At 39.5% G+C, this 576,716-nt stretch overlaps 4 protein-coding genes, 2 long non-coding RNA genes and 1 pseudogene across 55 annotated transcripts; 4 read left to right on the top strand and 3 right to left on the bottom strand.

The window, feature by feature from the left end:
• Positions 1-123,073: 123,073 nt before the first annotated feature.
• Positions 123,074-207,321, bottom strand: AKAIN1 (A-kinase anchor inhibitor 1). 4 transcript variants are annotated; one of them, XM_077900109.1, is made up of 3 exons: positions 206,434-207,321; positions 196,071-196,128; positions 123,074-125,156 (listed from the first exon to the last, which is right to left on the bottom strand). In XM_077900109.1, the coding sequence occupies exons 2-3, from the start codon at positions 196,123-196,125 to the stop codon at positions 124,963-124,965; spliced, it is 249 nt and encodes an 82-aa protein (XP_077756235.1). In that variant the 5' UTR covers positions 196,126-196,128; positions 206,434-207,321; the 3' UTR covers positions 123,074-124,962. The 4 variants fall into 4 exon arrangements, with proteins under 4 accessions (XP_077756235.1, XP_077756236.1, XP_077756237.1 ...); XM_077900110.1 differs by having other exon boundaries at positions 207,117-207,321; XM_077900111.1 differs by lacking the exons at positions 196,071-196,128; positions 206,434-207,321 and adding an exon at positions 173,058-173,256.
• A 24,517-nt stretch (positions 207,322-231,838) lies between these two features.
• Positions 231,839-232,834, top strand: LOC144315484 (26S proteasome non-ATPase regulatory subunit 8). Its single transcript, XM_077900107.1, has one exon. The coding sequence runs from the start codon at positions 231,857-231,859 to the stop codon at positions 232,718-232,720; it is 864 nt and encodes a 287-aa protein (XP_077756233.1). The 5' UTR covers positions 231,839-231,856; the 3' UTR covers positions 232,721-232,834.
• An 18,540-nt stretch (positions 232,835-251,374) lies between these two features.
• On the bottom strand, positions 251,375-258,546 carry ZBTB14 (zinc finger and BTB domain containing 14). 8 transcript variants are annotated; one of them, XM_077900102.1, is made up of 4 exons: positions 256,789-257,162; positions 255,923-256,003; positions 255,736-255,821; positions 251,375-254,608 (listed from the first exon to the last, which is right to left on the bottom strand). In XM_077900102.1, the coding sequence occupies exons 3-4, from the start codon at positions 255,736-255,738 to the stop codon at positions 253,262-253,264; spliced, it is 1,350 nt and encodes a 449-aa protein (XP_077756228.1). In that variant the 5' UTR covers positions 255,739-255,821; positions 255,923-256,003; positions 256,789-257,162; the 3' UTR covers positions 251,375-253,261. The 8 variants fall into 8 exon arrangements, with proteins under 8 accessions (XP_077756228.1, XP_077756226.1, XP_077756230.1 ...); XM_077900100.1 differs by lacking the exon at positions 256,789-257,162 and adding an exon at positions 258,212-258,546 and having other exon boundaries at positions 255,736-256,003; XM_077900104.1 differs by lacking the exons at positions 255,923-256,003; positions 256,789-257,162 and adding an exon at positions 258,212-258,546 and having other exon boundaries at positions 255,736-255,819.
• On the top strand, positions 256,483-266,336 carry LOC144315483 (uncharacterized). Of its 2 annotated transcripts, XR_013381184.1 has the most exons (4): positions 256,483-257,013; positions 261,526-261,720; positions 263,461-263,535; positions 265,043-266,336. It is a non-coding gene; the product is annotated as an uncharacterized LOC144315483 (long non-coding RNA). The 2 variants fall into 2 exon arrangements; XR_013381183.1 differs by lacking the exon at positions 265,043-266,336 and having other exon boundaries at positions 263,461-265,031.
• A 39,546-nt stretch (positions 266,337-305,882) lies between these two features.
• On the bottom strand, positions 305,883-573,940 carry EPB41L3 (erythrocyte membrane protein band 4.1 like 3). 38 transcript variants are annotated; one of them, XM_077900071.1, is made up of 27 exons: positions 437,845-437,960; positions 434,422-434,621; positions 429,972-430,169; positions 398,567-398,671; positions 397,363-397,405; positions 389,983-390,058; positions 387,653-387,871; positions 386,945-387,032; positions 381,955-382,107; positions 377,765-377,862; positions 376,510-376,685; positions 373,197-373,417; positions 368,887-369,450; positions 363,915-363,968; positions 361,076-361,141; positions 360,398-360,589; positions 355,841-355,915; positions 355,365-355,463; positions 353,633-354,367; positions 352,999-353,121; positions 352,286-352,372; positions 351,980-352,072; positions 351,064-351,195; positions 350,482-350,580; positions 349,970-350,050; positions 349,579-349,695; positions 347,261-348,396 (listed from the first exon to the last, which is right to left on the bottom strand). In XM_077900071.1, the coding sequence occupies exons 1-26, from the start codon at positions 437,948-437,950 to the stop codon at positions 349,585-349,587; spliced, it is 4,194 nt and encodes a 1,397-aa protein (XP_077756197.1). In that variant the 5' UTR covers positions 437,951-437,960; the 3' UTR covers positions 347,261-348,396; positions 349,579-349,584. The 38 variants fall into 38 exon arrangements, with proteins under 38 accessions (XP_077756189.1, XP_077756197.1, XP_077756200.1 ...); XM_077900074.1 differs by lacking the exon at positions 437,845-437,960 and adding an exon at positions 573,776-573,940 and having other exon boundaries at positions 351,980-352,372; positions 434,422-434,588; XM_077900059.1 differs by lacking the exon at positions 437,845-437,960 and adding an exon at positions 521,572-521,809 and having other exon boundaries at positions 351,980-352,372.
• Positions 335,978-339,208, top strand: LOC144315304 (glyceraldehyde-3-phosphate dehydrogenase pseudogene; annotated as a pseudogene).
• On the top strand, positions 481,281-492,183 carry LOC144315482 (uncharacterized). 2 transcript variants are annotated; one of them, XR_013381180.1, is made up of 2 exons: positions 481,281-481,725; positions 491,959-492,183. It is a non-coding gene; the product is annotated as an uncharacterized LOC144315482 (long non-coding RNA). The 2 variants fall into 2 exon arrangements; XR_013381181.1 differs by lacking the exon at positions 481,281-481,725 and adding an exon at positions 486,489-487,149.
• Positions 573,941-576,716: the final 2,776 nt, after the last annotated feature.

Below are 576,716 nucleotides of genomic sequence, written 5' to 3'. Positions count from 1 at the left end.
GAAAAACAGCCCAAACTGGCAGTAGGAGCCTTTCCATCAACTATATAATAGCACCAGTTCTTAGAGGCCAAATGATTCCATAGACCATCCAGTATCTTGACAAAAGGTCAAGTCTTCATTACCTGCGGCAACAATTTGGTGCATCAGAGGGAGCGCTTCCCTGTGAAAAATCTTCCCATTTAAGCTCAGCAAACTTGTTTCATTCAGGACCAGACAGTAAGTATTTTAGTCTGAGTGGGCCATATAGTTTCTCTCACAACTGCTTAACTTTGCCATTGTAGTCAAAAATAGAGACAATATGTAAACAACTCTGCGTAACTGTGTTACAATAAAATATTATTCACAAAAACAGACAGTGGGTATGACCTGACTCACCATCCATATTTTGCCAATGACTGTTCTACATAGTCTTGAACTCTAAGTCAGTTATATGCACTTTGGCATTAAAAATTGCCCTTCGTACTACAAGGTAACTGTATCTGTAAGGAACCACACATCAAAAATTGCTTAGTGCGTATGGAAGATCCCATTCTGTATCTACTTTAGATACTGGTAGGCTGATAGCATCCTACTGCAAGAACCTGCATCTCCCCTCTTCTCTGGATAAGGGTTTTCTCCAGAATACTAAAACCCAAGTATGGGGGTATTAATCCCTCCAAATATCCTTCAGTCATGGGAAGTTGAGAGTGGATAAATGACAGCCTGCCCTCCTGTCTCCAGAGAGATGATTCTGAGATATGTTTCTCATGATCTCTCAGAAAATCCCAAGTAAAACTGAGTTCCAATTGCTTGCTCATTACAGACAATGCTTTGGCATTTTTCCTGTCTCTGTCTCACTTCCTCCTTTGTGTTTCCCAGAATCACTTTCCAAATAATTGCACACACTTAACATCCCTGTCTAAATTTTATTGTAAAGACAACCCAAACTAATACAAATGGATTCATGTGTTTTCTGTTTTTTCTCCATAACAGAAGAGACTGGAGTGCATGAAAACATTGGAAGCCCTGTGAGTAAGTAGGAAGAGAAATTTTGACAGTGGGATAAAAGTGCTGAGATGGGTTCTGGGCAAATAAGAGGTAATGTGAGATGATGGAACAAGCCATCTAGTTCAAAGATGTAGGTCTGACTCCTCAATTCACTATTTACTGTTTGATTATATATTTTGGGCAAGTTACTTAAACTCTCTGAAGCTCTGGGGTTTGTTGTTGTTGTTATTGTTTAATAAAATGATGTCACTTTGTTAGGGTTAGCAAATTCTCCAGTCCAGAAGAGCAACTCAATTTAATGTAGTTTGTAATAATTATATTAAAGAGATCTCACCAGTGATTGTTGGTCTACAGCAAAAAGTACGTTAAGAGGATTACAGCCCCAATTTTTTTCTCAGTTGGTGTTTTACTTAGAAATATAGACTAATGGTCCTATGCTTAAATGTTTTTGTGACTGTGTGCTGTCTTCTATAAAACATAACTAATCATAAGGAACTCTTTAACATATATACTCCAGACAGAAGTAAAAATGTAAACAGAAATGACTAACAAGACACAATTACATGCATAATTCCCTTATAATTAATATTTGCTAGAAAATAGAGTTTGACCTTATTTACAGCTTTTTTTTCACTCAGCATAATACCCTCCAGTTCCATCCACGTCGAAAAATAAGGATAAGGTGGGTATTTGTCATTTCAAAAGGCTGAGTAATATTCCATTGTATACATAAACCACATCTTCTTTTCTTTTATTTTTTTAATAATAAATTTATTTTTTATTGGTGTTCACTTTGCCAACATTCAGAATAACACCAGTGCTTATCCCATCAAGTGCCCCCCTCCATGCCTGCCACCAAGTCAACCCCACGCCCCGCCCTCCTCCCCTTCCACCACCCCTAGTTCGTTTCCCAGAGTTTGGAGTCTTCCATGTTCTGTCTCCCTTTCTGATATTTCCTACCCATTTCTTCTCCCTTCCCTCTATTACCTTTCACTACTTTTTATATTCTCCAAATGAATGAGACCATATAATGGTTGTCCTTCTCCGATTGACTTATTCACTCAGCATAATACCCTCCAGTTCCAGCCACCTTGCAGCAACTGATGGGTATTTGTCACTTTTTTTAATAAATTTATTTTTTATTGGTGTTCAATTTACCAACATACAGAATAACCTCCAGTGCTCATCCTGTCAAGTGCCCCGCTCAGTGCCCGTGACCCATTCACCCCCACCACCCACCCTCCTCCCCTTCCACCACCCCTAGTTCCTTTCCCAGAGTTAGGAGTCTTTACGTTCTGTCTCCCTTTCTGATATTTCCCACACACTTCTTCTCCCTTCCCTTCTATTCCCTTTCACTATTATTTATATTCCCCAAATGAATGAGAACATATAATGTTTGTCCTTCTCCGACTGACTCATTTCACTCAGCATAATACCCTCCAGTTCCATCCACGTTGAAGCAAATGGTGGGTATTTGTCATTTCTAATGGCTGAGTAATATTCCATTGTATACATAAACCACATCTACTCTATCCATTCATCTTTCGATGGACACCGAGGCTCCTTCCACAGTTTGGCTATCGTGGCCATTGCTGCTAGAAACATCGGGGTGCAGGTGTCCCAGCGTTTCATTGCATCTGTATCTTTGGGGTAAATCCCCAACAGTGCAATTGCTGGGTCGTAGGGCAGGTCTATTATCAACACTTTGAGGAACCTCCACACAGTTTTCCAGAGTGGCTGCACCAGTTCACATTCCCACCAACAGTGCAGGAGGGTTCCCTTTTCTCCGCATCCTCTCCAACATTTGTGGTTTCCTGCCTTGTTAATTTTCCCCATTCTCACTGATGTGAGGTGGTATCTCATTGTGGTTTTGAATTGTATTTCCTTGATGGCAAGTGATGCGGAGCATTTTCTCATGTGCTTGTTGGCCATGTCTATGTCTTCTTTGGTGAAATTTCTGTTCATGTCTTCTGCCCATTTCATGATTGGATATTTTGTTTCTTGGGTGTTGAGTTTAATAAGTTCTTTATAGATTTTGGAAACTAGCCCTTTATCTGATATGTCATTTGCAAATATCTTCTCCCATTCTGTAGGTTGTCTTTTAGTTTTGTTGACTGTATCCTTTGCTGTGCAAAAGCTTCTTATCTTGATGAAGTCCCAATAGTTCATTTTTGCTATTGTTTCTTTTGCCTTCGTGGATGTATCTTGCAAGAAGTTGCTGTGGCCGAGTTCAAAAAGGGTGTTGCCTGTGTTCTCCTCTAGGATTTTGATGGAATCTCGTCTCACATATAGATCTTTCATCCATTTTGAGTTTATCTTTGTGTATGGTGCAAGAGACTGGTCTAGTTTCATTCTTCTGCATGTGGATGTCCAGTTTTCCCAGCACCATTTATTGAAGAGACTGTCTTCCAGTGGATAGTCTTTCCTCCTTTATCGAATATTAGTTGACCATAAAGTTCAGGGTCCACTTCTGGGTTCTCTATTCTGTTCCATTGATCTATGTGTCTGTTTTTGTGCCAGTACCACACTGTCTTGATGACCACAGCTTTGTAGTACAACCTGAAATCTGGCATTGTGATGCCCCCAGATATGGTTTTCTTTTTTAAAATTCCCCTGGCTATTCGGGGTCTTTTCAGATCCCACACAAATCTTAAAATAATTTGTTCTAACTCTCTGAAGAAAGTCCATGGTATTTTGATAGGGATTGCATTAAACGTGTACATTGCCCTGGGTAACATTGACATTTTCACAATATTAATTCTGCCAATCCATGAGCATGGAATATTTTTCCATCTCTTTGTGTCTTCCTCAATTTCTTTCAGGAGTGTTCTATAGTTTTTAGGGTATAGATCCTTTACCTCTTTGGTGAGGTTTATTCCTAGGTATCTTATGCTTCTGGGTGCAATTGGAAATGGGACTGACTCCTTAATTTCTCTTTTTTCAGTCTCATTGTTAGTGTATAGAAATGCCACTGACTTCTGGGCATTGATTTTGTATCCTGCCACACTGCCGAATTGCTGTATGAGTTCTAGCAATCTTGGGGTGGAGGCTTTTGGGTTTTCTATGTAGAGTATCATGTCATCGGCGAAGACTGAGAGTTTGACTCCTTCTTTGCCAATTTGAATGCCTTTAATGTCTTTTTGTTGTCTGATTGCTGAGGCTAGGACTTCCAGTACTATGTTGAATAGCAGTGGTGAGAGTGGACATCCCTGTCTTGTTCCTGATCTTAGGGGAAAGGCTCCCAGTGCTTCCCATTGAGAATCATATTTGCTGTGGGCTTTTCGTAGATGGCTTTCAAGATGTTGAGGAATGTTCCCTCTATCCCTGCACTCTGAAGAGTTTTAATCAGGAATGGATGCTGTATTTTGTCAAATGCTTTCTCTGCATCTAATGAGAGGATCATATGGTTCTTGGTTTTTCTCTTGCTGATATGATGAATCACATTGATTGTTTTGCGGGTGTTGAACCAGCCTTGTGTCCCGGGGATAAATCCTACTTGGTCATGGTGAATAATTTTCTTAATGTATCGTTGGATCCTATTGGCTAGTATCTTGTTGAGAATTTTTGCATCCATGTTCATCAGGGATATTGGTCTGTAATTCTCCTTTTTGGTGGGGTCTTTGTCTGCTTTTGGAATTAAGGTGATTCTGACCTCATAGAACGAATTTGGAAGTACTCCATCTCTTTCTATCTTTCCAAACATCTTTAGTAGAATAGGTATGGTTTCTTCTTTAAACGTTTGATAGAATTCCCCTGGGAAGTCATCTGGCCCTGGACTCTTGTGTCTTGGGAGGTTTTTGATGACTGCTTCAATTTCCTCCCTGGTTATTGGCCTGTTCCGGTTTTCTATTTCTTCCTGTTCCAGTTTTGATATTTTGTGGCTTTCCAGGAATACGTCCATTTCTTCTAGATTGCCTAAGTTATTGGTGTATAGCTGTTCATAGTATGTTTTTAAAATCGTTTGTATTTCCTTGGTGTTGGTAGTGATCTCTCCTTTCCCATTCATGATTTTATTAATTTGAGTCTTCTCTCTCTTCTTTTTAATAAGGCTGGCTAGTGGTTTATCTATCTTATTAATTCTTTCAAAGAAACACCTCCTGGTTTTGTTGATCTGTTCCACAGTTCTTCTGGTCTCGATTTCGTAGAGTTCTGCTCGAATCTTAATTAACTCTCTTCTTCTGCTGGGTGTAGGATCTATTTGCTGTTTTTTCTCCAGCTCCTTTATGTGTAAGGTTAGCTTTTGTATTTGAGTTCTTTCCAGTTTTTGGATGGATGCTTGTATTGCGATGTATTTCCCCCTTAGGACTGCTTTTGCTGCATCCCAAAGATTTTGAACGGTTGTATCTTTATTCTCATTAGTTTCCATGAATCTTTTTAATTCTTCCTTAATTTCCTGGTTGACCCTTTCTTCTTTTAGCAGGATGGTCCTTAACCTCCATATGTTTGAGGTCCTTCCAAACTTCTTGTTGTGATTTAGTTCTAATTTCAAGGCATTATGGTCTGAGAATATGCAGGGGACGATCCCAATCTTTTGGTATCGGTTCAGACCCGATTTGTGACCCCGTATGTGGTCTATTCTGGAGAAAGTTCCATGTGCACTTGAGAAGAATGTGTATTCAGTTGAGTTTGGATGTAAAGTTCTGTAGATATCTGTGAAATCCATCTGGTCCAGTGTATCATTTAAAGCTCTCGTTTCTTTGGAGATGTTGTGCTTAGAAGACCTATCGAGTATAGAAAGAGCTACATTGAAGTCAAGTATAAGTGTATTCTTGGTTGCATGTTCTTCTCATTTAGGACCCTGAATATATCCTTCCAGCCCTTTCTGGCCTGCTAGGTCTCTGTGGAGAGGTCTGCTGTTACTGCGCTGTTGGATTCGCGCTCCCGCCCCGCAGCCCCCTCTACGCGGAGCCTCTTCCTCTGCCCGAGCCCCTCGGAGCTGCTCCGGGTCCCGCCATGCACGCTGCAGCCCTTAGGGAGCTCGGGCTAGTGTCCCAGGGAGCCCGAGGGCATCCCCGCCCTCCTGGGGTCCTGCTCCAACACCCTGCGAGGCCCCTCCACCCGGGAAGGTTGGTGCAGCTCCTGCTTCTCCGGGATGGGGCTCTCCTGTCCTGGGGACACTCGCCCCGGCCTCAGCCCGGCTCCTCGCGGGCCCCTCCCCTTTGGAGGCCTTTGTTTCTTTATTTCTTTTTCCCCATCTTCCTACCTTGATAGAAGCGCGAACTCTTCTCACTGTAGCATTCCAGCTGCTCTCTCTTTAAATCTCAGGTCAAACTGGTAGATTTTCAGGATGATTTGAAGGTTATGTGGGTAATTTGGTGGGGACAGATGATTTGCGGAGCCTACTCTTCTGCCGTCTTGCCCCTCCTCCCCTTATTTACAGTTATATGAACATTCACTAGTCACTAGGCTGACTGTCATAAGCATATGGCATACTGTTACTTCACAAGTAGTTTTCAATTTTAAATATGAAGGTCAGTTACCAGAGCCAAACTGGTTCTTAACAAGTAGAATTTTTATGTCTATTTAATCACAGAGTCCCTGACATTTTTCTGGACCTATTCATTTGCAAATAGTAATAGAAACTATAACTGGGTTCCTCATATCATGCATTCATGTGTAACACTCATCTTCATTTGTCTAATTTCTTTTTTTTTAAGATTTTATTTATTCATGAGAGACACAGAGAGAGAGGCAGAGACACAGGCAGAGGGAGAAGCAGGCTTCCTGCGGGGAGCCGGATGTGGGACTCAATCCCAGGACCTTGGAATCTCACTTCTAGCTGAAGGCAGATGCTCAACCATTGAGCCACCCAAGTGTCCCAGTTTAGAGTTTCTACAAGCTCCTTACCCAGTTTCCTCTATTAATATCTTATATCAGAATGCTACATTTCTTACAATTAATATACAAAAACACTGATAAATATTTACTGAAGTCCATACTTTATTCAAATTTCCTTAGTTTTTACCTATTGTCCTTTTTTCTGTTTTAGGACCCATCTAGGATATTGTATCACATTTATTTGTCATGTCTCCTTAGCTCTTCTTGACTATGTAGTTTCTCAGACTTTCCTTATTTTTGATAACCTTAAGGGTTTTGAGGAGTACTAATCAGAAATTTTATAGAATGTCCCTCAGTTTGGATTTATTCAATATTTTCCTCATGGTTGGACTGGAGTTATGGAGTTTAAGGAGGAAATTCACAGAAGAAAGTGTCATTTTCAACACATCATGCCAAGGGGAAATATTATCAATGTGATTTTTTTCATTGCTGATTTTGACCTTGATCACCTGAGGTAGTGTTTTTCAGCTTGTAACACATAAAATTAATTTTTCCTTTTTCCAAATTGTACTTTAGAAGAAAGTCACTATGTACAGCCCACACTTAAAGAGTAGGGAATTATGTTCCACTTCCTTGAGAGAGGAATATATACATAAATTATTTGAAAATTTTGTCTGAAAGATTTGTCTCTTCTCTGATTTATTAATGCATTTATTAATTTATATTTATATTATATGTCAACAAAATTTGAATCCAATTCTACTTTATTCATTTTGCTAACTATATTGTTCTAATTTGGTGATTAGGAACTCTTTCAGTTGGTTCTTGTGTCCTTTGATAAATCTCCATTACTGTAGATATTTTTTTCAGCACTTCCTTACTTTCTGGTGCCACAAGATGCTCCAGCCCCAGTCTAATTTGCATTGAATCTCCAAGGATCCCTGGTTCCCTTTTTTGGGAATTTTATTAGAAACCAAGATCTGGGTGCCAGGTGTTCTCACTATGTTCTTTTACAGCTTGAGTGAAATAAAAATAAATTGGAGCCCCAATACAATACTTTAAAAGCTGTTCAACAAACATAAGTTAAATGTTAATTTCATCTAGTTCCAGCTCTGATAAGGATAGTTCTTGTAAATTCTCACTGTATTTTTGAAACAACAATGAATAATGTTGTAACAGTTCTCATTTATTTCAATAATAGAGAAGCTAAAAGGCAACTTGGGAGACCATACTTATGGAGAGTTGGCTTCCTCCCAAGAGGGCGTGTGGTCCTTGGATCCTGCATGCCTTTCTGGATTATTCAGGTTTCACAGATTCTTTTCTTTATCCCAAGACTATAATTATATTACTCCAAATAAACTCTGAAACTCCATGTTATCATGAGTTATTATTTCCATATGCTCATAGAAGAAGAAAGTTTTAAAATCAAGTGACCTAACTTCCTACCTTCAGAAATTAGGAAATGAAATTAAACCCAAAGTAAGCAGAAATGAGGAAGTAATTGAGATAAGAGCAGAAGTAAATGGAATGAAAAATAGACAAAAAATAGGAAAATTAACATATCATAAGTTGAGTTCTTTGAAAAAGTTTGATAAAAATAACATCCTAGTGAGACTAGCCAAGAAAAAAGGGAAAAATCACAAATTATTAGTATCAAGGAAGAAAGAGGGATTATTGCCACAGATAATACAAACAAAAATGATAATAAAGAAATATTTTAAATATCAGGCCAATAAATTCAACAACTTAGATTAAATGGGCAAACTCCTTGCCAATTACAATTCATCAAAATTGGCATGAGAAGAAATAGAAAATATGACTAACCCTGTATGTGATAAAAATTGAACCCATAATTGAAACCTTCCTACAAAGAAAACTCCAACGCAAAAGGCTTCACTGGTGAATTCTATCAAATGTTTAAGGAAAAAACAAGACACAAATTTACACTATCTCTTAGAATACATAAACTCTTTCTCTTATATAAATCATTTAGAATAATAGAAAAGAAACACTTCCTAACTCTTTTTATGAGGCCAGAGTAACCCTCTCAGTAAAATCAGACATGGTATCATAAAAAAGAACAATTATGGACCAATAGTCCTAATGAATGTAGGCAAATTAACTTATCAAATTCCATACACTGCATTACAATATGAACAAGTGGTACTTATCTAAGAATGCACGTTTGTTTTGAAAATGATTCAATACAATTCACTACATTAAAAGAATCATATACTCACTACATTAAAAGAACAAATACTCATCAAGGAAACACTAATATTACACTTACTGAGAAAATATGAATATCTTTTCATCTAAAAATCAGGAACAAGGCAAGAATTTCACTCGTAACTTCTAAGAAATTGTATTGGAGGTCCTCGTCAGTGCAAAGAGGCAAGGCCCAAAACATGGAAGCATAAAGACTGAAAAGAGTAAAGCTTTCTTTATTCACAAACATTATTTTTTATGTAGAAAATCCTCAGGGATCTACAAAAACTACTAGGACTAGTACGTAAATTTTGCAAGGTTTCAGGACACACAGTCATTATACAAAAAGCAATTGTATTTCTATATATTAACAACAAAAAATTGAAAATGAAATGTAAAAGGCAATATCATTTATAATAACACAAAACACAAAACTCGTAGTAATAAATTTAACAAAAGGCATGCAAGATCTCTACACTGAAAACTGCCAAAAATTCCTAAAAGAAAAATTTACTAGAGATATACCATATTTATAAATTATAAGATATGATTTTGTAAAGATGTTTAGAACAAGGGGCAGAAAATTTTCTTTAAAAGGTCAAATAATGAATATTTTAGGTTTTGTGGGATATACAGTCTCTGTTTCATCTACTTGACACTGTTGCTTTAGGGCCTTTCAGTTATATGCAATGCATAAACAGATGAGCCTGGCTGTGTTTCAATAACCCTGTATTTACAAAAGCAAGTGGCTAGCTATATATGGCCTACAGGCTATAACTTGTCCAACTCTGATCTAGAATGTTAATTTTGTTAACATGCTAATTTAGAATGTATATAAGGAAAGTCTATAAATCAATAATAAAAGATCTCAAGGGGATCCCTGGGTGGCTCAGTGGTTTGGCGCCTACCTTCAGCCCAGGGCGTGGTCCTGGGGTCCCGGGTTCAAGTCCTGCTCGGGCTCCCCGCGTGGAGCCTGCTTCTCCCTCTGCCTGTGTCTCTGCCTCTCTCTCTCTGTGTCTCTCATAAATAAATAAGATCTTTTAAAAAAAATAAAAGATCAACAAACTTTTAATAAAATGGGCAAAGACTTTTACAGACACATTACTAAAGAAAATATAAAATGGTCAACAAACACACAGAAAAGAAACGACTTACAAGAGAAATTTTTCATAACTCTTTATTTCAACACAAATCAATTATTTACAAGTTGGTTATTTATAATAAGTACTATGAATTTTAGACTAGCTTTATTCACAGAGAGAAGTACTCTCACTTACAGATGCATTCTCCCTTCTTACCACAGAGCTATTTTTAGTAATACTGGGTGAGAGAGGGCAGGGTGCCCCTGGGTTGGTGAGGGTAGACATGGCAGGATTGTTGCAGGATGTTCAGGATTCAAGGAACCACAAATGCTTCCTTTGAAATCCAGACATCAGTTCTGTTGAATCTATCTGTGATTTAAACAAACAAATTTCTGAAACCCTTACTAAAACTATTGAGTTAGCTACTTTTCCACGTTCCCTCCACTTTACTTTTCATTGTTTATTTACTTTGTGTTGCTGTGTGAGGGGTGAAAAAAAGAAAACAATCAGGTTTTGCTCTTTAACTGGTTAAAATAAAACATCATGTAAATAGAAACAAAGTTGAATTATGAGAACAAACTGAAATATTTGACGATATTCATTTTCTCTAGATATATGCCATAATAATTTGACAAGTACTTGACATGTAATATATGAAAGGCATCCTAGGGTATGTATGTAGAATTGATCTTTGCAATATTACAATTTAGGGTAGCCTAGGCTGAGGAATCAGACCATTCTGAATTAAAATCCCTACTCTGCCTCTTAATTAGCTACGTGAGCCTGGATGGCCTGGGTGAAGTACAGCAACTCTTTTTGTTTCTTAATTTGAAGAATAGGAGCAGTGTTACCTATTCATGTGTCTCCATGAAGATAGTATATATAAAACATCTGCACTGTGCCTGGACACGGCATTCAGATATTAGTTCCCATTCCTATTACCTTCACAGTCTATAAGGTCAGCTATAAAGAACTAGTAGATGAACAAGAACACCATTTGGTTTCAGATACATATTATAACACATAATACACATTGTCTTTATCCTTTTGGGTTACAGAAGGAGAAAAGTACTGACTGACCAGGAAGAACTGCATAGAGAGCATAGAGCATCCTTATTATATTAGAACAGAGAGCCACTGAAGTAGGAACAATTAAAAAAAGCCCTCTGCTTTCTAGATGTAAAGATATTCTGGGACTTTTCAAAAGTTACTTTCCAATTTGCCTATCTACATTCAAGAAATGTTGAGTTTCATTTCATTGCCAAGGCCTTCTCTAATCCATAAGCCAAGGAAGAGATCATTGTTGAGTCAGCACAATGTATAACATGTATTACACAATCAGTACAGTGTTGCCTACCCCAAAGTACCCTTTGATGTTGCTCAAATGTCCACAATGATTGTTCCTTCCTCCTTCACATCAGAGATTACAACTATTATTCCTCCTTTTAAAAAATTATAACGGGATCCCTGGGTGGCGCAGCAGTTTGGCGCCTGCCTTTGGCCTAGGGCGTGATCCTGGAGACCCGGGATCGAATCCCACGTTGGGCTCCCCGTGCATGGAGCCTGCTTCTCCCTCTGCCTATGTCTCTGCCTCTCTCTCACTCTCTCTGTGACTTGAGACTATCATAAATAAATTTTTAAAAAAAATTATAACTTGCTTTATCTCTTACCAAGGCATGATAGTATTTTTGTTGCTTCCTCTCCAAGCCTTGCCTTTATCTCTTAAGATTTCAAAATCAATATAGCTATTACAGAATCATGGGAACACACTCTCATGTTGGTGGAGTATGTTTCCAGGACCTCTGCTTACTAATCTAATGTGCTAAAAGTGGCCTATTCTATCTAATTTACCAGAATCAAATATACCCTAATGATTGCATGAAGAATTCAATCATTCTATAAAAATGTGTTTTCAATTTTAGAATAACTAAAGCAAATTTTTGATAAGAGTCCAGTTTCCAATACTAAGGAAAACCCAGCAGATTGGTAATGTGTTAATATAAGTAAACTAAATAAAGATTCATTTTAAGCAGATTCATTTCTAAGGGCTTACTTACATTTGGAGAGGAAAAATGAGTGATAGAGAAAGCATATATATTCTAATTGGAAAACAGCCATTATTGAGTTTTATGAAATTCCGGAAACTTCATACAATGGTATAGCAAGTTGTTTAAAAACAGAGCCTGTTCTGTCACTCACTAGTTAGGTGACCAGAGGACATTGCTTCATCTCTCTAAGTCTTAGTTACCCTGACAACAAAATGGAAATTGTAATAACATTATTTACTTCATACAGTTCTGTGAGAATTGAATGAAATAATGCCTATGTAACTGTTTAAGTGACAAAAACAAAAAAAATGTATCCTGGATGAGTTCCCCCATGTTTCCGCCCACCCAACCCTTGAAAGGAAAGGGAACTTGTCTTTCTCTTTTTTTTTTTTTTCTTTCTTTCCTTCACTTATCATTGAAAGAATTCTGTCTTTGCTGATTACATTCCCAGGCTTTTGAGATATAAATTCAGAATAAAGGTGGAGGCAGGAGATTGGGAAGTAAGAGAGGTAGAGAAAAGTAGGATAAATGGACAAACCTTGCACAGAATTCAGGGAGAGTGAGAGGCAGTTGTGTAAGAGACATCAGAAGAGCAGGTAGGGTATTAAATATTTTAGGAGAGGAAAAGGGATTCTGAAATGTGTTGAGATTTGTGTTGCTGTGGTTTATGGATTGAATATCATTAATGATATTGACATTTCCTTTCAATTATTTTGTGTTGCTGTTTAGTGTTTCTTAGAATGTGGCTTGATACAGGAACTGGACCACTTGGAATGTAAGTTACTACTGTGGTGGTGACAATGAAAATGATGATTGTGATTGAATGGTCCTTTTCCTATATGGAAGTGTGTGTCAAGATGCAATCACTGATTTTCCATGAGAACAGGATACTGTTTGAAGTCAAAGTATACTCAAAAAAGATATCAGGAAAGAGAATATTTTGGGTTCTAAATGGGAAATTGATGCTATCTCTTTGAGGAATTATAAACAAAATTTTAAGGAACTTTAAGAAATATTTACCACAATAACTTCTCTAAAGTCCCCAAACCAGACAACAAAAACTAGCCAGAAGCTCCTAAAATATTTTGACACATAAGAAAATATACTAGGAAGTAGAGAATAGGGAACACCAAAATCAGATTAAGCAATGATATATAACAATTAACATTTAACAAAAAAGAAAACTTTGGTTCCCATATTCCACATCTCTAAAATAAAAAGGGGAAAGAAATCATACTATGTCTGAAGGACTATTAGGATCCCATGGAGTTGTCCTTGAGATGAAAATGGTTAAGTAAAAACCAGTGAACTGAATTATCAGAGCTCTGGGTCCTTTACTCCAGCTTCAATCAGGGACATACTCTTATAACATTTATTGGCTGAGGATAACACTATATTTAACATTTTTTAAAGAATTATTTGATTTAAAAATATATTTCAGTATTAAATTAGCAGGTATATTCTCTGTTATCTCTAAAGTGCTCCCATATCCAGATATATTTTAAATATTGCTCTAAACAGAATTTTCCATTTAAAGTCTGCACAACTACATTTTATCAGTGATACAATGTTTATATAATGTAATATATTAAAGAATAATATTTTATTGGAAAGATCATTTTAAACAAATTAAGAATTCAACTCTAGAATTTAAAAAGAACAGAGCAGAGCAAACAAATGAAACCAATAGCTACAAATAAATTTGTGCCAAATGCAAAATCCTTAGCACAATGCCTGGCACAGAGTAGGTAATTTCACTCACCAGCAAAGTAAAGAAAAAGAAGTTTAATAAAGTAGGAAGCAGAAATATTAGTAAGAGCAGTAATTAATAAACAAAGGGCAAGATTACTAGAATAGATGTATGGGATGGAGGGCATAGCAGGGTGGGAGACAAAACAGACCAAATGTCAGCAAATCAGATCAAGGAAAAATAAGATCATAACCCAAATAAATATTATTAAAATAAAATAATAACCCAAATAAATACCTTGTCAATCACTTGTCAATCACAAGTGACAAGATATTTAGAAATAAAATTATCTTTTTTTAAAAAAAAGAGTGATTTTTTTCATTTATTTATTTATGAGAGAGAGAGAGGCAGAGAACTTCAAGCAGACTCCACATTGAGCATGGAGTCAGAAGTGGGGCTCAATCTCATGACCCTGAGATCATGACCTGAGCCAAAACCAAAAGTCAGGCACTGAATGGACTGAGCCATGCAGGACTCCCTGGGTGGCTCCATATTAAAATTGTCTCTAAACAAGATAGGAACACTAACTGATAAATAGGAAAATCTTCCAGAACCTCATGGATTCAGTGTTTTTGAATGCTCCTTATCACTGTTACCTGGAAGGGAAAATGTGAATAGATTCTGAAGCAACCTAAGTCATCTTGCCAGGCAGAAGTCTCTTGTCTTCAAGCAAGATGGGAGAGCTAGCATTCAAATGGAAAAAGTGATAGCTCCTCTGCAGTCTTAGAGAGTCCAGAAAATTCAAGATATTTGAGTGCATCAACTCAAATGTCTAGATCCGAAGTGTTAATATTCTATTCCTACCAAATTAAGACCCTGATCTTGGCATAATAGATTTGCTAAGATTAAAAATTCAAATTTTTCTGGATCTCTACAACTTTTAGAATTAAAGCACATCTATCTATCTATCTATCTATCTATCTATCTATACATATATACATACATACATATTTATACATACATGTATGTATATATAATTAAGAAAATATAATAAAGATATAATTAAGAAATAAATCTAAAATAAAATAAGCCTGATAGAATAAATTATATCATTTCTTCTCTGTGCACAAATTATTTCCAAAATCAATACATGAATAAATGAGTAAATTATTTTTTCTCATTTATCTGTGCCTGAAGAAAACTGAGCCGATCATCTGTTCTACACTTCCTCAACAAAATACATTTTAAAAAACTATCAAGGCTGAGACAGAGTAAGATGGCAGCACAGTAGGAAGACCCTAGGTTCACCTCATCCTATGAACACAACTAGATAATCATCAAATCATTCTAAATACCCCAGAAATTGACCTCAAGACTGACAGAATAAATTCCACAACTAAAGGGAGAGAGAGGCCACACAGAAGGTAGGAAGTGCAGAAATGTGGTTCAGGGGACAAATAGATTGCAGATGCTGTAGAGAAGAAGGAGTCATGGTCTTAGAGAAAAGTGAAAGAAAGAGGAGCACATATGAGAATGCACCAGGAGAATGTTTCCCCAAAGCCATTGGCTGGAAAACAAGAAGGGATGAATTCTGTGAGTTCTTACAATGGCGGAGGCTTAAAGTCTGGAGTTTTAAAGGTCAATGGGTTTGGTGGGGACAAAGCCCAGAGGGCACTGCACTGCTCCTGGAGAGAAGGCAAGCAAACAATCCAGGGGGGCAGACAGCATGGAAATAGTGATTTGAAGAGTGTCTGGGGGCACACAGTGGGGGGATTATTTGCTCTTCTCAGAGCACCTCCCTTAGAGGCAGCTTTCACAGAAATACCTCTTTAGAAACAAAGGATAAGGCAGGCACTATTTCCCTCCCCACTCAGCAGAATCACAGAGCCTCCTGAGGGAAGCAGCACAGCTCCAATACTGGCTACCTAACTTGCAAAAGCCAAGCCCCTCTCCCTGTGTTCTGGCGGGACTCCCCTTTGCAGTCAAGGTTCCCTCAATTCCTGCCTGGTCGGCCCCTCCTCCAGAAGACCAGCACAAACTCCTGTTTAACCACATCTCCTAACCAGAGAGTTCTGCAGGGCCTCAGTTCTAATAGAGGTAGTGACACATCATTTCTCAAGCAGACGGGAGCATGCCTAGTTAAAACTTGCCACATTCAGGCCAGGGACCAAACACTGCTCATGGCAAGCAAAGAGAGTCTTTTCAGACCACTGGCCTCAAGGCCAGAGCAGCCAAAATACAACAGCAGAGTGCACACAGCATACATCAGAGACTCCCTCAAGTGCCAGGCCCTAGGCATTACATGACCTCTTCTTCATAAGGCCATTACTTTCAGGAGCAGGAGACATAAGTGGCTTTTCTAACACAGAGAAGACAACAAAGAGTTAAACAAAATGTGAATATGGAAGAACTTATCTAAATGCCAGAACATAAATAAATAAATAAATAAATAAATAAATAAATAAATGCCAGAACAAGATGAAGCCATAGCCAGGATCTAAATGAAACAAATATAAGTAACAGACCTGGTAGGGAATTTAAAGCAGTAATTATAAGGATACTCGCTGGGATTGAAAAAAGAATGGAAGACATCAGTAAGATCCTTACCATAGTGATAAAAAATTTAAAAAGAATCAATAAGAGATGAAATGTGCAATTAACGAGATTAGAAACATGCTTGATGCAATGAACAGCAGATTGGAAAGAAGCAAAGGAATGAATTCATGATAAAGAAGACAAAATAATGGAAAATAATGAAGCTGAACAAAAGAGAGAGAATTATGGAACACAAGAATAGACTTAGGAAACTAAGGGACTCTATCAAATGTAATATCATTCAAATTATAGGAGTCCCAGAAGAAGGAGAGAGAGAAAAGAACACAGAAAATTTATTTGTAGAAATAATAGCTAAAAATCTTCCTACTCTGGGAAAAGAAACAGACATCCAGATCTAGGAGGCAAAGAGAATTCCCATCAAAGTCAACAAAAGTAGGCCAACACCAAGACATACTGTAACTAAATTTGTAAAATATAGTGATAAAAAATTTTCAAAGCAGTAAGACAATAAAGTCCTTAACCTGCAAGGGAAACCCCATAAGGCTAGCTGGATATTTCTCAACAGAAACTTGCCTAGCCAGAAGAAAATGGTATGATGCATTCAGAATGCTAAATGGGAAAAAATTTGCACCCATGAATATTCTACCCAGCAAGGCCAAAATTCAGAATAGAAGGAGAAATGAAGAGTTTCCCAAACAAAAACTAAAGGAGTTCGTGACCACTAAACAAGCCTTGTCAACAATTTTAAAGAGGACTCTGAGTAGAAAGGAGAAGTCAAAAGTGTCAAATCTAAGAAAGGATCAGAGGAAAATTCCAGAAATAATAACAAAACAAGTAATAAAGTGGCAATAAATATATATCTAGCAATAATTACCTTGGAGCATCTGGCTGGCTCAGGCAGTACAGTATGTGACTCTTAATCTCAGGGTCATGAGTTCAAGCATCACATTGGGTGCAGAACCTACTTTAAAAAGTAATAACTTTGAATGTAAATGAACTAAATGTGCCAATCAAAAGACACAGGATATCAGAATACATTAAAAAAATTAAAAAGGCCCATGTAGGGATCCCTGGGTGGCGCAGCGGTTTGGCGCCTGCCTTTGGCCCAGGGCGCGATCCTGGAGACCCAGGATCGAATCCCACGTCGGGCTCCCAGTGCATGGAGCCTGCTTCTCCTTCTGCCTATGTCTCTGCCTCTCTCTCTCTCTCTGTGTGACTATCATAAATAAATAAAAATTAAAAAAAAAAAAAAGGCCCATGTATCTGCTGCCTACAAGAGATTCATTTTAGACCCAAAGACACTTGCAGATTAAAAGTGAAGGGGTGGAGAAATACTTATCATGCAAAAATGTCAAAAGAAAGCCAGAGTAGCAATAGTTATATTGGACAAACAAGACTTTAAAGATAAAGACTTTAACAAGAGACAAAGAAGGGAACTATATATTCATAAAAGGGACAATCCAACAAGATTTAACGACTTTAAATAATTATGCATCCAACATGGGAGCACCCATATACATAAAACAGTTAACAAACATAAAGGAACTAATTAATAATAATACAGTAAGAGTAGGGGAATTTAACATCCCACTTACATCAATGGACAGATCATCTAAACAAAAAATCAACACGGAAACCATGACTTTGACACACTGAAACAGATGAACTTAACAGGTATATTCAGAACATTCCAACCTAAAGCAGCAGAACACATATTTTCAAGTCCACATGGGACATTCTCCAGAAGAGATCACATATTAGGTCACAAAATAGGCCTCAACAAATATAAAAAGATCAAAGCCATGCCATGAATCTTTTTTACTACAATGCTATGAAACTGGAAATAAACTACCAAAAAAATCTGAAAAAAACACAAACATAAGGAGGTTAAATGACATACTATTAAACAATGAATGAGTCAAGCAGGAAAACAAATAAGAAAATAAAAAATACATGGAAACAAATGAAAATGAAAACACAGTATTCCAAAACCTTTGGGATTCAGCAAAATGGTCCTAAGAAGGAAGTAAATAGCAATATATGGGCCTACCTCAGGAAGCAAGAAAAAATCTCAAATAAGCAACCTAATCTTACACCTAAAGGAGCTAGAAAAAAGAAAAACAAATGAGGCCTACAGGCAGAAGGAAAGAAATAATAAAAACTGGAGCAAAAATAAATCATATAGAAACTAAATATAATAGAACAGACCAATGAAACCAGGAGTTGGCTCTTTGAAAAATTAATAAAATTAATAAACCTCTAGCTAGACTTATTATAAAGGGGAGAGAAAGGACCAAATAAAATCATGAGAGAGGAGAAATAACAACTATCACTACAGAAATACAAATAATTATAATATGATGAAAACAATATGTCAACAAATTGGACAACCTGGAAGAAATAGATAAATTTCCAGAAACATATGAATTACTGAAACTGAAACAGGAAGAAATACAAAATTTGAACAGACTGATACCCAGCAAAGAAATTAAATCAGTAATTTTAAAATTCCCAAGAAACAAAAGCCCAGGATCAGATGACTTCCCAGATGAACTCTACCAAATATTTAAAAAAGAGTTAATACCCATTCTTCACAAACTATCTCAAAAAAAATAGAAAAGGAAAGAAGATTTCTAAATTCATTCTGTGAGACCAGCATTACCTGGATGCCAAAACCAGATAAAGCCACCACTAAAGAAGAGAACAGGCCAATCTTCCAGATAAACATAGTTGTAAAAAATATCAGCAAAATACTAGCAAACCAAGTCCAAGAGTACATTTAAAGAATCATTCACCCCAATCAAGTGGGATTTACTACTGAGCCCCATATTCCCAAATCAATGTATTATACCATATTAATAAAAAGAAATATAAAAACCATATGATCCTTTTAATAGATGCAGAAAAAGCATTTGACAAAGTACAACATCCATTCATGATAAAATCCCTCAACAAAGTAGGATTAGAGGGAACATACCTCAACATAATAAAGGCTATATGTGAAAAACCCCAGCAGTACCTGTGTGGCTCACTGGTTGAGTGTCTGCCTTTGGCTCATGTCATGATACCAGGGTCCTGGCATTGAGTCCTGTATCGAGCTCCCCACAGGGAGCCTGCTTCTCCCTCTGCCTATGTCTCTGCCTCTTTCTGTGTCTCTCATGAATAAATAAATAAAATCTTTTAAAAAATAGAAAAGAAAACTCCTAGTGAACATCATACTCAATGGGGAAAAACTGAGAGTTTTCCTGTATGATCAGGAAAAAGACAAGAATGTCCACTCTCACCACTGTTGTTTAACATGGTACTAGAAGTCTAGCCACAGCAATCAGACAACAAAAAGTAAAAGGCATCCAAATCTGCAAGGAATAAGTCACATTTTCACCATTTGCAGATGACATATTTTATACAGAAAGGCTCCACCAATAACCTACTAGAATGGATATACTAATTCAGTAAAGTCACAGGACACAAAATCAATGTACAGAAATCTGTTGCATTTTTATACACCAATAATGAAGCAGCAGAAAGAGGAATGAAGGAATCAGTACCATTTTCAATTGCACCAAAAGCAATAAGACACCTAGGAATAAATTTAACCAAAGAGATGAAAGATCTGTATTCCGAAAACTATAAAACACTGATGAAAGAAATTGAAGAAGACACAATGAAATGGAAAGACATTCCATGCCCATGGATTGAAAGAACAAATATTGTTAAAATGTCTATACTACCCAAAGCAATCTACACATTTATTGCAATCCCTATCAATATGCTAACAACATTTTTTTACGAAGACAGAACAAGCAATCCTAAAGTCTGTATAGAACCACAAAAGACCCAAAATAGCCAAATAAATTTTGAAAAGAGAAAAGTAAAGCGGCAGGCATCACAATTCCAGACTTCAAGTTATATTACAAAACTATAGAAATCAAAACAGAAAGGCATTGGCACAAAAATATATGCACAGATCAATAACAATACAGAAAACCCATAAATAAACCCAGAACTATATGTTCAATTAATCCTCAACAAAGCTGGAAAGAATGCCTAATGGGTAAAAGAATGTCTCTTCAACAAATGATGTTGGGAAAACTGGACAGCAACAGGCAAAAGAAAGAAACTGAACTACATTTTTATACCATTCACAAAAACAAATTTAAAATGGATTAAAAGGGCAGCCCCCGGTGGCTCAGCGGTTTAGCGCTTCCTTCGGCTTGGGGTGTGATCCTGGAGACCCGATGGAGTCCCACATTGGGTTCCCTGCATGGAGGCTGCTTCTCCCTCTGCCTGTGTCTCTGCCTCTCTCTCTCTCTCTCTCTCTCTCTCTCTCTGGCATGAGTAAATAAATAAAATCTTTAAAAGTATATAAATAAATAAAATAAAGTGGATTAAAAGCTTAAATGTGAGACCTGAAACAATCAAAATCTTAGAAGAGAACACAGGCAGTAACTTCTTTGACATAGGCCATAGCAACTTTTTTCTAGATATATCTCTTCAGGCAAGGGAAAAAAAAGGCAAAAATAAGCTATTGGGACTACATCAAAATAAAAAGCTTCTGCACAGTGAAGGAAACACTGAACAAAACTAAAAGACAACCTATGTCATGGGAGAAGATATTTGCAAATGACCTATCTAATAAAGGATTGGTAGTCAAATATATAAAGAACTTATAAAAAAAAAAAACTTATAAAACTCAACAACCCCAAAAAGCCAAACAATCCAATTAAAATATGGGCAGAGGGATGCCTGGGTGGCTCAGTGGTTGACTATCTGTCTTCGGCTCAGGGCATGATCCCGGAGTCCCAGGATCAAGTCCCATATTGGGCTCCCCACACGGAGCCTGCTTTTCCCTCTGCCTATGTCTCTGCCTCTCTCTGTGTCTCTCATGAATAAATAAATAAAACCTTTAAAAAATAAATAAATAAAAAATAAAATAAATAAAATAAAATATGGGCAGAAAACACAGACATTTCTCCAAAGAAGATATCCAGATGGCCAACAGACATGTGAAAAGACACTCAACATCAGTCATCAAAAGGGAAATGCAAATCAAAACTACAATAAGATGTTACCTCTCACACCTGTCAGAATGGCTAAAATCAACAACACATGAAACAACAGGTATTGGCAAAGATATGAAGAAAGGGGAACCCTCTTACAGTGTTAGTGGGAATGCAAATTGCAACAGCCACTCTGAAAAACATATGGAGTCTCCTCAGAAAGTAAAAAATAGAACTACCCTACAATCCAGCAATTATACTACTAGGTTTTTACCCAATGAATAAAAAAAAAAAATACTAATTCAAAGTGATATATGCACCTTGATGTTTATAAAAAGCATTATCTACAATAGCCAAATTATGGAAATAGCCCAAGGTGTCCATTGACTGATAAATGGATACACAAACACACACACACACACACACACACACACACACACATACACACAATGGAATATTACTCAGCCATAAAAAAGAATGAAATCTTGTCATTTGCACTAATATGGATGGAGCTATTATGTCAAACAAAATAAATCAATCAGAGAAGGACAAATACCATATGCTTTCACTCATATGTGGAATTTAAGAAACAAAGTAAATGAGCAAAGAGACAAAAAAGGGAAAGAGAAAGACAAACCAAGAATAGATTCTTAACTACAAAGAACTGGTGGTTACCAGACAGGAGGTGAGTGGGGGAATGAGTTAAATAGGTCATAGGGATTGAGGACTGCACTTGGGATGAGCACCAGGTGTTGTATGGAAATGTCAAATCACTATGTTGTAACCTGAAACATATTACATTGCATGTTAACCAATGACTTCAAATAAAAATTGAACTAAAATAAAAAACTATCAGGGCTAGTCTGGCAAATCCATACATTGTTAGAAAATTTTTCTTTATAAATTTTCAATGTACACTACTCTTCTTTTGTATAGAAGTATGTAATTAAAAATCCAATTTTTGGTTAATGTGAATATTTTGAATCAATGTATGGAGAGAAGTCACTATATATATTAAAACATAGACGAAAACATTCTGTGCATGTCCATTCTTCTGCCCCGTGTTATTGCACATTTTTTTAGAATAGGCTCTGTCAATAACCCTTGCTTTTCACTCTCTTTAGGCTTGAGATTAGAAATATGCTCTTTTCATGAGAATCATTTGATGTACAGAAGACTCAAAAAAGCCCTATGAAGTGGCTTTGAAAACCTCTTGAGATCTTTCATGCTACATTAAGGCAGCTCTTCCTATCAATAAAAATTGAAGTCTCTCCCCTGCAAATTACCATCTTTCTTAGTTCACAAATCCAACCTGCAAGTTTAAAATATGTCAGGGATTTGAAAAACTCAAAGCAAAAATTCCCTGATAGAAAGCTGTGTGATCAAATAGAAAGACTCAAGATTCTAATCATATTTGATGCCTAAATGAACCATGACCTTAAGCAATTTAGTTAACCCTTTGATGACTTTATCAGATAAAGCAAGGAGAAGCAAATACTTGGATCTGCCAACTTTGCAAGAGAAATAAGATTGTCAGAACCAATGTTTGTCAGAAGTAAATGCACACCTCAAAAGATGACCTAGAAATCTCTAACTTCTAGAGTTTTCTTTGCCAATCCAAGAATATTTCCTTGGTCTTACTGTGGCCCCAGGGAGCTTACTTCTGTTGGGAAAGGTTTGAGCTGCCTGCAGCTAAGTGGCACACCCTAAGGCTTAGTGTCGTGCAGCTCCAAGCTAATTACTAATAGTTTTTCCTGGAATGTTTTCCCTCCCAAACCTAGCTTAGATGTGATGGGAAAGGAGACATTTAGTTTGAGCAGAAAACGTTATTAGGTCCCCTTTTCAACACTATACTTACTCTTTCCCTTACCAAATTCCATGAATTAAGGTTAATTTGGATAAAAAAGCTCCTCTTTGGGACTACAAGTGGGTATTAAATACAGTAATAATTTACTCCATGTTGAATATCACTAAATTAATTTGAGCTCAATTTTTACCTTAATAGTTAAAAAGAGGAGGAAGAACGATCATGGAAAATCAACTACTTAGAGAGGGAGGAGTAGAGGAAACCATATTTGGGTGAGAATTTGGGAGCATGTTGGCACTATGTGAACACTGTGTGCCTGGAGGATGGAGTGGGCTATGGAAGTGGAGAGAGAAAAGGAGATAAGTGGCCCTAATTTTCCAGATAAATGCCCCAACTTCCATTTGTGGTAAATCTTACTGGAGGTTGTCTTACTAATGTCATGATTGGAGTGGTTTGGATTTGCTTGAAAACTGCAACCTTCCACTGACATAATTCATTCCAGCCTCCCCAAACCCACTTAGTCTAATTCCATATCTAAGGTGTCCAATTCCTGCCTTTTCAGGGATAAAAGTGAGAAAAAAGAAAATGGAGAAAAGAAGGAAAAAAGCTATCTTCCAGTTGCCTGTGGACACAGGAAAAAGGAGGTCATTTCTGCTTTCAGGATCTCTACTCTTTCTCATTTTATCCCATTGAGACTTATATAAGTGAGCAACTAGAAATTATTCTCCATATGTGAGTTAAATCTCCAAGAATTACATAATTTAGAATAAAGCTGCTTTACCTAGGGTCTTTTTCAAGGCTATTTAGACACACAAAGGACACATTAGAAAGTAGCCTTAGTCTTCCATAGAAAAACCAAATGGCCACTGATAAAGGATAAGACAAATGAGTGGTTCACAAAGGTCAACATCTGTAATAGTTAAAGTTCAGTCAGGAGATAGAAACCACAGGGTGATGTGAAGTTTAAAATAAAGAATTACTGGGATGCCTGGGTGGCTCAGAGGTTAAGCATATGCCTTTAGCTCGGGTTGTGATTCTGGAGTCCTGGGATTGAGTCCCGCATCAGGGTCCTGGCACGGAGCCTGCTTCTCCCTCTGCCTATGTCTCTGCCTCCCTCTCTGTGTGTCTGTCATGAATAAACAAATAAAATCTTTATAAATAAATAAAATAAAGAATTATTAGCATAGAATTAGAATAATGGAGGATTGTCTAAGGAAAGTTAAAGAGAATTCTTAAGAACACAGGAGTAGCAGATATATGGAGCAAGCAGTATCCCTAAGGCTGAGATAAGGCACTCTCAGAAGGGACCTCCTCTCCAGGACTAAAATGCAATCCTCATTGGAAAGGGCAAAATCATGAACCTGACTGGTGGAGCAATAGCTGAAGTGCTTCATCACTTGCTGAAAATCTGCCCTTTAGAGCAGGTGCAAAGGGAACCTATTGGCCTCTAGGAACTGCTGAAATTAAGAGCTAGAGGAAGTGTCTGTAGGAGTTCAGTGCAAGAAAGAGCCATGACTCCACAGAATCTCAGAGCTGGGGCGGCAACCATTGAAGGGTTGAATACTGAAGAGAATGCTCCATGAGGGGAGCATTTAGAAAACCCAGGCTGCTACAGGAGATGAATGCTGAAGAAAGCACACACACTTCAGGAGTCCAGCCCGGAAAAACCACACACCGGAAACCCTATCCAAGACAGGCAGGTAAATGTACAAAGGACATCACAGCTCAAGGCTCCCGTACCAGCAGGGCATGAAGAGGTCTTCAGTACATGATGTTCATGTAAGGTGGTTAGAAGGCCAGAATCAAAGGCCAGAGACCTTTCAAAATGACTATGTACTCTGGGCACAGAGCTAGAACAAGGACTCTTTGTTCCCCACCGCTTACACCCCCTGTGCGTGTGCATGCACGCGCGGGCACGCCCGCGCGCGCGCGCGCGCGCACACACACACACACACACACACACTGATAAATCCATGAAAAAGAAACAAGCCTGCAGCTGCCACAGAACTAGAAAGTCTCATCCTCCTACAATATCCCTCCATCTCCCTCTACTGGCAAAGCTTGGTGTTGTTAAGTGTGATAAGGGAAAAATGCTCCATTGTGGCAGAGAAGGTAATTAAGGGTGAATGTGCAGGTGAGAAGTAATATATTGATAACTGGCATGATGTCTCAATAAAGATCACAAAACTCAAATGTATCTATAAATAATAACATTAATATCACTTATGTAGTCCTGAGATAACTTGGAAAGCCCCAATTAAAGTGTAATCTGAGGTAATAGCCAATAGTAGCCTTTGCTTTATCTTTTTTATTGATGTATAATTACTACATAATATCGTACTGGTTTCAGGTTACAGCATGATTTTGACATTTGCGTATATTGAGAAACAATCACTACAGCAAGTCTAGTTAACATTCACCACATACATAGTGACTTTTTGTGTACTGAGAACATTTAAGATGTACTCAGCAAATTTGTAAAAGATTTTACTTATTTATTTATTTATTTATTTATCTATTTATTTATTTATTGAAAGAGAGAGAGAGAGATGGAAAAGGGGCAGAGGGATGGAAAGGATTTCAGGCAGACTCCGCACTGAGCCTGGAGCCTGATGCAAGGCTCAATCTCACAACCCCAAGATCATGACCTGAGCTGAAATTAAGGGTCTGGCACTCAGCTGACTAAGCCACCCAGGTGCCCCTCTTTTAGTAAATTTCAAATGTGCAGTACAGTATTATTCACTACAGTCACAATGCCATACATTATATCCCCAGGACTTATTCATTTTATAACCTGAAATCTATACCTTTTGATCCCCATCCCCTACCCTGTCCCCTATTTAACCCACTACCCATCCTCTAACTCTGGCAACCACCAATCTGTCTTTGTTTAGAGATTCCACATATAAATTAGATCATGCAGAATTTGTCTTCCTCTGACTTATTCCACATAGCATAATGCCCTTAACATCCATCTGTGTTGTCAGAAATGGCAAGATTTCTTTTTTTTGGCTGAATAATATTCCATGTATATGTGTATGTATATGTATTTATACATATATCTGTATATGTATACACACACATATACAGATATATGTATAAGTTCCTCTAGTGGATGCATGTATATATGTATATGTATATGTATATGTATAAATATATATTATATATATATTAAATATATATCGGTGCAGCCACTATATACACACATACTGTTTTCTATAGTAGCTGCACCGCCAATTTACATTCCCACCAATAGTACACAAGCGATCCTTTTTCTCCATGTTCTCACCAACACATGATTTCTTGTCTTTTTGATAATAGCCATTTTAACAGGTGTGAGGTAGTATCTCATTGTTTAGATTTGCATTTCTCTACTTACTAGCAGTGTTGAGAACCTTTCCATATGCCTGTTGGCCTTCTGCATATCTTCTTTGGAAAAATATCTATTTAGATCCTCTGCCCATTTTTAATCGAATTATTTTTTTGGTTTTTGCTGTTGGTTTGCATGAGTTCTTTATATATTTTGAATATTCACCCTTTATCAGATATATGAATTGCAAATATTTTCTCCCATTTGGTAGGTTGTTTTTATATTTTGTTGATGGTTTCCTTCACTTTGCAGTAGATTTTTAGTTTGATATAGTTCACTTATTTTTGCTATTGCTGCCTTTGCTTTTGGTGTCAAATCCAAAAAATCATCACCAGGAATTATGTCAAGAAGCTTACCTTCTGTGTTTTCTCCAAGAGTTTATGGGTTTTTTTTTTTTTAAGATTTTATTTATTTATTTATTTATTTATTTATTTATTTATTTATTTATTATAGACACAGAGAGAGAGAGAGAGAGAGGCAGAGACACAGGAGGAGTGAGAAACAGGCTCCATGCCGGGAGCCCGACGTGGGACTGGCTCCCGCGACTCGATCCCAGGACTCCAGGATCGTGCCCTGGGCCAAAGGCAGGTGCCAAACCGCTGAGCCACCCAGGGATCCCAGAGTTTTATGGTTTTAGATCTCATTCAGGTTTTAATGCATTTTGAATTAATTTTTGTGTATGGTGTAAGATAGTTGCTCCCATTGCATTCTTTCCTATGTGAATATCCAGTTTCCCCATACCACTTATGGAAGAGACTGTCCTTTCCCCAACATATATTCTTGGCTCCTTTGTCATTAGCCTCAGTCTTTCTTATTAATTACAAAGTATGTGTTGCTCATTCCAATTCACCAGTTGAACTTAGCAAATGAAAATGGCAAAATTAAAAACTCATTATTGGTCATAATCCCAACAGATTTCTTCCTCGTTTCTTCACTCCTCATCCTCCAAAGATCTAAGCCTTGGAGGTACACATGATTCTTCTTATTTGGTAGCCTTCCTGCTGCCAGTATTCAATGAGGTACTGCTACAGTTGTTTATCTTAATTTTTATGGAAAAATTACTGAAGAAATTAGCATTTAACACCATGGTTTTTATAATAGCTTTCTGCTTCATGTTTCCATCTTTCCACTTTTACTATTCTAATATATTTTGTTATAATTGTCACATTTTACCTAAATACTTCTATTATATCACATTTGTTTCAAAAAAGTAAATAACCATGTTCTGTTTGCTCAAATTAAATTTTTTAGGTGTAAATAAAATATTCTATATCCATTGATCCCAAATGAGTTTTCCAAGCCATTTTTTTAGACAATCTTTCTGTTTTGTATAGCAAGCTGTATCTAGCTATAACATAGTACTTTTCTACTCCTTACACTATCCCTGCCCTATCTCATAAAGCAAGAAAATGGTGGTTTACTCCCCTGAAGGAAATAGTCTCCATGAACTCTCTCATTTATCTTTTTTGGTGCACTTGACATAAAGAATCAAAAACACTTGATCTAGTACCTTCTCGATACTCTTTTTGGAAGTGTGCCCTCAGAATGCATATATTCTTTACTTCTCCAGGCAATAAGATTATACAGGAATAAATTTTCAGTTCCAGTGAAAGTATCAATACACCATGCAGAGAAGCAGTATAATGAAGTGTAAGGAAGTACATGTGGCTGAAGATTTAAACCATATTCTCTAATCCGGTTTTTACAAAATTGAAATTTGGTCTCCATCTGTTTTACTCACATATTTCACTTTGATGTGATTCCAAATTCTTGAGAGGAAGAATAATGTTATTTAGCTTTCCCCCCAAGCACCATCCCTGTACGTGGTACAGGATATCTTGCTCAATTATATGCTAGCTAGTGAACTAATGATTTATGAAGTCCAGATTTCAGAAGTCCAAATGTAACACAATTCATAAAAAATGGGTGAATCGAATGGAAGTAAAGAATCCTCTCTTCTGAAAAATGTACATTATAACAATAGCATCAGCAGCAATTTCAGGAGGTTTAAAGATTCCCTAAGGCCTAAAACTGACCTCAGATGTTCTATGGAGCCCAGGGTAAGGACTTCAAATTAACACTTATTTGGCTTATTCCCTTTTAAATTTATACTTATACTCTTCCTCGTACTCTAATGTCATCTTCTTTCCTGTAAATCTCACTTTTTCTATAATGTCCTCTGGTTTTTTTGGTCATTTACTGTTAAATTTTAAGTTATTAGAAGGCATGCTTCCCAGGTCCATGCTCTTCGTTCTAAATGGTATTTATCTGTAGAAACAACTAATATCTTCTCCAAAAAGCATGACACAACTATTATAATACACATAAAAATATTATCTCTTTACACAGATTTCTGAAACTAGGTTTTGACACAGTTGAACATAATTGAATTTTGAAAGTTGGAGTGATGCCTTTGAATCATACACACATCATTCAAATTTTAAAATGGGTAGGTTTAATAAATTTGGGGTATTTAGGTTTGGTCCTTAATGCCTTTTGCATTTTAGGTTAAATTAACATATAAACTTGATTAATAATGAACAGTTGGCATAGTCCTAATACTCACTGATTCTCAGATCATGCCAACTTTTGTGTAGAATTAAACATGCAAATTAAAATTATTCATACCATGCAATATGAATATAATGGCATCTGTCATCCTCTTAACGTAACAGGATGTTAAATACAAGTTTCATCCGAAGACCTAAGGGACAACACACATTTCCTTCCAAAGAAAGTGCTAGATCATATGCAGAATTCATAAAGTAGATGTCTGGAAACAGTTTGTAATCCTCACTCTCCACTCACATTAAGTATATTTAAAAATTAAATTTGGATAATGAAGAAGGATGGGTTGGGGGGGAATCTTTGAAGACAGTTCTTCAAAGAAGAAAATGGATGTATTTCCTCTTCACTGCCAGTCATGAAAAAGGGGCTTCATATATTCTCTAAGTTAGAGGATATGGTCAACTGGTATCTTTTTCCTGCCTAGAAGATCTAAGGTGTAAGAGATTAGTTTTGATGCACAAAGAAAAATCATTGGATCATGGATGCTCTGCATCAAAGAAGTTTTTCAGAGCAAAAAAAAAAAAATTACGTGAGTGTTTGGGGTGGATCAGATGTAGGGCATTCACGGAAGAACTAATGTTCTCCCATCTTGATCTTTTCCAAGAGGGCTTGCTGACTTGGCTTTAAACACTTGCCAAGCACGTAGAGTGCTGACGCCAGGTCAAGGGATAGCCATGAAATAAGAACTTTCTACAGATGCAATGAAACGCCAGGTCACTTGCACCCCGATGTTTCTAGCAGTAATGTCCACAATAGCCAAACTGTGGAAGGAGCCTCGGTGTCCATCAAAAGATGAATGGATAAAGATGATGTGGTTTATGTATACAATAGACTATTACTCAGCCATTAGAAATGACAAATAGGGATCCCTGGGTGGCGCAGCGGTTTGGCGCCTGTCTTTGGCCCAGGGCGCGATCCTGGAAACCCGGGATCGAATCCCACGTCGGGCTCCCGGTGCATGGAGCCTGCTTCTCACTCTGCCTGTGTCTCTGCCTCTCTCTCTCTCTGTGTGTGACTATCAGAAAGAAAGAAAGAAAGAAAGAAAGAAAGAAAGAAAGAAAGAAAGAAAGAAATGACAAATACCCACCATTTGCTTCAACGTGGATGGAACTGGAGGGTATTATGCTGAGTGAAGTAAGTCAATCGGAGAAGGACAAACATTATATGGTCTCATTCATTTGGGGAATATAAATAATAGTGAAAGGGAATAGAGGGGAAGGGAGAAGAAATGGGTAGGAAATATCAGAATGGGAGACAGAACATGGAAGACTCCTAACTCTGGGAAACGAACTAGGGGTCGTAGAGGGGAGGAGGGCGGTGGGTGGGGGTGACTGGGTGGCAGGCACTGAGGGGGGCACTTGACGGGATGAGCACTGGGTGTTATTCTCTATGTTGGCAAATTGAACACCAATAAAAAATAAATTCATTATTAAAAAAAAAAAAGAACTTTCATTACCCTCTCTCCTTAACTTTCTCCTTGCATGAAACCCTAGTGGAGAAGGAACAGACATGAGGAAAGAGGCAAGAAGCTGAGCAAGTCCCCCCGAAACCAACTAGAGATTTTGAACACCCAATGGGTCCAGGCTGGGGGAAGAAGAAAATTCACCTATCAGTGATGGGTACAGTTGTGTGTATTATGGGTGACTGGGCATTTTAGTCATTGGAATGAAGCCATTTACATTTGCTGAAGAAACCAGAATACCCAGAAAACATGACTTTCATTTATCCCTGTGCAAAAGAGAAATGAGGGATAGTGGTAGCCAAATATAAAGTTGTTTATGATTAAATCCCTCGGGAAATGTTTGTTCAACATTTATTTAATATTGTGAAACCAAAGGAAATAAAATTTATCTTTGAAAATGGGTGGAGATTAAATTAAGATATAAAACTGGTCTCAGAGTGCTCTAGAAAGATGTAAACATAAATAAAGATAAGCAGGTGTCTGCCAGAGGGGAAAAAAATACACAAATACTGAAAAACAGACTGGTCAGTTTACATGAACTAACATCAATGAGATATAATTATCTCATTCTTAGATGGTTTTAAACCCATAAACATAATATGGCATGCATAAACTCAGAAGATAATTAGCTAACATTAAGGTTATCACCAAGAAAAGCCTGCCAAGGCACCAGAGTACACTGAGACATTAAACCCAACCCTATATAATGAATAATGACAAAAAATAAATGTACTATGAACCTAATGTCTTAGGGTAGATGTTACTGGAAGTTAACTCCAAGGGAGGCACCAGGCAGGGTAGAAAGAAGTCACACAAGAGGATGAGGTGGTTTGGTTTGACTTGTGTATAAAAATGCTAGAGCCAGGTTTTCTGCTTGAGAATTTTGTTAGTAGTGGCCCAGTGGTTTTCTGCTAAATGTTTTACAAGCAGTTCTTCGGGGGGGGGGGGGGGGGGGAAGGCTCTAGTTTGTAACATTTACCGATTTCTTTGGTGTAAATACTGCCACCATGCATGATTTCTAACTACCAAAATGAAGTCACTAAGCACAAAGGTGCACAATATCTTTCTTTCGAATTTCTGCATTATGGACAGTAGGAGTAAGTTATCATAGAAAATAGTAAAAGTAGGGGATCCCTGAGTGGCTCAGTGGTTTGGCACCTGCCTTTAGCCCAGGGCGCTGTCCTGGAGTCCCGGGATTGAGTCCCACATCTGGCTCCCAGCATGGAGCCTGCTTCTCCCTCTGCCGGTGTCTCTGCCTCTCTCTCTCTCTCTCTCTCTCTCTCTCTATCATGAATAAATAAATAGAATCTTAAAAAAAAAAAAGAAAATAGTAAAAGTAGTAAAAAAATTAGGAGGTCATAGGGTTTTGAGAATTTCTTGCCTTTAGTTTTTACAGTTTAATGCTAATGATGGCTGTGTTTAATGAGCAGCACAAAGTTTCTGATTTTTTTTTTTAAGATTTTGTTTATTTATTTGAGAGAGAAGGAGAGAGTGATAGCGAGAGAGCATGAGCTGGAGGGAAGCAGATGGAGAGGGAGGAACAGACTCCCACTGAGCAGGGAGCCTGATGCAGGGCTCTATCCCAGGATCCCAGGATCATGACCTGAGCCATGCAGGAGCCCCCTGAAATTTTTAGAATTAGATCTTGGGGAGCCAGTCTGAGCCAGCTCCTAGATAGCCCTGAGCTCAGATGTCAGGTAAAAAAATCTAAATGTTTTTGACAGAAGTTCAAAGGCTTGACAACATGCTCTATGGGAAACAATTTATATGTTGTTGGTGCAAATACAAAATATTTTTACCTCAATGAAGGGGAATTGGCAATATGTAGCATAATAATATATGTATTTGCCCTTTGTCTGAGCAGTTACACTTTGGGGCACGTCACACTTCCACAAGAATGAAGCATTTGTACAAATTTATTCATTGAGCCATTAGTTATAATAGCAAGTGTTAGAAACACCCAAATTTCTATCAGTGAATAATCTATGGGGTATCCACACAATGAAGCACTATGCAGGCATAAAAAGAGGAAAATCTTTTCGTAATGATTGAACTGATCTTCAAGATAGATCATTAATTTAAAAAAAAGGAAAATGTAAAACAGCATATATAAGCTTTTTTAAAAAAAAAAAGATTTTATTAGAGAGAGAGAGAGGAAAAGCAAGGGGAGCTGCAGAGGAAGAGGGAGAAGCAGACTCCCCACTGAGCAGGGAGCCCAATGTGGGGCTCAATCCCAGGACCTTGAGATTATGACCTGAGCTGAAGGCAGATGCTTACCAGCTAAGCCACCCAAGTGGCCCCAGAACAGCATATATAGTATACTTTTCTTTATGTAGGAAAGAAGAAACAATGTATGTATTTCTTTCCAAAGAAAAACACTGGAAGGATGAAAAAAAACTATTTTGGGGCCCTTGGGTGAAAGGGGATAGGATGGGAAGACTAAGAATGGAAATAGAACCTCTCTGAGTAGACCTTTTAAAAACACTTTTACTATGAATCATATAAATGTTTTACATATTCAAAATATCAGTCCAAAGGTTTTTCAAAAGCAAATTTTAAAAGTGTAAAACAAACTAAAACAAAAAGCCTAATAGAGAATATTACTTTCAAACCCTGTAGTCTGATCATATATCCTTTTTAAGATAGATTCTAAAAACAAAGGAACTGCAAAGAAATTCTAACCTTCACTCAGTAGTTATATCATTAAAAAGTACTACTAGAATTACAATTTTTCAAATGTTTTATGTATGTTGCAAAGTAAGGCATATAATTGGAGCAATGACTGGATAAATGAGCTCTAGAATCGGAGGTCACACCAGAGGTGCCCTATTGATAGAGGACTCTTTCCAGAAAACAGTCAATAAGCCCCACTAGATTGTACTGCCCTGTATTCAATGACACCAGAATAGCTGCTCATTTGCTGATTTCTCCCGTCAATGGTGTTTAGATGAACTAACCTACAGAAGCCCTCCGTGTTTTAAACAGCAGGGGTGGAAAGGAGGCTCAAAAAAATGCCAGACGTCTTCCTCCTAAAGGCAGATGGGGGTTCAGGCAATTTTTTTAATAAGAAAGAAGGGGGCACCTGGGTGGTCATCAGTTAAGCATCTGCCTTTGGCTCAGGTCATGATCTTGGGTTCTTGGGATGGAGCCCCCATCACACTCCCTGAGCAATGAGGAGTCTGCTCTGCTTCTCCCTCCCCCTCTACCTCTCCACCCCACTTGTGCTCTGTCTCTATCTTTCTCTCTCACTCAAATAAATAAAATATTTAAAAAAAAAAAAATAAGAAAGTAGTATAGACTTTGCCCATGTGACTTCTCTTCAATTATGATATTTGCTTTTGTTTAATTTGATTCGGTGACTGAAACACCTATGACAGCATCAAATCTGTTTATTTCAGCATTCATGAACAACAAAAATAATTTAGTTTAATTATTCCAATTTAAAATTTTCTGTGTGTGACCCTGCTACCAAAAACATGTTGACACACATTTGCTTCATTGTAAACTCAGAGTATGCAGGATTCAATAAACCATAAAGAAGAATCTTTTCAATCTTGGGCTGGGACAGACAGTAGATTCCAGAGAGCAAATCAATTCTCCCATGGTAATTTTAATTATTCGTTATGCTTCAAATCCAAGTTACTTTGAAAGAAAAAGGAAGCATTGATGTCTATCTTGTGAGGTAGAATTTGGAGGGCTGAGTGGTTCAGTCTCATAAATTATTTAATCTCCTCTGTAAGCATAATTATCTTGTTTTCTATCCTCTTACCTCATGTGTCAAAGAGAATGAATTTCAAAAATAAAGGAAGTCATCTGAAATACCAATCTCTCACTTAAAAAAATATTCATCTGTTTTGGGACTTTTCTGTAATTTTTAAGAGCAAAGCTATACTAAATATTAACAGAATTTGGCTTTCCTTGACAGAAATTTGGACAGCTAAAAAAAAAAAAAAACTGGACAGTGTATATAAAAGAGCTAAGCAAACTCCATCAATCTCCTGTTTGAATCAGTGTCTTAACAGAAATTCTTGGTAATACATCTTCAGCCATAGAAATAAGCTGCTAAGAATGGTAACTTCTAGCACAGAAAAGGTTGGCATTAGCAGGAAATTACTGCTTATTCATTTGGTTTACAGCATCTGACAATGCCAGTGACAGACATGTCACGGGGTGGCAGCCACAGCTGTGAGAACTGCCACCACATTGTCTGTGTCATATCTCTAGTCTAGCTGTTCCTTCATGCCATGTGGTCACTGGCTCAGCCAAGTGGGCCCCAGGCACAAATTCTAGAATGGGATCACCTTGAATTAAAGGTGACACAATGTCTCCACCAATACCAATCTTTCCAAAAACTGTTTCTTTGGCCCAGCCTGTTAATCTTCTTGAAATTTCTAGCAGAGAGGATCCCCTAAGATGTTTGTACAGGGAGATTTGAGGGGGTATGTTTTTTTGTTATTTGTTCAGGACCAATGTTATCCTTATGGGGAAATGCAGGAACATGGAAAGAAATAAAAAATCATTCGGTTCAAAGGTACTCTAGAGATGATCTCATCACTTATTCACCCTACTATGTCTTTGCAGGAAGGAATTTTAGAAAAGGAAAATTTACATTGGGAATGACTGGAAGTATAAGCATTTTTTTTAAACTTTATTTGGAAAAACTTCAAATTTAAAGGAAAGCTTCAAGTACAACTATGTATCTTTTACCTAGATTTGATAATTGCTACCATTTGTTTTATCATATATATGTTATTATTATTACAAAATTAATTGAAAGTTGCAGACAACATGACCCTTTTCTTCCAAAAAAAGTCCTATATATTTCATCATATATCTCCTAAGAATAAAGGCATTATCTTACATAGCCACAAGTAATCAATTTCAGGAAATACAACATAGTGATTTTACTGAATCTATAAGACTACTTTTAGGAGTGCTGTCATCTTAACAATAATTAGTTTTCCTGTAATACTACTACCCCTTTCATATACTCTTTCACATACACACTTTAGAGTTAATTCTATATAAGGATGCAATTTTATGTTCAAGATATTTCTTTTTAAAATACGTATTGATTATTCATGATACAACTAATCACAAGCGATTCATATAAACATCTTTGTCACTCCATTGTCTAAAATGAATACCTATAAACCCACATGACCTGGTATAATGAAAACAAGGCATCCAAACTTTGAACCATTATGATATTTAATAACAAAAACAATAAGTAGTTGATTTTTCAACCTAATAATAGTGGTTAATCCTATTTTCTAAACCTAATTAATTAGTTCATAAACCATCCTATGAGAAGGCAAAGTTCCTTTTAGGTTAATTCGGAAGTGGCAACATTTCTCTTAACATTCTATGTGGACATGGATTGATTTATACTAAGTATCAGGAATAAATATTTTCCTACATCATTTGAAACTTTGGTGACTGCATTCTGATAACCAGAATAAAACTTGCCTAATATATCATTGTGTGTTAATTATACTTCATTAAGAAAAAAAGCAAGGTAGGTGCTTTTTTTTTTAACATTTTCTTTTCTCTTTTTTTTTTCTTTTCTTTTTAAGATTTTTTATTTTTAAGTAATCTCTACCCCCAAGGTAGGACTTGAACTTACAACCCCAAGGTTCAGAGTTGGATGTTTTTCCAATTGAGCCAGCCAGGTACTCTGAAAGGCTGGCTTTTTAAAAAATTGAATAGTTTCTGTATTTTTACCTCTGGGGGGTGGGGAAGAATTTACAAGAAACAAAGGATGAAAAGTAGAAGAGTTCTTTTTCCCTCTCTAGTGTTAATTGAGTTTCATCTCTTTAGGTGAGTTGTACTAAGGATATTACATAGTGTCATATTCAAGAACTTAGGGAGTCACTTGGACAAGTATTCAAAGTGGTATCTTAGTTTGAATCCTCTTGGAGTTTACTTAGTTTCACTGAGAACCAGTTTTCTCATCTGTAAAATTCAAATAAAGGCAGCTAATCTTGACTTTAGAAGGTAAAGACCAATGTTCTAAACATTCACTACCCAAAATAAAGTAATGGGCATATAGCACTGGTAGGAGCTTCTTAGAAATGCAGGATTATAAGGTCCAACTCAGACATCCTGAAACAGAACCTTTATTTTATAAAGACTCTGGTGATTTGCATTTACATAAAAATTTAAGAAGTATTCTCCTAATGATTCCCCCAAAAGATTCCATCTTTGGAGTTTAATATATATCCAAGAGTGTGTGTTTCTCTCACTGCCTCTTTCCCTCTAACTTAAATTAATATTTTTAACCTGAAGGCCTTTTTCAATAAGGAGAAAGTAGAGGAACTAGGGCAAGGAAAGAGATTGCTGGAAGGAAATTTGTCATGTGGGAAGCGGACTGGCTACAAATGTGCTGAGGTTATCTGCAGCTGACTTGTAGCTGGCATGCCTCTGGCTCATACACACCCAGAGTAGCAACAGACAAGAGCAAGAACTCTTAGCAGGCTGCTAATAGTCATGGGGTGCTGAGAGATGTATAGTTAGGATGCTGAGGACTATGAGAGGCCAAGTATTAAATCGTACCTGAAAAGGAAAATCAAGGCAGTGCCTTCATAATAATTTCAAATAAAATAGCAGCAGGTGCCCTTTAGGACAGGTAGGTTCTCATTATATGAAGATAAACAGACCCTGGGAAGAATCCAAACAGATTCTAGGGCCACAGCCTTTGATGAGTATGAATTGAAGCTGATCAACAAAAATCAAGCCATTCAAGATAGCTGTAATAACTCATCTTCTTTTAAGTTCTTGTTTTGTGCCCAAGATTGCATAACTGAGAAACCACCAAGGAGCCCACACCGATGCAAACACACGAGGGTTTATTAACAAGCTCGAGCTTGGGTCCAGTTGTACCCCACACAGCGGAGCAGGGACTTGGACCCCGAGGCTAAGAGGCTTAGCAGCTTTATAGGGGCCAGTGGCCAATGGGATTGTAACACACACAGAAAGTTGCAGTCAGGTCCATCCACACGCAGGTGGCCAATTGAATTACAATTTACCCTATAGTATCCATTTGAGCTGGCCTATTATTTTGGTCAGAATCAGCGCAGTTTTGGCGGGCACAAGGCGGGGTTACATTGTTATGAGCCGATTTCCGATTAGGGTGTGCCCAGCGGCTTGACTAGGGTGGGGCAGCGCCTTAAGCAATAAGCAGGTCATGTAGGGGTCATACAGGAGGTGGCGGGTGCAGCACAAGACGGAGTTAGTCCTGCTCTGCTTGTCCAGGGGTAGGGGATTTTTTGTTAAATTCCTTGGGTCCCACACTTGAGTTTGTTCTTAACAAAACAATCAAGAGTTTACATGATTATTAAAAAAAAATAATAACACACTGGGCTAAGATTTCAAAATCTGCATTTGTTGTCCTCTCCACCACTTGGTAATTACATAACACTGGGGAAGTCACAATATCTGTATAATTTGACATGCCTAAAGCAGATTAGTACAGAGGTAAAGAACATCAGCTTAGGAGTTAGGGAAAACTGGGTTTGAGTCCCAATTCTTTTTTTTTTTTTTAATTTATTTATTTATGATAGTCACAGAGAGAGAGAGAGAGAGAGGCAGAGACACAGGCAGAGGGAGAAGCAGGCTCCATGCACCGGGAACCCGACGTGGGATTCGATCCCGGGTCTCCAGGATCGCACCCTGGGCCAAAGGCAGGGGCTAAACCGCTGCACCACCCAGGGATCCCTGAGTCCCAGTTCTGTAAGTTAGTATGCTGAAAAGTTTCTTCAAAAGACCTGAAAGAAGTGGTTTCCAACACAGCCATCTCCGATACTTTAGTAGACTGAGAAGAGCTGAATAAAAGGGATTGTGGAAAGAAAATGTCTCTGCAGCTTTTATGATCTTGGCCTGTTTTTATCAAGGATATCTTAAGAGGAAAATATTCACACAAAGAGAAATTATGTCAGCAGTGGCAAAACCCATCTGTGGGGATGTTACCCCAAGAGGTAACACGAACTAAAGTGATACAATAACCATAGCAAAGAACACTGGATGTCTTATTCAATTTGGGCCGCTATTATAAGAATACATAGGCTGGGGGATCCCTGGGTGGCGCAGCGGTTTGGAGCCTGCCTTTGGCCCAGAGCGCGATCCTAGAGACCTGGGATCGAATCCCACGTCGGGCTCCCTGCATGGAGCCTGCTTCTCCCTCTGCCTGTGTCTCTGCCTCTCTCTCTTTCTCTGTGTGACTATCATGAATAAATAAATAAAATCTTAAAAAAAAAAAAAAAAGAATACATAGACTGAATGCATTAAACAACCGAAATTTGAGTTCTGGGTCAAGATGACAACATAAGAAAATCTTGAACTGACCTCCTCCCATGGACATACTTGTGGGACCCAGGAAATTTAACAAAAATCCTCTACCCCTGGACAAGCAGAGCAGGACTGACTCCATTTTGTGCTGCACCCGCCTGGTGCCCACCTGCTTATTGCTTAGGGCACTGCCCCACCCTAGTCAAGCCCAGGGCACACCCTAATCAGAAATCGGCTCAGTGATAGGCCAGCTCAAATGGATACTTTAGGGTAAAATGTAATTCAATCGGCCACCTGCGGGTGGACCAGAATGACTGTGCAACTTTCTGCATATCCCATTGGCCACTGGCCCCTTTAAAGTTGCTAAGCCTCTTAGTCTGGGGGTCCAAGTCCCTGCTCTGCTGTGTCGGGTATACTTGGACCCAGTAAATAAACCCTCGTGTGTTTGCATCGGTGTAGGCTCCTTGGTTTCTCGGATTTGTGATCTTGGGCACAACATTTGGGGGCTCGTCTGGGATCCGAGAGACCTCCAGGACCCACCTCCAGGACCCTGTCCGGAGGGTTTCATGCGTGGTGAGTGCACTCAACTTTTTCCACCTTTTGCGTGCATATTCTCTGAGAGCTCTAAACTGTAGGAATTCCGATCTGTATTAGGTCGGCATTGGCTTAGGCGGACGCGCTGGTGGGCCGGCGACCGGGGGTGTTGAGGAGACGTCCCTTGCCCCTGCCTGGAGGACGGGGTCCTCATCTGTATGGAGGACAGGGGTCGTCATCTGTAAGGGGAACAGAGGTCCTAATCTGTATGGAGGATGGGGTCCTCATCTGTAAGGGGGACGGGGGTCCTCATCTGTATGGAGGACGGGGGTCCTCATCTGTAAGGGGGACGGGGGTCCTCATCTGTAAGGGGGACGGGGGTCCTCATCTGTAAGGGGGACAGAGGTCCTAATCTGTATGGAGGACGGGGGTCCTCATCTGTAAGGAGGATGGGGGTCCTCATCTGTAAGGGGGACGGAGGTCCTCATCTGTATGGAGGACAGGGGTCGTCATCTGTAAGGGGAACAGAGGTCCTAATCTGTATGGAGGATGGGGTCCTCATCTGTAAGGGGGACGGGGGTCCTCATCTGTATGGAGGACGGGGGTCCTCATCTGTAAGGGGGACGGGGGTCCTCATCTGTATGGAGGACGGGGGTCCTCATCTGTAAGGAGGACGGGGGTCCTCATCTGTAAGGGGGACAGAGGTCCTCCTCTGTATGGAGGACGGGGGTCCTCATCTGTAAGGAGGATGGGGGTCCTCATCTGTAAGGGGGACGGAGGTCCTCATCTGTATGGAGGACAGGGGTCGTCATCTGTAAGGGGAACAGAGGTCTTAATCTGTATGAAGGATGGGGGTCCTCATTTGTAAGGGGGACGGGGATCCTCATCTGTAAGGGGGACGGAGGTCCTCCTCTGTATGGAGGACGGGGGTCCTCATCTGTAAGGAGGACGGGGGTCCTCATCTGTATGGAGGACAGGGATCCTCATCTGTAAGGGGGACGGGGGTCCTCATCTATAAGGGGGACGGGAGTCCTCATCTGTAAGGAGGATGGGGGTCCTCATCTGTAAGGAGGGCCGGCTTCCAGCCCTTTGGATTACTTTGTCTTGTCTCCACGGCCGCACTGGGACGTTTGTCTGTTACTGTGTTCTTGTTACCTGTTTGCGCGCTGGTCTGTTAACTTCACGCTGGTCTGTGTTACTGTGTTCTTGTTAACTGTGTGTTTGTGTTATTTGTTAACTATCATAACTGGCTGTGCCTTGGTGTGGATCGGGGACATAATGGGGCAGACGCAAACCACACCCCTGTCTCTTATGCTCTCCCACTTCTCGGATGTTAAGAAAAAAGCTCGTATTCTGAGCATAGACATAGGGAGAGAGAGATTCCAAATTTATTACATGTCAGAATGGCCAACCTTTGAGGTGGGATGGCCCCGAGAAGGAACTTTCCGCCTACCTATTGTCTTACAGGTTAAGGCCGTGATCTTCAGGGACAAACCAGATGGCCACTCTGACCAGGTGCCCTACATCCTGGCCTGGCAGGACATGATCGAGAATTCCCCTCCTTGGCTAAAACCATTTTTACTCCCCGAAGCACACAACTCAGCTAAAGGTAAGGAGAGACCCGGGGTCCACCGCCAGACTCTAATGGCAGGTCTCCAGGCTGCCGCACCAAGCCTCCCAATCTGGCCAAGGTCTATGATGTGAGGCAGGGTAAGGATGAGAGTCCAGCAGCCTTCTTAGAGGGAGTCATAGAGGCTTTTAGGCAGTACACCCCTATGAACCCAGGAGCCCCAGAAACAAAGGCCGCAATTATCATGGCTTTTGTTAACCAGGCCACTCCAGACATTAAAAAGAAATTACAAAGAGTAGAGAGACTGGGAGAGAAGAGCTTGCAGGACTTAGTGACAGTGGCAGAACGAGTCTATAATAATTGAGAAAGTCCAGAAGAGCAACAAACCAAACTAAGTGACCAGCAGACCCGAAACCTGGCCAAGATCCTGCTGGCCACAACCATGGACAAGAAAGCGAGAAAGACGGGGTGGCAAAGGGGTCCTTGTCCAGTACTTAGGTCCCTGGAAGAGACCCATAGCCTATCTCTCCAAAAAGCTGGACATGGTGGCCACTGGGTAGCCTCCATGCTTAAAAATTATTGCTGCAGGGCAGCCCTGGTGGCGCAGAGGTTTAGAGCCACCTGCAGCCAAGGACGTGATCCTGCAGACCCTGGATCGAGTCCCACGTCAGGCTCTCTGCGTGGAGCCTGCTTCTCCCTCTGCCTGTGTTTCTGCCCCTCTCTATGCATCTCTATAAATAAATAAAGTTTAAAAAAAATCATTGCTGCAGTAGCCACTATGGTCAAGGACGCAGATAAACTGGCCATAGGGCAAGAACTGCATGCCACCACCCCACATGCTATTGAAGCGGTACTCAAACAGCCCCCAGACCGCTGGATCAGCAATGCCCGTCTGACCCATTATCAGAGCCTGCTGCTAAACCCCACCAGGATTTTATTCAAGCCACCAAATACCCTGGATCTGGCAACGCTACTCCCTAACCCAGACTGGGACCCCCCTCTGCATGACTGTCAAGAAATTTTGGCACAGGTGCACGGAATCAGAGCTGATCTCCAGGACCAGCCACTGCAGAACGCGGACGCCACCTGGTACACGGACGGCAGCAGTTTTGTCCAAGAAGGACTCAGATATGCGGGGGCAGCCGTGACCGCGGAGACGGAGACCGTCTGGGCCGAGCCACTGGCAGCTGGAACGTCGGCTCAACGCACTGGCCAAGGCGCTGACCACGGGGGAAGGTAAACGCATAAACATCTCCGCCGACAGCAGGTCCGCCCTCGCCACCGCCCACATGCACGGAGCCCTTTACAGGGAGAGAGGGCTCTGACAGCAGAGGGAAGACTGTTAAAAGCAAAACGGAGATTCTCGAACTCCTGAGGGCCCTCTGGCTGCCCAAGGCCTGGCCGTCCTCCACTGTCCGGGGCACCAAAAGGCAGACACGCCAGTAGCCAGGGGAAACCTGCGAGCCGATTTAAAAGCAAAAGAGGCGGCCCTTCTGGTGACCCAGGTCTTAGCTACCACGCGACCTGATCCGGGGGCACCGACCCTGCCCGACATCCCCCAACTCTACTGATCCTGACTTACACTGGATCAAACGCTTGCCTGTGACCCAGTGCTTGCGTGGCTGGTGGAGGGCCGCAGACTCCAGCATCATCCTGCCAGAGGAACTAGGACGGCGAGTCCTATCCCAAATGCATCGGAGCACTCACATGGGGACAAGGAAGATGGAAGACCTCATACGACATGCAAAGATCACTATTAAAGACTCTCAAGCAAAGATCGAGCAGATTGTGGCGAGCTGCCGCGCATGCCAGTTAACTAATGCCACTGCCCATGGATCTAACCCGGGCACCCGGCTCCGAGGGGACCGCCCAGGAACCTACTGGGAAGTGGACTTCACTGAGGTAAAACCTGGAAAATACGGATACAGGTATTTACTAGTGTTTGTAGATACTTTTTCAGGATGGACAGAGGCATTTCCCACCAAACATGAAACGGCACAGACCGTGACCAAGAAACTGCTGGAAGACATTGTACCGGGTATGGTTTTCCCGTTAGAATTGGGTCAGACAACGGCCCAGGATTCGTCTCTAAGGTAACACGGGGAGTGGCACTAGTACTTGGGGCAGATTGGAAATTACATTGTGCATATAGGCCCCAGAGCTCAGGACAGGTAGAGAGGAGGAACAGAACATTAAAGGAGACCTTAATTAAGTTAGCCCTGGAGACTGGCGGGACTGGGTGACTCTCCTCCCCTTTGCCCTATATAGGGTGAGGAACTCCCCATATAAGATGGGACTGACTCCCTACGAGATCCTGTTCGGTCTTCCTCCACCTGTTATCCCCAATTTAAAACCTGAGGTGCTTGCTGAATTTGATGACCACCAACTTCTTTTCTCCCTCCAAATGTTACAACGAACCCATGAGCAGGTGTGGCCTAAGCTGAGGGCCCTCTACGAGACTGGGCCACCCCTGGACCCCCATCAATATTGGCCAGGTGACTGGGTGTATGTGCGGAGATACCAACACCAGACGCTTCAACCTCGCTGGAAGGGACCCTACCTCGTGATCCTGACCACTCCCACCACTCTCAAAGTCGACGGGATTACTCCCTGGGTCCACTACACACACGTCTGGCCAGCTGACCCACACGCCCTTCTCACGGACTCTGTTCCAGAATGGAAAAGCCAACCAGACAAGGACAATCCCCTAAAGCTAAGACTGCGCCGTTCTCACTTATTCCCCACCTCCAAGACTCCCTAGTCCGAGATTGTCCTTCAAAATAGAAGGAAATTAGAATTATTCTTCTTACAACAAAGGGTTGGGGGAGTTATGTGCTGCCTTTAATGTAAATGAAAGCGAGAAAAGCAACAAGGTTGGTGAGAATCCTGGTTTAATCATTCCCCTGGCTCACTCTGAGAGCAACCTGGACCCATGACTGGGTCCTGCATAGGATCCTCTGAAAAAGGGGGGAATGTGGGACCCAGGAAATTTAACAAAATCCCCTACCCCTGGACAAGCAGAGCAGGACTGACTCTATTTTGGGCTGCACCCGCCTTGTGCTGACCTGCTTATTACTTAGGGTACTTCCCCGCCCTAATCAAAGACCAGGACACACCCTAATCTGAAATCCAGCTCAGTGGACAGCATGACTGTGCAACTTTCTGCGTATCCCATTGGCCACTGGCCCCTATAAAGTTGCTAAGCCTCTTAGTCTCGGGGTCTAAGTCCCTGCTCCACTGCGTGGGGTATACTTGGACCCAGGCTCGAGCTTGTAAATAAACCCTCGTGTGTTTGCATGGATGTCGGCTCCTTGGTGGTTTCTCGGATTCGCAATCTTGGGCACAACAATACTGAATCTACAGCTACATATGGAAAAATTTCCTCCAGCTGAAGGAGGGGAGGGTAACTAGCTGAGCAATAACACCACATCAGGCAAATGAAAAGAAAAAAAACATGTTGAAGTGGGTGGGTGAGGTTGAGACATAATCTTACCATAAACTGCACCCCCAGCATGGCAACCCATAATTACAAGGGAACTCAAAACCCCAGAGTTTCTCTCTGAGGAGCAAGGAGTTGGAATCTCACATCAGGTCCCACTCCTGAGAGATGAGCTCCCAAAGCATCTAGTTTTGAAAACCAATGGGCCTCTCCATGAGACTGACAAACTGAAAAGCAGCTCTTTTTAAGGGCTAACACACTCAGACTCACTCACCCTGGGGATCAGAATAGAGGCACTCCGCCTGTATGTGAAAGAGGCTCATTTGTTTACCCTAAAACATCAGCCTGAGAGCATGCAACTATGTGAACACACACCTACGGGCCTACTGGCATAGCCTCCAGGGATGGGGCACGTAAGCCATCTTTATATAAGGTTCTCCATCGGCCTTGCTTCAGCTGACTAGTATCTCCCAGGAAAGAGCTTACACATGCTTCTGGCACCCCAATTTTTGCAGCTGCAACAAAATCTAGAAGTTGTCTGACTCTGGTAGCCTTTGGGGCTTAGGCTAGAGCATCCTACAAGGTAGGAACCAATGGAAAAACAGTTCTTAAATGGTAAATATCCCCAGGGCACAGCAAGAGGCAATAATCCTAGGAGTCAATCTTTCTGCGGAAGAGGTCTCTTAGCTTATCTTCATAGCTATGGCCTGAAGGGCAGGCTTCTAATTAAACATATATCTAAGGGTCTGCTTTAATCTTTTCCAGAGACCTTGAAGGGCACATGCTCTCCCTTTGCTGCACACCAGAGAGCCAGTATCTGCTGGAGGAGACTTTTACATTTATTTAGTGTCCTGGTTTCTACGTCCAGTGCTCCCATTTTTTATCTGCTGCTCAAGTGGTACCCTTGATCACCTGGCTGGGGACTGGGAAGGTGCATGTTTTCCTGTGTCTACTGAGGCGGCAACAATGAGACAGTTCTCAGCAGGATACCACCCCCAGTGCAGACAGGAGACTGAAACACACACCCAGTCTTTCTGAGAAATAGGTCTATTGCTCATGCTGGGGCTTCAGCCAGAGGGGCAGGCATCTGATTTAGCACACATCTGGAGGCTCACCAAGGTTCTCTTAGGGGATTGGGAGCTAGTAGCCATCATCTTTGCCTGTTCTTTCTGCCTTGCTTCAGCTTGCTGGTATCTCCCAGAAAAGAGCTCTTACATGTGTCTGGTACCCTTGTTTCTGTGGCTGCTGCCCAGGGATACCTCTGGATTGCTTAGCTCTGGGGGCCAGCACAGTTTGGTTCCTGAGTTCCATAGAAGTATAAAAAATGAAGAGACAGTTCTTGGCTGGCTACTGCCCTCATTGCATTGCAGAAAGAGCAAACTGAAACACACCCCCAGCCTTTCTGTGCAAAAGGCCTATTTGCTTCTACTGGAGCTTTGGTCTCAGAAGCAGGCTTCAGTTTTGACACACATGTAGGAGCCTATGGAAGTGTACTCTGAGAACAGAGTCAGGTATATGTCATCTTTGTGTTCTCCCTTTGCCTTGCTCTAGATCATTAGTATTTCCTGGAAAGGAACTTATACACTCACCTGCACCTCGAGTTTTGTGACTGCCACTCAGAGGGCACTTCTAGATTGCTTGGCTCTGGTGGCCAGTGACCTGACACAGTCCCACAGGAATGTATATATTTCACACCACAAAAGCTGCTATCTGAGGATTTCCATTCTAAGCAGCCTCAATCTAGATGCTGATTGAGATCCTCCCCTTTGGCACTGACAGGTAGGTCTTGGCACACCTTCAACTAGTGAGAGTCAGTAAAAATAAAATAGGCTGCTTAGACAATCACAAAGGGGAGGCAAGGGCAGATCTAACACAAAGCCACTCCTTCAAGACTGGAAGAAATAGTTATTTTATCTAATGCACAGAAACCAACACAGAGAGTCAAGGAAAATGAAGAAACAGAGGAATACATTCCAAATGAAAGAACATGATGAACTTCAGAAAAAACAACTTAACAAAATGGGGGGGGGGATTTTTTAAAGATTTTATTTATTTATTTATCTATCTATTTATTTATTTATTTGAGAGAGAGAGAGAGAGAAAGAGAGCAGGGGAGGAACAGAAGGAGAGGGAGAGAGAGAATCTCAAGCAGACTCCCTGCTGAGCAGGGAGCCCAACTGGGAGCATGATCCCAGGACCCTGAGATCATGATCTGACGTGAAGGCACTTAGCCAACTGAGCCATCAGGTGCCCCAAAATGGGGAAAATTGACTTATCTGATAAAGAGGTCAAAATAATACTTACAAAGTTGCTCACTGATTGCAAGAGAAGAATGAACATAATGATGACTTTAACGAAGAGAGAGAAACGTATAAGAAAGTAACAAATAGGAATCATGAAGCTGAAGAATAGAATAGCTGAGCTGAAAATTATGTTAGAAGTATTAAGCAGCAGCTTAGATGAAGCAGAAGAAAAGATCAGTAAACTCAAAGACAGCATTCACAGTACAGGGGTCCCAGAAAGAGAAGAGAGAGAGAGAAAATGACAGCTTACATATTTGAAGAAATAAGGGGTGAAAACTTTCCTAACCTGAGGAAGGAAATAGCTATCCAGGTCTAGGAAAACCAGAGTTCCAAAAAGATGAACCCAAAGATACCCACACAAAGACACATTATAATTAATGTCATATATATAAATGTCATATATATAATGTCATATATATAATGTCATATATATAAATGTCAAAAGTTAGAAAGATAACTTAAAAAGCAGCAAGAAAAAAGCAGCATGTTATATATAGGGGAAACCCCAATAAGGCCATCAACAGATTTTTCAGCAGACACATTGTAGCCAGCAGAGGGTAGCATGACATATTCAAAGTACTGAAAGAAAAAAAAATTCCAGAACATTCTATCCAGAAAAGTTATTTAGAAACAAAAAAGAGATAGAGAGTTTCCCAGACAACAAAAGCTAAAACACTTCCAGGAAATGTTAAAGGATTTCTTAAGCTTTAAATAGAAAATGCTAATTACTAATAGGAAAACATGAAAGTATAAAATTCATTGATAGTGGTAAATACACAGTAAAATGTGAAATAATATAATGTCATAAAGGTGATGGATTAATCACATAAAGCTACATAAAGGGTGTAAGACAAAAGTAGTAAAAATAACTACAATAATTAGTTAAGGGATACACAAGAGAAAAGTATGTAAAACATCACACTAAAAGCATTAATGTGTTGGGAGAATAGATTAAAAATGTAGTTGTAGAATGCATTCAAACTTAAGTTGTTAAGTTAAATAGACAGTTATAAGTTGTTATATGTAAGCTTCATGATAACCACAAAGCAAAAACCTATAGTAGATACACTAAAGATAAAGAAATCTAAGCACACCATAAAAAAAAAATCACAAAGAGAAAAAGAGAAGAAAGGAACAGAAGAAATACAAAACAGCTAGAATACAATTTAAAAAAAGGCAATAAGTGCATACCTTTCAATTACTTTAAATATAAATAAACTAAATTCTCCAATCAAAAGACATAAAGTGTCTGAATAGATTAAAACATAAAAATAACAACAACAAAATCCCTAAGACCTATCTGTATGTTGCCTATAAGAGGCCCACTTCAGTTTTAAGGATATGAAAAGACTGAAAGTGAAGGGATGGAAAAATATATTCTATACAAAAGGAAACTAAAAGAAAGCTTGGGTAGCTATACTTATTTTAGACAAAATAGATTTTTTTTATTTTTATTTATTTATTTTTGACAAAATAGATTTTAAAAACAAAGACTTTAATGAGACTAAGAGTATTACATAATGATAAAGGGATCAATTTATCAAGAGAATATATCATTTGTAAATATTTATGCATCCAACATAGGAATACCTAAATATACAAAGTGAATTTTAACAGATCTGAAGGGAGGAATAGACAGCAATTCATTAATAATAGGGGACTTTATCACCCTAGTTTCATCAGTGGATAGATCATCCAAATAGAAAACCAATGAGCTTTAAATTGCACAATATACCAGATGAACTTTACAGATATATACAGATCATTCTGTATGAAAAGCAAAAGAATACATTCTTCTTACTTGCACATGAAATATTCTCCAATACAGGTCTTATGTTATACCAGAAAACAAGGAAAACAAGTATTCATAAATTTTAAAAGATGGAAATCATATCAACCACCTTTTCAAATCACACTGGTGTGAAACCAAAAATCAATTCCAAAAGACAGTTGGAAAATTTGCAAATATGTCAGATTAAACAACATGCTACTAAACATCCAATGAGTTAAAGAAGAACCAAAACGGTTATAAAAAAAATACCTCAAGACAAACAAAAACAGAAATACAACATAACAGAATTTATGGGATCCATTGAAAGTAGTTCTAACATGGAAGTTCATAGTGATAAATGCTTACCTCAAAATACAAAAAAAAAAAAAAACCAACAAAACATAAACAACAAAATTTAACATCTCAAGGAACTATATTTTTTTAAAAAGACTGAAGTTAGTAAAAGGAATAAAATAACAAAGAACAGCAGAAATAAATGAAATCAAGACTAAAAATACAATTTTTAAAAATCAATGAAAGTACTATCTTGTCCTTTGAAAAGGTATGACAAAATTGACAAACCCTTACTTAGACTCACCAAGAAAAAAGAGGAAGGATTCAAATAAGTAAAATGAGAAATGAAAGAGGTTACAAATGATACTACAGGAATACAAAAGATCATACGAGTCTACTATGAGCACTTACATGACTACAAACTGACAACCTGGAAGAAATGGATCTATTCCTAGAAAGAAATAGAAAAAGTAGACAGACCAATTACTAGTAAAGAGATTGGATCAATAATTAGAAATATTCAAATGAACAAAACTCCAGGACTTGACAGGTTCACTAGGGAATTCTATAAACATTTAATGAAAAATTAATACAAATCCTTCACAAACTCTTACAAAAAATAATAATAATAAATAAAGAGGCAAGAACATTTCCAAACTCATTTTAATAGGCTGGCATTACTTGATACCAAAATCAGACAAGGACACGGTAAGAAAAGAAAATTACTGGCTAATATCCCTGACAAAAACAGACGCAAAAATCCTCAACAAAATATTAGCAAACAGAAGGACACCTTGATGGTACAGTGGGTTAAGCATCCCTCTCTTGATTTTGACGTAGGTCATGATCTCAGGGTCCTGAGATTGAGTTCCACATTGGACTCTGCTCAGCATAGAGCCCATTTGAGGATTCTTTCCTTCTCCCTCTGCCCCTCCCCCTGCTTGTGCTGTCTCTAAAAATACATAATCTTTTAAAAAACATTAGCAAATCAAATTCAGCAATACATTAAAAGATTCATACACCATGATCAAGTGGATGAAAAGATGGTTCAAAATCCACAAATCAACTAATGTGCTATGCATTAACAAAATGAAAGATAAATATCATGTTATCATCTCCATGTGTGCAGAAAAACCATTTGAACAAAATTCAGCATCTATTTATGATAGAACTCTCAACAAAATGGGTAAAGAGGAAAAATACTTTAACATAACAAAAGCTGTATATGAGAAACCCACATGAAACATACTCAATGGTGAAAAGCTAAAGCTTTACCTTTAAGATCAAGAACAAGGTAAAGATGTTCACTCTCTCTACTTCTATTCAACAGAGTATTAGAAAATTAGCCAGAGAAATTAGGCAGGGAAAAATACCCAAATTGGGAAAAAAAAAGAAGTAAAACTGTCACTATTTGAAGATGACATATTACGCATAAAAAAACCTAAATATTCCAACAAACTTGTTAGAATAAATGAATTCAGTGAAGTTGCAGGGTACAAGATTAAAATATATAAAATCTGTTACATTACTATACACTAATGACAAACTATCAGAGAAATTAAGAAAACAATTCCATTTACATTGCATAAAAAGAAAATGTCTAGGAATAAATTTTATCAAGGATGTTGAAGACCAATTCACTGAAAACTGTAAGATACAGATGAGGATGGCACAAATAAATGGAAACATTCTATACCAGTGGATTGGAAGAATATTGTTAAAATGTCCATACTACTCAAAGCAATCTAAAGATTCTGTGCAATCTCTATTAAAATTCCAAAGAAGTTTTCATAGAAATAGAACAAACAAGGGATCCCTGGGTGACTCAGCAGTTTAGTGCCTGCCTTTGGCCCAGGGTGTGATCCTGGAGTCCTGGGATTGAGTCCCACAACGGACTCCCTGCATGGAGCCTACTTCTACCTCTGCCTGTGTCTCTGCCTCTCTCTCTCTCTCTCTCTCTCTCTCTCTCTCTGTCTCTCATGAATAAATAAATAAAATCTTAAAAAAAAAAAAAAAGAAATAGAACAAACAACCCTAACATTTGTGTGAAACCACAAAAGACACTGAAAAGCCAAAGTGTCTTGAGAAAGAACAAAGTGACACGTATCATGCTCTCTGGTTTTAAACTGTACTACAAAGCCATAGTAATTACAATATGTTACTGGTGTGCAAAAAAAGACACAAAGATCAATGCAATAGAATAGAAAGTCCAAAAATAAACCCACACTTACACAGTCAGTTAATCTATGACAAAGGAGGGAAGAATATATAATGGGGAAAAGACCATCTCTTCAATAATGGTGTTGGGAAAACTGGACAACTTCATGCAAAAGAATAAAACTACACCACTATCTTATACTATATACAAAAATAAATTGATTAAAGATTTAAATGTAAGACTGGTATTCCTAGAAGAAAACATAGGCAATAAGCTCTAGGTGCATCAGTCTGAGTAGGAATTTTTTTTTGCATCTGTCTCCTCAACAAAAACAAAAATAAACAAATGAGCCTACATCAAACTGAAAAACTTTTACATAGCAAAAGAAAAAAGAAACCACCAACAAAACAAAAATGCAACCTACTAATAGGGGTTAATGATATATAAGTGGTTAACATATAAAATATATAAAGAACCCACGTGACTCAATATCCAAAAAGAAAAAACAAAGAATCCAATTAAAAAAAAAATGGGCAGAGGACCTGAAAATAGACATTTCTCCAAAGAATATCTACAAATATATTAAAAGATGTTCAACATTAAAACATTTTAAAAGATGCTCATTTTCATCAGGAAAATACAAATTAAAAATTAAGAGATACCACCTCACACTTGTGAGCATAGCTATTATCAAAAACACAAGAAATAGCAAACACTGGCGAGGATATAGGCATGCAAAACGGTGCAGCCATTATGCACAACAGTACAGAGGTTCCTCAAAATATTAAATACAGAACTACCATATGATCTAGAAATTCCATTTCTGGGTATTTATCTGCAAGAAATGAAAACACTAATTTGAAAATATATAGGCACCCCTATGTTCATTGCGGCATTAATTACAATAGACAAGATATAGAAGCAACCTAAGTATCCATTGACAGATAGATACATGAAGATGTGGTCCACATATATAATGGAATATTAGCCATAAAAAAGAATGAAAACTTGGATGGACCTGGAGGTATTAGCTAAGTGAAATAAATCAGACAGAAAAAAGTCAAATATTGTAAGATTTCACTTATATGAAGACTAAAAATAACAAAACAAATGAATGAACATAGCAGAAACAAACTTACAGATACAGAAAACAATGTGGTTGTTGCCCAGGAAGGTGGGAAAGAGGATTGGCAAAATAGGGGAAGGGGATTAAAATGTACAAACTTTCAGTTATAAAAAAAGTAAGACAGAGTGATACAATCAATGTACATTATAGGGAATACAGTTAATAATATGTAATAACTTTGTGTGTTGACAGATGGTAACTGCCATCATCACATTATAGTGGTCACTATATTGTACACTCAAAACTAATACACTATTATATATCAGCTACACCTCAATTAAAAAAAAAAACAAACCCTACTGATGGCTCACCAAAGAGAACAAATATCTTTGTGGATTTTGCCTTTAAAACCAATATATCCGTTTGGCTGAGAGTCAGTTCTATAATGGTTTCTGTTGGAAACATGAAAGTAAAATTTTAATTCAGTTCTCAAATTTGTCTCTGTGTTTTATTGATAATGTATCTATCTAAATGAGCTTCTTGGGGCCAACAATCAAGATATTAATAGGATCCTCTGATATTCTTAAAAATGACCAAGATCAGCATTCTACTGGAGACTATAAATGCCAGTCACGGTGGAGTAAGCCCACTACCTCCATTGATTACAACTAAAACCTCTAGACAAAACCGAAAAAGTTAACAACATGCTGATTCAGGAAAGTAACCAATAGCAGAATAATTGAAGAAGGGAGTCACACATGAAATCACCTATATGTGGGTGAGTCTCTTTCCACTGTCTCCTCCCAACTTTGAACAGAGGGTGACTCGATTCGTGCAATTGCCCGGCATAGGCAGCAGCTAAACTTTCAGCCCAGCTTTCTGGCCCAGAAAAGAAGCAAAGGAGACTTTGTAATATAAAGAGTTTTAAAAGGAAAATTGCTTTCCTCCTGCCACTTTGTATCAAGGGTGAATCCAGTTACACTGAACTGCAAAACAGTAGTGTGAGCTGAGGAACTCTGACATCTTGGCCAGGGAACTGAAGAAGGGGCCACTGGGAACCAGAGTGTGGGAGTGATCCCAGGGAGAAGGGAGGTGGAGAAGCACATTCCTAAGTGCACAAAGTGGCACAGTTACTAGACTCACGCCTGAGATGCACATGTGAAAAAGACCCAAAGTAACATAACAATGACTTCTAAAATAGAACTACAATATAAACCACATCTGGGCTTATATCCAAAGGAATTGGAATCGGTATCTCAAAGAGATATCTGCACACCCACGCTCACTGCATTATTCATAATAACCAAGATATGGAGACAACATCCATGTACTTTGACAGATGAATGAATAAAGAAAATGTAAAACACACACACACACACACACACACTCGAATATTTTCCAGTCATAAAAAAAGAAGGACATCCTGCCATTTGTGACAACATGGATGAAACTTGAAGAGAGTATACTAATCAAAAAATGTCAATCACAGAAGGAGAAATACCATATGGTATCACTTATATGTGGAATCTAAAAAATAATAATAATAAGGTATTAATTTTAGAATGATAGTTGCCAGGGGCTGGGGAAGGGTAGAATGGTGGTTATGTGGGTCAAAGGACAGAAATTTCAGTTTTAAGAAAAATAGGTTTGAGGATCTAATGTATAACATAGTGACGATGGTTAACAATATGGTTAACATTTCAGTATGCTGAGGACACCTCCGAGATCATAAGCACTTTCATCACACACACAGTTAACTATATGCCGTGAAAAATGTGTTCATTATCTTGATCTTGGTAATCGCTCCACGATGTATATCAAATCATCATATTGTACACTCTAAATTTACACAATTATGGTTTTCAATTATTCCCCAATAAAATTCAAAAATAAAAATAATAAACCAATTTTAATCAATCAATTAATTAATAGCCACCACCCAAGTCCAGGCCACTCCACATGTCTAAAGGTGATAATGAATGTATCAGAAGGATGTTATAAGGAGCAGTCTTTTGAAATTCATTGCTGCTTTACTATTGGAAAGATGTAGAAGATGTTGTATAGAATTCTTTTCATGAGAACTAGTGGGAGAAATTTCTTTTTGGTCTTACTTCCAGGAATAGTAGTTACTTCTAGGCATTTGGTTTATTTGCATTGAATGACTACTGTGACTCCCTTATCTGACCTGCTTTCCACCTTCTGGTTGGTTTTGAGAAAATTCCAAATGCAAATCAGTGGAATGATTCTAGAAAGTACATACAACGTCAGGAGATACCTTTAGTTTATAGACTTCTCTCCTGGCTTCAGTACAGCTAACCTTTGAACAACATGGGAATTAGGGGTGCCAAACGTTGGTGAAAATCTGTGTGTAACTCTTAACTCCTCCAAAACTTAACTTAGAGCCTACAATTGACTGGAAGCCTTACAAATAACATAAACAATCAATTAACACATATTTTACATAAACAGTCAATTAAGACATTTCTTGTATATGTATTATATACGGTATTCTTAGAACAAAGTAACCTAGAGAAAAGAAAATATTAAAATCATAAGGTAAAGAAAATACATGATAGTACTGTATTTACCAAAAAATCTATGTATAAATGGAGCCATGTAGTTCAAACCAGTGTTGTCTAAGGGTCAAAAATATGGGTGTTTGTATATGCATATATATGTACATATATATATATATATAATTATAAAAATATGTATTACTATTATATACTAAAATAGTATACTTAGTAATATATACATTAATTTCTGTACCAATCACCTACTTTTTTCTCTCTGGGATTCCAATGACTTGAAGATTTTACATTTTGATATATTCTAGAATGACAAGACTGTTAATTTTTTCCCATTTTTCTCTCTGTCATCACAATTGAAAAATTTCTTTTGCTCTATCTTTAAGCTCACTGACCTTCCTTCTGCCGTCTCCATTCTTCTTTTGAAACCATTTAGCAAATTTTTCATTTCAATCATATTTTTTAGCTTTTAATTTTCCATTTGGTTCTTTTCTAGTTTCCATTTCCCTGTGAGAACATCTTTCAGTCAAGACAGTTTACCTTGTGGAGTGTTATATCTGCTTTAGTGCTTTATCTGGTAATTATAACATCTGGGCTAGTTAGAGTTGCCATCAACTATTTACCTTTTTACTTGTGAATTTGTCATGTTTCCTTTAGCCTCCGTATGTTAAGTGATTTTGGATGGTATCCCAGACATTGTCAACATTATGTTCTAAAACTCTTAATCCTAATATAATCCTCCAAAAAATGTTGAATTTGTTGTTGTTTTAGCAGGTACTCAAACCAGTTCAAGTCAGACTATATGTTCTGTCTACTTTTCTGTGGATGGCATTTCCAACATCATTTTAGCTTTTGCTGTGAGTGCTTGGTCTACTAAGGACATGGCCTTATCATTCTAAAATTCATACCTTTTTTTTTTTAATTCTATATATAAGCAAGAGAGGCCACTACAATGGGCTAAATGTGTCTCCTCAAAAGTCATACATTAAAACTTTAACCCCCAGAATGTTGGTATTTGGAGATGCAGTCTTTGGGGGGTAAAGAAGATTAGATAAAGTCATAAGAATGGGGCTCTAGTCTGATGGGATTAGTGCCCTTGTAAGAAGAGACACCAAAGAACTTGTACTCTCTCTTATCCACAGGCATGTGTATGAAGTCATGTGAGCATACAGTGAAAAGGCTGCAGTCTGCCAGCCCTGTAGGAAGAGTGCTCTCATCAATAGCCAACTATGCTGGCACTCTGATTTTAGACTTCCAATCTCCAGAACTGTGAGAAATTTCTGTTGTTTAAGGCATTCAGTCTATGGTATTTTATTATGACAGCCTGAGCTGAATAAAATAGCTCCACTCTAGAAAACCCTGCTCTGGTTCTTCTCCATCTGTGCTTCTCCCTAGCACAGGGTCCTCAAAGGCCTTCCAAAGAAAAACTTTACTACTCATTCTGAATCATACTCCAGATACTCAGGATTCCAGACATACCTGCCATGTGGACCTATGCTTCACCAACCACATCTCATTCAGGACTGAGGACTGACCTCTCCAGCAACTGCAAGTCCTGCCTGCAGACATTCTTGAGCTCTCAACTCCTTTTGGAATTATCTCCCTAGAAAAAATCACCCCAAAAGGTCCTGTCCCTTCCTGGACCAGTCCATATCTAATCCCTGGTGAACATAGGAGTAAGGAGGCCCCAGATCCTTTCCCTAACTTAGAACAGTTCCAGAGTGTCCCTTGGGGTTGGCCAAGACCTCAATTGAGACTGCATTGCAACCCACATTCTTGCTGTGCCAAACCTTCTTCTCCCCTTCATTTCCCCATCACCAATGGTGATCCCCAAATCAGTCCTTACAAAACCTCATGCATGCCGATCTCCACCTCAGAGTCAGTTCCTAGAGAACACAACCTGCACAATGTAGCCAAACAGCCTGAAGGCCTGGTGCTGAGGCATGAATGCACATTCACAGGTACCAGAGGCAGTCACATGGATGCTTGACATAGATGCCAGAACTTGGATGAAGCTGTGATGCATAAACTGGATATACATACACACTCATACAAGACTTGTGGCAATCAAGAGATGGAACCAGAGGTGGAAGGAAAAGGGGCCAGGCAGCAGGACTGCTCTCCCCTGGCCAGCGCCATATTGCATCATAGAGCTGCACAGAGTCCAAGAATTCCAAAATAGAACTGGCTGCCTAGTTGTTTTGAAGATTGATTTGTCAAAGCAGGAGGAATACACATATCTCTCTCTCTATATATATATATATAGATATAGATATAGATATAGATATAGATATATAGATATATAGATATATAGATATATAGTTATATAGTTATATAGTTATATGTATATATAATTGATGTATGTATGTATATGTATATAAATATTTAAAAGGTTGTTAGCTCACTTTATACCCTGTAAATATTTAGATATATGGTATGTGGGCCCCACAAATGGTTAGGGCAGAACACTTGTTTTAGATTTAATTCTACCTTGAAATTTTCTCAAATATATGTCTGAGTTCTAAAAATATTTAATTAAGCACTTCTAAGGGCCCTTTTGGCCCCTACTTTAGGAATGTTCCCCTTGAGAATATGATCCCAATGGATCCTCTAAGAATAAAGTCCTTAGAGTCCCTGCCTCAGGATCACCAGTGACTTATCTCGATCTGTTACCATTCCACAATGTGTATGTACCATAAATCATCACATTGTACCCTTTAAGGATATATAATCATATCTGTCAATAATTCTTCAGCAAGGTTAAAAAATAAAAATATATTAAAAATAAATGTAAAACCTTCACCCAAGCCCAGGTCCTTTGGTGAACCACACAGTCAGGGCAAAGACTTAGAAATTAAAATGACGTTGGACCACTACCCACAGGAGGGTAGACTGACTCTAACTGCTTTGATTGCCTGATAAAACAAAAGAAATTCACATTTTCAGCAGATTTAATAGGACTCAGAGATTTAGAGCATAATACTGAAAATGTCCAGGATACAACCTAACATAACTTAACATGAAATAGTCCCAAAGAAACATGACAAATTTGCAAATAAGAAGACAATGACTTGGGGCATCTGGGTGGCTCAGCTGGTTAAGTGACAGACTCTTGATTTGAGTTCAGGTCATGATCTCAGGTCTTTGGGATCCAGTGAGCCCCATGTCGCTGGATATTCTCTCTGTCTCTCTCACCTTCCCTACCCCTCACTTGTGCACTCACACTCACACTCTCTCTCTCAAATAAACAAAATCTTAAAAAAAAAAAAAAAAAAAAAAGACAATGACTTGATTTTATGACAAGCCCAGAGAGACCAGAGGTTTACAGTTTACTGTTTATTATCCCATTGGGTGATAACAAGTGAGGCTCATCTTAAACAAATGTCTTAAGTAGGTTTAATAGATAACAATTGCCCCTTAAGGGTTACAGGCAGGTGAGGATCAACTCCTTTGCCACGAGGCTTTAATGAAAACAAGCCTTGGAGCACTTATCTCAACATTTATTAAGCAAATATTTATAAGCCAGTATGTTCATACATATTTTGTAAGCTCAATGAATATTGCTTTAGAGGATCCAGTCACACAGGTTCACTCAAGGCACGTGCCACATATTTTACAGAAAATGTTCTGTTGGCCTCACACTGAATATCCGGCCACCTGATTCTTCCCAGCATCTGGATTCAGGTCCATATAAGGAGAGACACTTAAATGAAGCCTCAGTGTATTTTGTATTCTTGTACCCAGATAATGGAAGGAGTAAGGAATATCTTCATAATCGTTTAGCAAAGCCACATGATCTAGTATAGCAAGGGAAACCTATTTCTAACACCTACTATGCTAATTAACAAGTCACTTATTTCAGCAATAAAAATTTATTTATGGCATTATTGTATTATGAAGAAAAGGCTCCAGTGTTGATGTAGATAATAGAGCTTGAGAATTTTTAGTAGTCACCTCTGGAGTGTGGCCTTTCTAATAAAATGCTAGATTACTGGAGTCAGTTAAAATTAACTAATGCACCATTTATATTATACAGTCTCTGAAGTTTTTTACAAATAAATTACAGACATTGTAATACCATTTTTGGTGGCACATGGGTCACATATACTATGGCTTTTCCAATGTCCCTCCCTGAGTACCCATGTTTGAATATGATCATGATGTCATCTTGTGGCAAATCTTTATCATTGCTCTATTTGTGATGTTTAGGAAATTAATACTTGAAAGATGACTTGGAATGTATTACAAGTAGAGTGCTTGAGTGGCTCAGTTGATTAAGCATCTTCCTTTAGCTTAGGCCATGGTCCCAGAGTCCTGGGATCAAGCCCTGCATCAGACTCCCTGATCAGTGGGGAGCCTACTTCTCCTTTTCCCACTCCTCCTTTGTGCACATGCTCTCTGTCAAGTAAATAAATAAAATCTTTTTTTTAAAGGAATATAACACATGTATAACTATACTTACCAATTACTAATATCCCACAGAGGACTCAAAGTCAAGTTAGAGACATAAAGAGCACCAAGTTGGAACAGATATTAACAGAGATTCATGAGACATAACCTAAAAGCAGTATGCTCAATAGTTCCGTTGATGAATCCTTGTGCACATCCCACACAGACCCTCCAAACAAAGAACCTACAAGTAGAAAATATGGTGGAATTTTCAGCAACAATTTGACAAAGTGAAAAGTATTGCAGGAAAGTGCTGTTTTAGATAACAGGGAGTCTAACAGCAGAATTAAGTGTTAGTTTTCAGCTCTTTATGGTTCTATTTAAGCATTTCTGGTTATCAGTAGTCCATGCAAGACCTAGCCCAGAACATTTATGTGTGTTTGAGTGAGGACAATTAGATTGTATGTAAACTTAATATAACCGCTTAAATGATCAACTCTAAGTAGTCAATTAAAGGAGAAGCAATGCCCTAAAAGCCAAATTAACAAAGCCACAAAAATCTATTTACTTCCTTGAGTAACATATGAAAAGTAATGATATAAAAATTGGTTTCTTTACTCAGTTACTTAAAACTTCACCTCAGTGCATTCACACAATGTCTTTTGATCCCAGACCTGAAGGTAGTCATTACACTTGGCTCAGCATCAGGCTGGGTGGTCAGCTGTAACCGTATCTTGCACTTGGTTCATCTTAATTGCACAGTCAGAAGACAAGTGGTTGAAACCCTGGGCATATTCACAGACACTACCTTCTTGTTATTAACTTTGCCACTGTTCTGCCAAAATCCATCTCGTAGTAGCTATCAGACTTAACCTTCTGATGGAAGCAGCCAGGTTAAAAGTCATAGGGATGACACATAAGTCTTTCAATATTATACCTCTGACAACTGTATATGTCAATTTGGTCACACGTTTTTCTGCATGTTTCTGTAAAGGTGTTTTTTGAATAACATTAAGACTTTTGTCAGTGGACTTTGAGTAAAGCAGATGGCCTTCCATAATGTGGGTGGACCTCATCTAGTTAGATGAAAGTCTGAATAGAACAATGACTGACCTCTCCGAGTAAGAAGGAATTCTGCTAGCAGATGCCCTTAGGACTTACACTGCAAAATCACCTCTTTCAGAGCCGCCAGCCTGCTGGTCTGCCCTGCACAATTTGAACTTGCACATCCACAATTATATGAGCCAATTCCTTAAAAGGAATTTTAAATATACAAATATATATAAATAAAATATTTATTTACACACACATACACACAAACACACACACACATCTTACTGGTTCTGTTGCTCTGGAGAACTCTGATTACTATACTACAGTACTCTAGGCCCCCATCCCTTACTCCCAAAAGTACCCCGGATGGGGACAGCACAGATGTTCCCTGTGGACTCAGTGTGATTCCAGCTGTATAAATCCTGCAATCTCTGGAACCTCCAAACAGGGATGGGGTAAAAAGGATAGTCCTTTTCTTTGTCCACTCACTCTACTCACTAAAAGTAATCTGCAAGTGCCATGAATTGAATTATTTTGTACATACATCCATGCCTTTTGTGAATAGCCACAGGTATCATTTTCTCACAGGAAAGCAGAAAATGTCTACACTAAGATATCAATCTTATCTCTCAGCAGGGATATAATGGATGTGCCTATTAAAAAAATTTTTTTTTGTTGGTCATATTATAGCATAGCATAAAATAAATATGAATACAAATTTTTTTAAAAAAATTATTCATCTGAGACCAACAAAGATCAATAAGTAGCAATAAATTAAAGCCTTTTTTGAATCCTGAATACACCCTGGGCTTAGAACACAAATCATGAAACTCACTGGTTTACCAGAACTCCAAGCCAGAAAGCTTGGTTCTATCCACAAGGTGTAAATGTTGACATCAGGAAAGTTTTGGGAGCCTCCTTGCATTATTGCAGTCAATGTGAGAATGAGAGATATTTTCAGGAGCTACGTTTGAAACAGAAATGGACAATTTTGCTGACTGATGAGATTTTTTAATGTTCTAAAAATAAACTTAAATTCATGGAAGGTAGAAGAGAAGCACACCATTATATCATCCAACTTAGCTGCCAGAAGCCAATGCCAATGACTTTACACTTAGATAACATTTTACAATTTAGCACAAACTTTTACACAAATTTCTCTTTATCGTGGTCAAAATTTTATGATGCCATGCAAGTATCTAACCCTCATTTTGTAAGTAAACTGAGTTTGAGACTAACTAGGTGATTTGTGTAACATGCACCCAACTAATAAAAGAGTGCATCCAGTATAAGAACCCAGGTAACCTGACTTCTAATACCCTACAAGTAATTAACATATTCATCTTGACTAAATATTCCTAAGCTCAGTAACCTTTATGAAATTTTAATTAGAAAAACACTAAATTAATAAATTTATTGATAGGTAATCAAATATTTGTTTTAATTAAACAATAAATGAATAAAAGATTTTCGAGGAACAGCAACTACTGTTTTCAAATACACACAGCAACTGGATCTAAACTAGCCAAAAGCTGTTGATAGATATCTTTAGGAATCTCTCCCAACAAACAGACAAGTAGTCCTTTATGATTAGTACTGTCAATCATCAACAAATGATGTAATAATAAACAACCCTGAGCCTCTCTGAGCCATGAATGGGTTTGCTTAAGCAAATTGATGAAGTAAAAGTACTTCAGCCAAATTTTATGGGAATTGTCACAAAATTAAAATCAATGCATCCTTAAGCCTAAAATTTTACTGTGTTAGGAATATTCCTTCTCAGCTTTCTTGTATCTAAATTATGAGTATGCCTTCCCAAGATCTAATCTTTTCCTTTTAAGTATCATTAAAACATCTTCATGGTAATTAATTATGAATATAAAAATAAATGAGCAATGCCCAGTTTTATGACACTGAGCATTGTTGCTCTTCATACTCTTTCTCGACAACACTATAGAGACAACCTTCCTGCCCTAAGCTCTCTATCTACTACAGACATCCCAACAGAAAAGTATAGTGTCAACAAAGTTAAAACAGGAGAAAGTAGGGATTTCACCTAGAAAGGTTGAGGTCAGAGTAACGGCCATGACAAAACAGCACCCTCTTGGACTGATTCAAAACTCAGTCTCCAGCTATGCTTTTCTAGTTATTTCTGTTTTATGGACTTTGAAGCAGACTTGTCATGATTTACCTACACTTATATCTTGCCTGTAATTCGGTATGAAGGAAAGCATCCCTTTTGCTTAGAAAAAAAAATGCAAACATAATCCCTGGCATTGAATATCAAGCAAGATATGTAAAGCCTCTGAGAAGAGAAAGGTCAGAATGAATTGTAGACCACAGCTCAGTGGAAAGGGGGCTGATACGAATACACATATGCTAATAGAGTTGCGTGGATGTGGCAGAAATTTTAAGAGCTAACAAGAGAAAACCTCAAAGGGAAGCAGAAATTATAATAAAGATGAAGTGGAGACTTCAAAGCATGAAAATGGAGCTCAATTTCTGGAAGAATGAAGATATTCCACTGATAGAAAAATCAGTTTTCATTCTAATTTTAAAACCTCAACATGTTCAGCAATGAGTATTACAATATCCTACCCAACTGTATGTCTTGTAACTGGGGGCTACAATCGAATGAGGTAAACAAGAAAGTACATGAAAAATTGTCCTTCAACAGCTAGAGGGTAAGACTGTGTTATTATAAATTTTCGTCTTTAAAGAGGCTCAGGGAATCTAAGCAAAATCATTTCTATTTATTTTTTTTCCTTCTAAGCATATTAGAATTTGCAACTTTATGTATTTATATATATTGTTCAAAAAAGACTGGATTTTCAGCACCACTATTCTGTGTGGCACTGACACTAATGATCAAGAATATGCATCTTAAGTATTATAGTCTCCCAATTCTGTTGTAATTGGGACAGGAGACAAAACAATTGATCCTTATAAATACATTGAAAAGAATATTTATTTTTTGTAAGACGTATCTTAACAACTGCATTAGGTGTGTTCAAATGAGTCTTCTTTTTTAATTTTCTTTTTTTTTTAATTTTTATTTATTTATGATAGTCACAGAGAGAGAGAGAGGCAGAGACATAGGCAGAGGGAGAAGCAGGCTCCATGCACCGGGAGCCCTATGTGGGATTCAATCTTGGGTCTCCAAGATCGCGCCCTGGGCCAAAGGCAGGCGCCAAACCGCTGCGCCACCTAGGGATCCCATGAGTCTTCTTTTTTAAGAGAAACTTCCCTCTCTAGATTTTTTTTTTTCTTAAAATAAACCTAGGGAAACATTAGTCATATTCTTCTTAGTGTTTATCATTTGGGTTATGAATTGTGTGTCATGTCTAAACCCTGAAAAATGTGTAAATGGTACATACACAGTTATGCTCCCAGGCACTAAGACAGACAATGACAGACAGGGCACCCCTGCTTCTGTAGGAGCTAGTCTGTGCATTCATAATTTAATTGTGGAAGAGACCAAGCCAAAGGACTGAGTGATTGCCAATACTGAGTCAGGAAGAGCAAAGGGTAGTCCAGACTTTATTGTATTGAAACCTACTTTTATAGACAAGGTAATAAATCATGTTTATCTACTGATTTAATCAATTGGTTACTATCTTCAAATTCCCTAGCCCACATGTCAAAATACCTGCGTGCTTGTTCTTTATGCCCACCACCAAAGACCAGTCCTCTTGTTCATCCATGTGCATTATGTCAATATCTGGATATCAAACCCAGATTGCTATCACATCCAACCCTCCCATCCAGTAGATGTGCAGCCTTGGGTAAGCCAGGACATTTGTAAGGAGCTGGATGACATTAGATCATCTCAAAGGTGCCTCAGATATTTAGTATCCTGCTTATTTTAAATGTATTCACAAAACTATGTCCTGATGACCTTTCTAACTCTAAAACTGGCTGTGGCTAGCCTGCCCCACCTCCAATCAATATTGGTAATTACCTAAAAGAGACAAACATGATCCAGGTGCTTTTAATTAGAAAGGTATCAATTCTGTTTCACAATGTTGGTATACAGATTCATTCCATGGAAATGATCTTCACACTCTTTATTTAAATTTAAAATTGTGAAGAGAATGAAAACAAAAACTATAACAAATTTGGAATTCCTGGGTCTGTGGATTTACCACATTTCTGTGAGTCAAAAGAAATAAAAATTTTTTCTGTTGCAAGAAGGACTTGGAAAAATGGATAAAAAATAATAGTTATGGTTTAAAACCAGATTTTAAAAGTCTCTACCAAATATAGCAGTAGAGCTTGAGACTTGAGGAGAATAGAAGGAAAGGTCTGCCTAATGCTTTTGTTTTAGCATATTTTTTAAAGTGGCACAGGGGTGGCGGGAGGCAGCTGGCAGGAGTGGGCCATGCTCTGAGCTGGGACAGGACACTTCTATGTCTATTTTTATCAGTGATAAGTACAGATGGACATGTACAAGATCTGGGGAATTCTGCTGATGCAAACCTTTCTAACCTACATTGAAACTCGGAAGCCAGCCGTGACCTTACGTAGACACTCATGAGGGTTTGGTTAGAAAGTAAAACATTTGTTTGAGATAGTTGCATACATGCCTCAGAGAAAACCAATGGTAAAAAATAGTTGAGTGAAAGAAAAATATCTAAACATGTCTAGGTGTTAGCATTTCTTTAATTCTTGCTCTAAATTTATGAAATTATATATAATACTACATATATTTTAATAGTTCTACTTAAAATCAGTAAAAAAAACACTTGTAAGCATCTTATGCTGTTACACATAAGCCACTAATCCCTTTAACATTTCCCCCTTCCTTTCAAGTATTCTCATGGTGAACTCTTAATTCTTTACCTTTAAATTACTTTCACAGCTTTGTAATCACTCTCATTGCCTCAGATCACTCACTGTCCTTCAAATCATTTTTTTTTAAGATTTATTTATTTTAGAGAGAAAGAGAAGGCATGTGGTTGGGAGGGGCAGAGAGAGAGAGAGAGAGAGAATCTCAAGCAGACTCCCCACCAAGTGAGGAACCTGGTGTGGGGCTTGATCTCAGGACCCTGAGATCATGATATGAGCCAAAATCAAGAGCCTGATGCTTTACTGACTGAGCCACCCAACCACTCTTTCAAATTAATTTTGTGTTCAGCCTCAAATTTCCAAAACACCAGAAAACATCATTTATTTAAAAACTCTCTAATGATTGCCTCCTTTCTATTCCATCCAGTAGTCCACACCACTTGACTGAGCACTAGAGATTCTCCTGGACCTGGCACACCCCAGTTTTACAGACTCTTCTTCTGGCCCCTTTCCACAAAGCTCTGCTCCATTCTGGCCATCAAAAGTACTGCCATTCCCTGAACTAGCTGTGAACTTGGCTCATTCTGCTTCCTCTGTCCCCTGCTCCTCATTCAAGATCCAGGAAGGCACAATTCATCCTAGCAGCCATCTATCTATCTTGGAAACGCCAAGGGACATGGACAGGAGTCCAGCAATAGCAATGTGAACTACAGACACAACTTCTAGAGCTGCCCCTGACATACTCCTCTTCTTTTTCCTAACTCCCCTGGACGCTGCTGCCTGGCTTTTCTCTCAACTTTTCACCTAGGGTTCTGGCTCCTCTTACCTTTCTCCTATCCCTGGGGCTTGTTCTGCATGCCTCACCTCCATATCAAAACAACCCTAACTTCCCTCTCTAGATTTTTTTTTTCTTAAATTTGGTTATCTCTTTCCACTCCTCCCTATGACTGCCTTTCAGCTATTTCATTGACCTCTGAGCTGATTTTTCTGCCTACTTATATGAAGCACTGTTATGGAATCTCAGTCTTCCAGCCACCTTCCACTAACACCTCTAGAGACTTGACCCACTGGCCAGACTTGGAGACTGACCTCCAGTCGTGATTCCTGTAAGCTCTTCCTGGACTTGCCTGCCATCTTGTGCACAGAGATAGTAACTACACTGGGACAGGCCATCCAGCAAGGACCCAAAGACTTTTTCCTATCCTGGAAAACAAGATACACCTTAAATGTTGACATATGCACAATGTCTTTACTGGTTGTTCCAGTCAATGCAAATTCCGGGTCTGCTCAAATGCTATTCCTGGCAGAGGCACTGGGGTACCATAAAACATTCTACCCTGCAGGGCCCTTACTCCATGCTTTTTCATAAGCATTTAATAAATGTTCTGGAAAAGCCCAAACTTGTGTTCAAACTATGGACCCATAATTAACTAGGAGATACTTATCTTAATTGCAAGTCAAATGCCAGAACTCTTTGCCTACCAATAGATTAAATTCCAAAAGACCATTTTTATATCCATGCATTTTATAAGAAATTGAAGCTTTCAGTCTTTAGATATATTTCCACTAAATAAGAGTAGGAATTGGTCCTTTGAAGTTTTAAAGCAAGGCACATTCTCATTTTCCTTGTGAGTTTATTTTCTGTAGTCACTCTTTTTTCTCTACTTTTACCCTTCATTCTGGTAGTTCTCAGTTTGCCTCCCTGCCTCCCACCCCATCACCTCCTATCCATATCATCTGTCTCTCTCTTCCCCATTCTGGCCAGGAGACTGCTCTATGCAGATGGAATCCTCTGGGCTCTCTGTCCTCAGCAGCCCAAAGAGGCAGAAACATCTTTAGGAGATGAGAAGTATATTGGTCTACTGGGGCTGCTGTAACAAAGTGTCCCAGACATAGGGGCTTCAACAACAGAAATTTAACTTCTCACCATTCTGAAGACTAGAAGTCAGAGATTAATGTATTGGCAGGTTGGTTCCTTATGAGCTCTCTTTCATTTGTCAACAGATGCTTTCTTCTCCTTTTGTCCTCACTTAAAATCCCCTGTGTGTGTGTCTGTGGCTTAATCTTCTCCTTTTATAAGGACACCAGTCATATTGGGGCTCATCCTAACAGCCTCATTTACCTCCCTTACATCTTTGAAGCCCCTATCTCCAAATACAGCCACATTCTCAAGTGCTGTGGGTCAGGCCTTCAACATATGAATACTGGGGAACACAATTCAAACTATAACAAGGGGTGAAGAAATCAAGTTACGTATTCCTCTCTCCCATGCCTCATCTCAGTTCTAGAGGGCTGTGGCACCTCTCCTACAGCTGCAGCTCCCTGGGTCTGGCAATGCCATTTCTTCCCTAGGCCCATCAGGACTAGGAGCAGTAACTATATCCAATAGTCACTAGTCTCTGGGCACCACACCATCCTTTATGGACCTGTCTACAGCCATATAAACAATTCCATCATTGAATAATTTTCATTAAACCCTCTGGAGTGTGCCTTTTGTTTCCTTCTGAAACCATGGCTGGTAAGCTTTCTTTTCCGTAGGGCCCAGATAGCAACCATTTTAGGCTTTACCAGCCATATGGTCTTTGCTACAATTACTCCACTCTGCCGCTGTAACCCAAAGGCAGCCACAGACAATATGTAAATGAATGGGCATGGCTGTATGTCAATAAAACTTGACTTACAAAAATAGATGGGCTGCCAGACTTGGCTTAAAGACCATTTCAGAAGACCTCCTGAAAAACTCTAACTGATACACCTACTTATCATTCACTTGAAGCATAGTAGAAGTGTTTTAAACCAGCAGAGCCATCTCTGGTTTCCAAGTTTGCAACAATAACATCGATGGTTCTTTTGACATGCTTAAAATTCTGAAACATACTCCTAGTCTTGCCTTGAATTAACATTGGGCAAATAAGCATCCAACATTAGCAATGATACTTTGGGTGAGTCAAGCCAAGCTTGCAAAAATAATTTGTTTTACCAATCACCTATCCTTATTTCTTGCTTTATTGTTGATTACATAAGCGCACACCATTCATCTCTTGCATGATTTTCTCTTTGTTCACTAGAATCATCCTTAGTGTCATGCATGCCCACATGCATGGGCAATCAGAGGTGGATTTACCATGAAGGTAATGACTCTTCCATTTGCACTCATCCCCTCACTGTCCTGAGAGGGGCCCAATGATGTATGCTTTCATACAATTTGCAAAAGTAAAATATTTTAGCCATAGTTTGTGAAGACATATCCTACCCATCCCATCCCCCTTCACATAGGAAAACATTAAAGTGGCCATGAGAATTTGGGAGCTCTAAGGAGAAGGTGAGCGGGGCACCCATTTGTGTAGCGTGTAATGATCATCTACAAGTGTAGTTATTTCTGGCTGTTTCAATTTTAGAATGGTAGCTGGTAAGACTCGGGCCACTCACTTTCAAATATTTTATATTTATAATTTTTTATTATTTTTCTGAAGAGAATCTTGATCTTTTTTTAAGATTTATTTATTTATGTATGATAGACATAGAGAGAGAGAGAGACAGACAGAGAGAGAGAGGCAGAGACACAGGAGGAGGGAGAAGGACGCAGGACTCGATCCCGGGACTCCAGGATCACACCCTGGGCCATAGGCAGGTGCTAAACTGCTGAGCCACCCAGGGATCCCATAATCTTGATCTTTTAAAATAAATTTCAGGCCCCAGAAACCCTGGATCTACTCCCAGAGGCAAAAATCATCATTTCTGCATTATCTTTATTTTTTTTTAAAGATTTATTTAATTTTATTTTATTTTAAAGAGAGAGAGAAAGCATGAGGAGGTAGGGGCAGAGGAAAAGGAGAGAATCTCAAGCAGGCTCCATGCTTAGCACAGAGCCTGGTGCAGGGCTTGATCTCACAACTCTGAGATCATTACCTGAGCTGAAATCCAAAATCAGACACTTAACTGATTAAGACACCCAGACACCTCTCTATATTTTTGAGCAAGTATTTCTTCTCTAGTTCCCAGTCTAATCATAAGCATCATTTGAATCAGGACATCCAACATTAACATTGCAGGTTGCATTCCTGGACATAATAAGATAATATATATGTAAAGTGCCTCAAAACTAACCAACTACAGTTGGCAGTCATATATTCATGAACAATGTGTTGGCCAAGAAAAGTCATGAGCGACCAGTTGTTACCATGAGTTGGTGTCAGGCAGTGTTAATGTATTTATATCAAGAAAATACCTTGTTATTCTTTTCTGCTTTTTTCATATTTCATGAGCCCTACTAACTGCAAATTGGTGGTATTTATACCCACAGAGGAAAGCTAAGCCAGCTAGAACAGGATACACAATTTCTGAATGGATCATTTAACTGCATGGGAAAAGCAAAAGTCTGAAAGAACAAGGAGGATTTGAAAGAACCAGGCAGTCTGAATAACTGAATAATGTTTGGAATTCTACAAACTTGCTTTTTATGTCAACAAGAACAAAACATGGAGAACTGAAGACATACAGTGTATTGGGAAAGAAAACTTGGTAAGGAAGGACACCATCCACCACCCAGAGCTCATGCACAAGACTTTCTAGGCTCAAGAGGGGAGCAAAGTAAATTAGACTTGAATATTGGGCTCATGAGCTCCATCTCTCTCTCTCTCTCTCTCGCTCTCTCTCGGTTGGGAATATTATACAGCCATAAAAAAGAAGGAAATACTTCCATTGGTGACAACAATTGATGGATCTTGAGGGCATTATGCTAAGTGAAATAAGTCAGACAGAAAAGACAAATACCGTATGGTCCCATTTGTTTGTGGACTCTTTAAAAAAAAAAAGACTCATAGAAAAAGAGATTAGATTTGTGATTGCCAGAGGCAGGGGATAGTGGTGAAGGAATTGGATGAATGTGATCAAAAGGTACAGACCCAGTTATAAGATAAATAACTACTGGCTATGTAATATGTAACATGATGATTATAGTTAACATTGCTCTATGGCATATTTGAGTTTTACTGAGAGAGTAGATCCTCAAAGTTCTCATTACAAGGAAAAAAACGTTTTACCTATATGAGGTGATAAATGTTAATTTATTGTGGTAATTATGTCAATATATATATAGAGAGAGACATACATAGGTCTATATATACATATATATGTCAAATACATATGCTATACACCGTAAACTTATATGGTACTGCTGTATTTAATTAGATCTCAATAAAACTGGGACCAAAAATTCCCACATCCCCTCTAAAGGGTGAGAAATAAGATTTAGTCAAGACCCAGTTGCAAAGGGTCTTGACTCTGTGTGAGAGGACTTAGGTAAAAACCATAGAAACCCAAGATCTAGACTAGATGGAAAATGTGGCTATTTCAGAGGGTGAATGGCTAGAAAGAGGGCTGAAATAATTACCAAGTCAGTAGGAGGATCCATAGAGCTCTCCAGAAGCACAGTCATACCTGCAACAATGCCAGCATCTGCTGTTATCATAGGTGCCACCATGAACCACATGCACATCTCCAACCACAGAGTGGTGCATAAGCTAATCCCAGTGAAAAGACAGACAAGGTGAACAGGAGTGCAATAAATTTGACTGTATACCCAAAAGGGACAGAACTCTAAATTTTAAAAATGTGTGAATTACCTAAATTTCAAGGTTATGTTTTCCCTAAATAGAAATAAGGACTCAAGAACAAAGTTTAGTTACAAGGAAATAAATCTATTTCTGCTTACTCAAGCTTATGAGTGCAAAAAAATCATACATAAAAAACTTCTCAACTTCTTTGAACATGGAAAATTTGCAAGTTTTAAGAAGAGTACCCTCTTTCCCCTGGAATTAAGAAAATCTTGGCCATACCAGACATCACTAAAAGGGATGGTGAATATCTTACTTTGTGGTCTCCATGGAGGCTGGGCAGTCTTCGAGTGATTCAGTGGAATGAGGGAGATTTAGTTGAGTACCATGTATATGAAGGAAAGGGGAAGTTGGAGAGAACACTGAGGGCTAAATTCAGTATATTTCTAGTTATGTTTAACTTTACATCAAAAGCAGTTTGCAAAAAAGAAAAGAAAAAATGCAGTTTGCAGAAGTTATGCAAACATCCTGGGCCACTGATCAGTCATGGCTCAAGAAAAGCATGTAACTGTTCAGTGTCATGATTAAAAAGTGGTGTGTGGAGGCAGTCAGTGAGAGGGATAAGGCAACTGATTTAAAATACCCCAAATTGGGGCTTCTTGGAAAATAATAGAGTAGGAGGCTCCTAAGCTCACTTCATCCCAGAGACACACTGAGATAACAGCCCTATCAGTGCAACTAACTCTGAAAACAAACTGAACGCTGGCAGGACAGACTTTCCATGGTTAATTGCCCAAAGGAGGTTATATTAAAAAGAGTAGGAGGCACAAAGATGTGGTTGGGAACCAAATTTCCAGGGAACCTAACTACAGATGGGAAGGACACCATAAGCATGGAGAAGGGAGAGGATCAGACCTCATGCCAGGTACCCCCTGCACAAAAGACCTGCCCTGGGAAGCTGAGTCTCCATAACATTTGGCTTTGAAAACCAGTGGGGTCTAACTTTGGAGGTTTATATAATCAGCTGAGCTGAGTACTTTAAATACCCACAGGTTTAGCTCCAAAAGAGCTGGAGAGCAACAGGAAACTGAACCTGCCCCCTCCCCCTAAATAATCAGCATAACAAATAACTCAGCTGAGAAAAAGCACAAAAGCGGCAATTTGAAAAGTTTCTGGGGTGTACATTAAGAACATTTATTGGGATCCCTGGGTGGCGCAGCGGTTTGGCGCCTGCCTTTGGCCCAGGGCGCCATCCTGGAGATCCGGGATCGAATCCCACGTCAGGCTCCCGGTGCATGGAGCCTGCTTCTCCCTCTGCCTGTGTCTCTGCCTCTCTCTCTCTCACTGTGTGCCTATCATGAATAAATAAAAATTAAAAAAAAAAGAACATTTATTTATTAATCTCAGAGCATGCCCTAAAGGGGCAGGGATCTTTAAGAGACCTCCAAAAACAAAAGTGGTGGGCACCATTTCTCTTCTCACTCAGACCTAAATAACAGGACACTAGTGGACACCAGTTAAAACACTCTCCACCTATCTTACTAACAACACATGCCTTGCCTCCATGTTCTTCTGCAGATCCATCTCACTGAAACAACCCCACTCAGCAAGTGTGCCTCCAAAGCATATCCAGCCCCAATGCACCCTGTAAGCAGCCCCCACAAGGACCAGTGCCATTCCAAAGTAATTCCTGCCCTAGGAAGAAGGGAAGATAACTACACACACCAGTGCATCCACAGTCTCAGGAACCAAGTGTTATAGTGAGCAGCATGGACAGAGTGCCCTGTCAATTAGTACAACTATATCCTTAGCAGAAACACTATGGGCAGGCATCTGGTCCAATTACTAACCCAGCCTACCAACAAAAGCCTCTCAGCAGCCAAGGCAGGAAGAGAGCCCTGCAATTCATTGTGACTGCAACCCTGGCAGGTGGACTGAGAGCAGGCATCTGGTCTGACTATTGACATCATCCAACTACAAGCCCATGATGGTCCCAGACTGGGCCTTTAACAGCATAAGCACCAAACCCTGCCTGATGTACCCACAACAGACAAAGTGGGCCATTTCAGCTGACTGGCCTGAAGGCAAAGAGCTCAGCCACAACAATAAGGCACATGCAGTCCATGTAGGAGACACTCATGAAGCGCATGGTTCTAGTAAATGGGGGGCATTGTGCTGCAGAGCATCATAGAACCTCTTTTTCATGAGGTTACTACTTTCAGGATCAGGAGATGTAGCTGACTTTCCTAATACACAGAAACAGACACAGCAGATAGAGGAATATGTCCCAAATGCAAGAAAATGAGCAGATAGAGGAATATATCCCAAATGCAAGAAGAGGACAAAACCATAGCAAAAGAGCTAAATGAAATGGAGATAAGCAATATGTCTGATAAAGAATCCAAAGTGATCATCATAAAAGTTCTCACTGGACATGAGAAAAGGGTAGACAATCTTGTTGAGACCTTCAACAAAGAGATCGAAAATATAAAAAAAAAAAAAAGAGTCAGAGGTGAAGAACCCAATAACTCAAATTAAAAATACACTAAAGGGAATCAACAGCAGACTGGAGAAGTCAGAAAATCATATCAGCAGCCTAGAAGAAAGGGTAATAAAGCACCCAAATAGAATAGCAAAACGGACCAAGAATAATAAAAGTGAATAGGATAGGGGAATTCATTGACATAATCAAGCATAATGACATTCACACTATCAGGATCTTAGAAGAAGGAGGGCAGAAAATTTGTTTGAAGAAATAATAGCTGACAACTTCCCTACTCTGAGGAAGAAACAGACATCCAGATCCAGGAAACACACAGATCCTCCCAAAAAACTTAATCCAAAGAGGTTTACACCAAGACATAATAATTAAAATAGCAAAAAGTAGTGATAAAGGGAGAATTTTAAAGGCAGCTTACTTTCAGCAGAAACTTTGTAGGCCAAAGGAAATTGGCATGATGCATTAAAAGTACTGAAAAGGGGAAAAATACAACCAAGAATATTCTACCAAGAGAGTTGATTATTCAGAATAGGAAGAGGGAGTTTCCCCAGACAAACAAAAGTTAAAGAAGTTCGCCACCACTAAACAAGTCTGACAAGAAATGTTAAAGGAAATTCTTTGAGTACAAAGAAAAGGCTATAATCAGGAGTAAGAAAGTATGTAAGAGAGAAATTGCACAAGTAAATGCAAACATATAATAAAAGTAGTAGATTAATCACTTACAAAACCAATATGGAGATTAAAGCACAAAAGCAGTAAAATCAACTTTATCTACAAAAATCACAAGGGATTCACAAAATAAAAGGATATAAAAGATGACATCATACATATATATACATAAGGGATAGTAAAAATTTAGTTTTACTAGAATGAGTTTGCATTTATGCAGCCATCAACTTAATATAGACTGCTATACACTTAGGATGTTATATATGGACTTCAATGTAATCACAAATCAAAAACCTACGAAGCTGAGTAGGAGGATGGGTTAAATAGATAAAGAGGATAGAGGGTACAGTTATCTTAATGAACACTAATTAATGTATAGAAATACTGAATCATCATATAGTACACCTGAAAATATTATAACATTGTATGTTAATTATACTTTAATTTAAAAAGCTATAGTAGATACACCAAAATAAAGTGAAAGGAGTCCAAGCATAACACTAAAGAAAGTGATCAAACCACAAAGGAAGAGAGCAAGAGAAGAAAGGAACTTCAAAAACACCCACAAAGCAATGAAAAAAATGGCAAAAGTACATACCTATCAATAATTACTTTAAATGTAAATATGTAAATGGTCTAATGCTCCAATCAAAAAACCAGCTGACTAAATGAATAAAAAAGAAAAGACCCATCTATATGCTACCTGCAAGAGACTCACCTCAGACCTAAAAACACATAAAGGCTGGAAGTGAAAGGATGGGAAAAAATATACCATGCTAATGAAAGTGAAAAAAAGAAAGGGTAGCAACATTTATATCTCACAAAAGAGACTTTAAAACAAAGATTGTAGCAAGAGACAAAGAAGGGTATTACATAATAAGGGATTTGCAAATCAATCAATATGAAAGATCACATTATCAAGAGAAAGGATAAAAACCATTTGATTATCCAAATCATTTCCTAAAGTAGAACAGCCATTAATGATAAAAACTCAGCAAAGTAGACACAGAGGGAACATACCTCAACATAAAATAAAGGCCTTATAGAAAACCCACATCATACTTCATGATGAAAAACAGGTTTTTCTCTCAGAACAGAAACAAAAGAAGGATGTCCATTCTCACCACTTTTATTCAACATACTACTGGAAGTCCAAGCCACAGCAATCAAGCAACAAAAAGAAATAACAGGCATCCAAATCAGCAATGAAGATGTAAAACTGTCACTATTCGCAGATGGCATGATCCTATATATAGAAAACATTAAAGACTCCACCAAAAACTACGAGAACTGATAAATGAACTCAGTAAAGTCACAGGATACAAAATCAATACACAGAAATCCATTGTATTTCTATAAACTAAAAGTGAAGTAGTAGAAAGAGAAATTGAGAAAATTCCACTTATAATCACACCAAGAAAAATAAAAATACAAAAAAATACCTAAATTGAACCAAGGAGATGAAAGACCTATATTCTGAAAACTGTAAAACACTGATGAAAGAAATGGAAGAGGACACAAATGGAAAGACATTGCATGCTCATGGATTGGAAGAATTGATATTGTTAAAATATCCATATTACCCAAAGCAATCTACAGATTCAATGCCATCCCTATCAAAATACCAACAACATTTTTCACAGAACTAGAACAAATATTCTAAAATTTGTATGAAACCATTAAAAAGACCTTGAATAGCTAAAGCAATCTTGAGAAAGAAGAACAAAGCTGGAGGTACCACAATTCCAAATTTCAAGATATACTGTAAAGATGTATTAAAACAGTATGGTACTGGTACAAAAATAGAAATAGATGAATGGAACAGAATAGAGAGCCCAGAAATAAACTCACAATTATACAGTCAATTGACCTATGACGAAGAGGTAAGAATATACAATAAGGAAAACACAGCCTCTTTAACAAACGGTGCTGTGAAAACTGGACAGCAACAGGCAAAAGAATGAAACTGGACCACTTTCTTTCACCATACACAAAAATAAACTCAAAATGGGTTAAAGACCTCAATGTGAAACTTGAAATCATAAAATTCCTAGAAGAGAACATAAAATACATTTGCAAATGACCTAACAGATAAAAGGTTAGGATCCAAAATATATAACACAAAATATATAATGTATATATTTAACACCCAAAGAACAAATAATCCAATTAAAAATGGACAGAAGACTTGAACGTTTTTCCAAAGAGGACACAGATAGCCAACAGACACATGAAAAGATGTTCGGCATCACTGATCATCAGGGAAATGCAAATCAAAACCACATGATATCATCTCACATATTTCCAAATGACTAAAACCAACAACACAAGAAACAACAGGAGTTGGTGATGATGGGGAACCCTCTTTCTCAGTTGGTGCACAGCCATTCTGGAAAACAGTTTACAGGTTCCTCAAAAAGTTAAAAATAGAACTATCCTAGGATCTAGTAATTGCACTACCAGGTATTTCCCTAGAATATGAAAATACTGATTCAAAGAGTTATATGCACTCTGATATTTATAGCAGTGTTGTCTACAATAGCCAAATTATGGAAACAGCCCAAGTGCCACCAATCAATGAATGGATAAAGAAGGTGTGGTATATGTACATACACATTGGAATATTACTCACCCATAAAAAGAATAAAATCTTGCTATCTTTAACTATATGGATAGAGCTAGAGAGTATTATGCTAAGTGAAATAAGTCAGAGAAAAACAAGTACTGTATGATCTTACTCATATATGGAATTTAAGAAACAAAACAAATGAGCAAAGCGAAAGAAAAGAGAGAGAGGCAAACCAAAATATATACTACTGAAAACAAACTGAGGGTTACCAGAGGGGAAGTTGGTGGAGGAATGGGTTTAATAGGTGATGGGGATTAAGGAGTACACTTGTGATGAGTATTGAACATTGTATGGAAGTGTTGAATCACTATATTGCACACCTGAAACTAACATTACACTGTATGTATAACTGAATAAAAACTTTAGAAAAACCATAGGTAGTAATTTTTTTTGACATTGGCCCTAGAAATACCTTCCTGGGTCGGTCTCATCGGGTAAGGGAAGCAAGAGTACTATTTAAACTATTGGGACTATACCATAAAAAGCTTTGTGCAATAGCAAAACAAAAGACCTAGTGAATGGGATAAAATATTTTAAAATGATATATCTGACAAGCAGTTAATATCCAAAATATATAAAGAACCTACAAAACTCAATACTAAAAAAATACAAATAATTCAATTTAAAATATGGGAAGAGAATCTGAATTGATATTTTCCCAATGAAGACTTACAGATGGCCAACAGACTTATAAAAAGATCTTCAACATTGCCAATCATCAGAGAAATACAAATTAAAACCACAAATATATATCCCCCTACACCCGTCAGAATGGCTAAAATTTAAGAAACACAAGACATAAGTATTGATGAGGTGGAGGAAAAGGAACCCCCATGAGCTGCTGGTGGGAATGCAAACTAGTGCAGGTTTCTCAAAAACCTAGAATTACCATATGATCCAGTAATTCCACTATTGGATATATATCCAAAGAAAATGAAAACTAATTCAAATCATACATGTGCCCCTATATTTATTACAGCATTACTTAGAATAGTCAAGATATGGAAATAACCCAAGTATCTATCTTAGATGAATGGATAAAGAATATGTCTCTCTCTCTCTCTCTCTCTCTCTCTCTCTCACACACACACACACACACAGAGGAATATTAGCCATAAAAAAGAAGAAATCTTGTCATTTGCAATAACATGGATGGACCTAGAGGGTATCATGCTAAATGAAATAAGTCATCATATCATTTCACTCACATGTGGAATTTACAAAACAATACAAGTGAACAAAGAAAAAGAAGACAAAAAAAAGACTTAAATATAGAGAACAAACTGGTGGTTGCTGGGGCAGAGGGTGAAATAGAGGGGATCAAGAGAACACATATGTTGATGAGCACTGAGTAATATATAGAATTATTGAATTATTATACTGTACAACTGACACTAATATAACTCTACATTAATTATACTTCAATTTAAAAAAATAAAATGAATATAATGTCCTCAAATTGGATCCAGCCAAGATGACACTGGAATTTATGAAAAACATTCAGTGGTTCCATGGGGGAAAGGTAAAAGAGTTTTGTTATGGATTTAGTTCCTTTTTTAGATAAAAGAAAGAAAAAAAGAAAAGAAATTGGATTGTGAAAGAAATAAAGAAGAAAGGCTGGGATTACCTGCCAGAGACTGTATTGCACTGGGTAGAGACACATTCACAGTTTGGATATTTTCAGCAGAATCAGGATGCATAAATTCTAAAAAAAAAAAGCCGAGTATTTTTTATGCATGTTCCAGAAGTCACACAAGTTAAAACCTATGGTTTCTGATGTTAGAAGCACCACTTACTAAAATCATAGGCTGCCAGCAAAGGCTCCCTGTGGCTGTATGTATGCTGTCTATCCTCAGCTACCTTTAGAAGGATTTTAGCGCCTCTGGAAAAACAAACTCAGTATCCTGTGTTTTAAGTGGTTTTCCTAATGGCTGTTTTCATGTAACTTCTTCCTAGGAGATTAGGTTGTTAAACAGGATTTAGCTTGTTTTAAGAGTATTTATTTCCAGAAGACCTTTTCTTCTGCCATAAAATCTACTTATAATGGTGTTAAAATAGATACTGACTTTCATTAAATTTCTTTCTAAAACAGCTCTCTAAATACTAATAAGTGACAATATCAAAAAATGAATCCTGAGTAAAAAGATCTTATTTTTTACCTAGTTCTGCAAATACCCACTCTTACCACTGGTAATAGCCAATTCACTTTTTCCCTGATTCTGGCAGTGTTTGCAAGAAGGTGAAAAATCAATAGTTCAATTCACCATAAGATCATGAGAGTTACATGGTCTTATTAGTGTTTTAGAAAAGCTAATCATGGGGAAGATTAATTTGAGGAAAGCAAAAATTAGAGAAAAACTAGAAGACCATTAGACATTTTAGTTTCCTTTGCTATAACAAATCATCATATACTTGGGAGCCTAAAACCACACACACTTATTGTCTTACAGTTCTAGATGTTTCAGCAGCTCTGCATTTCCTCTGGAGACTTTGTAAGAGGAATCTGTCCATTAAATATTTCAACTTCTAGAACCCACCTACATTTTACATCTTCTTTGGAGAAATGTCTATTCTAGTTATCTATCCATTTTTTAATTGAGTTATTTAATTTCTTGTTGTTGAGTTGAGGGAGGCCTTAACATATCCTGAATACCGACTTCTTGTCAAATATATGGTTTGCAATATATTTTCTCCCATTCTGTAGGTTGACTTTTCATTCTGTTGACTATCTCCTTTGATGTGCAGCTTTAAAGTCCGACTATTCCCATTTGTCTAGTTTTGCTTTTTCTCCTGTGCTTTCAGTGTTTTAAGCAAGAAATCATGGCCAAATCCAACATGATAAAGATTGTCCCCTATTTTTCTTCTAGGAGATTTATAGTTTTCGGTCTTACATTTAGATCTTTAATCCATTTTGAGCTAATTTTTGTATATGGTGTAAAGTAAGAATTCAACATCAACCTTTTGCATGTGGCTAGTCAGTTTATCTGTATCTTTGGTGATGATAATGCCCCTTCTTCATTGTATGGTCTTAGCAACCTCGTTGAATATCATTTGACCATGTGCACAAGGGTTTAACTTCTGGGCTGTGTATTCTGTTCTATTGTTTATAGGTTTATCTTTATGCTAGTACCACGCTTTTTTGATCACTGCAGCTTTGTCAGAGGTTTAGAAATCAGTGAGTATAAGGCTCCATATTTGTTGTTCTTCAAGTCTGTTTTGGCTACTTGGGGTTCTTTGAGATGTACACGTTTTAGAATTTCTTCTCTATTCATGCAAAAATGCCATTGGAATTTTGCTTTGAATCTGTAGATTTGTTTTGGGTTGTATGGACATTTTACCAATATTATGTCACCCAATCAATAAACATCAGATGTCTTTCCATTTACTTATGTCTTAAATTCCCTTCAATGATATTTTATAGTTTTCAGGGTACAAGTCCTTATCCTCCTTGGTTAAGTTTATTACTATTTAATTATTTTTGTTGCTATCACAAATAGCCTTTCTTAATTTCCTTTTTGGACTGTTCATTGTTAGTGTGTAAAAATGCAACTTAATTTTTGCTGAATTTTTTTGTTAGATCTAACATGTTTTATGGACTCTTCTGAGTTCTTTTACATATAAGGACATACCATCTGTAAACAGAGATCATTTTACTTCCTCCTTTTCAACTTGATGCCTTTTATTTCCTTCTCTTGCCTAAGTGCTCTAGCTTTGGTTTCCAGTATCGTATTTAATAGATGAGGGGAGACTTTGCCTGTTTCTAATTCTGAGGCAAAGCTTCAGTCTTTTAACACTGAGTATGTTAGCTACAGACTTTTCACATATGGCCTTCGCCATGTTGAAGTAGTTTCCCTCTATTCCTACTTTGTTGAATGTAGTATCACGGAAGAGTGTTGAATTTTGTCGAATACTTTTTCTGCAACAACTGAGATGATCATGCAGTTTTAGCCCTCCATTCTTTTAATGTGGTATATCACATAAATTGATTTTGTAATTGGTTGATTACATACATTGGTTTTCACATGTTGAATCATACTTGCATTTCAAGAATAAATCCCACTTGGCCACATTGTATAGTCCTTTCCATGGGACATTGAATTTGGCTTGTCAGTATTTCTTGAGGATTTTTTGCATCAGTATTCATCAAGGACATTGGTCTGTGCTTTTCTGATAATATCTTTCTCTGGCTTTAGTATCAGTGTAATATCAGATTCATAAATTAAATTTGGAAGTGTTTCCTCCTCCTTGATTTTTTTGGAAGAGTTTGAGGAAGACAGGTGTTGATTCTTCTTTGAATATTTGGTACACTTCTCCAGTGAAGCCATCTGGTCCTGAGCTTGTTGCTGTTGTTTCTAGAAGGCTTTTTGTTATGATTCAATCTCCTTATTAGCTACAAGTTTACTGTTTTATGATTCCTATTCCTTCATGATTCATTTTTGGTAGTTCACATGTTTCCGGAATTTAATCACTTTTTTAGATTATCCAATTTGTTGGCATATAATTGTTCATAGTAGTCTCTTACAATCCTTTTTATTTCTGTAGCATCAGTTCTAATGTCCCCTCTTTCATTTCTGATTTTTTGTTTCATTTTTTATTTAAATTTATTAATTAATATACAGTGTAATATCAATTTCAGATGTAGAATTTAGTGATTCACCAGTTGCAAATAACATCCAGTGCTCATTCCATCAAGTCCCTTCCTTGATACAATCATCCATTTAATCCATCTCTCTACCCACCTCCCTTCCAGCAACCTCCAGTTCATGGTCTATAGTTAGGAGTTTGCTTTAATTATTGAGCCATTTCTCTTTTATTCTTAGTTAACCTAAGGACTTGTGAATTTAATTAATCTTCTCAAAAATCCAATTCATAGTTTTATCATATCTCTCTTTATTTCTGGTCTAATTTTTATTATTTCCTTCCTTCAGCTAACTTTGGGCTTAATTTGTTCTTTGCTTTCTAGTTCTTTGAGATGTAAAGTTAGTTGATTTTAATGTTAAGTATTACATTATATTTAATGTATTTATCACGATAAACTTTCTCTTAGTATTGCTTTTCCTGCATCCTGTAAGTTTTGGTGTGTAGTATTTTCATCATTTTCATTTGCCTCAAGACATTTTCCAATTTCCCTCATGATATCTTCTTTGACCCATTAAGAGTATATTGTTTACCATATATCGGTGGATGGATTTTCCAACTTTTCTTCTGTTACTAACTTCTAGTTTCATTCCACTATGGTCAAAAAAGATAATTTGTGTGATTTCAATCTTCTTAAATCTGTCAAGACTTGTTTTGTGGTATCTCATGGAGACTGTTCCATCTGGACTTGAGAATAGAGTGCATTCTGCTGTTCTTAAATTCTGCATATGTCTCTTAGGTCCAATCAGTCTATAGTTTTGTTCATGTCCTCTGTTACCTTATTGATCTTCTGTCTGGTTATTCTTTCCATTTTTAAAAGTGGGATATTACAGTCTTCTACTATTGTTGTGTTGCTGTCTATTTCTCCCTTCAATTCTGTCAGTGTTTGCTTCATATGTTAATGAGTTCTGGTGTTAGGTGCCTATACATTTGTAATTTTTATAACTTTTATATTTAAATTTATAAGTTTTCATTAATTTTTATCATTTGCTTGGTGAATTCAACATTTTATAATTATAAAATTTCCTTGTCTCTTATGACAATTTTTGAATTCGTCTATTTTGTCTAATATAAATATGGCCACCCCCACTTTCTTTTCATTAACATTTACATGGAATAGCTGTTTCTATTTTTTCATTTTTCAGACTACATATACTCTTCCACCCAAGGCAGGTCTCTTTTAGAGAGTATATAGCAAATTTTGTTTTTTACTCATTATATGATGCTATGTTTTGTTTGTTTGTTTGTTTGAGGACTTTATTTACATTTAAAGTAATAATTGATAGGGAAGGAATTACTATTCTTATTTTGTTCATTGTTTTCTGTGTACATGTAGTCATTTTGACCCTCATTTCCTTTTTTACTGCTTTATTTTATACTTGGTCAATTTCTGTAGTGACATTTTTATTCCTTTCTCATTTCCTTTTATGTATCTCCTATATGTATTTTTTGTGGTTACCATGTGGATTGCATAAAACATCTTACATTTATAACAATCTTACAATGATAACATCTTACAATTCATTTTAAACTGATAACTTCAATCACAAAATAAATCTCTATTCTTTTATATCTCTGCAAACTTCATTTTGTTATTGATGTCACAAATTGTATCTTTTTATATTGTGTCCATTAATGTAAATTTATATTTTATGGACTTAGCTTTTAAATTCTGCACCAGAATTAAAAATGATTTATGCAGTCACAAAACTCCAGGATTTTATATTTGTTTACCTATTTACTTTTTACCAGAGATCATTATATTTTCAAATGGTTTTATGTTGCTGTCTACTGTCTTTTCATTTTGACTTGAAAGACTCCCTTAAGTATTTCTTATAGGGCAGGTCTAATGATGCTAAACTCTCTCAGCTTTTGTTTATCTGGGAAAGTTTTAATTTCTCCTTCATTTTTTGAAGGACAGTTTTGACAGATATAGTATTTTTGGTTGGTAGTGTTTTTCTGCCAAAATAGTATTTTTAGTTGGTAGTGTTTTTCTTTCAGGACTTGGAATATATACTCATATTTCCTTCTGGTTTGCAAGGATTCTGATGAGAAATCTGTAAAAAATGACTTTTATCTTCCAAATTTCAAGATTATCTTTTTGATGTGACTTTTGACAGTTTGTATAGTGTGTCTCACTAAGGGTCTCTTTGGTTTATTCTAGTTGGAGTTTGTTGAGCTTCTTGAGCTATTTTTTCCCTCAAATTTGAGGAGTTTGGGGCCATTATTTCTTCAAATAAGCTTTCTGTCCCCCTTCTTCCTTTTGGGACCCCATGTTGCACATACTGGTCTTTTTGATGATCTTCCATAAGTCCTTTAGACATTCTTTGTTGTTCCTCTGACTCAATACTTTCAAATGCCTTATCTTTAACTTCAGTGGTTCTTTCTTCTTCACCAAATATGCTATTGAATTCCTTTAGTGCAAATCTCAATTCAGAATTGAACTGAATTTCAGCTCTAGAATTTGCTTGGTCTTTTTTTATAATTGCTGTCTCTTTGTTAATATTCTCACTTTGTTCATGGATTCTTTTTTTTTTCTTTGTCTTTCTTTTTTTTTCTTTTTAGAAAAAGAGAGTGAATGAGAATGGAAGGTGAAGATGGAGAGGGAGAGAGAGAATCTTAAGCAGACTCCATGCTCAGCCAGAGTCTGATGCAGGGCTTGATCTCACAACTCTAAGATCATGGCCAGAGCCAAAATCAATAGTCTGTTGCTTAACTCAGCCACCCAGGTACCCTCATGGATTCTTTTTCTAATTTTATCTAGTTATCTCTATTTTCTTTGAGTGAACATCTTCAAGATAGTTATTTTGAATTCTTTGTTAGATAATTCATAGACACCTGTTTCATTAAGCTCAGTTCTAGAAATTTGTTTTGTTCCTTTGATTGGGCCATGTTTCCCTGTTAATTTATATGCCTTATGATCTATTGTTGAGATGTGGACATTTAAAAAACCAGCCCCCTCTCCCAATCTTTACAAACTGGTTTCATACAGAGCAAGACTGCCATCAATTAGCTAGAGATTCTAAGGATTTCTCAAATCTTTTGGGGTATGTGTATACTCTGTTTGTTCCTATTTCTTCCCAAGAACTCATAATCTCTTATTCTCTCTGCTGCCTGACTATAGTACTACAGTCTCTCTAGAGCCTCTAGTGCAAAGACAAGCCACAGTGCCTGTCTTTGTTCTCAGCAACCCCCAACCTGGCTTTCAATATATGCCAGAGTTCCCATCTGTTCCTATCCCATTTCTAGGCAATATAGAAACCTGCCCTTTGGGCAGTACCCTAAAAAAACCAGAATATTGGACATGCATTTAATTCTTTTTTTCCCCCTTTCAAGGTAGAAGTCAGGAGTTGGGAGTTTTCTCTCAATAATGCCATGCTATACTGGAAGATGAACTTGGGCAAGCTAAAAGTAAATAACTTTCCTGCCCATCCTAATGTGACTCTCCTTGACCTTCTTCTCACTTGGGATACTAAACCATCTTAGCTGATTTTTGGAACTCAAAGCAATTTTGCTCATATTTTCTGTTGAGTCCATGTATCCATGGGGGAATGAGGACCTGAGCCTCAAATTCTACCATTTTTCTAACATCATTCCCCAAATTGCCTCCATTTTATAAGAAGACAGTCCTATTGAGTTAGGATTTTATTTCACCTTGATTGCTTCTGTAAAAAATCTATTTCCAAATAATGTCATATTCTAAGTTAGTTCAGATTTGGACTCAACATATGAAAACTACAATTCAACCATAATAGACGGGGAGAAATAAGCAGATTTGAAAACTACTTGAGCAATATAATCTGCAGGTATTGTGATGGTAGAAACAGTGAAGGAGAAGATAAGTTGAATGACAGGTATCTCATTAAAAGATGAGAAATGCATCACACTATACTACAAAGTTATAGTAATCAAAACAATATGGTGTTGGCATAAAAACAGACACATAGATCAATGGAACAGAATAGAGAAACCAGAAATATATGGTCTTTCTGTCCCCCTTCCTCCTTTTGGGACCCCATATTGCACATGGGGCAATATATGACCATGCATATATGGTCAATTAATTTATGACAAAGGAGTCAGGAATATACAATAGATAAACAATCTTTTCAATAAGTAGTGCTAGAAAAACTGGATAGCCACATGCAAAGGAATGAAACTGGGCTATTATCTTACACCATATACAAAAATTAACCCAAAATAGACTAAAGACTTGAATGTAAGACCTTAAACCTTAAAACTCCTAGAAGAAAATATAGTATGCTTATTGACATCAGTTTTGGTAATGATTCTTTTGTTTGGATTTGACACCAAAAACAAAGGCAACAAAAGCAAAAATAAACTACTGGGACTGGATAAAACTAAAAAGCTTCTGTAAAAAAAATAAAAAATAAAAACCTTCTGTAAAGAAAAGGAAATCATCAACAAAATGAAAAGGAAATCTACCAAGAGGGAGAAAATGCTTGTAAACCATTTAACTGATAAAGGATTAATATCCAAATATATAAAGAACGCATGTAACAGCAAAGAAAACCCCAAGCAATCCAATTTAAAAGTGGATAAAGGATCTGAAAAAAAAAAAAAAATCTTTTTCCAAAGAAGACATAGAGATGGCCAACAGACACATGAAAATATACTCAACATCACTAATCATCAAGGAAATGTTAATCAAAACCATAATGAGATACCACCTCACACCTGTCAGAATGGCTTTTAACAAAAAGACAAGAAACAACAAGTGTGGCGAGGATGTGGAAAAAAAGGGAACACTTACACTCTGTTGAGAAATATAAATTGGTGCAGCCACTTTGGAAAACAGTATGGAGGTTTCTCAAAGAAAAAAATAAAAAATACAACTACCATATGATCCAACAATTCTATTTTGGGTATTTATCTGAAGGAAACAAAGATCTATGTACCCCTATGTTTATTGCAGCAGCATTACATGCTTTAACTAAGACATGGAAGTAATCAGAGTGTCCATCAATGGATGAATGGATAAAAAAGATGTATGAGGTGTATGTATATATATAAATTTGTAGAAAGGGAAAAGAGGGAGAAATATTATTCACACATTAAAAGAAGAAAATTTTGGGATGCCTAGATATCTCAGTGGTTAAGCCCAGGGTGTGATCCTGAAGTCCCAGGATCAAGTCCCACATTGGGGTCCCTGCATGAAGCCTGCTTCTCTCTCTGCCTAAGTCTTTGCCTCTCTCTCTCTCTCTCTCTCTCTCTCTCTCTCTCTCTCATGAATAAATAAAATCTTTTTAAAGAATTAAAAAATAAAAGAAGAAAACCTTACCATTTATGGCAACATGGATGGACACTGAGGCCATTATGCTAAGGAAATGTCAGAGAAAGACAAATACTGTAAATCTCACTTATATGTAGAATTGAAAAGATAATATCAACAACAACGACCTCATAGATACAGAGAACAGATTAGTGGCTGCCAGAAATGAGGAGTAGGGGAATGAGTGAAGGTGGTAAAATAAAGAAAAATTAGAACTGCAAGAGATTTGGTGTGGAATGTTTCTGATAGATAAAGGGGAGAGGAAATTAAGTAGGTGAGGAGAGCTGCCCAAAGTGGATATAAGGGTAATAAGGGAAGAGAAGAAATGGAAACAGTGACTACAGGTCCTCACCCACTTAACCTACTGAAAAGCTTAAGACTAAAATAATTATGAGAGGTCTTTTAAGTATAAACCTCTCCAGAGGCAGTTTATGCTCCTCAGCTCTATAACTTACAGAGGCCAGCAACCAGTCTTTTATATACCCCAGGAAGGCAGAAGCAAGTCTAATACCCACGTACTTTGGAAGATTGACCTGACCCAGGTAATGGTTTACAGACTCTTGTTTCTGAATTATCAGTTGTAGGTATTATTGTTGGCTTCGAGACCGAGAGGTCTAAAATTCCGCTCAATTGAGGCTGGAAAAAAAACTCCACGTCTCTACCACACCACCATAATGCCTGGGTACTTCTGAAAATTTAAATAGATATGAATGTTAAGGTGGTTCCATAAGAACACTGCTGGTGAGAATAAAAATGTGATGCTTAGCAATGTGCTGGTGAACAATATGCAGGTAAAGGGATTAGATTTATTTGAGGAACTTGGCCTTTATTCTGCACAAGATAGAAGAATTGTAAGTTCTTTCTCCACATGCTGAACACAGCCCATGGTTAGCTCTGCTCTCACACAAAGCTAACCCACTAGTCTGATTGGATACCTGGAAGTCGGGACCAGACTTTGGCAGTCAGGGCCACTTAGTCTGCAACTGATCCCTGTGCCCAGGGATTTCACTTGTTTTTTAAGACACTAGGAATTCTGACTTTAGTCCTAAAAGTTTGGGCTGTAAAGGAACAGTTCCTGGGCAGAAAACTACCTAAAGACTGCCTATTTGGAGATAAGAGTAAAATTCTATGAATGTTAGTTTATTTTTAATTGAGATATAATTGACATACATAACACTATATTAGTTTCAGATGTATAACAACATGATTTGATACTTGTATACATTCAGAAGTGATCACCACAGTAAGTCTAGTTATTATATCACCATACAATTGCAAAAATGTTTTTTCTTCTGATGTGGACTTTACGATTACTCTCTTAGAAACTTCTAAATATGCAATTCTGTATTATTAAGTATAATCACCACGCTGTACATTACATCCCCATGACTTACTCATTTTATAACTAAAAGTTTGTACCATTTGACCTATCAATTTTAGTTACTTTCTAGGAGGTGGTATTGCATAATGACTAGTGTCCAGACTCTAGATACTAACTAGGTTCAAATTTTTTGTCCCTAACTTACTTGTTCTATGACCTTGGGAAAGTTATAAATTTTCTGTGCTCAATTTCTTTATCTGTAGAATGGGTCTATGCATGTAAAATGGATACTATCTAGCTAATACTAAATAAAGTGTTACTTATTATGATTATTATCCATTTTAAAGATCTCTTGAGAGAGAAATAATTTTAAATATATTCATACTTGCTTGCATTTGTATAAAGAAACTCCGGAAGTGTATATAAAGAGATTCATAAAAGTGTTTACCTGTGAAGGTGGGGAGTGGAGGATGAGAATAGGTTGGGGTTTGGGCAGCCTGGGTGGCTCAGCGGTTTAGCCCCGCCTTCAGCCCAGGTTGTGATCCTGGAGACCCGGGATCGAGTCCCACATCGGGCTCCCTGCGTGGAGCCTGCTTCTCCCTCTGCCTGTGTCTCTGTCTCTCTCTCTCTCTCTGTATCTCTCTTGCCCCCGTGCGCTTGTGCTCTGTGTCTCTCATGAATAAATAAATAAAATCTTAAAAAAAAAAAAAAAGAATAAGTTGGGAGCAAGCATCCTCAATGAACACACTTATATATGTGTGTACATATACACAAATACATTGAAACATTAGAAGATATCTCATTTTTAAGTGGTCTGTGTTTATTTGATAGAGATTGAAATCCCATCACCGTATATGCCAAAAAATGCCCACAGTTTGAAAGGTGGGGGTGAGCACTTTAAAAATTTTAAAACTCCTCTACAAATACAACATGAATATAAGGTTAAAGCTGCTCCCCCCCCCCCCACCACCCATTAGAATAGTTTTGGCACATTCCAACTTATAGGTGGGATTCAAACCTCCCTCTTCCCCTTCCTTTTCTCTTTCCCTCTCTCCCTCTCCTTTCCCTTTCTCACTGTCCCCAAAGAATATACAGGATCAAGAAGACTTATCAATCATGGAGCCAGAGATTTGGTCTAACTCTATATCCCTCTTGAAATTGCTTCTTTCTCTTGCCCCTTAATTAGATGTAGTGAGATAATTCTAAGGCACGTGTTCTGTTTTCCAGAGTCCCCTAGCAGAATTAAACTCTATCTGCCAACAGTAGAAACCTCTTTGTTTATATACCCTTTATCAGCTTCCTTCTCCTACCTAAATTAACTCCTTTCCTTATGTTGTTTCCTAAGATAACTTCCCAAATAAATGATTTGCAATCAGATCTTTGTCTCAGGGTCTGCTTCTGTGTGAACACAAACCAAGCTTCTTTCTTCCATCTCAAACAGACTCAAGATAGCTCTTACCAGCCACAACATCTGCTGCATCCACCCTCACGTAATGGATGTAATGTACCTAGTCTGTCTCTAATATGGAGCCAGAGCTCAATAAATGTAGTTGAATTAGAATCAGCCAGGCACACTGCATTCCTCTACAAATTTTACAGGCATTCATTATATAGTGAAACAGTTTTCATTTTCAGGCATTAGAAGTAACTACAAAGAGAAACATGAAGGTTTTTTTGCACTTAAAATAAAATGGAATAATCCTGATGTACTCCATGGTGACCTGACAAGTAGAAAAGAGATCAAATGCATTAGATCACTTGATCACTTGCCTGGCCAGCCTTTAAATCAAAAAAGACCAAAAATAACAACAACAAAACAAACAAACAAACAAACAAAGAAAAAACTCATTACATGTCAAGCTCAGATGGTCAGATTAGATTTTCCATATTTGACCTCCAGGCTTTGTATGCTCAAGCTCACAAAATGCAGAGGAAGCTTAATGCAAGTTTTCAGGCTATGCCTGGTTGGACTTGTTATGCTAACATAGCTGAGTGAGCAGCTAACATCAGCATCACCAAGTTAACTCTGTCTTGTCACTCCAGGATCCAAAACACTCAGAGATTTCAGTTTAGACAATAGTGACAGGCACACTCCTTATCTCAAAGGGTTGAAACTCTGCAAGAAAAATCAACAAAGCACAGCTTTAGAACTTAGAAGAGAGACAGTAGAATAAAACAGTGAAATGAATCAAGAGCAATTTGGTATCTTCCCAAAGGGAAAGAAGGAAATGGAGAAATAGTGTCATTTTATTCCACATTATTTGATTTCGACTGACCATGAATCATACCATCCTATATTTGGACAGTTCTGTAAATTTTGAAGTCGCTCTTAAGTCCATTATCACATTTATTCTGACATCATTCTGTCCTCTGCCTGGCATGTCTCAATCATATTTGCGAATTATATATATTATGTAGCAGGTAAGTTATACATATTATGAATTCAATTTTTTAATCATTCCATGAGGTATTGTCTAACAGAATTCTCATTTTCCATGTGAGGAAATGGAGGTTCAGCAAGGATTAATAATTTTCCCAAGACCTCACAAACAGAATTGCAGAATGGCTATTTAAATCTTAAATCTAACTTAGCTGACTTCAAGTGCTCACTTTTACCACTAAATCAACTAGGCACATACCAAGCACCACCTTCAATCTGTGTCACCTTAACTTCTTAGGCTCGTGGCTTCCCATCTGTAAGCTGGAGAAGCTGTATGTGATTTGTTCTAATGTTGGTCTGGCTCTAAAATTCTATGATGTCACCTAACATTAGGAAGAGGGTACAGGAAGCAGAAAGACAGGAGCCTTATAGGATTATTAATGTAATTCAGAATGTGGTCACCAGGTGACAGCATCGTACTTCATTTTGACATGGTCTTCAAGGACATATTTTGCCACCAAGAAATTTCACCCATGTGCTTATTACAAAAACAAGTATCTTTCTCCCACAGGCATTCTGCTTAACACAGAATTATCCAAAATGCAGACTGTCTATAAGCTTGGGACACAGTAGTACAACAACAACACCCCTTCCCAATTATTTAATTTGATCTTTCAAATTAAAAAAGAACACTTTGGGGCACCTGGGTGGCTCAGTGGTTGAACTGAAGGTTCATGAACTCAGGCCATGAACCCAATGTCCTGGGATCAAGTCCCACATCAGGCTCCCTGCAGGGAGCCTATTTCTCCCTCTGCCTGTGTCTCTCATGAATAAATAAATAAAATCTTTTTAAAAATAAAGATAAAAATAAAAAAAGAACACTTTAAAATAGTCATTTTGGAAAAAAAAGTCAGAACTTCTCTGACTTCCTTATACTTCTTTTACCATTTAAAATAGATTTCATCTTAATCTGCATGTGTTGGGGTTGGCTATAAAAATATTTTTTTTTTAATTTTTATTTATTTATGATAGTCACAGAGAGAGAGAGAGAGAGAGGCAGAGACACAGGCAGAGGGAGAAGCAGGCTCCATGCACCGGGAGCCTGACGTGGGATTCGATCCTGGGTCTCCAGGATCGCGCCCTAGGCCCAAGGCAGGCGCCAAACCGCTGCGCCACCTAGGGATCCCTATAAAAATATTTTTACTGCTAAGGGCCTTCAGAGGTTTCTGTCTGACTTTGCTGTTGGAGTCAATTTAGGGATTTATAAACAATGTGTATTTGCATATTTTTAATATTCATGAATGATCCTTTCAGAAAAATATTACTTTAGCAATAAAAATAGTTGATTATTTCAAAATGGGTAGTTTCTCAGCCCTTCCTACGTAAACAAAACTGTGAAAATACTTTTTACTCAACCTAGATCCTCAAACCTCTCTTAAAAGATGCAAGACTTTCAACCCTATGAAACTTTTCTGAACAGAGATCACTTCTTTCACTCACACACCAGATTTATTTTTTCTCTGTTTTCAACTAATTCGAGACTCTAAAACCTCCAAGTCTGGACAATTTCCACATCAAAAGGAGGATTTCAAGGACCTCTTGCTTGCCTTCAGCCTAGAGCATTAAATGTGAAAATAGTCAGCCCCTGATGCACCCACTTGATTCTCAGTAAAGTTAACAGGTGCTACCCAGCCATAGTGACTCAGAGAAATTAGATCCAAGATTAATGCTGTATAGAAATTCCCACTATGAATGTAGGCTCTGTGCTACAGGATTTTTATAATTAGAAGGGAACTAAAACCTTAAGTGCATTTTCTCCCCAAAACATTAAGTGACTACACACTGAGAATAAGGAGCATATATGCTATGATATATGAGTACTAGTAACAGAGAAGAAAACTTTACTCCACCTATAAAGAGCTGTGAGTACAAAGTATCATTTCACAATCTCAAATTTCCTTTCAGTGAGGGAACCCAAGAGGAAAGAACATAACACCCACACATGCAAAAGAAAAAAAAAAAGAGAAAGAAAGATGAAATTTCTATGGAAGCTATTTAAAGAAAGAGTGATCATTAAAAGTAGGAGTGACAGTGGCATGTTATTTCTAACACCTCTGAGGCTTCCTTTGGATCACGAACATGCGCACTAGAAAAATCTCACTAGGAGAGAAAGATTTGCATTCTAAAATTCTCTCCAAGCTCCCTTGATAGGATTGAGAAGGGCAGGAGGTTGGGATACCTGGGTGGCTCAAGCTGTTGAGCATCTGCCTTTGGCTCAGGGCATGATCCTGGGGCTCGGGGATGAGTCCCACATTGGGTTTCCTGCATGGAGCCTGCTTCTCCCTCTGCTTGTGTCTCTGCCTCTCTCTCTCTCTCTCTCTCTTTCTCATGAATAAATGAATAAAGTCTTTAAAAAGAGAGAGAGAGAGAGAGAGAGAGAGAGAAGGGCAGGAGGCAAGTGAGATCTCAAATCTCCATGACCTCTATAGACCTCTTTGATTCTGTCTTTGGCTTAACCTGAGCTATAGGATATATTTTCATGACCCTAGCACATCCATGTTGGATTTATTATTACCTTTTCTCCTGAACTAAAGATAACACAGCTGTTATGTCATTACCTCATTGTCATAATAACCAATTGTCACTCTCCCTTTCTTGAGGAAAATATCACATGCCCACAACCTTGACACGATAGTGATTTCAAGCTAGTATCTTAATTCAATTCAGAAGACACAAATCTCAATAATCATAACCAAAGAGTGTACTGTAAACCAATTAAATAGGTAATTCAGGCACATAAGGCAATCCCTAGAGAATTGCTTACACCCTAGACAGGAACTACCTAGTATAAATTGTCATGTTTAACTGAACCACATATGCTGGAATTTACTAATTTAGAATTTCTGATAGTTCAAACTACATAGAACTCATTCATTTATTCTTTCAAATTTTCATTCAACATCTAGTACTTGTCTGGCACTCTGCTGGGATTAAGAACAAAGTAGTGAGCCAATCCAGTACTAACTCATGTGGAAGTTGGAGGGTGCTGTTAGTGCTCCAAAGGAAAACATCCAGGTAGCTGTGTGAGCTTGGGTCTATGCAAGACAGGTGGGGAAAACATGAGGGATATTTAGGAATTCAAACTGATAGGACTTGGCAATTGGACATGGAGTTGAAAAGAATGTGTGAAGGACAAGTCCTAAATTTCTGATTTAAGTTTACCTAATTGACTTGCTAGTGTATAACATAAAGAAGATAACTCAAGTCACCATGATTTTTTTTTTTTAAGATTTTATTTATTTTTACTTGAGAGACAGAGAGAGAGGCAGACACATAGGCAGAGGGAGAAGCAGGGAGCCTGATGTGGGACTTGATTCCAGGACTCTAGGATCACACCCTGGGCCAAAGGCAAATGCTTAACCACTGAGCCACCCAGGCATCTTTAGTCACCATGATTTTTAAGAGGACTTTTAAGTCTATTGATAATCATAGAAATATAGTGGCAGGTTTACTCAACATGTCAGAGAACTGCCTGCTTCCAAGTTAATGGTATTTCTGTACTTTAGATATCTTAACATGAAAATAACAGAATACTTTAGAAAGATTCTGGCCCAGGGCAGCCCCGGTGACTCAGCTGTTTAGCGCCGCCTTCAGCCCAAGGCGTGATCCTGGAGACCCGGAATCGAGTCCCACGTCGGGCTCCCTGCATGGAGCCTGCTTCTCCCTCTGCCCGTGTCTCTGCCTCTCTCTCTCTCTCTCTATGTCTCTCAGAATAAATAAATAAAAATCTTTAAAAAAAAATAAAGATTCTGGCCCATAAGCCAATGATGTGAAAAATGAGATATAAAGTTTAATTAGAATTCAAATTTACAAAGTCTTTGATTTAGTACAAGTCAATTAAAGTATTGAGTATCTATAATCAATTCATATCAATTAAAATACATGGCTATTTCTGTACATGAATAAAATCATGTAATATTCCAAATATTTAATACCATTAACATAATGAATACATTTAACATAATTTTGGCACAAAAAATCAAAACTAGTATTATATATTCATTTTATTTTAAAAGGTAAAGAAAACTATAAAATATATTTGGAAATTTTGTATTTCTAGAAATATTTTTTGACCTGTGAGTAGGTGTGGCAAAAATCACCATGAGATCCATGACATCTCTGGAAAGATCTATCAATGTCTTCTGCTTATTCTAGCTACATCTTCCTTTACAAATTCTGTTTGACTATATACCTAGAATATCTCTTGCTCTAGAATAAATGACCTTTGTTCCATGTGGTTTATAAGATTTTCGTAATATCGAACAACATCTGACAGGGTCATTTTTCATACGTCTATTACCAACACCACCACACCATCTGGATCATGTAACTTGGGCCACTGGGACATAGCTCCCCACCCTCTATCTGCACAGCTTGGCGTATTACACTATTGTCATGCCCTAAAGCAGACTGTCCTTCCATTATTCTAGCAGTGTGATTACAAAATGGATGATCATAACAACAGAATTCTTTCAGAACTATCCTGGTGTTCAGATGCCTCTGGTGTTTTTCCTCCCAAACAAACTCCTGTACAGCAACAGGTATTCTACTGAGAGCACATGAACTCAGCAATGAGAACTCACAATCTATTTGAAAAGCAAAGACTAATGCACATAAAATAGCAGTAAGCCTTTTAGGTATGCTCAGTGAGTCAGCAAGGCCTTTAAGTTATATGGGAGTTCAGGGAAACAAGACTAGGCTTCATTAGTACTTTAGTAAAGGCTAGTTGTGAACAAAAACAGCAGAAAAATCCATCAAGAATAAAATAGGAGGGAAAATTCTTTCCTAATTTTCCCTCTCCAAATCTAAAAAAAAAAAAAAAAAAAAAATATTCCAAACCACTAAAGGATTGTTTAAGAGTCCATTAAAAAGAAGTGGAATGATAATAAGGTGTCAGTGAAGGTTCATCAACTGTAACAAATATATCACCTGGTAGGGGTTACTGATCATGGGGGAGGCTCTGCATGTGTGGGGGCAGGGAGTATATGAGAAGTCTATTTATCTTCCACTCACTTTTTTATTAACCTAGAAATGCTCTAAAAAAATTTAAATTTTATTTTAAAAAATATCTTTCCTTACAAACTGTTTCTCTCCAGTCCCTGGCTCCTGAAACAACTTGGAGTGCTATCTGCTGCCATGTAGCTGGCTTTCTGGCTGGAGGCAGTGCCCTGACCCATCTTCTGCTCCATTTCCCTGAACATCACAGTGGTAATTCTGTGTTGTTCTACTTACAGGAAGTTGGCCTGCATTTCCCAGTCTTCCCCTGTGTTTTTCTCCTGATGAACAGTGGGTGGATTTGTGAGGGAAGCATTCTGTTTCATTTGCACTCTGTGAAAATGTGCTTACAGCTAGGCCAACACAAGCAGCTTTAATTGTTCTGAGTGGGTCCATGCAGCGTTATCCAGAGGATAACAGCAGGGTTTGTCTAAGGGGACTCTACTAGCTCAAGGGCAAGCCCTCTACTAGCCAGTGCTTCAGTATGTCTGGTAATATTACTATACCAAAGTCTGTGTGCAGTCTAAAGTGGGCCAAGCTGCTAGTTCCTGATGACTTATTTGCACGCCCAGCTTCCAAAGACATCCTTTGATCCAAGGAGTATGTCATGTTCTGAAAATGGAATCATATCACCAGCCATGGCTATTTTATCAATTTACCCCATTACACACTGCTTAGCATAACTGATGGAGAAGCAATTCACTTTGGCCTCTATCCCAAAATAAATAGGACATTCAGCACATTTTTAAACATTTAGAGTGAGTGTAGGAAAAATACCCTGCCAGTGAAAACAGAAATTTCACTGAAATTTGAAATTGAAATTTTCAATCCCAATCCAAGAATTATGGCCACAGTTTAGACCAGAAGTTTATGGAGATGGCCATTTATCCATTTCTGCTCATGTCCCAACCCACAGTATCCTTACTCAATGGTGAAGATGCTACAACATAAAGAACTGTGTCTACAGAAGAAAAAACAAGAGTTTAATCACTCATGCAGCCCATCTGAATTTGCCAGCTGTGTGGTGCTGCTTTCTACTGGTTTCCATAGCACTCTGGAGCACTAGGGTCCCAGACAAGGGTGTTCATAGACTTTTAGAGATCACAGAGTTTGGTAGAAATCCACAGGGCCACCCTAAATACTTGATGCTCTAACTCCTGCATAATGGAAATGGAAACAGAAGATGGACTATTTCCTCAAGTGGCGGAAAATCCTTGATATGCCACAAGCACAGAATTTATCCCTAAGAGACACACACAAGGGAATGCTTTGGAGGGGAAATAAGACAAGAGGGTAGAGATACCGTGCCATTTATCCAAAGAATCATCTTTCCTGGTGGTAGTCAGCACTAAAATAGTGCCTTGGAGGTCTTTCTATACATCATCTTTAGCCAGATATAAAATCTACTCTGTCATATCAAGGAGAGAGACCAAGGAATGGACATTCAGCCAGAACAGTCTTCGATTATTAAAGGGTATTGGAAAAGTACCGGCCATTGTAAGGCCTTTGGGCGTTTAATAAGAAATATTGTATCCGCTCAAATAACTGAATAAACAGTGTGAGCATGGATAGGACCCTGTGTCACATTTTGGGGAATGTGAAGTATAAATATGTTGTCTATCATCAAGGGACATTTGGGATACATATATGCCAGCACTGAACCAAACAAGGATAAGGTATGAATCTATCCCCAGGGAAGAAGCCTTTGGCCAGAGAGGATGACACTAATGACTAAGTTAAAACATAAAGTGTTCAGTGAAATAGTAGAAACATAATGGTAGCATAAAATGAGGCATCTAACCCAAGGAGTGGTAATGGATGACATTTTGGAAGAAGTGGTCCCTGGGTTATATTGCATGAGCATAGAAGGAAGTGGGTTCCTACTTCCCAGGAAGGATTCAGATCATGGTGCAAAACCTGGCTTGGGGTGCCTGGGTGGCTCCATTGGTTAAGCATCTGCCTTCAGATCAGGTCATGATCTCAGAGTTCTGGTATTGAGTCCCACATCAGGCTCCTGGCTTGGCAGGGAGTCTGCTTCTCCCTCTGACCCTTTCCTCCCTCAACTCCCCACTTGTGCTCTCTGTTCTCTCAAATAAATAAATAAAATCTAAAAAAAAAAAAAAAACTGGCTCTTTCACTTCTAGGTACTATGAACAAGTCACTTAACCTTCCTGAGCCTCGGTTTTCTATGTAAAATGAAATCAATAATATCTATCCTTCAGAATTATTATAAGGAATATGAGTTGAGCAATTAGGTCATACAGAGTACTTATTAAATAGGAGTATTATTCAAAGCTTTAGCAAGATGAAGTCTAAGGTGAAAGAAATTATACAATTTAAATAGAAAAATGCAATGATGAGATCCAGCAAGGTAAGACTTGAAATGTGCATTTGACATTGGAAACAGGAAGCCTTTGAATTCCATTGTGAGAGTGGTTTTAGTCAAGTCTTGCTTCTAGACGCCAAATGCAACAGATTAGGGTGAATGAGGATGGAGAATGGAAACAGTTTTGAGATATTAAGAGAAGAAGAGTAGGATGCAGGGTCAGGAAAATTTAAGTGTTTTAGACTGATAAAAATCGTAAGCATTCTTACAGTTTATGAGGAAGAAACAAGATGAGAATTGGAAATAGGGCAGAAAAGGAATAAATGATAAGGCAAGATTCTGGAACAGAGAAGAGCTACAAAAGCAATCAAAAAACAACTAACAAAATGGCAATAAGCACATATTTATCAATATATTATTTTAAATGAAGTTTAAAACAAACACTGTAGCAAGACACCAAAAAGGGCATTACATAAGGATAAAGGGACCAGTCCAACAGACAATATGACAACTGTAAATATCCATGCATTCAACATAGGAGCACCTAAATACATAAAGCAAATATTAACAGATGTCAAGGGAGAAATTGGTAATAATACAATAATAGTAGGAGACTTTAATCCACCTCAAAGTATAGATCATCCAGAGAGAAAATCAACAAGGAAACACTGGCTTTGAATGATACATCAGACCAGATAGACCTAACAGACATATACAGAACATTCCACCCAAAAATAGCAGAATACATATTATTGTTGAGTACACAGGGAATATTCTCCAAGATAAACCACATTTTAGGTCACAAAAAAAGTCTCAATAAATTTAAGAAGATTGAAGTCATCTCAAGCATCTTTTCTGACCACAAGAGTATAACAGTAGAATTATTAAAAAAACAAACAAACAAAAAAAACAGAAAAGCCACAAATACACGGAAGCTAAACAACAGGTTACTAATCAACCAATGAGCCAATGAAGAAATCAAATAGAAAAATTTTAAATACATGGAGACAAATTAAAATTTAAATTATCACAGCCCAAAACCTTTGGAAAAGTAAAAGCAAAAGTAGCTCTAGGAGGGAAGTTTATAGCAATACAGCTCTACCTCAAGAAGCAAACATTTCAAACAACCAAACTTTATACCTGAAGAAACTAGAAAAAGAAAAACAAAGCCCAAAATCAGTAGAAGGAAGAAATAATAAAGATTAGAGTGGAAATAAATGAAATATAGACTAAGAAAACAATAGTAAAGATCAATGAAATCAAAGCTGGTTCTTGAAAAGATAACTAAAGTGATAAAACTTTAGTCAGACTCATTATGGAAAAAAAGACTCAAATAACTAAAATCAGAGATGAAAGAGGATAAATATAGTTGACACAACAAAAATATAAAGAATTTTGAGATTGTGAAAAATCATATGCCAATGAATTGGACAACCTAGAAGATATGGTTAAATTACTAGAAACATACAACCTCCCAAAACTGAAATCAGGGAGAAATAAAAAATTGGAACAAACTGATGACTAACAATGATGTTGTGTCTGTATTCATAAAACTCTCAAAAAACACAAAAGTTTAGGACCAAATGACTTTACAAGTGAATTCTACCAAAATTTAAGAAGAGTTAATATTTATTCTCAAACTACTCCAAAAATGGAAGAGGAAGGAAATCTTCCAATGCATTCTGAGGCCAGCATTATTCTGATACCAAAACTAGACAATGACACTACAAGAAAACTACAGGCCAATATCTCTGATGAGCATAGACATAAAAATCCTCAACAAAATATTAGCAAATCAAATTCAATAAAACATTTTAAAAAATAATTGTCCATAATCAAGTGTGATTTATTCCAGAATCCAAGGGTGGTTCAATATTTGCAAATCAATCAATGTGAATATTGCATTAACAAGAGGGAAGATAAAAACCATATGATCATCTCAAAATATGCAGAAAAAATCATTTGACAAAATAAAACATTCATTTATGATTTTTAAAAATCTGAAAAAAGTAGGATTAGAGGAAACATATTTCAACATAATAACAACCATATATGAAAAACCCACAGCAAACATCATACTTCATGGTGAAAATTTGAGAGCTTTTCCATGAAGATCAGGAACAAGACAAGGAGGTCCATTCTCACCACTTTTATTAAACATACTACTATAAGTCCTAGCCATAGCAATCAAACAAGAAAAAAAAGTCCTCTAATTGGTAAGGAAGAAGTAAAACCGTCACTATTTGCAGATGGAATGAGATAGATAGATAGATGATGATGATGATAGATAGATAGATAGATAGATAGATGATAGATAGATTAGATAGATGATAGAGAGACAGAGAAATAGATAGATAATTGCCCTACAGACTTGCCAAAAAACACTGAAACTGATAATTCAGTAAAGTCACAGAATACAAAATTAATATACAGAAATCTATTGTGTTTCTATGCACTAATAATGAAGTAGTAGAAAGAGAAATTAAGAAAATGATCATATTTACAATTGGACCAATAAGGATAAATACCTAGGAGTAAATTTAACCAAGGAGAGGAAAGACCCATACTCTGAAAAATTTAAGACACTGGTGAAAGAAAGTGAAGACAACACAAACATATCATGTTTGGAAACATATGGAAACATACATGCTCATGGATTGAAGGAATACAGTCAAAATGTCCATATTACCCAAAGCAATCTATATATTCAATGCAATCTCTATTAAAATACCAACAGGGCAGCCCAGGTGGCTCAGCGGTTTAGTGCCGCCCTCACCCCAGGATGTGATCCTGGAGACCCGGGATCGAATCCCCCGTCGGGATCCCAGTGCATGGAGCCTGCTTCTCCCTCTGCCTCTCTCTCTCTGTGTCTCTTGTGAATAAATAAATTAAAAATAAATAAATAAATAAATAAATAAATAAATAAATAAATAAATATAAAATACCAACAGCATTTTTCACAGAACTGGGATACTAAGATTTGTATGGAACCATAAAAGACCCCAAATAGCCAAAGCAATCTTGAGAAAGAAGAACAAAGTTGGAGGTGTCTTAATATTAGGTTTCAAGATATACTACAAAGCTATAGTAATCAAAACAGTGTAGTACTAGCACAAAAATAGGCATGTAAATCAATGAAACAGGACAAACAGCCCAGAAATATACCCACAACTGTATGACCAATTAATCTACAAGAAAGGAGGCAGGAATATACAAAGGGGAAAAGGCAGTCTCTTCAATGGTGCTGGGAAAACTGGACAGCTAAAGGCATAAAAGAAAGAAAGAGAGAAAGGAGGGAGGGAGAGAAGGAAGGAAGGAAGGAAGGAAGGAAGGAAGGAAGGAAGGAAGGAAGGAAGGAAGGAAAGGAAAGGAAAGGAAAGGAAGGAAAGGAAGGAAAGGAAAGGAAGGAAAGGAAAGGAAGGAAAGGAAGGAGAGAAGGAAGGAAAGGAAGGAAGAAAGAAAGAAAAGAAAAGAGAAAAAGAAACCAAACCACTTTCTTACATCACACACAAAAATAAACTCAAAGTGGGTTAAAGACCTAAATGTGAGACCTGAAACCATAAAAGTCCTAAAAGAAAACATGAGTAATCTTTTGACATCAGTTTTAGCAACATATTTATGGACAAGTCTCCTCAGGCAAGGGAAACAAAAAGCAAAAATAAACTAATGGGATTACAACAAAATACAAAGCTTTTGCACAGCAAACTATCAACAAAACAAAAAGGCAATCTGCCTAATGGGAAAAGATAATTGCAAATGATATATTCCATAAGAAGTTAGTATCCAAAATATGTAAAGAACTGACACAAAAAAGCAAACAGTCCACTTCAAAAAATAGGCAGAGAAACTGAATAGACATTTCTCCAGACAAGACATACAGATGGCCCACAGACACATGAAAGGATGCTCAACACCACTAGTCATCAGAGAAAAGCAACTCAAAACCACAATGAGATACCATTTTATACTTGTGGGAATGGCTAACATCAAAAACACAAAGAAATAACAAGAGTTGGTGAGGTTGTGGAGAAAAAGGAGCCCTTATGCAGCCTTCAGTGCTGTAGGGCAGTCTGTTCTGAACCCTTAGTCTACTCTTTTAGATTCCTTTTTGCATTTCTAGCTACTGTCACTCTTGTGTTAAGTAATGTCAATCAATCCACAGTTCTCTTTGCTTTCTTGTCTTGTTTTTCTCCCACACATTTTTCTGGCTCAGTTTTCTGAACTGCCCAAGTTCTCCAGAGTTTACTTTGATGCCTATCCTATATTGTAGAATTTTGTTCTGATTAGCACATTCCACTCAATGACAAAAAAAAAAAGAAGAAAGAAAGAAAAGAAAAGAAAAAGAAAGAAATGTGCCTTCTTTTTTCTAATGCCACAATACTTACATCAAACACACACGCACACACAGAAGGGAAAAAAATTAAAAAACCTCTGGCTTCTCACTCATGTTCCCCTTCACCAAGATGATGTCATGAGCTCAGGAGAGTTCAAGACAAGAAAAAAAAATCACTGACCAGAAATGAAAAAATATGATAGATTTGACTGCATTAAAAAATTTATGTTCATTAAGAGAACCACAGAGTTAAAAGGGGGAAAACAAGCCACAAATGAAAAAGGAAGCCTTGTGAACTGTTGGTGGGAATATAAATTGATGAAGCTACTATGGAAAGTAGTGTAGACGCTCCTTAAAAAATTAAAAATAAAAATAACATATGATACAGTAATCCCATTACTGGATATTTATGCAAAGAAAATAAAAAGCATTAATTTGGAAAGATATATGCACCTCTACGTATATTGAAGCATTTATTTTTAATTTTTTTAATTTATGATAGTCACACAGAGAGAGAGAGGGGGGCAGAGACATAGGCAGAGGGAGAAGCAGGCTCCATGCACCCGGAGCCTGATGCGGGACTCGATCGCGGATCTCCAGGATCGCGCCCTGGGCCAAAGGCAGGCGCCAAACCGCTGCACCACCCAGGGATCCCCTGAAGCATTCTTTATAATAGCCACGTATGGAAGCAATTCAAGTATCCATTGATAGATGAATGGATAAATAAGATGTGGTATATATATTTCTCAGCCATAAAAAAGAATGAAATCTTGTCATTTGCAACAGCATGGATGAAGCTAGAGGACATTAGGCTAAGTGAAATAAGTCAAACAGAGAAATATACCATATGACTTCAATTACATATGGAATTTAAAAAACAAATCAGCAAATAAGACTCAAATACAGAGAATAAATGAGTGGTTGTCAGAGGGGAAATGGGATGGGGATGGGGGAAATAGATAAAGGGGATTAAGAGGTACAAACCTCCAGTTATACAACAAATAAATTACAGAGATAAAAAGTACAGCATAGGGATCATAGTCAATAATATTGTAATAATACTGTATGGTGACTACACTTGCCACAGTGAGCACTGAGTAATGCATAGAATTGTCAAATCAATATATTGTACACCTGAAATTAGTATAGCATTGTATCAAATATATTTCAATAATAATAATAATAATTAATAATAATAATAATAATAAAATAATAATAATAATAATGGTGGTTCTTCAAGTATTCCTTCCTGTGGAAGGTGTAGTAATTTGAAGACAGTTGAAGACATGTGTATTTGAGATTGCTAATTTCACGAGAGTCTGAATTTTGATTGACAGAATAATAAATGAAATCCGAATGAAGTAAATAAACGTGTGCTTCAGAGGGACATCTAGTAGCAGCTTGCTTAGGAAAAGGATATTAGAAGGGGGTTGATAGTTATTTTTGTGTGTCAGCTTGGTTAGACAATGGTGGGCAGCTGTTTGTTCAAACACCAGTCTAGATGTTGCCAGGAAGGCATCTTGTAGGTGTGAATAACAATTGCTGTCAGTTGACTTAAAGTAGATTGTCCTTAGTGTGGGTTGGTGCCATCAAATTAGTTAAAGGCCTTCAGAGCAAAAACTGAAGTTTCCTTGAGAAACAATTCTACCTCGAGGCTGTGATATAAAAATCCTCCTTGAGTGGGGAAATATTAGAGAGGTAGATAAACCATGAGAGACTCCTAACTCTGGGACACAAACAAAGGGTTATGTAAGGGGAGGTGGGAGGGGGGATTGGGTAACTGGGTGACAGGCAATGACGAGGGCACTTGATGGGACAAGCACTGGGTGTTATACTATATGTTGGCAAATTGAATTTAAATTTAAAATGTAAATAAATAAATTAAGTAAGTAAGTCATGAGGATGTAAGAAAAAAAAATCCTCCTTGTGTTTCCTGCCTGCCAGCCTGCCCTACAGATTTCGGACTTGCCAGCCTACACAATCCTGTGAGCCAATTTCTTAAAAACAAATCAATCACACTCTTAACCACCCTCTCTCTCCCTCTCCCCCATAGCTGTTGTGTCTCTCGCTCCCCCATTGGTTCTATTTCTCTGGAGAACCCTGGCTGATACAGGGATAATTCAATAAAAAGGAACTAGAAGGGTTTTAAAATAATGCAATTTCATAAAACTAAGAGATTAAGGGGGGAAAGCCTAATAGGTGCTTGGCTGCCTCAGTCAATAGAGCATACAACTCTTGATCTTGGGGTCATGAGTTCAAGCACCCTGTTGGGCATGTGGTTTACTTTAAAAAGTCTGTCAAAGAACTGACCTGGACAGAGAAGAGTTAGCAGCATCAGTAGGAAGTTTTCTTTGCAAAGCAGAAGAGTAGTTCACTCATCAATTGAGCTCCAAGAGTACAGTTTGGGCATGAAAGTTGGGGATGTGTTTACAGCCCAAAATGACAGAAATGAGGAAACCCAAGATACAGATCCTACATTCTAATCTTCACCAAACTAGATTTAGGATTAAGCTGCATACTACAAAAGAACCACTAAAATAAATGGCAGCTGCAGTGCCCAGCAGAGCAGCGATGCCAGGTACAAACAATGGGTTGCCAAGGATCCATCTCCTTGTGGTAGTTGACCTATCCTGTCCATAAGGACTTGGACACCATCTGAGACACCCAGAAATCCCTGAAGTGACTTTGCAGGAGGTGAGAGGTCCTGCATGAGCTTGCTTGTGGTATAAGACCATAAAAACAGTTTTCATATAGTTTTGTTACTAAACCAAAATCAATTAAAGCATTTGGAGGTAAATAGCTGCTGTGGGTAGATTGAAAGCTTAAGCACTGTGGTGTTTTTTTGTATATAATTCCCATGTGCTTATTCATTATTCAAAACATCAATATCCACAGCAGCTGCACATGAGCTAGAAGCACACAGATCAGCCTATAATGAGGTTTTTGTCTTGCAGGGTATTAATATAGGAATACCAAATAAAATTATCCTTTTTATTGTACCCGGAAATCCGGTTCTTGAGAATTGGTTTCTTGCTTTAAAGTGTAAACAATTTCAAAACCTTCATAAGGTTTAAATGCAAACAACCATGTAGGGCCCCAAAAGAAAATTCTTGTTTCTAGGTGATGACTCATTCTGTCCTCTGTGAATAATTGAGCCCAAATTTCACACACTAGAACGCTCTTATGCTTTTAAGTCTGGGCTAGAGAAGGACAATGTTTTGCAAAGCACTTTACTTCAGTGAAGAATATATTCTCACAAAAAAAAAAAAAAAGAATATATTCTGGAGTCACTATTATTTCAAGTCTTGTCCCATCCTCACCCAAATTTAGTCATCGAAACTCAGATAAAAAATTATAGAAATGGTTGAAAATGACATTTGACCACAGCACTACTTAAATATACGCGTAAGCTAATATCAGCCTCTATTATAATGTGCAAGATCACCCTTATTTCTTTCCTTCTCTCCTCTTTTCCTCTCTTTGGTCTTCCCCTCCTTCATCTTCCCTGTGCCCCACGAAGACCTCTCTCACCTTTCAAACTCCCTCTGTCCATGAACACCACCAAAATAGAAGAGCACATCAGCAGCTGATCCATTACTACATTCAGGGCAAAAACATCACCCACATTACCCACTAAAATAGATGGAATTCCAATGACTAGGAAGGAGGAAAAGGCGATATGCACCTTCTGTTTCTGGAGCGTTGCTTCCCCTGCTGTTCTCTGGGTAGGAGTTACAAAGGAATGCCCAAGACTTCATGCTGTAGGAAGTTGTGCCCTTGCTGAAACCAGCATGAACATCTGTGGGTCATAAATCTTTGAGGAACAGTTGACATTTGGGATCCCCTGGTGGTAGGTATCCAGCAAGAATCACTTAAATCCATCCAAGTGTTTAAACTGCAGCTACAATATGCTGGCCGTTCTGTCAAATGTTAGATAAACAGGATGAACAAGATAAAGGGGTCCCTGCCCTGAAGAAATATATGGCATTTTTGCTTAATCATGGCAAAAACTTCTACGCACAAATATCTTTAATTTGCTAAATATTTTTCTCCATTTGCTCATGTCCTAAATGCCCAAATAATAACTACTGGGGTTTAAAATGTCAGAATGTGGGAAGTAAGTTCAAGGATCAGCTGGATGCTCCCCATTCCTTGTATCAGATTCAGTTACATTGTGCACTTTTAGGCTTTGAGTTCTTTAACAATGCAGACCTTAGTTTCTCTTCCCTAGAATTAGTTTCCTGGTCTTCCAGAGACAAAGAAGGTTAATGGTGGGGAGCTGGAGAGTGGAACATACTTTTACTGGTGACACCTCCTACCATTTGCCTGTGTTTGGGACCTGCAATCAAAGATAGCCTACTACCATCAGCTCCCATTCACAGTCAGGCATGTCCTGTGAAATCATGTGTTCTTGTGTTCAGGTGCCCATTATTCTTCTGCAAGCTTCTTTCTTCATCGTTTTCTTCTATAGATAACTGGAGCAGCTATGACTCTCCCAACCAAGAAACATCTTCTCTCCACTTTTTCCGTGTAACACAACCTCTTTAACTTATGGCTAACCCTACTATGTGCTTTAGGTAACTTGACCTCATTCCTGAGTGCAGAGGCAGGCTTGTGACCCAGGCTCAGACAGAGGATGCCAGTAACCCACTGGTCACAGTGGTTAGTTCAGTGATGGGCATAAGCTCTGAACCTGGCCCACCAGCATTTTCCCTCGAGCCATCAGGAAAGAGTCCCCATCCATTGACGGGATGAGCACTGGGTGTTATACTATATGTTGGCAAATCAAACTCCAATAAGAAAAAAAAAAATATATATATATAAAAAAGAGCTCCCATCTTCTCTCTGGGTCACTATTAGCTGGTAAAGCCACTGTTAATGTCGAGCTGCCAGTGGGAACTTTTCTTGTTGGTGATGTTTTGCCACCTGATTAAGACAACCTTTAGACATGCAGCCAGGACTTAGGAAAATAGAAACAGACTGAAGAAAAAGAGAAAGAGAGAAAAGTTCTCTCAAGATACATCTCTCTAGAGATAACATCATCAGATGCAACACCACCCTTAGATCTAGATTTTTCTGAAACTTCAACCTCTTGACTTTCTATTTATGTAAGCAATACACTTCTGCTGTGTTCATATTAGTTTTGAATGGGCTTCTGTCACCTGATAACAAGAGATTCCAGACTAATGCAACTTTTATGTACTTGTTTCAATTCTCACATTTTTATTGCAAATATATATTGCTTTAGTAATCAGATATTGATAGCATATTTACAAAGGTAATTATCTAGGCAAGTCAAAAATTCTGGCTAGAATTGTACTGACTATTAAAGTATTACAACTAGACTATTGCACTATTTTCTTACTTCTAGTAGATAGCACCCTGTGGGTCTATCTTGTATAAGTGGCTCAAAAGCATCAAAGGAATAAACCAGATTTTCTCCTATCAGGGGACAGTCCTCTAACTTTGTCTGCAAGGCAGAGAGCCCAGATATATGATCACAGAGTCCAGGGGATTGTCTGGCTCATCCCAGTCCATTAGTCCTCTAAAGAGATAGGATTTTTCAGATATTCTAGATGCCAACCCCACAGCTTTCTCCAGAAAGATTACCAGAAAGCCAAGAATAATGTCTGTGTCTCAATTTCTACAAAGCAAATAAGGAATGAAAACAGACTAAATTAATTTAAAGATTGTCCGTTTACTAATATTTCAAGTCACTTTTTAATTCCAAGAAAACAAAGTCAGAAAAAACTATGGAGGGAGGGAGGGAAGGAGGGAAGGAGGGAAGGAGGAAAGAGAAAGAAAGAAAAAAGAAAGAAAGAAAGAAAGAAAGAAAGAAAGAAAGAAAGAAAGAAAAAAAGAAAGAAAGAAAGAAAGAAAGAAGAAAGAAAGAAAAAGAAAGAAAAGAAAGAAAGAAGAAAGAAAGAAAGAAAGAAAGAAAGAAAGAAAGAAAGAAAGAAAGAAAGAAAGAAAGAAAGGAAGGAAGAAAGAAAGAAAGATGAAAGTCTACAAGGATGTTTAGAAATTGATTAAACATAAAGCCAGCAGGTCCCTGTGGCACAAATTCCAAAATAACAAAGAACAAAAAACAACCTAGCAAGTGAGTTTACAAAAACCTTTATAATTCAGTGCAAACAATCATATTGAATGTAATATATAAGTTGCGAAAAAAGAGAGAAATCTAATTTTCTCTGAAAGGAAAGAGATCACCCCATAAATCTGCACTGAGAGAAGCTTTTAAATACCTCTGAAATGGTCATAAGTAATTGAACCACAACTAAATTAAGAATCTGCCACAGAATAACAAGTTTATGGCCCTTCTACATTATAAATCAGTTGATCTGTATCAAAATCAATTATGTAATGTGTATTAAGATTTTTTTTTAATGCACCTTTTGACCTGGTCATTTCATTCATTGGACTTTATCTTTGGGAAAAAGCTGAATTTGAAAAGAATAAAACTAAACACAGAGATAATTGGAATTAAACCAGTTATCCCAACAAAAGAGGTAAGCAAGCTGGTTGGGGAACTGGTACATCCATCAATGTCAAATTTAAGTTAAGACAAAAGCCAATTCCCAGTGGTCTCTCCTTTTGCAAAGGAAACTCAGCATCATCCGTCTAGTCATCTAATACAAGAAATTAACCACCTGTAGGACTCAAAAGGAGTTTAATAGCATGTGCCTTCTTACTGTGTCCCTGAAGCAAGCCGCCTTCTCTGTATATACAAATACACCCCCAGGAGTATAGTACTTAACAAGACGATGACAGGAAAACTGAGCTGGATTCAATCCTGCCCCACAGATCCTCAACGCATGGATAATTCATGAACATGGTTTTTCAAAGTTCATATTCATCATTTCACAGAAGACTGAAAACTTTTTTTAAGCTGGATTTTACAACTGAATTGAGACTCCTCAAATTTAAGATCCTGTAGCTCTTTCGATCCAGGTTTTTTGGTTGATGGTTTCTGCTTCTTTTGGGTTTTTTTTTTTGGGGGGGGGGAGGTTGGGGGTTTTTTTGTTGTTTTTTTGTTTGTTTGTTTGTTTTGCTTTTTAGTTCAAGCTCACAGGGTGAGAGGGAAAGGAAAACTAATATTTTGGAGAATAAAAAAGAAAAGCAGCTAAAATAAGGCACAAATGGATTTCTCTGATCATGCCAGCCTAATAGTGCTGCTACAGGGTGATCAGGGAAGAAAAACCTCAAAAAAAAAAAAAAAAGTAGAAAGAATGTGAGTAATCATCACGTTAAGATTAGGCAGAAATCAAACCTAACAAGTCTACTCTGAAGAACTTCTGTTTTTAACGGAGCCTAAAAATCCTTTTCAACAACTAAAGTGACATCTAGTGTCTAGAAAGAGAAGCAAGGTGGTTCTCAAGGGGAGAGAACTGCCTGGACATTTCTTTGCTTCACATCCTTCTTGTTGAAGATTAGTTAAAATGGACCATTTTTGGCTCCTGTCATCTCAGAAATATTAATAGGAAGTCACCAGCATGGACAATGGTAAGAATCATGGAGAAATTTAAGTCTTTTTTAATAATCAGACAAGGCATATTGGATATTTATTTGCAAATTCAGGTTAGAAGTAGATGAGAATCATTACAATAAAGGTCAAACAATATCCACTGATAGAAAATGGATTAAATAACTTACGACATATCCTTTCAACAAAATACTATGCAACTCAAAAGTTAAAATGTTTAATGATACTGGGAAAACATCTAGGATATCCTAAGCTGGGGGGCGGGGAACAAGCTACATAAAACAGAGAATGTCCTGATTTTGTATAAAATTTTAAAATGCATGTTCTTGTATATAATACCTCAGAAGTTAACAGTAATAGAATTAAGGTGACTTTTTCTCTTTTTTTTGGGGGGGGCGGTAAATGTATATTGCTTTTGCAATAAAAATAGAATTAATTTCTTTTCTTTAACAGAAGAAAAAAATCTAAATAAGAAGAGAAGTGGGATTCTTGGATTCTGGAGGCAACAGACTCAGCTCTAGATTCCAGCCCTGCCACTCCACAGGATCCTTGACAAACCCATTAACAGCCCTGGGCCTTACCTTTCAAATCTGCACAGTGAGGATAATGGTAATACTTCATTCATATAGCTGTGCTGAGGATGACATGAAAATCTACTTGGAAAATACACTGAATAGCAGAAGTTTCAAAAATGTTATTTAGCACTATGTAGCTGTGCTGCCTGGAATCTGTGGTTTGCCTTGTATCATGCTTCACCCTAAGTAAGTCTCAAACAATTCTTAGTTGAAACCTGAGTCTGCGTCCTCATCCTTTACCTTCCCCACTCTTTAACCAGCTCCTTTTTCAGGTTCACCAGACTGCAGCACCTCCATGCCTCCACATTTCACAAAGGATACATCCCTCTAGGATATCAAGCTCTCAACTATTCTGAAAGAAAGGTTTTCTCCATGGTTGACCATTATCAATACTCGGGGGAACATTCTGGGCCTGTTAAACATGTTGTACCTCCTCCAAGCTGCTTGACTTGCTGCATCAGGCCCTTTCTGGGCTTCATGTCATCTCACTAATAAACGTTGTTTGAGACCGGCTCCTCCAAATTCTCATTTTATATTGCCAGGCTGTGGACTCTCTTAACTCTATAGAGAAGCTTTCCCTTAAGAATTTCACAAATACCCTAGATATGAACTCACTACTATTTACACAGGGTTATGTTTTGTTTTTAACCCAGGTGATATCAGCGTTGTGTTCATTTCCCTTTTTGTTGGGGAATGGGGACACTAATGTAGCCAATGAATTAGGAATTAATCCAAATGTGTGAGTTAAATTTTTCAGGGAAAGTCTATAAATATCATAGGGTTGGATTCAAATTATGGGCATATCAATAAGCAAAATATATTGAAATATTTGTTTCCTGTCTAAAGCTCCAAAAGCCATCATACAATACCACATATTAAATAATACACCCCTAATGTTGCTGTATACAACCAGAAATAGAGAGAAATAAAACTTACCTTCAATTTCTTTAAGAAGGAGAAGAATTAGTAAAGGAAAAACAATGGTTAAAGAGGAAAAGAAATCAAGACATATACAGTAATTGCATCAGAGTAATTTGTTGCTTCCAAAGATTCTAAATATCCAAGCCAGATGAATCAGATCATGAGACTGGAGTAGGTGTTTACAGAACCATTATTAATCATCTTTGGGAACAAAACAAATATAAAATATATCAAAGGATTGAAAATTGGCAAATATTTCAAGTTTCAGAAAGTACTGATTCCAGATTGATAAAGTTAATAACCAGCAACATTTCACAATGGGTTATTAAAGAGAGAGATGTTTGGAGAACATTAAAAAAGTCACTAATTAGTAACCATATGTTCTCTAAAAATAAACCATAACGACTACATTTTCTGTTCTTTTTGGTAAGGACATTAGCTAGCTGAAACAGATTGGGAATCCAGATCCATATGACTTTATGTGGCCATGAGCAAAGTCACTTGACTGGGACTAAATGTCCCCAGGTGTTTTTCTTATAAGTCACTAATAACTGTTCATCAAGAAAGGTTCTGTGGTGAAATACACTGCAGAAGCATTCAGTTAAGCAGAGATCAATAAGATTCGTTGTTACAGAATTCTCCGTCTTTAATAAGGTCACTGTATGGTCAATTTCCAAGAGTGAGCAACTGTGTGAATGTTTCCCAACTTCATTGCACAAAGAACAATTTTTTTTCCAGAGCATCTAATAAGACGAGGCTTCTGCAGAACTCTAAGAACTGCTGTTCTCAAAGTCCCCTCCAGTCCTAACAGTTTACGGTTAATCATAAACTATTAGAGTCAATATAGTCACTGTTAATATAGTTAAACTCCATGGTTTAGAAACATTGTGTTAAATTTTCACATTCATACACAAAAACAATGAAAACTCTGAAACAATGAAATACATATTTTTGAACTCTGGAACTTAAACATTAAGTGATGCAACTAAATTTTAAGGCAACTTTAGATTCAGCTAAGCTTGTTTTCCTATTATTTTTTGTTTCGGGAGCTATTAAAGCTGATCTCCTGATAGGCTATCATTCATTCAATTTAAATTGGATGTTAATTCACTTATAAAAAGAAGCAGGACAGGGGATGAGGAATGGAGAGAGATCAGCCCCTTTATAATTCAATTAGATAATCCTGAATCCTTAATTAGATGAGAAAAACCTTTTAACTATATTCCATATTTGAAAGAACCCTGAGATATGTTCCAGATACAGAACAAAAGGAATAAGCTTTAGCAAACAGTATCATTCTGTAACCAAAAACATTCTCCAATCACATTTAAACTATTAATGTGCACTTTAAGTCTTATTTAAAAAATACTTGATTTTTTGAAGTATTTTTGAAGTATTGATGAAGACCTTCTAAGGCCAATTAATATCTATGATTTATATATGTATATAGGTTCTGCAAACACCAATCTCTGTATTTAACAACAACAACAACAAAAAGATTCATCTTCTTTTGATTCCACATCCTCCTTTTGACTGATCAATATTTCCAGGGAAAACTCAGGCTTCCTAAGCCCTTGAGTTCCTCACTTTGGTAAATTCTGAGAGAAGACAATCTCTCCACTCTTTCCTGCACTCATGATTCCCACTTCTCTATTTACTTAGCCTTTTAGTAATGCCTTTATTTCTTGGCCAGACAGTTCATTATCACCTTGGTCTTAATCTAATCCTCACAATAATCAGGTTGTTGGCCTGTACATTTACAAGTGAGGATGCCAGGGCAGCCCCGGTGACACAGTGGTTTAGCGCTGCCTGCAGCCCGGAGTGTGTGTGATCCTGGAGACCCGGGACGATCCCACGTCGGGCTCCCTGCAGAGAGCCTGCTTCTCCCTCTGCCTGTGTCTCTTGCCTCTCTGTGTGTGTGTGTGTGTGTGTGTGTGTGTGTGTGTGTGTGTCTATGAATAAATAAATAATAAAAAAAATCTTAAAAATAAAACAAACAAGTGAGGATGCCCAGCCTGGGAAAGGTCATATGCACAGTAGAGGGAACAAGACCTTGCCTTCTGGCTGCTTCCATGCTGCTTCCACTCTGCCCCATAGCCCCACAGTAGTCTGTGGCCACAACTTGCAAACAGCAAGATGCTTTTCTATAGATTTGATCTCACTATTTATTAGAGGGCAGGTTTAAATTACTTAATTTCTCTACAGCTCAACTTCCCAAACTGTAAAATGGGCATATTCTGAAACATACTTTATCGAGAGATGAAGATTAAACTGGTTAGTGCATGTAAGAGACAAACCATAGATTTTGGTTCATAATAAATGCAAATTAATTAATTATAAGGTCTACTGATTACTTAATTCATTTATCCATCCAAAACACATAATCTGTGCCAAGGCAAGGGAGTCATGGCAATTGCCCTCATGGATTTCGTAGCTATTTTAGTATGATTATTTTAATTGATAATAGCACTAAACAGATGAAGAGATCAGAAAGCTGAAGACTAAGGAGTAATAATACTCCATGAAACAGGAGTAGTACTACTCCATGCTAGGTAGGGGCATGGAATATATCTAGGTAGACCAAAGTATTTTTAAATAATAGTAATAAATCAGTAAAATTAAGGGTTGTGGGGTTTTTTAGATTTATTTATTTATTTTGGAGAGAGAGAGTGTGTATGTGTGTGTGCAGGGGTTCGGGGCAGAGAGGGTGAGAGAATCCCTAACCGACTCTGTGCTGAGCTTAGAGTCCAGCATGGGGCTCCATCTTACAATCCTGAGACCATGACCTGGGCTGAAATCAGGAGTTGGACGCTTCACCTACTGAGGCACCCAGGTACACCAGAAAAATTAAGTTTATTAATGCTTTTTAAGTAGTATTCATGCCTCTATTTTCCAAAACTTCCATTTATCTCTTCAAACTGATTTCCTGGTAGCAGAATTTCTATCATGCACTTAGATGTAAGGAATGTGTTACTTAAACCATTATCTTAAATTTTCATTTACAGAGAGAAAAAAAATCTGAGGGACATCCACAAGCTTGGGAAAATACCACAGGAAAATCATAAGTAGTAGTCTCTAGGTCTTGGGTGTGTAGGTATAGCTTTTCTGAAAGATTCAACAAGCTTGTTGTAATTCAACCTTTGTTGGCCTCATCTTTTTTTTTTTTTTTTTTTTTGGTTGGCCTCTGTCTTGAGGGGCCTTATTATAAATCCCAATTGAGATTCTCCCGGCTGAGAACTTTTCACCTTCTACTCAGCAATCTTGCTCTTCCCTTTGCTCTTCCCTTCTGGAAATGCTTTTGGCACACTTGAGGGGGTGACTTTAATAGTAGCGGAAGAGCTGGGGACAGGTAAAGCAATATAAAGAAAGAAAGCTGACATATGGAGATAATACAAGGAAGTAGACTTCTTATAAGATTTGAGGATCTTTTGAAACCTCTCTCCGTGGCTGCTGAAGAACTGGGAATCAGGTAACTCTCAATTATAATAATAGATAAAAATGATTATTCCTTTATACACATGAATATTGGCATTTTTCCTGAGAGTTCTCTGATTTACTGATTTGAGCAATGGCTGCTATTGAATACCCCTTTGGAATAAGTCATTCCTGACATGAAATAATGTAAATCTTAATCTTCATACACCTTTTAGGAGCTGCCAAAGATCATTACAATTTGAGGTAATAAAATCCCCTCACCCATTTCATCACACATACAAAATAAAGACAGTCCAGACTGAGCAGGATCCCTTCATGTGTGCCCCAACCCTAAAATGCAGCACAGTTTAGAATATACCCTGGAAGTCAAAGTACAACTCAATTCCACATCACCTGAGTACAAACCATATTCAAAGCACTGTACTATATCACGTGAGTATAAGAATGATTACGACCTGGCCCCTGCCCTAGAAGCATTTATAATCTACCAGCAGAGATGGATACTTCAGTAGACAATTCCAAGAATATGTGGTAGATACTAAGCGAATGGCACCCTTGGGACCATTGGACACACAGGAGACTGTGTTCAGACCAGTCTCATTGGCTGAATGAAAGTGTACAGGTGTGAAAAATACTTTGGGCAAGATAATATGCTCGAACTGATTCTTAAGAGTGAATAAAAGATTCTAAGATAAAAGTGGTTGGGGGATGTGTTCTAGGCAGCTGGGACTACGTGATCACAGATACAAAAGTGTGAAATCAGAGAGAAATTGCAAGTAATTTAGAACAACTAGAGCATAAAGGGTTTGGTGGAAGTGGCATGAGATGACCTAAGCAGGTAGAAGAAGGCTACAATTTACAACATATTTTTGAATGTATAAAAAATGTATTTTTGAAATTCAAAAAATTAAGATAATTTAGAAATTTTATTTAAAACAATGACTTTGGGGCACCTGGGTGGCTCAGTTGGTTAAGCATCTGCCTTCAGCTCTGGTCATGATCCCAGCATCCTGGGATCCAGCCCCGTGGGGACTTCCTGCTCAGCAGGGAGTCTGCTTCTCTCTCTCCCCCTCCTGCTGCTTGTGCTTACTCTCAAATAAATACATAAAATCTTTTAAAAAAATAAAACAATGACTTTTCCTTTCCCCTTTTCCATTTCTCTAGTCCAGAAAGATTTTCACTGACAATCCTTTCCTTCATAGAACTGTTCTTGATCTCCTGCACCATTTTGTATCTATCTTAATAAACTTGTTTCTATTATATATTACATCCATTTGCACAAATAATATTTTACCTCCTTTCTCTTTCCTACACTTTAAAAGCATCTTGCAAATTAGGGTTTCACATGGTGCCTGGCATCACAGGTTTTCAACTGAAAGAAGTTGTGTGGTACTTTGAACTTTTCTAATCTTCGAAACCTAGTCATTTACACATTTTCTTGAACCAATCCTCAGAAGTTATGTTAATAGCACAATTTTCCCTCTAGAGGGAGCCGAGGAACTTCCTTTCATTCTACCTCTTAAGAATTCTCCTGTGTGACAAGGACAAAAATCCTCAGATACCAAATCATTAACCACAGGATATAGCTTATAAAAGATGAGGTGTAGCTTTGATGGGTAGTATAAACAGAAATGGATTGGAGAAAAAATTATATTTTCTTGGAACTCTTTTCTGCAAAGGACCAATCTTTCAAAGGTTCTCACTCTCTTATCTGGTATGAAAAGACCTTACCAAGGATTACTCTTATCTTTGGAAGCCACGAAAGAATAAATAAGAACTTAACAACACATACACAAAGGCAGGTGTACAGCAAGATACTTGAGGCTTTTACTCGTCTAGGTAAAAAGATTTATCCTGCTTGTTCCATCAGATTAAGAAACCACATAGTGGTCATGGCATTGATGTTTATCTAGAATGAAAGAAATTTCCATTCATTTAGGTCTTGGCATGCCCAGGACTGAATTTAGTGACACCAACATTCAGAAACTGATCACATACCAACATGACTAATAATAAGCAGAATTAGTATAATGATCCTCTTTCTCTGAAATAATAAAAACAAGCATCAGGAAGATAAACTCATTTGCTTAAGGTCACAAACCTAATTAGTTGTGAACAAATATCAGCACCAGGGTGATTTATGAGAATTGAATAATTATTTCAACCTGAATTCTAATTTTCAATAAGCATTTAATTTAACAAAAATAAACATAAGTTATTTAAGACAAATTGGAATATTAAGCTAGCCCTAAATGAAAATATTTTACAAAATGATAAAGAATAATTTTGTTGTGTGGGGTTTTAGCTTCATGTTGTTTTTCTAAAACAGTGGTAAGACTCTGAGTTCATCGTTAAATTTGAACGAAAGAATTCTCTTTGGAAGTCTAGCTGGCAAGTTTCCAGGAAATCAAGAGGTCATATGTCTGAAGAAGATCACCTTTACTTGTCCTGATACCACAGAACTCTAGTCTCTAAAAAAAGTGAAAGTCTGAAGTATCTACTTTCTATGCAAATTATTTCTGTTTATCATTTATATGAACTGTTATTATAAAATAGGCCTACTTTTCATTTAGAACCAAAACCAGAAAATTTTGCTTAATTTCATCCTAATATAGGTTTAGAGTCAGGACACAAGCACACCCTAACACATACAAACACACACACACACACACACACACACACACACGTACATTTCTACCCTGAGCATAAAGCACAATCCTGATTGATTGTTGCCTTCTTTCTCTTTTTTCCTTCTCTCTCTCACCTCTTCTTTCATAGTTGGATTCAAAATTAAGGGATGGTGATAAGGCCAAAGCTTGGTGGACGTAGGGAAAAGATTATTGTGGAAGGTACAAGCAGATTTACAGAAAGTTGAACAAAAAAGACAGGAGATGAAAAGCATTGTTATCTAATAGCATTGGCCTTCTTTTTACCCACTCAAGCATAATTTTAAGTGATTACAATTCTATCAAAATTCCTTCACTATGCACCAGCAAGAATATCAGTAGAATAAGTTTATTCCACGTTGCTTCCAGGGTTGTGATTCTAAAACAAATGAGGGTGCAAACTAGATGTTCGTTCCTATATTTGATCCCAGGATTACAGATGTGATCTGTAACTGGTACGATATTATGGAACCCAACATGTCTGGATCAATAATTCACAGATCAGAGGATTTCTGCTTCTGGGAAGGGTGTAGCCCAATGCTGCCACTAGCAGCATCTAGGAAAGAGTGGATGAATTACAAGAAGCATACCTTAATTAAGGCAGGGTGGCATCCATGCCACGGGAACAAAATGAACTGGAATGGCAGATTAGGGGAAATCTTTCCAGGGTGAGCTATCACCAGCTGTCCGCTTGCTGGGAGGAGGTGGTTGGCTGGTGGAAAGTGAAATCAGCAAGGATTTTGGCAGCCAGATGGACTGAACGGAGACTTGGAGTCTCCAAAATGAGGCCAGCTTCCCACCCTTCAAAGGTGGGAAATTCTTGCTGAATTCTGGATTTGTGAGTAGGAGGCTGGGGATCCAAAGGCTTTGAAAGGCAGAGTAACATTTGCTATGACCTCTTAGAACTCTTACATGTTACTAGTAGGAGGCTAACTTAGTACCACTGCCCTGAAAGCCTCTCTGGCAGAATGTAGTAAATAAATGCCTACCACGACCCAGCAATCCTACTCCTGGGTATTTACCCAAAGGAGATGGTATATGCTCACCCCCAAAGATTTGTACAAGAATATTTATAGTGACTTACGGGGCACTGCATGACTTCATTGGTTAAGCATTCAACTTTTGATTTTGACTCAGGTCATGATCTCAGGGTCGTGAGATCAAGTTCTGTGACAGACTCCATGCTGGGCATGGATCCTGCTTAAGATCTCCCTCTCCCCCAACCTGGCTCACATGCTCTCTCTCTCTCCCTCTCTCTCTCTCTCTCTCTCTCAAAAAGAGAATATTTATAATGATTTTATTTGTAATAGCCAAAATTGAGGGGAATTTGGATGAGTAGAATTAATGAGTAAGTAGTGGTATATTTATACACAGTAATAGACACCAAATAACATGAAAAATCACCCCTCTTGAAACCAACCTGAATGAACTCATGAACAGAATGTTGAGGAAAGATGACCAAAGAATAAGGTATACTACGTGATACCATTTACATGTAGTTCAAAAATGAGCAAAACAAACGGATGATTATATAGGTCAGAAGAGTAGATACCTTTGGGGTAGTATCACCTGGTGGGGGCATAAGGAAACTTGTAGGGGTGCTGATAATTTTCTGTATCAGTCTGGTGGCACTTACTTGGCTATAAACACATATAAAAATTCATCAAACTATACACTTAATATGAATCTCCAATAAAAAGTACCAAAAATAAATAAATAAAATAAAATCACTTACTGTTAGAACTAGGAAGCAGCTTAGTGACTCACCCTGGCCAGCTTCTATGTTACCTGTGAGGAAACTAAGGCTCAGAAAACTGAAGCTTGTAAATGTCCCCCAGGTAATGTATCCATCCATTTGTTCAAGGAGTAATAGGTGCTCACTCTTTGCTGAGACTGTATTTAGACACGAGTTACACAAGACAGCTAAACAAGATGGGCCATCTTCGTAAAGCCTACGATTTGGCTGGAGAAACAGAAATTAAACAGATAACCTAAGAAATAAGTATTGAATTGCACCACGAGGTGTTTTTAGCGATTGTACCTGGAGCTGGAAACCGGCTCACTTGGCTAATAAGTTCGTCCTCTCTTGACTGTAACAACATTGCCTTTTTCCATAATCTGAGCTTTTTAAAAACTAGGCATGAATTACAGTTTCTCCAGATTTAAAGGGCAACTTTTAATTGGAAAGCATAAGCAAAACAATAAATTCAAAGGGATGATTCTCTCTCAAGTCTTGCCAGAAAAGACCCAATTTCATCAGACGAGGCACTGCCAGAATTATCGGACTTAAAATTTGTTTCCCGTTTGTTAAATTTCAGTTCTTTAGATTCATCACATTTATGGCCTGGCAATGGTCTCTCAACCACTTTCCCTTAGCGGAGCAGCCTCTGGTGCCCATTTATTTGATATTTATCTGGATCCAATGGTTATAAATTAGCCAACTTAGAAAACAGAACTGAGATAAATCAATCCCAAGACAACCAAGATATCCGTAATAAAATTAAAATACACAACACATCTGATATCTTAACCAACTCACGGTCTATTGCTTTGGAGATTTGTTTTGAAAGATGCCAGCTTCTGCTCACTATCTGGCTGGAGCGGATTGTCTCTGCAGAAAGGCTGGTTCGATTTTCCTGCAACAAAGCAGAAGTCATTAGTAATCTCAGTTTTCTTTGATAAGAAACAACCATACTACCACTGTCTGAAGTTTGCTTTCCTGAGAGGCAGACCCGGAAGCAAAGATGTGAATGAAAGTCATTCAGCTGGGAGCTCACCCTAGGAAGCACCAGTGGGAAGAATGATGGCAAAGTAGGAGAGAGAAGGCGAGGGCCGTGCACACCTGGGACTCATCAGGGCGGCAGCTGCTAGGAGACTGCAGGCTGTGCCTCAGCATCAGGCCACCTGAGGGGTGACAGGGCTGGGATACATATGCACCAGCTCCCATCTATCACCCTTAGAGGGCTGCTCCTAGGGCCATGGCTCCCTGGTGCTTCCAGCTGCCCCTTGTGTGGGCTGAGCACACAGCCATAGCCAGAAAAAGCCCACAGGCAAAAAATAACAGCTACTTGCAGTGAGAAGCCATCTGTGCACAGAGAAATGGCAAATGCTGAGAGCGTACGATGGCCACCAACAGTGTCAGCTAGACATATATCTCAATTAGTGGGGCATGCAAGAGCGTCAATTCTTACACACAACAATGAGGCATGTAAGAAAAGCACTGATTAACTGGTTAAGTAGAAGTCAGATAGGAATCTGCTGTACAATTATAACTTGCTCTAAAAATTGTAAAGCACTGTAGGAATAAAGCTATTCTTTTCTTCACTTATTACTTAGACTGTGGACCATCTGTGGCCTAAGTCCAATGATTAGAGGAATCATTTTTCTCAATGGGAGGATCACCCTGGGTCATCATGTGCTGTCAGAGTCTTTCTGTTCAGTTTCAGTGGAAGAATGAGCCAATAGTGGTCATGTATGGCATTAGGGAATTTAGATACATAATAGATGATAGATATACATAGAGAGAGATAGAATGATAGATATGAGATAAATTATACATATATAAAACACACACATCTCTTAATACATTTTTTAGTTTTTTAAAAAGATTTTATTTATTTATTCATGAAAGACACAGAGAGAGAGAGAGGCAGAGACATAGGCAGAGGGAGAAGCAGGCTTGCTGCGGGGAACCTGATGTGGGACTCGATCTCAGGACCCTGGGATCACACCCTGAGCCAAAGGCAGACGCTCAACCACTGAGCCACACTGGCATCCCCTATTTTTTATTTAATGAAAGAAAAAGAACCTAAATGAAAGTAAAGGTATTGTTAACTTTAAATACATCTTTCTTCAGCATCGTGTGTTATTTTCTAAAACATTCCTCTCAGGTTAAGAAAAGAAATTATAAGATCAATTAAGAATTTTGTGTCATTAGGTTTTTTAACTAAATCATTCAACTTAAGATCACACCAATTCTCTTTCTCTGACAGATGAAGTCATTAGCATGATGTCATTTCCTCTGTCCCATCTTGTGATTTTTGTTAGTCATATTTTTATGCTGTCAAGATATAACAATTTACATTCTTTTCTTTGACCTAATTTTCACAATTATGTAATATTTACTTGATATTTAAGTGAAGGCAGCACTCCTCACTAGTCCTTTTACTGTAGCTCCTCCATTGCTTAGACTCTTTTATTTTTTTAAGATTTATGTATTTATTTTAGATAGAGAGTAAGGGGAAGGGCACAGGGAGAGGGAGAAGGAGAAAAGCTTGAGGAGACTCTGCGCTCAGTGCAAGCGTGAAGGATGGCTCCATCCCATGTCCCTGAGATCATGACCTGAGCTGAAATCAAGAACTGGACGCTTAACCAACTGTGCCACCCAGGCGCCCCTAGACTATTTTGATTTATCTTTTAGTTGGCTGAAGTTTATGGCTAAGCATTTTTTTTTTTTTTTAAGAAGGACTTAAGCCACCAGTAACCCTTAGGATATTTTTTCTTCCCTTTTTTTTTTTTTTTTTTTTTGCTTGCTTGCCTTCATTCTCCAATGACATGTTGGCTGCTGGGAATAGCAAGCTTACTTCATACTTTCCTTTTCAGAGCTACTTTGTAGCCTCTTCTCCTTTATGTTAGCCTATTGAATATTGCTATGAGGTAGTCTGATGCCAGTCTAAAGTTTTTACCTTCCTAAATGGCTTGTTCTCAGCCTAAAAATTTCTAGGATATTATTCTTATTCTAGGAGTATTGGTATTGAACATTTTGTATCCATTTTCCTAGAACACGATGAAGAGATTCTTTAATATGCATTTATCTTGTCCTTTCTTCATTTCTGTAAGATAAGCTTGTCACTTCTGTGTGGTAGGAGTACCTTCTCCAATTCTGTCTATTTCTTCATACGAGTCATTTCTACTACACTGTCCTTGACAGACAAACGACAAAGTCACCCACTGCATTCATCTTGCCCCACACCTGGGTCAGGATTTCATGGACTTTGCAAGTGGCTCTGAGGAACAAAGATAAGTGAACTTGCCATGCTCTGTTGTGACCTTCTATTTTGTTTCCTCTGCAATTTCCTTTTTCTTTCCTTAGCTACCACTTTTTGATGTTAATAGCATTGAGCTATTTCTATTGATGATGATTTTTCTGGCCTTTTCCTACTTTTATGACATTTCTTACTAGAAGGCAGTTTTATTCTTCCATCTTAATATAGATGTCCCCAGAATTTATATTTCTTCTCCTGAGCTAATTCATATGCTCTCAAAGTTCAATATCAGTGATTCATGTATTCTTGTGCCCAATAATACTTGCTGTTTATCACTTAGGATATACTTATTATCCTCCCTTATACTCATCACTTAGGATATACTTATCACACTTAGGATATACTCAGTGTGACTTTATTTGCAAAAGGAGAATAAGATCTTCCGAGATGCTATATATCGTGAAGTTGTGGCAATGAGAAAAATGAGTTACTATTTTAGAAAACTTTCTCACATTCAAGAGAAAAGATGTGATTATTGTGGTTTCCACATTCTCCTTTTATGAACTGAAGAATTTGCTCGAGTGTTTAAGTCTTTCACCTGTCTGGGTACTATAGTGGCTAAACTCAGAGATTTTATTCTCAATTGCATCTTATTGGAATAGCTGTTATAGTAAATTAATTAAAAATTCCCTTTTCTAAAGATCTTTTTCATGGAGACCTTAAAACCTTGAAAATAGGCAGTTATTCATTCTTGATTGGCATAAATAACATGGTTACTGTTAAATGGTTCATTCATTTGTTTATGACTTAAAATCCTACCATAAGGGAAATGACGCAGCTAAAAAAGAGGGATGTGGGGAGGAAAAAGGATTTCTCTTTTTGGTCTACTCCATGGCCAGGCAAAGTAAAAGATGAACAGCTGAACACACAACACTGGGAGGCCCGTGAATGCTTTACTGTGTAGTAAATCAGGAAGATAAAAGACATTAAATAAATATTCATACGAATTCCTAAAACCAAAAGCTGTGTGCTGGTTTATGATAATAACCAAGCTGTAACCCACCTTAATCTGATGCCAAATGAAGGTCCATAGGCCCCTCTCAAAGCCAATAACCTTATCTTTATACTGAGAGATCAGCAAGTTTAACAGGTAGATTCATGTTTATGGCCAAGCTTTCTTAGGATTCTGCCAATATGGCACCAACCTATTGAGTGCAGAAGTTGCTCAACTTCCTTTTCTTCTTCCAAGAATTTCTCAATATCTCTGTTCCTTACTGTAGATGTTCCATCTCAGATTGATCATGAAAGGCACTCAACTTTCCAGATCCACACTCACCTTTACTTTCTGAGATCAAAAGGCCACTTCTTAGCACACGTCCTTTTCTGTTCAAGCCTCAGGAACCATCACCCCACAGACTTACAGTAAAGACCCATGGAAGAAACACTCTCGGGATCACGATATCTAGGGGTTTGGAAAACTTGGGATGCCTCATGGTGCCATATGAATGTAAGGTATACATATGAAATGAGCCAAAAAGTAGGCGGTAGAAAACTTGGCTTATAATGACAACATATTTCAAAGCTGGATATATTTTATTTACAAATAATGTTTAGATACAGAAGTTAATCAGATATTCTCAAAGATCCCCAATGTATTAGCACAGACACACCAGAGAAGAAAGATAGCGCATTTCTATATTTCTGCCACATGATTTGACAGCAGGGTCCAGGACTGGTTATAACCAGCATCTTAGTAGATAGACATGGTGCTAGATCACCTGCAAACTACAAGCGTTGGGTTTATTTTTATAGTAGATCTTTCTGAATGATTTCTCTTAATACTTTCATTCCCATTATCCACATACTGTACAATCATATCATATTGATTATATGACTTCAGATCAATTTAAACTCATTCTCCAATTGTCATAAGTTCTGCTAAAAAATATTTAGAAATAAAGCACATTTAAATTTTAACTCCCTCTGCTCCCTCTCACAGCCATTCTTTTTGTGAATTTATTCCAGCCATGCATCATGTGAGACAGTCTAACAAAGCTGATAAGAGAGTGTTTTCATTTATCTAATATTATCAATAGTATCCATCTTGGAAAGTGTAACATTCTGGAATTCTAGAAGTAAATCTTAATATCAATTATATCATATGTGCTGATATTGGCTTTCAAAAAAACCAATCAAACATAGATTTTGATATTCTGAAGCCAAAGGGTTTTTACTAATGGTCAGATTCTTTCTCTGTCTTCAGTAGCACCAACTCAATGACTGTTGTGAAACCCAGACAATGGGGTTCTAATGACCCCAGAAATATGTGCCTTATTGATATGGGGTAGAAGTCATACTATTACAATAATGATAGCTTTTTTCATATGCACATGTATCTCCATTATTGTAGTGTCCAAAACACTGTTACTTTTTCATTTCCACTGTATTTTCATGCTTCAGAGAGTTTTAAAAAAATGGTTTCCCCATTTTCAGTGTTATTTATTCCTGATATGTATGATTTTCATAATCTCAAAAATATAATTTTAATTTGTGAGTGGGAAGGGAAAAGTTCTTATTAGGAAGGTACTAGTGGGACGGCAGAGCCTGATGACAACATAGTATTTAAAAAACCCCAAAACTCTTTCCATGGACACTGTACCCCATAATCGGACTCCAGTGTATCCCCAGGGTAGAATCTATAGTTCTAGTTGCTCCTCATGGGGCTGCTAAAAAAAATTGGATCATTGGCAACTCATGCATATATACCCATCATTTGTCTTATTTTAATTTGAGATAGAAAAAGAAATCCATATTTCTAAAGGACTTTTGCACAGAGAGTGAAAACCAGCTAACAAACCATGGAGAGAAAAAAAAAAAAAGAGTTCTTAAAAACTTAAACTCCTCCTTTTTAAAAAGTAATATAAATATATGCCTTGAAAGATCCTGAGGGACTGAGTCTTAGAATTTGCCTTTGCTCAACTTGATCTTGGACCTGAACCCAGTGAAGCCTTTGAATCCATATTTGAAGTTGACAAACTCCATTCCTTCACATATCCAGCATGTCTTTTTTCAAATATTACAGAGAACACAATAACAATATTTCAGCAAAAAGGATTGCTGGTTATACTTGCAAAAAGATGCATAAAAGGCAAAAGTAAATAAACAAGACAGAAACTTCAGGAAAAAAGAACTTTAAAAATAAATTGTGCTGCAAAACTACTTTTGCAATTACAGAGTCGTGTTTGGCCCCGCTATGTTTCAGAGGCACTGCGTTAATATAAACAGAATCGTCTAATGCACTTTTTCAACACAGTGTTTCCCAGCCAAGGGCTAGCACAAATTCATTCTACTGCTAGGTGCCGATGACACTTTGGTTTGCTTTACTGGCAACATTTTGGCAACGCATCCTATACTAAGAGGAAGGCTGGAAACCAAGCACATGACAAGAGCCAAATCCACTGTGTTACTTCTTTTCATGCTTCTTGGTTAATTCCCCCACGCCCAGTTGGAGGCTGCCCCGGCTGTCACTGGTTCTCTCTCCCCTCTGCTGGCTCTCCTGGGAGACTTGCTGCACAGCTTGCAAGATGGCATTCTGCACAATCTGTTTGCTGGCTTTCTGCAGCTTTACCTCTTCAGGCTCATTTCCAGGTTTCTCACCTAGCCAAAAATATGAAAGGGAGGTAAAAAGAACAAAATCAATTTCAGGAACTGTTACTTTGGAAAGGGCAGGTGGGATAGGTGAGAACTAAGAAGGTGCTAGAATGGCCTGGTTAATTGCTACTGTCTCCCTTTCCATTTGTTTGCCCCAGTCGTGTGCCCAACGTTTATTCTCACCTTCTCAGAATCCTCTGCTGCCAGCAGGTGTCATGAGAATACAGTCCCGGCCAATCAGGACCTCTGGGAAAGTTCTGGAGAGAGATAAATTCATGCCTCTTTGGGCCTTTGACACCTACCCCTTCTTTCTATGCAGGATGCAGACTTAATGCTTTTGGGTGCTGCACCCAAATTACAATAAGCATGGGGATGAAAGCCAACATTCTGGCCATGGCTGGGTAGAAAAAAAAGAGTCTAGTTTTGAAAGTATCACTCAGCATCCACATCAGCCCTGGACCATGTACTTCTGGACTTCTTTGTATGTGAGATAAATAAACTCCTTGTAGTTGAATCTGCCATTAGCCAGGTTTTATGTTATTTGCAACTGAATGTATGCCTAATCGATTTAATTTCACCAGGGCTGGAAAAGAATGGATTACTACTGAATCTGTTTTAGGCTCAACCCTGCTCCTATAATAATATCCTGAGGAATGAAGCCTTTTGTTCATCTGAATCTGTCCTTCATGACCTAGAACAGAGGTTGGCAAACTTTTTCAATAGAACCAGAGTGGAAATATTTTAGACTTGTGGGCCATACAGTCTCTATGACCCAACTACTCAGCTCTGCTTATTGTAGCGCTATCAACAATACATAAATGAATGCCTATGGTTTTGGTTCAATAACTCATTATTTACAAAAAAGAGGTTGTGGGCCAGATTTGGCCCTTAGGCCATGGTTTGCCAACCCCTAGTCTTAGAATGGTGGGAATTTTCTAATTAGAAGGCAGGTAGTCTACCCATAATTGAGTCTTCTCTTCCTTATTAAAAACAAGACAAAACTTTGATTTTATTCAGGTAGCCATGTAAGTAGGTATAGCTAAGGTCTGATCAATGAGGTGAAAGTTCATTTAGTAAAATATCTGGAAAAGGTCTTTAAAAGTAAATAAGTAGAAAGGCCCTGTACTCTCTCCCCATCCCACTGTGACTTGACACAATGGCTCTCTCTACAGAGGCTTTTGTTAACCATGAGGGAATCTTTAGAATGGAAACCATTTTCAGGTATTTGCAGAGAAAAACTCAGAAAGAGCCTAAGAACCCAATGACCAAGAGCCACATATCATCCTTGGCTGCCCACTTTCAGGACTCTTTCATGTTCAAAAAAAAATATGTATCTTATTTCATGCACTGTTATTTTGGACTTTCTTTTATTATGCAGCACACTTATTGCTAACTCATGCATGGCAGACTGATCATGAATCTAACATTTGACTAAAGTGCAATCATGAAAATTTCAAATTCCACCTGCTTATATTTAGAGTGACAAATAGAATGGTCATCATTTGTTATTCAGAACCATCATTTCTGATGTTTCCTCTATTCAAATATGCTGCTGCCATGAAAATGTATTTAAAATTGGGGGTTGTCCACCGGGATTGATTCATTGACAACAGAATGTATATACCCAGGAGAAAAGCATCACATAAGAGAATACGGAGTCATTCCAGAAGACCAGGCAGCTCTTATCCCTTGAGATGGAGTTGTCAATTATTTAGCAGCATTTGTATCACTAGCACCATTTCCTGTGGGATTTACAGTTTAATGAACAAAGTAAGATGAATCTATTCAAAACCAAGGGACAATCCTCATCTCCCTCCTCTCAAAAAAAAAAAAAAAAAAAGAATAAAATGAACAATCTGCACCAAAGTAAGCAGAGAAAGAATCAAAAGCTACAGTGTATAACAGATAGAAACTTTAAATTAGCTGAGAAGAATACTTCAAATATGCTCTGCAAAAAAAAAAGAGTGAACAGTAATAATAAGGCTAGGGCACGATGATTTAGATTTCGTGCTTTGAAGCACTTCAGAGCGGAGTCCGGGTTCTTTCTACCACTTTATAGACTTCCAATCTTCGGCAAGTCATTTAGACTCTGTAAGCCTGTTTGTACATCTGTCAAATGAGCAATTAGTATCTATTTTAGGGTAGTTGCTAGAAAATTAAGTGACATGACATTTATTCAGCACTCAGTGTGGCTCCTGAGTACTTAGTGTCCACCACCATCTTTTGGTTAAGGCATAGACTCGGCTATTGTAACAAGGAAACTCAAAAATACACCAGAAAACTCACACAAGAAAGTGATAATTATTGCCCTCTCTTGTAGCAGCCCAGAGGTGCTCTGGTGTGCAGGTGACCATGCTCAACCAGGTTACCTAAAGGGTCTGCCTCCTTCTAGCTTATTGCTCTGCCATCTCCTACTATATTGACCTCATCTGCATGAATAGAACTGATTCACCAATATCCCATCTGGGGCTAGAAGGCAGTCAAAGGGCAAATGGAAGGTAGGTGATTTCCTTTAAAAGGATCATCATATAAGTCACAAACATCACTATGCTCACATTTCATTGGGGGAAACTGAGTTACAAGGCCACACCTGACCACATGGAAGGCTGGAAAGTAAGTTGCAAACTGGACAGCCATAAGGCCTCCTAAAACCAGGGAGGTTCTAATGCTAACACCAAGAAGCAATTACAGATTTTTTGAAATTTCTTCTGTGGAATCATCAACGCTAATTTGAAGAGGAAGAGTATAAATAAATTTACAGCAGGTCATTATGATACCCGGGGAGCCCTGTCTACTACCACTATAGAGCATAAATGTGTAGACAAACAGAAAAGTTTAAAGAGTTCCTGTTTGTGGGATGCCTGGGTAGCTCAGTGGTTGAGCATCTGCCTTCAGCTCAGGGTGTGATCCCAGAGTCCCAGGATTGAGTCCCACATCGGGCTCCCTGCGGGGAGCCTGCTTCTCCTTCTGCCTGTGTCTCTCTCTGCTTCTATCTCTGTGTCTGTTATGAATAAATAAATAAAAGCTTTTAAAAAAGTTCCTGTTTGATCCTGGAAAGAGTATCTTAGCCAAACTACATATGTAGTACACATGTCCCTGCTGTAGAGCTATTTTTGTTCCTTTGGATGGAAGAAGGAAAAATGTAAGATGAGAGTAAGCTGATTTCTTAACAGGAGAGAGAGAGAGAAAGAGAGAGAGAGAGAAATATTCTAAATTTAGCTGTGACCCAATATCTGACCTACATTGTCATATTCTCATCTAACCACCATGAAGATAAATTGATTAAAAAGTCAAAGGCAGCCTGTGCCATGCTGTCTAGAGTATCCCTTTGGTGACTTGCAAGATTGGTAACCCTCATGGCCCTCATCACCACATTGTTCTGGGTCATGAATATCTATCTGAAGAGAAGAGTATAGGACAAAAAGAGTGGCAACTAGCTGGGACAGAGAAAGTGTGGAATGAAAATGAAGGTAAAAGCCACACACAGCATGTGGACAATAAAATCAAAACAAAACAAACAAGTAAACAAGAACAATAACAACCAAATATATATAGAGAGAGAACCACAGAAGACCCCAATAGCCAAAGCAGTCCTGAGAAAGAACAAAACAGGAGGTATCACACATCCTGATTCCAAACTATATTATAAAACAAAAATCAAAACATGGGTACTGGCATAAAAATAGACACACAGACCAGTGGCACAGATTAAGAATCCAGAAGTAAACCCATGCATATGTGGTCAACTAATATTTGACAAGGGAGCCAAGAATACTCAATATTTTCTCAGGAGAAAATACAGTATACATTCACTAAATGGTACTAGGGAAATGGAATAATCATATGGAAAAGAATGAAACTTGATCCCTACCTTACACCAGTCACTGGATTAAAGACTTGAATACCTCAAACCATAAAACTCCTGAAAGAACATATGAAAAAAGCTTCTCAGCAACAACTTTTGGATATGGCACCTAGAGCACAAGCAACAAAATCAAAAATAAACAAGCAGACTATCTCAAACTAAAAAGCTTCTGCACAGCAAAAAGAATGAAAAGGCAATCTACAGAAAGGGATGAACTATTTACAAATCATATCTCTGAAAAGCGTTAATATCCAAAATATATTTTAAAAAGTATACAACTCTATAACAAAAAACTATATAAATGGCCAACAGGTACATTAAAAGGAGGTCATCACTAATCATTAGGGAAATACAAGTCAAAACCATAATGAGATATCACTTTATGCCTGTTAGAATAGTAAGCATCAAAAAGACAAGGGATAAATGCTGGCAAGGATGTGGAGGAAAGGAAGCCTTGGTACAGTAGGAGGTTGTAAATTGGTGCAGCCATTGTGAAAAAACAATATGAAGATTCCTCCAAAAATTAAAAATAGAAATACCATATAATCCAGAAGCTCCACTTCTGGATTTATATCCAAAGGAAGCAAAATCATTATCTTGAAAAATGTCTAGATCCCCATGTTCATTGCAGCGTAACTTAAAATAGCCAAGACTTGGAAACAACTTACGTGTCCATTGACAGATTAATTGGATGAAGAAAATGTGATATGTGTACACAGCATATGAAAGAAAAATGTTTATGCACTGATTGTGTATTTGGGGACACATGAATAATATAAGGCAATGGTTCAATGAAGGCTCTGGAATCAGAATATATGGGCTTTAAATTTCTGTCCCCCAAACAAAATGGCCAGTGACTAGTTACTTAATTTTTAAATCCTCAATGTCCCTATATGTAAAACAGGGTCCTACCATTTGTGATAACATGGACAGACCTGAGGGCATTGTACTAAGTGAAGTAAGTCAGACAGACAAAGACAAATACTGTATGATCTCACTTCCATGTGGGATCGAAAGAAAGAAAGAAAGAAGAAAGAAAGAAAGAAAAAAGAAAGAAAGAAAGGAAGAAAGAAAGAAAGAAAGAAAGAAAGAAAGAAAGAGAGAGAAAGAAAGAAAAAAGGAAAAACCAAACTCATAAGAAAAAGAGCTCAGGGGGCACCTGGGTGGCTCAGTGGCTGAGCATCTGCCTTTGGCTCGGGTCCCAGAACTCTGGGATCGACCCTGCATCAGGCTCCCCATAGGGAGCCTGCTTCTCCCTCTGCCTGTGTCTCTGCCTCTTTCTGTCTCTCATGAATGGATAAATAAAACCTTAAAAAAAAAAAAGAAAGAAAAGAAAAGAAAGAAAAGAAAAGAAAAGAAAAGAAAAGAAAAGAAAAGAAAAGAAAAGAAAAAAAAGAAAAAGAAAGAAAAGAAAAGAAAAGAAAAGAAAAGAAAAGAAAAGAAAAGAAAAGAAAAAGAAAAAAGGAAAAACCAAACTCATAAGAAAAAGAGCTCAGGGGGCACCTGGGTGGTTCAGTGGCTGAGCATCTGCCTTTGGCTCAGGTCGTGATCCCAGAACTCTGGGATTGACCCTGCATCGGGCTCCCTGTAGGGAGCCTACTTCTCCCTCTGCCTGTGTTTCTGCCTCTCTCTGTCTCTCATGAATGGATAAATAAAACCTTAAAAAAAAAAAAGAAAGAAAAGAAAAGAAAGAAAAGAAAAGAAAAGAAAAGAAAAGAAAAGAAAAGAAAAGAAAAGAAAAGAAAAGAAAAGAAAAGAAAAGAAAAGAAAAGAAAAGAAAAGAAAAGAAAAAGAGCTCAGAATTGTGGTTACCAGAGGTGGGGGATAGGGGGTAGAAGAGCTGGATGAAGGTGGTCAAAATGAACAAACTTCCGGTTATAAGACAGACAAGTAAATAAATAAGAAAATGTTTTTTTTTCTTTTTTCCCCTTGTGTCTACATGAGATTATGAATGGTAATCACTTCATAATAGATGCAAGTGAAGTTATTTAAAATTACGCAATTGGCCACCTACAACATGTAGGTGGTTCATTAATTTCAAGTAAATTTAATTCATGTAAGTAAATGGCAAGACTCTGAGGAGGATTTCTCTGGTTGGTTCTGCCTCCCCTAGGGTCATAGTATAGTTTTTCACACAGTGCTTTTATCAGGGGCTCAGCCAGGATGTTCTCGAACACCCTATCCTTTCAAGTGAATGCCAGAGAAGCACCAGGCAGTTATTATATTGGATCTACACTCTAAACTTTTACAGTGACCTCTGTCATTTCTATTTCAATAAAGCTGAAAGAAAAAAAAAAAGGTAAATCACAGATACACCACTCTCTTTTACCATACACAAAGATAAACTCAAAATGGATGAAAGATCTAAAAGTGAGACGAGATTCCATCAAAATCCTAGAGAACACAGGCAACACCCTTTCTGAACTCGGCCACAGCAACTTCTTGCAAGATACATCCACGAAGGCAAAAGAAACAAAAGCAAAAATGAACTATTGGGACTTCATCAAGATAAGAAGCTTTGGCACAGCAAAGGATAAAAGACAACTTAAGAATGGGAGAAGATATTTGCAAATGATGTATCAGATAAAGGGCTAGTTTCCAAGATCTATAAAGAACTTATTAAACTCAACACCAAAGAAACAAACAATCCAATCATGAAATGGGCAAAAGACATGAACAGAAATCTCACAGACGAAGACCTAGACATGGCCAACATGCACATGAGAAAATGCTCTGCATCACTTGCCATCAGGGAAATACAAATCAAAACCACAATGAGATACCACCTCACACCAGTGAGAATGGGGCAAATTAACAAGGCAGGAAACCACAAATGTTGGAGAGGATGCGGAGAAAAGGGAACCCTCTTACACTGTTGGTGGGAATGTGAACTGGTGCAGCCACTCTGGAAAACTGTGTGGAGGTTCTTCAAAGAGTTGAAAATAGACCTGCCCTACGACCCAGCAATTGCACTGTTGGGGATTTACCCCAAAGATACAGATGCAATGAAACGCCGGGACAGCTGCACCCCAATGTTTCTAGCAGCAATGTCCACAATAGCCAAACTGTGGAAGGAGCCTCGGTGTCCATTGAAAGACGAATGGATAAAGAAGATGTGGTTTATGTATACAATGGAATATTACTCAGCCATTAGAAATGACAAATACCCACCATTTGCTTCAACATGGATGGAACTGGAGGGTGTTATGCTGAGTGAAATAAGTCAATCGGAGAAGGACAAACATTATATGTTCTCATTCATTCATTATATATAAATAATAGTGAAAGGGAATAGAAGGGAAGGGAGAAGAAATGTGTGGGAAATATCAGAAAGGGAGACAGAACATAAAGACTCCTAACTCTGGGAAATGAACTAGGGGTGTTGGAAGGGGAGGAGGGGGGGTGGGGGTGAATGGGTGACGGGCACTGAGGGGGGCACTTGACGGGATGAGCACTGGGTGTTATTCTGTATGTTGGCAAATTGAACACCAATAAAAAATAAATTTATTATTAAAAAAATCACAGATACATACTGTGTGTTAGACTCTCTGGCATGCAAGGAAAGATATCCTTCTGCTAGTTTAAGTTGGGGGGCTTCTTGGGGTGTGATTACCATGAGGAAACACATGTCTTAGCTGGACATCTTAGAAATATTTGGCTAAGTCTCATAGTACAATTCAGAAATTGGAGTCATCCAATATAACCCCAATAATTAGATTATCTAGATTATTCTCTGCTGTTAGAGAGTTTCAGCTGTCTGCCCGCAGAACTCCCTTTCTTCCCAAGTCACAGCATTTACTTACCCTTGTTTCTGCTTATTCATGACTTGAAGTGCTTCATGATTTTACGTACTGCCTTCTTTCTGAGAGCTTTTCAGTTAAGGTTCTGCGGGTAACTGTCTAATTCTTGACATAGCATCAGCTGAAATTCCTGAGAAGGAAACTGAAAGACTCAGCATACTACCACTATCCCTGAAAAACACAACTTTCATGCTAGGCCACCTCCTAGGCCAGCCATAGACTGAATGCGTGGCTCATTCTGGCCCAATCAGCTGTGGCCTCAGAGTTTGGATCAAGAGGTGATAACCATCTATGTAGGAGGAAGGAACCACCTAGAGCCCCATCATGGGCAAGGTGCTAAGGGCAGAGCAGGCCCTCAAAGGATTGGCCCCGTCCTGTATAGTAACTGGTGCTTCTATGACATTCACTTGAAAGGATAGAGCATTCAAGAATATCCTAACAGAGACTCTTAATAAAAGTACAGTGTGAAAAGTGCATTATGACCCAACAGGATGCAGAACCAACCAAAGAAATCCTCAGTCTTGCCATTTACTTACATGCATTACATTATTTGAAATTAATGAATCACCTACATGTTGTAGGTGGCCAATTGCCTAGTTTTAAATGATGCAAATGTCCTCTAGCCTAATTAGCATTTACAAAATCATTCTGCTATTTCACAAAAGATGATGAATCGACTTAATTAGCTTTCAACTCTAAATGCCCAATATAAATACATCCAAGTCAAAAATGTGATGTAACTAAATTTATCTTCAGTGTCTTTCCACCTCGAATCATTACTCACCTACACGTGCCCACGTGCCCACACACACAGGCATCCCCACGGTCATGCTTCCCTGTGACACCCAGTTTACTCCATGGGGACCAGCCTTCTGCAGATAACACTGAGCTCAGCAGCCCTCCTCCGCTCCTCAGAGCTTGCTGCTCCATATGTCATCCTCACTTGCCCCAGTGGAACTTGTCTGGAACTCAATGCAATATGGTTAATAATTGGTCTTAATTCTTTATTTGTATCCATTAAAACCGTACTTCCAATGACCATAGGAAGATCCTTCTGGTAAAAATTTCCAGTTTTCTCCCTCTAATAACCTAAGTACCATTGGCCTCTATTACATTAACCCTATTAGATTCCAGTGAGGTGTGTTTTAGGAAAGGTCAGTGTTCTCATTTTGAGGCAGAATCTGATTAATGATTTTCCTTCTATCAGATCGATTTCCTTTGACACCCAGAAAGTGTGGCAGAGGTTGTATCATAAGCAGCATCTGTATCTCTGGTATCTCTTCACTGGGTCACTAACTATGCAAATTATAGAAGTCCCTCTCTGGCAAGATAGGGTTCCATCACCACTGCCTGCCCATACTCTCCAAAGCACAGTGTTGCTAATGGTGACCATGGACCATATTTTTTATCTTCCCCTCTCATTGCTTGAGACTATCAAGACAGTGTTATCATTCATCAATGACTAGCATGTGGAACACAGAGACAAGAACTAATTCTGGTCCTTTTATTAATGGAATGATAGTCTATTTTCTGGCTCTAAGTACAAGAATTTTCCATGAAGGACCAGATGTTAGCTCTCACTCATTTATGCCAACTGCTAACGAAGCTGTCCTGGCTGCCCTGCTTTGCCACTGAGCAAGCTAAAGTTATATGACTTCCTAGCAATGGAAAGTCACAGCCTCTAAGCTTCCAGCTTTCTGCTAACACCACCAAACCAGTGCTGCTTTCCTGTGCACCATAACCAAATCAGAAGCAGCATTTGGGGGTTTCTAGAAGGTAGATGTGAGAATCAGAAGGCAAGACAGGTATTGGCAGGTATAGGACACCTCTAAGTCACATTTGAGCAATGGCCCACCAATGCCACCATCACCCACATCAAAGCAAGAACAGGGCATGAAGAAACACAACTGACTGTGCCTGCAGTGGTCAGGCAGGTCATTTTATAATGAGGCAAGCTACTCTCATAAACTATACAGAGCTCTTTATTGAATTGTCCCATAGAGCAAGAAGAGATGAAAGATATTTATTGAGTATCTACATGCAGGATCCTGTGGAGAGTGACATAGGCCACTAGGCCAAAGCATTTCATTCATGTGTGTGCATTCATTTCTAAACAAATTATGGAGCACTTACTATAAAGCAAATGCTAGATTAGGTATAAGAGATTAAAATGTTGAGCAAAACAGTCACGGATCCTGCTTTACTGGTGTTTACAATACAATGGAAGAGTCAAGCTTTGATCAAATAATCAAACAGGCTTATCATTTCGAGCCAGGGCACATGCTGTGAAGGGGCATGGTAGGCATTACAAGGGAAACTGATCTTGTCTGGGATCAGGGAATGATGCCCAGGCAGGGGGATTCCGAAGTAAACAAGGTATTAACCAATAAAATCAAAGTGGCAGGAACAGGACGGGGAGAACATGTCATGCAGGAAGATCAAATCCATGTGGAAATTCACCAGTGTGTGTGGGACAGAGCCCTGTGGGGAACTGAGAGCAGCCTCAGGGGCCAAGTGCCTCTTGGGGGAAGGGGGCTCTAGAGACAGCGCCTAGGAAAGTGGGTACAGCTGCAGTGTACCACCAAATCTGCCCCACACATGGTAGCTGGAGAAGCCAGAGGGGAGTTATAAAACCGAAGTGGGAACACATGGGGTTTGGAGCAGATCTAGAAAGACAGACTGGATTTGGAAAGGCCAACAGGAAAAGGAAGGGAATTCTTTCCCTGGCCTCAGAGGGCACAACAGACAGTTGACTCACTGAGCTCAAAAGCTTTTATCTTGCAGAGCCACCTCATTATTTTAGAACATAATTTAACTTATACGACTGGGTTGCCATGTGTTATTTTTAGGACAGCCGTAAGAAATAGTGTCAATAAAACTCAAAAAGGAAAAGACCATTTTAAACTAGAAATCAAATTTGAGTGTGTTGGCCAAGACAAAGGTAATTTTGAAAAAGAACAACAAAGAAAAAAAGAAAAAAAAGTATCAGCTATCAGTACCAATTATCGGTAGCAATTCTCAAAGTGTGATATTGATATAGGAATAGAAAAATCGGCCAATGAAATAGAATGGGAAGTCTAGAAACAGCCTACATATTCCAGGTCACCTGATTTATAATAAACATGACACAGCAGCGCAGTGGGGAAAAGATGGTATTTTCAGGCAATGGAGTGGAGGCTGATAGTTATTCATGAGGAAAAATTAGGGAGCTTTGGCTACCTCACACTATACATAGAAAATCAGTTCCAGGTGAACTTCATATCTACATTTGAAATGTAAAAAAATCTGGAGCTCAGAGGTTTTTTAGGAGAGTGAAGTTACTCTGTCACTATAATGGCAGATACAAGTTATTTTACATTTTTTTTAAAGCCCTAGAATGTACAACACCCAGAGTGAACCCTAATGGAGACTATGAACTGTGGATGGTTATGATGTGTTGATGTAGGTTCAGCAATTGTAACAAATGTGCTACTGTGGTTCAGGATATTGATAATGAGGGTAGGTTGGAGAGGGTAGGGGAGATATGGGAAGTCTCTGTTTTTTTCCCCCTTAAATTTGCTGAGAACCTAAAACTGCTCTAAACGAAAACAGTCTTCAAAAGATGATCAAGCATTTAGAAGAAAATATAAAAGGGTATCTTTCTGATGTGGGAGTAGACAAGGATTTCATAACAGAACACAAAAAGCAGCGACCATAAAGGAAAACATTGATAAATCAGACTATACTAAACCAAGTGTTTTTTATCATGGAAATAGAGCCACAGGAAAAGGCTTCCTACTTTTGACAGGAAGTCGAGGTGAGGAAAATGTGAAATGCCATCTTGGAGATGCTTTAAGTATTTAATTTTCTGAATACTTGGATAACAAATTCTCAACCAAGACTGGGTTAAGAGTTCAGAGAGACCCACAAGGCTGTTCTGACCACCACACAGATTTCTGCCAACCTTAGCTACGGGCTTCCCTCCTTTCACCCCAAAAGACTAGGGAAATAAAATTTCTCCCCAAATCCCTCGTTTCTTGCAGTCAGTAGAAGCTCTAGAATTTCTATGAAGGAAGGATTAAGGAACAGCAATCCAGAAGAAGGGGAAAAGAAGAATTTTTCCTGAATCTAGGGCACACACAGCACCTTTTACAGCACCTTTTTCACCTTTTACTGGACTGATAAAATGTCCATTTACCATATCAAACGACAACGGGTGGGAAGGAAGAGATGGGGCCACCCTGTGACAGTGATTGCCTGTCTCCTCACCTTTTCTAACCAGCTCACTTGTGCAGAGCGGGCATGTCACCCAGTGTCCACTCTCCCCTCCCAGAGCCACCAAACCAAGCCCAAACTCCTGGCTCCTGCATTCCTTCCCCAGGGATATGCCACATAAGTGAGGGCAGTTCCTCCCAGACAGCGACTCTGGAAATCTGGGAGTCAGGTGTTAAGGGAACAGAGGAAAGGAGCACCATGTGAGCCTCTGTCTTAAAGAAAGTGACAATACTAGATCTGAATAGATAGCAAAATAAATCTTGGAACCCAGGGGATCATGTGCTCTCTTCCCACATTCCGAACTAGATCTTTGCACCTAGGCAAGTACTACCATCCCCAGGGCTCAGCTTCCAGTTCACCACCTCCCCAGCTGGGCCACGGTTCAGTTCTGCAGCCTCTGCTGCCCCTTGGTGGCCACTCCTAGCATTGCCACAGACCCAGGACAGAGCCTTCCGGAGGGTGCTGTGCGCCCTGGTTCCTGGATAGTGTGTGTGGGTGGGGAAAATCCTTGACTCATGATACAGGACTGGTTATTTTATAAGACACACAGAATAACTAGCACATCCATGCTAGTTTCTGACCACAAAAACTTTCATGAGGCCATTTACAGATTTGTCCTCCCAAGAGTTCTGGAGCAGCTGGAAACACAGTCCAGAGGTTTCCCATCCTCATTCAGATGAAAATTGCTTGACTGAATTACCAGATCTCTTAACTATTTAAGGAAAGACTCTGAGTTCCTAGGCAAAACTAGCCACAAGCTCTCCCTTCCTACCCATCTGGGAAAGGGAGGGAGGAAAGGAAGGATGTGATTTTAAAGGAACCCTTAAAAGACAAAGACAAAAACTCTTCTCCCATCCTCCTCCCTAACATGAATAAGATAATCCTCACAATCACCTTTTTCCGCTAAAGAAGGAATCAAATTCCCACCTGCGACAAGTCATCAGAAAGTACAAGTCTAGAACTTAACTAAATAATCTCTCAAAAGTATTTCCTCACCCTTGGAGAATATAAGTGTATAGCAAGAGTCCCTGGGGGCTAACTGGAGAAAATTACACTCTGACATACAGTAAAATCTTGTCTATTCTCCTTAAAGAGCAGCTCCCAACCTTTTGAAGACGATGCCTTTGCAATGTCAAAATATTTCACATATCCCCTCGTCTGACAATGACAAAAAGAGGCCATGAATTCAGCAGTGCTTTTAAGATGAATTTGAATGTTATTAATCACAACAGCCTCCACATACATTTGAAAAATTGCAGGAGTTATGTGAGACTGTGTATTCCAACCACAGAAAGAGTGCAGTGCAAATGTGCCATCCTGTCTCCTGAAACAGCTACTCGGCTCCCAGGGTCCTTCTTGGTCCCACATCAGACTAGTCTAGTGCTGCTAGAAGCAATACCAGGCAGGCAGATGTTACCATCAATTCTCAATGATGGAATGCAGACAGAGCCGAGAGCATGGGGCAGAACTAGAAGCCTTCTACCAGCTAGCCTCAAATTCTCCCCTCTCCCAAATGGTCGCTTGGGAAACATCTACTCAATGTCCAAATGTGTCAGGTTTGCACAAGACAGACCAACTTTTCACCTTCAGGAAGGAAACAATGACTACGATTTTTCAGAGTTTTTAAGGACCACAAAATATTTGAAGACTTAAAAGATTAACAGAGATTGAGAATCAATTCTCAGTTTTTTAAGTGGAAGAGTATGGAGTCTCCTCCTTGGGGTCCCACTCTGTAAGTCCCAGAGCTGAGACTAGAACCCATGCTTTGTAGACCTCACCATGGCACATTCCAGCTGCTGTCTACTCTGCAAGAAGGCAAGGATTCAGCAGCCATTAAGAGACCCCAAAGACTATTCCCTTCTCTGCACAAAATGGAAGACGCATAAACATATGCTTTCCTTTCCTAATTGCTTCCTTGGCCTCCTATTTGCATTTAGAATGAAAGCTCAGCCTCTTATCATCGCCTTCAGGGCCAGACACCTGTCTCAGGTCCAACATCACACCGTCCCTCTTCTCACTTGGCTTTGTATTCAGCTCATCACAGACAACATCTAGTTTTGAAAGTATGAATAGCCTAGTGGGCCCTGCTGTGTGTCTTGGCCTGCTCAGGCTACTATAACATCAACACCATGGACTGCGTGGCTTACACATCAAATGTATTTCTCACATTCTGGAGGCTAAGAAGTCCAAGATTAAGATGCCAATGGATTGGGTGTCTGGTAAGGGTCAGATTCGTGGTTCACAGATGACTCTCTCCCTGAGTCTTCACATGGTAGAAGGACCAAGAGATCTCACTGGGTTCTCTTTTCTAAGGAACTAACTCCATTCATGAGGGCTCCATCCTCATGACCTAATCACCTCCCAAGAGCCCCACCTCCAAATTCCATCACCTTGATGGTTAGGATTTCGACATAGGAATTTGGGGATGACACACACATTCAGTCCCATAAAACTGTGGGAACTTTGGCAAGCTATGTTTCCCCTATAAAATGCAGACAATAATAGCACCTCCAGTATAGGATCATTCTGATTAAAGAAGTATTTGTAAAGTGCTTGGAGCCAAGATTTAAGAGGAGCAGTACCCAAGTGCCTGTTAAAAAATTTTTTTATAAATGAAAAGTCTGGATCCACATGGTTTCCAAGCAGCCCTCGTCTAAAAGGTAAAACAACCACACATGGATTCAACTATTGTGGCCATATTGCATTTAGCTTCCTGACATTAGTACTGAGAAGAAAGCCTTCCATAGGCAACACCTCCTCCAAAGCCTCTCCTTAAGAATCTGCAGCTGCCAGAAATGCAGCCCAACACGTCCCATCTGCTGATCACATGCCTGTGCTTGGTGTCCACCTTCCTGGCCAGGGCATCGGCTCCCTAGGGCACGAGCCCCATCTGTCTTGCTCAGCACTCTGTCCCCAGGACTGAGCACAGCAATGACTCACAGTGGACACTCAGAAGTGGTGCAAAGAATGATGATTGAACTAGTTTTCCAGTTTCCAGTTTCCTGTTCTAGCTTTCTCTCCCTTTTCTCTGTGCTCCCATTAATTTATTCCTCTTGGCCTCTTTTGCTGCTTCTCTGCAATTAGAGTTTGGGAGGAAACAGCTGAAGAGATGCTCTTTTGGTACCAGCTCAGACCCTCCATGTGAACAAGAGTGCAGAAAGCAGCCTAGAGTAAGAATATCAAAAAGTCTGCTCCAATTTCCAGGTCACAGAGAACTAGGTCAATCAGCATTTAGAAATTTTACAATAAGGTCATATCTCTTTTCCTATCTCCCTGTTAAACTTCATCATTTCCTGTTTTGCATACCTACAAGCCCCTCCAAGGATCAATTTTCAGCTCCCTCCTTTTGATATCAACTGCTTTTTAGAATAGGCAACGTGATAACAAGCTCCCTTCGTGGGGTCCAGTGATGTTTCCAGGTGATTCAACTCCTATTGGCTGTTTGCCATGCAAACAGTCTCCATGTTTATAAACTCCCTGAACCCTGTACATCTCGGGTCCAGACTCTTGGAGGCTGTGTAGCCATCCATTTGTGCTGAGGAAGCCCCAGTCCTAGAGGCACCAAGTGTGACTCCCACCTCTGGGCCACCCTGAGTTCGTCTGAACAAGCCTTGACTTTGTCAGATTTAAATAATATAATACAGGTGAAATGGGTAACACGTGAAACATTTGGTTCATTTCTTTAAAGCAGAGGAGTGAGGAGACAAGTCACCATTGTGTCATCTACAAATTGGACAAAGACATATACAACTACTTCTTCAACCATGAGTTTCCTTGGGCAAAATTCTACTATATGTAGCTTTTCTTTTATTACACCTTTTTTTATGTAACCGTAAGAATCTTGGCTTTCTTTACTGTGTTGGGGTTAATTAGAAAAAAAGAACAGGTGGCTGGAAATAGAAAAGGAAATGAAGAACAAGATCAGATGTTTTGTCTTTTTTTTTTTTTCCAGTGATATTTCAGAAGGAGAAAGAAGCTGAAGGAAAATAAACCCAGACTTCAGGAGTGTGTGTTGTTAGAGCTGTGTGACAGGAGGTAATCTCCTGGTCTCTCCCTGTGTCTTGGGGAGTTACGGCTGCCAGCACCAAAAACTCCAAGTCAGAGCACAGCATGGGTACAGAGCATCCATCTAAGATCCCATATGAGATAAAAAGAAGAAAGGGAGGAAGGAGAGGTGGAGTCAGGAGGAAATAAGAAACAGCATTTCAAAGGATGCAAATCATATAAAATCAAATGATATGCATCTAATTGAAATTGTAGATAGTGCCTTTGAAAGTTTCTAGCAAGCAAACTATAGTAAATAGCAATTAATTATACAAGACACATTATAACCAGTTTAAGATGTAAGGCTTCACACTGGTATACTTTTTATGAGGTAACTCTCACTTTTGCCCTATTTAGTGAAAATAGTATAAATGCATGGGCTAGCACAGATAGATTTATATCCTACCATTCCTCTCATCTTATTTTTTTTATGAAATCTCAATCCTCAGCCACAAATTCTTCTGCCATAATTTTTTAGTTTGTTTAACCAGCGATTCCATATGAGAACTAAGAATTGGCAGCGTCTCTGAGGCCACTGAGTCCCCTCTCCAAACTCACCCTCTCCTTCCTACTAAATTTAAGTAATCTCCCAAATTTTCTGATAATCATTCTCTTGCTTTTCCCTAACATTTGGCTACATAGTGTTACCCACAGCTCTAGTTTGATCATTTCCATTGCTATACAGCATCCCATTTAATGACCAGATCAAAATGTTTATTCTCCTACTAATAGCACTTGGCTCGATTCCAGTTTTACACTATTATGAATGATTCTGCTGCAAACATTCTTGATTTTTGTCTATAAAGGCACATTCACAAGAGTTTCCAAGACCATGAAGCAGGAGTAGCCTTCTGGGTTGTAGAGAATAATCATGCTCAAATTCCCTAAGCATTGCCAACTTGTTATCCAAAGGAGTTGTACATGGGACGCCTGGGTGGCTCAGAAGTTGAGCGTCTGCCTTCGGCTCAGGGCATGATCCCGGGGTCCGGGGATCCAGTCCCACATCAGGCTCCCTATGGGGAGCCTGCTTCTCCTTTTGCCTGTGTCTCTGCCTCTTTGAGTCTCTTATGAATAAATTTTAAAAAATAAAACCTTAAAAGAAAGGAGTAGTACAAATTTACAATCCCTATAGCTAGGAGTATTCCCACTGTTCAAAATCCTGGTCAAAACAAAACAAAAAAATCCTGGTCAATACCTAGTATGTGTCTTTTTTATTTTAATCCCAACCTGGTAAGCATGAACTTTTATCTTCTGGAAAAAAAAATGTTTATCTTCTGGATTTAATTTGAATGTCCCAGATACCTAACGAGTTTGAGCATCTTTTCTGAGATCATCATGATTTCCCTCTTTTATGAAGCACCTATTCTATTTACCTACTCACCCATTTTCCCACTGAGTGGTTTTCCTTTTCTTTATTGTCTTGTGTATATTCTAGACACAACCACTTTGTCAGTTATATGTGCAGGGAATATCTTCTCCCTCTTTGTGTCCTTTTTCTTTTTCCTCTTAACTGTGTGTGGTTCACTTACTGAACAGAAGTTGTTTATTTTAACATAGTCAAATCTATCTTTTTTTTTTTTTTCATTTCTGTTCAGTGATTTCTTTTGTGGTCTGAACTCACTCCTGAGCTCAGCAAGTTGTTTTTGGTGAGGGGAAACATGAGTGAGAAGCCAAAGCTTTTTTCTTTCAGTGTGTTTATTATTGCTTTAGAAAAAGGAAGGCACAAGCATTTCATTTTGCTTTTGTCATTGAGTGGAATGTACTAATCAGAACAGGGTTCTAGAATATAGGATAAAGGCCACGCAGGAGAAGGAAACTTTCAAGAAATTGTGCAGTTCAGCTATATCTTGAAAAGTGAGCCAGAAAAAATAAGTGTGGCAGATAAACAAGGCAAGAAAGTAGAGTTGTTAATTGGTTGATACTATTTTAACCACAAGAGTGATGGTAGCCAGAAATCCCAAAAGGAATAATAAAGTAGGGTAGAGGATCCAGAGCAGACTGCTTTATAGCACTGGGCTCTGCCTTGGCACAGGACCCCAATTTATAGTAACCAGCTTATAATGAGGATAGTCACAAGCAGATGAAGGAAATAGTAATAAAAGATGGAGCCATTCAAGCTTGGGGAGGTCTGAGAGGCGGTTGTGCCATGGACTAAAAACAATATATTATGTCAAAACAATAAGGAAAGGATTTATGTGTAAAAGGGCTAAATTGAGTCTATGCACTCTAAAGAGATGTTAGGGACTCAGGTCAAAGTGAGCAAAAATAACAAATTATGTAGTTTCACAGCTACATTGTCTCACCTGGCCTATTTACCAGCAGCTTCTCTTAGAAAGAAACCTCAGGAATCAGGAACCCAGGGCTAGCACTGGTGGGTCTCAGCTCTTGGCCCGTATGTAAGGAATCAGAACAAGATGGCAATCCCTTGCTCTGTTGCTCTGTCTGCCTTTGCCCTGAAAGGTTGGGTCTGCAAGAGGACCCAATGCTACATGGAGTTATTCAAACATTTATTGAGCATCTATTATGTCCAGGCAATGTGCTAGGCATTAGGGATATTGAGACAATCTACTGGCACTTGAGATATTCATTGAAGACATGAGATATGATCTGGTTCTATGAACAAGCCTCTTAACCCCTTAGCCTGGTTTAACTCATCTTACAAATTCCCGTAGAAATGCCTTCCCAGCTAGATTTCATTGGATGAATATGAGGGTAAAAATTTATAAAATTCAAATGTATGAATGTGATGTATACATATTACATCACTAACATACTTATAGATAAGGCTGATGGGCTTCTTTCAAATTCTGCCATGAGTTTAAAATTCTTATATTTCAGAGTTTTGTCTTTAGAAAGGCCTGAAGATGGGATCCCTGGGTGGCGCAGCGGTTTGGCGCCTGCCTTTGGCCCAGGGCGCGATCCTGGAGACCCAGGATCGAATCCCACGTCGGGCTCCCGGTGCGTAGAGCCTGCTTCTCCCTCTGCCTATGTCTCTGCCTCTCTCTCTCTCTCTGTGACTATCATAAAAAAAAAAAAAAAAAAAAAAAAAAAAAGTTTAGAAAGGCCTGAAGAGGACGTAAAGAAGAAAGGACTTCCCCATCATGGCACAGGCAGTACAAAGAGAATGAAGTAATAAAGAGGATGACCTGGTACAGGAGAGACCAGCCTGCAAGCAGGTCATTGAGCATCTGGTTGATTTGTGGTTCTCAAACTCTGGCAACGTAAGCACCACCGGGGTTAATAGTTATAGCAATGACTATGGGATGCAGCTTAGAAACTTACATATTTAACTGTGACTACAGGTAATTCTAATAGAGATTTCAGGTTGGCTGCCCTGTTATTTAAAGCTCACCTTCAGCCTATCCCTACAGAGCATGAGGAAACTAAATGAATAAGTGACCATTTCACAATTTATTTAATTAAAGGGGACAATTTGAGCAGATGACACAGGCTCCAGAGTGCAAGATGGCCTTTTCCATTTACTAAATTAGCTAACTGCCAAATCTGTGCTATACTTTGGGAAACAAATCAGCCTTCAACAAGATTTTAATCTTAATTTCAAAATCCTCTTACTTCATCTACCCTCTCTCTAGGTCTCAAATTGGAGTTCTGAAATTAGCATCATTTTCAGGGCTTTCCTCTTTCATTATAGTTTAATTTGTCAAAGGACTCAGATTTATTGACAATATAAAAAACCTTTTGCTGAGGGAAAATGGAGCTGCTTCTGTAATTTTTGGATCATTGAGAGATGGAAATAAGTGAAAAATACTCAAAGTCTACTGTGTTGTGAGGCCAAAGGGATCATTGGCCAGGAACACTCTTCAGAAAAGAAGTTCTTATTTACGGAAAATTTGCCTCTGATATATATATATACTCTAAAGTCTTTGTATGTTAAAGTCATATTGTCTTCTTGGCAGCCTTCAAGGTATTTCTTTCAATACTTGATTGGAGTTAAACAGTATGAATTAAAGTGGGTTCCAAGAAGTAAGAAAATTAGAAGACCCATTTCCAAATCTCATGAAACATTCACAAGTAAATCAATGTAGAACATTTGCAAATGATAAAAAAGAAATGCTGGCAGATAATGTTATCAATATGTGCTTAGAAGGCTGAACAATATGACTTATTATCTTTTGGATCCATCTGGTAGGCTTATGTGAGTCACATAATGTACTGGGCAGTTTATTTTAAAAATCCAATATTACAACAATTATGCCTTTTTAGAAAACAGGGGGTTGTAATCCTTACTATCAGATGAACAGAAAAAAAAAAAACATTATGCATTTGAATATATATCACAGGCAGTGATTGCACCTATACAGAAGTCCCTCCTTTACCCAGGTTTTCACTGTCCACCGTTGCCCACAGGCAACCAGGGTCTAGAAGGCAGATGGTCCTCTTTTTTTTTTTTTTTAAGATTTTGTTTTTAAGTAATTACTACACCCAGAATGGGACTCAAAATCACAGTCCCAAGATCAAGAATCCCATGCTCTACTGACTGAGCCAGCCAGGTGCCCCAGGTGGTCTTCTTTCTGATGTATCCTCAGAAGGTCAATAGTAGCCTAATGATGCATCACAATGCCCACATCATTCACATCTCTTCATTTCATCCTGTGGGTATTTTACCATCTCACATCATCAGAAGAAAAGTAGATACAGTATAATTTTCAAGAGAGAGAGAGAGAGAAACCACAGTCACATAACTTTTAGTACAGTTTATTGTTACAATTGTCCTATTTTATTTTGAGTTACTATTGCTAATCTCTTATTCTGCCTAATTTATAAATCAAACTTTATCATAGTTATGTGTGTATAGGAAAAAACATGGTGCATAGAGTTTGGTACTATCTGTGGTTTCAGGCATCATTGAGGGTCTTGGAATGTATCCCCCATGGATAAAGGTGGGGGAGGACTCCTGTATTTGGAAAATATTCTCTAATCATGTGCAGACAACCTAGATCAAGATGAAAAAGGATGGTGAAAGAAAACCTCAAACTCATATTTCAATTTAATATGCACATGGAGGGCAGCCCTGGTGGCTCAGCGGTTTAGCGCCGCCTTCAGCCCAGGACCTGATCCTGGAGTCTGGGGATCAAGTCCCACATCGGGCTCCCCACAAGGAGCCTGCTTCTCCCTCTGCCTGTGTCTCTGCCTCTCTTTCTCTCTGTGTCTCTCATGAATAAATAAATAAAATCTTTAAAAAATATAAATAAAAGGTTATTTCTTTAAAAAAATAAATAACATGCACATGGATATGATTTTATATAAAATCATGTTACCTTGAGGAAGAGAGTGAGGGATAAGTTAATTAATAGCAAGGTGATAAAAGTTGAAAAATATACTCTATCAGTACCTTTCCAGCCCATTAATTGGATAATTTCTACCCATCATTTTAACCCATACAACTCATACTATACAGATACTATACAGCTGGTGTCTCTCATATGTTTATTCTAATCCCCCACCCCAGTAGGTAAACAGAAATATGGATCAGTGCAAGTGCCCCCTAAAGAAGAAAGATGAACCCAGCAAAACATGCCATTGAAATGTTTCAAACTGTGTGTTGTACTTATCAAGGGGAGATGCCATCCAAGACTTTAATTGGTGCATAATACGAACAGATAAAATGGATCATCAGCCACTGGTTCCACCCCAAACTCAGCTCATAACCGGAGAGTGGCCAGGCCTGCCCGGCAGACACCTGTTAACACTCCAAGGGTGACAAGGAGTAGGTTGCAAGAAAGAACAACAGCCACGACAAAGCACTTCACTTCCTGGTGTCCTCTGTGTAATTCTACTATGAACTCAAACTCTGAAAATCAGTAGAGAATAATAACATTCTGGAGCTGTATCCAGTTTTTAGATTAAGCAGACATGAGAGTTTTCAAAGATGAGACGCCAAGTGTTCTGATTTGAGCTCTGGTTCTCCCTTCATGCCGCCCTTAAATCAGATCAAAGGAGCTTCACCTACACATCCAATGAAATCCTTCAAATATAAGCTAAGGATATCTATAGGCTGGTCTCTCTAAGTAAAAGAAAGGTGTGCCACAGGAAGAGCAGATACAGGCCTCATGTCTCTCCACTCCTCTTTCTAAGGCTGGTACTGCCAAGCCTTTGTGTCACTTGTTGTAAATGAGCCTGGCTGACCCTCAGGAACCTTCTCCACTCAGTGCTCCAAACAGCCCTTGCCAATTAACTGATCCTCATAGAAAAGAGCCAGCAGTTTCAAGGCACAGAACCCACACGAGGCTGAGAGACAACCAGCGTCACCACCAGCCCACCGAGTAACTTTGACAATTCACTTGACTTACCTGCCTCAAGCTTCCCTTTCTGAAAAGGAAATTCTCCTAATTCTCCATTCAACATTCCAAAACGTGCTGTGCAATGACCCTGATAAACTATTACTTTCATTGCTTTTGAACTATCTGATCTTTAGCAAATTAATCAAAAGTAGACAGTTTCCAGAAAGATAATAAGCATCTATTGGTGAGAAGGCTCCCTAAACTAAACAACAAATTACCTACTAAGTGTTCTATTGTTGTCTATGTGTAAGCTCCTCTCCAATTCATTATTATATTGCTGATGATGGGGAGGAATTAAAATGCTCACATCTTGGTGAGTATTGTGTAATGTATAGAAATATCAAATCACTATGTCGTGCATCTGAAACTAATATAACATTGTATGTCAACTTTATAATTTTTAAATTATGATTTTTAAAAAATGCTCATGTCTTATAGAAATGTATTTGGTTTTTGCTCTTTTGCCACCACAAAGTGGTTAGAATTTGTATTTTTCTGAATTAATTAAGTTTGGCTCTTCAGGCCCTAGTGAGTTGACATTTCCCCTCCGTCTGTCCTAGGAGGCAGGGACAGTGTGTTTGCTATGTTTCTCCTTTATTTTGCTCCCCCACATCAGGCACATAGAATCACCGTCCACTGCTGTTGCAAGGAGCAAGGCACCATTCTGTGTCCAGTTCTTGGCATCACCACAATCTGTGCGCATACTTGATGGAGTATGAACTATATTTAAACCATATCTTGATAAACTTACAGAAAAGACAAGAGTTGTTGATAAAAATCAAATCAAGATAGAAGAATCTGCTCAACACAGATAAAAAGAAGGTCAGAATCTGATTTCATTCCTGGCTCCTATTTCACTGGGGCTCAAAATGACATTTGAAATTGTTTTCTTAGAAACTGGCAGAGCGTGATTTAAGGTTGCAAGAATGTTAATCACAGTAAGCATCTTGGGTAACTGGGAACCAGAGTTCCCAAAAACATGTGAGCATCTGTTTCCTTTTCAATTGGTCACAGGCACTTCTTTTAAATGTTTCTGCTCCTTAAGTCACATCTTCCATAGTGTTTTTCAACATGTGCGAAACGTAGCACATGATTGGTTTAGGTGACAGTGAGTGACTAGCAATTTGCTATGCTAACATGCAGAGACGTGCTAATTATTAAAGAATGGCTCTGCTTCTCAATCATATTTAAAAGGGGAAAAGAATTAAATGATCAGGAAGGACATTGACTGTGATTTTTCATTCCTGCATACTAAAATGTATTTTTAAAATTACATAATAATTTAAGTGGTGTGATCCTAGCACCAAAGTAGACAGTTGGGTAAATGGAACAGGTTAGAAAGCCTGGTACCTGGAATTTGATAAAAATGGTAATTCACATGAACAGAGACAGATACTGATAAAATTTGATAAATGATTTTTTTTTTCATTTAAAATTCTAGCTCCAGGGCAGCCCTGGTGGCTCAGCGGTTTAGCGCCGCCTTCAGCCCAAGGTGTGATCCTGGAGACCCGGGATCGAGTCCCAGTTTGGGCTCCCTGCATGGAGCCTGCTTCTCCCTCTACCTGTGTCTCTGCCTTTCTCTGTGTGTCTCTCATGAATAAATAAATAAAATCTTTAAAAAAAATAAAATTCTAGCTCCAGATAGAGAAAGAAATGGTGAATTTTTTAAAAAATGAAGAACATAAACCATGCACACTAGAGTAGATGCATGTGGCTGAAGAAATGCAGTGGAGAGAAATAACTCTGGGGGTAGAAGATGAAAGAATAGAAAATAACAAAATAAAAGACAGAGGCTCTGTGTGGGTCAATGATGGTGGTGTGTCATGATCTAAAGAAGGTGATCAGTTAAATCCAGCACATTGGAGGTTAAAAGGACAGAATAAAAAAGAAAAGGAGGAAGTGAGGATCAAACATAATGAATATATATCTGATCTTGGGAAGAAGTCCTTCTCAGAATAAAAACAAAGAAAGAAATCACAAAGAAGATTGATAAATTTTACCACACTACGGTAAAATCTTCCATACGTCAAGAAAGCCATAATAATTTTAAAAGGCAATAAACTGGAGGATATATTTCCTCTGTGTATGAAATAGGTTGATATCTTAATATATAAATGGGTCTTGCCAATCAATAACAACCCCAATACAAACATGACTTAATTATAATGACTGACAGAAGAAATAGTCAAACTGGTTAAGGAAGCACAAGCATTAGCCTGTGTACCTTCCAATGTATAAAAACACAAAAAGGAATGAACCCACAACCATGACAAGAAGGGAGAATGAAACTGAAGGCACCTATGAAGGGAGAGCTCTACAAATTTCTGGAAGAAGGAAAGCATATGGCATTGAGTAGACATAGGAAATTGTCCGAAAAAGCCACAGCCTAGAATATACAAGAAGAGGACAGCCAAGAAAGTAAGCCACACTCAGTCCAAGAGATCAGAGAAATTCTGGGATACATATGGGATCAGAATGCTCCGTACTGTGGAGGTAGAGATACGAAGTAGGATTCATCAGACAGAATGATGGAAAACAATTGCAATGTGCATTCATCCTCCTTCTCCAGCCCAGTCCTCATCTTGAATAAAAACAGGACAGTATTTTCTCCCCAGGCAAATGTAAGGCAACAACATAATAATAAAATGGCAGCTCATGCCCACAGATGGCTGCAATAGATCCACATATCAGATCCTCATAAAGCAACATGCAAAGGCAGAGTGTGGACTCCTTTCTCCTAATGACTATTGCCCTGAAGTGGGATATTTTTTTACCAGGTGCCTCCCCCCCCCTTCCCATCACTCTCCACACCCAACTCAACCAACAGGCTTCCTTTCTTCCTTCTTTGGTCGCAGGGCCAAACCATCACTGGCAACAGCCATGGAACAATCATCAGAGCATAGACTAGTCAGCATTTTTGTGAGTCAGATGAGTGAAAGGTAGATACCAGGACAAAATCCAGACTCTTTCACACAGATGAAGAGGAGTTGGTTTTGCGTCGGCAAGCATCAATGTTTGCCGCATCAGTGTTATTGGCTTTGCAGAAATACCAGGCAACATGATCCCATCAAGAGTTTATAACAATTGAATTTACAACAGGAGTGATTTTTTGCATATTCTCCTAAAAACCATTGCTAACGGTGGTAAAAATAACCATATAACTGTTTTGAGTTTTATGATAGTCTCCTGATTCTACCTGAAATGTTATATCTTTTACTAATCGCCAGCACAAACTTTTTCCTCAGTCTGGTTGGTGCTGAGGATACACACCACGTTTATTTCCCCACCTAGCCTTCTATTATACCCTCATCCATCTGAAGGGCTCTGTGCCAATCTCTGTAATAAAATTACTGCCACCACTGGGCCTGCTGCCTGAGACTGTTTCTAGCTAAACCTTATTGAACACTCGCTAGGTTCCCGGCACAGTTAAGCACATCTTGTGGATTATCTCATTTATTCCTTTAAACACCCTTAGGAAGTGGCACTGTGCTCCCTACATGTAGGCAGAAGGATAGGGTCAGGTGCACAACTGACTGCAGAGATCACTGTTTCCCTATTCCCCAACCCAACCCGAATATGGGTTCCCCTATGTTGTGGTTGGTACCAGAATTTTGTCACTTGGGCTCTTTTTTTTTTTTTTTTAAGTATTGTTGACACTTAATGTTACATTAGTATCAAGTGTACTGTTTAGTAATTTGACAAGCTTATACTTTATGCTATGTTCACCACAAGTGTAGCTATCGTCTGTCCCATTACATCACTATTATATCATTGACTGTGTTCCTTATGCTGTGACTTTTATTCCCATGATTTATTAATTTCATAACTGGAAGCCTTTATCTTATTCTTAAGCCTTATTGCCAAAAAGGGGTAACAATGTATGCTCTTTTTTATCATGTATGTCTCGATAGGAATGAACAGTCTGTAAGCCAGATTACATAAAGTAAAGGCAGGAGGGGAACTTGAAAAAAATTGTTTTACAGAGCAGAAAATAAAAGCAATAAGGAAAAATATAACCCACTTCCTTATTTTACCACCGCCTTCATATAGCCTTCCTTAATAACCAGTCAAAGTCATCACTTATTAGCCCTGGCAGGTAGGTACCATTCCCCCTGTTTTAGAGATGAGGAAAGCAGAAACTCACAAAGTTTAAGTGCCTTTCCAAAGATAATACAGCCAGAAAGTTGCAGATCACAGTTCAAATCCAAGCTGCCCACTTCCAAACCTCATGCCCATTCCTCCTCAGCACCACACTGTCTCCAATTTTCCAAATCTCTTACTGTCTGAAATGCTACTTTATCTTGAAATCTACCACCAACTTTTTGAACTTTTATCTTAATGTGAACCCTTCTCCTTATAGTTCATGCCTCCCAGTCTCAAGTTTCTAGAAGCATGGCACTTGGATAACATGGATCACAAACAGGTGTCCATATCTCGAAATGAGGCAACTCTCAAACAGGTGGGGAGGAACTACATAAGGGACCTAAAGGAGGTGTATTAGTCAGGGTTCTCCAGAGAAACAGAACCAGTTAGATAGAGACATAGAAGGAGATTAGGGGGGATCCCTGGGTGGCACAGCGGTTTGGCGCCTGCCTTTGGCCCAGGCACGATCCTGGAGACCCAGGATCGAATCCCACGTTGGGCTCCCAGTGTATGGAGCCTGCTTCTCCCTCTGGCTATGTCTCTGCCTCTCTCTCTCTCTCTCTCTCTGTGTGTGACTATCATAAATAAATTAAAAAAAAAAAAGAAGGAGATTAGGGACAGGGGTAGGGATGAGGGGGCTAGTGAGAGACAGAGAGAGAGAGAGAGAGAGATTTTAAAGTATCGGTTCTTACAATTGTGAGAGCGGCAAAGCCACCCTTTATAGGACAGGTCGGCAGCCTAGAGACCCAGGGAAGATATGATGTTGCAGTCTTGAGTCCAAAGACAGTCCGAAGGAAGAATTCTTACTTCCTCAGGGAACCTGAGTCCTTTCTCTTAAGGCCTGGCACTGACTGGATGAGGTCCACTCTCATTATAGGGGCCATTTGCTCTACTCAGAGTCTACTGATTTAAATGTTCATCACATCTAAAAGATACCTTCCCAGCAACAACAGACTGGCATTTGACTAAAATCTGGCCAAACTGACACATAGAATTAACCAGGACAGGACAATTGGGTGAAATTCACAGCAAGGACACCAAGTACACCCCATGACATTGCAGCCATCCCATCTGCCTGAGACCATGACAGATACCATTCATCAGCCAAAGCCCTGTTCCCAGTAAATTCTACACAGCTCAGCTTCAGAAAGCCAGTCTGAACTGGAATATGAAATGGAATCTACTGTTACCCATGGCCTACAAGGTAGTATAGGTAGCATCCTTCCTCACATCAGCACCACTGCCATGGACCATATTTGACATGCCCACTCCCAACTAACCTGGCTGCCCCAGTCTCCTCTGAGATTCCTAGAGAGATCCCTAATGGACAGATTTAGAAAATCTAGATAAACTAAATGTGAGAAAAACACTTTTTCCCAATTAATGTATTTCTGAGCAAAAAGGTAAAGCATTATAACAAACTACCTGGATAATTTCCTAGGAGAGAAATGAAAACAATCTTATTAAAGTCTGTTTATCCAGATTTCCTCATCTGTGATGATATCTATCATTACAGAAATGTCCAGCAATGATAGTTAACTTTCACCTGCCTGTGACCTGTCAGTACTATACTAGCCTAAAGTTCTAATAATTGTAACAATTTGAAATTTTACATTGGGTACAATTATATTCATAGATAAGACTGGCATACCCTGTGTATTACTAATTCACATATTTGGGATATTCAAAAATATTCTGATATTTAACAAAAATACTGCCTAGTATGCATTATGTGGCAAAATATGTGGTACTAGCAACTTCAGCTGAAATTCATCTGATCCTATTAATCACAAAATAAAATCAGAAAAAGAACTTTGTCACTGAACACAAATATACCAGAAATATAAAGAAGACCTATTCCTTTTATAATCAGGTTTGATTCTAAGCATCTCTGGAGACAGAGCACTCAATACTGGACTACATTAACTGCTTAGAGGTTTATTTCCATGATTGCCAGCTCTGTAAGTTTCCACACTCCTTAGTCTGACCTTAAGTAAGAAGCATTCACAACTTTGGTCTCCTGGCCCTAGTTCTTTCATTGCATGGGTGAACAACTTAACCTCTGGGCTTCAGTTGCCTTATGTTTAAATTAGAAGTTAGACTAGTGACTCCAGAATTCTGAGTTTCTGCTAACCAAAGGATTTATACAGTCCCCAGCACATTTTACATACTCTTATAATAACACTAGCACATTCATTTATTATTTAATGTGTGCTAAACATTTTCTGTATACACTGACTCATGTAGTCCTCATGAAAACCACATTAAGTAGTAGTCTGCGTTTTCCAAAATTGACCACAGCAATATGTCTGGTCCTCCATGTTCTTCAGAAACTTGCTATCACCCATCAAGGGATGGAGTCTTTTTCTCTTCCCCTTGAACTTGGGTAAGCATTTGTAACTGCCTCAGTTAATAGAATATGACAGAAGGGACATGGCATGATTTCCAAGGACAGATGATACAGCTCCCACCTGGCTTTTTCTCCCTGGGGATATTTGTCTTGGAACCTGGCCACCATGCTATAAAGAGACCCAGGCTACATGAAGAGGCCATCTAGAAGTGTTGCAATCAGCAGCACCCAGCTAAGATCTTAGCTGATGGCCAGCATCAACCACCAGTTGTGGAAGTGAATGAACCTTCAGGTGATTCCAACCACTAGAATCAAGTCATCCCAGCTGACATCCAGTGGAGCAGAGACAAGCTGTCTTTGCCAACCTCCCCCACTGACCCTGCGTGGCCCGGATTGAAGATTCATGGCCAAAAGGAATGGTGTCATATTGTGATGCAACTATGTTTTGTGGTGATTTGTTATACAGTAATAGGTAACTAGAACAATACCTGATACCTATTACTGTATATAACAAAAATGTGTTTTATCCACACTTTACAGGTGAGGAAACGGAGGTAAGGAGGGACTGTAAATTGCCAAGGTCACACAACTTGTACATGGAATTTGACCCCAGGTAATCTGCCTCCACAGGCTGGGCTCTTAGACACTATGCTATCCTTCCACTTAACAATTATGAAAAGAACAGTTAGTCATTGATTCATAGCCCTACTTATCCCTGTGATGTTTCACAGCGCATCTCACCTAACCAAATTATTTACTATTACATATTTCACATAAGTTTTATATAGTTGTATTCCCCCCCAAAGAAATCATGTTACCAATTAATAACAATATCTTAGGAAGAAAAAAACCATATCAAGAAAGAGGTTTTTCAGGGTGCCTGGTTGGCTCAGTTGGTTAAACATCCAACTCTTGATTTCAGCTCAGGACATGATCTCATGTTCATAAGATGGAACCCCGCATCAGGCTCCATACTAGCTGTGGAGTCTGCTTAAGATTCTCCCTCTCTCTCTCTGTCCCACCTCCCCTGCTCACTCTCTCTCTCTCAAAAAGAAAAGAAAAAGGATTTTTGGCCTCTTCTATTTATACTTCCCAAGAACATAAGAAACTGAAATTTTACTTCTAGAAGAAGAAATTTCTATGAAGTCTGACTCCCTTCACTTGTACCATATCTATAAAACCCCCTCTGAGGGAAATATTAAGATTATAAAGATCAGGGTCCTTCCAAAGAAGAAAATAGCTATGATGGAAGAAAAGAAGATGGTATCTAAATTATATACCTTTTGTTTTAAAGTTTACAGTGAAAGGGCACCTGAGTGGCTCAGCTGGTTTGAGCATCTGTCTTTGGCTTGGGTCATGATTCCAGTCTCCTGGGATTGAGCCCCACAGATGGCTCTCTGCTTGACGAGGAGCCTGCTTTCTCCCTCTCCTTCTGCCTACTGTTTCCCATGCTTGTGCTACGCTCTCTCTCCCTCTCTCTCTCTGTCAAAGAAATAAATGAAATCTTAAAAAAATAAAGTTTACAGTGTAACTAGATATTGTGAAGCCAGATAAATGATTTGGTGAAAAGTTGTATTTAAACATTGTCTGAGTTAGGATTCATGAAAAATGTTTAATTTCACAACTGGTTAAAAAGTATTTAATCATTAAAATACTGCAAGTAGATATTGTAATGTGCAAAATAAAAAATGTAATAAACCATCCTAGTTACTACTAACTGTGAAATGCTCAAATCCCTTCCCAAGAGAGAACTTGCTTTCACTGACCACAACACTGCTGCATAATTCATGTGAATTTCCTTGATAAATGCAATTGCTAAAAGTCTTTTTTAGAAATAAACAAAACAAAAATTAAATATCAGCTCATGGGGCATTGTAGTTGGTATTGTGTGTGTGTTGTATTACATTTTGTAGCTTTCCCAATTCCTGTATATATTTTGTTTTCCAAATCATTGATTCAAGATACTGACATTTTCCCCATGTCCAAAAAGAACAGCCATCAGTGACATGAAAGCCCAACAAAAGCAGCTGGCAACTCTACTGTGAGCCAAAAAATGATGGATCGACTTTTGTTATATTGTACTTGGAATAAAATTAGGTGCTTTCCTTTGGAGGAGAAAACCTGGTCCAGACTACAGGCAGGTGTTTTTCTAGACTCTGCCCAAACATGCTAGGTCCCCTGAGGGTAGGGGTCATGTCTGTTTAGCTCTAGTCCAGGTCTGGCACATAATGCCTGTCCAATAAATAATTAATTAATATGACACAAACTCTGTTCTACACTGAGGAATTCAGAGATTAGGTTCAAAGAACAATCCTGAGCTCTACGAGAACAGAAGCATAGTTGGGTTGGTGATCACTAAACACTTGACCACAGTAGTGGTAAGTGGCAGGCACCTGTCCCACCTGGGCCTTCCTTGGCATGTGCCCTCCTCTACCATCTGCCGTGCATGGTTAAAGATCTAGAATTGACATTACAACCAGAAAAGGGGGCTGCAGGATTATTTCTCAGCTGTCTGGTATATTTTGTTCACCCACTCCTAGTACTCCTCCTGGTAGATGAAGACCAAAATCCAAGAAATATGCTCCAAACACTTGCCCAGAGCTTCCCCTCACTGATGCATTTATTCTATGCCTGCTTTTTTGCTCCTTGCCCTTGATCTCCAGACCACTTAAGGCAACTTTTCTCCCACAAACTTTTTTTTAAACTAGACTTACAAGGAAGTTGCAATAGTGCTGTGGACTCTGGTGTTGAAGATGGTCCACCCTGGCTAAGATAACCCTGGGAACCATACCATAAGGAGGTCCAAACTCTTGAGGGCTACCTCTCCCAATGTCTATCCCCAGAGGAGAAGCAGTGCTCTGAGGATTCCCTTTCAAGGGAGCCCTGCCTACAGAAACACTGAGGTCATGTAGTACATCTAGAAGCAGTCAAGGTCCACCTTGGAGACCCTGTCTGGCCTCATCAGTAAACTGACAGCAAAGAGCAGTAAGCAAAACTGCCTGATGAGATAAGGCACTGAGGGGCCTGACCACCATTGCAGAGTAAACAGCCCCTCAAAGAGCAGAAAGTGGTTATCTTTAGTGTAATGAGCATGACACTATAAAACACAGAGCAGCCCCCCCGCCCCCCATGGGAATATTCTACTGAAAAGGAGACAGCTGGCCTTGTGTGCAGGCCTCAGATGCTTTTTGGAGACAGAATGCCAACCTACTGCTATGAATGCTATGAAACCTAGTGCTTTAAATTCTGTAGGCTATAGGAGCCAAGTGCTGGATCAGAGGCTAAAACTTAAGATCTTTTCCTATTTGATGCCTCCTGGGGTTTTTTCATTTGGGGACATTGTAGGATTAGGGAAGGGAGACATAACTCTTTCTTTTGTACAAGGAGAAAAGGGCAGTTATGCACTTTGGTAGCTGGACAATGGAAACTGCACACCATTGGTGGTTTCTCAAGCAAATCAACTTTGAGAACATAGATTTAAAATAATGTCATAGGGACACCTGGTGGCTCAGCGATTGGGTGGCTGCCTTTGGCTCAGGTCGTGATCCCAGGATCCAGGATCAAGTCCCACATGCATGGAGCCTGCTTCTCCCTCTGCCTGTGTCTCTGCCTCTCTCTCTCTCTCTCTCTGTCTCTGTGTGTGTGTCTCTCATGAATAAATAAATAAATCTTTAAAAACAATAAAAATAAAAATAATGACATAGAGGGGCACCTGGCTGGCTCAGTTGGAAGAGCATGCAGCTCTTGATCTTGGAGTCATGAGTTCAAGCCCCAATCTTAGTGTAGAGATTATATAAATAAAATAAGGACACAGAAACTGACTCCCTTAAAACTCTCCTCATAAGCACATACCCCTTGGAAAGTTTTCACATACTTCCAGGAATTTATCTAGTTCTACGCAGAGACCAGCTGTGGCCTCAGGCAGGGTATGCTGGTCTCAGCAAGGCTACGAAACACAGCAGTTCCCAAAGGCCAGCACCAAATGCAGTTGAGATCTCAGTTAGTTCAGAGGCAGCAGAGAGCTCATAAAAAAGGTGGAAAACACTTAAGGATATCATGGGACTTTTTTCTTATAGATTCAGGCAAGGTGAATATCTCATTCAGGTTAAAAATTTTAAATACAAATTAGAACTCAAATTTCATGTGATTTATAATCTATTAAGCATATTTTGTAGTAATTTCTCTATGAATCATTATCATAAGAAAGATCATTATTATTACTATTCTATAATTAAGTAAACTGAAGTTCAGAAAGACTAAGTAACTTTCTCCAAATTATATAGAAGGTATGTAGAGAATCCTGGTTGGTATTAAAGTCAAATTTCTTATTCCAAGCCAAGTAATGTTTTCCAATGCCTTGTGGCCTGTATACTTTATATGCTAACTTTGAATTATATTTTCCTAAAAGATTTGAAGACAAATCATTTTAAAGATTAAAAATATATAATTGCCTTTTATGATAGTATAACAAAACATTTAGGCAATTTAATCTCAGGATTTCCAGAATAAAGTAGGACACTTAGCATATTAAATACCATTAAAAATGTATTTCCAGACTCATGCATTGTAAGTAATACTCTATAAATAATAAATAAGCTATTCTTATTTTACCATATATAAATTGATTCTAAGCTAAATTATATAACAAAAATACACCTTAAGCCTAAAGGAAAATTATTTGATTATATACGTGCTTTGATTCTTTTCTTCAGTGTTTGAAATTTGCAGTAACGTGCCCTTCTGAAATGAGGACCCAAGAAAACTATACCCATTTTTCCATTTGACCCAGATTATTGCAGGAACATGAAAAACTGCTTAGAATGTCATTGGGAAGGACACAGAATCTACACTGAGCAATCCCTGGCATACATGTCATTGGTTCTGCCCTATTCCTTCCTCAACTGTGACTCCAATCATCTCTCAGAGTCATGCCTGTAGACAAACCACCAGGCAAGAGGGATATCACCCCCAAGGCCCTCAGTGCAAATCTCTGGTCAATGTCCCTCTAGGGTCATGACCTGCCTTGTGTGTCTGCCTTCTGCCCTATACTGGGAATACTGTGCTAACTCAACTTTGACTCCTAGCCTAACTACAGTAGGACTCATCTGCCTGTGGATATACAGACCCTCTGTGTGGATATATAGACCCTCCTGCTAATCGACGTGTGTAATCCTGGTTGTACGACTGCTATGACCTTTGAGTGATTGAAATCTCACTGTAAACAAGTGGAACAAGACCACCACCAGACTTTAATCACTGACAATCCTACAGTGCTGTCAATTACCAGAAAAGGTCTCTTCATCAAACCAGAGCAAGACTTGGATGGGAAGGCCCCAAGTGAGCAGAAGAGTTAGAATCTTCTCTTGGTTTTTAATTTAATGGGATGACTATGAGGTGAAAAGAAAGATGGCCATTTGTTCATTCATTGATTCATTTATCCAACATGTACGAAGCGCTTGTATGTGCCCTGTTTTGAGTAGAGAAGATACATAAGGAACAGGAGTATAAGGAACTGGGCAAGCTGCCCACCTGTTGTGCTTGCCCTTTGAAGTTAGATCAGTGATTTTCAGCCCAAACGCACAATCAACCATCAGGAGAGCCTCTAACAATCACTTATGCTTAGGGCACACCACCTGAGATTTTTATTTTACCAGCCTGAGTAGGACCCAGAGCAACAATATATTGCCCTGGTAATATTGGTATTAACATTGGTTAATATTGGTAACATTGGTTAATATTGGTAACATTACCAATATTGGTAATGTTAATGTGTAGCCAGCATTGAGAATCCCTGAGCTACAGCACAGACAGTAATGGGATGGGCAGGAATAGGGACCTAGACGTAAAATACCTATGACCAGATCAAAATCCTGACCCTTTTAATATGTTTGCATGCTAATTTCCTTTGGATTTTCCCTTAGTGTTTAATAAAAGTCCACCTTAGCTATGCTTAGAAAACAGGAAAAGACATGTGTACCCGTGCTTGAGGCAATGCTTTAAAGGGAGCACAGCACACTTTCATCCCATCCTGGTGCTGGCAGTGGTCATTTAAGGGAGATGACCTCAAGTAAAGATAAATTTGGGGGGTCAGAGTCAGGCCTAGATCAATACATCTGCTTCTCTTAGAGGGTCTACTTTCAGATCTCTAATATGCTCCTGCCTTGAGAGAATCCTTATTGTCACTTCAGGGCAATAGAGACCATTTCTTTATAAAGTGCATATTTGGACCTAAAATATCAAGACAAAAGAGACCCTCTCTTTCTACTTTGGTAGTCATGTCTCCCGGTCTCACGTTCCTGCACTCACAAACAGGGTTCTCATGCATGGCCCAGTGGCACTACAGAATGGTCCAAACAGGAGGGTTTCTCTTTTGGAGTAAGGCTTTATCCATTCCCAGGGCAGGCTCCCCAGGAGGAATCAGACACAGACAAGACAGTCACTTCCTTCCGTACAGAACTGACCCATTCTTCCTCTTCATCCCCTTTTACTCTCTACTCTTAAGAGACCCTGATCCTTTGGTGTACCTTTGTATGTTAAAATCCTAGTGATCACTACATAGCAGGGCACCTGGCTCAGAGAAGAGAGTCAGTGAATGTCTGTTGAATAAATGATTGAAAATATCTAAAGCATTTACACCGCCTCCCCATTAGTGAATATTTATGATATCCCCAGCTCTGCTCCCAGAAAGGCAGCTACCATCTCCTTCCCAGGCCAAACTGCACATGACCTTTACCAAGGTATCTGCTGCGGTCCAAGATTTTGGGTAGAGGAGGGTCATATTTATTCTTTTTAGTTAGTTCCAGTCTAATGAATACTGGCACCACCCAACTAGTATTGCCCTAGTAGACGCAAGAAAGAATGGCAAGAAAAACGAAGCTATAAAGTTTGTCCTTCTTAACATAAGTTATTTTTAGAGCAAAACAACTATTATTTATTGACTCGTACAGCATGGCCTAATGATGTGGTGAAATAATCTATTCTATAGCATGAGTCAGATTGCAATTAAAGCTATAGGGAATTTCATTCTAAATTTCCTGGTCAGGGGTGATCAAAATCTCATTTATGGTGCTGCAATAAACATATAATTTCATTTTTCATTCCCACAAAAAATGTAAAATTAAAATGGAGAGGCAGAAATAACTACACAAGAATGTTAGAAATAAATTCCATGAAGAAAAAATTAACAACTTCTTCCAGACAACACAAGATGTGGATTCCATGGAGGCTCCCTGTCTAAATACCAAACAGACCCATCATACATGGTTTATGTGAGGTGTCCAGAAAAGAGATATAATGTTACTAATTTGAGTGTATTTCTTGAGTACCATAAACACTATTTCTCTCATTTTAAAGAAAAAAAAATGTTAAAGAAATGGAAAAATTGCATTTTTGCCTACTAGTTTCAGCAAATAGATCATCTGTCACTGTTTGAAACATGAAACGGTATTTTAGCTACAAGTTAAAGAAAAACAATTTGGCATGTACTTTATAAAGTTGTTCCTTGCACTAAGAAAAGTGCATGTGATACATGCAGCATGCCATGCATCTTCTACAAATGTAGTTCCCCTGCCTTTTCTTACGTTTATCCCCTCTGCCCAGTAAATGTATGTACTGAGAACCAAGATGCTAAATCTCTAAGATGTTGAGGAAGACTTTTAGACAACGATTGGGAAAGAGGCACAGGAAGCAGTTTAACTAATTCAAAGTCATATTACAAGTCAAAACAAACTTTTGAAGGAAAACTCCAATGCCTCTACCTATCTCTGGTTAGTGATTGTGTGGCTGTCTCACCAACAAAGTATCTTTATAAGAAGAAAGAAAAGCTATCTTACTAAAAAGATTCATGTAGGACCAAAGATAATATTCAAAGAATAGTATCTAAGAATGCTGGTGTGGCCATGACATAAGACCACACACACACATACATACACACACACAAAAGGAAAGAGAATATGAAACAAAATTTCAAATCCAAAATACAAATCTACCCTAATTAAATAGTTAAATATTAAAATATAATGCTTTATATCCCCCCTAGAAAATCATCATCCAGCTTTTAAATTTAGACAATATCAGGATTATTCAGATCAGCAAGATGGCCATCTGCTTTCAAGCATGCAGCTGCTAGCCTTTAAACGGCAACTTTTCATGATTCATAACTTATTCATCCCAGGACACATTCAGACATCTGCTTTATCATCAATTCAGCTTGTTATAGCATTTGGCTTTAACATTTAATAACCTCTACTCAGGTAACATATTGAACCAGTAAGTTAGTCTTCTTCCAAAACAAGAAAATCAACTGTATAACTTTCCAAGACTGATGGTCCAATTCTGAAATCAAAATCATGCATATGTACATAAAAACACATTATAATTCATTCCCTTTCAAAACAATAACATCAATAATAGCTTACCATTTAGCCTACTGCGGGCCAGACACTTCATCTTTATCTTCATTAACACTTAGGAAAATAGATACTATGAATTCATTTTACAATCCAGCAAATCAAGATTGGATGGCTCTCCCAATTGCACTAAGTGTAGACATGGCTCTTTAAACCCAGGCCTATCTGTCCTTAAATCCATGCTTCTGCAGCAACCAACTTTGTCTCATATTTGAATTGCTCTGGAATAACTGAAATATTCTCATCAGTGTACAGAGAAGAAAAAGACTATACTTAGTCCCAGGCCTTTTATTTAAACTCAAAGATTACCTTGCATATGGCACTGAGTTAATACAAATGCATTGAGAATTATCAAGCACTTTGTAAATTTGTTAGCTCTTTTTTGTCTCCTGGTCAACTTTTGGCAATCTTGTCTATCCATCCTTTCACTCTATCACTAATAGCAGCAGTCTGGAGTCAATGAAGAATCCAGGAAGTGTGAAAGGACAAAGCCCATTTCTGTGTGGTTGAGAGAACACTTTTTAAAGTCCAGATTGGAAGAAGGGTTTTCAAAATACATAAGATTTTCTCCACAGGAGAACAGTTTTATCTCTTCTCCTTTGTCTCTAATCCTAGTGTGCAAATTACGTGTTGCTTGCTATGTTTTTAAAAAACTATGTTGTATATAGAAGATAAGTGGATCCAATGTCAAATCTTGGTTCTGTAACCTAAAATTGGTCAGGCATTCTGAGCCTTACTTTTATCATCTGTAAAAACAAGGATAATGACACCATTTGCTCTATGTCGTTTTTTTTTTTAATGATAGATATAAGACAACTGAATAGCACGAAAAGATGATAACAGTACATGTGTAAACAATCGTGTCAAAAAGTAGTATGCATGTCAGGGTAACATTTTTGTTTTAAAAAGAGCTGTGTTCATAGAGACAAGGTCTGAAGAGTTTGAGAAGTTATATATAAAATATTGACAGTGGTTACTTCTGGATAATGTGATTTTTAAAATTTTCTTTTTGGCTATCTATGCTTACTAAAATTTTAAAATTCTAACAGAAATTTTCAAATGGTAAAATATTACTTAATTTAATTTTTTTAAAGAGTTTATTTCTTTATTCATGAGAGACACAGAGAGAGTGAGGCAGAGACACAGGCAGAGGAAGAAGCAGGCTCCATGCAGGGAGCCTGATGTGGGACTCTATCCTGGGACTCCAGGACCATGCCTTGGGCCGAAGGCAGGCACCAAACCACTGAGCCATCCAGGGATCCCCAATATTACTTAATTTTAAACAATAATGGAAAATTAGAAAAAGCAGTCAGTTGCTAACTAAACCTTTTAAAACTATGTATTTGATTTAAAAGTAAGACCCAGGGATGCCTGAGTTGCTCAGGCAGTTGAGCATCTGCCTTTGACTCAGGGCGTGAACCCACGGTCCTGGGATTGAGTCCGGCATTGGGCTTTCCATGGGGAGCCTGCTTCTCCCTCTGCCTATGTCTCTCTCTGCCTCTCTCTGTGTGTCTCTCATGGATAAATAAATAAAATCTTAAAAAAAAAAAAAAAAAGCAAGACCCAACAATATGCTGTCTGCAAGAAACCCACATTGAATACAATGATCATGGTAATTTAAAAGCAAAAGGATGGGAAACAATAGAAACAATATACAGTCTAATCTCATTCGCAAAAGTTATGTTCAGTGAATTAGCAAATAGGGAACCATTGCTCCTAAGGGAAATACAGGGTTGGGTTCCTATGGCCTCTGGTTGTAACATTTCGGTCAACTGATCAATACATAACCTTGTTTTCTGTGTGTTTCTGATTAAGGAAACTATATTTAATATATGTTGTTGATTCATTAAAATTTACCTCACAGTGAACAGCACTATAACTCATGCCTGAATGGAGCTTATCTACCATTTTCCTGCATAAAGTATGTCACCATCTTCTTCTACTTATAAACATCAGGCAACCCCTCAGCACTACACTTGAGGGCCACATTAAACAGTGACATCACCAACAAAAAGTACAAATATGTGAAAAACCAAAAAAAAAAAAAAACCACAAAAATCACACTTGTTCACAGTATGAGAGCTGAAACAAGAAAGCTAAGTGTTGCTTGTTCAACCTTAGCTGAGAACATGCATGCCAGGCAACTCAATTTTTCTACCATTCTGCACATGTTCTTGAATGATAGAGAAAATGCTGCAAGTACTGCTTTTGATTGATCTATTTTACGAATAGTTTTTACTGAGCAGGCAAATTTGCAAATATGGAGTCTGTGAATAATGAGGATTGACAGTGCCATACAAACACTAATCAAAAGAAAGCTGCAGTAGCTATGTTATTATCAGTCAAAATAGACTGTAGAGCAAGAAAAATTACAAGAGATAAAGACATTACTTAATGTAAAAGAGTCAATTCAGAAAGACATAATAGTCTATTAGATTGTTGTCTCTCTAATAAGAGAGCTTCAAGACACATAAAGCAAAAAGTGTTAAAAGGAAAAAATGGGAAAATCCACAATTTTTTTGCTGGGAGCTTCAGCACTCTTTACCTAATAATCAATAGACCAAGTAGGCTGGATATGAGCTAAAATAGAGGAAATTAACAATACTAGCAACCAATCATATCAAAATTACATTTACAGAGCATTCCACCCAAAAAAGAACAAAATAAACATTTTTAGTGGACATAAAACATACCAATATAGACCATATTCTGTCTCATAAACATACCTTCCCAAATTAAACAGAATTAAAATCATAGAAAGATAATTTTCTGGCCATAATGGAAATAAAGTAGAAATCAATACCAGGAAGATATGTAGGGGATTCCCAAGTAACTGGAAACTAAGCAACATACTTCTAAATAATCCATGGGGGAAAAGAGAAGGTATCAAGAGAAATTACAAAATATTTTGTACTGAATGAAAATAAAAATACAATATTAAAAGTTGTAAAATATGCTAAAGACACACTTAGATGGGAATTTATAGTGCTGTCTATATCAGAAGAAAGAAAAATCTAAAACAAACAATCTCAGTTTAATTTTAAGTCTACAAAAAGAAGGGCAAAATAAGGTTAAAGCCAGTAGAAAGAAGGAAATAATAAAGAGCAGAAATCAATGACATTGAAAACAGGAAAAACAATACAGAATATCAATGAAATCAAAAAGATGTTTCTTTGAAAAAATTTTAAAAAATGAACAAACTTGCAGCCAAACTGACAAAAATAAATAAAGAAAGAAAGAAAGAAGCCACAAATTACCAGTATCAGGAATGAAAGGAAGCCATCACTATAAATCCTACACATACTGAACAGTTAATAAGAGAGTATTACAAGTTTGTTCACATAAAAACAGTAAATTAGATAAAATGGACCAATTACTATAAAAACTACCAAAACTAACTCAAAACTAACAGAATAGTCTTGCATCTATTAAAGATATTGAATTCATGTTTAAAGAGTTTCCCACAAAGAAAATTCTAGGCACACATGGTCTCCCTCCTCAGTGAGTGATGATTCATTTAAGGAAGAAATTATACCAGGCTACATCATCTCTTTGAAAAAAAATCATCAGCAGAAATATTTAGCATATTTATAAGGATAGCATTACGCATTACACTAATATCAAAACCAGATAAAGGGGCAGCCCCGGTGGCGCAGCGGTTTGGTGCCCCCTGCAGCCCAGGGTGTGATCCTGGAGACTGGGGATCGAGTCCCACATCGGGCTCCCTGCATGGAGCCTGCTTCTCCCTCTGCTTGTGTCTCTGCCCCTCTCTCTCTCTTTGTCTCTCATGAATAAATAAATAAAATCTTTATAAAAAAAACAGATAAAGATAGTGTGTGAAAAGCAAACTACAGAGCAATATATCTCATGAACACAGAACAAAAAAATCCTTAAAAAAATATTAACAAATTGAATCCTTCAGCACATGAAAAGAATAATACACCAAAACCAAATGAGTGTTATTCAGAAATGTAAGGCTTGTTCAACATTTGAAAACCATTGTAACCCATCATATTAACACTCAAAAAAAGAAAACCAACATTATCATATCATTAGAAGCAGAAAAAAAATTTGATGATATTCAATGTCTTTTGATGATAAAAGTTCACAGCAAACTTGGAATAGAAAGGAACTTCCTCAATCTAATAAAGAGCATCTATGAAAAGTTCTATGGCTAACAACATACCTAATGGTAAAAGATTACATGTTTTCCCGCCTGTGTCTCTGCCTCTCTCTCTCTGTGTGTCTCTATGAATAAATAAATAAATAAAGTCTTTAAAAAATAATAATAAATCAAGAATGTCCACTTTAGGGCAACCCCGGTAGCTTAGCAGTTTAGCGCTGCCTTCAGCCTGGGGTGTGATCCTGGAGACAAGGGATCGAGTCCCACATCGGGCTCCCTGCATGGAGCCTGCTTCTCCCTCTGCCTGTGTCTCTGCCTCTCTCTCTCTCTCTCTCTCTCTCATAAATAAAGAAATAAAGAAACAAATAAAATCTTAAAAAACAAAATAAAAAAGGAATGTCCACTCTAAATACTTTTATTTAACAATATGCTAGTGTTTTACCCAATGCAAAAAGGCATAAAACTGGAAAAGAAATGAAATGGTCCTTATTTACAGACAACATGATTGCCTAAATAAAAACTCCTAAGAGGGATGCCTGGGTGGTTTAGTTGGTTAAGCATCTGCCCTAGGCTCAGGTCATGATCCCAAGGTCCTGGGATGGAGCCCCCCATCCGGCTCCCTGCTTGGTGGGAGGAGTCTGCTTCTCCCTCTCCCTCTGCAGCTCCTCCTGCTTGTGCGCTCGCACTCTCTATCTTTCTGTCAAATAAATAAATAAATAAATAAATAAATAAATAAATAAATAAATCTTTAAAAAAAAAAAACCTCCTAAGAAATCTACAATATAACTCCTACAACTAATAAGAGAGGTAAGCAAGATCATAGGAAACAAGGTCAATATAAGATACCCAACTATATTTCTATATAGTAATGAACTTTCAGAAATTGAAAATTTTTAATGACAGAGTATCTTTTCTCAAAAATATATTTAGGTATAAACCTATCAAAACATACATACAATCTCTGTGCTAAAACCTACAAAATACTGATAAGAGAAATCAAGGAAAAGCTAAATAAATGAAGAGACCAATCACGTTCGTGGACTGGAGACTCAGCATATTTAAGATATTAATTCTCCACAAACTGATCATTTTATGATAGATTTGAAATAGATAGAAATCTATTATGATCGATTTCATTTTATGTAGATACAGGCAAGCTGATTCAAACTTTTAAAAATTTTTTGTAAAAGATTTTGTTTGTTTGCTTGTTTATTTGAGAAAGAGAGAGAGAGCATGCATGTGCAAGCACAAACAGGGTGAGGGGCAAAGGGAGAAGCAGACTCCTCACTGAGCAAGGACTCCACAGACACACAATGCTTCAGGTTGATACTAGGATCCTGGGATCATGACTTGAGGCAAAGGCAGATGCTTAACTGACTTTGCCACCCACACGCCACTGATTCTAAAATTTATATGGAAAGTCAAAGGAACTACTACAGCTAAAATAATTTTGAAAGAGAAAAACAAAATTGAAGGATTCCACTACTTAATTTCAAGACTTACTATAAAGCTATAGTAAGCAAGATGGGCTGATATTAGTGAAAGGACAGATATATAGATGAATGAAATAGAGTCCAGAAATAGACCTACAGTAATATAGCCAGTTAACTTTTAATAAGTTACAAAGGTAATTCAACAGAGAAATATTGTCTTGCCAACAGATGGTATTAGAATAATTGAATATTCACATGAAAAAAAAAACTTAACCTATAATTCACAACATATCGGAAAGCCAACCTGTCCATTTAACTGTATGTAAGCTTTTTAAAATTATAAAGTAATAAAAGTAAAAAAATATTTATGCTAATAAATAGCTGCCCAGTTTGCAGATGGCAAACCTCAGAGTTAAGACAGTCTGTCTGTCATATAATTTATTTATTCATTTATCTCTCAAGAACTGGTTAAGAGGTTTACATAAATAAGCAAAAGCTATAACTACCTTGCACTAAATATTTTCTTAGATATTTTTATAACTCTCTTAGAGCTACTGTTGCTAAATGTTATTCAAAGTAATCTTAGAAGTCAAGAAGCTGGCTATTCAATTGCTTGCAATTATACCATTTTTATCTCACCTCGAAATCCTTGTTATCATATCTTGTCTAATTCATGTACAAGAGAAAAAAGATCTTTTTCTTGACAATACATCTTACTTGAAGGCAATTCAAACAAGTCAAGTATATCTTAGATCCATCCACAAAAAGAAGTACATTAATTCTTGAAGTATATACCAGTCATTCGAGGATATGTGGAATGGCCCAGGGATAAGGAAAATTCTGTTCTCACTTTATACCTCACAGTCTATTTTTTATTAGCTCTTCCTCAATAAAATTGATTTATTAGCAGATCAATTGCTAATCTGATTGTTTAGAATCTGGAATTCCTTGGATGAAACCAGGGCACTGAAAAAACACTTGAATCTGTGAACATACCCTTTCTCATCCTGGAACAGGCCAAGAAATATCCTGAAATTTTCTTCTATACTTTTTCACTTTCAACACCAATACCCAGTGGTTTTCCTCCTTTCTTCTACTTTGACTTTGTCCAAAAATTGGTAATAATGCCTTGATTTTCCTCCACAAAAACAGAAGTACCATATATAAAATCCAGATATCCCAAAACTTTTTTTCCTCTCAAAAGGAAGCTTTTTCAGAGCCACAGACTAAGTAACCTGGGTCAGTTAAGTATTATGCACCAGAGCCAAAAAATTTTTCCATATCTGTTGTTTTATCCTCTTTCCTTTGGCACCGTTGATATGCTTCTTAATCTTCTCACATTGCTCTACAAAGATTCCATCTTCAGTTTTGGGGAAATGAAGGAGGAGGAATAGATAAGAGATTTAAGAAAAGCAAGGGGCCTCAGTTTGTTTTTCACCTCAGCCATGTGCCTCAGCTTGGTTTAACCTATATGTAGGGATAGATGGTACTTACAGAGGAATTAATATATTTATACTTTATTCCTCATTTAACTGTTATTAATTTTACATCATTCCTTTAGAGGGAAGAAGAAATGCATGATAGGTTTTAGATAACTGAATCCTTAAATAATTAGTAGTCATAGTCCCTTACTATTAAGGAGTTTAAATATTAAAATGCATAAAATTAAAAGTCTATGAATGGTATAAGAAGGAGGAAAAGTACAGAATTGAGTTGTCTGCCCTATGTAAGCTGAGAAACCACTCAAAAACCCTGCCCAACTTGAACCATATTCCTTATATTCTGTAGACTAATTGAAATAAGAGAATGCAAGGTTGTTTTATACCATGTAATAAGAGTGAATCCTAACTACAGTCATATAGATTCCCAATCATTTCTCCCTCATTACATTGTACTTCTGGGCTGAAATTTGCTTCCTGAATCTCTGTCACTTTTTACCTTTGCCTTTAAGGTAACCAAAGAGCAGTAGAATCATTCAAGGCAAGTCAATCGCAGAGGCAAAGCCAGAAGTAAAGCTCAGGGTTCTTGCTTCCCTTTGCTAAAATCCAAAGAGCTACAATGGGTTTAGGAGGGCACAGTACACACTGACCCAATTTTATGGACAGCTCGATATTAATTTATTATTATATTCATTTGGGATTATTACTTTAATTTACTTTACTAATTTTGGAATAATGATAGCACATGCCTCTGTTCTCTCCCTTCCGGGGTGGGCTTAGAGAAAATGGAGGGGGGGGGGGAATATTTGCCTTGACTAGTACAAAACAGCTGTATCTCTGATTATAGAGATTTAGAAAAGCAATAGTCCTAGAAATGAGACAGTAATGATGAAAATCTGGCAGAGTTCAAAAACAATTGATTGTTTCAGTATTCTTTTAGAATAATATCAAAATGGGGATCCCTGGGTGGCGCAGCAGTTTGGCGCCTGCCTTTGGCCCAGGGCGCGATCCTGGAGACCCGGGATCGAATCCCACATCGGGCTCCCGGTGCATGGAGCCTGCTTCTCCCTCTGCCTGAGTCTCTGCCTCTCTCTCTCTCTCTCTCTGTGACTATCATAAATAAATAAAAATTAAAAAAAATACTTAGAATAATATCAAAATGGGCAGCCCGGGTGGCTCAGGGGTTTAGCGCCGCCTTCAGCCCAGGGTGTGACCCTGGAGACCGGGGATCAAGTCCCACGTAGGGTTCCCTGCAGGGAGCCTGCTTTTGTGTGTGTGTGTGTGTGTCTCATGAATAAATAAATAAAATCTTTAAAAAATAGAATAATATCACTATATGTGTTGGAAGATATGTGATCTGTAAATGAAAAGGTAAGCTGACACAATACTTTAAGCACTCTATTCTTATTGCCCCAAAATGCTTATAATTTTTAAGAGAAAGTCAAAATTGAAGAAATGACCCAAAAAGTGTTTCCCCACAGGTTTCTGTAACGTATCCTATCCAGGACAATTTATGCCTTCTCTGACAGTTATGAATAACTTCTACTTTCCTTTCAGGGAATGAAAAACTAACACAAAACTTAGAAGAAAAATGGAAAACTAATGTCCGGTCCAAGCAGTAGTCTGCTTAAGTCAGCTCAATCCACTCCAGGAATTACTCACTACTCATTACACAGTCTTTCACTCACAATCATGCCTTTAGAAAATGCCTAGTTGATTTCACCCAACAACACTAACTGGGGACAACGCTAGCCCATCCTCACCTCAGAAGTGAAGGACAATTCCCTTTGGATACATCTGAGCCTGGACCAAAAAGCAGCTATCCCGGAAACTGAAAAGGCATTTTGTCAAGCAGATAGGTATAGGAAGGTATAGGAAAAAAGAGATTCAGAGGATTCAGAAAACTCCAGCTGAGGCTGGCAAGACTACCTGAAATTAGCCTCCTGGGGCTAGTAAAAGGGAAATGATATTGCTTACCTCAGAGGATAATTTGAAGATCATATGAAATAATGGCATAAAAGTGCTTTATAAAGTGGTAAGTAAGCAGTTTATAAATGTAACAAAGAACTGTTGTTTTTCAACTTCACAGATCCTGTGTTGATTGAATGCCCTTCACTGTACAAAAGGACTTCCCCTTGCCTTGAATTATTTGGGATGGTCAGCAGAAGGGCCTCTGGACTTTCCTCTAAGTCATCCTCTGAGTCACTGCCTTGTGGTGAGTGTTAGAACTGACAGAAACTCACTCCTGCCTCAGCTGACATCCCGGGGGATGTTAAGTCTTGCTATTTGAATTGTTTTGAAACCCAGACTCAATTCTTCCCTTTTAAAATTGCATTACACTCTTCCTCCCCAGCTATCTGAGGTCCAATGGCTATAGCAAATGCAAAAGAACCTTTCAAGGGAAAGAACCATAACAAACTTAAGTTTTCATCCCCTCTACTCTTTTCCATACTCCCCTTTTTCCCCCACAGCAGTCTTTTATGAAAGCAGAGCCTGGAACTTGAGAGAAAGATATTGTATTTACCCCCTAGAAACAGCTTCGTAGGTTAACAGTGACCATGCTCCCCCCCACTCCCCCGCTGCTCAATTTACACACCCATCACTCAAATACACACACACACACACACACACACACACCAGTAAGCCAAGCAACCACAGGTAAATCTGACTCTTCGCCAAGTTGTAGCCAGAGATAGCAGCAAAGGGACCAAAGTCCTTCACCGCCAGCTCCAAAAAGACACTGCAACAGCCAGCGGCGCCGGCGCCGCAGTAGCAGCCTCCGCGCTGCAGCCTCCAGCCAGAGTTTCAGGTCTAATTCCTTGAGGAGTAACACTCTTCTGCCCTTCGTCCCAGTCCCGTGGGCTTCCCCACTTCTTTCCTCAGGACATCGGGAGGGACCGGGTCACTCTGCCGCTTTTTCAGAGGGGGAAGTGGCAGGGAAGAAGATTCCCACCGAAGTATCCTGAAGCCCACGACTCCTGGCCGGATCTCTCCACTCTCCAGCCCACGTAGGCGCCTGTGTGTCTGGCAAAGGTCCCAGTTCTCAAGGTCCCTGAGCTCGGATAGGATGTGGAGGGACCAGGCGGCTAGAGCAGCGACGGGACTGCTGCTGGGGATGGTTAGAGGACAGATGGGACGGGACTGGGGAGAGGGGGGACGACTCCGCACAGAGGCACTCTCCCGCCCCTAGCTTACAGACAGTAACTCCCAAACGCGCGGATGGGAGGCGAGGTAAAGGCCTTTTCTCCCTCTATGCTCTCCCTTCTCTTCCCCGCTCCCCGCCTGGACACCTGGTGAAAAAGCAAGGTGCTGGGATACCTGGAGCGAACACCATGATTTCCTCCAGCCGCTCCGCCCCTAGGCGAGGAGCAGAGACCCGCAGACGGAAGGGTGGGAGGAAGGCCAGGACTTGGGGTCCTTGGCAGAGGGGCGCGCGGGCGTGCGCCGGGCTGGTCAGCACCTCGGACAGCTCCCCGGGCGCGGTCCCGGGGCCGCAGCTCCAGCCGCCGCGGCGCGCTCGGCCTCCACAATGCACTGCTCTGCCCGCGGCTACCGCGGCGGCGGGAGGAGGAGACCGAATCCCGCTCGGTGCATCCCTCATTCCCGTGCCAGCTCGGCGCACGCTGCTGCTTGGGGAGCAAAACACTTCTATCGCTTCCACGGGAGAAGGAAGGACGGAAGAGGAAGAGAGAAAAAGGTAATTGCCTGGCTTCCCGGCAGGGGGACGACTAATTGCTTCTAATTACCTGCTGTCTCTCGCCTCCGTGGATATCGGACTGACATTTAGGATGAGTTTGCCCTTTTGTAATATATATATATAAATAACTCAAAGAACTTTACTCTTGAGGACGACTCTGAGTTCTCCGGATTGAGTGACTCTGAATAGAGGGGTGGGGCCTCCAAGTAAATGAGCCCTTGGGGCTCCTCTCTCACTCAGTCTTTGCTAACGTCAGGAAGAGAGCTAGAGGGAAGGACGGGGTGACTGGAGCACGTGAGGAGGGCGCCCCATCAGGCCCCGCCCTAAGGCGGCCAGTCCCCTCTGAGAGCTCCTAAACTTGGAGGTCCTCGAGGTTATCATTTTAGTTGAAAGCAAGGCTGGCCAATGCACAAGAAAGAGACCACAGTGAGATATGTCTTCGCTCTGAGACAAGCTTACACGCTCTGAGCCAACAGAGTCCCCTTCGGTTGTGAGAATCGCCGAGACTGACTAAGAAACAGTGCTTCCCCTACCTTGATCCAACTGAAAACTGCACCCCCCCCCCCCCATACAGGCAGAGTTCTAAAGTTACTGGGACATGTCCCACACTCACTTCATGCTTCTAATTCACTGCTCATTTTTAAATCATTATCTAGTTCCAAGAACAAACGTTTGTGTAGTGTGGATAGCACAGAGTAGATGTTTGCCAGCTTGAAACAAGTCCATCTGAGTTACAAGCCCAGAGCTAAGGTGACACAGGATCCTCCAGTCTCAAAGCATATGTCAGTTACTTTAGATTTTATTCTCTGTTTTTGCAGCTGGAGTTTTGCAAGGACAAAAGGTGACCTGGGCCATCTCCAGTATTTTATGGGGTTTCTTCACTTGCACCTCTCCCTGGAAAATATAGCTATTCTGAAAATACAATATTTCCGAATAATTTGGTTGGTGGCCATAATTTCTCCACTCTTTTGCCAAATATAAAGCATTCAAATAGCCTTATTGGCACTGGTTTTGTTCAAAGCCATCTGATGGATTTAGAATGCAAACAGTTTTACAGCTCTTGAACTACAGTTTGTGTGGAGGCATATGGGCAGCCTCAACATAATACAATCAGTACTGCTCTTAGCACCTGGCTCAACACAGCCTTAAACAGATGGAACCTGCCTCAGCAGCAACAAGATGCAGGTCAGCTGATGGGCAGGACAAGGAATGTGCATGACAAGGTACAGTCCTCTCACTTCCCCCAAATTACACCAAAAACTAGGGACCAATGGCACTTCATTCTGTCTTCTTTGCTTTATCACCAGAAACATGATACAGTCTTTGAAATAATCTTTGAATGATTGAAAGTCCTCTTTAAAAGCTCTCTTTAAAACCTTTAATTTTTTATGGGTTTTATTCTCTTAATGCATAAACAGTTAATAATGATTAAGTTCAAGAGAAAGCAGTGTGGCGTAGGAAAAAAAAGATTTGAGAACAAGTCAGACTCAAGTAGAGCATCTCCACCATTTATTAGCTGTGTGACCTTCGACAAGTTACTTAACTGTCTCATCTGCAATATAAGGATTAAGGTATTGTGAAGGTTTTTTGTGGGGATTAAATGTGATAATGTATTAACAGATTAATTAAGAGAGAACACAGCCCCAATTAAACCCTTTCCAGGAAATTGCTGACACACTGGGAATAGATGACACCCTACAGGAATGGGAACTAAATATGTTAAATCATTACTTCTCAAATATTAACGTGCATATAAATTCCGTGGAGATTCCTTAAAATGCAGATTATGATTCCGGAGATCAGGGTGGAAGAGAGAGATTCTGAGATTCTGCATTTCTAACATGCTCCCAGATGATGTCCAGGCTGCAGAATCCTACTGGTCCATAGACTATATTTTGAGTAGCAAGGTATTAGATGTATCAGCATTTTATTTTTATTTTTTTTAAGATTTTATTTATTTATTTATTCATAGAGACACAGAGAGAGAGAGAGGCAGAGACACAGGCAGAGAGAGAAGCAGGCTGCATGCAGGGAGCCCGACGTGGGACTAGATCCCGGGCCTCCAGGATCACACCCCGGGCTGCAGGCGGCGCCAAACCTATGCGCCACAGGGGCTGCCCCTGTATCAGCATTTTAAAAAAGAGAAACAATTTATACCACCTCTAACCTCAGAGCATGTCTTTCTTAATGTTAAATAAGGAATGAATACAGACGTATTCCCATAGACTCCCAAGCTACACAGAAGCCAAGACAGTAGTAGAAATAAAGAAGGCCTGAAAATGGTCCCAAGAGCACCTTTGATTAGCTTGCTGTGGCAGTAGCAGGTAATATGATCCAGTAAAAACCAGTGCAACAGGTCAAGGACAGAAGAAAAAACTTCTCAGCCTTTCTGAGCTGTTCTCTGCCCTTTTGTCCCCAGTGAACTCTTCATTTTCTCTACCCAACACATTATGGCTGCTTAGCCAAAGGACAATATACTCCCAATTCAGTTTTTGCTTGTTTATATTTTCATAAGAGCAATTAATATTATTCCCAGTAAAACCCAAGCACTTAATACATTTTTATTTATAAATATTTTATCAGTAAATTTTATATTCAAGAATATTATCTCCAATTTTTGCTACTACTGGAGTTCTTATTCTGTTGGTTTAAGTACCCTAATAAAACTACTAGATTTTTTATATCTTAGTGTATATGGTCAATTTAATAACAGACTGTCTCATAGGAAAATAAAAATTTCCTTTTTCTACCATAAAAGCCAGATTTCTTGATAGAAACAGTCTTATTCAACAACTGAGGCTTAAGTTCCCAATATAGCCTCATTGTGTCTCTGTTTAAACACCTCCACTTAAAAAATAAAATAAAATAAAATAAAAATAAAAAATAAAATAAATAAACACCTCCACTTAAGGCAACTCATTCTCTAGCCAAACAATTCACTGCATTTTTACGTAGCCATCTATCAGAGAGGCAGCCACCACCTCCACCTCGACCATCTACCTCATTCTAGTACCATCATTTCCAGTGAATGATGGGAATACTGATAGGAAGCAAGACAGTGAACAGGTTGAACTAGATGTCCCAACTTTCCTGCTCTCATGCTGAGCTTATCAAACTGGGCCCTTCTACCTATGGATACTTGACCAAGGTGCTAGATGAACTAGAAGGCACATTTAAAAAAAAAAAAAGTCACCTAATAGAATCAACTATTTTAATTGGAAACTTGGGAGAATATTTTATACAAAAATAAACATGGTCACATTATGAAGTAGTGATTTATAAAAATTAATGTGACATATAAACATTAGAGATGCTAAAGAAATTACAATAGACAGAGCTATAACTCTCGGATTTCCCCCCAAGTTCTCATCTATTCTCTCTAACATTACTTTATTCTACTCATTCTTTGAGCTTTAAAAAGTAGAAGAATTTTGAAAACCCATCTTGAAATATTTCCACTGTTTGCATTATTTGCAGCTCACCTTGGCTCTAGCCATACCCTGATTCTTCCCATTCCATACTCATTTTAATGAATTATTCAACCAAATATAATTTCAAACAATTTTTAGTATCTCTGAGGACAGTTGAAATAGATTGAAAAGAAGAATTTTCATTATGAAGCATTAAAACATAATTTTTTTCCAAATGGCTTGTAGGTTTCAAATGATTACAGAAATGAAGTGCTGGAAAAGAACTCTTTTCTTCTAAGATATTGAATTGGGCCTAAGGGAAGCCTGTAGAAGTGAAATAAGCAGGAATAATAATAATAATAAAAGGAATGAGAGGATGTGGCATAGACATGAAAAGAGAAAAACTGAGGAAGAAGACATTGAAAAACTAATCTTTATGTTATCCAATCTGTAAAGACTTAAAGAAAGCGAGGTAAAAATACATCTAGAGAGGGAAATGGCATACATTGAACAAAAAACAGAAGATAGAAGATGGAATAAAAGGGAAGGGAAAATAAAATTAATAACTATACTGCTGTAAGAAAAGAAATGGAAAATTTTTAAGAATTTTACAGGCTTAAAGAACATAGGACAGTGTCTCTGTAGACTTGCATTTTGTGAAGCAGTTTATGAATCCTGTGAGATGCTTTAAAAGGTACTATAACAAGCTGTATTTTTTTAGGGAAATATCAGCAAAACTTCTCTATTGGAAAAAGGAAATTAGAATAGTTAAAATTTTATTGTGTGCTTATGCACAATGAATATTTTCCTGGGAAAAAAATCTAACGTTGTTTGAGACCTTTTTTCCCCACCAAAGCACTATGTATCCATGTCTATTTTTGTACAAAAAGTTCTCCGTAGTTACACACACACATACACACAGTTGTTTTTACTAGATGATGGGAGAGGAAGAGGAAGAATCAGTTGAGCAGAACATTCAAATTAAAACCAGTTTGGTTTTTAAAAAGAAGCACAAAGTATGCAACTCAATGTTGAACTTCAAAATTGTAAATAGATGATATAAATCTTATTCAACAAGTTCTGAATGTAAAAATCTATCTATTTATATATAAGTGCATACTAAGTCAGGGCACCTAGGTGGCTCAGTCTATTAAAGCACTCAACTCTCGATTACAGGTCATGATCTGAGGGTTGTGAGTTCAAGCCCTAGGTCAGGCTCCACACTGAGTTTAGATTATCTGTCTCTCTCTCCCCCTTCTCTCCACCCCTCCAAAAATAATAATAAAAATAAATAAATAAAATGGATAAATTCCACACTAAGTCAATTGCAGGAGGGAAAAATCAATGAGAAAAAAAATATCTGGAAAGAAGAGGTGAAGAGAAAAGTAAAAGATAGGAAAGGGACATGAGAAGGGGAAAGAAAAGTGGCAGGAAATCAAAACAGAGTTTCCTACTAAGCATATATATAAAGGAAGAAAGACACTAAAGACAGAAAAACTGGCATAATGAGAGAGTCAAAAAAGATTTTTCAACAAAACAAGAAAAATAAACAATAACAAACTTTTTAAAAGTATAATGACAAAGATTAGATCCTCAATACAGTCCAAATTGAGTGCTCTTCTTATATCTGGCTCACTTGGGCTGTATGTTTGGGAATAAATTTAATCATTACCTTTAGAAATACTTAATAACTTTATTGCTCAGCCATAAAAAAGAAAGAAATCTAGCCATTTGTGACAAGAGCCATGACCCTAGAGAATATTATGCTAAGTGAAATAAGTCAGAGAAATCCAAATGATTTCATGTGTATGTTGAATTTCAAAAGCAAAACAAATGAACAAACAGAAAACAGAAAAAGACTCATAAATACAGAGAACAGACTGGTAGTTGCCAAAGGGGCATGGAGTGGGATGAGCAAAATAGGTGAAGGGAATTGAGAGGTACAAAGTTTCAGTTACAAAATAAATAAGTCAGGGAGATGAAAAATATGGCATAGGGCATATAGTCAATAATATTGTAATAAGATATGGTAACACATCATGACTATACTAATAGTAGTGAGCACTGAGTAATGTACAGAATTGTCAAATCACTGTCTTGTATACCTAAAATTAATTTAACATTGTATGTCAACTATATTTCAATAATAAATATTTTATTTTTTTAATAATATTTTAAAAAGAAAGAAACACTTATTAGTTTTTTAAACAATTGCCTAAAGCACGCACTGCATCTCTATTCAAAGGCTCAGTTCAGAATTAGCAGAGTCCTACTACACTACACAGGGATTTTGGTATCAGAGAAGAATTATTTTTTAGAGCATGGTAGCTAAGAACGTAGAAATGCTGACTCTGGTTACTTTTTAACCTATTTTAAGAATCAGTTTGTGGGGTACCTGGGTGGCTCAGTGGTTGAGCGTCTGTGCCTTTGGCTCAGGCTGTGATCCCGGGGTCCTGGGATCGAGTTCTGCATTGGGCTCCCCACAGGGAGCCTGCTTCTCCTTCTGCCTGTGTCTCTGCCTCTGTGTGTCTCTCATGAATAAATAAAATCTTTTAAAAAATAATAAAATTTAAAAAAATAAAAATCAGCTTGTGGCATAAGAGATATCCTTTGCAACTGTAGAATAGGAAAAAATTTCCTAGATGAAAACAGAAGCATAAATCATAAAAGAAAATAATTGATGAATGGGACTTCATCAAAATCAAAGTTATCGTCTATCTGAAAACCGCTGCTAAGAAAATAAAAATGCAAGTTACAGACTAGGGGAAAATATTTATAATATGTTAATATGTTTATCTGACATCTATATTCATATATCTTGCAACTCAATAAGACAACAACCCATCTAAAACTTGCCAAAATGTTTAAATAGGCGCCTCATAAGAGGAATGTATTACTAATGGCCAATATGCATATGAAGACTTCTCAATACAATTAGTCATCAGAGAAATATAAATTTAAACCACAGTGAGGTATTATTACATACCTAGGAGAATGGGGAAAGTGAAAAAGACTGGTAATGCCAAATGTTGATGGATATGGAGCAACTAGAACTCTCCTATATTGCTGGTAAGAATGTAAAATGTTACAGACACTTTGGAAAACATTTTCATAGTTTCTTATAACCTTAAATATATACTTACCCTGGGACTGGTCTATCCATTCCACTCCTACCTGGCTATCTAAGAGAAATGAAAACTGTGTCTACACAAAGATGTATGTATGAACATTGACAATAGCTTTATTTATCATAGCCACAAAGTGAAAATAACCTCTAAGTCCATCAACATTGTATGGATGCACAAACTGCGGGCATACAGAGACAATAATATGATATATCTCAAAAACATACTGAGCAAAAGAAGCCAGACATAATAGAGTACATACTGTATGATTCCATTTATGTGAAATTCCGGAAAAGGCTAAGAAGCTATAGCGATAGAAAGCAATTCAGTGGTTATCTGGGGTTGGGGGACATGGGAAGATGGATTGGGAATGACTGAAAAGAAATACAAAGGAAGTTTTTGGGATGATGGAATGTGCTATATCTTTACTCTTAGTGGTGGTCACCTGGGTGTGTACCTGTGTCAAAACCCATTGAACTGTATACGTATAATGAGTGCATTTTACTTTATGTAAAGTATACTGCCATAAGTTTATCTAAAAGACAGTTTGTAGCAATCCGATATTTCTCATAAATAGAAATATGGGTATGAATATCCTAAAAATGAAATTTTTGAGAACTAGAATTAACTATAAAATATGCTAACTCAATTTTTCTTATATTTTAAAAATATTTTAAACCTAAAATAGCTTCATATTTTCTATTCAATCATTTTGAATTATTGTATTTAGTCAATATGAATGACTGAAGGAGTACATTGATATAAAATGTTGCAATTTATTTTACAAATACACATTATTCTTCATGCATTTATTCGATAAGCATCAGGGGATCAATACTAAGAATATTAAGAATAGTATCAGATATTAAAGATTCAGAAGCATAAGACACAGGTATGCTCTCAAGTAGCCTACAGTCTGATAGAAAAAAGACAGGGAAAAGGAAAGGAAAAGGGAGAGAAAAACAGAGACAGAGCTGAGGTCTGCAAATATAAATCTACAGAGGTGTCAGATGGCACGGTTATATGAAGGCAGGGTGGAGATGTGTTAAAATATCTACAGTAAGCCTGACATGGAGTCATGCATGCTAAGTCCCCATGTCAGCCGACCAAAACTTACCTAAGTGTCTATGCTTGGCTCTCCCAGAAAAGGCATGCCTAGGTCAACCAATCAGCACTTGCCTGCTCAGCACAATTCCTCACCAGACTCAAGACTTCCCTTTGCTCCATGAGCTCAATCTCACAACCCTGAGATCATGACCTGAGCTGAAATCAAGAGTTAGCTGCTTAATCAACATAGCCACCCAGGTGCCCCCCCTTCAGAGCTTTCTATCCTGCTAGACTGGATGCTGCCCAACTCATAAATCACTGCATAAAGGTGATATGATCTTTTCAAAATTTATGATTGTTGGATTTTTCCTTTAACACACGAGAATGCCTCTAAACCAATGGAATCCAATTTGGAGAGGTAAAGAAATTAAGGCATGAGGGACTTACTAAGGGAGAAGGAAATTAAGAGGTCATTCTGGACTAGAATTATGAGGTTGAAAGACTAGCACCATGAGAGGAAAGGCATAAGAAAGCTGGCAGGACCAAGGCAGGATTTCTAAGTTGGTCTTGAGAGCAGCTCCATAAGTAACTAGTGAAAAATCAGCAGAAAGGAAGTGAAAGAATTCTGAGAGTGAAGTATCTAGGCTGTTGAAGTGTTCCTGGATGGTAGGTGTACATAGGGCAGAGAAGATAATAAATGTCACAGCTTGGTTTCTATCAATGGGAGAGGGAGTTGGAAAGTTAGAAATACCATTGACCCTTGAACAACACAGATTTGAACCACATGGGTCCACTTACACATGGACATTTTTTTACAGAACTGTAAATGTAATTTCTTGTTCTTATGATTTTTTTAATAACATTTTTTTCTCTGGTTTACTTTATTGTAAGAATACAGTATATACAGTATATAATGTATAATGTATATAATGTAAAGAATGTATAATGTATATAATGTAAAGAATACAGTATATAATGCATATAACACACAAAATATATATTAATTGACTATGTTATGGTGAGGCTTCTGGTCAACAGTAGGCTATTAGTAGTTAAGTTTGGGGGGAGTCAAAAGTTATACACCTATTTTCAACTGTGGAGGAGGGAGGTTGTTGTACCCCAACTCCCATGTTGTTCAAGAGTCAGCTGTACTGAGATGATGTCACCACATAAATCTAAGGAGGAACTAGTTAAAAGTTCTTTGAATATGCTAATAATGCTTAAGTATTCAGAATGATACCATTTTTGAAATTGAAATGGATGGTTTTCCTAGTTAGTAATTCCTTTTTACACCAATTTAGGTAACAATAGTAGACATTTAGGATGAACCCTATTGCTTTCTTTTTTAAGATTTGAGAGAGGGAGAGAGAGACTCCCCCACTGAGTGCAGAGCTCTTTTGGGGGCTCAATCTCAGGACTCTGATATCATGGCCTGAGCCAAAATCAGGAGTCAGATGCTTCACCCACTAAGCTACCCAGGTGCTCCTGAATCCTATTGCTTTATAAAGACACTGAAATGAGTTCAGAAAATAAACAAGCAATTTCTTAGCATTTGAATTTTAAAATAAGTGCTTGAAATGCAGAATGGAGACTAAAATCTTGAAAGCCAAGGCTTTCACTTTATTGCTGGGGGGCGGGGAGGAGTGTGTCCTAGCCTCAAGGCCTCAGGGCTAAAATTGTAAAGTCTAAACAGAGTTAGGGTGAGACCTTCATTTGACTCTCAAGGATATATATAGCTCCAAAAGACCTCTAGCGTCTTGAAAATTTTCCAGGCTGATGCTGGAGGGATAAATACCCGTAACAGAGTGAGTTGTCTGGATAGATGAAACTTAGGGCCCCCTCCTAGGTCCTTCCTAACCCCAGAGAACTCTCATATGAATCTGTGAAAAACAAGAAAACAGGTCCAAAATGGAACTTTTTATGCTAAGCACCAAGTCACCAAACTGAGATTTAATTACAGGCTAAGCTTGGATCTTAAACCAGTCAGTCAGGAATTGCCTAATCAGCACTAATTAGGTAATGCTCCTGACAGACCCCTGCCAGCCCCTAAAGGAAAGTAACCCAGCAAAAACTAACCTGCTTTTTTGCCTAGAAGAGTTTCCTTGTTCCTGCTTTCTGCTGCCTATAAAAGCCTTTATTTTGTGCACCTCCTTTCTATATGCTAGATTGCTGCCTGATATGAATCAAGTTTTGCTCAAACTCTTAAAATATTTAGTATGTCTCAGTTTATCTTTTTTTAAAAGATTTATTTATTTATTCATGAGAGACACACAGAGAGAGACACAGGCAGAGGGAGAAGCAGGCTCCCTGCAGGAAGCCCGTTGCGGGACTCAATCCTGGAACCCCAGGGTCATGACCTGAGCCGAAGGTAGGGCCCAGTCAGTTTATCTTTTAATGACTGGGAAGGATTGAACATGTAGCCAGCAGCAGTCTTGAAGTCCGAATAAGAAAGGCTGCAGAGGGGGTACCTGAGTGTCTCAGCCCAGGGGTGATCCTGAGGTCCTGGAATCAAGTCCGACACCTGGCTCCTCACAGGGAGCCTGCTTCTCCCTCTGCCTATGTTTCTGCCTCTCTGTGTATCTCATGAATATAAATAAAATCTTAAAAAAAAAAAAAAAAGGCTCCAGAGGGACCAAAGGCCTTGGTGAGACATGGCCATCTAAGATGATGGATCAAGGATCAAGCTCCATAAGCAAAGGACAAAGTCCCATCTCAGTAACTGCTAGAGAATGGCTAGGGTCTGAAAACTGGATACCCTACCCCCTTGAGTTTGGACACAACCCCAAGACAAAAGTGCACAAAAGAAATCTTTTATTAGCTATTCAAAATCCTGAGTTTTACTCAAAGGTTTCTGAAATGAGAGTAATCAGCCATTTTGACTGTTTGACCAGAAGTTACTAGATTAAGTATTCTGCTATTGAATATGATAAAAAGATTAGCATTAGTTATAGATAAATCTTTTTAAAAAAAAAAGTCTCTTGAAAATTGCACGGTTCTACCAAATTCTGTAATATTTCTGAGTACTTATTTAGTGCACTCACATAGCATTTCCAGCTACCTGATATCTTATCATTCCACATAGCGGCTTCTATGCCATCTGAATTTAAATATTACCCTGAGAGGTTTTTCCTGTCTGACCAGCCTTAGTAGGTCCAACACCCATCCCACTACACACACACATACACACACACACACAAACACATACACACTGTCTATTCTCTGTCAGGGGCCTAGATTCATTTCCTTTATATCACTTTCCTCAACTTGCTATTTCATAGTTATTTGTTTGATTACCTGTTTAAGGTCTGTACAATTACCTGCTTAGTGCTACACCGTTATCTCTATAGGGGCAGAAACTGTTCCTGCTTTATTATCGCAGTACTTGCAGTGCCTAGTATGGTCTTCACTATATAACAGCAATTCAATAAACTCCTGTTAGGTGACTGTGCCAAGCTATATGCTGTAATTTGCCTAAATTTATTTACTCTTAAGATAGATGCTATTATTGTCCTCATTCTAAAGACAAGGAAAGTGAGCCATGGAGAGATTAGGTAGCTTTGCAAAGCCACTTAATGATACAGCCAGAATTTAAACCCAAGTAAAAAGGAGAAGAAAAGAAAAAAAAAAAAAAAAAAAAAGCATGACTGATGTGAGAGCATGCTCTTTGTCTCTTACTGAATATTTTCCTTTTTTCCAAACACAGAAGACAATGGCCTGGGCCTCACCATCCTGGTAGTGCGGGGAGGACAGTGACCAGTGAACCCATCCCAAAGCCAAGACAGTTTCCACTTCATTTCTGGGAGAGTTAATGAACTGAGGAACTGTTCAGTCCAAGGGTACATAGTAGAGGTTGCCATAGTAGAGGTTTCTGATGTTACCTAGGGTCTACAGGGGAATAGGCTACATGGGAGGACGATGAGATGGGGCTTTTTTTTTTTTACTCAGGGATACTTCCACATAGCTTAAAAATACAAAACATTGAATATTTTTTTAATTATCATACTGCAACAGCCATCCTATCCCAATCCCAAACTTCAGAACTCCTTGACCCTGAGGTTCATGAATGAGGTATGAAGTCAGCTGGGTAGGATATTTTAGACTCACTTTATTCAAAACTGAATTCATCAGCTTTCCTTCCATTTTAACATTCTCCCATGTTCTCTCTCCGTTAGCATCAACTTCTCAGTCTATGCCAGAAGTCTACAAGTGACCCTTAACTTGGCTGATTTTATTTTCTAAATCTCTCTTAACTTAAATGTACCAACTACTTTCCATTCCCATCACCCCTGCCCTCATAAAACCCTCATCGTCTCTCACCTGGACTATTGCAATAGCATTGTAACCACTCTTCTGGTCTCATGTTTCTATATTCATCTGCTTATTTACATTCATCTGCTTTATGTTCCTCTCTTTCACAACCACTCAACTCTGCCTTCACAGTGGGAAAACCATCATAGACAGCGAGTAAATGCATGGATGTGGCTGTGTTTCAATAAAGCTTTATTTATAAAGGCAGGTGGTGGGTCAGAGTAACCACAGATTTACCTGGTAGTTATCAGAGCTATCCATAGAGAATACAGCACTAACCATGTAACTGTATCATTTCTCTCCAAAGAAAATCTTAAAACATTAGATCATGCCACATTGTCTATAAAAGATCCAAACTTCTAAAAATAAAAAATAAAAAAAAGAGATCCAAACTTCTAAATATGGCCTATGCATTTGATTTGGTCCCTGCCTACTGTCTTAACATTCTATCTTACCACCTCTTGCCTTTCACTTCACGTTCCTGTAACACCGAACTATATCTAGTTCTCTGCACACAAAGGTTGTCCCTGATGTTTCTAGTCTGACATCCTTATCCACACTCTTCCTCCTACCTGAAATGACCTGCTCATGTTTCCTCTTCACTTGGCTTACTCCTGCTTATTCTTCTGACAAGACCCAGGCCTCCTTCTGGAAGCTTTCCATAATCCACACAGATCCCTGTCTCCCAGGAAGCTCTCTGTTTATCTCTGTCATTTCTAGTACTGCACTTGATCATAATTATTTGCCTGTCTCCCTCATTAACTCTAAGTCCCTCCATAGAAGCTTTCCTGTGTCTCATTTACGTTTCAATTCAATGCCCAGCATTTTCTTATCACATAGTAGAAACTATAAATATTCTAAAATATTTATTAAATAAGTGAATGTGTGAATGCACTAAACTTGTCTGATTTTTTAAAGTTTATGTAAATGAAATAGGACTTTTTGAATACTTGCATTGTCTGCCATACACATCTTTAGTTATATTTCTAAATGTGCATGCATGTATGTATGTATCTTTTTTAAAAATTACAGACAGATGATAGATAGATTATAGATATTTAAAACAATTTTATTGTGGAAAATTTCAAACATATACAGAAGTACAAAAGAACTTCTTGTTCTTAATGAACTCCATCCCCACCATATACTCCTTAACTTGACCTACTCACCTACTTACCTACTCACTCAGTGCCAATATATATTAATTTATGGCATATTTTGTTTTACTATACCTGCACCCACATCCCTAATCCTCCTACCTCTAGATATTTTGAAGCCTATCTCAGGTATATCATTTCATGTGAAACTACTACAATAAGTATCTCTAAAAATTAAGGATTTAAAGATTTTAATAGAATCATTGCATTGTTGTACCTTTAAAAAAATGATTCTTAGCCATAGTTAAAATTAATGAAAATTAGCATCTTCATTGTCTTACCAACAGCTGAAAGTCTCAGATTGTTCAGCTGAAATGTTGAGATGGAGGATGGCCCAAGATAGGTCAATTCCTAAAGTTTCTGACACTTTTGCCTCTGGGATGTCTACTTCAGATTTGTATAAGATAACCTTACTATGCACATTTTCCTGACAAAAGCCATCTGGTATTTTGTTATAACCATTTGACACTTTCTGATGCTTACTGCACTGTCTGAAATAGGACAAACTAAGCCATAAGTATACATGTAGATGGGGGTCTGTGCTTAAAGTGGAGGCATTGTATGATTCCATCTGTAACTTGCCTTTAGCTTCAGAAGCTGGGTTGGCATAATCCATCACGAAGGATGAAGCTTTTCTCTAAGCTGCTCTCTATCACACAGGTGAGATTCAGACAGATGTACAGAATAGTCCTTTAATTCAGGTTCAAGCTGCCCACTGCCAACCAGACAGTATCAACCCTGAATGGTGGGAAGGAAACAGCTTCTCCACCCCATTACTCCTATGCCACCTGATTTCAAAAGTCTTTATCCTCAACTTATGCAATTACACCTCTCTTGAACCTGTTCTTTCCTTTTCTCCAGAACTCTTGAGAAAACAAGCTCCCATCACAAACAGTGACTTACCATAGCTAAAAAATATCCTAGCTCCCAATCAAGGAGATTCTCTGTTTACCAAAACTACTATTGACGTGAAAGAATAAAGAATAACATTTCAATAAGAGAGATGAGATACTACCTTTCTTTTAAATAAGACTTTACTTTTTGTCTCTTCTCCAGGCCGTTCATCTACCTACACAACTTCACACTTCAGTTGAACTAGATTTTAAACCAGGTGGTTGTCACTGAAAGTGGAAGTCTAACTGGGATCTTGGGAATTTCCATATAGAACACAGAATTGAGCTACCCTTGCTCTCTAGCTTCATTTCTGTTAAAAAAAAAAAAAAAACAAAACAGAATTTACTTATTTATTTATTCATGAGAGACACACAGAGAGAGGCAGAGACATAAGCAGAGGGAGAAGCATGTTCCCTGCAGGTAGCCTGATACAGAACTGGATCCCAGGACCCCAGGATCATGACCTGAGCTGAAGGCAGACACTCAACCATTGAGCCACCCAGGTGCCCCTCCCTAGCTCATTTCCCTCCTCTTTTATACAACCTGGCAAAATTCATTCAATTCAATGACATTACCTGAGTACATGTATACTAAGCCTTGGAAATACTAATATGAGTGCAATCTCTGCACTCAAGAAATTCACCATATGGTGGAGGAAATCATTTTAAAGAAATAATGAGGGACACCTGGGTAGCTCAGCAGTTGAGCGCCTGCCTTCAGTCCAGGGTGTGATCCTGGAGTCCCAGATCAAGTCCCACATTGGGCTCACTGCCGGGAGCCTGCTTCTCCATCTGCCTATGTCTCTGCCTCTCTGTGTGTGTGTTTCATGAATAAATAAGTAAAATCTTTTTTAAAAAATAAAGAAATAATGATGCCAGCATAAGAAGCACAATAAAGTGGTGATATAATCCACCGTATCCAAAGGTAAGGGCATCACTGTGGGAAGGAATGACTTATTCCATTTGTAAAGTTAGGTGAGTACTTGAAAAGGGGTGGCTCCACTCTTCTTTTTGCCTTCAAGTACAAAAGGAAAAGAAAGGGAAACTTAAAAAAAAAAAAAAGAAAGGGAAACTTCCCAGAATATCTTAATTAGTGCTCTTTGAACACGATGACTAAACAGAACTCTAGGTGCTTTGTTGACCTATACCTGGACTCAGCCCCAGTGGCAATTACTTTGGATGACTTGGTCTTCAAATTTGATCTTATTCCTAAACACTTGGCTCTCAGATGTATTCCCAACCAGGACCAGTCTTTCCTCACCTTAGTGCCCAGTTCAAATTGTACCTCAGACATTGGGCTGCATCCAGGATCCTATTGTGTTCGAAGAAGCAATGTTTCTTCCCTATTCTTGATGTTTCCTTCCCAGTAGGAGAAGCAACATAACATTCATTCACTCATTTATCCAACCAACATAAATTTATTAACAACTATATACCAGGCACATTCTAGACCCTACTCTCGTCAAATTTCCACTAGATAGACACTGCCTGTGGAGAATAGACAAAGTACTAAGCATATACAACAGCTCAGACTGATGAGTACTGTGGAGAAAAATAAAGTAGTATAAACAGATAAACAGTTCTGGGCAGAGAATTCTGGGTCTTATATAGAGAATAGTCAAGAAAAGCTGCATGGAGAAAAGTGCATTTGAGCAAAGACCTAAAGATGATGAGGTTCTGGAGTTCAAAGAAGTATTTCAGTTTGGAGATAATATAAAATTGGAAATCATCAGTATATGAGCCATGAGACTAGAAGAGACAAATGGGAAGAGAACAGGGTAGGTAGGAGTTTTCAAGACTGAACCATGAAACACTCCAATATTTGGAATTCAGGAAGATGAAGAGAAATCAGCAGACGAGACTGAGAAGAAGCCAATGAAGTTTCATACTTCTGGCCCTTTTCTGCCTCTGTCTCTCTTTGTCCATCTGAATTTCTCCCCTGAGGAGGAGCAACTTACTGGTTGGTAAATTTATAAGAGAACCTGATATTTGATGGCTCCACTCCTTCCTCTTTCCTTACCTTTAGGGAGCTGGCTGCCTGCAGAAAGCCTGTATTCTGCTCTGTTTCCATATGTGATAATATGCTCAGGGACAATGTGAAATTCTGTGCTTCCCATGCCTCTAGTGGGTAAGTCTCCCCATTCTGGAATTCAGTATTTTAAAGCCTACATCTACATAGCTATAAGCCACATTCTCCAATATCAGATTTACTACTAACAAAGACAATGTTTTAACTTATGTCTGCCTGCTTCCTTTGCCTTATCTCCTAATTGATTCAAAACTCTGGCCATCAAGAAGGTTCAAGTTCATCAGACCCCCTTGAAAGCCAATATCATGGAACACAAATTCAGAGTCAGGTAATCTGTAAGAATACTTCCAACTCCAAAAGAAGTCCATGATTTACATCCCTGCCTGACAGTTGAAAGCTAAATCTAGACTCAGAGATTTTAAATGTAGAAAGAAAATTAAGATCATCTGTTCACAGCATTTTGATGAGAAAACTGACACCTGGAGAGAGAACTTAGCTAGCAGCAGAGCCACAACTGTGAATCAGGTGTCTTGACTACCACCCAGTCCAGTGAGAACCTTAATCTACTCCATCTCATTCATTCCTGAAAGAGAAATAAAATGAAACAGACTAAGTACCTTCTTGAGAGTTTTTCTCCAAACTATCCCTACTTACCCATATGCATATGTTGACTCATTATATAGCAAAAAAGGAAGTGGCTATTTGGTCACTTAAGATAATGCCATCTCTCTCTCTTTTTTTTTTTTTAATGTATTTATTTATGATAGTCACAGAGAGAGAGAGAGAGAGAGAGGCAGAGACAGGCAGAGGGAGAAGCAGGCTCCATGCACCGGGAGCCCAATGTGGGATTCGATCCCAGGTCTCCAGGATCACGCCCTGGGCCAAAGGCAGGGGCCAAACCGCTGCGCCACCCAGGGATCCCAAGATAATGCCATCTCTTAACTGTTTTTCCCTAGTGATTTTTGCTTGATCAAAGAAAAAAGCCTCTTATTTCCCATAATCACCTAGGTAACAGGAAATGTTCACTCATGATTCATGATCACCAACCTCAAAAGAGCCTTTAACATGGTTTCCTTAGTCTCTTTCTCACTCTTCAAACTGCTTTAAGCCCCAGACATCTCCGTCATTCCCAGATGGTCTTGCCTCTTTCTCAGAAAAATTGAAGACCTCAGATAGAATGCTCTTTCCCTCCCTATCCAACTCTACAAACACTGCTATATATGCATCCAGCCTTTCCTTCATCCTTGCAGTTACAGTAGAAAGGTATTTCTTAACCTACCTAAAGCCAATCCTTCCATCTGTCTGCAGATCCAGTCCCCTCCCACCTTCTCGATAAAATGCCACCATCGATTATCTCTTCCCTCCCCAGCAGAGTATTCTGCTGGTCCCTCTCATCTGGACCTTCTCTATCAACATTTCAACAAGCTCAAATCTCTTTCAAACAAAAATATTAAATAGTATTTCTTGATGTCACACAAACTGGCTGGCACCTATGACCATATTCGGATTACATTGTTTGGAGGACCCAAGTATTGATGTATCCTTTTCCATGTGTAGTGCAAACATTTAGAAACTCACAGAAAGCAAATAAAATTATGAGTTTTGATTAGAACTCCTTTAATTCCATGTTTTCAAAATGTCAAGTACTAAATTGTTTCCAAATGTGTCTTATTTTGGTGTTCCTGCTTTGCTAGGAGCTTTACCTGAGGCCTATCTGCTAATTGCATAACCCAGAATTTGCCCATTCCTTCTCATATTGACATCAAAATATGAAGTTTTCTATAATTTGCTGTCTTTGTTTCCTCGTTTTTCCTCCCACCATTTCATCAGTCTGGTTTCTGCCCTAATCACTACACCAAAAGTAGAGATTGTCATTGACTCCCAAGATCTAACAGGTATTTTTTCAGTCCTTATATTATTTGATTTTTCAATAGATTATTATAACCCTCCTCCCTTTTGAACTACTTTTTCCTCTTAGCTTTTGTGCATTCTTCTGGTTTTTCTCCTTTTTTTCAGACTGCTCCTTTCCAATCTTATTTTCAGATTCTTCTTTCTCTTCAAGCCTTTATAAGTTAGAGAACCTAAGAGCTCTTCCTTGGTCCTCTTCTGTTTTCACTTTATAGGCCTTCCCTAGGCAATCCCATCCAGTCCTCTGGTTTCAATTATCGTGTATTTTTAGGAGAACTACATAACCTATCATTCAAACCAGACCACTTTCAAAAGTAAAGGAAGGGGACTATCAGTAATGTTGCCTACACTATTCAGAGCCAATTTGGATATGTGGTCACCCCACATATATGCCAATGAGTCCCAAATTTATTTCCCCGGTGAAGACCTCTTCTCTGAGCTCCAGACTCATAAACTGAATTGCCTACTCACTATGTGCACTTGAATTCATCAATTCATTCATTGAACAATTACTTATCTATTGTAGGTCAAGCACTATTCTAGGAACTGATGATATATTAATGAACAAAATAGACAAAGCTCCTGTCCTCATAAAGTTTACATTCTAGTTGAGGGGAAATCAATAAGAGCACAAATACATATTTTTCATCATGATAAATGGTATGAAGAAAAATTAAATTGGATAATGGGACAGATAGTATTGAGAGGAAGTTGGAAATTTTAAGTAGTATGATCAGGTAAAGCTTCACTGAGAAGGTGACATGTGAAAAATGACTTTTCTGGAAAAGTTGGTAAAGTAATGAAAGTGGACACGAGTAAAGAGAACAAAATGCGCAAAGTCCTATAAGTGGCAATAGGCATAATATCTTGAAGAAACAGCAATCAGGTCACATATATGAGGCTGAATGAATAAAGGAGAAAGCAGAAAGATAAAATCAGAATTTTAACAAGTTTATATCATATAGGGCCTTGTAGGCAATGGTAAAGAATTTGACTCTTACACTAAATAAAACAAGAAGCTACTGGAGGAGTTTGAGCAGAGAAAATAATATGATCTGACTTATGTTTTAAAAGTACCACTCTAAAAATAAATAAATAATAAAATAAAATAAAATAAAATAAAATAAAATAAAATAAAATAAAATAAAATAAAATAAAAAAATAAAATAAAATAAAATAAAATAAAATAAAATAAAATAAAATAAAATAAAATAGTACCACTCTAGGGGCAGCCCAGGTGGCTCAGCGGTTTAGCGCCACCTTCAGCCCAGGGCCTGATCCTGGGGAACCGGGATCAAGTCCCACATCGGGCTCCTTGCATGGGGCCTGCTTCTCCTTCTGCCTGTGTCTCTGCCTCTCTCTCTGTATGTCTTTCATGAATGAATAAATAAAGTCCTTAAAAAAAAAAAAAAGTACCGCTCTGGCTGCATGCAGGGGTGACAGCAGACCAGATGGGGAATAAAGGCAGAAGTGGGGCAACTAGTTAGAAGGCAACAATCTAGCTGGTTTGGACAAGAGCATTAAGAGGTAAAGTGATAAAAAGCGGTCAGAATTCTATATATATTTTGAAGATAGAGCTAACAGAATTTGTTGATAGATTAGACATAGGGTTTGAGAAGAAAGATGGAAGTCAAGGATAATTCCCAGGTTTTTGGTTGGGATAATTAGAAAAATGAAGTTTCCATTTTCTTACTTGGAGATGATTTCAGAAGAAGCAGGTTAAGAAATGAACAGAAACTCATTTCAGGACATGTTAAATTTGAGACACATATTAGACATCCAAGGCGAGTTGTCAAGGAGCCAGATGGATATACAAGTCTAGAGTTCAAGAAGAGGTCTAGGCTGGAGATAAAGATTGGGGAGGCTTCAGTTCTGTATATGCTATTTAAATACATGAGCCTGGATAAGATCACTAAAGAAAAGAGAAAAGAGGTCCAAGAAATGAGATATAGGCTCTCAGTATTTAGAACTCAGGGAGACTGAGAGGAGCATTTAGAGAGATGGGTGTAAAACTAAGAGAGTATGACACTTGAAAACCAAAAGAAAGAGTTTCAAGGTTGAAAAAGTGATCACCTATACCAAATGCTGCCAATACATCAAGTAAGGTGAGGATTGAAAAATGACATGGAGGTCACAGTAACCTTGATACATTCAGGATAAGTAGCAAGTATAAAAGTCTGACTGAGTGGTTCAAGAGAGGATTGGAGGAGATAAAATAGAGAAAGTGAATTACAAACAACTCTTGAGAAGTTTCACTATTAAGAGAAGGGAAGGAAAAGGACATTAGCTAGAGGGAAAAGTGAGGTCAAAAGAAGATTTTGGTGGAGGAGAGAATGATGATGCAGGGAAGAGGGAAGAGAGTTTACAGAGCATTGCCCTTCCCCTTGAGTGGTCCCATCCTAAGAGGAAATGAGACAAGTGAGGAAATTAGTCTATGCCAGGGATAAGTAATTCGCCTATAAAGAGAAGAAAAGACAACCTAAATGGATACAGACACCTGCAAGTGGGTAGATGTAATGGTGGGAGGTTGTGGAAGTTCTCTTCCAATTGCATTTGTTTCTCAATGCAATGGACACAAGCTCCTCAGTTTAGAGTGAGGACTATAGAAGAATGATTTGAGGTGTGATCAGTATGAAACAGTCATCAAGAAGAAATGGAGACTGAGTATTTAGTGAAAGCCAGTATGATTTCCAAGCAGTATCATGGCCACATTTGATGTTAGTAATCACATACATTGAGCCCATTCAGCACGCTTTTTGAGTTTTTCTCTAGCACAAGGGTAGGTGAGGAGCAGAGGGGGAATTGAAAGTAAATAGGGTTGTGTTTTCTCCAAGAAGATAGAATGCAGCAAGAGAAAGTCAAGGGAATCAAGCATAAATGTATGTGAAAGAGTGATTATAATGCTGTAATGGAAGGAATATAAATTGAATCAAGTGCTCAATAAGATCACAAAAGAAGTGAGAAGCAGGAAACAGTGAGTGATCAGTGGATTATAGATTCTGATGGGAAAAGCAACATTGGAGTAGGGGAATTAGAGTGAACAGGAAACATTAGGAACTGGTATAAAAGGGTGGTTGAAACTGGTAATTAGGGAGTGTGTTATAGTTATTGGTAATGACAGGCTCCGCATGTCTGAAATGAAATTATTATGCTCTTCCAATATTCCCTAACTTAGTAAATGAAACTGTGAAGGTGTTCCTGCACTGTATGCAATATATTACTACATCTTGTCTACAGAACTCCCAAAGCTACCCATTTCTCTCCTCTTTGTTACTACTCTCCTAATCCAAGCTACCTTCATCCCTCGCCGAGACAACTGCAATAGCCTTTTAACTGGTCTCCCCACATCTGCTCTGATCCCAACTGTAATCAGTCATCTTTTCAAAACAAATAAGTAACCATATCCCCCATTAATTAAAACTTCAGTGGCTTTCTATTGTTCCTAGAATGAAGACCAAAATTTGCAACATGGCCCACTGCCTAGTTCCTGCCTTTCCCCCCCACCCCTACCTTGTACTGCTCCCCCATCACTCTCTGTGCTTTAGATATGCTAGGATTTTTTGAATCTTCAAACATACCATACTTATTCTAACAGAGACTTGGCCTATTGCCTCTGTGAAAGTCCACCCTTCCCTCCTTTCCATTTTATTAATACTTTCATATACTTCAGATCTCAACTTAAATTCCTTTTCTTCAAGGACTGCTTCCCTGACTCCACAGTGGAAGTTGGGTGCCTTGTCGTGTGCTCTCTCAATGCTAATTTTCTTTCAGTATGCTTGCCCCAGTTTTCTTTAGTCATAGATCATGAACTCCAGAATAGCAGCAATCTTAGCTATTTCTATTCATTGTTGTGACTCTAGCATCTAGGACAATTCGGACACATAACTGGCAATCATAAATTTTTTTCCATCAATAAATAATGGTATTATTTGCATGTATATGTCTAATACTTTCATCACAACTTTCTCCCATCTTAAGCCAACCATCCTCATTAACTTTATCTCATGTGTCATACAACCTGTTTCATGACTGAACAGTAACAATTTATTTAGTATGTACCATGTACCAGTCATAAAAGATTCAGAAATTCACAGGCATAATCTTCATCTTTAATTTTTACATAATCCAATATGGCAACAGGATGAGGAATATCTGAATGTACAGGAATGCAGAAAAAAAAAAGGGATTAGAAGAGAATACCTTCTCAAAATTTTTTTGATTTTTACTTTATACAATAAACCAAAATAGTTGCTCTTAAAATTCTGTCTTTCTAAGGAAGACTTAGACTTGTTAAACTGATAGTCCCATAAGCCATATTACTGCCTCTGCTATTAAAAGATTGAATTCAATGAATTCCTTAATGCTTTGCTTCCTTAACCATAAGTTCTAAAATCCAATGAAACCATTCCTCCTGCCTAAAATGCCAAAATTAACTTAAATACTGTAAAAGCTTTGAAACCAACAAGTGGCCCCTGATGAATTCTGACACGTCTTATATAAGTTCTTTGGTTCAGACCTTGCCTATCCTGTCATCAACTTTCTAATGTTTGATCTCTTTCAAAATGCTTTCACATGCATTATTCATTTGATGCCCCTAACAAATCCATAAGGTTGAATGCAGCTGGAGCTCCAGACATGCTGACAAATGATCAAAAGGGACTGTTACCTTATTATGGGGCCCATGTCAAAACAAAGCCCATTCCAGGAAACAGAATAACTGTCTTCCAAGGATATCTGCAAGAAAAGCGTACCCATTTAAAAATGCTATTTCATTATCTATTCATCAAGCCCCTGTAGTTTGTAAGTCTCACCAGTCTTTTTAATGTGACATCAGTGGACATCTTGCTTCCTGACTCAGTCTGAGTCACTGTCAATGATCCCCCAAAGAGAGTGAGCAAGTGATAAAAGGTGCATCCTGGACAGCAGAAACAATCATTTATTTGATAGTTGCAGCAGCCTTTGTCATAATGGCTTTCAAATATATGCTGATTAACTCCCCATCAGATGGGGGCACAGTTATGCATTTACTTCCCTAAAGGAAGTGGCCATTTTGAAATATTTCGGATTTAACTTGTCTTTTAAAAAAAAAAAAAAAAAGATTTTTTTACTTATTTATTAGAGAGAGGGACAGAGAGAGCACAAGCAGGGGGAGGGGCAGAGGGAGAGTGATAAGCAGATTACTCACTGAGTGGAGAGTGCAGAGTCAGACGTGGGGCTCTATCCCATGACTCCGAGACCATGACCTGTGCCAAAGTCAGACATTTAATCAACTGACCATGCAGGTGCCCTTTAATTTGTCTTCTAATAAAAGTACAAGTCAAATAAAACCAACTTTCAGATGAGTTCTCATAAATTCCCACTTTCGTTTAAGCCATCTCTTCTAACTTCAAATATTATTCTAAAAAGACCAAATTTCTTTTTTTTTTTTTTAAGTAGGCTCCACACTCAGTGTGGAGCCCAACGCAAGGCTTGAACTCATGACCCTGAGATCAAGACCCGAGATGTGATCAAGAGTCAGACACTTGGGCAGCCTGGGTGGCTCAGCGGTTTAGCGCCATCTTCAGGCGTGATCCTGGAGACTCGAGATCAAGTCCCCCATCGGGCTCCTTGTAGGGAGGGAGCCTGCTTCTCCCTCTGCCTGTGTCTCTGCCTCTCTGTCTCTCTGTCTCTCTGTGTCTCTCATGAATAAATAAATAAAATCTTAAAAAAAAAAAAAAGGGTCAGACTCTTAACTGAGCCACTCAAGTGCCATTAAAATGACCATATTTCTACACAGATGATTCTATGTGTCAAGTTGGCAAAACTATGGTGAATGTTATTTAGTCAAACACCAGTTGCTGTGAAGGTATTTTTTTGATGTGATCAACATCGAAAATCAGTTGACTTTAAGGTGAACAGATTACCCTCCATGATGTGGGTAGGCCTCATTCAATTGGCTAAAGATCTTAAGAGCAAAGTCTAAGGTTTGCCAAAGAAAGAATTATGCCTCCAGACTACAACATAGAAATCCCACCAGAGCTTTAAGCCTTTAGACTCAGAACTACACCATCAATTCATACCTGAATCTTCAGCCTGCTAGCTTGCCCTCCAGATTTTGAACTTGCTAGTCCAATTTTCCCACACACCATCAGGATAGTGAAGAAATGATCCTACCCTACTTCAACCCCACCTCAAGACTCCAAGCTACTAAAGCCACGGAAGAGTCTAGCCTAAAATATAGATAGAGGTTAAAATACGGGTAAAGTCCCTTTCTATATATTTAACATCCTCTACTCAAACATTGTTGCTGTCTAAAGTAGCCATGTAGTGCCATTCAATGTATTTCTCTTAAGCCTTTTAAAACATCTTGAGAAGGTGGCAGAACCACACACTCATAAAAGAAATTATTGTCCTTGTTCTTATTTGTTGAGGAATTTTTTTGGTGGGAAACACTTGAAAGATATTTTCTGTAAGAATATATCCATGAATATACTCTTGATTGAAGATTTGGAAATAAACAAAAGGAGAATGTATTAGTCAGGGTGCTCCAAAGAAACAGAAAAATATTTATGATCTCATTTAAGCTTAGTCACCTCCCTAAAGCCTAATCTTCAAATACAGCCACATTGAGGGGTTAGGGATTCAACGTATCAATTTGGGAGGGACACAGTTCAGTCCATAACACACTTTAAGAAACTAGATAAAGAAGAGCAAATTAAACCCAAAGCTAACAAAAGGAAGGAAATAATGAAGATTAGAGCAGAGATAAATGATATTGAGAATAGAAACAACAAGAGAATCAATAAAACGAAAGGTTTGTTCTTAAGGGGGAAAAATCAATAAAACTGACAAACTTTAGCTAGACGAGAAAGAAAAAGGAGAAGATGCAAATAACTAAAATCAGAAATTACAATGGGGACATTACAACCAACTCTCCAGAAATTTTTTTTTTTAATTTTTATTTATTTATGATAGTCACACAGAGAGAGAGAGAGAGAGGCAAAGACATAGGCAGAGGGAGAAGCAGGCTCCATGCACCGGGAGCCCAACGTGGGATTCGATCCCGGGTCTCCAGGATTGCGCCCTGGGCCAAAGGCAGGCGCCAAACCGCTGCGCCACCCAGGGATCCCCAGAAATTTTTTTTAAAATAAAATACTATAAATAATTGTCCACCAATTAAACTAGATAACCTAGATGAAATGGACAAAGTCCTAGAAACACATAATTACCAAAACTGGCTCAGGAGGAATAGGAGAAATTAAATAAGTGACTTAAAAAGAAAAAGGAAAAAAGGAAGAAAATCTCCCAACACAGGAAAGTCCAGGACCAAATGGCTTCACTTGTGAATGCTACCAAACATTAAAAACAAAAAAACAATTAAAACCAATACTCTTCAAACTCTTCCAAAGGAACAGAAGAGAGCACTCCCAATTTATTCTATGAGGCCAATTTTACCCTATTACCAAAGATACCTCAAGAAATGTTCCCTATGAATATACATATATAGATCCTCAGGAAAAAAATACTACCAAACTAAATCCAGCAGCGTAGTAAAAGAATGGATGTATCTCAGGAATGCATGGGTGATTTAATAGGTGAAAAGCAATGCTATATATACCACATTAATATAATGAAGGGAAAAAACACATGATCATCTCAATTGATGCAGAAAAAGCATTTGACAAAACCCAACCCTTTTTAATGATTATAAAAAACACTTAATAGAGTAGGAAAACAAGGAAACGTCTTAAGCTGATAAAGGACACATATGGAAAACCCACAATGATCATCACATTTAATAGTGAAAGACTAAAGTTTTCACCCAAATATCAGGGCAAGATAAGGATGCCTAATTTCAGCACTTCTGAAGCATTATACTGGAAGTTCTAGCCAGAGAAATAGGCAAGAAAAAGAAACAAAAGCATAAAAAGTAAAACGATCTGTATTTACAGATGACATAAGACTACATATAGAAACTCCAAAGAATCCACAGAAAAACTATTACAACTTATCAATTAGCAATTAAAGGATACAAGAATCAGATGTATTTCCAAACACCAGCAATGAATAAACAAAAAAATTTGAGAAAAAAATTCCATTTACAATAACATCCAAAACTACCTAGAAATAAGTTTAATCAAGCATGCAGTACACTAAAAACTACAAAATGTTGCTAAAAGAAAATGAAGAAATCTAAATAAATGGAAAGCTACCCCTTGTTCTGAATGGGAATAGTTAATATTTTTAAGATGATCACCCAAAGCGATCTACATATTCAATGCACTTTGTCAAAATTCCAATAGCTACTCTTGAAGAACTACAAAAGCCAAAAATCAAGTTCCTATGGAGTTTTAAGAGGCCACAAATAGGTGAAACAGTATTTAAAAAGCAGAATAAAGTTGAAGAATTTACACTTCTTGATTTCAAAAGTTACTACAAACCTACGGTAATCAAAAAGTGTGGTGCTGGCACACAGACAGACATACAGGATGAATGGAATAATATTAAGAGTCCAGAAATAAACCTATACATTCTTGGCCAACTGATTTTCTGTAAGTTTGCTAACACCATTCAACATGGAAAGAATAATCTCTTCAACAAATGATGCTGAGACAACTGGATACACACGCAAAATGAAGTTGGACCCTTATATCATACAATATACAAAAATTAACTCAAAATGTATGAACAACCTAAGTACAAGAACTAAAACCATAAAACTTTTAGAAGAAAACAAGGCTAAGTCTTCATGATGTTAGATTTGGCAGTGGGTTGTTGATATCACACAAGCAACAATAACAAAAGAATGGATAAATTGGATTTCATCAAAATTAAAAACTTTTATGCATAGGACATTAGCAAGAAAGTGAAAAAATAACCTACAGAATGGGAAAAACATTTGCAAATCATATATCTGACAAAAAGCCTAGTATCTTCAACATCTAAAGAATTCTTATAACTCAACAACAAAAAGAAAAGCCAATTGGAAAATGGGCAAAGAATCTGAATAGAATCTGAGTCATCTCTCTAAGACAACATTTAAATTGCCAATATTCACATACATGAGAATATGTTCAACATCATTAGTCACTAGGGAAATGCAAATCAAAATCACAATCATGTATCACTTGAATATGTACTCCCTAGAATAACTATATTTTATTCTTAATGAAAAATAACAAGTGTTGGTAAAGATGTGTAGAAAGACCCTTGTACATTGCTAGTGGGAGTGTAAAATGGTTCAACCACTGTGTAAAATCGTTTGGCAGTTTCTCAAAAAGTCAAACATAGGTTTACCATGGACCTAGCAATTTCACTCCTAGGTTAATACCCAAAAGAATTGAAAAGTAGGTACTCAAACAAGTACACATACACACAGGTTCAAAGCAATACTATTCACAATAGCCAAAATGTAGAAATAGTACAAATGTCCATCAATATAAGAATGGATAAACAAATTGTGGTTTATACTTTACAATGGAATATTATTCAATCATAATAAAGAATGAAGTACTGATATATGCTACACTTTCTAAAACTTGAAAACAGATTACTAAATGAAAGAAGCTAAACACAAAAGTCCACATATTGTATGATTCCATTTATAGGAAATATACAGAAGAGAAAAATTCATACAGACAGAACACAAACTGGTAGTTACCAGGGGCAGGAGAAGGAAAAAATGCAGAGCAACTTCTTAATGGGTACAGGGTTTCCTTTTGGAGCGATGAAAATGCACAGCATCATGACTGTACGAAATGGCACTAAATAGTTCACTTTAAAGTGGTTAATCTTATCACATGTGAATTTCACCATAATTTTTAAGATTATGCATAAAAAGAGAGAGATCCTTAAAATAATACCCTGTATATAAATTATTAGCTTCCAGAAGGATTGTTCAAATGCTCAGTTTCTGAAGTGTTATAATTTCTCCTCGGACAACTTTAAAATAAGGTCATAATGCTATTTAATAGTCATGAGTCCTTACTATGTATCAAGCATTATGTCAAAAAGTTATATATACAATACTTCCTTTAAATGTAATTATTTTAAAAAAAAAATGTAATTATAGCCAAAATTATCTTCAATTTAAAGAAGAAAAACTGAGGTACAGAGAGATTAAATTGCCCAAAGTCACACAGACAGGAGGTAAATGGACTTCAAATGAGCATTTAGCTCATCTAACTATTCTTTAGTTTAACAACAGAATTAAAGAAATATTAATTCAGAAAGAGTTTATTGAGAAGCTTTTGTGTTTTCTTCGGTGTGGTACTGATAACATTGATGGTACAAAAGATATTTGAAGCACATATGGATAAATATTTTAATAGGTATGTTCCTTAAACTGTATTAAAATAAATGTATTAGATATCAAAACGATAATGTCACAAATAGTACTACTTGGCATAAGACTAAAGTAAAGAAATTTGAAAAGGTAAGTTCATTTAAGAAAAAATGTTAAAAATAATAGCTAGCATTTATTGAACACATTATTTGATAACACTGTTTTAAGGACTTTAAACATATTAATGCACATTAATAAAGATCTATTCATATACTGAAGAGTAGAAAACACTGGTATAATTAAAAGAAATAGATTTTGTAGTTAGACGTGAATTTAACTCTGGGCTCTACCATTTAACAACTGTGACGTGAGCCAGGAAATAAAGGATTATTAACTGTTATACCTATATATCCAAAACATCCAGACTATCAAAATAGACATATTAAAAATAACTAAATAAACTTCTAGAAACAAAAAATACAATCATACCCCCAATGAACATGAATGTAAGAATCCTCAACAAAATATCAGCAAACCAAAATCAACAATATATTAAATCACCAAGTGAGTTCAACAATACACTTGATCATTCACCATGACCAAGTACGATTTATTCCAGGGATGCAGGGTGTATCAATATTTGTGAATCTAACAATGTGGTACATGACATTAACAATGGGAAGGATAAAGACCATATGATCATCTCAAGAAATGCAGAAAAATAATTTGACAAATACAACATCCATTCATAATAAAAACACACAGCAAAGTAGGCTTAGAGGAAACATAACACAATAATGGCTACATATAAAAACCTACAGCTAACAACATACTTAATGGTGAAAAACTTATAGCTTTTCCTCTCAGGTCAGGAACAAGACAAGGCTGTCCACTCTTACCACTTTTATCCATCATAATACTAGAAGTCCTAGCTACAGCAATCAGACAAGAAAAAAAAAAAAAGTTCTCCAAATTGGTAAGGAAGAAGTAAAACTGTCACTATATCCAGATAGCATGATACTATACATAGAAAACCCTAATGACTCCACCAAAAAACTAGTAGACTAATGGATGAGTTTAGTAAAGTTGCACTATACAAAATTAATATACAGAAATCTATTTCATTTCTATACATGAATAACAAAGTAGCAGAAAGAGGAATTATAACAATCCCATTTACAACTGCACCAAAAATAATTAAACATCTAAGAATAAATTTAACCAAGAAGGTGAAAAACCTATACTCTGATAACTATAAGACACTGATGAAAAAAACTGAAGACAACAGTAACAAATGGAAAGATCTACCATGCTCATGGATTGGAAGAATTGATACTGTTAAAATGTCCATACTACCCAAAGCAATCTACAGGTTCAATGCAATCCCTATCAAAATATGAATAGCATTTTTCACAGAACTAGAAAAAGAATCCTGAATTTTTTTTTTAAGATTTTATTCATCCATTCATGAAAGACACACACACACAGAGAGAGAGAGAGAGAGAGAGAGAGAGAGAGAGAGGCAGAGACACAGGCAGAGGGAGAAGCAGGCTCCATGCAGGGAACCTAATGTGGAACTCGGTCCCGGGTCTCCAGGACATGCCCCGCCAAAGGCAGGTGCTAAACCACTGAGTCACCTAGGCTGCCCAGAAACCTGAAATTTGTATGCAACTACAAAAGACCTTGAATAACCAAAGCAATCTTGAGAAAGAACAAATCTGGAAGTATCAGAATCCCAAATTTCAAGATATACTACAAAGCTATAAAAATCAAAACAGTATGGTATTGGCACAAAAATAAACATATAGAATATGGAACAGAATAGAAAGTCCAGAAATAAACCCGCATTCATAGGGTTGACTAATCTATGACAAAGAAGGCAAGAATACACAATGGGAAGAAAACAGTCTCTTCAACAAAGGTGCTGGAAAACTGGACAGCATCATGCAAAAGAGTGAAACTGGACCACTATCTTACACCATACACAAAAATCAACTCAAAATGGATTAAAGACCTACATGGGAGAGGTGAAACCATAAAACTCCTAAAAGAAAACATAAGCAGCAACTCTTACACATTGATTTTACCAGCATATTTATGGATCTATCCTTCACACAAGGGAAACAAAAGCAAAAATAAACAATTGAGACTACACCAAAATAAAAAGGCTTTGCAAGCACAGGAAACAATCAACAAAACAAAAAGGGAGCTTAAGGAATGTGAGAAGATATTTGCAAATCATTCATCAGATAAGGGTTACTATCCAAATACATTAAGAACTTACACAACCTCATATCAATAACAATCTGATTTAAAAACGGGCAGAGAACTTGAATAAAAATTTTTTGAAGGAAGACGTCCAGGTGGCCAACAGGCCCTTGAAAAGATGTTCAACATCACTAATCATCAGGGAAGTATAAATCAAAATCTCAATGAGATAGCACCTGTTATCTTTCAGATTGGCTATTATCAAAAACAAAAAATAACAAATGTTGATGAGGATGTGGAGAAAAAAGAACTATTGATCACTATTGATAGGAATGTAAAATGTGCAGCTGCTTTAAAAAAAATAACAGTATGGAGATTCCTTTAAAAATTAAAAATAGGGGATCCCTGGGTGGCTCAGCGGTTTGGCGCCTGCCTTTGGCCCAGGGCCTGATCCTGGAGTCCCGGATTGAGTCCTGTGTCGGGCTCCCGGCATGGAACCTGCATCTCCCTCTGCCTGTGTCTCTGCCTCTCTCTGTCTGTATGTCTATCATGAATAAATAAATAAGATCTTTTAAAAAAATTAAAAATAGAACTATCAATCTAGCTATCCCACTTCTGGGTATTTATCAACATCAATTTGAAGAGATATATGCACCCCTATGTTCACTGCAGCACCATTTACAACAGTCAAGATATGGAAGCAATCTAAGTGTCCATCCATAGATGAATCCATAGATTCACATACACACAATAGTGTATTAGTCACAAAAAAAGAATGAAATCTGAGGGAACTATGGTAAGTCAATCAGTAATAAAGAGAAAAAAAAATACCACATGATTTCACCCATATATGGATTCTAAAAAAACAAAACAGAAACAGACTCATAATATGGGAAACAAATTGATTACCACAGAATGGGGAAGGTTTAGGGGTTGGGCAAAATAGGTACAGGGAATTAAGATGTGCAAACTTCCAGTTAAAAAATAATCTTGGGGATATAATATGTAGCATTGGGAATATAGACAGTAGTATTAAAATAACTTTGGATAGTGATAGATCATGGGGATCATCACATGATGTATAAAAATAACAAATCACTGTGATGTATACCTGAAACTAATAAGATTTGTTGTCAATTATACTTAGCAAGAAAGGAAGGGAGGAAAACCTCCCACAAATGACTAAAATGCATAAACAAACATGGCACACAATAAGAAACAAATGGTTGGGGCGCCTGAGTGGCCCAGTCAGTTAAGTGTCTGCCTTCAACTCGGGTAATGATCCCAGGGTCCTGGGATCAGCCCCATGTTGGGCTCCTTGCTCAGCAAGGAACCTGCTTCTCCCTCTCCCTTTGCTATTCCCCCTGTTTGTGCTCTCTGGCTCTCTCTCTGTCAAATAAATAAATAAAAATCTTACAAAAGAGAGAAAGAAATACAAATGGTCAAAAAATACATGAAAAGTTACTCAAACATATTTTAAAAACATAAACAATGCAAATTAAAAGAACCAATTAGGCATAATTTTACTCCTACTAGAGTGGCAAATGGAAGACAACAGAAAATACCAAGTGCTGGTGAAAGTATAATGGGTACATTTTAAAAGACAATGTAGTAGCATTATCATGTAAAATTTAATATCCACATGCCCTCTAATACAGCAACTCCACTCCCAAACCTAAATGTAACCCTAAAACAATTCTTAACGCATGGGCCGGGAGATACATGCAAGAAAAATCATGTCATCATTTATAATAGCAAAGAGCTAGAGACAATTCAAACATCCAGTATCAGGAAAATGCACACATGAACTATGGTATATTTGCACAGTGGTATATTTCACAGCAATAAAAAGAAACTAATGCTGCATGAATGACACAATTTGAAGCAATTTTAGAAACATAATTTTGAATAAGTGAAACAAGTTACAGAAATCTAAAGCAGGCTGATACTATTTTCAAAAGGCCCTGAAATAAGCAATAATAAGCAAATAGATCTATAGGTATAGACAGATAAATATAAAACCATGTTTTGTTTTGTTTTTTTTTAAGATTCTATTTATTTATTCATGAGACAGACACAGAGAGGGAGAGACGCAGGCAGAGGGAGAAGCAGGCTCCTCACAGGAAGCCTGATGTGGGACTCGATCTCAGGATTCCAGGATCACGCCCTGAGCCAAAGGCAGACGCTCAACCACTGAGCCACCTGGGCGTCCCAAACCATATGTTTTTAAAAGTCAGGGGGTGATTAACAAACTTCAGGATACTGGTTAGCTCAGGAAAGATAGAATAGGGAAATACCACACAGAAATTCCACAATTTAAGTTTTAATCTTGAGTCATAGACTCAAGAATGTTTATTATCAGGTTTAATAACTTAAAAATATATATTACATATTTATGAAGCATCTATCATGTGTCTGGCAATGTAGGCTTTTTAAATGTGTTTTGTAATGTATGTTATTTGCAAAAGAAAATACACGTAGCTTTCATTGTTAATAGCGGGCACATCCTGAGTATGTTCAGCATGATTGCCCAGTCTTGTATTTGTGTTCATAAATCTCATATTGAGGCCAAAGTAAAGAGTTCATTTTGGTTCTGAAACTTTAAATGACATTTTGTTACTATCTGTAGCTCCAGAGAAATTCAATAAATTACACTGGCTCAATAAATGGTTTTCCTTTTTTAGATAAAGTGAATATGATGACGCTATCTTTTCCTCAGCAACAACAAAAAAATCAATTTCTAGCTATAAAAGATTACAAGAACACTACATGTTCTTCAGATTACGCCTGAGATGTGAAATGCAGTCTAAGCTCCATATCCATCCTTTATGGTTTCCAAAATTCCCTTTACATAACTAGCATGTTGAAAATCGAAAGCATTTCTTCCATATTTCCATAATTTTTTTTTCACTTTAACAAATTTTATTGCTTTTAATAAAATCACTTTCAAGAGAGGCATAAAAATTTTCCATAATAAAGACATACAGAGCCTTTACTACCCATAGATAACTTTTTCGTTGCATATTTCTCTTTCTCAAGGTACATATACTTCAGGTGATAAGACATCGAAACTCACCTAGTTTAGCATTCTGCTTTTGAAAGTACTGCAACAGAATTTGATGCCTGCAGTTTCATTAGCAAATGTTACTTTATTTGAAGCCTTCTTTACCTACTATAAACACTGATGGAAAAAAAAAACTGAGACTGGTTGGGTAGGAAAGGGGTCCGAGCAGAGCCTGCGACAGGAGAGCAGCAGTGCTCACGACCCGCACTGTAAATAGTGGCTGAACTGAAGCAGAAGGTATACATACATTCCCTTCACCACCGTAACTACAGGAGGCATTCCTCGAGACACGGTCCTTTCCCATCTATGAACCCTGCCCACCACCTCACGTTTAAAGTTCATGTCCGAAGCCCTGACAGTGAGGTAGCATCCTCCCAGGAGTCCACCCATTTTGTAGCCGAAGTCTGTGTGCTCTCTGAGCTGCCTCTGACCTCCAGAAAAAAAAAAAAAAAAAAAAAGGAAGGGGAAAAAAAAAAAAAAACCAGCATGGGCTTCAGAGTCGGAAAGATTGCACGAGATTCTGCAAGGCGCGGGGCAGAAGAGAGAGCTGCTGCTCCAGGGCCCGTCCCGCCCCGGTGGAGTCTCCTCGGGAGGCACGGAGAGATTCATCAGAATCGGCAACCTGCAGCTGTCAGGCTTTCACGTGAAGAACCAGAGCAGCGGACCGCACCCCCTAAGCATCGGGACCACAGTACCTCGCGGGCGGGCGGAGGAACCCGCAGCCCCCGCGGCCGCCTTCCCTTTAAACACCTGCGCGCGCACCCGCGGAAGGAACTGCCCGGGGTTCACGCGCGCCGCCCCGGCCCCAGATCCCTCCGCCGACCCCGGCGCCCGTCTGCCGGCCGGACTTCCTCCTCTCGCTCCCGCCCGCCGGCTCCAGGGCTCCGGGTCCGCCCTCCTCCGACCACTAGTCCGGGAAAGCCGGGACGTCCGGCGCTGGCAGAGGCCGACCCGCGGAGCCGCGTCGCGACGACTCTCCCGGCGGCGGCCCGCCCCCGAGGCCGACACGCACTTCCGGCAGCGCAGCGGAAGGAGCGGAGCCCGGCGGGGGCGGGGCGCCGGCGGTCCCGAGGCTGGACCTCCCGACACAGACTCAGGCCGCGCACGCGCGGGGGCGCCTGGGAGCCCGCGGACCAGGTGCGGCGGCGGCGGCGGCGGCGGCGGCGGCGGTGGGTCCGGGCCGCGCTGCGGGTCCAGGTGCGTCCGCTGGCCTGCCCGGCGGCTCCTCCCGAATCGTTTGATTGTGACTCCGCCCGACCTCTTCCAGGCCAGGTTCTCCAGCGACACCCTCACGGCGACGTTCGGATCGCACCGAGGGGGAGCGCCGAAGCGGGTGGGAGACGGGCCGGCAGGGGCCCCTCGTGTGGGCGCGGCCGGCTGGAGCCGCGGCTCTTGCCTACGACCCACGAAGCCCTGCAGTTCCCCGCTGCAGGCCCTGACGCTTGCTGGGAAGCTCGGCCGCCGCCTGTTCTCGCCGACCCCCCTGCCTTTGTACCCTGCCCGGCAGCCCGGCCACTGGCAGGCGACCTGTGGGACCTGAGCGGAGCACCCAGAATCACGCCGCTGCACCTGCCGTCTCCCAAGACTGCGGCGCGCCGCCTGCGTGCGTCACACCCCCGTGGAAGGTGCTTGGCTCCGGCCGGAAGGCGGGAGACACCTCCGGGGTTGCTGTGCCCGGCAGCCAAAATGACATTTCTGCCCCAGGAACCAGCTTTCCGTACTGGTTCCATCCTTCATTTTCTCTTCTGAAACCACAAGCCTCACAGATTGTGCCTTTGGGGCAGAGAAAACCAGGCGTTGGACACTACGTGGAAAAACTATTTTACATTTAAGGCCTTAAACATGTGTGTCTTGCATCACCATAGGCCCAGTACTAGGTGTTCCAGGAGAAACGAATGAATGAGACAAAATATGTGGCCTCAGCAACACGATTTTTTTTTTTCTCCTAAGTCTGGTAAAACATGTTTTTGTGTGTAAAGAGTGCATATTGGATTCTTGTTTTATGGACTTTTTAACTTTCTACCCCATAGTTTGTTTTTTTTTTTTAAAGATTTATTTATTTATGATAGACATAGAGAGAGAGAGAGAGGCAGAGGGAGAAGCAGGCTCCATGCACCGGGAGCCCGACGTGGGACTCGACCCCGGGACTCCAGGTTCCCGCCCTGGGCCAAAGGCAGGCGCTAAACCGCTGAGCCACCCAGGGATTCCCCTTTGCCCCATAATTTATACGTTAAAAACATGCAGCTTACAAAGGAGAAAGAACACCACTTGAACAGTTTTTAGGTTTATTACTGATTCTGTGAAGGTGGTATTTTTAAAGATGCATATGACTTGTGGCCAAAAAAAATGGGGATGGTGCATTCTTCGAGCTTTAGCCACATGACTGTTCCTTTACATTAAATGACAGCACTCTTTTTTTCTTTTTCTTTCTTTCTTTTTTTTTGGGGGGGGGGATATATTACTTTACTTTTCTTTTTTTACCTCTGTTTTCCCTGTATAATTAAAGACATTACTTGATTATTAAAATTAGATTCAAAATTCTGTGATTCTCTTATGGGACCAAAGGGAAGAAAAAGGAGGATCCAAGACCATTTAAACAAAGGGGTTCTTGAAACCCTCTAGGAGGAAAATCTGTAAAGCCTTTCCTTAAATGACTGTGAGTTTATCATTCTGGTGGGTAATATGGTCTCACTGAATTATCTTACTGAATTCCTGGTTAGACATCTTCCTATTAAGAAAAACTCATCGCTGCCTTTTTCATGGGCAATTTATATATCTCCAGACCATAGTAAAAACCTCTAATAATATCTTTGCAAGATAAATTAAAAGACAGGCTATAACAGTTATTGCCAGTTAGCATTACAGGCATTGCATAAGAAAACTGGGCCCCTCAACGTGATCTCTTATATTCCAGTATGTTTTAGTAGCACACATGTACTAACAACAACAAAAAAATCTTGGATATATTGATCGATAATTCAAAGCAGTATTTTTTCCCACAGAGAAAAAAATCTGTTAGTTATGGCACCAAAAATTTTTTTTCAACAAACCTCACAAGAGCACATATTTGATAGGATACAAAAACTTCATTATAAAAGCTCTGCATCAACATTTAATTAGTCAAATATGGCTGAAAAAATGTAACTCAGAAGTCAAAATATCTCATACTTTTCTATAGCCCTTTTTTTTTTTTTTTTTTTTTTTTGAGGATCACTGAGATCTTCACTAAAAATTGAGAGAAGAAAGTACATGAAGCTTACTTACAGTTACACAGAGAGATCGCAGTGGGGAGAGGCCACAGGTCAGTGACTTCCACATCAGATTTTTCCACCTCCAAAATCAGATCATAACAGATCAGTTATCACTTCATTTTCTTTAGCCTTCTGCTGCATGGTCTCCAGGGAACAGTTCTGCATCCGCCTGGTACCAATCTCACCTAGAAGGCCAACAGGCCACTGAGGCCCTCTCTTCCAGACCTGAGCAATTTCCGTATCTGCTAGATTGAGTTGCTCTTCTGTGTGGGACTCTAATGTTTGGTATCTTTGGCCTTCCATTTCAATTAATAATATGTAGCCCTCAGTCTACCTCTTCATTTGTTTTTATTGAAGTTCGATTTGCCAACACAGTATAACACCCAGTGCTCATCCCATCAAGTGCCCCCTCTCAGTGCCCATTACCCCAACCCCCACCCTCTCCCTTTCCACAACCCTTTGTTCATTTTCCAGTTAGAAGTCTCACATGGTTTGTCTCCCTCTCTAATTTTTCCAAATCAGTTCTCCTCCTTTCCCTTATAATCCCTTTCGTTATTTCTTATATTCCCCATATGAGTGAAACCATATGATGAAACCATATGATAAGTCTGACTGACTTATTTCATTTAGCATAATACCCTCCAGTTCCATCCACATTGAAGCAAATGGTGGGTATTCATCGTTTCTGATGGCTGAGTAATATTCCATTGTACATATAGACCACAGCTTCTTTATCCATTCATCTCTCAATGGGTACTGAGGCCCTTTCCACAGTTTGCCTATTGTGGGCATTGCTGCTATGAACATTGGGGTGCAGGTGTCCCAGTGTTTCACTACATCTGTATCTTTGGGGTAAATACCCAGTAGTGCTATTGCTGGGTCATAGGGCATCTCTATTTTTAACATCTTGAGGAACCTCCACACAGTTTTCCAAAGTGGCTGTAACAGTTTGCATTCCCACCAACAGTGCAAGAGGGCTCTCCCTTCTCCACATCCTCTCCAACATTTGTTGTTTCCCGTCTTGTTAATTTTCACCATTCTCACTGGTGTGAGGTGGGATCTCATTGTGGTTTTCATGATGCGGAGCATTTTCTCATGTGCTTGTTGGCCACGTGTAGATTTTCTTTGTGAAATTTCTGTTCATGTCTTCTTCCCATTACATGGTATGTTTTGTTTCTTGGGTGTTGAGTTTAATAAGTTCTTTATAGATCTTGGATACTAGCCCTTTATCTGATATGTCATTTGCAAATATCTTCTCCCATTCTGTAGGTTGTCTTTTAGTTTTGTTGACTATTTCTTTTGCTGTGCAGAAGATTTTTATCCTGATTAAGTCCCAATAGTTCATTTTTGCTCTTGTTGCCTTTGCCTTTCTAGATGTATCTTGCAAGAAGATACTGTGGCCAAGTTCAAAAAGGCTATTGCCTGTATTCTCCTCTAGGATTTTGATGGATTCCTGTCTCACATTTAGATCTTTCAACTATTTTATCTTTGTGTATGGTGTAAGAGAATGGTCTAGTTTCATTCTTCTGCACGTGGCTGTCCAATTTTCCCAGCACCATTTATTGAAGACACTGTCCTTTTTCCAATGGATAGTCTTTCCTGCTTTGTCGAATATTAGTTGACCATAGAATTGAGGGCCCATTTCTGGGTTCTCTTTTCTGTTCCATTGATCTGTGTGTCTGTTTTTGTGCCGGTACCACACTGTCTTGATGATCACAGCTTTGTAGTACAGCTCGAAATCCGGCATTGTGATGCCCCCAGCTCTGGTTTTCTTTTCCAATATTCCCCTGGCTTGGGATCCCTGGGTGGCTCAGCGGTTTAGCACCTGCCTTTGGCCCAGAGTATGATCCTGGAGTCCCCAGGATCGAGTCCCTAGGATCGAGTCCCACATCAGGCTCCCTGCATGGAGCCTGCTTCTCCCTCTGTCTGTGTCTCTGCCTCTGTCTCTGTCTCTCATGAATAAATAAATAAAATCTTTAAAAAAAAAATATTCCCCTGGCTATTTGGTTGGAGTCTTTTCTGATTACACACAAATCTTGAGATTATTTGTTCAAACTCTGTGAAGAAAGTCTATGGTGTCTTGATAGAGATTGCATTGAATGTGTACATTGCCCTGGGTAGCATAGACATTTTCACAGTATTTATTCTTCCAATCCATAAGCATGGAATGTTTTTGCATCTCTGTGTTTTTCTTAATTTCTTTCAGAAGCGTTCGGTAGGTTTTAGGGTATAGATCTTTACCCCTTTGATTAGGTTTATTCCTAGGTCTCAGTATACCTCTTCATTCTTGGGATAGTCTTTAATCACCTGCTTTTCAAGTCTCTTGAAAAGTTCAGAGAATGATGTGTTCATAGAGTTCGTGTCTATAGTAAGTTGATCTTTTTCTTTCAGACCTAGATTTCAGCTTTGGCAAGTTCCTTCTGTTTTGCTTCCTCTGTCACTGGGGATAGAGTTCTTATAAATCCATCCAGAATTTTTCCCATCTCTAGGCATTTCATGTGGAGCTCCTCATACTGCCTTTTTTAAATGATTTTATTTATTTATTTATTCATGAAAGACACACAGAGAGAGGCAGAGAGATAGGCAGAGAGAGAAGCAGGCTCCCTGTAAAGAGCCTGATGCGGGACTCAATCCCAGACCCCGGGAATACACCCTGAGCCGAAGGCAGACTCTCAGCCTCTGAGCCACCCAGGCATCCCTCCTCATATTGCTTTTTAATGCCAGATTTTCCATTTACCTGGTGTTAACTGTCCTGTCCAGCTCCTTCTAGCTTAACTGCAATATATCTATGATGGGATCAATGGACAGAGGCAGGTCCATGGCCTAAGGACATATGAGAGAGAGTCTATCACAGGAATATCCAGAGCTCCTAAGAAATCAAATGCCACCAGCCTTACTTGAGATGGACTTCCTCAGGAAGGCTTGGCATAAGAAATGCTATTTGTCTCAGTGGCCACAGAAACCAATTTATTAGGGCTGTCTTTCAGGAGCGGGTTAAATTTGAAGTATAAAGGACTGTTCTTTAAAGAGTAAGAATACACTATTACTCGTAAGAGTACACTATTGTGATAAGCACTGAGTAATGTATAGAATTGTTGAATCACTCTATTGTACATCTGAAACTAGTATAACGTATGTTAATTATACTTGGATTAAATAATAAAAAATATAAATAAAAAGTAAAAGAAAAAAAGTGGCTACCAAACAGAAGTCATGGTAAACAGTTTCCAATAAAAACACATGACATGAAGAAAAAGGAAAAAAAAGACTTCTCAAAGCAGACTCCTTAAGTGAAAGACATTTCAAACTGCTCCAAACAATTCACCTCCATCTCCGTGCTAGAACTTCAGCTGAGTCTCTGAAACTCCCTTTTCCCCTCCCACCCCTAGACAAAAGGCAGTACTTAGGAGGAATTTAGACACACAAGTGACTTCATAAACGATATTGAAAGGGAGATTTTTACACACGAGCTAGCAGTGCAGAAAACTGACGTACGGATACATGGTTAGTAAACAAGGAGGTCAGAGTTGTTCTAATTTCACTAAACCACATGCAGCACAAGTGTTAATTTTCTGCCCATCATTTCTCTTAAAGGAGAAAATTAAACTTTACAGTTATAGCCATAAATCAAAGTTTACGCATCTTGTATATTTTACATAAATAATTGTGTGAATGCTGCCCTAAATAGCAATTCCTGAGACTTCCAAAGTAGTCCTATTTGACCATTCAGAATCACAGCACCTTCCCTCCAATAGAGACCAAAGTATTTTAAAGTATAAGCACTTTTACAATCCTGCCTAGCTTCAACAGGAGAAGAGGCAAAGCAGTTCATTCTCATTTCATCCATTGGCCCTTCTGTGAAACCTCGCTGAGGAGAATGAATTTATTGACCAGTCTCCACGGCCACTTCAGAGTTAATATTAGGGGCTTAGCTTTAGAAGGTTCTTAGTATGATGACTGAGCACAAATACACAGGATCAACACAGCAGTAACATTCAACTGAAGAATTTAAAAGATGTTTTTGTATAAATCATGTAATTATTGGCTTGAAAATCCATTGCAATTTTCTAAAGTTCTCTGAGTAGCAGCAAACTACAAAATGCTATAAGCTAAAAAAAGAAAAGAAAAAAAACAAAACAAAACAAAAAAACTTCACTTAGCACCTTTAGATGTTTTCATCTTCTGCTCTTCACACTACAAATTTATGTCAGAAGGCACATTTGACACCAATGAACTTAAATTTAGAGGGGTCAAATGTGAGACTAAAACAAGATATAACCGGTCTGCGCATTGCTTTATCATAAAACAGTTAGCTTTCAACTCTGTTACGTGCTCTGTAGTCTTAAGACCCCCAAAAAAGAATCTGACAGCAAAACTAAAATTATCTTTCCTTTAAGAATTATAATTTTTTCCTAGAACTGTATTAATTCAACAAAAATTAATTCAGCACCAGCAATATGCAAAACACTGTTCTTGACCTTGACAATTCTCCAGAACACAAAGGTAACAGTCTTTACCCTCTTGCAGTTTACTGTCTATTTGCAGGTCTCTCAAATAAAGAAACAGACACAAATTGTAAGCATGCACAAGTAATGTGACTATGAGTCCTCAGGCCCACTGACGGCCACAGTGGACAGTTTCCAGTGTACCGGCAACCTCCAACCTCAAGCTTTCCTCATCTCTGTTCATGAGAGTAAAACTCTCACCTCACCTGCTGCTTTGGAGACCCTTCCCTCTGACAGTGTGTCTTTTTATCTTCAAGTGATTCCAAGTTTACCTCCAAAATTGAGGAATACTGATAAAAGATAGATTTGCCCCACCCTTCCTAGAGAGCCAGGTGAACTAAGAAGGGATCCATGGGGAATACATTGCACAATTGTTTAGTTTCTCTCGAGTTTGGCTTTTATAGCTTTACTATTCTGAGCGTTTTGTGAGTTGCCAGAAAATCAGACAACTCTTTGTATATTAAATTAGAGAATGTACTCTGAGCTAAATGAGCATAATTATTTTTGGTAATGCTTTTGCTTTCATTTCCCTCTCATGCAAGTTGTTAAGATTTGACTAACTTAGCTAAAGTTAGGTTCATTTAATAGCTTTATTTCAGACATCTTAATTTCTTGCCAATTAATTGAAGGTAATTCTCTAGCAGAACAAGTAATGAAAGCTGCAGATAGCTATTCAAGTAAAATAAAATCCTTCATCTTCCCTAGACCCTTTTCAAATGGCCTGCTGTCAGCAGTCCTCTGCAGTGATTCTCACACGTGAGGCAGCATCAGCATCACCTGAGGAGATGATTAAAAACCGCAGATTGCTAGGTCTGATAGCCAGTTTCTGATTGAGCAGGCCTGGGTTGGCATCTGAAAATTTGCATTTCCAATTAAAGTTCTTAGGTGATGCTGATGCTGTAGGCATAAGGATAAAACAAATTAGAAAAAAGAAAAATATTTAATTTTCCCTGGTGCAAAGGAAAAAAAGAGAGCATTCACTTTAGAAAATTTGTCATTACTCCAATAAAACAATATTCAAACAAACAAACAACTCTGGGAAATGAACAAGGGGTAGTAGTGGAAGGGGAGGTGGGTGGGAGGATGGGGTGACTGGGTGATGGGCACTGAGGGGGGCACTTGATGGGATGAGCACTAGGTGTTATACTATTTGTTGGCAAATCGAACTCCAAAAATAAAATAAAATAAATAAGTCACAGGAATTTAAAAAGTACAGCCTAGAGAATAGAGTCAGTACTATTGTAATAACTTTGTATGGGGACAGATGGTGATTACACTTCTCGTGGGGAGAACCTGAGTAACGTACAGAATTGTTGAATCACTAAGTTGTAGCCCCGAAACTAATGTAGCATTGTGTGTCAACTATACTTAAATAAATATTAAAAAATAGAGATTTCCGATACAAATCATGGTCGGTCCATGAAAGGCATTTATACGGCCATTACACATATGAAGGCACTTCTGCAGAGATGATAAAAAAAACAAAAAAGAAAATTTGTCATTGTACATTCTATCTCTGCCTCACGAAATGTGCGGGAAACTTTTTAAAGGATACATAGGCCCTTTGTTCACTTAACAATCCAGGAATTTCTCTTTGAAATGGGACCTGGAACCATCACTTTGAAATGTAATCATCAGGGAAGACAGCACCCCTATTTCCCAGTTTGCTGGGAGAATCGGAGCCTATCTTCAGAAGGGACCTGGCTCCAAATCACAAACCCACCTTCTGTCATAATGTATGAGAAGTTTATTTTTCCTTTGTATGAAACAATTAGTCCTCTTACTTGAGAATCAGTTACTGTTTGTCTTGAGAACATGGATGTGATGGTTTTATTTGTGTGCCTAAAATTTGGATGGGATTTTTTTTTCTGTCTTTGCTATTGTTTTAGCAGCTTACCTGTGATCCACATCACGTTCTGATTTAATATTTATTCAATAATAAAACTGTTTTCTTTCTCTTCTATTTTATGGACAGCTTTCCTAGGTTAACAAGAGCTTTTGTTTGTAATTACATTTCCCTCACATCCATCTGTGCCATGCTTTGAGTGAGCACCACTGCACAATATGAACCTAAACGTACGTCTATAATTTCACCTTGTTAGTTCCACTCTGTTCTCATAGCCTGGTGAAGTCTTTTTGAATCTTTGAATTTTGATTCTATCATCCTCCATATTTTATATCATATACAAAATTGATAAATTTGTTTTATGTTTTCCATACCGTTAGTAAGTTCTGAAAAGAGGCAGCAAACATCCCTGTAATATGCAGTGCTCACAGTATTAGTCATCAGACAATTATATATCATATAGTGTGCTAGGTGCCGAAGGCACAATTATGAACAAAACAGTCCTCTCAAGGAGCTTACAGCTGGGAAGACAAAGAAACAGACCACTGTAATGCAGGACTGCAGTGGGGAGGTAGGAAGAGTGTGATGGTAGTAACACAAAGGGGGGCCCCCTAACCTCAGCCTTGGAGGGTATTGTGGAGTAAATGTTTACGTTCCCTCCAAAATAAAATCCTATCTCTCAGTGTCGTGGTATTAGTAGGTAATTAGACCATGAGGGTAGAGTCCTTGTAAATGAGATGAGAGCCGTTGGAAGAAGAGGCACAAGATCTTGCTTCCTCTCTGTTCTGTGAGGATGCAACACAAAGATAGCCATCTGTAAACCCGGAAGCAGGCCCTCACCAGACCTAAGATCTGCTGGTGCCTTAATCTTGGACTTCCCAGCCTCAAGAGCTGTGAAAAATAAATGTTTCTTTTCTCAGCCACCCATTCTGCAGCATTTGGTATAGCAGCCCCAGCTGACTAGGACAGGGAGCCAAAGATGACTTCCTAAGACAGATGCCAAAGCTGACAAGGGAAGGATGAGTAAGCATGAGGGAAGGAGAAGAGCGTTGGTCTAGGCAAAGGATTTGTATTTCCCAAACCCAGAGGTATGAGAATGTGATACATTTAGGGAACTGAAGATAGCTCAACAAATCTGGGGGTGACTAGGAACACTGTGGGAGAATAGGCAAAGGGCAGATTGCTACACTCAACAGTGTCAAATGCCTGCAAATCCACTTAATTACACCACCATGTCATGTTTCTCCATTATACCAAGGTGCACATCTTATGATTTGGTCAAATGACTTAAAAATCAAGATACATTAAATATCTAGCATTGGCCAAGCAAATCTTATGGCCAAGCCTAAGATTAAAGCCGAGGACAGAGTCAGGTGTGTGCTACAGCCCCCTCTTAACCAGCTTACAGGAGTCTACTGTACATTTTCAGGAATTTGGCAGGCCAGTTGTTAAATATAGCCATTATTTAAGATTAAATTGTTATAATTAAATTATATTAAAACAATGACAATAAATTCTGAAAATGCATGACTTCTTAGTTACTCCATTTCACTACTGTTTATGTTCTTAAGGTTGTTTGTGTTTATTGTGTCTACTGGAAATCTATTATGTTTCAGTTGCCACCAGGAACTTGAAATCAACTGTTCTAAGAATGTTTATACCATGGAAACTGACAAACAGTATGAGTTATTGTTTTGCTGATTGCCACACTTAAGAAAGTGATAGAGAAAATAATAATGCAGGTTAAAACTTAAACTATGTTTTATCTATAACCATTACATCATGAATACCAAAAAAAAAAAAAAAATACAGAAATATTCTCCCAAAATGCAGAAACTTACCCAGTTCCACAACTGACAAGATGTTATCCCACTGACAAACAATTGAAGTTCCAAATTACCTCTACACTATTTCCCGTTCCTTTTACTCATTAACAAAGAACTATCAACCAATGTTCATGTTGGAATTACAATTGTTCATCGATTACAACTATGGGTTGGCTATGGAAAAGAGACCTAAAGTAAAAATCAAAGAAAGCATTCTGCAAGAATCAACTGGCTATAAGGAATTTGCAATACAGAATATTGTATATTGTATCATTATTTGTCAGTTGTGTGTTACACATCCTTTATTTCATTAAGATATATATAATATAATATAATATAATATAATATAATATAATATAAGCGTGTATTTTGCATAGGGGAATATTTTGCCACTAATATGATTAAAGTACCCCAAGCTCAAGCCTTTCTTGGGTATTTCCATTAAGCAATTGCCAGTCAGTAGGACCTAGACCACTGGGAAAGACCAAGTTCTGTCTATTATTTCAGAATGTCTCAGGATTGGCAACATCTTTTGAAGAGCTGTGGTGTTGGGGGAGGCAAAGGGGAGAATACGCAGAGCCTAGAGGTCTGTACATAAAAGTCCTGTCTTCAGGCTTAAAAATTATCTAAGACACTATATGTGGTTACTAATACACTTGGAACTAACTAAAAGCAAATGGATAAGAAGATTATCAAATTTTATTTTTTTTAAATTTTTTATTTATTTATGATAGTCACAGAGAGAGAGAGAGAGAGAGGCAGAGACACAGGCAGAGGGAGAAGCAGGCTCCATGCACCGGGAGCCCAACGTGGGACTCGATTCCGGGTCTCCAGGATTGCGCCCTGGGCCAAAGGCAGGCGCCAAACCACTGCGCCACCCAGGGATCCCAATTATCAAATTTTAAAGAAACTTTTTCATAAAAGACATTTCAACCCTGACCTGTGACCAAACTAGGAAAGAAAAAGGAGAAAGAAAAGAAAAGGAAAGGAAAGAAAAAAAAAAGAAAAGAAGAGAAAAGAAAAGAAAGAAAAGAAAAGAAGAAAAGAAAAGAAAAGAAAGAAAAGAAGAAAAGAAAAGAAAAAAGAATTCCTGAGTCTGAAAACCCACATCAGCAAGAAGAATACTTAAAAAACTGCAAAAACCACAAAGGGCCTCTGCTCCAGGGCTGACTTCAGATGCAGCTATGGAATATGATGTCCAGAAAGCAGAGACAGTGACCTAAAAGGACAATGGACAAGAGAATTTAATCAGAGACTACCAAGTGAACTAAGCTAAGAATTCACTCCTTTACAAGAGGGTGCTCACCTTCTGCTCAGAGATATTTGATAATTGATATGACCAGTGACTGAGGCCAGTTTCTCCTCCTTGCCTTTCCCAAGTGGGAATTTTATTGTGATATCTTGTTTCTGTATCCATGTACATCTTTTAATTTATATGCTTTCACATCATAAGAAGCGATGTATAACCTAAAGGAAGAGACTGCATATGATACAGAGACTGGACTTGGAGCAGGATGCAGGAACTCCGATTTAGAAGCTGCCTCACTTGGGGAAGGAGTGAATTTTTTCTGTGTGTGTATGTTCTTGCTTTGTCTTGAATCATTAGGTCTGGGGGATGTCAACTGCCACACAATGAGAACTGAAGCAGCCCCATGTGGGGAAAAATAGCCCTGAGACATTTGCATAGCCAAAGGAATACTTGCTGTGACCAATATTCATTCTTTCTTCCTTAGCAAGAAAACTGATTGTTTAACTGAGCATATGGCCATCTACAAATAAAGACTTCATTCACCTTATTTCCTTATTCATATGCCCCCATGATTTGTATCATGTGTTTACAAGCAGCTAAGTGCTGACCATTGAGATGGAGGCAGTATTGTAGCTTCCAGGAAAATTCTTAAATGGCTGTTAGCACACTTTTCCTTCCTCCTTTCCTTTGGTCCCAGTGCCTGGATTTCGGTTGTGATAACTGGAACCCTAACCCATATGCCAGACCATGAGGATGAGGATCATAACCTGGAGTCACCAGAGCCCAGCTCTGTGAGGATGAAGGCACAACCTTACCAGCCTTGGACTGCCTGCTTCCAAACTTTTTTTACAGCACGATAGAAATAAACATCTACTGTTACTTAAGCGACTGCTATTTTGCACTTTCCTGTTTCTACAGCCCAAACCAATTCTAACTGACACCAGAAATAGATCGGAGAATGTGGGTGTATTTGGGGTGGGTGAGTGGGGAGGTGAGGCTTGGAAAGGGCAAAGGGGTTGAATTGGCAAGGAGGGAGCAGATTTCAGAAAGAGAAGCTACATTTGGGTAGGGACACTATGCCCCCAAATTCCTTGACTCTCCTATCTCCAAAAGGTGGAGTTTAGTTCTCTTTCCTTTATTTGTGAGCCAAAATTAGTGATTCGCTTCTGATGAGTAGAATGTGTCTGAGTGATGGTGCATGGATTCTAAGATTAGGTTTGAAAGGTATCCTGGCTTTTCACATTGCTATCTCTCTGATCCTTAGCTCTAGGCAGAATCAGATGCCATATAGACAGGAGCCCATGTGGTGAGCAACTGGGTCCTTGGGTGGTCAACATACACTTGCCACCAGGGAGCCATCTTGGCAGCAGATTGCAAGCCCAGTCTAGCCTCGGATACCTACAGCCCCAGCCAACATGTTGACTGCATGGAATACCCTGAGCCAGGAGCAGCTAGCTGAGCTGCTTCTGCATTCAGGACCCATGGAAACTGCAATCATACATTTATTTTTGTTTTAAGCCACAGGGTGCATCAATGAAGGATGTAGATAACTATACATATGTTATCAAGCTGATACATTATGGATGAAGAAAAACATTGCAATGACAGAGTAGGATGGGCAGGTGTTTGCCAGTCTGGGACAGGACATCTGGGCTCTGACTTAATGCTAAACTTTGCATATGACAGAGGAAAAGGGAGTGATGTTTAGTCATGCTGAATTCATGCAAAAATTCTGCTTGGTTGGGGGTCAAGGTGTGAGCCAACTCTCTTCCTTCCTCTCTTCCTTCTGGGAACCTACCTTTGGAAGCATACACAATAGGGCAGGCCCTGCGAGGGAAATAAGGCAGCATCATTGGCTGATTCCTAGGAAAACACTCTATAATGAAGGCTTCCGATAGACTTGGAGGAGACTCCAAGTATGGGACCTCATACCTCCTCTCGTCTGGATTTCACTCAGCAGAGCCCTGAATTGCAATAATTCAAATGTGAAAGGATGGGGCACCTGGATAGCTCAGTAGGTTAAGTGTCTGCCTTCAGCTCAGGTCATGATCTCAGGGTCCTAGGATCCAGCCTCACAAGGAGACTGGGCAGGGAGCCTTCTTCTCCTTCTCGCTCTGCCCTTTCCCCTGATAGTTCTCTTTTAGATAAATAAATAATTTTTTAAAATGCAAAATGAAAGGGTTTTGGCCTAAGGTAGAAGTGGCCAAGGTAGAAAGAGGGGGATAGATTTGAGGTATGTTTTTGAGATAGAAATGGCCGGCCTTACAAATAAATGGGATAGGGGAAGTGTTTCTTCATCTTTCCCCAGTCAGGAATATTGGAGGTTCTACTTTTCCATTTTTCAATATCCCCCTTCATGTTCCTCCCCAAGGGAGGAGAAGGAGATGATGTGATTGGTCAGATATCACCAGTCTTTGGACATCCTTTTTTCTTTGTGGATGGAATTGGGAGACACACTTCCTGTGCCCAGGCACAGCTGGTCCCCTGGTGCTTACTGTCACTCTGCAGTATGGCATTATGCCAACACCCTCCTAAGTCTGTTCTTACTCCCTTCCAGCGTATTGTCCACACTGGCCATATTACACATTTTGTTTAATTTCCCCAAATAGCTCATTTGATTTACCTGAAGAGATTTTTTTTTTTTTTTTTTTACCTGAAGAGATCTTAAAATCTATGGTTAGCCTACAACAATGGGAACAGTAGTAAGAAGCATATCCAGTCAAGTCAAATTCATTGTTCATTTTGATGCAGTAGTGGCATTGACATTTTTATGATATAATATTGTATATGTCTCACATTTTTCTCATTGGACTTCGCTATTTGAAGCCACAAATACCTGTATCAAAAAAAAAAAAAAAAAAAAAGCCATGTAGATTTTCCAGTTGTCTTCAAAATGGGAAAAGAATAGGCTGATAGAGATATTTTCCATTTTTGAAAGGCCTATTAAAAATGAAACCAAAAAATTTTATTATAAGTTATGAAAAATGCATTGACTGACCTTTGAAGTTCCTACAAGCCCAAAAAGAGCAGGATAATTAAAGAAGACAAGCAAAAAGCCCAAGAAAATATATGAAGCTTGACTAATGAGCATGTTTAAAATAAATAATGTAGCTTCATGAGTTATTGATGATTTTATAATTCATGAATGATGAGAAAAACATAAGAAATGATTTGTAAAAGGTCATCAAAAGCAAATAAGAACATAACCAGGCACTGCTTATCTTGTAACTGATTAAAGTTCTAAGAAACAATGAGAAAAGAAAAAAAAAAAAAAGGAGTAATGGAGAATGGTCTTTACTTGGTTGAATAATAATGTTCCCCTAAAATTCATGTTCACCCAGAAACTCAAATGTTATCTTCCATAGCAACAGAAATCCTAATTGGTTGCAATGAAGTCATACTGAATAGGCTTCTAAATCCAATATGACTGGTGTCCTTATAAAAGGAAGACACAGAAACACACAGGGAAGAAAGCCATATGACAACAGAGGCAGAAATTTATTGATGTAGCAGCAAGCCAAAGAATGCCAAGGATTGCTAGCAGCCACCAGAAATTAGGAGAAAAGCATAGGAATATTCTTTCCTAGAACCTCAGTTAGAACAAGCCCTACTGACACCTTGACTTCAGACTTTCCTAACTCAAATATTGAATTCAATGTGTATATTTGCCAGAATGTGTGAGCCACGTATCTTTTAAGTCATAAATAGCCCTATATTTGAACATCAATTCTCTTCAACAAATATTCAATGATCCATTAGAACCTAAGAATGCTAAGGGCTGGATTTAATAAAAAGGAGAAATGTATAAATTATAGGCCTCAAGTAACTTCACTTGTTAGGAAAACAAATAATAAATAACCAAGGAACCTAGTGGAATAAAAGAAGATAAATTATAAAGCACACATTAGGCTGTAGCAAAGGTCCAAATGGAAGATACTAATTATAATGATTACAAAGCATGAAAAAGAAGATGGGCTGAAGTCACTGAGTCTATTTCCTGGAAATTAAGAAACTTAGTGGGACTATAAACAATATTTAAGATTTGGTAAAGCTGAGTTAAAAAAAAAAAACTGGGAGGGGGCAAACATATTTAAACACAACTCTCTTTTGGAGATCCATTTAATAGGCTCCAGACAACTGAGCAATTGCTCAGGCACTGTGCTTTGCTTTTCCTGATCTGCTCTCTATTTATGACGTCTTGTAGAATTGTGACACTCATTGTTAGGTTTTTTTTCCAAATGAATGGTGGAGAAATTAAAAAAACCGGCAGAGCCAGGCAGTAGGTTCGAGGGTGCTTTAATGGGGAGCGCTCCCCAGCGAGGTTCCGTGACTCCGAGAGGTGGCCCAAGTCAGGGAAGTCGAGCCTGGGTTGGGGAGTGTGGTTTTTTTTTTTTTTTTAAAGAAATAGACAAATTTACTAAATAGTTATCATTTTAGCACTTTTAAAAATAAACACATGCAATGTAGAATCTCAAAGGCATTTTTCCTTAGGATGAAGCCAAACATTTAATTTTTAAGAGGACTCCTTGTAAACAAAAATCAAATATAAATAGAGATGATGTGTGGTTATAATGAAAATTGACAAGTACCAAATAGCTGACATTTTTAAAATAGTTCAAACTTGGGATGACCCAGGAAAAAAAAGGAGAGAAGAGATATTCTGGGCAGAGTAAAAGGCGTAAGCCCAAGCAAGGAGGCAAGAACCATGAGGATCTGCAGGGAGTTGAAACAAATGGGCAGGGCTGTTATGTAAAGCTGAAGGCAGGTAGTGGTAGATGAGGGCTAGATCTGCCAGGTTCAACAGGATGAATTTGCCTTGTAAGGTGACAAGGACCCACATAAAGGACATGGCTACATTTATATTTTAGAGGGATCCCTCTCATGGATGAGTGGAGGGCAGGTACTGGAGAGTATGTTAGGGTAGGGACCACAGGTTTAGTGGGAATCATAAACAAGAAATATTTAGCTGTTAAAAAAAAAAATCATTGGGCTTTGGTGATTGGGTATGAGAAGATGAAATCACTGAAGGATAATTTGATGGTTTATACCTTGGGTAATTAATAGACAGTAATATCTAATAAAAGGGCTTAAGTGAGAGCTTTGAAGGGTTTTATTTTGTGTGATAATGATAATAAGCATGAGTGATAATGAGCATGCTATCCTAAGAGAAAGGGAAAGAAAGTGGTAAAATGAATAAAGTGGATGATACAAGTCCAAATCAGATGAGTTCAAAGTAGATACAGTGTATGAGACTCAGGCCCCCCTTCCTCCTGAGAGAGGTAGTATAATCGCATCAACCCAGAGTACTGTGTAAGAACAATGAGTCCCAGCAACAATTTGTTTGAGGAAGGAATCCAGAAATTAGGGAGTCAAACAGGGTGCCCAGAAACCAGATGTAAAAGAAGGGGGTAACATGAAGAAAGATTAGAGTCATAACAGCACCAGTTCAAGGTTGGGAATGTGTCAAGATAACAGCCTTATTGGTTCCGGGTCTGGCAAGGGAACACTGTGTCCCTAGGTGATTGGCTGGGGGAGGGGAATAGTACAGACGATGGGGGGTGGTCCCTGGCTGTAAAGTCCTGGATGGAAAGTTTCAGTTTTCCCATCTAGGCTTCTATTTACTAGAGACGACATGGTGGTCACGGCTGCCTTGGCAGGAAGATCAGCCATTTTGACCCAATTTGAGATGTCTGCCATTTTGGGTGCCCCTGTCTCTCAGCCAGCCCAACACTCATAATGGTCAACTAGTGTGGGGTTGGGATTAATCCTGGTTCTAAAATCAATAACTGAAAAACTGTTAACTGAAGGAACTTGTGACTGTTAATAGCATCAAAGGATGTAGATCAGTAACAAGATATGAAAAGTGAAAGATGGGAAACAATTTTGAAGCACGTTATTTATGAGTATAGGAGTTAATTTTCTGGTTCAAATTAATCTTTACTAAATAATGCTATTCCGTGATTACTCTCATTTAATGTAATAAAACATGGAAATTACATTATTTTAGATTACATGCCATAAGTTAATGTTCAATTACCATTTACTATAAAAGTACATTATTTTAAATTTAAAAATCAACTTTGTTCATATCCTGATACACAACCTATTAAAATTGGTAACCAAATAGGTGAGAAGTTACACTATTGTTAAATCAAATTATAATTAATTCTTGTCCTCAATTGTACAGTCTTGTCATTTTTAAATTTTCATATTTTCATAATGCCATTAAAAATATTCAACTATATACCACCATTGCATGTTAAAGTATGTAGATCAACAGGAAATTATTGTTTTATCTAGGCTCTTGGTAGCTCATTAAATTTGCTTTTAAAAAGCAAATGGACACCCAGTGCTCAGATCCTGATTTCTTAAACCATTCTCCAATAATAGGAAGCAGAGAGAAATGACTGATTCCAGGGATGGAGCAGAGAACATATAAGATGACCCTGGAACATCCTGTAATGCTAGAAAATAAGGAAGTGTTCAAAATGACTAAAAGATAGGCCTGTCAAGAGGACCTGGGAGCCATCTTGAAAACACTCAAAATAGTCAAACCTGGAATAATGTGTAGTATTGAGTTATAAGCCACAGTACAAATTATTCATGAGCCCCATGATTGCCCTAGCTTGCTGCCTGGAGGCAGCAATGACAGAGTAGGGAGGGAGAACACAATCATAACAATCAAAGCCAAGTTCAGAATTGACAGAGACTAACGCAGCTGGTATTGACAAGGCAGAGTAGCAGAGAAGAGCAAGCTCTGGACATCTGCTGAGGGATCCCATCAGGTCTTTCACTGAGTCCTGATCCATGTGTGTGAGTGAGGAAACGATGGAGGTTAGAAAAGAGACTACCAGAAAGAAGCAAACAGAACAACCTCTGAACCTCACAGAGGGCTAGGGATAGTGAATATTCCCACCAGACAGGGTGGAAAGATCAGCACTTGGGGCATCTAGGAAAATCTACAGGGTGACTGTCTCACAGAGGAGTCACATTAGTCCTTTGTTGAACCCATCTAACAAAGTTTCAAATCAAGCCTTGAAAAAATATAACTATTCAGTAAATTAACTCCACCCCAAAATGAAGCCCAAAGCAGTTTAAGAAATACAGAAGTCTAGCATCCAATAAGGTAAAATTTACACAGTCTTGAATGTGATTTTAAAAAGTTACCAGCAAAAGAACCAAATGTTATCAAGAATGTGGAGAAAAAGAAACCCTCATACACTATTAGTCAGAATGCAAACTTGGTGCAGCTACACTGGAAGAGTATGGAGGTTCCTCAAAAAATTAAAAATAGAGGGGCAGCCCTGGTGGCTCAGTGGTTTAGCGCCACCTTCAGCCCAGGGTGTGATCCTGGAGTCCTGGGATCAAGTCCCACATCGGGCTCCCTGCATGGAGCCTGCTTCTCCCTCTGCCTTGTGTCTCTGCCTCCCTCTATCTCTGCATCTCTCATGAATAAAGAAATAAAATCTTAAAAAAAATGGAAAGTTTAAAAAAAAATAGAAATAGAACTACCCTACAAAACAGTAATTGCACTACTGTTGATTTACTCAGAGAATACAAAACCACTAATATGAAAGGATATAATCACCCCTATGATTATTGCAGCACTTTTTACAATAACCGAGCTATAGAAGCAACCCAAATACTCGTTAACTGATGAATGGATAAAGAAGATTGGGGGCGGGGTGTATATATAATGGAATATTATTTAGCCATAAAAAAGAATGAAATCTTGCCACATGCAACAACATGGATGAGCTAGAGTATAATGTTAAGCAAAATAAGTCAGAGTAAAACAATACCATATGATTTCACTCATATGTGGAATTTAAGAAATAAAGCAAACAAAGAGGAAAAAAGAGAGAGGAAAGACAGAGAGAGAGAAAGAGGCAAACCAAGAAAAAGACTCTTGACTATAAAGAATAAACTGATGGCTACCAGAGGGGAGTAGGTGGGGGATGGATGAAATAAGTGATAGGGATTAAGAGTACACTTATCATGATGAGCACTGAGTAATGTATAGAATTGTTGAAACATCATATTGTACACCTGAAACTAATATAACACTGTATGTTAACTATGCTGGAATTAAAATAAGTACTTAATAAATTTTTTAAATTATCAATCATACAAAGAATCAAGAAAATATGATTCATAACAAAGAGAAAAATACTTTCTTAGAGACAAAGAAGTGACACAGCTGATGGAATTAGTAGATTAGGGTGTTTAAAACAACTGTTATAAATTTACATTCCAAAAGGTGGAGGAAAGCTTAAGCATGTAAGAAAACAGAAGGGAAGTATAAAAGACCCAAATCAAATTTCTAGAGGTGAAAATAATAATATCTGAGATGAAAAATTGCCCTGGATGTGGTTACCAACAAATTAAATACTACAGAAAAAAGATTAGTGAACTTGAGAATACAGTAAGTAGAAACTACACAAAATGAAATCGAATGGATAAAAGACTGAAAAAGGGGATCCCTGGGTGGCACAGTGGTTTAGCGCCTGCCTTTGGCCCAGGGCGCGATCCTGGAGACCCGGGATCGAATCCCACGTCGGGCTCCCGGTGCATGTAGCCTGCTTCTCCCTCTGCCTGTGTCTCTGCCTCTCTCTCTCTCTGTGACTATCATAAATAAATAAAAATTAAAAAAAAAAAAGACTGAAAAAGTAAGTGGACACAAAATGAAATCGAATGGATAAAAGACTGAAAAAGTAAGTGGATCCGTGAAACACCAAGCAGATTAACATATATGTAAGATTGGAGTCTTAGGATGAGAGAAGAGAGATGGAGGAAAAAGAACTTGTCTCTGGCATATATAAACTAAACAACAAGACAACTCAATTAAAAAAAAATGAGGAATAGATTCGAATAGATGGTTTACCAAGGAAAAAAAGATACACAGATAGCCCAAAAGTGCATGAAAAGATGCTCTAAATCATTAATCATTAGGAAATTGCATATTAAAACCACAAAGGGATACCACTACACCTACTGGAATGGCTAAAATGAAAAACACCAAGTATTGACAAGGATACAAAGCATGAGCACTCTTATACAATGCTGATGGAAATTTTAAATGGTACAACCACTTTAGAAAACAATTTGGTGGTTTCTTAAAAGGTAAACATACATCCACCATGCAACATAGCCAATCCACTCCTAGGTGACTATACAAGAGGAGTGAAGCCGTATGTCCACACAGAGTCTTATATACAAATATTCATAGAAGCTGTATTTGCAATAAAGTTTTTGATAGTGATAGAAATGTGCATGATCTTTTATGTAGTGATGGTTTCATATAATATATATGTCAATTAATCAAATTATACATTTAATTCTATGTAGCATATTGTATGTCAATTATATTTCAAAAACTATAATAAAACAATTATTAGGAAATAAGCAGAAATTTAAAAAGCATATAAAAATAGTTCATTTATAATTTCTGAGAAAAAAAATCAAGCATGTTAATCAGAATTATAAGATGGCCCTCAAGGTTTTTGCCCCCTGGTGCACATGCCCTGTATAAATCTCACCCTTTGAGTGTGGATAAGATCTGTGAATATGGGGATCCCTGGGTGGCGCAGCGGTTTAGCGCCTGCCTTTGGCTCAGGGCGTGATCCTGGAGACCCGGGATCGAATCCCATGTCGGGCTCCCGGTGCATGGAGCCTGCTTCTCCCTCTGCCTGTGTCTCTGCCTCTCTCTCTCTCTCTCTGTGTGACAATCATAAATAAATAAATAAAAAAATTAAAAAAAGAAAATCAAACCATTTAAAAAAAAAAAAAGATCTGTGAATATGTTGGGATATCACTCTTATGATTAAATTACAATCTATGCCAATAATGAAGGAATTTTGCATATTCAATTAGGTCTCAAATCAGTTAACTTGGAGTTAATCAAAGGGATTATCCTTGGTGGGCCTGACCTAATCAGGCGATCCATTTAAAAGAGGATCCATGTTAAATAGATCAGAAACAGCAGAGATGCTCTCCTATTGGTCTTGAAAGAGTAAATCATTGTGAACAGCAGGCAGCATGTAGTTGCCAAAGGCCTCAGTCCTCAGTCATAAGACCTTTCTTCCTACAACCACTGAGCTTGGAATAGAGCCTGGAGATTTAGGTGAGATCAGAGTCCTGGCTGATGCCTTCATTGTACCCTTGTGAAATAGTGAGCAGAGAACCCAGTTAGGCTGTGCCCAGACCTTTAGCCCTCTGAAACTGAGATAATAAATGTATGTTGACTTAAGGTGCTAAGGTTGTGGTAATTTATTACACAGCAATAGAAAACTAATATACATGAAAACTGCAGCAATGCAAATGATGACATAAATGATGACTTGGAAATGAACAAGTTACTGAATTGGAAGATAGTACTTAGTAATTCACCCAGAATATTGCTCAGAGCAATAGAGTTAAACAAAATAAGAACAAAACTTGAAAAAGCATTTGTGAAATGTAAAGACTGAACAGCTAGTGTGTGTGTGTGTGTGTGTGTGTGTGTGTGTGTGTGTGTATCTGAGAGAAGTTGTATAAAAGCAGAATGTAAAGATTGATGGAGAAGCAATATTTAGGAGATTCTGGATACAATTTTCCTTTATTAAATAAAGATGAGTCCTCCTGCCAAATGTACACTCCAGAGGCAAGAAAAATTGAGTCCAGGGATGCCTGGGTGGCTCAGTGGTTGAGCATCTGCCTTTGGCTCAGGTCATGATCCTGGGGTCCTGGGATTGAGTCTCACATTGGGCTCCCTGTGAGAAGCTTGTTGCTCCCTCTGCCTGTGTCTCTGCCTCTCTGTGTCTCTCAAGACTAGATGAATGGAATCTTTGAAAAAAAAAATTGAGTCTATACTATGATATCTAGAATTAAACTTAAAATCAAAGAGATAAAAGACAAATTATCTGCAAAGAAATAACTAGTTGATTAACAGTAAACATATCAGCCACAACAGGTGCCAGGAGACACTTTAATTATGTCCACAAAGTGTTGAAGGAAATAACTTGGAATTATATACCCTGCTAAACTGTTATTCCAAAGGAAAAACAAAGTAAAGACATTTCCAAGGGTATAAAGATTAAGAAGGATTGCTATTCACAGACTCTCACTAAAAGAACTATTAAGAACGTGTGTGTGTGTGTCTGCGTGTGTGTATAAAATGAATTAAAGGGAAAGTTCATCCATCACTAAACAATGGTAAGAACAAAAATTGATAAGTTAATTTGCTAAATTTAATTTACTACTGAATGTTTAAAAAGATAATTTTTTGTATGTTTTTAAAAAGGCAAATCCAAAACTTTATAAAAAATAACTGATGGGGGGATCCCTGGGTGGCGCAGTGGTTTAGCGCCTGCTTTTGGCCCAGGGCGTGATCCTAGAGACCCGAGATCAAATCCCACGTCGGGCTCCCGGTGCATGGAGCCTGCTTCTCCCTCTGCCTATGTCTCTGCCTCTCTCTCTCTCTCTCTCTCTGTGTGACTATCATAAATAAAAAAAATAATAATAATAATAATAACTGATGGGAGAAGTTTTGAATAGGTAGTTAAAATGAATTAATGTCCTCACTATATTCAAGAACACAATAGAGATTCCAAATAACTTTAGACTTCATTGGAAACTTCTATATTTAAGCCTAGGGTATGTTAAATGGTTAGTGATAATCACTAAAAAATATGAATAGAAGCTACAATTTCTTAAACAGTAGGGAAGAAATGAACAGGGGTTGGTGATGAGGACTAGAGAACACATATGTATTGAACAGAAAATGAACAGGAGAAAAAAGATGAAATGAAAAATCTTAAGGGAAGACTCAAGATCATAGTAGAAATAATATGAATGCATTAGAAATAAAAAGTGCTAATTAAATCCACCAGTTAAAAGATAAATATTATCAAACTGGATTTATTCTTTAAATTTAGTTATATGGTGATAAAACTCACACCTAAACACATTACTCAGAAGGTTAAGGGATGAAGATAGGTATTTTAGGTACATAGCAACTAAAAGAAAGTTAATTAGGAAATGCTAATTTCTTAAAAATAATTTAAGCAAAAACACATTAAGAAAATAGAGACATTATATAACAATTACCAAGAAATCTACCAAAAAGATACAACTTTAAACTTGAATAATCATAAATTTAATGCACCTAACAAAATAATGTAAAAATACACAGTAAAAGCAACAAAGTACAATAAGATATTAGAACAAAAAATAGTGGTATTTTTATATGCATAATTATTAAAACTAATATATAGGGTTATAAAAATTTTAGCATTTATATAGAAAATGTGAAAAACAAAATATAAAATCATTATCTAAAACATGCATTTTGAAACTCTCATGCAACAAATAGAGACTATGTGTTTTTTGAGCTTCAAATTTACTAGGTCATAAGCAAATCTCAGTAAACCACAAAGTAAATTACAAAGAACTAAAATTGTACAGCCACATTTTTTTGAAACCACAATGTAATTAAATTTGAAATTTACTATAAAAAAATTTTTTTTTAATTTGAACTTTTAATAACTCATGGAGGGAATTACAATGTACGTGTATAATATTTAGGACTGAAAATATAAACAATATCAATGCTTGTTTAATTTTTAATTTACAAAATAAAAACATTAAAGATAAAAATAAATGAGTTCTGTATTACTGAAGAGCCTAGAAAAAGATAGATAATAAATACACAGGCATAGAATTAAGGTAAAAAAAATAAGAACAGAGATTAATGAGGGAGGTTTGCCGCATCACGGAAGATGGCGGCCACGGCAGTGAACCGGGCGCCGGGCGCCTCGGGCTCGGGCCCTGCGGCGGCCTCGGGCGCAGTCCTGCAGGTCGCGGCCGGCATGTACGAGCAACTTAAGGGCGAGTGGAACCGTAAAAGCCCCAATCTTAGCAAGTGCGGTGAAGAGCTGGGCCGTCTCAAGCTGGTTCTGCTGGAACTCAACTTCTTGCCAACCACAGGGACCAAACTGACCAAACAGCAGCTCATTCTGGCCCGTGACATTCTGGAGATTGGGGCCCAGTGGAGCATCCTGCGCAAGGACATCCCCTCCTTCGAGCGCTACATGGCCCAGCTCAAATGCTACTACTTTGATTACAAGGAGCAACTCCCCGAGTCAGCCTACATGCACCAGCTCTTGGGCCTCAACCTCCTCTTCCTGCTATCCCAGAACCGGGTAGCTGAGTTCCACACAGAGTTGGAGCGGCTGCCTGCCAAGGACATCCAGACCAATGTATACATCAAGCATCCTGTGTCCCTGGAGCAATACCTGATGGAGGGCAGCTATAACAAGGTGTTCCTGGCCAAAGGCAACATCCCTGCTGAGAGCTATACCTTCTTCATTGACATCTTGCTTGACACGATCAGGGATGAGATTGCTGGGTGCATCGAGAAGGCCTATGAGAAAATCCTTTTCACTGAGGCCACCCGGATCCTCTTCTTCAACACACCCAAAAAGATGACGGACTACGCCAAGAAGCGAGGGTGGGTTCTGGGCCTCAACAACTACTACAGCTTTGCCAGCCAGCAGCAGAAGCCAGAAGACACCACCATCCCCTCCACGGAACTGGCCAAACAGGTCAGCGAGTATGCCCGGCAGCTGGAGATGATCGTCTGAGTCCACCAGGCCCTGGGGTGGGGCAGGGCTTGCAGTATTTAAAGCAGTGGCAGTGCAGGGCTTCCTCCAATAAAGGTGGATTGACATTCAAAAAAAAAAAAAAAAAAAAAAGAACAGAGATTAATGAAATCGAAAACCAAGAAAAATAGAATATCATTAAAAAAAAGCAAATAGGTTCTTAAAAAAAAAAGACAAGGTATAACCAAGACTGTCAGAAAAAGACAAGAAAAAACAAATACATACAAAAATGTAAAAGATCTATAGCTTCAAATTAGAGTTTTAAAAATAAATCTATGAGAAGGGTATAAATTACTCAATGACAAAAATTTAAAGACTTACAGGAATTCATTATTTTAAATAAAAATACAATTTAATGAATCCAGGAAGAAATAGGAAACTTGAATAGATCTAGAACCATTATAAAAAACTGAAACAGCAGCAAAACCAACCCATAAAAAGACAAGTACATAAACACAAAGAGACCCAGATAGTTTCATAGTTGAATTTTCTCAAACCTTTAAAAATATATAGTCAATCTGACATATGATTTAAAGATATGAGCAAAGATATGAGAAAAAGAGATGAAGCTACCCAACATATTTATTGGAATTAAATAACTGGTAACAAAACAGTACTAACACAAGAAAATAACATGAGTGACTGCACTCCCTGAAGTGCTGTGAGGAAGGGTAGGATGTAATCAGATTTGTTTGTGAAAGATAATTTTAGTATAAACCTTTAAGAAGACAGAAAATTTTGGAAACAGTAGAGAGTGCATTATGCAGGATAGAAAGAAACTAAAACCAGAGAGATCATGTAAAACAAAAACAACAATTTTTAATAGTGCAAAGGACAAAAGATAATAAGCCAGGGCAAAGATGTATGATAGGCTTATTGGAATGAAAATCCTGTGCTTTTAGCAAAAGTAAGTAAGATATATTCTGGGTAATACTTTTTGTTTTAATCTATTTCTGAATGCCAACCAACAACAACAAAGGGTTTTCAGCTACAAATAATAATAATAATACTTCCAAGATTATTATGCATAAAACTTAATTTTGAGTATCTCCTTATTGATTTTGCTTCCCATATGAAATTTGACATTTGATCTAAGAAAATCCCTGTAGTCAAAAGAATTTTTAAGAACTATGGCAAGTGTTGAAAGTCCATTTCTATTATTCAGCAATGAAAGGATTTTTGGTACCTGAATCATTGTCTCTCTTTAATTTCCAAACTGACAAAAATATTTAGATCAGTTTATTTAATTGTCAGGCATTTCCCCCCAAATATTTAGGACTGCAGGAGTAACAGACTCCTTCCTAATATTGGAAGAGCAGATTTAATCTCTTTCAAAGATATGTATCATTTAGCTTTTCAGGACTTTCTTTTAAGAGGAATTGGTATGTGTTTTGAAAATAATTTAAGGGCAGCCCCGGTGGCGTAGCAGTTTAGTGCCGCCTGCAGTCCGGGGTGTGATCCTGGAGACCTGGGATCGGGTCCCACGTCAGGCTCCCTGCGTGGAGCCTGCTTCTCCCTCTGCCTGTGTCTCTCTCTCTCTCTCTCTCTCTCTCACTGAATAAATAAATGAATCTTAAAAAAAAAGAAAAGAAAAGAAAGAGAGAAAAGAAAATAATTTAATTACCAATGGAGTCATTTGTATAAAATTTCATGTTAAGAGAAATACAATGTTGGAGATATGAAGGAAAGAACACTAGGATAAAAATGAGAAAGTTGTATCTCTAGATCTGTCAGTAACTACATAAGAAATAGAAAGTTCTCTAGGTTTGGGATTTCCTCTTTTTTGAACAAGATTGTGGAACGGCTTATTGCTAAAGTTCCTTCCAAAAATAATATAATTTAGCTTTGATGTTAAGTATAATTTATGACATTTGCTTTAGGGGGCTTGGTCCTAGGACTGCGGGACCATGACCTGAGCCAAAGACAGATGTTTAACCAACTGAACCACCCAAGTGCCCCTAATTCTCGGATTCTGACACATTTTCTATTTCCATTTATGTCTTAATCAGAAATCAGTCTCAACTTCTATCTCCCCAAACTCCTAAAGCTGAATCGTGTGAAGGGCTCCCCCTAGAGCCTGGGTGGCCCTGCTCTGACCCTTGGCTGAAAGAGGTCTTAGATCAAAAGCCCCTCAATAGCCAGGCGGCCATCTGATTCCCTATTCCTTTGAATTGGTGCTTAACACCAAACCCTATTGTTCAGTTTACTTGATTACTGTGCCTATTTCCCAAATCAATCTTTCACCTTAGATTCTGTTCCTGCTCAGAGACAACCATGTTTGGTTAGGTTATGTGGATACTTTGCATATTCTTCCCTGATGATGGTGAGGAGGGGTGAAGAGAGGATGACTTCAATCCACTTTATGTTATGGGTAAAGCTTCTGATCAATAGTTAGACTATTTCTAGTTAATTTTTTTGGTAAGTCAAAAGTTCTGTGTGGATTTTTGACTGGGTAGGAGTCAGCACTCCAACCCCTGCACTGTTCATGGGTCATCTGTAATTACAAACAATATGGTATAATAAAGGCAAATATTAACAGTGATAACATCCAAGAATTTAAAAAATTGTTACTATTATACTGGTGTTAGACCATAGAGAGGTAAGTTCAGAATAAAATATCCTTGAAGGTACAAATCATAGGATTTTTTGGGGGAAGGGGTTGTTTGTTTTTAAAGATTCATTTATTTATTTGAAAGAGAGAGAGAGAGGAGAGTGAGGAGGGAGGAAAGAGGGAAAGGGAGACTCAAGCAGACTCCCCAATGAGCACAGAGCTCCACACATACGGGGCTCCATCTCACAACCCTAAGATCATGACCTGAGCAGAAATCAAGAGTCAGATGCCCAAACAACCTAGCTATCCAGTCACCCCTCAAATCAGTTTTGTTTTTAATCTCAGTTTTGTTTAAAGATTTTATTTATTTATTCATGAGAGACACACAGAGAGAGGCAGAGACATAGGCAGAGGGAGAAGCAGGCTCCCTCAGGGGGAGCCCAGGAGGGACTTGATCCCAGGAACCCGGGGATCCCACCTGAGCCAAAGGCAAACATTCAATCACTGAGCCACCCAGGTGCCCTCAAATCAGTTTTCAATGCTGAAACTCATGCACAAAATGAAGTTATAGCAGGAGCAGACCATGCTCTGGACTTAGCAAAGTAGCCATCTCTGCTTTTTCACGCACTTATCCTTTTGCCTTGTTAACTAGTAATTTTTGGCTGAAAGAGTAATTACATGTTGTGTATTTTCTCCTTTCCAGACTGACTTCTTGAAAGCAGGGATCAAGTTTAACACAACTTTGTATCTACTCCCTCAAATCCTGGACCCCAGTACTTACAACTTGGAGCCTTGTTTCTTTGTTTAACGACTGAGAGTTTCATTGAGCAAGGGGGAATGGCCTAAAGGACGACAGTAGAACAATGTAAGTATATATGTGTCTTAGAGATGAATACCTGCCATTTCCATTTTTATATTAATTCTTACCAATATCTTCCTAGCTTACATGGCAGGTGTTTCTCATATTTGAGCATGGCACAAATCCCTTTCTAAAATTAAAACCAGGGATCCCTGGGTGGCGCAGTGGTTTAGCGCCTGCCTTTGGCCCAGGGCGCGATCCTGGAGACCCTGGATCGAATCCCACGTCTGGCTCCCGGTGCATGGAGCCTGCTTCTCCCTCTGCCTGTGTCTCTGCCTCTCTCTCTCTCTCTCTCTCTCTCTCTCTGTGTGTGTGTGACTATCGTAAATAAATAAATAAAAAATTTTTTTAAATAAAAATAAATTAAAAATATTAAAATTAAAACCAGGGACACCTGGGTGGCTCAGCAGTTGGGCGCCTGCCTTTGGCCCAGGGCGTGATCCTGGAGTCCCAGGATCGAGTCCCACGTCGGGCTCCCTGCATGGAGCTTGCTTCTCCCTCTGCCTCTCTCTCTCATTCTGTCTCTCATGAATAAATAAATAACAATATTTAAAAATAATAATAATAAATTAAATTAAATTAAAACCAAGAGTTATCACCTATCCCTGATGATGGTGTCAATTCTTTTTGTTAGAATGTTACTTAAGCATATAAAAATTAAGCCAACTAGAAATCCTTATGATCATAGTTCTTATACCACTATTAAAAATTACAAATTAAATACAAACTAAATTTCAAAACCAACAAAATTCAAATGAACATGAATTCAAACTAAATTATGATGGGCTTTACTGAAAATAAATGACTCCTTCACAACATGAATGTGGTACTAATTATAAATGGCATTATATTCCCCCGTGGGAAGCTTATAGCCCTGGGCAGGCTCATGCCTGTGGGCTACTTTCTAGGGCAATCGCATGATTCTGCCTCTATCAACCGAGTTGTATGCCCACTAAGAGTTGTTATGTTCCCCCATCCCTACCCTGGACATGTTTATGCTAGTTGTACTTCTTAATTTAAATATGCAATTTAATCAAATATTTTACAAACTGATAAATATTCATATCAAGAGAAAGGCTGCTTCCCTAAAAAGTTCTTTAGATATTTTAAAAATTGAATGGCTAAATTGTTATAGTATGTATAGATGAGTCAAATAAAAAATATTGGCCAAGAAAACCTAGGCAATAATTGTTGTTTCACGGTATTTTTAAATTCTTTATTTTAAAGAAACAGTGGTATTATGGGTATAAATCATTTAAGATATTGATTATAACAGTCTAGTCATTGCATCCACAAGAAAGGTTTTGACCCTGTATCAAAATGCAGGTTAATAAATGTATGTGTAAGTGATCTACATTGAGATGTTTAGGGTACACATTACTTTATCAATGTTTTTGACTAAGTGATCAATCTTTTTTTTAAAGATTTTTTTAAAATTTACTTATTCATAGAGACACAGAGAGAGAGAGAGAGAGGCAGAGACACAGGTAGAGGGAGAAGCAGGCTCCATGCAGGGAGCCCAATGTGGGACTTGATCCAGAGTCTCCAGGATCACACCCTAGGCTGCAGGCGGCGCTAAACCACTGTGCCACCGGGGCTGCCAGTGATCAGTCTTTTATTTGCCAATGCCATCTACAAGAATACAATTCTTACATATTAAATCTAACTTCATCCTGTTTTATTATTCCATGACAATACAAGTAGTAGTATTCCTGTGCATTCCTGTGCATTTCTACACACAAATCTAAAATGTGGGAACTACATGTGACTGGCAGTTATTTCTTGCTTTAGGGTGGCCTTCCAAAAAGTATTGGATATTATGTTTTATTATTATAAATTTCCTGTAGAAAACAAGCAAAGCACCAGCAAATGAGAAATGAAAAAGTATTATAGAAGATAAAGCTAGTCTCCAGGAATGACTGAAAAGGTCATTTCCCCATGTTTGAGTGACTTTCACAAAGTTTTAGAGTGACAGATTAAGCAATAGACTGTAAGGGGATGATTTTGATCTTTTTTTTGAAGATTTTATTTATTTATTCATGAGAGACACAGAGAGAGAGAGAGAGAGGCAGAGACACAGGCAGAGGGAGAAGCAGGCTCCATGCAGGGAGCCTGATGTGGGACTCGATCTCGGGTCTCCAGAATCATGCCCTGGGCTGAAGGCAGCACTAAACTGCTGAGCCACCTGGGCTGCCTTGATTTTGATCTTTAAAGAAAGGATTCCAATTCTTTCTGGTTTATTAACTTTCATCTTGAAAAACTGGTGCTATTCCATACCTCCTACAACTACTAATGTAAGTGTGAAAAAAAAATTGGAGGACACAACTGGTAGGAGAATAAATGACATCAACTTCCTGAAATGTAATGTGGCAATAAGAAAGCTTTCTAATTTTCCATAGATTTCAACCCAAAAAGTCTACATCTTAAGATCCATCCCAAGAATATATACTTTGTGCAGAGATATGCATAAGTATCTGGTTCTGGTCAGAATGGTGACCTTATGCACATAAAAAAATTAACATACAGAGCGCTTGGGTGGCTCAATTGGTTAACCATCCAACTCTTGACTTCAGTTAAGATCTTGATCTCAGGGCCCTGAATTCAAGCCACACACTGGGCTCCACAGTAGGTATGGAGCCTACTTAAAAAAAAATTTAATTAACATACAAAAAGAGTAAAAGTTAAGGCTTGAATAAATTATGGTAATATCCAAATAATGGACTACTATGCAGAAATAAAAATCTACTGCACAAGACTAATGTTGTTACTGTAAAATGTTTGTTACAAGCTGTTTAGTGAAAGCAGCATGATAAGAACAGGATATATAAAATGATCCTATGTGTATTTAAATAGATTTATTTACATAGAAAAAAGTCCAGAAAATGGACTTAACAAAAAATGTTAAGAGAAATTTACACAGTTCTGGGATTATCTAGGGACTACTGCAATGGACAAAATAAACTGGATTCTAGTTATTCTGGAGTACATATTCCAGTGGGGAAAGAAAGAATAGTAATTTTACAAAACAGTAAATTTACAAAAGCAATATATGTCATACAGTGATAAGTACAGCAGGTAGTGAATGCCCAGGTGGAAGTAGGCAAGGTTGATGTCTATATAAAGTGGTCCAGAAGCATTCACTGATCAGGTGACATTTGAACAGTGCCCTAAAGGACCCCAGGAATGTGATGGAAGAGATGTTAAATTTTCTACTTAAAAAAAAAAAATCTTTCTGGCTATTATATTTAACACAGAATGTAGTGGAGTAGGGCAAGGGCAGAAACAAGGAGCCCAGAAGGCCATTTCAATATCTGGGCAAGAGACAATGAGAATTTAGAAGTAGGCCAACTTTGAAGGCTGGGCCGACAAGGGGTGCTGGTGGCTTGTATGTGGGTGGATGTTAGCTGCAAAAGAGTATAGGTTTTATACCCTTAATGGGGAGGTCAGAGTTGCCATTTAGTGAGATCGGAAAGATGTGGGGAATGGATATGAGGGTCAGGTCAGGAGTATGGTTTTAGATATGTTATATTCAAGATTCCTACTAGAAATCACAATGGAGATCTTTTATGATGTAGTAGCTTTCCAAGTGCTTTTCCTAATCCCTCCCTCACCCTAAATTTGAATTAGTTACCTTGTCTTGTGTGGCACTACTGCCCCCATACCCCCAGCTCCCCATTTACATCCCTTGCATGAGCTGCACTTATTTATGAATCTTTTCTCCCCCCACTAGATCACGAGGATTCTCACTGCATCTCTAGTACCTGTTAGAGGACTTGGATTGTAATAAAGCACAAGTGTCTGCAGAATAGGATTAAAAAAAAATAGAGAACTAAAGCCAGTGAACATCATAGACCCATAAGTTATTGTTACCAATAAAATAAATATCTTTCTATATTTTGTTTGGAAAACTCCTACTAAAATGTTTTTACCTGGGAATGATAAAGATTAGTAGTACTTTTATAATAATATATTTAAGTCTCATGACAGTCAATCCAGTAACATAGCTGCATGCTGATTTCTTTCCAAATTTTACAAATTAAAGATCTATAACCAGAGTGTAGAATTTGAATGTTCTCATGTTAATCTAGTTCAAAGGAAAGACATTAGAACTTCAGACTTATTGACTGAATCCACAGGCTAATAGGCATGCCTCCATACATTTCTCCCAAGTTCTTTTTTTTTTTTTTAAGATTTTATTCATTTATTCATGAGAGAGAGAGGGAGAAGCAGGCTCCTCACAGGGAGCCCGATGTGGGGACTCAATCCCCAACCCAGGATCATGACCTGAGCCAAAGGCAGATGCTCAACCGCTGAGCCACACAGGAGCCCCCATTTCTGCCAGATTCTAGTTTAAGGTATTCTAATAACTCCCTTAAGAAATTTCATACTAAGGGGCACTTGGGTGGCTCAGTAGTTGAACATCTGCCTTTGGCTCAGGTCGTGATCCCAGGGTCCCAGGATTGAGTCCCACATCAGGGTCCCCACAGGGAGCCTGCTTCTCCCTCTGCCTATGTCTGTGTGCCTCTCTGTGTGTCTCATGAACAAATAAATATATTTTTAAAAAATCATACTGAAATAATTACTAAAACTTCTGACAGATGAACATGAGTATTTGTTTACTTAATTTACCATCCCTAACTGTCACTAAATGACAGTGAAATGGTTTTTTAAAAACATTCTCCAGATGGGGTAAAATAGGAAGTCTCTGGATTGTGGGACACCAGAGCCAACTGAAGGTGGGAGTTTAGAAAACAAGAGGACTAGAGGGAGAACACATATATTGAATGATGGCATTCTTCAGCCTTCTTCTCCTATAGATTCCTAGAATACTACCAGCTAGAAAATTCCCCCAAAGAGGAGATGTGAGAATAAGTCTTGCCATATCTGACCATCTCAAAAGGTGTTGACATCAGATGATAACCAACAAGCATGCCAGTCAGATCACCAAAGAATGAAGTCTCCCCCATGGGCTCAGGGATTCCCATCAGCTTTTATAACCTAGTTTTAGAAATGAGATAACAAAGCAATACCACCAGTCAGTCATCTGAGGAAAGTCTTTAACATGAAGAGAGAAACCAAGTCAAACAAACAAACAAACAAATGGGAAAAACAGCTTGGAGTAACAAATGATTGGTATTGGGAGAAGAACATTCAAGAACAAACTATCAATATCTTCAGAAATATAAGAGAAGATTTTGCAACCATAAAACAAGAATAGGATGCTATGAAAATGGAGCCCATGTGAGGCATTCAAAAACAAAACAAAGTGTATGGAAATTAAAATTATGATAGTGCAATGGCCAAAGTTGAAACAATTTGAGTAACAAAATAATGTTAGCATTGGCATATAGCCCACAGAATAAACTAAACATTCATGAGCTCTGATATAAATAATTGAGCAAATAATTGGGGGAGAAGGCACATTTTTTCCTTATAAAAGAATTTCAATGAACACATCTCTAGAAAGTATTAAAAAAAAAACAGAAAAATCACTACTAGAACATCATAATAATAACTATTATAGGCAATTTCCATCAAAGTCAGATGCTAAAATTAGTGACCAAATGTTTGAGGAAAAACTGGATGTTTACATATCCTCAAAGTACAAAGATATTAATCAGAAAGAGAAAAATAGTAATTTCATTGTTAAGAAATCCTGCAGAAACTAGATTACTCGAGTGGATAAGTTACACATCACCAGCAGTAAGAGAGGGCAACATCAGGAACCCCCTGATATGATTCACAGAGAAAGGCACATTACTTCAGTGGTATTCTTGCCACAAGATGCACAGCCTCAGACAAACTCAAATTGAGATATTCAACAAAAATAACACACCAATACTGTCCAAAAGTGGCAAGGTCATGGGGCATCTGCATGGCTCAGTCGGTTAAGCATCTGCCTTCAGCTCAGGTCATGATCTCAGGGTCCTAGGCACAAGCTCCACAACAGGCTCCCTGCTCAACAGGAGTCTGCTTCTCCCTTTTCCTCCTGCTCATGCTCTCTCTCACTATTTCTCCCCCTACCTCTCTCAAATAAAATCTTTTTGAAAAGTGGCAAGGTCGGGACGCCTGGGTAGCTCAGTGGTTGAGCATCTGCCTTTGGCTCAGGGCGTGATCCTAGGATCTGGGATCAAGTCCCACATCAGGCTCCCTGCATGGAGCCTGCTTCTCCCTCTGCCTGTATCTCTACTTCTCTCTGTGTGTATCTCTCATGAATAAATAAATAAAATCTTTTTTTTAAAAAAAGAAAGAAACAAAAGTGGCAAGGTCATAAAAAACAAGGAAAGAATGAGAAACCATCACAGATTAGAGGAGTTTAAAAAGATAGAACAAATAATTGCAATGTGATACCCTAGATTTGATCCAATAACAGGAAAAAAAAACATTACTAGAAAAACAAAACAAAAACTGGTGAAATCCAATATTAAAGTCTGTAAGTTTGATTAATGGAACTGTTCTAATATTAAATTCTTAGTTCTGGTAATCATATTGTGGTTACGTAAGAGGTTAACATTAGGGGAAATTTACTGGGGTGTATGGAAACTCTCTTTTTGAAACATTTCTGTAAATCTAAAAGCATTAAAATAAAAAGCTGTGGAGGCCGAGAAAAATTAAGGCCATTCCACCTCAAGTTTAGCATTAGCACAAGTACAGCCATCTTAGGCCCCTGGGAATAAGAGCTAAGCTTTACAGGAAAAACTGCAGAATGTCCTAGGCAAGGAATCCTATATCAGAAAGACAATAAAGCACAGAATGCCCTCGGCAGAGAATCCCATATCAGATCTTGAGAAACCCCCCCACCCTTTCCCCAACATTGGAATGGAAAAAATTCCTCCACCCCTTCTGAAAATCCCCTAGACCAGCCCATAAAAAACCCAGCTGTAACCCACTTCGGAGTCCAAGCCCCTGCTCTGCTGTATGGAGTATACTTGGACCCAAGCTCGAGCTTGTAAATAAACCCTCACGTACTTGCATCGGTGTCGGCTTCTTGGTGGTTTCTCAGATTCGCAATCTTGGGCACAAAAAGGCTTTCTCTTAAACCTTAATATAAATGTTGAAAATGTAAGGTTAAGGACATCGCTCAGAAACTAGATTCAGGACAGAGAAAATAAGGAACAACAAGGATTTTAGCAGATTTGTCTAGGAAAGCTGAAGAAAGAGAAAACAAAGATGAGAAAGTCATAAATGAAATAATTCAAGAAAACTTTCTAGAACTTGAAGGACATAGCTTCCAGATTAAAAGGATTTACCAGTTTCTAGTACAAAGACTTGTGCCAGGACATATCATATTTCAGAACATGGAGATGAAGAGAAAATCCTTCAAGCTTTAAAGAGAGAAAAATATATAAGTTACACATTTTTTAAAAAAATTGAAATGGCGGGCAGCCTGGGTGGCTCAGCGGTTTAGCGCCACCTTCGGCCCAGGATGTGATCCTGGAGACCCAGGGTCGAGTCCCACGCCAGGCTCACTGCATGGAGCCTGCTTCTCCCTCTGCCTGTGTCTCTGCCTCTCTTTCTCTCTCTCTCTCTCTCTGAGTGAATAAATAAATATATTTTTTAAAAAATCAAAATGGCTTCAGGCTTCTCAAGATATTTTCAAAATTTTGAAGATAGATAAGTTTTTAATAGCTATATTTATTCACATTTTTACCCTGAAAGCAGATGTGAGATTTCTGGCACAGAAATCAGAGTTGTTATTACTTACAGCAGTAACTGCATCAGCTCCCTATACCCAGTACCTTACGAGTCACATGATGAGAGCCAGATGTCACACTGCACAGAGAGGGTCTGTCTGAAATTATGAATCTAGGAGTTTGTACAGGGCTGCAAACTGACCCTTCTTCAGAGAGGAGCTTAGAAGCTTTTGATCCCTAGTCATTAATAATCCTTTGGAATGTAAATGACTGGCTTCGGCTCTGCTGGTTCACCCTCTTTCAAATGGTAACTCGCTGAGAGATAAAGCTCCAAGTCTTTCTGGAGGTAACTGGCTATTCAATTACCCTTTAGCCTCCAAGGCTAGTTTTTCAGCCCAGTTGCCATTAAAAGTTTGCTCAAAAAGCTCTAACTGTACAGGAACATGAAATTATTCACTTCCTGACAGGTTATTTTCCGATCTAGAATGCTAGCCCCAGGCCAACCATCAATAAGTGTGAAGGTAAAATGAATCTCAAAAAGTTCACCTTCTGTTCACTCCTCAGATTGCGGATATGCTCCTCCACCAAAGCCAGAGAGTAAATCAAGAAAAAAGGACAGCATGGGATAAAGGAATGCTTTTTTACAGCCAAATTTGCATTTCTTTTAGACGCATCTCAAAATCTGAGGATGTCCTTAAAATAGGAGCAGGGAAGCCCAGGTTAGTTGGATTCCATCAAGTGTGGCTTGAGTTCTTTTGCTAGGAGTTGTGACAGGGTGTGTGGAATCATTTACGTCCCCTTCATTTTGAACAGTGGCACAAACTTGAAAAATGGTCACCAGTTCTGAACATCCCTCTCCTATTTTCTCTCATAGATATTGAGGAACCTGGATGTTGTGATCACCTTTGGTGCCTATTTGGAGTTAGAAGATAGGCAACACCAAGCAATTACATTAAAAATGCCTGCAGGGTATTATCCCAACTAATTAATTACAATAGACTTAAATCCGGAAGTAACCTTAAAATCTGTCTAGTAGAAGCCCCCTTTTCAAAACAGGGAGGTGATTCAGAAAGATCAATTCAGTTGCTCAAAGTTTGTACAGCCATTTGAAAGCTAAGAAGGACTCAAATCCAGGAATCCCCTCTTTTTGCTGATAGACTGGAAGCAATGATAATTGTGTTTCCCATGCTTAAGAACTTTCCATAGATGATTCATACAATTCTCCCTTTGTTATATCCCACGGTACAGATGAGGAAACTGAAATTTAGGAAGGTTCAATATCTTGTCCAAGGTCATGCAGTTCGTGATGGAACCAGGATTCAAGCCAGTCTACTACGTACAAAGCCCACAGAGTTACTAGAGTAGATTGTGTCACTCATACAAATAGTTTGAAAGTTTTTTTAGGAGGGAAAAATCTCCACAAAACTAGCTTCATAGATTTTAGTCAGAAGGATCCAAGATAAAATTCACTACAGAACAAAAGCAGAAAGAAGACTGGAAGATAACTAATAGATAGTCATGCATAGTTAAAAAAAAAAAAAAAGAAAAAAGAAAAGAAACAATAAACTTTAGGAACTCGGGAGTTTTAGTATATGTGCTGCCAAAGTGAGCACAACTCGGGAGTTTTAAATCCAATCTTTCAAATCTTACTCGTTTATGTTAGGAAGTTTTAGAAAGAACCAAAGCTTTGTATAAACTAAATAGACCCTATGGAAACTCTTTTTACATTTCTGTAAATCTAAAATTAGTTCAAATAAAAAGCTTTCTCTTAAACCTTAATATAATATGTATATAGGGTCTATATAATTAATTGAATTGTTGAAATAAATTAACTTCGTTATTAAATGTCTATATTTAATAATTCTATTTCAGGCTGCTTATAGTTCAGAGATTAATCTTATCTGCAGTTAGAAGAATCAAAGAACTTAGATTTAATTCTATTTTATTTTTGCCTGTAAAGTAAAAATGATATTTACCTCTTATTATTGTGAACTAATTACTGTAAACTATAAGGCAATCTGTAGATGTCAGTTTTATTAATTAACATACAGTCTAGTTCCACCCTATCACCAGAGTTAAACTGCTTCCTCTGCATTATTAAGATACCACTTGAAAAAAAAAAAAAGAGGGATCCCTGGGTGGCGCAGCGGTTTGGCGCCTGCCTTTGGCCCAGGGCGCGATCCTGGAGACCTGGGATTGAATCCCACGTCGGGCTCCCTGCATGGAGCCTGCTTCTCCCTCTGCCTGTGTCTCTGCCTCTCTCTCTCTGTGTGACTATCATAAATAAATAAATAAATAAATAAATAAATAAATAAATCTTAAAAAAATAAAATAAAATAGTTTAAAAAAGAAAAAGAAAAAAAAACTCTTAATGATTTCAGAATTCACAGAAGTGAGTTTGGGAAAATAATGATTAATCATATAGTACCTAAAATTAATTCATCCCTACCATTTTCACTCTTCTTTTCTCAAGCCCACGTTTTATTCCAGGGTATCCAGACTATTACATGTAATCTTGTTGGCACTAATCTGGCCAACTGATCTGGTGACCTTCCAGTCTGGTTAATATTTCCTGTTTCTTATAGCTAAAGCAGTCAAAATTTTAGGAGAAATAACACTCACACATACCCATGACTTACATTTAATTATGTAAACAGCATAAGAATGCGGGTAATTAATGTTCCCAACGTTTAATCTTCTAACCATCTCTGTTACCCTTTCTGAGGTCAGTAGTATTTTAAATCAAGTATATCTGATTCCAAGAACCATTTGAAAGCTAAATTTCTTATCTATTACTTATGGAAAAAAACAAGTTTATCTTTTGAAATAAGCAAGAGTGTTGTACACTGCAGGAACTCACCATTTGTACTTTGGCTGAAGAAATTAAGAAAGATTATGTAAGCAGCCCAATGTGATAACATAGCTTGAAAGATAGATTTAGAAGGTGAATTAAAGTTTTCTAGAACTTTTCAGGGAAGGGGGGAGAGGAGTGGCAGGGTACAGCTCCTAACACAGATAACCATTTTTACAGAGTTAATTTTGGCACCAAATTCGGTGGCCTTTGGTCTGATGGTTTTTTTCCAGCTCACCAGATAATGGAACATGTGAAGAAGGCCAGTGGGTAGCTTTGTGCTACACTGCAAGCATCCATGACATTCTATCTGCAGTTTTCTAGATCACTTGACACAGCCTCTACATCTGAAGCACAGTAAAACAATGTTGGCTCACTGCTCACTATCAGGTCCTTTGCATGGGAAATGTCTTGGAGAGGTCAAAATATTGGGACTAATTTATTATAGAAACCTAGGGGCAGCTGTTGGCAGAAATGCCACTCTCCTCCAGCCACTTCCCTTACCAGCAGGCTGAAGTTGGCAAGGATATATGTGTGGCCACAGTTGCTCCTTTCCTGGCTTAAGGGCATATTGACAAAGTGGCTAAGGGCTCTGGGTATGGGGACAGCCGGACCTGATCTTCAGTTCTGACTCTGATAACAACTTGACATTGGCAGGATTTTTAACTTCTTCAAATTTTGGTGTCTTTGTCGGTAATAACGCAAACCTCAGAGAGGTCATAAAGCATACAAAGAGACTGTGTAGATAGTGCCTGACATCTGGTAAACATTCAACATATGGTGGATTTATTAAACTCCTGATCCTCTTGACTATCCGATGATGGAAGCTCATAGTGAGATGTAAAACCAAACAAGCAAACACGAACCCAGCAGACCCATCAGACATCATCTGTATAAGCAGAAAATGACTACATTCCAAATAATTTTAATGGCATAAGACACTTTTGAAGAATGGGCCCATCAGGATATCGGGCTGTCCAATGGCAATCTGAAACCAACAGAAGAAATATCTTTTCTATTCAGGTTTCCACTAGCCTATTTGCTATCTTAGCCTCTGCACCTTGTCATCCTTAACTCGTTGGTGGGCTCTAAGGGAATACCTACTGACTCTCAGTTGTCCTTTCAGGCTGCTGCTGAACATATTCTGGGTTGCAAAATGGAGCTCCCTCCATTAGAATCTTCTGAGTTATTAATATACTTCTTAAAAACTGCTGGAAGCCCAGATTGTTTTCCAAAATTACCAATAAGAAAAAATGATGGTCATTCCATGGAAATGGTAATATTTAGCAAATATGTTTCTGGTATATATTCAAAAAAGTCATTTGAGAATGTTCCTTTCAGTACCACACATTTCATGACTGTATCTAAAACCCTAACTTTCTAAAGTATGTTCTGTGAACTGGATTAAAATACATACCACAGCAGATTGTTTTTTAAAAAGCATCTTGCTTATTTGTGATAATTTGTAAATCTTCTATAAAGTTTTATAAAACTTAGAAAGGCAATCATTTAACTCCACCCTGAATAGTAAGTTCCATGAGGTGGGACTGGCTTGCCTTGTTGCAAGCCCAGCACTTGGTCCAACGCCTGGCACATACAAGGCATTCAATAAACATTTTCTCACTGTATAGAAAGAGTTTTGTGTAAGATTAATGGAAATATCCTCAAAAGCAGAGCAAAGTGATTTAGAAAATTGGTATTCTGGAACTAAAAGTAAAACCAAAAATTTGGGGAAATATTGTTAAGTCGCTTTGGTGAGGAAGATACAGATCATCCTAGGATTCATACAAACTAGGAAGGGAAAGGTTGAGTGTGGTTTTAGAAAAACAAATATAAAAATATCAAAAAAATTAAGTGATTTCAAGGTGCCTGGCTGGCTCAGTCAGTAAAGCATATGACTTTATATGACAGGAGTACAAGCCCCACTCGGTTGGTGAGTTTACTTAAAAATAAAATTTAAAAGGAGCACCTGGGTGGCTCAGTTGGTTAAGCAGCTGACTCTTGGTTTCTGCTCAGGTTGTGATGTCAGGGTCATGAGATGGACCCCCGTGTCAGGCTCTCCTCTCAATGAGGGAGTCTGCTTGGGATTCTCTCTCCCTCTCTCCACCCCTACACTCTCACTCTAAAATAAGTTAAAAAAGGAATTAAAAAGTAAAATTAAATTTTAAAAAATTAAGTAGATTTCATATATGAAACTCAAGAGCCAGATCTCAAAATTCCAATTCTGACGCTGCCATCATATAACCCCCCCACCCCCATAAAGCAGGGAGTCATCCAGAGGCATGTTTATTCTTGACCACATGCCAAGGACCCATTCAAATGATGGGAGATTACAAAACCCAGGACAACTCTAAGATGAATAGATGAGTATGTGAGAACCAAGCCATGAATGGGTTAAAGATTACAGAAATGCTAAAATACACATAACTTCTATAGACACTTCTAATCAGGAAGACTAAATGAGGTTAGGTCTACAGCTGGGTGCTACAGGTTATTGATCGAACAGATGTCAAATGAGAACTGCAATTTCACTTCTACTTTTCTATTGAGAATGGCCATTGGGAAGAAGTGAACATTTATGGTATACCTAAAAAATGGTAGGTGCTGGGCTAAATATTTCATTCTAGTTATCACATTTGATCTTCACAGCAGCCCAGGAAGTAGAAATCCCCATCACTATTTTAGAAACGGCAATGCTAAGGTTCAGGGCAATTCAGGACTTGGCCTAAGTTTACATGGTAATGGCTTCGCAAAACCAGGATCCAATTCAAGTTTGCTTCCAAAAGTCTTTCCACTAAACCACATTGCCTTATTATGCTGAATTTTAAAAAATAATAATAAATCATGAGAGACACAGGGAGAGGCAGAGACATAGGCAGAGGGAGAAGTAGGTTCCCTGCAGGGAGCCAGTTGCCAGACTGGATCCCAGGACCCTGGGATCACGCCCTGAGCCAAAGGCAGACGCCCAACTGGTGAGCCACCCAGGCATCCCTATGCTGAAAATTTTTGCATATATATTGGTAATGGGGAATCTCTCTTGAAGAGATCATGAAAATACACAACTGCTGAAAACTGTCCTAGTCCAGATGAATTATATCTACAATCCTTAAGATAAAATTAGTATGGTGACCTTTAAAAAACATGGATAATAGGTGATGGGCAAATGGTATTATTTTTAAAAAAGAACACTTAAGACCCAGAGTGGAAGCACACTGTGCTAGGCAGGGGCCAAGTCTCTTCTGCCTTTTCATCTCCAGGATTCAGCCCAGGCCCTCACACATAATGCTTGATATATGTTCAATAAATGATATGCTACCTTTACACATCTCAAGCATTATCTAATAGATTAAGAACTAAACTTATTTTGAACAGTTCCAAGGGGGAGAAATTCCCAGCTACAAGGGGGTGCTAAAACGAACACAAAATTCAAGATAATGAGCAGTTAGGGCTGTCTCAAAACAAATGGCAGTGTATCATCAGGGAGGTAGGGAGTTGCCTATCACTAAAGTGCTCCTTGATCTAAGCAGAAGGAAGCAGAATGAATCAAGCCCTCACCTCTGTGATGGTTGTCAGTGGTCATGGTCACCTTGCCTCCAGCCTAATGTCTTGTCTTCCATTCATGATGGTAGGGGGAAGGGAGAGGGTTTAGGCAGTAGAGAAAAGGAAGTAGATGTTAAAGGTAAATAAACGACAGAAAGGAAAGCAAGAGTTCTCCATTGCTTCCCTAGAGCCTCAACTCTTATGTTCCCAGGACTGAGAACTGGAGACTAGAACCTTTATTAAACCAGTTCTATCACACTTATAGGAAAGGCTTCCATGTGCTCTGGGAACTAGTCACCACTAACAGGATTACTCAGGAAATGAATTCCAGGTTCCCAATGATTGAGTTACAGGTAACCTTATAAAAAACATAATCCATTCAATTGGGAGACTGTATAAATTTGCATCATTCTCCTTCACCTCCATTTTTTTTTTTTTTTTGCAACAAAATAGTAGGAATTTGTTAGTACCCAGATGGCCTGATAGTGACTTCTTTAATTGCTAACAACCCCAAATTCATGATCAAGTTAAATAACAGGCAATTACCTAAAATTTAGACTTCCTAAATTCTTTTCTTCAATCATTGTCAATACAATGATTAGTTAGAAAGTAGTTACAATCAAGTCTGTCAAATCAAAGACATTCTCTTTGTACAAAGAGAAAAAAGTGGGTGATTTTTAAATAATGAAAAGGTAGTAATGTTGACATTTATAATTTCCTTTCCTCTCACACTATGGATTCAGTGTAAGCGTATTTCAGAATTCACTCCCTAAGACTAGAGGTCTAGCATGATGGCTTCACTGTCCAGGGGACCACTCAAGCCAGCTGGCTGGAAAGAGGCAGTCTGAAAGACCAGAAGAAAGACAAACTACCATGTGATGACTTTGCTGCCACCAAAAAAAAAAAAAATAATAATAACCAAAGAAAACATGCACGCTAACACACATACAAACCCAGTACTGGTGGTAGACACAGTAAACCACAAATACATTTCTCATGCAAAATAGGACACATGATAGATATTTACATAATACAAATCAAGTGTGCTGAAAATTAAGCTTTCTTTTCTGGGGTACCACCATGACTATGTGGTTTCAATACCACAGGTTTAACTGTAAAACCATGATGAAGACATCATAGAAAATGTGCTTTGGTAGAACCCTGGATGTGAAAGGTTGCTATGAAAAAATGAAAACAGGAATGATAGAAGTATATTTTCTTTTATATACAAAAAATGAAGTCCCAAAAAGTGGTTTGTTGAAGGAGCTATCAACAAGATGTGAAAATTATTTCTCCTTTGCTTTGGTTAAAACAGCCAAGGAACGCCAATCAGTCACCCTTCCACTAATAGCATATAAACACAGTGACAGGACTACTTTTAGGACAGAATAAACAACTTTTAAGAAAGGAAATTAAATTAAAGTAAACATTTTACCAATAAATAAGTCTCTTTAAAAGGTAGCATCTTCATCCTACAATCTTGGGCATAACATATACATCAATTTAAAAAATAAAATTTCTCCCACAACAGTAATTACAGGTGTTAATGCAACAAGCTATGAAATGAAATTATTTTAATGTAACTTGAAAAAAAAATTCCTAGGAATCAAACATAAGTTTTAAAAAATGACATTTTTCTAAAATTGTACATTCTGAAATAATTGACTAATACTTTGTTACAGAAAGTAATTCAAACTATTTTGGTATTCCAATATATTCCTAAAGAAATGGTTAAAAAAAACTTTTCATACACCAAAATTGGAAGTGTTTATAATTCTGTTTATGGGTATGAAATGGTAATCAAATTCTACTTAAAACTGTAACCACCAATGATGAAATATACTTCAAAAAAATAAACATTTGGTCTTACAATCTTTAATATTGGTTAAAAAACAGACTGATGTTTGCTGCTCATGGAAGTTATTTTAATCCAATGTGCAAAAAAAGGTGCAGCTGTCTACTTTTACTTGAAATACATAAGACCAACACTTCTACACTATTTACACACTTAAAAAAGATTTTCCATTTATTAATTTAAGTAACGATATTACATCTCCTTTATGGATAAATCATGTGCTGCAGAGAGCCCAAAAGCTTGATGACATTCTCTTAAGTGACACAAGTGTATCTGAAGAAGCATACCTATTCTTGTCCTAATTTTGATCCTAAATAAAAATCCAATTTCAAAATCAATTAAGAATTATTTTGATCTAGAAAATCTTGGAATTGTTGCAAACGTGAAAACCTTGTCCCTGAGAGCCAGGATCCTATTCCCCCTTTGCTATATCCCTCTAACAACTGGTCTATCCCACAAACCCCATCTGTTGCAGAGCAGCAATGCTCCAAAAAAGAGGAACAGAAAGAACTCAGCCCCCAGACCATCGTCATCCCTGTGGGTTTGCTTAGCCTTTGTTTGGGACTTCTGACTACATCTTTTGGGGTGGGGTGTGGGCAATCAAAATGAAGAAGCACTTTAGCAAAGCAACCATTATCTGTCCACAAAAACAGTGAAAAACAGTGATACAAAATTAACAAACCAAATATAAATCTAATACCGTTCTGCAATTCTGGAACTTGTTTTCATATCCGCGGGGGTGTTCTTGGTCAACCACCCACCAGTATTTTCTGCATCTACAAGAAGTACTTTTATTAAGTTATTAAAAATGCTGTTTTGACCATAAGTCCCGTATAAGCGTGATGATTAGGAAATCAATTTACTCAATTATCACTCTGTGCAGTACACATGCCGGTGCGGCAAGCGTACAGAGGAATTAAAAATGGAATAGAAGTCTCTCACTTCTGAACTGGACACAGGAGTTCTCAAATTAAAATCGTAAAAAAGAGAGGGTGGGGGAGGGCTTACTGGCAACATTACTACTAGACACCAGACGGGACAGTGAGACTGTTTGGTCAGAACCAAGGAACACTATTTCCTTGCAAAGTTTTAAAAATACCTAACCAAGCACTGCCTTAAGTCCAGTGAGTACAATGCTCCATAAGTTTCCACAAAAGTACAGTGACTGGCGTTCATGTATTATGAACAGTGCAGTCTCCAGGGCTCAGGCAAAATGGTCCTGTCCCATCACCTCTAGCTACAGGCGATTGTTTCCAACTGCTGCTCCGCTTCGGCGGCCATCGCTGCTGCCTGCAACTGTTCGGTCTCACTCTGGATGGCACTGGGGGTAACCTGCTTCCTTTCACTGTGCATATTGTTCTCGTGCCTTTTCAGATCCGATGCCTTGGCGAACGCCTTGGTGCAAGAGCCACAGACAAAAGGCTTTTCCCCTCTGTGTCTTCGTTCATGATCTTTGAGGTGGGACTTGTGTTTGAAGGCTTTGTCACACATGTGGCACGCGAATGGTCTCTCGTTACTGTGAACTCTCTCGTGCTTCTTTAAGTCTGGGGCACGGATGAAGGATTTTCCACACACCTCACAACTATAGGGCTTATACCCCGTGTGGATTTTTAGGTGTTCTTTCAGGTGGGCCTGTGTAGTAAAACCTTTTGTGCACATTTCACAAACAAACGGCCTATCGGCCGTGTGGAGTTTCTCGTGCTTCCTCAACCTGCCCTCGTCCGAGAACGTCTTCCCGCACGCCTGGCAGGCAATCTGCTCCCGATGGTGGCCGTAAAGTAAATACTCGAACTTCATGTCACTGGCAGCCGTCGTCCAGCCCGGTGTCTGTTCGTCCTTCACTTCACTCATTCCATCATTAAATGTTAAGGCTTGAGGAGTCTGGGACCCCAAATCTTTCGATTCTGGGGTCTCCATGGATTCTACTTCCTGGCCGTAGCAATTTACTTTTCGAACTTCCTCACTCCCCAGCTCTTTCAAGATTGCCTCCTGAACCCTGAGCGTCGTCGTGGGCGACTTGCCGTCCTCCTGACTCGGGGGGGTGCCTTCTACTGTGTCATCAGAGGGACTGTCATCCTGGTCTCCAATTTCTTCCACATCGTCATCCTGAGCGTCAGCAGCATCTCCAATGGGGCGATTTATTTTGAGACAATATTTACTTTTCGACTGGCCGTTATTTTCATCAGGACTAGATACGTCACGCTTCTGAGAACAGAGTTTATCCAAAAATCGGATACCAAGAATCTGACCTGATGACATCATTAAGTTAACATCTTCTTTTTTCACCGAAATCTTTGCTGTATACATGTAGTTCAGGACCTCTTCGAATATATCAGAACGAAGAAAATCTATTTCTATTACTGAAGAGCTATCAACCTCAAGCTTCTTGAAAAGCTTCTTAAAGTAGGTGCTGCAGGCAGCAAGAACACACCGGTGTGCTCTGAATTTCACATCTTCAACCACAATAGCAATATCACAGAATTCTCCTTCCAGGCGTTGTTCATTTAGCGTTTTCAGAAACAGAGTTTTATGATCATCGTCATTATACTTAATGGTTTCAGACATACTGATGAAAAACTCCTACAAAAAAATTTCAAAAACAAAGTTTGATAATTATAAACAGTATTTCTCCATATAGGAAAACATAGGCAGACTTTTACTTCCTGATCAATTTTTAGTACCTAACGATTTCTGAAAATCAACGCTAGAAGTGATTCTAGGTTATAACACACTAATCCCCGCTAAGGGACTTCCATACTGTTACTTCTATTTATCTTAAATACTTAAAAATACTCAAAATACCTAAGAAGTATTTGCTTAGTAATAGTAAGACCAACTTTTATTGGGCACATAATACGTGCCAGGCATTGTTCCACGTGCCTTGCAAGTCTTTACAAATGTACTGATCAAATAGCCTTAAACCTAAGTGTTGCTAGCCCCGCCTTTTACATGAGTTTAGGAACCTGCTCGATATTTGAGTCATTTACTGGAGAGCTGGGACCCAAATCCAGGCAAACTACCTGTAAAACCTATGCTTCCTGACAACTGGAGGTGATAACAAATAACTTCAAGGTTTCAGGAAAGAGGGCCAAGGCAAGGAGGTTGGATGCCTATTGTGTCTATTCTAATTCCACGTAGAGAAAAGGAGTTTCAGCGAAATAATAGCGCTCAGTGTTATACTTCCTTGACAGAAGAGATAAATCACTGTTGCAGAACCAGAAAGGGAGATCACTGCCAAAATACTCCACTTAGTGTTGTCTTCTGCTTTTTCCCTCACCAGCTTTGGGCCACTTCTGAATGAAGGTTTAATATGACACTCAGATGGCATTTGGGAAGACAGTGGTAAGGGTCTTCACTCCATCTGGATGCCATCCAGATGAAAGTGTCATCAAGACTGGATATACTTGACAAGTGCTGGAGTAGTTTATAAGCAAAAGAAATACTGAACTGGCAGGAAACATATGGCACAAAAGACCATGTTAAAGAATTACCTTTTTTTTTTTAAGAATTATCTTTTTCATATAATGTGTTCTGTATGTTTCCTTTTTGAAATATTGTCTTTTTATTTAACAAAGCATTCCCCCCCAAAAAAACAGAAGTGCTAATACATTTTACATATATATATATATATATATATATATATGGAGAGACAGAGAGAGAAACACCAAACTGTATTTCCAAGACTTATTATCCAAAGTTATAGTTACCATGAACAACTCAGGCTATTATCTTAATGCTTTAAACACCAAATTCTTCAGATCAGAATAACTCTGATCAGGGGCACGCCAGTCCTACAAGAGAAAAGGACAAACAAGAATAAGGTAGGATCTCCCTCTATCCCAAATTCTAAACAAGAATGTTTTCAAGAATTAATTTAAAAAAATAAACTTTCCTTTCTTGTCCTGCCACTTGCACATGTACCCATTTTCAGGTTGGGAACAGAGAGGAGGGTGACTGGCAGCATCAGGTCCAGCTCTGAACAGATATGAATGAGAACAGATGAAGGCTGTGGCACTCCGGGCATGCAGGGGGGGTACACTGGGACTGGAGGAATGGATTGGAGAACCACGAAGGAAGTTCTCACCAAAGAAGCCCACGCCCATGTTTGCACAAATATTGATAGCGACATAGATCTAGAAAAAGCCAGTAAGTCTCCCCTTACCACCACCGTGTCCTGCTGGTTATGTAGCCCTCCACATTTATCTCTAGGCTTACATAAACATACAGAGTGTACATCTTTAAATAAACATCAAGTTATAGAAGTGTACATCCCCAACAGTTAACACTGGAGAAGAAACAGTAGCTGCTGCTTTCCTTGCTTCTCTGTGATGTAGCACTGTACCACACAGGCTACATAGTCTTTATGGTTTTATTTGAGAAATCAAGGTGTTTTCACCTCTCTCCTCACAGGAGGCTCCAAGAATTGTCCCTTTAGGAGAGTTTTAACTCTCCATCCTGCAGACCAACATCCTGAAAACCATGTTTCCTCCACTGAACAGTGACCACACAAACTGTGGTGTGGTGGGACCAAGAGACTGAGCTGCAATATTCTTACACAAAAATCGTGGTGCAAGACCTGAACTTCCAGACCAACACTCTGAAAACCCTCAAGAGTTCCCTCTACAGAAAAACACACCAGGGTGTTTCCCATCTGCACGGCCTGAGAGCTGGGCAGCCTCACTTCAAAGGACTGTGCGGGTCCCCCAGGTGCACCTCGACCTGCAGTCATCCCCAGAAGGCAGGCACCAAAACCTTCCTACCTCATCACTCTGCACTGCTGTACCTCTTCCTAGGGTGGCGGGATAAAAGTGCATGGGACTAGGGAGAGGGGTGGCCCCGCGGTGCCCAGGTCGATGCACCACTGTGCTTTCCTGGGGGGGGGGGGGCGCTCAGGGTGCTGTTTGGCTCCCGTTCTCTCTCAAGATCGCCGAGGACCGTCTCGTTCTACCGAGGCGTTGCAGTTACCAAGTTCGTACCAAGTTCAGGTGAGTTCCACTGGAAGGCAGCCGCCGCCAGTCGCCTGGGTAGGTGCAGGGCGACAGGGCGAGACGGAGCCCCAGCTGCTCGTGCAGGCGGGGCTGCCCCGGACCGCGGCTCCCCAAGCGCCGCCGTTACCGGGCAGGCGGCAGCGGCCCCCGCGAGGGCAGACTTACATAAGCGGCGGCCGCCGCCTCCCCTGCCCCGGAGCAGCCGCGACAATGGCGGCGGCACGACTTCCCGGAGGCAGGCTCGCACGGTCGGCATGGGGGGGAGGCGGAGGGCCCAGCGCAGGCCCCAGGCGGGCTCGGGAGCCCCTGCGGCCTCGCTCCCATCTCTCCGGGGCCGGGGCCGGGGCCGGGGGCGCGGGGCGGGGGGCGGACGCGGCCGTCTGCAGCCTTCCCTAAACAAAAGCTCCAGCCTCGGAGCCCGGAGGAGGAAGGGCCGCTTGTTCCTTCCTAATCGGAGTCCGGCGCAGAGTGGGGCCCGCCGCTGCGAACCCGAGCGGGAGGGCGGGCGGCGGCGGCGAGCGGGAGCGGGAGCGGGAGCGGGAGCGGGAGCGGGAGCGGGCGTGCGGCCGGGCTCCGCAGCCCCGCGCCGCGCCCCGCGAGCCCGGAGCTCGCGCCCCGCGCACTCCCCGGCCGGCTCGCGCCGGGCCCTCCCCCGCCCTCCCGCGGCCGGGGGCGGGGGCGGCGCGCGGCCGGCTCCGGAGCTCCGCGGGCGCAGCCGGGAGTGCGAGCGCGGGGGTCCCGGCCCCCTCCCCGGCGGGGCCCGCGGCTCGGAGGGGCGGCGCCCGGCGGGCCGCGCTCGGCGCCGGGCTCGGGGCCGTCCCCACCCCCACCGCCACCGCGGTGCACTGCGGCGGTGCGAGCGGGGGCGGCCATGAACTCCGCCGCCGAGGCTCGGCGAGCGCGCGCGCGGGGCCGCCGCCGCCGCCGCCGCCGGAGCCCGCTCGCCGGCCTGCGCGGCCCCCGGGGCGCCCGGTCCCCACGCCCGGCCCGGCCTCGGCCCACGCCCGGCCGCGCTCGCGCCGCACCGCCTCCGGCCGCCCGCCCGCACCTCCTGGAGCTGGCTGGTGCCCCGGAGCTCGGCGAGAACGCGCTTCCTCCGGGCCGCCCCGCCGCGCCGGCGGCCGGCCGCCCCCGCGCCCCCGCGCCCGCCTCGCGGACGGCCCGGGCCCCTTCCGCACCCCCGGCCCGCGCTTACCTGCAGCCTGGCACAGCCACAGACACTCGCCGTGGGCTCCCCGCGCTCACTGCAAGCAGGCCGGGGACGGGGTGGACGCGGGGCGCGGGGGCACGGCGGGTGGCGGTGTATTTTGGAATTTTTTTTTTTTTGGAGTTTGGGGAGGGGGCGGGGTGGGAGGGAATCGTGCACGTCCCTGATGGTAGCAGCCCTCCTCCTGCACGAGCACAGACTGTCTAGCCGGCCGTGAACACCCCCACCGGCACCCCCCCCCTTCCCGTGCATGCGCGGTGCGGGCTGGGGGGAAGGCGCGCCGCCGGCTTGCGCAGGCACGGAACCTCGCCGGGCCTCTAAATGGGCGAACGAGGAAAGGGTTAATCCGGGACCTTGCGACGCTTTCGATGGAGTCTACGGGGCCGCCCCCGGAGGGCCCTGGGCTGCGCACGCGCGCGCACGCGCGCGGCTTGGGGCGCGCGGAGCCCGCGCGCGGGAGAAGAGGTGGGCGGGGCGGGGGCGGGGCCTCGGGAGCCGAGGAGCGTAAGCGCGAGCGCCGCTCGCGGGCACCCGCCCAGTCTGGGGCTCCCGCCTCCCGCTCCGACGCCCGGGCTCCCGCCCGCGCCCGCCGCCGGAGCAGCGCCGGGGACGCGGGAGCGCGGCGCTCCCGTGCGTGTGCATGTTCGTGGGGCAGTGCCGCCCTCGGGCGCGCGCAGGTCGGGCGCTGCGGCTGCGGCTGCGGCTGCGGCTGCGGGGCTAGCCCGCGGCGACCGGCTGGGGGACCCGGGCACCCTCGGCCTTCGCGTTCACCGGCGGACCCGGGGACGCGCGCTTCGGCCGCGGGGTCCTGGCCGGTGGTGCCGCTGCGTTCTGGAGATTGGGAGAATGGCTTGCGTTCAATAAAACGTTTGCAAAGCACATGCAGAACCTGACTTCCTTCTTTGGAACGTGACGGGTGACCCGAGTCTCCCAGAAGAACGGGAGCGTTCTGGATCCCGCCAAACCTGGGCCCGTGCATTGAGTCATCCGGACTCTCAAGGGAGACGCACGGGGGCTGGAGGCCCTAGCTCGGGTCTGTGGCATTAGTGAGATTAGACCTGATTTCATTTGTAGCCCCTTCGGAGGACACTGACAAAAGCACTGTTCTTACATTCAGGTTCAGTAAAAATAATGTCTCCGTTGGTGTTCGAAGCACGCACGTCGTGTTCCTTCCCCGTGATGGTGTCTGGGCTTGTGCCGGGCCTGGGGGCCTGGGAAGTCCCTCCCGCTCCTAGGTGCAGGGCACTACTGACTGCATCACCTCAGAGTTGCTTATGCCGCTTTCTCACACTCACTTTAACAGCATTTCACAAAAACACGCATGATTTAACATCTAAAAATTAGAGTGGGACCTTCCCCTTGGTCCTATGTGATGATTACACAGCAAAGATTTAAGAAATGATATTGCGCTGGGCTGTATTCAATTCAAAAGAAATTCTGTATGGTCTCAGTTGATTTTATAGTATAAATTTTGACATTAGTTTCAGTGGTTCAAATGGTACTTGTATGTACATCCTCTGATATTCACAAAAGCATGGCATTTAGTAGATCTACTGAATGAAACGGAATAGACCAGTTGTAGAGTCAGACATCCAATTCAAATATTAGGTACACTGATTAGCTTTTTTATTATTTTATTTTTTACTTTATTTTATTTTTATTTATGATAGTCACATGCACACAGAGAGAGAGGCAGAGACACAGGCAGAGGGAGAAGCAGGCTGCATGCACCGGGAGCCTGACATGGGATTCGATCCCGGGTCTCCAGGATCACGCCCGGGCCAAAGGCAGGCGCCAAACCGCTGCGCCACCCAAGGATCCCTATTTTATTTTATTTTTTAAAAAGATTTATTTACTCATCAGAGATACCGACTGAGAGAAGCAGAGACATAGGCAGAGGCAGAAGCAGGCTCCCCGCAGGAAGCCCCACGCGGGACTCCATTCCAGATCCCTGGATCACGACCTGAGCCCAAGGCAGGCGCCCAAGGGCTGAGCCACCCGGGTGTTCCCTGATTAGCTTTTTTAAACCTCAGCTTCTTATTCTCTGAAATGGAGATAATGGAAATCCCTAACAGAGCAGTTGTGCAGATTAAATGAAATGATGCTCAGTTAAATGCTTAGCTCAAATATTAGCTCTATGATGTTAAGTGACCTGCCCACTCTCCACAGATGGTGGGTTTAAGTGGCAGGGGCAGGGCTGCAATGGCCAAAGTTCATGCTCATACTTGATACCTATGTGGCCTCATTTCTTCTAACGCCATAGGCTGGGCTTGTTTATTCTTGTTTACGTGGCTTTTAAGATTACATTTCAATCCTGTTTTGTATTTAAAGGGAATAATAATAGTACTGTATCATAGGGTTATGCTATCAAGCAGTAAAGCTGTCAGTGCATTTACCAGTGTGTGGACATGGCTAGCATTTAGTTAGGGTTCACTGTCTGGCACTGTTCCTGCTTTCATTACCAGGTAATTGTATGGGTTTATACACTCATTCTACATATATTTATTATCAGCCTGCTATGTAAAGACAGTCTTTTTACATATGGCCCCGTAAAGTCTCCCCAAGATTTGACTAATCTGATGAAATTGAAGGAGTTCAGAAGAGTTCTCAAGCACTACCCTGCATTTCCCAAGTGATAGATTCCTGGCACCTTGGCTTTTGCATCAATTAACCCTCTTTTCTCATTTGTTCTATAGGCTCTGCCTGTGTGTTTCTTGCTTCCTAAGGATCATGGGGGATGGTTCTAAATTAAAGGGGCCACTCCATGGGAAAGAGGAGGATGGTGATGAGAAACCATACAGGAAGGGCCTGACCCTGACCTGGCACTTTGCCTGGTCACCAGCCTTAACTCAGCACTGGGTAGCACCCAGGAGGCCCTCAGTAAATACTGATGACAGATAAGTGACAACCTAGAGCTTGATACCAAGGGGAGTTACATGGGCACATTGTGGGATTGACAGGAGGTCAAGGGTCTTCCTGAAATGCACAGACCTGAGGCCCTTGAAGGAAATCTTGTCTTCCCTACCAGGAATGCGGTTAACTCTATGTGGGATTCTCTGTCTAGCTACTCTGCTGGGAGCACCCAGTTTCTCACTTGGGATGCCCAGAGACTCCTCTTGAGTTGAACCTGCTTCTGAGGATTGTGAGGCCTGATGTATGGGGTCTGTGGTATGGAATCTGGAGTGGTTACGGAGCAGCTCCCAGGGACGTTTGGAAAGGTTAAGTCTTTTGGGGTTCTCATAGATGGGTGGAGTTGATTTCTCTATCACACTGACTTGGGCCCTCTGATTGGTTTTGACCAGTGGAATGCAGGCAGACAGGAGGATGAGTAAGTTCTGCGTAGAGGCTTGGAGGAGCAGCCTCTTTCTGCTCTCCCTCCTGTGTTGTGTGTGGTCCACAATGAGAAGACTATGCCCGTGTTGCTACTGCCTCTTCCACTTGGGCTCTTCAATGATAAGCAGACCTGAGAATGATGCTGACCCAGAACCTGAGCCCAGGTAAGCCAAGATGAGTAACAGCTCATCCATGAGTCCATGAGTGAGAAGTAAATGCTTGTTTTTAAAAATCCTTGAGAGTTTGTGTTTTGTGATTTGTTATCACAGCCAGACCTGATATGCCTGCACAAGGAAAAATCTCCCACCACAGGCCAGTCAGCAACCTCCCCTCATTGCTCTGAAAACACTGAATATAGTCAATGGACAAGGAATAGATCCCATCCCTAAAAACACAGAGGTGTGAATATACACATTCAACAAATAATCACATAAATAATCTTACAATTGCACATTGTAATCCATGCTTTAATAAACGTGAAAAAGCCTAAGATGTGATAGAAAAGAGGAACAAATTTTTAATTGAGAAACCAATACAAGTGTCTCCAAAGATATACATTTAAGACCTGAAGGATGAGGAAGATATAGGAAAAGAGGGAAATGGTATTTCAGTCACAGGGAGAATAGGAAGAATGAAAGGGTGTGTGTGACACTCTGCAGCAAGACGGAGTGACCAGGGTACAGTGATACAGTGAGCATGGCATGGGTCAGGGGCAACAGCAGGAGCTAGACTTGTCAGTGCCTTGTGGCTGCGGGAAGTGCCTTGGCTTTTATGCTACGCACAGTGACAGCCATCAGAGGGCTTTTCTTTTAAAACTAACATTGACTTAGGTAAATCTATTAGTCTCACAACTAGAATAAATTCAGCCCTTGGAATACAGACATATACTTTTTTTTAAAAAAAATAGGATTTTATTTATTTATTCGTGAGAGAGAGAGAGAGAGTCAGAGACACAGGCAGAGGGAGAAGCAGGCTCCATGCAGGGAGCCCGGTGTGGGACCCGATCCTGGGTCTCCAGGATCCTGCCCTGGGTTGAAGGCGGTGCTAAACTGCTAAGCCACTGGGGCTGCCCCAGACATATACTTTGAATTTCAAATATCTCCAATGTTGAGACCCCACAGGTGAAACTCTTATCACGGTTCATGTTATGTTTTAAACACCATCAAGAGAAATACGATCCTTCACTATCATATAGAAAAGTTAACAATTTATTCATGAAATTCACTTTTGAGTAAATACGTTTATTAAGCACGATGGTAAGTAGTACAATTCCAGGCAAACTTCCATTTGAGCAGCTGTAGGATTACTGTTTCTGGATCAGTAGAAGAAATTTGCTAATTAACAACAATGAAAATACCATGCACTATCTGAAAACCAAATTTAAAAAAACAAATTACTAATAAGAACTCACATTTATAAAGTATACATTTGTAAAACATTATCCTAAGAATTCTATGGCCATGAATTGTCATTGGAACTATTTTATAGTCACTTCAATATTAGCAGTAGGACCAAAAGAGGAAAAGCTCAAACTTATTTTAGAAGAAAAAAAAATATTATTGCTGTGTTTCCAGATTATTTTAGTGGTCTTGTTAAAAATAAAAGTACTGTAATTACATTACCTACAAATAGAATAAAATGGAAGCAATTGATCTATACACGTCACATTCAAATAATCTATGATAATAGAACATTATTCTAAGAAGTATAATTATATCAAACTTCCACTTAAGCCATTAGATAGTCTCTTAATTAATAGCAAGAAAACTAGAAGACAAAAAGTTACCTTAGTAGGAAGGGGAAAAAGTACCTTGTGTTAGTTCTGTATCTTCAGAACTCTGCTTTTTGGAAGGTAGGTTATACTTAGAATATGATTCGCTTCTGTTTTCTGGTTTTGTGGACAGGAGATTGAATACAGCACTTCCTGAAGACATTTTTTATTGCCAACTTTGGACGTACTGGACCAAGGAAGTCCCATGGTATGGTGAATTTCAAGGGAGGTTTGTTCTCTTTTTCTAGAAGAAGGAAAGAACAGGATATCCTCCTTTCAGAAACTGCACCCTAGGACTTCTCTGTCACATCTGACCTCTGAAGGAAGAGCCTGGGTCAGCAGCCACTCTTTGAGGGGGGAGAGTTAATCAAGAGAATGCCTTGAACATCTGCCAAGGCAAGGAGCACGAGAACAAGCATGCTTTACAGTTGTGTAGGAATTTCTGCATAAGAATGGAGTTGGCTGAATGGAGGGATCCTTTCTGTGTGGGTTTGAACCTCATGGAACATCTGGTTTCTTCTGAGCACCAGATCCTGGATCCCTATGCCAAGATGGCCTGTTGCTCCTCCTTTCTCTGAAATCTGGTCACCCAGAGAGTTCCTTCATGATCTCCTTGGGCTAACATTAGAAGGAACTGGGTGAACTCTTTATGGGAACACTCTGTACTATCTTGGCAATTCTCTACAAATATTATATTATTTCAAAACAGACAGTTTTTCTGTACAGGGAATTATTTTTCTCTGGCTACTTTCAACATCTTTTCTTCGTTTTAGTTTTTAGCATTTTGATTATGATATTTCTGGGTATGGAGTTCATTAAGTTTATCCTATTTGGGATTCGTTGAGCTTCTTGAATCTGTAGGTTCATCTTTCTCTGAATTTGGGTAGCTTTCTGCTAGAACTGATAAAGGAATTCAGTAAAGTTGCAGGATACAAAATCAATATACAGAAATCTGTTGCATTTCTATACACCAAACGAATGAAGTAGCAGAAAGAGAATTAAGAAAACAATCCCATTTACAATTGCACTAAAAATAATAAGATACCAAAGATAAAGCATACAGGTGAAAATCTATACTCTGAGAACTATAAAACATGGATGAAAGTAATTGAAGATGACACAAAGAAATGGAAAGACATTCCAGGCCCATGAATTAGAAGAATGAATATTTGTTAAAATGTCTATATTACCCAAAGCAATCTACACATTTAATGCTATCCCTATCAAAATATCAACAGCATTTTTCACAGAGCTGGGACAAACAATCCTAAAATTTGTATGGAAGCACAAAGACCCTGAATAGTGAAAGCAATCTTTAAGAGGAAAAAGCAAAGTTGGAGGCATCACAATTCTAGGCTTCAAGTTATATTACCAAGCTGTAGTAAATCAAAACAGCATGGTACTGGTACAAAAATAGACACATGGATCAATGGAACTGAATAGAAAACCCAGAAGTAAACTCCCACTATAGAGTCAATTAATCTTCTACAATACAGGAAAGGATATCCAATGGGAATAGGGCAGTCTCTTCAACAAATGCTATTAGGAAAACTGGACAGTAACATGCAAAAGAAACTAGAACACTCTTACACCATATACAAAAATAAATTCAAATGAATGAAAGACCTAAATGTGAGGCCTGATACTATAAAATTCCTGGAAGAGAACCCAGGCAGTAACGTATTTGATGTTGACCATAGCAACTTTTTTTCTAGGTATGTCTCCTGAGGCAAAGGAAACAAAAGTAAACTAGTGGGACTTCATCAAAATAAAAAGATTCTGCACAGCAAAGGAAACCACCAATAAAACTAAAAGGCAACCTACAGGATGGAGAAGATATGTGTAAATGACATAGCCAATAAACAGTATCCAAGATATGTAAAGAACTTAAAAACTCAACACTCAAATCCAATTAAAAATGAGCAGAAGATATAAACAGACATTTCTCCAAAGAAGTTATCCAGATAGCCAACAGACACATGAAAAGATGTTCATTATGACTTACATCAGGGAAATGCAAATTAAAACTACGGTGAGATATCGCCTCAAACCCATCAGAATGGCTAAAATAAAAAACATAAGAAACAACAAGTGTTGACAAGGATGTGGAGAAAAAGGAACAACTTTTGCAGTGTTGGTGGGAATGCAAACTGGTGCAGCCACTCTGGAAAACAGTATGGAGGTTCCTAAAAAGTTAAAAATAGAGCTACCCTACAAACTAGCAGTAAAGGTACTCCATATTTACCCAAAGAATACAAAGACACTCATTGAAAGGGATACATGCTCCCCTATGTTCATAGCAGTATTACTTATGGTAGCCAAGATATGCAAACAGCCCAAGGGTCCATCAACTGATGAATAGATAAAGAAGATGCAGTGTATATACACAATGGAATATTATTCAGCCATAAAAAACCTAAATCTTGCCATTTGCAACAAAATGGATAGAGCTAGAGAATATTATGCTATGCGAAATAGAGAAAGACACATACCACATGATTTCACTCGTGTGGAATTTAAGAAAGAAAACAAATTAGCAAAGTGAAAAGAAGAGAGACGCAAACAAACTTCTAACAGTAGAGAACAGACTGATGGTTACCAGAGGGGAGGTCGGTGGAGGATGAGTGTAATAGGTGATGAGGACTAGGGAGTGCAGTTGTTGTGATGAGCACTGGGTGTTGAATGGAAGTGTGAAACACTATATTGTATACCTGCAACTAATATAATACTGTATGTTAACTAACTGAACTTAAAAAGAAACTTTAAAAATTGGGAGGTAGTTTTTTTTTTCTCAAGATTTTATTTATTTATTCACAAGAGACACACATTGAGAGAGAGAGAGAGAGGCAGAGACACAGGCAGAGGGACAAACAGGCTCCATGCAGGGAGCCCAACGTGGGACTCGATTCTGGGACTCCAGGATCACGCCCTGGGCTGAAGGCGGTGCTAAATCGCTGAGCCACCCGGGCTGCCCCGGGAGGTAGTTTTCAGCCATTAATATTCACATTTTTTCCAGCATCACATTCTTTCATCTCTTCTAAGATTTCAATGACATGAATGTTGGGATTCTTTTTCAATTCTCTCATAGGATCATGACAGTTTATTTTTAAAAATCTTTTTTCTCTGTTATTCAGATTGAATAATTTCTATTGATTTATCTTCAAGTTCACGGACTTGTTCTTGTGTCATCTCCATTCTGCTACTTAGTCCATCTGGTGAGTGGTTTCATGTGAGTTGTATTTTTTCAGTTCTAAAGTTTACATTTTATTTTTCTTTATATCTCTGCTGAGACTTTCTATTTTTGTTTGTTTGTTTAACAGTATTTATGGTTACTTGTTGGAGAATTTTATTTATTTATTTTTATTTTTTTTAAGATTTTATTTATTTATTCATGAGAGACAGAGAGAGAGAGAGGCAGAGACACAGGCAGAGGGAGAAGCAGGCTCCATGCAGGAAGCCTAAGGTGGGACTCGATCCCAGGTCTCCAGGATCACGCCCTGGGCTGAAGGCAGGTGCCAAACTGCTGAGCCACCCGGGCTGCCCTTGTTGGAGAATTTTAATAAAATCCGCCAAAACTAAGTTTTGGTTGCTTACTTCCAACATGTTTGTCAACATAATGTTGTCTTCTGTTGATTGTCTTCACAAATGAGTTGAGATTTCCTGGGTCTTTGTACACTGAGTAATTTTGGATTGTGTCTTGCACATTTGAAATATTATAAGATTCTAGACTGCTAAATTCTATGGAAAATGTTGATAATTTTAGTCAACCAGTTAGGTTCTGGTCACAAATTTTAATATATTTTCTGTGGACTGTGATTTGATATTTTTGGAGGACTCTCTGGATCTCTCTCAAGTGTTTTCCAGGCATTAGCCAGTCTAGGGTGTGGGCTGTGATCAGTTAATTCAGTTCTCAAAATATTTTATATGCTGATTAGGATCAGATCCATGCCTTGTGCAGCTCCTAGGTGAGCCTACAATTTGTGAACAATTTTATGGGGCTGCTTTCTGGGCTCCTTTCTCTTTGTGTTTTTTTTTTTTTTTTTTTTTGGTACTTTCTGCCTTCCTGGAGTCCCCTTTTCCTATTCTTCAGTCAGAAATTCGGGGCACATGTATGACAATCTGCATCTAGAACCAAGTGGTGGGAGGACCAGAAAGGAAAAAAAATGGTAAAGTTACTGCTGGTTTGGTGATAAGCTTGCTTGTTTCCAATACACTTACCTTAAATAGCTAGGTTTCCTCCCAAGGACTGGTTTTTCCTTTTCAATGTGTTTTTCCTTGTTGTTTTACTTACTTTCAGTTCTATGTATTTCTTAGATTTATTATTTCCCTTTTTAACCAGTGTTATTTAATAATCCAAGTATTATGTAATCATATTATTTTGTTTCTAATGTGGGGGTATTTTTGAGTTCTCTTTTTTTGGTAACTTCTTATTCTGAAAGAATAGAGTAAAAAGAATTCCTATATGCATTTTACCTTTTTCCAGATTTTAGCATTTTGTCCCATTTCTGTAGTCATTTGCTCTTTTTCTCTCTCCTTCATTATCTACACACATATACAAGGCTCGCAACACACATTTTTTTCTGAATCATTTTTAAAGAGTAAATTACAGATATCATGCCTCTTTTCCCTAAATATCTCACTGTGCGATCCTAAAAATAAGGACAGTCTCTTATATAACCAGAGTACAATGACAAAAATCAAGTATTTACCATTGATACAATACTATAATCTACAATCCATATTCAAATTTCACCATTTGTTCCAATAATGCCCCTTATATTTGCATAGTTTTTTTTTTCTAACTGGTTTCAGGATTCATTCCAGAACTACCTTGTCACATTTGGCTGTCAAAGAGCTATTCTTTTGTCATTTATTTCTTGAGTCTTTTTTATATGCTTTAACACCAAGGTTGGCCCTTTTTAAAATTCTGTGGGTTTTGTTTTGCTAAAACATTTCTATGAGAGTGTATTGTATCCTTTTAAATTTACTACACTAACAGCAAGACTCCTTTTCCTTGCTGTAGCTGATTACCAAAGAATATTGTTATTTTCATATAGCCCTGCATTCCTAAAACTTCAGAATAATTTGTTTCCTTTCTTTCTTCTTCTATCTCTTATCAGTTTCACAGCTCAGTGACTTGATTTATACCAGAGTAAAGTATTGATCTACCCTCAAGAGTTTTCTTCATTTCTAGAGGACAGATCTTGAGATTTGACTTTTGTTCTTAAGCAAAGAATATTTCATCCTTGAGAGTGAAACATATATTCTTATATTAATATTCAAAATATTTATTCTCTTTGAGCTAGCATGTTAAGCTGAGCTGAAATTGGCTTTCTCCCGGCTTCTATAAAAATGTGAACACTTACAATTTATGGAATAGATCTTCATCCATCATATGGGCTGATGCTTGTCAATTACTCTTCTACTTTGTGACAATGCCTGGACACATGACACACCAGCCTGAACCATTCCACTTCAAAAGAATGATAGTTTTCTAATTTGCAAATGGATTTCAAGTTAAATCTCCTATTACTGATACTAAATACAAATATCTACCAAATTCTACTTACGTGGAATTCTTGTTTCAGTGACCCAAACTACTTAGGATCATTTTCATGCTACTTTATTGAAACGGATCATCCAGCATATTGACATTATGGCTTATGTAAAATATGTAAACTCTCTGTTATATTATTTCTGATGTTTAGTAAATCGTTTAGTGTACATATCATACAAAGAATTGACTCATCAATTTGGGTTAGAATTAATATTTTAATTTACCAAAATTATCATCATGATGCCAAATATTATTAAAGCTTTTTCAAAAAAAAGAAAGAAAGAAAGAAAGAAAACCCTGCAAAGCATTTATTCTTAGTTTTAGTGAGCTAAAATTATCATTTCCTCTTTTGTACAATCAAAAACTATTTTTCTAAGTCATAAAGATTTCACTCTCAGTACAATGAATAACTCAGTAAAAATTGAAATAAAAACTTCTCTAACCAGCATCTGTACTCATGGATTTTTGCATGGATTATTGCTTCTCTGTACCACTTCCACCCTCCAATACTATGTTTTTGCTGTTCCTTAATCACATCTGGCATGTTTCACTCTCAGTACCTCGTGTACCCTTGCAATATTCAGGCTGAATTGTTAAAAAATATTTCAGTTTCTCATTGTCTAAACACAATTATAATAGTTGGTCAAATGGTCATTGAAATAGACCAAACATTAAATATAATATTCTTTAGTTTCTTATCTACTTCAAAATTTAGCCTTCATTTACGAAGTTGGGAGGTGAATCTTCCATTTAACATATGAAAGAAAAGCAGTGTAATTGGTGGGAAATTACCCAGTCTCTGAGTACTGAACTTGGATCCTGCTGCTACCCCTTGCCAGCCAATATTCTTAGGCAGGTTACCTCCTGGTTCAAGATTCAGTTTCCTTATCTGTATGATCAGAACAAAAATAGAACCTACCTCTTAGGGTTAACAGATTAATTCAATAGTTATGAGTATCCATTTTGTGCCAGGCATTGTAGGCACTGTGGATACAGCATAATCAAAACATACAAATATTCCTGCCTAGGAGGCAGACAAGAAACAATTAAATAATTGAAATGTGTATTATGTCATCTAATGAGAAGTGCTGTAAAGAAAAGTATAGCAGTGGAGGTGTGTAGGAAGGCTGGAAATATGGGTGAGCAATTTTTAATGAAGTCGTCAGGAAAACCTCGCTGAGAAGATGCCACCAATGCCAAGGTTGGAAGGAGGTGAGGAGGCCTGGTGAGTGAAGATTATGACAAAGAGCCTTCCAGGGAGAAAAGAACAGCTAGCACAAAGGGGCCGATGTGGAAGCATGCTTTTTGTGTTGAAGAAAAGCAAAGACAGAAGTAAAGGACAGAAGCACGGAAAGACACATGTCCCAGCCCCCACTCTGCATCAATCTGGGAGGGACAGGTGACAATGTGGCAGGTTTTGTTTCAGTTTGCTGCTGAGACACTATATTTATGTTTATTGAACATGAAATGGTCAATGCCCTGTAATTTAACAATGACTTGGTGTATTTCTGGACAAATTCTAACATGGCTTCAGAGGCTCCTGAACTAAAATCTTCAGAGAATAAGGAATAAGGGGGAGTGACAGTGGTCTGAAGGGGGTGGTAGGTGGAAGGGGACAGCCAAAGGACAGGTGGCAGGTTTGATAGTCAGATGACCTGACAATCACAGCTACAGGCTTTTATAGAGAAGAAAGGGGGAAAGGTTTGGAAAGGGAAAGAGGACACCTGCTCTACTCCAGGCAGGAATATAAAAAGGAGGAGGCCCACTTGAGAAAATTATGAGCACAATGGCCTCTGGTGAGGGCCAAGATTCCTGTAGGCTCCTGAGGACAGTCTTTATCAACCTTAGCTGCTTATAGTAATCATGGTTTAGCGCTGCCTTCAGCCCAGGGCCTGATCCTGGAGACCCGGGAGGGAGTCCCATGTCGGGCTCCCTGCATAGAGCCTCCTTCTCTCTCTGCCTGTGTCTCTGCCTCTCTCTCTCTCCTCTCTGTGTATTCTCATGAATAAATAAATAAAATCTTTAAAAAAAATAAAATAAAGATGCCGGGCCTGAAGCTCCACCCGCATTGGTTCTGGTTAATTGCTTTGGGCTGTGGCCTGGATGGTCAGGAGTTACAACAGCTGACCATAAGATACAGCCATGGTTAAAAACCAATTTTTTTTTTTTAAGATTTTATTTATTCGAGAGAGAGAGAGAGAGGGAGAGAGAGAGAGAGAGAGAGAGGCAGAGACACAGGCAGAGGGAGAAGCAGGCTCCACGCAGGGAACCTGACTTGGTATGGGATCCCAGGTCTCCAGGATCATGCCCTGGGCTGAAGGTGGTGCCAAACCGCTGGGCCACTGGGGCTGCCCAAGAACCATTTCTTTATAGGAAAAAAAAAAAAAGGTGAGGGGACCATTCAGGGACTTTAAGAGTGATGAGAGATTTACGTAAGATGATACTTTTAAGATATTAACACAGTTCCTGGTGCATGGTCAGCTATGGACTTCCTTCTTCAGACTCCAATGCTTGAATTCTGGCAGAAGTAAGAAGGCGATATTTGTTCTTCAGGATGGGATCGACATTGAATGGAGAAAAACATCTCAGGGGATTCTTCATTCAAGCCAAGATGATATCTTTATAACACTGCCATATCTTTCCAAAATCAGGCCAAAGCTCTGTCCAAAAAATTGGTCATTCCTTATCATCCATGCTTACAAATGAGACTACAGACAAGATTGAACTGATGAATAAGTGAAATGTTCCTCTTCTCCTCATAATTAGTTTGATAATCAGCAGATCTGTCTGCAAACCTAACTACCCTATTTGATCTAAATTCCACTTTTTCTTTGGGATGACTAGGCCAAGCATCAATTTAAGCCAGTTAATTTATTAGCTGCTACTATATATATATATTCAAACTGAGGAATAATAAAAGTAACAAATGACCCTAAGTATTGCATGACTATCTTTATGGTTAGTGAACAAGCTAATATATTTTCACATGTTCCTCTTATTGGATATTAATAAAAGTTATGATCTCAATCTCCAGTTAAAAAAGAAACAATTCAACCAAAGTTCTAAGAAATTCATAAAGACACATAGATCTTTTCAGAGCTAATATTTAATCCATTTGAGTAACTGGAAAAGGAAATGATCAAATTGTCCATTAGCTTCTCATTCTGTCTTCACTGTCAGAGTAAAACAACTTATCTTTCTAAACAGATCTTTTTGGAGCAGTATATATTTCATTTGAAAAATTTACTTACATAATTTCATTCTACTGCTATTTGCAAAATATTATTTAGAATAACTTAAACAAATATTCATAGGGAAATGTGTGAGTGATAAATTCTTTTAAAAAAGTAGAGCATGAGCAGCCCCGGTGGCTCAGCGGTTTAGCGCCGCCTGCAGCCCAGGGTGTGATCCTGGAGCCCCGGGATCGAGTCCTGCGTCAGGCTCCCTGCATGAAGCCTGCTTCTCCCTCTGCCTGTGTCTCTGCCTCTCTCTCCTCTCTGTGTATTCTCATGAATAAATAAAATCATAAATAAATAAATAAATAAATAAATAAATAAATAAATAAATAAAATAAAAAGTAGAGCAGTTAGTTATGCTTCTACTTCCCATCCTAGGGAGTTATATATTTACCAATATGTTTGTTTGACCTCTGAACCAGTCCATATATTACAAGACAACACTAGAGTAATGCTCCACTGAAAAAAAGGTAACTATTTACATTAGAAGTTTGTACCTGTATTTTATTTTTTAACTTTTATTTAAATTCAATAATTAACATATAATGTATTATTTGTTTCAAAGGTAGAGGTCAGTGATTCATCAGTCTTATATAATACCCAGTGCGGATGACGTCATGTGTCCTCCTTAATGCCCATCACCCAGTCACCCCATTCCCCCACCTCCCTCCCCTCTACCAACACTCAGTTTGTTTCCTATGATTAAGAGTCTCTTAGGGTTTGTCTCCCTCTCTGATTTCATCTTGTTTTATTTTTTCCTCTCTTCCCCTATGATCCTCTGTTTTGTTTCTTAAATTCCACATATGATGAGATCATATGAAAACTGTCTTTCTCTGATTGACTTATTTCACTTAGCATAATATCCTCTAGTTCGACCCATGCTGTTGCAAATGGTAAGATTTCATTTTTTTGATGGCCGAGTAGTATTGCATCATATATATACATATATATATATATATATATACACACATATATATGTATATGTATATATATAGCACATCTTTATCCATTCATCTGCCGATAGACATCTGGCCTCTTTCCATAGTTTGGCTATTGTGGACATTGCTTCCATAAACTTTGGGGTGCAGGTGCCCCTTTGGATCACTACATTTGTATCTTTGGGGTAAATACCCAGGAGTGCAATTGCTGGTCATAGGGTAGCTCTATTTTAAAATTCTTGAGGAACCTCCATACTGTTTTCCAGAGTGGCTGCACCAGTTTGCATTTTCACCAACAATGCAAGAGGGTTCTCCTTTCTCCGGATCCTCACCAACAGCTGTCATTTCCTGACTTGTTCATTTTAGCCATTCTGACTGGTGTGAGGTGGAATCTCATTGTATTTTTGATTTGTATTTCCCTGATGCTGAGTGACATGGAGCATTTTTTCATGTGTCTGTTGGCCATTTGCATGTCTCCTTTGGAGAAATGTCTGTTCATGTCTTCTGCCCATTTCTTGACTGGATTATGTGGTCTTTGGGTGTTGAGCTTGAGAAGTTCTTTATAGATCTTGGATATAATTTATCTGATATGTCATTTGCAAATATCTTCTCCCATTCTCTCAGTTGTATTTTGGCTTTGTTAACTGTTTCCTTTGCTGTGCAAAAGCTTTTTGTCTTGATGAGGTCCCAGTATTCATTTTTGCTTTTGTTTCCCTTGCCTTTGGAAATGTGTCTAGCAAGAAGTTGCCGCAGGCAAGGTAAAAGAGATTGCTGCATGTGTTATCCTCTAGGATTTTGATGGATTCCTGTCTCACATTTAGATCTTTCATCATTGAGTTTATCTTTCCATATGGTGTGAGAGAATAGTCCAGTTTTATTCTTCTGCATATGGCTGTCCAATTTTCCCAATATTATTGGTTGAAGAGGCTGTCTTTTTTCCATTTGATGTTCTTTCCTGCTTTGTTGAAGATGAATTGACCATAGAGTTGAGGGTCCACTTCTAAGTTCTCTATACTATTCCATTGATCTATGTGTCTGTTTCTGGGCTAGTTCCATACTGTCTTAATGATTACAGCTTTGTAATAAAGCTTGAAGTCCAGAATTGTGATGCCATCAGCTTTGGTTTTCTTTTTCATCATTCCTTTGACTATTCAGGGTCTTTTCTGGTTCCATACATATTTTAGGATTATTTGTTCTAACTCTGTGAAATAAGTTGATGGTATTTTGATAGGGATTGCATTAAATGTAGAGATTGCTCTAGGTAGCATAAACATTTTAACAACATTGTTTTTCCAATCCATGAGCATGGAACATTTTTCCATTTCTTTGTGTCTTTCTCCATTTCTTCCATGAATGTTGTATAGTTTTCTGAGTACAGATTTTTTTTGCCTCTTTGGTTAAGTTTTTTCCTAGGTATTCTTATGGATTTTGGTACAATTCTAAATGGCACTGATTCCTTAATTTCTCTTTCTTCTGTCCATAGAAATGCAACTAATTTCTGTGTAGTGATTTTTATGTCCTGTCACTTTGATGAATTCCTGTATGAGTTCTAGCAATTTGAGGGTGGAGTCTTTTGGGTTTTCCATATAGAGTATCATGTCATCTGCAAAGAAGGATAATTTGACCTCTTCTTTGCCAATGTGGATACCTTTTATTTCTTTTTGTTGTCTAATTGCTGAAGCTCGGACATCTAATACTATGTTGAATAGCAGTGGTGGTAGTGGACATCCCTGTCATGGTCCTGACCCTAGGGGAAAAGCTCTGTTTTTTCCCCATTGAGGATTATATTTGCTGTGGGTTTTTCATAGATAGTTTTTATGATATTGAAGTATGTTCCCTCTGTCCCTACACTGTGAAGAGTTTTAATCAAGAAAGGACGTTGTAATTTGTTCAATGCTTTTTCAGAATCTATTGAGAGAATCATATGGTTTTGTCCTTTCTTTTTTTTAAGATTTTATTTATTCATTCATGAAAGACACAGAGAGAGGCAGAGACATAGGCAGAGGAAGAAGCAGGCTCCATGCAGGGAGCCAGATGTGGGACTCGATCCCAGGACTCAGGATCACGCCCTGGGGTGAAGGCAGACACCAAACAGCTGAGCCACCCAGGCATCCCCTATCCAATTTCTTTTATTAATGTGATGTAACACATTGATTGATTTGCAGATGTTGAACCACCCTTTCAGCCTAGGAATAAATTCCACTTGGTTGTGGTGAATAATCTTTTTAATGTACTATTGGATCCTATTGGCTAATATTTTGGTGAGAATTTTGGCATCCATGTTCATCAGGGATATTGGTTGATAATTCTCCTTTTTGGTGGGGCCTTTGTCTGGTTTTGGGATCGAGGTAATGCTGGCCTCATAAAAAGAGTTTGGAAGTTTTATTTCCATTTATACTTTTTGAAAAAAGCTCCAGAAGAATAGTTATTAATTCTTCTTTAAATGTTTGGTAGGGGATCCCTGGGTGACGCAGCGGTTTGGCGCCTGCCTTTGGCCCAGGGCGCAATCCTGGAGATCCGGGATCGAATCCCACGTCAGGCTCCCGGTGCATGGAGCCTGCTTCTCCCTCTGCCTGTGTCTCTGCCTCTCTCTCTCTCTCTCTGTGACTATCATAAATAAATAAAAACGTAAAAAAATTAAAAAAAAAAAAACGTTAAATGTTTGGTAGAATTCCCCTGGGAAGCCATCTGGCCCTGGACTCTTGCTTGTTGGGAGGTTTTTGATTATTGCTTCAATTTCCTTGCTGGTTATGGGTCTGTTCAGATTTTCTATTTCTTCCTATTTCACTTTTGGTACTGTATATGTCTCCAGGAATACATCCATTTCTTCCAGATTGCCTAATTTGTTGGCATATAGTTGTTTATAATATGTTCTTAAAATTGTTTGTGTTTCTTTGGTGTTGGTTGTAATCTCTCTTCTTTCATTTATGATTTTATTTATTTGGGTCCTTTCTCTTTTCTTTTTGATAAGTCTGGCCAGGGGTTTATCAATCTTATTAATTCTTTCAAACAACCAGCTCTTAGTTTCATTGATCTGTTCTACTGTTCTTTTGGTTTCTATTTCATTGATTTCTGTTCCAATCTTTATTATTTCTCTTCTCCTACTGGGCTTAGGCTTTATTTGCAGTTCTTCCTCTAACTCCTTTAGGTGTAAGGTTAGGTTGTGCATTTGAGACCTTTCTTGTTTCTTGAGACAGGTTTGTATTGCTATATACTTCCCTCTTAGGGCTGTCTTTGCTGCGTCCCAAGGGTTTTGAACAGTTGTGCTTTTGTCTTCATTTGTTTCTGTGAATTTTAAAAATTATTCTTTAATTTCCTGGTTGACACATTCATTCTTTAGTAGGATGCTCTTTAGCCTCCATGTAGTTGAATTCTTTCCAAATTTCCTCTTGTGATTGAGTTCTAGTTCCAAAGCATTGTGGTCCAAAATTCCTTAGGGAATGATCCCGATCTTTTGTACTGGTTGAGACCTGATTTATGACCCAGTATATAATCTGTTCTGGAGATTGTTCCATGTGCATGCAAGAAGCATGTGTATTCTGTTGCTTTAGGATAGAATGTTCTGAATATATTTGTGAAGTCCATCTGGTCCAGAGTGTCATTCAAAGCCCTTGTTTCCTTGTTGATCTTCTACTTTGATAATCTGTCCATTGCAGTGAGCGGGGTGTTAAAGTCCCCTACTATTATTGTATTATTATTGATGTGTTTCTTTAATTTTGTTATTGATTGGCTTATATAACTGGCTGCTCTCATGTTAGGGGCATAAATATTCACAATTGTTAGATCTTATTAGATAGACCCTTTAATTATGATGTAGTGTCCTTCCTCATCTCTTATTACAGTCTTTGGTTTAAATCTAATTTGTCTGATGTAAGGATTGCCATCCCAGCTTTCTTTTGATGTCTACTAGAATGATGAATGGTTTTCTACTCCCCTTATTTTAAATCTAAGGTGTCTTTGGGTCTAAAATGAGCCTCTTGAAGACAACATATTGATGGATCTTGCTATTTATCCAATCTGATACCCTATGTCTTTTGATTGGGGCATTTAGCCCATTTACATTCAGAGTAACTATTGAAAGATATGAATTTAGTGCCATTGTTTTACCTATAAAGTTACTGTTTCTGTATATTGTCTCTGTTCCTTTCTGGCCTATGTTACTTTTGGGCTCTCTCTTTGCTTAAAAGATCCCTTTTAGTATTTCTTGTAGGGAAATGTTGGTGATCACAAAGTCTTTTAGTTTCTCTTTGTCCTGGAAGCTTTTTCTCTCTCCTATTTTTTTTTTTCTCTCTCCTATTTTGAATGACATCCTAGCCGGATATTCTTAGCCACATATTTTCCTCATTTAACACCCTGAATATATCATTCCAGTCCTTTCTGGCCTGCCAGATTTCTGTGGATAAGTCTGCTGCCAGTCTAATGTTTCCAGCCTTGTAGGTTACAGACCTCTTGTTCCGAGGTACTCAGGATTTTCTCTTTGTCTCTGAGATTCCAAGTTTCACTATTATATGTCAGGATGTTGACCTATTTTTATAGATTTTGAGAAGGGTTCTTTGTGTCTCCTGGGCTTGGATGCCTGTTTCCTTCCTCAGACTAGGGAATTTCTCTGCTATAATTTGCTCCAATATATCTTCTTCCCGCCTCTCTCTTTCTTCTTCTTCTGGGATTCCTAATTATTCTAATATTGTTTCATTTTATGGTATCACTTATCTCTCAAATTCTCCTCTCGTGATCCAGTAGTTGTTTTTTATCTCTCTTTTTCTCAGCTACTTTACTTTCCATCATTTTGTCTTCTGTATCACTGATTCTCTTTTCTTTTTTAAAAAAGATTTTATTTATTTATTCATGAGAGACAGAGAGAGAGAGAGAGAGAGGCAGAGACAAAGGCAGAGGGAGAAGCAGGCTCCATGCAGGGAGCCTGATGTGGGACCGATCCCAGGACATCAGGATCACACCCTGAGCCAAAGGCCGATGCTCAACTGCTGAGCCACCCAGGCATCCCAACTAATTCTCTCTTCTACGTCATTTATCCTAGCCATTAGAGCCTCTGTTTTTTATTGCATCTCCTTAATAGCTTTTTTTAAATTTCAATTTGATTATATTTTAGTTTTTTTATTCCCCCAAAAAGGGATTCTCTAGTGCCTACTATGCTTTTTTCAAGTCTCCCTCATATCTTTATAATTGTTATTCTGAACTCTTGTTCTGACATCTTACTATGTCCATACTGATTAGGTCCCTGGCAGTCAGTACTGCCTCTTATTCTCTTTTTTGAGGTGAGTTTTTCTGTCTTGTCATTCTACCCAGAGAAGAATAGATGGATGAGGGAACAAAATACTAAAATGACAACAATGACCTCAGAGAAAAAAAAAAGAAAACAAATCAGAAGAGACTTGAAACCAAAAGAAAAAAAAGAATATAATTAGACAGGTGAACACAATAGAGCAATGGATCCTGTGTGTATTTTTGTCCATTTGTTAGAAAACTAGATCCCAAAATTGTAACAAAAGAAAAAAACATATATGTACAAAAAAAAAAATACAATGAAAAGATAGAATGTAACTTAAAATGAAAATTAAAAGACAAAAAAGGGAATATAAACAGACAGGGAAACAGAAGAATACACTATATTCTGAGTGTATTTTGGTTGGTTTGTTAGAAGAAACTACTTCTCAAAATTGTAAAGAAAGAAAAGCACATATATACAAAAATAAAGTTAAAAACATTGAAAGAATAGAATGTAACTGTAAAGATGAAAATTTAGAGAGACTTTAACAAAACAGGGGAAAATAAAGAAACAAAAAAAAAGAAGAAAGTTAATGTGATCAGACCAATGAAGAGAATAGAGCCATACACTAGATTCTGGGTGTATTTTTGGTCTGTTAGAAGAGCCTACATCCCAAAATTGTAAAGAAAGAAAAACACATATATACACGATAAAATTAAATACAATAGAAGGGTAAAAGTAACTGTAAAGATTAAAATTAAAAATGATTTTTAAAAAAGTTGATAAAAAAAAACCGGTTGAAAAATGAAAGAGAAAAAATTAGAATCAAAAGACTAAAGAATCATGGGGAAAATGAGAAAAAAAAAAAAAACACCATGAATTTTATATGCTATATTCCCCCAGCGCTGGCATTTTGCCGTTCTCAGTGTTCCGTAGACTTGGTCTTGGCTGGATGTTCTTGCTAATCTTCTGGGGGAGGGACCTGTTGTGCCGATTCTCAGGTGTCTACCACCGGTGGGATGGTACCACCCTTGCCAGGGGGCCAGGCTAAGTAATCTGCTCTGGATTGCTCTAGGTGGCTCTTGTTCCCTGAAGGCTTTGGTCCCTGCTTTAGAGGATGAGAGTGAACGTGGGCCTCGCAAATCCAGCGCTAGAGCCAAAAGCTGGGGCCGCGCTCCTCAGTGCGCCCTCAGGGGAAAGCAGCCAATCCCTCCCGCCTCCCTGGTCCCCGCAGCTCTCGGTGCTCACTCAGCCTGTGACTGAGCATTTCTCTTCCAGGCACGTGATCCTGCTTGGAGTCCCCACACCCTGCAGACTCCTGCGGTGGGCGCCTCCCAGGGCGGGGGAGGCTCGCGTGGGTTCTGCTGCTTGCTGGGCCCTCGCCCGGAAAGCAGCCTCGTGGACTGTGCTCGGGTTGGGGGTTTACAGCAACCCCCAGCTGACAGCCCCCTGCTGGGCTCGCGGATTGTAGCCAGCTTCCCTGTTCCTGGGAACTCTGCGGCACTCCGGCACCCCCGGTCTTCCTGGGATCCTGAGAAGCCCGAGACCACGCTGTCCCTCCTAGGATTCTGTGCCTCTTGGACATCTGAGCACCTTTCGGGCAAGGATGCCCCTCACCAGAGCAGACTTCTAAAAGTTCTGATTTTGCCCTCGGCTGCTCTAGCACTTTCCAGTCGCGGGCTGCCAAAGGAAGCCCCCAGATTTGTCTTCCCATATATCACCTGGGATTCACTCCTCCGCACTTCCCACCTTGCAGAAAGTGGTTGCTTTTCTAGTTATAGAATTGTAGCTATTCTTTCCTTAGGTCTCCGGTGGATTCGAAGGTGTTCAGAATGATTTAATAGCTGTCTAGCTGAATTCCTGGGACCAGATGAAACTAAGGTCTCCCACTTTTCTGCCATCTTGGACTCTCCTCTACCTGTATTTTAATACATTTTTTAATTTGAAATAATTTTAGACTTATGGAAAAGTAGCAAAAATAGTAAGCACTTCCCTACACCCTTCCACCTAGTTTCTCCATTGTTAACATTTTATTTTACCATAGTACAGTTGTCTCAACTAAAAAACTGGCGATAATGCATTACTATTAATTAAAATTCAGATTTATTTGAATTTCACCATTTTTTCCGTTAATGTCCATTTTCTGCTCCAGATCGAATCCAGGGACACATGCCATATTTAGTCGACCTGCCTCCCAGTCTCCTCTGGTCTGTGACAGCATCCCAGTCTTTTCTTCTTTCTCATGAGTTTGGCAAGGAGCACTAGTAGGTATCCTGTAGAATGTTCCCCCAATTTAGGTTTACCTAATGTTTTTCTCATAATTATACTGCAGTTATGGGATTTCATTTTATTTTTTTTTTCGGTTATGGGATTTTAGAAACAATACCATGAGGCAAAAAAAAAAAAAAAAGAGAATACCACGAGGCAAAGTGACCTTGTTGTCCTATCATCCAATTATTTATTTATTTATTTTTAAAGATTTTATTTATTTATTCATTAGAGACACAGAAGGAGAGAAAGAGAGAGGCAGAGACACAGGCAGAGAGAGAGAAGCAGGCTCCATGCAGGGAGCCCGATGTGGGACTCGATCTTAGGACTCCAGGATCGCATCCTGGGGGAAGGCAGGTGCTAAACCACTGAGCCACCCAGGCGTCCCCATCCAACTATTTAAAACCACTAAATTTGGACTAAATAAGCTTAAGATCCTTTCCAGTCCTAAAATTCTATGATCATATATTTTATAGAGCCTGTGATTTTTAAGCAAATATATATATATATATATATATATATATTAAACAAATACATATATATATAATATATATATATATATATATATATTAAACAAATACAAATTTTGTAAATTTTGGTCTATAAATTTGCTCGAATGATAAGCAGACAGGGAAGCCTGCATAATCAATCTACTGGCTGGAGCAGATTAACATTATACTTCTCCCATGAGCCACATGCTCTGTCTGGAACTCTAGCATCTACAGATTTAAGCCTGATTTACCAGTATCCTAAATATTTCCATCCTTGCTAAAGTGACCCATGTGATGCAGATATATCAGCAGGCCAAGCATATTTTAGAATAAAAGGAAAATAATTAAAAATCCAATTTTTTTAAAAAAGTGGAAATGTACCCAATTATAGGGACCTCAAGAATGAGAAAGACGCTCCTCATTCAAGGAATCCAGGATTCCTTAAGTGAGAACAGGAGGAAAAGTTGGAGAGGAAAGAGACGGGCAAAGAAAAGAGAGAAGACAGACAGGAAATCACTGGTCAGCAGACAAACCATTTCATTAAAACAATTTTGTAGTTGCCTTATTTTCTTTCATAGCACTCAGTCTTATACTTCAGAGCAACTGGGATTTACTGGATTTAGAAGTTAATATTAAAATGTCTTCAGAGTGAGTGAATACAATACTGAGTACAGCCTATATTGACCTAAAAACTGACATTACATTTGCTTTTCATTTGTATGAAGCTCACATACTCGTTATTCAATGTGATCATTGAAATGCCCTGTAAGCTTCTATTTCAGAAGGGAAGGAATGGAGGGCTGGATACATCATTATAGGATTTGAAATCCCAAAGCCCTTCCTTGTAGCCTCAACCCCCATGTTACAGATGAGAGGACAGAAACCTAGGGATGCTACAACAAGTACCCATTGCCAGTTAGTAGTAAAGCATGCACAAATCTCCGCTCACCTAATCCTCCAGGCTGCTTGCTGGCTGCTTCAGAGTATGTAATAAGGCAACAATGAATGCCTACGCACAGTACGTCACTTCACGTGTATTAACTCATTTATCTTCACAACATGCTGTGAGGTAGGAAGCCCTATTTATAACCGATAAAGTGAGAGCACATCAAAATTAAACAGTTTGCCAAATATCAGATACCTAGCAAATGGCAGGCCAAGGATTTGAACCCAGAACAGCTGGTGCCAGCATCTCTCAACCGCTGTACCAATTGCCCTAACTCAAAATGCTGATTTCCTTGCCTTTTAGTTTCATTTGCTCTTGCAGGAACAGGAAACTTAAAACTGTTGTTATTGTCTCAAGCATTCATAAGATGTTGGGAGAGGTCCTTGACGAGATGTGACTTCTAGTTGAATCATGAGCTGGACCCCAGGGCTCAGAAGCTCCTGGCCCCCTCCCCTGTTCTTGGAATGTGGGTTCCACTTGCCCTTCCTGCTCCCAGAGGTTGCTCCAAGGATATAGCCTTGAGATAGGGGTGTGGTGTTGAAAACACCTGCACAATATATGTGACTGAACCCAGTTAAGGTCTCTATAAACTTTTAACATTTGGCAGATGAGTGCAGGGACCCATTCATCTTCCTGCTGCCCAAGACAAGCCTCCCATGCAAGTTCCCTTTGTTTGTTAAAACTGCCACAAACCGGGGCAGCCCGGGTGGCTCAGAGGTTTAGCGCCACCTTGAGCCCAGGGCCTGATCCTGGAGACCTGGGATCGAATCTTGCATCGGGCTCCCTGCATGGAGCCTGCTTCTCCCTCTGCCTGTGTCTCTGCCTCTCTCTCTCTCTGTCTCTCTCTGTCTCTCATGAATAAAATCTTAAAACAACAACAACAACAACAAAAACTATCACCAACCAACGTGTCCCAGTCTTTCCTTACCCCCTGCTTAAGGCAGCCGGTTTCAGATTATATTTGAGAAGCTCCTTAGGAGGTTAGGAGACAGAGAAGTCTCGAGTTATAGGTGTAATCAATGTGGAGGAGAATCTGCCGAGCTGCGCTGAGATGACAACACTTTCTTGTGACAGTTGATATAGTTGCTGAATTTCTCCTTATGCTGGTCCCTCCTCTGTTGCCTTCATAGTACACTGAACAATCCAGTCAAGCCACAACGTCCCAAACACATACTGAGCATCTACTATGCTATGCATGGCTTGAGCCATGAATAAAACAGACATAATCCTGCTCTCGAGGATGTTATGATTTAGTCACGGTGGGAGGTGGGGAATTTAGGAAGGTAGAGGTAAAATTTTCTGATAATACCAGAGGCAAAGGGACCACTTGTTGGAAAAAACAACAACAACAAACAAGTAGCAGATTACAGCTGTGACTAAAGTTGTCCCAAATGTATTAATAAATATACCACTAAATATTAGGTAGGACTGTTTTAGAAGAGATAGTCATCACGATTTTGACAGTAATTAAGTACAGTAATACCAGCTAATATAAGACATAATAGTTTGTAAGACTGACTTCATTTCTTGTCCAACAGCAAGATGACTTTTAACATTCCTTTTAAAAAAATCATCAAAGTTTGTTTCATAGTTTTCAAAGAGAAAGCACTTTATCCTATCTGTATTTGAAAGGAAGCAAGTTGCAAAACGTTTGAAATGAATGACTAGATACATGTTCTTCTGACCCCAAACAGGCCCCTTATTCCAAAGATAAACATTTCCAAACATATCTTGCCATGTTCTGGTCATCTCTAGAAGCTGAAAATATTTTAGTACCTGAGGGTTTTTTTTTTTTAAGATTTTATTTATTCATGAGAGACACAGAGTGGCAGAGACAAGGGCAGAGGGAGAAGCAGGCTCCTCACAGGGATCCCCGAACTAAGATCACGCCCTGAGCCAAAGGCAGATGCTCAATGGCTGAGCCACCCCGGCGTCCCAAGTACCTGAGTTGTTTTTTTTTTTTTTAAGATTTTATTTATTTATTCATATACACACACACACACAGAGAGAGAGAGGCAGAGACACAGGCAGAGGGAGGAGCAGTCTCCATGCAGGGAGCCCGATGTGGGACTCGATCCCGGGTCTCCAGGATCACACCCCAGGTTGCAGGTGGCGCCAAACAGCTTTGCCACCAGGGTTGCCAGTACCTGAGTTTTAAACGAGAAATAATTCTTCAGTTTTTGTTTGCTAACAAGAGAGAGATTACGTTATTTTCGATACAGCATAAGGTTTATGGAATATCAGGATATATTGAGAACTCAACTTCAAAAAATCTTCATGTCGAATTCTGATTATATTTTAAACTTCTAATCCAGCTAATAGGTATGCATTCATGCTGTTCAGATTTCATTATTTATGATTCTGATATAACTTTAAGAGTAGGCAGTTAGGCCGTAAAGAGAAGCAATAATTTAGTCTTCTACTCAGCATTTTTATTTATTTATGCTGACTCATAAATTCCTTGATATGGTCACATCAAGCCAACACTTCCTTAATTTGCATGCAGTCACAAGAAGGAATTATGACTCTGAAGTCACAACAGGAAATCTCTCTTAGCTTTGGTGACTCCACAGGGCATCCATTGATGGCTGGGTTGTCATTTGTTCATTTTTGCCTTTGCTATTATTTTCTCCCCATACAAATTGCTTGCCAAATGTTTCTGGAAGCAGCATGGTTGTTTTCACTTGGAACAACCCACTGTTGGATGCTTATATTTCTTCTGCTGTCAAATTCGGTAACTTGGTCAGAATTGCTATAGCTCTAGTCACAAGTAAATCAATGCTTCATGTGAAATTCCTCATTTTTATTGTCGAGGAGTTAAATGCAATCTACACTCATAAAATGATTTATTTCCCTGCAGAGTAGAAAGGACAATAATCAAGTATATCCAAAATCATTATAGTCACCACAGCAGCCAGATTGAACTAGAATCCAAATTATCTCTAGAATCCTTTATGCATCCCAATTCCTTCCTTCTCTCATTCTTGCCAGTCTTTGAAAAACCAATATTAGTCTCAGGAGTCTTTAGTTGAGGCTTCATGATTTTTGGTATGGTGCTATGAAATTAACATTCTTATGTCTATTTCACTTGGGTTCCCTACATGCACAAAACTCTGTCAGGTTGGGAGAGTTGATATTTTAGAAATGGAAGGACCACCACGCAGAATGGGTCTAGGATGAAACAGGTGGCCCTGCTGATGCTAGAACCCTCTGACTCCCTGATCACTGCTCCCCACTCCATAGGCCACTGTACAAACCAAATAAAACAACAAGGTTAGGAAACAGAGGTGATATATTTGACACTTCACAAAAGGATCTCATTGCCGGGATGGACAAGCAATTTTGTTTGGTTCTGTGAAAAACCCAGGGATTTTTATCTTTTATTTGATGTCTGCAGTCCCCCTGAGTTTCTTCCACTCCTTTAACCAATTCCATTTGATAAAGATGCCCTTTCATCTAACATTGCTTTTATTTCAGACAGTGAAAATAGTACGAGCTTTGAGATTTTATCCATCTAAGTTTGAAGCTCAATTCTGTTAGCATTTGTGTGACCTAAAGCATGAAAAATCTCTCCTAAGCAGGAGTAGATGAATTAAAATTTACCTCCTCATCAAATTGCTGTGAAGTTTTTAGTGATAATTAAGTCAGAATATGCACAGTACCTGGCACAGAGAAGGTAATCTACAAATATAAATGCCTTTCCTGTGACATAATCATATTCTATCTTCTGTGTACATTTAGGTTACTTACTTATTTTGTATTTATAGTGCACTACAATGATGGTCAAAGGAATAATGAGGGCAAAATGAGGCTGAGTTCAATTCCATATTCATTCTCTAAACAAAATATTCATCTTCTCCAACTTCTATATCAGAAAGATGAATTTGGATTAAAGCTTATGGAATCTGTGTATAAATTTCTTAGTAATTTATAAATGCAAATAGTTTAAACCTTACATTTAGAAAATTATGAAAAATACAGGGATTCTTTCATTCAGGGGTACAGGTTTACTCTGAAAGGATGCATGACCCGAAGTATACCTACTTAGTTACCATTCATTCATTTATTAAATAAACATTTATTGAGTTCTTGTTATGTGTCTGGCTTCCTGCAGTCTGGTTAGTTTGTAGGTGAAGAAGCAAGCAAAAGTTACAACAGGCATTCTTGATTTCTGATCCGTCTCCAGTTACTGTGGAAAAAGGTAGGCTTCAGGTAAACTTGGAATCTATTTAATTAAAAATAGACTGGAAACTGGGAACACCTGTGATGGGCAAGCTATGTCATGATGGCAGGTGTTAGGAAGGGGGAAAAGGCCCCTTCAGATCAGTGGCAACAGTGTTACTGCTGCCAGACTTCCGGGGTTACATGGTCAGAAAGTGCTGCCTTCTAGGCATCTGATCGCAGACTCCCTGGCACCCCTGGGAAAAAGCCACATGAATGTTCCTCTTGGGGTCCCATGGTTGCTCTGTCGGTTAAATAGCTGTTTTTGCTCAGGTCATGATCTCAGGATCCTGGGATTGAGCTCCGCATCAGGCTCCCTGCTCAGTGGGGAGTCTGCTTCTCCCTCTCCCTCTGCCTCTCCTCCTTGCTTGAGCACTCTCTGTCTCTAATAAATAAATAAAAATTTAAAAAAATTCTTTGAAAAAAAAAAGAATGTTCCTCTTGATTTTGACTCTGATTTTATTTTTTATTTTATTTTTTTTTTGACTCTGATTTTAATCATGAATGTCAGAGGTGAAAGAAGGCTTAGCTCATCTAGTCTATGCCTCTCTTTTATAGATAAGGAAACCGAGGTCCATAGAGGCAAAGATGTGCCTAAGATTACCCACCTTGGGATCCCTGGGTGGTGCAGCGGTTTGGCGCCTGCCTTGGGCCCAGGGCGCGATCCTGGAGACCCGGGATCGAGTCCCACGTCGGGCTCCCGGTGCATGGAGCCTGCTTCTCCCTCTGCCTATGTCTCTGCCTCTCTTTCTCTCTCTCTCTCCTCTCTCTCTCTCTCTCTGACTATCATAAATAAATAAAAAAAAATTAAAAAAAAAAAAAGATTACCCACCTTGTTCAAAGCAGAGGTGGGATGGGGCTGGTTACAGGGCAGGTATATCAGCCAGCCCTCACTGGCTCTTAAGCAGAGTGTCATAATGAAATTAGCGTTTGGCTCCCTCAATGGGGCTTTAATTCCCCCTCAGATATTCACATGGTGAGTTAAATACACAAAGGACTGGAGGAAGGTGGCAGAGATGCTTTGAGAATGCTGCTTTTATGCAATATTAAGTACAAGTTACAAAACTTAAAAAAAAAATACCAAACAAGTCTTTATGAATTCTTATAAAAAGTGTTCTTCCAAAAATGACAATGACCTCTTTAAAAAAATTATTTATTTATTCATGAGAGACACAGAGGCAGAGACATAAGCAGAGGGAGAAGCAGGCTCCATGCAGGAAGCCCGATGTGGGACTCCATCCCAGAGCCCAGTGTAGGACTCAATCCCAGGATCCCCCATCATGCCCTGAGCCATGGGCAGATGCTCAACCACTGAGCCACCCAGGAGTTGCAGACAATGACCTTGTTTTTTTTTTAAGATTTTATTTATTTATCCATGAGAGATACAGAGAGATGCAGAGAGAGAGGCAGAGACACAGGCAGAGGGAGAAGCAGGCTCCATGCAGGGAGCCCGATGTGGGACTCGATCCCGGGTCCACAGGATCACTCCCTGGGCTGAAGGTAGGTGCTCAACTGCTGAGCCACCTGGGATGCCCCAGACAATGACCTTCTTAACGAGAATTTGAGGTTACAGGTTTGAAGGCACAGATCCTCACTGAGAAGGGCAGTTTTCATTTAGAAAGATCATTTGGGAGAGACTCACGAATTACAAAATCTCGATACCTGATTTCTCAATATGTCACACAGAGTCCTAGGGCTTATGCATCCTCTTCTAAAGCAAGGCCGGATGCTGGGAAATGATAACTTGATAGCAAATGAGAAAATATGATCTCAAAGATGTAAAAAAAATCGTGTGCAAGAAAAACTGAAAGAAAATATTTCAAAATATTAATAGTTGTTATCTCTGGATTGTGGGGATTTATTTCCCTTTGAATACCTTTTTTGGCATTTGCTCACTTTTCTGCAATGAATATACATTGTATTTATTCTTAACAAAGTATTTTATGTATGTATGTGGGTGTGATTGAACATACATATACACACACTTATAATATTTGAGGAGTCAGTATCTTCCTGGTAGGGACTTGGTACAATCATAACCTTATCCCAGGCCACACATATCACTAAAGGGGCAGAAGATTGGAGGAGGGGTGGAAGGTTCATAAAGTTTTTTTCCTAGACTTACGGGGTCTGCAGTTCTAGATGGACTGCTCCATAATAGTCACAGGGCTGTGAATAATGAAATGGCCCTTGGGTGTTATTTAAGATGGAGCAGAGGGTAAAGGAGGGCTCAAGGAGACCACCACCAGCCCACTCCCCACTCTAGTCCCCAGGGTACTATGCAAAACATGAAAGTTTGAGGAAAACCTTACTGCCCTCTATTTGGCCACTGGATAACTTGTTTCCAATATCCTGACCTACCCCTCCCCACCAGCTACCACGTGCCAGGACAATAAAGAAAACCCTCACAGTTAAGTTGTTGGTTTCCAGTCCAAGAACATAAAATAAAGACATGGAAGGGGTTGGAGGGGGCTGAGGAACTTTCATTAATACACATGCATTAATAGTAGTTGGCAATATATTTAGATTAAAGCCTCATTTGCTGACTTGAGAGAGCTCCATCTGGGCAGAACTAAAAGGATGCATTTATATACACTTATCACGGAGGGCACTTCATAATGCATGTAATTATTGAATGACTATGTACACCTAAGACTAATTTTACACATCAACTATACTTGAACTTAAAAAATTATTTTAAAAAAAGGGTGTTCCATAAAGGGTGAAGCAGCTCTAAGAGGGCCCTAGGTCCCTGCCTCCTGCCCTGCAGCTTCCTGGCCACTCTCCACTTATACTTATTCTGTGCAGGCTGCTGAACTCCTCACCCAGTCTTCAGTCCGGGCAGCAGACACTGGCCCAATCATAATTTCACACAAGACCAAAGACGCAAGGACAGGGAAGGGGAGATGCCTCAGGAGTATACACTGAGGACCCACCCAAGCTGGTGATGAAGGTAGTTTTCATAGCAGGTTAGAGTTATATGGATCCTGAGTATGGCTGCCAGATAAAATACAATCCTATGAAATCTGAATTTCAGATAACAAGGCGTAAATTTGTATGCAAGTATGCATAATGATACTAAAAATTATCTGTTGTTCATCTGAAATTCAAATTGAACCAAGCATTCTGTATTTTTATTTGCTGAACTTGGTTAACTCTGCTCCTGAGTTAGGCGATGATGTCCCACAAAATAAAATGTCAGTCCAATGTAAGCACTGAAACACTGCTGACAATCCAGCTCTTAGAGTCATTGTCTTATATTAAAGGTCTGTATTTTATAGTATTCCTAATTCATATTATCTGAGGATCTGTAAACTTCAATGATATCTTACATTTGTGGGAATGGAAATGATTTTAATACTGATCTGAGATCATTTGTGTAATTGTGTTCAAGCTTAAATAAAGTCCTTGAAATATATATTCTCCACATTTAAGATGAATTCTAATTGGGAACAGGCCCTTTTCAGAATTAGCCTGATACCCACTGAGAGGCTGAGGCTACATTCAATTCAGAAAATGACTGGATCAGAGGTATGATAATGCATGTTCAGTGTGTCATCTATTATCCAGAAGGTGGCAACTGAAAGACCTGTGACATACCACAAGGAGTCAGTTCCTTGCTATTTCACAAAGATTGCAATCCCAACGATGGCAGTGAAATCAAAGAGGAAATATTCAAAGTGGAATGAAAGGAACAGACATTAGGAAAGATTGCATGGTGATTGGAGAAGAAGAGGAACATATTTTAAAAGTTCCCCATCGTGGGGCAAACTACAATCCCTGGCTTTGTCTCTTCTAAAATTTCCTTTCCTATTGTACTAACCCTGCACTTCACTGACTCCGCTGGAAAATTGCAGAAAGGGAAAAGGTTTTCAAATGCTAATAGGTAAATTCAAGCAGCCCAAGGCTGCACGGAGCAACCAGTTAGTAATGCTCAACGGCAAGGTCAGCGGCAAAGCAAACTCGCCTTCTCCCAAATGCTAATAATCCACCAAGAAAGTTAGTGCAAAACCAAACCAAAACAAAAAAACAGCTGGGAGGAGAACCACCTCCAGACATAGGATCAGAATTCTGAATTTTAGCCACCACTCTGTCAGCAGCCAGCTGTGCCTTTGGATAAGTTCTTCAGTCTTTCCTTATAGAAGGAAGAAGTTGAATAAAACTCAGCTTGGAAGATCCCTGTCCAGTAAACTCCAATGAAACTTAATTCAATTTATACACCCCCCCAACCCACACACACAAACCCTCACTTCCCTTGCTCATCTTTTCCTCCATTTCTCCCTGGCAAAGCCCTAACTCTCTTCCCACCCACTCATCTTAACCTCTGCATCGTGGAGCCCAAGCAGCTGAAAAGCACAGGCACAAGTAGCACAATTGAAAGGTCGGTGCTGCCCCAGATCCGCAGCCAGCAGCTTCTACCCTCACTCGGCAGAGGGCCTCCCTCAGTTTAGAGAAAATAGAAAATTCCCTCCTGTCCCCTCATTTCTCTGCCTGCTTCACTGACTCACAGCCCCAACACTAAGTGCTTTCCTTTTCCTGTCTCAGGAGAGGATCTTGCCCTAATGATGCTCCATTGATCATCATTTCTCTAGGATATAATGTTCTACCATTTGACTGGACAATTTCTTCAGCATTATTTATATAATCTATTTTAAACACACACACACACACACACACACACAAACACACACACACAGCTCCTCCTTTGTCTCCTGGTTGTGCTTTCCTTTCTTTAAGCGTTAAACTCTTTGAGGGACGCCCAGGTGGTTCAGCGGTTGAGCGCCTGTCTTTAGCCCAGGGCATGATCCTGGAGTCCTGGGATCGAGTCCCACATCCAGTTCCACATCGAGCCCCCTGCATGGATCCTGCTTCTCCCTCTACCTATGTCTCTGCCTCTCTCTCTGTGTCTCTCATGAATAAATAAACAAAATCTTAAAAAAAAAAAAAAAAGAGTTAAACTCTTTGAAAAGAGGGACTGTAATGATCATATCTGTTTTTGCATTCCAATTCCGTCTTTCATTCATTTCTACCTGGCTTCCATCCCTGCCACCCCCGTGAACGCCTCCTCAAAATCATCACAGGCCATACTGCTAGAGCCAGAGGACATGCTCCAGCCCTCAGGCCTGATAGCATTTGTCCTGAAATGTTCTTTCCCTTGGCTTTTCTGAGTTCTCTCTCTCTCTGATCTTCCCTCTCAGTCTATTCCTTAAATGTTGATATTTCCCAGGATAGTGTCTCAGGTTCCTCGTCCCTGGTTGGATTTGCGTACCAACTTTCTTTTTTTTTTTTTTTTAAGATTTTATTTATTCATGAGAGACACACAGAGAAAGAGAGGCACAGACACAGGCAGAAGGAGAAGCAGGCTCCATGCAGGGAGCCTGATGTGGGACTTGATCCAGGGTCTCCAGGATCACGCCCTGGGCTGCAGGCGGCGCTAAACCGCTGCGCCACCCAGGCTGCCCGCGTACCAACTTTCTAACATGTTTCATTTTTCTAAAACTGAACAAGTCATGCTACACTCTAAATCCTCTATGTCTTTTTCAACATGGGAGGCCAGCAGTCATTTTATGACCAACATCAGAAATCTTAGCCCTATCCTTAAATTCACCATTTTGGCCAATATAGTATTTGTTCCACATCTGTAATGTCATCTTCATTACCAGGCAGATCTGATCTTGTTATCACCACCAGCCATGTCTGTGACACCACACTGAAAATCCTTAGAGGTTCCAGAATCTCAACAGCCCTTTGCCAGGGACTTCAAAGCTTTTTTAAAAGCCATCCTTCACTTATCCCACTGACTTCATCTCCAGCCACTCTCCACTGCTGCAATCAGTATTTTTATCAAAACAAATGTCTGTAGTCTCCAAAATGTGTCCTTCTGGTACTCCTCCAGGGCCTTTGCACATGCTTCTCCTTCTACTGGAATTCTACTTCTTTGCTCCCCATGTCAGCTGACTTATTTCTACGCATGCTGCATGCCGACTCAGCTCCTGTGTCCTCTCCATCAGAAGTCTTTCTGTTGCCCCAGTCTAGGTTGGTCTAGCCCAGTATCTGGAATATAGCAAAAACTCTAAAACATCTTGGAGAGTTCAATGAACTGCTTCAATGATTTTCTCTTTTAACAATTAATTTTACCCTATTTTTATATACCTGACTTCTTTCATACAGCAACTTTATTTGTACTTCTCTTTTTGTTCTTTGGGTCTTATCCCATCCTACATATGTCACTTTTAATTCTGTCCTAAGCAGTTACCAAAAAACATTTTCCAAAGAAATATGTTAAAGTGAAGCTGATGGAGGTGTGGGGTCAATAGACAGTTGAAAAATGAAAACTAGTTGAGAGTGGGGCATAGTTTATTACAGAATATCTCGCCCTTCAGATACTTCCTTTAAAGCTTCTTCAGCTTGGATTCCTTTAATTTTAGATATTGTATAAAGCTCCCAGCCCTGAATATAGGAGTTTTCAGAGAGGTGCTGTATTAGAATTATTATAAGTTTAAGTGTGAGTGTATCAGTAAAGACACAGGTCAAGCTTCTGTAATAAAGAAACTTAAATAAAAAGTACTGGCTCTAATAATGTAAAAATCTATTTTTACATTAGGTATAGTCAGTCTGGGGAGGCTGGAGAGTCTACACCAGGGATCCAACTTCCTCCTGTCCTGTTGTCCTGCTGTATTCTAGAATTGTTCTATCCAGTATGGCAGCCACTACCCAGGCATTCCTATTGAGCTCTTGAAACATGACTAGTCCAAACTAAGACACATTGTAAGTATAAAATACACTCCAGTTTTCAAAGACTTTGTACGAAAAAAAAAAACAACTCAAAATATCTCATTAATGACTTTATCTCATGAATGACTTTATAGCAACTAAGTGCTGAAATAACATTTGGGATGTATTGAGTTAAAGAAGATATGTTGGGCAGCCCGGGTGGCTCAGCAGTTTAGTGCCACCTTCAGCCCAGGGTGTGATCCTGGAGACCCGGGATCAAGTCCCATGTCAGACTCCCTGCATGGAGCCTGCTTCTCCCTCTGCCTGTATCTCTGCCTCTCTTTCTACCTGTGTCTTTCATGAATAAATAAATAAAATATTTTTTAAAAATAAAGAAGATATGTTATTAAATTTAATTTCCTCCATTCTTTTTATTTTTTTGTTTAGAATATTTTAAATTATGGGATGCCTGGATGGCTCAGTTGATTGAGCATCTGATTCTTGGTCTCAGCTTGGGTCATGATCTCACAGTCCTTAGGTCAACCCCACATCCAGCTCCACTCTCAGTGGGGAGTCTGTTTAAGATTCTCTCCCTCTCCTCTGCCCTTCCCTCCACTCATGCACATGCACTCTCTCTCTCTCTTTTTTTAAAGATTTTATTTATTTATTCATGAGAGACACAAAAGGAAAGAGAGGCAGAGACACAGGCAGAGGGAGAAGTAGGCTCCATGCAGACAGCCTGAAGTGGCACTTGATCCTGAGTCCCCAGGATCACACCCCGGGCTGAAGGTGGCACTAAGCCACTGAGCCACCCGGGCTGCCCATGCACTCTCTTTCTAAAATAAATAAATCTTTAAACTATTTTTAAAATTATGCTTGTGGTTTACATATTTCCATAGGACAGAACTGTTTTAGAATGTAGTATATTATTTCCATCTAAATGGTAAAAGCTGGCTCATAGTACCAAATACATGGTCAGAACAACAACAACAACAAAAAAAACTGGAAAGAAAGATGGTAGACGGAAAGTTATTTCCTTTTAGGGAGGTGATGTGTGATTTGTGCACATAGTTTACTCACACTTCACTGGTGAGAATAAGGTCACATGGCCTCACCAAGCTGCATAGAAGAGAAGAGATGTGGCATGTAGATGAGCAGCTGTACGTCATATTGGAAAGAGAGGAGGGCAAACGGATTCTAGGATATAGAATGGATATACTAACTTGTGCCTGTCACAGGTGTGTTTCCAAAAAGAGGTATTCGAGTTGACTTTGAGCCAAAATGAGTTAAAAGGTATTCCATGGGAGAGAAGAGAGGGAAAAATAGAGGAATACATTCAGAAACCTAATGAAAAATAACCAAACTATGATATTTCAATATCTTATTTGAGAAGGTAAAACAAGGCAGAAGAGATAAACAATGGCTCACGGATAGGGAATTAGCCAAGGAAGAAGATGCTCCTGTGCTTGAGACAGTGAACAATACAGGAAGGCAGGAGGGAATATCTAGTCAGCTTGCTGCATCATAGCCGGGGCCTCAGAAGTTTGGATATAGCTTTGCTCCCAAATATGGGAGGATTCATATGGGAAATCAGGAGTAACTGATCTCTAAAGAGCCTCAAGTTCTCCAGACAGAGGATTATGAAAAAGAGAGAACATAATGGTATATGGTAAGTACGTGGGTTAATCTCAGACAAAATGGTGAACAATAGGACCAAGACAGAAAATAATATATACCGTATGTTCAGTTTGTATTGCATTAAAAAAAGTGGCAAATCTAATCTATAGTTATGAACAGCAAATGCTGATTGCCTTGGCGGAGGTTAATGCATGAGATGAGCCGTGAGGTAGTCTTCTGAGATGTAGGTAATGTGCTATATCTTGATCTGGGGAATGTTTATATGGGTATGTTGCTTAGTAAAGGTCCTTACTGATGTCTAGATACTTTTATGTATTGATGTTATACTTCTAATAAAAACCGCATAGAAACCAACAAGCAAACAAGGGAATGAGTCAGTAGGACTAGTATTGAGACTGCATTATAGACCAATCATGAATTATCCCTCTGAAGCTGGGGAGTCTGACCTTACCGAAGCACATTGCTGCTCTCTTAATACTTGAAGGAAATCAAAGCTCCATTTGCAGGGATGGAGAGAACAGCTGTTGAGTAGGCGGCAATTGATGTGGTGACACATGAAGTTAGTTTTAAAATGACTTAGCTTCATTGACCAGGACGAATAGCCACCATACATTTTGAAATAAGAAAAGAAAGATGCCTAGTAATATTCTCATTCTATTAAAAATGCCTTTCATTATGCAGAGGCTATCAATATTGGGTGGGATCTCCTCCGAGGGGAGATGGGTGAGGAAAATGAGGTGGGAAGTTTGTCAGGGTTTTCTGGTTTCTGCATTGTTCTACTGACTATAAGAAGCATATTGCAAATGGCAAGAATTCATTCTTTTTGATGGCTGTGTAATATGCCATGATATCTATCATCTATCAATTATCTATCTATCTATCTATCTATCTATCTATCTATCTATCATATCTATCATCTCATATCTTCTTTATCCATTCATCAGTTGATGGACATTTTGCTCTTCCATAGTTTGGCTATTGTTGATAATGCTACTATAAACGTTGGGGTGCACATGCCCCTTCAAGGCTGTATGTCACACAAAGATTTTTCCATCAGTTATTTGGGTGTCATTACCACTTTCTCTAATGAGTGCTAATTAACATTTATACAACAGTGTCAAATTCACCTTCAGGAGTTTTCTTCATTTATTGAGGTTGCCTTAAATTTTTCTCAGAGTATGAAACCAATATAAAAAAAGGCAAACTGCTGTATCATTTATTTGTCACTGGAATTACTAACTTATAGTTTCTGCATTCCTTCTTGACTATGAGTTTTATATTAGGCAATACATAAAACAGCTATGCAAATACACTTAAGACTTCATTATCAAAATGATATGCATTTTGTAAAAAAAGAAAATTTTTTTGAAAATGTTTCCAGAAAAATTGGTTTTACATTTATCAAATTAGAGGTAAATCCTTCTTCAAGTGGGTAGGCAACACTGGTATAAACCCAATTAAGTTCAGGGTTACTATTTAACCCTGAGGGTCAAAACAGATTCTATATTTTTTAACTGTTACAAAAATAACTACAAGAAGAAAAACAACAACAAAATAATAGCACTACTAAAATTTAGTAGAGGGAGGAGAAACTCAGAGCAAATGAAAAGCCATCCCTTTACCTTTTAGTATGGGAGCTAATGGACACTGTTTAAAAGTCAGTAAATCAAGAAATAGCAGTTTAAATATACTATTAAAAATAACAGTGTTAAGGTCGCCTAGGTCGCTCAGTGGTTGAGAGTCTGCCTTTGCAATCTAGAAGAAATGGACGCATTCCTGGAAAGCCACAAACTACCAAAACTGGAACAGGAAGAAATAGAAAACCGGAACAGGCCAATAACCAGGGAGGAAATTGAAGCAGTCATCAAAAACCTCCCAAGACACAAGAGTCCAGGGCCAGATGGCTTCCCAGGGGAATTCTATCAAACGTTTAAAGAAGAACTCATACCTATTCTACTAAAGCTGTTTGGAAAGATAGAAGGAGATGGAGTACTTCCAAATTCGTTCTATGAGGCCAGCATCACCTTAATTCCAAAAGCAGACAAAGACTCCACCAAAAAGGAGAATTACAGACCAATATCCCTGATGAACATGGATGCAAAAATTCTCAACAAGATACTAGCCAATAGGATCCAACAGCACATTAAGAAAATTATTCACCATGACCAAGTAGGATTTATCCCCGGGACACAAGGCAGGTTCAACACTCGTAAAACAATCAATGTGATTCATCATATCAGCAAGAGAAAAACCAAGAACCATATGATCCTCTCATTAGATGCAGAGAAAGCATTTGACAAAATACAGCATCCATTCCTGATCAAAACTCTTCAGAGTGTAGGGATAGAGGGAACTTTCCTCGACATCTTAAAAGCCATCTACGAAAAGCCCACAGCAAATATCAATCTCAATGGGGAAGCACTGGGAGCCTTTCCCCTAAGATCAGGAACAAGACAGGGATGTCCACTCTCACCACTGCTATTCAACATAGTACTAGAAGTCCTAGCCTCAGCAATCAGACAACAAAAAGACATTAAAGGCATTCAAATTGGCAAAGAAGAAGTCAAACTCTCCCTCTTCGCCGATGACATGATACTCTACATAGAAAACCCAAAAGCCTCCACCCCAAGATTGCTAGAACTCATACAGCAATTTGGTAGCGTGGCAGGATACAAAATCAATGCCCAGAAATCAGTGGCATTTCTATACACTAACAATGAGACTGAAGAAAGAGAAATTAAGGAGTCAATCCCATTTACAATTGCACCCAAAAGCATAAGATACCTAGGAATAAACCTCACCAAAGAGGTAAAGGATCTATACCCTAAAAACTATAGAACACTTCTGAAAGAAATTGAGGAAGACACAAAGAGATGGAAAAATATTCCATGCTCATGGATTGGCAGAATTAATATTGTGAAAATGTCAATGTTACCCAGGGCAATGTACACGTTTAATGCAATCCCTATCAAAATACCATGGACTTTCTTCAGAGAGTTAGAACAAAGTATTTTAAGATTTGTGTGGAATCAGAAAAGACCCCGAATAGCCAGGGGAATTTTAAAAAAGAAAACCATAGCTGGGGGCATCACAATGCCAGATTCCAGGTTGTACTACAAAGCTGTGGTCATCAAGACAGTGTGGTACTGGCACAAAAACAGACACATAGATCAATGGAACAGAATAAAGAACCCAGAAGTGGACCCTCAACTTTATGGTCAACTAATATTCGATAAAGGAGGAAAGACTATCCATTGGAAGAAAGTCTCTTCAATAAATGGTGCTGGGAAAATTGGACATCCACATGCAGAAGAATGAAACTAGACCATTCTCTTACACCAGACACAAAGATAAACTCGAAATGGATGAAAGATCTAAATGTGAGACAAGATTCCATCAAAATCCTAGAGGAGAACACAGGCAACACCCTTTTTGAACTCGGCCACAGTAACTTCTTGCAAGATACATCCACGAAGGCAAGAGAAACAAAAGCAAAAATGAACTATTGGGACTTCATCAAGATAAGAAGCTTTTGCACAGCAAAGGATACAGTCAACAAAACTAAAAGACAACCTACAGAATGGGAGAAGATATTTGCAAATGACATATCAGATAAAGGGCTAGTTTCCAAGATCTTTAAAGAACTTATTAAACTCAACACCAAAGAAACAAACAATCCAATCATGAAATGGGCAAAAGACATGAAGAGAAATCTCACAGAGGAAGACATAGACACGGCCAACACGCACATGAGAAAATGCTCAGCATCACTTGCCATCAGGGAAATACAAATCAAAACCACAATGAGATCCCACCTCACACCAGTGAGAATGGGGAAAATTAACAAGGCAGGAAACCACAAATGTTGGAGAGGATGTGGAGAAAAAGGAACCGTCTTGCACTGTTGGTGGGAATGTGAACTGGTGCAGCCACTCTGGAAAACTGTGCGGAGGTTCCTCAAAGAGTTAAAAATAGACCTGCTCTACGACCCAGCAATTGCACTATTGGGGATTTACCCCAAAGATACAGATGCAATGAAACGCCGGGACACCTGCACCCCGATGTTTCTAGCAGTAATGTCCACAATAGCCAAACTGTGGAAGGAGCCTCAGTGTCCATCGAAAGATGAATGGAGGGATCCCTGGGTGGCGCAGCGGTTTAGCGCCTGCCTTCAGCCCAGGGCGCGATCCTGGAGACCCGGGATCGAATCCCACGTCGGGCTCCCGGTGCATGGAGCCTGCTTCTCCCTCTGCCTGTGTCTCTGCCTCTCTCTCTCTCTCTCTGTGACTATCATAAATAATAAAAAAAAAAAAGAGAGAGATGAATGGATAAAGAAGATGTGGTTTATGTATACAATGGAATATTACTCAGCCATTAGAAACGACAAATACCCACCATGTGCTTCAACGTGGATGGAACTGGAGGGTATTATGCTGAGTGAAGTAAGTCAATCGGAGAAGGACAAACATTATATGTTCTCATTCATTTGGGGAATATAAATAATAGTGAAAGGGAATAGAAGGGAAGGGAGAAGAAATGGGTAGGAAATATCAGAAAGGGAGACAGAACATGAAGACTCCTAACTCTGGGAAACGAACTAGGGGTGGTGGAAGGGGAGGAGGGCGGGGGGTGGGGGTGAATGGGTGACGGGCAGTGAGGGGGACACTTGACGGGATGAGCACTGGGTGTTATTGTGTATGTTGGTAAATTGAACACCAATAAAAAATTAATTTATTAAAAAAAAGAGAGAGAGAGTCTGCCTTTGCCTTTAGGTCGTGATCCTGAGGTCCTGGGATCGAGTCCTGCATCAGGCTCCCTGCAGGGAGCCTGCTTCTCCCTCTGCCTATGTCTCTGCCTGTCTCTCTGTGTCTCTCATGAATAAATAAATAAAATCTTTTGAAAAAGAGCAATAGTAAAAAAATATTTATCATGTTAGCAAGTTTCAAAATTTCCCATTTAATCTACCCTTGCCACCACTCTCCTCCCCCTACCACCAGTCCCTGGTGCTAATCTGTTTTCTTCCACATATAAATGAGATTATACAGTATTTGTCTCTTCTGTAACTTATTTGCTTTGCTTAATACCCCCAAGGTCCATCCATGTTGTCACAAATGGCAAGATTTTCTTCTCCTTTATGGTTGAAAATTATTCCATTATATATAATATATAATATATATTTATATATATATAAACATTCCATATAACAAACATTCCATCATATATAATACATATGCAATACACACACACACACACACATATATATATATATATGTACATTTTCTTTATCTATTCATCCATTAAACCACACTTAGGTTGACTATTGTATATAACACTGCAATGAACATGGGATCCAGATATTTCTTTGAAATTATTTCATTTCCTTCAGATATATACCAAGAAGCCACTCTAATTCTGTCCTACAGAGAATAGTGATCACAGAGCTCTTCAGGGATTCTGGGGCTCCCTTCACAATTTTATTTCTCACACTTGAGAGGCAAGATATGTCTTCTGGATCCTCCCAGAATGAGTATGTTTTAAGTGATAGAACTATTTTAACATTCCAATCTATTCCTCTGGTATATTGGCTACCCTTGCAGAAAAATTATGCTGTCTTAATTACTGTAGCTTTATAAAAAATCTTGTTATCCATGAGAATAAGTCATCCTGTGATTTTTTTCTCGCTTTTTAACAATTTCTTCAATATTATTGGCCCTTTGCATTTCCAAATGAAATTTAGAATTTACTTAATACAGAAGAAAGCTGGTGGCATTTTTTATTGGGATAGTATTGAATCTATAGATCAATTTGGGCAGAATTGACTTCTTTAACTTTATTAATAAGAATTGTAGATCTTTAATCCATTAATCCAAGTTTTTAATTCCTTCATATGTTACATCCTTCCATTTACTTAGGTTCTTAGGTTTTACTAACTTTTCTTTAGTATTTGATGAAATGGCTTTGTACATTTTTCATTTGAATTATTCCTAAGAATTTTATATATTTGATGCTATTTTTTTAAAAGAAATTTTATTTATTTATGAGAGACACAGAGAGAGAGAGGGGGGCAGAAACACAGGCAGAGGGAGAAGCAGGCTCCATGCAGAGAGCCTGATGTGGGACTTGATCCCGGGACTCCAAGATCACGCCCTGGGCCAGAGGCAGGTGCTAAACCGCTGAGCCACCCAGGGATCCCTATTTGATGCTATTTTGAATTTGAATATTAGAAGCTATAATTTAAAATTATATTTTTAACTGTTTGTTGCATGTATGAAGGAATACATTTGGGTACCTGATGATTTTGCTAAATCTAGGCTTTGCTAGTAGTTTGTGTATTATTTTGGATTTTCAACATGCATAATTGTGTCACCTGCAAGTAATACTTCTATTTTTATTGTAATCTCTATAACTTTTCTTTATTTCATTTATTTATTTGCTTATTTATTGCCTTACTGTGCTGGCTAGGACACATTACAATGTTGAATTTAAGTAGTAAGAGTAATAAGAGAACCAAATAAGATTCCAAATCTCATAGGAAAAGCTTTCTTTTACCTTGAAGTATAGTGTTTACCACGGAGTTTTGATACTCTTCAATAGATTAGGGAATTTCTCATCTATTACCAATTTGTAAAAATCAATGATCTTAGACGTTGAGTTTTATCAAATATATTATTCTGTATTATTCCCTATGGCCATATGTGTATTTTTTCTTTATTATAATAATGAAACAAATTGAAATAATTATTTCTCAAATGGTAAAATAACTTGTATCCTTGGAACAAACCCAATTATCATTTTCATTTATCTTGAATTTGATTTGCTAACTTTTATGTTTAGGATTTTACATACAAATTCATAAGAAATATTGACTATGCAACATGCTTCAAATTTTTAAAAAGATTTCGTTTATTTATTCATGAGTGATACAGAGAGAGAGGATAGAGACACAGGCAGAGGGAGAAGCAGGCTCCCTGTGGGAAACCAATGTGGAATTCCATCTCAGGACTCCAGGATCACGTCCTGAGCAGAAAGCAGATGCTCAACCACTGGGCCACCCAGGCATCCGCAACATGCTTCAGTTTCATTTCAACTTCCCTATAATAACAATTTCATGTTTCTTCCCAACAGGATGCTCTTTGTACAAATGAAAACGTTCATACTTGCTATGAACTGAATTGTGTCCCCTCAAAATTCATATATTAAAATGCTAGTTCCCAGTGCAACTGTATTTGGAGATAAGATATCTAGGAGGTAAAGATTAAATGAAGTCCTGGAACACCTGGGTGGCTCAGCGGCTAAGGTGTCTGCCTTCGGCTCAGGGTGTGATCCTGGAATACCAGGATCAAGTCCCACATCGGGCTCCCTGCAGGGGGGCTGCTTCTCCCTCTGCCTATGGCTCTGCCTCTCTCTATGTCTCTCTCATGAATAAATAAATAAAATCTTTATTTAAAAAAAGATTATGGGATCCCTAGGTGGCTCAGCGGTTTAGCGCTTGCGTTTGGTCCAGGGCATGATCCTGGAGTCCCGGGATCCAGTCCCGCATCGGGCTCCCTGCATGGAGCCTGCTTCTTCCTCTGCCTGTGTCTCTGCCTCTCTCTCTCTCTCTCTCTCTCTCTCTGTGTGTCTATCATGAATAAATAAATAAATCTTTTTAAAAAAAGATTAAATGAAGTCCTAAGAGTGGGGCCCTAATCTGATAGGAGTGGTGACCTTTTAGGGAGAGGAAGAGATTCTCTCTCTTCCGATGCATGCACCAAGGAAAGGCCACATGAGGACATAGTGAAAGGTAGCCATCTACGAACCAGAAAAGCATTAACCATAAGTCAAATTTTCTGACATGTTGATAATGGACTTCTAGCCTTCAGAACTGTGAGAAAATAAATATTTCATATTTAAATCACCCAGTCTGTGGTATTGTGTTATAGCAGTGTGAGCAGACTATGACATCACCTATATCCCAAAAAGAGAGACATAAAATCCCACCAGCTGCATATGCCTAAGTGTTGTTAATTGCTTTCCTAGCTCATTCACAACCCCACCTGAATATTCTATCACACAAAGACTAAATTGTAGAGTTAACAACCATGAAAATTCTTTATACCAAGTAATAGAGAAAAGAAAGATGATGGAGAAATATTTAAAATATGCAAATTCATACATAACAAGCAAGGAAAAATATGCAAGGCTGCTATAATCCTCATTTCTATTATTGGTTGCAAGGCTATAGTCCATAACTCGTAACCTTCATTTTTCTACTTCCAACCCTTGGTTTCTGGGCCCTCAGCCACCAAATTGGGAATTTTTATTTGACAAAGTAATCTGATGTTTCATTACTGAAGGGCCTGAGTTCTTAATGGTTTTGTCTTTGCTGGGTTGCATTTTTGAGTTAACTTTTATTTATGGACAGGGAAACAGTAAGAGATGCCCCAGAAAAATCTTCTCACTCCCATATATTATTCTCTGATGCCATTTTATAATAGAAACGAATTTTTCACATGCATGGTTATCAGAATCAATTTCCCCAACCAGTTTCTGTTGGTTCAGGGACATGAGGACCCTGAAATGGCCAGACAGCACTTTCTACTTCTTACCCAGTATATTCTTTATTATGTCTCCTCGTAGAAGCATTCCTTTCTTGAGAAGTGAAACCTTTAAGCCAGAGCCAAATGTGTAAGAAATAGAAGCAAAAATCCTGGGAGTGGGTTATTAAATTTAATAATGAGAGGAGCTAATCCTATACCTATTTCTTTATTTCCAGACCCATATATTATAGCAATTAGAAAAACGCATCATATACTGACTGCTGCCTCAGAGCATATTCCGTATGATAATGTCTCATCTCATAGAATGTTATCTTTTCACTGTACCATAGTGCAACTTTAGGAAGCTATCCAATGGCTCTATCAGACTAGATGTTTCTGAATAATAGGGTACATTGTAAGACCGGTGAGTTCCATCATTGCTCTTCTCATGCTGCAAATTTCTTTTTTTGACCAGAAGCAATGTTGTGTGGGATTCTTTGATGATGAATAAAGGGTTTCTTATTTCCATAATTATATTATGGACTAATATTATAGGCAGTGTGGGTAGTCCGTGGGGACTGGAAGGATTGACTATCAGTTCAAATGCAAGGTTAGCAATGCAAGACTTGAAGGAACATGACATATCTAGGTAATGTAACACCACCAAAGGACCCTAATAGTTTCCAGTAGACAACCCAGACATAAGATCTGTGATTTACCCAATGAACAATTCAAAGTAGCTGTGTTAAAGACACCCAATGTGCTACAAGAAAACACAGAAAGACAATTCAATGAAATCCAGAATACAGAAAATAAAAAGTTAAATAGGAATGATAAAACCACTAAACACATTCTGGAGCTGAAGAATACAATGAATGAAATGAAAAATGCAATAATGAGTATTAATATCACAATGGAGCAAGTAGAAGAATCTGGGAAGTTGAAGACAGGACCTTTGAAATTATCTAGTCAGAGGGGAAAAAATGAAAAACAACAAAGAAAACTCATATAAACTATGGGAAACCATGAAGGGAAGCAATCTGTGAATTATTGAAGTCCCAGAAGAAGAAGAGAGAAGGGAGCATTTAAAGATTAAGAAAAGGAGAGAGGACTCAAATAAGTAACATCAGAAATGAAAGAGGTGACATTAATACTGATACCTCAGAAATACAAAGGATCGTAACAGATTATTATGAAAAGGTCCACACCAACAAATTGGATAGCATTGAAGAAATGAATAAATTCCTAGAAATACACAACTTACCAAGACTGAGTCATGAAGAAACACTAAATCTGAACAGACCTATAGCAAGAAGATTAAATTTATAATAAAAAAACCACCCAAGAAAGAAAACCCAGGACCAGATATTTTCATTGGTGAATTCTACCAAACATTTAAAAAATTAGTATGAATCCTTTTCAAATTCTTCCCAAAAATAGAAGAGAAGGAAGCATTCCCAAACTAACTACAGGCAAATATCTCTGATGAATACCAATGCAAAAATGTCAATAAAATATTAACAAACAATTCAACAGCACATTAAAAGAATCATACACTATGGTCAAAGGGGATTTGTCCATAGGATGCAAGGATGATTCAACATCTGTAAATCAATCAATATGATATTCCATATTAATAGACTGAAAGATAAAAGTCATGATCATCTCAACAGATAAAGAAAAAGCATTTGATAAAATTCAACATCCTTTCATGATAAAAATTCTCAACCAATTGGTATAGAAGGAAAACACCTCAACATAATAAAGGCCACATAAGATAAGCCCACTGTAAACATCATACTTAGTGGTGGAAGGTTAAAAAGTTTTCCTCTAAAATCAGGAACAAGACACTCACTCTTACCACTCCTATTCAAAATATTACTGGGGGATGCCTGGGTGGCTCAGCCGTTAAGCGTCTGCCTTCGGCTCAGGGCATGATCCTGGAGTCCCGGGATTGAGTCCCACATCGGGCTCCCTGCACAGAGCCTGCTTCTCCCTCTGCCTATGTCTCCGTCTCTCTCTGTCTCTCTCTCTCTCTGTCTCTCATGAATAAATAAATAAAATCTTTTTTAAAAACCCCAAAATATTACTGGAAGTCCCAGTCTGAAAAGTTAGGCAAAAAGAAAGGGGAGGGGTTGGAGGTAGGAAAGAAAATCATAAAAGGTATCCAAATCAGAAAGGAAAAAGTAAAATTATCTCTGTTTGCAGATGGTATGATCTTACATATAGAAAATCCAAAGGACTCCAACAAAACAAAAACAAAGAACTAGTGGAACCAATAAACTAATTCAGTAAAGATGAAAGATACAAAGTTAGCATACAAAAATGAGTTGCATTTTGATATACTAATGACATGCTATCTGAAAAAGAAATAAAACAGAAAATACTTTGGAATAATTCTAACCAAAGAAAAACCTGTATGCTGAAACTGTACCACTTTGATGAAAGAAATCAAAGAAATACAAAATAAAGGAAAGATACCTCCTGTTCATGGATCAGGAAAATTAATATTGTTTAAATATCCATACCCTAATCTATGGGGGATATGTTCCAACACCCTCAGTGGATGCCTGAAACTGTGGATAGTACCACACACACACACACACACACACACACACACACACACACACAATGCTTTTCCCATATATACAAACCTATTATAAAGTTTAATGTATAGATTAGGTGCAGTAAGAGATTAACAATAATAAATAACAGAATAGAACGATTTTAACAATATACTGTAATAAAACAATGTGAATGTAGTTTCTCTCTCTCAGAAAATATCTAATTGTACCACACTCACCTTTCTTCTTGTGATGATATGAGATGATAAAATGCCTATGTGATGAGATGAAGGGAGGTGAGTGATGTAGGCATTGTGATATAGTGCAGGCTCCAGTTGATGATCTAACGATACATCAGGAGGATCATCTGCTTCTAGACCATGGTAGACTGTGGGGTAACTGAAACTGCAGAAAGTGAAATCATGGATAAGAGGGGACCACTGTACCACATAAAACTGTATATAGATTCAATGTGATTTCTATTAAAATTCCAAAGGCATTTTTCACAGAAATAGAAGAAACAATCCTAAATTTTGTATGGAACTACAAAATAGCATGAATAGCCAAAGCGATCTTGAGAAATAACAAAAGTAGAAGCATCACACTGAGTGATTTAAAAATATATTACAAAGCTATAATAATCAAAACAGTATGGTATTGGCATAAGAATAGACACAGACTAAGCAAATAGAACCAAGAATCCAGAAATAAACCTTTGTATATATAGTCAAATAATATTTATAAGGAATCCAAGAATGCTCAATGGGGAAAGGAGAGTCTCTTCAATGAACGGTATTGGAAAAACTGGATAATTATGTGCAAAAGAGTGAAACTGGGCCCCTATTTTACCACTTACATAAATTGACTCAAAATAGACTCAAGGCTTAAACATTAAACTCAAAACTATAAAACTCCTAGAAGAAAACATAGGGCAAAGCTCCTTGTCAAGAGTGTTGGCAATGATTTTTTTGGATGTGACAGCAAAAGCAAAAATTAATAAATGGGACAACATCAAATTAAAGCTTCTCTATAGGTTCTACAAAATGTAAAGCCAACCCACAGAATGGAGAAAATATTTGCAAACCATTTGTCTCATGAGGGATTAAATATCCAACATTTAAGAGAACTTATAGAATAGCAAAAGAAACAATCTGATTAAAAAACGGGCTAGAGGAACTGACTAGACATTTTTCCAAAGAGGACTTCCAAATGACCAGAAGGTACATGAATAGATGCTCAACATCACTCATCATCAGAGAAATGCAAATCAAAGCCACAATGAGATACTCCCATATACCTGTTAGAATGGATATTATAAAAAAGATAAGAGCAAGAGGTAGTGAGGTTATGGGGAGAAAGGAGCCCTCATGCATTCCCTCTTAGAAATATAAATTAGTGCAGCCACTAATAACTAGTGCAGTTCATAAACTGTATGAAGTTTCCTCAAAAGTTTCAGAACATCAAGCAATGCCTCTTCTGGGGAATGAAGGAAATGAAAGGAAATGCTATGAAAAGATACCAAAGAGATACCTTCTCTCCCATGTTTATTGTAGCATTATCTACAACAGCCAGCACATGGAAACAACCTAAGTATTCACTGACAGAGGGACGTCATTTTCCCACTAACAGATGAATGGATAAAGAAATCGTGCTATGTGTATATACAATGGGCTACTATTCAGACACCAAAACAAGGAAATCCTGCTATTTGTAACAACACAGATGGGCCTAAGTAAAATAAGTCAAACAGAAAAAGACAAAATATTGTATGATTTCACCTATATGAGGAATCTAAAAAAGCAGACTTCATAGAAACAGAGAGTTGATTGATGATTGCCAGTAGTTGGGGGCTGGGGAAAATGGAGGGGTATTGGTCAAAATATACAGACATCCAGTTACAAGATGAGTCAGTTCTGGGGATATAAGTTACAGCACGGTGACTACAGTTAATTTTGTATTACATGCTAGAAAGTTGCTGAGAGAATAGACTTTAAGTGTTCTCAGCACACACACACCAAATGGTAACTATATGGGTTGGAGGTGTTAACTAACCTTGTGATAATCATTTCACAATACACACGTGAGGCAGATCATCACGTTGGGTACTTTGAAGTTACATGTTATAGGTCAATTTTATCTCAATACATCAGGAAAAAATAAATTAAAAAAAAATAAGAGAGAAGAGGCCTAAGATAAACCTTAAGAGTGAAAAGGGAGCCTACAGAGAATTAGAAAAAGCACCCCCCAAGAGAAATGGGGGGAGAAACAAGAAGAGTGGGTGTTGTGGCAGCTAAGGGAACACAGTATTTTAAGGAGGGACATTTCAGTGGTGTCAAATGCTGCGGAGAGGCATGAGAGAGTGAGCAAGATTACTATAGCAAGAGGGAGGCCTTCGATGACCTTGACAGAAACAGTTTGGAGGAATGGTGAGGGTGGAGACCAGCAGAGGCCCGGTGGGCTGAAATGTGAGGGGAGAGGAAGTAGTGGAGCAGCTGGGGTGAGAGTGGGAAGTGTGAAAGCCAAGTCAAATTTCCTGAATTAACTTTAGTTCTTCCTCTGCCCACCGCCTTCCAACCCCCTGCCCCACCCCTACCTCAACATGCATACATTCCACGGAAATTATTATTGGTGGCAATGGCCTCTTATATCCTGAGATTTGATCATACGCTTCCTGGACATCTGTCCTCATTTATTCCCTCGCTTGTACCCCAATAACCCCAAGCCTGCCCATGGCTCAAATGGGTCAGTCAGTCCCTAATCTCCCAGCTGGCCTCCTTAATGCGGGTCTTGTTTGTTTCCAATTTGCCTTTCACATATCACATCACCACCACCAACTTTTAACATGCAAATATGAGCATTTCCCCTGCTTAAAACTCTTGAATGAAACTCCAGCACTTGCAAGGTGAGCGCAAATTGGTCAGCACAATCCAGGAGGCTTTCTGAGTTCTGGTTCCTGCCTCTCCCTCCGCTCTTGGCCAATCACGCTTCTGCTCCAGCATAGAATTCCTCTGGGCTATTCACACTAGCCATTGCTCTGTCCTGACTTTCTCTTCCAGGTGTTTGGGAAAGCTTCTACTTTCCTCTCCAGAGCTAAGCCCTCAAGCACATCTTCCATTACAATGCTTTCCCTCATCCTCTTCCTGTCCACCCCATGATCACTGCCATCTTTCATTCTTTTTTATTTCTATTTTTGTTCTTTTTACTCTTTCTCCAATCCATCCTTTATTGTATTACATGTTTAGCTCTCCAGGAGATTATGACTTCCTGAAACACCAAAAATATGATGTTTATCTTTGTATCTCTAGTATTTATGACAGTGCCTGGCATGGCAAGTGAAGCTTAAATTGCCATAGCAACTTGGGGAGTGTTACTGATATTTCTGATACCAGCATGACTGCTTAACCAGCATAAAGGGAAAAAGGACAAGTGCCTCTGCAATCACTTTAAGCCCACAGGTGGCCCCAGGCTCCAATGAGCAGGGACCCTGTTAGAAGCTGGGGGAGGGACAGTAAGTATCCTCCAGACTGAGAAGGCACTTTAAGGCTGAAACAAAGCAGGACCCTCCACAATGTCCACACAGTTTGATTCAGGGTAACTTATTGACAAGGCGAATCAGGCAGGCTGGGCTGGCGGACTGGCCCTTGGGTGATCCAACCATTGCACAACTACTCTCCACCTAGTGTGGACCTTAACCCACAGCTTGCATAGAGTGGGGGGCATGATGGTGAGGTCAAAGTGCAACCATCTATCTGTGTGCTGGTCATCTCTACTGGTTATCTTAAGTGGCACCTTTTGTGTACCACTTGAGGTTAGATCAGAACTAGCCTTCCCACATTCCAGTCAGGGCACCATGAACCTCTAAGGGGCCTGGACCACAGAACCCCTGAGGGAGGTCATTGTGAGGGCACAAACACGATGGAAAGCCAAAGGTGGAGTCAGTGTTGTCAGCACTCCTCCAGACCCCTTCCACAGCAGGCCTTCTGTTCGAGTCCCACCTGGGATATTGAATACCTTTCTTCCTTGGAAGGATTCTAGCTCTATTCTCCACCAAAATTTCCCTGAGGAGTATGGTCTACTTAATTGTAAAGCAGACTGGCCATACCCCAGGGCTTTTCAATTCAAAGAGCCTCCTGAGGATTCTACGATAGAGACCCAGAAGGAGGCCCATGTGGTGGGTGTGAAGGGGATGCCAGACTGCTACTGCCTGACTCATCTCCCTGCTGTGGACTCAGTGGCTGAGATCATTGCATCTGGGAAACATGAAAAAAGCTGGAAATAACAAAAGCTCCTGTAGCACCAATAAAGTTAGGTCTAGGTAAACTCAAACACAAGAATTATTCCAGATTTACTTATATTTTACTCTTTGTTCCATCTACTTATACTTCTACTTAGACAGATTTACAATTGGTACAATTTTTTTTCTTGGCCACAACTTCAAGTAAATCACAGTTTTTTTTTTACCTGGTCATGGTTGCTTTAAAAGGATCCCCATTTCTTGCTATTGTAGTTTAATTCTTGAATTCTGATAACAAAGAAGAAAATAACTCCAGCGTCTTCCCTTTGATAAGTTAGACGTGGCTGAATTTCCATTGACTACCTCGTCCCAGTATGAGCCTCTGAAGACCATTCTGAACAGGTCAGCTTGTAGTAATTGTTCTTGCTATAAAGTAGTTGTTCTTGCTATAAAGTTCTTGTTCTTTCCACTCATTAATACAGTACTTAATTGTTAAATACGTTTTAAGGAATAATCTAACAGGGTCTAATTTGATCATTTCTATAGATCAGTTATTTCAAAGGCAATAACTTGCCTTATAAAATGACTGAAATTATCTTCACCTTTGATTTGGGTTTCTCAAAATTGCACTTTTTTTAATAAACCAGAACAATGTACTGGGCATACTGGGTCACAAACTTCGTATCCTTGTGCCTCTCCTCATGAAGGCAGATGAGACCCTAGAAGAAGATGGTTGCAAAATGGCAAGCAGCCACCAATGAGGGGCAGGGGATGATCATCCAATGCTAGACCCTTTTTCCTCTAATAGCCAGAAAGTGGTGTACTTCCCTACTCTATTGCACTTAGCACCTGGGGTTCTCCCTCCTGCCATGTTTGAAGATCAAGACATGGAGGTAGGGTCACATTCTGATGATATAAAGAAGGTGGCAATCTGCTGATTTACCTGGCCAATTTGACCGCACATGTGGTTCAGGGCTCAGAGTGAATTGCTATTTACCTGTCTGCAAGTTGGCCTTGTCATTCCTTTCTTTCCTACTTTCCAATCTGATTCTGGCAAAGTCATACTTCAAAGTCAAAGTTGTGATTTACCGAATTATTCAGTAGCTCCCAAATGACGTTTGTTAGTCATACTCCTTCCTGAGAGGTAGCAGTGAAACTTGACCTAAAATATATGACTTCCAAAGCTATGTACTGCTCAGGAGCTCCTAAAAGCCCCTTTACCATGGCCATAGGGTACAGGAGGTCTTAAGAATTCTGACACCCAGCAAACACCTGGAGGGACAGTAAATATCTGCAGATGTGGCCAAATATCTCTCAGAAGAATATTGCTTTAGGACTCTGGAGCCTTTACGTTTACTTTGGACAATCCTCATTCAAGATCGCAAACCTAATGACTTGTGAGATTTGAGGAAAATGATGTAATATAGTGGAGATTTGCAAAGCTACCTAAAGCAAGTTAAGCAAGTGTTTTATTACTTCAGAAAAAAAAAAAAAGGAATGGCCATGTTCTCAGGAAATCTAATTTTTTCAATAACAAATCATCCCAGAAAAATGACAACTCATGCTCAAAATGTCACAAGATGAGTTGTGCAATATTCCTATATGGAATCATTTATTCAGTAATATTGGCTGTCACCTAAAGGTTATAGTCCAAAGGAAAATATCAAGTTATGCAAGATTTTATCTGTAGTACATATGTCAAGCTCAAAAGAAAACCATATTAAAGCAAAAACAAAAAGTATTTGAGTGTCTTTCTAGACCCTTGAAAATGGCAAATTCTTCTGATATTCAGGTTAGCATTCTCAGATGATATCTCTTAGCTTGATGCCACAAGTACTCCATTCAAGTGTTGGGTTTATAGTTTTCAGTGACAGGTTAAAATGAAAAAAATGTCATGTCATGTTAAAGTTTCTAGTTAAGTGAAAAACTATACTCCCCTTGACCCCTGCCCTTCACCAAAGGAACAAGAATGCTACTGGTAGATAAATAACATGGCACAGGGCATGAAAATAATTTAGTGGAGGCCAAACTCGTATAAGAAATACTGTTACATAATTATTTGCATGTAGTCCAATGATGAGGCCAAGAGGTACATTTTTATGTGTTTGGGCTCATTTCTTCCAGTAGCATAAAAGTAAAACATAACATGAAGTGGTGATTGATAAAAGGAAACAGTTTGTGAGATACGACATGATCACATTAGAAACCACTTCCGTAGTAAGGGTGTTTTCAACAAAATGGTTTCTCTATGGCACAGCAGGCCAGAAGAGAGGGTGAGAGGGTGAACTAACCTACTGGATAGAATTTCTTTAAAACCTTCAGGCAAGGGCAGCCCGGGTGGCTCAGCGGTTTAGCGCCGCCTTCAGCCCAGGGCATGATCTTAGAGACCAGGGATCAAGTCCCACATCATGCTCCCTGCATGGAGCCTGCTTCTCCCTCTGCCTGGGTCTCTGCCTCTCTCTGTGTGTGTTTCTCATGAATAAATAAATAAAATCTAAAAACAAAACAAAGCAAAACTTCAGGCAAATTGCTTGCATCTCTATAAAGAAAAGTGAGAAAAATAATTTCATTTACAGTCATTAAAAAAACAAACAAACAATTTAGGAATAAGCTTAACCAAGGAGGCAGAAATCTCATATCCTGAAAAACATGAAACATTGCTGGATTAAGTTAAAGAAAACAAAAACAAATGGAAGAACATTCTGAGTTCATGAATTGGAAAATTTAATATACTAAAGATGCTAATACTATTCAAAGTGATCTACAGATCCAATTCAATCCCTATCAAACTCCTAATAATGTTTTTTTGCAGAACTAGAAAAATTTATCCTAAAATTTGTATGAAATCTCAAAGGACTCTAAATAGATCAAATAATCTTGAAAAAGAACAAAGTTGGAGGTCCTATCCTTCCTAATTTCAAAATTTATTACAAAGCTACAGTAATCAAAATAGTGTAGAATTAGAATAAACACACATGTAACAACCAATGGAGTAGCTTGGAGAGTCCAGGACAAATCCTCACATATATGGTCAAATGATTTTCAACATGGATGTTAAGACTATTTGATGCTGAAAAGACAATCTTTTCAACACATGTTGGGACAATGATATCCGTATGTGATAGAACAAAGTTGGTCTCTCACTTTATAACATACACAAAAATTAACTCAAATTGGATTAAAGATCTAAACGTAAGATCTATCACTATAAAACCCTTAGGAAGAAAAGCAACATAAGGAAAGCCACGTGCCATTGGATTTAAGAGTGAATTCTTGGATATAATATCAAAAGCAAGGGATCCCTGGGTGGCTCAGCAGTTTAGCGCCGCCTTCAGCTCAGGGCATGATCCTGGAGACCCAGCATCGAGTCCCACATCGGGCTCCCTACATGGAGCCTGCTTCTCCCTCTGCCTGTGTCTCTGCCTCTCTCTCTCTCTCTCTGTATCTCTCATGAATAAATAAATAAAATCTTTAAAAAAATATCAAAAGCATGAGCAACAAAAGGAAAAGTAGATAAATGGAACTTCATCAAAAATAAAAACTTTTGTGTATCAAATAATGCTATGAACACAGAGAAAAGGCAACCAACAGAATGGGAGAAAAGATTTACAAATCACATATCTAATAAGGGGTTAATACCCAGACTATATAAAGAACGGATATAACTCAACAACAACAAACAAACAACCAGATTGAAAAATGGGGAAAGGACCTGCATTTTCCAAATGCATACAAATGGCCAATAAGCTCATGAAAAGATGTTTAACCATCACTAATCTTTAGGGAAACACGAATCACTACAATCAGATACCACTTTACACCCATTATGATGATCATTTTTTAAGACAACAACAAACAGAAAATACCAAGCATGGTTGAGGATATGGAAAAACTGGAACTCTTGTGCACTATTGGTAGGAATGTAAAATGTTATATTTGCTATGGCAAACAGTATGGTGGTTCCTCAAAAAATTAAAAACAAATTATCATATGACCCAACACTTCCACTTTTGGTTATATACTCAAAAGAACTGAAAGCAGGCTCTCAAAGAGATATTTGTATAACCATGTTCATAACAGCATTATTCACAGTAGCCAAAATTTGAAAGTAACCCAATTCTACAACAATAGATCAGATAAACAAATATATGGTACAATGGAATATTATTTGGTCATGAAAGAGAAGAAAATTTTTAAAAAGATTTTATTTATTTATTCATGAGAGACATAGAGAGAGAAAGGCAGAGACACAGGCAGGGGGAGAAGCAGGGTCCCTAGGGGAACCTGTTGTGGAACTTGATTCCAGGACCTTGAGATAATGACCTGAGACAAAGGCAGATGCTCAATCACTGAGCCACACAAGTGCCCCAAGGGAAGCAAATTTTAACATATGCTACAACATGGATGAAACTTAAGGACATTATGCTAAGTGTAAGAAGCCAGTGACAAAAGGACAAGTACTATCTGATTCCACTTATATAAGCTACATAAAGTAGTCAAATTTCTAGAGGAGAAAAGATAATGATGGTTGCCAGGGGGTGGAGGGCAAGGAGAGAATGAGGAATTATTCCTTAATGGGGAGTGTTTCTGTTTAGGACGATGTAAAAGCTCATGTTTATTTTACCACAATACAAAAAAATTGCAGGTAACCTTATAAGTACAGTTTAGGACATAATCATTTAAAGACCAGGAGTTGTATACTCTCTCTGATGAAGTAACACAAAAAGTTCTCTTTAAGTAGGACATGTATCACATTTACATTAGATGCAGAGGTTTTATATAACCTAAACATTCTGATTTTTAAATTGCAACCTAGAGCAATAAAAACAGAAAGTTAAATATTATAGACTTATTGTTTGATTCTCATACTTATGTTATGGAAGCATTAGAAGCACGTATACAAAATATCCAGAATTAAACATATTTTGAAAATAATCACTAGCTAAAAGAAAATGCAGCAACAGGAAGAAGTAGATTGATTTCCAGAGAGAATTCTCAGAAACCTTTCGAAGCTTCAGATTTTATTGAACTCTTTCTGGGAATGTTGCCTTCAAAAGTTTAACCAGGGCCACTGAGGAAATGTGTTCAGGGACAGGAAAAAAAGAAAATTGATCCACAAGACTTTTTTTTTTTTTTTTTTTTTTACGTAATATAGAATTCCTTCATAGCAATATTCACAATTTGTCATTACTATTTTTATATGTGCTGTTTATCTCTTATTCTCTGTCATACCAGAATATAAGCTCCATGAAGGTAGAGATCTTATCTACCTAAATCACCATTCACCACTATGTATACAATAAAATATGGCATATAGTAAATATTTATATATACTTGCTTAAAAAATGAATGATTGACTTTTATCTCTAGTAGTACCTAACAAAGTACCTTATATATAGTAGATAATAAAAGTTGTTGATCTGATTATCTATGCAAAAAAACCTGATGTCACTTGAGTTAGAAGTTTATGATGGCACAATAAAAACTCACTGGGACCTCAAGGAATAGGTATTGTATTTTACTTAGGATACCGCTGATTGTGAGATGAATAATTAGGAAAGTTTATTTATTTTTTTAAATGATTGTATTTATTTATTCATGAGAGACACAGAAGGAGAGAGAGAGAGAGACAGAGACACAGGCAGAGGGAGAAGCAGGCTCTATGCAGAAAGCCCGATGTGGGACTCGATCCCGGGTCTCCAGGATCACACCCTGGGCCACAGGCAGGCGCTAAACCACTGAGCCACCCAGGGATCCTATTAGGAAAGTTTAAGACAGAAAACATTTTGCTGATTAAGCTGCGACCCACCATTAATTATAATGCACATCTTGATTACAGAGATTTTAAGACTGTGAAAAATGTGCTTCTCAGAATTTAAAAAAATATATAACAGGGTTTTCCCTAAAATCTATTTTATTGTCTTTTTTATGGTAATCTTGAACTGAAAAGAGTCCTAATAGGCATTACTCTATATGTTTGTATAGTACTAAGGCAAATGTTTATAGAATGATGTTATGGTGAAGCAACATTTGAGCTGAAGAAGACCATCAGATTCCAAGCACACATTCTTATGAGAAGGAAGAAGGAAGCAGCAGCAGAAGGAGAATATGAAGGGAGTACAGTAGTGATGTTGATTAGATTTGACCTTCTAAACATCACCTTGTATGCAAAGACATATGGGTCCCTAAGAGGACACAGACACAGCTAAGGGGCCACTGCAGACTTCCTAGTGAGCAATACCAGTAACTTGGACCAGGATGGTGGAGGTGGGATGGGAAGAAGTACACAGTCAGGAGCTGTTATAGAAGCAACATGGACAGAATTTGGCGATGCATTAAATTATTTTCCAACCAGGGTAAGCCTGAGTGGTTCAGCAGTTTAGCGCCGCCTTCAGCCCAGGGTGTGATCCTGGAGACCAGGGATCGAGTCCCACATCGGGCTCCCTGCATGGAGCCTGCTTCTCCCTCTGCCTGTGTCTCTGCCTCTCTCTCTCTCTCTCTGTGTGTCTCTCATGAATAAGTAAATAAAATATTAAAAAAATTATTTTCCAACCATCTTTTAATTATTTGGCAAAGACTTGTAGTGATGTACGCCCCTGATTCTACATTTAAACAATAGCACAAATTAGGAAACATTCCATTGTTTTTTAAAACATACATTTGACTTAAAGTTTATTTTAGTTAGCAGAAATAATAAGGTTCCCATATTTCTGAGGATATTTTACACTTTAACTAATTCATTTTTTAAATAACAGACTTCATAGCACCAGGGGTTCCAGCGTCAGATTGGCATAGAATGATAAAGGTATCCTGTTTCCAGAAGGGCCTGGTGTTAGGGGGCATGGAGGAGTTAGGGGAGCACACTTGCACTCCTAAATCTGTCACTCATGTCGGACATGCTGTGGAGATCAGGGCCAAGTTTGGAGAAACTTCTGAATGGATCCATGCGACAAATTCTCGCTGTATTGTAAATTATCAGTCCACCTTTCTGATACTCTCCAAAGAACTAACATAAAAAAAAATAACATAAAACTTCACAATAGAGGTTTTAATTAAAACTAGAGGTTCTTTGAACTATTATAAAAGGCAGAGTTAACAGAGGCAGGTGCCTTGAGGGTTTTACCTCCATCACCAGCTGTCCATGCCTTTGTTCCTTTCTCTTGCATCACACACTCTCCTATTGTGTATTGACCTAGATTATAAATGGATATCAAGATCAAGATAAGAATAAAGTGAATAAAATTACGTGTGTGTGTGTCATTTAAGAGCAAGATATTCAAGAAGAAAAATAATTACTAGCATAGTTCCTATTGCTATAAAATGATGCAGCAAATTAAAAACAAGGGCAACTTTATACTTTACGATATTCATGTGCATGCATAACACACACATAGGAAGTAGGAAATGCTAGAGGCCATGCATTCCACTCCGTTTTTGTTGCCAATAACTTCAGTGACATCTGATGGAGTGTGGTGAACTTTCAAAGACACAGTGACCCCAGATCTGTAACTGGGGGGTTCTAGTGGTGGGACAGAGGGAAAGCTTGTATTGGATCCTCCAACCCTTGCCAGAAGCTCATTCCACAGGAGACTCTTCTAGAGATCTATATCACTGGGATAGTCTACAATTGGATTTTTTACTTTCTTTTTCCCCAATTATACTCTAAGATTTAGGAATGTGGTTTCCACCTCATTTCACTTTCTTTTCTCTCGCTGAGCTTGTATTCTTTATTTAAAAAGAAAGGCTTTAAAAATATTTGAACAGTAGATTGTACTTGGGCTACAGAAAGGTATATATATATATATATATATATATATATATATATATATTTACAGAAAGGTATTATTATTATTATTTTTTATTTTTTATTTTTTAAAATAAATTCTGCCTTTATTTTATTTATTTGTTTATTTTTAGATTTTATTTATTTATTAGACACAGAGAGACAGAGAGAGAGGCAGAGACACAGGCAGAGGGAGAAGCAGGCTCCATGCAGGGAGCCTGATGTGGGACTTGATCCCAGGTCTCCAGGATCACACCCTGGGCTGAAGGTGGCGCTAAACCGCTGAGCCACCGGGGCTGCTCCAGAAAGGTATTTTTATTTTATTTTATTTTTTATTTTTTTTTATTTTTTTTTTTTTATTGGTGTTCAATTTACTAACATACAGAATAACACCCAGTGCCCGTCACCCATTCACTCCCACCCCCTGCCCTCCTCCCCTTCTACCACCCCTAGTTCGTTTCCCAGAGTTAGCAGTCTTTACGTTCTGTCTCCCTTTCTGATATTTCCCACACATTTCTTCTCCCTTCCCTTATTTTCCCTTTCACTATTATTTATATTCCCCAAATGAATGAGAACATATAATGTTTGTCCTTCTCCGACTGACTTACTTCACTCAGCATAATACCCTCCAGTTCCATCCACGTTGAAGCAAATGGTGGGTATTTGTCATTTCTAATAGCTGAGTAATATTCCATTGTATTTTTAAAAGGGAAGTCATCTCTCTGTTCTATAAACATGTTACGAATTAAATCGTATCCTCAAAAAAGATATGTTGTAATCCTTAGTGTCAGGACATGTGCATGGACCTTATTTGGAAATAGGGCTGTTAGTTAAGATGGGGTGATACCAGACTAGGGGGGCAGGTGTCCCTATAAGAAAAGAAGAGGCGGGATCCCTGGGTGGCGCAGCGGTTTGGCGCCTGCCTTTGGCCCAGGGTGCGATCCTGGAGACCCAGGATTGAATCCCACGTCGGGCTCCCGGTGCATGGAGCCTGCTTCTCCCTCTGCCTGTGTCTCTGCCTCTCTCTCTCTCTCTCTTTCTCTCTCTCTCTCTCTGTGTATGCGTGTGACTATCATAAATAAATAAATACAAATTAAAAAGAAATAGAAGAGGCGGTGACCCACGGATACACAGAGGAAGGATGCCACCTGAGGCAGACACTAGCCACGGAATGCCAGGGGCTGCCAGCGAACCGTCAGCAACTGGAAGAGACAATGACAGATTCCCTGTTCTAAGTTTCAGAAAGAGCATGGTCCTGCCAACACCTCAATGCCAGACTTCTGGACTCCAGACCTGTGAAGCAATACGTTTCTGTTGTTTTGAGCAGCCCAGTTTGTGGTACTTATTAAGACAGCCCTAGGAAACTCACAAACCATCCATCAGTCCATCCATCTATCCCTCCACCCGTCCATCCATTCATCGACCTATTCCTCCAATTGTCTTTTTTTTTTTTTTTTTTTTTTAGTGCTCTCTGTGTACGAGGCATCATACACAGTAATTCTGAGGCAGCAAAGGTGAGAAAGAAACCATCTCTGCTTCTAAGACCTTTTAATCTCAGGAGACAAGGTACCCGAGGATGCAGAGAAGAGGGACTTACCCTTCTTGGCATGTGCAGATGGTGGTGGGTGTTGGTTATGGAAGCCTTAGCAGAGAAAAAATGTAAAGAGGGAGTAGATGACTCTGGGGAAAAAAATACATAGAGACATAAGAATATCTAGTACATTGTGGAAAGGGAATTTACAGATCTCTCTATCTGACCTGTTAACTCTAAATACTGAAGCTGATGCCCTTACGGGTTGTGACTAGCCTAGCGTCACACAACCACAGGCCAAGCGATGATGAGTAGGGCTGTGAAGAGAACCTGCCACGGACCACACAATAGAGCAAGTGCTTTGGCCGCACTCATTCCCATCATCCTCACCTAAGCCCCCCTTTACAAATAAGGAATCTTAACGTGCAGAGAGGTGATGTGATTTGCCCAAGTAAAATGATGTCTATTAAATGGCAGAGCTCAGATCAGAGCTGGCTTCAAAGCCTCAGGCCCTGCCTGTGCAACCTTGTTTCAGGAATTTCAGATCTCATTTTCTTTCCCCTTTCCCACATTGCCTTACAACAATTTATACAATGTCAAATTAAATCCAGACAGTTCCCTGTAATGTAAATTAAAACTCCTAGAAAGATATTAGAATTAATTGTGCCTTTAAGCCTCACGTTCTTTTAGCCTCAACAAAATGTACTATTCATAAATCATGTGAATGATACAGAATATTCATGCATTTGTGTAAATATTGAAATTAAATTACCATCTCTATTGTGATTGCAATCATCGCAGGTATGGCTAAGATTTATTTCTCTTTCACATTTTGGAGGAAGAAAAATCTAATGAAAATTATTGTTACATATCGATGTGCAGTGGTTGTGATACCAAGATGATTTATGCCCACGAATATTTCCTAACAAATTTAGTTCAAATGCATATTGATGATCTTAGAGTTTGTACATAAAAATACAATTTATATAGATTGAGAGGAACTTTAAATTATTCAACAAATATTGTCATCCTAGGAGAAGGGGGGATATCTTTGAAACTTGAAGAAGCAAGCTGAGGATTCCTTTACATAGGAATAATGAACTTAAGGTCACATTGTCCCAGGAGGTGAAGGGAGTGAAGACTGCAATTACACTGGTGTCACGGTCTCCCAGGACTTATGATGCTGTGGGCCACCAGTAGCTTTGCGTGGCAGAAACAGGGCTGAGATGCTTATGAAACGCTTGGGGGAAACAAATGGGAGGGAGCTGTGGAGAAACTTGGTGCTTAAATGTCTTGCTAAATCTTAGTAAATCTACCTTGTGCATCTTCTGTTGGTGGCTTAGTACTTGAGAACCTCTCAAGTCTGGTAACTGAGTCCATCTTTACATCTACCAGGCATGGGGCACTTCAAAGATATCTGCTCCACTGGACTCTAGAGCCAAGGGTAGAAAACCTCAAAAAAAGAAAAAGATTTTTTTTTCCTGGCCTTGAGACCTACCTTTCTAGACTTCATTTCCAGAAGACTGACCTCTTTCATGTATCTCTGATCTAGGAAATGACCGTACCTTCTAGGGTGGATTAGGACTTCCCTACGGAGTGAGGGAGTATTCCTAGGCAGGGACATTTGTTATATTCTATAGGGACATGATGTAAAAATCCCACAGTTAACATAAAAGAGTCACATATCCACGTATGCCTGTGGTGGGGAGAGCTTCCCCTGCAAGGAGGGTCCAATTTCCTCACAACTTTCATTTGCTCAGCAGGGTCGGAACTGGAGGAAGTCAACATGGCCCTCCTTAGGCATCATTTAACAGTTTCAGGTCAGGGCACCCCTGGTGGTGCAGTGGTTTAGTGCCGCCTGAGGCCTGGTGTGTGATCCTGGAGACCCAGGATCGAGTCCGTGTTGGGCTCCCTGCATGGAGCCTGCTTCTCCCTCTGCCTGTGTCTCTGCCTCTCCCTCTTTCTCTCTCTGTGTCTCTGTGAATAAATAAATAAACTCTTAAAAAAAAAGTTTCAGGTCAAAGAATTTGTCCCTATATTTGTATTTCATCACTGATCTCTCATGGAAAATGTCAATAGTTGGTATATTATTTGGCTACAAAATATATAACTGATTTTCATTCCTGGCTTATGGAAATCAGCCTCTTTAACTTATGGCTGTATCATATAAGAAGCCAATTCTCTGATTTGGGTTAAAAATGATTTTCCTATTCTATCATTGCTCTTGTGACTTTGTTTATGGTATCTTTTCTCAACAAAGGCTTTATATATTCTGCAGTCTTTTTAAAGTTTATTTACTTATTTTAAAGATTTTATTTATTTATTCTTGAGAGACACAGAGAGAGAGAGAGAGAAAGGCAGAGACACAGGCAGAGGGAGAAGCAGGCTCCACGCAGGGAGCCTGACGCGGGACTGATCCTGGGTCTCCAGGATCATGCCCTGGGCTAGAGGCGGCTCTAAACCGCTGAGCCACCCCGGCTACCCTCCAGTCTTTTTCAAAAATAGCTTCTAGGTTTCCAGTCTTGGATAATAAGTTCTTCCTCATTGCTGGATTGTATAGGTGAAATTTCATAGATTTTCTTGTAATATTTTAATTATTTTATTAATTAGAGTTATGTCTTTTATCCACCCCACATGAATTTTTGTCTATGCCTTAGTTGGAGGCCACTTTTATTTTCCAGTCATTTATGCCAGCACTGTTTATTGAATAACCCATTTCTCACACTGAATTAGAGTTTTTTCATATAGTAATTCTCATTCACTGATGCAATTTTTCCTCCTTGTTCTATCCCACTGACCTCTTTTCCATTTTTACACTAACGTCGTCTTTCTTGTTCTGGTGGCAGTGGCTTTACTGTATGAATACTTGGTCTGGTGTGGCCAGCAGGCGCTCGCACAGGTCTCCCTCAGAAAGAACTTGCCATTCACCTGTGAGGAGCTGAGTGAGCTGACAAGGCACTTGCTGGAGTCAGGCGGCTAATGACTGTTGCAGCAGAAGTCCTGGGACATGGCCATTTCTGCCCAGAGAGGGCCCCTACTAATGGTAATATTTTTGCTTTAGACCTCTCCACTGGGTTGGCCAAGACTCTCACATCCGCATGGCAGTGGTGGCTCCTTCTGGCTCTTTCCTTTCACAGGTATCAGATCTGATCTGAGGCCTCAGGCATCCCCCACCCAACCCTGCTTCCTCCCCTTTACAGGCAGTTCTCTCCCTCTTCAAATTAATCTCTTCACTCCTAACTGGCTCAGCATCTGCTTTCCAAAGACTCACACTGACACCTAAGGCTGATTCTCCTTATCCCCAGCTACACCCCATCTCCTTCTCTTGGCTAGCTTCATCTTTTATTCTTCTATGTTAGCATTATTAGTATATTACAGATTATTTCCTTCATAAAAATCATAGGTTGGCATTATAGATTTAATTGCATTACATTTATATATTCATTCGAGGGAAAAGGACACAATTTGTAATGAGGGCCCTTGAACAATGCAGGTTTGTGCTGGTGGATCCACTTACATATAGTATTTTTTGATAAATACAGTACTGTAAATGTATTTTCTCCATCTTATGATTTTTCTTTTTTTTTTAAAAAAAGATTTTATTTATTTTTTTCATGAGAGACACACAGAGAGGCAGAGACACAGGCAGAGGGAGAAGCAGGCTCCGTATGAGGAGTGCGATGTGGGACTCTATCCCAGGACCCTGGGATCCCACCACTGAGCCACCCAAGCGTCCCTTCTTATGATTTTTCTTAACATTTTCTCTTCTTTAGCTTACTGTATGGTAAGCATACAGTATATAGTACCAATAAAATACAAAACATACGTTAATTGACTGTTTATGTCATTGGTAGGCTTCTGATCAATGGTAGGCTATTGGTAGTTAAGTTTTAAGAGAGCCAAAAGTTATAAAGAATTTTGGACTGTGCAGGGTCAGCGTCCCTAAGCCCCTCTCACTGCTCAAGTTGAAAGGTCAATTGTATATATTTTACTATGTATTTGCTTAGTGTTTCTATCTTTCATGATCACACTATAAACTCCATGTAAGCTACACTGTAAGCTCCATTGTTTATTTTCTTCACCACTCTGTACATAATGCATATCACAGTGCCTGGTACACAGCAGATACTCCATAGATATTTGCTGAATAAATGAAATAACCAACATTCAAGGTTTATCACTTCATAATATGAATAAAGACATTTGAAGGTAGATATGGTATGGTGAGTGGAGTAGTTGTTACTCATCATTTTCTTTGGTAATCAAGTAATATACTACACTTGTTTTATTTTCCATAGCCAATAATTCAATACAAATGGATTTTTTATTTTAAAAAGTCCATTTTAGAGATATTATTCAGACATGGAATGTATTGACCTATTGAAACTATTTATAAATAGCAGTTAGATTCCTAGCCTGTTCCACAGGGTGTGCAAATATAGTTGTTACTATATTTTGATATTAGAGAGGTTTATGTGGCATTAAAAGCTACTTGTAAAAGTATTAGAATAAGGATAAAAGCATTAACAAATTCAATTTGGAAGCCAGGAAACATCACTCTGCTTTCTCCCACTATGTCCCCAACTTAGAACAAGAGGAAAGGAAGTGGAACATAGGGAAAGAGCAAGTTTAGACTACATTTCCCTCACTTAGCAGCCAAGTGACCTTGCAAAATTTACCTATGTGTTTCCAAGCCTCCCTTCTGTAGTATCTGTAGTAACAACGATGTTGGCTTTCATTCTTGTTCTTCATCAGGCAAGCATGCATCCAATTCACCCACACAGGTCTTTTGTTTTGATCCAAAGATACAGGTGCCCAGGTCCTAACTTGGGAGGAGTGCCCAGGAGATTCTGATGTGGACTCTTTCCAGTCAGGAAGGTCTAAGTTATGCTGGAGCAGCAAGAGGATTCCAAATTTCTTATGACTTAACACATAAAAGTTTATTTCTTACTCATGTTACATGTCCCATGTGAGTTGTAATGCAGAGAGAGACTCTGCTTCACAATTATACAGTGCTCAAAATCACACGGACTCTGCTGTCTGGAACATTCTCATTACCACAGCAGGGTCTGTTACTTTGCTGTGTAACATGGTAACCACCTCACATAGAAGGCTATTTAAATTAGAATTAAAACTAAATAAAATTTAAGTCAGTCAAAGTAGTCGCACTTCAAGAATCTGAAGCCACATGTGGCTTGCGGTAATTTGATGGGACAGCTCAGCTGTGAAAGATTTTCACTGCAGAAAGATCTGTCAGACAAGGCTGGTCCAGTATACAGCGGATCTCTTTTCCCTTGTGCGTCATAATTCTAGTCTTCTACTCCTCCACACACCTTCTCTGCGCATAGAAATGCTCTGATGATGGTGCTGGCGATTGTTCACCAGCTTTCCATGATGAAGGGCATTTGCAAGCCAGATATTCCTAAGGCAGAGACTGTAGGTATAGTGCTAGAGGAAGAAGATGTGGGTAGCAAAGTTAACGATTAGGGATAGGTAGAAAAGAATAGATATACGCGAAAAAGGGTCATGTGAAAAGGGGTCAAAAGGTGATCCATATGTTTGTAAAAGTAAGCCTATAAAGATCATATATTATGATTAAATAAATTGAGAAGGCAGAGAGGACTGACTTTACATGCTTTTACAAATAAAAATCTTATGCAGAGTAACTGGACTAACTAACCTGCATCTCTACTGAAAATAGAATAAAAGGTGATGGGATTAAATTTGCGGATGAGGGGGACGCCTGGGTGGCTCAGTGGTTAAGCATCCAACTCTTGATTCCGGCTCTGGGCAAGATTTCAGGGTTGGGCTGTACATTAGGCGTGGAGCTTGCTTGGGATCATCTCTCTCCTTCCACTCCCCCACTCCTCTAAAAAGAAATCTATGGATGAAGAACTTCATGTATATTTATGTACTTTATGTATAGTAATATTTATTTATTTACATATAACTTATTTATGCATTCAGAATGAAAAATAGCTAACTGAAAATACTCATCTATGGTATTGTAAAATGGAAGCTGTATTATATTTTTAAAAATAATTTTTAAAAGATTTTTATTTTATTTTATTCATGAGACACACACACACACACACAGAGGCAGAGACACAGGCAGAGGGAGAAGCAGGCTCCATGCAGGGAGCCTGATGTGGGACTCCATCCCGGGTCTCCAGGATCAGGCCCTGGACTGAAGGCAGCGCTAAACCACTGAGCCACCCGGGCTACCCTGTATTATATTTTTATATGTAAAATTTTACTGCATGATCTCCCAATGCCTCTTCTAAACTTGTGATTCGATGTGGGGATCCCTTGCATATCCACTGACCTATAAATCTGTGATTTCTTCAGACAGTGATTCTCAAAGTGTGGCCCACAGACTCCAGGAGGTCTCTAAGGACTTTCAGTCAAACTATTTTCCTAATAATACTAAAATGTTTTTACCCTTTTAATAGTGTGGACATGTGCACTGAAGGCGCAAAAACAACAGTGGTACAGACGGCTGGCCCTTTAGAACAAGTCCAGGCAGTAGGACAAAACTGTCCTAGCAGCCATGTTCTTCAACACAATCACTTGGAAGGAAGGAAGGAAGGAAGGAAGGAAGGAAGGAAGGAAGGAAGGAAGGAAGGATCTGCAGTAACTTCAACACAATGTACTTGGAAGGAAGGAAGGAAGGAAGGAAGGAAGGAAGGAAGGAGCCTTTGATAGAGCAGTAAAAATTACTAATTTTATTTGCTCTGGGCCTTTAATGTTTTTTAGTATTTTGATGGTGAAATTGGAGGTATGTAAAAAGCACTTTTGCTGCCTACCAGTATACGATAGTTGCTCTGAGGAAAAGCTCCTGTGTGGCCATATGAATTGCAAAGCAAACTAACTGGTTTATGCTTTGGGATATGACTGATCAAGAGATGAACCACACTCAGACCTGGGTTTTGGCAGACTTTTTCTTAAAACCAAATGAAAAGAGCTGGCCACACCAAGGAAAGCAACTTTAATGGAAATTATTTTTGCCAATGATGAAATTCAAGATTTCCAGTTAAAATTAGAGTAATAGAAAACTTGTCTTTGCCATTGTAAGCTTTTCAGCTCTGTAACTCAAAGATTTGGAGTATTTTAATATTAGTGGTTATACTAGCAAATGGGAATTTTTGGCATTGTATAATAAATATGGCAACACTTAAAAGACCTGCATAACCCAGTAACCAATATTTTCCAGATGACCAATGCATAATATTACAATCATAAATTAAGTCATAAGGACAAGCTACAAGCCAATGCAGTATGATGTAAAATAATATAAGAAGTATGATGATATGACTTCAGATTCCACATATAACATTTGTGGAGTTTTGGTGTCATATTAAGAATGTCCAAAATTTTATAGAAAGACCGCTAATATACTCTTCCCTTTCTAACTATATATCTGTATGAGGCCTGATCTCTTCATATTCTTTAACAAAGTAATATGTTGCCACAGATAGAATGCAAAAGCAGACATGAAAATTCACCTATTTTTACATTAATCTAGACATTAAGGAAAGTTTTTAAAGTGAAAAACAATGCCACTGTCCTTACTAAACATTTTAGTTTTGGAAAAGAGAGCTATTATTAATTTAAAATATGCTATTTATGTGAACATACCATAGATTTATTATTTTTAAGTCAATTAAATGTTTTTAAAACATTTATCCTTTAAATTTCTAATAACATAAATAATAGATATAACTGACACAAAATACCTCTTGTTGGGCTCTCAATTATTTTTAAGAGTATGAAGAGGTCATAAAAGCAAAATATTTGAGGATTACTGGCTCAGGACCTACTCTGAACATGATAAAACATAACACCATGGACAGCTCCAACAGCACTAAAAATACTTAAGATCTACTATAGTATATAGAATTATAGAATGCCATGTATTCACTCTATAGATCTTTAATCTTTGAGGAGCCATGAATTTTTTTCAGAGAGTTTTAGAAAATATTTAGATTGAACCTAGGGAATATTTATTGTTCTTGATCTGTTCCTTAAAAGTACATTACATTTTTAAATTTTAAAATATTTCATTAAAATTATCTAAAATAAACGGCCAAAATGACACATGTTATCTGATAATATGTTTTATTCCTCATACATATGAATAAAGAATAAGAACATCGTGTTTGAAAGGCTAAGTCATTTGGAAGAACAGTTTCTCCCACAAAAAATAGAATTATATGAGCAGATTCATTAGTTGCTCTTTAGTTGCTACAAAAGTGTTTCCAGGGTAAATTTTCCTGTTGTATGCATTCTTCTATCCTACCACTTATAATAGGTGCTTATTTTTAAAAAATAAAGTCCCTGTCACTTTGTATGTGACATTAAACAACATGCACAGTGATTTGACAGGACAGTTGTTAAATATAAAGTAAGGCACGATAATCAAAGCATCTAAAAATAACTACATAAGTGAGCTTTCTCCCAAACTCTGCAGGCTGCTAAGAGTTTGACTTATTTCCAGGTGAGAAATGGTTTGAAAGCAAACTGTTTTTTTAAAAAGCAAAAATATTCTACTTTAATAAATTTATTATGTAATATTTTAAGAATTTCCCAATACTATTAAATAAGCTGTATATGGGAAATTTCCGTATACATAAATGTCATTAGATAATTATATCCCAAATTTACACCTATTTCTCTTCTTTGAATTACTAATTAAAGTGATCTTTTGTACCCCAAACCAGAGAGATAAAAAATGAAATATGGATATTAATTTTATTATAAATACTTTTATATGTTGGCAACTTTGTTAGCATGGGGACTGTAATAGGCATCAAATTATATTTATAGCTGAGCAAGTGAGAATGATATTAACATGAAATATGTTGGCTTTTATGACAATCTAACATCGAAGCTTCAAAGAGACACACACAGCTTAGGGAGAAGAATGATCACATATACTGATGTCATTTCCTTTGGGATTTACTCTATGTCATTTTTGTGGGTTTCTCTTTAGTTCACTGGAAAGACAGGAATATAATATGGAATAAAGGTTTTCAATAATTAGGTTTTGTATTAGAAACATTTTTATTTTCAATTGACATATAGTTAACATGCAATATTATATTCATTCCAGGTATACAGTATTGCAATTTGACAATGATGTACAAAATCTTCACCACGAGTGTAGTTATCCCCTGTTGCTGTACAGTTATTATAATATTATTGAATGTATTTCCTACACTGCACTTCTCATCCCCTGACGTATCTATTTTACTATTGGAAGTTTATACCTCTTCATCCCTTTCACCTATTTGTATCTATTTAACCACATTTCATACAAAGAATCAAATCTCAACTTGAATGTTTATTAAACAACATTCATAATCGCTCCCTAAAGCAGAGAAGTCCATCAACTCCTTCATTTAGTAGAGTAAAAACTACAGTTCGTGGAACACTCTGTGAGTATTTCGCATTTATGGTCTGTGTTGATCACCGCGCTAGGTATTGCTGGGCAATACTTGCTACGTATTGAATGCATGATCCTAATCTGCATGAAACCCAGATCAAGTTGAGCAATAGATGAAGAACATAGAATTACAGAATACAGATAACTTACAAAGTCACTTGGTTCTGCATAGAATTCAGACAAGGAAGAGATCAATTTGGACTATTGGAAACTGTTGAATAAGCTTTATAGATGAAGGAAGTCTGAGTTTTACAAGCATTTATTCAATGTGGCAGTTCATGGCAATGTAGAGGTACATAGGGTATCAGCTGTGGCCACTAAAAATTTAGAGTCTGGCAGGAAAGAAAGTCACACAGCAATGCCTTCAATATAATGTTGTGCCTCTAAAAGGGGAATGCAAAGGGGCACTTTGGGGGATTAGCCATGGACAGTTGGTCATGATGCCTGGAGTGAGCTCTGAAGAATGAGGAAAAGTTCACCAGTTAAAGAAAACTGGCAGAGGCTCCAAGCAGAGGGAGCAGCAAGAATAAGGTCACAGAGGTGTGAGATGGCAATTAGTCTGTAGAGAACATGAACTATTTACTATGGAATAAATGTAGGCAAAGGGTGGGGCCAGGTATAAATCTTGTTGGGCAGACAGGTGATCATGGGCAGCAGATCAGTGAGGACCTGGGGTCATGCTGGACATATATCTGGGTCAGGGCTGGGGGATCAAGCCTTTGGAGGATGACAAGGGACTCTTGGTGTGCTAACCTCTCCTTCACCCAGTCATATGCCACACTCACATCTACAGAAGATTCTATTTATCTCAGGCTCTGGGTTGACAGACCCTAGATTGAAGGTCTTGCTGCTATAGATAGGGTGGACCACACAGAGGATGACGCAGGAGCAGCTTCTCCAAGTGGGATAAGTGCAAATGCAGGGAGTGCAAAGACCACGGCCTGAGTCTATGCCTCTTCAGGGATAAGGACACAGCTGAACCCAGGTTATAGACCCTTGTCACCTGTACTTGAGAATGAGCAGCTTGAACTAAGGCTGTGACACAAGAAAATTGTCTCATTTCAATAATGTCAAGGCTCAAGAATTCTGGTTTGATTGTTTAAACTTGGGGTTAGGGTTGCTTAGACTTTGATTCTGTGTTCTTGGGATATATGTAAATTCAAATCTGATGGTTCTGATGTACCTTCCTTTGGTTCAGTCTCTGGATGCTGCAGAGCAGAGCCAAAATGTGTGTTGTGAAATGTTGATTCTCCTAGTCTACCGTTTGTGGCCTGCATTATTGCAAAGACATCCTAATTGTCCTCTCTTCTGCAATCGACCCTTTGTAGTCTGTGACAGTTAATTTTGTGTCACCTTTACTGGTCCAAGGGATCCCCAGATAGCACCTTGGGTGTGTCTGTACAGGTGTTTCTGGCATTTGATTCAGTGGACTGCATGAAGAGGTCTGCACTCACCAGTATAGTGGCATCACCTAATCCACTGGGGACCCGAATGGAACAAAAGGTGAAGGAAGGGTGAATTCCCTCTCTTTTCTTGAACTGAAACATCCATCTTCTCCTACCCTTGGACATCAGAGCTCCTGGTTCTCAGGCCTTTGACCTCAGACCTCAGTTACAGCATCAACTCCCCTGGTTCTTAGACCTTGGGACTTAGAGAATGACACCACCAGCTATCCTGGTTCTCCAGCTTGCAGATGGCAGATTGTGGGACTTCTAGGCTCCATAATTGTGTGAGCCAATTCCCATAATAACCTTCCTCTTATATCTCTCTAAATATCTAATTGGTTCTGTTTTTCTGGAGAACCCTAATACATAGCCTTTAGAAGAGAAAGTCATCCTTTAAAATGTATATGTTTTCTCTCTCCTCTGCTGTCAAACCTGCCTTGGCTTCTCAATCTCACTTACAGAAAGTTCCCACAGTGGCCAATAGAGCTCTCCATCATCTGACCTCTGTTACTTCTCTGGTTCATATCACGCTATTGCCTGCCCTGGTTATTTTGCTCAATTTACTGTGGCTACCATCCTGTTTCTTAAACAAGCTGGATACATTCTTGTCTCCACTTTGCATATGCTTCTGACTTCTGCTTTTAATGCCCTTCTCCCCACAAAACCATTTGACTCATTCCTTCATCTTTTTCAGGTCTTTGTCCAAATATCATTTTCTTGGTGAGGTCTTTGCTGACCACCCTATTTAAAATTGGCCAGCACTACCATTGCTCCACACCCTCATTTTTTGTTTATTGTTTGTCTCCCCTCACCAGGATGTAAACTCTATGAGGGCAGGGATTTTATTTTATTTTTTTGTGGTTATTCACTGCCGAATCATTACTACCTAGAGAACTTGACAGAATGAAAGATTGATAACACTTTTTTGTATGAATGAATAAGTAAAAATTTTTTGGCATAATTGAATAAAGCTCAGTTGGATTTAAAATTCATCATCACAGGAATTTAAAAATTACATTTGTCAATGTGAGAGCTGTTGTGGTACTTAAATATAATATCAATGCCTTATAAATTTAGAACAATTATAAAAATCAATGGCTTATACATATTTATGACCTAGTTGTTTAAGAAAATTTCTCATCAATGGAGAATGTCAGAATATGAATAAATCATCATTAAAACTTCTTGTCCAGCTGGGAAACAAAGAAAGAGTTGTGAGAGGGGAGGTGGGTAGGGGGATGGGGTAAGTGGGTGATGGGCACTAAGGAGCACTTGATGGGATGGATGAGCACTGGGTGTTATACTGTATGCTGGTAAATTGAATTTAAATAAAAAAATAATAATTAAAAAATGTCTTGTTCAGGAATAAGATGGAAACATTTCAAGCATAAAAACAGATATTAAAATATATATTCATAGAAAGATCATATAAAATCTATCATGAACATTGAAAATATTTTTAAAATATTATTTAAAAATCAAAATTACTTATCTTAATATGCTGTCTTTGCATTTTATCACAACTATATAAAGAACAACTAATATTTTTTCTCAAAGCCCAACATACATCTCCAAATCCTTCCATTTTACTCCTATGCCATGCAAAATTATGATATACTATATACACTATTAAGTAAATAGGATTAGAAAGCACTGATCTAGAGGGCTCACCATCAACTAATATTCCAAAGTGTGAATGTAGGCTTAAGGGATGGGGACCCCATTTGTTCACACTCTTGGCTATAGGTGAGTTGGGAAGTCTCTTGTGTTGATGCTGAAAAGGTGGGTGAGTAACTCTCAGCATGAGTTACCTTGAATGCAACGAGGAGTTTGGCCTATATTTTACGGGGGTAGAAAAAGTTGTGGCAAATGCTGTTCATAAAACATTAGACCACATCTATAGCATTTCAAGGCCAAATGATATATCAACATATTCATAATGGTCATGATTTGCATAGAATAGGATATTTTCCTCATTGGTCTCACTCTTTCAGATGTAAGCCCTATTCTACTCTCTGCCCCTATTCTATACTGTGTCACCTCCCACATTAAAATCAACTTGATAGAGATAGTTGTCTCCTTAATTTGTCAAGGAGGCCTTGATTACAGCCTGTTTAAATCTGGAGGGCCAGGTATACAGAAAGACAAAGCTACTTGTTCTTCTTGACTAGAGTGTAAGAGGATTGTGTTTGGGAAGGAAGATGCTCATGTAAATTCCACTGTGATTATCAAAGTTCCTGATATTTTGTTTCAGAAAAGGAGAAGAGGCCCTTTCAAGTGGACCTCATGCCTTCATGATCAGGACATGGCGAAGGAAAGGAGATGAAAAGAAGTGTGGCCTAAATCTTGCAGCACTGAAGGATTCTGTAATTCCTAACACTTGCTGGTGACTTGAGTTATAACCCATGGGTGCAGGGAGTCTGCAAGCATCACTCTACCGAGGAAAACACTAGATTTCAGGTACTACAGAGGATGACTAGAAGTGTTGTCCCATCCAGAAGACTTGAAAAGTTTTCAGGAGAGAGTAGTTGCTGGTTATGTATAGGCTGAGCACTCCTGATGAAGGACAACATACCTCAGAGGGGAGCCAGGTGGACATATGATCAAGCTGACTGATTAAATGTTGGCCAATCGTGACCCTGAAACATGTAGGGTGGTCTCAGGGCATATATGAAATCTAAGTCAAAACATCAGTTCACAGTACATAGAGCATGCAATGATCTTGAAAGTGGACCTGAAGATTTAGGTCTTAGATCATATGGAAAGATCTGGAAGGAGGATGATGGCTCCATGGGTCCCACCAGGTGTAGAGCTAGTTGGATTCTCTCCACAGTGCCCCAGTGCCCTGGATTCAGCTCAGGTGGGCCTTTATTTCTGGCCAGGAATCAGGATCAGATCTCATCCAACTTCTGCACTCATTTCAGTGGTTTAGTAAACGTATGTCAGGCATTGTACTAGCTGCTGCGAATGCGAAACATAATGTAGTTTGTGTCCTCTCCGAAACCGACCAGCTGCTGGGGTTCTAGCTGACAGGGAACCGTGATGGATCCCGCCAGGAATGGTAGCAGTGGGGCGAGTTCTGGAAAGGAATTTGCTCAGCCTCCACTGAGGTATTTTGAGCAGGATCTTGGCCACCTTAATTTGGGTGAGCTTGCCAAGATGTGGATTTGAGGCTCCCCATACACACAGCATGATGACTGTCCACAGCCTACGCCTAGGGCTGTGGTCTTAAATTGAACTCTGGTGATTAGAACCATGAGGTTTGCTGATAAATAGATTCTTTCCATTCATGCTCTTCAAAATGTCATCGGACTTGAGCCACACTTCTTGAGTAGTATTCCAGAGCCAGTGGTTTAAATATAGCCCAACAGCTAAGGCTGATGAAAAAATTCACCTTAAAGTCACCACAGGTACTCTGAAAGTCTGAGGCTAGCTCACTGTTCCAACATGCCCTGTGCTGTGTGGCTGCTGCTACTCAGAGGACAACTCCTCTGAAATCAAAGTAGGTAGCATTCCCCAAAATAAATTCAAGTCTCCCGACAAAACTGTTGAAAGCAGAGAAAATGATCCCCGAAATATAGCAATGTCTTGCAACATCGCTGCAAAGACGCTGGGAAGTGAAATACAAATCTGGGGACATTTAAATTTAGAATGCATGTGATACTTGCATGGGCTCATCCTGGATCAGATGGAAGATGCATTAAGGAGGCTCTAACATCTAGTACTAGTATTTTCTCTTCTCTGACTTGAGGAATTTCACCATTATTTGGATTACTTTACATAGACGAAGTTATATATCCCTTAAATACAATAGTGTGCTAAGTGTATGCATTTAGGATATAGTTTGGAAATGCACACGGACCTTCTCTGCATAAAAAGGAGTCAAACTTACAAATATACAATTATCTGTGTGCAAAATGAAGACGTTGATAGGAGGACGACTAAATTAATTTTAGTAGACAAGGAAAAAAATGTAATTGGGTGAGTGGTTTTATCAGCCCTCATCTCGTTCCTAGAACCAGCTGGATAATCCGGTTCTTCCGTCTGAATTAGGTTTGCTGTTCCCCTCCTCCTTCCACCACACCCAGGAGTTGAGGTGGCGTGAGGGGGGGGGGGGGTTGCATCTCTTAGCAACAGCGCAGAAAGAGTGTTTCCACTTTAAATTAATTAATATGCTACCTCAACCCAGTGCTTCTCCTGTTACCAGTTAATTCTGAATATGTTTTGCTGACGTGGTAGAGAAAGCACAGATTCTATTGCAAGAGCAGGATGGGAGGGATGCTCGCTGCACTCACGGGAAATCTGCTTAGTATATGCGGCTGGAGACTGTTTCTTTGGTGAGAGAGCTAACAGACTAAGGGGAGTTTGGCCTCATTAATGCCATTTGTTTTTTAAAAATGAGGTGTAAAAAAATACCACCTCCTGTCTCCTCTGTCCTTTCAGAAGGGGAAGGAGATCTTTGACCCTTACTATCTTGTCTTGATTCTTGAAAGCTTTATGTATGCTTTAGTTCCTTAACATTTTATTTGCATGAACACGTTCTAAATTCAATCCAAAGGTGAAGGGACCTAGGACCTGGCTGCAACCTAGTATTGAGGAGCAGGATTTTCAAAGGGTTATGATGAGCCTGGGAACAGTAAAGAATGACCTTGAGAAATTTTGGTGTCATTTTGAAGTGACAACTTCTAGAGTAAGCACAGAGCTGAGACAATTGAGCTGTAAAGACAAGGCTGGGGCAGCCCGGGGTGGCTCAGAGGTTTAGCGCCGCCTTCAGCCCAGGGCGTGATCCTGGAGACCCAGGATCGAGTCCCACGTTGGGCTCCCTGCGTGGAGTCTGCTTCTCCCTCTGTCTTTTGTCTCTGCCTCTCTCTCTGTGTGTGTCTGTCATGAATAAATAAAATCTAAAAAAAAAAAAAAAAACCCTTTCTTTTTCCGTGTAAGTTTAGAAATGTTCATAATAAAAAGTATTTAGGAAAAAAAAAAAAAAGACAAGGCTGCCATTAGAATGGAGCCAGTGGGTGCAAACAGGCACTTGTGTATGGTTTAGTTTATTCGGAGTATTCTCTGTGGCAAATTACCCCCAGACACACCCAGAGACAACCTAAGCTCTGCTTTAGTCTTATTTGGGACTATTCAGCCAATCGGGTAGTTTATCACCACCTCCCCTCGCCCACCCAAACCTAGTTACTTTTATTTGTAAAACGTCTGAAATCCAGAACATCAACGTTCCAGAAAAACAAAATGACACAGAAGTTCTTGAGAAGCTAAGTGAGCCCACGGAACCTTTAAAATGATTGCTGTGGAATCAAGTATTAAGGTCATGGAGACCCAGTTGTCCTGCAGAAGAACATTTCTGTGAAAAAAATTCTGTTGAGAGATGCCAGGGGCACAGTAATGGAAGTGGAGAGCCCCTGGGGCCAGATCAGCTGGCTGGTGGGAGTGGAAATCCCTTGTGGGGGTGAGGGGGCGATGGGGGGACATCAGAAAAGGAGGGCCACGGGGTTGGGAGGCAGGGCCTCTTACCTTCAAAGGGTTTCCATTAGCCCCTGGGCTCGGTGAAAAGGAGTCCCACAGTAAATGAGCAGGGTCTACTTGGGACTGGGGAGAAGAGGGCCGCATAGGCTTGCTTTCCTTGGGCAAACACATCTTTCAAAAGTCTGAGCGTCATAACCAGAGCGGAGTAACTGCTTCCAGTAGGTCAGGTACCATTTGAACCATTTTACATTCCACTGGGTCTCACAGCACACGTGAAACTGCCGTTTCTGTCCATCAGAGCTGGTCAGACAGTCTCACTTGGACACGGTTCGCCAGCACTTTACAGATTCGACAGGCCTGGTAACACCTTGCGCCGTGTCCCCACGCCGGTGAGCAGCTCTACAGCTGCAGCGCTCTCACAAGGACAGATGTGCACTCGGGCAAAATGGATATTGTTGCCATCAATGACCCCTTCATTGACCTCAGCTACATGGTGTACATGTTCCAGTGTGATTCTACCCACAGCAAATCCCACGGCAAGGTCAAGGCTGGGAACGGGAGACTTGTCATCAACGGGAAGTCCATCGCCATCTTCCAGGAGCGAGATCCCGCCAACATCAAATGGGGTGATGGTGGTGCTCAGTATGTTGTGGAGTCCACTGGGGTCTTCACCACCATGGAGATGGCTGGAGCTCACTTGAAGGGCGGGGCCAAGAGGGTCATCATCTCTGCTCCTTCTGCCGATGCCCCCATGTTTGTGATGGGCATGAACCACGAGAAGTATGAGAACTCCCCCAAGATTGTCAGCAATGCCTCCTGCACCACCCTGCTTGGCTCCTCTAGCCAAAGTCATCCATGACCACTTCGGCATCGTGGAAGGCCTCATGACCACTGTCCATGCCATCACTGCCACCCAGAAGACCGTGGACGGCCCCTCTGGGAAGCTGTGGTGTGAGGGCTGAGGGGCTGCCCAGAACATCAGCCCTGCTTCCACTGGCGCCGCCGGGGCTGTGGGCAAGGTCATCCCTGAGTTGAACGGGAAGCTCACTGGCATGGCCTTCCGTGTCCCCACCCCCAACGTGTCAGTTGTGGGTCTGACCTGCTACCTGGAGAAAGCTGCCAAATATGACAACATCCAGAAGGTGGTGAAGCAGGCATCGGAGGGTCCCCTCAAGGGTATCCTGGGCTACACTGAGGACCAGGTTGTCTCCTGTGACTTCAACAGTGACACCCACTCTTCCACCTTCGATGCCGGGGCTGGCATTGCCCTCAGTGACCACTTCGTCCAGCTCATTTCCTGGTATGACAATGAATTCGGCTACAGCAACCGGGTGGTGGACCTCATGGTCCACATGGCTTCCTGGACCACCAGCCCCAGTGAGAGCAAGAGGAAGAGTGCAGCCCGGGTGGCTCAGTGGTTTAGTGCCACCTTCAGCCCAGAGTGTGATCCTGGAGACCCGGGATCAAGTCCCACGTCGGGCTCCCTGCATGGAGCCTCCTTCTCCCTCTGCTGTGTCTCTGCCTCTCTCTCTCTCTCTCTCTGTCTTTCATGAATAAAATTTAAAATATCTAAAAAAAAAAAAAAAAAAAAAAAAAAAAAGAACAAGAGGAAGAGAGAGGCCCTCAGCTGCTGGCAAGTCCCTGCCCCAACTTAATCCCAACACACTGAGAATCTCCTGACCTCCAATTTACATCCCAGACCCCTGGGAAGGGCAGGGGCTTGGGGAGCCCTACCTTGTCAAGTACCATCAATAAAGTATACTATAACCACCCCCCCCAAATCTAAAGGGTGTGCATGCAGGTGTGTGCAGCTGTGTGTGCATAGGAGGAGGGCAATAAGGGCTGTGACTCGTGAGTGGCCTTACATATGGTGGTAGCATTTTTCTTTTATCGTATCTAGAAGAGCTGGAGTCAGGTGTTCATTCTTTTTTTTAATATTTTATTTATTCATTCATGACGGACATAGAGAGAGAGAGGGGGGCAGAGACAGAGGTGGAAGGAGAAGCAGACTCCATGCTGGGAGTCCGACGTGGGACCTGATCGTGGGACTCCAGGATCACACCCCGGGCCAAAGGCAGGTGCTAAACTGCTGAGCCACCCAGGGATCCCCGGGTTCATTCTTTTTAACGCACAGTCCCCGTCATAAACTCCGTAGGCGTCACTGTGGGCATAGCATGGACCCATGCAGCAGAATGACAGCTCGGGATTCGTCATTAGATAAATAACATCTATTTATCATCAAGCCTTAATTAATAGGTACTCAACTGGCCAGCACTCTAGGCTTCTGCGTCCCCTTCCTCTTCGCTCCCTGCCAGCTCCCACGTACGAGGAAGGGGGAATGACGAGCAACCACTAATATTAGTTTTAAAGGCCATTTCCACCTGGAGGAGCAAGTGCGTGCGGAGTTCCCGGCCTCTGCCGGTCAGGCCCGACTCCTCTGCCAATCCTGTCTTCTGACCTGTCTGTCGCCAACCTCCGCTGCTGTTCTGACCTGCAGCTTCACGTGATCTGACCTGTGACTGTCCCTTAACTCTGGCCCCACCAGCCCGCCAGGAAGTCCAGGCTGGTCCCCCCTGTTCCTGGTGGCCCTGGGATCCCGGTGTGCCCCTTTCCTCCAGCGACTCCTGTCTGGTGACACGGACCTGTAGGCAACTTGTCCTTTCTCAGAAATGACTAGAAGAAACATGAGAAATGATTTCTACGGAAGGAAGCCAGACTGTGCAAGGATGTCTTCAATCTTAAAGAGAGTTCCTTCTATTTTAGAATCTCAGAACACCCCAATCAATACTGAAAACACCCAAAGCTGGCCAGCTTTGCACAAGTGCCCCCGATAATCCGGTGCTCTCCAAACGTTAAATGCGAGAGGTGGTGTCGTGCTGCATGCTTCTGGTGGATCATCCCCATTTCCATTCACAGGAAACTCCTCTTCACCTTAAATCCAAGCTTTTAAAAATTCAGATTGCACCTGAAGGGAGTTTTGCATTACATTTTTATGAGAAAGTCACATACCAGACAGGCTGTTACAAGGAATTTCTTCCCAAAAGCAACTTTCAGACTCTGAGGTCGTGTCCATTTCCTTCAACTCCTGTACGGGGACAAGAAACCTTATACGAAGACTCTGAGACGTGGGAAAATCTGGAAAGGGTGTTTTGAATCATCAAAGTAGGAGCTGTTCATATTATCACCAGCATCAGTCTTTACACATGGTTAGGTCACGTATGAACTCTACTAATCTGACTACTTCCCAGCAATTTCTGATAATTGAGAGGTTTAATCCAAAAAACCAAAAAATTCCACTGAATTCCTCCTTCTGCCTTTTCCAACAACTCAGATTATTCTCCTCACACTTGAAGGATCTGCTCTTCCGCTTTTGAACTTTCCTCACATGTCACCTAGATGATACAAATCTGGAATTACACAACAGGAAGAGCACCTTGATGAGAAACCCAACCCATTGCCAAACCGCTTGCAGGAGACCATCAGCAAAGCTGACATTTGCTCTCCGTCTTGTCTTCCCTTCACCATCTGGGGAGGGGAGGCTCCCGGCACCTGCAGCACCTGCTCCAGGTCCTCACAGCCCTTCCCTCGCCCCGCCCTCCCCACTGTGGTCCTGTCTGGTCCTGTCATCCGACTTCAGACCCAGTTCCTCTAGTAGCAGAGACTGCGATCGAGGCTGCAGGTGGCGTGGTGACCCTCAGTCATCCGCTGGCCTGCTTCTCCCGGGATCTTTCCCTTATACTTCTGCTTGTCTCCCTAAATTGTCAGTGAGGTTCATGCTCCTGCAGTTATCAGAGCAGGGGAGGGAGCTGGCAGGTGGCGGCTGTTTGGAGTCAAGGCATGCCTTCCTGGGGGAGAGGCTTCTGTTTTCTGAGAATCCTGCTCCTCCCCCCCCCCCACCACCTCCTTTGTCCGGTGTCTGGTGGACACTACACCTCCTGTAGGAATTGATTCCGGCCTCGCCTCCTATATCCCACCCAGGGGACTCTCTCTTCTGGGTTCCTCATTTCCCCACACCACTCATCTCCCCTCACATGCTGTTGCATATTGGTTGGTCTGCCTGCATGCATCTTTATGAATGGCTTTGCATGGTTGTGATTGGTTCTTCTCTAGCCCTGCTCATTTCAAGGCTTTTGGAAGAGCAGGCATGTAAGGCCTGTCTTGGGTGATGGCAACAAACAAACGCTGAAGCACTTTTGGGAGCCTCACTACAGTATTCATTATTATTGGTGCATCCTTGGAAACTTTCGACTGTCACTTGGGTTATTCTGATCGATGTTTACAAGTCCATTCCTCCCATGCCTTTAAGATACAACTCCTTTTCCCAGTGCCGTTATTTCCATCCTAACTAGTGGCACTGCCAGTTGTTGCTTTTGTCATATTGCTGTCCTTGGTCTCTCAGTGTTCCCAGGAATCCCTCCACTTTCTCTCAGCCTCCCAAAATGAGGGAGAGAACTATATTGCCCTGCGCTTCTTGAGCACTAGAAGCATCCCATGGGTGACTTTCAGAATGTGGTCTCCATAAATCTCCATGATAATTTGTATGGAGTTAATTTCCTTTTATCAACAATGAATCACAGTAGGTTAAGAGACTTGCTGCCCAGCAATTCGTGGTCCTAAGTCATTGCTCTTTCCTCCAGACCAGTAGTTCTCAAAGTGTGTACTCCAGACCAGTGGCATCAGCAGCACCTGAGAACTTGCTAGTAATGCTAATTCTCAGAACCTGCTCCAGACCTATGGAATCAGAAACACTGGCAGTGGGGCCCAGGGTTTCGATGCGTCCTCCATGTATTCTGATGCATGTTTAGGTTTGAGAGCTGCTTCCTGAGGGCAGTGAGTCTCCACACTGGCTGTATATTAGGTTAGTGATGAGTTTTATTTTATTTATTTATTATTATTATTTTATAGTGATGAGTTTTAAAAAAAAGTAATGATGAGGCCCTGCCTCCAGACCAATTAGCTCAGAATCTTCAGAGGCTCAGACTTCAGTATCATTAAAAAAAAAAAAAAATCCCAAGGGAGTATAATGTGCTACTAGACTTAAGACCCATGGCTCTGGATGATGCAGAGTCTCTGTTGCCTATGAATTCTTTCTTACTCCTCAAGAAGCATCCCCAGGAGAGGTATGACACGAACCTAGTCAAGACACAAATGTTCATTTGAATTGTGGAATGCTATGACCTCTTACTCTGTGTTCAGACAAAAACTATCCAGTAGATCTAAAACCCAGGAGATAGAAAATTAATACAGCTAATCCACAAATACACGCATGCCTATAGAGATGCATACTTTATCCAACAAGCAGTGTAATATTCATAGGAACTTGCACGTTTAGGTTTTAGACTCAATGCACACTTACTACATGCTTAATATTGCTAGGCGTTGTGCTAGCTGCTTCATATTCACGGTTTCATTGACAGTATTAGCTAAATCCTCCCCGTAGAAAAGCATAAACCACCTACATGAGGTAGTTGTATATAGGTGTTCGGTTTGTGCCCCCTTCAATTCTCAGTGAAAATTGGCTCTGATACAGGAAAGGATCCTAGCTGTGGTCACTCACATCACTTGAATCATAACAACAAAAGGATTTTGCAGGCCCTTTCCCCAAGCTGAGGGACTTTTTTTTTTTCCCCCTCAAACAGAGGCAATTAGCTATTTCTGAGGTAAACCAGTTTGGATTCTCATGTACAGAATAAGTGGTACACAGCGTTGAGGGGAGAAAAGACAGGGGAAAAATAAGTCACTTCAAATGGAGTTCATTTCATATTTTACAAAGAACTTTCTTATACATTCCTATTTGGTCATATACCTTCTCGTGGAACTACAGAGTTTTCACCTACAACCTTCATTGCTGGCTATTGTCCCCTTTATAACCAAGATTAAACTGAGGCTCACAGTGTCTAAGTCACCTACGGTGACAAAAGTGAGCAAGGCATGGGATTGCTGAGGCCAGGGTCTTTTTTTATTGATTTTTAATTTTTTTTGGCCATGCTTAAAGATGGGGCTAGTGACAGCCAGCTTTATGCAGAGGGAAGCATTATCTTTCAATTATACTTGGAGGCACTGAAAATTACTAAACTACTGCCCTTAAAAAGCAAATATGCTGCCTATGCTGCTAATGCGCATCCAAGGCAAAGTTTATTCATTTGGAAAGATCCAGCATCAAATGTTACTATAAATAACCTCATTATCTGTAATAGAAACTCATCTGTCACCATTCTAATTACAATGTGACTTAAAGAAGTCAGTATTTAACAAAGGCATTTGTAACATTTGGTGATTGTAATAATGGCTTTGAAGTTCCAGTGAAAAGTCACTTTTCCAAATTTCTTCTCATTTACGTATCTTTCACTCCCCATTATTCTCAGGCTCTAAATAAAATGATTGATATTGTTTCACAAACTGTTTTAAAAATATGTAATAATGGTGACAGATACTCCATGAGACTGGAAAAAGAACAGCACAAGGAAAAAAGAAAAATCACTCTATGCTCTGCCTTCAGAGACAGAAAGTCACTGCTACCATTTTGGTATGCATTTTCTGGGTGTAAATATTCTTACTTACTTAACACTATAATCTATACACTGTTTTATCCACTTTTACACTTAACATATTAGGATTATCTCCTCTCTGAGGTTCATATTTTACAATTTCATCTGGTCACACGGTACTTCATCTTATGTCATTTCCATTATTTACTCACAAATTTCCCACTGCTAGTATTTACTATTTAAACATTTTCATTTTTTTAATGAGCAACACTGAGTTTAACATCCCTGCACATCAGTTCCTGTACAACTGTCTTATTTAGGAAAAATCCCCAAAAGTGGATTTGCTGGGTCAAAAGCTTTGTAAAAAATTTAGGAATAGGTTTTATTGATCCTACTCCAGACAATTACCAACGTACACTCCCACCAGAAGTGGCTTTTGCTTTGCATCCTCACCAAGCCTAGAATTAAAATGATGCCTTGGCCAACTGATCGTTGGAAAATTATACTGTGTAAATGTGAACTTCTTTGTCATTGCTTATTTTCAGTGACCATTTTGACTTCAGTAGTATTCAAGGGGAATAAGCCTGAAATTCAGCCAAAAATATTCTAGCTCCCCCTGGTAGCATCGGGTGCTCTATACTATCTTGACTGATAAGTTCTTCCTTAAGCTTGCAATACAAGAACCTGGCCAATCTCGTAAAAGATTACATTTATCTCAAGGTAACATGACAGACTATTGTGTGTGCTTGTGTGTCTGTTAGTAACCACACTCGTCAGGGAGCATTAGCTCCTTTCCTTAACCCTTCTTCAGAGTTCATCAGCTCTGATAAGAAACTATTTGTCAAAATGAAATGCCATTTTTGAGAATACAACTGTACATGTACCAATGGCCTGCCACAAAATGTAGTTTTTAAAAATGAGCAATCCAACTTCACTTAATGAGTAAATGCTCATTAAAACATGAGACCACCTCTATAGCAATCCCAGACAGACACTTCTAACCACTGGTTAATTCACTGTAGTGCAAAAGATAGAAAAGCATTTAATGGAAGGTACATATAACCCTCATTTACAATGCAGGAGTAATTTTGGATCCGTGTTCCAGAGTCTATGTTAATTTCCTAAAAATTGCTAGGGTTGATATTAATAGCCTAGTAGATGTGCTAGAAAGAAGCAAAATTGAAATGGGTTATTGCAATTGTAAAATAAATAAAGGGGGGGGGGTGCTGAGTTATCTTACAAGGTATGATCTAACTCACTGTGCCCAAGCAGAAGGGACATGGGGGCTCTGTAAAATCTGAAAAAGTATATTAAGAAGGGGTTGGAAAAATCTTCTGGGGGAGTGAAACTGCATGAAATCCCCACATTGTTGGCATTGCCCTCAGCTTTCTTGCTGGGGTGGTGGACATGTCAGCAATGCAGGTCAATCCATCAATGTCAACACTAAGGAAGGAGCAAGGTGTTCACACAAGCTGATGAGACTCACCACCCAGGCTGAGCTCCATTGGAAAGCAGGGAGCATTCTACCTAAAGGAAGGCTATTCTCTGGACCTAGAAATTCACTCTTTGACTCCAGAGACAGTATCCTACAGATTGTTCTAAGCTTGGTAACTCCATCAATAATGTTTCTTCAGATCCTTGGGTGATCAACATGAAAATGCTGGTTACCAATGGCTGCACCATATTGCCTTTAGGTTTGCAAGCTGTTTTTTCTGTTCATTTGAGTGAACCATGGATTCTTGTTTTCTTACAATCTCAATCTCAGAACAAATTGAGAGGCATGTGTTTCTTTTCAAAGAAAGTGTTTCTTTTCTTTTTCAAAGAACTAAGTGGAATTCTTCAGTCTCTGAAAATGTAATCTCCAGGATCTTTTTCACACTTAATGCAATGCTACATTTTTCTGTATTAGTAGTAAAGGCTAAAAAATGTCCTGAGATTACCTGAGAGCTTAGTGTGAGCATAAGCCAATTTTATACATTTGTAGAATCTAGCTTTAAAATTGCTGAGTTAGGGAATGTTAATGATTAATAATTTCCCAATCTAAAATTTAAATTTGTTGGTGCTGTCAACAGAACCCCATGACTTGCTTCTAATCAACAGAATATGGCAAAGTAATGGGAAGTCACCTCTTTCATTATGTTACCTTATAGAAGACTTTCTAGCAGACATACTCTAGGGTCTCTTCCTTCATTTCTGGTTTTGAAAAAGCAAGCTTCCAAGGCTCCCACAATCACAAGAAAATGAATTCTGCAAACAACTATAGAGAGTTGGAGGTGGATCCTTCCCCAGTCAAGCTAGCAGATGAGACCCCAGCCCTGGCTGACACTTTGCAGCCTTTTGGAGAAACCAGTAAGACCATGCCCAGACTCTTGACCCACAGAAACTGAGATATAATAAATGCATGTTGTTTTAAGCTTCTAATTGTGTGGTAATTTGTTATGCAGCAGTAAAAGAAATTACTGATTTTGGTACTAGATGTGCAGCACTGCTGTCATAAATACCCAAGTATGTGGGAGTGGTTTTGGAACCCCCACGTAACAGCAGGTGCAGGCTGGAAAAATTATGAGTATAACAGAAGGAAAAGAAAGCTGAAAATGTATAACTTCTCTGATAATATATAATTTTATACAAATGAATAAGCACTTAATGCTGGGGAGAGAGAAACATGAAGACACTAGGTTTAGATTAAAACTGTGAATATGAAAAAAACTGAATATGGACAGCATAGTGACTATAGTTAACACAATATTGCATATTTGACAGTTGCTACAACAGTAAAATCTTAAAAGTTCACATCACAAGAAAAAAATTCTGTCACTATGTACAGTGATGGATGTTAACTACTTACATTTCACAATATATATAAACACTGAATCATTAGGCTGTATACCTGAAACCAACATGTTATATGTCATTTATACTTCAATAAAAAAAAAGTGCACATGGGTACAACTTGATGGATATAAACTAAACAGATTGGGTACAGTCACCCTTGGGAGACTCCTGACCATTTTCATATCAAAAAAGTGTTAATTTTTCTCCATTTTAAAAAATTCTGAAATTAAAAATATTTAATTCCAGTATAGTTAACATAGAGTGTTAGTTTCAGCTGTACAATATAGTGATTCCACAATTCTATACATTACTCAGTGCTCATCATGTTACGTGAACTCTTAATCCACTTCACCTATTTCACCCTTCCCCTCACCCATCTCCCTTCTGGTAACCACCATTTTAGTTTGTTCTCAATAGTTAAGAGTCTGTTTTTTTTTGGTTTCTTTTTTTGTTAATTTCTTAAATTCCAAACATGCATGATGTTTGGAATCATACGGTATTTTTCTCTGATTTATTTCACTTAGCATTCTACTCTCTAACTCCATCTATGTTGCTGCAAATGGCAAGAATTCATTCTTTTTTTTATGGCTGAGTATTGTTTTATTATATGTTATATTCCATTACATATAATTCCAATATATTCAATATATACATATGCACACATACCACATATTTATCCATTCATCTATCAATGGATACTTGGGCTGATTCCATAATTTGGCTATTACAAGTAATCCTGCAATAATCATAGAGGTGCATATATACTTTCAAATTAGTGTTTTTGTATTTTTGGGTAAATATCCAGTAATGTGATTACTGAGTCATAGGGTAGTTCTAATTTTAATTTTTTTGAGGACACTCCACACTGTTTTCCACAGTGGCTGCCCCAGTTTGCATTCCCACCAAGTGCATGAGGGCTCCTTTTTCTCCATATTCTTGCCAATACCTGTTGTTTCTTGTGTTGTTTCAGCCATTCTGACAGGTGTGCGGTAATATCTCATTGTAGTTTTGATTTGCATTTCCCTAATGATGAGTGATGTTGAACATCTTTTCATGTGTCTGTTGGCCATCTGTTTTTCTTATTTATTTATTTATTTATTTATTTATTTATTTATTTATTTATTTATTTATGATAGAAAGAGAGAGAGAGAGAGAGAGGCAGAGACACAGGCAGAGGGAGAAGCAGGCTCCATGCAGGGAGCCCGATGCGGGACTCGATCCCGGGACTCCAGGATCGCATCCCGGGCTGAAGGCAGGTGCTAAACTGCTGAGCCACCCAGGGATCCCCTCATCTGTAAGTCTTTAGAGAAGTGTCTGTTTGTATCTTCTGCCCATTTTTAAATTGGACTTTTGGGGGTTTTTTGGGTGTTGATTTGTATCATTTCTTTACATATTTCAAATACTAGGCCTTTTTCAGTTATGTCATTTAAAATATCTTCTCCCCATGAGTAGGTTGTGTTTTGGTTTTATTGATGGTTTCTTTCCCTATGCAGCTTTTTATTTTGACGTAGTCCCAATAGTTATTTTTGCTTTTTTGTTTCTCTTGCCTTAGGAGACATATCTAGAAAAATGTTGCTACAGCCGATGTCAGAGAGATTACTGCCTGTGCTCTCTTTTGGGTTTTTATGGTTTCCCACATTTAGGTCTTTAATCCATTTTGAGTTTATTTTTGTTCATGGTCTCAACACATTTTTTTTTTTTGATTGGCTTCAAACACAAAATGATTCTTCAGTACCTAAAATGAATATATAGTACTGATAGAACAGCAGATAACTTCTTCACAGATAAATGATAAGAATTTGTTCCCCCTACTGAGACCAAGATGTATGGTGAAATCTAATAAGTCTCTGGAAAAAAATTTGTTTTTAAAATTAAGAGTTAAAAAAAATCACAAGTTAGGTAAAGTGTGACATGGTGAATGCCAACAAGTGCATTTAGGTGTCAGATTGGCCTGAAGGAGTTTGATGTCGATGAGCTGTGGGAACACACTGCATGGGTCCTTGTAGAATGCACAGGCTAATCTGTTCAGCTACGGAGCTGATGTGTGAGAGAGAGGTGTCTCTCTGGAAGATTAAAAGCACCCAGAAACACTGGGTTTATAGAACTTCTTTTCTTAATAAAAAATCCTAACTTTGAAAGTGAGATTCTGTGGTAACTAGTCGTAATTTTTAAGGTCTTCCTAGGGAACCAAACATTTATGTGTATGTATTGTTTCCCATCTCTGATACCTTGAAGGGTCCATACACTCTGTCACCATAGACACATTTTTGTCCTGTAAAAAGACAAGCTCTATCCAGTGCAGATAATAAGGTCTTTGATGTCCTGAAAATGCTACCTCTTGGCTAAACACATACAATACTGAAATTATTACACATAGAGAATTAGAGTTTTAAATGCATTTACCATTTTTATTTCGCTATGCAGAAACATACATTCACCATGGGCTGTGTGATGCAGTTGACAGTGTAATGGAGAATATATCTTTTTGAAGGCTATTTATAACTAAACACTAAATAGTTTAATTACAGTGGAAATTCTGTACAATTTAAGGCTTGGCTCTTAACTAGATTGTAAATATGGACCAGATTCAAAATAAAACACTTTTTTTTTCAAGTAAAAGAAGAAAAATCAACTTAAAAACACAAGGAAAAAGAAAAGAAGAAAGAAAACAAAGCAACAGAAGCCCAACAGATTTTTCTGGAGTGAAATTTCATAATATTGTAAGCTAACAAAAACAGGTTTCTTCCCCCAAATAATGACAATTTACATATTTAGGACTTGTTAGGGAACTCTTGGAAGCTTTCCAGGTTGGACGCGGACCAAAGCGAACAAGGAAGAAATCACATTAATATGCTAAAATCAGTACTACCTTATAACGAATTAAATTAGATACACAAAGCAGGATTGTAAGCATTAAATATTTCCAGAGAAATCGAGAGTCGTTGCTGTTTACGAGTGAGAGTAATAAAACCAGGTGAAACAAGTACAAGATTCAAGTTGTTTACTGAATAAACTTGGGTTATTGGCACATCTAATCTGGGATAAACCTGACACATCGGACCTAGACAGCTTCTAGCATTTTAGGGTAATCTTCATTTGTCTGTAAACAAAAGATCTGTCACCTAAGAAATTGTGGTTTTGTTTAGACTTTAATAATAAACTATGAAAGGCATGAATTGTTTATGTGTTACATGAGATCACGGTTTATATTGTTGGTTATGAACGTGCAGATATAGCTGAAAACTTAGACACTTGGTGGAAATTAAAAATGCTACTCTTTTGTAATTTTATCGTTGCTTCATGCAATATCAGTTTCGTGATGCTGATTCGGATTGTTTTATTATGGGAAGATCTTTCTGCCAGTGTCTTTATTAATGGTCAAGGTCAGTTCTTCTGGATTGAAATTTTCCATGGGCAGATAGATACAAGTCAGTTGGGTTAGAAGAGGGAACTCCATATAGGCTCTGGTTTTCCTAATGGTTTGCATGACTGGATTCATGTGCAGGCTAAATTATTCCTGTAGAAAAGAGATTTGATTGGTTACTCAGTGGAAAACACCTGAGAGTTTTCCTCAGATTAAGGCCACACAAAAAAAGTATCTTGCAGGTTATCAAATGAACTTTTTGACAAGATACTGTAAAATACCAGCATAAGTCACTGATATGCATTCTTACGTAACTACATTACCCAAGCAGCTGAAGCTCACCGAAGAAACCTTTTATTGCTTTCTATCTTCCAAATTATATTATTGAGCATAATGAGTGACTTTTGTATTTTTTTAGAGAGTCCACTATTCAATCTATATTCCCTAAATCAATGTTAGAGAACTTCCTTATTTCATTTATATGTGTAAAGCTTTTATGAGACTTTAATCACATAATCACATGTGCAAGTAGCTCAACTGTTGCATTCAGCATTCAAAGCCCTCTGGGGATGCTGGGTGGCTGTGAGTTCTTGCACGGCAGGTGAGTGTGCAAAACAAGTCTGTGCGCACTACAGAAGATGCTCATGATGCCAGCCAAACAGCCCTTGAAAAGGCATGCACACACTTTCCAGAGAAAAGCTGGAATACAAGACTGCATTTTTGCCTCCTCCTGAGACAAGACGCTATACAAAGAGGAAAAAAAAATCATCCCAAAGAATACAGAAAATATAAGACAACCAAAATGAAAGTGAGTGTCCAGGTTTAGAAACAAAGCAAAATGAGAGCATAATCAGAAGCATAACCAAATACAGTCGCAAAGGAAGCTTAGAATGAATGGGATAATGCTGTCGTCAAAAGGACAAAGGGGCACACTTTATTTCCCCAGTATTGGGCATACATGGATTGTGCCTTTTAGGATAAAATGGCCTTAGTTCTGATTAGGACACAGGGCAAGTGAAATCAAATCTGACCCTCTGAATTTGGATAATGAAGGGTACAGGGCATGAGTGAAAAGGAAACATCAGCGAGACCATGCAAGCAAAGACTGCTTCTTTCTTGAGCCTTTAACTGGTGAATATGCCAAAATCCACAGTATGGAACCCCCAGATCTGAAACAAACCAGCACCCACAAAGCAATTTTCTGCCCCTTGATGAGCAGCCCTGCTGATGCCAGTGAGAGAAGAAGGAAGAGGAGGTGGCAGGCAGGACAGAGGGAAGTGCCCCATGCTACATGCCAGCCAAGGCCAAGCCTAGAGAATCAGCGTCGCCTCTTACCTGGGGTCAATCCTCTCCATCTTCCGGTGTGATCTCTGTCTCTTTATGGACCACTACTTTGGTCACTGACATGTCAGGGTGCTGCTCTTTGGCCTCTTTAATTGCCTGAGCCAGCGCCTATCCCCAGGAAATCACAGAAGGGCAAAGACAAAAAGGAGGTGGAACATGCATGATCAGTAGCAAGGTGGAGACTTATGAGCTAGATTTATATATGTAATTTACAAATGAGGTACAAGGACCGCAAAAGGAATTGTACATTGCATATTGAAAATTCAATTCAGAAAACTGTTCAGACCGCATGATGGACTAGAAGAACAACACTGGGAAGAGTAGGGCTGACCAGTGTATGTCTGTTCTTCTGCCAGGGTATTTACGGCCTCATGCACACTACCTGGTCATGGTCGATGTCCGCATCTCCTGTGATGACTATCCGCTTCTCAATTCTCGTCTCGGAGATGCCTCCTTTCACAGTCTGCAAGGGACAGACAAGTGTTACAAACTGACCCGCTTGGAGGAACAATCATCATTCAGTGGGGGAAATGGCAGAAAACGCTAGCAGAGCTTTAACTGACAGCATTCGTTAAGAAATGAATTCGTTGAAACACTTCTTTGGCAATTACTCAAAATCATTAATTCCAGAAGCGAAGCTACAGTGGAGTCCTTTGGGCGTGGCTGGCCCGTGTTTCTGGAACACCTACCACATGCTGAGGACTGGAGTTCCGTGTTAGGCAAGCAAAGGGTATCAGGGTGCATACTCCTAAACAGAAAGGAGCGTGTAGGAGCACACGCCCCGTAAGCAGAGTGGGCCTGAAAGCTCCAAGGCGCCTATCTGGGTGTCCTGATATTCACCAAACTCTTCGTCTGTGCAGCCCAACTGGGACGGTCTCTTCCCAGTCCACTTACTTTGGTGATGTGGGTGGTGGTCGTGGTACTGGTGGTTTCAGACGTGATCGTCTGCGCGCTCATTAGCACGCCTGGTTCCAAATCTGCACCAGCGTCAACCTACGAAAGCAGGGAACAGACACTGCACTCAGATCCCTCAGGGCATCTGAGTGGTCAGGACATCACAATGATTCAGTTATCTCCCCCCATAGCCACGTTGTCCAATCAGCACATGGGAGCCATGGCCTTGGGGACAGGCTCGCCCAAACACAGCCAGGGTTAATCATCTTTAAAAACTGGGCCTTGCGAAATGGGAGTAGTGTCTGCTCGAGCTGGTAGGCTTCCTCATCTATGGCTGGGGAAATAGGTCCCTGAGCCTCGTTCTACCTCGAGATATACGAAGACCAGTGTAAGTCACCTGATGCTTCGTCAGCAGTAATAAAGTTATAATTATTACCATTATCACTCTTGACAGACACAGTTTGGCTGCTGTGTCCTCTGAGTCTCACGAATTAAATGTCATGGGGTCCAACTTTAATGCAGTGAGCCACAGAGAGGGGCAAAGCAAAGTGCCAGGGCTTTGACCTTCATGCACAGTCTTACCTGTGACGATTCATACGTTATCGTTTTTGTTTCTGTGTGAACTACCGGCACTTCCTTGGTAGAGATTTCTAGCTTTACTCCTCCTGGTGAAACACTGCCAAAACTGTGGCTCTCTGTCTTCACAGTTGATGACTGTACCAATGGGAAGCAGGTAGAGTGGCTATTTAGTAGTTTGCACAAAGACATGATTTTGGCTTTTTCCTCCCCTCTCGGTGGGTATGTATGAGTACAGGTTAGTATGTAGTAAATGGTTAGGTGTAACGTGGGGAGGGTTAGTTGAGGAATGTCTTTCAGAATTCCAGAGAGTTTTTCACATGGGATGTTCCAGGTAAAGGAAAGCATTTTGAAGGAAATGTTTAAAAAACTATTTTTATGTTGCCTTTCCTGTCTTGCCTAAACTAATAGATCAAAAATCATCAATTCGCCTTTTATTTAATAACTTCTTAGAAAGAAGGAACAGATTTTAAGACATCAGCCACCCCTCACTCCATATACTTTAGGAATCTCAGTAAAAGAGATAAAGAACGAAGTTCTGGCATTTGGTACCGGGGCGAGCATGGTTTTTGGGCCTTCTGGGTAAGTATCCTGATCAAAAATAAATTTATCAAATTTTCTACTATCTTGGCTGGCCACGCATTCCCCAGGTTTACTGCCAATAATTACAGTGAAGGTAGAAACCATTTCCTGGAACCACACATAATTAATAATCATTAAATACGTTTGCATGTGAACCCAAAGATGGAAACCAGCATGGAGGCCCTGTCGCCGTGCAAGAGGGGGAATAAGAGGAGAAACAAATTGCACTTGGAAAAGGTAGAAAATTAAACTTAGCTTTACACTTTACGCTTAACGAGATTTTGGGGAGTCATATGTCAGTTTTACGTTGGTGCTGAAAGTAACGTCAACTACTAGTTACCTCAAAATGAGGTTTCTGTTCCCGAGTTTCAGGAACGTGGGTTGTTGTGCTCTGCTCCTCCTCTGGCTCGTGGGAAGCAGCAGCTGTCTCTTCCTGTTCGAGGACAGCTTTATCGGCCACCTGCCCCTTCTCCTCCTTAGCCCCCTCCGGCAGAGCAGAGCCCTCCTTCCCTTTCAAGCCAGAAGCATCAGCAGATGCTGCCTGTGTCGCAGCATCCATGTCATCTCCAGCCACGTAAGAAGCATCCCCACTCGCATGCACACTCATCACATGTCTTTCCTCCACCAGCACGGTTTCCTGCACAACCTTCTCGGTGCTAAGTGGCTGGGGGCTCGGTGCTAAATGGCTTGTTTCTGTCTCCGTCTTGCTGGACTCCGTCTTGGTTTCTGTTTTCTGCATGGGAGAGGATTGGGGTGTCATTGTGGCTTTCCATACACCAAAGGTCACAAAGCCAAAATAAAAACAAAAGCAGCCACTCACCAGGACACCTAAAGCCAGTGTCAAGTGCTTATAATCAGAAACGCTTACAAACGCTTTCATTCCTCCCACCAGAATCTCGGAGGCGCGTCCTCTGCCCCAACACACACACACACACACACACACACACAAGCCTGTGCTGCTATGTCGTGATATCTGCAGATGAAACAGGATGCGGCATAAAACGCAACGAAAACAAAACAAAATGAAAGCACTATAGCATTTTCCCACTGATTCTGGCAGCTTTCTGAGACCTAATGGATGACATAAGATGCTTAAAAAATTAAATGCTATTCAGATTTTTCAACATGACTGCTTTTTGAATATCTGAAGTATGTTCTAGTGATGCAAATAAAGGCACATCACAGCTATGCCAAGCAGGCACGAAGGAAAACACCTGAAGATACCTCTCAGGTGTTTAAGGCCTTAGAGCCACTTGGATGCAAAACATGCATGCACACACACGTGCACACACACCAAAGAGGCATAAAGAAAGGCAAATAGGCAGAGTCAGGAACACCAAAGAGGGAGCAATTGGCCACCTGAACCCAGCTTTGAGAAGTAGAAGTAACCCCTCCTATGAATTCTGTTGGTTTCCTTGCAGATTCTAACAAACTGAAGATTTCAGAGCCATCCATGAGCTTTTCAGAAGACGACTGTTTAGTCTGAGTGAACAAAGAAACGGACAGTCAAACACAGAGACAGGAACAGACGGGTATAGTCACATTCACAGCTGCTTAGACAAAACTGTAGGGGAGGAAGGCGGGAGGAGGCAGGAGGGAATCTACCATACAGATTTTGGAAACAGAAAAGAATGGGAAATAAAATAGCAACTTGAGGTGACCATGAGCTCTGGTTTGGTAAAGCAGAGAGAGTTATTAGGATGTGGGTGGTGCCGGCATAAGCAGGTCATTTCCCCTTCATTGCAAGCCCCAGGCAGCACTACCACATCTCGGGATCGGGGAGCTGGAAACAAAACGGAAAGTGTTTTTAATGCTTACACTGGACTGCGCTATCCATCTAACCACGAGAAAAATGAAAAAGCTAGGGTTGGCGGCTCTCAACATAAAGCCAAATAGCGAGAGGAACAGAAAAGTTTAGGGTGGAAGGGCACTGCCTCAAAAAAAGGTCATGCTGGACTCTGACACGGTGGCCCAAACGAAAGGCACTGGTTACCACAACTCGGGACGTGGCCGACTCGGTAACGTAATGAGCAGTGGCCACGGTGACAGCCGGTTCCTGGGAGTATCTCCACTCGGACAGGCTCTTCCTCCTGGGACCAAAGAGCCCCACTTTCAAGACCTCGCCCTCCGCTGGCTCCATCCTGGCGAGACGCGTGCTGTCCAGGCCCGCGAGGGGCCCCGTGGCCCGGCCCGACCCTGGGGCTTTCTGCACATCTTCTTCTTCCTCAGGGCTGGGCCGCCGGGACTCGGCTTCCCTGATGGGAGCCAGGGATTCGGACAGTTTCCGTTTGGGGGTGTGGACCTCGGGTGCTCTTTTGGGCTTCTCATCAGGGGCGGCGTCCAGGACCTCGAAATCGGCCGTGGGTGGAAAGGCTTTCATGGGCTCCGCCAAGCCTCTCTCTGCTTTCTGGAAGGCTTCTGGACTGCAGGGCGGCACCCCCTTCTCCCCCTCCTTGGCTTTCCCAGTCATGGTAACGATCTTTCCCGATACGGTGTCGTAGGACTTTCCTAGAGTGTATATTTTCTGTTTGCTTTCTCCTCTCAACTGCATTTCCCGGGCCCAGTCATCGAAGCTCTGCATTTCAATGGCACCGGATCTTAACAGATCGGCGGGGATGTCACCGGTTCTACTGCTCACCGTCACGACCTTGTAAGTCACAATCTTTTTCGAATCACCATCAACTACCTCAGTGGGTACTTTGTCTACAATAACCCAATCCTCTGTGCCCTATATTTGAAATACAAAAGCTAAATTAGACATTCTGATGGTCTCATTTCTAAATTAAGAATCATCTAAGAAAACCAGGGCAAAAGCTACACTGTGATGTGACTGCACGGGGCTGGTGTTAATATCTAATAATTATGCTTGCAAATCTCTTCCTGTCTGTAATTTATAAACTCTGACATTCCACTTGGCATACAGTCTGCACGTGGAGTTGCCATTTCAGATTTCTTGAAACAGGACCCTACCTTGGTGGTAAAGTTTTGCAAGAATATATTTGACCTTATGCTAAACTCTCCGATCATTTTAGATTTCAAGATTAAATGACGTGACTGAAGTTGTTGTACAAGTCATGTAGCTTGTATTGACACAAAAAGACGGTTCCTGGGTAACTGTAATACCACACTTCACTTCTTATCTGCTGTTTTCACAAAGAACTTGCCAGCATCCATCCCATTAAGTTTCTGTGAATAAATACCATTTTTCATGTTTGTAAATCAGACTTCCTTAAATAGGATGATCAAATGCACTACAGCACTTACTATCCAATAAACAGTGAGTGTGCCTATACTCCAGGCCCTGCAGGGAAGTGCCTCCTACGGCTGGGGCATTGTTGGAGACTCTTAGAAATAGGTCATGGTGGTCTGTATCGTGTTCCAATCTTATTTATAAGTGAAGTTCATTGTCTGAGCAGTTTTTTTGCCACTTTCCTTAGTCTTACTTCCAATATAGCAGAAGAAATCAAAGTTAAGGAAGTTCTATTTGAGAAGGTTAAAAGGCTGAGACCAGGCAGCGGGCTAGTCTAACAGATCACGGAGGGAAGACAAATCAAAACCAGGGGCAGATGAGCACCTTGATTTACATTTTAAACTACAGTGTTTTTCTACTTTCATATTTATCTTGGTCTAAGCACTTGAATCTAGAAACGTGTGCCTTAAGAACAAACATTAGAGAGCAGTCTACACGCTGGTGCTGGATTAAATGAAATGAATTGAAAAATAACCTCTAAGGTCGATGGGACAGTTTTCTGGAAAATGATTTGATGAGAGGTAACCACAGAGGCCGCAGAATCTCCTTCCTGCATTTTCTTTATCAGACTCGGCTAGTGGGAAAACCAATAAAAGTTCAGAACTTTCACAATCAGTCAAGGTCATCTAAATTAGTACCACTCCATAGGGAAAGCAGAGAGTAAAGAGTCCAATAATATTGTTAGAAAGCATAATCATCATGGTTCAATGACTATACACAGATATAATCACCAAGGAACAAGAGCCATAAAGGAATGATGGCTAACTGGTAACTAAAATAGTAATAAAGCTCCCTCTTCCCTTCCCCAGAATCTAAGCAAAAATGAAATACCTACCTTATTTGGAAGCAAGATAAAATTACAAAAGAAAATAAAAACTAAAGACATTTTCATGACACTGAAATCTGAAGAGCGATTCCCTTCTGGGAAATTCCTTTATGTTTGTTTTTTACCTGAGACTCAAGGAATGGAGAGCTTCCTTGCTGCAAAAATATAACTTTTTCAGAAATTTCTCTTTCTTCATTGGTCTGTTTGAATAAAGGGGGTTGGGTTGGAGAGGAGGAAGCAGACAGTTTCCAGAAAAGGCAAGTTAGGAAGACAGTTCTTTTACTGTGTCTTACATATAATAGTCATTCATCTTTTTCTGAAGAAGTAAATTATTGTTTATGAATTTGAAAAATGGTCTGAAACTTTCTCAACGTTTAATCATTTCCCAAAAGTAACAGATTATTTCCTGAAGCTCCAGTGTTTGACTCACACCTTTGCCACTTCTACCAACAGAAAACATGCAAGAGCAATAGAAAGAGCTCCCTGACATTAGCACAGTGTCTAGGCTAGTCATCTGCAAAACTGGAGAAGTGAGTAGTAAAAGAAGTTGTTAAGATTAAAAAAAAAATTAAGGGAGAAAAAGATCCTCACTCCTGCATTTGACAAATAGTTGATTGCATTCCCTGCTGAAGCGCTGACTTAATCCCGGGCAAGGAGATGCACAAGGGCCATCGCATCAGCTACTGGTTTGAGTAAACTCAGTTGGACCTTGATTGATTCCTTTATTATTTCACAAGGTATATTCAAAATTTATAGGTTTATTTGAACTTTTATTAAGATGGCAAATAACTTTAAAAAGTCAATTTCAAAATATCTTAGTGAAAAATTAAGTGCTTCAAATCATGCTTTAACATGTACCATTAAGAAACGTTGAAGTAAATAAATATGACACATTAGCAACTAGCTTCTTCCTTTTATCTTTTTATTATTTCCTTTAGTATTAAATAGGAATAATTCAAGGGGCCATATACTAGCCACTAAGCCGACCCCTGTGCCGAGAGTATAGCGCCATAGAGTAATGACAGAAAGGGTTATTTCATCTAAAAAATCCTAATATAAAGCTCAAAGTTTCTAGAACAGAGCTTTTAAAATAAGTTCTATTGTAAACAATGTAATTTACTGAGAGTTATTTACTATTCCTATGTGTGTACAAATCAATCAGGACGACCTCTAATAGTCTACCTATAAGAGTTTGTAAGGGGACATCTTAAGAGTTTGTAAGGGGACATCTAGAATATTCCCCCTGAAGGTCTTACTGGCAAATTTTGATAACATCAATCTCCTATCCCCCTTTTTCAGTTAGGAACAAGAAAGATATTTCTGAAGGGTAAAAAAACAACAACCCTGTCCTGTCCCATTTTGGAGAAAGGTGTTGGAAAAGACAAAATGTACCATGTGGGATCATTAAATATGGATTTTTGTTTTGTTTTGTTTTACTCTCAAATGTGGCCTTTTTGTCACAGAGGAATAAGAAACAGGAAGGAAAGGTCAAAATTGTAGGTACTTTTCAGAATACCACTGGTAGGCCTCTAATTATAATCACTGAGCTAAAGATTATTCCTAGGATGAAAGTCTAAAAAAAAAAACAAAAAACAAAAAAACAAAAAAAAACCCAAACCAATAGCAGGAAAACAGTGTTTGTTTTTTTTTGTTTTTTTGTTTTTTAGCATATCCTGTTATCTGACATCAACTAATTTCAAAATTGTCTTTGTCTATAATGAAAGTACCAACACTGTCTGTATTCTGAACTGTGTGTGTATGTCCAGTGCGAGAAAAGGGTCACATAAGGGATAGAGCTTAAAATCCTATAGTCAACCTCAGTGCAGTTAGTTTAGCTAAAGATAAGTGATGAGATGCTGATAACTAAAGAAAAGCTGATAATCGGTATGTTTACTTTTGTTGCAGGTTAGAACAGAGTCAGCTGTATACCCCTAAACATTTTTAGTGACTTAAACATTCATTGCTATGTCATAATTAGGAAACAAGGCCCTTACTGACCTGCAAATGTACAGAGGTATTACTCTCTCTCAGAGGAGCAGGGATTTGTGCAGAGCCATGGCCCTTGTTTCTCCTTGGGCCAGGGGTTCTCAAGCTGCACTGTGCATTAGAATTACATGGAGAGCTTTTAAATAACAGTACTCTGTGGGGCTGCAGATCAGACTAATTAAATCAGTCTCTGATTAATAGATCCCAGGCATCAGTATTTTTAAACTTCTGGTAGGTAATTTTAATATGCACCTAGAGTCGCACCCCAAGGCTTGGATGGAAAGTCACAGAAGTCAGATTCGGAGAGTGAAGATAACTCTCCCTATCCAGAAAGAGATGATCATGGTGAATGTTCCTCCCCCCCCCCCCCCCAATTGAAGGCCCAGGCAAGATCTGCCTATCAAGAGTAGAGCTGGACTAGAAAGCATACAAATGCACAAATAGAGTTGATTCCAGATATTCATGGTAATTATGTTCAATAGAATCACCATGAACATGAGTTTGTGTATAATGAACCATTGATTTTATGGGAAACATATGGTTTAGGTCTCTGTGAGCCTCTGGTCATGGTATTGTCATCAACTGTTCAATACATACCCTTGTTCTGTATGTGTTTTTGTTTAAATACTCCTATTTAATACATATTATTGATCCGTTAACATTGAACTCATGGCCAGCAGCACTATGACTTATTCCTGATGAGATTTCTCTAACATATCTTCCCAAAAAGCATATCACAGTGCTCTTGTGCTGAGCAACACTAGCTAGCACTTCGGCACTCTGTGTGGGGGTTATTTGAAACAGCAGAATCACCCATGGACACACAAAACCATAGCACTAAATAGGCACAAAAAGCACATGTGTTCATAGTACGGAGACTCAACAGGAAGGCAGAGCACTGCCTTGTTCAACCAAAGCTGGGAACAGGCACGGTTGAGACTCAAAGTTTTCACCACTCTGTGTCTGTCTGCAGACAACTGTGAAAGTGCCATTAATACTGAGTTTAGGGTTACAGTGAATTTCAGCAAGTAGATGAATGTGCAAATATGGAATCTGTGATTGAAGAAGATCAGCTGTGCTAAGCTTATGTACTGTAAAACTACCACCTATGTTCAAAAAGAGGATGATACTGACACTGCACAAGTGCTAGTGGGTATTTCATTTTGGTTGGGATTTGGAAACTTTACCTATTCAAGTGACCAGGAGGGAATGTACTTCTAACATGGACTAATAAGCCTAGGTGGATCGTAAAAGGCTGTTGTGGGAAATATTTGTGGAGACATACGCGGAGCCCTTCACGTACCACACATCTATCCTTCCTGTTTGGTGGGCCCTGCCCTGTATGTGGATTTGTCTATGCTCCAAAGTTAATGAGGAGATGCTTTGGGGCATCCTTGCAACTTATGTGCTATTAAATCACTATTTGAAAGTTGAAACCACTGGCAATAAAATTCACACTTTATAGTAAACATACACAGTATTTTTAGAATATAATCACCACTACTAGCCACTGTAGATTACTCAAGTAATCTGAATGAAACTGATGTGTATCAGTACAGGAGTATTTTGGCAACAGTACTTTTCATTTATTCTGCATAAAAGGGCCCCTTTCAAAGTAATTCAAATGGATATACACCTTGTCACTTTTGATAGATAGCTTTTAAGGGAAGTTTAGAAAATGATCGAAATGAGTGTAAGTAGATTTTTCTTTTCACTACAAGGACCTAAGCATTGCATGTAGACGACCACTTAACGGATTTTTCTCCCATAGAGGCTGAAGTTTTGATTTTCTTCTGTCTCAGCTTTCTGGACAACGATGTTACAATAAAGGGAACTTGATAAGAAAGAAGTTAACCAGTATAATGCTAGAAAGATCTGGTTATTAAAAAACTAGTTCTTTTGAAAGACAGATAAAGCAAGAGGATGTTGAATAGTTGACAGATGGGCACCACTGCCATTTGTGGGTCCCACAGTGGGAGCCCTGAAATAGTATCAGCTGAATCCTCACTGTCTGGCTGTACATTTCAAGAGAGCTTTTCAATATGGAACAGTCTTACTTGAAGAGACATTCCGGCCTCTACTTCATTAAAAATCAAAAACTGATTATAAATCGGTTAAAATAACCAGTTGCTTCTATTTTAAAAAATCAGTTAAAAATCAAAATCAAATCGAACGCTAGTTCTACCAGTAAAAAAACACTGGTTTCTCAGAGTGAAACATAACCTGAAATTCTGTCAACTTCAGATCAGTGTTTAGTCAAACATTAGACAATCTCTCTACGCCTCATCTTGCAACTGATGAGAAACATTCGTGGGTTTTCAGGGCATTTCTGAATGTGGCAGAAAAAGCGTTTTCAGAAAAAGTGTCAGTTCATTAAGACAATATCTCCATTTCTCCCAGCTGTGAAATCTAGGTTTGTGGTTAGAATAAACCAATTTGCATGCACTGTAGTTTCCCTGGGCCTCCTTGTTCACTCCCAGCACCCTGTGATGTGTCTGCTCATCCCTCACCCGCCACATCATTTTACTCTGCAGCTTTGCTTTGGAGGCCTAAGTATGTGAGTTCAGGTTATACGCAGACAGGCGGCAAGACTGTCTACTCAGAAGCTTGCCAACTGCGTTCCCCAGGGGCAGGCCCTGTAGAGGAGTGATGCTAGTGAACAGAAGACGATGGCAACCCAATGCCCGAATACCGACCTCTTCAGGTACAAGTGGTTCGATCATGGGCGCGTCCTCCTGCCTGGCGGCTAGTCGCACTGGGGAAGTAGAAAGCCTCTTTTCCCATTCATTCGTGATGGCAGTGTCTGTGGAGGTTTCTAAAAAGGTTCTTTTCAGCTCACTAATATTGGTTTGGTGTTTCATCAGGTCATCTTGAGTTTTATCTAGCTCCTATATTCAGAACATAAAGAATCCAACAGTCAATGTTTTACATTTGCCTTCCTATCTGCGTTTTTTTTTTTTTTTTTTTCTAAAGTAATGTCAATCTCATTAGTACTCAAAATAAAAGGAATCTGATCAGGGCTCATGACACTACTACAAGCACTTTGGTGAAAATGTGATATTTCTAAGGAAGAGAGAAGAAAAAAAAATCTAGTTCACACAAGCAGAAAAATCAAAAGAGTTTTTAAAGGCAAACTATAAATATAGAGTGTAATTCACATGTAACAAGAAATTAAAACAAATACACACAGGAAAAAGGATCTATATCTAGGAGAAGGAAGGAATCAGAAAGGAATCAAAGTAGGCTAAGAAGGTATCCCCACTTATTCACAGGTGAGAGCACACAGTTCATGCACCATCGTATGAGCCCACAGGTATGCCACTAACAGAAATGCCAACACACACAAACATGCACTGGTATATACCAATACCAACCTCTAACATAAGATTACTATGTTTGACATACACATTTTCACCCTTTATTCGCTTAATCAGACTATTCTGAAAAAAGTGGAGAAGAAAGGGAAAGGTAAGGGACACAGTAGTCACGGGAACAAATGCCATCCTCCACACTGCACCGACAACACGGGTAACCGCCTACGGAGCATGCTGGAAGGCTGGGACACCGTAGACGAACAATGACTTATCACACACTGGTTTTTGTTTTTGTTTTATTTTTAATTTTCTACCTGTGCCTTGAGCTCTGCATCTTCCTCCTGGTCCGACTGCCAGCATCAAGAAAGAGTGGGAAATAAAGTCTTACCATGTAATTGACTCTATGATCGAAGAACTATGCTCTATAGAAACTTGCACTAGTTTGCTCTTGTTTGAATATGGATGTCATTTCTTTCCTGTATGCAAGCCACCACATTCTCACACATAAATTACGATGCTTATGAAGAAGACAGGGGTAAAAGATTCCCTGCTCGGTGAGTCTCTGACACTTTAACCTGGTGACTTCTAAGTGCCAATGAGCACACACACATACGTGGGAGGTGACAGCCAGCACTTGGCAGGCTAGCCTTAATGAACACTAGAAATGGTTCAGGAAGTGTGGGGAGCCACACCCAAACTACAATCCACAAGAGTGGTTATGATTACCCAATAATGAGAGCTCCCTTAGGATCTATAAGTCTTTATAACCCTATGAGGTTATAGCTATTATCCCCAATTTATAGGTCAGAGAACCGAGGCTCAAAGAATTTAACAAAGAGGGTCCCACATTTAAGAATTTCTTGTAACCTTGAATTAGAACCTATAGACTTAGAAATAAATTTGGGAAGGGAGGAGGTTGATATGAGTTAAGAAAGTTAAAAAAAAAAGGATCAACTACCATCAACATTATCAGCATTTCTTTAAAATGTAGACAGGATCACTGTTGAGTTTTTAAAAAATACAACAGATTTATCTAAAAGCCACTTCATTATCTTTATTTTTCTAATTTCAAGGATCTGTTTAGCCCTTGGACTGGTATCTGAGTACCAGCAACTAGGTAACTAGGCCAAGCCTCATTTGCAGGCAGTAGTAAAGCTGCATGTCTTGCCAGGGGTACTCGGACCCAGGTCCACAGAGGAGGATCACAGTGTAATTACAGGTGAGAAGAGGGAGACACCTGAGCAGGTGGCCTGCAACCAATTAGTCTTTCTTGGCCCCAGCACATTTCACCTGGAACTACTATGGTCCTGGCTCCCGAGAGGAGAGAAGGGCAAGTATTTAAAAAGTGTGAGAGTGCACAGGTAACTCTAACTCTGGCAACACACTAATTCTTAAGTGTGTGGTGCGCTCACAGCTCTTTTATTTTTAAGCTTCATAATTACCTATGTTGCATGTACACGTTTGCATGCTTCAAACATTATATAGTATCCTTTAAAACTGGTATAGAAATTTAGAGTATTATTAAAATAACTGGTATAGAAATTTAGAGTATTATTAAAATATTCTGCATTTACAGCACACATTAAGATTCTGATGAAGCTTACTGAATTAACGTGTAGCTACATGTAACTATTAATTGTTAAAAAATCAAGATGTAATTTTGTTATAATTTGGCACAGAAAATTATTAACTTGTAATAAATTTATATGTAATTGCTTAAAAGAATCTGGATAGTTGTTTTACAATATTATTTTTTAGAATTTCTTTTTAAGTACTTTCTATGCCCAATGCAAGGCTTGAACTCACAACCCCAAGATCAGGAGTCAGAGTGGCATGTTCTACTGACTGAGCCAGCCAGGTGTCCATACAATATTATTATGATTAATATATATTTTTTCAATGAAAAATTGTGATTTCCAGACTTTGAATTATACTCTGGTATTTCCGAAGGATGAAATTCAATAAAATTCCATTTTAAAAAGTATTTCTGGAGATATTTTCAATTATTATACAGATACTATTTACATTTTTAGTTCTGAATGTCTTACTAGAAAAATGTTCTAACTGGATGATGTAAAAAACAACTTAGAGTAAATACTATCACAAAGTAAAAAACAAATTCTGTGAGGACTTTAGGAATGTCTTGACTTCCATTACCATAGATACTGTTTTTACCGAAATTTTAGCTATCAGTAGAGAATATTTGAAAAACAACATAGGCGCACACATGTTTATTTACCCTTATTAAGGATAAATGATAGCATAGTATTTTTCCTATCACTGTTCAATGTGATAGCATTTTTTTTTTTAAATAGAGTACTAAGAGTAATTTGCTAATTTTTTCTTCCTTAGAGAATTCATTTCTTTTGAGTGACCTAGGTTATGTTCATCCAGTCTACAAACAGGAGTTAAAAGATGTATTATTATTTTAATTATTATTTGGGATCTAAAATATATCTAGTAAATAAGCTAATTAAATTGTGACCCTCCTCTTCACTTATCACGGCTATTATACATAAACAGCTTCTCATTTGGGAAAGGGGAATATATATGTACTTTTAAGTATTATTGGTTTAGCCAAAGGTTCTCAAGATGTGATCCTAAAATGGGCAGAGTCAACATCCCTGGGAACTTGCTAGAAATGCAAATTCTGGAGTCCCATCCCAGACCTTCTTTTGCAGGAGAAATAGGAGGAAGGGACTCTGCAGAGGATTCTGAGGCACGCCAGAATTTGAGAACCCCTGGCCTAGGCAATAGAATATATTTCTTGCCTCCTTTCAGAGTTAGAATTGATCTCTACTCTATCGAAGCTAATCTTCAAATGCCCTGAATGCAGAGCCATGCTCATGAGGTGCTTGCGCTGGGCTGGCGACTAGCCGCCCGCAGTGATGGTACCAACCTCAGTAGCAGTGGTTTCCCCGTCGGCCGCGGTGTCCGTGCGCTCACTGTCGGTCTATTGATCACAGGAGTGACCAGGGTCCAGGAGGAAGGCAGGAATAGAAAACAAACCCATTCGGTCAAATAGGGCATGGCACAGGTCAAACAGCTCACTGTCTTTGTGATCTGTATCCTACTACCTTCCCACATGAATGCCAGGTTCAAGCAAAAGCAAAAGAAAGGCCAGAGCTAGGTTTCATCAGCAGAGCCACTCGGAGGAAGACCAGAGGCATGCAGCCTGCGGGAACCGCAGGAACTGCATTAGCCAAGCTGACTTGTCTGATTTCACGTCTCAGGAAAACCAAATTGTCATTCTTTCCCCCCACTTTTAACTAAAACCCCGAGAAAGGTCTCTTAAAAATGTTTAATGCAAATAAAATTGATGTTTATATCTGTTTTTCTACTAATAAGTCACATTTGAAAGGTAAATTTAAATAAATTAAATTTAAATTAAAATGTAAATTTAAATAAAAAGCTACTATAACAGTCACTGGACTTTCAGCCCCTCATTTATATCATGTTGATAATTTACACTCATGTATGACCATCAGGCTGTCTGCATTACCTATTGATTATAAAAAGCACATGCCAGTGACTCACAGGCATATGTTTTACATGTGAAAAATATAAGTCAGTTTTCAAGTAGCAATGTTAACTAGAGTTGTCATAGACTAACTGTTGTATTTATTTTGCCCCACCCTCCAATATAAAGAAGTTTATAAAGGAAGTATTTAAACATCTCTTCCCAAAACAACCAAATGAAGCAAATTATAATAATAAAAAAATAGAGAAAGAGAGACATCTACTTGTAAACAAATAAAACAAAGCACAGCATTTGACAGAGCCTAAGTTTTTAAGGGAGAATTATAATAGTAATTTCAGGACTGGTTTTTAAGCTGTTTCATTGAGGTTTATGGTTTCAAACTATTTTCTTTGGAGTACAACAGAACCATTGCCATTGAAAGTGGGACATTTGAATGCCATAATGTAGTATTAACTGACTTTCCCTTCACAAATGTCAACTAATCATTACTAAAATTCCCTTGAGCAAAGGCACGCAATAAGTATTTTGAAAACAAAAATAAAAACTGGGGGCTGTAAGCATGTGAACCTGCCTCTTCAAATAATCTTTCAATCCTAACAACAAGGAATGTCAAGGAGGACAACTGGGACAGTGAGGTTCATATCAACCTAACTCTGGCTGGGCTGATTTCTTGGCGCTATTCCAAATTTCCATTTTATATATTCCTAAAAGAGAATACATTAAAATTCACGTTTGGCATGTGTGCCTGAGGTGGCCAGCTATTTTCAATGGTTTGGTAAAGAATGTGTCCTGACACATTTTCATGACCTGACAGCCTTGGCAATACACCTGGTTGGGGGGAGGGGTGACTATTTCATTTTCTTATGAGGGTGTTAGCATGGCTTTCCCAACTAGTAGCCTAGGGAAAGGCCAGTTTGACATAGGGGGAGAGAGACAAGTTATTGTTAAGGTATATGATAACCCAAAGAAACCTTATGCTTTCAAGAATAAATAGGAATGATCAGTGCTTGGCATACTAACTAGTTTTGTGAAAAACTTCCAAGGTGCTTGAAAGTATTTCTCCTCTTACATAATCACCCGTATGGTTTTAAAAACTATTAAAGCATTCTGGCTTTAGATCACAGTCGTGGTTGAGAGTGAGAGCTCTGATCTCAGACTAACATGAACTCAAATCCTTGCTATTGAAGTTTCTGACACACTGGGCATGTTTCATGCTTTAATCCTCATTTCCTTTCAGTAAAATGGAGAAAAAGCAACAGCCTTAACGGTATCAGGTAATGGGACACTAAGTGCTTTCTATAAGGCCTGATGCATGCAGACCTGAAAGTGCCTATAACTGTAATATGTTACATTAATATATATTAGTATCACATTATAATATTACATAATTATTTTTTTTTGCTACATGAAAAAATAGCTTAGGCCATATCTTAACTCCCTTAAATTCTTACTGAGCATGTAGTTATTTAACAAATATAGTGCATGATCAATAAATCATTGATAAATGAAGAAAGGCTGAATAAAGTAGCTTTTATAGCAACTGTTCTTTATATACTATAAGTAAACAAAACTATGAAACATCTAACATGTCACAGACTATCATATGAGTCTATATTTTCACAACTTAAAATGTTAAAAATTGGTTGATTCATTTTTTTTCCCCTCCAAATTCGAATCTTTTTTGTATCACGAAAAAATTCCTTACGAGCTGACACACAAATACATTCTATGGGATGGGGAGCTAAATTCAGCTTATGTTTCTTGATAAATGATTTAACATTCTGTGCCCCTTATGTGACCATTCTTGAAGGTACAAAGGAAAAAAAAAAGAGTGGTCAACAGCTTTCTAGTTTGAAGTGATTATGTCTTTCTACATTGGGTTTCACTCTTGAGAAAGGCTGGAGCTAATTAAGCTACCCCAACACGTGAGAAATGTAAACATTGATAAAATATTTGAAAAGAATTACATTCATTAGTGGTTTTGCAAAATGAACGTGACAGAGCTGAACCGTATGTTACACGAAGTCACTTCGTGTAGCTGCCAAAGTGCTTGAGGCCCAGAGAATAAAACAGGCCATGTAAACAAATGGCTTTTTTTTTTTTTTTTTTAAATGGAATGACCTACATAGGAGTGCTCCAGCTTGGCCTGAACTAGAGAGCATAGCTCTTAACACTTGGGTTAAGAGACGACATAGAACAGATGGCCACATGTGAAGTCTTGTGTCGGAAGAGCTGTCGTAGGCGCTCCGGGCTGGAGAGCAGGGCTAAGACCCCAGAGGCCCGAGCTGGCTCAGAGGTTTGCAGTAACAGCGAGAGTGATCTGCTGGGAGGCTCCAGTCACGTGTCACTGGCTTGCATCGGGGAACTGCTGTGATTTGTTTTGCTGATGTAATGCAGACATGCCCAAGTTTAACATTAATTTTCATGCATTGATTACAACAAGATGTATACCCTGGATTAGGCACAAGATCTGTGTGGTTTGCTATAGAAAAGTTCCGTTATTTTAGAATTCAGAAAAGCATAGAATGGCAATCTTTTTGCTTTATGTTAGCTGGACAACTCCACTGCTAAAGGGAAAATAGGTGTCCAGGCTGGAAACCAGCTAATATTACAGTCTCTGTCGATAATCTTGTGTTCTTAATGTTGTATGTTCTAGTCCTATGTTATTTGGCAATATTGCCACTGTGAGAAATAGTGATATTGAAGCCTAGGAGTCATTCTCTCAAAATACTTAACGTGTATGAAAATATTTTTACATCAAATACACATATATGTATATATAGCTGGAGCTAAGTCATACGACCCAGGAACCTTGATTTGAAAGGGCTCTTATGCAATATCAAATGGAAAAGGGCAAACTTTTATTTAAAACATCTAGGAGACCATTCCCATTTTTGTCCTGCTACTGAGAAATGGTCATAATTTCACTAAATATAGATACTTACACACCCTCACAATTCTATATACTCACAGGTGCAGCTCAAATTATGAGTTCTGGCTGAGCTGAAAATTGAATAGACTTTTTCTTTTTCTTTCTTTCTTTTTTTTTTTTTTGCATTGCTTTGACTTTGTGACTTTTTTTTTTTCTAAATGTTGGGATTACTGGGCCTGTCTCCTGCCACAAAACATCTTGCTTTGTGAGAACAGAAGAGCTGGAAGGGCCTGGGGAGGGTGTGGGCAGGAGAGGGGGCGACAGCCAGGCCCTCTGTTGGCAGCTTCTGTTCTCTTCCCCTGCACTCTGAAGGGAACTGCCAGGCTGTTCACAGAGCTGTGGAGTGATGGGAGGGCAGGGCCGTTAGGAGGAAAAGCTACTGGCTACCATGTCAACTCACTCACTGGCTCAGATGAGGGACAGGAGACGGACAGGTAGCAAGCATGTCTTTCTCAGACACAAGCTGAAGGCCCATCCCTTCCCTACTGGGCGCATGCCTGGCTGAGAGTCACAGGGGCCTGTCTGGCTTCCCTGACCTTCCCAGATTGTCCATGTGTGCATGCGTGCGTGCAGGCATGCGTGTGTGTGTGTGTGTGTTTTCTGTCTCAGGCTGGAGTTGAAAGAATCACTGCCATCCAGTATATGTGTTGGCACAGTTAGGACTGATGGACTTCCAGCCTACTTTTACAGCATGCAGACATCTTCAAGGAGTCTTTTCTCAATCATGTGGGAAAACTGCAGCTACTTCTGGTCTTCTTTGTGGCCCTTCTGACAACTAAGGTCACACAGGCCTTTTAAACTACTCGAGCATTTTTTCTGACCCAACACACCGTTGGGATCTGGTTCATCTTTGTGAGTAACAGAGACAGTCTGGCCATGACAACAGAAGAGCACAGTGGGGACATTTTGGAATTTCTGGGGAGGACAGGTGTTTATAGTTGGGGGAAGCTACCCAAATGATGATGACACACCTCCTACAGATGTTCATTTCCACCTCGCCTTGAGGATCATTTATCTACTGGTATCACCACCATGTACCATTATGCCAGGATGCCTTTGGGGAACACCCCATAAATCTGGGTCAAACTTTTTTCTCGGTCTTATGTGTCCCTTCCTTTATGAAACAATAACTGACCAGAACCATTTAACCTAACCCCAATTTTAACATAGCTAATGGGTTATTTAAAACTGACTTCTGAGTCGTTCATTCATCACTTGTAGAATCTGTGGGTAGCAGAAGGATTCTGGGCTGGGCGCAGACTGCTCCATCCACATGGTGTTGTGCCTAACCCTGGGGCCGGGTTGTACTCCCCGACACACAAAAACCTCTCACATGTCGGCACAGACAATAAATGAGGCTCTGAAAGTAGGACCACTATTGCAGTAGGCACCTAACAACTGTTTCGGACCGAAGCCCCGACCACGACAGGGAAGTGTGTTCTATGCCGAGGTACACACCTCTTCCTCTGAACTGTCACTCGGGTCATTGTCTAGTGAGGCACTCAAGGAGGCCGCCTTGGGCTCCAGGTAGCAGAGGCACATAGCCAGAGGGAAGGAGAGAGTGAGGGCATATGGCACTGAGAAGGAGGCGGAGAGCAGAAAGAAAAAGATGAAGAGGAAACAGGGCACAAGGGAGGGTGAGCGAATCGGGAGATAATGCTGCAGGCTCTGGGGGAGGAGGTTGGTTTCCGACAGGTTGGGGAAAGAGAGGTACCCATCATCATCTAGAAGAGAAGGGAAGGACTCCGGGAGCTGCAAGGAGAAGGAAAACAGGGTGGTCCCTTTGCCAGGCTGTGGCTTGTAGCTAAAAGCCACATCTTGGTCCCCTAGGGATGGCTTCCCTTTGTGGTCAGAGTCCAAGGCGGGCTCTCCATGCACACGCACGGTGCCTTTGGCTGGTTCCAAACCCAGGGGGTGACAGTCATTCTCCTTACACCTCCTACGGAGCTCTGGGGAGGATGCAGGGGGACGATGGGCTGATGGAGGGGACGGGGGACATGAGTCAGTGCCAAGCCCAGGTGACTGATGTGAAAGAGACAGAGAGAGAAAGCAGCAAACAGAGGTGCAAAAGGACAAAAAGAAAACTGCAATTAGTTAATTTTCTTATGGGTATCAATATAAAATTGTAAAACAAGAATTTTTTTAGCACTAGGGCTGTTCACGTACTTAAATTATTTAAGCTGCATGCCAACACTGCCATGAATGGCTACCGTTTTCCCATTAGACTGTCAAATACAGGGTGGGCTTATTTATTTATTTGTTTGTTTGTTTATTTTTAAAGTCAGAATAGAAGAATATTGGTGGGCAATCTCAAAGTCTACATGTTTCACACCATCCAAAAAAATTTGTTTAGACCAAACAACTCTAGAAAGTTTTAGGGTTCCGAGAGCAAGCATAACTCTCCGACAACTTCAAATCAAGACTTTCAATAACGTCTCTTGATCTCCAGCTAACAGATCTGTTACTAGAGTTCGGTTGGATTAAAAAACAAAAATGAATCCAAATTTTGATTATTAAAAAACATGTGTTTAGCATTATCTTTCCTCACTTAGTCAATTATATTCAAAACAGGTGGGTTTCCAAATCAAGAAGTTTCTGGCCTCACTCCTATCTGAGATGCAGCGCCACTCAGGGAAGTCAGCAATTAGTATTTTAGGAACTCATGCTCCCCAAAGAATTGAGGTTCCTTTGAAAACTTCTACTTTGGCTCCTTTCTCCATGATGTAAACAGACTTAAACTCAAATAAGGGTTTCAACAAGCTCACTAGCAAAAAGAATGTGCTTTCTTGTGATATGGCCCGTAAGCATTTACTTTGCATTAGTTGTGATCCATAAATAACAGAAAGGTACAATTTCCCTGCCTTCTGTTTTTTTTTTTTTTTTTTTTTTTTTGCCTTCTGGTTTTTTTTTTTAAAGTCGTCGCTATATTTAACTCCCCTGGTTTGAATCCTTAGCAGAATGACAAAGGCAGGCACCCCCACAAAGGTGCTCCTGGTGAGTTCAGGCTTCTGTGAGGAAGGGGAAGCTCTGTACATTCTCTCTGGCCTTGGCAGCTGTGACCACAGCCAGTTTCCTCTGCAGTTGGTGGAGGGCTGCTGGGCAGGAGGGGAAAGAGGGAAGCAAGCAAGCTCCAAACAGGACCTGGCATGACTTAGGAGCTGTGGCAGCCCCAGGAATTCAATTCAAGGTCACACAGAGCCTGCAGATAGACTTCCATTGCTCTCCGTGATACTCTGGGTGTGTGTGCGTGTGTGCGCACACACACGCATACATGTGTGGTTAGCCTAGAGACCTGGTAGTGTAGAAATTACCCATCCTGCTCTGTAAATCTCAATCCTGACCTGGTAAATATAAAGACAGAAGGTAAGAACATGCATAGATGAAACTGCATCATGGATATTCTAGAATTTAGAAAACTCTTTTCCGGTCTTAGGCAAGGATGTCTTTTCTCAATACTGGCATTTGACATAAAGCACTGGGTTTTAAACACGACCCTGCACAAATCCCATTCAACTTAGAATAATATAAAAGCTACAAGCTGACTTCTGCATGCAGCTGCCCAGTCACCTGGGGTGATCATTAGCCTGGGAAACATGCCTCCTCTCAAAGGAATCTAGGGGACCAGTCTTTTAAGAACTATTTTCAGTAATACACTTTCATTTGGGTTAAAAAATGAGTACCCTCTTTGTTACTTTTTGAAGATGGAGAAGAATAAAATGAAGGTTTAATTTTCCATGCTGCTTATTCAAGTGGTTTTTAAAAGACAGCTTTGCACTGTGGAAAATGAAGACAACCATCTCCCTACCTAAGCACTAGGCCTGGGCCACAGCCTTGCTGAAGGCATTTGGGTCAAAGTACTGGCTTCTCAGAGATTCAGACAATGAAAATCATAGTTTTTAGTCTTTTTGTTTTCCCATGCCATTAAGTGGAAAAAATGATGATGGTCTAGTGCTTTATTTTATTAAGATTTTAAAAAATTTATTCATGAGAGACACACAGAGAGAGAGGCAGAGACACAGGCAGAGGGAGAAGCAGGCTCCACGCAGGGAACCCGATGCAGGACTCGATCTCGGGACTCCGGGATCATGCCCTGAGCCAAAGGCAGACGCTCAACCGCTGAGCCACCCAGGCATCCCTAGTGCTATATTTTATATACATGGTGAACTTTTCAAATTAAATAAAGAGAGACTGCAAGGGTCTATTTTTCAAGCAAAAAGTCATTTCCTTTCATGTGTTGCTTTAATCACAGTCACAATCCATGAGAATTCTCGGATGGAATGGGTGATTTCAGGAAGTCAGGGAAATCATTTGCTTTTCAGGCATACTACCTTTTTCTTATGTCCTACTCAAAAGCTGCCTTGATTTAATTGTAAAAACTAGAGTGTAAAAACAAAATTCAGAACAAAGCACGTTTTAACAGCAAAAATGATCCAATATAGTTGCTGTCATTTCTTATCTTGTTCTTTATTTTTGTGTTTGGCAAAGAAATGATCTTATCCTAACAAAATGACAGATAGGGTTTTAGGTGGAATATTCTCACATACCTACAATATGTTGTGGGTCTATCCTTCACTGTGTAACTCTTATCAAAAGAAGCAATTTTGTTTTGAGCCCCAGGTGAGTCCCTGCTGCATAAATCTATATTTGAAGAGCACATGTTCAAGAGAACACTTTTGAGTCAAACCTGGGCAAGTTTTAGCATAACTTACGAGTTATACAACATTTTTATCCTGCTAGTTCTTTTTACCTGTACATTCCAGGAGCTACTCTGTTTTCCCATTATCATCACATATAAAACTCCCAATATAGTTTTTTGTTTGTTTTGTTTTCTGTTTTACTTTTAGGGAGCTGCTCTGCTACCTATAAAACCCTGAACCAGAAGTAGGCTGTCTATGTGTTTTCTGACTTCCATTTTTCTGCAAAGTTGCTTTAGGGTGCCAGATTACCAAAAAAATAAACATACTGCAAAAAAAAAAAAAAATGTTGGGGTGAAATGAAGTTTAAAAATTTAATGAATCAAACACCTTGGAGAAATTGCTGCCAAATTCACTTTCCATCTTCCTTTGCAATGGTCTGCTTTAATCTCTGTTTTCAAAACATGTCTGCTTGCTACTTTGATGATTAGATTATAATCTTAAAACTCAGAGAGCAAACAGTGTATAAATACACAGGCCATGGTCACTCAGTTACTTGCAGTCAGCAGAATAGCAATGTGATTACTGTATATCTAGAACAATATACAGTACTTGCATAGGAGAATGGGGCCAGAAACAAAGAAAATAGTTTTAGTGATAGTTCTGAAATGTGAGCCCAAACAGAAAAGTGTCATATAGCACTAAATGTATTTTTAAGATATATAGACAGGACAGCTGTTGAAAGTCTTACATAGCACATCAGTTAAAATAAAAATTTTCAAGAAGGAATCCTTCAGAAGAAAAATGTCGACAGAGGAAATCAGAATTTGGAAACTGATAATATGGATGTGACTAATGCTGAAATATGAATTACCCTAAGTCTTTTTTATTTTTATTTATTTTTTTATTTTTAAAGTAGGCTCTGCACCCAGGGTGGAGCTCAACGCGGGGCCCAAACTCACAACCCTGAGATCAAGACCCAAGCTGAGGTCAAGTTGGCCGCTTAACTGACTGAGCCACCCAGGCGCCCCGAGTTACCCTATGTCTTAGCACATTCCTGGTTTATAGCCTCAAAATTATTAAGTAGTTCTTCAAGGTCTAGGCAAGCCCTAAGAGGGAGCCTGGGAGATGTACCTTTCCCTCGTGCCGTGCTGCCGCGACCGGCGTGGCTTCTTCCGCCTTTTTCCGTCTGTCCTCTTCCTCGTCCCGCTCCTCCTCGGCCTTTTTCTCCGGAGTCACAGTGGTGATCAAGTTGGTCTGAGAGATACCCTTTGTTGTGGCGTACTGGCCAGTACCAACCTCTGCAGCAGACACAGAATCCTTCATGTATATTTCATGGTTTTCATTCACTGACGCTAAAAGCAAATACAATTGAAGAAAAAAAGTCTGAAATAGTTAAGGTAGAAGGTAGACCACCACCACCAATTGTCCCATTATGAAAAAAGGTACCCCTACCCCCGTCTGTCTGCAAAGACAAGGCAGTGCTGCAGGTACCTGCACCCTGGCACTATCAGAGACTCATCTTTCTAGAGCTTCTGCTATCCCAGTGTTTTAAAATGATTTAAAGGCTCATCTCTTAAAGCCACCAGAATAACTCTCAGGCTTTCTGGGGAGGAGGATGCACAAGCAGATGCAGCGGAGGGGTAGTATGCTGGGCTGCTACAAGCCTGGTACCCGACAGAGTAATGGGCTGGGCAGCGGCGCCAGGTGCTGGCGCCAAGTCCCAGAGTTAACAGCGGTATTTGCAGTGGACAACTGCACTCCTACACTTGACTTTGAGCATATCTTTGGAAGTGCCATTCACCAAGGAGCACTGAATTGGGGTTTTCAATTACTGTTATTAATAATGGCTAGAAAGTCCATCACTCCTGCAATATAAAAAGTCCCATGCGTAATAATGAAAATGAAGCATCTTGATGGGATCATAAAATTTGGGAAGATTGTACAATTTGGGTGGTGACTCTGTTCAGCTGGAGTGCAGAGATGTTTTAATCTCTACTGCACTTTAAACAGACTACCCTGATATGCACAGACTCATTCATCTCTGATATTTTGGGACGATAAGACAAATGTTGCTAATGAAATTCATGCAAGTGCAAAGCATGCAAACATAAAAGATATGAGACACAGCCTTTCATCCCAACTAAAATGTCTTAGTGAAAGATGCTTAATTCAGTTACATTTTTAAAGCCTGATACTCATTATTTTCGGTTTTAGATATATACAACTTATTTAGAACTTATAAATGATACTTTTCAAATACACAGTAGCTAATCACAGGCAAAATATAATCAGCTTCATAGTTTAGGAAGTTTAAAATGTAAATGTAAGAAAATATTCTGAAATCCTTTTATAAGAGCTAAACTGTTTCACTAAAATATCTTCACTAAGATATTTTATGTTTCCTCGTTTTGATGAAAAAGCTCATATGAGATGCGATTTCCCAATGGGCTAGTTAGGGTGTTCTACATAAGATGCAACCTTGCAAAAAGCATTTTGTGTTCCAACATGCAGCCATGGCACCCAGCTCAACAGCACAGAAAACATACTAGAATTGGCAGGACCCCAAAGAGTGAGAGACAACACATACTAACATCACTTTTGGGCAGGGAGGAAGAGACAGTATGGTATTAGTACATTTATTTCACAATTGTCTTCTGTCTTGTCAATAATTATTATCACATAAAAGGCCATAAGGAAAACAACAGTTACAACACATGTGTTCCCTTGGGTACACATCACTGAACAAAGTGGATGATGCTCAGGGAAAATAGGGGTGATTCCAAAAAAGTTCCTCCAACACGGACTTATAGAATACATAGTTTACAGAGATTATCTCAAGGAGAAAGAAGAATAAATGGAACAAAGTAGTAAGAAAAGCTTCAACATTAAAGTGAATAGTTCAGTATCTTAATTTAACCCCAAACGGTCCTAATAAACATTTTATTCCAAAAGTTCGGCTCCAAGTTAGGTATTCCTGAAAGAGGCAACTATTGGAAGATAGAGAATGGTAACTGACTTCCTAGGCCAGCTCACAAAAACACAGAATAATCATGAATAGAATTATCATCACACCTATAACAAGAGGGCTGTCATACCTGTCTCATTCACTCTTTGCAAATGACCTTATTCCCATTTTACAGATAATGATGAAAACCCAGAGCTGGGAAGTTTAAATCATTCTCCAGTCGCTACACAGATGCACCTCAGTCTGGATCTACCTACTAGCGGAGGGTTTTTTCACTTCACGAGTAATGTACGTGATTCAGCACTTAGGATACAATTCTGACTTTTCCTACAAACTGTTTAGCAAGTATTCCATTAGAGAAATACAACCTTCTAAATCAGGGGATTCAGGGAGTTACACCATCCTACCAGCCATGCTGGGGTCTGGTGAAAGGGAAGAGAGACCTGGGACTATGGTAAGTGGTGGCACAATAGGTAAGGATGAAGGTGATCCCACATTTTTGTAAGTTTGCGTTTTTAATTTTTCAAAATTATTTTTATGTTTTTGCTTATTATTACAATTGCACACACATGCTAGAAACTTCTCTTTTTATACACGTAGGATAGATCTTCTATAACACAACTAATCTCCAGGTGCTTTGAATTAGAAAATGGAGACTTGGCCATGGCTCACTTTCTAAGTATTACTACAGCTGCCATGTGTTGTAGTGGGAAGCACATCTGTGTGTTACTATAGACAGCAACACGAAACTGTCACATAAGACAAAAAACCCACAAGAAATTATTATGTCATTCCTCAGAAATGTTATTTCAGTGATTCCCTCCTTGTTTAACTTACACATTTGTCTTAACAGTGGAGAACATTTACATGACAGTGCTTTCCCAGTCCATCTGGTGTAGTCATTAATATTAACCAGGAGGATTTAACTTGGAGCCCTCAGGTCTATAATTTGAATATCATCCTTTCTATCAGCTATCATGCACTGACTGACCAACAGTCACATTTTATCTGTAAACATTTTGTAGAAACAGATAAATTTAACTTACAGTCCTCCTTCTGAAACAAATGGACTGAAACAATATGGTAATCACTTCAGATCTGCCAGCAAGTGAACCAAATTACTTACAGAGTATGTGATAAGTGTATTTAGAATGAGAGCATCTTTCCCCCAAATCGGGGTGCTGGCTTCTGAAAGCTATGCTCTTCATTCCCAAAGTGCTATTCTTTTATGGAATTTTTTATGAATCTACCAATAACAGACATTAGACTTACAAAGGCACTGTTTTTTTGTTTTGTTTGTTTTTTTTTTTTTTGAGGGAAGGGGTTAGAAACTTGTCACTCAGCTGCAGACCAACGAGTGCTTTTTGTTTCATACTATTCAAGAAGATCTATGTTTATGGAAAGTTTGTGATGGTTTCACACTATTTCTGGGGAGCCATTCATGATTATCATTACTAAGGGTTAGTGAATAATGCCTACCTCCATCCAAGCTGCGAGACATGGTATAGCGTTTGCTGGACGAGCGTTCGAAGTAGGGGGCGGGACGATCTATCAATGCACTGGCTCTTCTTGTTTGGGCTTGTGTCCTGCCACTATATCGAAACTTGGAGCCCAAGGTAAGGAATTTCTTTGGAGGTGCTTCTGGTAACAACAGTCTAAAGATATTAAGGAAAAAATATCAGAAAGACTATTAAGTCAAATATTAAGAATGCTATCTTAGCTTTTTTAGCCAAAGGTAAAATGCTTTGTGTGCTAAAGGTTTAACACATTATATGGCAAAGGAATGTGACTTTACAATTCCCATAGTACAAACTCCCAGAGTGTTGTAGAGAGGCTATAATATAAATACAATGCAGGTTGGTTTGGGCTACATGAATTTTTTTTTATTTTTTTTTATTTTTATTTTTTAAAGATTTATTTATTTATGATAGACCTAGAGAGAGAGAGAGGCAGAGACACAGGCAGAGGGAGAGGGAGAAGCAGGCTCCATGCACCGGGAGCCCGACGTGGGATTCGATCCCGGGTCTCCAGGATCGTGCCCTGGGCCAAAGGCAGGCGCCAAACCGCTGCGCCACCCAGGGATCCCATGAATTTTTTTTTTTTAAAGATTTTATTTATTTATTCATGAGAGACACAGAGACAGGGAGAGGCAGAAACACAGGCAGAGGGAGAAGCAGGCTCCATGCAGGGAGCCTGATGTGGGACTCGATCCTGGGTCTCCAGGATCACACCCTAGGCTGAAGACTGCACTAAACCGCTGAGCCACCCAGGCTGCCCAGCGACTTGAATTTTAACATCTCACACAACTCAGAAGCCTATGGTTCTAGAAACCCAAAGAGCTTCAATAAGTGTAGGTGAAGAAGAACAGTGATAATTTGTTATTTTACAGACAAAAATCTGACAGTCTGAGTACTGTATATAAGCAAAGGAGGCCAGAGGACTGAGAAATGATTGAAATAGTAAGGTATGGATTGAATCCTTGAAGTGGACATCCTGTAAAACAATGAAAGGACACTAAAGATAATAAAGGAGAGATAGGTCAGATAAGTCTAAACCAAATTAAGGAAGATCCTTCAGTCAGAAGTTTTTAGGATTTCCTGTCAAGAAATCTTGTGACAGTGAATTTGAAGGCAAAAAAGGATATGCGTCCACATTCTTTTTCCTAACAGACTTTGGCAGTAGAAGTGATCCCAATCATTCTAATTCTTCTTTAAAGAAAATCAGCTTTACGTACCTGAAAAATGTATGATGTTCAACACATACTTTCCATAAACGCTTGGCAGCTCGATGGTTTGGCAGTTTAAAGCCAATGGTGCTTTCAAATTGTTCAAACTAAATTAAAAAAAAAAAAACATAATGAAGAGTAAAGTTTGGAATTATAAATAACATGAAAGCAAGTAAATCACAAATCATGCCACCCACAAAATTTTCCTTTCCTTATGAAATCAAGCGCTATATGCAGAAGTCATGCCCTACACATTCATTAAAAAACAACCTTGTACCTATTCTCCTTAAAATGCTGCAGGCATGGATAATCACATTATGCATGTAGTAAAGGTTTTATGGACAAGTATGGATTTCATGAAAACTAAATGCAAAAAAAGAGGATATCTGGATCCCTTCCAGAGACCAATTTGTCCCGATCTCATTTCTAAGCCTTATTTTCATGTCATCTCCGTGACATCATGACTTCAACTGGAATGTAAGGGCATGAGTAAAATGTTTATTGTCTGTACCATTCTCAGGATGATGTTTTCTCCCAGGATCTGGTCAGAAAAATGTGTGTCTCCCCTAGGTATTTGATGACATGGTATCAGATATTGCTGATTTTGTTTTGGCATTCTCATCTGGATTATTATTATTATTTTTTTCATCCGGATTATCATAGTAAACACTAACATCTATTGATATTACATGTATGATCGTAGTTTGGGAGAACACAATTTCATATCTTTCAGCATGGAGAGCTCAGATGATGATCTATTAGCCATTTGCTTTCTCAGGGTGAAACATCTGACTTATTGAGTAATATATTTTATTATTATTATTGTTGCAAATGTTTGGGATTTTTAAAATTTTCTGAAGACAGTATGCATCAGGCCACCAGAGGGCAATCATTTTAAACAGTAAAAGTTTTCTAAAAGAGCATTAAAATAACCAGACTACTGATACCGTCAATAGAAAAAAAGTGATTTATGTAGCAAAGAACCCAGGGGAGGAGCTCTGTGTATGGCATATGAGATAGTGATACTTACTTCTACTTCTTATTGAGTGGGACTAAGCTGGGTGGCAGTGGAGGGAGAATGGGAAATACATCACAAGCTATTCCAACTATGACTGTCTTTCCCAATTTTGTACTTACTCTGGATGTTCACATGTAGTGGTACTCATAACAATTGCTATTGGCCAAGAGCCTCAGTCAATCGACGAACCCGAGTATTTTGGATCCTGACTAACCGGTGCTCCATTTATTCATCCTGCATCTAATATGTACCACATGCGACACTAAGGCCAGTTTTTTTTTTTTTTTAAAGATTTATTTATTCATGAGAGACAGAGAGAGGCAGAGACACAGAAGCAGGCTCCCTGCAGGGAGCCTGATGCGGGACTCAAGTCCCAGGGATCACGACCTGAGCCAAAGGCAGATGCTCAACTACTGAGCCACCCAGGTGTCCCCAGGCCAGGGGTTTTAAAAAACAATTAGCCTCCCATCTGCTGTGAAAAGCTGGGAAGATTTTTCTTGCTGCAATCCTCCCTAGACCGAAGATGAGAGAGGCTCCTGCACTTTTTGAATATTTCTCTCTCTCTCCATGCTTTGTACCAACGTCAACCTCTTCAGAGCCTTCTGTGCCACCAATAATTTTTTCTCATTTGTTCTTCTCAAGTCTATATAACTATATATATAGTTATAGTTATATATATGATTGCAGAAAAGGAGGGGGGATTCCAACTGTCCTTGAACCTGCTTCTGCCTGCACCACAACCCCATCTTGCTCCTAGACAAATCAAAGGAAGGAGCAGCCTTGGCCCCTTCACTCCCACCTCACTGCACCCCTGCAGGTGCTCCTACCACCTGCTGGAACTCTCCACTGTTACCTGGAATCTGTCAAGTATGACGCACTTGTCTCAGTCCTTGCCCACATGGGCTCTGTGGCATCTGGCCCTGATGCTTAGCCATGTGCTCAGAATCTCGTCCCCTTGTCGTTTGTGGCTGTTCTTACCCCTTTTCTTTCTCTGGCTGCTTTTGTTCATCCTCCTCAAGAAGTGATGTTACCCAGAAATTCTGCTTTAGGGTCTCTCTTCTTCTCTAACTTGCCTTATTTTTCGGGTAATTTATTTCATGCCCACAGCACTGGATTCTACAGATACAGCTGAGGACTCCTTCAGACTTCTATTTCCTTCTATGCAAGAATCACTCCCTGCAAATATGTCTCAAAGAAATTTAATCTTTTTTTTTTTTAAATTTTCCCAGTTTTCTCCCGTTGTCTAATAATGCCATGTCCAGCAGCTTCACTTGTGCCAACGGAAGACCTCTGATTCTCCTGGACTCCGTTCTGTGTCCAACACTTACAGGAGGCTCAGTTTCTGGAACCTTGCTCACATTTGCTCCTTCTGTTCTATCCCCACGGCCTCTGCCCTAGTTTAGGTATCACCACATCTCCTTGCTGAGCTGCTGAGTTTCATTCCAAATTATTCGTCTAGTCTATCACATCCTCTTTAAAACCTCCCATGTCTCACTGTTGTTTCCTGATGCATTTCTCCAACTTTCCGATCTGGGACCTCACTACAGCATGCTGGCCCCATATCTGTGGAATATTATCATACGTGCAATAAGTAGATCTTCACAACATAATTCAAAGTCCATGACACTATTTCTTTGCTCAACAGAAAGTTCCTTAGGGACAGGAACCAGGTCATATTTATCTAATGGTGCCTGACAATAAATAAATGCTCACTTGTAAATGATGAATCGAATCTATATTGGTTGTAAGTTTGATATGCAATTTTAAGGAAATAAAAAAATTGGGTTCAGGTATTTACATGAAAAGCTTACAGATTATTTCAGCCTTCATGGACAAGCTGGGCTTTATATTTACTTTAAACATGATTCCTTGTCTTATAGTCTGCTTTTTTTTAAGCTTTTAAGAAATTGAGGTGTAAGAGACATAGAGCATTAGTTTCAAGTGTATGACATGATTTAATGTTTATATACATTTGAAATGATCACAATAAGTCTAAGTTACATTCATCACCCCACACAGACTTACTTTCTTGTGATGATAACTTTTAAGATCTACTGTCTTAGCAACTTTCAGACATACAATACAGTATTATAACTACAGTCACCATGCTGTACATTACATCCCATATAACCTGGTTTTTAAATTACATTTTATACCACTGGAGAGGCTGATTTTGAAGACAGGAGATAATTCTGTATTGTATCAGAAAATGTTCAGAGACACAGATGAGCTGCAATCTTAGAGCTCTGACTGCCTCCATTAGATTAACCATGTGCATTAGAAACTGGATATATATATAAAAAAGAAACTGGATATATGTATTCATCATCTGTTACACAGATAATAGGAGATATTTACCACCTATTAGGTGTCAACCACCATGGAGGATATAAGTAAATTTGCATGGTTTTGCCCAGGGAACAAGGATTAGTTAAGAATTTTGAGTTTTCTAATCAGTCTTTCTGATTAAAAGAAAAAGGAAGACATGTACTAGGCTATGAGACATTTCCATAATTTACCCTTGGTGTCTCTTGCTCTAATCTTTCTTGTACTTTGATCACATTATCTCAAAGCTATTCGTGTTACGGTGCCAGCAGATTTGGAGTACAGAAAGGGCATAAGCACATAAAACAGGGACAGACAGAAATCTATTTTTCATTCAAAAAAGGTTTGGCACCTCAGAGTTTCTTTGTTTTTGAAACGTAACATTATTCATGTATCTTGATTTTGCGTTAAAATCTGCAAAAATAAGGGCATCTGAATGGCTCGGTGGTTGAGCAGCTACCTTCAGCTCAGATGGTGATCCCAGGGCCCTGGGATCAAAGTGCCGCAGAAAGCCTGCTTTCTCTGGGCTCCCCGCAGAAAGCCTGCTTCTCCCTCTGCCTATGTCTCTGTCTCTCATGAATAAATACATAAAATCTTAAAAAAAAAAAACCCTGCAAAAATAAAAGCTATTCCATCTATGCATTGGGATAAAATCAGAACCAAACCATTAAAAAGAAGAGAGTATCTTACTTATTGCTGTTTATCAGACAAATCTACAATAAACTCTCTCAGGCATGGAGACATAACTCGCCATGTCCTATGATGTTTAGGATCTGGGACCTGGCAATTTACATTTTTGTTGGCTATCAGGTACCTTCCTTCCCAATGTATGTGCAAAAACTGGAGGGCTACTTACCTCTCCTGGCCGGATCTTAATGTAAAAGTTGTTCCGTTTGTATGAAATTTTGAGAACCTTAGGCCAGGCAAATCTGTTGATTCTCAGACGGTCACGATATATCAACAGACCACTTGCACAAACTCCTAACATAATTTCTACTCCTTCAGAATCCTGGAAAATAGCATCGAGACACAAACGGTCAGTATTTCACTTATTTCCACTCACAGCTGAGTGTGGTATTTAATGCACCACAGCATTCCACGCAGGAACCCATAATGGACTGCTGATGGCTCTAATTTCAATCAGAAAAATACTGCAGTCATTGTTTTTAAATGTTGCCACTAAATAATCAACTTTTAATGAAGGTATTTATCACTATGGAGATTTGTCAGAGTAGAACTGGCTCACCTGGATGTCCTGCGACGTAAATGTGGTGCACAGAGAAGAAGGACCAGATGATGTGCTGATGACAGTGCAAATGATAGATACGGGGCTTAGTTAGGATTGTGCTCTGGGCATGGCTCTTGCCGGTTCACATATGTCATGTTAACTCTCTTAATCTTCACTATGATATTCTGAGACAGCTGCTATGACTATTCCTAGTTTACAGATGAGGAAACTTTAAAAGCATGGAGAGGTTACGTATCTACCCTGGTTGAATATGGAAAGCCTGGTTCCAGAGGCAGAGCTTTCAGGTAATCTGTATACTAACACAGAGGCCCTGTCCTTTCCAATGAGTGGTTTGGAGTATGTTCCATTAAAAAAGAGCCTCGATCTTTTTTATACACCATTTGTGTCAGAGTAAAATTTAAATATAAAATAGGTTTTTAAAGTCTGAGTGTACTTGCCCACTGTCTGTAATACACACACTGCCCAGTCATAGTTGCCTTAGACAACTGAGTCACACACATAAATGCAGACACATTTTCTATATGTAGATAGTTTTCTTCTTTAAGTGGGGAGCGTGCTCTGTTTATAACATGCTTGTTTTGCTACTCCTCAGGTCATTTCCTAGGGATGTGTGATGAGAAGTCTCAGAGGTCATTTGAGAGGTCATCCAAAGCCCAGGAGACATGTCACGTAACAGCCTATACCCCCTAAATGCCGTATTTGGGTGAAACTGGAGTAAAATGAACATATGTGGTAACCCTGAGGATAAACAAAGGACAGAAGGCAGGACTGTGTGTGAGTCTCCATCCTCATCCCCTTGTCTTACTGGATGTTGGAAGCAGGGGGCACCTAGGAGGCAAAGCTGAGGTCTTTTGTGACATTAATTGGCAGGACTGTCCCTGGCACTGAGTCACTCTGTGGTAGTGTTTGGAGGTGAGGGGCGCTGTAGAAATGGATGAATCCAGACAGGAGATTCTGACTCATTCATATTGTGGGAACTGACTTCCTAAATCTTTTCAGTGCAAGACATAAAACGAACATTTCCAGAATCAAAAATAAATATTTTGGTCCATCTCTGGGAAATCTAAGTCCACAAATACAACTTAACTGGATTAAAATGAAATATTTTACCTTGGAAATGGATCACTCCATTGGATATGAAATTGCTCTATAGAAGTAGAAATACTTGATGGCAGGATATTACAACCTAATTAAATTTGAGGAGAATTCAAAGACCAGAGACTGCCCACCATTTATCAAGAGCTTTAATCTGCAAGAGTAATTGGAAGAGCTATAGCTTGATGCTGACAAGTAGTTGGCACTATTGATCCTTTAGTACCAGCCAATCTGCTCACGGGGCTGTTCAGAGGTGACCCCCTTGCACCTTGAGCAGAAATGCAGACATGAGGGAGGACTATTTGAGTAAAAGCTCCTTGATTCACTTTCTGTTTGATAAATAGTACAGTTTGGGAAAAACAGGCCTTTGACCTACAGAAGAAAAGGACATTTTAAAACCTCTTTCAATATTATCTGTCTTAAGATCATCCATTAGTGTCTTTGGATAATGAGAAGACAGATCCTTCATGGGGAAGATCAGAAAGCCTCCTCTGACCCCTCCTCTTCTCCTGCTTGCTTCCACCACACACATCTCTGTGTCCCCATATTGCCCTGTGATTGCCAGCACACCCCAAGCAAGCGCTGTTGCAATGAACACCCACTCCTCCTCTTCAAGACTAGATGCTGCTTGAGAGCAGTTCTGTTTTATCTTTTAACTGCTTGCTCAGCACAGCATCTGCCTAGCATGCATTAAGCCATACATGCTTATTAAGAAAGAGCAAATGGAGAAAATGTCAGGAATATGTGGGGTTTTAAACTGAATAAATATTTCCACTTCATTAATCTACAGCATCAACAACAAAATACTTTGGGTATTAAGTCTTCTGCCAGAGTCCACAGTCCTGCCGTTAGCTTGATAAATCTTTTATACTGAAAGCTGTAACAGCGGTCTGTCTTGGGGACATGTGTGTTTCCTATCAATAAACACACTTAATGCTCCCTTTAGTGGGGAGCACTGGAGGAAGATCTGGATAGTCTCAGTCTATCATAATTAAAATAAACGAGTGTACTATTCCCTTTAATTTAAAAATCACTGTTCAGACTTCACCTTCCTTCATTTATCACTTGGTCCATGGGATATCCGGTAGGGATTTAAATATACATTTCAGAATCTTACATGAAATAAATGACTCTGATAGTGCCTACTCAGGTTGACATTAAATGACAAACAAGCAGAGACAGTCTCCCTAAGGAAAAAAAAAAACCATTTAGGATAGGTTTTCTAAAACAAGGGACCTTCCTCTAATAATATGTTATTTATTCTTTATACAGAGCCATGGAGTCCAAGATCACAATTCAGAATTTCTAAATAGGCCCCACAGCTCAAGTTAGGGCCTTTGATACCACCGACAGAAGAGAATCATCTCACAACCGGAAATTCGCTCTAATCTAATTCAGTAAATTTCCTTCTTGAAATGATGGAGTATGGCTGCATGAGAAAATGGGAGTCCACACCGAACATTTGTTATACTTAATATTCAGATGAAATCCTATAATAGGCTGCATTTGCGCTTCCTTAATTCCTTGTTTTTAATTGGCATGATTTCAAATGATATTAGTGAATGAAAAACCAGTGATCTATTTTAATTTAGTAGCTACAGCAATGTTAAGTGATTTTATTTGTACTGATAGGAACACTGATAAATCCTCAGTTGCACTTCCCAAATGTATGCCCTAATCCTTTATTTATTTATTTTTCCTGGATGGTAAGTGAATCATTGTGTGTAATATAACTCAAAAATAGCTTTCAATTTCCTCAAATTTACAGGCTACCTTCATTTCCTTCTTGTTTTTTTATCTGTTAGCCACCCAGGGAAAGACTCTAAGAAAAAAACAATCTTAGTGTGTGCCTTTGTCTTCTTTTTCAAATCCTTATCCTACATTATACAGCATAAAATACAAAACACTTTCTTATCTGAGTGAAAAATAAGTGAAAAAATATGATATCGAACTGGCAAGTAAATAGAGCTACACCTGCCATTGTAATTACACACAAATGTCAAAGAGCTTGGCATTCAGTGTACCAGAGCATCCCTAGGATGCCCCAGCCAAGTCCCTGAGATTTTGCTAGTGTACAGGCCTTCAGGCTTTGGAAGTGCTCATCCTGTGTGATGTACAAAATGATTCACATACCAGTCAAACCTGTATTTGTTTGATGGCCACCATTTTCTTGCCTAACCAAGTGTGGATCAGTCTGGTCCTCAAAAGCCAACCAGGGAGTGGCCCCACGTACAGCGTCAACTGAGTCTATAGACCACAGATTTCCCTCTGATGTGTCCTCTGGGTTATCAAGTTATTTGCTGGCACAGAGCCAGTTGAAGCTCTCTTCATCTCCTGGCTCCAACCTTGACTATTTAAGATACTTGCATGCCTCGGAGCTGGTTAACTGCGTGTTTCTTTGGGTCCCAAAACATGAAATTGGTGACTTATGCAGTCTATCAGTAGTAAAGGCACATTTCTATATAGAAGTGATAATCTCTCGACAGCTAAAATCAGAGGAACAACCCTTAAACTTCCAACATTGACCTTTTTCATGTTACGGAAGTCCCAGAATCCATCTGTAAGATACCAACAAACTTCATAGGCTTTGGATGGAAGTTTTCATAAAGCTTGCATATGCTTCTATAGTACTTTTATTCACAGCTGCTCAAATAACAGACTAACAGCTCATTCACTCTCTCACTGAGGAAAAATACAGAGATTTTGGGAAAAGTGTGACCTGGAGTCAAATGTTTTATGCATCCTGACCACCTCAATCCTCCAACAGTTCAATTCCAACTTCCTCTTGGAAAGACTGCAGCCAAGGTACAGCTTTAACATTTCACCAATCAACTAGGCAATCATTAGCTTTGGGGGTTAATTTTAGTTCAACTTCAAAATTACAATCTTATTTCAAAGTGCTGATTATTTGTCAGAGAATCTAAGCTCTAGAGAGAGTTATTAAAATCTAACATGAATTTCAGAGTGCCTGGTAAGCACCCAGAACAGAGGCATCAACGGTCCTTGGCACATAAGAGATGTGACAATTGGGTCTTGGACAACTGGCCAAAGTCGGACAGGTAGACAGAAGGGAGGACAGCCCAAACAAAGACAGGCATATTCAGAGAAAAGGCAGAGACAGGATTTGGCAGAAGCAAAGGGCACATGTTAGCACAAAGGAAGATAAAACTGTGACAGGGAAGGGGGCTGAGTTAGGAGCTTATTGTACGAAAACAAATTTCTAACTGAATCAACGGGCAATCTGAGGTTTTGCCTAGTCTGGGCTTTCAGTAGCTGAGGCCAGGAGCAAGGGGACTTTGAGACATGCAGACCAAACCCTTCGCTAAAATATCAGAGTGGTGAATTTGCTTTGCCACTGAGTAGGCCTTAAAAGCAAACACAGATCTGAATCCCCAAAGTTTGGGTTTACAATAACTAAAGTAAAAATCACTCGCTAATAGAAATAACAACATTGGATTAAATAAAATTAAATAGGAAGTTTGGGGTTTAAAAAAATGCATACCTTGGCATGATGTAAATCAACCCCATACATGGACAGTTTTTTGGCATTTTCCAAGAAATGCATCTCTGCTTCTGCTGGCGTCATTCCTCTGATAAGATAAAAAAAAAAAAGTGTGTTACAATGCTGCTTTTCCTTCCCCTGGCAGGGCTGTAATATTTCCCACTTAGCCCCTTGCTACCTCATAAGCAAGCCCCAAAGAGGCACCAGCAGATTTGTGCTCTGATAGGGGTAGGGGAGGATAACAAGAAAAATGGTTTTTAAAGAACATCGGAGTGGGGCCCCTGAGTGGGGTGCCTGGGTGGCTCAGTTGAGCATCTGGCTCTGGATTTTGGCTCAGGTCATGGTCTCAGGGTCCTGAGACTGAGCTCTGAGTCAGGCTCCACACTGAGCATGGAGCCTGCTTAAGATTCTGTGTGTGTGTGTGTGTGTGTGTGTGTGTGTGTGTGTGTGTCTCTCTCTCCTCCTCTGCCCCTCCCCGTCCTCCCACGTCGAGCTATTTCTCTCTCAAAAACAACAGCAACAACTACCAAAAGAACACCTGAGTGAGAGTGTAACTATCCCAGAACTGTACCAAGTACAGAACCTCACTCTGCTACAGTCTTGGCCTTAATGCCACTGAAATCCATCCTGGGAAAAGCAGGTAGTACAAGTGACGCTCACCCATTAGGTACAAGTAAAACAGATGTTTTCAGGGTTTCCGCCACTCACCTGTGGCTCTTGTGCAGCTCGATCACTTTATCTTCCAGTTCTTTTGTGTGGTTTGGTGCAAAGCGGAACTCACTAATGTAATCATTCCCACATTCATCTGGATCATAGTCTCCAAGTTCGGACTGGACAGTGTAGGAGCCCAACAGGGCCAGGGTGACAAAGGAGCAGGGCAGCCTTCCAGACACGATGTCATCTCGCAGTTGTAGGCAGAGGTAGTACCTTCGGGGAGCCAAAAGACAAAGCCAAAAGCCAGCATTAGGACATGTGAAAAACAGGCCACTTGGTACAAATTGTGCTGTAAACAATTTCTTCCTGCCGCATAATATCACCAGGACAAATCTTCTAGCATCTATATTTTGCTTTAGATGTAAGGAGAAAATACATGGCTATAAAATAATATTTAACGGCATCTAGAGGCAAATCAATGTTCCAAATAAAACAAGATTTTATTAATAGAGCACAGAGTAAAAGATATCTCAAGACATATTTCTTTAACATCTTTTAAAATAACTAACATTTAAACTCAAATCATTGATTACCCCAACACACTCCCTAAAATCTCTGGTTGGGGAGATTATAATACAAAAATGGTGCTGCTAAGTGCAATTATTAGGTCTCTACCAGCCTTAAGGAAGTGTCATTTTGATGTCTCAGTTAAAGGTCCTGCCATATGACCACAACAGATTGCAGGTAACTCAACAATTGCACATCATAAACTGCTCTCAAGTTCCTGCATTCCTGATGCAGTGGTCTCTTTATGATAACAACTGTTCCCATTTCAAATCGTCGTCGTCGTCTTCTTCTTTTTTTTTTTTTTTTTAGAGAATTTCCTAGAATCCAATTGATATGAAGACTAACTGAAGAATTACTACTTTAAAATCTGAGAACCTCATCACAAGTAAACAGCTTTATACTCAAGGAATAGAAAACATTTTCTTATAATATGGTCAAAATATCACACAGATATTTCCATCCACTGATAGCTGACTTATCTTCTCTGCTTTTTGCTTTTTAAGATTTACGATATAATACTAACTGCAGAAGACTCCAAGGTAAGTGTTAACATTGATGACTTTTAATAAAACCCTTCATGGCCCAAGCACGCAGATATAATAATAAAATACACTTGCACCTTTCATATAAGAAATAAATTGTTAATCTGTTGAAGATGAAGACAATGATTAAAGTCTTAAGGTCCCCACTAAATGTGATTTTAAGCTGATGACGTAAGTAAACTCCACATAATACAGATACAAAAGTTTCTACGCATTCCACAGGCTCTATAATTATTGCACAAATAGAAAGGAACCATGCACTAACATTTCAAATCCAGGTATATTTGGCTCTATCACTAATAAAGTAGCCACAATTAAGAGGTTCTTTAATATTATTAAAAAGCATCTTTAAAAAAGAAATCATCAATTTCCCTTGATTTAATACAAATATAAAATAAATCTTTTGTAACTATTTTTTACTCTTCTCCTAATATGTCTGGTGAATTTATTTTTACTCATAGCCAGTGACTGGAGTTTTTTTGAGTAATTCCTCTTTTCTGAAAAGCCCTCCAAGAAGCATGTGAGGCTTACACAGAAAATTCAGCACACACTGCACAATGTCACTCTGATTGGCTGTAAACTTACTACCAAACAGGGTGAGAAAGTCAGCTGGAAGGTTCCAAAGCAGGATTTGGAGTAGCCTAGAGGAACACATGGCAAACCCAGGATAGCCTCATAAAGGGATCTCCTCTCACACCCAAAGCTCAGTCACGGCACCAGAATATTTTTACATTAGTTTCCTTTCTTAAAATGTCTTCCTTTCCCAACACGAATGAATCATTTTCGCTGTACAGACAGCATAGAGAAAGTAAACTCTGAAATGTATACATGTTTATGTGTATCTGTGTGCACTTGTGTACGATTTTTTTTTTTAATAGCTGTCGTGTATCAGATTGGTCATATAAAAGGCACAAGCATCCAAAGACACATTTTTACTCTGAGTTTTAGAGCAGGAGCACTAGGAATTGCTATATCATTTAAGGCTGAATCCCATCCAATTTGACTGAGGTGGGTGGATGACAGCATCTCAATTCCGCATGTTTTCCCGCGAGGGTCAGGCAGACGGAAGTATCAGCTTAGCACCATAGATTCAACTGTGAACAGATAGGATTTGGCAAATCATCTCATCAGATGTTTGCTCTCACTCAGTTGCCTTTGGTTTGCCATTTCTAGCATGGATGACTGAAAGGTTACCAGATGTAAGCATGCTCTTCCTCAGAGAATAAAGAGAAGCTCCTGCTATGCCTGCCTTTTTCACAGTCAACTTTCAAATACCTGGTGATGTCTTCAGATAGCTGGGCAGGGTCTGGTGGGTAAAATTTCACATTAAATGAAAAGTGCCAAGCACCACCTGCATAGATAAGAGAAAAATTAGAATGAAACCTCAGAAAAATACCTTTATACTTATTATTCTGATAGAGCTACCATAATTCCAAGTACTAGCACCAGGCAACATTTGCTCCTCGGTGGAAAACAGCAAAGTCTCAAGTGAAATGAAATCCAGATACATCTGAAAACTTCATCTAGTTTTTAATCTTTTCCCCAAATCCGTTACTGGTGCTTCTAACTAGCTTGGAAATTGACTAAACTTCCTCTCTTTTGGACAAAGGTAAGCCTTTCCAAGAGGGAAAAAAGTGTAAATGATATGGATAATCCTCAATCAGACAAGTCTGGAATTGACTGGATCTACTGCTATGAAATTCTGGATAGTTCACATACCAACAGTAGAGACATAATCCCATTTCCTTTGTCCTTTCTCCTTTGTTATTACAGGTCAAATCCCATTATAATACATGTCAAGGAAATTTTCAGGATATTTTTATTTTATGGAAGGGTTTCTCGTAGTGACTATTTAAGTGAGCTACTCTCTAGGCTGAAAATTCTTTTCTTACTTGGGAAAATTTCTGATTCAAGACACGCTCGAATATATTAACCGTGCTTTACAAAATTCTACATCTCCTTGTGAGCCCACGACTTGGATGAGTGCTAGTTACACATTGCCATTCTTTATGCTATGGCATCTCCTTATGGCCTCCTCTTCAGCAATGAAAAGAATCATCCAGATGGCAGCTTATAGTCACCTACTCTCTGCACTGTCCATGCTTACACCTGAAACATTGTAGAGCCTTCCTAAGCTCTCCATTTTATCCATACTGTCTCTACTTGTGTATAGTTTATCATTATAAACATGGAAAAACATTTTCTTCTCTTCTCCATTTACTCTCTCTCTCTTTACGTGATCACCCCTTTAACTCATATTCACTTCATCCTTTCCTTCTGGCCTTTTAATGCAGTAACTTATAAAAGTCTGGGTGTTCCTTCACTGGACATTTGTTCTCTTCATGCAATAACCACAAAATGCCACAGCGTAGACCCTACTTGTATTCTGAATGCACTACTGAAAAATACCTCCCAGTTTCCTTGGCTTCTATACTGGAAGCCTTTTATCCACACCCCAAGCTGTAGCCACTTCCTTTCACTGATTCTGCGACCTCACAGTCCAGCCCTTTTGCTTCAAATGTCCCTCTCAGGTACCCAAACACACCCGCCTCCCCCATTAAATGACTTCTGGAAACTCCATTTTCTCCACCAGTCCTTTGCAAACATTCAGAAGAAAGGGGTAGTATTTTAAGTGCCAGCTTCTTTCTTTGGGTTATTCTCTCGAGTATGAGGCAAATACTTAGCTGCATAGATTACCTATATTTCTGTCATAAACGGTACAGGTGCATTTATTAGTTCTAATTTATTCTCAACACTACCATTTATAATATACTTAAAATTCCACATGGTAGGATCACCACCTGAAGTGCCTTATAGGGAACTGGCATAAAGCCAAGTATCACTGGTTGCTTAATATCCTTTTTATTTTTTAAAATTTTTAAAAAGATTTTATTTACTTATTCATGAGAGACACAGAAAGAGAGAGAGAGAGAGAGAGAGAGAGAGGCAGAGGGAGAAGCAGGCTCCATGCAGGGAGCCCAATGTGGGACTCAATCCTGGGACTCCAGGATCACGCCCTGGGCCGAAGGCAGGCCCTAAACCACTGTACCACCCAGGCGTCCCTTGATATCCTTTTTAAATCACTCTGAGGGGATCCCTGGGTGGCGCAGCGGTTTGGCGCCTGCCTTTGGCCCAGGGCGTGATCCTGGAGACCGGGGATCGAGTCCCACATCAGGCTCCCGGTGCATGGAGCCTGCTTCTCCCTCTGCCTGTGTCTCTGCCTCTCTCTCTCTCTCTGTGACTATCATAAATAAATAAATAAATTTAAAAAAATCACTCTGAAAATATTACTGAAACATGCGCTGTAAGAATTATAAGCTATCTCTCAATCCAATATATTTCTAGTGATTATTTTTCCAAATCCTCGTTATTCAAAAAATGGTTGGATTTGGTTTTACTTTCCTATTCACTTTTTGCTAAAATGGATCCCTTTACTGCTTGCCAATGGTGAGGTTCATGAATGAGAGCTGGCTTTCCCTCAAGCAACTGGAATGAAAACTAACAGATTAGTCATGGGAAATGGATTTATTGCTCTTTTATCATTTTTTATCCATTTCAAACTATGCCTTGAACACAGTAAGTAGTTTATCAATGTAATTAAACAATCTCATAATAAATTCAAGATAAACTTAGACATAATAAAAGTATAAGAAAGAGGGGCACCTGAGTAGCTCAGTTAAATGTCAGACTTTTTGTTTTGGCTCAGGTCATGATCACCTGATTAAGGGACTGAGCCCCACGTGGGGCTCTGTGCTCAGGGTGGAGTCTGCTTCAGATTCTTTCTCCCTCCCCCTCTGCTCCTCCACTCATTTGCCCGTGCATACTCTGTCTCAAAAAAAAAAAAATTTAAAGAAAGGTATTTCAAAGCAAAAATCCTCATGGCAGGAAAATGAATTTCAATCTATAGATAACTTAAGGAAGTATCTGAGGTGCTTGCTAAAAATGTCAATTCCTAGGCTCCATCCAGAGATTTTTATTCCAGAGATTTGGAAAATGGCCCTAGGAATTTGTGTTTTTAATAAGCCCCCGTGTGGTTTGAGTACAGGTGGGGTTGGGGACCATATATTGAAAATTTCTAATGCCAAAAAATCCACTTTAATGAGGTTGTAATTCAAATAAGGACAAGGTTTTGTGGGGTATTATTTTTAAAGAGTGGGAAGTTTAAGAAAACTTGCCCCAATCAAGGAAAAAACAAAAAACCAGTTAAATGAGGCATAAGATTCGAAATTAACAAGAAGCAGATTAAAGCTCAAATATATATCCCCATAAAGCATCTGATAGAAACAAACTGAGTGGGAAGCCATGATTATGTAACGAATGGTCTTGCAAGCCTGAACCTGCTCAGATGATGATCATGGTTAAACACAGGAAATGAAACCACTTGAACGCATTAAAATGATATTCCTATCCTATAACGCTGATATAGAATTTCATTAAAATTTTTTAAAAAATTTATTTACAATTTGCCAGTATATAGTAGAACACCCAGTGCCCATTCCATCACGTGCCCTCCTTAATGCCCATCTCCCAGTTACCTCATGCCCCCACCCATCTCCTCTTCCGCAACCCTTTGTTTCCCAGAGTTAGGAGTCTCTCATGGTTTCTCTCCCTCTCTTTTTCCCCACTCGGTTACCCTTGATATGGAATTTCAAATCACAAATTCATGATGGAAAACTATGAAACCGAAGAAAGTTCATTTTTATAAAAAATTCTAATTTTAGTATTATATGGCTGCCAAATCTTAAAAATTTTGAGAATGCTGCATTCACAACATAAAATTACTATAAATTAATTAATATATATACTATACAGATCATATATTCTATATCATGAAATCATTATATCATAAATATAGTATATTTATATCACAAAATACAGCAACTTAGATATTTAAGCATCTGGGTCTCCACAAAAATAGCTAGAATTTTATTTTTTTCATAAGAACAAACTCTTCAGTTTCAGAATTTTCTTTTTCTCGTCAACTTGTAACTTAAAAGCTTTATCAGGTTGACTGCCATTTTCTTGAAGATCTCATTCTAGGAACATACTATGTACCTATAGCAAGAAAAGAATGGAAACATCCTTTAATCCTTGATATATACACATATATGAGTGTATATATATACATATATATATTAATCGAACTATAGTTGACACTCAATGTTAGTTTCAGACATACAATATAGTGATTTGACAACTCCAGACATCTGACAACTCATAGACATGCTATGTTCACAGGTGCAGCTATCATCTGTCACTATTCAACATTATTATAATACCATTGACTATGTCCCTTTTATGTGGTTGGTATCTTTCATCTCTGTAGCTTATTCATTCTATAACTGGAAGTCTTGTATCTCCCACTCCCCTTCACCCATCTCTGCCCACCCGTCTCCCCATCCCTGGCAGCCAGAGCTTGTTCTCTGTATTTGTGGATCTGTTTTTACTTTTTTTGTTTGTTTTTCAGACTCCACACACATGTGAAATCATATAATATTTGTCTTTCTCTGACTTATATACTTAGCATAGTACACTCTAGGTCCATCCATGCTATAGCAAAGAGCAAGATCTCATTCTTTTTTATGGCTGAGTAATATTCCATTATGTATAATCACATATATATGAGTTATTTCCATATCTTGATTATTGCAAATAATGCTACGAAGAACACAGGGGAGTGTACATCTTTTTAAATTAGTATTTTGGTTTTCTTTGGGTAAATACCCAGTCGTGGAATTACTGGAAAATATGGTATTTCTATTTTTAATTTTTTGAGGACTCTCTATACTGTTTTCCAAGTGGGTACACCAACTTACATTCCCACCAACAGTGCACAAGGGTTCTTTTTCTCCACATCCTCACCAACCCTTGTTTGTTGGTGAGGGAGGGCAGAAGGGAGAAGGAGAGAGAGAATCTTAAGCAGGCTCCATGTCTAGTGCAGAGTCCAATACACGGCTCTATCTCACGACTCTGAGATTGTGACCTGAGCTGAAATCAAGAGTTGGACACTTAACAGACTGAGCCACCAGGCGCTCCTGTTGTCTTTTTGATATTAGCTTTTCTGTCAGGGTTAAGGCGTTATCTCATTGTGGTTTTGATCTGCATTTCCCTGTTATTTATATTTAGGGAAAGGAGGTAATGGTACAATAATTCCATTGGATATGATAATAGTTCTCTGCCTTGATAGAATGTAAATTTTGTGGAAAGGGCATTTTGGTGCACGGGAAATGATAAGGAATACAGATAAAAATATCCAGTTCAATTAAACAATTTCAATTGTCCTTGTTTCCTCCTTTATCTGCAGGATTGTCACTTAGTTTTCTTTACAATGCAGTCACAAATAGTGCCTAATCCGCATGATGAAAATATCCTTTAAATCTTATGTTCTGATTGTCCTCTTTCTTCTCTTAGAAAGGAAGTTAGGAGGGATGCCTAGGTGGCTCAGTTGGTTAAGCATCCAACTCTTGGTTTGGCTCTGGTCATGATCTCAGGGTCATGAGATCAAGCTTGCAGAAGGTACAAGATAGGATAAATGGGAAGTTAAGGGGCGGGGGGGAGGATTCCATCAACAGCAGATAAGAAAATAGACATTTATATAGCTCTTCTTCTGCCAATATTGTGACTTATCCTGAATATTTAATATATTTTCAAAGGGCTTTGCAATTATAAATCACCCAAATAGGAAACGGAATTTCATTATTTAGATGAATATAGAGGACTTTATGCACACACGTTAGGATATATATTCAACACATCTGTTTTTAGTAACTCCACAGAAGAATTCTTAGAACACAGTCATCATCTTACACTTTTTATTAGGACTCTTGGAACAAAAAGGAGGAGTGTTTTCACAACTGGAGCTGTCCCTAGTTTCAATTCCAATTTATTTCTATCAAATTTGATTATCAAATTTCTCTCAAAAATATGGTAAAGATGTTTAGTTGTATATATCATCAGCCTCTGTAAAGATCTAAAAGTTAAGATATTATCTTGTATCAAACCATTTCAAACAGCTCACTACTACACTTTTTATTAGTACTTGATGTGTTTCAATTATCTGAGCACATTCAAAGGCACTGGAAATACTTGCTTTTTTTGAACATGGGCATGGCATTCTTATTAATGAACTGCTCTTAAATTCATTCTTCAGCTAAAATCAGTTGTTTGAAAAAATTTATCGATTTTCTTGACAAAAAATAAATTACTTAAAAAAATTAACTAGTATTTATAAAGATTATTTATGTCTATAGTAAAAGAGCTATAGAAAAAGGTTAAAAAGAAAAAGAAAAAGAATTCCTTTCTCAACCCCTTATACTGTGATGCCACTTCTGAAAGTATTTACTATTGACAGCTTTTGTGCTCTTCCAAAATTTATTTCATATATACATATGGAATATGTGTAGAATATATATGGAATACACACGCACACACATGCACATATATGTACATGCATAACTTCTTTGAAACAAAAAAGACTTGTCTCACTAATGAGAACTAAGACACATTCTACCTCATTCTATTAAGAGTTGCTTAGTATTTCAAAGTACGGTTATTCCATGATTGATTTAGTTAGTTCTTTATAAATGGATATCTTCATTGTTCCTAGTTTTCTGCTGTTGCAAATAGTATTAAAACAGACTTTATACATGTACATATTTGCACATTTTCTTCTCTTACACATATGCTGGATCAATTTGTATAAGTAAAATTAGGGGTTAAGGAATAAGCACATTTTAAATTTTAATAAATGCTGACAGAGTACTCTCTTCAGAGATTGTACCAATTTATACTTGTACCAGTTGTGTACATAGTTGCCAGTACAGTGCATTAGTAAACTTTTAAATCTCTGTTAACCTGAATAAGTGAAAAATGATGTCATTTTTAATTTGCATTTAATTTTTAGTGAGATTTAGTAACTTGTCTCGTACTTACTAGCTACCTGTATTTCAGTTTTGTGGGTTGCTCTTGTAATTGTTAGGAAACATGGATTTCTTAACTTGCATTAGGGACCAAGGAAAGAGGTTGTTACCAATGGTAAACTTCAGTCTGGTGTTATTCCATTTCTAAACCATTTAATAACTATTATCTTTAGCTTAACTTTTATACTTTTGTGACAGGCTTAATTTAACATTAATAATTAAGTTTGGAACTTTCAAATGGTTAATTTAATGGCTCCAATGCCAATTGGAGCATCACCTGATTAATCATCTTGCACACTATGTGTGCAAGCAGGGGAATAAGTCAAATGTCACAGTCATTTTATTCCTGAGCTGTAATGATTAAAAATGGGTATTTAAGCTAAACCAACCTGTCAAAGATAAAACTTGGTATCTTAATCTGGCTTTTAAAAAACTGTTTTTGGGATACCTGGGTGGCTCAGTGGTTGAGCATCTGCCTTTGGCTCAGGGCATGATCCTGGGATCCCGGGGTTGAGTCCCACATCATGCTCCTTGCAGGGAGCCTGCTTCTCCCTCTGCCTGTGTCTCCGCCTCTCTCTCTCTGTTTCTCATGAATAATAAGTAAATAAAATCTTTAAAACAAACAAACAAACAAGCAGTTTTCACACGAGCCATGTGGGTATGGGCCATGGATTCAGACCACCGTGCTCTCTGAAAATCTTCACATTATCATGTGAAATAATCCAAAAGAACTTACTTCGAATTTGTTTTTTTATTTCCTTAGCAGGGTCCAGCCAATTCTGAAAAGGAAATGACAGTTTGAATTTGAACCAGAGAAGAAGAAGAATAACCTGATGATGATTGTGCACTGAGTGTATCTGAAAGGGAATGGTTGCTGGCAGCCCCTCCAAGCTGGGTCCTTCTCCTACATCTGCTTGCCCATCCCCAGGCCCTGCACTAGTCTAATGAGAAAATGTGTATGTGTGCACAATTCATGCGTGACAAAACTCTTTCCTTTTACAATACAACCTTCAAAGATTCAAGCCAGCACAGAAACGGGAGGAAAAAAAAATAGTGGATTCTATGTTCATAGAAGTTATGAACAAATTAAAGATACATGATGTCCACCAATGTCCTTGCCATTCAGTCCCACAAAGTGATTTCTGTGATTATAAATTCTTAGGTACTTTGCTAACAAATGAACACCTGCTTGGGATTTATTATTTTCCTCACCAGAAAACTCAGATGTTTAATAATGAAGTTAGACATTGTTCAGTGAATTGGGTAGGTATTAAGTATGATTCATTGCACAACATCAAAACAAATAACATCTTTGAGCAAAATTTCTGTGACTTAGTTCCTAGCATGGACACAGTGGAAACAGTTTCTTCTTTATTTTTCAGGTAGTTGTGGGAATTAGTGAGGCAAAGCCCCAAACAGACTATATTACTCATGTGTAAGAGTCTATAGAGGTTATTACATTAAACATTAAATACCTGCTGAATACATTAGACAAGGGTTTGGTCAGCAAATACCCATGTCATATTCTGATTATCCAAGAATATGAAAGCAAACTAAGATGAATTAAGATTAGACAGCAGTCAGGGAACATATTTTCTATGTAACTATCAATGCATTTGATTTTCAAAATCATTTATTTGATTTCCAAATCCACTGAAATGTATCATCCAGGGAAAGAACCATATAAAATGCTTTCCTAGAACCATTAATAACTTACAGGTGAAAAGCTGACTTACTCTTTCCAGAATATTCAAGATTAAAGGAAGTTGTCAATAATAGCTTTCATAAAGAAATTAGGTGATTAACAGCATTTAGGGACTCAAAGGAGTAAATACAGGAGTGGAAGCAGAGAAAATTATTTACCTATTCAGTTTTCATTCCCTTTCTCACAGTAATGAGTAGTTCAAGACATACGCTTTGTATTGCTTTTAATCACTCACCTTCTGGTTTTCAGCATCTCGATACGTAAGCCCAAAATAGTCCTTTTCTAGTAAGTTCAGATGTTCACATACTTTATCAAACAGCACCTGGCCTCTGGAGCGTTTCTATGGAAAACAAAATAGAAAAACAAGTCAAAACATATAAAGTTCTCTCAATTGCCACAGATAAAAATGGGTAAAACTTAACATACTGCTTGCTGCAAGTGTTCAGTATGTGACGCCCAATGTGATCACTTTGCCATCTCCTCTGTAACTAGTGAAAAGGTTCAATAAAGTGGGCCCACACCTACAAAAGCCTGTCCCTACAACCAACAAACAAAACCAAAACTCACCTGTGCCACTGAGTAAGTACAGGCAACCTGCAGATGGTTTCTAAACAGAAGTATCTGGGGAAATGATGTGGGGCTTGGAAGTCTGAAATATCTTGTGAAATATACAAAGTGAAAGAACACAAAGGGGTGATCCCTGGGTGGCGCAGCGGTTTAGCGCCTGCCTTTGGCCCAGGGTGCGATCCTGGAGACCCGGGATCGAATCCCACATCAGGCTCCCGGTGCATGGAGCTTCTTCTCCCTCTGCCTATGTCTCTGCCTCTCTCTCTCTCTCTCTGTGTGTGTGACTATCGTAAATAAATTAAAAAAAAATTAAAAAAAAAAAAAGAAAGAACACAAAGGACCAACAAAAACCGTGTTTCAGAATGCCCTAACTTGGTCCCCACACAACCAGATTTGCAGTCTGGGAAGAATCAATCCTACTCCTTATCTTAGGCAAACTCCCCCTTAAGACTTTGTATTCCAACCCTTATTTAGAAATTCTAGCTATGGATTGCTTTCTAAAGACTGTTAACTTTGTTAGTTTATTTTTGTGTTTTTTTTTTTTGTTATGAATTTCAGTTTTGATCACAGGGTTCAACTTTCTCTTAATTTCAAGAAATCCTTTCTATTAAACATAAAATATTCATTAAGTTGAAAGATTTTAGTTATTTATAAATATAAGATACAGACATATATGCTACATTTTTTTTTTTTTACCATAATGCAGTCATCGGCAGAAAGTAAAAAGGTAGTCATCTGAGAAGAAAAAATCTATTGGTTTAATTTACCATGATACTCAGTATCACATTTCCATGGAATCCTTCAAAGGTCTTTTAACCTGGCCTTGGGGACTGAGATGGATGACCTGGCAACAATTAAACTAAACCATGTTTTTTTGCATAGTACCGACATTTCATTCCTAATACATTAAGCATATTTGCCTTTAAGATTTGATGTAGTAACAATGAGAGATGTAAAAATTGATAGACAGTATGCATGCCAAAATAATAAATTTTCAGAAACCTGTAAATGCTATGTATTATTACACAACTGTAATTATATTGGAAGTTAATTGCTCAGCTCCCTGAAGCATGACTGTTTAGGAAAAAAAGATAAATCTATGATAGAAAAGTAAAGCCTAAATTGTAGCCAGCTAAATAATCAATGATGTGTTTGAAAAAAGTTTAATAATGCATGAAAATAAATTACATATTGGCAAAACTACATAATATTGTTCAATGGATACGAATAAGTGGTAGGACAATAAAATGCTGCTCATTGGTTTAAATCTTTTATTTTTAAGTAACAGCTTATCATGTCTGAATAATGTTTAACAGATTATAAAGTTTTCATTAAAAAATTGGTACTTCCAATGCTTCTACTGGTATTCAGTTTACAGATAATAACCCAGAGGTTCAGTCCAATGAGAGAGGCAATATTATGTAATGGAGGAGTAGTGGCTTTAGCAAATCAATCTGGGTTTGAATCTTCATTATGTTCTTTGCAGCTATGTGAACCTGTTTTTTCCTCTGTAAAATGGGTATATGATACCACCTTCTTCTTTGGGATGGTTGACAATAAAATAAAGTATTCAAACTTGGTCCAGTAATGGCACATATCAAGCTTTCCATAGACATTAGTGATCATAGCCCAAGTGACCAACAAGTAGAAGGATCTGTAATATAGCACTTGGTATGTATGCGTTTTTGCTGTCAGAGCACATTTATATCATCTTGTGGAGCCAATAAGCAGTTCAGGATTAACGTATCCTGTTCTTTCTTTAGAAATTAATTACCTGCTTACTACCTAAGTGCCTTTAGCTAGACCACAATATTTACACACACCTACACCCTCCCCCCCTCCATGCACACACCCAAACACATACCAGTGGCCCAAGTACTTTCTCAATGAGTAAACAAAACAAAACAAATACAAATAAATAAACTCTTCTCTACAGAGCCTTATATATTCTCTGACCCAGCAGCCCCTCAATTGTGGAATTATTTCTGAATACGCAGCAGGCTGCCTTGGGCATTGTTTTAATTAGCTATCTTCTGGCTGCTGTGTTCTTCCTTTTGTCTAACAGGTGGTATGGATTAGCTCAGGCACAGACCACTATACTAACTAGATCTTACTTTTCTGGCTTCTCACAATTTGATTTCTATTAATGATTCATAGCTCTCTCTTAAATAGATGAGGTATTTTTTTTTACTGAATATTTTAAACATATTTTGAACACTACAAACAGATCTTAAGATAATTACATAGTGGTCCGTTCTTCACACTGGAGTTTGTTTTTTCCCCCCCCTAAGAACCAAGATCAGTAGTCTAGGCTCTACTATAGATGGTCATATGTAAACAGTAGAATTCCTATCTGCTAAATATCACCACAGCTAGCTGGATGACACTGGAAAAGCCTTTTAAATGCATTTTCTCACCCTGGAGTGATGATATATGATTCTATGGAGCAAGGCTGTCATGGGCTTCAGGTTGGGTCCCCTGTGTCATGGCAAACATTACTAATGGTTACAAGGCTCTTTCACATGGAGCCTGGATTAGACTTCAGCACCCTTCTGCAACGTGTGATAAGACAGCCAGCGGATAGAGTTGGATCTATCTTTTAGCCCTAGATAAGATCACTCCCAACTCTTCCAAATTCTGGATTCTTCTAACTCAGATTATTATTATCATTTTTTGCATACTGTCCAACTTTACAAGGTAGTGTATGTCTTTAGGTAATAACATCTAACATATTTGACTAAAATCAGACTGAAACTTTTAAAGAATTTAAATATTTGGTGGCTGAAGACAGGATATTCATTAAATTATCAAATCTAGTTTCTTTACTTCATTGGGTGTGTTTATATATAGCCATATGAGTCAAGAATTGAGTAAACAATGTTGACAGAGGTTTTTATAAATTAACAGATAATTTACCTAACCAGAGAAGGTAATAGTTTTTAGTCTTGTCTGCTGTTTTGTGTGAGTCAAGTTATGTCTCTGACTCAGGGACATTAACAGTTCATGATTATCATTCACTATTAACCCTTGAACATCCAGAAAAGTTGATTTTGCTGTCCTAGAGTAATATACTAATGATGGACTGCCTTCTTTCTGCTCTCTTTTCTTCACTAAAACATTAGGTTTCTGTTTCTGATAAAGTAAATGGCAATATAACAGCCCAACAGTCAAAGACTCTGAATATCTAAAGAAGGGTAAATCCCCAACAATATGAACAACTTTCCTTCTTAATTATTTTAATTTAAAAATTTTCCAAATTGACTCATGAAAGTGTTGAATGTTAGCAGAAGTGTGTCAAAAGAGAAAAACTTTAAGAGAATGGAGAGATAAGCCACAGAATGGGATAAGATATTTGCAGAGACATATTTGGTAAAGGACTGGTATCCAAACTACATAAAGAACTCTTAAATTCAATAAGAAAACAATCAAATTAACAACTGTGCAAAAGATCTGAGCAGATACTTCACCAAAGACATACAGATGTCAAAAAAGCATATGGAGAGATGTTCATCATATACTATTAGAGAACTGCAAATTAAAAGATAACCACTACACATTGATTAGAATGGCTAAAATTCTAAACACAAACAAAACTAAATGATGGCAAAGATGTGAAACAACAGGAACTCTTATTCCCTGCTAGTAGAAATGGCTCTGCCATTTTAGAAGACAGTCTAGCAGTTTTTTACAAAACTAAACACACTTTTAATATATGACCCAGCCATCATATTCCAAGATACTTACACAAATTTGATATATACCAAAACCTGTGTGTAAATACTTATAGCAGCTTTATTCGACATTGCCAAAACTTAGAAACAACCAAGATGCCCCTCAGTGGGTGAATGGATAAATAAACTGTGTAACAATCCAAACAATGGAATGTTATTCGGAACTAAGAATAAATGAACTATCAAGCCATGAAACGACATGAAGAAACCTCAAATACCTATTACTAAGTGAAAGAAGCCACTCTGAAAAGGCTGTATGTATGATTCCAGCTATACGACATTTTGAAAAAGGCAAAACTATGAAGACAGTAAAAAGATCAGCGGTTGCCAGAGGTTAGGGAGGAGGGAGGAGTGAACAGATGGAGCATGAAGAATTGTTAGGGTAGTGAAACCACCCTGAATGGTTCTATAATGGCGGATACATGTCCTTATACATTTGTCCAAACCCATGGAAAGTACCACAGAGAGTGAACCCTGATGTACACTATGGACTTCAGTTAATAATAATGTAACAACGTTGTTTCAGTAATGATAATAAATGTAGCACATGGATATAAAATGCTACAAAACAGGGAAAGAGGGGTGGGAGATGGGAGTTTGAAGAGGTTATATGAAAAGTCACTGTACTTTCTGCTTAATTTTTCTGTAATCCTAAAACTGCTCACAAAAGGTCTATTAATTAAAAAGAGAGGAACACCGACAAAAATATTTCATGTCTTATTTTAAATTGTTAGTAATTTATTAAATGCTTAAAAAAGTTAATAAAGTTCCAAACGATTTTACTTTTATCACGAGTAAATGAAAACTTAAAATTTTTATTGAGCTTAAACATTTTAGAGAAATCAAAAACTTTATAGTTACAACATATACTAAAGGTAAAAGTAAAATCATTCTAGGAAAAGCTGCCATGCTTCTCATCCTATGTATACACACACATAGGAACCCCAAGTCTGAAATGCCTGCATGCAAACCCAACATATCTAGTAACAAACAGAGGCTGGGTGTCAGATGGAAGTGACTGCTCAAGATCTACATCATACAATTACGGAATCCAAACTATGAACAAGATAATGATGGATTAGCTAAGGATTCAAAGGCTTTGCTTTTTCTGGGCACTAAATTCAAGAGGATACATCCACCATCACCACTCAAATACAGCAAATGGATAAGCCTTTCTGTAGCATCACTGAAACTTCCCACAAGTCAAAGGTCATTCAATATCTTTAACAATACTGTTTGTAAAACGTTGCTTTTCAATGTACCAACCAGCATCACGTGGCTAGTCTGTAGTAAAATTTGTTATTTTTATTTGCCCATTAGAAGAATAATTTTAAAAAATTAATTTCAAGTGCTTTAGTATGGGGAATTTCAAATATATAGATAAGTAGAGGGGACACTATAATGAGGCCTTGCAAACCTGTCACCCAGTGTCAAAAAATGTTTTTGGAGGACCACCACCTGGGGTCATCTAGAGTTCTACTCAATTCATTCTTCCCCTGATTATTCTGAAGTATTTCAGCAAATAATTACCTCTTTATGTCTTAATTTGTAACTCTACTCTTTTTAAAATGTAATCTCAGGGCACCTGGGTGGCTCAGCTAAGCATCCAACTCTTGGTTTCAGCTTAATTCATGATCTCAGGGTCCTGGGATCAAGCCTGATGTTGGGCTCCATGCTCAGCGTGGAGTCTGCTTGTCCCCCACCCTCCCCCTCTGCTCCTCCATACTTTTTTTCTCTCTCAAATAAATAAAAACTTAAAAAAAACATAATCTCAATACCTTTATCCCATCTCAACAAAGTGGGTCTTTAATATCATCAAGTATCTACTCATCAGCAATCAGTATTTGATATCAAATATCTAGTCATTACAAACTTTCCTCAGTTTACAGTGGGGTTGCACTCCATAAACTGATTGTAAGTTGAAAATATCCTAAGTTTAAAAAAGAAAAAGAGAAATCCTGAGTTAAAAAAAAAGAAAATATCCTAGTTAAAAATGCATTTTTTAATGTACCTATCAAACATTACAGCTCAGCCTAGTGCTCAAAACATTTACCATCAGCCTAGAGTTGGGCAAAACCACCTAACACAAAGCCTATTCTATAATTAAGTATTGCACATCTCAGGTAGTTCAGTGAATAGGTACCGAAAGTAACAATCAGAATGGCTGCATGGACTTGGAATGGCTTTGAGTATCAACTATTTACCCTGGTGGTGGCATGGCTGTCTGGGAGCTGTAGCTGCTCCCCGTGCCTAGCATCGGGGGAGAGTATCTACCACATAGAGAAGATGCAAACTCAAAATCTGAAGTACAGTTTCTACTGAACATGTGTCACTTCTACACCATCAAGAAGTCAAAAAATTCTAAGTTAAACACTGTAAGTCGGAGACTGTCAGTACTTTAATTTTCCCAGTCGTTTCAAAGATTTTTGTTTCTTTTTAAGTTTGAGAAGTTCATACACTATAATTGGCTGATGCAACTCTTTAGCCTCGGTCTGCAAGTTCACCATTTATCTTGGTTTTATCCTTGAAATTAATTTAAGAGAACAGGTCATTTGTCTGTAGTACCCTCTCAGTCTAGACCTTACTGTTTGCATCTCCATGGTATAATTTAATGTGTTCCTCTGTCTCCTGTACTTCCTGAAACCTGGCATTTAAATCTAGAACCTTGATCTGATTCTGATTTGACTGTTTTCCATTGAGTGATGCTGTGCAATTTCAATCAGGAGGCATCAAATGACTCTTGTCTTTTTTTGTTGTATTAGCAGTCACTGATGATCATTGCCCCAGATCCATTAATTTGAGGTCGCAAGATAAGCATATCTGAATCCTAATCATGCCTCCTGCATTTATTAGCTGGAGTAGGTCTATGAGGAGATACTTCTCTTTGTCAGTATTATTTGTTGCATAAACACAGTTTGATGACAAAAGTCAGGATCAATGTTCACTCTTTTTCTTCTTCATCCAATTTCAAGATAATGAGGTCCTCTCTAGCATCATCCACAGCCACCAATTAGAACTTTTGTTTTAGATGATCACTATGAACTCATGATTCAAACAGGTTTGATGTGTTTCAATCCATTTCAGCCCCTACCCATATCGATGCTCTAAATGTCCCCATATGCTCTACACCTTGCCTTCTGCCTGTCAAGTCTCTCTCATCTTCATGAGGCTTTCCCAGTGCCACTTCTTTCAAGCATTTCCTATCTTCCCAGCCACAGGTGATTCTTTCTTTTTTTTCTCTCTCTCCCCTTTGGACATTATGGTGTTATATAGCAATGAAGAGGGCACTTTCCCTATTCTGTCTTATATCACAGCTGTCTCTCTGTGCATGTACCTTACACCCTTACTGACTATATATAAAGACATTCCCTGTGGCGTCATGCCTCCTGTATTTATTTTATGGAGTTTCATTTTGGTCAAATACCATTAAGAGATTAAAAAGGCAACTTCTTTTTCATGAAAATTTTTCTTACCAGCATATCATAACCAATGTTGTAGAAGCAATATTTTAAACTTATGGTTTTCAACTGTGGATTCTGGCAGGATTTAAAAAATGCCAATGCCCAGAAACCCATCTCATCAAACCAGAATTTCTGAAGTGGGCCCATGGTATTTTCACATTTTCCAGAGTCCCAGGGGATTCATGCAGGCATAGTCGAAATGTTCACTTTATGTTAAAATGTTCACTTTATGTTTATGACCTGAAATTCTTAAATATGAGGACTCTAAAGCAATTTTTTTTTTTTTTTTGCTTTAGTCTCACAAAGCTATGAAGCTCTCCTCCAGCAAAGGCTAAATGCTGAAATTAGAGAAATTTGTGAAGTCAAATATAATCTCCTGGCTCAGGAATATAGTTATAGTTATTATCTATCTGAAGCTGCACAATCACAAAGAAAATGAGGCAGAGCAAGTTGCTCTGTCTGAGAACAGGAGCTCATCATCAGTCCCTATTTCTCAGGAGGGGACGGGGACCAAACTGGCACCAGGACTTGCCTGTATTTTAAGTCTGCTCAGAATTTACATATGCCTTTCTTTAAACTACCATAATGAAAAATGGGAGGGGGAGACTCCCAAAACCCTCTTGTCATATACTGCCTTAGGCTTAAAACCACTTGTGTTAATATAAAGGAAAATTTATGATACTGACAACGTTTAAGAAAACAGATACTTTTGTACCTTATTTTAGCTGATTTGACATCTGATGATGTGTCAACGCTAGAAGTACTTTATTCTTTCTACCATTTATCTTCCTCAAATAGACCATTTTCTTTTGGGAATTAAAATTTTCCATGTATTGTTCAATGCTGTGAACCTGTATTTCTGCTCCCCAAAGACCGCAAACTGCCCATCTTTTTAATGCTCCTGATACAGTGTTCCCAGATATAGCAGGCATTCAACATATGTGCCTAACAAGTGCCAATGGCAGGAATTTGAAGAATTTTCCCTCACATTATATTGGATTAATCTTAAAGCAAAATGCCGTCATTTTTTTTTCATGCTTCCTTCCCTAATTGCATTTTTCCCCACTGAGTGCTTTTCTATTTTCCTTCCTTCCAAAGGTCAATTAGAATTCTCTTTATTTCTAACTGATTGCATCACAACTTATCCATAGTTCAGGAACATCTGAAATGCTTGGCAAACAAGGGCCAGATCCTGAGCCCCAGTCAGACACCTGGACTCTATGTAAGTTAGGTTTTCCTTTTTCTCTTTTGGACTCTTGGTAGAAAAAACTCTAGCCTGGAAAATACCAAGAGGTTGTGGTCAACCCAGGACTAAAAGATTACGGTGTCTGGTTGGTGAAAATGGCCCATAGAGTCTTTCGAGAGATCTGCGGCTGGGAAGGTCTAAGTAGCAAGATATGGTACCAGCTGCCTCGTGTGCATCTAGTGCTTCCTGGCTTATATGTACATTTAATGCTCAGTTTAGTAGTTAGTACAGTATTACCCATATTGCCACTGCCAGCATCTCTTCCCACAGGGGCAGGATTTAATGGGATGTTACAGCCTTTGTGCTGATCCCACATGTTATCCAGGCAGTATACTCAAAGAAGGCTGACAAGAGAGGTGGGCACAAAATTTCTTCGGTCAAGATGTTGCATATATGGACAGTTCTTTCTTTAAATACACAGTCATTTTCAGTAAGCCATGACAGTTACACCTCATTCAAACCAACATTTCTCAATGACTGTATCACATCACCTCATCTCTGCCACATTCTCACTAAGTTAGCAATGATGATCTGGAGTGTTCTGTTAAAATAGGAATATGAAACTCTTTCCTGGTCTTGATAACTTAAAAAAAAAAACAAAAACAAAAACAGTGATTTCCTTCCCTGGCTTGGTTATCCAGAGATTAGAATTCATCTAGTATTATTGAAACATCTTTTTTTTTTTTTTTAAGATTTTGTTTATTCGTGAGAGAAACAGAGAGAGTGAGAGGCAGAGACAGAGGGAGAAGCAGGCTCCCCACAAGGAGCCTGATGTGGGACTCAATCTCAGATCCTGGGATCAGGACCTGAGCTGAAGGCAGACGCTGAACTGCTGAGCCATCCAGGCTTCCCTTGAAACATCTTTAAAATGGGCATCCCTACCTATTCAAGTTTCTTTTCTTGCTGTTCTGTTCTAAGTGAGAAATATGTCAGCCCTGAAGCTATACCCTGGTTCTATAGAGGCTGGCTCTGTGGGGTTAGACAGGAAAGCATATTGCCTAGCTCATGGAAAGCAAGAGCCAATGCTGGTTAGCTTGAATAGGCTCTTTTGATAGGGAGCCCAATACATTGGGATTTCTAATGCTGAAATCTGGTATAGAGACTGAGATACTGTTGACAGCCTATTCCTTATGCAGTGAAATCATCCCATTTCTCTCATAAAAAACAAATCTCGTTGTATAAAACTGAGAAATTGTTAAAAAAATACTATTATCCATAAACTGAGTGTACATTCAACCATCATTTACAAACACACGCTAAATGGTTAATATATATTGAGTATACTGGCATATTTTGGCACATCGTAAGCCAAACCATAATAGTTATATATAATCACACATATGGCCTATAGTCCTGGCAAAACCAGAATGAATTGTTCAAATGCAATAGAGCTGCCCTATGTTTTGACTGAGATTCAGTACATAGATACTTTTAGCACATTGGTGACAAGAGTCCCTTCCTGAACGGGAAGCCTCTCTACTTTTTAAAAAAGAGGCCTTTTTTACTCAGCCACAATCTGTTTCTGCCTTCATTTGTTGAAGTAATTTCAGCCTCTATTTGAAATCAGACTTTTGTGCTAAGAGACATGCACTGTGGTAGATAATAGCTTTCCAGTGAAGCATGCTTCTTCTTGGCCAGCAAAAACATCAGGCTCCGTTTTTTACAAAGAGTTTCACATCACACATATGAGATGTTGGCAGTGAACTATCAGACAACATTTCCTGCTGTTAATCTGCTAAGGATTCAGGTCACTAAAGCCAAAGTGCGCAAAATGAAAGCAGAAAAGGAGGCCTAAGAGACAGGAATGTCTGAAAGAGAAACAAATTTGAATCATGTAAAATAACCATAGGGTCTAATTCTGAATGATGTGGAACTTTGAGAATTCCTTCCTGTGAGAGGAAGTCCTTAATCTCTTTCCTAAGATAATTCTCAAACGAATGAATAAATGAATAAAAAACCCAAATCATGATTTATAACTCATTAATAAACAGCCATAGGAAATGCAAATGTTGACAATGAAAAAAAGAGTTTTAATAATATCAATTTCATGAGTAAAAAGTGGCACCACTGTTACTAACTTTTCAAATCTAGGAGGCATCAATGATCAAAACAATGTAAGAATAATACTGTCGTTGCTTTAAACAAATAGGTAATAAGTGAACCTGTGTCCTTTCCATCAACAGCTTTAGCCTATTACTAGGGCAAGGCTGTAAAAGCAGGAGAGAAAGGATATGAGGGTTATTATATAAACTACTCACATAATTTTAAAATGTAATCATATCATTTTACCAGTTAAATAGTTTATAAAAATTACAATGATCTTACAATGTATGAAAGACCTATAATGAAATATGAATAAGCCTCTGGAAGAAATAGATGATCTCATTCTAAGTGATACTGAAAGCATTCCAGTCCTTTTTTTTTTTTTTTAAGTTTTATTTATTTATTCATGAGAGACACAGAGAGAGAGCACGAGGCAGAGATATAGGCAGAGGAAGAAGCAGGCTCCATGCAGGGAGCCCGATGTGGGACTCGATCCCGGGACTCCAGGATCACGCCCTGAGCCAAAGGCAGATGCTCAACTGCTGAGCCACCCACGCGTCCCCAGTCCAGTCTTTATGTGAACATGTAATTTGGATTAGTATTTAAAATCCAGCAGATAGAGGGGGGAAAAGACCCTTTCGATCATTAAATATCTTGATTTTTTTATACATTTTCTTTAACTTTTTCTGACACGTGTAATACCTCGTATGAACCACTAAGGGATACGGCTGGATCTATGTGCCAAAGGCTGCTACTGTATTCTGACACCACTCTATTGGGGCATCATGGCTTAATACTGCCTGAGTTCCCAATCCTGAAAAGCCAGCACTAATCCTCCTTGCCTGTCAGTCCTCACTCCTGTGAAAGGGGGTGGGGAGGAGACTGCTCAACCCAGCTAAGAAGAGAGGCCTGGTTCTAATTCTAAATGGGACCAGACAGGCCCCATCTCTGCAGACAGGTCTGCAGAAACACGCATGCAGAGTTCGAGAAACTTAGGAGGGCAGGAGGCTGCTCTCCTTGCAGCAGTTCTAGGTACTCACTTAACCTCAAAAGAATGTTAGTGCTGTTAACTGAATCTAAGATCATTATTTAAGTTTTGTGGTTTAAAAAAGAAAGCATTAGAAAGTGGTACTAAGTACAATCACACAAAAACTGAAACAACCCAGCAAAATGAATCAAGAAAAATTACTTTTCGGGCAGCCCCGGTGGCTCAGCAGTTTAGCGCTGCCTGTAGCCCAGGGTGTGATCCCTGGAGACCCGAGATCGAGTCCCACATCAGGCTCCCTGCATGGAGCCTGCTTCTCCCTCTGCCTGTGTCTCTGCTTCTCTCTCTCCTCTCTGTGTATTCTCATGAATAAATAAATAAAATCTTTAAAAAAAATAAAAAAAGAAAAATTACTTTTTGAGTCGGTACAGGCTTTTGCTCTAAGAAACAACTGTAACATATTTGGCAGGAAAATGGAAAACATTCTATTCAAGCAAAGAGGAAAATCCTATGCACTCATTCTGATTTTTCTGCTTTTTCTTGCACTCACAAGAAAGTAACTATCTTTCCTGGAGCTCCCCTGCACTTAGGGTTGAACTGGGAAGTCTGGGCCTGAGAGACTTAGAGATGTTCTCAGGGGCTCATGTGATGCTGTTCCCCCTTCCTTTACTGTTGGTACTAGAAAGCTGTCCCACCCACTCTCAGCTGGTTTAACAAGGATAAGATGGGCAGCAAAATGCCTGGGGTCCATGATATGAAGTCAAATCCCAAGGGGTCACCCCTGAGACGTTATCACGTTTATTTTAACTTCTGTATTTACATTTAAAAATCTCATGGAGAATGAGTTCATGTGACAAGAGCAGTGTCTATCAGATTCAGTAGTGAGAGATGCTCTGGGACACAGCCAGCTCAAGTGTGAAGGTGGTAAGACCCCAATGCAACCTAGAAGGCCCTACCTCTTCAGCTTCCCCCATACAAAGCACCCCTTTACCTCCACACTCCTTCATATGGCCTTCCCTCAGCCTCTTTTCCCAAACGAAGTCTGCACAAGCCATCTTTGGGCCCTGGCATGTTCTACCCACCTGTCTTTTAGTTCTCTTCTCCAGGACTCCATCCCTGACCTCCAGGACTAGCTCAAATCCCAGAAGATATGCTTATACAGCACCTGCACTGCACTGGTCAGTGGTCAGGGTGGCAGTTTCACACTGGTTTCTACACGATTTGTATAGTGTTAATGTTAGTCTCTCAGGTAAGCAGCTTTACCTCAGGACTGGACTCTCCGCATGTATCACAACGCCTGGCATAGAATAGAATTATTTTTTCTTAATCGCAAAGAAAAGCAAGCTAAATAAAAGCATCCGAGGTTGATTCCTTGTTTCAAATTCTTCCAAAACTGCCCTGATCTTTGAAATTTGTTCATGACCAAATTATTTATATTTTTCTACCCTGTGGGTATAATCTGCTCTGGCCAGATCTAGAGTGTTAGATTTTTTTCCTCCTATTTTTGCATGAAGGCAGTACTTTATTCCCACAAATGAAAAACCTACTAGTTTTTAAAATCTCCTTCAAATGCTGCAGGTTAACCTGCTAATAAATTTCTTAGGTTTTCCCTCAAGGAGCTGTGGTTCCGCTCCATTATGTTCATTTGATACACACTTTACCCATCACTCTGAAACAGAAAAACATAAGGTGGATCATGGTTTCTAGGGACCTCCCTTGACTCCACTGTACTTAATCAGCCTGACCTTCCAGGCATCAACAGTCCTGAACATCACACCAAACGCACAGTAGGTACAGTCTTGGCAATGAATGTGGACAGCAATACATGCACTGGGATCCACGTCCTGGGATGTGTTCTGGATCCCCTTTTTAAAATTTTATTTTAAATTCCTGGAAAAGTCAGAAGGATAATCTCTTCTCCCTCATCTAACTACAGGAGAGTAGAAAGATAAGCGTAAATAGCAGGCTGGAGAGTTAACTCAAGTGTGCAATTGGTCCTGCTACCTAAAAACTTTTCTAAAAGTGAAATCAGTATTTTTGTAGGAATCACAATATTTAATGGGCTTATAGTTAATGACCCAATAAAGGAGATGATTAATATTTACATATCTGGGCACACAGTTTGCTTTGGGGTTATCTTGAAGAATGCACAAGAAATTCCCGAAGCTTTAAAGTTTTTCTGAGCTGGAATCACTGAAGTCATGCTCTATAAAGTATAGTGTTGGGGCCTGGAGCATCTTTTTGTCTCTACAATGGCCTGGATCCATTATTAACTTCAAATATTTCCTTAACTTCCAGTACTTCCATGGCCTATGTCCTTGCCAAAGGAGAGTGATGTTCTCTTTGTGAACATATTTAGAAACTCTCACCTCTCCTGGCAGATGTCAATATCATCCCTAGTTCTGCTATTAAAAATACAGCTCTGCAATAAACTGAAAACATAAAAAGCACTGAATCTCAGATAATTAGCGAGGAGCATAATCTCAAACTGACAAATCATTACTTATTGAAGGTCAGATTGAGAGAAGCAACAATCATTGAGGCTTTCCTGATGGCTATTCATGATCTTCTCCTGGAAAAAGCTAGCAGAGAACTGCAGGAGAGCTTTTCTCTCAAACAAGCGGACTCAGAAAAAAACGTTTCTTTGGAGACCTTTGAAACTGGAGTGTTTTTATTGTGCAGACACCAAGAGTCCAGGTTTCCTCCCCAGGGCCTGTAAGAAAGCTCAGAACATGTGTTTCTGGACTGACCTCCTTCCTGGCTTCTCCCATTTTCTCTTGGTGCTTCTTTCTTTGAATTTATTTTCTTCTTGTTACATTCTGTGCACTTACACAAAACACCTTGAATACTTGTTAGAAAATGGCAGGGGACAAATAATAAAAGCCCCAAGTAGAATGTATTTTTGAAAAAAAAAATACATTTCCAATTTTGGCGGGTTTTTTCCCCTTATAATGAATTCTTTGCCATTGTACTATTAAAGAAGGTCTGCAGATCATGACATTCTGGACAGTTTTTTCCCCTAAAGGAATAACTAGGCACATTAACTGAAGCATTTTGCTTGGGGTAATCATTTAAGACCATTCATAAGCTCGACACGCTCAGTCTAATGGCATTTCCCTGAAGAATGTGGTGGCTCTTTAGTGACTTTATTTGCTGTCACCATGGCATTCCATAAGAAATAACAAGTCTCTTTATTCTTCCCAGTTTTCCAAACACCATAATAAGAACCAATTTCTTGTGCTGGCTGTACATCTGCACACCATCACTCATTTCTATAAGCGGCAGCAGGGAAAATGAGGTGCATTCCTAAGTGGCAACAGGACTTAGAGATAGGATTTTCAAAAAAAAAAAAAAAAAAAGAGATAGGATTTTCTTTCACTCTTATTAGAAAATGACTATAAATGTACATACCAGTTAAACACAGCTGCCTGTTACATTGAAAAAAATATATTCCCACACAGCAAGGATATCTTATTTGTTGAAAAGAAGAAATCTCCACTGATCAAAGCATTTCGTGAATTAATATCTAATCTGGCCATTTTAATTTGCCACTCGTAGAGATATCCTGTACCAAGATTTCAGGAAACAGTCACCAGGCAACACTAACAAAACAGAGCAGCCTTGGCAGGAGAAGTGAGAAAGAGACCTAAATTTCATTTATCTAGAAATAAAATAATACATAATAGTCATCGCATAAGGGAAATCATACCAACAAGCTATAGGAATTTAACTTTATTGATGGGAATGTTATGTGTTCCAACAAAAAGCTCTCACAACTTGGAATTCATGACCCTGTCCAGAAGAACAAATAAAAACCTTAAAGTGCATTTGCTGGTCAACACAACCCAGAGGTTGGAGAGGAAAAGAATCCTTTGCTTCTCTGCTGTAGAGAGAGGGAAGCAAACCCTGAGTTCGGCACTAGATGCCTTTCTATCCTGGACCAGGAGGGAGGAAAGATGGGGGTTGGTGCGGGGTAGAGAGTAATATCTGAGTGAGGAGCAGGGCATCACCGTAGTCCTCAACTGGACAACTCCAGGAGGCTATGAATAAGGGGTTTATTTTTTCTAATTTGAGATAAAAAGTTTTAAGAGCGCTTTCTGAACAGCACCACTGCTTCATAGTTCATAGTATAGTCATGATACCTTAAAAAATCGTAACTATACAGTATACCAATGTAAAACTACTCCTAGTAGTTGTTAAGTTGTTAAAAGAAATCTGGGATCAGTCATTCCTTATAAGAAATGCATATGATTCTTACCATTTTGTGTAATGGAGGAGAGTCCAAAGTATAAAAGACAGCAAAGGCCAAATTAAAGAAATAAAAGGAAAATCAACAACAAACTGAACAGAGACACAGGAATCCATCACAAAGGAATGACAATGCTTACTTTTTTCCTCAATGGATGGTACCTTAGACAATCTCCAGCTTCCTGTTTTCTACATTCAATAGTGCAACCAATGCCTGAATGGCATTTAGAAAGGATATGCTTTCCTACACAGACTTTCTCTTTGGACTATTTGAGGGCTACTCGGCCAACTATAATCAACACTTAATGCCCCCACAGGCTCAGGCACACCCAGTGCATCGGTGAAGGGTATGGCACACGGGTCAGCACTGGGTGTAAGGAGATTTGACAAAGCTCTCCCACTCCCAGCTTTAAACGTTCCCCTGTATTCCCCAGGGCTTGGCTATGGATGCTCTTCTTATTTATTCATGGACTATCCACACGATCTCATTTATTCCCATATCTGAATTAGTATGAAAGATAATGGTTATCTCAAAGCCTACCAGTCTGCCTGCTCTTCCACATGCTGAACGATATATCCAATTGTAATAGTAGATTGCTACTTTCATATTCCAGGCACTTTAAATTCAATATTTCTGAATTAAATTCATTATCTTCCCCTAAAACTTTTCTCCTTATGTTCTACATCTGTCTATGCAGTCACTCAATGCAGAAATTCAGAAGTCATTATAACTTGCTGTCTCTTATCACTACCTATATCCCCAACCTACATCCAGTTAATCAACTGCTCATTTTCAGGATAGTTCTTTATAATGCATTCTCTGCGCTCTATCGCACTGCCACGGCCTTGATTCTGGTCCTTAGCATCTCTTGCCTGGTATGTTAGAAGAGCTGACTAATGTCCCCATTTCAAGTCTGTTCCTTTTCGATTACTATTTCATAGAAATATGTTTTAAAAAACACAAATGGCCAAATGGGTCCCCACTGTAAAGCCCCGGAAACCCCATCACCTCTTGTCAGAGGCAGAATTCTAAGATGGCCCCAAGATTCCCTGTCTCTCTGGTGTATACACCTGGCACAAACCCTGGAACTGTGAACAGAGTGGATCTGACTCCCATGATTAGGTTATGCTATACGACACAGCTGACCTTAAGAAGGGACAGGATTCGGGTGGGCTTGATCTCATTGTATAAGCGCTTCAAGGCGGAGTTTTCTCAGGCTGGTAACAAACAAAGAGAGGCAGACAGATCTGAAGGTTCAGAGATTCAAAATGAAGGAGGTTCTCTGTTGCTGAGACAGAGGAGACCTCATAGCAAGGACCCAAGACAGACTCTGGAGCCAAGAGTGGTCCCCACCTGACAGCCAGTAAGACAGTGGAGACCTCAGGCCTACAACCAAGAGAAAATGAATCCTGCCATGAGCTTAAAGAGCACAAAGGTGGCTTCCTCCATTCAGCCTCCAGAGGAAGATGTAACCAGTGAATAATCTGATTTCTGCTTTATGAAACCAAGGGCAGAGGACCAGCCGAAAAATGTGAGATGATAGATAGGTGGTGTTTTAAGTTGCTAAGTTTATGGTAATCTGTTACTCAGCAATAGAAAATCAAAATATCTAAACAACACCCAACCTTGGTAGCACATCAAACACATCCTCCCTAATGGGTCGCTGGCCTTCCTTTCCAGCATCATCTGTCCCATGTGCCCCTGATGTTTCAAATATATTCGATGCTGGCTCTTCACATTTCCTTACCTGCTCAAGCTCTAAACAGAATTACGTAAGTACCCTGAGCATAATTAGAATTATTCTGGAAATTCCAAAATAAATAAAATAAAATACACGAATGCCACTGGTTTTTAGGTTGCCTTACATACTACCACAGGGACAGTCTGCCAACATTCTCTAATAATTAGTATCTACCTGCCAAATAGTAATGGCCATGCTTATCATTTTTAATAATATGAACCAGGGTTGAGAAAACTTTATTCCTAAGGAGGTATTTACAACTAGCTGAAGATCTGCAGTTTTGCTTTTTATCATTAGCCCTGCCTCAAAACCCAGTTCCTTTTTTTTTAATAATAAATTTATTTTTTATTGGTGTTCAATTTACCAACATACAGAATAACACCCAGTGCTCATCCCGTCAAGTGCCCCCCTCAGTGCAAAACCCAGTTCCTAAGAGAGAAAGAAGAGTCCAGGAAATAGGCCTCAAACAGCCACTCCCAATTTCTTCAAGCAAGAGAGAAGTTCCCTACAGCAGTAAAGGATCTGTCCCAAAATGAAAAGGAAGTTGAGTTGGGTAGGCTCCCATCTCTTTCCTCCTTTCTGGCTACTTCTATGTGTCCCCAGCTATTTAATTAAAACCCAGCATACCAGAAAATTCCTAATATGATAAGAGGCAAACAAATAAAGAAAAAAAAACCCACTCCCACATCCTATACATGCTACAGAAGGGCATAGAAAGGATGACCTGAATTTTGAAAAGACACTTAAAATAAAACTGAACAATAAAGAATGCTCTTGAAATACATCACTCAGAGTCACTAGGTAAGATATCAGAAAATACAGTGAGTCAAGGCTTAGTAGAAGTAGAAAGAATATTCTGCACCAACTTCCAAAGGGACCAGAGATGAAGAGGGACAGGGTGATGATGTTGCCAGGCCTTCCTGTATAATTTGAGGGAGTTCACTACTGAAGCCAAGGAATACTACCTCCTTGCTCGCCATAAAATGTGAGTCAGTTCCAGGATAAGAGACTAGCACTGAAAGCCAGAAATGGAGTGTGTATAATTATTTTCAGAACATCTTCAGGCTTGTTAAACACCTACTGATTTCTGACACCACAGTAAATAGCACCTTAGCTGTGTCTTCTATTCTCAGCAGGTTCAAGCCGGGCAGTGGGAAAAAAAGCAAATTTTGTTTTCCAGGTCGTTTTTCAATCCTAATGAGTTTCTAGGTAACTGGTTTAGTTGTTCTTGTTGCTATTTAAAATTGAACTTTTTTCTTAGAGCAGTTTTAGGCTCACAGCAAAACTGAAGGGAAAGTACAATGATTCCCTGCATACTCCCTGCCCCACACAGGCACAGCCTCCTCCACTAACAATATTGGCTGGCTGGTTACAATCGACGAGCCTCCACTGAGTTATTATCATCACCCAGTCCATAGCTTCCACTGGAGTTCACTCTTCATGTTGTACCTCCTTTGGGTTTAGACAAATGTAGACTGACGTGTATCATCATTTTAGTATCATGAGGAGGACTTTCAATGCCTTAAACCCCCTCTGCCAATTCATCCCTCTATGTGCCCCTCCCCCTCCCCCTTATTCTCTGACAAGTCATCTTTCAACTCTCTCACAATTTTGCCTTTTCTAGAATCTCATATAATCAGAATCATAGTGTATGCAGCTCTTCCGACTGGCTCCTTTCACTTAGCAAAATGCATTTAAGGTTCCTCCATGTCTTTTCATGGCTTGATAGCTTATTTCCATTGTCTGGACTACAACACAGTTTGTTTATCCATTCACCTACCGAAGGCCAAAAGCAAGTCCCTAAATAGTATGGAGGATAGGATACTATTTTTATATTAAGAAACCACTGCTCTACAGAGTATTTTTATGTATGCTATAGACAAGGCCTAGGAGGATATACTTATGGTTTAGGGAATGGAAATTCCATAAAGTTAGGGAAGCTGCGAATCTGCCAGCCACTGTAGGCCCAACAGGGTCCCTGAAACTTACAAGCAGTTAATATTGTCTCGATACCACTCCCAACCACCCTGTGAGTTCTGGTTTGCAGATGAGAAAACTAAGGACTTCAGGGGATGAGTAACTTACAAACAAATGGCAAAGCCAAGATGTCAGAGCCTACTGCTACTATGATATGGTGCTTCCCACCGTTTAATACCCTTAGGCTCCAAATTCAATTCTTTATATAGTCAATTGCAAAAGCTAATTCTACTGTACCATAATCCTGCAGTCTGATTTGAGGCATGATACTTCCATAGATATTCATATGTTCAATATGTAGGGCATCTCCACATTATGCATTTCATAAACACACTTTAAAAAGCTGCATGAAAGCGATCCTTTAAATTGATCTGCTGCTTCCACTACTCAGTGAATGGATTCAAAGTTAAATTACAGTTCAACATTTCTACTATTCTATCTTTAATGAACCCTAAAGTTTTAAGTAGCACAGCATAAAAACCGACAGGGCAAGTTTCTCAGCAAAAGTGCCCGGCTATTGAAGCAAGTTAAAATTTGTCAAAGCCAAATCTAATTTTTCAATTCACGTAAGAATTTTTAACTGGCCCTCTATTTGTTGGTGTAACTTGTACTGGATACCCTGCATATATTTGTCTAATACGGAAAACTTGAGAGAATGCGTAAATGTGAGAAAAATATAAAACCTTGGTGAAAATGACGAACAATTTGTTTTTCATGTTACTGATAGCTCCAAATGGGGCTTACATTCAAAGCTAAATGTGCTATTAGCCTTGAAATAAGTGTCAAAACTGGCTGCTGTAATTTATTAATTGTGGCTGCAATAAATATTAGCCACAGCGTATGTTACTAACAAAAAAATAATAAGGCATGTAATGCAGTATCACTATGAAACATCTTAGGAGAGCTTTCTCTCCTATTTTTCCCATCTCCTGTTAAATTATTTAATTGCCATACCCAAACAGCAAACGTGAGTGAGCTGAAATACTATGAGATTTTTCCCTTCTCCCTCTGCTATAAAAAGTAACAAGATCATAGCAAGGGTAAAACCACAAAAAGGTACTTATTCATAAATACAACGAATTATCTCCTCTTGAGTTAAAAATATTCTTCAGAGTAACATGGCACCACAATGACCTCCCTTTACATGCTGATCAGAAATTGGACCATAACACATAGGTACCAGCCAAACCCTGAACCAAGTACTGCCGGACCATGTGCTTTGACGGGATCAGTCAATGTGTATATGCCAGTAGTCATGTGAAACCTAGTTCTTTGTAAATATTTTACCCTGTCCCTTCATTATCATACTGCACTCCAGACATCCCTGAACCTACTTCTATATTTTGTTGGAAACGTGCATGGGTACACACACGTGCACACACATTTTGTGGGGATGGAACCAGAGTTCATGTTCTCCTCCTACACTAAGAACCTGGGATTCTACTGGACTTCAATTCTGGATTCAAAAGGAGGTCACAGGTGCTGCTCTTAGGCCTCTGACCTTGAAGACAAGGTCAAAAGACACCTGCCTCTGAAATTGAAGGTTATCCAAAAAAGTGAGATCAAATTCAAGAGACTACCGTGCGGTGGAGGAAAGGTCCCAGGTTATTCCTCATCTATGAAAAGATTTTCTAACCTTATGGCTGATAACAGTCTCCCTCCTCAACTTCCTTTAGGGCCAAGACTATTTCCATGAAAAGAAAGGCATCAATTTAAATGCTAACTAAGGGGAGATGAGCTATAATCTTGAAAATTATAACCTGTCTTTCATGGGGGAAATGCTATAATTATAAAACGAACTGGCAATTGATCAGGAAAATTGAAAGAAAAATCATAGTAAAATGAAACGTACTTCTCTCCAGAAGGGATGGTCAGGGTCTTCAGTTTCCTCTGGCCTTTTCACTTTGAGCTGGACCATGGAAACCATAGAATTGCCTAAAATTATTCTATATTAAGGTAAAGAGCGAGCCCAACGTGAACTTTGTTCCATATACCCATTTGAAGAGCCTTTGTATTAGGTCTCCAGCTCTTTTTCTCTTCTTTAAAATGAAACAATGTTGCTTCTAAGGCCTACTCTTCACATAGTATCTTTATCTTATCTCATGATAGTATGACCAGAAGCAAAGGCTCGGCAATCACTTTTAGAAATTAGGTTTAAGAAGTTTTGAGAGAATGACATTCTTTCTATTGACTTGACCTGTCTCTCTCGGACAGGATCTGCTCACAGTCGTAGCACCCAGGGAGGCCTAATCAATCCATTCCAGGCTTAGAGTTGAGCTGCCTGTTTATTAAAAGGAGACACCTATGAGAGTGTCAGTGAGGATGTGCTGGAAGGAGGTGTCAAAGCCTTCCAGCCACAGCAGAGAGAGGGAAGGAAAAAGAGAAGGAAAGGAGACAAGAAAGTCAACAGAGGAGACACTTTGGTAGTCTTGCTTCCTTACTTGCCTAAAAACTACATAAACTGCAAGATTTAGAAAAACCAATCGACTTTGATGTCAAAAGCTTGGAGAATTACAAATAAGAGATATTCAATAATCTATTATTCAAGAATTTGAAAAGCAGATCTTTCTCCTTCTTTTTCTCTTTTCATCCCACCATTTCACAAGCCCAAGCTAGAGGTAAATACTATGTTTTGGTTTGTTCCTTCTGCAGCTATAGATATAGACTTGCAATGTTTCTGAAGCTGTAGTAAAGAGACCACTGGCCCAGAGGACAAGAGGTCTGGGACCTAGCCCTTCTCTACCTGTGCCAGGCTGTGTGTCCACAGATACACCATTAACTGCTCTGGGCCTGTTTCCCCATCAGTGAAATGAGGGAGAAGACAAAGTCATTCCCAGTATCCCTTTCAGATTTAAGATTGTGTGACTCTATGAGTAAGACAATTACCTCTGAGGAAGCCTGAAGTCTGGCTCACTTGATTTCCAGTGCCTGGGACATAACAGGCCCTCGGGAAATACTTTATATGAAAGCCTCTGCAAAATTAATAAAACTCCATGAGGGATTTTACACATGGGTGATGTTAGTTCTATGGATTGAAATTGTTACAAACAGAAAAAAAAATTGCATTAAGGCAAATAATAAAACGCAAATGATACACTTTCTTGTTAAAAAAAAAATGCCTTAGTGCCTGCTCTGTACAAACTGATCAATGTATTCTGGAAAATACATGGATTTTAATGAGGTGACTAAGTGATATTTTGAAGCTGTAATATAGGTCCACTGCTAGGAAGGAGCTTGGAGCAGCTGGCTGGTAGCAGGTGGTCCTGAATTAGCGCCGTGGGGCCAGCTCAATCTGTGTGGATGGGAGGCTGTAATCACCACACAAGGGACCGATCGTCTGCCATGTTGGGAGACTCCTCCTGAGGAGGGCAATGAGGAATGTCTTGTCTAATGCAGGGAGGCAATTCCCTGGCTTTTGGGGCTAGACTGAGTTATAGGGGGTATAAGCTGACACTCAGCATGTGGAAGCAGGATGGGTGCTAGGTGGCATGCCTGTCAGTCTGTCACATCCAAGAATGGTGCTTAGAGTAACAAGTATTCTTTCTTTTACATGGTCTTCTCCTAAACCTCAAGTTAACCCTAAACCAGTATGCTAAGTGGGATTATTTCTGGAGAAGTAGCCAGGAGAACAAACCTTACACTGAGCTCAGAGGCCGATCTGCCATCTCTCTTATTTGTGGCAATAAGGCCACAAACAGAGCTTTTAAAGGGCTTTTAAAAGGCTCTGTCCAAGGGCACACGTGACAACTCTCAGAGATAAAACTGGGGAAGATTCTGAAGGAGGTGACATTTAAACAAGTAAACTGGATACAAAAACATGAAATACATCCTGAAATCTTAATCCCAGGACAGTGAGAGGTAGAAAACCAGGATTATTTTTCAACCTGAAAGATCGTTCCCTTCATTAAAGAAACAGGTAATGAACATCCTCGTGAAAGTCAACCTCTGTGTGGTCAGCAGCAGATGATATACAAGACCACTCTCCAGAGCAGGTTTGCTCTTGACTCCCACCTGCCTGCACGCAGAGCAGGCAAGTTCATTTCACCAAATCAGCACCACAAGGTGGTCGGAAAGCACAGGGGAAATGTAAAGAGTGAAGGAATAGTGACCTTGAAAAGCAAACCCAGCATTTCAGCATCACAACAGCAGACTACTGACACGCGCAAAATAAATCTCCCCTTGGGCCTTGACTTCACGTGACAATTGGCAGTAAAAGCAAAAAGAATTCCTCAGTGATTTTTATCCTTGATACAGCGTTTTTAGTGTGTTCAACAGACCATGTCTACACTCATGATGCACTATGAGAGTTCATGACTTTTTAAAAATGAAAACCAGGAGAAAAGATTTAACAACTTTAGTAAAAAGTGTTCCTTTTCCTTAGCCCAGCCTTTAATGAGGGCAAGTCTGAACACTGTGGAAATACTTGGTACTGGCTTTGTAGGGAAGTAAGAAGGTGTGTGTTAACAGTCCTTGTATGTAAGTGTTCCTATAGCTGCACCAAAGAGTCATCACACAAGGAAACAGAGTTAATTACAGTCCTTCCATCCTCAGGAGTCCCCAGGGGCATCGATTTTCAAGCAGGAAAGCTGCTGCTGCTGGCCCGGGCCCTCAGCTACAGCACATGACAGATGGTATGTATGGTAAGGCATTCAGTTGAGCAGAAACCCACTGAGAGGTTAAAGTGGAACTGACATAGTTACATACACTCAAAAACTCTGTGACTTATATAGCATTGAGTGAATGATGTTTGTACCAGTTTGGAAAAAAAATCTTAATTTTCTACTTCTTATAATTATGATTTCTTACAATCTGTGAAAACCAAGAGGTGCTTTAATCAACTTTTTTTGGACTATGGCAATTCTACTTGCTGTCTGGTCTAGGACTTCCAAAGCACCTGTCAGGTATTTTTTTTTAATTTTTTTAAAATTTATTTATGATAGTCACAGAGAGAGAGAGAGAGAGAGAGAGAGAGAGAGAGAGAGGCAGAGACACAGGCAGAGGGAGAAGCAGGCTCCATGCACCCGGAGCCCGATGTGGGATTCGATCCCGGGTCTCCAGGATCGCGACCTGGGCCAAAGGCAGGCGCCAAACTGCTGTGCCACCCAGGGATCCCACCTGTCAGGTATTTTAAAATAACCTATACAAATTGGAAAATTCAGACCATGAATTTGTTTTCCCAACCAAATCCCATATAAGTAGAAATACAAAATAAAAAAAATGAATTGGACAATTAATCAAATCATGGGCAAGACACAAAAACTGGAAATTTTTTAAACAGTTCCTTCCTGACCAATAGTTAGAGGGTAGCAAAAAGCACATTTAGGACATGGTGCCATCAATTTTCTCACCTTCTCTGCCTCCTTTTTTTTTTTTTTCCTTCTCTGCCTCCTTAAAAGCATCTCTAGAAGCATATCAAAAAAGCTTGTTGGAGCTAACTTGCCCCATTTCTGTGCTTGTTTGGGAATCTGAACCACCCTGGAATGACCTGAATGATACTCAGTCATGGAGCCCATTCAACCAGTGGACCTCTGGATATGGCCAAACCAGGGGGACAGGCTTTAATGGTTTTGCTGTTGCACCTAAGTGGCTCCATTTGATTTGCCCCAATCTGGAAAGAAATCTCTTGCCAGGGTGGCCAATTCACTGCCATCTTCTCTGGAGGTACGAGTCCTGCGTGGGTTTAACTGGGTCCAGGAGCACTAAGTCTCTCTCACCGCTGGGTCAGCAGTATTTAGGGGCTAAGTGGAGGATGGTGACGTTTCAAATGCATAGAAAAACACAGCAGGGTCCTTGTAAGTCACACCTGCAAGGTAAACCCTCTATGGCTGTTCCAGTGATCCACCAGACTGCTCCTCCAACTGGGTTTCTTGGGGAGAACCAACTAAACTACGTCATAAAATGGCTTAAACATTTTACAGATGCAGCAGCAAACTTGTATTATGAAATACAGGCTCAAATTTCAGATCATGTCTTATTTTCCTAAAACCAAACCAGACTATATTAGAATGGTGCCCCAACAAGAGAAAACATTTCTAATTGGATGGTCATTAGGAAACACATTGTGTGCTAACCAGTCAGACTCAGATGAGTCCACAGAACACAGAAGCAATGGGAACAAAATATGGTGAGGATTATTTCCTTCATTGCATGGGACTGGGACAGTTTTCTTTATTTTCATTTTCAAAATTTATGTCCGAGAAATACACAACAACAATGATAGTAAACTGGCTATAGGAAGTTGCAGGTGTTCTAATGGTCCAATAAAATAAGAAGGGAAGGGCAGTATTAGTAATTCTGCTGGCATACATGAAAATAGGGTAGCGTGTAAACATTTGCCAAATGTATATATCAAGATGTTTAAAAGATGGCCTTCTACCATAAGATCTTTTATTTTACTAGTAATAATTTTGTTATATTTTAGATAATCAAGATTGAAGAGTTTTAAAAAATTACTGAGGAAGTAATTTTTCAGGTGGAGAGCCAGTGAATGCTACAATGATCTAAGCCTCCTGCTTGAGAGAAGTATGAAAAAACCAACGCAATTGGAAAAGGCTTCCATCTGAACATGAGGAGGCAGGAATTGAAGACTTAAGTGTTCAGTCATTGTGCTCAGAGAACAACCAAGCCTCATATCTTGCTTTTTTACGTCACTGGCTCTGTCTCACCCCAGCACTGTGGAGCAAGAGGAAATGCTACCATGTGGTTTCAAAAGAAAAAGACCTGGGGGGCAGCCTGGGTGGCTCAGTGGTTTAGTGCCACCTTCAGCCCAGGGCATGATCCTGGGGAACCGGGATGGAGACCCGCGCCAGGCTCTCTGTATGGAGCCTGCTTCTCCCTCTGCCTCTCTCTGCCTTTCTCTCTCTCTCTCATCTCTCATGAATAAATAAATAAAATCTTAAAAAAAAAAAAAGAAAAGAAAAGAGACCTAAGCTGTACTAGTGCAAGGTGGGAATGTGTATGTGTGTGCATACATGTGTGCCTGCGTGCATGTGTCTGTGTTGACAGGGAGGGTCCTTTATGTGTGACTAGAAATTCTCAGGATGAAGTCATGGCAGAGGTAAGCCATGTTGAATTTGATGGTGAAGTAATGAAGGCATTAAATAAGCCATGGGCGGAAGGGAGTGGTGCTTGGGTGGCTCAGTAGGTTAAGCATCTGCCTTCAGCTCATGTCAGGATCCCAGGGTCCTGGGACAGAGTCCTGCCATCAGGTTCCATGCTCTGCAGGGAGTCTACTTCTCCCTCTCCCCTTCCTTCCCCCCCACCCCCAACTTGTGCTCTCTCTCAAGTAAATAAATAGGGGCACCTGGGTGGCTCAGTGGTTGAGCATCTGCCTTTGGCTCAGGTCATGATCCTGAGGTCCTGGGATCGAGTCACACATTGGGCTCCCTGCAGGGAGCCCGCTTCTCCCTCTGCCTATGTCTCTGCCTCTCTCTGTATGTTTTGTGAGTAAATAAATAAAATCATAAATAAATAAATAAACAGACAAACAAATAAATAAATAATAAATAAATTTAAGTAAATAAATAAGCCAGCCAGCCAGCCATGGGGGGAAAAACACTTGGGCATAGAAATCTCATTAAAGTTCTTTTTGATGCTTTTAAAAAAAATTAAATGCCAAAAAAAAAATTACGTTTGTTATGTCACCTGCATTTTGTTCTTAATTTACCTACAACTGTAATGTGTTGGGGATAGGAATTAGGTAGGCAATTCTGCTTTTTTAATCCAGATTTCTGTGTGTCTCTTCTCTCCATCCGTTTTAGAGTAGGAAGGGGCACTGGAAGTCGTCTAGTCTGAGACTGCATCTGAGGGGCTGATGGTTTCCATAAATGCACCTAGTTTCTGCTGGAATCCTACTGCAGAATGCATATCACAAGGTTGACAGCAATACTTTAAAGCATTTGTTTTCTATTTACTTAAAAATTGGACTTTCTATAACTTCTACTTTAGTTTTACTTTCGATACCTTAAAAAAAATACATATGTTAATGACAGACATTCAATGCCAACTTTTCCAAGTAACTGAAAGTAGCTATCCTTTCTCCTCAAAATCTAGATGGGACACATAGAAATGTTTTCTTCATTCAACACATTCTATTTCTGTAATCATTCTTCATAAGAGGTTTCCAGACCACTCACCATACTATAACTCTCTGGTGAAAACACTCAAGTCAGAATTCACTGTTATTCTCATTTTTTTTATTTTTTTTATTTATTTATGATAGTCACACAGAGAGAGAGAGAGAGAGAGAGAGAGAGAGAGAGAGAGAGAGGCAGAGACACAGGCAGAGGGAGAAGCAGACTCCATGCACCGGGAGCCCGACGTGGGACTCGATCCCGGGTCTCCAGGATCGTGCCCCGGGCCAAAGGCAGGCGCCAAACCGCTGCGCCACCCAGGGATCCCAGTTATTCTCATTTTTAAATAGCCATCATTTTTCAAGAATATGCTATGTTGCAGAAAGTATTCAAACTAAATATCTCCTTTAGTATTCTCAGTAATGGCTTTTTGGGGCAAGTATTTTCACCCTCATTTTTCTGGTAAGGAAACTGAGGTTCAGAAAGCTAAAGTTGCTTGAAATCACCCAGGTTTAAGTGGATAAATCTGTTTTCATACCCGGGTTTGGTGGCTCCGAAGGGTGTTATCCTGCATGAACTAATGAGGAAGATGTCGCAGATGGGATCTCTCTGGCTCAGGGCTGCTGGCCCTGTTCAGTAAACCACACGCTGCACTTCCGCAGAAGCAACTGTGACCGCGTGCTGTTTCTGACACTGCTGGTTAACGCGGAGTTTGTAATCAACTTAAACCCAAAGGTTAGTTTCACCCAAACTGTTTTTAAGCCTGACCACCCTTCCCCCAATACATTTCTAATCTGCATCTGATCCTTAAAAACAGAGTGAAGGTTGGACTTCGTTCCTGCTAAACATTATCTTGCTACTTTAGTTCAGTGTCACACACTGTCCACTTCATGAGAAACCTAGATTCTGACACATGGACTGTAGCACTTAAAAAAATTGTTTAGGTGTTTGGTGTGTGTGTGCCTTCATCCAAGACACTGCTAAAAACTCAGTGTAGAGGAGAACAACACCGAAGGACACCTTCCCTAGGGCAGTGTTTTTCAACCACTGTTTACTAAACTCCATGCGCCTCGCCAGCCAAGCTTGTTGTTCCACAGCTTGTATCTCAAGGTAAGAGTCACTCTGAATATGTGTTTTCAGCTCAATCTTGTTGCTGCCTTGAGAACCTTGCCAGTGATTCACAATCCATTTCTTTTATTCAATCAGTCAGCTACAAATAAATCCATTTCACTTTACCATGCCCTCATTTCTCTGTTTTCTCAACAGTGTATCAGTCAGTGGTGACCACATTTTCTCCCACTACTAATGGCTGCTGTAAAACTGAGAAGATCCTATCCAAAGATTTTGTGTCCCAGAAAAAAAAAATTATTTGTAATTCTTAAGAATCTGTCAACTTTAGGGATGCCTGGGAGGCTCAGCGGTTAAGCGTCTGCCTTTGGCTCAGGTCATGATCCCAGGGTGCTGGGATGGAGCCCCGCATCAGGTTTCCTGTGGGGAACCTGCTTCTCCCTCTGCCTAAGTCTCTGCCTCTCTATGTCTCTCACGAATAAATAAAATCTTAAAAAAAAAATCTGTCAACTTTATAAAAAAATTATTGTAAGAAAATAACTAATTTTGCCTTGTCACTCAAAATGTTCACAATGACCTTAAAAGTAACGCTGAATCGTAACCAAAGTTAATTACAATATAAAAATTCTGAATTCAAAAACATAGATTATGTCTATGACACATTTGAAGGACGGTATATAAATTAAGCAAACTTAGAGCCTTGAGGCATTTATTCCCCCCCCCCCAAAAAAAAAAAAAACTTTCTTCTAGATTTTTCTTTGGAAAGCTCTGGTAGCCATAACTAGACAACTGCCAGGTAACCCTATTTATTCCATTAATGAGACAATCAACAGAAAGAGATTCCTCAAAATTAAGAAAAAAGCTTCACTTAGATCAATTTTTTCCAGAAAGTTGGATTCACACTCTTCATGGTTACAAGTCTTTTAAGCTTCAGCGTAAAACTCAGGTAGGAATATACTATTGGATCTCCCAGTTTCTAGAATAAATCTCTAAACCAGTAATTAGACATGTTAAGCTAAGAAATTAGTCAAAAATCAAAGCCAGAAAAATGTAAAAGATGAATCTGTGCCTTAGGTAGGACCCTTGGAACATGCACCGCACTCCCTGTAGCAGCCCATCAGGATTTGTCAGGTTACAGGGTGATCAAAATTCTATCAATTAATGTGTGATAAAGTAACTTTTGATCTAAGAATTTATTTTCAAAAAACTTTTTTCCTCTATGTTCCTGCAAATCTAAAATGAGTAAACCAACCACATCCCCACCATAAATGACATTATCAACATGAAACGGACTTGAAAATCTTATGATCCAAGAAAAGGATTGAGTGCAGGACTGCATTATGCAAAATATAATAGGAATGAGGTGGGGTTACAGACAGAGAAAGCAGAGATGAGTGAATGAGGAATGTGTGTATCAGGTGGGCTCGGTGCTGGCAGTGTCTTCGGAGGACTAGAAACGCATAGACATACACTGCTGGTAGTGCCCAGGAGAGACATGCAGCACACAGAGCAGAAGAGGTGCACTGTGTAAACATGTAGTGAGAGGGGATGGTGGACAGGGATGTGTGCCGTCCCTGTATGACCAAAGGCAGGGGGCTGAGGCGGGAGGAACAATATCTTGGAGTGAAAATGTTCAATGTGAAACCGAATCACCTTGCTGAAAGAGCAAGCTGCTCCCTCCTAGCTGCAGGGAAAAGGTGCTGTGGCCAATGCACACGCAGACCTGCTCCTATGGTTTCAGTTCACGCTTTGTGCATGTGCTCTGTGAACACATGAAAATCCACTCATCTCCACTGCTATGGACAGGCTGTGTTGTTCTCATCTGAGAACTTAGCCTTGCCTTAGCCTCTCTGACAAAAGTCATTCAACTGCTCCTTCTCTGAGAGGGATTTTAGTTTTCTTTACAGAAAGAACAAAGAATAGTATACCCCTTTATACTCAAGCTGCAATGCCCACCACGATGTACATTTAAAAAATTACTCTGAGAGGAGCACATTCACAGTTCAAATTATCCTAGTCAATACCATGTACTGAAATTAACAACTTTATCAAGTTTATACCAATTAAAAGTTGCAATTACTCAAATACAAAAAATATCAAATAATTGAAAATAGAAAAAGTAAAATTATTCAAATAGAAAAACTAATCAAATAGAAAAAGCAAATTCATCTAAATGATAGCTCATAAGATATTAAAGAAAACTTGATTTTTTAAGGCTGCCATTTTTTTTTCCTACCATGGAAAGTGTTTTGGAGATTTTGTTTTTAATGAAGGTCACATTTTTCTCTTGATTATAACATTTTGGAGACATTTTAAGTATTTTTAGTAATTTGATCCTGCTAGAGACTTTGGAAAAGAATTTTGTATTTAGAAGCAGGGTCTGAATAACTTTCCAGAGTTCTGAAAACAAGAAAGTGTCTTGTATGTTTTAAACCAACATTCTCCAATTCTCTGTATCTGGGACAAAAAAAAAAAAAAAAGTTTTAAAATATGCACTTACCTCCACATCACAGGTATATTCTGATCCATCCAGAAGTATCACTTTGCACTGCATGCTTTTAGGCTTTTTGACAATCTTTAATGGAGATCGAGATAGTTTGCTGCTAGATGATTTCTGAGAAAGTTTATCGTCTTCCAATTGCTGATATTCGAGCTGTTTTGCAGCCCCAGCAGCGAACTCCCGTTCCTTGTCAGTGACCTGTGAAGAGCAGACAATGAACAGTTTTCACTGCAAGACAGGAAATAAATATTGCATTGCTCAGGCAAGAGTGGAGCCCTTTAGACATAGGTTTTCCTATTTCCCAGAGCAGGAGAGATGTCTGGATCAAGAGATCGTGAATGGACATGTATACATATATGGATATTTACAATGCTAATGGTTTCACTTAAATAACTTTTGCCACTTAAATGTACTAACAGGGCTTCATTTCAGTTTGACTCAGGATTTAATTTAGAAGCACAGAGTCAGCAAATGCCATCAAGACTTCGCTAAGCAAAGGAGGATACAAATGGACTCCTGATTTCTTAAAAAGGCATTGATGGTACAGGTCTTTAAGCCATTTAGATTTTATCTACTGTACTCTATTTTCTTCATTCATCGGCTCCTTCCATACTCCATGACCTACAATGTGCCATATACATATAAAGTATCTTATAAACTTTAAGGCCTAGAGAGCTTCAAGTATTAATCTTCACAGTAATTTTACAACTGTTAAAATATTTAATTCAGCTCTAAATCAATTCAATAAAGCCAGCAGCACTGAAATTCATCACAAAGTAATCCCCTTTGGTCTGTTCTCCCCCCACACTGTAATGAGCCAGTGTAAGAGCAGATCAAATCTGTCCAAAAGCTTTAATCTGCTTTCAAAGCACAACAGTGTAGTCCAGGCTAGGCTCAAAACTGCAGAGGATGTCCTATGGAACAGTTAGATTCTCCCTTGAATCAATAAATACCCTTGAAAATCTCTCTGTGCAATTATTCTCTTTACATCCTCCATCTTTATATATGTGTGTTTATAGACATTTATTTTATTGAAATACAGTTGATTCAATGTTACAACAGTTTCACATGGACAAAGTGTGATACACAACTCTATGCTTTATTGCTGTACTCGCCACACAAGTGTAGCTAGCATCTGTCCCGTACAATGCCCTTTTCTATTAAATGATCACCAAAAGTGTTAGTGTGAATTCAACTCATGGGCGAGACTATCATTTCCACTACTCCACAAATGCACACTGACAGACCGAAGAAATACATGTTGCAGAAATTCAGTCTAGGCTCCTTGAGTGAGCATGAAATTGCTTCTCTCATGAACATACTATCATCCCAAAAGCACATGAACTTGACAATAAAAGTTGATTGCAGTTTATCATTTCAACTTTTCTTTCTTATTAATGGCTACAATTTACCATACTCTAATCACAAGTTATCTTCTGGTATGATTTATTTTGGATTTTAGGTATGGATTTCTGTTTTTGTAATGTCATTTTCTATCTGGTTTTCCACCCAGATTATACAGTCCTTTCTTCCACTACGTTGCACAGGAATTCAGCGCAAAGTTGTGAGAAGTTCTTCAGAATAAAAAGTCCAAATTGCGGAGTGAAGAGACCAAGAAAAAAATGGAAAAATCAACTTCAAAGGCCAGAATAGTTGAGAAGGCTAGAGGTAGCTAAAACAAGTAAATAAAAGAAAACCTGTTCTGGCAACTTGAATCAACTTTTTTTTTTTTTTTTTTGACTGTTAGTCTTTCATATCAAAGTATTAAAATAGTACTGCAAAAAGTCAAACATATAAAGATGGACTGCCAAAAAAAGTCAAGCATTAATTTTGGCCTTAAGTTAGCCAAAGAAGTTTGGTAACCTTAGAGGTTTTTTTTTTTTTTTTTTTTTTTTTAAGATTTCTTTATTTTACTGAGAGCGAGCGAGCGAGCAAGCAAGCATGGGGAAAGGGGCAGAGGTAGAGAGAAAGAATCTCAAGTAGGCTCCCCGTTGAACACAGAACCAGATGTGGGCCTCCATCTCGTGATCCTGAGATCATGGTCTGGGCTGAAATCTGTTGTGGGATGCTTAACTGACTTGAGCCACCCGGGTGCCCTGGTAACCTTGGAATTTTATATCATATACTTGCTAAGTGCTTTATAACTTAAATAACATTTTAGCACTTTTTAAACATTTTATTTAGAGAGAGAGAGAGAGTGTGTGTGAGAGCGAGCATGAGAAGGGGGAAGGACAGAGAAAGGAGAGAGAGAATCTCAAGCCCTGAGCCTATGGGGCTCAATCTTAGGACCTTATGATTATGACCTGAGCCAAAACCAAGAGTTGGATGCTTAACTGAGTGTGCCACCCAGGTACCCCAAGACTTTTGCACTTTTAATTCACATTTTCATCTCATCACAGGAAAAGTCAACAGAAGCTATGTTTTTATTTAAATCTCACTACCTGGAAGCAACATTTTCTCTGTATTAGGGAAGATAAAATTTCATTTTTCCTCTAATAAAAATGATCTGTATGAGAATAAGCTTTCTGGGCTACTTACAGGTCAACTCCAGACACCCCTGAAACCACCAGTGTCCAAAGGGAGGTGTTGTTTCCAAAATACTTAAAGCACAAACCCATCATTGAGCCTCTCATGTCCATTTTTTCAACAAGTTCAAAAGAGCAGACCAAGGACCTCAAATGAAATGTCTACTGTACTCACATATAATTTATTACAATTTAAAAATATCAGTATTATCCCTTTAGGCAAACCCTCTATTTCACTTAATCCTCATGATATATCTAGGAGGTAGGTATCTAGGTCTCCTTAGCCTCATTTACACACAGGAGAGAGAAAGGGGCACAGGGCACAATCTCCACAAATTTCCTCCAGGTGAGAAAACTAGTAACCTGGAATTCAAATCCGGCCAAGGCCGTATTTTAATCATCACTGGCAACCAAAATGTACTTGATTTCATCTCCAACATAACTGGGCCCCTAGTATGAATCAACGAAGCCAAGAGCAGAAGGACCTGGTAAAACAACCTTTTCTGATCTTTTCATCTTGTAAACGAGGAAGTTGAGGCTCAGAGGCTGAACAAGTTCTCAGAGATCCCTAAAACAACTAGGGAAGAGGTGGGATTAACTAGTTCTCCTGACTCCGCAGCCAGTTACCTTTCTCTCAAAGGGCTTTAGTATCCTTTCTCTCATTTTGTTTCAGATATCTGACTTCCAGATGATAAAGTACATGTATCATGTCTCAGCACAGAAACTCTTTCTTCTGTACAGTTATCTCCCACTTGCACATTTATTTCATTTCAGTTAAGAGGAAATAACTGGAAAAAAAAATCCAGTCTACTAATTTTAAATTTCTGCAGGTTTAAAAACAATCAAAACACCACCATCCTCAGATCTCCAAAAAAAGAAACCATCAAGGAAAACCATGATGACAAGAACGGCTCCTTAGATTTTATTTAACAAGTTGGAAGGATAACCCCCAGCTCCCCATCACGAAGCATTTTAGATCAGACACAGCATCTATTTACAGAGCATAAAAATAAATGTTATTTTTAATACTGCTTAAAAGCAGAATATAAATACCATGGGAAAAGAAATAATCAGGTTGTAAATATAGTTTAATGTTTTAATAATGTGTTGTGCCTTCCAAAGAATTTCCCTAACATGCTGATTTCCTGTCTCGTCTCTCAACCTCTTCTAAAATTCTAGCTTGACACATATATCTTTAACCAAGTAAAGGTCAATGGTTTGCAAGGACTCCCAGATTTGCTTACCATGTGAGCTAGTACCCCAACACATGGTGATTTCAGGTTTGAAGTTTTAAAACTAATTTAAAACTAATTTAAAGATGGATTCATTTAAAGCCCAAGTATAAACCATGCTTTATAGTTTGTATGAAGAGTTTTAAAAAAAATATTTAAACTGTCACATTACATTACTTGTGACAACTTAAATATGTCTAGAGTTGAACATACACACAAATAAGAGAGGGAAAGAGATCACCTGAACATTCAGTAAAAGTAGCTGGCAACAGGAGGATCAGAGTGACTCGGGGAAGAATGAAAATAGCTCTAACCCGGAGGCCTGAATAACAATCAGGAGCCTAATTAAAGTCAGTGATGTGGTGTCTAGCCCTCCTGTAAACCCAGATAAAACCAATAACCCACAGTCCAGATTTCAGTGTGGGTTTAAGTGCTTTAATCAAATGAAGGAGTTACTAAGCAAGGTTGTGGAATGTCATTCATTGAAAGTCTTAAAATTGCATAAATTTCCATCTGCCTGGGACCAGAAAGGGGAAACTCATGAACCCTCATAGTTCCCTCTAGCGCTGAGAGACCAAGGCTGACTCAGACCCTGGAAAAGATCAGTAAACATTCCTTCATTGGTTTTCTGGGTGATGCTAGCAGGTGCAGGGAGTAGGGAGTGGTGGTGGTGGCCAGGGTCCCAGGGCTCACCTCTTTCCTCACTGGGGTGCTGTGTGCCGCAGCCTCGAACTGTTCCAGGACCTGGTGCTGCTCCTCCCCACTAGGCTCGGGCCCTGGCCCCTGTGGTGCCCCCACAGGACCCTGCGCCCCGGCTGCCTCCTGGGGCTCGGCCTCCTGCTCCGGCTTGGATTCCGAGTCTGAGCCAGATTCGGTCGTCATGGTTGATTGTTCTGCAAACAGAAAATGGCAAGGTCCCATCACTTGGTGTAATTACCTTCCCTGGGCACAAAAACTAGGATGCTACCATGAAAGGCTGCACAAGACCACAGTTTAAAAAAAGGGAAACAGGTATGCAATCAAAACACAATCCTAGGGCACCCATCCAATAGACGACTTACATTGACCACAAAGATGGTTCAAAATTAACATTTAACTAGAAGTCAAAATTTATTTGTAAGGATCACAGGTTTTATTCCTATTAGATTTCGCCACAGATGGCCATAAAATGACATTAAAGTAACGTCATAATAATTACATAACTTAGACATTTAATTTCAGAAAAATGAATCTGCTTCATCAGCTGGATCTATATTTTAATCTCTGGGAAGGATGATCTAATAATGGAAGCGGATATTCTTTCTCCTTCCCTATCTCTACAAAGGGCCCCTGCTCTGCCTCAAGAACACCTGGATCTATCCTTTCTTCCATGGGCAGGTGGTACCCTTCCTCTGGTTTCTCAGAACCCTGTGAGATCCTTTTGAATGAACAGTGACAACTAAGGTGGAGGCTTTGACCATGAGGTGGAACCTGTCCCCAAATGGACAAGCCATGGGGTGGGGGTGGGGGGCTGGGAGCCTTAGGTTTCCTTCCTTTACCAGTGAAAATTCACAGCTGCTTCCTGGCTTCCTCCTGTTTCCCCCTGGCAGTTCAAGGGACTCAGCTCATAAGGGACTCAAACAACAGATCTTAATAATCTTCTCTTACACCCAAAAAACACCTTCTAAAACATAACCACCATCTTGTAATGGTTTGCTTAAGTCAAGACACTTAGGTATTTTGTGCCTTAGTTTCTACATTTGTCAAACAAGGGAAGTGAACTTGACCATATCCAAAGAACTTATTTTCTGGGGACTACTTCCTCCCCTTACTAATGCTTAAAGCTGTTTTTTTGCTCGAAACAACAAGACAGGAGCTATGCCAGGAGCTACCGTGTCATTTCAAGTAATTTCTTATCTCAAGTTAGGGTAAATATCTCAAAAACAAATATCCCAGACTGTCATATGATTTCCCTTCCTAATTCTAATTTTATGGTAAAAATATCAGGAACAAAGAGCTAGTGTAATACTTTAAGCAAATGATACACCCATTAGTATAATACAAAGTTATGCAAAATACTACTCCACAATAAAATCACCATTTAGTTCCTATCTTTACAATACATACCAGAATATGGTTGATAACTTGAAAGAAGGGGGAACATACAAATACCAATCCATGTTATAAACTAAATGCTACATCCACATTTTCTATTGAGGGTTACTATTTACAATCACCAGCTATTCTTTCTATTGAATAAAAGACATATCAACTTGGTATATGCTCAGTTGCCCAAAGCATATGTAAACATCAAGACCAAACACTGAACAAGATAGTGATCCAAACAAAACTAGCAAATTTTTTTTCCTCTTACATTTTAGATTTTTAAGCAAATCTTGAAAGTAAATACTGTATTCCTGTCTGTATGCTTTTACTAGAAAGTGTTAGGTCCACAGAAAAGGCAGAGGAGAGGAGGAAAGGTGGCAGTATTGTGTAATTCAGAGCCTATAATCAAATTTGACTTTTTAGAAGGAAGAGGGTTAATTTTAATAGTCAATTCAACTTGCTGAACTCTCAGTTAAGTACCAAATACAAGTCAAGCACTGCCCATGGTTTAGAAACAGAAATAAATATATTGTAATGCCCTTTCTCACCCCAAGGAGTGGAAGAAATGGGCTTTGCTCAGAATCCATTTTCTCCATCTTCCTTTTAGTAATTAAATTTTGTTTTAACTGGTACCCCTCCACCCAGCTTGAGACGACAATGAGTTAAGGCCATGTGATGAGGTCTGGACCAATGAGAAAAGAGAGAATATGTATCCAGTGTTTAGGTCATCTTCATAAAGGCAAGGACCTTCGCCCTAAGCCTCCTTTTCTCATTGGCTAGGAAAAAATGATTGACATGGTCACCACAGACTCAGTAATGGAGGCCCCAAATTCAGGAGGATGCCAGCGCCACCCCTTTCAACCTGGGCCCCTGGATGAACTCATGGAGCACAGCTCAGCTACTCTGGATTGTTCCATGAGGCAGAAATCCGTTTCTGTCTTCTTTGAACATCACTACTAGCTCGGGGCCAATCTAATACATATTCTTCAGACTAAAATTCTACCAAAATATAGTCATGCTCTAGCAGTTTTCATCTCAGTAAAACAAAGTAGCCCTCCCTGGATCTCACATCCTGCATCAGCTATGACCATATTTCTTCTCTTTCTACTCCTAACTTCCCCCCCAAAATTTGTTGACTTTTACTGTCTTCTACTTCCTCCCTCTCCTCTCACTGCAAGGACTCTCATATTGAGGGGGAACAATGCCATGGACTACCCACTCTTGTCTGTCCTCATCTCATGTCACCTCTTAGCAGCCCCAGCCCAGGTGATAAGGCTTTCCTTGACAGCCCGTTGCCTTCCCTGGGGATTCCACCCTCCTACTTCTGTTTTCTCTCAGGCTACACCTCATTCTCTTTCACAGGCTGCTTCTTATCCAACCTCTGTATGTGAGAATCTCCTGGAAAACTCGGTTCAGGATCTCTCCTCACTTGACATTTTCTCTCTATCTAATGCTATACTTTCTCAGGGCTTTAAATACTTTCCAGAAGCCAACTGCTTAAATCTCTGGTCTGAACCTCTGTTCTGAGGTTTAAAACTGAAATGCCCACTTGACATTCCTCACTGGTAGCTCACAAGTATCTCTAGATATTTCTCTCCCAAGTCTGTTCCTCCCCACCCTCCTCTTCCTCATCCCAATAAATGACAATGCCAGAATTCCAGAAATGAGCCCTGACATTTCCTTTTCCTTACTTTCTCTATTACAGGACAAAAAGTTTTGCAAAATATATTTTGTAAAATATATAATTTTACACATACATACTTATATAAAAACATATATTTCCAAAACAGATCTCTAATTAGTCCCCTGCCATTATGCAAGCTATCATTTCTTTCCTGAACTCCCTAATAAACCTCCTCTTCTCTGTCCATTCCTGCCCACCTCTATTCTGATCTTCATAAATCTAGCCGTAGCACTCATGTTAATAGCTTTCTGAAGTGCTTAAAGAAAAATCCAAGCTCTTGATTGCCATGGCCATCAAGCACATGCCTAGGCCTCAGCAACCTACCCATGCCCAGGGGCACTGCTTACCCTTCTCTCCCACTACAATCAGGCCAGGTGATCTCCTTTTGGTTTGCAAAGCCCAGCAAGGTTTTCTGCCTCCAGGGTTTTTAGACGCTGTTCTCTGTGAGAACATTCTTTCCTCTGCTCTTCAAGTGGCCAACTCCCCATTCCTCAAGTGTCAGCTTGAGAGGCAGTCCCTTTTTACATTCTATGTGTGGTACTAATACCAAAATAGTACCTAGACCATAGTAGGTATTTGAATAATTATTTGAAGAATAATAAAATCAACCCCATTATTATCATATCTATCTATGTGAATGTGGAATAACTCTTCCTTATAGTCTTTAACCATTGTAAAATCTCTCGAGTGAGCAAAAAGTAGGCATTTCTATGTTTAATGGAAAACAGAACTCAGTTACAACTTTCAGAGCTGAAATCTCCCTACAAGGTAATCGATGCTATTGGTCTGATCACATGCTAATGCTTTTACCAGTAGGCCAAAGCGTTTTCCAAAAACTCAGAAAATGTTTAAGTGGTTTAGAGAATCTATAAGAGAAACTAAAGTGTCACTAGATCATAAAATCAAAAAAGAAAATGCAAACGACTACTAGAAAAAGTACATTTTAAAAAGATGCTTAATTTTCTTCTCAGATAGGGCAGTTCTTACATATAAATCATATTTTTAAAATGCTGGATATCTTTAGTATCTATTTTCTATGAATATCATATTTAAGATTGTCTATTATGTGTGTTTCAAATAATAGCTCTAATGTAATAATTATTGTCAAAATGGTTAGAGAAGCAGAACCAGAATTGTATCTCAAAATTTAAACATTTTAGTTCATTTCACTTTAAAATCTGTGTATAATCTTTATAGACCTAATACATGAAAATAATTAGTAGCAAATAAGTTGTCATGTGTGAGCCTGGATAATGGACTTGATTTGTCTCCTGCTTCCTGTTCCATGAAACAAGGGGTTCAGCCTAGTAATTAGTGATGACTGAGTGATGTGCATGTGGGGAAGGGAGTGAAAGATACTAAACTGCACATCTTTTGACAGTTTAAGCCAGAAGTCTGTCATCTCTTTCATCATTTTTTGTAAACATAAAGAGTTTTTACACAAATGTAGTTGTAATATTGTGTGGACACATCAACGCACTCTAAACTTTAAAAAGTTGTCAATATGTGTTAAAATAGGAATCTTTCTAAACACATGACCTTAGCCTCTTTCTAAACATGAACTAAATAAAAGAGAAAAATTAGTACAAGGACATCCTAATTTTCAGTGTTATTATTCTGGTCATGAAACCATTTTGCTACCTGCTTTTCTCTTTGATTTCATGACTTGTCCCTAAGGCAGAGTCAGCTCTACAAAAGCCGAATAAAATTGCAAAATGGAACCCAGCAACCACCTATCAACTATTTAAATAATAAAATAACCTACCATTATTTCTACCTACAGATATACCATATAATCTCTTACCTATCATAGATCACATAAATCACAGAACCTCAAACCCTGAATAAACTCCTATGCACTTGTCAAATATTTAAGTATATTATATTCCCCAGCACATGCATAATACAATGAATGAAAATCATTGCTGTTTCTTGACTAATTGTAATAAAACTTTCATTGCTGCTGAGGGATAGTACAGTAATAAACCTTAAAACCTAATGCTATTAAATTCTAGAATCTCACTAGAATCAATAATTCCACATACCTAAAAGGGCATAAGTTCAGAGTGTGCCTATGAGAAAACAGCATCGACAGCCTACATTAGTAAATTCAGTTTCAAGACTCTTGAAGTCTTCTTCCCCCTACCCACATGCCAGTACAAGCAAGTGATAAATTGATTTTTAAATGGCAAACAACGAAAAGCATAAATATAGTACTTCTAACTTTAACTCATTATTTTCCTAATTTTACAGTGTGCATTTCCAGTCTTGTACCCAAATGCCAGAACATTTTCTTAAAATGGATCTGTAGGATATTTGCATTGCTTTGGTTTTTCTTTTTTCTTATGCTCACTCCTTCCTTTGCTGGATCACCCTTGCCACTTAAAGTTGCATATTTCCCCTTCCAGCTCACTAAAGACTACTATTTTCCAATGCCCCCTCTTCTGATATATTCACTTGGGACTAAACATAGCTATCAATGATTTCTGTTACTGGAAGTGAACATTGTCACTTGCAATTCCAAATAGAAAGCAACACAAAATGCTTTGACTTAAACTGTGCCCCTTCTTTTCAAACTAAATTTACAGTATCAGCCGTGGTCTGCTTAAGCTATAAATGAATGAATGAATGAATGGATGAATGAATGAATGCCTTGGACTGCCAGAACCTCTGAATCCTAAAAGTTGGGGTAAGGACTTTGAGTATTCCTGTGGGATGACAGGAGGAATCCTCCATCTTTTCAAGAAACAGGAACTGTATTCATTATGCCTCTCCCAGGGATAGATTTAGTAAATGACTAGCAAAAGGAATGGCGATGAGCTCTCACAGAGGCCCTGTGCAGGTATAAATGAAGTCACAGTCCCAATCGCCAGACCGCTTTCACTTACAAAAATTGGTCATGCCTTTGTTCCTTTTCAAGCTCTAATTTTCTATTCCGTAGACGAAAAGTCACTTCATCCTCATCTTTTCCACTTTTAAAAGTAGCATTTTAAAATCTCTGTCTCCTAACTAAATGACTGCTTAATTAGCTTCTCTATTCAAATTTACTTCCCTCTCTTGCTGACATTAAAATTCAGTCATATTAAAAGACACCAACCTAGCAAGGACTTAGTGCAGGAAAATGCTCAATGTAAATCTCTATCATTTATACATAAAACAGGATTCCTACTGAATAACCAAGCATTTTGTTTTAAACAAACAAACAAATACAACCCTTTATGCCATTTACCTGCTTTCAGGGATGTTAGGCTAAAATGGACAGATTTAAAAAAAGCAAATTTTTTCCACTTATATTTCAAGTATAAACTCATAGGAGAAAAGAGGCTAGTAAACCTATATATACATCAATACTTGTGACTGTGGAATAATACCCACCACCAATTGTGAGCAAACTACAAGACGGTAATATCCCATGGCCCTTCTATCAGATTCTGACTATTTGCATTAGAAGAAGAAAAGCCTTACTATCATCCATCTTAAAAAACCAAAACCAAAATCACATCACAGGAAACAAGCAGCCTATTCTTGGGCTCACTCACACTCTACTCTTATGCCTTTCATCCCATCTTCCAGTAGAGGTATGGTCCCGCCTCTTCACTAGGGAAGGAATGGTCTTCTGGTGTTGTCCCCAGTCACTCTTGAGAGTGCCCCGTTATTCTAGAACACCTTACGAAGGTTACCAATGACTCTCTACGAGCCAATCAATCCCAGGTGACATCCTTTCTCATCTTTGAATTCTCTGCTTTGGTCACTCTTGATTTTCCTTCTATCTATTCCAGCTACTCTTTCTAATCTCCCTTTGCCTCTTCATGGCCTGTTTCTCATTCTTCTCTTTTGAAATTTGATAGCTCTCTAAGAGTCCATCACACTCTTCAAACCCTCTTTTCTTGGAGAGCTCCTCCACTTCATTTCAAATATAATGACAACTCCAAAATAGAAGTTCCTGGATTTGGAACCTCTCTGAGCTGCAGATCCATATATACAATTCAACTCCCCACCTCGCTTAACTGGATAACTCAGAGGCACCTGGACTGAACGCTTCTCCATCCATACCCTCGATGCCCCCATGCTCTGTCCCCCCTGCCCGCCAGTCTTCCCCACTTCTGTGGGAGGCTTGCATCTGTTCAGATCCTCATGCCAGGGACTGGAACAGCACCCCTCTCCTTACTCCCAAGTCAGTCTGTGTCACGCCAGTCTACTGCACCTCTTGAGTTGTGCGTGAAGAAGGAAGACAGCGGAGAGCTCTCCACTGAGGTTACCAATCAGACAAGGGCAGAGCAGTGTGAAAAATCAGGTACACTTACTTGTGAGGGAGCATGCAGTCTGCTGTGGCTGGAATATAAGGGGCGTGTGGGGAGGGACAAGGGGTGAGGAGACGAGCCAAGCAGAAGTCAGGTCTTACAAGGCTGTGTGATCAGGCTAAGGAGCCTCTGTGGCATTATAGAGACCACCACCCTAATGGCCACAAAGATGACTAACATCAGGAGGGGTCAGCTGGACTTCTTTATGGTTTCAGCTTAAAATTAGACTAATATGAAAAAGCAAGGAGGCCTTGATGGGGCAGCAGTGGACCAGTTACTCCTCAAAGCACAAAACAGTGGAATTCAGGCCCGGTCATTACCAAGTATCTTCGAAAAGTTGACAACAGAGAGTTGAGATGCTAAGTGTTTCTAAATAGCCGCAGGGACGATGGATAGTTTTGTTTTCAAATAAGCTTTTTGGCCATACTGACTTCAACTCTTATAAGCCAGTAAGAGTCATCCTGTTGGCTGCCTTTAGGCTTACAGAAGCAGAAAGCTGGAATTTCAATGAAGATGACATGACCATTCAAAAATTACTTTCACAATGACAACTGTAAACCTTCTGAGGATTACCAAGATCCATCATTATTGAGACAAAGATCTCATGACAGCACTGGATATCTACAATTCAGAGACGGGGATTTCAAAAACAAGACCAAAAACAAAACAAAACAAAATGCTACAGTTCCCTGCTTCAAGGGGTGTACATTCTGACAGATGACTCAGAGAAGCAAAGCAACCACAGCGCCCCGGACGTGAGAAGCAAGGCCAGAGAAGAGGGCTTTCCACACTTCTGCAGGGGCGGAGAGAGCTTCCACGGGAAATAACCCTTCTCAGATGGAGAAATAATCACTAACCTTCTGTCTCAAGTGAAATGACTACTTTTAAGCTTTGAGTGCATGGGGAAAAAAATCACAGGCTACTTCAGGAAGATAAAAGGAAATGAGGGATAAGTCAAAGTAGAGGAGAGGCACCCTGCTGGGGCAGAAGGGCACAGACCAGCCTCAAGCAGGCCACACGCTCCGTGACCTCAATGGAATCTGTCTTCTCTTCTGTTCTAAAATTCTGAAGTTCTAGGATTCCTGAGGGCCGGAGATACTGTTGTATTAACAGCATGAAATCTACGGAAATTCTGTCCTTTAAGATAAAAGAAGACGGATACTGATCTGAAGGACTGGGCCCCGAGGGCATAATGCAATCAGGGCAGGCAGTCCTGAGTATGTTAGTGAGAAAGCTGGCCTCCCCACCACCCCACCTCTGCGGAAGGCTTCCTTAATCGAGCCAATTACAATTTAGCAGTACTTCACCCAGGTCATCCAAAAAAGCTGAAGGAAACACGCTTAGTTTACACAATACGTTGGAAAAACTTGGTTTTATTTTTGGTAAGCCTTTGGCTTTTCGAACTCAAAACTGTTTACAGCTACGTGTAAGCAGAAAAATTAACATGCAGTTTAGAATATAGACAGAGATGATGATGATGATGATGATGTCCACCTTATCAATATGTATTCATATTTCCTGATCCAACCGGAGCCAAAGGCCAGGGCATAAAATCCACGTATCTTTGATATGTCAAGAATATCTGATTGTTCCCACAAGCCCCTTAAATACTTTTCAATAGACCAAGGAATCAGCTGACTGCTCTATATATGGGGGCTTGTATTAGTAAAGAACAGAGATCAGTGGCAGCACTAATTGTAGGAGACGTAGGTTCCTGAGGGGACAAGCCACCTGCAAATTAAATCAATAAGAGAGGGTGGCCGAAGACCCAGTTCAGGCTCTGTTCTAGGACATCTGCATTATGATCACTCTGATTAAAGAGGTTAAGTTTCCAAACTGGGCTTCCCAAACTCCAGAGGCTAGGGCAGAGAGCCTATGGGTCTGAGAGTCTGTTTTACTCTATTGTACGCACTGAATGCACACTATCTTAAAGCAAAGTGTACATTCACGGCAATGGCACAGGCTGCATGCACTCACCAACTTTTTTTTTTTACTTATGCTTGGAAATTTACAGTTAAGGTTAGAAACACTGGCTACATCATTTCTTCCTACATTCTTCAACAAACATTTCCTGAATAGCTGTTTGAGGCCTGGGGATACATCAGATAAAGACAAATGGGTCTCTGCTCCAGTGGAGCCTATGTTCTAACCGAAGGGGAAAAAAGAAATTGCCAGCTACAGATAGATGTTATTAGATAATCCAACCCAAAGTAGATAGGTGGCTGCCTCCATTGGGTGGTGGGGAGGGCTTCTCTAAGGTGGGGATATTTAAACCAACATTCTGACATCGAGAAGCATCTGCTGTGAAGATACAGGGGTTGGGATAACACCTTCCAGAAAGACTAGTGTCCAGGCCCAAAGAACAGAATAAGCGTGGTGTGGTCAAGAAATGAAAAGTAGGTAGAGGTAGCTGGGACCCAGCAGGTACAAGGGAGAACAGCATATGATGTAGTAGAAAATATGAGTGTGGCCAGATGGTGAGGGTCTTGGTAAAGTTAATTTACGCAGCTGGATTTTATTTTATTTTATTTTATTTATTTTATTATTTTATTTTATTCTATTCTTTTTTTTTTTTTTGGATTTTATTTTAAATGCAATGGAGCATTTCAAGGTGAGGAATGGTCAGGTCTTATTGATGCTCTTAAAAGACCTTTTTGGCCTCTGACCGAAGGAGTAAGAGCAGTTAGTGGCTATGGCAACAGTCGGGCATGAGAAGCTGGAGCAGGAGAGGAGATGGAGAGGAGGAGCACACTTCTAGTGCCAGCTGAAGCTCTGACTGGAGCTTTGAGAAGAGAGGGGAAGTGGATTGTGCAGGCAGCTAGGCATTAGGTCTCTTAGAAACACGAGAATCCCTAAGTAAGTTAAAAGATTGCAAAGAATGCATTCCCCAAGAGGGAGGGAGCCCGCCAACAACACATCAGTTTTCCATCATGATTCCTCCAGGCGGTGTTCCATCACCTTCAACAAGGGAAATCATCTGTGAATCCTACACCATCAGCAATCATTTTTTAAAAACATCTCATTCAGGTGAGAAGCAATGCCTGGCTTTACTTACAATTGAATGTGTTCTGGTGGTGACAGCTCCAGTTTCAAAAAAAAAAAAAGCAAACAGATTAACAGGAAGAGCTTTGGCCTGTTGGGTACAGAATGTTTCTAGACTTGATCTGAGAACCTAGCTAATGGCCAAATGCCATTTGTACCTATATGCTCATTTCACACATAACCTGGCAGAGAATTTTAGTCTCCATGAAACTTTAACATGACCACCCCTGAGATGCTGTTGTTATCGGGAATCTGAAGAGGTGCCAGTAGAGGTTTTACAGGCTTTACACAAGAATCCCGCTGATGATATTAAAGCATTTTATTTAAATTTCTAATTGTCCGTACATGAATTCTATCTTGCTCTGGGATGGATGTAGAAGCAAGCCACCTTACAAAACACAGGGCAGGGAATCCCTGGGTGGCGCAGCGGTTTGGCGCCTGCCTTTGGCCCAGGGCGCGACCCTAGAGACCCAGGATCGAATCCCACGTCGGGCTCCCGGTGCATGGAGCCTGATTCTCCCTCTGCCTGTGTCTCTGCCTCTCTCTCTCTCTCTCTCTCTCTGTGACTATCATAAATAAATAAATAAATAAAAACAAAACACAGGGCACTGTTTCCGCACTATGTATTTACATGTTTGTCACCTTGACAAACATTTTATCTTTTTTTAAAGGTTTTATTTGAGAGACAAAGAGAGCACAAGCAGTGGTCGGGGGTGGGGGGGGGGGGAGGCAGAGGGTGAGAGAGAAGTAGACTCCTTGCTGAGCAGGGAGCCAGACATGGGGCTCAATCCCAGGACCTGAGGCGAAGGCAGATGCTTAACGCACTGAGCCACCCAGGCACCTCCTGACAAGCATTTTAATGTATTATTTGATATCCACTGAAAAGACTCTACAGAGCTGTTCCTGGGATAGGAAATTGCCAAATATCTATTAATTTTCAGGAGTTAACATGAATACTTGAATTGTTTCCTAATAGCTATGCTTATAGCCATTCATTAGTGTTCCCTATCACCAAACTAAGTTCAGAATGGATTATGACTTCATTTCCTCTAGCCAAAGGCATTCCCATAGTATTCTTGAGGTTTTAAGCAAAAAATTAAATCAAAACGGAAATTTCAGACCATCAATGAAATACAAAGGAAAGAGCAGAGTGTTTAGCCCTTATGGCAAACCGAATCCTAGAAACTGTGAGGGAATAAACTAACCATAGCAACTATTAGCTCCACTTTCTGTTAAACATAAATCACTTTCTTAGGAAGAACCTGTCATTATGTCCTAAACACGTATATCATAATTCAAACATAGCATTTCACTTAACTGAACACTTCACAAATATTATAAAATATTGCCTTATGTGGCTTCCTAAAAGGAAAATTTCCAAAATGCATAGGATCTTCATGAGTTTGACACTGAAATAATTTCTCATAAACCTTTTGTGCTTTCATTCACTTTTTTAAATTAACAGAGTATGGTGCTTGAGAAAGTAAGGCAAGTTGTTTGCAGGGCACCACAGGTGCATGGTACTAAGCTCCTTCCCTATGTTCTCTCACAGAAGCTCTCCTCTGCCCACCCTGAAGCGGATGTTAGGCCCACAGGACAGGTGGGTACAGCGAGATTCATGCCTACCTTGCCCAAAGTCACATAATAATAAACACAGAGACAAGTGTTCAATCTGAGTTTCTGCCTCTAAGAGCAAAAGCTCTTTCTTCCATACAAGTTTATTGTATACACCAATAAAATCTGCTCTTAACTTCTTATTCCATAACTGGACAACTTTTGCAGGTTATTATTTTATATGATCATCTATAATTCCATATTGCTAATATGCTTTTACTTCTACTAAACATAAGTCAAATAATAAATTATAAAATTATATTTTGTCTTAAAGACTAGTTTTCCTACTACTTTATTTTATATATATATATATAAAAATGACAGTACTTGTTTCTTCCTTAATAAAGAGAGGTTTGTAATCTAGTATGAGCCTTTAGGATTCTGTCCCAGGTTGCTATTTTATTTCTGGAAAACCAAAAATTAATGATCGCCACTTCTAGAGAAAATGTGAATAGTACTGACTCTGCTTCTAAGATGTCTAACTATAACTTTCTACTGATAGTGGCTAAATTTAAGTCTCAAATGGACAAGCCTTGGGTTTTAAGCAGTTTCAACTCTGCAAGTGTTGTTGGTGGAAGGCCTCAAGTTGACAAGAATCCAATAACATACGTTTCAAGTGTATAAACGTCCAACGCCACTGTTTAAAATTTTTCAAGAATTTCACAGCTAAAATCAAAAGAGAGAAAAGGAGATAGTATATTTCTTCTGCACTGTTGGCCAATTCTATCTCTGGAAAGAATGTATTAGCAAAAAGATATCTTTGGCACCTTAATGCGGGAGCATATTTTTCTATTACCCAACATCTGACTCTGCATCTGTGAGAAATGAGGTGTGAACCATAGAGACAGTGAATAAATTAAAACAGAGTCAGATTCCATACAGTCATCTATCAGCAAACAACTCTCCGACTTTCTGAAATGGTCTCTCTCCCACAGAACCATTTATTTTAAAAATAAGGGAAAGGTCATGGCAAAGACTTCCAACCTGAGCACCTTAGTGAGGGGCAAGACAGCCTCTGACATCTGGGACTATCGGCCAAGAATCCACACTCCAGGTTTCTCTTTATGGGTGTCAATAGCAGAGGGTTGAGGACAGCCAAAGCAGGAAGAATGGCTGTCTCAAAATGACCAAAGAACAAATAACCTGTCCTTCAGGGTCTGTCCAGAGAAATGGTGCATACAAATGGATGGCAGACAGATCGTGAATGATCAGTTTGCATTTCTGAGTTTCATAAATACAAGACAGACAGGCGTGTCTCACTTCTATCTGGGAGCCCTGTAAATTCAGATGAACGGCAGGACATGGATCTGGCCTGTCCGTTTTCTGTAACTGCATGCAGGCCTCACGGCTTTTCTCCCTGTGGCTCACTCCTTACAGCAGGCTTCATGCAGGCACCCAAAACCAGACCCCAGGAGGACAGGGGGTAAGTGTGAGAGGAAGAAAACAAGGGAGGAAAGGGACCTTTCAAAACCCAGAAAGGTAGGCTGCCTGGAAATATTTCTATCTTTACAAATACAAATCTTCAGATGAGTCCTGAAGACTCACACAACAGGAATCACAGTTGATTAAATCAAGATAGAAAAATGGGGTGGAAAAAGGCATTTCTATTTCTAAGAAAAATGATTCAAATCTAATATATGGGAAAATTCTAGGCCTTCTATTATTGCTGCCATTTAGCACTTATGAAATCATACAAAGTAACCATTATTGGCATCCTAGTGGTCATTAAAAGTATAAATGAATGAAGGGGTTGCAAACATTAGCCTCATTTCACCCAAGTGTGCCGAGTCACAGATCTACAAATGTGGTCTTGGAAAATCAAACCCAATTCAGCCTGTTTCCTAAAGCCTTTGGCAGTTTTGCGGTACCGTGACTATCGCACTGAACAGAAATGAATATACGTTAATAGCTCTCAGCTTCTCCACACAGAAGATGCTAAATTTGATCAGTTTCCCATTTTAATCTTGACCTGTTCTAGGACATTTCTGTACTCCAAAACCAAATTAACAGAATTTGGTGTTTCCTGAAGTTAGCACGGCATCTCTGCCACCCCACAATTAATTAACTAAGCATTCACAGACTCTTATCACAAGTCCTATAAAGAGAAGAAATGGGAGCTCCTCTGGCAGTCTGGATCCTCCTATACTTTGGGGTTTTGACAGACTGATATTTTTTCATCCGTCAATACAAATGCAAGGCCAAGCTTTTAATTATCCTGCCTTTACTGTAATGCATCAGCTTTTATCTCTAGGCTGGTAATGGATGAAGACTACAAAGAATGTTCTTAAAAGATCTCACTGGCACACAAATGAGCTGCTTGAGAACTGTGCCTCATCACATTTTCTGAAGGTGCTGATAACGAGGATTCCTTATTCCAGGGCTGTTCACTGGGTGCCTGAAGTGCTAAAAGCATCCCCTGTTTGCCACTCAAAGTCTTCATAATGAAAGTTTTTGGGCCCAGCCCAGCCACCATCCTGTCTCCTACCTCCGAGGTGACTCAGTAGATGAAAACACAGCCCTGGTTGTAGGTGCCTTCGGATATTCTGATTACCAGGGTTGAATTTCCCACACACTGTACTAAAAATGACTGAATGGCTACAGGTGTGATATTCCATTTATATCCTTTTTTCTAATGGGCAACTAAGCCAATAAACAGCTCTTTCAATTTTTAAATACACACATTTCCAGTTCAGTGAAGATTAACTTAAAACCCTACAGACAAAAATAAATTTGAAGAACAACTGAAAGGCTGAAATGCAGTTCATCTCAAGAAAATCTTTACAGGTTCTTTTTTTTTTTTTTTTTAAGGTTTAACTAGCAATTCCTGCTTTACTTCCTATGCTAATTTTTTTTTTAATTACTAAGCTTTTCACAATGAAATTCATATGTAGTCCTTTAACCGGTCCATTTACAGTGGGGGTAAACTAACTGTCCACGTGAAAGCTTTATCTGTAAAGAAGCCACGCTAATTCCTTGCTTTCAAACTCTTCTGCTCAGAGGGGTCCTCAAACAGACAGGGAAAGGAGCATCTGCTCCCCCAAAGTGGACTTGGGCAGAGTCAGGTAGAGAAAATGAGAACAAGTTACAAAGCAAACCTGGGACCCGTAAGAGGATGATGTTGGTTCTGACACGTTTAACCAGTGAAACTCCATCCTTCCTGGAAAGAGTCACAAAGATTCAGGGCAGATCGTTTCCCGGACACTCATTGGTATTTCTGATCCAGAGGAGGACAGATGAGGACAGACTAGACTATTCCCTGAGAGCAGGGAGGCCATTCTTCCTGATGGAAGCGATGAGAGACTGTCAGTAGGGGCCATACAACTGGCGAGGGGAGCAGCTAACTACAAACTCTGGAAAGGCTGTGGATTCACCGTCTAGACTCATGATGACAAGACAAAATTTAAGTGATAAACCAAAATATTAAGAGTGATCATTTTTGGATGGCTGACTCTCTTTTTCAGATTTTCTGCAAAAGTATGTCTTATAAGCAGAAGAAAACAAATCAACAAAATATCTCTTCGGAAAGACATATTTATCCCTTTTTAAAAATACTCTTTCAGGGATGCCTGGGTGGCTCAGCTCAGTTGGTTGGCTCAGGTCATGATTTCAGAGTCCTGGGATGGAGCTCTGCATCGGGCTCCCTGCTCAGTGGCGAGTCTGCTTCTCTCTCTCTGCCCCACCCCCATGCTCTCTAATAAATATTAAAAAAAAAAAATACTCTTTTAGCTGGGTGACCATGTTTTGACTTAAACTGTTTACAGAAAAAAAGAATTCTAACATTACACTTCTGAAATACCTATTTATATTCCACTAATATAACTTGGTGCCACCATTCAGTGGATGGAACAAACCAATGAAGGTTTAAGGTTGTAGAAAATGAGACTCAGGCCACGTGGATCTGAATCACCTGGGGCTCTGGTAAAACTGCATATTCCCCAGACCTAGCTGCAGGTGCTGAGAACCTCTGGCCTACAGATGCCTGGACTCCTCCCCCACCAATTCATCCCAGAATCCCTTGGTGGCTGGTTACAGGCATAGGTTGTTAAAAGCTACTCTGGGATTCTAAAATGCAGGCTGGATTGAGAATGGTGGAACAGCATTTCTGCACTTTTAATGAGCACCCAGGGGTTTTTACACTAAAGTTTGCTAACTACTGCTCTTTGAGGAAATTAAAAGCCCCAAAGCTATGAATTGACTGCATTTGGAGACAAAAATGACAACAAATCACTGACACTGGTCATGGCTCTATCAATTCCTGCCTATTTTGGTTACTGCCACCAAATCAAGTCCACGGTTCTGCTGGTTTTTGCATTTCATGGGTATACATATATTTTGGGGTTTTGCTGGTTTATGCAAAAGATGTATGCAGACTCTATGTTTTGCACTTTAATAATATGTAATACTCGTTATAAGCTATAGTTCAAAATAGATATACTATTCTGTCTCCATCATGCTCAATCTTTCCAACAGAATATTTAGTAACAACTGGTAGAAACATTATCTACCTCTATCAGTGATGATTATACTGAAGTAAAGTTGAGAAGACCGATTTCCTCAAAGTTGAAAAAAAACCCAAAAACCTGTATTTTCTCTTCTTTCCAAGGAAGTACCTCTTTTAATTCAGATTTTTAATTTTCTATCATGCCAAAGTGGGAGTACCTCTTTTAAAATGAAATGGGTTGGGATCCCTAGGTGGCGCAGCGGTTTGGCGCCTGCCTTCGGCCTAGGGCGCGATCCTGGAGACCCGGGATCGAATCCCACATCGGGCTCCCAGTGCATGGAGCCTGCTTCTCCCTCTGCCTGTGTCTCTGCCTCTCTCTCTCTCTCTGTGACTATCATAAATAAAAAAAAAAAAATAAAATGAAATGGGTTTCCACTGAGGAGAGGACGATTGGGAGGGAGAAGAAGAATAGTGCAAGAGAGGAAGAAAGGAGGGAAAATAAAACCCTGCCAACTATAATTCACAGGCCACCTTCAGTTTCTGCCTTTGTGGCAACTCCAACCTGGACAGCCAACTAGCTCTCACCCAACACTTTCAGTTCAATTACACAAAAACTGCTGAGAACTTGCCCGTGAGTCAGAATCCTGGTCACCAACAAAAAAGGTACCAGATACACCAAAGATACACCAAAATCTTATTTTTTTAAAAAAGCCCCTCATGGCCAAATGTCTTATTTACCCAATTCTGGAGGTCAAGCAGACTGTCATATCCTTTTCTGATAACATCTTGACCATATTCTTTTCATCCTGGCAGCCCTTCTGAACTTTCCTCTGAGAAGGACAAGAGTGGAGCCAACAACAGAGATTTCAAGCCAAGAGATTTCAAGTGTCTTTTCACCAAATTCTACTATTCCAGCTGAGAATCAGGAACATAGCATTTTTATAGCTTGAGAAACATCACTTATGAAAAGAGTATAAAATAGTAACAAAATAAGGCCACAGATTATAACCTACTTGCTATTGTTTTCTACTGGTATTTGTCCCTAGCTGGATTCTTGACAAGTTTGGAATGAGAGGCTATTTCTTTCTATGCTTTAAAGTATTTTCCATAGCTCCCCATCCCTTTCTTCTCCCTGACTCAACAAGAAGGGCAGCCACATCCTGAGCCTTCCTGACTCTCAAGCCTCACTTTTATCTTCACAACAGGAGCTTCGGCAATCATGACCTACTGAATGGCTTGTCGTTCTTCAAGAGCTCCAGGATGTGTGGATGTGCTTCAAGGGCTCCAGGTGTGCTGCCCCTATAAGCTTCCACTCCACCCACTTTCCCTGAGCACTGCTGAACCTTATGCTTCAACACTTGGATCTGACCCCACCTGCACTTGGATGCTGTTTCCACCTTCCCAGAAACAGTCTCGGCTGAGTGACCACTATGCCTGTGCACATTCCTACCATTGTATGTATCTCACTGTATCTGTAGAAACACTTGCTTCTGAGTGTCCCTGCTACCAGACACACGATTCTTAAAGGCAAGGGATGCTCTTTGCTCTCAGTCTGTGCTAGAAGTCTATCTCAAATCTAAGGTGACTAAAAGTGAACTCCTGAGTTTTCTCCCCTAAACCACATTGTCCCTGAGTCTTACCCACTGGCCAAGCCATCTTTCAGGAAGTCTCTTGCCAAAGAAAATATAATCACGAAAACTAACAGAAATGTCCACATTAAGACTTTCCAGTACATCCTGTGGCTCTACCTTCATGGCCACTCCAACCATCCACCACTATTGCCACACCCTCACCTACAGCAAGCACTAGCACTCCAGCCCATCATCTTTGCTTGCTAGTTACTCGACTGTCCTAACTGGTCTCCCTATCTCTGTACTTGCCTATTAATAGCCAGGTTGATCCTTTTAGAATATAAAGCAAATCATGTCACCTCTCCACTCAAACTCCTCCAATGACTCCTCACTTCACGAAGAGTAAACTGCAGTCATATTCCACCTAAAAAATAAGAAAATATCCACAAATGCTCCCTCGTCTTCTACTTCTCTCCCACTTACCTGCTCTGGCTAACCTGGCTGACTTCTCCATCATTCCTCTGAAATAGTGGGACACTCCCCTCCAGGGCCTGCTATTCGGCCTAGAATGTTCTTCCCTGGCTTAATCCCCCATCTCATTAAAGTCTTTGCTCAAATTCACCACTTCCGTGAGGCCTTCCCTATTAATCCCCTCCACTACCTCTCCTTCTTTCTTGCTCTGTTCTTCTCCATAACAATGATCACTACATTAATATAAGAAATATTTCACTGATTTATGTGGCTCTTTATCTCTTCCTCCCACTGGAAGCTCCAAGCCCCAGCAACTCCATTGTCTAGAAGTGTCTGGCACACAGCAGGTGCTCGATGAATATTTGTTGAATGTATGGACTCCACTTTGGGTGTCCAGGCCCTTGAGCAGTGAGTGTCAGGCACTTAACAGGCACTTGTTAGATTATGCTTGCTGAATTAGGACACCCACCTGCTAAATTCCTGAAATGCTATTTGAAATTGTGCTGTTACAGTCATTCTAGGCAAAATGGCACTACAATCAACATGTTTATTGAAATTCCTAGAATCATTTCTCACAAAAAAAAAAAAAACACAAAAAACGTGTGATCTGGTGAACAGAGCTTAGGCATCGATGTCAGACAGGAGTGAGCTAGAATTCTAGCTCTATGACCTATTAACTGAACAGTGTGACCTTACCAATATCAGGTTTTTCATCTTTAAATGAGCTAACATCTACCCCAGAAGGCTCCTTTGAAGGCTGGAGATGACACATATAAAACATCTGGCATGTAACAGATCCCCAATAAACTATAGCTTTCCTATTACTGTGATGATTATTATTATTGGTGCTTTCCTTATTAATTTCTCAGAATATTTTTGAGAAATCGTCCAATTGGGCTATTCTTTGAGAGAACAGGAGATAGGACAAAGGTCTAAAGGGTTTGGTCCACTATAGGAGAAAGGAACATCCAGGTCCTTGATCAGAAAAAGCAGTCACTGTTATCTCTCATGCTGATAGCCTTAGAAATCAGGGCATTAGTGCCTGAGCCTCCAGACACACTTAGTCACAGATGTTCCCTCGACTGGGATGGATTCCTTTAGGGCCTCTCCAGAACTGAGCTGAGAGCATAAGGGTCTCTATATTCTGGGCCCTAAGAACTACTTGCAAACCACACTCAAGTTCACAGAACCCGCAGGGCAGTTTGGATACTGGGGCTGAATAAAGCCAGGCCACAAGCACACCCTGGGAGTGGGGCCAGAATTAAAAGTACTTATACATTAATACCTTATCCCCTATGCTATGAAGAAAGCACCTTCTCCACATTTACCTAAAAGAGGAGCACTTCGTTAGGTGTCAAATCAAAAAGGCAAAAGTGTCTATTACCCAGAAAAGCACTTCAAAGAATGACCCATCCATCCCCTCTCCTGACCCTGCGGTGTCTCCCTGATGATGAGGCTCTGCTACAGCATGTCCAGGCTTGTCAAATAATACAGTGACCAAAGGACATGGAAAACATCAGCGTAAGATCCAAGAGGCCTAAGATAACCTCATTAGCTTATATTTAGCATATAGCAGTCTCACATTTTGGCATGAGACTCGTCTCTTTCAAAAGGGGATTGATAATAAAAGCCAAAAGATCATTATTTGTAAAGATATCGTGGGAGACATTAATAAGAGCCATTAATCACTTTTGCCAGTTGGTATCAGTCACTGATCTCCGACAAAGTCTTAAACTTTAGCTGTCACTTGCCAGCACTGTGAATTGAAGTTACTCAAACTCCCTGAAAATAAATGTCTACCAGTTGTAAAATGTGGTTAAAATATCTCTTATGATAGTTGAGAATTAAATAAAATAATGCACATAGGGTAGCATTTAATGGAGCACAACACACACAGGAGTCATTCAAGAAATGGACAATGACTATTTTTAAACCAGTGGAGCAATCCCTTTCTTTACTATCTCCTGGCTAGAATTTATTCCAATATTAGTGAGGGGGGAAAATGAACATTATGTTAAAATCTGACGATGATGGGCAAAGTTCCTAAAGCTTATGAAATACTATCTCCTCTTTTAGAACTTTATAGGCCTTAAGGATTGCCAGTGTGGATATAATCATAGTTAATAAACCAAATCAAGGGGCAGGTTGGACTCACTCCTTGCCACTCTGTCAGAAAACTCACAGCAGCAGCTACCATGTCCATGGACTTGCCATTTCAAGCAATGTGCTTATGTGAACTCTGCTGAAAGAGCAAGTGAGATAATTATCTTATTCCAGGGCTTTCTCAGGAGAGAGATAAGGAAAAAGAGTTCTGACAAAGGTTACATGGAACAATGATGCCCTTGGTTAACCAGGAAGATGACGAAAATAAATTTTCTGGGTATCAAGAAACCACAAGAATAAAATCATAATAACTATACCCTAATCCTTATCTGATCCTATAAATATTATCTTCTTCATTTAGCTTCCAAAAGGCATGATAAAACAAACATACTCCATTTTCCAAACTATGTTCTTTCCCCTGGTGATGGGGAAAAAGACAACTATTCACTACAGTAAGATTTCTATATTTTAAGATTATCCATTACAGAAGATCTATCTGCCACTGGAATTCCGTTTATTCTAAAACTTTTGGAAAGTATTCATTCCTGTTTCCATTTTTCTATTTTCTCCACATATCCTCTTAATTCCCCATCACCATGTATCTTCTTCTTATACATAACAGCATCTAATCAGAATCACATCTATTTGATCTTATTATTTAAGTCTGATGCCAACACCTAGAGCAGTTAAGCAAAGATTACACATAAACATAGAAAAGCAGTTGTTTTTTGTTGTTGTTGTTGTTTTTCAAGATCTATTTCAGAGAGAGAGAGAGAGAGAGTTTGTGTGTGTGTGCAGGGGGAGGGGCAGAAGGAGAAGGAGAGAGGAAGCCAACTCTCTGCTGAGCAGGGAGTCCCACAAAGGGCTCCATTACCAAGATCACAACCTGAGCCGAAACCAAGAGTCAGACATTCAACCAACTGAGCCACCCAGGTGCCCCGAGTATACTGTGTTTAATTGTGAGAATAAAGATGACATTCAGAGATTTCTACTCAAAGCCATCAGTCTTGGAGCGCTGAGCAGTCTCTCCTGTTAGGGTCACAAAGACCAACCTAGGAGAGGTCGGACTTCAGGGTCAGTCAGGCACACATACTTGAAAGTAACAGAAGCAACAGTTTCCATAATTGGGCACCATATAATGCTGGGAAATTCTTCACCAACATGTAAACTGGTTTTGCATTTGCCTGAGAGGATGCTTTAATTCTGGGATGAGAAAATAAACCCTAGGGGATTAAGGAGTAGCCTCTAAGGAGGCTAGTGGGCTCAGTTCCTCCTCTGGCCCAAACCAGCCTCCTCATGCCCTCCCCTGGTGAGCATTTATCTTCTTGAGCTGAGGAGATGAATGGGCCCAATCCATTCCTGGCGATTCGAGTCAGTGGCAGCTGCTCAGGACAACAGGGATCCGAGGGAAGATAGTTAAATGTGGTAGGAAGAAAGAAATGGTTGGAAATTGAAACCAGAGTGAAGACATTAATTTTCCTATTTCATGGTTTGCTACCTTAGAATCACACTAATCTAAAAGGTTAAATTGAAGGAGATCAAAAAGTTAAGTCCACAGGCCTCTAACCAGATGTGCTTAAACCAAAGGTACCAGCTCACACAAAGAAACTGGAATCTTCCTCAAATTGTTCTGCTTTGCCTTTTTTTCCCAAAGCACTGTACATTTCTCTTATAGGATTTTTGTTGTTTGCCATTATTCTGCTTTGTTTTGGTATGTAAGATAATTATTTTGGTGGTTCTCTTTATAATCACCCTTGATTCATAATCATCCATTTAATCCATCATTCAATAACGTCTTTATGTTATATGCTGAGTCCTAAGGATGTGACTCTCATATCTCACTTTTGATTTGGCCTACTTTTATTTTTACCACCGAACAACGTGTTGTACACTATAATTATTAACATAGCTAAATATGTACAAATGAGTGCCTATAGCTCACATCAATCTAGATCCAGGTCAGGAGGTACTTGTACTTCTAGAACACATGTGTCACCCCCATCTTATAGACGAAATATTTCAATATGGAAACCTGGGAAAACAAGTATTGCAATATCAGTTTTAAAATAATACCTGATGGCTTGTACTTCTGAAAACTCATTTGCACATCTGGAAAGCCATTAATGTGATATGACCACACATGTACTGAATAATTTTGTTATGGAACTAGGATTGTGGACCTAGAGAACTTCTACCATCTGTAGGGTATCTATGAATGGGCCCCCATATCATGTAGTCCAAGGGGGTATGGTCTGATACACTGTGCCTCATCTTGATGATAAGAGGGTCCAGAGGTTTCAATTCTCTTCCTTTAAGGACCCACACGGAGCCTCACCTCTTACATAAAACCAAGACCAATTCTCAGGGGCATTGCTTGCATGCTTAGACACGAGCAACACTGCCTACCTGTTACTCACCCAAACTGACCATGGGTTCTCCTTCAGGGTTCAGCAGGGACCAGTTTTTAGCTTTTTATTCCAGTGCCTAGCACATAGATCACATATTTGTTCAGCAAAGGTATACTGAATAAATCAATCTAGTAGTTGTATTTTAAAGTATGCCCTATTACCTTCAAATTTTGTCTGATAAAAATTATTAAATTTATAACAGTATTTTTTTTTTTTTTTTACTTAAGTGCTAGTCCCATTTGCCTATTCATTTAGGAGAGGAATAAAAAACTTATTGGAGCCATCAATCTCCCCAAAAGAGAGATACTTGTATGTTGTCCAACCATACTTGAGTGTTGTACCTTTTTGCAAGTAAAACCAGTCAGCATTTCAGAAATTTTGGGATACTGGTTATGCGATGAAAGTACAAAGAATGGAATCATTTGTGTTGATCAAACACCTTCATTCCCAATAAATCCAAAGGCAATCAGTGGATTATCATCCATGTGCCTCCCACTTCTTGACTGCTATGAACTTTTTGCTGATTTTAATATACTTTAGGACTTCCATTATAAGGGAAGGAAAAACAGATAGCATGTGACATTCAAGTGAATTAATTTGACCTCCTGCCAAAGCTCCGTAGAAAAACGGAGCTGAATTAATACTAAGATATGGTTAAAGGATTTGAATCCCACTCTTTTTAATAATAAATTTATTTTTTATTGGTGTTCAATTTGCCAACATACAGAATAACACCCAGTGCTCATCCCGTCAAGTGCCCCCCCTCAGTGCCCATCACCCATTCACCCCCACCCCCCCACTCTCCTCCCCTTCCACCATCCCTAGTTCCTTTCCCAGAGTTAGGAGTCTTCATGTTCTGTCTCCCTTTCTGATATTTCCCACACACTTCTTCTCCCTTCCCTTCTATTCCCTTTCACTATTTTTCATATTCCCCAAATGAATGAGACCATATAATGTTTGTCCTTCTCCGATTGACTTACTTCACTCAGCATAATACCCTCCAGCAGTTCCATCCACGTCAAAGCAAATGGTGGGTATTTGTCGTTTCTAATGGCTGAGTAATATTCCATTGTATACATAGACCACATCTTCTTTATCCATTCATCTTTCGATGGACACCGAGGCTCCTTCCACAGTTTGGCTATTGTGGACATTGCTGCTAGAAACATGGGGGTGCAGGTGTCCCGGTGTTTCATTGCATCTGTATCTTTGGGGTAAATCCCCAGCAGTGCAATTGCTGGGTCATAGGGCAGGTCTATTTTCAACTCTTTGAGGAACCTCTACACAGTTTTCCAGAGTGGCTGCACCAGTTCCCACCAACAGTGTAAGAGGGTTCCCTTTTCTCCGCATCCTCTCCAACATTTGTGGTTTCCTGCCTTGTTAATTTTCCCCATTCTCACTGGTGTGAGGTGGTATCTCATTGTGGTTTTGATTTGTATTTCCCTGATGGCAAGTGATGCAGAGCATTTTCTCATGTGCATGTTGGCCATGTCTATGTCTTCCTCTGAGATTTCTGTTCATGTCTTTTGCCCATTTCATGATTGGATTGTTTGTTTCTTTGGTGTTGAGTTTAATAAGTTCTTTATAGATCTTGGAAACTAGCCCTTTATCTGATACGTCATTTGCAAATATCTTCTCCCATTCTTAGGTTGTCTTTTAGTTTTGTTGACTGTATCCTTTGCTGTGCAAAAGCTTCTTATCTTGATGAAGTCCCAATAGTTCATTTTTGCTTTTAATAGCTGTGGCTTTTGTCTGTATACCCAATGTTCCCTTACTTTCAAAGGTAATCAAAGGCTCCAGTTTTGGGTTCTCCCATCTCTGAAGAGAGGAGACTTGGCTTTGGCCCAGATTACTGTGTTTTGTTTTGTTTTTTCAGTAGCGATTCAAACAAGATAATTTTTGGTCAAATATGTAATCTCTACTTTATGATACTAAACTGAAGCTTTTGGGGGGTTACTTTTCTACATTTACTAGAACACAGAACACCTCTTGGATAGAAATGTATACCAAGGGGGCACCTGAATGGCTCAGTCCGTTAAACTTCTCCCTTCGGCTCAGGTATGATCCCAGGGTCCTGGGATTGAGCCCCCCTGTATCAGGCTCCCTGCTTTTTCTTGGTATCTCTGTCATTCTCTCTCTCTCTCAAATGAATGAATAAAATCTTTTAAAAAAAAAGGGGGGGGAGGAGGGAGGGGGAGAGGGAGAAGAAGAAAAGGAGAAGAAGAAAAGGAGAAGAAGAAGAAAGAGAAAGGAAGAAGAAGAAGAAGATGAAGAAATGTGCACCAGGGATAGGGCTGAAAAATAGAGGGCCACCTTGCTAGAGATTAATGTATAAACAATACTCTGTATCTTAAATCACAGTTTTCTGAACAAAGCAATATTTCAGAATAGATTTCACTAAGACAAAGAGATGAGGCAGAGTTAGAATGAACTTTCTGGTCAAATTCAGCAACACAAGAAAATAGGAACAGAACTAGAAGAGGAATTGTAGGGCCATTAGCTTGGATTCTATTGCCTTGCTGGTTGCTCCTTCAACTGACACAGCACAGTACATTAATGCTAGGGACATAATGACATACAAAAAGTCATGGATATAAATCCCCACCCTCAGAGATTTCATGGTCTAGAGAGGCCACAGATAAGCAAACAGTTATGAAATAGAGCTGAGAAATGCCAAAAGGTGGGGAAGTCCTGGATGCTAGGAGATGTAGAGAAGGGGCACTCAGCCTTGACTGGGCAGACCAGGAGTTCCCTTCAAGAGAAAGAAAAATCTGAGGCCCAAAGAAGATATAGCAAGGTGGAGAAAAGAATGTCTGAGTCTGGGTATGGGGGTTGGGGATGGTAAGACAGAGGAGGCTAATGGGGCAGGCAAGGGTCTAATCACAAAGGGATCTCAATACATATCAGGAGTACTAGAGAACAATTTAGAGGTTTTAAGACTTGGAGTAGTAAGTATTTTAGACATACTGCAGTGGCTTGAGAGGAGAGAATGAGTTTAGGAGTAGACCTGGGGTTGAAAGGGAGAATGGGGAGCTGTAGCTCTCCTCCACTATCTCCTTCAGTTACAACTTCCACCATAAACCACCTCTCCCTAGGCCAAAAAATATTTGAGTTAAAAATGGCTGGCTATGCAAGTGCAGGTGCCAGAGAGGTTTTCTAATTCTCCACATTCCCAAAGAGCCTACCTGACTAAGCCCCACCTAAATAAAAATGCTGGAGCCACCAGCAAAGGGACAAGACTGCGCTCCACAGAGAGGGGACCCACCGAAGGCAGTGGGTCAAGTGAAAGGGTGCTGCTGAGCCACTCAGGTGCTGTAGGAAGTTCTCCTGGTTGGGGAACATGTCTAGTGATTGAGGTAGTTAACAGTGGTCTCTCCCAAGTATTTCTGGTTCTCCTTGTCCTAGGCACTCAGTAGGTTCACATGTCCTTGTTAGTCTGGGTCCCTCAGTTATTACTATGAGTAAAGACCACCTGTCAAACCACAGAGCACACAGAGATCAAGCAAGAAGTGAATCTTTGCTGTGAAGCCACAGAGATTTGGGGTTTATGGCAGCATAACCTATTGACCCTAATTGACTGAACTGGAGGTAGCCACGTCTAGTGTAACGAGAGAAGAGAAAGCCTGTTGTGTTTGGGCTACGTTTGAAGGAGCTAGAAAAAAGATAAGGGGAGGATGGCCAGATTAAACTGGAGGTGGCGACCTAGAAAATGCCAGACTTTTTCCTCATTTAAATACTTATGGAGTATCTCTTCTGAGACTATGTCAGGAAACTGTTCACACCATTCATCAGTCTCCTATTAGAGACACAGTCCAACAGAGAGCATCAGCAAATAAACTGACAAAGGAATCAGTTTGGGTTCAAGGGGTCATAATTAATCAGCTGTGTAACTTTGGGTAAGTCACTTAACCTCTCTGAGTCTTCTCACCAGGGAGGAAGATTAAATAAGATAATCCATATAATTTATAGTCTGGCACATATGAATACATATTAAGTATTCAAACATTAGCCATTTTTCACATATATTCAGATTCCTAGACCCAATGTGTATAGGATATAACAACTTATAGTAATAACAGCTTATCCAAAGTAGAAAATCATGATGATCTTCACATATTTTCCTAACAAAAATCTGATAATATAGCAAATTTCAAGTTGCATTTCAAACTTGAAATTCACTTCAATTAAAAAGAATAATAACGACTTTCGTTTGTTTAATACAGAGGCAAAAAGCATAATTATAAGGTTACAAAAGTAGAAGAAAATGAGCATTTTCCTCAGTATGTTTTATGTATTAAATTACAACTCTCAACAGCAACGTAGCTGACATCAACCCTTATGCAATGATTATTTCAGTATGGAGCACTTCTTCCTTCCGGCCCCAACCTAACTGAAACAGAATACCAGAACAGCTGTTAATATAGTATAATCCTCACCACTGATTATGGTGTGAGGTCCATTTTCCCTTTACAGGATAAAGCAACAAAAAAAGTTGTTATACAGTTTATATCTGATGGCAATCACAATGGCATAATGTTTTTGCATTCTTTAGAAGAGTAATTTGAAAATAAAACCAAAATAAGACATCACATTATGAGTGGTGATAATCTAGGTTATACGATTACTCCGGAAATACATTTTCTTCCTCCATTTATACAAAAGCATTATAGTCCATCTGTAAATAATTATTTTTTATTTTGAAAATCATTTCCTCCTCTTTCAAAGACAAGCACACAAACCTAGCTTTATTTGCACTGAATACTCTTCATGTGTATAGCAATAAAATGTTACTAATGTATTTTATTTTTATCAAGAAATGTCAAAATATTAATGAAAGTTACAAAGAAACAATATATTTTCAAATGAACTTATGAAAGAATGCAATCTGAGAAGTATATTCAGAGGAATCATTAGCACTTTCTTGATATTACTTTGGTAATTGAGGGTTGTTTTTTTAAAAACAGACGGAATATTTCTCATGCCATATGTTTCTGACAAGGAGGTGGGATTTCCTTGGTCCTACAATCCATTAGGACAGAGAGAGCACAGCTGCACCCAGAATATTCTGATATTCCAAATTACAGGTACATAACATTTAATTTCTGTGTCGTCTTTAAGTCAACATGCAACGAATAGTCCAATTTTTCAAACACACAATTCTGATCTACAGAAGGAATGTATGTGTTCTCTTCCTCACAGGGCTTTTTTTTAAGCCAACACTATTAGGGTGACTGGCCATCAATTTATTACTGCTAACACTGAGGAGGGTGATTTTCACAAGTATCTAAAACCAACATATGCTGGACAGGACACTTTATTTTTATTCTATATGCACTTTGGCTCCCTGGTGCCCAAGGCAAACAGCTGTCATGTACATTCAGTCCTTCTGCTAACACTTTATGTAATTCCTAAGGGGCTTCCCAGTCTATAATTAGATTTTCCAGCTGCCACAGCGAACACTGCTGGGTGGAACTGAGAGTTTTTGGCTTTATGGCACTCCCTGAAAAGTTCTCTTCAAGATGGTACTGCTAGAATAACACTGATTGGAGCTCACCTTGGAGAGCAAATAGGAGTTCTTCAACCATTTGCTATGAATATGTTCATTTTATAAGCGAGGTTGGTTTTAAAATGAACTCTTGAGCCAACTACTTGAGTGGGAAATTGAGACTAAGAATAAAAAAATGGGGAAGTTCAAAACGATACTAGAAACTTCCTAATTCAAAGCTACAGAGAACGTCAGTATTAAACAACCACTCTGCTATCCTTTTATGCAATTCTCCTTTCCAGGCACCATCAGCAAGATTAACCAAAATGAAGCCTCATCAAGGAACTAGGAGCAAGAAAAATCTCACCCTTTCAAAATCCTTACTCACGGCTGATAGTACCCGGAAACATCATGCAAGTCCAAGACAGTAGCAAGCAAAACAGTAAAAGAGGAAGCAAGCTTTAAATTGGACTATTTTTTTCTTAAATATTTTATTTATATTTATTTGAGAGGGAGAAAGAATGAGCAGCAGGGAGAGGGAGAGAATCTGAAGCAGACTCCCAGCTGAGCACAGAACCCAACACAGGGCTTGACCTCATGACCCTGAGATCATGACCTGAGCCAAAACCAAGAGTCCTATGCTTAACCGACTGAGCCACCCAGGCACCCCTGAAATGGAGTTAAGTCTTTAAAAAAAAGAAATCTGATTTTTAAGAAAATGAAAACATTTTCAAAACACAGAGCACCATCCACCACCCCTCTGATTCTGGTCCCAATATTCACAAGGCACAAATGTACAGAAGCAGGTTTTCTCCATAGGGAAGCACCTGCTGCAGTTGCAGTGGGAGGTCATGCTCAACCTTGGGAAATCATTTCTCTGATTCAGAAAATGACCATTGTAATAAACTAGACCTCAAGTGCCCATAAAAAGTCAGATACCCCAAGAACTAATAAATGGTACAGGCTTCTCAGGATGGTAAGGTGGTTTTCACTAATAAATATTCCAGGAGCAATAGATGCCTTTGGTCTGTGGATCACACTCAGAGCCTCAGTCTGGGGTGGGTGTTCACACAATCTATGGATATGCTCCTCCCAGGCAACTGACACCTGGCCACATCTGGGAACAAGCTCTTCTACTCGAAAGAACATAGTAACAACTGACACCAATGGCTCGTCTATTTCGTGGATTCTGAAATGCCAAAATGAAGATAAAATTAAGAGGATAATTTAAGGAAATATTTAAGGAATGGATGTGAAGACCAGCTTTCCCAACCAAGGACTCCTCGCCACTTGTTATATGAAGCAAACATCTGGGAATGCTTGTTCCTCTTATTCATCCTATTGATGAGGGAGAAAATTTCTCAAGCAGATATTACATGGTCAATAGGAAACCGGCATGTCCATGCTAGTTCCTGACATCATCAGTTGTTTCCCATGTGAATTTTTCAATAAACTGGTTTATTTCTTCCAGTACCGAAAAGGGGTTTAAAAACCATCTCTGATGGAGGGGTGCCTGGGTGGCTCAGTCAGTTAAGTGTCCACCTCTTGATTCCTCAAGTCATGATCTAGGGTCGTGTGATTAAGCCTCGCATAAGGCTCAGTACGAAGTCTGCTTGAGATTCTCTTTCTGCCCCTCCCCTCTACTCATTCTCTCTTTAAAAAAAAGAAGAAAAAAGAAAAACCCACTTCTGATGGAATTATCACTGTTTCTTTCACTCCCAGGACTCCCTAAACCAGAAATGCTCAACACTTGTGAACTTCCAATGTTTCCATTTCACTACAAGTGGCTAGGTTATCGTCCTGGGTGTCAGTTAGTATCATTCGAGGAATGTAAAATCATTTTAAGATTGGCCTAAGGGAGAAAAATTTGAGGGCTTTTTTTTTTTTAAATTCAGCAGTCAAAAAAATGTATGTATTTGCTACCTATTAGCAGAGATCATCAAGAGCTGATTATTATACAAAATCTTATCAGAATAGTTAAAACTAGAGTATGAGAAGTTCCCAACTGCCAGTTATTTCCAAAACAGTGTCATAAATTATTGTTAGGCTTCAAGGAGTACCTAAGCCAGACGCATGTGAACAATATTTTAGTAGAATCCTTTAAGATGTATGTGACTCCTTAAACCCAGCCAGGATCAGCTGTGGGGGAGGAGGGCTGGGTATCACTCAAAGACAAGCAATATCATGTTGTCTATTTGGTTCATGGCTCTGTCACCAAAAATGTCAAGCAATCCTTGGCACAATTAAGCACTCACTATCTGTGAGTGAGTGGATAGAAGTGGTGTACAAATTGATGAGTCTGACATGATCCCACACGAAGAACTACTCAAAGCTCCAAGGGAAGAAAAAAGAAGGGGGCAGGTAGTGGTTCCTCTCAACTTAAATGTTCTTATACCAGAAATAGCTTATATGCACTTAACAATTAACTGTGATTTTTAAGTTACAAAAGTCTCCCTCTCACCTTACTGAAGCCCCACTGTGCCTCTACAGAGGATGCAAGGTTAAGGTGCTTGAACATTCCCCCAGAAATGTTCTGGGCATAGTCAAGTACACATGTGGATATAAACTCCCCTATTTTAAACAAAAGGGGAACATGTAATACACATGGTTTCACATCCTGCTTTTTCTATCAGCAACGCAGGGCACAGGCACCCCCTCCCCCGCTTCAAACACTTTATCCTGTAGGAGTCTTGACACCAGGCTCCTCGCTTTCCCCCAACCTCACTGTTCTTGGGTCTGTAGACACCAGAGTACAACAGGGCACAAGCCTGAGAGCTCTGCTCTTCTCTACCTACACTCGGTCTTGACAGGCTAAACCAGCTTCATGGCTCTAGACACTGTCATTGTCACTCCTGCCCTGGATCACTGTACTGAGCCCCTGACAGTCCTCTCTGGCCTTCCCTCTCCTCCCCACACTCTATTCTTTAAACATCTAGAGTTCATCTCGTAAAATATAATATAAAATCAGGTCAGGGGACTGCTCTGCTCAGAAACTCCCAATCACTTCCCATGACACTCGGGGAAGCCAAAGCTATGCAATGTGTGTTCCCATTGCTTCTCTGACCTCACCTCTCACTGCTCTCCCTCTCTCCACTCTGGCCACATTTGCGTCCTTGCGTCCCTGCAGCAACTAAGGCTGCCAAGCCCATCACCACATCCACTCTAGGCCTCCTGCAGACTCCCATGGCCTTGCTTGCACCCCCTTTCAGGGCTCTGCTCATATGCAGCTCCCTCCCTAAAGTTGGCCTTACCTATACTCTTCAAATTGTCCTTCCCATTCCTCTTCCCTTGCTTTACTCGCTCTGTAGCACTTATCGGGCCTCCCATATTTTATATGAATTTACTGTTTATTCTGTTTCTCACTTCTAGAATATAGCCTCCAGGATAGCAAGGATTTGTACTGGCTTGTTCACTGCTCAATCTTTAGTTCCTAGGATAATGCCTGGCAGTCAAACAGTAGGCACTCAGTATTTGTTGAATGAACTAATGAATGAGCAGCATTTTTTGAATACTATTTCTAACAGTTTCCTTATTAGATGGACAAAATGTTCTCCTTACATTTAACACTGACCAACTGCCATGGTAGGACTATAAACACACAATCAGTTTCCTTCTGATGGACATTTAGGGTTTCCCTGTGCTTTCACGAAAGGAGGAGGATTGCAACAAACATCCTTCAATGTGGACACATATGTGAAGATGAAAAGTAGTCAAATGAAAAGATCTGAGCTTTTTCTTTTGGTACGAGGATCTCAGAAGTTAAAAAGAATAAGCAGAAGCTCATGAAAAAGTGGCTGAACCTGTTTATTTGGCAAATTAGCAGGCAATCTGTTTGCTCAGCAAAGACGTTGGTTCAGATGTGTGTCAAGTGACATCCCACAGTGAATTATTACAATAAAATTACAGGGTTGATAAGAGAGAAAAATTGCAGGGAAAACGGCTCACGCTAAGCTTTGAGGAGAGGAAAACAAGACTGAAACAACAACAAATCCCCAACAGTTGTTTTTCGGGGAAAGTACACATCACGTTCCCAGCAAAGACCGGCCATGGGATGCAGGGCGGCACGTGGCCCTGCTTAGCAGCGCAGTCCAGATGCAGAAATGCACGAGGATGTCCTTGAAGGCTACAAAACAGCTCAGTGATGCTGCCAGTAAGGTAAGGGGAGATCAATTATGATGAAACTCTTGCATTTTTAAAATAGATTTTATTAGATTTTAATAGATCTATTTAAAATAGATCTATTTTAATAGATTTTATTTATTCCTGAGAGACACAGAGAGAGAGGCAGAGACACAGGCAGAGGGAGAAGCAGGCTCCATGCAGGGAGCCTGATGTGGGGCTCAATCCTGGGACTCTAGGATCACGCCCTGGGCCTAAGGCAGGTGCCAAACCGCTGAGCCACCCAGGGATCCCTCTTGCATTTTTCTATCCAGCCTATGTCCCAGTTACTTCTGATGTGTCCATCTCGTTTCTCATTTTTCTCCTTTTCCAAATTCTCAGGGAAATAGTCACCTTGCTGTCTGTTGTACCCAAGAATTGCTATATCTCAACAAATCAAGTGCCTACTAGGTTTTACGAGCAAAGGTTGGTTCTTATGGAACTGGTGAATGCCTTTCTCAAAAAAAAAAAAAAAAAAAAAAAAAAGCCACCGGCTCTGTGGCCCTAGCTCCTACACTCCTGGAATCGAGAAGGGGGCTCTGCAGAGCAATGCTGAGGACATCTTTGCAGTGTATCCTCATTGAATCACTGTAGAAAGGGTCACCTGGGTGGCTCAGCGGTTGGGTGCCTGCCTTCAGCTCAGGGTGTGATCCCAGGATCTGAGATTGAGTCCCGCATCAGGCTCCCTGCAAGGAGCCTGCTTCTCCCTCTGCCTTTGTCTCTGCCTCTCTTTGTGTCTTTCATGGATAAATAAATCTTAAAAAAAAAAATTACTGTAGAACTTCTCACCAGAGGTGACAGAAGGATCATCTTACTTCTAACTGTAAGGTCTATCTATCCACCACACAGACAGGATTTGGTTTTTCCATAGAAAGCCTTCACCATCCCTCTCCCTGTCTTTGAGGTACATTTAGCTGAGTAATTATTATATCTTACCCTCAGTTAATTATTCCACAACTTCACTTTGGTCCGTTTTCATGGAAACCACCTGAATGACGACTATCATTATCTATAGCACTATACAAATGCTGGTCAGGACAACCAAAATCCAAAACACCTGCGTGGATCAAAGCAGCAAATGCTGCTCAGCGGTGAGATTATTCTGTCCTCAGAGAAAGTCAAAGATCTTGTCCGTGATATATGGCTGCATCTCCGCCTTCATTGTTGGGCCCCATGATACAATAACTAACAGCAATACACGGTAATTAACAACATGTCAAAAGTATCAAAATAGATATGCCCCCAAAAGAAATATACTTCAAGTCATGGAGAAAATAATCAAGGCCAAATAAACTAGGACAGATTTATTCCTGAGTTGTGTAAGTTGGACGTGTTTCTGAGTCACAGAGTATTAATCTAAGAGAGACAATTAAACTGCCTGCCTCATATTAGAAAGAAAGGGAGCCAGGTCAGGGTGGTTAAGCACCTCCCCATGTGTTAAAATGTTCTGGTGGGAAAAGGCCAGAGTACAACAGTCTATCTTCGGCATGAATATTATTTTGTTGCTAAGGCCGCTGCCAATCAAGTAAGAAATAAAGATAAATTATAAACTTGTCCACCACTTACAATATTTTCCAAGAATTTAAATGCAATGTTTCCATTGTTAAAATTCTACTTAAATATCTAAAAACTAGCATGTGAAACCTAATTAATAGTAAAACAGGTAGTAACACTTTAGTTTCTCTCCACTTACGTCATGCAGCATAACACTCTTAGGGAACAAAATTAGAAAATGCAACACGAATTAACTTTTGTTTTATTTCTCTTCCAGGTAACATCACCATGTACTGTCCCACCCCTGTCCCACCCCCATCCTCCCAAGTTCAAAGAGTATCAAGCTCAAACTTGCACCAAGAACTTTCAGACTGGACATAATACCCACCCAACAAAGATACGGCAGGCTTAGAAATAGCAGAAGATGAGACTAGAACATAAGCTCCATGTGGGCAGAATATTTTGGTTTCTGCTTATGCTATGTAGTAAAGTGTCTGGCATATAATAGGTTCTGAAGAAAAATTTGGTGAATAAGTGAGTGAATATAAATAACTAATTTAGTTGGCATTCAAAACATTCCTGGATTAACTTAGTCCTAAAATGTTGAAATACAGACAACTAGACTCACATTAGCCCCTAAAAGCCTTAATCATAATATGTAATATTAACAATTAAAAGTTTAACACGTAGCAAGAACATAATTAAACATTATCAGACAATGCATATCAGGAGTTTATCACAAGTAAAAGGGTTATCTTTGTAGAACAGAAACATTTACTCCTTTCAATGCCAAATAGAAGTTTACAGTTACAGTATAATAATATAACCCATGTATTTCTGTAGACACAAATGGTGATCTTTATAAGAGAAGGTATTTGTCATGCAAGGCATGCTCTATAGACTATGTGTTAGAGACTATGTTTCATCATTTTATGTTCTACTTAAAAAAAAAACACACAAGTGCATTCATTCATTAGCCTGCTTATCATAAAATGTCATTAGAGTTCAAAGACTTTAGAATACATCTCTTCCCTAGGTTTTTGACCTAGGTCTACATTCAATGAGCTAAAACAATAAACAACTAACATTGCTCCTAAAAGTCAACTTAATAGGAGCCAAATCGTAAACAATGAAACATAAAAAACCAAAGCAACAATGGAAAATAACAGACGTTTTCCATTCCACTACCATGCACCAAATACAGTCGCTATACTGACTGTATTTCAAGACTGGAAGAGAAGAAATATCAAGGACCCGTATCAAAAACATCATGGTATATACAAAAGGAGTAATTCCCATTAAAATTTCCATGAGGACATATATACTGTGTACATTATACAAGCGCCACAATTACAGTGAAAACAGTGGTTTCCACACTTCTACTGGTAAGCTGATATTACTGAACGTGAAATGGTGTTAGATGTGGCTACTGAACCAAACATGATCCACAATGGTTTCTGAATAGAAGGTATTCAGAGTGTATCTCTCCAAGTTCTTCTGTTGCCCCGTCTTCCTCTCATTCTAGACCACCACAACCTCCTCCTGATGAATTCTTTTTTTTCCTTCCTCAAACTATTTTAATCAGGTTTTCTGTCAACTGAAACAATAAACCAACACTCCAAATCAGAAACAGGTTGATACTATCAAGCTGATAGAAATAAATTTATATCTAAAAAGATTAGGTACAAACTTTTTGTAAAATGAAATGTATGTCTTCTCCATTTAAATTTTCAAAATATATGAAACTTAGAACAATTTTTAATACCTGTTAAGTTATAAGCTTGACTTCTTTGAGAAAGACTGTCCGATTTCATGTCCTTATTAGGTGTTTTGGCTTTAAACATCTTTTTTTAAAAAAAAATTTAAAAATATGTATAGCTTTATAATGCTCTATAGATATTTAAAATATGATTTATGTGGATATATGTGCACATAAAAATATTAATGTGTGTAAAACATTAACCTACTTAATTCTCACAACAAACCTATAAAGTGGGTACTATTACTATTTCCTGTTGAAGAAATTGAAGCACGCAGAGGTTATTTAACTTTCCTCTGATCAGTAACTGGCAGGGCTCTTAACCACATTACACTGCTAACACCTACTTTCCTACTATCCCTAATTAACAAATATAAACAAAATATTTCCATTGGTCATTTTCAGGAAAGAGGGCAAATCAGGGATTCTCTGCTGCTCAAATATAATCTTATCTCTCCTTTTGACATCAAGCTCTATGGGCTAAGCAAGGAGGCCACATTCTTCTATCTCAACTGTTCAGAAAGTGAAGGCCTCTTCACCTTCTTTTTGGATGAGTCCCAGGGAAGATCTGCCAAGCTGGCCTGGACCACACACGGCTGGGATGCAGGAGCGTGCATGACAAGGCCCGGGTACCCAGCCTTCCACTGCAGCCAGGGAACAAGCAGCCAGTACTGGCAGCCCCAAATAATTACAAGAAAGGAGTTAGGACCAGTTCTCCGAAGCAATGGGGAGCAGGTGCTGGTCAGAATGAAAGATGCACACAACAAACATTAACACTGTGGGATCACTTGTCTAACTGATTTCAATTGTTCGCTTTTAATCATGCATTGCAGAAAACCCAGTTTTAGCACAGATATGCCACACTTCATTTCATTCTGTTCAAAATGATATGCAAAAGTGAGAGCAGCCAGGTAACTGAAGTTCCCTTTCTTCTCTGCCCTTTCAACATTTGCTCCTGGCTGGGTCCAAGAGGAGCAAGACTGGACAGCCCAGGGGCCTGAATGATCAGCATAAAAGCCCAGACAATCAAAGCAATAGAAGGTTTGTCCAAGAGCAACCACATGTTGTACAAAAGCTTTCACTTTCACGTGGATCAGCACTGTTCCATGGACTGGCATTCTGAATCCAACTCTATGAAGTATTAGTAATATTGGTAACCTCTATAGCAACACAATGAGGTTAGCTTCACTACAATTCCCATTTTGGATATGCACTCAGCATGTGCATAAATGTCAAATAAACCCAAGGCCAGTATTACCATCCCCACTTTGCAGATAAACTGTGGTGAAGAAGCTCTAAAGAACTTGCCCACGACTGCACTGTTAGGAAAAAGTGCCTCAGCTGGGATTAAACATACAGACTTCATAACATATAAGGACAACTAACTGCCTGTCACAAACCTGATCCAAAACTCCCACAATGATTATGACATAATATAAACATTATGTATATAGTCACAATACTTATACAGGATTATTATATAGCTTTACACATACAACACAAAACATGAATATTTCATCTATCTTCACAGAACTTAAAGGCGTGACAAGAATGATCTTAGAGCACACAGGCCTTTTAAATCTTCCATTATTAGAGAATACCTCAATTTGACCTCTTCTTTACCACCCAACTTCTCTTTATCAGGCAGATGCATTCAGATCATTGCAGTGTCCTTAATACCTCTTCCAAAAAGATACTTTCTATAGGAGAAACAGCCAATGTGTACTTCATGCTTATGCGGAGGATAATGAAGCTGGTAACTAACATGTTTTCAACTTCACCCTCTTCTCAGTATCAGATAAAACTTCACTAAGAAATAAGACTGTTCCATCAGGCAATTCCATTTCACTAGAAGGCCATAAAAATAATTGTCTATGTCATCAAAATCTCTTTAGAGAGCTGCAAAACATCGGGTTTGCTAATCTGGGCCTGAGACAGAATCCCAACTACTCATGCTAAAGAATAACAGCTTCAAAAGGAGTCGTGGTTGCTATCAGATATCCTAGAATCTGTGAAGACAACTACAGACGGGTCCTAGGTCCTAGGAGGTGGAGCATCTGTATGTCTTGAGCAAACGTGTTCCTGTGGGCCATAAACTTCATGAAGAATGATTATGGAAGATGTGGGTCTCCCAGTTCTTCAGTTATTAGAGAATCTAATCTGGTATCTTCTTTATCAGTCAACTCCTCTTTATCAACCAGACTTCCTCAGCTTACACTGATCTTAGAGCCTCGTAGAATAAGTCACTGTTGGCATCAATAGAAAAGGAATATACGAACAACGTAGGGACTGTGGGCACCAACCACTCTCTATAGTCAAATACCTGTATATTAACTTTTGACTCTCCTAAAACTTAAATAACAGTCTACTGTTGACTGGAAGCTTTGCCAGTAACATAAGGAGTCATTTAACACTTATTTTGTAATACGTACCATATACTGCATTCTTATAATAAAGCTAGAGAAAAGAAAATGTTAAGAAAATCAGAAGCAAGTGGGCAGCTCGGGTGGCTCAGCGGTTTAGCGCCGCCTTCAGCCTAGGGCCTGATCCTGGAGACCCAGGATCGAGTCCCAGGTCAGGCTCCCTGCATAGAGCCTGCTTCTCCCTCTGCCTGCCACATTCCCTACTGTTCTCTCTCTCTCTTTCTATCAAATAAATAAAATCTTAAAAAAAAAAAAAGAAAATCAGAAGCAAGAGAAAATACATTTGTAGTACTGTACTTTATTAGAAAAAAATCCTCATTAAGTGGACAGTTCAGACCTGTGTTGTTCAAAGGTCACTTGTAATTGGAAATAAATTTAAGAATAAAGAAGGGACCATTCAACTTCACCAATGCTGAGTACCTGGAGCTACATAGGGAGAAATTCTGGATTTCTACTTTCCTGAAGTCTAGACATGATCCTTAGATTTAGAGAGAAATTTAATTTCCTATAAAGAAATAGAAATAAGGCAATATTGAAAACTTTCTTTTGGATAAGAAATTCTTTAAAACTAAGTTATAGATGATTTTGCCATATATAAGAACAAAATATCTATCTTTATACCTCACAATTTCCTACTGTATTCCAAATGAAAAATTATCATTCAGTTTTCTTTAATTAGAATGCATGCCTAATCAAAACCTCACTTATCTACTTGATATTTCACTGAAGAGCTCAGAATTAAAAACCAAGCACTCCTTGATTTTCCCAGCACAAAGAGTGAAAATGAAAAATGTACAAATTATTTTCTAAATTACAAGACAATGGAATATTCACTGGTAAGAAAAGAAACCCTGTTTACCTTAGACTGTGCTGAAATTGGAAGGGAAAAAAAAGGGGGCAGGCCAGATGGTATGTCTGGGAAGATACTGACAACGTGGAAGTGTTAATTCTTGGAGAGGGGGTAAATTACTATATTCTAACAAGCATCAAGAATCCCAAGTCCAAGTTAATTGAAAATGACTGGAACCCAACTGTCAGTCTGGAAGCATGACATGGCTCAGTGACGTATGTCTTGACTTGGCACACATACCAATTCTTTCACATCCCAAGAAGAGCCTGCTAGCTCTACAGGCAAGCTTTCCCATCGGGGAGTCTCACTTTTTAAGGTTATATTTACAACGTAAAGTTAAATCACTTTTAACAAAACCAGATCCACTAAATGTTAAAAATTGACTTAGATTTTTCCTTCATAAATTCAAGGGATTGTCTCACATTATAAACAACTCCTTCATTTAAATAGTTCTTGGGCACATATCATGTGCTTAGCACTGTTCTACGAGCTGGGATTCTATGACAGTGAACAAAATAAATGTAAGTCCAGTCCTCACAAAGCTGATATTCTCTGGGTGCGGCAGATGATAACAAACATACATAAGTAAAATATGTTTAATATGAAGACATGTAAGCAGGGAAGGGGAATGGGTAGTATTGCAGGGGTGAGAAGTGGTGGGGGTTTAGGTGCACGAAACAAGCTGTGTAATTATGCTGGTGGAGAATGTTCTAGGCTGAGGAGACAGCAAGGACTGTATCTCTGGGTTGGAAGCATGACCCTGTTCAAGGATGAGTGAGGAAGCCACCACCCTGACTAAAGCATCCAGTCTTCCTAATTAGAAAGACACCATGGAATACTACAGATGTCAATAGACATGAGCACAAAAATAATGATGAAAAACCCAAGCTGCAGAAGGGTATATATACACAGCACACCATTTAATTGTTTTTTTAAACACTGAAGACAACACCACAAATAATTTAGTGATACAATAAATAGTAACATGGAAAAGAATGAAGAACTGTGGTCATCATGATAAACACAAATCCAGAAGAGGAGCTGCTCAGAGGAGAGAGGGAGGCACCATGGGAACATAGAGCACTTTCAACTAATGTTTTATTTTCTTATGCTGGATGTTGGGTCTACAGGTGGTCACTAAACTATTACTCAACCTTTTTGTGTATTAGAAATATATGTGCTATTTTTAGAAAAGAATCCTCACACCTATCTCAGCATCCTCTTCTTTCTTAGTCATCCGTGGGTCATCCCGACATTCGCCTCTGAGTGATAGACAAGACGGCACCAGTATTTCTGTTCAGCCATGATCAAGAATATTTCATCCCTGGCCAAATCATTCATTATCACAAGGGAGCAAATTTAGGGAATAGATAAAGCTGTCGTCATGTTCCGGTCACAATGTAAGTACACATTAGAGCCTTCTACGGTCTACGGGAAAGGGCTGCATGAAAGGAAACACAGCAAATCTATGCTTAGTGCTTTAAACTAAGCTGCCTGTCTTCATTTTAAATACAGCCCCTTCTCTACATAGGAGGTGAGTATTTTTAGCAATGTCACCTTTGCTTCTCAATATGCTTCTTAAAAAAATAAAATAAATAAAATAAAACACTGTGGATAGAAACTCAGATTGCATTTCGTACCTCACCTCCCATGCCTCCAGTCTTTCAAGGAGTGTCCAGGGATCCCAGCCATGCACATGTGTGCACTACTTCCTTTCTTCTCCTTAACCCACTACAACCTACTCCACCCTCAGGATGCCCTGGGCCTGGGAGAGAAAGGAGAGCCGGGAAGTGGGAAGGTGAGCGGGGAAATGAGCACCTCTCTAAGCTCCTTACAGAGAGCTGGTTAACCTGGAGGCAGCTAAATGGAAAGTTGTTTCAGGAGGAGTATCTCCTAGGTACTCAGGAGCCCTGGATACTGTATTGTAATAAAGTCCTCTCTCTAGGATCTCATCTTCCCCAGCTTTAATGACCTTCCTATTCTGATGACTCGGTGTCGACCCTGAAGCCAGACCTCTCTAGCTGGCAGACACCTGTGTAAAGCTTCTTGGATGTCTCGCAGGACCCTCAGGACCAACTCCTGACATCGATGTCCCCATCGCCACGCTCACCATCGACCTAAGGCCACCCCTGGTGGTTGTAAGCCCAAGGGTAGTCAAGGGTAGTAAGGGGGGCTGCTCCCCTATCTCTGACCCCCAAGACCCAACACATCACCAAGCCTCGCCATTCCACCTCAACATTTTCCAGATGATTCATTCCCCTCCATCTCTACCACCACATCCTTATTTCAAACTGCCCTGAATTCTTCCATGGACAGTAATATTGCTACTGGTGAGGACTTACTATGCACAAAGGACTTAGACACAGGGTTGCTGGGAGGACTGATTTATTGTGAAGGGTTATTATTTTTAGTTTATAGAAAAAGGAAGTGAAAAATTTAAGACTAAGTATTTCCCAAAGTTATAAATCCAGACTGCTCTGGCGTCAAGACTTATTAATAAGTTTACAGATTCATTCACTCAAATGACTCAAAAACAGTACTTTTTAACTATAATTGAGAAAGTGTCTCTTACAAAGGAAATTCCCTAGATTACTCCACGAGCCAAAGTAATTTTTCTGAAAATCACATTTGATCCCAGGCTCCAGCAGGGCAAAACTCCTCGCTGCCTTTGCATCACCCTCCAGGAGACATGGTTTATGGGGCCCTGAGCTCTGACCTCAGCGGCTTCAAGGCTCATCTCACCTTCTCCCCACCGTCCCAGCTTGCTCCCCAGCCAGATGCAGTTTCCTTCCACTCCTTGAAGTGACTCAGCTCCCTCTTTCCTCTTGGCCTTTGTACATGCCATCCAGACCTCTGGAGCCGACCCTAGACCCTGTCGGGCCGTTCCCTGTTCCTATGCCGATGCTGGGCCACTGCTTAGGCATGTGGTCTGACATCCTACCCTCTCCTCCCGGGACTGCATACCCAAGCCTGACGAAGGGGAGACAAAGGGGAGTTTCCTTTGTCTGATTCAGGGCCCCCAAACCCCCTATTATGGCACTGGCCACAGTGGACTCTAACTACTAAGCAGGCAATCATTTATCTCTATGGCCCAGGTGACAACGAGCCCTGGGAGAGTGGGCACCACTGTTCATTTGGTTTGCCACTCTACAGACAGTCCCCACATAGTGCTGGCACTTCGTAAGTACTCAGGATACGTTTCACTGTGAGGAGAGCAAGGGAAGGCACAGAAGTGTGGCAGCAGCGCATGAAAGAAGTCAAACATGATCCTTCCCCTAACGTCTGCCATCTACCTACCGCGCTACCAAGACGCAGATTATCATCATGTGCATCTTTACAGCTCGAAAAGTGCCTGCCCACCAATTACACGCTGGGTCATCACAATAATTCTATAAGAAGAAGAAAGGAGCTGCTCTGCAAATTGAGACTCTTGCTCAGTAAGGCTCGGTGACCTTTTTTTAGTTGCGTCACAAAGAAACACAAGGTGTTGGACATGTTGCGTACGCCTGCAAGATACTTCAGAAGAACATGAATGAGTTGGGACATGGTCAAGGTTCTGGATTCTGGTTAACAAGAGCTGCAGCTGGTCCTCAGACAAGGGGCAGCTGAAAGTGGGTTAGCCTCAGAAGCAGAGAGGTAGGTTTGGGAAGCGCTAAAGCTTTTTACAGTTTGGGGAACATTCCCCCTAAGAAAAGGATTATAAAATCACAAATTCAGACTTAGGTAACACATGTCATTAGTTTCACAGTCCACATCTGAGTGGGACAGAAGAAATCAAACTTACATGAGAAAGAAGAGGGTGTGTATTCGAAGTCAAAATAATATCACAAGAAAGGTAAGGCACAGGAGAGGGGCAACAGGAATAAAAGCTATTTATTCAGCAGTGACAGGGGGCCACATAAGGCACTGTACCAGGCCCAAAGACACACAGTGATTACAGATGTAGTCACTGCCCCAGATGACTCACAATCCAGAATTAGTATCATACCTGAAGAGAAGGGGCGCAAACAAGGACTTAATAACATGTTAAAAGTTCCCTAATGGCAGTACCTAAAGTAGCCCTCTACACCCATGGTCATGGTCAGCTGGTCCTGCTTCAGACATTCATCCCTCTCTGAAATCCGATTCATTTGTGTACTGACTTGATTAAACTACAGGGTGAGCAGGAACACAGAGGTCTGGTCTGTCCTGCTCACCGCTGTCATCCTAGCACCACGCGAGGTACCAAGTTCATGAGGAGCCTTCCAGAGAGGTATTTGTGGAATAAACAAACAAACAAGTAAAGGAATGAACAAAGGAACAAAACTTACATAGTCTCAAGGTGCCAAGCTTTGGCACGAGTCATCGGTCTTTGGAGTCTAAATATGTTTTGGTATATGTTAGTGAGTCTTTTAAAATTAACTATCACTGTTGCCAAATGAGCATCCTGCCTGGACAAATCATAATTTCAAAGAAGTCTGGCTTGTGGCCAAGCAGTCAAGAAACACCAGCAAAAAACGTGAAGAGGAAGTGGAATCAAAAGACAGGGCTGGTTTATTTTACTTCTTTCTTTAGCTGACAGACACTTGATCCAGAGTCGTTTGGAGAAGGCATAGGTGGGACAGCAGCTGGCTGGGGTGCAGAAGACCTGGATTCGCTGTTGGAAGGGGGGACAATAAAACGTTCACTGTGACAGTGTGGGTGGAAACCAGCCAGAGGCAGGGGTGTAGAGGCTTGTTTCAGGGGCTATCCTCGCTTTGGCAACACAACGGGCTCTGCAGTACACTAGGAAGACCACTTAAGGGAGCTTTATAATTCCAGCCAGAAGTTGCAGGCAAGGAGATCACCAGGTTGAAATCCAACTCTTAGATAAGAGCATGTAGCAAAAATAGACTCAAAATGGATGAAATGCCTAAATGTGACACAGGAATCCGTTAAAATCCTATGAAACAGAGGCAACCACCTCTCCGACTGCAGCCGCAACTTCTTGCTAGACACATCTCCAAAGGCAAGGAAAACAAAGGCAAAAATGAACTATTGGGACTTCATCAAGATAAAAAGCTTTTGCCCAGCAAAGGAAACAGTCAATAAAACTAAAAGACAACCTACGGAATGGGAGAAGATATTTGCAAATGTCTTAAAAGATAAAGGGCTAGTATCCAAGATCTATAAAGAACTTATCAAACTCAACACCTGAAGAATAATCCAATCAAGAAATGGGCAGAAGACATGAACAGACATCTCTCCAAAGAAGACATATAAACGGCCAATAGACACATAAAAAATGCTCCACATTGCTTGGCATCAGGGAAATACAAATCAAAACCACAATGAGATACCACCTCATACCAGTGAGACTGGCTAAAACAAGACAGAAAACAACAGATGTTGGTGAGGATGCAGAGAAAGGGGAACCTTCTTACACTCTTGGTGGGAATATAGCCGCTCTGGGAAAGAGTATGGAGGTTCCTCAAAGAGTTAAAAACAGAGCTACCCTATGACTCAGCAACTGCACTACTGGGTATTTATCCAAAGAATACAAACATAGTGATCCAAAGCGGCACCTATACCCCCAATGTTTGTAGCAGCAATGTCCACAATAGCCAAACTATGGAAAGAGCCCACATGTCCATTGACTGAAGAATGGATAAAGATATGGGATATGTATACAATGGGCTATTACTCAGCCATCAAAAAGAAAAAAAAAGAAAAAGAAATCTTACCATTTACAACGATGTGGATGGAACTAGAGGGTAGTATGCTGAGTGAAATAAGTCAATCAGATTATAAGTCAACAGTTATCATATGATTTCACTCATATATGGAATTTAAGGAAAAAAACAGAGGATCATAGGGGAAGGGAGGGAAAAAGGAAGTAAGATGAAATCAGAGAGGGAGACAAACCATAAGAGACTCTTAACTATAGGAAATTGAGGGTCATTGGAGGGGAGGGGGCTGGGGATGGAATAACTGGTGATGGACATTAAGGAGGACGCATCATATAATGAGCATTGGGTGTTGTATATAACTGATTAACCACTCTACCTCTGACCCTAATGATACATTATATGTTAATTAATTGAATTTAAATTTTAAAATAGGAGTATGTAGAAATAACAGCTATGATGATAAAACCATTTACAGTAAAACTAGTAAATGCTTCAGAGGAACATTTCGCTGGAAATCATGTAGAAAAAAGGATTATGAAATTTAATTTACTAATACTTGTATATTCCATCCTTTACCCTTTACATATATTATTTTAATGTTAAGGTACTCTTACAAGTGGTTCCAATATGCAAGTCTGAGATACCTGGAGACATTGCAGTGAGAGGGAGTAAAGTCAGTGTCTGAAGATGACTAAGTAACTCATTTCACTCGCGGTCTCTCTGTACTAAGAGCCATGCTGTCAGGAAAGCTGCTTCAGACCCACAAAGCTGCACTACAGCTGTAGCTCTGAGGTCTGGAAGCTGCCTCTGGAATTCATCTTTAGAGCCTAAGAAATTGATGTAATTCAAGTTCGAAATACAAGTGACTTTTGTTGTTTTTTTTTTTTTTGCCTCTCTACATAGTGTCCCTTTTGGATAGAAGTGTCGAGAAAATTGAGCTAATTAGCATACATCATAATGTCGTCTGGCCATTTCCCGTGTATATAATATCACTAAGAATACTAACATCTGCAAAGAAAACAAAGGTTTTAATCAATTTAATTTTCACATATGTAAGAACTTCCCGACAACTTAAGAAGAGTATCTGTAAAACACAAATAGCTCAGTATGATTTTGATCAGCAGAATCAACTGTACTCAGAGGCATTTCTTCTTTACTGACTAAACTCCATTTTTGTATTATTATAGAGAAAACTAACCCCCCGAAATGAATACTGAGCCACATATTTTTCACTTACTAATTTTTTTTTAAAGATTCATTTATTCATTCATTTAGAGCGTGCACATGGGGAGGGGCAGAGGGAGAGGGAGACTCTCCAAGCCCAATCCCACTACCCCGAAACCATGACCCGAGCCAAAACCAATCAATAGTCTGATGCTCAATGGACTGAGCCACCCAGCCACCCCTCACATTTATTAATTTCATACTCCTGACCATTATGCTCATAATTATCATCCCTATTTAACAGATAAGAAAATTAACCTTTAATCCTACTTCCTTAATCTTTTAAATTTTACTTAATTTCCTAGAAGGACCACAAAAGGGATGGACCAGCCATAGTGAAACCAGGCAGGGCTCTCTATGCTGAGCATTCTCTTAAACCGTAGTACTATTTATTGACAGAGTAGTATCTTTCCATGTTATTTTTTTAAAGATTTATTTCTTCATGAGAGACAGAGACAGAGAGAGGCAGAGACACAGGCAGAGAGAGAAGCAGGCTCCATGCAGGGACCCTGATGTGGGACTCGATCCTGGTACTCTGGGATCATGTCCTGGGCCGACGGCAGGCACCCAACCTCTGAGCCACCCAGGCGTCCCTATCTTTCCATATTACATATTTACCAGACAATAGCCAACATACTGCAAAGTTGTTGAGATAAGATTCTTTAAGAGGGCTATCTCAAAAAGTGGCCTGGGACCACAGAATCAGAATCCACTGAAGCACCTGTTGGATATACAGATGCCTGGACCCAGCTCCAGACCTATTAAGTGAAAACTCGGGATGAGTCCCTAGAAACTGCTTTTTAACAAATCCCCAGGTAATAATGTTACATAAGAAAATGTGAAAACACCACTGTGGCTAATTCCTTGCAAACCTCTACTACTACTGTCATTTGGAGTTTCAAGTTGACACGATTCTATATTCTCATTGTAGGTCACCTTTTGGATTATGGAGTTTGTGGCGGAACATCCCAAAATTCCATACTCCCTTAGGGCTTTATCTTTGGAATCTCAAAATTCCTAAGAGGTCTCTGGGAACAAGCAAAGCAGGCAAACGACAAAGTAGCTTAATTGGGAAAACATTTACTGTGTGCCTACTCTCATCACACATGGCTCTAGAGGTCTTTGGAGATACAGGTCTCACTTCAAACTTCCGGTTGGCATCATCACTGCCATTTCACAGCTGGAGGACCTGGCCCAGAGAAAAAGAGCAACCTATCCCAAGCTACCCAGCTGAAGGTAAGCAGATGTTTCTACCCGTATCTACTCTGTATTCTCTTTATTCTACAACATAGCTCCTCCTCATGAATTACTACCATCTAGATTTCAGGATTTAAGGGGAAGACCTTTCCAAATGTCTTGAGCAAACTAGTCAACTCCCATACTTTTTCCAACCCCATACCTCGTCCACTAACAGTATTAAGCTCAAGTTAATAAAAGCCACCACCTATAGCACAAAATAACGGCATAAAGCACACAAAAATCAAGAATTCTCTCAAATGAAATTACCAAACACTGTATCTCCACAATGTGAGTAACTCTAGATACAAATGACATAAAAGCAAGCAACTCCCAGGCCCATTCTTAGGTTCAGGTTCCATCATGGCAGCCTAGCAGAAGTCCAGGTCCACCAGGCCAGTCAGTGCATCTTGGGATCATACAGCTATTTTCCTCAGCCACATAAATGTAGGAAAACAACATGGATTTCAAGTAAACCTAACAGTCAAAATGATGGCACGTCTCTAACATAACAGAGTGGCCCACATCCCTGGAGAAGCTGCACTGAAATCTGGGAACGGAGTCTGACATTTGCTAACCCTCTGGGGCTGAAGACAAGGGCAAGGTTCAGAAATAAGAACAAGCAGGGCACCTTATTATTATTATTTTTTCCTATCCCTGGAAGCCTCATGCCTTCACACCTCCTAAACTATCCAAGACTCTGAAGTGTCTCAACTCTGAACTCAGAGTCTGGGTCAGTTATAGGTGTCTGCTGCCTATTGGGGGATGCTGGGATGCATGTGGGGAGACAGTGGGTCCCTGGGATCTCAAGGTTAGGCTGTATGGGGGGAGACCATCTGTCTGTGAACAGACTCTGGTCAAGGTATGAATTAAGAAATCAAAAACTATATGGCTAAAGGCTGTTTCTTTCAGTTTATTGGGGCTAAATATGCACACATGACCCTGAGATGTACACAACTGCCATTCGTTATTTTAATTTTGCTTGATGTCCTGTTTCATCCGGCCCAATATGTGTGCTACAAGACAATGATGAAAAGTACAGGCAGCAAGTAGCAGGAGGAGGAGGGGCTGGATGACAGACTTCAAATAATCACCATCGTTGAGGTAATGGTCCTTCACCAGTATTGTATAGGACCCAAAGAAAATATTTATTTCCCATTAAAAACAATGATGTATAGATTTGTATACATAAGAATGCTTCCCAGGGCATACCGTTACATCAAAAAGAAAATAGTTATAGTAATGCGGTAATGCATAAGCTAGAAATCTGTTCTTGTAAAATATTATCTACCTGAGTCTGTACATACACAAAATAAAGCTACTGCTATTTACTAGGTTTAATGATATACCGGGTACTATGTTCACATTCAGTGCTTTGCATGTATTGTATCACTGAATCCTCATAGCCTTGAGATGTAAGCATTATGGCCATTTTAAAAATTAGCAAACAGAGTCAAGGAATTGAAAACTGACCCAGGTCACAAAACGATTAAATAGAAGACTGGCAGCCCAATCCAAGTCTGTCTGATTCCAGGACCCACTACAGTATACTAGACATTCCAAGAGACAGCTTTGGAAAGATGTTTGCCAAAAATATTAACAGCAGCTGTCTCTAGAGCAGGAAATTTCTTCTTTTTGTTTTTCACTATTTTAGAATATGTTTTATTATTTCTTTTAGAGTAGTGGGAGGGGCAGAAGGAGAGGGGAAAGAGAGAATCTTAAGCAGGCTCCATGCCCAGTGGGGAGCCCAATGGAGGGCTCAATCTCATAACCCTGAGATAATGATGTGAGCTGAAATCAGCAGTTAGATGCTTAACTGACTGAGCCACCCAGGCACCCCTAGAACATATTTTAAAGTAAGCATGCCATATTTTTATTTTATTTAAAATAACAAAGATCTTTTCATTGGAAGGATAAGTAAACAGCATGAAAATCTTCCCATCTTCCATGTATCTAATTTTCCCCCCTATCCAGTCCAAAAGTAACAATTAACTCCAACTAAATGTGACCGCAAAAAAAAAAAAAAAAAGAGTTGCCAAAATTATCAATCACTGAGAGCAGAAATCATTACAACCAATTTCTGAAGAATTCTGGATTAGGCCATTAACAAACGATCGTCTATCTCCAGACATATATTCTTACAATATATCCTACATTTATCACTGGATAGACACTCTTCTTTTCTATTCAATTACCTTCACTGGCTCCCTAACTATCTAGTAAAATCCAAAATATCCTTTAGTCTCATATCCAAAAATCTTCCACAAGCAGGCGCCACACTTCCTCCTACTGCTCCCCACTGTAAAGGCTACATTCCAGCTAAATTTAGGCCTACTGACCTCTGGAGTATCCTATCAGGACTAACCTCAAAGTCCAGCCATCTTCCAAGGACCAAAATAGAATATGAAGACTATTCAGTAGATGTCTCATATAAAGTAAAGCACACAAGAAACATAATTACTGGGGCGCCTGGGTGGCGCAAGTTGGTTTAATGTCTGAATCTTGGTTTCACCTCAGGTCGTGATCTTGGGGTCATGAGATCAAGCCCCGCACTCAGCGGGGAGTCTGCTTGACATCCTGCCTCTGTTCTCCCCAGGCATGTGCACTCTTAAATAAATTTTTAAAATCTTAAAAAAAAGATAATTACCAAGACACAGAATGGGCCATATAAATAAGCACCAGACATCATTATAAAGCATTTTTCTAAAAAACAGTTTGCATAGCCAAGTGACAAATTCTCTTTCATAAAATTCATGACACCATTCATTGTAAGCGGTACACAGCACTCTGCCAATCAAGCTATGACTTATCCATCAGAATTTTTCTTCTCTAGTTATTTACAGAACTCTTAGATTTATTTAGGTAGTCTATGCATAAATAATACAGAAACAAAATAACTTGGCCAAGGAATTCCTAAAACTTCTTTACTCGTTCAGGCTCGGACTCTGAATTGCAGGAGGACTCAGTTATTGATGTCTACACCTTCCCACAGTGCCATCCCCTACGCATCTTTATTGGTTTGGCGCACTTCTTACCAGCGCCCGTTACTACTCCTAGGTTTTCTCCCTATCAGGTGACATCCAATCCCCAATTCGGGATGTGTGTTCCAATTGGTGACATTAGTTGCCTGCTTTCTCTCTGCCACGTGGCTGAGAGCAACTACAAGTCATTATCCCAACTTCAGACATGTTAAAATGTGCAAACAGAAGTTTGTCATAGAAGTGATGAAATTTGGGGCCTGCACAAATATACAGATGCTCACTGTTGGGAGAATGTACACCTTCCGTACAAAAATGACCAGGGAGGAGAGATCCACAACAGGAAGTAATTTTTCTCTTTTGAGTCCAATGTCAGGATCAATATCATCACCAGCCCTAATCTATATTTTCAGCTCTGGTCACACACCAGTCCCATCCCTCTCTGCAGTCTTCAGAGAATTCCCTCTCTCCTGATGGCCTCCAGGACACCAATTAGAGCTGCAGGAAAGGAAGCAGGCCGCCTGCCGATCTTCCCTTAAAGGAGCCATTCTTGTTTCTCTAGGTACCTGCAGTATTCTCTTCTCTGATTCGGCAAAACCTCCAGAACCTACCTACCTCCTTCATGCTATGGGCAGAACAGCAAGCTTGTTATGAAGAGGATCACACCATGAAAAATAATGACTGCAGACATGGGTCCAGTAATTCTCATTTTTAAATGAAGCAGCAGCAGTGCCTCTGAAGCCTTTTCAAATTTTTGGTAGTGAAGCATAAGTCACAAATGGCCTCATTTTTCATTCAAGTCCATAAATATTTACTCAATGCTATAAGTGTTTAGACCTGTACTTCGTTTGGGGTTGAAACTCCAAGAAAAATAACTTCCTACTCACTTCATGCACTCACTCACTCGGTAAAATCAGAGAGAAAAATAAACATTTGAAGCAGGTTAAATACTGCATTTTGTTTCCTAGGTCCAGTACAGATCTTTCTGCCTTTTTTTTTTCTTCTAAGTTTGTAAGGAAGGGCTATAAGAACAATGTATCAAAACGTCACCCATCTAAAAATTAAGTTGTCAGCTTTTTCTCTATACTGCAAATTACAAAAGAATTAGAGGTTTGGTGCTAATGGAAGCTTATAATTCTAAAGCGTGCAATTTAACCAATCACCGCAAGGTCTAAAAATGTAATCCTGAAGACATTTCCACCAAGTGATCTGCAATGCTGGTATCTAATTTCAACTTCTCTACTTGTGTCATTCTTCCCATTTTTTCCCCCCTTGCTTTGGAAATTGTTCTGGAATAACTACACAGTTAAGAACTGCCCAGTGCCTCTACATGCATAATATACTCACATGAAAAAACTGACAGTCATCTTAACCAAGGAGGTATACAAAAGACAATGAAGATCTGCAGCTATTCTATGGGTCTTTACTTTTTCACGCTCATATCACATTATATGCAGAAATCAAAACATGAAAGGTACTTTACCATTTCAGAAGTTCACACTTCCTTTTGTAATTTGTTCAGTACTAATTTGGGTGAAACATGTCTATGATCATCTCTGCAGCAGAAATCTAAGTTAGGATTAAAATGTTAAATCACAAAATAATTTGTTAAACAAAAATTTAAATGGTAATCAATTACTCCAAATCACTGAAGATACCTTGCAAACTTGTGAGATCTCTAGCTTTTTTCATCGTTGCCAATTGCCAAATTGCAATCACATCACTCAAAAATAAATCAGAAAGAATACTGCCTATCCAGAAAATGCACTATTTTTACAGACAACGCATACTTTTAAAAGACAATACTAATTATCTAGTAGCAAGAATGCTATTTTAGAACAAAGAATAGTTAAAAAACATACTGGCTCTGTGCATAAGCAAAAATATAGACTCATTATTCTTGTGCCCTGGATGATTTTTAAAACGGCCCTTTTTAAAGATACAGTATTTTCCCCAATAAAAGGAAAATTCAATGATTTCTACCATTTCACAAAAAACCTATGATCTATGAAACACATTTTCCTACGCAGCCTTGAATTCACCTCCACCTTCCCATTCTCCAAACAATACCTTATGGTGCCGTTCAACTTGAGAAAGGAGAGTCTCATTCATTTATCGGGCAAAGTTAAAGGCAGCAAGATGCTTCAGACCCGCTGGTTTTGCCTGCCCCACCCTTGTTTCCTCTGAACCATAGTGATGTCACAACACCAGGCAGGGCAATGACTTCACTGGTCCAGTCCACTGGTCCTTGCTTCTGAGCACATAATTCTTAGCTGTCAAGGCAAATCAAATGACAACAGAACCCTCCAAGAGCGTCTGATGGATTCCCAACAAATTAGCTGTGAGCAAGCCTTTGGGAAGAAATAGATGCAACAATTGCATCGCTAAAGATCTCTCTTAATGAAGAAGTGGTGCTAAAGATTAATTTGATTCATGGTTTTCAATAGTAAGTCTATATCCCATAATAAAGCTGACACTCAGGCGGGGGTGGAGGAGGGTGGGGGTGGGGGAAGAACTGCGGCTGGATATTTGGAAGACAATATGGGAACCGAATATGGCCAGGGCAGTCAAGTAAATAAGAAACCTCTCTCTTCATTACAGCCAAATTTTCACAGCAGAGAAATGGATATTTTTCAGCTTTCTCCTTAAGTTCTACTTCACCGGAGAGGACGTGAATTCTAATTTGTGAATTTTAAGACTTTTTTTTTTTTTAACGCACTGACTTAAAAGATGAATATGTAATATTATAGTATGTAAGACCCTACCCTGGACTAAAAGTTCCTGCCATGTTTAATCTAACATAGAGTGAATCCAAAAAAGATTCCCCAAAGGATGATGCTATCACATTTCCCAATGCATGAAGGGTTGCCTGTCTTCCATCTGGGTAGCCCCTTAATGCATCTGACCAAACAGTTTCTTAAAAAACTAATGTATATGTAAAATAGCTTCTGATCCAAAAAAAAAAAAAAGAAAAAAAAAATTCCCTGGTCTCCTATTTCAACACAATTCAAAGTTGGCCAAAGTCCACGCCCAGTACAAAAGCTGACAAAACTGCCTCTCACCAAAAATCACTTTCATGCAAAAGAAATGACTTGAAAATTCAATGTAAATATTTTGCAGACACTGACCTCTGACCTGTATCTTCTCAATCCTTCACCTAAAAGGGGTTTATGAATTAAGTAATGTAGCTACCCTCTTCATTACTGATAAATCACTCACAAAACATGTTCTTTTTGCAAAAAAAAAAAAAAAAATATTTGCCTGAGTGGATTCACTAGATGCACTTTTATTCAGTCCCTTGCGCATCTGATAGATTTTGCTTGTCTAAATCACCAGATTATGATGCAAATCAGGCAGTATTCAGAGATTTTTCTTTTCATCGGTGCCTCGAGAAATTAACAAGTTAAAGTCACTGTTTCTCAACCTAGAATTCCTTTCCTCTCACAACGTGGGTTACCCGAACTAAAGTTTGAAAAGTTTGAAACCAAAATTAAGATGCGTTTTTAAAAAAAAAAAAAACCCTGTCAGGGCCCAGATCCTAAATCACCTCCCATTCCCCAGAGTTTGCTCAGGCTTGATGGGTTGTTCCCCTTTCTTAACGGGGCTTCTCTGCTTGATTTGCAGTCTTTGGTGCTGGGTTCAGGGCTCCCGGATAGAAGTCAAATTTTGTAATTTTGGATTCCTTGAGGCTTTAGTATCAGAGTAAAATTCAAAAAAGAATGCGTGTAGCACTGAGAGTGAGGACTCTTCTACTAGGGACGTCCATGCCGCCGAGCGAGGCTTCGGTACACCTGGCCGCCTCGGGGAGCCCAGAAAGGGCCCCCAAAAGGCTCGAGCAGGATCTCTGCGAAAGCAATTCTGCAGGACTGCAAGGCTGGTGTAAAAACACGGAAACACCACCTTGACCGCGCAATGGAAGCACTGCACGGGCAGGACGGCCGGGCCCTCCCAGGCTTGCCCAGCCCAGCCTCCACACGTAATTAATACCACATGTTTTCTTTATCATTCTGTGTGTTCTCCGGCAATCTCTTTCCAACTTTAACCCTGACTGCAACTGCAGGGGAAAACCCTGGAAAACTTTGGGTCCGTCGATCGAAAACCCCAAAGGCAAGGCTGCTCGCGGCGCGCGGGACCCGTTACAATTTACGAGGTAACCACACCCACCGCATTGCAGAAGCCGCGAACTTGGCGGGGGCGGGCGGGGGCGGGGCGGGGCAGAAGCGGGGCGAGACCCGGGGAGGGGGAGGGGGAGGGGGAGGGGGAGGGGGAGGGGGAGGGGGGCGAGCACGAGCCCCGCCGCCGCAGCCGCCGCAGCCCCCGCCCCTCCCGAGGCGGCGCCAGGTGAGCAGCGCCGCTGCCGCGGGGTCGCAGGCCGGGGCCCAGGGGCGCCGCAGGTGCCGGGCCGCGAGCGCGGCTGCGGGACGCGCCCTCCTCCTCCTCCTCCTCGTCCTCGTCGCCCCTGCGCCCCCGGGCTGCAGCCCCCGCCGCCGTCCCGGGCTGGAGACAAGTTACATAAAGCGGCCGGCCCGCGCCCCGGCTGGGATGCTTTGTGCCGAGCCCCCGGGAGCGCCCCGCGGCGCGCCGCCCCCCGCCCCCCGCCCCGGGCGGCGCCGCGGTGTCGCCCCGGTCCCCCGCCCGCCCCGCGCAGCCCGCCGCGCCCTCGCCCCCGGCCTCGCCCCCGGCCCCGGGGCAACTTAAAACATGGCGCCCCGAACGGGGGATTGGGGCGAATTGGCAGGGAAGGCAGGCGGGGACGGCGCCGGGGGAGGCCCCCAGGCCGGAGGCCGGCGCTCAGCCTCGCGCGCCGGCCCCATGCGATGCGGCAGCGCGGCGGGCGGACACGTCCCCGGGCGGCCTCGTCCCCGGCGCGGCGCGGTGCGGTGCGGGCCCGCGGGGGTCCCGGCGGGGGAGGGGGGCGGCGGGCTCGGGGCTCGGGACCACGCGTCCGCCGCGCCCCGCCCCCGGAGACCCCCGCGGGCCCCCTCGGATCCCCCCGCCCCGGCTGCCAGGAAAGTTACCTCGGCCGGGGGGCAGCCGGCGTCCTCGGGCGCTGCGCACAGGCTCGGCGTGGGGAGGGAGCCGGCGCCGCGGGCTGCTCGCCGACGCGGGCTGCTGCCGCCGCTCCCGCTCCCCGCCCCCCGCCCCCCCGCAGGCGGCTCGGCGGCTCCGCGGAGCTGCGGCGGGGCCCACGCCCCGAGCCGGCGCAGAGGCAGCCGAGCCCGTCCTGCGGCCGCGGGGGGCGGGGGGGCGGGGGGGCCGCGCCACTCCAGGACACTTGGGCTGTGACAGGCGTCTCCGTCCTGGCGCAGGGTCGGGCTTGGGGGCACCGCCTGGAGACGGCGGCCAAGAGCAGCAGCCTGTGGTCTCCGCTCCGGATGGATGGCAGCCCGGGCTTTCCGATCCCCCTCCTCAGGCCTCCCGACACCCCCTGCAACGCGGGAGGGGGTCCCTGGCCCTCAGGTGCAGAATGTGCTGGCTCAGGGACTGCAGTGTTTCCTTGCTTGCTTTTTTTTTTTTTTTTTAAATCTTTTTGAAAGAAGCCATTTCGCATTGGCGTCTTGCACAGGGTGGGTGCCCAAGAAATGTTAATGGGGAACACCTGAGTTAAAGGTTGAAGGGCGCGCTTTCCTGTCTTTCGGCAGCCCCCCCCCCTTCCCACCATAAAGATCCAAAGTTACAGGTGGTCTCCCAAGCTTCCCGGTCTACCAGGTAGTAAGTCCTTCATTATTGATCAGGCTTTCAGCTGAAATGGGGGGTGGGGGGGTGGGGGGGCTCACGCTCTGATGGACAGGTGAAAGAAATGATTCCAGGTCATCTCACAACCTAACTCTATAATCAAATAACCAAGTCATATTTATTAAAATGTTTAAGGCCCGCTTTAAATATTCAGGGTCACCCTTTCAGGAGCTCACCCACTCACTTAAGGTGTGCTGGTAGATTCACAAAAATACTGCATTTTTGGGATCCCTGCGTGGCCAAGGGGTTTAGCACCTGCCTTTGGCCCCGGGGCGGGGGGGAGGGGGTGATCCTGGAAACGGGGGGGATAGATTCCTCCATCAGGCTCCCTGCGTGGAGCCTGCTTCTCCCTCTGCCTGTGTCTCTGCGCCTCTCTCTCTCTCATGAATAAATAAATAAAATCTTTTAAAAAAAAATACTGCATTTTCTATTGGGTGCCAAAGATGTGGTGCAGAATAAAAGCCTGTGGCACAGATGAGTAGGTTGGGACTGCCAGTAAAGGCCCTGGCTGGGGAGACCTGGCCTGCTTTTAGGACAGGGCATAGGCAGTAGAAAAGGGGAGGGGCATTTTTCTGGTTGCAGGAGAGAAGATAGGAAAATCATGGTTACTGTGGTGCTATGGAGTTTATGAACCTGTATTCTGTAGAAGATGTGCATCTTTGGGAAATTTTAAGCAAGAAAATGTGGTTTAAGTTTTGTTGGGGGGGGGGGAATCTGGTGACGTGGGGGAATGGATGGGCAAATAGAGAGCAGATAGCAAGAGATCTTAGCATTGTTCCAAGTACTACAGGTAACAAGGACCTAAGCTGTCATGTTGACAGATAATGGTGATAGTTCAAATACTAGAAGAAAAATTTGGGCATTGCCTGTATTTTCTTTTTTTTTTTTTTTTTTTTTTTTTTTGCCTTTTTTTGCCTGTATTTTCTATGAGGGCCACAAGAGTATTACAGACATATCTACGCACGTCACTTTTTATTTATATGGCTATGTGGGAGGTGTACAAGATCTGTGAATGAAGAAAGCGGTTTTTTTCCTTGTTTGTGTGCACACTTAAACACTCTCCTTTAAAAGTGAACTTGAAAAAATTATCTTGTTTACAACAAACATGAAGTTGGCATTATCATTTCAGACACAGATGGCTTCATATTTTCATTCATTTTGTTGCCATATTTTTGCTATTTTTTTAATTGAAAGCAAACTCTTTTCTCCCTGATTCACAAATCTTAATCTTTCTGGTGATGGAAAAAAATAAAAAATGTACAGATGTCTATTTTCTTGTGAGAAAATGTTAGAATACTAAATATTTTTTTAGAAGTACCTCACTAATTATCTGAATATTCCATGAATTCAAAATTTGGAGTAAAAACCAAACTGCTTCATAGTTTTTCTTTTTTTTTTTTGTTTTTTTTTGTTTTTTTTTTTTTTGCTTCATAGTTTAATAGTAAATCTGGGGAGCAATCACTATGAAAATCTTTGGGCTTAACCAAAGCTCTCAGCTCTTCTTTTTTGATTTTCCTAGCACAGATATGGAGAAAAAGAAATGCCAAACAAAAACTCAGAAGCAGCACAGAGCTCTACCAGTAACCTGCCCGCATCTCTGTAATAAATCCTTTTCATTCTACTTGATTAATACCATGCAGGAGCACCTCAGAGTCCTCTCTGTCTCCCCACAGTGCCTCACTGAGTACACTGCAAGCCAAGCACTGAACATTTTTTGCTAAATAAATGAATGGATGTCAACTAATTAAGTTTGTCACTATATTTGAGAGTTGAGTTTCCTCCTGTATAAAATAAGAGATTATTTCCAAAATTCCTTATGCTTCAAATATGCTAGGGGTCTATAAAATAAAAAGACATTATCACATCTCAATACCTACTGAGTAAAAGCAATAATGAAAAATCCTTTTAACTCTTATCAGGAAATTAAGTTATGAGCTTTTCTACATGGAAAAGAGAAGGAAAGTAACAAAATTAAGTACAAGGCAAGATGATGATCCCATTATAGTTAGATTTGCTTTCTTTCATAAAGGCTGACTTCTCCCTGCATTCCCCTCACTACCAAAAATGAAGCCACCTAAGGCCCCAGAGAATTCTTTATTCTTACCAATATGAAATCCCTTCTGGTGCTTTTTTCAGTAAGTTACAGAAAAGTAATCCTTGGTTCGGGGGAATGCTTTTCACACAGTACCAGAGTTAGTGAGATTTGTTTGTTGTTGTTTTTTAAGATCTTATTTATTTATTCATGAGAGACACAGGCAGAGGGAGAAGCAGGCTTCATGCAGGGATGCAGGGAGCCCGATGTGGGACTCGATCCCGGATCTCCAGGATCACGCCCTGGGCTGAAGGCGGCGCTAAACCGCTGAGCCACCCGGGCTGCCCAGTTAGTGAGATTTGTGCTGAGAACTCAGTTCATCAGATTTCTAGTTTACTATATCTACATGGCAAATACTGAAATAATCCATGAAATAATGGGGAAGGATTCCATGACTCCAGCCTAAGTCTCAGGATGTCCATTCTGGTTTCAACCATGGTACTAAGGCTTACCCTACAATACTAATCTTATTTATGGGCTTCCTGAAATATTCTGTTGTATACAAAATATATTACTGAAGGCCAACAAGCCATCTAGAATTCTAGCCATAGTACAGAGAAAAGAGGCATAGCTAACTTCTGGTAAGATAATGCGTGTGTGGAACTTAATCCCAAACCATAGAGACAGGATTGTCCCCCAAACCTCCACCTAACCCCAAGTGTCCACAGCACACTGACTCACTGATACTGGTACTCTGTTATCTTAGAGAGGTGTAACTCCAACCTGATAGCCAAGGCAAAAGCAGAGTTTGCAGATTGTATCACAGCCATATTGTCAGCTTCATCGACAAGCTCCAGAAAGAAATGGTAGAGTATCCGTCCAATGAATACATCGGAACCTTGCCCTCCAGCATGAAGACTGGAAGAATATGGAAGTCTATCCAAACCCTAAAAGGCCTGCAGCACTCATCTGCCCTCTTTGGCAATCTCAGACTACTGTCACATAAAGCATTGTGATATTTTAAACATTTCCATATTCTCCAGTACTTTAAGTTGACTGTTTTTCAGCCTAAGATGCCTTAGTGAGATGTTAACATCACTTGCAGTTAACTAGTCGAGGCATATTGTATGCTCAGGATAATGTCAGGCACCTCAATTGCATATCAAGTCCTTGAAATCAGGAAATCGTTACCAGGGACCATAAATAAGAGAAATATGGTGATGAATGCCTAATTCAAAAGCAACAATCTTATTCTTATGAGATAAAAATGTTTAAGAGTTTCTAGGGTTTGAGAATACTGTCAACTTTATAGCTCATTAAGGCTTCCAGATGCTGTCTTCATTCAGGGTTTGTATACATCATTTCAGGGGTCTGTACACATGCAGAGCACAGATGCAAAATGAAGTAAAAAACCACCAATAATTATAAATGCAGCATAAAATGTACAAAAATATGTACACATGAGAGGCAGCAAGTTTAGACATTCCTACATTCATTTAATAAAATCATTCCTATCCATCAGAACTTCATACTTGCTTCCTTTCTCTCTCTGTTAAGCTCTTGTAAAAATACTGGTCATAAATGTGGGGCCAATACATATTGTATAAATTTCACTGTATTCAAATATACACTTAATGGGTTTTTTAACTTTTTCCATTTCAAGTAAATTTTTAGAAATCTCAGCACTTTTATTTTTTAAAAGATTTTATTTATTTGAGAGATACTGACAGAGAGACAGAGAGAGAGGGATCACGTGTGGGGGGGAAGGGTAGAGGGAGGAGTAGATGCCCCTGGCCCACCCCCCATCCCCCCAAAGCAGGAAGCCTGATGCGGCACTGGATCCCAGGACTCTGGGATCGTGACCTGAGCTAAAGGCAGACGCTTAACCTACTGAGCCACCCAGGCACCCAGAAATCTTAGCACTTTTAAACAGAATAGTTTTGACAACAACAACAAAAAAAGTCATTCCAATCAGTTCTTTATAAAATTTAAATGTTCTATTCTCTTCTTCCCCTGAGTAAAAATTAAAATCCATTAAGACTTTTATATTTGGTCAGTTTATTTATAATGGCAAAATACAAAGAATGGAAGTCGATAATCTATAAAATTACCAAATTCAACTCCCAAACTATTCACCATCTGAGACCACAGTGATCTCAAACATGATCAGTATTGGGTTATACTGGGACACTTAACATTTCAGTCACTTTCCCCCAAAAGATATAAAATAAATGCCAGCAAGCCTCTCAAGTCTCCTATAAAATTGTAAATAATCCTAACCAGCTATTATATTTTGTTCTAACAGCAATCAACAAGAATTAGCTGAAGGGAAAAAAATAATTAGCTGAAGAAGTAAAAACCAGGTAATCAGACACATTCAGATACCTGGTTTATTAACTTGTTAACTCTGTCTCCAGGTTTTTGTTCCCCTCTTCAAGCAAACATGCCATAGTCAACTTTATGAACTAAGAAATGTACAGCTGTAACTACACTCCCCCCAAAAAAGTCAGCTTTGCTTCTTAATCTGATTTCTGCTTTCCAGCACTTTCTTTTCCCTCTTTCCAATTACATCATTATACTTGCATACTTCAACAGTACAACCGGCAAATGTGATTCCACTCTAGCTTGCAGCTTCCAGAATGTTCTGGGAATCAATGAAAATATCATCTAGAATATCTGTCTCTTGAAATGAATCTGGCAATTAATAAGTCAAAGCCATTTTTTAAAAATCTTCCTTTATTGACTCTTTCCTGTCCAAGATGTTTATCAGGAACTTAGAACATGCAAGGTGGGCTTATTTACAGATGATACAAATCTGAGAAGGATGCCACAGTTTCTCAATCCAGGTTGTTTGCAAAAAAAGCTTAAATTTTATACTTCCATGTCAATAATAATCTTGGAAAGTGATAAAAGTATTGACGGCAATTATATCAGAATCACTCAGAGTGCTTGTTAATACAACCCATTCTTGGTCCAGCCCTAGACTAAGCAAATCAGAACCCCTGGGGTCCAGGGAGCAGGCACTTTTAACAAGGTCCCCAGGACCTAGGAGACCAGTATACAATAATCCTACAGGTGACAGAGTTAATGTTGTACTCAGACAGATGTTTCCTAGAAGTTGGAACAGAGACAAGTGGTGGGAGGTTAGCCTCATTCGGCCATATAGGTGAGCGGAACTATAGGGAGTCGACACTACAAGTCAGCCCACATTATGCAAGAAGAGTTATTGCTTGGATCCTGTCGTATGCATCAATTTGCAACAGCCGTTCATTAGCAGTAAGTATAGTAATAAATAACAATGAAAGATTGTTCTGTACCCAATTCCAGCAATAATTGGATTAGATGCCCATTTACTGAAGATTGTAGTAAAACTACGACTCTGACCTTAATTTCCAAGTGCACAAAACATCTTTACAAAGTTGCCAAGGGATGTCTCATTAAAACAGGAAATGGAGAACTAATTGCTGGCAGTTTTGGTTAAGTGTGAGATTTGACGATCTCAAACCCTGCACATAGAGACTTTAATTATCAATATCTTTTGGTAAAACATACATATGCAAAGAGACACCCCTTGCACTGATTAGTGAAAACTAATAAACAAAATTAAATAAAGAAATTGACCAGAGGCTGTATCTTTCTACGCTTAGACACAATATGAGGAATTTTGTTTCAGAAAAAGGGTACCATTAATCCCATTCAATTAATGATAATTTTATTATAAGGTCTTATATTTTTCATATGGATTTGTAAGGTTCTTTTAATTTTATAATTGAGATCTATTAGCACGAAAAATGTTATTCTAGCATTAGGTCTACATATATTTATAAGTAGCAAGACAACTTGGGGGCATCAGAAATATTTTATTTTGTTAAAAGAATGTTAAAGGATGTGATTTCAGCTCAATAAAAGGACTGATATTGTAATATGGACCAGGTTGTTTTATGGGAAGTAGGCTCTCTACCTAGAATGCTTAAAGAGATACCATAATGCCAGTATGGTCCCAGAGGAGAGTCCTCTATCAGGTGGGCACTTATGCAACATCATATTTAAAGTTGCATCCAACTCTGAGATCAAATTGCTTTCCAAGGGTTTGCTACTCAGGAACCAGGACTTGTCCACAATTCTTCACTGTTGAGGTAGAAACTCAAACATTGACTTCATTAAGATACAGTGATAGATGTATATTTACATGTTATGTTACAGCCTACAAAATTTCTTCATTACAGGTTGAGATTGATTTGTCACTGGCTTAGTGCTTTTTCTCCATAAAATATGATGACAATATCTACCACCTGTTCCCCTCCCACGTGTTTTCCCTGGACTATCAATCAAATCTACTCGTCTGACCCTTACTCATCAGACCTTTCTTATCTCTGAGCCAGGTTTTACTGAGTGGCCTTAGGTGGCTGAGGTGTTGAGTCAAGGTATAACCACTCTATTTTTAAGCCTTTTCCTAATTTTTTCCCAGGTGTTCCAATGCCCATTCCCAAATTATTCCACTATTCAACAAAAACAAGCAGGCATATACCTACCGTATTACATATATGCTCATGAATGCCATTAGGGCTCAACGAACAGAGTACTAGATGATACCTTAAAATCTTTATGTGGCCTTGGGCAAACTTCAGCCTTTCTTGTTATTAATATCTATTGAGATATTCCTTCCATTTTCTGTTTTATTAGAATAATGTGATTGTTCTCAACCATGGCATTACTTAAGGGAACACTTGAAAGACAGAACTTAAGGTGAATATCATGCCTGGGTGATAGATATATATGGGCTTATTATTATAATTTTCTTTACTCTTTGTACATTTGACATTTTACATCAAAATATAATTTTAAAATATTGATCCTTGAGATCTACCCCAACCCAATTAGATCACAACCTTTAGAAAGTGAGGCCCAGGTATCAGTATTTTATAACCTTTTCCAAGTGGTTTTTATGTGTAGGTAGAGTGGAAGAACAGGAGTACAAATCACAAAACTGAACATTAATAATTCCTTAAAAGCAAGACGCCAAAAAGTAAATGTTAATAGCATGAATATAAATTCTTAATAAAAATTAACTAATTAATAGATTTTGACGACCTAGTTATATTCTTAAAAAAAATTACCTCAAGTATTTGATATCAGCCATTGGATTCAACATGCACATACCCTCTGTCCTTTATAAAGCTAGCTGGTGTTTGAACACACATTTGGTTTCCTGGGCAGTACCCACCATCAGATTTGTTGGTACTCACACACTTTAGGGGGAACCCATTAGTGTAGCTGGATGCCCACTTCCTGGTAATGTGTCAATAAAGTGATGGCATATTTAACAACAGGCATAAAGAACTCATAACACACTAAATATCATGACTAGGTTTTCAACAACTCTTCAAACACTCCAAAGAAAAAAATATCATCATGGTTTTATTCCAAGTTCTTGTGTGAAATAGAGAAAATACACATAAGCATGCATGTTTCTCTCCGGTGATAAGTAGTAGAAGGTTCCAGCATGTACTTTTTGATGAAGCAGATAAACATACTTGAAAACATTGGAGAGGTCTATAGGGAATCATGTCTAAAAAATATAATCTTAATGTTTTATGAATAGGAGCCAGCGATTTTCCATAGGGGTGTTCAGGCATTGGGATACTCTATCATGGGGCCCAGCCCAGGGGTCATTATTTATACTCAGAGTCAAAATGTATCGATCATTTGCTTTGTTTGAGGAACTGTTTTATGAGCTTTTGTTCTATGAGGCTACCTCATTTCACCATCACAAGAACTTTGTGAGATAGATTCTATCTATGATCATCACTATTTTACAGAATGGGGAAATGAGGCAGAAGCAGGTTTACCAATGTGTCCAAGTGACATGATGGCTGGTAGAGCCAGGATGGTCTGGGGTGATGTGACTCCTCAGCTGGACATGGAAGGTCTCTCACTAGAGAGCCAAATACACACACATATGTATTTGGTTAAATTTCATGAAATTGCCAGTATTCAGTCGTTTTTTTGGCTTTCAAGAATGGTACTTTTACAGTACAATAGTGCACACCAATGAGGAAACATTGCATCAGCTATGAATGCAGAGGCACTGAGTTAGGAAATGACTTTCTACTACAATGGGCATTTTAGAGAACTAAAATGTCTCTAAGAATACTAATATAGAGGGACACCTGGGTGGCTCAGTCAGTTAAGCCTCTGCCTTCAGCTCAAGTCACGATCCCAAGGTCCTGGGCTAGAGCTCCTGCTCAGTCGAGAGCTCAGTGGAGAGCCTACTCAGTGGTTCTCCTTCTCCCTCTGGTACTCCCTCTGCTTGTGCACATGTGCTCTCTCTCTCTCTCTCTCTCAAATAAATAAAAATCTTTAAAAAAAGAATACTAAAGAAAAATACTAAGGTCATTAATAGTTTAAGAAGCTCCTAAAAGAACTTAAGGCAAATGCTAATCAAATGATCATTATTATTAATTTTTATTTAATACACTATGTGCCACACATTTTTAAGTGCTTCACGTATGTATTTTCTCTTTTTCCTCACATCTTATGAGGCAGGAACTCATGATCTGTATCTTAGGATAAAACTGAGGCCACTGAGTAGCCAGTAACTAGTCCCTGGTCACATACCTGGGACCAGTCAATTTTACTCTGCAACCTGTGCTTTTAACCATGGTGCTAGGTTGTTCCTACAGAATTCCAGATGTTCAGTTGGAATTTCCTCTACAGGAAAGGAAATATTACGTTTAAAAAGTGGCAGCATGAGTGGAATCCTTATATAAATATGTATCTATTTTACTACGAAAAGCATTCCACTACTATTTACAGTTTGAGAAGAAGACCAAAGGGGAATGCTCCAATCTGTTGGTAAATCCTACGTGCCCTACTTTCAAAATATATCCACAATCTGACCAGTTCTCTTCACAACCGCCTCTAGCACTCTGTGTAAGCCATCACCATCCCCCACCTGGTTCCCACAACAGCTTCATCACATTTCTCTCATCTGCCACCATGGGTCCTTTCTAGTCATCCTCCAAACAGGTATTGTGATCCTAGTAGAACTGGCCAGATCACATCAGTCAAATATGTTCAAAGCCCCCAAAGGCCTCCAGACCTGCATCATCAGGCCTCATGCCATATGACCTCACCATTCGGGCACATTTCCCAGCCATACTCTCTGAGTCACTCACTCTGGGCTTGCAGGTCCTCAGATAAGCCAGGCTTCTCTCATGCTAACATCCTCATCCCCTTCATATCTGCTTACGCGTCATCTTCTCAAAGGGGCCTACCCTGATAACCTGATTAAACCTGTGACCGGGCTACCCCAGCACTCCTACCCCTGTCACTTGTTTCCCCTTTTCACCTACTATACCTGTCAATTCTTTATTTATCATGTTTATGGTCTGTCTTCTGCCTTTCAGCTTAGGTCCCACAAAGACAGGGTTTCTGGGCTCCTATTCACTGGTGACCCAGCTACCTAGAATAGTGCCTGGCAGAGGGAAGGCACTCATTGTACTTTTGCTGGATGAAAGAATGAAGAAAACAGCAGGGCTTATAAAATGTGAGACTCTGAGGGAGGAGAGAGATTAGAGGAATCAAAAAATACAGAATTGAGGAGTTAGGTGCCCAGGATTGGGATGAGACACCAGAAGGAAGAGATTTGGAAGGAAGACATTATAAGAACAGTGGGCCGATGATACACAACGATGCTGTACACTGTTCTATGCAGTATACCTCCTCCACACCCACTGGTGGAACTGATTTGGGCAAAATCCCCCAACCACCTGAAAGGACTCCCCATCCTCACCCCTGAACCAACACAGATGACGCCAGCTGGGTGCATCGCCCACCACATCCTCAAAGATGAAAAAATGGTAAAGCCACCCCTCCCAAAATGCCACTGGGTCATTTCTTAACATCAGGGTGGATTTAACCAGCACTCATCTTCTCAGGACCAAAGAAAATATGACAGGATCCAAGCAGGACCCTCTTTATTCATCTGCACAAACAATGAAATTGACCACTGTGGCAGAAAATGTCAGATCAACCGAAGCAGAAGTGTCCAAGCTAATATTTTTCATATCAATGGTTGCCGTGGTGATACTTATAAAGATTTAGCAACAATCAGGCAGTGAATACTTTTAAGAGGCGCCTGGAGGAAAAGAAGTTGCAACGTACCCTCTGTCTTCACAAATCACGCTCATCCCACTTGTGCTCAATAAATGGCTCACTTCTTTTGATTACACTTGGCATACCCATGAAAGATGAGTTTTTGATTCTGTAATTTCAAGCTTGAAGCCAGTACTGTATTTTTCCATTTGGTCTGCCTTAAGGTTTTATTCTGTGATTCATGGTGCCTTTCCAAGGTCACTAGGCCATTCCCTCATCTGCCAAAAATGTCTCCTCATCCCCAGCCTCTTCCTCTGCCAGAGCACCCGAGTACTAAACCCTTTCCCTCCCCTAGAAGGAATATCTCTGTATTACTGTTGCCAACTTTATGCAATGGCCATAATTTAAACAAATTTTAGGAGATGGAATATCTTAACCATCCCCTCCACCCCCCACTGCTAGATTGCAAGCTCTATGAGGGCAGCGAGTATCTCTTACTTGTATTTTAATGTTCCAGAATGAGTAGCATGGCACATTAATCCTTAAAAAAAAAGAAAAGAAAAGAAAAGAAAAGAAAAAAGAAAAGAAAAGAAAAAGTAAAACTTCCTAGTACTAGGTACTAGAGAACTTAGTGAATGACACCACCAATCCTCAGTCATAGAAGTTAGAAACCCTGGTCTCTTCCTGGGGTACCTTCCTCTCCTTCAACCCCTTTATTAGATCTATTACCAACTCCTTCATCTTACATTAATTTCCTGGATCTGTCCACACGGCTCCCTCCTTTCCCTCCATTCTATAACAAACTCCTATCAGATCTCTTACTTACTTACTTACTTACTTACTTACTTATTAATTATGAGAGAGAGAGAGAGAGACAGAGAGAGAGAGAGAGGCAGACACAGGCAGAGGGAGAAGCAGGCTCCGTGCAGGAAGCCCGATATGGGGCTCCAGGATCAGGCCCTGGGCTGAAGGTGGTGCTAAACCACTGAGCCACCCAGGCATGACTCCTATCAGAACTCTTATCCAGCTTCCCCTGCCCCACCTCTCTCCTCCTGCCCTGGACTCAGGACCTGTGTAAACTCTCAGAGGTGTAAAATGCTGTGGCCCCCTGCTTAGCACATTCCCTTCTCACTGTTCCCAGGGCAAGGACACCACCTTCTAATGCAGCTTCAAGGTCCCCAAGTTCTCTCCAGGATCCTAAACCATACCCCTTCCCCCTGCATTGGGCAGACTGGTCTCCTTTCCATTCCCTAACTAGGTCCCCTGTCTTCAATAGGGCCTCTGTTTCCCAGCAGCACCACCACTGCCAATCCATATTGTGCCTATGTGCTTACTGGATGAACCCCTGACTCCCTTCATGAGATTGAGGACAAGGGTTGCTTCTGCTCACCAGTGTGTCCCCAGATAGCACACTGACTGGCACATAGGGGACACTCAGTGAACATCTGTGAAAAATAAACATCTGTGGACTGTCATTATAGGAAATAGTATGATCCATAACTCTTAGGTGTCTGCGCATACACGTGGTAGTGAGGGGCTCTCTACTTCTGCTGGACACAAAGGAAAAAGTAATGCATTGACCCCAAATCAACAAGGCTTTTCTGATCTTGGACACTTAAGTAAGGTTCACAGAGGCATCCAAATATTGATCTGGATCATTTGTGAACGGGGACTCAGGAAAAACAAAAACCTTGTCATTTTTCTAGTGGTGTGGCTAGAGCAGGAACATCTGACAGCAGAAGTGCTGCCAGCAGAGAGAGGGGGAATGACCCAATTGTCCCTCGGACCAGAGCATCAGCATCTATCTGTACTTCACTACTGAGTCCCATTTGCTCTCTGGATGACAGTGATAAATCTTGTTAGAGAAATCGAAGGGCAGAAATATGAGACATTTAGACATCAGACATCAGGGTTGGGCTGAGGGAAAGCCAGGCCCGATTGGGAGTCTCTTTGTTGGCCCATAGCCCCACATGGGGGACAGAACATAGGTCTGGAGTCACCCTGCTGGCTCTTGGGTACGCCAGCACCCTCACCTTGGCTTGGGCCACGTGGCTTCATCTCCATTTATCTGCTTTCTCATCCCTAAACTGAATGACTAAATCTGCTTCAAGGACTATTGAGAGGATTAAACAAAATAATTGATTTAAAAAGCACTTAGTGAGCCTAAGTGTCATAGGAGGCTGTTGCAGTTATGAGAGCAGCTCACCAATAATACTGGCTGCTGCAGCAGGGCCCTGAGGCCTCCTCCTTCCATCTCACCTCAGGGGACTCCAGGATGCCTAAGCTGAGCAGGGGTTCCCTTGGAGAGCCAGCCGGTTAGCCAAAGTGAAGGAGGTGGGAGGGTGGGTGCGGGGTGAACTTCCAAACATGCTTCACAGATGAGCTGGGAAAGAAACAGCCAGGAGCCCGTAAGAGCTAATCTGCTGGAGCTGCTGACTTGGTTATCCTGCTCGCTGGAGAGGGGGCAAGTGCAAGAAATTGCATCTGCTCCAAGGTAACAGACCTCATATATTGTTTTTTTAAAGATTTTATTGATTTATTCATGAGAAATACAGAGAGGCAGAGATACAGGCAGAGGCAGGAGCAGGCTCCCTGCAGGGAGCCAGATGCGGGACCTGATCCCAGGACCCCTGGATCATGACCTGAGCCAAAGGCAGATGCTCAACCATTGAGCCATCCAGGCATCCCGACCTCATATTTTTAAATAAAAAAACTTCTATATGACCATGTGGCCTAGTCCTCGTATGTTGTTTTTTTCTTTCCAATCTTGTAGCCATTGCTAGAAGCAATTTTAAGGCACTTATATGAGAAGTTCTTTGAAGAGCATATGCCTCATTATTTGGGAATCACTTCAAAAACTGCAAGTACTCATGTTGTTGAGGATGTATTGGGTATTTTTGAAGGAAACAAAATGATTCGGCACAGGCTAATGAAGAAGGGGGTCTACTGGAGTCAGAGTCATCGGATGTCAAAAACAAACCAAAACAAACCAAAACGATTCCCTGAGTTTTAACTATAAACACACTCAACAGAATTCTTAGAATAGTTTCATGTGCTAATTTGGAAGGAAATTCAAAAAAGACTTCCAAATAGATCTTGAGCAACAGAACCATCTCCACCCACAAAAATAACTATCATTTATTGAGTGCTTACTATCTGCCAGGCTTTCTTCAGTACTTGACACACATTCTATCATTCTAGATTCAAAACATGCTTAAGTCTATTATACCCATGTCACAGATGAGAGGTTAGGTAACTGCCCTTGGTGATAACCAGGTGAACAACAGAACTGTACTCATCTACAGAGAGGATTTTATTTGAATATCTCTCCTCTCCAAAAAGTCAGCATTCCTTTGAATACACTCTGATATATTTGGATTTTTAAAAAACTTATCATATAATACTCAAGCTTCTTTTAATCAACACGAAAACAGAACACTGCAACAGATACGGCAACCTGGGGCCTACACCACTAGGAACAGGGTTTTGCAAATGTACAAAAATTCCCAATGCCCAAGGGAATCATTATGAGACCCTTTCAAATAGGAAGCAGAAATGAGCCTAATAAGAACCTGGAAATGAGCAACAGATAATGGCATTCATATCCGGATACCATTATGCTTATGTAGAGAACTTAAGCTGGTAATACATAAAACAATTATGCATTATATTTAATTCTATAAAAACTGCCCAGCATAGGTGTTTAAGAGCTCAGTTAAAACCTGGTTCTGGAATTGCAGGCTGTGTAGTACGTTATCATTCAGGGCCTCAGTTTCTTGGCTGCAGAGTGGGGATAATCACATCACCCTCTTCGTGGGATCACACAAGAATCAAATAAATATGTTAAGCTATTCTAGTTGTGCCCAGCATATAGTAGACACATTATAAATGTTAGCTCTTACTATTAATATGTATGTAAAAATACATTAATTTCCTAAGGATCATTATGTGGGAGAGTGCACAACAGGACAAACATTTGTATTCTACAAGTGTTACTTAGTCTTTGACAGTGGTGCTTTAATTCAATTAGACTACATCAGGTAGGAGTTTTTGGAGCTTTAGGAGGATTTTCCTTGCCAACATTAATTAAATGATAGTTGCTAAAGTGGAAAGTTTCCAGGATCATTTCTGTATAATCCCTCAAAAAAGAATAATTTGGCATATACTCCTTATGAAGATGAATAAACACTTTTTTTTTCCTGTAGAGAACTTTGTGATCTTCAAAATATTTGCCTACAGTTTTATTTTTATGATGCTGAGGCAGCCACAGTCTAAATTCACAGTTCAACAGAAAAGATGACAATGTTTTCTACCATGCAATGTTCTCATATCATTAAATCTGGACTTATTAAAAGCCCTATTTATAAACTATGGAGAGGGAAATTTTCCCTGGTTTCCTAATGTAGGATGCTGATTTTACGCAAAACGAGAGAGACAAACTTATGGGTACCCTGGAGTATGTACCAACAATAGGAAGCCTTTGCTTTGGCCCCCAGAGTCCTGCCTTTGCCCCTATCTTAAAATGAGAATTAAGTCAGAGAATGTTACATTGGGGCTTTTTGTAATCCTGAGCTAACTCAACAGCCACCAGAGGTAGGACCCCGAAGGCAGAACTTCATAGCACCAATGCAAAAAAAAAAAAAGGCAATTTGGTATAATTAACATACTACAGTTTATCCAGACATTAAATGTATTGTGGATGAAATAGGCTTTTGTCCAATTACCTGGGAAGCCAACCACTAAAGTTGTCTTTCCGTGGGAAGATGTCTGCTGAGTTCCAAATAATCAATCTGGAAAGGAACTTATGGATGTAACTGTTTATAAATTCATGGTTATTTGGTTTAATTTGAAACCTTGCAGTTCATGCCAATCATGCAGCATTTACTTGGTTACCTCTCTGGAAAACCTATGAAGACTAAGTAGAATTACTAATGGTTTTATTCCTATCTCAGATTCTTTAGATGTGACTAAATAAAATATTTTTCATCTACCACATAACTGACAGCTTTTCTAGTTAGACCAAAGAAAATTCATTACACCACACCTACATTATGACAATGGTTATTATATATATAATTATGCTTTTATGCACTTTAAAGCATAAATATGTTATTTAGCCTAACTTTACATCAATTTTTCTTTTCCTCTTATTTTAATCTTTAGCTCAAACACTATGATACCATCCCAATGTGTAAATGTATGTACTTCCACTGACCTTCCCCAAAATGCTCCTCTCTACAAATCCTCCCAGAATCTGTGCACTGGTTTAGGTTTCTCTGGAACTCTGAGTTACAGAGATGCTGAAAGTAATCTAAGGTGTTTGTATAAATGGGTGATATAAAAATGGAAATAGCACAAGAGCTGATTAAAGCTAAGTTTAAAATTAGATGGGTTCCCTTGATTAATGGCATAGCAACAGTGATGAGTGATAGGTAGAGAACATCCCAATTCACACTAATCTAGATTCCAGAGCTCTGAGAGTGAAGAATTCTCATCCCTACCTTAAAATTAAATTTTTCAGAAAAAGCTCCCCCAGGAAACATTGAGAAAGACTAAACAATTCTGGCAGCATGATCTACCTGATAAGAGTAACTCCGTAATTTTAACTTTTTCAAACTTAATTCACTCTGGAGGAAGAGACAGCCAGTTACTAAACTAACTCAAAGCCTCAGGTAAAATACAAGTTCATCTAAATGGAGGAATTAAGCACACAGATCCTAAAAGTTCTAGAGAACACTGCAGGATGCCCTGCTGCACCATTCTAAAAATGTACATTTGTTCGGGTACACTGATCAGGAAAAGGAACATTTGCACATTTACTGAAAGGAAATTAAATGGCAGGCGTTGTTATGTGACTTGAATGTTACATTCCATCCTTTACATAGTAATTCCCAAGCCTATATTGGGGGAAAAGAAAACAAAGCTCTTACTATCTTCTGTGGTTTTCTTATGGCCATAGCAGGCAAATCCTTCATAAGAAGGGCCAGGCTTCTGAAAGGTCAGTGGTAGACTGAATGAGATGTGCAATGAGAAGTTTTGTCTTTCATATATGATACTTAGTTGTAAATAACTTTAAAATAACTTGTTTCATTTGGCTAGGCTGGAGCATCCTGTAGTGCCATAAATCAAGAAAGCACGAAAGAGAAGGGAGGGGCATGTAGAAAGATCACAGGAGCCAATCTGAAAGAGCTTCCAATGGCCACGGCTGAAACAATTTGGGCGAAAAATTAAATAAGGATTGTATTGGATTATAACCGAAAGAATAAAGTAAATATCCATGGGACCGTATTGCTATAAATAAATGACTGGATAAATAAATAAAAGGAGGAAAAGGAACAACTGTGCTTTACAGAAGAATTCCAACTAATGATGATGAATGAAGGAAAGAGAAAACTCACCATTACAAAACCACAGGAATAGCTGCTACAGCCAAGAGTCCTGGAGAATGTTCAAGTTAGTGGGTGAAAGTTGAAGTCGCATAGTTTCAAAATATCTCCCCCCAAATGTTTCTTAATTACAAAAAAAAAAAAAAGAGAGAGAGAAAGAAAGAAAAAGTTAAGCCTCCAGCAGAGAAACCCAGCAGAAACCACCTTAACCAAGTGAAGAAAGTTAACATCATCAATAACAAGTCACATAGCTGTGAGCACGCTTGGAGAGGGCACATAACCTACACGGATCCTCCCCAAAAATGAATAACCTCAATCCAATAATAGGGAAACAGGGGACAAGCCCAAATCAGAGGACATTCTACACAACACCTGACACATTACTTTTTAAAATTGTCAGCGCCATGAACACAAAATTAGAAGACACTAAGGAGATCCCAGCAAATCAACTAACATGCGAGGGGGCTCTCAGAATGGATCTTAGAACAAAAAAAGGACATTGGTGGAAAAATTGCTGAATATAAACTAAGTCTGTAGGTTATAGGATTGTGCCACTGTCAATTTCTTCAGTTTTGATCATTGTCTTACATCTATGTAAGTTGTTAATGTGAGGAGGAACTGGGTGGGGGCTATAGTCTCCATTATTACAACTCCTCTGTTCAGTCGTAAAGCATCTCAAAATAAAAAAAAACTAAATAAGTGACTGAAAAATTGTTTAGCTGCTTGATCTGTATCCAAACTGAGTTGTATCTAGAAGGACGAACAGAAGTTAAATGATGAAAATGAGGCTGCCTTCATCTTTCTAACCAGCATGGTGATCTATAATAGGTGTTCTTAAGTTCATTGACTTGCTAATCCTCCTTGTGTGTCTAGAAATCTTACATTCCTTTCTAGGAGGAGAACAGAAAGGCCTGCACCTCACAGAGCAGGAATTAGACTGCTTGCACAACCCTGAAGCACTGAAAGATGAAAAGAGGCATCACTAAATCAATAGAGAATCAGGAAATTTTAGAGGCCACTGTGCCCCTTTACTGATCAATGACTCCCTGACCCTTTAAAGCCTTCTTGGCGAGGCAGAACCAGAGAGTTGCCTTTCGGATAAGAGTCAGCCTTGCCCCCAGGTGGCCAGGCTCCTGAATAGAGCTCATATTCCTTTCCAGTCAATAGGCATCTCTTGAATATTGGACTTTCCAGTGACAGGCAGCTGAATTTAGGATTCAGTAACAAAAATGAGGAACACAACCAATTTAGACAGAAGAAGGATGAATCGTATAACCTGGTTCCATTTCTCACTCAACCAATCATGAGCTGTGTGACCTTGGGCAAGTTACTCACTTTCTCTAAAGCTCCGTTTCTTTATCAATAAGTAAGGGACAAGGCAGGATACCTACCTCATGGAGTTAGAGGGAATGACTAAGTGAAATAAAACATAGGAGGAGAGTAACACGCCTGGCATATTATATGAACCCAGTCAGTGTTAACCGTACTGACAGTGATGATGGAAACAACACTAGAAATGACGATGATGAACACACTGGCCACTTGCACAAATCTTCTTCCTCCATAAGCCCACAGAAATAATCAAAGCTCTGGCCTACGTACCACCAATTTGGATTCTTTCAGAGACCTCCAGATACCTTCCTGGCCCCGTTCCTACCCAGTTCTGTTCAAAGGTTTATTGAGCACTCACTATATGACTCAGTACTTTCATTAGGGTAGCAAAGACAGATAAAAGAGATCTGGTCTCTGGCTTTGGAAGGAAAAATAGACTGTTGCTTGTCTAATGGGAGAACAGACATGAATAAATCAATTCATTTAATACAGGGAATGTTCTGCGGGAGATAGGCCAAGGTAATACTACAAGACCACCTAACACAGCCTGAGCTGAGTGTTTCTGGATGAACGGGAGTTTACACAGCAAAGAAGGATGAGATGAGGATGGGGAAGGGAGGGTTGGGGAAGAATGAGATAAGGATTACAGGCAGAAGGAACAATTGAATTAGAAAAGGCAAAGGATCCTTGAAATAGCCAGGAGTATGGGGAACTGTGCTAAAAGAGAAGATGGGAAAAAATTGAACAGAGGCAAGTAAGGCGTAAGTCATTAATGACTATGTATATCAAGGTAAGTCCTTGAATTTTAACCTGTGGGTGATGGTTTGTAGTGAGGGGAGCAAGATGGTTAGATTTGTATTTTAGAGCGATTGTTCTGATGACATTTGGGAGAAAGGATTAAAGAGATAGAGGGTAGATTACATCAGGGCCGCCAAATGGAAGAGTTTTGCTATCCTTTAAACAAGAGACAATAACTACTGATACAAATAAATCAATTATTATTCTGAAATTATTAGCAGGGCACTAATAGTGGGGCTGAAAAAAATGAGAGGGATTTAGAAATATACAGAGAAAACCCTGGCAGAACTTAATGTCCCATTTCCTGACACATTTCCCACTCAATACACAAAGTTTGACTGAGTTGACTCGCTATGAAAGGAAGGGTCTGTAATGGATCTAGATTTCTAGCTTAGGTAACTGAGTAGTGGTGCCTATCAAGGAGACAGAGGGCAAAGAAATATGTTGTGAGGGAAAACAAGAAAGAGTGATAGAGAAATGATAGATTCTGTCGTGTACATGTTGACTCTGGTGTAGGGGGCAATTCAGTTCATATTTCTAAGAATTAGGTTTTTTTTTTATATATTTGCTTGAAGCTCAGGGGAGACTGGAATTATAGAGAAGTTAAGACCACAGTCTGTAGAAAATCCCCATCCAGAGGCAACATGGATAAAAATAAGGACTTGGACCAAAGATGGAGCTGTTGGTTAGGGTTGGGTACAGAGAGGGTTGCCAAGAGGAAAACCAGAAAGGAATTGTCAGGGAGAAAGCCTGGGTAGAGCTAGCCAAATCATCCAGAAAACAAGACTGAGAAGAGTCTGCTAGACTGAGAATATAACCATCACAATTGGCCTTGCCAGAGCAATTTCAGTTGAGTTTGGGGGATAAATAAGTCAATTAATTGAAGAGAGGTAAAAAAAAATGCAGACATTGAGATATCAATAAACATAGCCAATGATAATAATAACTAACTTATTGCCATCTTGCAGGGGGAAATAGGGCTCTGTATCTTGCATGTATTTTTTGAAAGAGATTTTATTTATGTATTCATGAGAGCCAGAGAGAGAGAGAGAGAGAGAGGCAGAGACACAGGCAGAAGGAGAAGTAGGCTCCCCACAAGAAGCCCGATGTAGGACTCTATCCGGGACCCCAGGATCATGCCCTGAGCCGAAGGCAGATGCTCAACCACTGAGCCACCCAGGCATCCCTGTATTTTGCATGTAGTAATTCATCTACTTCTCTCAGGAACTCTGTAATGTAGCTACTATTATTACTGCCATTTTAGAGATGAGGGAATAGATGAGGGAAGGAGAGAGACAAAATGCTAGCAAGAAATGGATAAGGGAAAAGCTTTTGCTAACAAAGGAAGAAATAGGCTTGATTATGATCATACTTAAAAAGGAAAAAGTCATAGGAAAGGGGAGGTTGGAATGTGGAACAGATGGTGGGTCTCTGAGCAAAGTTCTGGAAAGGTGGGATTGTGAGCACCAGTGAACTATGAAGGACCTCATGTTCAGAAATGAGAAGGAAGGACAGGAAGATGAGTTTAGTTACAAATCAGTTTGGGGGCACCTGGGTTTCTCAGTCAACTCTTCATTTCAGCTCAGGTCATGATCTCAGGTTTGTGAGATCCAGCCCCGAGTGGGCTCCATGCTGGGCATGCAACCTGTTTAAGATTCTCTCTCTTCCATATATATATATCTCAATAAGTTTGGAAGTAATGGATTTGTTATATATATATATTGTTTGTTTGTTTGATATATATAATGGGTCAGAAAGTGGAGATAGCTCACTTTTATCACCTCAGTTTTGCATCTAAGTTCCCAAGGAAATAAAAATTCTCCTCCTTTCCCCAGCTGTTTAACCCCTACTGAATTTCCTGCCACCAGTGGCACCTCAACCCCCTGCAGCCACCCACAGCCTCTATCAAGGCTTGTGTAATAAGGGAAGAGGGGAGAGATCAGACAGTGTGGGGTGGGACACAAACATCAGAACTCTACCTAATGGGGCTTTTTCCCCCCAAATAATGGTGACATCTATAGGGCAACTATGATCATCTGAACTTTTCCCTCAAACAAACAATCACATAGCAAAATATTCATTTTCTGCAATAATGGTCTTTAAACTAGAATATGGATACCTCTGGGAGCACACAATTTTTCTTAAGGTATATATGCTGGCATTAGTTTTAAGGGACTCAATTTGCAACTTCTAGATCCTAAAACTGATCTGCCCGAGAAAGCAACAGCCATCTGAGGTTCTCCTTTCTTACTTCTCATTTAGCAACCCCTTCCTCCCATTAGACAGTGCAAAGGCAAACCAGCCCCCAGGCCCCATCTCCACAGTGCATTTTCCCAGGATAGCAATCCTTTGCAGAGGAAAAAAAAGGGGGAATACTAAAAGATGCACAAAGGAAATTTCTTCAGTGATTGGAATTGCTTTGGTAACTGATTAACAACTATTCTGCAACTCAGGTAAATTCTAATTTTTTCCTTTCAACCAAATTATTGAAGACAGAATGAAGTAGCTATTACATTAGTTCCAAGAATTGGGGGATATTTGCCATAGTACGGAACTTCTTCCATTTGCATCCACTTCTGTACCTAAATAATTTTGCCTGTGATTATCTAAGAAATTAGATAGAAAGAAAGAAAGAAAAGAAAGAAAGAAAGAAAGAAAGAAAGAAAGAAAGAAAGAAAGAGGTTGGAGGGGGAAGGAAGATGGGGAGGAAGGAAGGAGGATGTTACTGAGTTACGTCTCATTTTAGCAATACATAATATTTACCCACAAATTCAAGAACTAATGGGAAAAAATGCTCTCTTTGTCTTACTAAGAGGTTAATTTCCAGTAACAGATTACTTTTTATGTTTAGTATTTATCATAGTTTGTAAAATGTGTTGTTTACACTTGTGTTTACTGGTAATAATTATACTGATCACTTAGTCCAAAAAATAGTTGTGAGACTTAGAACATTATGGCCGCATAAAATGAAAAATGAAGCTCAAATTTCAATTTACGCACCCATTTTATTGCAGAGAATTTTAATAGGTAATCAATAAAATATTTCGAAGCATGAAAATAATACATTAGGGTAGGATTCTGTGCAGGAAGTAGAATGGAAATAAAAGTTTAAGGAGGAAAAGAAATGATGCAAAATATCTGTAAAAGAAAAGTTTGTTACTGTACTTGTGAAATAGATGATGATGGACACCCAATTGCTGTGGTATTTAAAAGGAACATATAAAAAAGTGATGTATTTATTTGATTATAAAAAAGCACAATATATGCATGATATCTGAAATTATATCTGAAACCATTTAAATTCAAGATAAATATTTTAGATGTGAGCTTGAAAATGTGTAAGGGATACATAGTTTACATAGTTCTCAAACTTTTTAAGAAATGGTACAGAAGCAAAAAGCTCAAGGACCATTGGTCCTTAATGGAGTACCATCCCATCCAAACCCAAGAGCTTCCCTTTTGTCTCCACTCTGGCTTCTACCAAGTCCTCTGAATAGTTTTAAAAAAAAATCAGGTACGAGGAAAGAAAAGCTTTGTTGACATATCAAAGAAGGTTTCGAAACATTAAACGTGAAATATGGATCCAGATTTCCCAGGAGTAAAGCCACATTTGCTAGCTGCCCCCATACTCAAGCCTTGATTAAATGCACAACATCTGTGGGTGATACGGATTGTTTGTCAACAGGAGAGACTAACGAAGTTGCAAACTTTCCCCAAGGCATCTTCCAGCAGTATATATTCAAATCGTTCCCACGCTCCACAATGGGAGAAGCATGTTAAATATTTTATTCTTGGGGCACCTGGGTGGCTGAGTCGGTTATGCATCTGCCTTTGGCTCCGGTCATAATCCCAGGGTCCGGGGATCGGGGATGGAGCCCTGAGTTGGGCTCTCTGCTCATCAGGGAGTCTGCTTCTCCCTCTCCCTCTGTGCTCATGCTGTCTCTCACAAATATATAATCATTAAACATTTCGCTCTTAAAGTCCATATTTTCACCCCTGAATCCCAAATTAAGAAGTTGTTACTGAATATGTTGCGTGCTAACCACATCTTATCAGATTCTTCCAAGAGCCCTGGCATTAGCCCCAACAGGCTTTGGACTTCAGGAATTCTCTAAGAAACTCAAACTGAAAAATTAGGAAAGGATATCAAAATTTCCAGTTATTAAAACTTGAGGAACTGTGTAGAAGATTAAGTGCAGTGCTGGCTTATGGAATCTCCTAAGGCACATTTCCATAAATACAGTTTTACAAAATGTATCTTGATTATAATCTGTAGATTTGATTGGGCAACATTTCCTTTCAAAAAGACTGCATAGCATTTTGGAACAATTTTCAGTAATCTGGGATGGGAATACTCAAAACGCGTCCTGCAGATATAGAAGCACGCCAGAGGAAGAAATAATGCCACGGAACAGTGACAGCAGGCTCAGTTAGGGTAAGCAGAACATGTTTAGTTAGATGGTTGCATCTTAAAGAGGTGGTGGCTGCCTCCAGATATTTTTAGCAAGTATTGGCAATTACCGAGTAAAGTTAACCCAACACTTAATACCAATCACTCACCTTTTAATTTGGAATTACTGTCACTGCTGTGTGCATGACCAAAACAGCAATTAAGAATCAGCAGGGCTCGTGAACAATTAGATTAAAATGTTGCTGAAGTGTAATATATAAATTAGTCCTCAGATTGGGGATAGTCCCATTGTGAATGAGCAGCCCACCTTAAGGGTGAGAAGAAGGGAAGCATGCTTTTGGCCTCTTTAGGGGCAAATGGGTTTTCTAGACAATTCACACCTTGGTGATTAACTTAGAGATGTGTATTTCTCTTACATAAAGGTGGAAACATTTCTTCTCTTTTCTGTATGTTTCCCAAGAGCAGATTGCTAAATTTCAATGCCTCTGAGTGGGGGATGTTTATCTGGTGTCCCTAGTTGAAATTCCTAATACATTTCCCCATGGCAACATCTCATAAATCATATGTCTAATTAAATTGCTGCATTTCTCTTTAAAAAAAAAAAGATTTTATTTGTTTATTTGAGAAAGAAAGAGCAAGCACCAGAGGAAGAGGGCGAAGCAGGCACCCTGCAAGGAGCCGGATGCAGGGTTTGATCCCAGGACCCCTGGATCAAGACCTAAGCTAAAGGCAGCCACTTAACTGACTGAGCTACTCAAGTGCCCCAAATTGCTACATTTCTATAAAAAAGTGAGCTACACAGAAATCTCAGGTTTTTGTTAACTTCACACGAGCTTCGTTTAGAGCTGAAGATGTACCCCTTCAAAATTTAGAGTCAGTGCTGTTTTCTTCCAAATGTTATTTACAATACAAACTTTCTAAAATGCACAGATTAGTTGTTATGGGATGGTTATCATAATTCTTATAAGAAGGTAGAAAACAGTGCAAGACGTCTAATGGTAGATGGAGCTTAGTACGTTGTTGTATTTTGAGCTGTCTTAAGTTTTCTGTATCTACCTCTGCATTCAGGTTGTCAGCAATCGCTTCTGAATTTTGTCCCTGTTCCTCCTTATATCATCCTTTCTCACTCTTCAAACCAAATAGCAAGATCTTTTAAAATTATATTTTTAAAAAAAGAGTACATGGCATTCTTGTATGTGGCTGTAGATTCATTTTACTGTTCCTCTAAGAATACGCTCTCATACAAGGACTCTGCAACATCTATTTTGACCATTCAGTGGCCTTTTCTCATATTCTGGAATCTGGCATTTTGGAGAAGAGAACCATGAAGTGATCTGGATAGCAAAGGTGCCGCCTTTCAATACTTCAAGAGCATTACGAGTAGGTTTACAGTGGCCAGTGTGGGTATGGAACTACCATTTATAACATTTTTAACATGAACAAATGTATTTAAAATCTAAATAAGTGGCTCACCAGTTTCTAGAATACAGCTCATTCTTATGTTGGGAACTTTTTTCACTCACACAGGTTTTATTGCTCCACTGTTGCCTGGCAACAGAGATGTGGCGAGAGATGTCAGAGGTTAAGGAGCAGACTAGAGTTATTATGGAAAGTGAGCCTTATGAGCATTTTCCATCTAACTTTGTAATCCTTGAAATAAAATAGGTTTCATTGTATTGAATAGTCTGTATTTTGTTTCTTATCAAATGCAAGTTTTTTAGAGACTCTTCTTTCTGAATATAAGTCCAGTACCAGGGAGAATTTTAATATGTACACTGCTTTATCATGGGCTTCTCTATCACGCTAGCACACTCTAAAGGATAAAGTGAAGATTTTCTGGCATTCTGAAGTCATGTACTGGGCAGAAAGTGCTCATGGACATGTTTGGAAGCATTCCAAGATGTATCAGAAATACACATTGGCTCTACACTTCCTGACTTTGAACCACTAGTTAATGTTGAATAAAATTCCGTTTTCAACTAGCCTGCTTATTAAAAAAAAATTACTCTTTAGAGAAAAGAATGCAAAATGTTCTATAGGTTTGTTTGTCTCTATTCTGAAATGAGAAGGAACGTGATCAAAATTTAAGCATCTCTGGGATTTATTTCTTTCAGTCAGTTGTGTACCAAATACTAGGCCCCCTAAGGATTCGTGGCTCATGGATAGTTAATTACATTTCAGCCTGATGCATTTTAAGATTTCTTTTCTGGTGGGCATAACACATATGCCTTGAATGATATTTCATTTCTAGGCAATGTAGTTGTTCCATGACTCCTAACCCCAATTTTTAATTTCCCCAAATTACTGTTATACAGGTAAGGTAACCTGAATTAGAATCACAATCTATGTTGGTTTGAAGTGGATCCAGAATTATTTCTGGAGGAAGATCTTTATCCCTGCCAGTGGGTCGTCCCTCATCTCTGAGCAAAGCCACGGTGGCCATCCATTCAGGGATGCATCCTGAATTTCATTAGAGAAAATGAACTCCTTCCTTGATGGAGTCCCAAATACTTTGTCCACACTGCACTCTCTGTTTTAGTCAGAGATTACAAACCAAAGGTCTATGTTGAATAATTCTTATGAAAAACCCCGTGGGGAGAAATACATCCATGCATATAATTGCCTGAAGGATATGGGGATTGCCTAGCCTTCTAAATTTCCTTCGGACAGAGCTGTGTATTTGGAATTTAGAACTGCAGCTCCTCAATTAGGCTTGTGCAGTATGTAAACAAGTATGTATTGATGAGGTCATTAACATAGCCATGGGAGTCTCACTACCTTTGTTGTAGGGAGCTGGTGAGATCATTGTCCTTCACATTACCCTGTAAGAGCATCCATGGAAGGCACTCCTCTTAGGTTTTAATATTAGAAAAACTTGGGTTTTTATCTTACAGGTGTTTCAAATCTATCACCAACCATGCTTCCCTCTTCACTTTCATTGCTAGGAACTGAAGGGCCAAATCTGCAGCCTACTTCTCTTCACTGCACAAGGCCCTGACATCTTCATTTGTCCCACTCAGCTTATCCTGGCTTTATTTTTCTCTCCCGTATTGGCCTGACTTTCTCCACTATTTATTCTATTTTAATAACTGGGATGCCTACCTCAAGTGTGCTTTACAGCAATGCAGGGTATGATTTTTATTTATTTTTATTTTTTTAAAGATTTTACTTATTTATTCATGAGAGACATTGAGAGAGAGAGGCAGAGACACAGGCAGAGGGAGAATAAGTCTCCCTGCAGGGAGCCCCATGTGGGACTCGATCCCAGTACCCTGGGATCATGACCTGAGCCAAAGGCGGACACTCAACTGAGTGACACCACTGAGCCACCCAGGAGCCCTAGGATCTGAGTTTTAAAAATCAACAACAAGAGAGGGAATGGAAGATAAAGAAGATAATCCTCTTACCATGTCCTTGATTTTCCATTTTGTGACTCTACATAGAATGAAGGGTTCCCCCGTGACATCCCCCCACTTGTTGCAGCTGTGAGTCCTGGCATCTAGAGGGGATAGCACGAGCTCAAGGGAACAGGAGCAGGCGGGAGCTGGAGGGCACAGATGAGGGCAGGAGAGAAACCTCACTCTCTGATAGCAAGGGACTGCAAGCAAGTTTCTGTGGCTACAGGCCTTCTAAGGAAGATCAGGGAAATGCCAGTCAGGAACTTGCATTAAATCCAAAGGTGACATTTAAAATCCTGATGCATCCAATTTGTGTAACAAGAATGTTATCTCCATAATACATATTTATGAAGTAGTTGTGTTCGTATTTCTGTACAACCATTGCATCCCCATTTGTCCCACACACATAACGCAATTTTAAAAATTGACCCAGGAGTGCCTGGGTGCTCAGTCAGTTAGGCGTCCGACTCCTGATCTCAGCTCAGGTCTTGATCTCAGATACACGAGTTCAAGCCCTGTGTTGGGCTCCACCTTGTGTGGAGCCCACTTAAAAAAAAAAATTACCCCAAACCTGTTACTTGATTGTCTACCCCCACAAAGAGAGAAGCTTCTTTTTAAAAACACACACACACATGAGAAACATAGAGAAGTTGCTTTGGCTAAATAAAATGGTGCCAGTTCTGATCAAAAGCAAAAATCAGCATTTGAATAATTAATTTAATAACTACAGGAAGGAAATATAACTGTGGATTCTCAGAAGCCACTGTGGGGCTAGTGATATGTCACGGATATTCCTACATGGCTGAAATTTGCCCAGATTATATGGGCGATCAGTGAGAGGGACGCCTGGGTGGCTCAGTGGTTTAACACCTGCCTTCGGCCCAGGGCATGATCCTGGGGTCCCGGGATCAAGTCCCACGTCGGGCTCCCTGCATGGAGCCTGCTTCTTCCTCTGCCTGTGTCTCTGCCTCTCTCTCTCTCTCATGAATAAATAAATAAAATCTTTAAAAAAAAAAGATAATCAGTGAGAAAGAGGTTTTATGTTAGAATGTTTAGAAGCTCACATACACACATTGTTTCACTGGTTTGGTGCAAAGACTAACAACCTCCACAGCATTTCACATTACCCTCAAAGACATCATTTCCAATGTTCTTGTGCTTAATCTATACCCATCAGGACCTTTCTTCTATAGGGGGAGGGAACTCTAGAGAATTCTTACTATAATTCTTATTATTCACGTAATTCTTACAAAACAAATAAGGAAAAATTAGCTACTTATTTTTTTTGTGTGTGTTTTTTTAAAATCAAGACTAGATTAGACAACTTGGGTGAAGAATTACTCAATTTTGGTCACCTGGGTGGCTCAGTGGTTGAGCATCTGCCTTTGGCTCAGGGCGTCATCCTGGGGTCCTGGGATCGAGTCCCACATCGGCCTCCCTGGAGGGAGCCTGCTTCTCCCTCTATGTCTCTGTCTCTCTCTGTGTGTCTCTCATGAATAGATAAATAGAATCTTAAAAAAAAAAAACGAATCACTTAATTTCAATGAGTAGTAAGTAGAAGCTAGTTCAGGTCCTTTGAAAAAGTTGCTAATGTATATACTTTTTAATAACATTAATAGTATTTTCATGTTAAAATTATGTCTTTTAACAGCGTGTCCTTCACAGCTAATACAAAGTCAAAATTCCCTCTTAACACTAATTCTTTAATTATGTGATTTGCTCTAATTCCATAAGCATGACCAAGGAATGTACCACAGATGTGAATGTCATATTAGAATCAGGTTTTTTAATGCAATCTACCAGTATCTTGAATGTATTTTATTTGTGGTAAAAAGAAAATTCTAACTCGATTCCTTTGTCATCTCATATTTAATATACCCAGAATGTAGAATGTTTCCCCTTCCTATCCAGCCACTCTTCCTAAATAATCCTAAATTATTAATCCTAAACCCTAAGGTTTTAGGGCGGGGCACTAGTTTTACAATCAACTTTTGACATTTTTTTTTTAGTAGGGTTTTTTCTTTGGACCATGTTTGTCTTCCAGTGTGTTTCTGCAGTAGGTAGCAGTGATTCCCCATAACTTTCTCCTATTACTTCTTATACCTTTCTTCCCAAAGGGGTTTGCTCCTCTAAATAAGCTTTCTCAGAGGGCTATCTGCCAATTGTTTTTTAATGCTTTTCCTCCCAAAATCTATTTAGTTTTGCGTTGGACTTTTTGGATTCTATCTGCATTCACAGTCCTAAATCAAACTTTCGGGGGGGGGGGGTGGAGACACACACACACACACACACACACACACACACACACCCTTCCCATGTATTTCATCTCCCAGACTTGAAATTCTCTTCCTATTCCCTCATTCCTTACCTCCCACCTGTTTATTCTTGCTGTCAGTTCTCTCTGTTGGAATCTGATACAACCTTTGAAACAACTGTTTTCAGTGTTGCTGTAGCTGTTCCATAGCGACCCTAGCTCCTGTGCAACAGAGTTACTGTAGCAGGCCTGAGATGCTGTCCTCAGAAAGTCTTCCTTGCAAGGTTGACCCTTGGCTGGTGTCTGGAAACTTGGATTGGGGCAGAGTCCCATGCTTCTCAACTGAGGAGGGTGGCTCACTGTACCCAAACTCTTACTAGAAAACAATATGGTCCATGCCACACATGTGCTTTTCTTCTGGAAGCCTGGAGTTTTTCTAGGTGCGAGGTAGAGGCTATCTCTGACCAGCCCCCAGTAAACATCCTGGGCAGAGTCTGTAACAGCCTGCCAAGGTAGACAGCATTTTACATGTGTTGTCACAGTCTGTTGCTGTTGGAATGAAGCATATCCTATGTGACTACCCTGGGAAAAGACTCTTGGAAGCTCCTGCTGGGTTTCCAGGACGTTGCCCCATGCACCTTCTCCCGTTGCTGAGTTTGCCTTGTGTCATTTCACTGCAATACATCTTAGCTGGGAGCACAACTATATGCAGAATCCCATGAGTCCTCTTAGCAAACCACCAAATCTAGCACCGGTGACACAACTCGTATGGCCTGTTACATCATTTCTATCCTCCTCGGTCCACCTTGTAAAAGCACTTCAGAACCTGCCTTTACCATTACTTCTCTAGGCACTTCCACTGGATTCCAAAGTGGACCCACTGCTTCCGACAGATCACTGCCGGCACAGGAGCGATGGCAGTTTGTAGGGGAAGCTCTTGGCCTGGTGTGAAGACACCTGGTTTCTGTTCTTAGATCTGCCATTCCCTATTTAATTTAGAGCAATCCACAACCTCTCTAGGTTTTAACGTCCTTACACATAAAATGTGAATAAAACTACAGATAACGCGATATCCTGGCGCAAGATTTTGGCTTTCTGCACAAATAATTTCTTACCAATTTGCAACTAAAAGGTACATTGTATCAAGGTTCATTGTAATGCAAAACTGCTCTTTTAAGGCATCCTTATTTTCTCTGTACCTTCCACTATGAAAAGTTCTTTTTGTATAGTGAAAGATTTTTGCACTATTTTTTTTTTTTTTGGCAAAAATTTCTGGATTCACTGGGGAAAATATGTGAGAAATGTTTCAGAATTAGAGATTTAAAGGAAAATATACTACAAAAATAGGAATAATGCTCAAACTATCGCACCAAAATTTCCTGGGTAATGGTATTATTTTTGAAAGTTGCTGTCAGAAAAGAAAAGAATGAAGAGAAATGAACAACCCAGGAGTTGGCTGGAAAGGGGCTGAATTTCTGTTCAGCCAGGGCCCCATGTCCCTCATAATGAGACAGCTGACATAGATAGGTAATAGCCCCTTCTCAAACATCAAGGGACTCCCTTTGTAAAACAACATCAAGATCAGAAAGTTTCAAGAGCCCACTGAAAAATCTCTCTGAATTTACTGCAGTGTCTGTATACACACTTTGCTCATTACTCACTTCCAATACCAATGATTGAAATTCATTTCCCAATGATCGACAAAAGGCCTACCAAAGCCACTGGGGGAGCCATACATAAGAATCTTGAGCCTGAAATAGGTTCCCAGGTTGACTGATGGGCAGCTCCAGTCTTCTGAGGTCTCATCCAAGTTCATGTTTTCATGAAGCTGTTTTTACAATTGCTTACAAAATATATTCCAGTTATGTTTCACTATTCTTCTGTGTAATTCTTGGCACAAAAGAAAACACATGATCATTTGTGAATTGCAAAGGCTAAGCATAAGTGCAGGGCATTCTTGTCTTTGGAGAGCATTCAGACTTTTCTCTTAACCACTTCCTTAAATTGAAGCTGCCATCACAGCTAAAAGGTGTTTCCAAACTCTTAAGCATGTGTCCTTAGAGCAAACAATTTCAGACGAATCGGTCAGTCAAACTGATGTGTACTAAGGACAGAGGGAAAGCTGAGATGACATTGTAGCTAACCTGCATCTGTTCTTAATTCCACATTATCCTCCTAAAAACTGCAAAGGAGAGCATTCAAACCAGAAAAAAACAAAAACAAACAAAAACCCAAAGAACCATTAGCATAGCATTGAATGAACAAACATTTTAAGAAGCATCCTGCACAAAAAATTATTTCCACATTTCCCTGGTTGAATTTACACAAACTATTGCTTCAATATTTATCAAATTCAGAGTTATCATCACTAAAAATGGTCACTTGTCATAGGTATACTTAATGGTAGGAATACAAAAACGTTACCTCCAAATCCTAAGAGGGACTTTGAACACAGATAGAGACAGATGAAAGATGGCATGCTGCAGTGCAGCAATTTCAGAAGTACTGGAGCACTGACATTCCAGCTTCCATTCCTCCAGGAATATTCTCAGTGAGACACACAAAGATGCAGGGTGGTAGAGGCGATTGTTTTTACTATCATATCCAGGTTCTCTCCTTGAATTCAACACTCAAAAAGACAAGGCAGGAACAGGAAGCAGTAACTGCATGGCCTCTAGTGGTGCCCTTCAGATTCTTCCTCTAATATTTTCCCTGGTCCCCAGTGTAGCTTTTCCGCGTGACTGCACAGCAGTCTCAAAAGTGCTGTGGAAGTAGCTTCCAGCAGCAGGCAGGCAGAAAGCCTAAAGTGGCATAGGGCTTCTTGACCACTGGCTCCCAAGCATCATCAGAGAATCTTCGGCTTGCTAGAATTTTCAGTTTCATGATGGATATGGATATTTCATTAATCCTTAGTTTTCCTGATTGCCATACTAATACACAGTTCAAACATCTACAGACAGCTGTTGAGACCAACATAATAATTATACTGATATTTTTCCCTTCATTTTGCCAAGCACCCCCACTGAAGTTCTTCCTTTTCACGTTCTTTTTCTATGTTTCCTCCCGAACAGTATGAGTTCATCTAACTAGCTTTATTCCCTAAGGTACAACATTAGCAGGACCACACTGGTCATACCAATAAGCAAAGATTCTCCACTAAGCAAATGGGGCAAAATCTGACAAATTACTCCACCAAATGATAGCTTCAGAGCAAGCAAGCCTAAGTAGGGAGTAAGAACTTTTTTTTTTTTTTACTATCTATTATGTTATGTACCAATATTCACAGTACCATACATAAACATTAATTCAATCCTAAAATCAACACTATGAATGCTGTATTATCATCCCCACTTTACAGATGCAAGAATGGTCCCAAAATGATCATGTAATTTGCTTGACATCTTCTGCAAACAAATAAGCAAATCACAAGCAACCTATCATAAAAGCGATCAAAAGATATGAATACACATTTCATGGCTGAACAAACGCATGTGCCAATAAGCATGAGAACTGGCATTCAGCATCATTAGTAGTCAGAGCGAGGTAAATTAAAACCCCAATGAAATAACCATGTTACACACATTCAAGTAGGAAACATGAAAAATCTAACAGTTCCAAGGGTTGAAAGATGGTGGATCCACATTCCAATGAGAGTTAAAATTGGGGCACCCACCTTTGAGAACAATTTGCAACTATCTCCTAATATTGAACATTGATACTCCCTACAATCCACTAATTCAACTCCTACTCAAGAGAGATTCCTGCACATGTGCGTGAAGAGTTATGTTCAATAATGCTGAACAGCTCTTTTCACAACAGTAAAATCCTGAAAACACCCAAATGCCCATCAGCAAGATAGGATGTAAATATGGTATATTTTACACAATAGAATATTAAATAGAACAGAAGAGATGTAGTACAGAATATCTCAACATAGATGAATCTTCTCAATAAACAGTCTCAAAGGATTACACACAATATTAGGTTCTTTTAGAAAGTTAAAAACCACTATAATCAAAAGTTTCATAATACTAAAGAATGGAATAAGGTTACATATAAAGGAAAGTAAAGGAATAACAAACATGAGACTCAGATGAGGTCATTGTAGGTGGAGATGGGACAAAATGGTGGTGGTGGTGGTGGGGGCCAAATGGTAAATGGTTACATGAAGGTGACTGTCAAAATACTAGCTTTTGTTTGGGAGGTGGTCTTATAGGTGCTTACTGCATTACTTAAAATGTCAGACTAATGACAAAAGAAAGAAAGCAAGCAAGAAAGAAAGACCAATGAGAGTATCTCCTTATCTAAGGATTCGTAGTCCAACTTTATACACCTGACTTCCTGAAAGCACCCACAGAACTAAGAAAAACAACAACAAATAAACCCAAACCAGGCCCAGATCATTAGTGGTGCATTAAAGGTTCCAATTCAGGTCTACCAGACTCCAAAGCCTGTGCTGCCACCAGGGAAGGGGCTACTCTTTCTTTCCCAACTGGAGGCACAAAAACAAGAGTGAGTTTCTCCTGTTCGCCCACAGTGATGGAATGAGGTTGTCGAAGGGTTATAACAAGAACTGATCAAATTATTTCTTCCAGATAGTGTGGAAAGACAAGAAAGATATTACCCGCCTCACAGATTCTTCTGGGCAATACACCAACTGACCTAGGCTGGACCCCTGGACCTACTCTATAATGCCACTGTGTCTGGAGGAAAGTGTTCCATCCTCCTGGCCTCAGAGTCCTCAGCGTATGAAGACTGGGGATGACAGCAAAGGTGACAATCATAGGAACTGATACTTTTAGTTACTTATAAGCTGTAGTTTTACCAACATCATTTAACGTGAACTTTACTATAGACTATAAGGCATGAATTGTTATTATTCCCAGCTTAAAGATGAAGTGATTGAAAGAAAAAGAAGTTAAGAAACTTCTTTATATATATATATAAATATATATATATATCATATTATATCTCAATTATATTGAGATATATTATATTATATCTCAATTAACAACAAAAAAAACTTCTCCAGGGTTGTACAACTGGGATGGGTGAGTACTGAATGCAGCTCTTCCTGCTTAGTCACCCAAGCTCTTATCAGCTAAGACACACACACATACACATACATATAGACACCACATATCTATGAACACAAAATGCACACATGAATAAATATGCTTAGGTTTATAGACATTTGTATAGACATACATGTATATAGTACATTTATGCATGTAGGCATACACATATTCATTACATGTAAGTATAGACACACAGACATCTCCATACAGATATACATATACACATATGGATGGACACATAATATATAGATACACACACACACACACACACACACACACACACACACACACACATGTCCAAACACACCCACAGCAAATATTGCCTGGCTTTTCCAGCACTGCTTGAGAGATTCATGAACTATTGTTAAAATCTTCCTGTTCCTTCTCCCTCCAGCACCCATCCCAAACAGTTGCATGTGAGAAGCAACTCGACCTAAAACAGATGTATTGCCCCTGGAGACCTTGCCCCGTGACGTTCATCCAGGGTCTCTTAGGTATAGCCATCGTTTGCTTTTTCAGCATATGCTTCCCAGCGTGGCCTGTCCCTCCACATTAGCAGGCACAGGAGCCTCTAGGTGGACCTCCCTTCCTGCCGCTCTGGAGAAAAACGCCCACATCAGAGACTGGCCTCACAGAGAAAACTAGGTAGGGGCTAACTTGTCAATATTTATAGTCAGATCTCTCTAAATTTAGAAAAATCCATCAAGCCTTCTTGGTGTGACACAACCCGATGAACCAAAATCTAGTTTTATTTAGATTGATATATAGTGGATGGAGTCTGGGGCATAACCAGTGTTTGATGAATGGTAGCAATTTCTATTATAAAAAGTAAGACTCACTATCATTACTTACAAAGATTCAAGTTTTCCTAAATTTGGCTTTCATTATCTTAATTCTGGAGCTTTTTGGTGTCTAAATATGAAGTTCTCCAGTGAGTTTAGGTTCTGTTACAAGAACACTCTCTCAAATTGGATTTTAAGAGGCTAGGGACTCTGGAGAATGATGAAACAGTAAATAGGTTGTAATTTTCAGCATGTTCTGTTGATATAAATAAGTGGGATGGGTATAAGAGTTGGCAGTGGGATGCAGAACCTACTGAACCCCTAAAATATATGGGACCTAGGTATATTTATTACTAGGGGAAACGTGAACAGGACCCACTCCCCCAAGCCCCTACTCAGACACACACTCCATGGTTTATTTCTGCCACATTTCATCAAACACCACTCAGGTCCTCCAAGCACAAAAAAGCTCAATTTTTAAGAGACTAAGACATTGTGGTTTTACCTATACCTTTTGGATAAAAATGAGTAAAGGAAAAGAAAAACAGAATAAAAATTTAGAATACTGAAGTTTTAAGTCAAAATAGAAAAATCTGCTTTTTGGTGTCTCGGTGGAAAAAAACCCCGCCTCCCACTGTGATTTCAAATCCAAGGGCCATCAGAGTTGGCTCTCATATTGAATCCCAAGGCAGTGGGGCTCCAGAGTCACTCAATTTTGCTCATACATCAGAGAGGAAATGGCAGTGGGAGGCTGTAATATGATACCAGGCTAGAAAAAGTGCTGAACACAAAAGAGACAGAGAAGCCAACAGAGCTAGAACAACTTCACAAATCTTCATCCCACAAAGAGTAGAAAGCAGGTAGAGAAAAACTGGTGGGGAGGACAAGAGTCTCGGCAGCTGCCTCAAGGCAGCTATGAGATCTATGATTTAGATACATATTTCCACAGAGAACTGAATCGCATCTGGAGCCCACCATTTAATTTCTCCCAATGCTGAAGAGATGCTTACTTTTTAGATGCTGAACAGTGTGTATTTAAATATATTCTGAAACTAACATTTTATAAATACAACAAATGCAACTTGTTTTTGTTTTTTGTTTTTTACAATGGCCAAAATGGTTCTAACAGAGAATATAAGTGCCTGAAGGGACTAAAGAGATAATCTCCTGTAGCCCTCCTTTTTAGGAAGGAAGAAACTGAGTCCCAGACAGTTAAGTGACTTATTGATTCAACATAAATAGTCTGCAACTGAGCTGGAAGCAGGACCTAAATGGTGATTTTCACTTTAGCTATGTTAACCTCATAAAAACTTCAATCTCCCATGGAATTCCAGGAGCCTTTAAGAAAGTCTAAGTGTGAACTAAAAGCATTTCCAGGGGATCCCTGAGGTACATGAGCTTGGGTAGCACTGATGCTGGAATTTTAGCAGGGCAAGTAAAGGGCTGCCTGGGGAAGTCGCTGGCCTCTCCCAGAAATGGGGACCACATCCTGGCAGGGAATTAGAGCAGCAGAAATGAAGGTGCAGACACCATAAGGTAACGAAGAACACTACGCCAATGCGATGCTCCTGGCATACTCCAGAGACAAAGAGTGAATGGAGAAGAACCTGAAAGAATTCTGGAATTCTTGGGATTCAGCCAGAGAGAAGAGTCAGGGAAGTAGTATTTTCTATTTTTAGCACATGGTTTAACTCCCAGGCAGGATGGCTGGGACCAACAGGTCATAAAACCATTGTGGCAAACACATGGCAATAGTCCTGACTACATGCCCAACACTGAGCCAGGCAGCCGGCATATGCTAGCTCTTCGCAACTTTCTCCAGCTTCACTTGATAGGCCTTCATCTACCCACTGCATCAGAGAAACCTGGAGAAGTTCTGATATCTGTGTCAGAGTTATAGTTTTATTCCGGGTCTACTAACTTGGGAGCCACCCCAGGAGAGTCACTGCCCCCATCATGACCCATTTTCCCAAATCACCATCTAAATGGGTCATCCAGAATAGCATAATTCAAAATCAACAGGCATTTTCCTTCCTCCTTGTTTTCAGAATATCATCTGGATACAGCTGACATAGGAGAAAAAGGTTATTTCAAGAAAATTATGTCCTAAGTAACTCCTGTTTCCTCATTTCTCACCCATGCTTTTCTCTGAACATTTCAACATTTCTAGAATCGGGATGTGGAACTGATTCCTATATTCAATGTGATCGTGTTTTCTCCCCCTGAAAAGCCATTATTAAATTGGTGGAGTAGCTGTACAGCATCTGAGAATCGAAGAGCTATCTTACTTATTTTTAGGGGATAAATGCCTTTGAAAATCTCAGATGAACCATTGTAAGAGGTGTGATCCTAGAAAGTAATTCTTAAATGCTTACCTAACACATTTCTGGCCTGAACCATGCCTTCTCTATACAGACTTTCAATCTACAATACAACTGGAAACAAAAGTATACATACAGCAAAAGGTGGTGAAAATCTGGGATCTTTATTTCCTCGATTCGGTCACTAAGGATCATCTTGGGCCTATCTGTGGCAGATTCAAATTTCCTTGAATGGCTCGGCCGCAACAGAATGTCATTGCATTTGATACAGGTGCAATCCAAAGGCATCCAATATGGGGTGCAAGGCATACATTGTCGTCATGGCACTGAGTTTAAGACTAGCAGATAATCTAATTTTCACTAGGGAGACATCAATGTTTAACTTAAATATTTCACAGTTCATTCCACAGTTTTACAAAATTAAGCTCTCTGGATCTTCGTTTCCTCATCTATAAGGAGGAGTTAATAGCACCAACATCATATATATACTATAAAGACTGTTGCCTCTTAATAAAAATTATTCCAAACTTCTTTGTGAAATAAAATGAAAAGTAAAAATATTGTGGGCATGTAATAGATGTTCAATAAATTCAATAAATGTTAGTTACCTTCCCTGAGTAATATTTTATGCTTCTTCCTATCATAAAAAGGAGAATCTCACCATTCTAATCAATAAATATATGAAAATAACTTGCAACCACCAATGGTGAGACACTTCAAAATACCAAAGTATTTAATCTGCTTCAAAAGCTGTAAAGTGAAAATCTGTAGCGAGTTGAAACAAAAGGTGCATAGCTTTAAAGAGAAGGCTGACTTGAATGGAAAAAAATTAATATAATGCTGGGTCCAGCATGAGACGATGACTCAGAAAACTGGACTCCACTACAGAGTGACTTTTACTGTACCAGTCAATGGTTGCCTTGTGTAGGGAAGGGTGAGATTTCCCCAAATTAATAGAATGACCCTTTCATGCCTTCAGGAATTGTGTATAACTTCTCAAGAAACAAGACTCAACAACGGAAATTAAAAGCAGAAAATAAATACATATGCTAGATGCGGCGGTTACATTTTAGGTTTTTAGGCTCTTTCTTTTTAGGCTCTTAATAATTTCGCCTGATTGGTGCCTGCGGTTGTCAGTTACAGAAAATAGAATCTGTCTGTTGGTTGTGGTGAACAAGTATTGCCAACGTGTGATCATCTCTCTCCTTGTTCCTGCCACTGAAATTATACAGAAAGATTGAATACAGAAAGATTGAGTATGTGTCTTTGAAACAAGTAATGCACATTACAGATCTATTTAAAATATAAATGGGTTGTGCACTCTCTTCTGTTTATCCTCAAAGGGAAGCTCAAGATTCTATTATGCTAACTCTTGTCCAATGGAACCCAGATCCATTTTCCACTTTGCTTTGCTCTGCTCGGTACTATGGAGTTGGACGGGAGGGTCTACCCCTATGGACTGCATCATTCAGGCTGCCTGACCATCTTACTTGGGTTGGCTTTGGCCATCAAGAAGGTAGCAATAGAGGAAAGAGGGAGGCAGAGATATTCCCCAGGCTTCCTCCCTACTCTACTGTCTGCCAGTGGCCGCATCTATCTCCAGGACAATTCTTGTTGGATAGAGTCTCCCTCCTACTATTTTAGTTCACAGTGGGCTCTGTTAACAGTTTCCTCCCCTTAACATCTCAGCCTGGGGGTGGTAATGTCTTCCTGCTATTCTGGTCCAAGTGACTCAACATTCCTTGTTGGCTTCTGTAAAATTTCTTGCCTTACATTTTCCAAAACTCACAGCTGAACATGCCTCCTGCTTCCTGGGATGATCCTGATTGATAGGTCCACAAACAAGCTAATAAATACCAAAATTTGTTCCTCACTTCCAATAATTCAGTGATAGCAAAATTCTGTATTTTAGCATATGCTGTTCTTTTTTTTTTTTTTTTAAATCCATTTATTTGACCAAGCCACACTAGAGAGAGAAGTGGAAAGATTGAAGGGGATCATATAGTGTGGGTAAGTCATCTACATTTTTAAAAAATATCAGTGAATTTTATTGCATTGTTTTTCTACGTATGGTACTGTTTCAGATAAACAGGAAGTTGTATATGGTAATTTAAGTTATTTCCAAAGATAATAATTTGGCACGTTGGTTATTCAGCGTGCTCCACGGAGCCTGACAACATGACACGTTTACAGGCAGGTGTTAGAAAAACAGAGCTGATATTCGAATTGTTGGTGTCACAGGTAGTTATAGCCATAATTTTGTAATCTATCCAGAACCCTTATAATTATTTTGTTCTTTACCTGCATAAGAAGCAGCAGTAAGACCTTGATTCATTAAAATACCTTGAGTGGATATGAGTATATTACATATTTTGGTTTAGGACACTTAAAAAATTCATTAAAAGAGGTTTTGATATATACCTTGGAATGAAATTAACCCATTGAAGTCATGATCCCTGTCAGAAATTAATTAGTAAGGAGAATAATTTCATGCAACTTTGAGGAAATAGCAGTGACCAGGAAGAAGCAGGGAAGGGTAGAAATTAATTGCACAAACCTGGGCCTTATAATTGGAAAAAGGCCATCCTGGACAAAAAACACTGGTAACATGGAACTGGAACAGCCACAGTATTCTATTCCTTTCCCTTCCTGCTTCTGCTTCCTTATGACATCCACAGAAATTTCCATATGATGTAAAGGCAACCAAAAAAAGCTTCAAAGGATGAGCGAGAGAGGGAAAATGAGAGAGGAATTTTAATTCTGGAGAGACCTAGAGTTTTTTCGGTGCTTATAATCTATTAATCCCCTTAATGTAATGAAATAAATCTCTGAAATAAACTTCCATATAACATGAAAATGAGAACAAGGCTGAAAATAAAAACAGCTACAATTATCACAATAATTTCCCTCATATTCTAAATGCAAAAAAGCCTATTAGAAATACCTGCCTATAAGAAATACCATAAGAAAACACCCCCTTCTACCTGCCAAGAGTAAAATGCAGTTGCCACAAATGAGCACTGAAATGACACACTTTGAAATAGTACTCAGCTCTACAATGAACAGAACACACATTTAAATAAATATAAAGTACCATCTTGCACTCACTGACCTAGGAACCACAAATGAAAATAATAAATCTAATGTTGGCAGGAGTTACCAGGGTTCATACAAATTCCTGTAAATGAATGCAATGAATGTGAAGAACAACCACACAACAGTCAGCAAGACACAAAACACTGATCATAGCCTGGCACGTAAGAGTTCCAACTTTAGAATAGGCACCCTTAGATGCAACTCAAAAGGAAAAGGAAGTTGGATGTGCAAATTGTACGTATGTTGCTTAACATGCCTTCAATAATGTGGAAATGTCCTTTTTCCAGTTATAAATGAGTAAGCTAAAAATGATATGGTATTATGATCAAATAAAATACTTTGACATTTGAAACACACAAAGTATGCACATGCTGGAAAAGTTATCTATAAAGCAGTCTTGAGTGAAAAAAGTAGAAATAAAATAGTAGATCTATTCACTTATTCAATAAGTAGCTGTTAAATTGCTAAGTACTTTATCACATCCTTGAGATATAAGTACTCATCCCATGTTCCTTTGTCATGAACATTTCCAAGTTAAGGACATTGGCCAAGGTCACAAAGGTTTTACTGGTGAGCAAATGTCAGGCATCTGTTACTGATACTAAGCCTCTAACATCAAAATATTGTCTCTGCTAGAATTAAAGCAATTTAGATTAAAGTTCCTATTTCCAGGGGCTTTGTGATGAGTTGGAAAAAAATCAATTTGGCCAAATAAAATCTTGAGACTTGCAAAGTAGAATTCATTAACAAATGTGACTTTACTTTTTGAACAAAAATGAAGAGTAGGAAAGTCATCACAAGATGCACTTCTAGACACCCAAGTATTTATGGCTGCTTCATTCAATACAATATGTATTACTACAGAGTAAGAAAGTGTATTTAATTTAAATGATGGGTATTTAAATACCTGTGCTGTATCGCACTTAGAGGGACATAGGCACACTATGTTCCCATAAATAATTAAATGAGTAGACAGCTGATTCTATGCATTTACTGTAGATAAAGACATAAAAAGAATGGATCATAATTTCTTTTATCCATTGAGGAGAATTCAAAGCTGTCTTTATAGTGTCAACTCATTACAGTGTACTCTTATAAATGCTAATGATTCTAGGAAACCATTAAAACATTCAGCAATTTATATCAGACTTCCTTCCCTGTCAAACCCTCCCAGTCTACCCCACCCATAAAAATACTCACTATAAACATACTTGAGTCTCTTGTAAAAGACTAATAAGGATGATGTTTGGTTTATAATAATGTTGTTATTTAGCTCTTATTCAAGGTAATCATGACTTGACAATATAAAATATAGCTATACAGCAAGCAATGTAATACATCTTTTTTGATCATGTGGTTCTAAAACATATAAAGATACGGAGCTCCATTAGACACATTTTATTATGCTTAGATAACTCTTTGGCTCTGTGTAGTCTCATCTGAAGTTGTCATAAAAAGAAAATGTATTTGAACAACAGCAACAAAGACCTTTCTATAGTTAGTATATTCCCCAGTTTTCTCTGTGTTTTAATGATCAGTTTCCCAAATCCTAAATTTTGCCAATGTTTTTTTGTCAATGTTTGGCCTTTTTTTTTTTAAAAAAAAAAAAAAAAGGAAGAAAGAAAGAATATTTATTTATTTATCTATTTGAGAGCAAGAACGAGAGAGCACAAGCGGCAGGGGAGGGGGAGAGGGAGAAGCAGGCTCTCCGCTGAGCAGGGAGCCAGAAGCCAGGCTGGGCTGGATCCTAGGACCCCAGGATCATGACCTGAGCTGAAGGCAGATGCTCAACCACCAAGGCACCCTCTTCCAATGTTTTGGAAAAAAAACTTTTCCAATATAAGTATAGCTCTCAAGTCTATGTACACTTTGCTTGGTTTGGGGGCTTGGGGTGGGGTGGGGTGGGGTGGGGGTGGGGGGGAGGTGGGGGGTGGGTGCTGCTATTCTAAATGAGGATTCCTGCCAGGTGAGTGACTCTCTGATGTTTCAAGGACATTAATGAGATTCACAGCTGATGGCACAGTGATCTGGATAAAAACACAGAGATCCTTTGATTATTTCAACTTATTTTTGCTAGAATTTTTTTCTTCCATCACTGTTCACTGAAGTAAAATGTGTTTTGTCTTCCTCAGGGTGGGCATCAATTTGAATTAAAAGGAGCAACTTGCAAGACCCATTTATATTCCACTGTGGAGAAAGGAGGTGGGGGAGTAGCAGAAAGAAGGCATGGAAGTATAGAGGAGGAGGCCTAATACAAACTGCTCCATCCCTTTGAAGCTGCTTCTCACAATATCCCTCCTGTTCTCTTCCTAATTCTTCTTGGGATTGCAAAGCTTGGCCAGGGAGAGGTGAGGGTAGGCATCCTTGATGGAGGGAGAGCAGTCTCCGAGGACATTATTTGAGGCCCCAATTCATCTCTGACTCTGCAGAGTGATGCAGAGCCCAGGTAGTACCAAGGGCCCACTCCTTTCCTCCCATAAGACCCTCAGCTGGGCCACCTCACGTCTATTGCAATAGCTAAATCAAAAGTGCCTGACCATACCAAGGCTGACAAAGATGTGGAGCAACTGGAACTCTCATACATTGCTGGTGGGGAAGCAACATGATAGACCCTCTCTGGAAGTTTGACAGTTTCTTATGGGGTTCTTACCATATGACCCGGCAATCTTATTTAAAAAAAAAATTTTTTTTTAGATTTTATTTATTTGTTAGAGAGAGAGAGAGAGGCAGAGGGAGAAGCAGGGTCCACGCAGGGAGCCCGATGCGGGACTCGATCCCGGGTCTCCAGGATCACCCCCTGGGCTGAAGGCGGCACTAAACCGCTAAGGCACCAGGGCTGCCCTGACCCGGCAATCTTATACTCCTGGGCATTTACCCTCAGAAGTGAAAATTTATGTTCACACACACACAAAATTATACAGGAACATTTATAGCAGCTCTATTCATAATTACCAAAAGCTAGAAACAATTTAAATATCCTTCCAGGGAAAAATGGATAAACACAAAATGAAATTGTATTGTATGAATTGTATCCATACACTGAAACAATACTCAGCAACAAAAAACAACATCCAACAACATCCCACAACTTGGATGAATTTCAAAGACATTATGCTAAGTGAAAGGAGCCACTCACATATGGTTATGTATGATGTCATATAAATGTCTCCATTTATATGACATTCTAGAAAACATGAAAATATAGTGATGGAGAAAAGATCAGAGGTTGCCAGGGCTATGGGTGGGGGAAGAATGTGACTACAAAGGGACAGCACAAGGGAGTTTTTTATGGTGATGGAACCATTACATATCCTGGTTGTGGCGGTTGGTTACATGAATCTATACATACTCAAAGAGTACATGTAAAAATTCAAATGTATTGTATGATAATTTAAAAAATAAAATAAAAAATAAAAGGAGCTTTAAAGACAAAGAGAGAGAGATAGAGGAAGAGAGAGAGAGAGAGAGAGAGAGAGAATGAGAACCCAAGCCTGGAATCAATTAAAAAAAATAAAAAATGAAAACAATATCCACCCATCATTTTCCCTCTCCTTTCCATTCCATAAACATTCATGGAATCTCTACACTCTAATATCTTACTTTTCAGGCTTGGGAGGGGAAAATATCATTTGCTGGGGGGGGGGGCAGTGGGGGAAGAGAAAAGAAATATTAGGAAAATAAAATTTCCAACAGCATTGCAATGATGGCTAAAATTTTAGGTGTGTCATTTTTCTTTTGTAAAACTTGTGTGGGAACTCACCTTTATTCTGACCCCTAAGTATAGGGTGAGAAAGAAATGTCAGGAGTGAATGATAAGTGAAATAAAAAACTTTCAAAGATTTCAATATATGGTATTCAGGAAAGTGAGACTATCATGGAATAGATGTGTGATGTAACCCTTTACAGCCACACCCTTCCCAGAAAGAGAAAACAGTTGTCAAGTAACTGCCAGACCCACTGCTGTTTGAAGGCCACTCTAGATTTCCTTCCTATGAAATAACACTAAGCTAAGCATACTCTGGACCTAGACAAAAATGCTTTAGACAATGGTGAATTTTCTTAGCATCTTTCATCTTTGAAAAACAGGAAAAAACAATGAGCTGATCAATGATTATGATAAATAACTTACCTAAAAAACTTATGCCACAAAAAACTAATTAGAAAAATTATCTCAATCCTTAAAATAGAAGTTAGAGAAACTGCTAATTGGCCTATGTAGGAATAGTCCTTAGAAGGTTGGAGATCCTGCCTGGACTGGCTGAGGGATGCCTCCAGGAGTTCCTCCCTTAATCCTTCATACTCTGGAATGTTGTTGGGGTGGTGGTGGTGGTGGGGTGTCACACAGGCTACATGCACCCTCTGAGTGGCAAACAAGTAAGTAATGAGGCTCCCTGGAACACAGGCAGAGGGAGGAGGCAGGAGCACAGACAGAGTTAGAGGCCAGTGATGTCCCCTGCCCCCAGGAGATCCTCCCTCCACACAGGCTTAATCAACCACGGCTGTAAATCACCATGGGGGACTTTCAGGGCCTTGAAAGTCATGTCTCTGGAAAGATATACAGCTATATCTTCAAGCTGTATCTGTTGGCATCTTTTCATTAATCATGTCACTGCCAAATGTCACCACCATGCAGGTGTCGTGGAGGCCAGGGCACCTCAATTCTAATCACACTTGAGAATCACCTGGGAGCCTTCAAAAACCAGCGCTAGCTAGGGCCCATTCTCCGGAGATATGGACTTCATTGAGGGGGTCCAGCAGCAATATTTCTAATTCTCCTGGTGACTATCAATGATAGGAAACACTGACAACACCACAGATCTTGTACTGTTTTGCTGACATTTCAGCATTGTATAGATGCGGTTTCGATGCGTAATTTACCCCCACTGCATTTTAAACATCTGTTACCTACTTCTCCTAGCTGGTGCTAATTCTTCACTAGGGAAGGCCTTTTGATGACTTTCAATGCACACAAAATAAGATTAGACTTCCTGCGTGGTTCTTCTGAACCAGTACTATCAAGCCGAGAGGAAAACACTGTCCCTTAAGGCTTTATACTGTCATAAAATGTACAAAAATGTATAATTTGTGTTTTTCATAAAAGTTTACTTACTAGGTGATTTTTTTGAAAAGATTTTATTTATTTATTCATGAGAGACGGAGAGAGAGAGAGAGAGAGAGAGGCAGAGGGAGAAGCAGGCTCCATGCAGGGAGTCCAACGCAGGACTCCATCCCGGGTCTCCAGGATCAGGCCCTGGGCTGAAGGCGGTGCTAAACTGCTGAGCCACCTGGGCTGCCCTATTTGACTCTTAATTACATCATCCTGAATTCTGATCATGGATTGTGTATCTTCTACCTTCAGACTCAGCAATAGCCTCATTTGCCTTCAGCCAACTTTTTTAGAAGTTAGCCTCAAAAAGCAGCTTGTGAATTGCCGGTTCCCCTCACAGTGAATGGAAGCAGCCTCTGTCGGTAGTGACGTCCAGATACAGTCTAGTGATGAATACAAGGAAAAGATTCTATTGGATCAGAAAACGCTGTTACACAGGTTTCTTTCTTCTGAAATTAAATAACCAAGGAAAAATGTCAGGCTACATGAAGTAAAGACAGAACTATTGTAATTATAATTGGAAAGGTCTAGAAAATAAGTAGAAAATTATCTCTTCTATAAGAATTAATTAAAATCTTGTTAAAACACTAAAAGACAATGTCTTGTGATCACCTATTAAGACTACAGAATTAATCAATTCACACTAGGCACATTGAGAGCAAGAAACCTCATTACTAGCTCTCTAAAATGACTGATCTTTGGATTCTGTAGAGTTGAACACTAGGAAACGTCTTGTGGGCAAAAAGTTATGACTTGTTCTGTAAGAACAGCCTAATTGTTTAAGATTAAATACCCTTAGTTGGAAGAAATTTTTCCTTTCCAAGAGAATCCTCAGAGATAAAGCAGACATCTGAGAACTTTGCATGTTAGCATAAGTGTGGGAAGAAAGGAATCCACCTCATGTAAAGGCTTCTGTGTGGCTCTTGAAGAAAGCCTGGAGGAAGATACAGGTTCCTGATGGGCAACTCCTCCATCACTTGGGCCTCCTGAGCAGCTTTTCACTTCCAGCCTTGCTTCACACCATCCTCTTAGCTTACAAATGCTCCCCTAGCTGATCCCCAAAAGACCAACTTGAGAATTTTCCCCAAAATCTTTTCTGGCAAAAGAAATCTTCTGAATCATTTGGTACTTATTCTTCCACTTTCACAAATAATTGTGTGAAAGCTGACACAAAGTAGGATATAGCCCACCCTGGGACCTAAAAGAGCACCTTCCCCAACAGAGAGTGGTGAACAAATGGAAACCGGGAAAAATGTGTAGGATGCTTTAGAACCCCTGGAAATGTGCTTACATTCTTCAACAATTTACTAACAAATTTCTTAGTTCTTCTTAACCAAGTCCATGAGGACCATTACAGAATCTATGAACCTCTTAAAATAGTATATACATTTAAACTATGTCCCTGCCCACCCCCCACCCCCCCCCCCCCACCACCAACTATAGACCCTGGAGAATCTTTATAGCTCTTCTCAAGTCTTTATGGTAACTGTAATCTAAAACTCAATTTGAAAAAGTCATTGCTTTGAATATATTTTTGTACAAACAATAAGGCATAAGAACTTCTTGAAATGGTTAAACAATGAAATGAGCCACCTAAGGCAGTCTCAATCCTCTAGATATTTACAAAAGAACAGCAATTCTCTGTTCTGACTGCTCTAGAGTTGCCTGAGAGCCAGAATGAGCCACATGACTCTTAGAATATGAAAGCATTTAAACCAGAAGGTGATCAGAGATCATCTAGTCCAGTGGCTCTCAGAATCATGTGGAGGGCATAGTAGGACACCCACTGCGGGGTTCCACTCCTACCGTTCATGCTTCAGTATGTCTGGGATGAGGCCCAGGAACATATTCCTAAGCAATTCCACATTGATGTTGCTGGTCCATGGACTACACTTTGAGAACCACTGCTCTAATATTATTTCCTCATGTAATAAATGAGTAGACTGAGACTTCAGAAGCCTGGATGAGGCCTACCCAAAGTAACACAGCTGAGCCCTGGGTTCTAACTACACTCTGATCAGCAGGATCCTCCCCAACGGGTCACATTTGTGTCTCTAAAACATGTAGAGGACCACCACAGACCCCAAAATGTGTCTCAGCTGGTGACATTCAAACTACTTGGCAATACTGGTTTTACCTGATACCTGATAATGAGAGAAAGGAATCACTCATTCTGCTCATCCCAAGCAGAGAGTTGAGAAAGACGTTTTTGTTTTTGTTTTTTTCCTTTTTCCTTCGTCTAAATGATAAATCTCTTGTGGCAATTTTATTGTTGTGGCTAAAATGTTCTTTTGAAACAAAAACATTATGTCATCCTTCTGACAATGCAATAAGATTCTTTTCATTGGGTTATGTCCATAGTGTTCTAATAATGACAGAGTTTTTTTTCATAAACATTTTGAATAAGTTTTTAAATCTTATTTTGAAAGAGTGTATTTTCTAGCATTTTTGGAATCTCTCTCCCAGCTAGCTCTACAAGTAAGCAAGACCCTAGAGAAAAGCATGGTCTGCAAGATTTGGCCTCCAACAAAGCCTTTCATACTCTTGCCTGGCCCCATCCCAGATGGCTAGGGGTCTAGCTTTGGTCTCCTGTCGTGGTCTGTTCCCGATCTCTCCTCCAACGGCATCAAACTCTCCCCAGATCTCTGACCCATATTCTAGACCTGTCTCATAACCTCCTTTCTGACTCAGAATATGAAAATTCATCACCCTGTAATTATGACTTGGCTCTGTACTTCATCCTGACGACAACCCTTTCATGTCACATGTCAGACTGACATAACACTTTCCAAAGTGTTACAGAAAAGGTGAACACAGGGAGCACTTGGGTGGCTCAGATGGTTTAGAGTCTGCCTTTGGCCCAGGTCATGATCCCCAGGTCCTGGGATTACTAGAGACCTGCATGGGGCTCCCTGCTCAGAGGGGAGTCTGCTTCTCCATTTCCCTCTGCCCCTGTTCCCCCTGCTTGTGCTCCCCCCTCTCTCAAATGAATAAATAAAAAATCTTTAAAGAAAGGAAAGGTGAGCACAACACATGTTATAAATAACATGTCCTTTACTCAACATCACAGTGCACTAAACTACTTAAAAGCATTTATAAAGACTTCCCAGAATTTGTGTTTTTTTACTTTTTTCAATATGGAAATAATTCTCTACTTTTTCTTAATGAAAGATTGCCACTATTAATTATACTTCAAACAACAAATTTCATATTAAATATAAATATAAACTATAAAACCCCATAGCTATCACATGTCTTCCAATAATAACTACCATAGTTGGTTCTCTAGTGCAGTATATATAATCACAATTGAAGAAGGTTGTACAAACCCTGCAAATCAGCTTCATTCTGGATGAGAAGGATGGAACACCTGATGGAAGCCATATAACCTAGGAAGGAGATGACTCCTGCCTTAACAGTTTGACTCCTAGACACCCTCAAGTTGGATGTGACTTCATTTTCTGACTCTGGCCTTCACACCATCCAAGACCAATAGAAGAGCAGCATTTTATCCCTGACATTACATTGGCCTCATAAGTGTTTATTTGAGGACCTTCTCTTTTTTTTTTTTAATTTTTATTTATTTATGATAGTCACAGAGAGAGAGAGAGAGAGGCGCAGAGACACAGGCAGAGGGAGAAGCAGGCTCCATGCACCGGGAGCCCGATGTGGGATTCAATCCCGGGTCTCCAGGATCGTGCCCTGGGCCAAAGGCAGGCGCCAAACCGCTGCGTCACCCAGGGATCCCCTTGAGGACCTTCTCTATCTCAGATCTTGCATGTGTATTCTTTCTAGTTTTTGCAACAGTTCTGCCAAAGGTTTAGTAACTTCTCAGGGCTTCACACCTGGGAAATGAAAAAGCTGAGATTTGAAACTGGGTCTCAGATTATTTAGTCCAGCAGTTCTCAAAGTGAGGTCCAGGAACTCCTTGACGTTCCTCAAACCCCTTTCATGGGTCAAATAGTTATCTGAAAAGGCTATTTAAATGTTCCTCTTTTTTCCAATAATATTTTGGTGTAAAGCTGAATTTTCTTGCTGTGTTTCAACTGAAATGTATGGCCACAAACTGAACGCAGACACAGATGAGAATCCGGTTGTCTTCTAGTCGACATCAGACATTAAAGAGATTTGAAAAAAATGTAAAGCAATGTTACTCCTTTCACTACATTGTTTTGTTTTGGAAAACATATTTTTTTTCATATAAAGTATGTCATTTATGTTAACATATAATGGGTTTATAATATTTTTAATTGGATTAATACATATTTTTAAATATTCTTGGTTTTGATTTCTAAAATATTTAATACCAATAGGTACAGCTTACTTAAGCAAAAGCTTTTTGTGGATCCTCAATAATTTTTAAGGTCTGGAAGGAGTATCAACCTCAGCTACTGTTCTCAGATAATACAGCTTTGACTCACTCTATCACCCCCTTCCCAGAAGGAAAGTTCTCATTGCTGGAGATGGGCAGGTGGAAAGGAGCATTCTTGCTTTAAGAAATCAGAACTCTTGGGCAGCCCTGGTGGCGCAGCGGTTTAGCGCCGCCTGCAGCCTAGGGCGTGATCCTGGTAGACCCTGGATGGAGTCCCATGTCAGGCTCCCTGCATGGAACCTGCTTCTCCCTCTGCCTGTGTCTCTGCCTCTCTCTCTCTCTCTCTCTCTCTCTCTGTGTGTGTCTATGAATAAATAAATAATCTTTAAAAAAAAGAAATCAGAACTCTTATTGCATCTATTATTTATACCATACACCTGGCACTTAGCTAAATGTACAAGCGAATATATGATCTTAGAAAACACACTTGTGCTCAGTCTCCTGAGCACAAAAAAACTAGAAGTTTTTTGAGGACATCAGTAGCATAACTCCCTTGGAATCTAGCACAGATTGAGTCTTGAATAAAAATAGTGATTAATTGGAAATGTAAAGAAGAGTTGGTATCATGAAGGATAAGCCTTATATGTAGGTTAGTAATATGATGCAGAGGGGAAAAAAGCATGTATGGTGGAGAAACAGATTCAGTTCAAATCCAGAACAATTCTGATAAGCTACTGGATTTCTATGAGCCTGTTTTCTTATCTCAGAGTCCCTAGCTCACAGGGTGTTAAGAGGAGTAAATATATCATATATGTACAACCGTTGTTACTCAGTAACAAGATACACAAGAAATATTACCCCAGCTGGATGATGGGTCAGTTCCAGGGCAAAGGCTGCACATCCCCAAATCCAAATGCTTGAGTGGACACTTTTCTCAAGTGAATTTCTCAACTCTCTGTATCTTCTGGCTACTAATGTTCATCATTCAGTTTGCTCATTTTCCTGTATGTGTCACTTCAGTCTAGCGTTTAGTCCTTTAGAGATACACATACATTCTGTTCTTAGAACTCACTGGCAAGAGATATAAGCACTGGAAATACCCTTCTATGAGAAAAAAAAATAAAGAAACTGAATATCAATCACACCACAGTGATATTTTCAAAGTTGTAAACAATTACCTTATCAACAGTAGCACAACTCCACTTAGTGGTTGCTGAGTAGAAAATCTGAACCTTAAAGTTGGATGCAATACAAACATGTTAAAAAATGTGATTAGTATTAGATAAAAATGTCAATCTAAAACGGAAGCCCCTGTTTAGCAAAGCAAAAAGGCAAAAAAACAAAAAGAATGTATAATTTCAAGCAGTAGCTCTAGGTTTACTAACTGTGAAGATATCCCCAACTATTTCATTTAAGATTCTTATTTTGTTACACCACCAGAAAATTGGATCTAAATCCATTTACCATAGGCTGAGAAAATGTTTACAATCTAAAATTGTATTTACACACATCTGTAATGTAATTTTGCCTTTTAAAAATAGGTATAAAAGCAAGAACTTGTGGATGATGAGGGAATGAGAAAGAATGTCTCTATTTACCTAAGTTACATGAAGCATCTGAACCACAAAAGTGTTTTATGAAATATCACTCTTTTGTCTTGCATTCTTATCATAAAGGAGTATATTCTTTTTAAAAGGAGGAGCTTTTGCCCTTTCTTTAGCTCTCTCCTATTTTTTAACCTAAAACTTACACTAGGTGGAGCCCCTTGTCCAAGGTTTGGAGTGATTTTTGAAAAAGGAAAGGAAAAAATTACCAATTGAAAGCAAAACCAAAAAGGCATTTTCATCCTTTCATTTTTTAAAAAGATTTTATTTATTTGAGAGATAGAGAGAGCAATTGCGTGAGCAGGGTGAGAGGCAGAGACAGAGAATTGCAAGCAGACTCTGTGCTGAGCCCAGAGCCTGACACTAGGCTCAATCTGATGATCCTGAGATCATGACCTGAGCCGAATCAAGAGTCCAATGCTTAACTAAGTCACCCAGGCATCCCTTCTTTCATTTTTATTTATTTATTTTTTAAAGATTTTATTTATTTATTCATGACAGACTCACACAGAGAGAGAGAGAGAGAGGCAGAGACACAGGCAGAGGGAGAAGCAGGCCCCATGCAGGGAGCCTGATGTGGGACTCGATCCCGGGTCCCCAGGATCAGGCCCTGGGCTGAATGCAGGCGCTAAACCGCTGAGCCACCCAGGGATCCCCCCCGTCCTTCTTTCATTTTTAAAATGTATCCTCAAAATCTACAGTACCACTAGAAAAGAATTTTTCTTTCTAATAATTAAAACCTTGACAATGGATAGGACCATTAACATTTGCTACAGAGAAGCACTAGTTGCAATGCTGCTGCTGCTACAGAGTCAACAGCCATAAGTTTCTGAATTCAATGCAAATAGTAATTTCATTTGGAAAGAAGGTATAGTGAGTATGAAGAATCAAATCTTTGTTTCTTTTTTTTAAAAATACATTATTTATTCGAGAGAGAGAGAGAGAGAAGCAGAGACATAGAGAGAGAAGCAGGCTCCCTGAGCAAAGTCCAATGTGGGACTCGATCCCAGGACACTGGGATCATGCCCTGAGCAGAAGGCAGACACTCAACCACTGAGCTACCCAGGTGCCCCAAAGAATCCAATCTTTTCTGGATACTTGTAAAGATATTTTAACAAGGTTAATGTCCTCCTGTGTCTGAAATACTTCATGACATTCCAATTAGAGATACACTTATTAAAAAGCAAACAAAAGACTTAAAAGCACCAGAACTCTAGCAAAAGACAAAACATCCAACATACATTCAAACCTTAAAGTTTTCCATGATGCAGAAATACAGGAAGCCCTAATCAGATATTTCAGGGTGTCTGCAGAGGGAGGGGCTTCTGAACTGAACAAACCACATGTTTAATTATGGGTTCATAGGACTTGCAGTTAAAAATAGTCTCTAACTGTACTCTTGAGCCTCACAGTGGACTCGAGCTACAGGAGATAAGCCTTGTGAAATAACCCGCCAAACTCAGTGATCACTCTTTGCTGCAGATAAACACACCACTATCTCCCTACAACTATCTCCCTCCACTGTTGCTAGTTTGGCTCTCTCTGTGCTATCTCAGGGTTGTCCTTCCAATCCAAAAATGCTTCAAATGCAAAGTTCAGATCAGCAGCAAGGAGAACCCTTGCCTAATTCCCAAATACTTGTGCTGACATAGCTGACAGGGATATGTCGGTTTCTTGGGCAATAAATTTGTGGACTCTTTTTGTTTTTTTCCCCTTCAGATTTATACAAAATCTTGGACCAGGCAAGACATAGTTCTGCTGACAGCTGAATTATGTGGCAGAGTAACCTTTGAACAAGTACAAATCATTGACCTCACATAAATTCTTCCCCAGAAAGTCCAAGAAACTGGCTGAATCAGGGTCACATAGGCATGAAGGCAGTTAACGCTATCACAAGAATCCAGTGCTAACATAGTGGGATTTACACCTGTTTAACCAAGACAATTATGAAAAACAAATATTCTCTGATGTTTGCCTCATATATTCCATAAGCAAGCTGATTTGTTTTTCCCTTTTTGAGCTTTGCATTAGATTCAAATTACTGGTCTGCTGCCATAAATGGTTTCTAGGAACAAAATTGGGGGGGGGGGAATTTAAAGAAGAATAATATTTAAATACTTAATATTTAAATATTAAATAATATTTAAAGAAGAATAATACTTCGGAGTGGATAATCTTTTTTGATGACAGGGGTAAATTTTTAAAAAGAAAAGAAACTGAGCTTTAGGTTCTCAAGCCATTTGGCTGAAATAAGGACTAAGCGAATTGGACAAATTATATTGGACAGGATAGCCTTGGTCAATACCTTTAAAACTGATAGAAGTTTTCATGTAAAATTAGTCATTAAACTTGACATATTTTCATACCAGCTTCTCATATTGATGGTAAAGCAGTTGCCCTTCTGCTGCAATATAGGAGTTTTCCAATTAGTTTTTCAAATGGGGTGGGGGTAGTGTGGTTGGGGCTGGCCCCTGTCCTGCAGCATAGAATATATGCACTTATACACTTTCCCCTCAGTACTGTACTTTCTCCATCTCTCCTGCCATCTCTCCTGCCAGCATCGATAATGTGGTAATAGAGTCTTCCAAAGTAAAGCTTATATTCAAATTGTTGTCTAAAAGATAAAGAGGAGCCAGGTACCACATATCTACTGCTGCTGGAGTGATGCAAGAGAGGGGATGTCAAATCTAGAGGGAAGGTTTGGTACAGATCCATGAGATTCACAGTCCTTCTGCCCTCCCCTCTTTATCTCCAGAGTTAATGACTTCAGAAGAGTCAGAAGAGGAGAATGGGTAAGTAATGTTTTAAAATTTTTAAAAATCGTACCTTAGGACTGATAGGAAAAAAAATGGTTGATAAAGAAAGCTACAGACTAAAATAGATTTTTAGAATAACTTTGTCTAGCTAATAATCTCATTCTCTGTATGGCAGGGAGAAAAGAACTTGATGAATCAATTGTTTTTCATTTTGCTGACACTCAGTATTGGTCCTGAGAACAATTTCTCTCTAAGCAAAGTAATGTTTAACCACTTCCTTATCATCAACATTGCCTCATAAGCATAATTTAGAACTTTGCTATTGTAATTCAGTATGCTTCATCCCCCCCCCCTTTTTACTAAACCCTTGAGAGAGAGAGACATAATGTCTTATTCATCAGTGCTGACATCATCCTGGCAATTAAAGATAAGGTAGAGAAAACAAAGGAACTCCATATATACAGAAGCCACTAAAAGGAAGGAGGAGCCCTCCTTGAGAGAGAGAGAGAGAGAGAGAGAAGCGAACAAAGGTGCTTTCTTACAGATTCAGTGGAAATGAGCAGAGGCACACCTCCGACCTGCACAGGGCTCAGAGTCACATGGAAGACAGAGGCCTGTAGTGAGCCTGGGGAAGTGATTACATGATGTCAGAAGGCAAGATCTGAGAGGCTCTGAGCCCAACCCTGGAACTGAAATACCATCCCATGTTTGGGGACATTGTTCCCCTACAGAAACCAAACCTAAGGACATGGGGATCATTTTATTTGGATTTTTGGAGTGAAACTGAAAGAAACAGCCCTAATTCTGATTTCAGTGGCTATGGTAGGTTTGGATAAAAGTGCTCCTCCTTCCACTACATAAAGGTCAGTGGTTGCAGAGCTATAAAAGTTGAATGAGATATTATTTCGGGCAGAAAAGTAAAAGCTAACATTTCCTGGATGAGTTGGACTCAAGTCTCTAGAGGTTTCAAAGCTCAGCTCATATGACATCTCATTCCAAAGTTTTCTTCTACTTTGTATTATGATCAATTGTCTTAATGTCCTCATCTACCAATGGTTTGAAATCTTGATATCTGACTTTAAAAAATTGTTTCTGGTCCCACACCAACTACCACAGTGCTATGTGCCCTTTGGGGGAGGCAATAAGTGTTTACAGAAAGAGTAGCAGAAGTTGAAATACTTGGAATAGTCACAAACAACGCATTTGCTGCTTTAAGGTTGGAAGGCTTAAAGTTTAAGGGGTCTTTAAAAATCATATCTCCTTATTCAGAAAGAAGTCCATTTTTAAAAATCAGTAGTCTTTTAATTATTTGTTTTTAACAAACCCATCTTTTGAATATATTTACCCATAAGATGAAATAATAGACTCACTAAGGTCTAAATCTTGACCTATATCTACAGTAATGAGGTTTTTAGAAAATGAACCCAGGTCATAGCCATATCAATAAAATGACAACAACTAAAAAATACACTCAAATGATATAATATATAATAAATAAATATGTGTGCATTAATTTTATATGAAATATATAAAATAGGTGTTATTGGAAATTATGTATTATCCTGGGTTATTTACATCTCTGTATCATAAATCCTATCTTCACAAAAGAAATAAATGGAACTAGGTGGCAGGGAACTCAATAGTAATAAATAAATAAATAAAGTGTGGTTTCATATATTTTTATTTTGAAATAGTTTCAGATTTTTAGAAAATTTACAAAGATGATATAGGATTTCACAAGTAGACCAGATCATTTTCCAATCTTAATACCATCTCATATTATTATGTACATCATTATAATTAATGAACCAATGATGATACATTGTTATTAGCTACAGTCCAGAGAGAAATCCATTTTATTAAAACCATTTCTATTAATAGAGCAGATAGAAGTTGTTCACTGTTTAATTTCCTTCTCTCATCCCCAGTTCCCCTAATTCACAGGCATTCTGCTCTTCGGTTAATTTCACAAAAATAGTCATGGCGTCCTATTCTTAGGATCTAATATTAGGATAAATTTTTATCATATGGTGGACACTATGGTAAGCTGCCTAGATCCCCTTCCAGGGAGAAGAATCAATAATCCTCTAGCCGCTCAAAGTACTGCCAGAGGACAGCCCTCAGCTTTTAGTTCTCTTTGGGGACTGTCTCTACTGAAGACAATTGCCTTGCTCATGTCACCCCTTCTACCAGGAGCAGCCAAAGTCCCAAATGTCCAGTCTATGTGGGGATAAAAATGCTCGTGTCTTCTTGCTCTAACTAAAAACAACCTGAAGTTTACCCCCATTCCAGAGCTCCCCATAGGGTAGGCTAATGCCTCTGTGGGGATCACAGGCAAGCCCAACTTCTCCCTCTGCCCAGTCCTGTTTTTTTGCTTGGTGTTGGTCTCCGGAGTACTTGTGAATAAGCACGTTGGGCAACCATTTCACAGTCTACTTCTCAAGAAACACAACCTGTGACGGCCTACAAAATTTAGGTGTTAGGCGTAAAGAAATTGTTGAGAATGAAGTCCCAGCTCTTTCTGGTTTTAGAAAACATTAGGAGAGATATGCAGGTAAATCCATATCCATCACATCACTCCTTCACAATAAGCAAAGATGTGAGGGAGACACATGAAGGGCGCGGTACAAGTCTGAAGGGTTCTTACATCCAGCAGGGTAAGGGGAGAGGAAAGCTATCAGGATAGATTTCTTGTAGAGCTGTGTGTAAAAGAGAAGCAGGAGGTGCTAGATAAAAAATGAGGTAAGGAGTTGGAGTCAGAAAGAAGATAGAAAAATCACAGATGCATGAGAGTTTCTGGGATGCTGAAGGCAGGCCACACGAGTGAACACAGCAGGAGTGACAAGGATGGCGTCACAAGTGAAATAGCAAATGCAGTAGTAATCAGATCTGGGAAGAATTTGCCAGTAATCATAACTTCAGTTTTGAAGTTTCCTCTTCAGACTGAGAGACAAGACAGATGACTTTTCCATGCAAGCTACACTTCTAGATTTTTCCAACTCCTCACCTCTACCAAAATTGTTGAGGATCTAAAGCAAAGAGCAGCACAGACATTTTGGGAGAACAAGCACAATACTGATAACACTTTACGTCAAGCCAAAAGTAATGACATTATCTATTATACCCTACATCAGTCATTGCATAAGAAAAATCTTCAACATATAAAATGTTTCAAAATATTTTGCTTTATTTTGAAAAAGGCTTTTTTCCAGACCTTCATTATATGGGTAATATTAAAAAGGTAAATAAATATGGACTATTGAAGAATAAATGTTATTTATTGTTATTGAAACAAATGAACTATACATATTTTAACCTTTTATTTATATGACTTATCCTATTGCAAGTTTTACATTTATCATCATTTTGTTGTTTATTTTGTAATCATAAACTATTGTCATTATGGGAAAGAATATTCACAATATCATTACATATAATACAAGTGTTGGAGCTTTCTTCATCTATCCTTGCCTTCTGTCTTACCAAGAACTTATCCATAAGTAAAATTACATAGACAAAGTTAATAATTATAAAATCACAACTCGCAAGTGCTACAGAAACTCTTGATAAACAGAATTATTAGCTGTACACCAGGAACTGTTAGGTGATGGGCTCGATAAGCAAGGCTGATGATTTTACACAACCACCAGTACCTAATCAGCCATGGCATCCTTCCTCCTCACCCCGCTCCTACGCACAAAAAATAATACAGAATAAGAGCAAGTGAAAACAATGTTGCCTTAGAGGTAAACCTGAAACCAGTCTATTTTACTTTTAAAAATATATACCTTTTGTGCATTTCTATACACCAATAATGAAGCAGCAGAAGGAGAAATCAAGGAATCTATCTCATTTATGATGCACAAACCATAAAACACCTAGGAATAAACCTAACCAAATGATCTCTACTCTGAAAGCTATAGAATACTTATGAAAGAAATTGGAGATGACACAAAGAAATGGAAAAACATCCCATGCTCATGGATTGGGAGAACAAATATTGTTAAAATGTCTACATTATCCAAAGTAATCTACACACTCCATGTAATCCCTATCAAAATAGCACCAGCATTTTTCACAGAGCTAAAACACACAATTCTAAAATTTGTGTGGAACCAGAAAAGACTGAATAGCCAAAGTAATGTTGAAATAGAAAACCAAAGCTGGAAGCATCACAATTCCAAACTTTAAGCTGTATTACAAAGCTGTAATCATCAAGACAGTATAGTATTGGCACAAAAACAGAATAGAAAACCCCCAATGGACCCTCAACTCTATGGGCAACTAATCTTCAACAAAGCAGAAAAGAATATTCTCTGGAAAAAAGACATTCTCTTCAGGAAATGGTGTTGGGGAAATTGGACAGCCAATGTAGGAGAAACTGGTCTATTTTCTTACACCATACACAAACTCAAAATAGATAAAAGACCTAAATGTGAGACAGGAATCCATCAAAACCCTAGAGGAGAACACAGGTAGCAACCTCTTTGATCCTTGCTGCATGAGCTTCTCACTAGATACATCTCTGGAGGCAAGGGAAACAAAAGCAGAAATGAACCATTGGAACTTCATCAAGATAAAAAGCTTCTGCTCAGCAGAGGAAAGAGTCCAAAACCAAAAGACAACTGGCAGAATGAGAGAAGATATTTGCAAATGTCTTCTCAGATAAAGGACTGCTATCTAAAATCTATAAAGAACTAATAAGACTCAACACCCCAAACACAAAATATCCATTTAAGATATACGCAGAAGACATGAACAGACATTTTTTCCAAAGAAGGCATACAGATGACCAACAGACACGTGAAAAAATGCTCAACATCACTCATCATCAGGGAAATACAAGTCAAAATCATGATGAGATACCACCTCACACCAGGCAGAATGGCTAAAATTAACAAGTCAGGAAACAACAGATGTTGGAGAGCATGTGGAGACACGGGAACCCTCTTACTCTGCTAGTAGGAATGCACACTGGTGCAGCCACTCTGGAAAACAGTATGGAGGTTCCTCAAAAAGTTAAAAAAAAGTTAAAAGTTAAAAAAAAGAACTACCCTATGATCTAGAAATTGCACTACTAGATATTTACCAAAAGAATGCAAACAGTAATTTGAAGGAGCATCTGCACCCCAATATTTATGGCAGCAATATCCACAATAGTCAAAATATGCAAAGAGCCCAGATGTCCATCAACTGATGAATGGATAAAAAAGATGTACACACACACACACACACACACACACACACACACACTGGAATATTACTCAGCCATCAAAAAGAATGAAATTTTGCCGCTTGGAATGATGTGGATGGAGCTAGAGGGTATTATGCTAAGGGAAATATGTCAATCAGAGAAAGATGATTATCATATGATCTCACTCATATGTGGAATTTAAGAAAAAACAGATGAACAAAGGGAAAGGAAAATAAAATAAAAACAGAGAGGGAGGCAAATCATAAGAGACTCTTAACTCTAAGGAACAAACAGGGAGTAGCTGGAGGGGATATGGGTGGGAGATGGACTAAAAGGGGAATGGGCATTAAGGAGGGTATTTGTAATGAGCACTGGGTGTTACATGCAAGCATTGAGTCACTGAATTCTACCCCTGAAACTAATAATACACTATACATTAACTAACTGGAATTTAAATTAAATCTTGAAAACATACCTTTTAAACTTTAGTACTTGATTTATGAGTAACACCCTAACTGTGTCACCCACACAAGTGATCAATATTCAGCAGGGTGCGGCAATCCTATGGAAAAACACCATGAGAAGCAATATGGAACCACAGGGTGCTTCAAGCAAGGGATTTGTAGTTTGGATATGTCTCTCAGAAGCCAGATGGAGGATAGAATAAAGATGAAAAGAGCTTAGCAAGCAGTTGCACAACTCCAATACGATAGGACAGGGATCTGCACACCTTCAGCAACTGGAAACATCAGCATTCTGGCCAAACCCTTCCATACTTGGCTCCATTAACTCCCATATTGTCAACGGAGTACCTTGAAAGATTCAAGCAAGGTGAATTAGCTGACCAAGATAGTGTTTTGCATTTCATGTCTCTCTGATTTTGAGAAGGCCTTATTACCCCGACTAATAAAGCAGAAAATTAGCTATTAGAGATGTACTCATGATTAGATTAAGGTGTTCAATAACACTCGAAAACAAGAGTTGGAAATCCAAATGGAGTTTGCAGGTACAAGGTTTATGTGAATTTGGAAAAAAGGTAGCCTCTTATTTTCCTCCAAAACTACTTTTAGTTCTATTAAAATACGATTATACTGTCAGAGATATCAACTTCTCTAGAAACGGAAATCACTTCCACAGGGCAAATCACCCCACTAAGATGTCTTTTACTATAATCACTCTTGCCCCCAGGATCCTGCCACCACAGAATTGTCATTTTTGACTCATGAAAGAGCTTTATATAACTGCCAGATAAAAGACATATTTAGTTGTACATGACAAATTATTGTCTGAGATGCACCAAAATTCCATCTTTGGGGGCACAGAAGAGTCAAAAAGTATATTAAACTGAGTAAGAGACAAGGTGTTCAGAGAAAACATTTTATGAATCGATGACCCTGGTGGCTTTTGGCAGGTTAAGTTTTACCTCAGTCTGCTCAACCCATAAAATTAGATGATAGATTGTTCCTGTATCATAAGGCTGTTTGGAGAGTTAAATGGGATCCATGTAAAGTCCATAAACCAGTGCTTGGGGACAAGGAAGTCAGAATGTGCTGCTTAATGTGAAGAAGATGATGATTGTGTGATTGTGCATATCACAGAGAGTGAACCGTCAGTGTGCAAGGCTACCAGCTATTTTGTATGTGTTTTTGTTTTGTTTTGTTTTAGAAAATGGTCCTTAATTAATCAAACCAGTAACTCTTTATGCTGCAGAGCCAGCTTATCTCCCTCCCTCCCTCCAAGTTGAACAAAAACAAAAAACCCCGAATGACCCCCAAGTCAAGAGTCCCTCAGTAGAAGGAGGCCTTAGAACAAGGAGAGGGAGAGGCTGGTATGAAGAACACACGTGTACTGCTAGAGTCAGGTGAAAAATTATAGTAAAACAGCCTTGTTTGCACTTCGCTACTTTTAGGATCAAAGATTTCTGAAGATTTTCAGAGCCTCTCACAAATAAAGCCTTATCTTCAGAAGGCTTTCAAGGTCCCAGACAAAAGATTTCACAAGATTTATCCCATGATAAATTTAAAATAAGTAGGTTCTGGCTACTGATCATTCACTACTGGAAGGGAAAATGAGATTTTAAGGATGATGGTCTATCTGGTTATTGTTTCTGAGAAGGAGGGAGATAAAAAACCTAGAGAGATACAAAAAGGAAAACATACAATGTGAATTCTGGAAGGAGTTTTTTTTTATGTATTTGAGAGAAAGAGAGAGAGAGAGAGAGATTGAGAGAGAGAGAGAGAAGGGGCAGAGGAAAAGAATCTCAAGCAGACTCCCTGCTGAGCACAGAGCCTCATGTGGGGCTTGATCTTATGACCTATGAGATCATGACCTGAACCAAAACCAAGAGTTGGATGCTTAACCAACTGAGCCACCCAGGAGCCATCCCTGGAAGGAGGTTTTAATATGGAGCAAAGAATCATAACATAACCCAATAGGCAAAACAGATGATTAGGTGGTAATTGTGTCAAATCAACTACTCACAGCTCACAGATTAAACTCAAATGACACATATTCCTAAGGATATTTATGGGCAAGTAAATCATCTAAGATAAAGATTCAGAAATTACTTACACCAGAATAGAAAATCTTACAAACCTGGATGCCAAATTTCATGCTAACACTCAATATAATTTTAGAAATTTCAGAAATAACAGATTGCAACAACAAATGTGTTTGCTCCCAGCAAGTGAAATCCTGCTACTTCAACTGACTACGACAATGACATGGCAGTTTGAAATCTGCTTAGTGGGAGACTCAGTATGAAAGTGGAATTGATAACCAAGACAATGATTTTCCAATGAAGGTGAACCTCAACTAATTTATTTTTCCCAGGAATCAGCCATGCTAAGTACTTTAAGAAATATATAGAAGCTATTGGGCCAGCCACTTCTATAATATCATGCTAATTAAAGACTCTTCTCGGAATCCAGCTTCCCACGTGCTTGAGAACTAGAAAAAAAAAGTATTTAAAAATCCAATTTTTGTATTTAAAATCTGCCTGCTTTTTACTCTCCATTCCATAGCAAGAAATCCACCAACAGACTTAAACCCTCTCTCTCAACCCTGGTCCTGCATGCAGCATAGCTGAGTGCCTGTTATATCCTTACCGTCCTTGAGGACATCATGCTAATATCCAACGAGTTCGATATTTAACAGTTTTTCTACCTTGTTTTTGTCCGTCTACTAAGGACCAACTGAAGTGGGAAGTTTTCACGTCAAGATTCATCAATCATTTAATGTAAATACATCAACAATGAACAATTTCCACTGGGTTGTTTTCCAATGCGTTTATATTAGAAATGTCAGCACCACAAAAATAAATATGTTTGTATCTGACACAATTGGTACCAATGAATACTTGAGGTGTGTGATTTATAGAGACAACTGGGCAGGAGCCTTAGAAAACTCCATTTCAAACCCTGTGTGATATTTTTGAATTGCTTTGTTATAAAGAGCTATTATTCAAGATTATATTAACCCCCTCCAAAAAGAATAGCAACAGCAAAAATGTGAATATCAACTTTTGTCATTGAATATGATTCATCCTTGTTTCATTTGAATTTGGGTGCTCCTCATAATACACATCATGTTTTCTCCCTCTTTAATGCAGGAAGACTAACTCTAACTAAAGGCACACACAGGGTACATGCATATGGGCAGTGGGATGCTGAAGGTATTTCCCCATCAAATAATTTCATTTGGCAGTTTTCTTCTTCCACAAAGAGAGAAACCAACAACTTAAACATTATTTCAGGACTCACCCACATCATCAATGTCCCATGGTGCCGAGATAACATTTTTCCAGATGGATGGGCAGATCCACGTTCCGCGTTCCGAGAGGCAGTGAGACAGGAAGGGTGGGCAGGAAAAAGAAGAAAAATTGTTTAGGAATAATTCAAAAACCGCTGGTAACTTATCCCCATACCAAGCATGATAATTAGAGTTCCCTCCTTTCCTAAAACTGCCCCGCTGCCAAGATGCTGAGGATTAAGGAGAAAGTTGCTGTAGAAAAACAAGGTAGATAATTCATGAGAGAGCCAAAGGGATCTCTCATTAACATTTTCATTTAGCAGTTGCAAATAAGAGAAAACACATGCAAGCCACTTTTGAATATGTAATAGATGTTTTCAGAAAGAGACTAAGAAAGAGTTGTATGAACATATAGGGACACAAAAATAATTAAAGCAAGTCTGAATTAGCATGGGGGATGGGAAGGATTGCTGAGAGGTAAAGACTTAGCTGACTCAAAATCATAATCAGAAAACCCAGTAAAATTATTTACACATCCCAAAAAGCATTTGACTGAAATCATTCTAATTACACATTCTCAAAGAATATCAATTATAACCCATTTTAGATGTGCTACAGGTTGGAGCCATGGAACAGAATTTAAATTCTTCAAAGAAAGGAACAAGGAAATAAATTATTTCTTTTTATAAAGGCACAGGAAAAATTTCTACATGGCATAAAAATTCTAGCATACATGTTTTTCAATCCTATATGCCATGATGGTTGCTTTATTTGGGAAGAAATTTCACAGTATAAAATCACACAGAACATATTTTCAAGTAGATGGAACTCCCCAAACTGAGCCTTCATTTAAAACAGCTCATCTGTCACAGACTTTCCACATGAGCAGTCACCTTGGAAAACCAGGCTGTGCCAAGGTCATGCTAGAGGAATTCTGTGATCCTTGGGTATTTTGGGGCCTCCTGGGCCTCTGCCTTACACTACTAATCCATTCCATCAAAAGCTACTGTTGAGTCAAAAGAATTGAAAGCAAGGTCTCAAAGAGTTATTTGTAGACCCCAGGTTCATAGCAGTACTATACACAATAGCCAAGAAGTGGAAGCAACCCAAATGTACACAGATGCATGAATAGATAAACAAAATGTGATCTATCCATACAGTGGAATACTATTCAGCCTTTAAAAATAATAAAATTCTGACACGTGCCACAACATAGATGAAACTTGAGGGCATCATGCTAAAAAACCAGACCAGACACAAGATAACAAATATTGTAGATTCCACTTATATGAGGTACTTAAAGTAGTGAAATTCATAGAGACAGAAAATATAAAGGTAGTTGCCAGGCATTGGGGGTGATGGAGAAATTAAGGGTTGTTGTTTAGGGAGAAGATGAAAAGAGTTCTGGAGGTTGGTTGTACCACAATGTTAATGTGTGCAACACTACTGGACTGCCTACTTAAATATTGTTAAGATGGTACATTTTAGGTGATGTGCACTTTACTACAATTCAAAAAAAAAAAAAAGCTAGTGTCAGAATGGTTCTTTGAAACTACGTGGCCACACTGTGCAGGCCTAATTTTCTTTTTTTTTTCTTCTTTTCTTTTTTTTTTAATAAATTTATTTTTTATTGCTGTTCAATTTGCCAACATACAGAATAACACCCAGTGCTCATCCTGTCAAGTGCCCACCTCAGTGCCTGCCACCCAGTCACCCGCACCCCCCACCCACCTCCCTTTCCACCACCCCTAGTTCGTTTCCCAGAGTTAGGAGTCTCTCACGTTCTGTCTCCCTTTCTGATTATTTCCCACTCATTTTTTCTCCTTTCCCCTTTATTCCCGTTCACTATTTTTTATATTCCCCAAATGAATGAGACCATATAATGTTTGTTCTTCTCCGATTGACTTATTTCACTCAGCATAATACCCTCCAGTTCCATCCACGTTGAAGCAAATGGTGGGTATTTGTAGTTTCTAATGACAGGCCCAATTTTCAAAGGAAAGAATGAATACAAGGATATAAGTCAACACTCGGTGTAGAATGTTAAAAAGATTGCAATCTGTAATAGAACAAAATCAGCCTAGCCTGCTGAAGCAATTTTACCTGAAGAAATGTGGTCTTTCTCTCAGCAGATGGTAGGATGAGAGTAGTTACTTAAAGGTTGCTGGTTTTCTCACAGTTATGGTAGAAATCATGAGATAGTCCAGTAAAGACCAGAGATAAGCCAGCCTGTCAGCACTCAATCCACAGTGCCCTTTCGTAGCACCAGGACACTTTGAAAAGAATCCATGCAAGGTCTTCCTAATGTTCTTTGGGTATTTTTTAAAGTTTAGTGACTTGGCTTGTGGATCACATTTGTTTCATCTGCTGCCACTGGTCCTGGTAATGAATCGTGAATTTTCTTCTCATTGTAGACATGCACATTTTAATAGTACCAACCCAAGGACCTAGTTGATCCTTCTGCATACATTAACTATTTTTCTTTGCTAAAGAATCAGAAAAGAGAATACACTGGTACATCTGTGAGTCACTATAATAGAAGGAAGCTTAAATATTTGCTTTCAATCACTTTCTATCCATGATTTCTATCACTGGTCCCCTGTGTACACGGGTTGACCTCACAATGAAGGAAGACAACTTACATAGGGAAGGCCTTAGGGAATCAAAGAATGAGTTCAGTGGTCGTTGAAGGAACTGAGTGACCTTGAGAAAGCCTCTAAACATCTCTTTACTTGAATGGAAAAGGAGATTAGCAGTTGCGTTTCTTTCCTCACAGAGTTACGGTAGAGATCAAACAAAATGGTGCTTGAAAAAGACCTTTGAGAAATACAAAGCTGTGTAAATTGGTGTGTGTGTGTGTGTGTGTGTGTGTGTGTGTGTAATTTTGGGATGTCCCTAATTGTTGTCTGCTTCCGGGGCAGGAATGCTTAGTTTCTTCCTAGGAGATAGGGAATGTCTAAATAAGGTAGGATATGCTTTCACCTCAACTTAATTCTTCACCCTTATTTTTTTTAAAGATTTTGTTTATTTATTCATGAGAGAAACAGAGAGAAAGAGAGAGAGAGAGAGAGGCAGAGACACAGGCAAAGGGAGAAGCAGGCTCCATGCAGGGAGCCCGACATGGGACTCGATCCCGGGCCTCCAGGACCACGCCCTGGGCTGAAGGCAGGCACTATACCGTTGAGCCCCCCAGACTGCCGGTTATTTTCTGTTATCTGGCAGTCACCCTACTGACTTATTTCCAACCAAATGAAGGTCCATGAGTCTGGAGTTGTAGTTCTTAAGGTGTAGCCCAGGATCTCTGGGAGGCCTCTAAGACTCTTAAAGGAGGCTAAGGAGGTCAAAACCTTTTTCCTAATCATACCAAGATATTATTGGCCTTTTCACTCTCATTCTCTCAGGAGTGAATGGTGGAAGTTTCCAGAAGCTACATGATGTATATCACACAGCCTCAGTTTTTCATACGGAAGCAGACATAAGAATCTACTTTCCTGTCTTAAGCCAGACATTAAACAGGTTTGCAGTGGTACTCTTTACCCTAAATTATTTTTTCATTTTTTTTATTTATTTATTTATTTTTTTATTTTTATTTTTTTATTTTTTATTTATTTATTTTTTCATTTTTTTAAAAAAAGATTTATTTATTTTAGAGAGAGAGCACATGCATGTGTGCACACACACTTGGGAGGAGAGGAAGGGGAAGAGGAAGAGAGAATCTCAGACTCCCTGCTGAGCCCCACATGGGGCTTGATCTCACAACCCATGAGATCATGACTGGAGCCAAAACTAATAGTCAGATGCTTAGCTGACTGAGCCACCCAGGTACCCTTACTCTAAATTATTTTTGTTTTGGGAAATACAGTTAACTTTCATAAACATGCTTATGTTAACATGGAATGGACTAATTTTATTGTTCTTTTTAGGTGAATTAAAATAAATATTTAAAAGTGCCACAGCTGTCATTTCTAATGTAATACATGTCAGTAGGTATAACATGCATAAACAGAAGTTCTTTGCATTCTTCAGTCATTTTAAAGAGTGTACAGAGGTGCTAAGATGTAACTATTTGAGCATCTCTGTGTCTGGAGCACATAGCAGGAGGGCAAATGATATGAAGTGGGCTGCAGAAGGCTGTAGGAACAGACCAAGGAGCAGGAACAGAGCCCAGTGGTGATGTGCAGGATTCTGGTCTTTATCTGAGGGCAATGTCAGGCTCTTCCATACATATTGGAGGCTGTGGTTAACATCCCTTTCTCTCTCTGGGATAGTTGTACAGAATTACTCATTGTTCAAGTTATTTTCCACCCTATCATGATTCTCTGTAAAAAAATGAATTCATAAAGCTCCATCAGAAAACTTCATCACCCTATAACAAATCTCTAGTTTGCTTTCTGAAAGAATAACTATTTTTCCTACATGGTCAGATGCAGTGTCTACACTGCACTTAACCACTTAAAACCAAGGCTATGATTCATCTAGAAGTGGGAAATGTTAATAGATGAGGTACTTTTATCTCTCAATACTGGTAGGTGGCCCACATTCCAGTGGAGCCAGAATCAGAAGCAGAGCTCATATTCTGGGGATGCTCTGTGGGGTGGAGGTAGACGGCCTTTTTAACATGGTGAGGCCCCCCTGTGCTGCTTGCAACCCTCTCTGCTCTGCCTCAAGGGATCTTTTGCATCTCCCCCCTCAGAGGTTTTTGTAAACTTTATCAATCGTCAAGTCCCTTCTGCATTCCATTCACCCTTAGGAAACAACCTCACTTCTCTCTTCGCTGAGAAGCTACAGGCAGGAAGCCATGGAGTTAAATATCCACGCACCATGACTATAAAATTTATGAGTTGTAACTTTAGTGCCGGCAAGATAAAAATAATTATCTTAATATGCAGTTTCCAGGAATAAATAGCAACGGAAGGCGTGATTATGATTTTCAATAACAAGAAAATAATTGTATATGAGTAAAATCAGTGAGAAGAGACAGATCTGAGCCATGTCAAGGTAAGGGGATGTGTGTGAAGAGGGACTGTGGAATGTAGCCAGGGGACAAGGCTAGTCACAGCAAAAAATTTTATCAAAGTACATTCTCCAGGGGCTTCTGGTAGAACAGCATGACTGAGGGGACAGCCTGTACCTTGAAGGAAGCAGCTGATAAGGTGTTGGACTTCCATCAAGACTCGGGGGACAGGAAAGCATCAAGACATGGGGGCAGGTCTTTAAAAATGCTAGCCACCTGAGCAAAGAATGCATGGGATTATACTTTGCAGTGTATGTAATTGCAAACAAATGTTTTAAGGTGCTTCTTTTTTTGTTTTTGTTTTCTTTGTTTCTCTCTCTCCCTTTTTTTTTTCCTTCCCTTTTTTTTTCGTGGGGGGGGGTGGTTTGTGAAGGAGGAGGGAAACTATGATTTCACAGAAATAGTCTGTCTCCTTTGAATCGACTTTGGTTTGGGTGGGTCACTGGCCCTGCGTAAACCTGGATTTTGCTGTCTTAACACTGCACACGAGTGGTGAAAGCCTGATATAGACACTGCCAGCCCTTAGAGCAGAACACCTGTCACACAGTAGGTGCTCAGTAAATGGCAGCTCTTTTTCCTCATCTCTTCCCTTTTCTTCTTCCTATCTCAGCTGGCATCCAATATAACAATGATGTCTGTGTATTCACAAAGATATTTTCTAACAAAAAGAAACATAGAAAGAGAGCAAATGTATATAGTGGAGAAGATGGATGCCTGTAGTTAATGAATATATTAAAAATAGAATCCCGTCTCCATTGACGTCTGATACTGGATGTGGTAACTGGATAGGTATATATTCTACAGACATCGTCATGTTTGTCTAGAATCTTTCTGAGATTTCATTTACCCTCCTCTTCTGATGGCTTTTCCTTACTTCCTTTTTGCTAGAAGACAACCTCTTTTCTGTGCTATGGAATCCTACCCTCTGTCGGTCAGAATCAACCCTTCTGCCCAGGATGTCCTGGTTCTGTGCCCTCTGGTTCTCCTCCAGTATCTCAAACCTTCCTTCGAGGGGTCTTCCTGGTTTTCTTTACCTGGGTTTCCTGCCCTCCCCCAGCAACCTCCCCAAACCTCTGTTCTAGCTGTGGCTTCTTTTTTCATTCCAGGCATGGGTAATCTTGTAGGTTTTTGAGGAGGGTGATAGGCATCATGGTCACCTGCTTGCCTTGCATAGAAATACTGTGACATCTCCCTTTCTTCACCCCATCCTCTCCTAAAGTTAGCCTTTATACCTGCAGTTCCCACATAGTCCACCCACGTGGCTCTGGCTCGAGCCCACTGTGTATGTGCGTACCTCTCCCTCTTTCTCTCTTCCTCATCACTTAACACCACTCAACATTTTTCTGATCCCTGAAGCCTTACTATTCCTTCAAATCCAGGGTAAACACAAACTCCCCTGTGAAGCCTCCCTAGTCTCCCTGTCAGAATTAACTGTTTCCCTGAAACTGGGGTGGTCATTTTTAAAATGTACATAAAATGTTTCATCATGTAATAATGTCATACACAGGGTCAGCTATGAAGCATAATAATAAAACTCATATCTGTGAACCCGTCACCTATATTAATAACAAGAATATTACCAATACCATTGCATCTACTATTTGGTCCTCTTGGCTCCCCCGCCTAGGTTTTCCTAAAGAATGCTATTAAATTTTGCATGATTTTGAGACTTTAAAAAATGGCATAATATCATTCAATCTCCTGTAACATTTTTAAAATCAACTGTGTTAAAGATCCATCCACGTGGTTGCTTGGCACTTGTAGTTTATTCATTTCTGTCACTGCATAATATCTTATTTTGTGAATATGCCATGATTTATTTATCCAGTCTCCTGTCCATAGACATTTATGTTATTTCCAATCTCTTGCTATTATGGATATTTTTGAAACATTTCACAATGCATATACGTGACAATTTTTCCATGGTTTATTGAGATATTTCATATCATATCAATTTAATATTAAATTAATATCATACTTAATGATATGTAGAAGTACAATATATACCTTTATAAGATAATGCATAATTGTTTTTCAATATTGTTGTATCAGCTTACCCAACTTCCTCCAATGTATAAGATTTAGCATTTTCATAAAGTTCTCTTTTGAAACTCATCATTATCACACTTTATACCATCTTTATTGGTATTTAAATACTCATCTCTTGATAAGATTATAACCATCATATTTTATTCACCTGTTTATTCCCATGGCCTACATCAGTTATTTAAAAATGCTTATGAAAATGATAAATGAATACCAAACTGAAATGAACACAACAACCTGTATTTGATTTGAGTTACTAGACTTTCTGCCTTTTAATGAAAATAGCATGGAAGGATTACAGTGTTATCAATCCTCTGCACAAAAATGATTAATTCAATCAGACTGCTTTCCTATTAAATTAGCAGAACTAAGAAAATGATAGTTTCATTTGAGAAGGTAATAAATTTGAAAGGAGAGGAGAAAGCTTGACTCAGGATGTGGACACTAGAGCCCAGAGAAATGGGCACTAGAAAATAAATAAGAGATTTGGGAAGGGAATCACAAAGCACTTTATACTCATCCAAAGATCTTCACCTTAGGCTCTCTATGTGGCTTTCCGCACCAAAGTCTCACAACTGATGCTAATAGTTTCAATTTTTTTTTTTTTATCATATAGATTAAGTATAGTTGTCTGGGCTAGTGTGGAAATCTAACCATAATTTTTAACATTTTCAGGATAAAGAACTCAAAATTCTGAACAACTACTGACAAACACACTCTTGGAAAAATGACTCAGCTGTAAAATGGGGAATACCTGTGTTCAGAAAGTAGGTCTCTGCCTTTTATCACTCCCATCTTTTCACCCCTAGGGCTGAAAAAGCCAGAGGCTAAAGAAAAGAAGCATTTCCATGCTGTTAAAAACAAAACGCACAACATCCATTAAACTACTCTTTGATCATTGTCTTCTGCTTTGAAAAATAACTCAGGAAAGGAGTGCCCAAACCTCCCAAAGGATGAGATAGGCATACATTCCTTGTGGGGCAAATGTAAGAAGCTTAAAAGAAGACGACTGGCTCAAAAAAAGAGGAAGACTATGTCAGCAGTGTTGCTCAACCTGTGTCTAAAGGGCACAAGATACTCCTGAAACCCCCATGTGAATACAGTTGAAAATAAAAGGCTTCAAAGTATTCAGAGGTCATTGACCTGGTCCTGTCCGCATCTTTGATGCTGGCTTTCAGACCACGTGCAGACTGATACTTTAGTAGGTCAATACCTAAAAACAACATCCTGAATTCAGTGTGTCTCTTTGTGAATGGAGAAGAGTCAACAAAAAGTGGGTAAGAAGTACACCATAAATCTCAAGCAAGCAACCCCACATGGGCAAATTCAGCTTGTCTCTACAAGAACAAAACCACCCAACCGTCATAAAGAGAGTGCATTTGGAACAGAATTCTGTGTTTTCAGCCCTGCTAGAACACACATGCTCACAGCACTCTGTTTGGAGGTTACAGGGAAAGGTTTAATAGAAACAGAACTCTTTAAAATATTACTCTAATTAACGCTGACACTTAAACTGTGTTTGAAAACCCACGAACAGATGTGTTTTAATTTCCATCCTAGTTCATAATGCTAAGCCACTGTAACTATTTTTATTTGCTGAACACCTACTATGTCACAAAATCCAGCTCTTGGCTATTCAGAGGGTTTAGGGTTTGGGGGGTTGGTGCTAGAATGATGTTCAGAAGTAATGGGTAGAAAAAGAGGAACAGCACATTTATTTGACTCTGATTAATTTTCTGGGAACACAATGCAACTTGCTTTCTCTTAGGCCCATGATACACGGCATTCACTTTCATCTACACTCAGCGCCGAGAAATGTCATGGGAGGAGCTGATGCTTTTCCCTTTCGCATTTGTTTTTAGATTCTCAACTCTTTTCCTCAATCGTGCTGAAATTATACTTTTGGTCAGAGCAGTAATTTTATGGGTCAGACACTTTTTCTCAAATCAACTCATTTCCAAAGTAGTAAGTTAGCTGCATTCCCATGGAAAACCACTGGTGGTTCAGCCCAGCTGTTCTCTGCAGCATCATATAAGCAGCTCACAGTGAAAGCCACTTGCTACATTCCAGGCCTGCCTGGAGGATTTTATCTTCCACTAGACTAACAGCTAGTCAGATATAACCAACACTCCCTTTCCCTATGCCAAATGGAGGCCAGGAGAAAGAAAGCATTTGGAAAAATGTGCTGTTAGCCTATATTTATCTTAACAATAGACTTTAATGGAAACTACACAGATAAAGCATCTTGCTAGGCTTTATAAAGTTTATTCAGAGTAACTTTATTTTTTAAAATATTCATTTATTTATTCATTTAAAAACCACCTGTCCTTCCCCACCTGTGCCTGGAGTTGAGCCCCAGGACCTGGACTGCTTCCCCTTAAGTGGCTCTACCTCTTTCTTCTGCACATGCTCTGTCTGCTAACAGCCAGCAATCTGAAAGATGTTGTCAGGCAAATGGCAGAGGCTAACGTTCAGAGGGGAAAAACAAAAGGAGGGTTTGATTTCTTGGCTGATTCCTTGGCTGCTGCTACTCCCCACAGCCCTCTCTTGAGTAACCAAATTATAGCCCCCTGGGCCCTCCAGGCCACCTTACAACTCAGAGGCCTCATGTTCCCAGCCCTGGGATTTTTCTGACAGAGTGGGACAAAGACCTACCGAGAATATCTTTAAAATCAGCCAAATTTGTGAGGAGAAGTAAAAGAAGAGGAAAAGAGGAAAATAAAATTAAATTCTAGGTAACACAGTCAAACAGGCAAAGTGCTGAGCCAGTTCAGAAAAACAGGTTAACTGTCATCAAGTTACTTTATCAATTATCTAGAGAATGAAAATTACATTACTTGATGCTAATAATAATGAATCATTCTTGTTAAAGGATTCTTTAGGATTTTTATATAGCAAAGTGCTATTTTCATTCCCTTGGGTCAAATTGTGTTTCAATAACACTGACCTGTAGGAACTATCCTGATGCTTATGCTGTGTTATCTATCAGGTTTAAAAAACAAAGGGTTTTTAATCTATCATAATGATTTAGGGTTGGAGATTTGAAAGCTGAAGCAGCTGTAACTCCATCATAAAGATGGGTAAACTGTCATCCAGGGAAATTAAGTGACGATCAACCCACAATCTGGAAAAGTACACCAGTGCTTATTTTTCCTGAAACACATCTGGTTATCTCCTAACTGTATCTTAGGGACAGCAAAGCTACATGTAAGACAAAATAGGACATCAGGGTGGCTCAGTCATCTCTTGATTTTGGCTCAGGTCATGATCTCAGGGTCATGAGATCAAGCCCTGCATTGAGCCCTGTGTATTAGGGCTCTGTGCTGAGCATTGAGTCTGCTTAAGATTCTCTCTCTCCCCCACCCTATGCCTCCAATGTGTGCATGCTCTCTCTTACTTAAAAACAGTATATATTTGATTAAATAAAATGAAGACAAAATTAGGCCATGAAGTAACCTGAAACATATGAGTATATTCATATGGAGGGCTCCTGGGGGGTTCAGTTGGTTAAAGGTCTGCCTTTGGCTCAGGTCATGATCCTGGGGTCCTGGGATTGAGCCCAGTGTTGGGCTTCTTGCTCAGTGGGGTGTCTGAGTCTCCCTCTCCTTCTGCACCTCACCCCCCCCCATCCTGCCCATGCTCTCTCTCTCTTTCAAATAAATAAAATATTTTTTTAAAAAAAGAGTATATTCAGGGACACCCAGGTGGCTCAGTGGTTGAGCGTCTGTCTTTGGCTCAGGGTGTGATCCTGGGATCCGGATCGAGTCCCACATCATGCTCCCTGTGAGGAGCCTGCTTCTCCCTCTGCCTGTGTCTCTGCCTCTCTCTGTGTCTTTCATGAATAAATAAATAAATCTTTAAAAAAATAAAAATAAATGAAATAAAAAATAGTATATTCTTATGTTAAATATACTGGACATAAAACAAAAGACAAAACAAAATATGTTACTTTTTTACTTAGTGAAAAGGTCTGACAACTGGGTCACACATACAGCATTACTCATTGTTGCATTACCTAATTCATTTTCATCTTAATATGTTTTTCAAATAGCTCAAAATAGCACAAATTACTCATCCTTTATAAATACAATGCAGATGATGTTGTAACATGATAATATTCCCCGGGATTCATAAATTTTGTGACAGAAAAGTATCTAAATCATCCCACCTTTTAAAAATAGGATCTTCTGTTTTTCCAATATCTAACCATAAGAGAAAAAGTAGAGTCTCCTGAGAAACGATTGAGTTCAAGGGAGGAAAGAATCAAGGTACAAACCATGGTGCAAGGTCAGTGTGGCTATACTGGTTAAGTACAAAAGCCTTCTAGGTGCTCATCTAACTTCCTGTCCTCTTGTGCCATTAAACTTTGTCCACTTGCAGCCCTGGTAATCTTTGTATATCTAACCTCCCCATATTACTTTTCTGCATAAAATCCTTCCTTGCTTCCCCAATGCCTACCTTATAACTTCCAAAATTTCACATGCATACAAGTTGGGTATACTTATTCAAGCATTTACCATGCAGCAAGCATTTTATATGAAAGCACAGAAGCTGTAGCAGACTTGGAATGTGATATGGAATACTCCATCCTCCATCCTAGCACCTAGATGCTTGTGTCTGAGTCCTGGGTGAAAGAGCTGCTTCTCTTCAATCACAAAATCCACTGAGTGGCATCACTGCATGGTGGTGTCGCTAAGGCGAGAGGTGAATGCTGGACCTCATGAGGCCAAAGGGATAACAGTGCACTGAGCAGTGACCCACACAACTTGCACCTAGTCCAGACTTCAGGAAGGCCAAGGAACATATCACTTACTCGCTGGTAATTCTGGTGACATCATATTAGGTTTGGGCCACAGCGAATTCAGCAGCATCCATTGGTGCCTTTGGCACCTTTAATGTCAGTATGGTGGCCAGAATGAGAGCAAGTAAAAATAGTAGGGTTCAGGCAGCACAGAGGAGGCTAGGTTTTGCAAGCAAGGGATTCCCCAGGGTTTCTAAAGGCTGGTAAGGATAAATCTGACCATGGTCAGAATTAGTATTGTTGCAGGTGGTAACAAAGTCAAAGAAATACAGTTGTACTACAGTTATTAAGCTATTTGGCCTTGGAAACATGGGTTACTCTTGTATACACTATTAATTAAAGTGCTCTTTAAATTAAAAGAAAAAAACAGATCAGCTCTGTCCATTTGAAAAAAATGAAGTGTAGCAGTTTTACCTAATTATCTTGGTAATTAAATGATCAGTGTAGATCACTTCAAGATCAAGGAGCCTAAATGAATTCGCCACAGATTATTTTAGTGTAGACAGAAATGAATGTTCATGATACTCATTATTTTTCCAACATGAGTGATACAGCTATAGAGGGGATAGTCTAACAAAACAATAATTTCTATTTGATTTTGAAATGTAGAAACATTTTGCAGTAGGATTATCAGGTTTATCTTCCTAATTGCATTTTGCTTTGGTTACTATTAAAAAAAAAACTTGAAAAGTGGCTAAGAGAAAATTACATTGAAATACCCTCAGGAAAAAAAAAAAAAAAAAAAAAAAAGAGTCTCTTAAAAAAAAAAAAAAGGGATCCCTGGGTGGCGCAGCGGTTTGGCGCCTGCCTTTGGCCCAGGGCGTGATCCTGGAGACCCGGGATCGAATCCCACATCAGGCTCCCGGTGCATGGAGCCTGCTTCTCCCTCTGCCTGTGTCTCTGCCTCTCTCTCTCTCTCTGTGACTAATATAAATAAATGAAAATTAAAAAAAAAAAAAAGAGTCTCTTGAAATACCCTCAGGATTAAGGTTTATTTTTTTAATTATTAAAAATTATTATTATTATATATTATTATATAAGTTAAACTTAAAAAAATAAACAAATACAGTCAGGACCAAAAGCTTGAAACATAAATATTAACGGTAAAAGTCAATTGGTTAAATATAAATTTTCACGCTGAATTGTTAAAAAATACACATCACAAAACACAAAGGAATGAGTGTGTTTGTTTGAGCACTTACCATGTGCCAGACATTTTATAAATGTTATTTCCACTTCTTATAACAATCCTGGCTGGGTTGTATTACTAAGCTAGTTTTACAGAAGAAGAAATTAAGACTTAGAAAACTTAGGTGATTTGTCCCCAGACACTCAGCTAGATCTCACTGGTACTGGAGTGCAGCTGGGTGACTGTGGCAGCTTGACTGCCTCCCACTTGCACCCAAATCCTATCTCGGGATCTGTTTCCAAGAGAATCCAGACTAAAACAACACAGACACTGACGTGTGTGTATGGCTGGGGGACAGAAGCTTAGCTCAGAGGAGAGTAAAGGTAGATGAAGGCAGGGACAGCACTGCCAAAATGACAATATTTCAACAATTTTTAAGGACCCAGGTTAAAAGTCATTGTTAAGACCAAGATGAAAGGGAATTTGTGAAATTGGCATGAAAGCAAAACAGGGAGAGATGGAGGAACAAAATAGGCAAAATATGGAACCTTTTTATTTGTTCCCTCCCCTGCATCTACCCACATATGAACATTTTCCTCTTTCTTCCCAAAGATACTTCCCTTGGACTCCTTACACATTGGGATGGGTACTGAACATATTACAGGTTACTGTGCTCATTGTATCCTATCACCGTTTGTTCTGCTCTTCAGGGTTTGCAGGCTACATCTTTTTAAACATTCTCATGATGTACAGATATTTTCTTATTTACAATGCAAATGAAAAAGGGCACCAGCATCCAAAGAAACAACTATTTTAGGTGGAATGCAAATGTGTCTTAATCTGTTTTAAATCAGACCTCTAGCTTATCCAAGTGGTCTTTGCCCACATGGACTCCTGGCTTGATGATTTAGCTCTGCAGAATTTTTGTGGCCATGGGGAGGGAGGGGAATAAGTTCTCTTGGTAAAGGTGGATAGGAGTCTCTGGTTAAATATTTGAATGTATTTGAATTTGTTCTCATGAATCTTTCACGATGCACTTTTATATTGAAAAGTTTAAAGAGATGGAGAGATTTGCCGATTAAAAAAACCTATCAGACAAGTAATGAAAATATTGTGTCTCGCTTTACGATATTATTTAGTTTTTTTATCCTCTGTGTAATGTAGAGCTAGTTATCCTCTATTATATACACTTTCCAGGGAGGAAGCTATGGCTGAGAAAGGCCGAACAAGCTGTCAGAGGAGCTGGGTTTGGAACACCACCCTGATAAGGAATCACATTTGGCCATTTGTGGCCAAATGTTTTCTCAAAGTGGATGACCAATGTCTTTTCCAGTTTGAAACATGTTTATGTAAACTTTTTAAACATGATGTGCCAAAATCTACATAACATAGACCCAAAAGCCCTTGTTCACTTAGAACCATCCGATTTCTCATATTCCAGAAGAGATCTGAGTATATAATCCTAACACATCATAATAAAGTGTGTAATTCCCAACTATTCAAAACCCCGAAGCACCTCATCATGTCCTGGTTCATTCCTCATGGGCCACGGGCACTTTATAACTATTTGATGAGGTTGGATTTATACCCTCAAGTTTGAAGGTTGTATATTTAAAGACTGTTTGGAAGCATTTCTGTTCCTGGAATATGGAAGCTGGCAAGCTTTTTATAATAATTTGTTTCTCCACCTGTCCTCAAACATGTCGTATACACAAGAGGAATGGCTGTCTTTTCATTCTTCTGGATCAGAAGAATTGGAACAACTACCCAGGCTAATTAACAAGGCATGATTATATTTTGTGAATCAAGGAGCCATGATAGGAATCAGATGAAAAGCTTCCTACAAGAGATTCTAGATCCGACAAATTCATAAGCCCAGAACTAAGAATTCTCCCACATATTTCTGGATGCTTCAGCACTTGATGGGCATCTTGCCCAGCAAGCCTCATTTTCCTTTCAGCCCAATTACTATGAGCTTGGCTCTCCACATGCAAGTCTGCTTTTTCTCATCATTCTCTCATCTCTACCATGAAGAATATTAAGAATTACATGGACCCTTCCACCTGCCAAGGCTTAAATTATTTGTGTAATAAAACAAAAATGAGGTAGAGGGTGGTTCATAAAGTTTCCAGACAACTGCCTCTTCTCCTCTTTGCCTCTCAGCCAACCTGGTCAAGGGTTGGCTACTTCCTCCTTATACTGCCTTGACTTGGGTTTAGAACATCTTTTCCCTTCTCAGGCATCCCTATGTGATGGTTCACTCAATGAAAAGTCATTGAGCCCCCACTTTGGGCACCCCTTAGCAGCAAATACAAAGCTGAATAAGCTCTCAACCAATAGGAATACACTGAAGAATAAATACATGGGATTTGCCATTGAGAGGAAAAAGCAAAGAGCTGCAGAAACAAGGATGAGGGAGAAAGACCTGAGCATGACCAAGAAAAACTTCCTGAGCAAGTTGGTCTTTGAGCTGGGCCTTGAAAAACCAGTAGGATTTCAAGGTCTAGGGTGAGGAGGGGCATTTTAGTTGGAGGAATTGGGTGAGTAAAGAACACAAAAAATAAAGCCTAAAGAGATGCATCAGACATGATGACAGGTGTGATGGGTTTCCTATTGGGGCCAGTGGGCTATAACACTGAATGTATAGAGTGAGGAGAGAGAATGTAGGGTTTTGAATACAGACCTAAGGATTTTAGGAAATAGGAAAGAGGAGGTTTGGAGCTGGGGAGTGATATAATCAAAGCTGTACTATGAAGGGACTGAAGTGCAAGCAGAAGTCAGGGGAGGTGGGAGGAGAGAGGGTTCAGCTGATTAGCACAACAGTCCAAGCAGGAGGTAACAAGGGCCTGGGGCAGAATGGGTAGCAATCAGAAGGGTGGGAAGTGACAGTGGGAGTCACCACAACATGGCCACTAACATTTCTGTGGCGTGTGTCTGTGGAGGAGCAACATGAGAAAAGGAAAATCCAAGGAATGATGACCCAACCCCCGCCCCACCTCCCACCCCCACTGACTCAGGATATGTTGCCCTGAGATGAGGGAGGAAAGTATGAAACTGATGAGTGAATTTTAGACACATCCAGATCGAATGGAACAGCTAGGTAAAGATATCCACTTGGCAGGTGGTAATGCAAGACAAGATTTCTAACGGATGCTGAAAAGTTAAGATCTGGTCCTACTCCATCCAGCCAGCCTCCACTCCTACTTCTAGAAAACAGAGGCTCGTTGCTAACCTAAAAGCCAGGCTAGGTGCTAAGAGTTTTACCTGTTCCTGACCCCTCCCCAGGAAGCATTCCCATTCCCATTTTACTGGTAGGGATGCTGTAGCTCATACATTATATAATGTGCTAGATTCAGCAGTGGGGTGGCCAAGCTCTGATTCACATCCTTGTGAATCCATGTTTGCATGTTTCATGTCCACACTAAGAAGTGATAGCTCCTTCCCTCCTTTTATTTCAGGGCTCCCCATATAAGTACTACCATGCATTCCTTTGTCCATTAATATCTATTCTCCTCTTCTGATCATTCATTCTGTTTGACTGTCATCTCTCCTGTTTAGTCCCAATTATATTCAGTGCTATTCCACATCCCATCACTGGATGAGGAATAACCTTGTTAGCTACTAACTTAACCTAGTTAGCTACTTACTCGCTCATTATAGAGATTCTAAGATAGTGTACTCTTCAGCTCCTGTGTCTTGAGTCTTGTCCACAGTTCCACCAGGGTATGATCCTTTGGGTAAATTTTGGGCTATGTGATCCCTAGCACTTCAGAACACATGCTGGACATCTAGAAAAACTGCTTTTTTAAATGGAACATGCCATCATGGCACCAAATGCTCCCCCCAAAAGCCTCACATGATAGTCAACTAAAAGTAATTTTCTTCTCTTCAGCAATTTGGTGATTTCTATATTGCAATTTCCCTGACTCCCTGGTAAAATGACAAATCATAAGCTTTCTAACAGCTGTCTATCTTTCTCCATCTTTACTATGGAGATCATGCTAAAGCGGCTCTTACATTTCTAGCCTCTAGCTCTCCACTGAAAGTTATACTTTCTAATTAGTTGTGTGTCTTGCAATTCTTGGTTAACTAGTTCTGAATCAGAACATTCTATATGCTCCATGTGCTAGGTCTCACACTTTCCTTCCCAGTACCTCTGATAACTCTGAAGTCATAAATGAATTCTCACAGTGTGGCAGGTGAAAATTATTATTCTCCTTCCAGAGGAGGAAGTGGCTGCCCAGGTTGGACTGTGACTCATTCGGCTCCCTGGATCTTTTTAATGAACCATTCTCAGCCAACCACCCTGGCCTCGAGAATAACAGGGAGACATGGAGACTTCTTAAATAAGAATGGTGGGCATGTGGGAGATGAGTGTTATATAACTCAAGAGATGGAACTGGAAGGGATGAGTAGCTAGGCAGGCTGTCCTTCAGGGAACTTCCTATTAGTCTGTTTATATATAGTCCTGGGGGAGAACTTCTCCTTCAAATCCAAACCATAGGACCCCTCTTTAGTGAAGTTTCTTTTGCTGTTGCTGCTCAAAGCTGGGGTTCACTCTGCTGACACCTTTTACCTTTCCCACCTCCCTATACAATAGCAACAAAATCGTGTTTTCTTTTTGGCCCACCAACTAGAATATGTAGGCAGAGGCCATATCATGTTCACTTTTATGGTCCCAACATTTGAATAATGAATGTATCTAAAATAGATAGAATACATGTCAAAGTAGTGAGACCTCTGTTTCTAGACATACGTAACCAGACTATTATAGGGAGACTGCAGCCATGCAGCTGTCATTCTGTTATTTCTAAATGTCCTAATATTTTAAGGACATTCTTGTTTAAAGTGATTAAACCAATCCCAAACAGTTTTAAAATGCATGTAACTGAATAATGCATACCAGTCTTCAAATGGCTATTACAATTAGCTTAATATTCTAATTTTAATAATGATTGACCCCAGAAATTATTAAATGTCTTCAGGCCATTGTTTTCAATTATAAGTATCAGTCTATAAATGTTAACTGAACACCTACTTTATGCCAGACCCTAGGGATAATAGGATGAGAAATACAGAGCCTTGCCCTCAATAGCTTCCATTCTAGTGAAGGGAATGTCTCCGTTATTGGGACTGAGGGGTCACAGTCTAGTTATATAATTTCATTTTTTATGTGTGCTACTCAGAACAGAGAATGTTTTCCTGGGGTTAAGACTGGTTCTAAGAAGCCTATGTAAAAGTCCTCTCTGGAAACTAATGTTAGGAGAGAGGATCTTTAACCCTCTGATGTCACTCCTCACTACTGTAATCGATCCAGCTAGGAAATGCCAATGGCAGATAAAGGAAGGGGAAGAAGGAGGCCTGCAAGGTCACTTCAAAACCAACCTGAACGTGAGCCCTTCCTTGCTATATAAACTAAATGTAGACTTCTATACACCTTCACCCCCACCCCCACCCCCACAAGCAGCACCATTCCAGCGCAGGAAGGGCAAATCTTGCTTGGCCCCTTAGTAACTGTCATTTCGAGAAATGCAATATAGGGGCTTCCACTCAGACCCTTTTCTACCAGATTAGAGTCTGTTTCTAATCAAATGGAATTTAGGTTTAAACCGGAATTAGATTTGGGATTTACAGTCATTTCTACTTTCATTCATCTCGTGGATTTCAGCCCTCTCTCGGCCTAGTTTTAATCCAGTGCGCTTGGGAAGGAATTACACAGGAGTTGTCCATGAGCCCGGGGCGGGGGCTCGGAGGGGCTCTAGGACCCGGGCCCCTCCGCAAACCTCCATCCAGACGAGGTCAGCCCTGACTCTCCTGGGCATCGTGGGCGCTCGCCGCCACCTACAGCTTCTGCAGGCGTGGCCCCTCCTCGCGTGTAGTGGACACCGCCCCTCGCTCCCGAGACGATTTCGCCACCAGCCCCCAGGCTTTCCCCGCGCAGAGGCGGAAGGAAAAGCGAAAGCCGAGCAGGCGGGCCGAGGGGGCGGCCGAACGCGCCGCGGGGCTGCGGCTCCCCAGTCCGCAGTGGCCGCGAGGGCTGTGCACGCACAGCGAGGACCCGGTCCTCAACTTTCCGCGCCAGCCGCTGCCCCCCGGCCCCCGCGGCCCCGCCGCGCCCTCCCGCAGCCGGTCCCCGGCCACCCCACCGCCGCGCGGCGCGCCTCCCGCAGGCCCGCCGGCCGAGCTCCCCTCCTCGGAGCCAGAGGAGCCCAAGGGAGTTCGGCTGCTCGGCAGCCTCAACTTCGGCTTCCCAAGTGACACGACGCCCTCCCTCGAGCGCGCGCAGCCTCCGCCAGCCTCCGCCCCGAGCCCTTGCAGCCCAGCCGCGGGAAAATGAAACGCCCTGCAAGGGGCGCTCCCCTGGATTTTGAAAAACCGCTTCTTTCGCCTCGGGAGCCCCTCGATCCTCCACCCGCAGCCTCCGGCCAGATGATTTTCACCCTGGGACGCGCCCGGGTGGAGGGGCCTGGGCTCTGGGGCGGGAGGAGAGGGGGCAGCAGCGCGGAGTGGCCGGGATGCAGCTGCGCGCCGCTCGTGCGGGGGGCCGAAGGGCCCTGCGGCTCGGCTGAGCAGCCGGAGCGGGCTCCTGCGCCTCTGCCTCGCGGAGGATCGCACACGCTGACCCGCACGCGCGCGCACACACACACACACACGCACTCTCTCTCTCTCTCTCTCTCTGCGTCCAGCACCCTCACCCCGCGAGCCGGGACGCGGAGGTCGGAGCCACTGGCCACTTTAAGGCAGGGGCTGAAACGCCCAGATGGAGGCAGAGGCTCTCGCGTCTCCTCCAAGCCTGCACCATCCTAGGGGCTCCCCGTCCACCGCCACCACCAGCACCCCCCAGTTTCCCGGAGCAAAAGAGGTCTGGCTTTCTGCGATTCCGCTCCCTGAGCTAGCGGTTCAAGCTGCGGGGGGGGGGGGGGGGGCGGGGATGGATAGCGGGAGCACTGGAAAGCGAGCCCGCGCTCACCTCCGCCCTCCGCGCGGAGAGCTGGCCAGCCTCGCTCGCCCCCGGAGCACTAGCAGGCGGCCACGGCCGGGCAGCCGGACCCCGGGGCGCCCCAACTCCAGGGAGAGCAGGGAGGGGAGTGACAAGAGCCGCCACTTGGCGCGTTGGCAGAGGCACGGAATCTCCGAAGAGGCTGAGCCGCCGGCGCGCAGGGGTGGAGGCGCGAGGGGCGGAGGAGGAGTTGCCGGGCCGAGAGGGATGACGTCCTCCAGCGCCTTGGGCTCCGGGGACCGAAGATTCCTGCTCTCGACCGGCCCCACGCGCGCTCTCCAGGGCTTCGCAGAGGCGCCGCGCCCGGCTCCGCTGCGGCTCCCGAACGGCGCGCGCCCGGGCGACCCCCGCCGGCTTGAACCGGGGTGCACAGCCCTCCGGCCATCTCAGCGCACCTCTTCGCCTGTCCCTCGCCTCGGGGGGCCCGCCCAAGAGTCCCTGCCGATTCGAGGCGGCACGCGGAAGGCAGCCCCCGGCCGGGCCAGCCTCGCCCCTTCCTCGCGCTCTCCCCCATCGACCTCGAGCCAAGGGCAGGCGCCCGCGCCCCGGCCCCGGCCCCTGCCCACCCGGCGAGCCGCTGTCCCGGCCTGCGCGCGGCTGCGAAAAGGCTCGGGGCACAGGAAAGGAGAGGCGCTCACCTGGGTGCCCGAAGCCTTCCTCTCCAGCCCCTTCCGGAGCCCGCCCGCAGCGCCCAGGCACAACCTTCCTCGAAGAAAAAAAGTAGCGCAAGGGCGCAAGACGGGTAGGGCGGCGCAGGTCCTCGCGCAGCGGCTCTTCCCTCCGGGTTCTCCCGGGCCCGGGCCCGGGTTCGGCGGCGGGAAAGGGCTGTCAGAGGCCGGAGGGGGCCGCCAGACCCGGGCTCCTCCCGCAGCGGAGGCGGCGGCGGCACCTCCAAGTTGCCACCTGCAGCGCGCGTCGGGCGCCTGTGACAGCCCGCGCCGCTCTGCCCGCGCCGGGCCGCCCCCCAGCCCCCCCCGCCCGCTGGTTGGCTGCGCCCCGCGCCTGGGCGGCGCCCCCGCTCGGCCCCGCCCGCTCCCCGCAGCCGCGCGGCCGCTTCGCCCAGCGGGTCTCCTCGCAGGCCTGCCTGGGCTCCAGAGCCCCCGACTTTGGGGAGCTGCTCGGGCTTTGCAAACAGAGCAAGGATCCGTCACACGCTCGAAAACACACACACACACACACACACACACACACACACACACACAGTTTTGTGTAGGTTGGGGATTGCAGGAAAGAGAGAGGGGATGAGAAATGCCCTTCGTGTGCCTGAAGGGGACCTGGTTCCTTGCTGGTTTGTTTCTGATGTGGGTCTTTGGTTTTGTTTTCTCGCTGGTGTGAAATTGGTGCAATCTCTGAGAAGAGTTACCCTCACAGCGGCAATCAGTGCGCGGGGACGTGGGTTAGAAAGTGATGTGGGGATTGTGTCGCTTAAGCGGCACACAAAGTCCGCTCAAAGCCTTACAGGGCGAAGGGAGGTCCTGGGATCCCGTCGGGGTCCAGCAGCTGAAAAGCCACCTGCTCCTGCTGTGGCCTGTAGTCCCCGAGGGGCACGCGCTTGCTTGATCCTGGGGCTGCGAGGACCCGCGATGAAAACTCACGCCGAAGCATATATGAAGCCACTGTTTTAAACAACTCTTGGGCCTTTTTTTTTTTTTTTTTTAAGATTTTATTTATTTACTCATGAGAGACAGAGTCTCCTTCCGGAAAGATGATTTGGCAAAGCCTTCCAGAGGAGAAGAACTATAACAATATGAAAAGTACCAGTCTGGAAAGCCATCTAATCAACCAGTGACGTCTCACTCCTGGTGAATCCATGTGAAAGGGGTACATTGCCAAGTGCCTATTAGCTTGACAACATTTCAAAATTAGCTTCCCAAATAGCACATTTTATAGCCCATTAGGGAAACATCTCTGTATTGTGAGTGCAAGGGTGGCACCGTTAAATGGGACAAAGCACGCAGATGTAATCTCATGTCTAACAGTGCTCTGCAGAATCCTCAGCAGGGTGAGGCAGGAGGAAAGGGGCTTTACTACAGGAAGTCGGAAGGTGGCTCCTTCACAGGGCATATCCGGCACAGTTGTGACCAGTAAAGAAGCCATTCCCTGTCAACTGTTGCTAAGGAAGTTGGGATGCGGCTTTATAGCACCTGTCCAGATCCAAACATCTGGCGTCCACTTTGGGGACTAATAGCAAACCACCCCCCACCCCCCCATCCCCCACCACCGTGGTCAAGTAGCACAGTTCAGAGGCAAAGCATTCACAGAGATATTTCAATACTCCAGATTAAGTGCTTTCTTAATAAGTTGCCCTTTGACCTGGACTGGGTGAAACAAGGAGTAGAATGGAGGCGTGGCTTGCTCAGATTTGAGTGCAGGTTGACTCAATAACTGGAGGCGTATCTGATCAAGATTGGGGTGGGGTGGTGATTTGAGGGGGGTGGAAGGTAGTGGTCCTTAACCCAGATATCCATCTGATGGGTTGACAGCCAGGTAAAGCACAAACTACTGGACAAGATGCATTTTCCTAATAGTAGGGAAGGAGCTATGACTCAAGTGAATGAGAAAGCATTATGGAAAGAGGAGAGGAAGGAGAAAGAATTGAAAGAGAAAATTGGAGAGTCTATGGACAGTGAGAGAAATCAATGGGCACTGGTCCATTGGACATAACAATGGCTCAAGATTCTGAAGGAGGAGACAACAGAGAATTGCTGAGACTGCCAGGCAGTAAGTGGGGAAGCTGAGGATCCTGCAGTAGCTTCCGGTTACAGGAGGCAGAGGGCTGAACCCTGCTTCCAGGACTTGCATGTGGGACACATGCTTTGAGCTTCATTTTCTTCCTGTGTGGCCATGAACAGGGGTAAGGGTGCCTACCTGATAGAGACCTGGAGAGGATGAACTGAGATCATGCATCTGTAATGCTTGGCACAATGTTTTGCAACTCCCTAAGCTTTCAATAAATAGTAGATATTATGTAAGCGGTGTTTAAAAAGACCTCAAGGATCCCCTAACACTTTTGATATTTGGTTCTGATATTTCTTTTTTTTTTAAAGATTTTATTTATTCATGAGAGATATATATATACACACACACAGAGGCAGAGACATAGGCAGAGGGAGAAGCAGGGTCCCTGTGAGAAGCCCCATGTGGGACTCAATCCCAGGACCCCAGGATTACGCCCTAAACCAAGGGCAGATGCTCACTTGCTGAGGCACCCAGGTGTCCCTTGATAGAATATTTCTATCAAGCACTCCTCCTGCTTGTGCATTCCCTGTGATAAAAACCTCACTTACACCAAGTTCATTTCATTTTCCTTGTTTGAAAATGAGATGAGTGACATTACATTTCTTTTCACTGATTGGTTCTGTTTTTATCCATGGTTGTCATACAAATGTCTAAAATCTATTTCACAAGAGCCCTCCAGATTGCTTAAGACAAAGAATAGATCCCCTGTGTGACTTCTTTTGTCTGAGCTAAACATGTCCCTCCCCTTCTGCCTCTCCACTCAGTACTGGGGTTTCACAATTTTTCACCCTCTTATTCTCCAAATTGCCTCTGACCTCTTTAAAATAAGAACAGCTCTCC

This window comes from Canis aureus, chromosome 6 (genome assembly GCF_053574225.1).
Source record: "Canis aureus isolate CA01 chromosome 6, VMU_Caureus_v.1.0, whole genome shotgun sequence".
Lineage (NCBI taxonomy): Eukaryota > Metazoa > Chordata > Mammalia > Carnivora > Canidae > Canis > Canis aureus.
This window is presented reverse-complemented; position numbering and strand designations above follow the sequence as displayed.

What these genes read in the sequence shown, in the direction of transcription:
- LOC144315484 (XM_077900107.1), top strand. Translation starts at nt 231,857, where the DNA reads ATGGCGGCCACGGCAGTGAACCGGGCGCCGGGCGCCTCGGGCTCGGGC.
- EPB41L3 (XM_077900057.1), bottom strand. Translation starts at nt 437,950, where the DNA reads ATGTTCTCACAGAGAACAGCGTCTAAAAACCCTGGAGGCAGAAAACCT. An exon ending in TAACGTATGAATCGTCACAG is followed by an intron (nt 350,581 to 351,063) that starts GTAAGACTGTGC and finishes CTGCTTTCGTAG; the next exon opens with GTTGACGCTGGTGCAGATTT. An exon ending in CGGACATCGACCATGACCAG is followed by an intron (nt 349,696 to 349,969) that starts GTAGTGTGCATG and finishes TCCTGGGGATAG; the next exon opens with GCGCTGGCTCAGGCAATTAA.
- AKAIN1 (XM_077900108.1), bottom strand. Translation starts at nt 172,912, where the DNA reads ATGAGGGATGCACCGAGCGGGATTCGGTCTCCTCCTCCCGCCGCCGCG. An exon ending in AATCATGGTGTTCGCTCCAG is followed by an intron (nt 125,157 to 172,629) that starts GTATCCCAGCAC and finishes ATTTTTGGCTAG; the next exon opens with GTGAGAAACCTGGAAATGAG.